This window comes from Taudactylus pleione, unplaced genomic scaffold (assembly GCF_031769625.1).
Source record: "Taudactylus pleione unplaced genomic scaffold, aTauple2 ptg000378l, whole genome shotgun sequence".
Lineage (NCBI taxonomy): Eukaryota > Metazoa > Chordata > Amphibia > Anura > Myobatrachidae > Taudactylus > Taudactylus pleione.
In genome coordinates, this window is record NW_028284779.1 from 7,808,752 (window position 1) to 8,385,467 (window position 576,716).

The 576,716-nt window shown below is 46.5% G+C and overlaps 2 protein-coding genes across 9 annotated transcripts; one reads left to right on the forward strand and one right to left on the reverse strand.

The window, feature by feature from the left end:
- The first annotated feature begins 21,373 nt into the window (after positions 1 to 21,373).
- Positions 21,374 to 341,201, forward strand: DAAM2 (dishevelled associated activator of morphogenesis 2). Of its 5 annotated transcripts, none has more exons than XM_088445364.1 (26): positions 21,374 to 21,489; positions 105,812 to 106,014; positions 134,903 to 134,992; positions 165,937 to 166,011; positions 191,530 to 191,624; positions 212,655 to 212,988; positions 233,819 to 233,929; positions 240,405 to 240,508; positions 240,881 to 240,947; positions 246,511 to 246,628; positions 247,758 to 247,896; positions 249,048 to 249,106; positions 249,258 to 249,442; positions 249,775 to 250,080; positions 263,534 to 263,641; positions 264,852 to 264,881; positions 268,538 to 268,644; positions 284,091 to 284,175; positions 289,052 to 289,158; positions 290,083 to 290,171; positions 294,394 to 294,562; positions 295,553 to 295,660; positions 296,746 to 296,806; positions 310,508 to 310,639; positions 328,082 to 328,252; positions 334,583 to 341,201. In XM_088445364.1, the coding sequence occupies exons 2-26, from the start codon at positions 105,841 to 105,843 to the stop codon at positions 334,796 to 334,798; spliced, it is 3,240 nt and encodes a 1,079-aa protein (XP_088301490.1). In that variant the 5' UTR covers positions 21,374 to 21,489; positions 105,812 to 105,840; the 3' UTR covers positions 334,799 to 341,201. The 5 variants fall into 5 exon arrangements, with proteins under 5 accessions (XP_088301490.1, XP_088301494.1, XP_088301492.1 ...); XM_088445366.1 differs by lacking the exon at positions 21,374 to 21,489 and adding an exon at positions 50,684 to 50,743; XM_088445365.1 differs by lacking the exon at positions 21,374 to 21,489 and adding an exon at positions 51,664 to 51,703.
- Positions 341,202 to 429,119: 87,918 nt separating this feature from the next.
- On the reverse strand, positions 429,120 to 490,113 carry MOCS1 (molybdenum cofactor synthesis 1). Of its 4 annotated transcripts, none has more exons than XM_088445369.1 (11): positions 489,902 to 490,107; positions 472,148 to 472,280; positions 469,706 to 469,873; positions 461,879 to 462,043; positions 457,269 to 457,330; positions 451,473 to 451,584; positions 450,690 to 450,802; positions 450,270 to 450,380; positions 447,384 to 447,504; positions 445,963 to 446,010; positions 429,120 to 431,479 (listed from the first exon to the last, which is right to left on the reverse strand). In XM_088445369.1, exons 1-11 carry the CDS (start codon positions 490,025 to 490,027, stop codon positions 430,641 to 430,643), a joined length of 1,998 nt encoding a protein of 665 aa, XP_088301495.1. In that variant the 5' UTR covers positions 490,028 to 490,107; the 3' UTR covers positions 429,120 to 430,640. The 4 variants fall into 4 exon arrangements, with proteins under 4 accessions (XP_088301495.1, XP_088301498.1, XP_088301497.1 ...); XM_088445372.1 differs by lacking the exon at positions 489,902 to 490,107 and adding an exon at positions 482,221 to 482,389; XM_088445373.1 differs by having other exon boundaries at positions 431,393 to 431,479; positions 445,946 to 446,010; positions 489,902 to 490,113.
- Between the last annotated feature and the right edge of the window lie 86,603 nt (positions 490,114 to 576,716).

Below are 576,716 nucleotides of genomic sequence, written 5' to 3' on the forward strand. Positions count from 1 at the left end.
ACCATATAAAGGGCACTGCATAAGGGGATACCGCTACTGGGCACACTGCATTGTGGGGACTGCTACTGGGGGCACTGCATAAGGGGGAACACTACATGGGGCACTGAATTTGGGGGGACCACTACTGGGGATACTGTATAAGGGGCACTACTATGGGCCTGCATAAGAGGGACCACAACTCCATACTGGGGGTACTGTATAAGGGGTACTACTGGGGTTAAGGTGCATATGGATAGGAATGTTCAGTGTGAAAATAAAGGGGTGTGTCATGTTGACACGCCCCATTTTTAAGTGACCGTGTACATCGGGGGGGGGGGGGTCCCTTTTCAAATTTGCCCTGGGCTCCAAATACCCTAGTTACGCCACTGTATAAGATACAAATAAAGGATTTTTTTTGGAAGACTGCTGAGTGCACCCCATTTTTTATAAGTTTTGTCCTTATGGGTGTGTTTGTGACTCCCTTTTGGGTATGCTACCCCAAGGCTACTAAGAAGATGTGAGTGTGGACTAATCCGGAATTTTATATATATATCTATATATATATATATCTATATATATATATATACAGTCAGGTGCATAAATATTGGGACATTGACAGAATTTTCATATTTTGGCCTCTATTCACCACCACAATGGCTTTGAAATGAAACAAACAAGATGTGCTTTAACTGCAGACTTTCAGATTTAATTTGAGGGTAATTACATTCAAATCAGGTGAACGGTGTAGGAATTACAACGGTTTCTATATGTGCCTCCCAATTTTTAAGGGGCCAAAAGTAATGGGACTATCAACTCAAAAGCTATTTCATGGACAGGTGTGGGCTATTCCCTCGTTATTTCATTATTAATTAAGCAGGTAAAAGGTCTGGAGTTGATTGCTGCTGGATAAGATAATTAACACCGGCTTGCAGTACACCAAACAGAAAATGGGACCAGACTGGCTGGAACATAGCAGAGTAACACAACTGGGGAGAGCAACACCACTGGTGGGACAGCGGTACTGCGGCAGATCGTCACACCTTCTCAGCATCATGACGTCTGTTTCAGAGCCTGGAGCAGGCAGATGCAGACTCATTAGCACACACTATACCATTCTCAGACCGTTGGGTCACTGACCTGTGAATTGTGAATGTTTACGCTGCACCAGGGCCTGACAGTCGACTAATAATCTGTTGGATCCATCGCCGACATAGCAGGTGCTGCACGCGCTATATTGTTCCCATCGGAAAGGCATCGTTTAGAATTTGTAGTGTGTATGGATATCATCCCGATTCTGCATATAAAAACTGGCACCTCAATGGTTTGAAGTCCAGGTGATCGTTTGAAACAAAGCAATTGTGTAGTGTGTCCACTCCACTGGGTCCATTCATTAAGTCATGAAGAGAGAAAAAGTAGAGGAAGATAAGTAACAACCAATCAGCTCCTAACTATCATTTTTCAAACACAGCTTGTAGCTTGACAGGTAGGAGTTGATTGGTTGGTACCAGGGGTGGATTGGGATGGAAAACCAGCCCGGGAAAATACTGGAAGCAGCCCTTATGGGGCGGGTCTGTTGAGGGGCTGGGTCTGTTGAGGAAGGCAGTACACCAGGGTTTGCAAAATACGTGCTATAGCGCATATTTACTCGCTACGGGCAATGAGGGACTCGCTTTTTAAAAGTCAGTGGGTCCTGAAGGACGTGCTACAGCAACCGGCCCAGCATCTTCCCAAACCGATCACCTTCAGGTGGCAGCGTGTCTTCATCCAATGAGGAAGACGCCCACCCCATCCCCGGCGCCCACAAGCTATTGGAAGACATGAGGGGCTTGGATTATACAGCACACAGCAGCCGCCACCACAGAAGGGGAGGACTGTGCATGAGGAGCCGACTCAGAGAGGCGGAAGATGGAGCATGTGCTCCCCGGCACTGCACATCCGATCCCAGTACAAGCGGAACCTCCGATCCTCCCCCAGTATTGGCACTGGCAGCGCCTACACCCCCATTACAATTGGCACGTCCGATTTCCCTCTCCCCCCCGTACAGGCACTGGCAGCACCTGCACCCTGGACAAGAAGTGCAAGCGGTATCTGTGAACCCCCACAGTCAATGTGGCACCTGCACCTCGGCTCCAAGCCGAAGAAGCAGGAGTCAGTGGAGCCATGTGTTGTGGAGCCCTTTTCCAGTCACTGGCGTCTGCACTCTCCCGGCCACCGCAGACCGAGGGCACTGTGTCCAGGACTCAGGTGAGAGGTGGCAGGGTGGCTGGGGGGGTGTAACGTGATAGACGGAGCCTTTCTTCAGGCACCATCATCTGCACTCTCCCGGTGGCGGACCGAGGGCTTTGCACTGGGGCACTCTGCCCAGAACCCAGGTGGCAGAGTGCCCTTTGCTGTTTGGGTGAAAACTGGCTTAAAGTAGTGTGGGCAGGGTGCAGCTCACCTCCAGACCTATTACTCTCTCCCTGGGGACATGGAGGATGTGAGGTTCAGGAAGGTGCATGACTTAGGCCCTCTGTGTGGTAATTCAGGGGAAAACAAAAGGCATGTATGACCTTATCTGATCCCCCTCTTACATTATTCTTATTATATTTTATTTCTGAGACGCTACAAGGGTCCTGTAAGGCTGTACAGGGGGATAAGATACAGACAGAATATAAATTCACATACACAATACAAGTGTGCAGTTAGCATAATTATGTACAGAAGAGAAAGGGTAGAGGGCTCTACTCAAATGAGATTATAATCTATAGGATTTATGTTGTCCATACATTAGCAGAACCGGTTGTTTTGCAAAGGAATTGAGCAGCCGGTTCTGTGCCGCGTTTGGCCACAAACACAATTACCAAACTAGGAGGAATCAGTGGTGTAACTGTAGTACGTGCATCGGCAGATTGGATTTATAGGTAGCCCTGATGGACATGTAATTGATCCCTATCAGATGTTGTTCAGGATTGTTGATTATTTTGGGACCAATTTGGTAATCCAAAGAGTGGGACGGATAACGTGTGGGGGCCATACTGACAAGGGGAAAGCCAGAGTAGTGGCAAGTATGACTGGTCTCCCTGTCTTAATTGCCCTAGGGTGCTGGCAGTGTGGTGGGACCCTTTTGGTGCAATGCCAGTGAAAGCCCATAACCCCATCCTTGAACCCCAGTACTACGCCAGCTATCTACCTTTGCCACCTCCCTACCCCAGCACTGCCTGCCCCTAGCTCCCTCCTTGACCCCAGCACTGTTGCAACTACTCTCTGCTCTTGCCCCCTCCCTACCCTCAGCACTGCCTGCCCTTACTTCCCTCTAGATCTACCCCAACTTCTCCCTGCCTTTACCCCCAGCTCTACCCAAACTGCTGCTTGCCCTTATTCCCTTCTACCCCATCTGCAACCTGTCCCCAGCACTGTTCCAACTGCTGCCTGCCCTCACTCCCCATAATATGTGAAGGAACCCAGAATCAGTGGAGTAGGACCCCAATTTCTTAAAGTGAGGGGTCCCAGGGACCCACAATTTTTTTTTGCTTAGCGCAATCACTGGTATACTCCCTCCTTTTAAGGCCTGGAGGTGCTTTTACAAGCCGCTGAGAGGAGCAGGGTCGGCAACAGAAATCTTGGTGAATGATACACCGTCCATCCCTCTGCACTAGGTACAGGGAAGTCAGTTTGGAAGTCTTTTCTTACCTATATGGTCTGCCATGGGGAACCTCTGAAGAATTTCAGCCTCACGGAGCAGCATCTTCAGCTGGTATTCACTATTCATGTAGATCACACTGTCTGGAAGATGCCTCTTTACGTAGAAATATAACCAATGTCTTCACCATAACCAGATAATGTATAGTAACAGAAGTTTTTCTGCAGGACAAAATGTGAATTTCCCTGATCAAACAATATCTGTGTCTCTCCAGGCCCCCGTGTTACTCCAGACCCTCTTACATCTCTCCATCCTTATGCCCCCTGTGGTTCTGTGTCTCTCCAGGGCTCCATGTCTCTCCATCTCCAGGCCTCCGAGTGTCTCTCCATCCCCAGGCCCACCTGTAGCTCTCAGCCTCATTCCCCCAACTCCAGTGTATCTCAGCCCCATTCCCTCCAGCCCCAGTGTGTGTCAGCCTCTTTCTTTCCAACTCGTGTGTCAGACTCATATCCCCCAGCCCCAGTGTGTCTCATCCCCATTCCCCATCCCAGTGTGTGTCAGCCTTATATCCCCCAGCCCCAGTGTGTCAGCCTCATATCCCCCAGCCCCAGTGTGTGTCATCCTCATTCTCTCCCCCAAGCCCCAGTGTGTCAGCCTCTCTCCCCCCCCAGCCCCAGTGTGTCATCCTCTCTCCCCCAGCCCCAGCATGTGTCCCAGCCCCAGTGTGTCAGCCTCTTTCCCCCCCAGCTCCAGTTTGTCATCCTCATTCTCCCCCCTCCAGCCAAAGCGTGTCAGCCTCTTTTCCCCCCAGCCCCAGTGTGTGTCTCAGCCTTGCCCCCCCGTACCGCCACCGCCACTTACTTGGAGCTCCTCAGTTTGGCTGCCCAGCCGCTGCTTGCGTGTCTCGGCGTCACCGTCAGCAGGATGCTGAAACTGTATGTGGGGTGTCGGGCCGGGCCGCAGAGGGGCAGGAGGCGGAGCCGTCAGTAGTGACTGACAGGCTCCGCAAAGGGTTTTGGGAGGAGCTGCTGCGGCTGGGCTTGCGCAGCGGCTCTCCTGTCAGCCTTTTTTTTTTTCCAGCGCTGACCAGCAGTATCGCAGCAGAAGACCTGAAGCTGCAGAGCTGCCCAATCGGAGCTGAGCTCCGATCGCGGCGGCAGCGGTAATGGGTAAGTACTGGGCGGCCGCCGGCCACTGCGGGGACCGGCCCAGCGGGAACCAGCCTGGTATCCCGGCAGCCCAATCCGCCCCTGGTTGGTACTTTATCTTTCTCCACTTTATCTCTCCAAAGCTTTGGTAAAAATGGGATAGTTATGGACGTCTGAATTTTGTCTAGTCAGGTGTGTACCTCGCTTACAGTAAGGTGGAAATGAGTCCTATGGTAACTAAACTACAATGACTAAATAGAACGGGGGAAAGGGGAATTTGGTACTGTAGGTCAAGAAACACTGTTAGTTTGTGCTTTTGGTACAATAAGGTCAATTTACATTTGTTCTTTTATCATTCAAAATTTGTGTGACGTATGTGGATATCACTCTTCAATGTGTCATGGCAGCAGGGGCGTTTTAAGAGAGGAGGGGTCCCATGTGCAGACTCAGTTTGGGTCCCCTCCTCTCTCCGGCGGAACCGTGGTGCAGTAAATTCTGGCTCAGTGCCAGAATCTACTGCGCATGCGCGGGTCTCTGGGAAAATGGCGTTCGCACCATTTTCTATGGGACAGCGGTACTGCGCATGCGCGAGTCACCGGGAAAATGGGCGCTGCCATTTTCTCCATGATTTTTGCTGCTCTGCAGCGCCGGCTCTCGGCGCTACAGAGCAGCACTACGGACAGGTAAGTATAAGACTATATGGATGCAGGGTGGGTAACGTGGGCCCCCTGGACCCAGGGGCCCCGTGTGCACCGCACACCCTGCACCTATTAAAGATACCCCCTGCATGGCAGAAAAAAAAGTTTGAGAACCTCTGCTCTAGACAAGTGCTCAGATTCCTATTTTAGTCATTTCTGCAATGATTTCACAGAGTTTTTCCAGTTTCCGGGAACTAGTTATAAGAATCATAAATTATACCCCACAGAAAGGGTGCCGGGTACTGAGGACCATTGAGTGCCACCCAGAATCTCTGCTCAGCAAATCCATCATGTTGGCACATCCACTTGGAGACTCACACTCGCCAGTCGACTTCTCGTAGCCCAGCGATTTGCCCAGTGTGTCCTGGCAGTCACAGCAGGAAGCAGCTGTGTGAGGTGTGAACAGGTGAGTCAGTGTTATTGTATCAAACAAAACCTGAGTCTGTGTACAAAGAGCCAGAAGCCTGTAGGATTTAGCTGAACAGAATTGCAGAAAATACACTGTGATCCCTGCACACTTACTGTACATTACATCCCGTATAGAGAGCCGTACTGCAGCAAATCTTACCAACATGCCAAGCATGACACATTGTTCTCTGTCCTATATATTTATATTACGTCTTCAGTACAATGGCGCAAAACTACCATGTTAGCAGTGGGTTCAGTTAGTACGGGGGAGGGCTGCTTCTCCAATCGCTGCAACTGCAGACAATTTCTCATCTATTGACTTACGTTCCCTCTAGTGATGAAGGCATGGCTGCTGTGATCAAAAGTATGCCCGTGATTGGGTAACAATGTGGACTGTGTCCTATTGGTTATTGTAAAAGCAGCCATAGACTGGTCACTATGGCGAGCTTCAGTTAACCAGAGAAGCCGAGAAATTCTTCATCTACGTACATGGGGTCCATTCCAAAATTTTGCTATGGGGTCAACAGATGTCACATTATGCACTTTTATGGACAATAGAAATTCAAAAGACACCGGAGTTTTTTGTGTCCCTTCCACTTTTTGGAGGCAAAAGAGAAGCAGAACTTATTGGGCAAAATTTACTAAGCGGCGGGTTCTAAACCCCGGCGGTTTTGCTATCCGCAGATTTACTAAGGCCAAAACTGCCCTCAAAACAAATTTTAGAATAGAATAGAACAGGACTGTCATTTAGAAACCGCTGTCAAACTGCCGGGGTTTAGAAACCGCCGCTTAGTAAATTTTGCCCATTGTATGGAACTCTCACTCAGTTTGAGAGGTGCATAAGCGCTATTCTCACTCCCAGCCGGTCTCCTTACTTGTTTCCTTCTCTTAGCTGGTGATTAAAGGCAGGCGAGATGCGACGTAGGAATACAGCTCTTCTTACACTTACATAACGGACAAAGCTCTGTGCAAAAACTCTCATTATTGCAATGTGGGTGCTGAGACATCATTGCAGCTAATTGGTTATCCATATGATCACCTCTATCTCCTAATCCCATTGTACAGAGGAAACAGTTGTACCTTTGCTGAGGACTCAAGGGGGAATTTATCAAAGCTGGGAGAGAGTTAAAGTACTAACCAATCAGCTTCCTATTTACATTTTGCAGGCTGTGTTAAAAAATGATAGCTAGGAGCTGATTGGTTGGTAATTTATTTTTTACAATTTTATCTCTCTCCCAGCTTTGATAAATACCCGTTTTGTAAAATCCTCCATGGCGGGTAGATCAGCAGTCACAAAATGTTACAATGGGCAGAAATGGGTTACACTGGACTGACATTATTCTGCATGTAGAGAGAAGAAGACCACCTTATTCCATTTGAGACTGTGACAGACATTATGGATCCACAGGGGCGTTACTTAAGACTGTTAACAAATTAACCGCTTGTTGTTATGAAGTCAGTCAGGTGCCCGTTTGATTCCTGTTAGTTTGTCAGAGGCATCAGAACGTGTCTCCAGGTGTCAGAGCACTTCTGCGGGCGTGACGGCAGAGTACCAGCTGTAGAATAACAATTTTTAGCGTTTTACAGAATATTTGGGGTGATGTGGACAGTAACGAAGACCAGATTACATGTGGAAACACCAGCACTGGAATCTGACAGGTAACCTATGATACTGACAGTAACCGCAACCATGTGTCTGGAACGGGTTGGGGGATGAAATCCCAGCTGTCGGGGTGCCGCTGGTCAGAATACCAACAGTGGCATCCCGACACCCATAGGGAAGACCGGTGAGTGTTTTTCTAACCCCTACCCTAAGCCTCCCTCCCCAGTGCCTAACCCTAACCTAATCTCCTCCCCGCACCCTAAACCTAAAACCCCCTCCCCGGTGCCTAAACCTAACCTCCCCCTCCCCGCATCCTAACACCCCCTCCCCGATGCCTAACCCTCCCCCTAGTGCCTAACCTCCCCCTAAAACCCTGATACTTGCCTTCGGGATGCCGGCAGATGAGATACTGGTGCCGGGGTCCCGACCTGTCAGGATTTCGGTGCCGGTATTCAGACCGTTGGCATCCCGCACGCCGGGTTGCTGACTACATCCTATCTGGAACCATGTGTCTGAAGATGGCGTTGTGATGCTGTAGCACACAGGTTCTCAAACTGGATCCTCAGGACCCCAAACATTGAATGTTTTCCAGGTCTCCTCACAGAATCGCAAGTGAAATAATTAGCTCCACCTGTGGATCTTTTAAAATGTGTCAGTAAGTAATGACTACACCTGTGCACCTGATGGGTGACCTGGAAATGTGACCTGTGTGGGGTCCTCAGTACCAAGTTTGAGAACCACTGCTCTAAAGTAATGAATCCAGATAACTGCAATAACAAAATGAGGGGGAAGTTCTGTAGCAGATTATGTTATATGGGGAGGAGGAGGTTGTGTAGTGGAAGATGCCATGTTGGAGGGTGGAAAGTTTAGCAGCAGAGCACTTTGTAATAGATGGAAGCAGCTGGGTCTATGAAGTAGGTTCAGCAGCAGAGCACTTTGTAATAGATGGAAACGGCCAGGTCTATGATGTAGGTTCAGCAGCAGAGCACTTTGTAATAGATGGAAACGGCCAGGTCTATGATGACAAGTTCAGAAGCAGAGCACTTTGTAATAGATGGAAACGGCCGGGTCTATGATGTAGGTTCAGCAGCAGAGCACTTTGTAATAGATGGAAACGGCCGGGTCTATGATGTAGGTTCAGCAGCAGAGCAGTTTCTAATAGATGGAAACGGCCGGGTCTATGATGTAGGTTCAGCAGCAGAGCACTTTGTAATAGATGGAAACGGCCGGGTCTATGATGTAGGTTCAGCAGCAGAGCAGTTTCTAATAGATGGAAACGGCCGGGTCTATGATGTAGGTTCAGCAGCAGAGCACTTTGTAATAGATGGAAACGGCCGGGTCTATGATGACAAGTTCAGAAGCAGAGCACTTTGTAATAGATGGAAACGGCCGGGTCTATGATGTAGGTTCAGCAGCAGTGCACTTTGTAATAGATGGAAACGGCCGGGTCTATGATGTAGGTTCAGCAGCAGAGCACTTTCTAATAGATGGAAACGGCCAGGTCTATGATGACAAGTTCAGCAGCAGAGCACTTTGTAATAGATGGAAACGGCCGGGTCTATGATGTAGGTTCAGCAGCAGAACACTTTGTAACAGATGGAAACGTCCAGGTCTATGATGACAAGTTCAGCAGCAGAGCACTTTGTAATAGATGGAAACGGCCGGGTCTATGGTGTAGGTTCAGCAGCAGAGCACTTTGTAATAGATGGAAACGGCCGGGTCTATGATGTAGGTTCAGCAGCAGAGCACTTTGTAATAGATGGAAACGGCCGGGTCTATGATGACAAGTTCAGAAGCAGAGCACTTTGTAATAGATGGAAACGGCCGGGTCTATGATGTAGGTTCAGCAGCAGAGCACTTTGTAATAGATGGAAACGGCCGGGTCTATGATGTAGGTTCAGCAGCAGAGCACTTTCTAATAGATGGAAACGGCCAGGTCTATGATGACAAGTTCAGCAGCAGAGCACTTTGTAATAGATGGAAACGGCCGGGTCTATGATGTAGGTTCAGCAGCAGAACACTTTGTAACAGATGGAAACGTCCAGGTCTATGATGACAAGTTCAGCAGCAGAGCACTTTGTAATAGATGGAAACGGCCGGGTCTACGATGTAGGTTCAGCAGCAGAGCACTTTGTAATAGATGGAAACGGCCAGGTCTATGATGACAAGTTCAGAAGCAGAGCACTTTGTAATAGATGGAAACGGCCGGGTCTATGATGTAGGTTCAGCAGCAGAGCACTTTGTAATAGATGGAAACGGCCGGGTCTATGATGTAGGTTCAGCAGCAGAGCAGTTTCTAATAGATGGAAACGGCCGGGTCTATGATGTAGGTTCAGCAGCAGAGCACTTTGTAATAGATGGAAACGGCCGGGTCTATGATGACAAGTTCAGAAGCAGAGCACTTTGTAATAGATGGAAACGGCCGGGTCTATGATGTAGGTTCAGCAGCAGAGCACTTTGTAATAGATGGAAACGGCCGGGTCTATGATGTAGGTTCAGCAGCAGAGCACTTTCTAATAGATGGAAACGTCCAGGTCTATGATGACAAGTTCAGCAGCAGAGCACTTTGTAATAGATGGAAACGGCCGGGTCTATGATGTAGGTTCAGCAGCAGAGCACTTTGTAATAGATGGAAACGGCCGGGTCTATGATGACAAGTTCAGAAGCAGAGCACTTTGTAATAGATGGAAACGGCCGGGTCTATGATGTAGGTTCAGCAGCAGAGCACTTTGTAATAGATGGAAACGGCCGGGTCTATGATGTAGGTTCAGCAGCAGAACACTTTCTAACAGATGGAAACGTCCAGGTCTATGATGACAAGTTCAGCAGCAGAGCACTTTGTAATAGATGGAAACGGCCGGGTCTATGATGTAGGTTCAGCAGCAGAGCACTTTGTAATAGATGGAAACGGCCGGGTCTACGATGACAAGTTCAGAAGCAGAGCACTTTGTAATAGATGGAAACGGCCGGGTCTATGATGTAGGTTCAGCAGCAGAGCACTTTGTAATAGATGGAAACGGCCGGGTCTATGATGTAGGTTCAGCAGCAGAGCACTTTCTAATAGATGGAAATGGCCAGGTCTATGATGACAAGTTCAGCAGCAGAGCACTTTGTAATAGATGGAAACGGCCGGGTCTATGATGTAGGTTCAGCAGCAGAACACTTTGTAACAGATGGAAACGTCCAGGTCTATGATGACAAGTTCAGCAGCAGAGCACTTTGTAATAGATGGAAACGGCCGGGTCTATGATGTAGGTTCAGCAGCAGAGCACTTTGTAATAGATGGAAACGGCCGGGTCTATGATGTAGGTTCAGCAGCAGAGCACTTTGTAATAGATGGAAACGGCCGGGTCTATGATGACAAGTTCAGAAGCAGAGCACTTTGTAATAGATGGAAACGGCCGGGTCTATGATGTAGGTTCAGCAGCAGAGCACTTTGTAATAGATGGAAACGGCCGGGTCTATGATGTAGGTTCAGCAGCAGAGCACTTTCTAATAGATGGAAACGGCCAGGTCTATGATGACAAGTTCAGCAGCAGAGCACTTTGTAATAGATGGAAACGGCCGGGTCTATGATGTAGGTTCAGCAGCAGAACACTTTGTAACAGATGGTAACGTCCAGGTCTATGATGACAAGTTCAGCAGCAGAGCACTTTGTAATAGATGGAAACGGCCGGGTCTATGATGTAGGTTCAGCAGCAGAGCACTTTGTAATAGATGGAAATGGCCGGGTCTATGATGACAAGTTCAGAAGCAGAGCACTTTGTAATAGATGGAAACGACCGGGTCTATGATGTAGGTTCAGCAGCAGAGCACTTTGTAATAGATGGAAACGTCCGGGTCTATGATGTAGGTTCAGCAGCAGAGCAGTTTCTAATAGATGGAAACGGCCGGGTCTATGATGTAGGTTCAGCAGCAGAGCACTTTGTAATACATGGAAACGGCCGGGTCTATGATGACAAGTTCAGAAGCAGAGCACTTTGTAATAGATGGAAACGGCCGGGTCTATGATGTAGGTTCAGCAGCAGAGCACTTTCTAATAGATGGAAACGGCCAGGTCTATGATGACAAGTTCAGCAGCAGAGCACTTTGTAATAGATGGAAACGGCCGGGTCTATGATGTAGGTTCAGCAGCAGAGCACTTTGTAATAGATGGAAACGGCCGGGTCTACGATGACAAGTTCAGAAGCAGAGCACTTTGTAATAGATGGAAACGGCCGGGTCTATGATGTAGGTTCAGCAGCAGAGCACTTTGTAATAGATGGAAACGGCCGGGTCTATGATGTAGGTTCAGCAGCAGAACACTTTGTAATAGATGGAAACGGCTGGGTCTACGATGACAAGTTCAGAAGCAGAGCACTTTGTAATAGATGGAAACGGCCGGGTCTATGATGTAGGTTCAGCAGCAGAGCACTTTGTAATAGATGGAAACGGCCGGGTCTATGATGTAGGTTCAGCAGCAGAGCAGTTTCTAATAGATGGAAACGGCCGGGTCTATGATGTAGGTTCAGCAGCAGAGCACTTTGTAATAGATGGAAACGGCCGGGTCTATGATGTAGGTTCAGCAGCAGAGCAGTTTCTAATAGATGGAAACGGCCGGGTCTATGATGTAGGTTCAGCAGCAGAGCACTTTGTAATAGATGGAAACGGCCGGGTCTATGATGTAGGTTCAGCAGCAGAGCAGTTTCTAATAGATGGAAATGGCCGGGTCTATGATGTAGGTTCAGCAGCAGAGCACTTTGTAATAGATGGAAACGGCCGGGTCTATGATGACAAGTTCAGAAGCAGAGCACTTTGTAATAGATGGAAACGGCCGGGTCTATGATGTAGGTTCAGCAGCAGTGCACTTTGTAATAGATGGAAACGGCCGGGTCTATGATGTAGGTTCAGCAGCAGAGCACTTTCTAATAGATGGAAACGGCCAGGTCTATGATGACAAGTTCAGCAGCAGAGCACTTTGTAATAGATGGAAACGGCCGGGTCTATGATGTAGGTTCAGCAGCAGAACACTTTGTAACAGATGGAAACGTCCAGGTCTATGATGACAAGTTCAGCAGCAGAGCACTTTGTAATAGATGGAAACGGCCGGGTCTATGGTGTAGGTTCAGCAGCAGAGCACTTTGTAATAGATGGAAACGGCCGGGTCTATGATGTAGGTTCAGCAGCAGAGCACTTTGTAATAGATGGAAACGGCCGGGTCTATGATGACAAGTTCAGAAGCAGAGCACTTTGTAATAGATGGAAACGGCCGGGTCTATGATGTAGGTTCAGCAGCAGAGCACTTTGTAATAGATGGAAACGGCCGGGTCTATGATGTAGGTTCAGCAGCAGAGCACTTTCTAATAGATGGAAACGGCCAGGTCTATGATGACAAGTTCAGCAGCAGAGCACTTTGTAATAGATGGAAACGGCCGGGTCTATGATGTAGGTTCAGCAGCAGAACACTTTGTAACAGATGGAAACGTCCAGGTCTATGATGACAAGTTCAGCAGCAGAGCACTTTGTAATAGATGGAAACGGCCGGGTCTACGATGTAGGTTCAGCAGCAGAGCACTTTGTAATAGATGGAAACGGCCAGGTCTATGATGACAAGTTCAGAAGCAGAGCACTTTGTAATAGATGGAAACGGCCGGGTCTATGATGTAGGTTCAGCAGCAGAGCACTTTGTAATAGATGGAAACGGCCGGGTCTATGATGTAGGTTCAGCAGCAGAGCAGTTTCTAATAGATGGAAACGGCCGGGTCTATGATGTAGGTTCAGCAGCAGAGCACTTTGTAATAGATGGAAACGGCCGGGTCTATGATGACAAGTTCAGAAGCAGAGCACTTTGTAATAGATGGAAACGGCCGGGTCTATGATGTAGGTTCAGCAGCAGAGCACTTTGTAATAGATGGAAACGGCCGGGTCTATGATGTAGGTTCAGCAGCAGAGCACTTTCTAATAGATGGAAACGGCCAGGTCTATGATGACAAGTTCAGCAGCAGAGCACTTTGTAATAGATGGAAACGGCCGGGTCTATGATGTAGGTTCAGCAGCAGAGCACTTTGTAATAGATGGAAACGGCCGGGTCTATGATGACAAGTTCAGAAGCAGAGCACTTTGTAATAGATGGAAACGGCCGGGTCTATGATGTAGGTTCAGCAGCAGAGCACTTTGTAATAGATGGAAACGGCCGGGTCTATGATGTAGGTTCAGCAGCAGAACACTTTCTAACAGATGGAAACGTCCAGGTCTATGATGACAAGTTCAGCAGCAGAGCACTTTGTAATAGATGGAAACGGCCGGGTCTATGATGTAGGTTCAGCAGCAGAGCACTTTGTAATAGATGGAAACGGCCGGGTCTACGATGACAAGTTCAGAAGCAGAGCACTTTGTAATAGATGGAAACGGCCGGGTCTATGATGTAGGTTCAGCAGCAGAGCACTTTGTAATAGATGGAAACGGCCGGGTCTATGATGTAGGTTCAGCAGCAGAGCACTTTCTAATAGATGGAAATGGCCAGGTCTATGATGACAAGTTCAGCAGCAGAGCACTTTGTAATAGATGGAAACGGCCGGGTCTATGATGACAAGTTCAGCAGCAGAGCACTTTGTAACAGATGGAAACGTCCAGGTCTATGATGACAAGTTCAGCAGCAGAGCACTTTGTAATAGATGGAAACGGCCGGGTCTATGATGTAGGTTCAGCAGCAGAGCACTTTGTAATAGATGGAAACGGCCGGGTCTATGATGTAGGTTCAGCAGCAGAGCACTTTGTAATAGATGGAAACGGCCGGGTCTATGATGACAAGTTCAGAAGCAGAGCACTTTGTAATAGATGGAAACGGCCGGGTCTATGATGTAGGTTCAGCAGCAGAGCACTTTGTAATAGATGGAAACGGCCGGGTCTATGATGTAGGTTCAGCAGCAGAGCACTTTCTAATAGATGGAAACGGCCAGGTCTATGATGACAAGTTCAGCAGCAGAGCACTTTGTAATAGATGGAAACGGCCGGGTCTATGATGTAGGTTCAGCAGCAGAACACTTTGTAACAGATGGAAACGTCCAGGTCTATGATGACAAGTTCAGCAGCAGAGCACTTTGTAATAGATGGAAACGGCCGGGTCTATGATGTAGGTTCAGCAGCAGAGCACTTTGTAATAGATGGAAATGGCCGGGTCTATGATGACAAGTTCAGAAGCAGAGCACTTTGTAATAGATGGAAACGACCGGGTCTATGATGTAGGTTCAGCAGCAGAGCACTTTGTAATAGATGGAAACGTCCAGGTCTATGATGTAGGTTCAGCAGCAGAGCAGTTTCTAATAGATGGAAACGGCCGGGTCTATGATGTAGGTTCAGCAGCAGAGCACTTTGTAATACATGGAAACGGCCGGGTCTATGATGACAAGTTCAGAAGCAGAGCACTTTGTAATAGATGGAAACGGCCGGGTCTATGATGTAGGTTCAGCAGCAGAGCACTTTCTAATAGATGGAAACGGCCAGGTCTATGATGACAAGTTCAGCAGCAGAGCACTTTGTAATAGATGGAAACGGCCGGGTCTATGATGTAGGTTCAGCAGCAGAGCACTTTGTAATAGATGGAAACGGCCGGGTCTACGATGACAAGTTCAGAAGCAGAGCACTTTGTAATAGATGGAAACGGCCGGGTCTATGATGTAGGTTCAGCAGCAGAGCACTTTGTAATAGATGGAAACGGCCGGGTCTATGATGTAGGTTCAGCAGCAGAACACTTTGTAATAGATGGAAACGGCCGGGTCTACGATGACAAGTTCAGAAGCAGAGCACTTTGTAATAGATGGAAACGGCCGGGTCTATGATGTAGGTTCAGCAGCAGAGCACTTTGTAATAGATGGAAACGGCCGGGTCTATGATGTAGGTTCAGCAGCAGAGCACTTTCTAATAGATGGAAACGGCCAGGTCTATGATGACAAGTTCAGCAGCAGAGCACTTTGTAATAGATGGAAACGGCCGGGTCTATGATGTAGGTTCAGCAGCAGAACACTTTGTAACAGATGGAAACGTCCAGGTCTATGATGACAAGTTCAGCAGCAGAGCACTTTGTAATAGATGGAAACGGCCGGGTCTATGATGTAGGTTCAGCAGCAGAACACTTTGTAATAGATGGAAATGGCCAGGTCTATGATGAAAAGTCCAGCAGCAGAGCAGTTTGTATTGGGAGAAAATGGCCAGGTCTATGATGTAGGTTCAGAAGCAGAGCACTTTGTATGCAAAACCTAAATGTGTTTCTGACATATTCATTTTTAGGCTCAGTGGGAGACATTTACTAAAGCTGGGTAAACACTGAGACGATGGGCATTCATTTTTCAGACATCGGAATGAATGCCCTTGAACAGGGATTGCCCATCCACACTTGAACGAGTTAATGAATGATGAAACAATCACTGGCCCTGATTCAGACCTGCTCGCTGCCGGAGGCAGCTCGCAGGGTCTGATGGGCGTGTTTCTTTTTCTTTTTCTCTGGCCGCTCGCTAAGCTGTGGGAGACCTCCCACAGCTTGTGTGAGGTGGCAGGAGGCCGCCGCGATTATCGCGGCCATCGGCCTTGCGACCAGACCCTGTGGCAGGGTCTCGGCTGCCGCAAGGCCAAGTGGACTTCTTGCTCTAACAGAGCAGGAAGTCCACTACTGACATCACTAGTGATGTCACTAGTGCCTCCGACAAACGCCAGGCGTTCCTAAGGGAACTCCTGCGTTTGTGCAGCCACACCCCCCTGCCTGCCTACAAAACGGGGCGAGCTGTCACTCATCATCGACAGCCGCCCCGTCTTGTAGAAACCCCCGCAGCGACTGAAGTTCAGCCGCTGGACGGGGTTCGCTCGTGCGCATGCCGGGCGCGTGCGCAGTGGGGCACCATTAAGCCGCTTGAGAGCGCTGGGCGCTTGCGAGCAGCTCTGAATGAGCTCCACTGTTCCATCCTTCATTAACTTACCATAGGTTGCTAGCGATGTCAGGTATGATGTACAGTACATCATACCTGATGACGTCACATGAGACCGCGGGAGCGCGCAGAATGAGTGTACACACTGAGCGATGTAGGCGATTTGTCAGTATGAAATGGCAAATCAGCCCGACATCGCTCCAGTGTGTACCCAACTTATGAGTGCAAATGTGAAATAACCAAGGTAATTAAGGAGACCTTTGATTTCATTAATCTAGGATCAGTCAATGCTCATTGCTGGCTGGATGGTCCAGGTTGCTGCACAATTGCATTTATACATCTTGGTATATTGGTGGACCGCTCCCTCTTATGTCATGCTCTCAGGGGGCGGCACAGGGCGCAGTTGAGCCCTCTTACGGCAATGGTAACTTCAGGAATATATTTTTTAGATTCTGTCCCAAAAATATAATTATTACTGACATCTTGGAGCCGATTCTGATTTGGGAGCAAAGCAAAACTTTGAAGTACGGTAACTTTGCACCTTGGTAAAACCATGCTGGACTCCGGGTGGGGCAGATGTAACATGTGCAGAAAGGTTTAGATTTGGGAGGGTGTGTCCTAGCTCAAATCTAAATTTGTGTTAAAATAAAACAGTCCAGCATGTGCTTAATGCAAAAGCAGCCAGTATTTACCCTGCATGCAACAAAAACCCAAAATAAAAACAAATGTACCTGCAACCTGCATACAATATGGTTTGTGCAGGTGCAAAGTCACATGCTTTTTTTTTGCTTTGCTCTGAACTCAGCATCAGACCCATAGTTAGCCCCATTTGTTCTATCTGTGTGATTGGTGTCATATCTCAGATTCCTGTGTGCTCAGTACATCTACAGTATATCCCATCTATCACCCAGGATACATTGTTCATCGGCACCCCAGGAACTCTCTGTAACTACTGTAGCAATAGAAGCTAAAGGTTATGTTACACCGTACTTGCCAACTCTCCCCGATTGTCAGGGAGACTCCCTGAAATAGTAGCAATCTCTCTGACTCAATGAAGAGTCCAGCAATCTCCCTGATTTCATTTAATCCCCATGATGAAGCTGTTATATATATATAAAAAACAGAGATATATACAGTTAAATGGGATCATTAGGATAATTTCCCTGCATTGGGTATAAGGCACAATGATTCCTATGGCTACATGCATTTTCTGAAAAAGTATCAGCGTTTTTAAATCAACATATAGATCTTCGTAACTGCTTTGGTGCTCATTCACATTTGGATGTAAGTCAGTATTATGACACGCCCCCTCAGATGTACAGTACACGCCCACTTTACCGCCACGCTCATAGGTGCTGCTTTCCCAATCTCCCTGAAAAGCTTTTTCAAAAGTAGGCCAGTATGTGTTACACTCATATCCTACGGACGCAGTAGTGTATCAGTGTTGAATCTCTTGTTAATATTTCATTTGACTCATTTCTCTATTTAATATTTAATCAGCTAAACTAGCTTTCCCTCCTGCATCCTTAGCAGAGCATTTACACCCAGCTCTGGTGCACTCAGGGAAACTCTGCCGCGCTGCTCTGCACTTTCACTGCATAGGGTGTTAGCTTGCGAATGCGAGTTTGTTTCATGAAACTTACATCGCATGAATGCGCACACCCTAGATATGTGAGAGCCAATTAGAAATGCCAATTCACAGTAGTCGTGGCGAGGGTGTGTGACTTATATACAAAATGTGACCTGGGAGTACTGTTTAAAAAAAACTGGGGAAACCATCCGGGACCCCAAAAGACTGAGACAGCAGGACCGTATAGAAGACTGTTCGTGGCCATAAGGACTGGAGATGAGAGAGACTGCTGCGGCAGCAGTCTCCACACTCTCACTGCCCGACGTGCCACTGCGTCTGCGCTGTTATACAGGCGCGTCCAGCGGTAGTGGGCAGAGCAGTGAGGGTGGTCGCAGAGCCGGATCCCTCCAAACGGCCTGGGTAAGTAGTACCCCCACCTTCGGCAGAGCAGTGAGGGTGGTCGCAGAGCCGGGTCCCTCCAAACGGCCTGGGGGTAGTACCCCGCCAAGGTGGGGGGCGGGTAAGTAGTACCCGCCCCCCACCTTGGCGCCCCTGGCTGGACAACTGCATACATACATTGTATTCATACAGACACTGCCCATGACTAAACCGCACCCAATCTATGAGTTTACGATTTGTGGTTTCTTTAGGCGGCTTTTGTATCAGAAGTTGCTAAAAAGAAGCAAAACTGCTGCATAGACAATTAATGGAGAATGGAAAAGTCTGTCAGTTCTGTTATAGTCCATGAACTTAGCATTCAGAATATAACATTGTTTGAACCTCTGCCCCTTAGCTAACTATTCATCCCATTATATCTAAGTATAGCATGAAGATATCATTCCAAAGGAAATTACATCATACATACACACAGACACACACACACACACATAACAATCAGTATTAGTGATATTAATACACAACATGGCCATACGGAACAGCTGGAACCAGAATAACGACAGGAAGTGAATGATTACCATTAGTCATGTATGTTGGCGACAATGTGATGAGCTCTGTGCATTAATAAAGTATATTGTTGCTGGATATTTATATTATACTGTGCAAGTGACCAACTGCTTAATGATTCTTCCAGAGATGAACACAGTTCATTCTCTGTAATATGTACTAAAATGCATCAGAACAAGACTACCATCGAAAGTAACAATCTCTTCCTTCCAACACAAGAGACTGTACTGAGAATTACACCCAATACAGGAACCAGGGAAGTGATACCTGTGTAGCTTATTATGTAGCTGAAGACACATCTGTATCCACATCTACAGAATAAGGATATAGATATGTCCTCATACACTATTGCCCAAGTCGCGACAAATATCCCTTCTCAGCGCGCTAGGTTCCGGGCGACTAGGCTGCGCCGAGCATCCCTCTCGCTCAAAATGTGCGTCTTATTCGATAAATAATGCAACTCGAAGCGAAAAAACTACTTTGCTAGATTACACCATACTTGCCTGCTCTCCCGGAACGGCAGGGAGGCTCCTGAAAATCGTGTGGCGCTCAAGGCCATCTGGAAGGCTCCTGAAAATTGCGTGGCACCCCTGGCTGCCCAGAAGAGTGGGTAAGTCTGCCAGCCTCCCACTTACAGAGTGCAGCATTATTGTGGCCTCGCCCACCACTTCGCAACAGTGGAAATTGATAGGTAGAAGCTGATTGGTTGCTATTGACAACTTCTCCACTTGTCCTCTTTAGAAGGTTTGATACATCTTCCCCTATAAGAGCACATACTAAGGGCACAGTTGCCGACTTTCTGGCTGCTCATTCCGGGAGGGAGCAGCCAGATAGGCAGGGCAGGGGGGCGTGGCCGGCAAAAGAGGGTGTGGCTGGGTGTCTAACGTTTGAAGGTGTGACGGGGCGGGGTCACACAATCGCGTAATTTCGGCCCCGCCCCCACTACACAATGCCGATAATACAGGTAGTTTTAACAGTCAATCGCAGGCTCGCGGCCGAATCGGGAGGGTAGGCAACCCTGACTAAGGGCGAGAGTCAATTACAAGCGATTGCGCCAGAAGCTGATCCGGCAGCTTTGTGGCCTATGAGTCACAGGCTGATTTCCGCTCGCAGCCTATGGACCAGAAACGGCCCGCTGTAATGTCCAGATACAGGTGCAGGGTGCGTTTGTACTTGGAACTAGTTTGTACTGCAAACTAAAATGAGCGATTTAGGGGTTATAAACGGTGCCGTTTGCTGGCATTCCAACCCCGTTACAACCACATTGCAGGGATCGCCACTGTTGAATTGACCCCCAAAAATGACATTAATTATACAGAGAAGTGGCGCTGTGCAACCATCCATACATTCATTGCTAAAACAGCAGATATAAAAAATTACATGTAGTATATATTTGAGGTTCTGTGTAGCTGCCAATACATATATGATAACATCAGCAGGGCCGTAGCTAGGGTAGTGTGGCCTGTGGCATCGCACAGGGCACCACAGGTCAGGGGGCGCTGTTTGGCCTGCAACATTTCTGTTTATTATCATTCTTGCTTGTAACTTCCTCTTATTTCATCCCCAGCATCTCCTGGCCTCTCCTATCTCTTCCCTGGCCCTTCCCCATGAAGCCATGGCCCATATTTGGGTGCATTATGTCCCTATGAAAAATGAGGGGGGCACCAATGCTCTTTCTGGCACAGGGCACCAAAAAGTCTAGTTACGGCTCTGGACATCAAATCCTGAAAATTACTCAATCTAAAGGTGCCCGCACACTGGATGACTAGCAAACGATGCAATGTCGGTAACGATTTCGTTTGAACTCTCCCCAGCACTTCGGGACACGATATGGTGCTAAAAAGTGTCCAATCTTACCAAGGATCTATCGCGTCTCCTTAACAATTTCCAGTGCGTCGTGTAGGTAAGATCTGAAGATACGACGGACGACCCACGGGTACGCGCATCGGCATCGCTATCGTCAGTGGACGTTCACGATTTGCACATAAATTTGCACGATTTGTCATTCCGATGCATCGAAATCGGCCAAATCGTGCAAAATATTGTCCAGTGTGTGGGCGCCTTAACATACAGAATAAAAACAGTGGTACTGTGGAGGTGTCGCAGAGAATAACACAGGTGGTACTGTGCAGATGGGATGACCCAGGCTGAGCACAGAGTGACGCTCTGACAACTGTTACACAGGAAAGGTTGGGCTATAATTGGCATTAGATATATTAGTCTCCCTGGCTGTACAGCAGAGTTTAACTCTTCACTGTCTGCTGCCAGCATGACGCTGCCCAGGGGAATATAGCATTACAAACATGGGTTGCATTTTGGTAGTCAACGAACCCCGCTGATGATTGCATTGATGATAATGCATTCATCCTGCTCCTCTCTGCAGACACAGCAAATAGGCCATATGTTTCTGCTGGCTGGGCGAGCTGTGCCTTTAAGGATTGCAGCACGGTAGCAGGAGGAATGGCCCAGCCTACAAGAGCCTCCTCACTGAGCTCTGGAATGGGAAGCAGTTCCTGCAGAACACACACACACCCTGTGCAGAGCCTCATCCACACTGCGCCCCGGGATGGACCCACTGCCAGCCTGAGACCAGCACCACTGGTGAGCCCCTATGCTACCCAGCCTGCAGCAGGCACCCCTCTGCACTGTTATCCTGAGGAACTGTACTGGGAGGGGGGCTGTCCTGTGGTATTAACCCTCCAGCACCTGGTTATAAGAAGTAGGTTATGCTGTGGGTAGTGGGTGACAAGGGACATGGGGTATTGGATGGGTGACATTTGGAGGGCTGGTGCATATAGGGGAATCATCTGGTGGTGACAGGATGAATGCACTGTTATTGGGAAGGAACATCTGTAAATCAGAATATTTTGTGTCATACTGGCCCTGGTGTATTGCAATGATGCTGCAGTTATCGCCCAATGTTACATCGCCCCCCTGGACCTTGATCAGGGACCCTGTGGGGCCTTACTGAGCTCTGATGTCTGCACCCACATATCTCTATGATCCAGCATTTTATCCGAGCTGAGGACACTGACAGAAGCACTGACTGTACAGTACATCTCCATCACAGCTCAGTGAGGAGGAGAGTTCATGTATGATGCATGTCTGGTACCCATGCGTAGGGGGAGACTGGCATATGGGGTGTACACTAATTGTAAACCTCCTTCATAACACAGTGAGGAGAGTACATGCATGATGTATGTATGTATAGATGGAGCCAGCCTCATCGTTGACACGCATCGCGGTATAGCGCAGCAATTGACAGGCTGCGAGCATTCGCAACTGGTGATTGCCCTATTGAAGTCTATGGTGTACGCATGCGAACGCCATAGCCGCGGACATGCGAATCGCGGCATAGGTGACTGTTGCTACATCTGTACAGTATGTATGTATTTATGGTACCCATGTCTAGAGAAAGACTGGTCACTGGGGAGTACACTGACAGTACATCTCCATCATACAGTAGCAGAGTGGGAGTGAGGAGAGTACGTGTATGATGCATGTCTTGTACCCATGTGGAGGAAGATGTTTGATGTATGTCTGTTACCCATGTGGTGGTACATATGTGATGTATGTTTGATAGCCATGTGGAAGGGGAGACTGGTATATGAGGTGAGCACTGATTGTATATCTCCATCATAGCATAGAGAGGAGAGTACATGTATGATGTATGTCTGTTACCCATGTGGTGGTACATATGTGATGTATGTTTGGTAGCCATGTGGAAGGAGAGACTGGTATATGGGGTGAGCACTGATTGTATATCTCCATCATAGCACAGAGAGGAGAGTACATGTATGATGTATGTCTGTTACCCATGTGGTGGTACATATGTGATGTATGTTTGTTAGCCATGTGGAAGGGGAGACTGGTATATGGGGTGAGCACTGATTGTATATCTCCATCATAGCACAGGGAGGAGGAGAGTACATGTATGATGCATGTCTGGTACCCATGTGGAGAGTACATGTATGATGCATGTCTGGTACCCATGTGGTGGTACATATACGATGTATGTTTGGTAGCCATGTGGAAGGGGAGACTGGTACTGTATATGGGGTGAGCAATGATTGTATATCTCCATCATAGCACAGAGAGGAGGAGAGTACATGCATGATGCATGTCTGGAACCCATGTGGAGAGTACATGTATGTTGCATGTGTGGTACCCATGTGGAGGGGAGACTGGTATATGGGTGAGCACTGATTGTCACATTGTAGATACGAGAAAGTATGAAGATTCTGGTTCCTTATCATAATATAAAGATAGATGTAACCCCTTCAGTACTGAAATAGACTGTGTGCCATCTACTGCTATATATGAAGGGCTGACTTGCTTTTGTTGTCAGTCTTCTACCTGTATACTATTATATTTCCTTTACATAGAAGATATAATGCATCTTTACTGTTACTGAGTGTTTTTTTTGTTTTTAGAAATATAAATGAAATAAGACCTGTGGTGACCTCTGGCTTAGCGAAGGGTTAACCATGCTATTATGTGACCCCCAGAGAGTCCATGTGACTTTGGTTATACAATATAGCGCCTCCAGGAAAATAGCGTAGTACAGGTGACTCTGGCATAAAAAGAGGGAGGAAGCTGTGGAAGGCTAGCATGCTGGGAATGTTAGTGCCCCACAGCTTGTGTACTCCTGCTATAGAGTCTATCTGTATATTCTGGGCTCTCTATCTGTATATTCTGGGCTCTCGCAGGCGTTTTATTTTGGAGGAGCTGGAAGCATTTCCTCTGTAATTGCACTGTTTAGATCTTCATGTCCAGAAGAAGAATGAGCCTGTGGTTATTTGTTAGAGTGCACTACCAGATGCGCCTGGTAGAGGGCGCTGCTGCCTCATGTGAATGAAGGGGGCAACACAGCTGCAGGGAGCTCATAGTGACAACAGTAAATGTCCCATATCAGTAAAAGACAGTAAAAACAATGACAAGTAAGAGGCTTCCCCACGGGGCACCTTAGTAGTTTGCATAATCCATAAACTTCTCCCAGCGTTTCCTTCTGGGTGTCGGATGCAATAACACGGCTACAGGATCCTGCTCTATAACTACAGTATGAGTGACAAGTTGTCTGGGCTGAAGACTGTCAGTGGTAGCAACCAGCACTGCGCTGGGAGACCGGTACTCCTGGAAGTCCTGAATGTGGCTGTACTGCAGGGGTGAGGGACACAGTGCTTATTGTACATATATCTGGGGGAGGGGGATTGTTAAAGCTGATATTGCACATTTTTTAGGTTTAAACAGTGAGTGCAGATGTGGAGAAGGCACCGTGAGTGTGCATGGGGTACAGTGAGTGTAGATGTAGAGAGAGCACCGTAAGTGTACATAGGGTACAGTGAGTGTGGATGGGGCACAGTGAGTACAGATGTGGTGGGAGCACAGTGAGTGTATATGTACATGGGGAACAGTAAGTGCATATTATACATAGTAAGTAGGGATGTGAAGAGAGCACAGTGAGTGTAGATGGGGCACAGTGAGTACAGGTGTGGTGGGAATATACATGCACATGGGGGAACAGTAAGTGCATATTATAGATTACAGATTTGAAGAGAGCACAGTGAGTACAGATGTGGAGACGATACAGTGAGTGTAGATGAGGCACAGTGAGTATAGATATGGAGAGAGCACAGTGAGTGTAGATGGGGCACAGTGAGTACAGATGTGGAGACAATACAGTGAGTGTTGATGGTGCAGTGAGTATAGATATGGAGAGCACAGTGAGTACAGATGTGGTGGGAATATACATGTACAGAGGGAACAGTAAGTGCATATTATAGTTTACAGATTTGAAGAGAGCACAGTGAGTGTAGATGGGGCACAGTGAGTACAGATGTGGTGGGAATATACATGTACAGAGGGAACAGTAAGTGCATATTATAGATTACAGATTTGAAGAGAGCACAGTGAGTGTAGATGGTGCACAGTGAGTAGAGGGGAGATGATACAGTGAGTGTAGATATGGAGAGAGCACAGTGAGTGTAGATGGTGCACAGCGAGTAGAGGGGAGACGATACAGTGAGTGTAGATATGGAGAGAGCAGTGAGTGTAGATGGGGCACAGTGAGTACAGATGTGAAGAGAGCACAGTGAGTGTAGATGGTGCACAGTGAGTAGAGGGGAGACGATACAGTGAGTGTAGATATGGAGAGAGCACAGTGAGTGTAGATGGTGCACAGTGAGTAGAGGGGAGACGATACAGTGAGTGTAGATATGGAGAGAGCACAGTGAGTGTAGATGGGGTACAGTGAGTACAGATGTGAAGAGAGCACAGTGAGTGTAGATGGGGCACAGTGAGTACAGATGTGAAGAGAGCAGAGTGAGTGTAGATGGGGCACAGTGAGTACAGATGTGAAGAGAGCACAGTGAGTGTAGATGGGGCACGCACAGTGAGTACAGATGTGAAGAGAGCACAGTGAGTGTAGATGGGGCACAGTAAGTACAGATGTGAAGAGAGCACAGTGAGTGTAGATGGGGCACAGTGAGTACAGGTGTGGTGGGAATGTACATGCACAGAGGGAACAGTAAGTGCACATTATAGATGACAGATATGAAGAGAGTGAGAGCACAGAAGCTTAATGCAGATAAACAGCACACGTGTAACACACACACAGTGTAAGGCATATTTATGTGTCGTGCAGATGACCAGTTAGCTTTACCTTAGCATGCGGCAATTAAAGCTGCTAGATGCAGCTCTATGTATGTATTTTCCATGTCAGTGCACGGACACGCGTGTGAATGTGCTGTATTGTCTGCTCTCTGATTTCACAGCTATGCATGAATTGATTCCACAAAGCAGGCTCGTCCTGGTGTCTGTTCATGATCACTAATGACATCTTTAATTAGGACATTTGGCAGTGGTTAACATGCAATGGATAAGTCTTGTTTAAGCATGTGCGTGTTATGACTTGAGGACATATTGTCTGTTACTGTGATCATGTACAGGGATTGCCAAGTGGGATCAGCATGGAAGAAATGAAACAACCACTTTGTTTTATACAGTTGAAGATTGTGGGGCTGTTTTTGGCATTATTTGGATTCTGAGAAAAATGGATATAAGTAATTACATTCCTGTATGCACTGTCGAGACAAGCATAGTGTACACAGTATTATAGCAACTGGTGTCTCCGTGGTCCTGCAGTATATATCAGATCTGGTGTCTCCATGGTCCAGCAGTATATATCAGATCTGGTGTCTCTGTGGTCCTGCAGTATATATCAGATCTGGTGTCTCCGTGGTTCTGCAGTATATATCAGATCTGGTGTCTCCGTGGTCCTGCAGTATATATCAGATCTGGTGTCTCTGTGGTCCTGCAGTATATATCAGATCTGGTGTCTCTGTGGTCCTGCAGTATATATCAGATCTGGTGTCTCTGTGGTTCTGCAGTATATATCAGATCTGGTGTCTCCATGGTCCTGCAGTATATTAGATCTAGTTTCTCTGGCATCCTGCAGTATATATCAGATCTGGTGTCTCTGTGGTCCTGCAGTATATATTAGATCTGGTGTCTCTGTGGTCTTGCAGTATATATCTGATCTGGTGTCTCCGTGGTCCTGCAGTATATATCAAAACTGGTGTCTCTGGAATCCTGCAGTATGTATCAGATCTGGTTTCTCTGGAATCCTGCAGTATATATCAGATCTGGTGTCTCTGTGGTCCTGCAGTATATATCAGATCTGGTGTCTCCGTGGTCCTGCAGTATATATCAGATCTGGTGTCTCCGTGGTCCTGCAGTATATATCAGATCTGGTGTCTCCGTGGTCCTCCAGTAAATATCAGATCTGGTGTCTCTGTGGTCCAGCAGTTTATATCAGATCTGGTGTTTCTGTGGTCCAGCAGTATACATCACATCTGGTGTCTCTGTGGTCCTGCAGTATATATCAGAACTGGTGTCTCTGCGGTCCTGCAGTAAATATCAGATCTGGTGTCTCTGTGGTCCTGCAGTATATATCAGATCTGGTGTCTCCGTGGTCCTGCAGTATATATCAGAACTGGTGTCTCTGGAATCCTGCAGTATATATCAGATCTGGTGTCTCCGTGGTCCTGCAGTATATATCAGATCTGGTGTCTCTGTTGTCCTCCAGTATATATCAGATCTGGTGTCTCTGTGGTCCTGCAGTATATATCAGAACTGGTGTCTCTGGGGTCCAGCAGTATATATCAGATCTGGTGTTTATGTGGTCCAGCAGTATATATCAGATCTGGTGTCTCCGTGGTCCTGCAGTATATATCAGATCTTGTGTCTCTGTGGTCCAGCAGTATATATCCGATCTGGTGTCTCCGTGGTCCTGCAGTATATATCAGATCTTGTGTCTCTGTGGTCCAGCAGTATATATTAGATCTGGTGTCTCTGGGGTTCTGCAGTATATATCAGATCTGGTGTCTCTGGAGTTCTGCAGTATATATCAGATCTGGTGTCTCTGGAGTTCTGCAGTATATATCTGGTTTGGTGTCTCTGGTTTAGCAGTATATATCAGAATCCATGATCCTGCAGTATAAATTTCATAACTATAGTCTCTGCAGCGACAGCATTGCAATCGCACTACGATCACGCACGCAGATAGAAAGCCATCGCAGAGTGAGTGACGGGACTTCAGTGTTTGGGGGTGGTGACGGGGGAGCCGTCGAAGAAACGCAGGCATGCCAGTCCATTTGAACGCCGTTGAATTGCCACTGTGACAGCATACGCACCATCAGTACTCAGAGTTTCTGCATGAGGGACCGATGTTACGCAATGTTACCGATGTGTACATAGAACTGCGAGGTGTTACGGATGTGAGAAGCTGGTAGTGGGCGTCTCTATGCAGGCTGAGAGGTAGCAAACCTTAGCATAATTATGCAGCAGAACTGCGTGCGATTACGCAGCCGCGATCCCAATAGCGATCAGGCCCTGTATCTGTACTGATTGCCAGCTGTCCTGCAATATGTATCATTGTCATGAATTTTCTTTAGGGGTCTATTTAATATTTTCTAGGTATTTGCTGTTAAATAACAAATGCTATTGCATATCTTAATTGTCATTTAATGAAGCTATTTAACAATGTTAGCTTGCCGAGACAGCGAATCCCAGCAAAGCACTTTCCCCATAGCAGTCCTTCACTGCTAGCTTAGTGCAGAGGAAAAAGACTTCACTTGTGGATTAGCCCTGCAAGAAACGAATGTGCCTGTTCGGCCAAAAAACTGTACATTGTTTTCCCTAGAGCTTTTCCTACAGAAAATGTAGATATTGGTAGGTAATATCGCATACCCAAAGAGATTGATTAACTATTTTATCGTCACAAAAATCACTGGTTTCTATGGTGTATGGGCTTTGAGAGCTAGCCCCAATCCTAAAAGTACCTTTTCTATGGAGAAATGCGCAGTCTTTGCCAGAGATGGGTCTTGATATAAACAAGCTCCGTATTCAGTTAAAGTTTTAGAAAACAATGGACCTCATTCAGAGGTGGTCGCAAGAAGTGATTGCTCTCTCTGAATGAGGGTGGGCGCTGCTTTTTTTTTGGTGCGGCCTCCTGGTCGCAAGCTAAGCTGTGGGTTACCACCCACAGCTTAGCTAGCGACCAGGGTGATGGTCGCGATGGTGATCACCATCACGGCTTGCGACCAGACCCTACGGGTGTGATATGTATTACCAGCGGGCGCATGGCCGGCGGTTCAATTCCCGACAGCGGGTACCCGACAGCGCTGGATATCTCGATCGTCCTAAAGGTAAGTATCAACTAACCTAACCTAACCCCCCTAACGGGTGCCTAACCCTAACCTCCCCCCCTGTGCCTAACCCTAACCCCCCCTCTAAGTGCCTAAACCTAACCCCCCCTTCCCCGCTGCCTAACCCTGAGTCTCCCGGGGGGGTGCCTAACCCTAACCTCCCCCCGGGGGTGCCTAACCCTAACCCTCTGTCCCCCTAGCCTAACCCTAACCTCCCGGGGGGGTGCCTAACCCTAAGTCCCCCCCGGCTGTCCACTGCGGCGCCCGGCATCCGCTCGATCGGGATGCCGGGCATCGGTCTGCCGACGTCGGGCAAATTACATGCGTCTACATTTAGACTCCTGTCATTTGTCCCTAGTTGGGATAAAGCAGTCTGGAAACCGGCGGTCGGCATTTAGACCGTCGGGTTCCAGACTACATCCCGACCCTAAGGTTGGGTCTTGGCACTCGCAAGCCCCAAGGAGCTTTCTGCTCTGATGGAGCAGGAAGCTCCCCACTGACATCACTGATGATGTCAGTGTGGCCGCCCACAAAACGGTAGGCGTTCCTTAAGGAACGCCTCCGTTTTGGAAAACACCCCCCCGGCCCGTCTACAAAAAGGGGCGAGCTGTCGATCAACTTCGACAACCGCCCCTTTTGTAGCGAGCTCCAGAGCTTGCACACGCGCAGTGTGGCCGCTGCGCATGCGCAGGGCTAACCATCGACCCGGTTGCGAGCACATCGGTGCTTGCAACCCGGTCTGAATGACCCCCAATGTCTGTGGGCAGAGGTCTTACAGAGTATTGTCTATTATGCTGGTGTCGTGTATGCCACTCAAGGGTTTCCAATCTTGTTAAGTACAGTACTAAGCAGTCCAGAGACATTGCTTCCATAAAGTAGCATGAGCCTGGTGCTGATCTACACTCTAACATTACACTGCTGTAATGGAAACCAGCCCTGGCTGTCTGGCACAGTTGCTGGTTTACGGTGGGGGCGTCCTGTCTTTTTCTATATTATTTATTTTATGTATTATTCTTTATAGTGCTCTGTGCATGGAAACTGTTCTGTCCCTTTAGAAGTATAGGAGTTGAGCTGATCTCTGCCAGGCCTTAGCTGAAGCAGTTAGCGGAATGCTAGACAGGAATCGCTGGGCACACCAAGAAACGCCAATAGAAATGAGTAGTCTCCACAAACTGTAGCCCATTACAATAATATCGTTCTGCAAAATGAGTTCTGTGCTGCTCTGCAGAATAGGACGCAGATACTCCATAGCTAGATAGGAAGGTCTTCACTCTGCAAAGCTCCGCCATTCTGTCTGTGGAAACCTTTGCGCCCAACGGACATTTAGGTGCCCTTATGCTCATCAAGGTGACCCCTGTGTCCGAAGCCACATTTGTGCTGTGGGCCTTCCTTTTTCTGTTTTCTCCCCTGTTATTTCTTTATTATACACATAAATGATTGGTGGAAGGCAGGTTTGAAGAAGTATTGGAGGGTCCCGAGGGTCCCAGGGTGGGACTGATGCTAAGTTGTAGGGAAATCGGTCATAGATGCCACTATTTGCCCTATGCAGAGTTACACGCATCTTGCAGTGTGCCTGCCCCTATCCATACGCTTCATTTGTTACTAGGCATCATCATCGATGCCTTGCTCCAGACTATACTAGGGGCTAAAGATACACTGCATTTACGCTACAAAAATAATCGCTCAACTTCGTAAACATCGGCATCGCATCTACCTGAGAATCGGGCCCAAAGTCTTGTGCAAACCCAACTTCAGCTAAATACATTTGTCTTTTTAGCTTGTCTTTGCCTTTCACTCATGTCTTTATATGATCAGTAATTGGTCATTTCAGATATGAGCCGTGAAGATTAAATACACTGTCCAGTATTACTATGACTTTTTACAGCAGCTCTGGTAAAAAGTAGTTACCTCCATTAGAGATGGCTGAACTTCATCACACCTCACTAGAGGAATGTCCTGACAGGACCTGACGCAGGTCTTAAAGAGGGAGGCAGCTTTTTAGTTGCTGGGATACCGTGGTTATACCCTTGAGAAAGAAACCATCAATCCACAGAGTTAATTTCAGTAAGTAATAGTGTCAGGCTGTCAGTCACTTTCTATCTGCTCTGTTCAGGATTCACCTCACTCCTTGGAGTCCCAACACGTAAACCGTCTGGAAAGGAGGGAAATAAATAATGGTGAATATTTTTACTTACGTATAAACATTGCAGTTTTTTCATGTATATTATTCAGTCAATAATGAACCAAATAAATAGAAAATCACAAAAGCGCAAATTTCTTGAATTACTGTTATGTAACATGAAAAAGACTTCACGGTGCTCCCGCGTATGGGTATACCACATAAATGTACTTTTCTCAACCTTTGAGGAAATTTTAAGGACAGAAGAAATAGTACGATTTTTTTTAACCAGGGGACGGGATGTTGAGGAAATAATTCCCCTCTGAGCTGTATGGATGACACGGTGATGTCTAGAGCTGTGTCATGTATTAGGAGTTGGTTTGTGGCCTGGACGTAGTCTAGAGTGAGCCATAGAAAGTCTGTCTCATGTCCTCACTTACTGAGAGTCACTATCCCAGGGTCTGTGTGGACCACAAACCATGACTTAAACCAGATGGCTAAAAATAGCGGGGAGTTATTTTTCTTTGGTTTGGAAGCACAGTCTGATGAGGTTGGAGCCTGTATAGGACATGTTGTGTGACACAGTGTGATGAGGTTGGAGCCTGTATGTTGTGTGACACAGTGTGATGAGGTTGGAGCCTGTATAGGACATGTTGTGTGACACAGTCTGATGAGGTTGGAGCCTGTATGTTGTGTGACACAGTGTAATGAGGTTGGAGCCTGTATAGGACATGTTGTGTGACACAGTGTGATGAGGTTGGAGCCTGTATAGGACATGTTGTGTGACACAGTCTGATGAGGTTGGAGCCTGTATGTTGTGTGACACAGTGTGATGAGGTTGGAGCCTGTATAGGACATGTTGTGTGACACAGTGTGATGAGGTTGGAGCCTGTATAGGACATGTTGTGTGACACAGTGTGATGAGGTTGGAGCCTGTATGTTGAGTGACACAGTCTGACGAGGTTGGAGCCTGTATAGGACATGTTGTGTGACACAGTGTGATGAGGTTGGAGCCTGTATAGGACATGTTGTGTGACACAGTGTGATGAGGTTGGAGCCTGTATAGGACATGTTGTGTGACACAGTCTGCTGAGGTTGGAGCCTGTATAGGACATGTTGTGTGACACAGTGTGATGAGGTTGGAGCCCGTAAAGGACATGTTGTGTGACACAATCTGATGAGGTTGGAGCCTGTATAGGACATGTTGTGTGACACAGTCTGCTGAGGTTGGAGCCTGTATAGGACATGTTGTGTGACACAGTGTGATGAGGTTGGAGCCTGTATGTTGTGTGACACAGTCTGATGAGGTTGGAGCCTGTATAGGACATGTTGTGTGACACAGTGTGATGAGGTTGGAGCCTGTATGTTGTGTGACACAGTGTGATGAGGTTGGAGCCTGTATAGGACATGTTGTGTGACACAGTGTGATGAGGTTGGAGCCTGTATGTTGTGTGACACAGTGTGATGAGGTTGGAGCCTGTATAGAACATGTTGTGTGACACAGTCTGATGAGGTTGGAGCCTGTATAGGACATGTTGTGTGACACAGTGTGCTGAGGTTGGAGCCTGTATGTTGTGTGACACAGTCTGATGAGGTTGGAACCTGTATGTTGTGTGACACAGTGTGATGAGGTTGGAGCCTGTATAGGACATGTTGTGTGACACAGTGTGATGAGGTTGGAGCCTGTATAGGACATGTTGTGTGACACAGTCTGCTGAGGTTGGAGCCTGTATAGGACATGTTGTGTGACACAGTGTGCTGAGGTTGGAGCCTGTATGTTGTGCGACACAGTCTGATGAGGTTGGAGCCTGTATGTTGTGTGACACAGTGTGATGAGGTTGGAGCCTGTATAGGACATGTTGTGTGACACAGTGTGATGAGGTTGGAGCCTGTATAGGACATGTTGTGTGACACAGTCTGCTGAGGTTGGAGCCTGTATAGGACATGTTGTGTGACACAGTGTGATGAGGTTGGAGCCTGTATGTTGTGTGACACAGTCTGATGAGGTTGGAGCCTGTATAGGACATGTTGTGTGACACAGTGTGATGAGGTTGGAGCCTGTATAGGACATCTTGTGTGTCACATTGTGATGAGGTTGGAGCCTGTATAGGACATGTTGTGTGACACAGTGTGATGAGGTTGGAACCTGTATAGGACATATTGTGTGACACAGTCTGCTGAGGTTGGAGCCTGTATAGGACATGTTGTGTGACACAGTCTGCTGAGGTTGGAGCCTGTATAGGACATGTTGTGTGACACAGTGTGATGAGGTTGGAGCCTGTATAGGACATGTTGTGTGACACAGTGTGCTGAGGTTGGAGCCTGTATGTTGTGTGACACAGTGTGATGAGGTTGGAGCCTGTATAAGACATGTTGTGTGACACAGTGTGCTGAGGTTGGAGCCTGTATGTTGTGTGACACAGTGTGATGAGGTTGGAGCCTGTATAGGACATGTTGTGTGACACAGTGTGCTGAGGTTGGAGCCTGTATGTTGTGTGACACAGTCTGATGAGGTTGGAGCCTGTATAGGACATGTTGTGTCACACAGTCTGATGAGGTTGGAGCCTGTATGTTGTGTGACACAGTCTGATGAGGTTGGAGCCTGTATAGGACATGTTGTGTCACACAGTCTGATGAGGTTGGAGCCTGTGTAGGACATGTTGTGTGACACAGTGTGATGAGGTTGGAGCCCGTATAGGACATGTTGTGTGACACAGTCTGATGAGGTTGGAGCCTGTATAGGACATGTTGTGTGACACAGTGTGCTGTGGTTGGAGCCTGTATGCTGTGTGACACAGTGTGATGAGGTTGGAGCCTGTATAGGACATGTTGTGTGACACAGTCTGATGAGGTTGGAGCCTGTATGTTGTGTGACACAGTGTGATGAGGTTGGAGCCTGTATAGGACATGTTGTGTGACACAGTGTGATGAGGTTGGAGCCTGTATAGGACATGTTGTGTGACACAGTGTGATGAGGTTGGAGCCTGTATAGGACATGTTGTGTGACACAGTCTGCTGAGGTTGGAGCCTGTATAGGACATGTTGTGTGACACAGTGTGATGAGGTTGGAGCCTGTATGTTGTGTGACACAGTCTGATGAGGTTGGAGCCTGTATAGGACATGTGTGACACAGTGTGATGAGGTTGGAGCCTGTATAGGACATGTTGTGTGACACAGTGTGCTGAGGTTGGAGCCTGTATGTTGTGTGACACAGTCTGATGAGGTTGGAGCCTGTATAGGACATGTTGTGTGACACAGTGTGATGAGGTTGGAGCCTGTATGTTGTGTGACACAGTCTGATGAGGTTGGAGCCTGTATAGGACATGTTGTGTGACACAGTGTGATGAGGTTGGAGCCTGTATAGGACATGTTGTGTGACACAGTGTGATGAGGTTGGAGCCTGTATAGGACATGTTGTGTGACACAGTGTGATGAGGTTGGAGCCTGTATAGGACATGTTGTGTGACACAGTGTGATGAGGTTGGAGCCCGTATAGGACATGTTGTGTGACACAGTCTGCTGAGGTTGGAGCCTGTATAGGACATGTTGTGTGACACAGTGTGATGAGGTTGGAGCCTGTATGTTGTGTGACACAGTGTGATGAGGTTGGAGCCTGTATAGGACATGTTGTGTGACACAGTGTGATGAGGTTGGAGCCCGTATAGGACATGTTGTGTGACACAGTGTGATGAGATTGGAGCCCGTATAGGACATGTTGTGTGACACAGTGTGATGAGGTTGGAGCCCGTATAGGACATGTTGTGTGACACAGTGTGATGAGGTTGGAGCCCGTATAGGACATGTTGTGTGACACAGTCTGCTGAGGTTGGAGCCCGTATAGGACATGTTGTGTGACACAGTCTGCTGAGGTTGGAGCCTGTATAGGACATGTTGTGTGACACAGTCTGCTGAGGTAGGAGCCTGTATAGGACATGTTGTGTGACACAGTCTGCTGAGGTTGGAGCCTGTATAGGACATGTTGTGTTACTCGGGGGCCTATTCATCAACACTAAAATAACGTTTTTAAGGACATTTTCCTTAAATAACGTTATTTTGGTATAGGACATGTTGTGTGACACAGTCTGCTGAGGTTGGAGCCTGTATAGGACATGTTGTGTGACACAGTCTGTTGAGGTTGGAGCCCGTATAGGACATGTTGTGTGACACAGTGTGATGAGGTTGGAGCCTGTATAGGACATGTTGTGTGACACAGTCTGCTGAGGTTGGAGCCTGTATAGGACATGTTGTGTGACACAGTGTGATGAGGTTGGAGCCTGTATAGGACATGTTGTGTGACACAGTGTGATGAGGTTGGAGCCTGTATAGAACATGTTGTGTGACACAGTCTGATGAGGTTGGAGCCTGTATAGGACATGTTGTGTGACACAGTGTGATGAGGTTGGAGCCTGTATAGGACATGTTGTGTGACACAGTGTGCTGAGGTTGGAGCCTGTATGTTGTGTGACACAGTCTGATGAGGTTGGAGCCTGTATAGGACATGTTGTGTGACACAGTGTGATGAGGTTGGAGCCTGTATGTTGTGTGACACAGTCTGATGAGGTTGGAGCCTGTATAGGACATGTTGTGTGACACAGTGTGATGAGGTTGGAGCCTGTATAGGACATGTTGTGTGACACAGTGTGATGAGGTTGGAGCCTGTATAGGACATGTTGTGTGACACAGTGTGATGAGGTTGGAGCCTGTATAGGACATGTTGTGTGACACAGTGTGATGAGGTTGGAGCCCGTATAGGACATGTTGTGTGACACAGTGTGATGAGGTTGGAGCCTGTATGTTGTGTGACACAGTGTGATGAGGTTGGAGCCTGTATGTTGTGTGACACAGTCTGATGAGGTTGGAGCCTGTATAGGACATGTTGTGTGACACAGTGTGATGAGGTTGGAGCCTGTATAGGACATGTTGTGTGACACAGTCTGCTGAGGTTGGAGCCTGTATAGGACATGTTGTGTGACACAGTGTGATGAGGTTGGAGCCTGTATGTTGTGTGACACAGTGTGATGAGGTTGGAGCCTGTATAGGACATGTTGTGTGACACAGTGTGATGAGGTTGGAGCCCGTATAGGACATGTTGTGTGACACAGTGTGATGAGATTGGAGCCCGTATAGGACATGTTGTGTGACACAGTGTGATGAGGTTGGAGCCCGTATAGGACATGTTGTGTGACACAGTGTGATGAGGTTGGAGCCCGTATAGGACATGTTGTGTGACACAGTCTGCTGAGGTTGGAGCCTGTATAGGACATGTTGTGTGACACAGTCTGCTGAGGTTGGAGCCTGTATAGGACATGTTGTGTGACACAGTCTGCTGAGGTTGGAGCCTGTATAGGACATGTTGTGTGACTCGGGGGCCTATTCATCAACACTAAAATAATGTTTTTAAGGACATTTTCCTTAAATAACGTTATTTTGGTATAGGACATGTTGTGTGACACAGTCTGCTGAGGTTGGAGCCTGTATAGGACATGTTGTGTGACACAGTCTGCTGAGGTTGGAGCCCGTATAGGACATGTTGTGTGACACAGTGTGATGAGGTTGGAGCCTGTATAGACATGTTGTGTGACACAGTCTGCTGAGGTTGGAGCCTGTATAGGACATGTTGTGTGACACAGTGTGATGAGGTTGGAGCCTGTATAGGACATGTTGTGTGACACAGTGTGATGAGGTTGGAGCCTGTATAGAACATGTTGTGTGACACAGTCTGATGAGGTTGGAGCCTGTATAGGACATGTTGTGTGACACAGTGTGATGAGGTTGGAGCCCGTATAGGACATGTTGTGTGACACAGTCTGATGAGGTTGGAGCCTGTATAGGACATGTTGTGTGACACAGTGTGCTGAGGTTGGAGCCTGTATGTTGTGTGACACAGTCTGATGAGGTTGGAGCCTGTATAGGACATGTTGTGTGACACAGTGTGCTGAGGTTGGAGCCTGTATGTTGTGTGACACAGTCTGATGAGGTTGGAGCCTGTATAGGACATGTTGTGTGACACAGTGTGATGAGGTTGGAGCCTGTATGTTGTGTGACACAGTCTGATGAGGTTGGAGCCTGTATAGGACATGTTGTGTGACACAGTGTGATGAGGTTGGAGCCTGTATAGGACATGTTGTGTGACACAGTGTGATGAGGTTGGAGCCTGTATAGGACATGTTGTGTGACACAGTGTGATGAGGTTGGAGCCTGTATAGGACATGTTGTGTGACACAGTGTGATGAGGTTGGAGCCCGTATAGGACATGTTGTGTGACACAGTGTGATGAGGTTGGAGCCTGTATGTTGTGTGACACAGTGTGATGAGGTTGGAGCCTGTATGTTGTGTGACACAGTCTGATGAGGTTGGAGCCTGTATAGGACATGTTGTGTGACACAGTGTGATGAGGTTGGAGCCTGTATAGGACATGTTGTGTGACACAGTCTGCTGAGGTTGGAGCCTGTATAGGACATGTTGTGTGACACAGTGTGATGAGGTTGGAGCCTGTATGTTGTGTGACACAGTGTGATGAGGTTGGAGCCTGTATAGGACATGTTGTGTGACACAGTGTGATGAGGTTGGAGCCCGTATAGGACATGTTGTGTGACACAGTGTGATGAGATTGGAGCCCGTATAGGACATGTTGTGTGACACAGTGTGATGAGGTTGGAGCCCGTATAGGACATGTTGTGTGACACAGTGTGATGAGGTTGGAGCCCGTATAGGACATGTTGTGTGACACAGTCTGCTGAGGTTGGAGCCTGTATAGGACATGTTGTGTGACACAGTCTGCTGAGGTTGGAGCCTGTATAGGACATGTTGTGTGACACAGTCTGCTGAGGTTGGAGCCTGTATAGGACATGTTGTGTGACTCGGGGGCCTATTCATCAACACTAAAATAATGTTTTTAAGGACATTTTCCTTAAATAACGTTATTTTGGTATAGGACATGTTGTGTGACACAGTCTGCTGAGGTTGGAGCCTGTATAGGACATGTTGTGTGACACAGTCTGCTGAGGTTGGAGCCCGTATAGGACATGTTGTGTGACACAGTGTGATGAGGTTGGAGCCTGTATAGACATGTTGTGTGACACAGTCTGCTGAGGTTGGAGCCTGTATAGGACATGTTGTGTGACACAGTGTGATGAGGTTGGAGCCTGTATAGGACATGTTGTGTGACACAGTGTGATGAGGTTGGAGCCTGTATAGAACATGTTGTGTGACACAGTCTGATGAGGTTGGAGCCTGTATAGGACATGTTGTGTGACACAGTGTGATGAGGTTGGAGCCCGTATAGGACATGTTGTGTGACACAGTCTGATGAGGTTGGAGCCTGTATAGGACATGTTGTGTGACACAGTGTGCTGAGGTTGGAGCCTATATGTTGTGTGACACAGTCTTATGAGGTTGGAGCCTGTATAGGACATGTTGTGCGACACAGTCTGATGAGGTTGGAGCCTGTATGTTGTGTGACACAGTGTGATGAGGTTGGAGCCTGTATAGGACATGTTGTGTGACACAGTGTGATGAGGTTGGAGCCTGTATAGAACATGTTGTGTGACACAGTCTGATGAGGTTGGAGCCTGTATAGGACATGTTGTGTGATGAGGTTGGAGCCCGTATAGGACATGTTGTGTGACACAGTCTGCTGAGGTTGGAGCCTGTATAGGACATGTTGTGTGACACAGTCTGCTGAGGTTGGAGCCTGTATAGGACATGTTGTGTGACACAGTCTGCTGAGGTTGGAGCCTGTATAGGACATGTTGTGTGACTCGGGGGCCTATTCATCAACACTAAAATAACGTTTTTAAGGACATTTTCCTTAAATAATGTTATTTTGGTATAGGACATGTTGTGTGACACAGTCTGCTGAGGTTGGAGCCTGTATAGGACATGTTGTATGACACAGTCTGCTAAGGTTGGAGCCCGTATAGGACATGTTGTGTGACACAGTGTGATGAGGTTGGAGCCTGTATAGGACATGTTGTGTGACACAGACTGCTGAGGTTGGAGCCTGTATAGGACATGTTGTGTGACACAGTGTGATGAGGTTGGAGCCTGTATAGGACATGTTGTGTGACACAGTGTGATGAGGTTGGAGCCTGTATAGAACATGTTGTGTGACACAGTGTGATGAGGTTGGAGCCTGTATAGGACATGTTGTGTGACACAGTGTGATGAGGTTGGAGCCCGTATAAGACATGTTGTGTGACACAGTCTGATGAGGTTGGAGCCTGTATAGGACATGTTGTGTGACACAGTGTGCTGAGGTTGGAGCCTGTATGTTGTGTGACACAGTCTGATGAGGTTCGAGCCTGTATAGGACATGTTGTGTGACACAGTCTGATGAGGTTGGAGCCTGTATGTTGTGTGACACAGTCTGATGAGGTTGGAGCCTGTATAGGACATGTTGTGTGACACAGTGTGATGAGGTTGGAGCCTGTATAGGACATGTTGTGTGACACAGTCTGATGAGGTTGGAGCCTGTATGTTGTGTGACACAGTCTGATGAGGTTGGAGCCTGTATAGGACATGTTGTGTGACACAGTGTGATGAGGTTGGAGCCTGTATAGGACATGTTGTGTGTCACATTGTGATGAGGTTGGAGCCTGTATAGGACATGTTGTGTGACACAGTGTGATGAGGTTGGAGCCTGTATAGGACATGTTGTGTGACACAGTCTGCTGAGGTTGGAGCCTGTATAGGACATGTTGTGTGACACAGTCTGCTGAGGTTGGAGCCTGTATAGGACATGTTGTGTGACACAGTTTGATGAGGTTGGAGCCTGTATAGGACATGTTGTGTGACAGAGTGTGCTGAGGTTGGAGCCTGTATGTTGTGTGACACAGAGTGATGAGGTTGGAGCCTGTATAAGACATGTTGTGTGACACAGTGTGCTGAGGTTGGAGCCTGTATGTTGTGTGACACAGTGTGATGAGGTTGGAGCCTGTATAGGACATGTTGTGTGACACAGTGTGCTGAGGTTGGAGCCTGTATGTTGTGTGACACAGTCTGATGAGGTTGGAGTCTGTATAGGACATGTTGTGTCACACAGTCTGATGAGGTTGGAGCCTGTATGTTGTGTGACACAGTCTCATGAGGTTGGAGCCTGTATAGGACATGTTGTGTGACACAGTCTGATGAGGTTGGAGCCTGTATAGGACATGTTGTGTGACACAGTGTGATGAGGTTGGAGCCCGTATAGGACATGTTGTGTGACACAGTCTTATGAGGTTGGAGTCTGTATAGGACATGTTGTGTGACACAGTGTGCTGAGGTTGGAGCCTGTATGTTGTGTGACACAGTCTGCTGAGGTTGGAGCCTGTATAGGACATGTTGTGTGACACAGTGTGATGAGGTTGGAGCCTGTATGTTGTGTGACACAGTGTGATGAGGTTGGAGCCTGTATAGGACATGTTGTGTGACACAGTGTGATGAGGTTGGAGCCTGTATAGGACATGTTGTGTGACACAGTGTGATGAGGTTGGAGCCTGTATGTTGTGTGACACAGTCTGATGAGGTTGTAGCCTGTATAGGACATGTTGTGTGACACAGTGTGATGAGGTTGGAGCCTGTATAGGACATGTTGTGTGACACAGTCTGATGAGGTTGGAGCCTGTATGTTGTGTGACACAGTCTGATGAGTTTGGAGCCTGTATAGGACATGTTGTGTGACACATTGTGATGAGGTTGGAGCCTGTATAGGACATGTTGTATGACACAGTGTGATGAGGTTGGAGCCTGTATAGGACATGTTGTGTGACACAGTGTGATGAGGTTGGAGCCTGTATAGGACATGTTGTGTGACACAGTCTGCTGAGGTTGGAGCCTGTACGTTGTGGTTGAAACCTGCATATGACATGTTATGCGACACAGTACGCTGAGGTTGGAGCCAGTGGCGTATTTATAATTGGTGCAGGATGTGCAGTGCACACGGGTCCCTGGGTCCCACACCGAACCCATACATATTTATACTTACCTCTGCTCAGCAGCACTACGCTGGCACTGCAGAGCAGCAAAAATCACAGGGAAAATGGCGACGGACATTTTTCCGGTGACTTGCGTGCACAATAGACATGGCCCTGGGAATAAGGTGCAAGCACCATTTTCCCAGAGACCGCGCATGTGAAGTAGACTCTGGAACCAAGCCACAATCTACTGTGCTGTCAGAGAGGAGGGGACCTGCACTGAGCCTACACATGGGCCCTCTCCTCCCTTAAAACGCCCCTGGTTGGAGCCCATATAGAACAAGCTGTGTGACAGAATCTGCTGACTCCTACCATTATATCCATCCCCATGTCATATTACTAACCTGTGGGATGGTCGGGGTGATCTGATGGCATGATATTTGTTGCTGTGTTCAGGAATTGTTCGGTGACTAGTGATGTTTTGGGGAAACATGTGTCAGGTTGCGTTTATGAATCCGTTCTCCTGTACTGGTTTCTCTTTGGGGGTCCTACTGGTATTTTATCATCAAACATACTGAAGTTAAAGTCAGACTATATTAATTACTGCTTTATTCATTAACATAGTAATATTTCATGCCAAGCTTTCAAAATCCATTGCCTCGAAAATCTAGGACCCAGAATGAACTATTTCCCCATCATGCTTTTGACCCGGGGTCCTGGGAGCCTGCTCCATTCCAGAGACACAATGTCATCCAGATGGGGAGGCTGAGCAAGCAGCGTCCTTCCAGGGCGAATGGCACGGTGGGACCCTTACATCATGGAAACTGCTCTCACTCCACTGACTTACAAGCAGGAATTTCACTAATGTAACTTAATGTGCTGCGCTTCCATGTAAGGCTGTGCAGTTCCATCTATACCCTGCTTTAACCCCTCCGCTGCCAGAGAGCAGCAGGCAGGGACTCTTCCTAACAAAAAGCAAATGAGACCATTACTTGTGAAGCAATGTTTAATCTTCACAGTCTTGTATCAGAAAGTTAAAGCTTTTACAGTGTCAAGAAAATGGCTCCTCGATTGCTTTCTTGGGTAATGTGAACTAGATCTATAGGTTGTGGCTCACCAGATGGTGTTAAAACTCCACATACCATCACGCTGGGAATTGTAGTTCCACGATAGTTAGTGAACCTATTGTCACCTGTCTGTAAACTTACAATCAGGACAAGGCTTGTGCTAAGATGGTTTATTGTAACTATGGAATTTTGTAAATTTAGTTTTATTATAGGTTGTTGGAACGGGAAGCAATCGGGAAGCCGACTGCCTAAATACCGGCAGCCGGCTTCCCGACTGTCATATCCCGGCAAGGGTGAAATGCCGGGCGTCTAGATGTAGACGCCCGCATTTCCCCGACGCCGGGAGACCGGCATCCCGATCGTAGTGATGCCGGGCGCCGCGAGCGGACAGCCGCGGGGGGGGAGGGTTAGGTTTAGGGCTCCCGGGGGGACTTAGGGTTAGGCACTGAGCATGCGCACGACGGAGGGAGCTCCGTCATGCGCATGCGCCAGACGCGACGAGCGAAGGACTTTCCTTCGCTCGTTGTGTCTGATCAAAGGCGGCGTGCTGTCGATGTTGATTGCCAGCACGCCCCCTTTGGTGGGCGTGCCGGGGGCGTGCCTCCCTGACGGGGGCGTTCCTAAGGGAACACCTACCGTCAGAAGCCGGCCCACTGACATCACTAGTGATGTCAGTGGGAGTGATTTTGGCTCTGACAGAGCCAAAATCACTCCGGGCCTTGCGGTTGAAAACCTCAACCGCAGGCTCCGGCTCGCAGTTTCGATGGTCGCGATGGTCAAGACCATCGCGGCCATCAAACTGCACGCTCGTATAGGCTGTGGGTGGTGACCCACAGCTATACGAGCGTCCAGGAGGACGCTCCATAGTTATGGAGGCCGGCCCTCATTCAGAGCGTGCGCTCTGCTCAGAGCGTACGGCTCTGAATGAGGGCCTAGATTTTTTTGTGTAACTTATCTTTACCAAATTTAAACCAACCCATACATAAACCCCTGGTGGGCCATTTTTGTAGCAGAAATGTACATACACTACAGCTCTACTCAAAAAAAACAAAAACAAAGCAAGCTGGCCACGTCCAGCTCATGGAGGAGGGACGAGATTGATAATAATCTCATTACTATGGTGCGTTCCCAACTTTTTTTCTGGATATGCATCTATTCTCAATTTTTGCCTTAAATCCCTAAATTATTTGTTTTGGGTAGAATTACAGTATCCTAATACTATGTGTCGCATCCCTCTCCTGAAAGTGGTTTACATAAAGCTGCTGGGGGACATAGGGACTGATTCAGCACGGATCGCTATTCTGCTAATACGCACGCACCGCAGTTGTTAATATCAGCGGTGAAATACAAATGTTTGCATTCACATTGCGATCACAGCCTAACATAAGGACGCCCACTTCACCGTACACAAAACCGTATACTTGTGCAACATAGCGAAATAAATGGTAACATCGAGTAACATCGGACCCATACACAGTTAAGGCAGGTCAGACCTCACTCAGGAATTGCTAACTTCAGCGCACGCTATGAGGTATGCGTATGGTATTACAGTGGATAATTTATGCACGCCCCCGCAACGGCGTAGCAACGCACTGGCACGCCCGCGTTCGCCTGACCACCCCCCCCCCCGTCACCACACACAAATGGCACTTCCGGTCAATCACTGTGCTCTGGGTCTGCGTAGTCACTGCAGACGCAGTTCCCTTCGCAATTGCTAGTTCACGCACAGCGAAGCAAACGCAATGCGAATTAATCGACCGATTGTGTGCGTCTTTGCTGAATCATGCCCTAATAATTCTCTTTTGGCATCACTCTGGAGTACGGAAGGCTGGATGCCTAAAGTTTCATAGCTCTGAGTGAATAGTTTGCAGTCTTCTAGGTGACTTTCCAGTCAGCTGAGAGTTGCAGTTCACCAACCTCTCCCCTACTTTCATTAGCCAACCTTTCTACAACACTATGGGCCTATTTATTAATAAGGGTGGTACAGCCCGATAATTATACCTTATTGCTGCAGGGATATTTATTAAGGGGCTCACGCCAGAACAGTGGCTCCACCAAGAACAGATCCCAGTGAACAGAGGGCCTGATCCAGCCAGGAACGCACGCTAGCAGACGCACGCACCCAGCCGCTGAGAGAATATGCAAATAAAATGCATACGCACGGAAACCGCAGCACAAGATGCAGATGCCCAGCCCCATATTAAAAAGCCCATCTCCCTTTACTCACAGCCTGATCAGTACGCAAGATAGCGTAAACATCGGTAACATCGAGAACCATCGACCACATTTGCATAATAGTGGTTGACCAGACCTCGCACAGGACCTTGACAACTCCCTGTGAGCACGGAGTCTCATCACTGCATCCATCGCCGCACTGGCTTAATTATGGACGCCCCTACGCACAGGCACGCCTGCGTTCGCACGACCACCCCTCCGTCACCACCCACAAACGGAACTTCCTGTCAGTCAACATCGGAAGGGGTCTGCGTACATGCTGCGTGTAGTCAGCGTACGCTTACCAGCTCACACCGGGTAGTTCGCACACGCGCAGTGCGATGCCTACGCATGCACAATACAGAGACATCGGCCAAGTGCGTGCGTTCTCTCCTGTGCTTTCTTTGCTTAATCAGGCCGAGAAAATAGTAGCGATACTGTGTCTGTGAGCCTATTTATATGAAGAGCTCTCCAGAAAGGAGTCCTTGCAAAAGTAGCCTAAAGGCTTACCCTGTCTAATGAAAGACTGGAGAAGGCCGCACTTCCCATTGAAAAAAAAAACAGGGACAACGGTAACCTGTGCTACTTAACTGAACGCAGGATCCCAGCACTGATACTAACAAAAATAATTTTCATGGGAGAGAAGTTTCATAATAGGCCCCTATGGACAGATGTAACATATACATACATTCACTTGCATCAGAATAATTCATTCTTAGTATCACTAGCACCGAGAAAATGTCATCCTGTGCTTGTCCTGACCTGCAATGTGTGTGTATATATATATATATATATATATATATATATATATATACTGTGTATATATATGGACACCAGCTGGTGCAGTAACCTCTATCCAATACTGTGTTCTTCTCACATCGGGCAAGGTGGGGGCTGTGTATGATATAATCTAATTCTTAATCCTGCATGTCGGGTGTAGGTCTGACACCTGGACACAGTGCCGACTCTCATTCAGACATAACAGACTTTTCCCATTAACATTTCATCTCATGGGAGACAGCAGCTGGAAGATTTCCACTAAATCTGTAAATAATATCTTGCATCGAGAACTGTTGTGTGTGTAACTGTGAAGAGATACCTGCGTCTCCTAAGTACTGAACAAGTCATCCTGGACTAGGTCAGAGATTCGTAGCTCGTGATTTCAAATTGGTTCAACAAAGTGCCAATAGTGTCCTATTTATTTATATATAGGTCAAGGCCCAATCTCCGCAACGTCCGAGGATATATAAATATTAAGTCCTGTTGCTGGGAGATAAAAATGTTGCAGTCCCAGAAAATCTCATTGATGCAAATGGGTGAAATGCCAGCCAGCATTCAGCAAGGATCTCCTCAGTCATCCCAGTTCCTCTTATCAACAGATTTGGCCCCCTCTAACTCTGCCATCTTGGTCTGCAAATCCATTCATTTCCTAGTATAAAGGGGACGTATTGCAGCAAAATAGGCGCATGGCACTACAAAACATTCTACAGCATAGCCAGCAGACTCCTCTATATTTCTCCTTATTGAATATGAAAAAGCTTCTTGTGACATTCGCAAATGTTATTTTCCGTTTAAGGATTAGAGGTCTTTTATATGGTAGAAGTGCATAAATTGTAAATCTGCATTAGCTATAGATGTCCAAAGATCTGATTCAGAGGTGCACGTTAACTGTATACAGTGGCAGTGCCGTAACTAGGGTGGTGCGACAAGTGCCATGGCACAGGGCACTGCAGGGCAGGGGGCGCTGTTTGGGCCTGTCAATTTTTCTGATTATTATCATTCTCACTTGTAGCTTCCTCTTACTTCATCCCCAGCATCTCCTGGCCTCCCCTATCTCTTCCCTGGCCCTTCCCCATGAGGCCATGGCCTTTTTTCAGGTGCACTATCTTATGTCCCTATTTTAAAAAATGGGGGGAGGGGGGCGCGCCAATGCTCTCTCTGGAAGCTAATAAGAATAATTGACAATCTCACAAATTCTGTTCTGCCTTTCCCTTACAAAGACCCTTCCACTCTGCTATATCATGACACCAGCTGGTACATTGCCCTACTCTCCTTATAACGATCCGAGTCTCTGGGCCATGCTAGCCCTGCCTTCTTTGTGTCCTCCTAGAAAAATGAGCTGCTAACTGTAGAAGGATGGTGCAACTCCTCTGTCCCCCCAACCCCTGCAGTCACATCCAGACACTTGCAGGCTGGTTTCAGTAGATACTATGCACACTTGCTGTACACCCAGGTGTGCGGAGGGGCAGGGAAATCTGTGTAAATGTCGCATCCAAGTCCAACCTCCGCCCAGTACCGCCCCTTTCAGTTATTTTGTGATGACTCTTGGACGTTCGATGCTTTGTAAGTCACCTCTAGTGTTTCCCAACAAACCAAGACAGATTAGGATATTTGTCTTTTTCCCTCAAACTTGGCCCATTTTCTGTCCTGTGGACAGGACAGAAATTGGGAACCAAATATATGCAGTGCAACAGTAACGTCTAGACGGAATGGGTTTGAAATGCCGGCGGTTCAAATCTCGGCAGCGGCTGCCCGACAGGATGCAAATCCCGACAGAGACAGGTAAGTATGCTAACCTCCCCTGTCCCCCCCCTAAACCTCCCTGATTTGTGCCTAACCCTAACTACTCCCAAGTGCCTAACCCTGACCTCCCCCCCTAGTACCTAACCCTAACGCCCCCCCCCGGGGGTGCCTAACCCCCCCAATACTGCTCCCTAATCCTAACCCTCCCGGCGGGCCTAACCCTAACCTCTCCCTGAGGGTGCCTAACCCTAACCACCCTTCCAAAACCTAACGCTAACCCCGCTAACTGCCCTAAACCTAACCCTCCCCCCCGCAGCTGACAAGACGGGCACCCTGGACTTACCTCGTTCGGGCACGTGTCGTCCTGGATTCCAGCGTAGGGCTTATGATAGGCATCGGTATTTTGATGCCTATCATAATTCCGTAGCCGGCATTCTGCTGTCAGGATTGTGACCGGCGGCCACATAACTACTTCCCTGTCTAGACACGTGGCTGAGGTGATAAAAAGGCTAATACTGTACGGACCTATGACTATCTCTGGGCCATTTAGAAGTTTGGTACATAGGGAGCAGACCGTAGATAGAGCTCATTGATAATAATAAGGCCTGCGGACTGCAGAACTAAACAGGGCCGGTGCAAGGTGTCTGGGCGCCCTAAGCAACATTTCACCCACCACCCCTGCTCCCTCCAATTCATACTACGCCACATATTAGTGACGCTAATTTATACTATGCCACGCAGCAGAGCCCCAAAATCATACTCTGCCTCATAACAAATTCATAATATGTTATGTTCCACAATTCATTATACAGTATGCCACACAGCTGTATTCCTTAGTAATGCATGTTATAAACTCAAATTATGAAATGAAACAAAAATAATATTTTAATATTTTTATTATTGACCTTGCAGATGGCCCAAGAAGAATGGTGTCCAAATCTGCATCTAACAATAAACCAAACAGGACAATGCTTTTATTCTTCTTTGGTGTTTTAGGTGTAGAACCATGAGAGATCAAGCTAAGGGCCTGATTCAGAGCCGAACGCTCTGACCAGAGCGCTCGCTCTGAATCAGGGCCCTCCTCCATGAAAATGGAGCGGCCTCCTGGCCGCTCGCATAGCTGTGGGTGACCACCCACAGCATATGCGAGCGTCCATGATGATGGTCGCGATGGCCTTGACCATCGCGACCATCGGGCTTGCGACGGAGACCCTGCGGTAGGGTCTCGCTGCCGCAAGCCCTGGAGTGATTTTGGCTCTATCAGAGCCAAAATCACTCCCACTGACATCACTAGTGATGTCATTGGGGCCGGCTTCAGACGGTAGGCGTTCCCATGGGAACGCCTCCGTCTGGCAGGCATGCCCCCGCCACGCCCACCAAAGGGGGCGTCCTGTCAATCAACATCGACAGCACGCCCCCTTTGGTGCGAGACCCGGAGCGATGGAGAGCCCGTCGCTCGCCGGGTCTCACGCATGCGAACGACGGAGCTCCCTCCGTTGTGCGCATGCGCAGTGGGGGAACATCGACCTGCTTGCGAGCGTCCTGCGCTCGTGAGCAGGTCTAAATGACCCCCTAAATCCTTTTCTAATTCTGTACCTGACCTGTAGAGGGCGAATGCTATGCAAAAATTGTGTTTTTTAATTAATTAAAAATTAACAGTAATTAATTCTGATTTCAAATTTTTTTTTTAGGTTCCTGCGCCATGTTTTAATACGCCCTTATGTAAAATTTCACAATCTTGGCTTGTAAACTGTGGATTTGTATAGAAAGACAGAAGGACAAATTTTCGCTTTTATATAGTAGAAAAGAAAAAGATATAATATATATACATTTGTATATATTATATATATTCTTCCCAGCCTCACAGGTTCCCCTGTAAGTCTATGTACTGCACACTCATTTTGTGTGTTTATAAAATGATCCATGTTATCATTGTAACCTCTGTGATTTTAGTATTATGCCTTTATTTAGAAAATGGTTTCAGTTAGGCGCCCATAGTTTCAGTTAGGCGCCCATGGTTTCAGTTAGACGCCCATGGTTTCAGTTAGGCGCCCATGGTTTCAGTTAGGTGCCCATAGTTTCAGTTAGGCGCCCATGCATATTCTGACCAAGCCTGTTCCAAGATTACATTTTGCATTAATGAGAAACATTTTGGAAATCTGCTCTCACACCCCCCAAGACAGACAGACAGACACACACAAACCCCCAGTATATGGGTTACAGACATGCTGCTGGTTAATATTAGAAACATTGGTGTTGTAGGTGGTATAGAAGGTGTCCAAGTCCAGCATGTGCTGGATAATGAGGTCCCTCACACAGCTCTGTAGTGTCAGGGAGATGCAGGGTCAGGGCGAGCGGGGACATATGGAATGATCAGCATGGCAACGTACGCAGGAGGGAACTGTATCAGACCAAAAACAGACTGGTGGCCTTGAAATCAGCCGTATTCAACTCTTGCTGCCACTTCTCGTACAGTGAGTTGTGGAGAGGCCATGTCATGTGTTGGGGATAATTCTATGGATGTGTGCGGTGGCTTCAGGGACTAGATTTATTCATGTCTGATATTACTCACTGGTGTTATGAGCTGATTTATACAAGGTAAGGATGCACCAGAGTATGCTAATATCTATCTCCTACTTATCTGTCTCATATCTGTCACCTATTTATCTATCTCATATCTATCGTACGGTCTACGCATAGAGAATGTGAATATGTATTTCACAGAACCCAATACAGTAAATGTGTAATAGTGTAACATTGTCAGGGACACATGTAGCGCTAGATATACAATGTGTACAATCTCTGGATTTAAGGGGGACTTGGTAACTCTGGGCCTGATTCAGAGACGGACGCTGTGATCGCAGCTGCGATTCTGCACGGAACACAGCTGCGAAAATAGGCTAATATTTATAAAGCTTACCCGAGCATACATCCGCCGTATAATTAAATTCGACGTACATCGAGCGCCCGTCCTGCCCTTGTGGCAGATCTGACCAGCCGCAGACTTGGCAACTCTCCTGACATGCAGAGAGCTCTCATGCTGCGTAGGAGGCCGCAAGCGCTAATTTATGCGTGTCCATGTCAGACTCGCCTGCATTTTATTAGCCACCCCCCCGTTACCTCCCCCAAACGCTGACTACTCACTTTGATAATGGCTCCTCTGTGGCAAACAATGGCTTGATCTGCGTAAAAATCGCCATTGCGTCCGCTTCTGAATCAGGCCCTCTGTGAGTTGCCTACAGCCAGCACTAAAGACACGTCATGCCGGGACAGCACATCCGGTAACGGACTGCCGGCAATGCCTGTATTGACAGTGATAGTTCTTTCCTCACTTGCTGATCGTAGTGGCAAAAGAACGAACTTCTGGGTTGTGACCCGGTTGTGCATCTGTGACCATTGCTCAATGCATGCGCACTGTCCAGCCTGCAGGGGTGGGATCAGTAGATCCCTCTCCAATCATGTCCTAACAATAGGTTTTTGCCGTTTGATCAATTGCTCCAGACTACAGTCCCTGTTTAAGGCCCCCATACATCAGCAATTGATTGCAGCAATCGTGCAATCTGCAATCGATTGTGTATAAAAATCTTTCCCTTTTTCAATCGATTGCAGAATTGCCACAATCGATTGAAAAAGGGAAAGATTTTTATACACAATCGATTGCAAATTGCACGATTGCTGCAATCAATTGCTGATATATGGGGGCCTTTAGAATAAGGGGACATGCACTATTCATGGTTACTTTGGTGAAAGCAGAAGATGTATTAGACATTTGTTACATAGAAAACATGCTTAGAATCGCTTTAAGGCTTGATAAATAGGCCCCACGGTGTTAATAGATTGTATCCTGTGATATGGAGACAAGAGTGAGGAAAGTCTCTGCAATCGTGGTCCCTGATTCCAATTACAAGTATCTTTCATATAAGGTGAAAGTACTCACAATGGGGGCAGATATAGATTCCTGGGAAGGCAGTCTATGCTGCATAGGAAGATGAGGAACTTACAGTAAGTACACCTTACAGAACGGGAGGTTAGCAGCCAGCAGGGAACAATCTCCATGGGCCGCACAGAGCTGCCTCTGCCCACGCCTGTGCAATCCAGGCCCAGTAACTGTTTGCTGCCGCTGGGCAGGCAGAGGCTTAGATAAAGAGGGGTCTGTTATATGTGCCAAGGCTGGGCATTCGTTACACATTAGTGCCCGCTCACTGGCACTGAGAGTGGAAACAATCTGTAACAGAGATAAACAACTATCAGAGCCGTAGAGCAAGCTCCCACTGTTACTGTATCGGAGAACTGGTCTCTCATCACAGGATCATCCAGGAAAATAGCAATGTAAGTGCACCTGTCGCCTGTACGTACCGTAAGGAGCTGTGTACAGGACTGGCCCTAAATTCTGCCGATCAGTTCATCAGGGACTAGTGACCGCACTCAGAGGGGGACGTGTGTACTTTTATCTCCCCTTTGCCTGGGTGTGCGAGGGGGAAGGAGATGTGGTCGTGTCAATATTAGGAAGATGTGTGGGTTAAAAGGGGAGTGGTGGTGAAATGTGGTTAATGATGGAATATGAGGGGTTAATGTGGAATGGTGATGAGAGGAGAGTAATAATGGATGACCAGGGGTTAATGCAGAACAATGATGAGAGGGTGAATGGCTGATAAAGAATTAATGTCTGATGGTGATGAGAAGAGTATTGATGGTAAGGGGTTAATTTCAAATTATAATGAAGGGCTAAAGTTAGACGTTGATTAAAGGGGGTTAATGATGGATGGTGAAGGGTTAAATTGTAAAGGGTTGAAATGATGGTGAGAGGGGTTAATGTAGAAGGATGATAATGAAGGGTTAATGACTGATGATAATGAAGGGTTAATGAATGAAGGGTTAATGACTGATGATAATGAAGGGTTAATGACTGTTTGCCTAAGCTATAGTAGATGTAATCAGCCCTAATATTCCGTTTAGATTTCTATGAAAGGTAGTATACTGTATAGACACTTTGCATTGTTTTCTTACTATGTAAATGCATTCATGTGCACTGGTGGAGAAAGACATTTTATATAAAGTTCTCTGGATGTTTGTACTGACAGTACATTATTTTCATGGAAGAAATTAATGTGACCTGGGCTAAGGTTACCATTCACGGCGCTGGATGTGTATTAGTTCTGTGTAGCTGTCACTTAATGGACGGAATGACAGAGTTCCTGTATTTATATATACGATACTTATCCAGGGACATAAACAGCTGAGCCCGGGAAGCCAGTGACACAGCTCAGGAAACGCGCGTCCATTCAGCCGGTATGTATAATGTACACAGGAGGTCAGATGCGCAGTGACAGGGCAGTACAGCTGGGCCAGGTTATGTTACACAATAAAACAGTATATAACATATCTGCAGGGACCGAGTAAAGACGCTACACACTTTCTACATTTACACACTCCACTTTAGTGACCCCAGTATATTTAGATCCATTAGGCAATTCCTTTCCATTACACTGTTAAGTTTAAAGGACCGCTAAACAACAACATTGGACTTTTCATATATGAAGCTTGAAGGTAAAATATGCTGTACAGTGTTACCCAGACTCCATAGCCGCTGTTAGTAAGGAACGTATTACCTCCACACTCCAGTACAGACAGCGGAAGCTCTCCCCACATTTTTATCAGTGTCCTGAATCTTGTGATCTGATACAGAGAATGCAGTGGCTGACCCGGAATCATTCCTGCCCACCTACTGTACCTCACCAACAGGGATCTCCTGAAGGGGAGGCTCAAAACATAGGCGAGTATGATTACTATGCAGGTGCATGACCAATCTGACATCATATTTAGTTACGTATAAACATTTAACTTTTTCATTTACATTATTCATCTCTGTAATATAGCTTGCATATATATTCATATTAAATAGTGGCTATACCTGCTCTTTATAATGGCGGTGAAGGATTATTACTAGCAGTCGTGGATTTTACCTAGGGGCTGCAGTCCCCCCCCAGTAACATTCACCACCTGCAGAGACTGCCTAGCAGTGACAGTGACTTCGGCCATAGAGTCAGCCCGGGCCCCATTGCTTCGGGGGGGGGCATGTCCTAATCACAGGTGGTGTGGCCATGCCCCTCAAAATAGATAACCCTATTTGCAGCACCGTGCGCAAATCCAAGCGTGGGGGACATGATCAGTGTGATCGTTCTGCCCCACAGGCAGAGGAGACTGCTGCTGCTGCTCAGGGGAAGCAGTCTCCCTGGTCCCACTGCAGCCCAGCACACAGCAGTGAGTATTGGGCTGCTGACAGGTAAGTTGCCCTAGGGCCCCTCCAACAAGCCCGGGTAATTAGTACCCGCTCCCCCAATCGGCACCCCTGCCCCGAGGACTGCAATTGCCAGAGAGTGCTTGCAATGGGAAGCTACTCCACTGCTATAACGTCAGCCCAATCTAACGATGCAGTCCCTAGAAACCTGGTTATTGATTTGTACAAATGTGCGGGATTGCGACCTCTCACATGCATACATTTCAGAGCGGTCCAGCAAAGGGCACCAGACCTCCTGGGAGATAGAGGTAGGGGCCGCCGCGGTTTACTGACACTGCTCAAAGACTCAAATCTGCAATAAAACCATAACAAGCAATCATAAGGTAGATTCTATCTGTCTAGATGTAGTTATACCATGAAAACAGATGTCTGATTGGTTACTCTGATTACAGTAGCTGCCATAGGCCTTTCTCACTGCCATTTATTTAGATATTAGATGTTACTGTGGAATTGTGGGCCTGATTCAGAGCCGGACGCTATTTGCGCTCGCTCGTCCAGAAAATAGGGGTGGCTATTCAAATCAACCGTTCGCTGTTTGCGGTCTGTTCACGCCTCTAGGTCTGAACGAGCGAACAAAACTTGCGGACGTTTTTTGGGAAACTACGCCCCCTGGCCGCTCGCATCCTACGTCATGTCCGCTATTTATTAGCTTAATCGAGTACATCGACCAGGGTATGAGCTGCTCGCTATTCTTGTGGTTGGTTTTTGCTACCACAATTTTGCGAGCAGTTCTGGCTCTAAAATAACCCAGTGACGTGGTCAATGACGCTGCTGTTTTAAATATGCACACCCATAAAACGCCCATTTTGACCTTTAAGCACGCCTGCGATCGGATCTCCACTCCCCGTTTTCAAGCACCTTCCCCTGTTACCACCCACAAACGCCTCTTTCTGTCACTCATATTAGCAGGCATTCGCTATTTAGCGAACAAACGATTTTAGGCCGCACTGACTGGTTCGCACATGCGTATAACGATCCGTACGCATGCGCAGTTGGGCAAACATCGCTCGGAGCGAACGAGCGGCTCTGAATCAGGCCCTGTGTATTTAACAGATTACAGAAATCTATTGTCTAGTAGGGCAGTGTGAATTATTCCTTCTAATACAAACTCTTTCCTAATAAAGCAATGACATCACAACTCACCTTCTATAGATACTATTTATGAGTTTATAAATATAATAATAACCGTAACATTGCAGCCCATACATTCTCGGGCATGTTGTGTCCTTATCGCAGCTGTTACACCACAGAGTATCTGAATTAGCTGCCTGATCCCCACGTCTGTAGTGGATGATTATACCAGCAGCTGATTCTCTGCACCTTTAAGTGTCATTTTCACACAGCTTCCTTTATGTTTGGCAGCGCCCTTTCTCCAGCAGTCAGCGAGGCCTTTGTTGACACAAGCGGGTAAAGTGGCACAGCCTGTCTTTCACAGTGAGGAGTCTTCTGCCGGGAAGCTGGCACGGATCTGCCAGCCCTGACCAGAGCCAGGTTTCTGTGGAGATATTCTGCAGTATACAAACCCCTTTAATGTCTCCGCACCACCGGCCCGCTGAGCACGGTTATCTTCATTCCAAGCGCTGCCAATAATATAGTCTCCCACTTCCCCAGGGACCCCTACTCTGAAGCCTTGGGCTTCAGATATACCCGACATCTACAGGGTCTCCCACTTCCTCAGGGACCCCAATTCCGGCTTCATAGATACCTGCCATCTGCAGGGTCTCCCACATTGCGCTCAGATTCCATTCAACATTCTCATGGATTTTAGGAATTCAGATACGCTTCTTCTTATCTGCAAGGGGACCGATCCAGACGCAGCTCTCTGTCGCTTTATAGTAAGTATATAGAATATAAAGATAAGACCACTGGCTAGCTATCAGCAAGCATGGGAGACGGATAGGGGGGTACATCTGTCATGATAGATAATTATTAGTAGTATATTATGGTTTTATTTAGATTTAAATGTTACCAACAAATAGGATTTAAAATATTCATCATATACTCTGCTTGATGTCTGCAAATAATTGCAGGATAATTGTACACACAGGCCCTGATTCAGAGCCGCTCGTAGGCGGCCGCTCGTTCGTTCTGACCGATGTTCGCACATCTGCGCATGCGTACAGATTTTAATACGCATGCGCGAACCAGTCAGTGCGGCTGAAATTCGTTTGTACGCTATATAGCGAATGCCTGCTATTTTGAGTGACAGAAGGAGGCGTATGTGGGTGCTAACAGGGGAAGGTGCTTGAAAACGGGGGTGTGGAATTCGAACACAGGCGTGCTTAAAGGTCAAAACGGGCGTTTTAAGGGAGTGCATAATTAATACAGCAGCGTCATTGACCACGTCACTTGTTTTTTTTTTACTCAGAACTGCTCGCAAAATAGCGGTTGAAAAAACCAGCCACAAGAATAGCGAGCAGTTCATACGCTGTTCGATGTACTCGATTAATCTAATAAATAGCGGACATGACGTATGGTGCGAGCGGCAAGGGGGCGTATTTTTCAAAATTACAACCGCAAGTTTTGCTCGCTCGTTCAGACTTAGAGGCGTGAACAGACCGCAATTAGCAAACGGTTCATTTGAATAGCCACCCCTTGTTTTAGAACGAACGACCGCAAATAGCGAGCGGCTCTGAATGAGGGCCACAGTTTGTAATTTGTGTACTAAGCTGACTACGGTACTACAGTATATGTAGATACTTCTTACCTGCTATTACAATGCAATTGTCCTCCTGGGATGTCACTGCGGACTGATGGCCTGATTCAGCAAGGATCGCTATTCTGCTAGAACGCACGCTACGCAGTTCCTAATATCAGCAGTGAAATGCAAATGTTTGCAATTGCATTGGGATCGCAGCCTAACATAAGGACGCCCACTTCCCCTTACACACATCCGTATACTAGGGGAACATAGCGAATTAATCTGTAACATCGGACCCATACGCACAGATAAGGCAGGTCAGACCTCACTCAGGAATTGCTTACTTCAGCGTACACTATGAGGCCTCAGGCTGCGTATTGCCACGAAGTGGATAATTTATGCACGCCCCTGCAACGGCGTTGCAATGCACTGGCACGCCTGCGTTCGCCCGACCACCCCCACGTCACCACCCACAAACGGCACTTCCTGTCAATCACTGTGCTCTGAGTCTGCTGCACCGTCCTCAATTGCAGTTTGGATCGCAAATGCTAGTTCGCACACGCGCAGTAATGCATACATATGCGCAGTACGCAACAATCGACTGATTGCGTGCATATTAGCAACTGCGTTCCTTGATGAATCAGGCCGTAAATCTATTGAGTGGCAGATTTATTTTTTGGGTGGTTTTTGCATCCTGATGATTTACTAGAACCCAAACCGCTGTATACGCGCTGAGAAACCAGACTTTTCAATAGAATAGAACATTAGAGCTATAGAAACCCCAAAATTACTTAGTGGCGGGTTTATTTACCGCTACAAACCTGCCGACAAAAATGAGGTAATTCTGACAGGTGATATAGCTGACACAGCATGCTATCTGGTTACTTAGAGGAATCCCCAATACACTTATAGGGGCTGATTCTGAGTCGCATACAAAACGCGATGCGCACGGATCTGGCGGAATTCAGCATACTGCGTACGCGCTAAAGAAATTGGCTTCTGCAAATGCTCCAGATCAGGTAACTGCACACGGGCGGCGATCGCTAGTGCTTGCGGACTGAACCACCTATCGACATACCACACTCCTTTACTAAGAGACGCCATCTTGAAACACAAGTACAAGGAGGCAGCATTAAACCTTATCCACTTATATGATTAATTGGTCACAAGAAGAATATCCAACAGCAAAATCAATGAGTGTGTGTGTCTACAGATTATCAATAGCCCAAAATTCCAGCGGTCATGTTCTGGTGCAAAGCCACCTTCATGGCTTTCATTTGCACAGACTTCCCAAGTTATAACACATCTCTTCATTCGAGTGGTGTCAGACCTAGAGCCAAAACAACAGGAGCTGGTGCTCGTTCTCACTGTGTCAGCAAAGGTGCCAGTGTAGTAATAGGGCTTGTTGCAGTGTTTCTAGTGCACAGACCCTTATTCAGCTGCATGACATCATCCGTCACAACCTAATAAGCCAGGTGGGTTATCAGATTTCTGAGGAGATAGTTGGGGCCGGGGCTGTGTGAGTAAACCCCTATTATTGCAACATAGCCATTGGTTTCCTTTGGTTTATACGTTCAATGTCCTTTTAAAATCCATGCGAGTAGTTATGTTGGATTAGTAGTCAGGTCGGTTTGTTACAAGCTGAATATGTGTAGGGAAGTATTTCAACACCAACATTTTATGGAAAACGCTCCTCTGCTACAGGAGCACCTATGCTCTGCAAAACGCTGCATGCAGCACTCTTCTGAGGGTGGGACTCAGCATTTCTTACTGAATGCTCTGGTCTACTATGTACGGCACTACAGAACCCTTGTGGCACCTTATCATTAAAAGATACTAATTCTTCTTAATTGAGAACAGTTTTTCTATGTTACCAAACTTCAAGTCTTGGGAGTAGTTCCACTAATCTACTCACTCTTGAGGTCATATCCCGATCGTATCGTTGCCCGTCCGTTTTATCTAAGATGTATCCTGGGGTTCCTGCAGATTGTTGGAGGTATGGTATGGATTTGGGGACCCCACTCCATATCTGGTGGTCCTGTCCAGTCTTGCGAGTTTTCTGGGACGAGGTGATTTCAGTGACATGTGAAATACTAGGGTCAGAGATACCAGATGGGCCTGGATTTGCTGTTTCTTCTCTCTTCTCATTTTTCTTCTACATTTATTACTTTTTATTATGTTTTGTCGTTAAATTGTGCATCATGTGCATTTTTAATCCTGTTGCTATATCACAACCATTTTTATATAGTATGTACTTTTTCAATATTATTGTTGCGGTGCATTGTACTGCTGCCTTATTTTTGTCCATGCATTCTAACATTTTTCAATAAAATTTACTTACAAAAAAAATAAAATAATAATAATAATTCTGCTAATTCGGCTTCACATTCTGTACACTGGCAGAAATGCCAGATGGGTCATGTGACACCAATAAATCCCAAACATACGTATTGTGGGTTATTGGTTTGCAGAATTCAAACAAATCAATTGCTTGGATATAATTAAGGGTGAAAATATAGTATGTTATAAATGTAAATACACAAGTCTAAAACCTCAAAGTTGTCAGCTCACAGTAACTTTCTGGTTTTAAAGATGTCCCTGTTTTTCAGTAAAATGTCCCTTTTCTGACTGCTAAATGCAATTCTTATCATCTCATGTTTTGGGCTGTAAGTTAATATTAAGACGGAATGTAAATGTACAAAAGTATGGTTTAATCGAATTCCATAAACCTGTCTTGATGGGGGCAGTAGTTCTGCAGGCTCCGCTGAGATTAACATGCACGACGTGCTCAGGAGCCTAATATCCATGGAGCTATTTTAGAATGTGGAAGACTATGCGGACTGTTCATATGGGGCCTCCCCTGCACATTCTCCCCCTTTTCCTCTCTCCAGGGATGAGCTATAGTGGAAGCAGAGTGATGGCTTCTTAGAAGAAGGGAATGACTGTATTACAGAGAAACACTGGGACATTCTGCTCTGGCTCCAGGCTGCGGCCTACTCTTATTGTGCAGCTGGACAAGGCACATGAAGTATGAGAATTAGGACGTAAATCTTGTATTAATCCTTTATGTGAGAGTCGAGCTTTAAAAACCCGTCCGCTTGTCTAGCGACATTAAAGTGTCTGATTGCTGGGGGTCCTGAAATTATTAGTATCCACCCCCCCCCACCAACTTAGGGGAGCAGCCTGGCAGCTCATCAGTCACTGCTAGGGGTAACACTTGTGCAGCCGAATATCTTTCTGTATCCATGCGTAAACTGAAGTTCCTTGTGCCAGGCTGCATTGTAATCAGGGAGAACACCATGACTCCTGGTAAATACTCGTACAGGGAAATACTTTTGTTTCTCTATGATCTATGCTAGGTAAATAATTTACAAGTATTAGTATTTCACGTTTAGTTATACTATAGACAAAGAGCTTGTTGGAGCATGCTTATACAAAGATGCAGTATATTATAGTTAGCGCCGATAGCAAAAGTTTTTTTCTGTTTTTTATACAAAGATATATTCAGAATTTCTCCTGCACGCAACTTTCCCCATCCCATTCCCAATGCAGAATTCTGTCACCTCCCCATACAACATTCTGCCAGCTGGCCCCACCACATACAGCATTCTGTCAGCTGGCCTCTCCTCCCTTACAGCATTCTGTCAGCTGGCCCCACCACAAACAGCATTCTGTCAGCTGGCCCCACCACATACAGCATTCTGTCAGCTGGCCCCTCCTCCTTTACAGTATTCTGTCAACTGGCCCCTCCTCCGTTACAGCATTCTGTCAGCTGGCCCCTCCTCCCTTACAGCATTCTGTCATCTGGCCCCACCACATACAGCATTCTGTCAGCTGGCCCCGCCTCTCTTACAGCATTCTGTCAACTGGACACACCTCATACAGCATTCCCCAGCTGGCCCCTACTCATACAGCATTCTGCCAGCTAGCCCCTTTTCATATAGCATTCCATCAGCTGGCCCCATCGCTCCCCATACAGCATTGTCAGGTGGGCCCACCTCACAAAGCACGGATCGACAAATTTTTCCAAAATCTACAAGCCAGTTTAAAAGTTTAAGAGAGAGACTATCGTCCGCAACCAAAATATGTTAACTTCTATAGAACTTCACTCATGGCCCCTTAGGCCTCCCACATGCCATCAGTCCCCGATAAATGCACATCTTCAGTGCCTAATTCATAGTATGCCACACCGTAGTGCCCCAATACATAGTATGCCACACCTTAGTGCCCACAATACATAGTATACCACACCGTAGTGCTCCCAATGCATAGCAAGCCACACCATAGTGCCCTCAAAGCATAGCATGCCACACCATAGTGCCCCAATACATAGCATGCCACACCACCCTAATACATAGTATGCCGCACCACATGGCATCCAAAATGTGTCAATGTGTAAAATTTAATGTGTGCAGGGAGGCAAGGCTGCTGTCCATGCATCTCCTGCCTGGGCTGGGAGCTGAGACACCAGCAGAATGATCTGGCTGCATTTCATTGACTCTTTATATAATATTTAACTTACTTGTAGATGGGCAGATGCAGGAACACTGGGGAGATTATATGGAGCTCAACCTGGTGAATGTAGCATGGTCCTGGGAGCTGGTCTCATTCAGCAGCCTCAGGGCCTGATTCAGAGAAGAAAGCTAGTGAGATGGCAGCTGTGATTTCACACGGAACGCAGCTGCAAAAATATGCTAATAGTTCCAAAGCCTACCCGAGCATAAGGACACCCACCACTGCCTTCCCATATGTGTATAAGGTCGCTTACCTGCGTAAATATCGGTAACATCGAAGCACATCATGCGGCTATCTTGCCCTTGCGGTATTCTGTCAGGTGGCCCCACCTCATACAGCATTCTGTCAGGTGGCCCCACCTCATACAGCATTCTGTCAGGTGGCCCCACCTCATACAGCATTCTGTCAGGTGGCCCCACCTCATACAGCATTCTGTCAGGTGGCCCCACCTCATACAGCATTAGTCAGGTGGCCCCACCTCATACAGCATTCTGTCAGGTGGCCCCACCTCATACAGCATTCTGTCAGGTGGCCCCACCTCATACAGCATTCTGTTAGCTGCCCCCTCTCCATATAGCATTCCGTCAGCTGACCCCATCCCTCCATATACAGAATTATGTCAGCATTGTCCCACTCAGCCTTAATTCTCCCAATGCATCATTCCCTGTCACTTGCTCTGCCCAGTACCTCCCGCATATAGCATTCTGTCACCATCCCAACTGCTCCCCAAGCATCATTCTGTCATCAAACCCTGCCCAGCACCTCCTGCACCCAGCAACTACACCATACAGCATTCTGTTACCTGGTCCTACCCAGAACCTTTCTCAAAACGTATTCTGTCACAAGTAGAATTACTGCACAGGACACAGCTGAGTGCCAGGTTGTCAGTAGCATTTATATGAGTTATGACTGGATGACTCCACCTCGCCAGGCAAACACAGGTTATTTTGATCCCACTAGATCTTGGGGTATTAGGGATTCCCTCTTACTGTCAGTAACCACGCGTTTCTGAGTCTGCCCATGCAATTGCGCTGCCACCACAAAACTCCTTCAGCGGCACTTGGAACGGCTTACTTCCACCCAGGTTCCTACCATCGGCACATGGAACCACTAACTTCTCTGTATGTGCTGCTGCAACACTCTCTGGATAATGTTGGCTTACTTCTACTCGTCCCTCACCACATGCTTGCCGACATTCTGGCTGCCCCCTCCGGGAGGGAACAGACAGGTCGGCATAGGAGGGGGGTGGCTTGCATAGGGGGATGCAGCCGGACATATTACCAGGCATTTGCGGGCGGAGCGAGGTCACATGAAGGCGTCATTTTGCCACCTCCCGCTCTGTACAATGCTGAGATTACCGGCATTGTAAGGCAGAGGGCGGGGTCATGATGACGCGATTCGCGATTTGTGTTGTAACTGCGGGGGACCCGGGGGGGTCGACTTGCCTGCTTTTCTGGGGGCCGGGAGTGGCACCCGATTTTCAGGAGACTCCAGGGCCAAATCGGGAGGGTAGGCAGGTATGCCTAACCATGGATCAGTCTCTGCAGGGTAGCTAACAGAGGGATTTAGCTTGAAGATACTGGGCTCAATCTAGAACAGCCGGGGTACGGAATAGCATTTTGCGCTATGCTGTTGGTCACAAGAAACAAGTAGATGCATCATCTTAGAGGCAAGATGTTTATTGCTCAATGTCTTCAAAAAGACAATTCCCCCACAGCCTATAGGTATTCGTCAGATGTACAGACCTCTCCGAGAGTCAGAGGATGTACAGTTTTAGGCCACGCAGGCCCATCTTTTATCTGGATAAAACACACAATAGCACAGGGGGTACGAACCCGCCCTAAATTCCCTTAACCAATCAAACTATCTCACAAAATATAAAGAAATATTTCTTAAATTTCAAGGGGCTAACCAAATTTAATCCTATTTAATATATCTACCACCGAAAGCCAGTTGGCTTTCCTAAAATACAAACTGATTTAGCCTACAGTATAATGGTCTCTTAAAATATAAATTGTAACATGGTGTATAGAAATGAGGACTGAGTCCAGACAGGCAGGTACTTGGTAAAGCAGTGGCTTTTAATGGCAGCAAACACTGCACCTTAGCTTTTAATGGCAGCAAACACTGCACCTTAGCATACGTGAGCATAGGCCTGGATACACACAGGCACATAACAGAAAATAAGCAAATAAACCTAAAAGTAAATGTCCCAGCACTCCTTGTGCTAATGTCTGTGGACCTTCCTGGTCCTGGCACCCTAATGATAACCACCACCCCTGGCCTATCGCCTGGCCAGTTTGTCCGGCATCAGGAGCAAGGAGCATCCGGTGTGTGAGAGTTTTATCCCCTTGCTGTGCTCCAGTGATTAATCCAGCCGGGTCTGTGTAAATGTGAAAACCTGGAATTATACACCTCCACTGCTAATGCAGAACACACAGGCTTTACTCCAGCCTCCCTTGGAGGGTGCTGATCCCACAGGAATGTGGGCAATTCAGGTGAGAGACAACCCCTCTCACCACAAAATATAACTCACATTTCACAGGTACTGGTAAATTGCATTCATCCTTTCAAATATCTATGTATGAAATTAGTTTGGCTTTCCCAAACTTAACACCTTCAGGTCTTAGGAAGTTCCACTATACGGAAATTATTTTAAACAAATTGTTTTTCCCCATACCTGCTGGACTTTTTACATAGAGACACCTTGGTGCCTCACTAGTGTGCATTTCAAAGAAAAGGCATTGCGACTAAGACGTATTTTCGTATGAAAAAGACGCCGGGCACTAGCATAGGTGCACGGGACCTCGATGCTCACTCACGCCAAGCATCTTGTCCCACGTGGCGTATTGAGGCTTGATGTTTGGGGACACAACTTACGTTTCCAAGCTTCCAGCGCAGATTTTCTAAAAAAATTTGGGGAAAAAAAATTGTTAAAAAAAATATATTTAAAAACAGAAAACAAAATTACGTTTAAAAGGAAAAAAATACATTATTAAATAAAATAAAGCATGTGTATCCTGTATATTTACCAACTTAAATAACATTATCCTTTTTCTACAAGTCAGGTAATTCTTATCAGATTTTTTGTTTTATGGAGTATATGATATTTACTGCACTCAACAGAGAAATAGATTTAATGCAGTAAATATGATATGATGGGGATTTTAGTGCTGCAGGGAATACTGAGCCAGGAGGTCAGATGCAGAGGCTCAGCAGCCCTCTGGGATATTATTTATACAGTATTTCAGTCTGATTTATGCTGCTTGTAACAAAATAACAGCTTAATGATCGTTATGTCTAGTACAGTATATATATATATATATATATATATATATATATAACCTTGATAGCATACCCTGAGTTTAACACTAATGTGATGGCTATGTCCATGTTATAATTCTGAGCAATAGAGTAGGGACTTGCAGTAAAGTGGGGTCCCGTGACGGGGGCTGCAAGCTTAAATGCATTGATCAATTCATGAACCAAAACCCCACTGTTTATTATGATTATTGCTAGTTATTATGGTGAGTGCAGAGCCCCTGTGATTTATATATAAATACATATATATATATATATATATATATATACCACTATGTGAATATACACTGAGATGTTGATAGCAAACCCCCAAAAAATCTTCTCTGTCTGGCAGGCAGAAATAAATTAGGAACATTATTAATTTAGTAAAAGTAGGAGATTCAGGAGACCTTTTTAAAATGCACATGTATGCTCAAGTATATATACATGTGTGCAGCCATTCGTAATGCATACATTTACCCAGTGGATCTAGCTGGTCCATGACGGCAAAATCATTAGGCCTGCTGGTCTGGCATGGTATTATGTAGTGTGGCATGCTGTATCATTGCATTGCATTATGCAATGCAATTTATCTAGTTGGCCAGGGATGATATCACTAATGGATCTAGCATTATCTAGTGGATGCTGCTGGTCAGGGATAGCATTATACAATGGATGTAGCTGGTCAGGGATGATACCACCAATGGATCTTGCATTATCTAGTGGAAGCTGCTGGTCAGGGATGGCATTGTACAATGGATTTAGTTGGTCAGGGATAGTATTACCAATGGATCTAACATTATCTAGTGAAAGCTGCTGGTCAGGGATGGCATTATACAATGGATGTAGCTGGTCAGGGATGATACCACCAATGGATCTTGCATTATCTAGTGGAAGCTGCAGGTCAGGGATGGCATTGTACAATGGATGTAGCTGGTCAGGGATGATACCACTAATGGATCTTGCATTATCTAGTGGAAGCTGCTGGTCAGGGATGGCATTGTACACTGGATCTAGTTGGCCAGGGATGATATCACTAATGGATCTAGCATTATCTAGTGGAAGCTGCTGGTCAGGGATGGCATTGTACAATGGATTTAGCTGGTCAGGGATAGTATCACCAATGGATCTAACATTATCTAGTGGAAGCTGCTGGTTAGGGATGGCAGTATGCAATGTATTCCGTTCCTAACCCTTGCCAAGTAAGACTGATGGGCCACCTTACATTTGAATATTACTTTAGTATAGAGATTACACTTCTAATTCCACCCAGTGTCTTGTAATGAAGATTTGCACATGTGCAAGTGTAGTAAACCATTCATGTAATGCTTTATCATAGTGCGTACAATGTGACCTAACAGTTTTCATAGGAAACTGGATTATTGACCATTGTACACCAGTGAAAATAATTGTGCTTTATAGAAGCTTTCTTACCAAAGGCAGGAGACCAAGGTTGCTCTTGGGTTAGTCTTGTCACTCTGTAATGCTATATTTCATTATGAGACAGACCCAACCCATATGTTTTTCAAAGTTTGCAGTCGCAGGACTAGGCAGAGCTGTCTACACCGGTATGCAGTCGGGAAGCCGGCGGACCTAATCCCGACAGCTGGCTTCCCGACTGTCATATCCCGGTAAGGGCCGGGAGCCCAATGCCCAGCATCTCGATCGAAGGGACGCCGGGCGCCGATAGCCGCGGGAGGGTTAGGTTTAGGGTTCCCGGGGGGGACTTAGGGCTAGGCACCCCCCTGGAGGTTAGGTTTAGGCTAAGGGAAGGGTGGGTCGGCGTTAGGCACCCCCGGGGGGGACTTAGGGTTAGGCACCCCCCCAGGGGACTTAGGTTTAGGCGGCGGGGAAGGGGGGGTTAGGTTTAGGCACGTAGAGGGGGGATTAGGGTTAGGCACTGGGGTGGAAGGTTAGGAAACCTAAGGGAGGGTTAAGGGGTAGAAATAGGTTAGTATATACTTACCTGGGGACGATCGGGATTTCCTCCTCTGCCGGGATGCCGATGTCGGGATTCCAACCGCCGGGCATGGGTCTGGCGGTAAATCATACCGATTCCGTCTACACCAAGCGATCAATGCAGAACTCTCATTGTACAGCTTATTTCCACCAGAATTTTTGAATATGACCAACTCCACTCACTATAAATGCCATCTTGTATTGATATACTGTAAATGCAGTGCACCCTTATGGACACAATGATGTCAGGTACAGGAAGTCCCTGCATTTGAGTGAAGACCTTAGAAATGGTGGAAACCACTTTACATTCTTACTGCAAATTTTTATGTATTGTAAGTATGAGAATTGTTCTGTTTATGCCCATTGTGAGAATATAGATCATTCTTATTCCAGCACTTCAGACACCTGTACTCAGGAAATATCTGCTGCTAAAGCTGCGTGGAAGATATAATGCTTTATTCCGTTGCGTGTGTGTATGTAACAATAAATCATTCAGGACCACACTCCGTTAGTAGTCAGCGTAACGCAGGGAACCATGTCTAGGACATGTTGGGACCATAGTCACGCAACAAGGTTTTCTGGTTCACTGTCCTCAAGTCAAGCAAAAGATCTCAACGGAATAAGTGTATCCTGCAGGAGAAAGTCGATCTTCCCCCTGCAGCCTCTGGTACAGGGGCCTGCGGTGATAAATGCTTTCCCTGTGTTCAAATATTTAGAAACCTGACGAAAGAGAAAATGTCTCAAGCACTTGTTCTAGTTCTTAAGACGCAGATAAAAAAAAAGGTTCAGAGAAAACCACATGGTTTATGACATAGGCGTGTGTCCTCACTGCAATAGTTGTATCCTGTCTGTGAAGCGTGTAAATTCCCCCGGCTCCCAGACATGTGTAAAACTCATGAAAACACGAATGTGCAACTTCCATTGCTCAGTAGCAAAACAGTGGGCCTGATTCAGAGATGCACGCTATTGCAGCTGCGACTTATTGCAGAATCGCCGCATTAGTAATATCCAAATGCTAGTTTCAGTCGTCCCTTTGTGTACTAGCGAACTCCGGAGAGTGCAAGCCCTGAGATGCCCATTTTCAATGCCCGTGGACGGTGCAACTCCGCCGGTGGTTTTGAGTAATCCACAATTGGCGCGCCATCACAAGCACCGTCAGTCCTTGTACCAACCTATGGCAGACGCAGTGTCTCCTTCTCAACTCTCTATAAACACAACCGCTGTGGCTCTGTGAAAGAGAACGCAGTCCCGAGATTTTTGGCGCACACTTCCGGCCACCTCCCAGGAAAGCCCGGGGTGTTGCCTCGCCTTTCCTAATGCCAGCGACCTGTACGCAACAGTGGACGCTCATTGGAATGCATGCGCCACAGGGGTTTTTGTAGTATTTTTTTTTTTTGCACATGCGAAGTGGCAAATAGTCGCTCAACTCTGCTAACATCGGCATTGCGTTCAGTTTGCGTCCACTTTTGAATCAGGCCCAGCGTGTCTTCCAGGGAGGTTTTCTTAGGCGAGACAAAAACTGGGGCGCCAGTAGAAATCAGTCCATACATCAAGCAGAGGGTCCCTGAGACAAGGAGCTTGAGCGCAGGAGCACCTGTGGTTAGGATAATATTTGGTGATGTCGCTCAGCATAAGTCATATTTCACTTCATGTTTTTCTATCCTCTCACCGTATCACCGACAGCTTCATCCCAATGCTCTGAGCTGAGGGGACTGTACAGCAAAGTCATTATTCATCAGTCTCTTTTTATTACTGAGTGTGATGAGGAATTTCCATACTTTTATTCTGCAGGCGTCCACAGTGATGTCTTTCATAGCAACTTGTAGAAATAATCTGTGTACAGCCACTGCAATAGCAAGTATGCCTGCTGTATGATCGCGTAAACATTGGCTGTAAAAGGCGGGCATTGCCTTCGTTCTGCAAGCCTGATTCTGACTCAGACGCAAATGGGTATTACAGCACACTGGCCCTGATTCAGCATGGATCGCAATTGCAACCGCATACGCAGATCGGTCGATGGTGTGTACTGCGCATGCGTGAGTTAGCATTGCGATCGCGCTGCGGTCACCAACGCAGATGCAAAACCATTGCAGATGAAGGGACGGGTCATCAGCGGTTGGGGTTGGTGACGGGCGAGTGGTCGGAGAAACGCAGGCGTGCCAGTCCGTTTGAATGCCTTTACTTGGGCGTGCATAAATTAGCCACCTGCGACGAGGTTAGCAATTTCTAAGTAAGGTCAGACCTGTTGTGATTGTGCTTGAGGGGCGGATGTTACTCGATGTATACGCAGGACTGCAAGGTATTACGGATGTGCGAAAGCGGTAGTGGGCGACTCTATGGTAGCTTTGCGATTGCAGTCATTAGCATATTTTCACAGCATACCTGCGTAATCGCAGTTGCGATCACAATAGCCATCCGTAGTGAATCAGGCCCCCTGTTGGTGCACTATAGTTAGAAATCAGAGACTGCGCATGGGCTGAATCAGGCATGCATACACAAAGAGTTGGAGATCACAGGTGCAGATGGATTGCTCGGTCCACTCCTTCCGTAAAATGGGCGTCTCTAGGCGGTGATTATGCCGACATACGGAACTGTCCCATCTAATGCGAGTGTCATGAAAGTGTTGTGGGTATACAAGCCAAACTTCAATAGCATGCAGGTGGAGGTGGGGCGCTGTTTTCAGATGGATCTTTTTGCACCCAGCACGGAGTGGGTCCCTCTCCTGATACTGCAATCAATTCATATTTAAAAAAAGCATTAATTTCAGAAGGATGCTTGCTATGCTTTTATTACTTAAGTTGGTTCTCTATATATTTACAGGTTTAGCTTTTCATGCATCTATTTTTTTTTTACTTTTTCCAGTTTATTACTACTAATATGTTACATTTCTGTAGCTAATAAATTTTAACTAATTTGATTTATGATCCTGGTCAATATCCTGTCTTTTCTAATGGTTATTGTCAGGATTCTGCCTGGGATCGGCTGATACTTACCGCAGCGCTGGCTTCCCCTCACTAGCGTGAGCAGTGAGACGTCCGGTGCAGCAGTAGGTGACTTGCTGAGTATTCTTCCCAGGACCCAGGTGACTGTCACGCAATTCCCCATATCGGTGTTCCTGCGGCAATGGTCATGGGCGCAGCCATCTTGGCTGAATCACCTGATAGATCCATATCCAGTGGTAGCTGTGTCAGTTCTCAGCTGACTTGCTCTTCCAATGGACAGCTACCTGGGGTATAAACAGGACTCCAGTTGAACAGGAAATTGCCCGATCAACTTCGTTATTCCCAGATGGTTGTTGTTTGCTTCGTCCAGGCTTCACATGCAATCTTCCAGAGACTCTTCCCAGTGGTATTTCCAGTATATGCTCTGTACACCTCCTATGTACTGAGTCCTAGTGTATTATTTACAAAGTGCCATATCATTGTGCAGCGGTGTGATAGAACACATTTCTCCTGTTTGCTATTTATAAGAGCCTTATCCTTGTACAGCAGTGCTACATAACACCTTGCCTGTGTGTGCTAATTCAAGTGCCTTTGCTTGTGTGTGCTATTTACCAGTGTCATATCTGAGCACAGCAGTTCTATAGAACATCCTTGCCTGTGTGTGCTATTTACCAGTGTCATATCATTGTACAGCAGTGCTACAGAACATCCTTGCCTGTGTGTGCTAGTTACCCGTGTCACATCTTAGCACAGCAGTGCTACAGAACATCCTTGCCTGTGTGCTATTTACCAGTGTCATATCTTAGTACAGCAGTGCTACAGAACATCCTTGCCTGTGCGTGCTATTTACCAGTGTCATATCGTTGTACAGCAGTGCTATAGAACATCCTTGCCTGTGTGTGCTATTTACCAGTGTCATATCGTTGTACGGCAGTGCTACAGAACATCCTTGCCTGTGTGTGCTATTTACCAGTGTCATATCGTTGTACGGCAGTGCTACAGAACATCCTTGCCTGTGTGTGCTATTTACCAGTGTCATATCGTTGTACAGCAGTGCTATAGAACATCCTTGCCTGTGTGTGCTATTTACCAGTGTCATATCGTTGTGGAGCTGTTACACACAACACTTTAAGGTACAAGAGACGTTACACACACTTCACACGCGTCATTTCTTGTCTCTATAGATCTTTACAGATAGACAGTTTAACAAACAAAAATGAACAAGGAGTTATCCAGCTCCCAGTTACCTTGCTTTATTTGCTTATTTTGCACATGAATCAGTCTTTGCTTAGCCAAAGTCATCAGTAGCCAGGCCTCGGGCATCAGTCTCCCTGTGGCCAATTCTGACGCCCGTGTGACGCGTTGCCTCACTGCATACACTGAGCATGGGATGGTGTCTCACCTACTGTATGACTTCACACTGGCTGATATTTCTGCAAATGAGCAACAACTTGGGCATACAGTCATATATGATTTTAAGAACAATTTAGTGAGAAGCCTGGTATGGAATTAGAGTTCCTGCTTATACTGAGATGGCCTAATGTCTATTATTCATGCAGATTGCATGCATTTCAGTGTAATGTAAAAGTTACTTGAAAATGTTGGTTTGTCTTATTGGCGTGAACTGAACAGAAATAGCCCATTACTCATTGTTCTTCTTTTGCCAGTGAAAATCTGCTTTTTACCATTGTTTTATTTCAAATTCAATGGCCGGTGTCTTTCTTCAATTAGAATTTTAAGAATAAAGCAAAACCTAGTAAGATTATACCTTGTCATAGGCCCTGATTCAGAGCCGGACGCTCTGACCAGAGCGCTCGCTCTGAATCAGGGCCCACCTCCATTAATATGGAGCGTCCTCCTGGACGCTCGTATAGCTGTGGGTCACCACCCACAGCATATACGAGCGTGCAAAATGATGGTCGCGATGGTCTTGACCATTGCGACCATCGGAACTGCGAGTAAAAGCCTGCGGTTGAGTTTCTCAACCGCAAGGCCAGGAGTGATTTTGGCTCTATCAGAGCCAAAATCACTCCCACTGACATCACTAGTGATGTCAGTGGGGCCGGCTTCAGACGGTAGGCGTTCCCTTGGGAACGCCTCCGTCTGGCAGGCACGCCCACGGCACGCCCACCAAAGGGGGCGTGCTGTCAGTCACCATCGACAGCACGCCCCCTTTGATGAGACACTCCGAGCGAAGGAAAGTCCTTCGCTTGTCGGGTCTCACGCATGCGCACGACGGAGCTCCCTCCGTCATGCGCATGCGCAGTGGGGACCATCGACCCACTTGCAAGCGGACTGCCGCTCGCGAGTGGGTCTGAATGACCCCCATAGTCATTAGTTACCGTGGGTGTGTGGCCTATTTTGTCCAATCAGGAATGTTATCAGGAATGCAAAGATTGGCATGGACTAGAGTGGACAAATAATGATTTTCCAGTATTCTTCTCACTATGGGCGTTTTAGCTCTCATGTTATGTGATCCCCCCAGGACTTTATTTTGGAACAGCCTACCTATGATTGTGACAGGCGTTTACGACAGACCCCAGACTGACTGATATCTAAGTGTCCTTTATGTAGTGCAGCATCTGACAATGAATACTGAGCTTTCCATATTCAGGGGGTCATTCAGACCCGCTCGCGAGCAAAGTTCGCTCGCAAGCGGGTCGATGTTGTGAGAATGCGCATGCGCACGACGGAGGGAGCTCCGTCGTGCGCATGCGCGAGACCCGGCGAGCGCCGAGAAATACGTCGCTCGGGGTCTCGTTCCAAAGGGGGCGTGCTGTCGATGGTGACTGACAGCACGCCCCCTTTGGTGGGTGTGCCGGCCAGGCGGAGGCGTTCCCATGGGAACGCCTACCGTCTGAGTCCGGCCCCACTGACATCAGTAATGATGTCAGTGGGAGTGACTTTGGCTCTGATAGAGCCAAAATCACTCCTGGGCTTGCGGCAGCGAGACCCTGCCGCAAGGGTCTCGTCGCAAGCCCGATGGTCGCGATGGTCTTGACCATCGCGACCATCATCATGGACGCTCGCATAAGCTGTGGGTGGTAACCCACAGCTATGCGAGCGTCCATAAGGCCGCTCCACATTTAAATAGGGCGGCCCTGATTCAGAGCGAGCGTTCTGCTCAGAGCGTTCAGCTCTGAATCAGGGCCTCAGTTCATAAAATTAATTTATCACTATATTTTCTTATACTATGGGATAACTGAATATGTATTACAAAAATAACTATTTAAATTGCAAGATATGGCAGTGTAACCTTGCCTCGGTAAACATGACCGGGATTGTAGCGTTCAGATTGCACCGTGTGTGTCAGTCATATAAGCACCTGGATATTATATTCCCATGTGTGAGAGTTTTCCTGCAGCTGCTGGTTCCACTCCATCACCACCTGTATTGCCAGGAATTACAGCCTGAGCTCTTAAGTCTGAGATTGTCATATTTAATCCCACGGCGACCAGACGGGAACCATGCGGTAATAATACATGTTACCACACAGGGATCAGGTGTCGGGAGCTTGTACTGTATTTATAATTGCACCTTCAAGGATGATATTTATATAAAATCTTGCTAATAGCAGCTTTCTGCAGTATTCTCTTTACAATATTATTTTCCTGGGAAATCACTGGCGGAATAATTCTGAACATACTAATGGGAGTGTTATTAATGCCCTGGTATATTATGTAAACTACTTCTGTGTGACTGCTCGAATGTAGCATTATATCTGGTATATTATATTAGCATTCCCGCTAGGCTTTTTGGCGGCGTTGCACTAAAACAACCTAGCGGGTGCCGACCCCACCCACGTGCCACAGTGTCCCGCGGGTGGTAAAAAATAGCAGTGCAGCGATCACCGCCGGTGGATTGATGCCGTGCCACATTAGAGTGCCCTTTCTAGGTCCGGCGCTCTGCCCGGTGACGAACCTAGAGTGAACACTATATACGATCCAATGCCTTGGGACTGTCCAGGTGTAACGTTTATATTACATATTGAACTAATCCTGTGTAACTGCCCAGGTGTAGCGTTATATCCTGTGTATTAGGTATATGGTCAATGCCATGTGACTGCCAAGGTGTAGCATTATATCCTGTATACTGTATTATCCAATACCATATAACTGCCCAGGTGTAGCATTGTATACTGTATCATCCAATGCTATGTGACTGCACAAGTGTAGGGTATTATTTTGTATAGTGTTCCCGCTAGGCTGTTTTAGGGGGACGCCATGCCCTTCCCAATTTTAATGGGGTAAAATGTGCCCTGTCCTTTTAGAGGCACCACGCTAAAACAGCCTGCTCTGTGCCTTCCACATCCATGGGCCACTTTGTCCCGCGGGTGGGAAAAAGTTGCGATGACCGAACTCCCCAAGTGAATAGATGACGTGCACATGCACATGGCATCTATTCTCTCTGAGGGGAGACCTTGGGCGATTCCCAGCACAACCCCCAAGTGTGACGAATTAGCGGCGTGTTACAAAGACACCCCCCCTCCCCGGTTGGCCCCATCACCCCGTTCCGCGCCCTGCCCGCACTCTAGTGGGAACACTGTTGTATGATCCAATGCAATTTGACTGCCCAGGTGTAGCGATATGTACATTGTATGATCAATGGACACTCCTGAATTTCTGGGAGAGTCCTGAATTTTGGGGAATTTTTACAGGCCCTTGGGAGAAGACCAACCCTTGCAGACTCCACCCAGTTCTCCAGTGAGCCTGAATTCTGGGGGCATGATAATGCAATTCCCTGTGAATCTCATCATCATATCTACAAAATCTAGCTGATGATGCCATGATTCCCAGTTCTCGATATTGCGCATCTGAAGATCTTCTGAGGGGAGGAAGCAAAAGTAGTAATAGAACTGAAATCCCAAATCACATCGAACCTGGTCACGTAGGCGCACAGGAATGGCAAGGTGAGAAGCTCCTACTGCTCTGATATAGTGATACTTTTGGAAATAAATGCGAGATGAAAGCTAAGGTTCTGTCGCTGCGATAATAAATAGACCCTTGGTATCAGGCCTATCACCTTTGCATGAGCTATGAATCCTAATGCAATAGGTCCAAAATACAGTGTTCTGCCTGCACATGGGCCTCGTGTGACCGGACCCCCAGTTCCCACGTGGGCAGATTGTTCAGCTGGTTCAGAGCTACAGAGTATTGTTGAGCACAAGTGTTCAGCAGACGAGTGAACCAGCCGGACCCACTGAGGTCCGCAGACCGTGCAGATCCCATTCGGCATCGCTGGCAATATAACGGTATGACAGGTCCAGTGTGTTTGCTTTATACCGACGGTGAAATGGAATTTTAACTGTCTGTGAAATGTGGAATCCCATTTATTGACCTGTCTGAACAGCTGGGAGTATGATGGCCTCATAAAATGCAAATAACTAGTATTAATCAGGTGATTCCTGCAGCTTTTCTGCTCAGTGTCTACAAACCTGAATGTTCTTAGCGTAAGTACGGTCGTTCCGAGCTATGTTTGCCCAACTGCGCATGCGTACGGATCGTAATACGCATGCGCGAACCAGTCAGTGCGGTCGAAAATCGTTTGTTCGCTAAATAGCGAACGCCTGCTATTTTGAGTGACAGAAAGAGGCGTATGTGGGTGGTAACAGGGGAAGGTGTTTGAAAACGGGGAGTGGAGAATTGAATGCAGGCGTGCTTAAAGGTCAAAACGGGCATTTTATGGGTGTGCATAATTAAAACAGCAGCGTATTGACCACGTCACTGGGTTATTTTATAGCCAGAACTGCTCGCAAGATTGTGGTAGCAAAAACCAACCACAAGAATAGCGAGCAGTTCATACGCTGGTCGATGTACTCGATTAATCTAATAAATAACGGACATGACGTAGGATGCGAGCGGCCAGGGGGCTTATTTATATAATGATAACGACGTCGTTATCGTTCAATCGTTTAAAAATCGTTTATAAATCGTGCAGTGTTTGGTCGTTAACGATCAACGATGCGCGCTCCCGCTGGTCGTTTGATCGTCTCGTCAGTCGACTGAACATGCAGGTCAATTTCACTTGATCTATTAAAGATCGTTTGCAAATCGTTCAGACTGAAAGATAAAATTTCAAGGGAAAATCGTTTAGAGATTGGACAGGGAGTAGATCGCCTAGTGGATGTGCCCCTTAGCGCTTTTCTTGATCCTAACATGATCCAAACATTGACCCTATTTTGCGGATTGAAAAGAAATGCTTCACTTGAACATTCAGGCTCCTAAATCGAAATGATTCAGATGTGTCAACATACATCTATCCTCCGTGCACAGTGCGACTCGGTAGTGCCATGTATCTTTTCGTGCGTCTTTCTCCCTTCAAATGTATCTTATACCACCGCGAAGTGAATAGGAGGCACAAGCAGCTTCTGCTTATTAAAATGATATGCGGCATGCCTATATTCTGTGTGTGACTGCAGTTATGTCTGCATGCCAAACGCTACGTAATAGTGTCAGCAGCTGTGACACTGTAACGTAGCATTTCGCATGTAGCTACACCCGCAGTCACACACAGAATATAGGCATGCCACATATCATTCTAATCCGTAGAAGCTGCTTGTGCTACTTATCCGCATTGCTGTGCGAATAAGATACATTTGAAGGGAAAGCCGCACGAAAAGATACATGGCACTACCGAGTCACGCCACAACATGGCACGACTAAAAGGGCTGTTTAACGCACAAGGAGGCTACATGTATGTAGTGTTCACTCTAGCTCCGGCGGCAGGCAGGGCGCCGGAGCTAGAGAGGGCACCACCGCGCGCGCACCCGAAAAGGGGTTGTAGCCAACGAAAAGGGAGGTTCTATAAGACGCGTCACTCTTGGGGGCGTGCCCGGCACTTACGGACACGCCGGGCAGCCCCCAAGTGCTGCTGACAGGTCTATTCACCGCTGGTGACCGGGTCACCACACATTTCCCCACCCGCGGGACACTGCGGCCCGCGGGTGAAGACGGCACCCACAGGCTGTCTTAGCATTGCGCTGAGGGCAGAGCGCTTTTTGAAGGAGGGCAGGGCGCAGCGCCCCACTAAAACAGCCTAGGGGGGAACGCTATGTATGTGTACACATCTGTATAAGATATAGAAAAATAATGATTAAATTATGGAACTGTAAAATCTTACAGATGTGTCCTCATAGAGCACGAATGTATGTTGTACAGTATATTTGATGTACTGTAGTATGGCATACTATGTATTGGAGGCACTGGTGTGGCATATTATGTATTGGGGCACTGTGGTGTGGCATACTACGTATTGGGGCACTGTGGTGTGGCATACTGCATATTGGCACTGTGGTGTGGTATACTGTGTACTGGAGGCACTTTGATGTTCCATACTGTGTATTTGATGCACTGTGGTGTGGCATACAATGTATTGTTCCTTCTTGGATGTGGAGGTGGCAGGACATTTATCAAAGCCGGGCACTGGTGTGTGCGTGCCTGAAAAAGGGGTGTGAACACCATAGGGGGTGTGCCCAGCACCCATGGAGATGCTGGGCTGCCCATGAGCTCTTCCCGCAATGTGGATAGATGCCACATGCATGCGCACAGCATCTATTCACTCACCCAAGTTGCCGGTGATTGATTCACCTGAATTACCCCCCCCCCCCCGCGGGACATCTCAGCCCGCGGTTGGGGACAGCAGTTCAAGGGGCGCCGCCAAAAGGGCAGGGCGCATTTCAGCGACTCCAAATCGGTCAGGGCGCGGCGCGCCGCTGAAAAAGCCTAGCGAGAACACTACAATATATTGGGGGCACTGTGGTGTGGCATACTGTGTATTGGCACAGTGGTGTTCTATACTGTGTATTGGAGGCACTTTGGTGGCATATTGTATATTGCATGCACTGTGGTGTGGCATACTATGTATTGGATGTACTGTGCCATACTATGAATTGGGGACACTGTAGTGTGGCATAATATGAATTACACACCGGAAATAAGCATGTATCAGGGTTTGATGGCATGTGGGGAAGTCTGAGGGGCATTGGAATGGCATGAGTGGTGTTATATAGAAGTTTTCAGATATTTTGGTTGTGGGCGATAGTTTGGCTCCTAAACTTTTAAGCTGGCTCCTAAATTTCTATTTATTTTTTCGAGCCCTGCTATAATACATTTCCTTATGACAATGTTTTCAGGAAGCACATATCTTTGTATCGGTAGCCTGCGCAATATAACAATAATGACGCTATGAAACGAGCAGAATAAGTGTGAGGATCTGGATGATACAATTTTATCGTCCATAAATTCGGTTTCTGTAGTGATAACATTTTTGATATTGAGTAACTACAAAAAATAAATAAAGGTTATGTGGTACATAGCAGCTAACACGGGGTAACAGGGTCTGCTCCTGAGACCTCAAACACATTTCTATGCTTCGATAAATCTGCATAAATAACAGGCCATAAATCCTGCAGATTCCCAGGACAGAGATGAACATAAAACAGGGTCTAGAGCCGGTGTATCGCGTGACCGCGGCCCAGGTGGGCACCCACTGATGAGGTGATAAAATGGAACATTTATGGTAAATTCCCGCCGGCCCAGTAAACCACATTCTCTCCGCATATGTCCTTCAGCTGCATAGAACGAAATTATATGACGATTATAGGGAATTACAGACTGGAGGTTTGCTGGACCAGACGCAGAATCCCCCAAGAATTTCTCTAAAGGAGTTTGAATTCCACTTTTCTTGGACAAATCTGTGTACTGGGACCACACAAGATTCCAATAACCTCTTATACCTCAGGATAACACCGCAGCTATCCCTGTTATATTATATTTACTTCAAGTCTTCGTAGAACAATTTCCTTTCACCCCCATTTCTTTAGCTTGGTGCCAATGTAAACTCTGTCCCTGTACACATGTTCCTGACTAGTCAAATGTTGCTTTTCTATTACTTCATTACTTAATGGCCTCTCTTTTGCCTACGATGTAATTTGGGCATTTAAAGGGGTTGTCTGACTTGATATAACTTGAATATATTGACTTGTATGTGCCCTCCTGCAACTTTTGTTAAATACATGGCATGTATTTATATAATTAGCAGACTTCTCAGGGATCTATTTCATCTGCAGCATTAAGGCTGATTTGCTATTGGCACTGAAACCAGTAATCGTAGCAACTTACTAAGAAAATAGCACGGGGGCCGGCGAATTAAGGCCCTCATTCAGAGCCGTACGCTCTGAGCAGAGCGCACGCTCTGAATGAGGGCCGCCCTCCATGAAAATGGAGCGTCCTCCTGGACGCTCGTATAGCTGTGGGTCACCACCCACAGGCTATACGAGCGTGCAGTTTGTTGGCCGCGATGGTCAAGACCATCGCGACCATCGAAACTGCGAGCTGGAGCCTGCGGTTGAGTCTTTCAACCGCAAGCTCCGGAGTGACTTTGGCTCTATTAGAGCCAAAATCACTCCCACTGACATCACTAGTGATGTCAGTGGGCCGGCTTCTGACGGGAGGCGTTCCCGTGGGAACGCCCCCGTCAGGGAGGCACGCCCCCGGCACGCCTACCAAAGGGGGCGTGCTGTCAATCAACATCGACAGCACCCCCCCTTTGATCAGACACAACGAGCGAAGGACTTTCCTTCGCTCGTCGCGTCTGGCGCATGCGCACGACGGAGCTCCCTCCGTCGTGCGCATGCTCAGTGCACACCATCGACCCACTTGCGAGCGGACAGCCGCTTGCGAGTGGGTCTGAATCAGGCCCTAAGTCTCCTGGCGATACAGTCTGCAACCCAATGTGACGGCCGAAGACTACAAACCAGGCTTCGGCGTCCAAGTCTAGATAATTCAAAAAATAAAAATATTTAAAAAATCTATAAAAATTAATCTTTAAGTGTTTGCAAAAATGTGTTAATCAAATGTAGCCTTTTTTTGTTCTGCTGGCTGTCCCTGTTTTCGCCACCCTGAGTCGCTGTTAGACACAAACAGCATGCGATGAATTAGACTTGAACGTGCTTCATCTGCATATGGGTCTCTCCATGTAACGATTAGGACATTTCTGTACCTCGGGACAGGGATCTGCAACTTGGGGTAAACTGCGCGTTTTGCTGGGGTTTTGAAACTCTGCACATCGCCAGCAAATTTAAGCACCAAACCATAGAATTTACTATTCAGCGCTTTTGATGAACGCTGTCCATCTGTTTCACTGCTATAAATTCACCGTAGAACCACTATAAAACCGCCGCATTAATCTGGCCAATCAGGAGGTGAGGAATCACTATACACTTATTTATGATGGGAGCACCATTTATAAAGCCATAAAATAATAAATGGTGCCCCCATCATAAAAAAAATAAAATAAAATGTAAACATCATTTAGCAATAAATTAATATTAATAATACTGTAGTTCTCTCTTAATAAAATGAAACAATAATGATCCTACTAACATAGTAAGGAATGGGTATGATATGGTTCGATTCCCGTCAGCGGCAGGCCGACAGGAGCAGAGTGCGAAGCAGCGGAAGCCCGACAGCGCTGGAAATCCCGATAGTGGATAGGTAAGTATAGACTAACCTAACCCCCCTAACCCTCCTTAGGGGTGCCTAACCCTAACTTCCCCCCCCAAGTGCCTAACCCTAATCCCCCCTCTAAGTGCCTAACCCTAACCACCCCCTTCCCCGCTGCCTAAACCTAAGTCCCCCGGGGGGATGCCTAACCCTGTCCCCCCCGGGGGTGCCTAACCCTCCCTCCCCCTAGCCTAACCCTCTCGAGGGGGTGCCTAACCCTAAGTCCCCCCCGGGAGCCCTAAACCTAACCCTCCCCCCCCTCGCGGCTGTCCGCTCGCGGTGCCCGGCATCACTACGATCGTGATGCCGGGCGTCGGTCTCACGGCATCGGGGAAATGCGGGCGTCTACATCTAGACAGTCGGTAAGCCGGCTGCCGGTATTTAGGCAGTCGGCTTCCTGATTGCTTCCCCATAGTAATAGTCCACAATAAAGGAATCATCAATGTTATCTGCCACATTGGGGACGATTCAATTCAGCGGGAGGTGAACAGCGCCAAGAAGTTGGCCCTGGAGCTATTCAATTCAGCGCGCTGTTTAGTCCGACTATTACAAGTTAAGTCGAAGAATGCCGGTTCTTGCAACTTAATCTGGGTGTTTAGTTGCGAGAACTGGCATTCTCTGACTAAAGTGCCGGCTGCGAGGCTGTTAGCGCCGTTCTAAGCCGGGAAACTACCTCACAGCTGGCACTTTAGTCGGGTTTCTCCTCGTATCCTCAAGAGGGTGCCAGCAGAAATCGTTTAGTCACCCTAACAACATGATAACTTGAATAGCTCCAGGCGCTCCCTTCCAGTGCTATGAACAGCGCGCTTAATTGAATCAGCCCCCTTATTCAGTACATGATTGCCCGCATTATTAGTGTATTGTGATTCCTTACTTTCCGATTGGCCAGATAGCTCATACCTCATTGTTTTTCGATGGGTTTTCTGCTAAACCTGCTGCTGCTAAATCTGGGGTTTCTATACTTATTGATGGTGCTTTGGTGTTCTATAAACTTTCTATCGTCAGATGATAGATGTGACCCATAAACTTAAACTTAACTTAACTAAAATAAACACAGGAGACCAAGTTATGCCGTTTAAATTAATTGGTCAGCTTTATTTGGTTACAATGGTAGGTATGGTGGCAGGAGAAAGAACGGCAAACAACCAGCGTCCACTTGTCTTAGGCCGGAAGTAAATCACAACTTGTGAGGGCCAACTATCCCAGACAAGGGCAAGTGTGATCTTACAACTTGCAAGGGCCAACTATCCCTTTCAGAGCAAGTGATGCGGCCCCAACACCCATGCCAATGCACCATTCATCCTGCTCGGTCGAGAGGTGCCGCTGACCCCAATAGGATGAAATCAGCCTATCAGTGCATTGAAGGGGTGCGCACCGCTATTACTGCTGCAAGATGGACACTTCAATATTGCCAGTCTTTCCCTGCCAATGAAATAAAGCCGACACAAGACACAAGAGGGTAGGGATGGTGGGAGATCAGTTCAAAGAGGCAGATTTACCACAGTAGATTCTCTACACCCTCTCACTAACTCCGCCCCTAACCTAACGACCTATCACATCTGCCTACTACTGTCAACAAACATTTTTAACTTTATTAACCCCTCTATCCCTGACTAGAAATTTATGTGCCGTCGGCTCTATTCCTAACCGTGCAGCCCAGTTGCTGGAAGGAGAGCACTCCTGCACTGTCTGCCCCCAGCACTATGCAGGTAGGAGAGAGCCGGATGTCACTAGGACACGCAGGGACTCAGCTAAGAGAGCTCTGACCGCTACTGCACACGTGTGGCTTTTCCGCACGTCTTTACTCCCCAGCGTCCATGAGGACAGGTCAGACCAGGAGACTCTCACCACCAACGAGCCCTGCAGTGCCCGGCTGTATGCCCTGCAAGTACACTCTACCACCACCGTTGTACACTAGTCCACCTGTGCTACTATCCTCTGCTGTCAGAACCACAATCACGACGCACTATGACTCCCAGGAATACCCTGACTCCAGGCTGCCACAAACAGTGTACATCTACTGCTGTGACACCTGTGTCATTCCCTGTGTTATTCTACCTGATATATAATAAATGTAAGAACTGATCACCCATACCACGTGTGGACTAAGTGCCACCATCACCAACTACTGCGTTATACATTTAATCGATATCACTCACACTCTGACCAGTTATAATATACTCTGGTGCATCAATGAATCTGGAGAACTACTGCTCCCAGCAAATTCCGCAGGCGCATCATTGTGACAGTTTATACCATCACCTGCTGTCGCCGCAAAACTCTGCTAATATCTGTAACCTGGAGCGTTTATATTATATCCAAATACAGGGTCCAATTTATTATGTCGCAGTAATTCTCCTTTGCGTGTGTAATGAACGGATTACAGCTTTCTAGGTTTTTACAGACTTATTATCTGAATAAATGTGTTTAATTTTCTCCCAGAATATTTATGTCTCTCAGCTTGCTCATATGGGGTACTAACTAATTCCTGAACAGATCTGCAGAGATCTCCCCAAGTCTATCTGCCCCTGTCAGGTAACAGCGGAAATAAATCAGTATTCTCATAAACCACAAATGCTCCCACATTTACAGTGTCCCCATACTTCCAAACCATCTGCTGTTTCTGTAGGGAACTCACATCCTGCAGACATTTTCTTACAGGATCACTGATGCTAATCTCTTGCATCTGACCTTAATAGTAATAAATAGGCGTTTTATTATAGAATTGTGCATCTATCAGTCATTATTAAAGTACTGTGTTCCCTTGTATTTTATAATACAACTATCTCGTAGCTTCCGCCTTCCGGCACATGAATCAGTAATTTGGCATGTAGAAAAGAGCAGTCTGCCCTGGTAATTGTGTGTGTCCAGGTATCACCGTATCATGGACGGTGTACAATCAGCATCGTCATATTGCCAGACTATGTGGTGTAATTCTAGATTATATTATTCCAAACGGCTGCCTCACCAGCGGTTCATATTGTCTCTGGTTGATGAGTCAGTTAATTACAATAATGCAGTCAAGTAATAAATCCCTCAGGTGTGAAATTAGCAAAAGTCTTTGATGCAGCTGGAAACATTCAGGCTGGGTGGAAATTGCAGGAAGTGGGATTTTTAGGTGGTTATTGGATCAGTTACGGGCAGCAGGCGGCCCAAGGGACTTTATTGCCTTCACCTGCGGCCCACAGCTCCTTTCTTCTCTATTGTCGGATTTCTTAGAGCATTTAACACACTTGTTTCAAATGTTTTTTTGTTATAAGAGAGGCGTCTCTTTCTTTGACTAAGGCCCGTATTCAATTTGAGGTGAAAAGTCCGGATCCGCGATACTTTTTCGCCGATGACGTCATTTTCGTCTGTTTTGCTTTTACCCCGTATTCAATTTGAAAGACTTTCCGCCTAGGCGAAAAGTCAATGCAATGTAATAGGCGAAAAAGTTTTGCCTATGAATAGCAGGCGGAAAAAAGTGCAGAATTGGGGTTTTGGGGTGCAAAGTTGTGGGAACCCCCGTGCAGCCTTCAGACAGTCCCCCAAAGGTAATCTGTGTCAAAATGTAAAAAAAAAAAACACTTAAGGACACCCCAAAAAATGACTTTGAAAATGGGAGCGAAAAAAAAAAAGTTGGGGTACAAAGTTAAAAACCAGCGAACTTCACTCTGGGGGGGGTCCCCAAGTATGCCCCCGGTGTTTTTTTCAATTTGCTGACCCCCATTTTCAAGTACCCCAAATTTGCTGGGATAAGCTATTTTCTGGAAAAAAAAATACTCCTGAATACTATTCTTCACCACGTATAGAAAAATGCTATTTAGCAGCTATTGAGCCCGTTTAAAAACACCAAATACCTTCAGCAAGCCAAATCGGGGGTAACCATAGTGAACCCCTATGTCAGAGCATCTTTTTTTTTTGGGTGGGGGGGGGGGGGGGGGGTCAGGCCGATTTCCCCAAATCTGACAGTACTTTCCGCCTGTTCAAGTTTCGCCGGGTCCCGTTTTCGCCTACTTTCAAATTGAATACGGAGTAAAGCGGGTACACACGCGATACTTTTCCGCCTACAAAACAGACGAGGTAGGCGAAAAGTCCGGGCCGCGAAAAAGTGTCGCGGCTCGGCTCAAATTGAATACGGCTCTAAATGTGGTGGTTTTGCATATTTCTGAAATTAAGGGTAATGTGTGTTCCTTTATGAAGGATAGAGTGACACCCATTAAAGCCAACATTGCCAATCACTGGTTTAGATTCTTTGAAGGAACATGCCTTGGCCTTTTTGGTGCATGCCCTGTGAAGTGAAGCCCTGATAGGGGTATGCACAGGAGGGGACCCCACTAGGAGCAGAGCAGCGAGCCAGATAGGCTGGAGCTGCATCACTGAGCCCTCTCCCAAATTTTGCTGTGGGGCTCGGTGATCCTTTGTGTTTATCATAAAGGCCGGAAGAATTCTGTAGAGTGGAACGTTACTCTTTGGAAAGAATGATTAGCGAATTAAAATACCGAGCGCAAAATGTCACAAATACCATAGATGAAGCTGCCATCTCTTCAACAGTTTGTAACACATTGCAATCAAAGGGGGCTAAGCAACTGCGTGATCTACGGAGTTCACTCATCAGTCGTAACCCTTACTGTCCATGTCTGTTTGTGTTTCCGCTCACACCCAGAGCTGGCTTAATGTTGTGTGGTGCAACGGTTTAACAAGCCTCTCTGTTCCCGTGATATTTCAGGAATGGAAATGTTTGTGGAATCAGTATGCTAAGCAGCCCTTTAAGAGATTCTGTAAATGTCGGACATGAATCCGGAGACTGGGAGCAGAACGGAGCGCTGAGAAATATCACGGCCATCGGCACATCCCAGCAGAAAGTTTTAATTATTCTTACAGTATATCTAAATTATCTCATGTTCTACCTAATAAGCTGGTCCATGTACATAAGTGGGTGTAGCCTAATCAGAGGGATCCGGCTTGGCCGAGCAGCCGCATTAGTGCAGGTAACTTTAGTGCAGTTGGGAAAGACAGCATACAAGATCAGATGAGTTCAACGTACAGTACATATGCCAGAAGTGTCACCTAACATATAACCGTATTATTATATCTGTCCTGACTGCCATCCAATATGGGGTCAACAGAGTTGGCAGTCTCTTTGGGGCCATAAGCTATGAATGACTTAGGGCCTGATTGAGCATGGATTGCAGTTGCTAATATGCACGCAATCGGCCGATTGTTGCGTTCTGTGTATGCATCCCAGTGCGCGATCCAGTCACTGCGATCGGGGCTGCAATGGCAGTGACTACGCAGATCCATCGCAGAGTGATTGACAGGAAAAGTGCTGTTTGCGGGTTGTGATGGGGAGATGGTCAGCCGAACGCAGGCGTGCCAGTGCGTTCGCAAGCCGTTTCAAGGGCGTGCAAAAATTAGACACTGCGATCTCATACTCAGTGTGATGTCTCGTATCAGGTGTGGCTGTTAGCAATTTCTGAGTAAGGTCAGGACTTGTGCAAGTGTGTGTATGGGTCCGATGGTACTCGATTCTACCGATGGTTTCGCTAGTCTGCTAAGTATTATGGATGTGCGTATGGTAAAGTGGGCGCTGAGTTTGCATTGCGATGGCAGTGATTTGATTTGCTATCGCAGTTGATCTGCGTACGTATGCTGTATTACGATCCGTAGTGAATCAGGCCTTTAATTTGTTACTTTGATAACCTCTGTCCATTCTCGCGGTGCTCCCCTCCACTGGAACTCACTCCCTTTCTCTATAAGACTCTTCTCCTCTCACCAAAGCTTGAGACGGACTCTCAAAACTCATTTCTTTATGGAGGTTTATCAGGAAGTTTGTCTTTGCACACAACTCATCACAATGTGTCACCCATGTCTGTCTGTCTGTCTGTCTCTCCCCTATAGATACTGAAAGCTGTCACAAACAGGGCCCTCTCCCCTCAAATACTTTTCCTTTCCTTACTTATTGCATTATTTCTTCCCAATTGTTGTGCCCGTCAACTAGGGTACAGGTTCAGCCAGCGCTGATTCTGTAGTTATGGTGACTATATATGCATATATGTTTACTAATCTAATATGTTTATACTGGTTTGTTTCCTGCTATGTTCTTCTTTGTTTGTGCTCTCATTTTATGCACTTTTTTCCTGTTATGTTTGCACTGTATCTGTAAAGGCACACATCCACTTAAAGACATGAAAACAACTGCGCGATTACAGCATTGTAATCGTGCAGTCGTTTGTCTGTCTGTGATGTGCCTACACTGAACGAGCAGTCGTTCAGTGTAGGTACAGCAATCATCTGCTAACATGCTGAGCCTGACGTTATCGCCAGGTTGTCCAGCATGTTTGCCCGATGATAGATGTCTAAACGACCAGCGGGAGCGCTCATCGCTGTTCGTTTTAGACATTTTTTTGAAACGATGTGCAAACGATTATTGAACAATATCGTTCAATCGCTCAATTTAAGCGTCTAGTGGATGTGTAAAAAAGATAGATAGCCCAAGCGCTAGTAATGGTGTGCTGTTGACCCCCCCTCCTTGTATAGATTGCAGCACGCCCACAGGAAGTTTCTGCCACACTTCCAACAACAATAAAGAAATACACAAAAAGTAGGCGGAGTCTAAGAACACATATCAGGGAGTGTATTTATAAACCACCTTTATTTAAGGCTCAAATATCAGTATATATAAACTTTCAAAAATATCAATAAAACTCCCGGGAGTATAAGAATAATTCTATACACACAGTATGTATTTAAATTAATAACATGTCTTCAAATGAAGCACAAAGTTACAATTAAAAAATAAACAATCACAGTAAAATATCTCTATTATTCTCAAATGGATGGATTGAACATCTGAGCTCTGATGCTTCAATGAGCCAAGTGAAAATGACCCAGTTAGCAGCAATGTTCTGAATAACTGAGAAAAAGAATTTATATTTTCATGTAGCAATGAATTCAAAGCTGAATGGCCCAATAAAACTAAGTAGCTGAATTATTCTTATACTCCCGGGAGTATTATTGATATTTTTGAAAGTTTATATATACTAATATTTGAGCCTTAAATAAAGGTGGTTTATAAATACACTCCCTTATAATGTGTTCTTAGACGCCGCCTACTTTTTGTGTATTTCTCTAGTGGATGTGTGTCTTAAGGTGCTGCTGAATCCTTGTGCCACCCTATTAAGGCTAATAAATACTTGCAATCATTTATAACCTACATACTTGGACACCTTTTAAAAGTTTAGTTTGTATGTTTTGTTTTTTTCCCCGGTCTTCTTCTACTAATTTCTTATAATAACTTTGGCATTGCTTAAATTAAAATAAGTAAATAGCTCAGTAGCCCTGTAAAAAGTTCATTAAATTGAACAAATTATCTGTAAAGAAAGGATTGACGGTGCCTTCTTACAGCCGCCTTCCCCTATTAGAGGAATTTATGCCCAAAGGCTTGAAAGTTACCAGGTAAAAATCCATGACTCCGTATCAGAGGAAGAAGGCGGATCCCTTTCTTGTAATGTGAAATTGCTGGTGCTAAATGTATTTTAACTAATTATATATTGATAACTCATCTCGAGTGTGAACTCTGGTTAAGGCTCCTAAAATGTTGGATTCTATTACTATATTGGCCTTTAGATTTCGTGAGAGGTTACCCTGTTACTTTTCAAACGCTAATAAAGCTTATAATGGAGAGTATGTTTATCATCTTACTATTCAATGGAGATACAATCTCTTGAACCATTATCCCGGAAGGGCCCTATAAGGGCCTCACTGATACACCACACCTAGAGGTCTATTTACTAAGCAGTGTTAGGAGACAGAGGGCCTGATTCAGAGCCGGAGACTCTTTCAGAGCGCTCGCTCTGAATCAGTGCCCGCCTATTGTATTTTTAGAGCGGCCTCCTGGCCGCTTGCATAGCTGTGGGTGACCACCCACAGCTAGTGCGAGCGGCCAGGATGATGGTCGCGATGGTCAAGACCATCACGACCATCGGACTTGCGAGGGGACCCTTGTGGTAGGGTCTCGTTGCCGCAAGTCCCAGTGGACTTCTTGCTCTTACAGAGCAAGAAGTCCACCCACTGACATCACTTGTGATGTCAGTGGGGCCGGTCCTAGACGGTAGGCGTTCCCATGGGAACGCCTCCGTCTGGGCACCCACGCCCCCGGCCCGCCCACCAAAGGGGGCGTGCTGTCACTCAACATCGACAGCACGCCACCTTTGTAGCGAGACCCGGAGCGACGGCTTGCCCGTTGCTATCCGGGTCTCGCGCATGCGCACGACGGAGCCGCCTCCGTCGTGCGCATGCGCACTGGGCCAACATCGACCCGCTTGCGAGCGCTCAGCGCTCGCGAGCGGGTCTGAATCAGGCCCAGAGTGAAAAGTGATAAGGTGCCAGCCAATCAGCTCCTAACTGCCATCTCACAGGCTGTGTTTGAAAAATGACAGTTAGGAGCTAATTGGTAGGTACTTTGAGGTCTACTTACTAAGCAGTCTGAGGAGACAGAGTGAAAAGTGATAAGGTGCCAGCCAATCAGCTCCTAACTGTCATGTCACAGGCTGTGTTTGAAAAATGACAGTTGGGAGCTGATTGGCTGGAACCTTATCACTTTTCACTCTGTCTCCTAACACTGCTTAGTAAATAGACCCCATAGTATCTAAACACGTAAAACAATAAGGTAGAGAGAATAAATACTGGACTTTAAGCTGTTCTGTCATGATAATGAATGGTTTGTCCCTGGTCAAAAATGCAATACCAGATAAACTAGCAACACTATCTTCCTAGCCAGAAAATAGGTCTCTCAATGGATGCAGAAAAGTGGTTTGATAACATGAGCTGGGGATGTATGCAATTCTCTTGACAGTACCATCAAAGCTTCTCTCTCAATTTAGCAAACTCTGCACATTGAAAATAAACTACAGTATTCCCAATTGGAAGCCTTGAACCTTGCTGGACCCTTCTTCCAACTACTGAAACTGAGGGCCTGACTCAGAAATGGACCCAATGCGATGTTTTCGCAAATGGCTGATTGTATTTTCGTCTCTGCATGTGTTGCAATGGTCTTGCAACGGTCGCAGAGAGGATTTATTTGCAGTCAGGGACCGTTTGTGGGCAGCAACAGGGGGGGGAAGGCGACTCAAACATAGATGTGTCGCGACTGTTTCGGGGGTGGTCACAGCATGCGTCTATGATCCCGTACGCAGTGCTAAGGGGTTGTAGTTCCGTCGCCATTCTGCGCAACCATAGGGTTACTCAGAAGTTTGATGATCGTCCGATGGTTGCATCCGTGTATGCAAGTGGCGGATTTGCAAAGCTGCCTGGTGGGCTTCACAATACAAATCCCAGCGGCTGTGACATTTGCATATTTTCGCACAGCCGCTGCGTACAGACACAGCCGCAACGGCCTGAGCTTCTATCTCTGAATCATGCCCTGAAATAGATATTACATTGGGCAATTGACAATAATATATCTCCTTGTAAATTCTTTCCAAACTAGCCCAACTGATATTTTGAGTTTAATCTATGTCCCAGCAGATTCAAGAGATTTAAATTCCTGGAAACTAAGACATATCTCTTGGCTGGGGGGGAATAAACTAAGTGAATGCGCTTCCTCGCCTTTTATATATGTTTGATTCTGTCCCAACAGAGATTCCTCGCTCTCTGTTTTCTAGGCAGGAACAAGTTTGTGTGGGAAACAACATCATTAACCCTAGTAGCCCTTCATATCCTCATATGGTTGTATTGGCATATTGCATGGGTTCTTCCTCACTACTGTTGACACTGAGCAAATTTCTCTCCCAGCTTTGGAAAATGGCTCAAAGTATCTCTTACATTGTATCTCCCCTCCTATAGCCCAATGGTCTCTATTTATACATCGGGTAAATGAAGATTACAGCTTGATATCTCCGTGCTGGCACAATCCCTGAGTAGATAATTGCTATTAGGGCTTTGCCAACATGTTTGCGAAGAAATGTTTCATGAAGCATATAGCATTCTGTACAATAATAAGTTTACGCCTTTTATTTGTCTGTTAAGAAGAATTCTATTTCCCCATGGTATGTAATGTGGCCATGCTCTTATTTTTGTTGGTGTTGTCTGAATACAACACAATGGTATCTCTCAGTCAGTGTGCAGTTAACAAACCATTGCTATTCTGCACCAGACAGCGGGGTCAGTGAGTGTATCGGTGAGGTACACATTGCTGTTCTGTGCCCTGGTCAGTGAGTGTATCGGGGAGTTACACATTGCTGTTCTGTGCCCTGGTCAGCGGGGTCAGTGAGTGTATCGGTGAGTTACACATTGCTGTTCTGTGCCCTGGTCAGCGGGGTCAGTGAGTGTATCGGTGGGTTACACATTGCTGTTCTGTGCCCTGGTCAGTGGGGTCAGTGAGTGTATCGGTGAGGTACACATTGCTGTTCCGTGCCCTGGTCAGCGGGGTCAGTGAGTGTATCGGTGAGTTACACATTGCTGTTCTGTGCCCTGGTCAGTGTGGTCAGTGAGTGTATCGGTGAGTTACACATTGCTGTTCTGTGCCCTGGTCAGTGGGGTTAGTGAGTGTATCGGTGAGTTACACATTGCTGTTCTGTGCCCTGGTCAGTGGGGTTAGTGAGTGTATCGGTGAGTTACACATTGCTGTTCTGTGGTTGTAAACTGGAAAAGGTGGGTCGCGCTTCCAATAGTGGTGGTGGAGTGGGACTTATATGTTGGGGGAAGAGAAAGGGTCAGGTAGGTGCTGCAACGTATGCAAGAGTACCAATTCTTGCTAGGTAGATGCGCTGAAAGGAGGATAGGTATACGTGCGCTCCTGTGCAGGGGAAAGGAGTGTGGTAGTGAGTGTAGGATGTGCGATGGAGGGGTCTGGGGGTAGGGGGGGAAAGATAGTGGAGGGGATGCGCTAATGTGTAGGTGGGTGAGCGGAATGAAGACTGACGAGTGAATTCGGATACAACCTATTTTTATTGGGTAGACACAATGCTCCCAAAGGTGGTACCGTGGGTGGGTATCCAGTGATTTGTACTAATAGTCTTGGTGGCCCCACAGTTGGGGGGGTGGGTAGACCCTTTTAGGGGGCTCCTTTGGCGTGCGGTCCTCACTCCTGCACGTCCCCCTGCTTCACCTTTGGTCGACAGACTTGTGGCAACCGGGGTGGTACCTACCACAAGCTACACTCATACTCCCACCAGCTGCACTGCTGCACCTGTCTCCTCCTGGGACACGACGCCGATCCCACGGGATCGTGGGATCACCTTAAGCACGCGGATCTCCGCATCACCCCATCACAATCCAGTGACTATCACCAATCACCCTTCGTGGCTGCCCGTCCACCTGAACATCCCGCGGGATCGCGGAGGCCAGGAACACCACCGAGCTCGGCATCAGGACAATAACCACCACTGCTACCCACCGTGGACCCCTCCCCACCTACCGGTAGGTAAGTCCACCTTGCAGCAGAGCGGGACGCCGCCATTTCATTAGACATCCCGGCTAACAGCCTTCCCTACACCCCGGTTGCCACAAGTCTGTCGACCAAAGGTTCAGCAGGGGGACGTGCAGGAGTGAGGACCTCACGCCAAAGGAGCCCCCTAAAAGGGTCTACCCACCCCCCCAACCGTGGGGCCACCAAGACTATTAGTACAAATCACTGGATACCCACCCACGGAACCACCTTTGGGAGCATTGTGTCTACCCAATAAAAATAGGTTGTATCCGAATTCACTCGTCAGTCTTCATTCCGCTCATCCACCTACACATTAGCGCATCCCCTCCACTATCTTTCCCCCCCTACCCCCAGACCCCTCCATCGCACATCCTACACTCACTACCACACTCCTTTCCCCTGCACAGGAGCGCACGTATACCTATCCTCCTTGCTGTTCTGTGCCCTGGTCAGCGGGGTCAGTGAGTGTATCGGTGAGGTACACATTGCTATTCTGTGCCCTGGTCAGTGGGGTCAGTGAGGGTATCGGTGAGGTACACATTGCTATTCTGTGCCCTGGTTAGTGGGGTCAGTGAGGGTATCGGTGAGGTACACATTGCTATTCTGTGCCCTGGTCAGTGAGGGTATCGGTGAGGTACACATTGCTATTCTATGCCCCGGTCAGTGGGGTCAGTGAGTGTATCGGTGATGTACACATTGCTGTTCTGTGCCCCGGTCAGTGGAGACAGTGAGGGGTATCAGTATATATCCCATTGTTGATCTGTGCCATGGTTAGTGAGGGGCATCAGTGAGAATCACATGACTTTTTAAGACAACAACATCATATATTATTCGTATGATAATAAATACTCAGGAGCGTGCAGTATATCAGTCCACCGTGACATTACTGGAGCATAGTGCTACTTAAGGCAGATATGGTAATCTCTAAATACAAATCAGATTACCTAGAATACCTGTAACAGAAGAATATTACAGCGCTCGCAGACTGCTGGTTACAGCGAGTGAGGGGCTCTGCAATCTCCTGACTTGTCTTATATGGGAGCTGCTATCTTATGCACATATGACGTGAATTATCTGAGCAGCAGATTACAGGGCAGAGACATTCATTCACTGGCAGGAGGAAGTTGGGCAGGTGACCCAACACTGCCCTATGGCTGTGGGTAGAAGCAACACATCTCCGCCTGTTTAACATACAGTAATCATTTGTGACATAGGGGTTTGTGCCAGATACAGATACTGTTAATCAGCCTACGTTACATTACAAGGCACCGCATAGCTGTTGTGGATTTCAATTGATATAACAAAACTTTATTTTTATTTTTATCAAAAGCTGTTATTATCTTTATTTCTATATTAACCCTGTATTAATTATACCGGGTCCTGTATTAATTATGTATAGCAATGTACTGTAACTACATGCAACACAAAGTTGCCATTATCGCCTCTCTGTGTAATATTAGGGGCCGTATTCAGTTAAAAGCAAAAAGCCGTTTTCTGCGAAAAGATGTCGCCAATCGCGGCTTTTCGCGTGGTCGGAACTTATCTTCAAATTCAATTCCAGCTGGTTTTGGCCTACGCGGAAAGTCAATGAAGTGTAATAGGCGAAAAAGATTCGCCTAAGAATAGCAGGTGAAAAGAAGTACAACATTTTTATTTTGGGGTGCGAACGTTGGGAAATCACTCAGAACCCTTGGGACATCCCCGCCAAGGACAACTGTGTCAAAAAATCCAAGGAAAAAACATAAGAACACCCCAAAAAATTACTTTCATTATGGGGGCAAAAAAGTACAAAGTGGGGGGACAAGCATAAAAACTAGCGAAATAGACTTCTTGGGGTGCTGTAAGGAGGGGCCAAGTGTATTTGGGATAGCAGGTGCATGCATGTATGAGGGTGGTTTTTCACGTTTTTTTAAAAGTTCACTTTAGAGACATAAAAATATGCTAGCACCCATATTCAAGTACCCCAAATTTGACAAGACTACTTATTGTCACCAAAAAATACTGCTTTATGCCATTCTTCACCACTTTTACAAGGACGCTAATAGCAAGGATTTTACACAACTTCAGTACCCCAAATAGTTTTATTAGGGCTATTGGAACACTTCTACATTGTTCCCCAATGTTATTACATCTTTTTGGGGGAAACACACTGATTTCCCCTATCCTGACAATACTGTACTTTCCGCCTGTTCTGCATTCGCCGCTTGCCGTTTTCATCTGGTTAGTAATTGAATATGGCGAAAAGCATGGATGCGCACGACAAGTTTTCGCGTCCAAAACAAGCAATGTAGGCGAATAGTCGGGTAGGCGGAAACACGCAACATAAACATCGGTAACATTGATGCAGATCGGGCAGCCACGCAGCATATGGCGGCAAGGAAAGGAGATCGCAATGGCTAGATTACGCACGCTCATGAAATGGCGATTAAACAGTCAGACACGCCTGCGTTTGCCTATTCACCCCGCGTTACCTCCCCTAAACTCTGACTATCTGTCACTCACTTTACGAATGGATCCTCTGGGTGGGCGTAATCGCAAAACAATTGCTGCGCATGCGCAGTGCAGCTTACACTCATGCGCAATGGCAAACAGTGGCTCGATCTGAGTAAAATTCGCCATTGCGTACGTCTCTGAATCAGGCCGTAAGTTTTCTCTGACTTGAAACATTTGTGTGCACTGTGTCTGCGTCCTGGCTGTATAGGCTGCCTGGGAAAATTCTGTATATCAGGCTATGGGGCCCATTTTTCATTACATATTTGCAGCATATACCCCCGAAAACACACTTTTCGGGGGATTCCTGCAAATATTAAGTATCCCCTAAATGTACTATCTCTGATATCTGCTGCGGTCCCTACATTTCTGACAGCAGCTGCACTTTGCAAGACTAACCGGGAGAAGGTTCCCGGCAATGGCCGCAGCATATGTGCATGCACTGTAGTCCCGAGACAGGAGAGACCGCTGATGCGGTCACTTCTCCCCGAGCACATCGCAGCCTCTTTTCGGAGCCACTGTCCCTGCGTGTGCTATTTAATGCATTCTGGCCCCATTATTGCATACTGCAATGCGACTATTGATAAATGGGCCCCTTCATAATGATTTTATTCAGGAGAAAGAGACTTTGCCAGCTACTGGGGATACAGTTAATGAATTGATGTATGTTACATAGGTTAAGATGAAATCGGTGAGGTGCAGAGTTGGGTTTTGTGTTGGAAAAGAGCTGATAGACATACAAGAGCCCTCAATTCCCATGAACAAATAGGCACATTATGCAGAAGCCGGCATTTGTTGTTTTGCTTGTTTGCATTATGTGTGTAATACAGAAGAGGACAATGGTATTATTCACGCTATAGATGGGGTGAGAGGTACCGGCTCTGCCTGGCACTGTAGCCGGATGGAAAGTTATGACCAGCTCTACAGTAGCATTTAGGACAGGAAGATTTTGGGCATCATTGTGCCAGTCACCCTCTGTGTAATATGGGTTGGGTATGGGAGACCGGCAGTCGGGATGCCAGCCGTCAAAAGACAGACAGCGGCATCCCAATACTGAGAATACCAACAGGGGCTCAGTAAATATACTAACCCTCCCCCCTTCACCCCCTAACCCTCCCTTCCTGCATCCAACAGTAACTACAAACCTCCCCCTCACACCCTAACCCTCCCCGTTAGTGCCTAAACCTAACCCTCCCCCTTTCTGCCTAACCCCCCCTTTGTGCCTAAACCTAACTCCCCCTGTAGTGCCTAAACCTCACCCTCCCTGCCCATAGCCTAACCCTGACTTCACCCCTCCCACAGCCTAATCCTAACCCCCCCTATGGTGCCTAAACCTACCAAATACTTGTAGAACTCTGAATCCCTATTTTTTTAGTGTGCATGGAATGGAATATATTACGGTAAATCATTTGAATTTGATTAATGTGTCACAAAGGAGAATGTGTGTGTGTGTGTATAAACCAAATTTTGGCTAATACTTGTACCACATCTATGGGCAAAAATGTGTTGTGCATGTATGTGTGTGTTTGTGTGTCTGTATTTATATATATATATATATATATATATATATATATATATATATATATATATATATACACACACACATACCAAAAGGCGGCACTCAGCGGTGTGATACAAATAATTCAAGATGGCACAACAGGTGCCATCTTGAATTAGTTGTATCAGATCGCTGAGTACCGCTTTTAGGACTATACATTTTGCATTTGCAGCAGGCACCGTGGCATTGGAACTTACTGGGAAGGAGTGTCCTGGGTCATTATCTTAATAAATATATATATATATATATTCTGCAAAAAGTGTCCAACTGTTATTACAGCTGGGTGCACACCATACGATGTGTGTACCCTGCGACGCAACCATACATAGCGGGTGCCATGCGCACTGCATGGTGCATTGTACGACGGCGCGATGTATCGCTACATGCTGCATGTACTAGCACAGCGTCGTTCATTGCACCATTCATTCCTCAAAGTAGCCCCCATTTGCTTAGATGACAGCTTTGCACACGCTTGGCATTCTCTCAATCAGCTTCACGAGGTAGTCTCCTGGAATGGTTTTCCAACAGTCTTGAAGGAGTTCCCGGAGGTGCTGAGCACTTGTTGGCTGCTTTTCCTTCACTCTGCGGTCCAACTCATCCCAAACCAGCTCAATTGGGTTTAGGTCCGGTGATTGTGGAGGCCAGGTCATCTGACGCAGCACTCCATCACTTCCCTTCTTGGTCAAGTAGCCCTTACATAGCCTGGAGGTGTGTTTGGGGTCATTGTCTTGTTGAAAAACAATAGATGGTCCCAGTAAGCGCAAACTAGATGGGATGGCATGGCGCTGCAGAATGCTGTGGTAGCCATGCTGGTTAAGTGTACCTTGAATTTTGAATAAATCACCAACAGTGCCACTAGCAAAGCACCCCACACCATCACACCTCCTCCTCCATGCTTCACAGTGGGAACCACAAATGCAGAAATAATCCGCTCACCTTCTCTGCGTCTCTCAAAGACACGGCGGATGGAACCAAAAATCTCAAATTTGGACTCCTCAGACCAAAGTAAAGATTTCCACTGGTCTAATGCCCATTCCTTGTGTTTCTTGGCCCAAACAATTCTCATCTTCTTGTTCATCCTTAGTGGCTTCTTCGCAGCAATATGACCATGAAGGCCTGATTCACACTGTCTCCTCTGAACAGTTAATGCTGAGATTTGTCTGCTACTTGAACTCTGTGAAGACTAAGGGGTCTATTTACTAAGCAGTGTTAGGAGACAGTGAAAAGTGATAAGGTACCAGCCAATCAGCTCCCAACTGTCATTTTTCAAACACAGCCTGTGAGATGGCAGTTAGGAGCGAATTGGCTGGCACCTTATCACTTTTCACAGTCTCCTAACACTGCTTAGTAAATAGACCCCTTTATGTGGTCTCTAATCTTGGGTGCTGTTAAGTAGCGGTTTCTGAGGCTGGTAACTCTAATGAACTTATCCTCTGCAGTAGAGGTTTCATCATAGCATTTGATGGTTTTTGCAACTGCACTTGAGGATACATTCAAAGTTCTTGAACCATTCGACTGACCTTCATGTCTTAAAGTAATGATGGACTGTCGTTTCTCTTTAGTGAGTTGAGTGGTTGGTGCCATAATATGGATTACAACAGTAGTCAAATAGTGGTGTCCACTGTGTACTAACCCTACCTCTGCACAACACAACTGATGGTCACAAACACATTAAGAAAGCAAGTATTCCACAGATTGACTCTTGACAAGACACACCTGTATATTCAAAACCATTCCAGGACACTACCTCATGAAGCTGATTGAGAGAATGCCAAGAGTGTACAAAGCTGTCATCCAAGCGAAAGGGGGCTACTTTGAGGAATCTAATACCCCTTTTACACTGGAGCTAAAACCTGAGTTATTGCAGGGTTAACACTGGCAGCTCCTTGGTGTAAAAGGGGAGAGGGTTGGATCGCCGGGTCGAGTGACCCGGCAATCCAACCCAGGTAAATAGCAGGGTTTAACACAGGCGTAACCCGTGAAACCCTGCAGTGTGTACGGCGCACTCGGGGTCTTGATGACCTGCAGTGCGCCGCAAGCCAGCTGATTGGTCCGGCTTCAGTGGCGCTGATTGGTCCGGCTTCAGTGACGTCATCTCCAAGCGTCCACTTTCACACCGGAAAAGCCGGGTCTATGCAGACCCGACTGCGGTGTGAGCGGTGCCGACTCGGGAATAACCAGAGTCAGCGCCAACTAAATTCCGGGTCTGATCCGGATAGGAACCCTGACCCTGATTCAAAGCCGGACGCTCTGACAGAGCGCTCGCTCTGAATCAGGGCCGTCCCTCCTACCTTTTGGAGCGGCCTCTGGGCCGCTCGCATAGCTGTGGGTGACCACCCACAGTTATAACGAGCGGCCAAAATGATGGTCGCGATGGTCAAGACCATCGCGACCATCGGGCTTGCGACGAGACCCTTGCGGTAGGGTCTCGCTGCCGCAAGCCCTGGAGTGCTTTTGGCTCTATCAGAGCCAAAAGCACTCCCACTGACATCACTAGTGATGTCAGTGGGGCCGGTCCCAGACGGTAGGCGTTCCCATGGGAACGCCTCCGTCTGGGCAGCCACGCCCCCGGCACGCCCACCAAAGGGGGCGTGCTGTCAATCACCATCGACAGCACGCCCCCTTTGGGGCGAGACCCATAACGACGGCTTGGCTGTCGTTATTCGGGTCTCGCGCATGCACACGACGGAGCCGGCTCCCTCGTGCACATGCGCACTTGGGCAACATCGACCCGGGTCTGAATTAGGCCCCTTGTTACAACTCCGGGTCAGACCCGGAATTTTGGTGGAAAAGGGGTATAAAATATATAAACATATTTTGAGTTGTTTAACACTTTTTTGTCTACAACATAATCCCATATGTGTTCTTTCATAGTTTTCATGTCTTCAGTATTAATCTACTATGTTGAAAATAATTGAAATAAGCAAAAACCATTGAATGAGAAGGCGTGTCCAAATTTTTGACAGGGGGGGGGGTGTACGTATATATCTATATATAGATACAGTATATCAACAGTTTTATATTTCTATAATTATATAGAAATGGTTGTTTTACTCAGGACTCCACGGGTGGATATTGTGTGTGGTAAATAAAAATAAAAAAAATGTCACCCTCCATTGCTATAAGCAGCCATTTTAAGCACAACATCTATGTAGTGTAGAAATTCACTAATTACTCTTCACACCGGTTTCACTTAATCGTAATGGAAGTGGATAGCTCCCCTTCAGTATAATGTATACCTTTCCTAACCTTAATTACCTCATGGCTCCTGTCCTGTCCCGTTCTCCAGCGTCTTCCCGCCATACCCGCTCCTCCTCCGCTCTCAGCAATGTCAGCAACTGCTCCCCAACGGCTCCTCTCTGTGAGCTGGCGGCGGTGTGACGTCACTAGTTGATATTAGGCTGCAGTTGGCCGGGGCGGGCTCAGCCTTGTCCGTCCCCTTCTCGGGTCAGTGCACATGCGGGGCGGAACTCTACAGCAGCCTGCCCGAGCGCCAGGGACGGACCCCGCGTAGCGCAGGTGACTGGGAGCCAGTGCGAAGTCTGGTAACATGATCATCTGCGGCTGCCCAGGAGGATGTGTTAATAATACTGGACTGGGGTTGTACTTGTGACTGTGGAAAGTTTAATGGGATAAATGTCACATAGTTCAGTATAACATCTAACTATAGCACAAGAGCCATTGTCAGCGCTGTCCCAGAAAAATCAGGACTGTTGAGGGTATAAAACAAATGACTAAAGAGGATGCGACTTATACTCATGGTAATTTACCCAAAGTGAATCTGGGATATTCATAGCTAAGTAATGTAACAATAGTCCATGTTATTATTAGGGTCTCCCTGAGGTGAATGTTATGTAGCACTGACACACACACATATAGCAGTGCTGCTTCAATGATAATCTGATATAATGACTATATGAGTGGGTGATGGGTCCTGACAGCGGCTAGGAACCAGTTTTGTGCTGGCATCTGCGCTATATAAGGATTTACCTATTACCCCATGCCTACTTGTGTTCTGGTACATGTACATGTACATAAAACATATAATGAAAATAATCTGAATTGCTCCTTATAAAACACAGTTATCTCCAGGGTTACCAGTGTATCTGTTGCTCTGTTTGAGTGTCAGCTCTGTGTCACGTCTGCACCATTGCTTTGTAAGGGACTCGTACATAACAACAACATGAAGGGTATTCACTTAGATACGAAAAGTCGGAAAACTTTCGCCTGTCCGACTTTTCGCCTCATTTGCCTGTTTCAGAGGCTAAATTATTCCGTGCTTGTCCCCGCTTTTTGCCTGATTCAATTGCAAAACAGGCAAAAATGGAATTAGGCGAACTCTGAACAGGCGAAAAGTACTGAAAGAATTGGGGAAATCAGTCTGTACCCCAGAAAGAGATGTAGTAACATTGGGGATCAATATAGATGTGTACTAATAGCCCTAATAAAACTATTTGGGGTACTGAAGTTGTGTAAAATCCTTGCTACTAGCGTCTTTGTAAAAGTGGTGAAGAATGGCATAAAGCTGTATTTTTTGGTGAAAATAAGTAGTCCTGTTAAATTTGGGGTACTTGTAAATGGGTGCTAGCATGTTTTTATGTCTCTAAAGTGAACTTTTAAAAAACGTGAAAAATCCACCTGCTGAATGCACCTGCAATCCCAAAAAACACCCGACCCCTCCTTGCAGCCCCCCAAGAAGCCTGTTTCGGTACTTTCTACTTCAGGGTCCATAGGGTATCCACAGGATACCTTGGGGTATAGGTGTGACGTCAGTCGCAGGGCACCAAAGAGTTAAGCTTTCAGCCTCCCAGGATGCACTAGGTCCCCCTCCTATACCCCGCCCCCGAGCCAAGGCACCTCAGTTTAGTTTGGTGCCCGGCCGGAGTCGGGTGCACCTGTTGGAGTGGGGGCTAGAAGAGCCCCTGAAGCTGCACAACTGGATGAACAGCATGGACAGTCAGTCCTGACGTCCATGCTGTCTTCCCTACACCCCGCCGGTACCAGAACGCCGGTACTGATCCGGGGATGCTGGTGGGCGTCTGGGGTCACAGCTAGCGGTGACCCCAGATGCTCCGGACCATGGCCGGATTCAAGGGGGACAGAGGTAAGCAGCGGGGTCCCACGGTGGGTCCCCGCTGATCACATGGTCCTAAGTCCCCAGGCAGGGGGCTCCCTGGGGACTGGCTGCAGCGTGGAGCCAGGCGACCAACCTGCGCTTCCACTACCCCCTGGGACAGCGGACCGCAGCAGAGCGGTAGCGCTGCGGCGTCCCAGGGGTTAAATGCATGCCAGGGGAGCGCGCCTTCCCTGTCTCACAGCCGGCGCCTCCCCCGCTGCACACAGCCCTCTCTGCATGCTGCCGACTGGTCCTGTGGCAGCGCTCCTCCCCCAGGCCAGCCTCCTCTCTGCTCCTCGGCGGCCATCTTCTCCAGAACGCATGGTGAACGCTGCTGGAAGCGCTGGAAGGAAGCATCGTGGTCTGGGTCCCCCCGCATACCTCTCCTCCGCTGTGGTCAGGTCTGTGTATGCAGCGCTGTGTCCTACCAGGCCCTGTGTCTGTGTAGTTGAGTGATCAGCGCTGTTAGTGCAGGAATTGTTATTTTTCTGCATTGTATGTGACTGTGCTAGCGCTGCTGCCTGTAATCTTTTCTTCTCTAAACTGTCAGCTTTATTACTGTCCCTGTTCTTTCTGCTAAAGCCCTTGCGGTGCGGTGCTGCAGGGTGGTCTCTCGCCTATTTAATACTTAATTGGTGAGAGAGGTCACATACGTGGTGCCATCATGTCTGAAAGTGATTTTCCCCTCCGGCTACAGTGTACCACGTGCAAAGTACCGTTAGCGGGGGGGGAGGGTAGCGCGGAGGGCCTTTGCCGGCAGTGTTTGTCCATGGCGCGGCCTATTACGGTTACAGCACCGGTACAGGAGCCGCCCTGGGCTTGTTTCGCTCAGGCGTTAACAGCTTTAGTGGGCCAGTTAGCTCCGCAGCCCGCGTTTACTCCGATGGGTTTGTCCCAGCAGTCTGTGGTGTCGTCACCCATGCAGGGGTTCCCACGACAATTGGTGGTACCCCACAGTCTCCCTATTTCCCCGCTCCCGGGTTCTCAGGAGCCAGCGTGGGTTAACTCCCTGACGAGTTCTGTACAGCACTTGTCGGATGTGTTGCAAGGGGAGTCTGTGATGCGGTCTCATAAAAGGCCGGTGGCGTCTCTGTCCGCTCCTTATGAGGATGACGAAGGGACGTCTGATGATGGGGAGATTCTAGATCCTTACGATCAGGAACCTCTCCATACTAAGGACGCTGATGCTAAGTCCAAAGTATATATTCCTGGACTTATTCGGGCGGTCCGCACAGCCTTGGTGATTGAGGACGAAGTTCCCCCAGCGGCTAAATCTAAGTATGCCTTTTTCAAAGATGTGAAGGGCGATGCCACAGTCTTTCCTCTTTCGGGTCAGTTGGTGGACCATTTAGAGGAGGCGTGGAAACAACCTGGCAAAAGATACCAGCCGCAGAGACGCCTGGCGGTGGCTTATCCGTTCGCGGATAATTATTTTGCGAAGTGGGAATCCCCTCCACAGGTGGATTCTCACGTGACCCGTCTTGTCCGTAGTGCCACATTGCCGATGCCATCCATGTCCTCCCTTAAGGATGCTACGGACCGCAAGGTAGAAATCTGCCTGAAGTCCGCTTATTCCCTTGCAGGGGGGGCAGCACGGCCGGCTATGGCCATTTGCTGGGTTGCCAGAGCGATGGAGCGCTGGGCGGATTCATTAGAGGCTTCTTTTGAATCCGACTGTCCGGCCGATCAGGCGGAGTTGATTGGCAATCTCCGTGATTCGGCCACCTACATCAACGAGGCGGCTCTAGACATTAGTACTCTGGTGTCTAGAATTTCTTCAGCAGCGGTAGCTGCTCGTCGCACCTTGTGGCTGCGATCCTGGAAGGCGGACGCAGATTCCAAGAAAGGTCTGGAAGCGTTGCCGTTTACCGGAGAAGTTCTCTTCGGTCCGGATTTGGATAAGATTGTGGCCACGCTGGCGGCAGCCAAATCTGCCTGTCTCCCGTCGGCCGCTGCTCCTTCTGGTTTGGGACCATCGTCCTTTCGGTCATCTAGGGCCCAGGGCAGGCCCAAACCACAGTCGTTTCCTCGACAGGCTGGCCCTAAGAAATCGGTCAAGCCCCGGAAGCAGGCATGGAGTACCAGACGTCCGGCCCCCAAGCCAGATGACAAGCCTGCGGCCTGACGGTCCGGGCCTCCCTTTGGGGGATCCCAGGGTGGGAGGCCGCCTGCTACAGTTCGCCCAGTGTTGGTCGACCACTACGACAGACACTTGGGTTCTGGAGGTGGTTTCCACGGATACGCCCTCCCCTTCCGGCACAGACCCCCGGCTCGCTTCTTCACCACGGGTCTCCCATCAGACCGGAACAAGGCTACGGAGCTGCGGAAGGTATTGCACACTATGCTCCAGGCTGGAGTTATAGTGGCGGTTCCATTCTCCCAGAGGGGCCAGGGTTTCTATTCAAATCTATTTTTGGTACAGAAACCCAATGGGTCATATCGTCCGATTCTCAACCTCAAAGCACTCAACAAGTCTTTGCGGGTCCCGAAGTTTCGGATGGAGACCCTACGGTCCATCATTCTGGCGCTGGAACCTGGGGACTACTTGGTGTCATTGGACATACAGGACGCTTACCTGCATGTCCCTATTCTTTGGCGCCATCAACAGTTCCTCAGGTTTGCAATCAGCAGCGACCACTTCCAGTTTCGGGCGTTACCTTTTGGCCTGGCAACAGCACCACGTGTTTTCACCAAGGTGATGGCGGTCATGGCGGCTTCTCTGCGGCTGCAGGGAGTCCGCATGTTGCCGTATTTGGACGACCTGTTATTGGTGGCAGGATCTCCAGAGCTCCTGTTACGCCACTTGGACCTGACCATTGCACTGCTGCAACGGCACGGCTGGCTAATCAACTGGCAGAAGTCCACTCTAATCCCGTCTCGGAGGATTCTGCATCTTGGAGCCTTATTTGACTCGGGACAGCAAAGGATCTTCGTGACGGAGGACAAGATCTCTGCTTTACAGTCAAGGGTGCGCAGTTGTCTGCACAGCCGCCGGGTGTCCTTACACTCGGCGATGAGGTTACTGGGCTCCATGGTGTCGGTGTTCGACATGGTGGAATATGCCCAGTTTCACTCCAGACCTCTGCAGCACCTGATCCTGTCCAAGTGGAACGGGCTGACTCAGTCTCTGAAGTCCCAGACGATTGTGCTCACCCAGGAGGTTCGCCTGTCCCTTACGTGGTGGTTACAGACGACCCACCTCAACAAGGGACGTCCGTTCTGGGTTCCAAATTGGGTCCTGTTGACAACGGACGCCAGTCTTCGGGGCTGGGGAGCAGTTTCGGGTCCACACTTGTTCCAGGGCAGGTGGACGCCGACAGAAGCGGAGCTTCCAATAAATATCTTGGAACTCCGTGCGGTCTTCAATGCTCTCCAGCAGGCACAGCGGTTTCTCCAGGGTCGCCTGGTGCAGGTCCAGTCGGACAACGCTACCACCGTGGCCTACATAAACAGGCAAGGAGGAACTCGCAGTCGGGCGGCTCTCGTAGAGGTCTCTCGGATCCTGGTTTGGGCGGAGCGCAATCTTCCGGCCATATCAGCGGTCTTCATCCCGGGAGTGCTCAATTGGGAGGCGGACTTTCTAAGTCGCCAGGACGTTCATCCGGGGGAATGGTCCCTGCACCCGGACGTTTTTCAACTACTGGTGGACAGGTGGGGTCTTCCAGAAATCGACCTCATGGCGTCCCGGCACAACAACAAGTTGCCGGTGTACGGGTCTCGCACAAGAGACGAAGGGGCGTCTCTGGTGGATGCTCTGTCCGTCCGGTGGACGTTCCGGTTCGCATACCTGTTCCCTCCGGTCTCCCTTCTTCCACGGGTAATCCGGAAATTCAAACAGGAAGGAGGGACGCTCCTGTTGATAGCTCCCGCGTGGCCCAGACGGCACTGGTTCTCAGACCTTCAGGGTCTGTCCGTGGACATTCCTCTGCGGTTGCCGCTACGACCGGACCTTCTGTCTCAGGGTCCTTGCCTTCACCCGGACCTGACTCGGCTGTCTTTGACGGCGTGGCTGTTGAGACGGCCATGCTGAGGTCCCGGGGGTTTTCCAGCTCGGTGGTGCGGACCATGTTACGAGCTCGGAAACCGTCTTCCGCGAGGATATACCATCGCGTGTGGCATACGTTCTTCCAGTGGTGTCGACCGAGAGGTTATGCACCGTGGGAGTTTCGTCTGTCTCGGATTCTCGCCTTCCTGCAAGCGGGACTAGATCATGGGCTTCGCCTTGCTTCTTTGAAGGTACAGGTTTCGGCCCTATCTGTCTGGTTTCACCGTAGGATTGCTACAATCCCGGATGTGCGCACCTTTATGCAGGGTGTTCTCCGCATTCAGCCGCCCTTTGTTCCACCTGTGGCGCCTTGGGATTTGGCTGTGGTCCTGAGGGCTCTCCAAGGACCGCCGTTTGAACCACTGGGCTCAGTGGATCTTAAATGGCTAACAGCTAAGACTGTTTTCCTTCTGGCCATTGCTTCGGCCAGACGTGTTTCTGAGTTAGGGGCTCTTTCTTGTAGACCCCCTTTCTTGGTTTTTTATGGGAACAGGGCAGTGCTCCGCACTCGGCCCGAGTTTCTTCCCAAAGTTGTTTCCCAGTTTCATATTAACGAGGAAATAGTTGTTCCGGCCTTTAACTCACCGGGTCTTTCCGTGGGTGAGGCCTCTTTGGATGTTGTGCGGGCCTTAAGGACTTATGTTGACCGCACTTCTTCGTTTAGGAAGTCGGACGCTTTGTTTGTCCTCTTTGGCTTCCGTAAAAAGGGTTGGCCTGCTTCAAAGCAAACTTTGGCAGCCTGGATCCGTATGGCTATTTCTGAAGCTTATCTTCATGAAGGCCTACCGGTCCCTCCTTCTCTGAAGGCTCATTCCACTAGGTCTGTGGGTCCTTCGTGGGCAGCTCGACGTGGTGCCTCGGCAGTTCAGATCTGCAAGGCTGCTACGTGGTCTTCTGTCCATACCTTCGTGAGGTATTACAGGTTTGACACCTTCGCCTCTCAGGATGCTTCCTTCGGGCGGCGGATTCTCCTTTCTGCACAGGAGCGTCCCCACCCTTAAAGGATACTGCTTTGGGACATCCCCAAGGTATCCTGTGGATACCCTATGGACCCTGAAGTAGAAAATATGAGATATGGTAAGAACTTACCCTTGTTATCTCTATTTCTACGAAGTCCATAGGGTTCCACAGGACTCCCGCCCTGTCGCACCTGTGCTGCAGATGGGCTTTGCTCTGGTCACCGGTTTTCCGTCTCCCTCTGGTGAGAATGTGATTCTTGTATGTGTCCAGATCTTTCTTCTCTCTCTTCCTTCTCCTCCTCCGGCCTATGGCTTGGTAACTAACTGAGGTGCCTTGGCTCGGGGGCGGGGTATAGGAGGGGGACCTAGTGCATCCTGGAGGCTGAAAGCTTAACTCTTTGGTGCCCTGCGACTGACGTCACACCTATACCCCAAGGTATCCTGTGGAACCCTATGGACTTCGTAGAAATAGAGATAACAAGGGTAAGTTCTTACCATATCTCATATTTTTTATGCTTGTCTACCCACTTTTTAAATTTTTACCCCAAAAATGAAATGTCTTTTTTGGGGTGTTCTTTTTTTTTGCAGACTTGTCTTTTGGGGGGCTGTCCCAAGGGTTCTGAGTCGTTTCCCCACGTTTGTACCCAAAAATAAAGATTTTGCACTTCTTCTTTTCACCTGCTATTGATTGGAGAATCTTTTTTGGAGAATTCAATGCATCGAGTTTCCTCTTAGGCGAACTTGTCCTGGAATTGAATTTGACTAAAATTTTTTAGGCTAAATTAAAAAAAAAAAAAAAACAGGCGAAAAAGGCTTTTCACTTCTAATTGAATATGGCCCCATGTGTCATAAGAAATATTGATCTATTGGATTATTCATCAGGATATAGCGTCAGTCTCTAGTGCCCATATCAGACATGATAGTGAATATAGGGATACAGGGTTCCTGTTTTGTTTTTTTAAATCTGAATTTAGAACTCAGATGGCTATTTCACAGATGCTCAAGTACCTGGTGTTTATGGGGTTTTGGGTTTACATGTTAGAAAAATAGCAGAGACCGATCTACTGGGACCCTGGCCATTTACACGGAACAGCCTTATGTATTATTAGTGGGAATCTTTGCTGGAGGATTTCTGTAATGATTTATGAGCGTTGAATAATTAGCGTCAGACCACGGATCATAGCTGTCCATTATTACTACCCTGGCATTAGATCCCTCTCCTCCTTCATTGCTCTACAGTAGTGCTGAGATGTTCCACAGTGACCCTCAGGGGTAGCAAGTACAGGACCCGGCTGACTGGTTAGGTAGAGACTCAGGCAGCAAATGGACTGGTCTATACTGGTAGAGATTACAATACAGAACTGAGGTGTCTATGTACTAAGCAGTGATAAGAGACAGAGTGAAAAGTGATAAGGTGCCAGCCAATCAGCTCCCAACTGTCATCTCACAGGCTGTGTTTGAAAAATGACAGTTGGGAGCTGATTGGCTGGCACCTTATCACTTTTCACTCAGCCTCTTATCACTGCTTAGTAAATAGACCCCTGAGTATGAATAGATACAACATTTAATGCATCCCATATGAAGAGAAGACAGGTTGCCTTTATTTTACTGTTGGGGGTTACAGAACGATCAAGCTCAGTGTGCCTCTCTGTGTCTCTCCAGATCATGATCAGCAGATAGCGCCATACAGGATGACCATGGCTCCCCGGAAAAGGAGTCGTCATGCGTTGGGGTTCCTGTGCTGTTTTGGGAGCAGCGAACACCCCGAAATTAATCTCAAGGACAATAATCCGCTCCAGTTCCTGGAGTTTGCAGGGCCCATACCGTCTCCGGAGGAGCTTAATGCCCGGTTCTCTGAGCTGGTGGTAAGTGGAATCTCTTTCTCACCCATGTGTATAGAACGACAGCTACATCTATCATTCCTCTGCTAACCATCCCTTTACAGCATTACCCTGAATTATACATTAATCCAGTATATTATTCATTGGCAGAACCTATGTTATTGGCAGAACCTACAGTATGTTATAGGTGTTAGTACTATGCGATGGAGGTAAGTTTACACACAGATATCCTAAACAGGCTTATTGGTTTATTATCCGGCAGATAAAAGGGCGCAGGGTAACACAGGGTTACTGCAAGTATACGTACAGTAGTAAGTGACAAATCCAGCCTGGAGCTTCAGGGTTAATGCAAGTGGTGTACGAAGATGGAATATATACTTCTATATGGTGGCAGTGGCCATTTACTATAATTGGTGGTGATGCAGTGGGGTTTGTGGTGCCTGCACTGTGTGGCACAGTCTCCGGTATATGTGGCACAGTCTTTGAAATAGCACATCCTCTTCTTAAGTAGGATAGACAGAGAACACGTTCGGAGATGCCGCACATGCACCGCGGCGTGCTCGTTATCGGCAGTGATGGAACACCGGCAATGCCCGGCAAGTAAACAAAAGAGAGACCGCCCTCCCTAGTCACAATTACTTACTAACAATCTCTGCCTTAATCTGGTAGTGCTCGGGGGTCTGTCTTTACCTCCGTCTCTATGTGGTCTATTTAATAAACAAAAATGGTTAAATAGACTAACGGAACAAGGTCCTAGGACGGAATGTACTAAAGGTAAAAATGCGGTAAAACTCCCGAAAATGCAGTTTTCGGTTGTTTTACCGCATTCCTAGAATGTACTAAGCACCTGGAGTACATCCCGTCCCCAATGTATTACTACTTGTGATAGGAACCAGTGTTGTAATGATTCATTGTTGTTTTTTATATAATAATTTTAAATACTAATTTGTTCTTTTTTTATAATAAATATATGTGTAATTTTTTTAGATCTTATCCGTCCATTTTTTATTATTTAATTGATTTTTTAATTTAATATTACAGATGCTAGCGCTGGTTTTTTTTTTTGTTGTTTATGTGCTTTTGCTATTTTGGGACTGACACCCCAATACCAGCTGCTACTGAAAGTGCATTGGGAACCTTTCTTGTACTTACAAGTGCGAAAGATATTTGAAATCTCCTCGCCGGGACAGCCCTTAACCCCCAGGGCTGCCTGGGCACTTAAAAATATACAAATACGGTGAAAGTTACAAAGCTAAAAGCAGCATTTTTTTTTTGTGCCCCTTTTTGCTTTGTTTTTTTAAATAGACCCCTATCTGTGCACTTTCCTGTTTTTATATCACATGGAATATAAGGGTCCCATGTGTCCCTGTCATTTTGATCTCCAATTTAATAAGTAACATGGACGAGTACTGTGTATTCTTCTTTAAAACATCAATATTTAAAGAAGATCTCTTTAGGGCAGACAACCTGTGTAATACAGACAACGCCTGTTTTGTATTGAGTGTTAAGCTGAAATTTGATGCATGTAGAAGACAGTATTGGACATTTTCAGCATATTTTGGTGTGGCAAAGACTTCACGGCGGACGCCAGGAGACATTGAAACCGACTCTGCGGCTCTGCCTGAGTCTGTATGGGCTCATCAGTTTGGGTCCATTTCTGGGAGGATTCCTTCTCTGAGGCTGATTTCGGGAAACCACTTTCTAAGGAGGGCGTTTAATTGAGTTTCCTGAGAGAACGGGAAAATCAGCCAGCGTTCATTTTAAATGAATATAATAATATTTTTTACCTTTACATAACCTGATTTTTTTTTTTTTAAAACATTCTTTCTAGCTTCTTACATTATTTTTTTTCTCTTGCCTTTATGGACTAGATCAGCTATTTGTTAGCGTAGAGCAGAACCCCGTAACTCAGCGCTGTGAGATGCTGTGGGGGGGTCACTGTTTTGTTGTAGTGCACCCACAGTACCAGCAGTTGTAATGTCAGATTGTCAACCTTATCCATGCTGGCAGCGCTGAGTGCTCATAGCTAACAACGTATGACAATTAATGGACGGGAGAGACATTATAGTAACGCATGTTTAATGCATGTTTAATGCTTTTCATGTATTGGGCTTTTACCAATTCAGTCTATTGCACTGGTAGCTTAGATCATTCCATGTTCTAACATTTTAGATGCAGCGATGAGAATGAGCCTCTTTGAACCTTTCATCCTATATTTAATGTGCTTTACAGATGCATTAGTGGCTGGAAAGAGCATTAGCCACAGATAATTATAAGACGTCACAAAATTCGATATCGCTGGGCCGTATAACAAATGGTACATAAAAGAGACATTAGAGATTGGCGAAGGGGGCAGTGAGGGCCCAGCCCATGACCGATTATCTATCAAGACTTTTCTCATTTGGCTACTGTATAAGTAGATAGTAAATGTTCCACAATGGAGGGACATCTGCCTCAGTGTCCCCTGCCAGCTTAGGTCTCAGCTGAGTGCATTACATATGGTGATGCAGGGATGACAGTAAGCTTGGTTTCAGGAATATAGGTCAGATAAGGAGAGTACTGGGTTAGGTGTGTTAACTGGAGAAGACATGGCTGATAAACACAGTGCAGTGTTTTTACTCACCTCACAGCTGGGCCTAATTATCCCATTAATCTGCTGCTTGGGATTTAATGGCTGTGCGTTCCCCCATCTCCGAGAGCTGCGGTGAGCACTGATTAATGACTGTGTGTTGGCGCTAGCTGTGTGTCTCTCAGACATGCAGTATAAACAGTACTGGTGTTATTAGATGGTGGCAGCGACATCCCCTCTGCGCTGGCTGTGTACGGCGGAGTGCGTGTCAGCCACAGCTTTAAATCCCCAACTGCAGCACAAGGACCAGAAGTGCGAATCCACTTAGATTTCCGTGTGCGACTTCACCCTAAGAACTTCATTCTGAGTCGTACGCACACCTGAAGCCGCTGATCCGGCAGCAGGCAGCCTGCTTACTATCTTTTGCTTATGTGAGTATCCCCACAAGTACTGTAGGCTGATTATCTGTCGTCATGCAGAAGCGTGCAACGCCCCCGGGTTTTCCAGCTACTGTCGTCATCATTAGTATAGGGGCTTACAACCATCCCATGCTAGGTGCCAAAGATCCATCAGAAGCAGGCGTCCCATCTCTCTCCGCATGCTCCAAAAGAGTGCAAGAAGTTGACCGACATGCCGTATAATCCCATGGTTGCCACCCAAAAAGGCCCATTTCATGGAGAGAGTTATCCGTCGTCGGATAGATCAGACCACGCGCTCTTTTCAGTCTCCGTGTGCATATGAATGGCTCGGTGCATGCTCAGTCCGCGATGGCTGCATAAAGCGCACATGTAGTTTGCAGATGACCGTGTTATCCGTCCGCATTTTGTCTTCTGTCTGACTCAAATTCAGTCTCTAAAGCTGGGTAAACACATAAAGATTTTCTGTCCAACCATCCAACTAGTTGATTGGTTGGAATGAAAATCTGGTAATGTATGGGAGTAACTGATGATCAGCAATTTGCTCCTATATGCCAGAAAACAGATGAAAATGGTCGTCAGACAAGTTTGTTAAACAATTTGTTCAAACAACAGTTTTTGTCTATTTTCCGGCGTTTGGGAGCAAATTGCTGATTGTCATTTGCTTTCATCCCTTACCAGATTTTCATTCCAACCAATCAACTAGTTGGATGGTTGGACAGAAAATCTTTACGTGTGTATGTAGCTTAAGGCTGGGTACACATTACACGATAAATTGGATGACTTGACGTTTTGAGGCAAATCGTAACATCAAATTAAGCATATTTTGCAGTGTGTATGCCCGATTGCGCGCTCCTGCGGGTCGCATGCGATAACGTGTGATTGGCCGGGCTGCAGGGCCAATCACATGATATCACATGTGGCGATGTATAGTTTAATGAAGGATGGAACGAGCAATCGTTCTGCAAATCTTGTAGTGTGTACCGGCGTGTGTACCCAGCCTTAGTGTGCATCTGACACAACACTTACTGTGGAGATAGACTGACGGTGGTCCAGGCATTACTAGTGTAGTGGTGGGGAAACCCTATCCGCAGCACTGCTTATGAAGGGTCAAGGTGTATCCAAGGCATTGTGCCCCACTGGAATAAATACCAACCACACCTGGCACCCCCACCACTGCCTGGTACAAGGATATAGATAGAAGGAGGATGAGGAGGAGTATATTGAGAGTTGAGTCATTTGTTAAAATGCGGCTGTAATTACACAGGAAGAAACACACAGGTGTTGGGGACCCAGTTTGCAGCTTTCCGCACGGCGCATGCTCCGGAATGGAGTGTAAATATGGACGATGCAGGGTCATGCGCAACTCGCTCGCATCTCCACTTGCAAGCGTGTGGATGTGATGGGTGTGGCTAATCGGCATACAGAATGTTGACAAGCATAAGGAGGACAGCGGTATGTTGAACTCAACATGTTAGTAATCCACTATAAAGCATCATATGTTAAAAGTTCTGAAAGTTCCCATGTCGGCATGTCAGGTTTGTCATTGTGCTTGCTGAATATTACCATGTCGGCATGTCAGGTTTGTCATTGTGCTTGCTGAATGTCGATAAGTGAAATAGGGGTCTGATTCCAAGATCTACACAACTGTATTCTCTCACGGATCACAGTTGCTAAAATATGCTAATGACTTCCAAAGCTTAGCCGAGCATAGGGACTCCCACTGCTGCCTTCTCCTATCCGTCCAACGACATGCAACAGCGTAAACATCGGTAACATTGACGTGCATCGGGCAGTCACGCAGCATGTAAGTCCAGTCTGAACAGCCGCATAGACTGCGTCTCGCCTGACATGCAGAGAGCTCTCATGCTGCGAAGGAGATCACAATGGCTAATTTATGCACGCCCTTGAAACCGCGTTGAAATGGTCAGACACACCTGTGTTTTTCTAATCACCTTCCCATTACCACCTCTAAACGCTGACTACCTAACACTCACTTTGCGAGAAGTTCCTCTGTATGAGCATAATCGCAAAGCATTCGCTGCACTTGTGCAGTGCAACTTTTACACAGAATATGGGGTAGGTAGTTCACTGGCGCTTCCCCTCTATTATAAAAGTATGAGATGGACTAAGCTAGCATGATGATGTGGCATCTAGTGGTATGGAGAGGTGGGCTAAGCTATTATGGTGAGGTGGGCTCTGCTGGTAGGTTGAGGCGGGCTCTGATGGTATGAGGAGGTGGGCTAGGCTGGTATGATGAGGCGGGCTAAGCTGGTATGGTGAGGCGGGCTAAACTGGCAGGCGGGCTAAGCTGATACGGTGAGGCGGGCTAAGCTGATACAGTGAGGCGGGCTAAGCTGGTATGGTGAGGTGGGCTAAGCTGGTATGATGAGGTGGGCTAAGCTGTTATGATGAGGTGGGCTCTGGTGGTAAGGAGAGGTGAGCTCTGCTGTATGATGAGGTGGGCTAAGCTGGTATGGTGAGGTAGGCTAAGCTAGTATGATGAGGGTGCTCTGCTGTTATGAAGAAGTGGGCTCTGTTGGCATGATGAGATGGGCTAAGCTGGCATGATGAGGTGGGCTAAGCTGGTATGGTGAGGTGGGCTAATCTGGTATGGTGAGGTGGGCTAAGCTGGTATGATGAGGTGGGCTAAGCTGGTGTGATGAGGTGGGCTTAGATTATGATGAGGTGGGCTCTGCCGGTATTTTGAGGTGGGCTCTGCTGGTATAGTGAGGCGGACTAAGCTGGTATGGTGAGGCGGACTAAGCTGGTATGGTGAGGTGGGCTAAGCTGGTATAATGAGGTGGCATGGAGAGGAGGGCTTTGCTGGTATGATGAGGTGGGCTAAGTTGGCATGATGAGGTGGGCTCTGGTGGTTTGGAGAGTTGGGCTCTGCTGGTATGATGAGGTGGGCTAAGCTGGTATGGTGAGATGGGCTAAGCTGTTATGATGAGGTGGGCTAAGCTGGTGTGATGAGGTGGGCTAAGCTTATGATGAGATGGGCTCTGCCAGTAGGTTGAGGTGGGCTCTGTTGGTATGAGGTGGGCTAAGCTAGCATGATGAGATGGCATCTGGTGGTATGGAGAGGTGGGCTAAGCTGTTATGGTGAGGTGGGCTCTGCTGGTAGGTTGAGGTGGGCTCTGATGCGATGATGATGTGGGCTAGGCTGGTACAGGGAGGCGGGCTAAGCTGGTACGGTGAGGCGGGCTAAGCTGGTACGGTGAGGCGAGCTAAGCTGGTACGGTGAGGCGAGCTAAGCTGGTACGGTGAGGCGGGCTAAGCTGATATGGGGAGACGGGCTAAGCTGATATGGTGAGGCGGGCTAAGCTGGTATGATGAGGTGGGCTCTGCTAGTATGATGAGGCGGGCTAAGCTTATATGGTGAGGCGGGCTAAGCTGGTATGATGAGGTTAGCTAAACTGATATGGTGAGGCGGGCTAAGCTGGTATGGTGAGGTGAGCTCTGCTAGTATGATGAGACGGGCTAAGCTGATATGGTGAGGCGGGCTAAGCTGATATGGTGAGACGGGCTAAGCTGATATGGTGAGGCGGGCTAAGCCGATATGGTGAGGCGGGCTAAGCTGATATGGTAACCATATCTTTGAAAAAAAGTGTTCATTACCAGTGCTTAGGATATCCCCACTCCCTTTTCCTCACGTAAAAAATGGTGAGGCGGGCTAAGCTGTTATGGTGAGGCGGGCTAAGTTGGTTTGCTGAGGCAGGCTAAACTGGTCATCTGAGGCGGGCTAACCTGGTATGATGAGGCCGGCTAACCTGGTATGGTGAGGTGGGCTAAACTGGTATAGTAAATATGCAGGTCCTTTGGATGGTTGTATAATAGTCCCGGCAATTACATACATCTGGTTATTTTTAGGTAGAATATATTCTGCTAGTACTTCGTTCCCACCCCTAACAAATGTGTGTCACTCACAAACTAACAACAGTGATAGCTCCAGCATAACATGCCAGCATAATACCCAATTAATTAAGCGCACATCATCATTTGGAAGCAGTTGTACTATTAAGATCCTTTTCATTTTGGTTTGTGCAATTTTCTTGACAGTTCAAAATTCCGTGAAATAGCAACTTTCAGCCCAGAGAACATTTATAGTCTGCACTGCATATCACTTACTGTACGCCAGATAATATACTGTGCACTCTAACTGGGCACTGCTGTCTACACCAGGCCACCACCAGTACCAGCTCCAGCCCTCGTACAGCCTCATTACTCAGTGAGTGACGGATGAGTGGAGAAGTTGGGCTGAGGAGAACGCCAAACCATAACAATCACTCGTAGGATTCCTCTCTCAGCATCCGAGACTGGAACAATTACTTGTCTGTCTCCTAAGCCCACCCTCGTTTTTTGGAGAGGACTCTTTATGTTAAGATGGGAAACTATGATCTATTAACTTATTATATAGACACTGCCAAGGAGAGAAGATTTCACTGGTGGCACCAAACCATCAAATAAGGAATGAGTATTCGTCTAAACTATAAAGCGTTGTGGATGCCCACCACAAATTCAGATGTGTCCTTATACATCTTTGCTGCAGTCGCTCTACAAAGCCCCTCTCGGGGCGCCAGGACCCATGAGACTGTGCTAATGGCGCTGGGTGGGGATTTTTTGTGTCTTATTTTTATGAAAATGTGTCTAAGTCGCAATGCGCTGCAAATATAACGCACCAGCAGACTGTGCTGATTAAGTTGATATGTGACATTTGTATATATCTCTGGGCCTGATTCAGAGCCGGACGCTCTGACAGCTATAGCGAGCGGCCAGGAAGATGGTCGCGATGGTGTCTGAATCAGGCCCTCTGTGCGGCTGAGTCCTTGAATCTGTATACGTAGTGCTACAATGTAGCGGCCGCAGCTTTTATCATTCCAAGTGCCGCTGTGCTTCATATACAGACTCCGATGCACACAGATATACAAGTGTCACATATCACATTAATCAGCACAGTCTGCCGGTGCGTCCTTCGGAACGCCTGGCACTAGCAGAGTTGCAAGGGTTCTGGCGGCTCTTTCACACCAAGCATATCGCGCTTCATGGCATATAGTATTGAGACAGTATTACTGCATCTACAGAGGCTGGATTTGGGCTTCCAGATCCTCTTACAATTTAAAAGTACATCTGTCTCTGGCGATTACGCACATTTTCACCGGAGAACTGGGTTTTACTCCCATAACTACATGTCTGTGATTTCTCTGCTGTTTACCTTTTCTTAAATTGGATGAAGCTGTGATAACCCCTTTCAGTAGATAAAACGTCTGAGCAAGGGGTTATCACTGCCTCCTAAATAGGCCCCTGGAGGTGTGTTTACATTGCCCACAACACATAGAATATGAGGACCTCATTCAGAGGTGCTTGCAAAATTATTTTCTAAGCCGGCCTCCTTTAGCAAGCGGCCAGGTTGATGGTCGCGATGGTCAAGACCATCGCGTCCGTCGGGGCTTGCGACGAGACCCTTGTGGTAGGGTCTAGTCTGCCGCAAGCCCCAGGAAGCTTTCGGCTCTATTAGAGTTGGAAGCTCACCACTGACATCACGAGTGATGTCAGTAGGGCCGCCCCCAAACGGCAGGCATTCTGTCTGGAACGCCTCTGTTTGGCAAGCCACCCGCCCCGCCTACAGAACGGTGCGAGCTGTCGATCACCGTCAATAGCCGCCCCTTTTGTAGTAAGCCCCAGAGCAAGAGAATTTGTCTCTCGCTCCGGGGCTTGCGCACGTGCAGTGCGGCCGCTGCGCGTGCGCAGGACCTCTACATCGACCCGCTTGCGAGCGCATCGGCGCTTACGAGCGGGTCTGAATGAGACCCTGAGTACGAAAGATGGTGATAACCTTAATGAAGAAGCATCGTGATATCGGTTTTGGAATGTAAATAGATAAATGTGTGATTTCCCTTCTAATGTTCTGAAGTTGTCTGAAGTGGGACGAAGAGCCCAAACAGCGTCAAAAGCTCAGTGATGTCATTAATTGTTGATGATTCGATAGGCTACTTATTGGCTAGCCGCACAAGCTCGCAGCCCTCGCTGTGAGAACCTGACAGGTGCACTGTAAACAAGACAAAGCGACATTCCTAGACGGCGTTCCACCCGTTACTATTCCTGTTACTGGATGCATTGCAAGTGTAGGATACTGGATACAAAGAGAGATTTTTCCTAATAACAGGTCTCTGGAATCCTGATGTGTTGTGTTCAGGAGAGCCCAGCCGCCGAGCTTTGGGATTCATTATCTGCGCCCGGCTGCGTTCTGTTGACTGAGTAATAGATTTATACGCTGCTGTCACATAGCATTTCCATCTAGAAGAAGCCCTTGGCAAATATCCGAATGTTTCCTGCAAGCGCTAAACTCCCCGGTCATCCGACGCGGCAACTTTGCCAGATTTACGCTTTATTTATATTTCATTTCAAGTAAATGTTCCTCCTGGATTTCTGACTGTTCCGCTGTGAGCAGAACTTTGCACAGACAGATTTGTGTATCTACTTTACTTGCTATAAAGGCTGTTTTACAGAATTACAGGTTATGTGTAAATAAATATATAATTATTTGACTTTGAACCCTGATTTGCACGTTAAAATTAAGCTGGATTGGGCCTGAATAAAGTGAGTTTATGATCCACGTTGCTTCTCCTTTTTACCCAATTTGTAGCTAATGCCATATTTCAAAAGTGCCCATTGTCCTCTTCACGGTCTTTGGAGCCAATATTTCCCCAACATACTGCTCAGCGTATACAGCAGTGAGGTCTCCACCAGAAGCCGCACAATCCGGCCTGTGCATAACAGCTGGGAATTGTTATCCACTATTTTCAAGCTGAGTACTTTAGACGGCTGCTGTGTATACACATTTTTATATGAATAAATCCATACATATAATTACATTTATTAATATTTTATACTGTTTCAGCTACACGGCGTCTAGACATAGTAACAAGCATGAATTTGAATTATGGCATCATTAAATCCTTATGTGTTAGGCACGAGAACGCGGATGTTAATTAGAATAAAGATGGCGGCTTTGTAAGGAAAAGTTTATCTGAGCAGAGGTTATCCTGGGGCCAAATGTAACATTGGGCCTGGTGGTGCTAATCCCGTCGCGTTTGCGTCTTTGTATGCAGCGGTACTGAGAATTTCTGCTAATGTCGCATCCGCTATAATTTGTACAGAGCTGTTCACCGGCTGTGTCTCTAATCCGCCGCTTCTGTACAAAGACGCACTATCGGTTGCACTATCAAACTTCTGAGCAGCCCTATTGCTGCCCACAATGTCCGTCGGAACTAAGTCGATGGCTGTGACGCTCACAGATGTGATGCTCGCGCTTGTGAATTTCCACCTCTCTGCGTAATTCATAAGGGGTGGGAGGGTCCTCCAATCTGTCCACAAACTGTACGGGTGAGGAGGTGGCTCTGGCTCTTTTAAGTCTGGGCTGCGGCAGTTAGGACCTGATTTAGAGGTGGACGCAGTGACAATGTGTCTGCGCATGCATCGGAGTGCGATTTTGGACCATGTTCAGACGGACATTCTGGGCCTCCATAGGGCTGGTGCAATGTTCTATGGTGCAACTTTTCACCCAAAGAGGCGGATTAGCGCTGCAGCTGGGGGCATCTCTGTACGAATTCCATCGGCCGTGGCATTAGCATAAAAAGTCGCAGTCGCACCGGCATTGGCGTCCAGCTCTGAGTCAGGCCACTAATCTTTTAAACTCCTTCCCAAATGAACTTCCAGGTTGTCTGCAATGGGGTCTAGTGAATCCTCCAGCTGCCACTGAGGTCCAGGGGCAGCAGTCTTCCTGGTTTAGGGACCTCCTGGGGTGGGTTAGGGTTAGGCTCCGACCAGGGAGGGTTAGGCTACGGGAAGGGGGGCATTAGGTTTAATCACCTCCGGGCGGAAGGTTAGGGTTAGGCAACACCAGTTAGGGATAGGGGGGGCAGGGGAGGGTTAGGCTGCTTACTGGCCCCTGTCGGGATCCTGAACATTGGGATGCCACTGTCTGTCTTCTCACCGCCGACATCCCGACCGCCGTTCAATCGTATATATTCCCAGTCCTTACAGATAGTAATTAAAGTGTCTCTCGACAGGCCTCTGACCTGTTCCCTAGTTAGTGAGAGACTGAGACTAGCAACTGATACACCTTATATCAGCCTCTCACAGGTGCTCTGACAATCAATGTTGCCAGTTAGCTTCTGTCCACAAGACAGAAGCCAAGAACCTAGGTAATACACAGCTCCCTTTTACAACTTTTCCTGTGCTCCGTATATGTGCTTGGTGTGTGGGAAGGAAGGCCTGCCACATCCCCTCTCTCTTATCCGATGCCCATCACAAGCATGATGACGTCTGCAGAGGTGAGTGATGTTTTACAAAATAAACTGTTAATTTTGGCAGCATTTAATTTTATTTTTTTTTATCCTAACACTGTCTTGAGGTCGGCTCTTAAACATAGCGAGGCTGTATAACAAGGGGTTAATTTCATTAGTGCAGAAATCCGGCCACATGGTCGGTTATTTTCTTTTAATGTTCTCCTTGCTTACTTGGGCCTTTCTGCTAAGTCTGACACTCTGAAACACACGGCCTAATTATTAAAATAACACAAAAATGAATGCAGCGCTGATTTCTCTCCGTATTAAAGGTTCATTAATCTGGAGTTCAGCGTTCGCAGATCTCAGACAAGGTACTGGCAAATATTTTCATTGGGTGCCAGTCAAAACGGGCCCTTTGTACTGAAATCCCCAGTGCGGGAGAGTCCGCACCGACTGCTGGAAAACCAGGGGAGGCGCGTGGTGATATTGTGTTTTCTTACCCTCTTCGTCAGCCAGATGTATGGAGAGACCTGTGGCCCAAGCCAAGTGGCTGTGGTGTATTAATCCAACTCTGCTTCTGAGTGATCTAATATAGACATCACAGCATTATAAACAGGGGGAGCCCCGAGCACCACGCACTGATTGAAAGACTAAGGGCCTGATTCAGACCCACTCGCGAGCGGCTGTCCGCTCGCAAGTGGGTCAATGGTGTGCACTGCGCATACGCACGACGGAGAGAGCTCCTTCGTGCACATGCGCGAGACGCGACGAGCAAAGGACTTTATTGCTTGTAGTGTCTGATCAAAGGGGGCGTGCTGTCGATGTTGATTGACAGCACGCCCCCTTCGGTGGGCGTGCCGGGGGCGTGCCTGCCAGACGGAGGCGTTCCCAAGGGAATGCCTACCGTCAGAATCCGGCCCCACTGACATCACTAGTGATATCTTCCTGCTTTAGCTTAATGTGTGACGATGGTAAGGAATTAGATTGTAAGCTCCCTTGGGGAAGGGACTGATGTGGATGAATAAAAATTATGTAAAGGGCTGTGTAATATATTATGGCTTTATAAATAAAGGGGAAACCTATGGGTACGATGAAATCTGCTTTCCTTGCAGTGAAATGGATATCAGAAGCCAAGATAAGAATGTGTTCCTCTGCTAAGTGCAGGGAGTAGCGTTACAGGCAGCGATTGCCCACTGGATCCACCAATGCCCAGAATAACTGAAGTCCAACGTGTCTGTCTGCAGTGTACTCTGGACCTGATCCAGCTGCGATGTTCGGGAATCTGCGCATGCTCAGTACGGGTCTGCGATATCGCTCGCAGTATGCAAGCAGACTGTCAGTGATTGACAGTCTGCTACCGTTTTGGGGCATGGAGGGGGCGGTGACGGCTTCCGTTTCCCAAAATGTGTCGCCTCCATTGTGGGGGAGTGATGAAGCCAGGAGCTCCATCGGCTGATAGAGTTTTCCTGGCCTCTTTTCAGCATCTGCGGCGGCCGGCTTGTGTGACCCCATGGGTTCCTTAGCCGGCCGATGGGATCGCAGATGATCAGATGTCGCCTTCTAGAACGCAAATCGGGTCAGTAATGCATGCAGGGGGCATGACGCCTCCTGCAGCGTCACCATATTATAGCTGTCGCAGCTGCTACCATGTTAGCTGTGATAGCTAGTGCGCTCCGCGGCTGAATAAGGCCCTCTGTGCTATGCTCCTGTATTAAATTACTATTTTGATACATCTCAGTGGATTCTCCTCTTCTATAAAAGGCCAGACTGGCTCCCCAATTTTTGTCCATGTGGAGCAATGTTGTAAAAAACTATTTTTTTTAAAGTCCTCTTTTAAATTGAAGTTGCAGATTACAGTGAGGCCGCTAAGTTCAGAGCAGCCTGTTCCGTCGTCCCAGGCCGTATTCTCCAGTTGATAAACTACAAGTCCCAGCATGCCGCATCAGCCCGGCTTGGAATAAAACTGATGTTTTGGGGGTATGCATGGTGATTCACTTGTGTTCTGTTCTTGGCCGGGCACAGCGCGTAGCAGGAAGTCATCAGTGTGGTGGACGCCTGTGTACTTTGGCAAGATCTGGGCTGTAAATTGCTTTAGCAAGAAAAAAAAAAAGAGCAAAGTCTCATTACAGACGCCTGTTGTACGGTGTAGCAGCGCCTTGGAGTGGCTGGAAAGCAGGAAAGGTACTGCGAGCTCACAGAGCAGTTTCCTCTTAACCTTTCTCACACCTTGCTTCCCATTCAGTTCCAGGACTGACACTAAATAATCCCAGGAGACGCCACAGAGGAAAGGCGAGGTCTGGAGCACAACCAGCGCACAGCGGGCGTCTTAAAGGCACATTCTGTCTTGGAATGCAGCAAGTACCCTATGGCAAAACTTTACAGGCTGGAACTGTCTCTGGTAATCAGGGGCAGATGGCAACTACAGTGTAATGCAAAGTGATCATAACGGTAATGAACGAAAAACGGGACAATAGATTGTAAATCTAGACTTGCTTCTGTGTAGCACTTACCTGCTGGCTGTCGCAGATGGGTTTGGTTTATTTTGACAATGTTCTGAATGGCGACATGAGAATGCCAACATGTTCATAATGTTGACATAATGGGGGTAATTCAGCATAGGACACAAGCAGCTTTGCAATTCCGTTCTTGCTAATATGCAAATGCAGGTGCAGTTGTCTGACACCCCCTGTTGCATTTGCGATCCCAGCACTGTGACCGAGGTCGCAGGCGATGGCCGCTATGGTGGACGGCACCGGCCAGCTGAGTAAGCCTCAGCTTATGCTTGCCAGGCCAGGAATCTGTGCCCGTGTGCTCAGATCCTGGCCTTGCCACTCCCAGGAAACAGGGGAGACATGCCCCCGTTTCCTGGAACGTCGGCCGCCCCTGCCCCGCAAATGTTGTATACATAGTCGATTTAAACTCCAGACGTGTCCAGAACCATTCGGTTAATCTGGGAGATCTGAACCTGGAACATTTCCAAGTGTCACACAATTGGACCTGGTCCTTGATTACATTCAGAGGACAGCACGTCATGTTTGGCTTTAGTACCCTGCATGAACATATCCGTGTATCAGTGTCTAATTCGTAATGAGTTTCTCATGTCGGCCCGGTTTATAAAGAAGCGCCCAAATTCCATTCTCCAGCGCCTCCGCTCTGCTGTAACAGCACAGTGACCGCATACTGGGATTAATCCGCGCGGAGCACAGTGAATTCCTTCTTGAAAAGGCCGCAGCCATGGCTGGAATTTTGGGACAGGATATAGCACTCTCCACCCCGGCCTTGTTGCCAAGCGACACTATTTCCCAAATAAACAGATGAGTAGAATTTATTTAGGAACTTGCAACTTGGAAAATATGCAGAGATCTCAATTAAAGAGATTGCTGATGTGAACTTCTGTGGTTTTATTTTTGGCCGGAATAAGTTACTTCTCTGCATATTTTCATCCTGAGCGTGAAGCTGTTTAGCACTGCGTTCTAATATTCTTAATAGCTTTTTCTAAGAGTAACAAGTTTTTTTTTAACTGTTGCTAGAAAATCCAGTTATCCACGTGTTCACCGAGCTGACTGGTAGTTTAATATTTTAAGTTGTTTTTATTTATTTGTGGTTTCAAAGATGACAGCACGACCCATGTTTTGACGGCATACGTCTTGGTGGGTATTTCCTGTTTTATGACTGATTTACCCTGCACACACTAGGGGCCTGATTCAGAGCCGGACGCTATTTGCGGACGGTCATTCTGAAAAAGGGGCCGGATATTTAAATTAAGCGCTCGCTCATTGCGGTCTGTTGACGCCTCTACGTCTGAACGAGCAAACTAAACATGCGCTCGCTATTTTGAAAAAACGCCCCCTGGCCGCTCGCATCATACGTCATCTCCGCTATTTATTAATCGAGTACATCGACCGGCGTATGAACTGCTCGCTATTCTTGTGGTAGCATTTTTCTACCGCAATCATGCGAGCAGTTCAGACTAAAAGACAACCAAGTGACGTGGTCGATGACGCTGCTTTGTTAATTATGCACACCTTTAAAACGCTTGTTTTGACCGTTTGGCACGCCTGCGTTCGGATCTCCACTCCCCGTTTTCAAGCACCTTACCCTGTTACCACCCACATATGCCTCATCCTGTCACTCAAATTAGCAGGCATTCGCTATTTTGCGAGCACACGATTTCCGACCGCACTGACTGGTTGGCGCATGCGCATTACAACCCATACGCATGCGCAGATGTGCGAACATCGCTCGGAACGAACTAGCGGCCGCTTACGAGCGGCTCTGAATCAGGCCCTTAGTCAGCTGTGTACAAGCCTTTAAAGAGAAACCAACAATGTGGTATTGGGTGGTGTTGAATAAATGAATATAAAAAATAGATAGTGCATTCAGTAATTGGGTCATTCGTCAGATGAGTCCCGGGCTGCTATAGATTTAGAGTTGCCAGGGTACACTCTGCCAGCCTTTTTTGAGCGGCCACGAGTATCGCAGGTATACAGTAAGTGATCACGTTTGACACATTGTCACTGGCGTTTTCTTAATGCCAATGGATAACCGTCCTTAATCGGCTGCCTCACCCTGCTCTATGAGAGGCTCTCGCTGTTCTTACTTCAAGAAGAGGACAGGGCTTCTGTGTTGGAACTAACCTGGGAGAAAATAGAGCTGATATTGGATATGGTATATGCTGGTGCCTATATGCTGATATTGGAGCTGGCTGCTGTATGCTGATCACTATATGCTGATATTAGGGATATTGGTCACTATATGCTGATGATGGAGATATTGGAGCTGGCTGCTGTATACTGATCACTATATACTGATACTAGAGATACTGGCCACTATAGACTGTTACCGTAGAGATTGGAGCTAGCTGCTGTATGATGATCACTATATGCTGATATTAGGTATATTGGCCACTATAAACTGATACTGTAGAGCAGGGATTCCCAACCACGGTCCTCAAGGCACACTAACAGTCCAGATTTTAAGGATAGCCATACTTGAGCACAGGTGATTTAATCAGTCCCTCAGTTATTTTGATTTAACCATCTGTGCACAAGCATGGATATCACTAAAACCAGGACTGTTAGTGTGCCTTGAGGACCGAGGTTGGGAATCACTGCTGTAGAGATTGGAGCTGGTTGCTGTATTGTGATCATCAATATATGCTGATACCTATTGGAGCTGGTTGCTGTATGCTGATTACTATATGCTGATACCTATTGGAGTTGGTCGCTGTATGCTGATTACTATATGCATATAAACGAGATATTGGAGCTGGTTGCTGTATGCTGATTACTATATGCATATAAACGAGATATTGGAGCTGGTTGCTGTATGCTGATTACTATATGCATATAAACGAGATATTGGAGCTGGTTGCTGTATGCTAATAATCAGTATATGCTGATATTAGGGATATTGTTCACTATATGCTGATAATGGAGATATTGGAGCTGGTTGCTGTATGCTGATCACTATACGCATATGAACGAGATATTGGAGCTGGTTGCTGTATGCTGATTAGTATATGCTGATATGAGGGATATTGGGGTCGGTGCTTATATACTGATACTAGAGATATTGGAGCTGGCTGCTGTATGCTGATCACTATATGGTGATATTAGGTATATTGGAGTTGGTCACTATATACTGATACTAGAGATATTGGAGCTGGTTGCTATATGCTGATCACTATATGGTGATATGAGGGATATTGAAGTTGGTCACTGTATAATGATACTAGAGATATTGGAGCTGGTTGCTGTATGCTGATCACTATATGCTGATATGAGGGATATTGGAGTCTGTGATTATATACTGATACTAGAGATATTGGAGCTGGTTGCTGCATGCTGATCATTATATGCTGATATTAGGGATATTGGAGTTGGTCACTGTATACTGATACTGGAGATATTGGAGCTGGTTGCTGTATGCTGATCATTATATGCTGATATTGGTCACTATAGACTGATACTGTAGAAATTGGAGCTGGCTGTTGTTGCTTATATCTGTATCTGGACTATATGCTGATCGGTATATGCTGATATTAGGTATATTGGAGTTGGTCACTATATACTGATACTAGAGATATTGGAGCTGGTTGCTGTATGCTGATTAGTATATGCTGATATTAGGGATATTGGAGTCTGTGATTATATACTGATACTAGAGATATTGGAGCTGGTTGCTGCATGCTGATCATTATATGCTGATATTAGGGATATTGGAGTTGGTCATTGTATACTGATACTGGAGATATTGGAGCTGGTTGCTGTATGCTGATCATTATATGCTGATATTGGTCACTATAGACTGATACTGTAGAAATTGGAGCTGGCTGTTGTTGCTTATATCTGTATCTGGACTATATGCTGATCGGTATATGCTGATATTAGGTATATTGGAGTTGGTCACTATATACTGATACTAGAGATATTGGAGCTGGTTGCTGTATGCTGATCATTATATGCTGATATTGGTCACTATAGACTGATACTGTAGAAATTGGAGCTGGCTGTTGTTGCTTATATCGGATCTGGACTATATGCTGATCAGTATATGCTGATATTGGAGATATTGGAGCTGGTTGCTATATGTTGATATTAGATATGTTCACTATATGCTGATCACCGTATCATGTAAAGGGATGTAGTTTTGCCGCCAGTCTCAATACTGATGTCAGAATCCCGACAAGGGAGGTTAGGATTAACCAGGCTGCTGGTCAGGATATGAACTTTGGGATATTCAGCCGCCCGGACTTCAAACCCATTCCTCTCATGATATTGGAGATATTGGATTTGGTCACTATATGCTGGACACTATGGGGTGAGTTCAATTCTTAGCACTGGGCGTCTAACTAATGGGTGTCTATTGGAGCAATTCAATTGTTGCTCCAATCAGACGCCCATTAGTATGGTTTAGACGTGAAAAGTGGCTAATCCCGTCTAAAATCCTGTTTTAGGCGTCTGATGTCCTGGTTTGGGCATCTAAACTACCGTTTGGGCGTCTAAACTAAGGTCTTTTTACACATTTTTTTTCACATCTCTGGAGGTTGCGAGAAAAAATGTGACTGCCGATGCTAATGGGTGTCTGATCGGAGCAACAATTGAATTGCTCCGATAGACGCCCATTGCTTAAGATGCTCCCAAAAAAACAATTGAATTCCCACCCTTTTTTGCGGTGGAGCTACTGTATTCAGTTGTTTAGCCAACAACAGGTGCGAGTGCCGTGGGCGCCCATTACTAATTTCATTGGTTGTGCCCATTAGCTGCGTAATGTCCATCTGGGTGCCCAAAAAGCAGACTTTTCGCTGATTTCTTCTCTCTTCCTCAGGAGGGTGCGAGCAGAAATCAGGGTGCCCGTGACACTCATGCCCGATCAAAGTAACAATTGAATAGCTCCGACTGGCACCCAAACAGCAATTGAATTCCCACTTTATGGTGCATGTATTAGAGCTGGTTGCTGGTCATTATATGCTGATATTGGATCTGGTTTCTATAAGCTAATATTGGAGATGGCTGCTATATGCTGTTCACTATATGCCGATATTGGAGATAATGGAGCTGGCTGTTATATACAGGTCACTATATGTTGTTGTTGTATTTGTCACTATATGCTGGTCACTATATGCCGGTATTGGAGATAATGGAGCTGGCTGTTATATACAGGTCACTACATGTTGTTGTTGGATTTGTCACTATATGCTGGTCACTATATGCCGATAATGGAGCTGGCTGTTATATACAGGTCACTATATGCTGAGCGCTATATGATGATATTGGATATATTGGACTATGGGCGTGATTCAGAGACGGACGTTAATGATATAGCAACTGCATTCTCTCACGGATCGCAGTTGCTAAAATATGCTAATGCCTCCCAAAGCACAGCCGAGCATAGGGACGCCCACTGCTGCCTTCTCATATCCGTCCGACAGCATACAACAGCGCAAACATCGGTAACATCGACACACACAGGGCAGCCACGCAGCATGTACAGCAAGTCTCACCAGCCGCAAACACTGCAGCTCTCCTGACTCACAGAGGGGTCTCATGCTGCGTAGAAGAACGCAATGGCTTATTTGTGCACACCCATGAAATGGCGTTTAAATGGTCTGATACACCTAGGTTTTTCTAACACCCCTCCGTTACCACCCCAAATTCTGACTACCTGTCACTCCCTCTGCGAATGGTTCCTCTGTATGAACATAAATGCAGTGCAATCGCTGCTCGTACGCAGTGCGACGTTCGCACATGCGCATTAGCAAACAATCGCTCGATCTGTGAAAATATCGGCGCACATTGGGCAGTCGCTATGGCCCCGAGGGGTTGAGGCCACAAGAAAAGGGGGCATGTCTTCCACACGCACCCCCTTTTCATCACTCTTGGTGGTGAGCCAAGCACTTACGGACATGCTGGGCTGCCCCCAAGCTCCTCCCCTCTCTGTGAATAGGTGCAGCATCTATTCACCGGAACTGAGCGCTGCACCACAATTTTTTCCCACCCGCGGGACTCTTGAGGCCCACTGTTGGGGACGACACCTGGCATGTTTTAGCGGGGTGCGCCAAAAGAGCAGGGCACATTCTGCCCTTTTGAAATCTGGCAGTGCGCGGCGACTAGCTAAAACAGCCTAGCAGATATGCTATTGCTATATGCTGGCCACTATATAAAAATATTGGAGATATTTAAATCTGGTTTCCATATGCAGGACACATATGCTGATATTGGATCTGGTCACAGTGCTGATTGCTAAACTCTGACATTTTCTAAACTCTCAACCTATTACATTTAACCCTGGTTCTGTTCGCTATATGCTGGTCACTATATGCTGATATTGGAGATAGTGGAACTGTTCCCTATACACAGGTTACTGTATTCTGATATTGGAGATATTGAATCTGGACACTCTGTGCTGGTCACTGTACACTGATGTTGGATATATTGCAGTTAGTTGCTATATGCTGGTCCCTCTACACTGATGTTGGATATATTACAGTTTGTTGCTATATTCTGGTCACTGTACACTGATGTTGGATATATTGCAGTTAGTTGCTATATGCTGGTCACTGTACACTGATGTTGGATATACTGCAGTAAGTTGCTATATTTTGGTCACTGTACACTGATGTTGGATATATTGCAGTTAGTTGCTATATTCTGGTCACTGTACGCTGATAATGGATATATTCCAGCTGTTCATATTGCATTTGGTCACTATATGCTGATATTGAAGCTGGTGAATATATTCTCTTCATATATGTGTAAACTTCATGGAAATGGGTATGGTCTTCAATGACGAAGGCAAACGGTCCATGACAAGTTTGCATGTTCAAAAATCTTAATACTAAGGGTATATTGGTGTTCAAAAATCTTAATACTAAGGGTATATTGGTTGTAAATTAAATGGAAGTAGATACTTTTTTTTTTTTGCTTAATTCTTCTAGAAATTGATTTAGTTGTTCTTATATGAACCTTTTACAAGTGCACTTTGGTGCTGTGTCTATTATGCAGTTGTCTCTGTAGTATTTTGTGCTGTGATTGTTCTAGTCCTCTTTAATGGAATTTCGTTTTAGCTTTTCCCACTTTGTTGATACATACACATGGACATGACTGGGCAAAATATAATATAGTAGGTGCTCTCTTGTCATGGAATCATTTATGTGAAATGGGATTGGGGTATTGTAGTTAACAATGACTGACTCAATCTCAGTAGCTCTTTAATATCATAGTTCTAGGTAATAAATACCTTTTATTAGAGAGTCACTGCCGTTCATTGAGGTGGCCGGTGTGTATCCTCTTTGGTTGACGTGTCTAGGGGGTATTTGAGTGTTTTGCCAGCGGTCCAGTGTCACAGGATGGGGTCTCGGGTGACAGAATGAGGTCTAGTGTCACCGGAAGGGGTCTCGTGTGACATAATGAGGTCTAGTGATGCCACATGTGTAAGTATAATACAACAACGCACTTGTTCTACAGATGGATTTTTTTACAACTAAAACTGCTGACACACTATCTGCGTTCTACATTTGGTTCCTTTGTCCATTTTCCTAGGATTTGGCTCCGTTCTCAGAGGAGCTGGCTGACTCTGTGTAAGCAGCGCCATAGACAAGGGACCTTGGGATAAAGGCTGCATTAATGTTGTCTTAAGATCGTGCCGCACAGTAAGTTGAAGGTTGTCCAAGGCTCAGCGTTCCCGTTCTCTCGCTGCCCACGATCTGAGAAGTGGATTACCGCTTTATTAACTTTCTCAGCAATGTGATGACAAATTTATGCTTTAAAAGCATTGGGCCGGTGAACCCAGGAATGGGGGACCTCTGCCAGTTCATGCTTACCTTGGGTGGATTAGGGGCTCTCTGTCTCTGCTTTTCCATGGGGACATGTAAGAAGAATGAATTAATGTCGTCACTCAGTGGACGATATAAAGAAATATATATATGATTGTTGACTTCTCCCATGTCTGATATATACTGTAGCTTGTTTAGAGGTTATTCACTGATTGCAGGGTTCTGTAAGTGTACATGATTACATTGCCCCAAGGGGGCACTGTTTTATTAAAACATGGCCTTATTTATGTCTGCTAAAAATGAAGACCCGCACTGCTTGCTAGTTGTCTGTTTGTCCTATAATATTGCTCTGTTTAGCTTCATTTATGTCTTAAACGAGAGTGCAGAGATACACAGTCGAGTCACATTATTATGGCCACCCTGTGTTGCAGCACAGACAGCAGCTAAACGGGCTGGGAGTGATTTAGTGAGGTCTCTATTTAATATCGTCATATAGCGCTCAGCATATAGTGCTGGTAGGTTGGCACAGGTCTCTGGAGCCATGCTGACTGCAGTGCATCCCATAGCTGCTGGAGGGTGCGTGGTGGAGTATCCATAGAGCGAACACGAGGATCGAGGTGGTCCCACAGATACTCAATTGGGTTCAAGTTCAAGGAATTAGGGGGCCAGGGAAGTACTTGGAAGTCTTGGTCGTGCTTGTCCAGCTACTGTTGGCTCTTTCTAGCCGTGTGACATGTCACATTGTCTTGCTGGAAGATCCCATCCGCCTCAGGGAAGACAATCAGCATGTATGGGTGTACGTGCTCTGCAAGGATAGATTCATAACCAAATCAGATGAGGGTGCCTTCCACATGGATGAGTGGGCCCAGAGAATGCCATGTAAACATTCCACAGACCATATCGCTGCCACCACCAGCTTGTGTTCGTCCAGCAATGGTTGCAGGGTGTTTGTTCTCCGATGTTTCTCGTCTGACACGCCATCGTCCATCCGTTCGATGAAGCAGAAAACGGAACTCATTGGAGAAGGCAACCCTTCGTCAATCAGCGGAGGTCCACTTCCCATACAGGCGTGAAAATTGAAGCCTTTTCTCCCGATGCACCTTCGTTAGCATAGGTGTAGTGACCATCCGTTTGCCCCATACGCACCAGGGTTCGCTGAACTGTCGTTTTAGACACACGCCTGGTGGCCCCCAGGTTCATTTTGATGGTGAGCTGCTCCACTGTAGTTTGTCAGTCGGCCCACACGCACCTTCGTAGCCGACGTTCACCTCTCACATCAATGGCAGGTGGTGCTGCGCAGTTTTCACGTTGGTTATTCGCAATGGTGCCATCTGTCCAGTCACGATACAACTTCACCATAGCAGCACGCGCTGTGTCAGAAATACTGCCACCCTTCTCCTGAAAGCCAGTAATCATCCCTTTTTGCAACTGGGATAAATCGCCCCTTTTACCCATGACAGCAACGAGTGATATGTGTGCAGACGGCCTATCGCACACCTTATATACCCACCAAGCCAGCGCACGGAACATGACGTACTTCATGGGCTACAGGCTGCTCACGTCAAATGTAGGAGGTCATAATAATGTGACTCGACTGTGTATAAGAACTGTTTTATTAGGTGTCTGTTTTAAATGTTTTCATTACAATGCTGAAAGTGTACCTAGAAATGTATATGATGAGTGCTCTTGGACGGTGGAAAATGGATCCCAAAAATTTAAAGGATGTCGCCCAGTCACTGTTAGCGTGCGCCTTCCCACAAAGCGTCGAAATGTGTCCTCTCTACCCATTTATTTCATTTACATTGGCCCTCATTCAGAGCCGTACGTTCTGAGCAGAGCGCACGCTCTGAATGAGGGCCGGGCTCCATTTTCATGGAGGGTCCTCCTGGACGCTCGTATAGCTGTGGGTCACCACCCACAGGCTATACGAGCGTGCTTTGTGATGGCCGCGATGGTCGAGACCATCGCGACCATCGAATTTGCGAGCCGGAGCCTGCGGTTGAGGTTTTCAACCGCAAGCTCCGGAGTGATTTTGGCTCTATCAGAGCCAAAATCACTCCCACTGACATCACTAGTGATGTCAGTGGGCCGGCTTCTGACGGGAGGCGTTCCCGTGGGAACGCCCCCGTCAGGGAGGCACGCCCCCGGCACGCCCACCAAAGGGGGCGTGCTGTCAATCAACATTGTCAGCACGCCCCCTTTGATCGGACACAACGAGCGAAGGAATTTCCTTCGCTCGTCGCGTCTGGCGCATGCGCACGACGGAGCTCCCTCCGTCGTGCGCATGCTCAGTGCATAACATCGACCCACTTGCGAGCGGACAGCCGCTCGCGAGTGGGTCTGAATCAGGCCCATAATCTTGTCCCGAAATCTGATTTTTGTTTTTGCATGCGGGTGCCAAAATACTGTAAACTCAGTGATTAATCCACACCCTGCAAAAGCCCCGTCCCCATTCCGATCCATTTAACCCCTCAAATGCAACAATGCACAATTTTACTCTCCCATGGATGCCGTCATCTTGGCGCACAAATTCCTCATGACAACAGGAGCGTATGAGCAAAAGTAGGAGCGTGTACATCACCAGTGTCAAAAAAAAAAAAAAGACGCCCTAATTCAGAGCGAGCGCTCTGTCAGAGCGTCCGGCTCTGAATCAGGGCGTCTTTTTTTTTTTTATGGAGTGGCCTCCTGGCCTCTCGCATTGCTGTGGGTTGCCACCTACAGCTAATGCGAGCGGCCAGGATGATGGTCGCGATGGTCAAGACCATCGGGCTTGCAACAAGACCCTTGTGGTAGGGTCTCGTGGCCGCAAGCCCCAGAGAGCTTTCGGGGCCGCCCCCAGACGGTAGGCGTTCTCCCACCCCCTCCGGCCCGCCCACCAAAAGGGGCGTGCTGTCACTCAACATCGACAGCACGCCCCCTTTGGTGCGAGACCCGGAGCGACGGTTTGCCTGTCGCTATCCGGGTCTCGCACATGCGCACGACGGAGCCGACTCTGTCGTGCGCATGCGCTGTGGGCCACCATCAACCCGGTTGCGAGCGCTCACCGCTTGCGACCGGGTCTGAATCAGGCCCAGTGTTACAACCAAAAGGAGATGTTTTCGGGCGGATCAGCTGGGTTTGGGCGAATTGGTGGCACCATTTGTCCAGATTGGAGTCACATATTGACTTGATTATGTGTGGTAAAATGTTGGGAGGTATGTCAGTGCCGTACATTGTATTACATGCCTGCCCAGTGCTGACCACTACCGTCTGTGCGAGACCCGGGTCTCGTGTCACAGTTGCCCCTTGGTAGGCACCAAAGTGCTTGGGTTTCAGATGGTTTTGGCTAAAAGCTGCAAGCTCAGGAAAAAAAGCTGTTTCAGAGCTTGTTAAATTTCATGGGGGTATTTATCAAAGCTTGGATAGAGATTACATTGTGGGAGATAAAGTACCAACCAATCAGCACCTGTCATTTTTCAAACACAGCCTGTAAAGTGACAGGCTCTGATTGGTTGGTACTTTATCTCTGCCAATTTTTATCACTCTCCAAGCACCAACCAATCAGCTTCTAACTTCCATTTTACAGGCTGTGTTTGAAAAAATGACAGAAGTTGATTGGTTGGTGCTTTATTTCTCTCCAAGGTTTGATACATCTCTCCCTGGATGTCATTTGTGTTCCTAGCAGTCATCTCCCAGTGAAACGTTTGGCTTGCTGGGCACTGTGATAAATGAAATAATAACTAGCTATACGAGAAGAAGCCAGTAGGAATGACATCACAGAATGTGAATGATGATGAAAATATGTCCGCACCCCATCTCTGCTTGGCACGGAGGGCTGTGGGCAATGTCTGCGCCAGACTGAAGAGATGTCATTAGCATCTATTGTAAGAAGATAAAATCCGGAGTTCGGTTTGTGTCTAGACGCCGGGCTTGGAGCAGTTATAAAGAACAAGCTTCTCAGCATCCTGCAGAGTTGGTGATGTGTGAACAGCACCTCCTGTAAACCCCGGCACCCGCTTCCCACTGTCCTGAATCCTCGGTACATCCCTCTGCCCGAGTGCTGACGCCAGCCCGACAGAATAACATAAACCATCCAGCACGTAACGGCCTTCCCGGAACTACCCCCGATTAAACTCCACAGCGCTTTAGTAGAAACAACTTTATTAGTGCAAAGTATGGAGAACAATTCTCATAGTTACAAATTCTTGCTGTTGCTGAGCGGAAACATCTCAGGGGATGTAGTTTAAATCCCGGAGGATGGGATGCCGGCGCTCAGAATGCCAGCTCTGGAATCCCGACACCAGTCAGAATCCCGGTGTCGGCATTTCGACTGCCGCCATTCTGGCGGTAAATAGGGGGAGGTTTAGGATAAGGGGTTAGGTTTAGGAACTAGGGGGTGAGGGTTAGGGTAAGGCTATAGGGGGGGAGGGTTATGGTTAGGCACTGGGGAGGTTGGTTAGGTTTAGGCACTAGAGGCGGAGGTTAGGGTGCGGGAGGGTTAGATTTAGGATACTTACCGACAGGTGTCTGTATCCTGACCGCCGGGATTCTGAGCGCAAGCATCCTGTACCCAATCTCCTCTCAGAGGCTAGAGAGTGAGAATAGTTGGCAGGAATTGCATGTAACATGCAGAAATATAGCAATTGTATTATGTAGTTTATCAGTACTCACTGAAAAACAGGGACAGTTCCAGCAAGATAAATATCCAGGGACCACTCTTAATACAGGCGCTGTTGCTGGCTATTGATTTGCAGTTGTGATTGCAGTGATCCGTGATCTTGGTTCTGCATTTGCTGCCATGCTAACAGTCCTTTGCAGATACGGCAGTATTAGGCCATTGGAGTTCTATATTTGTTTATTTTGGCATAGTAGAATAATACGATCGCTTCTCTCCTGAGAAAGAACGTGTGCTGGGAATAGGTCACAATGTCATTTTAAGCCAATAATAAAACATTAGAAAACTTTGTGCTATGCAACAGCTACTGTGGAACTACAACTCCCATGATCCAATATGATGGGGACCACAAGCCCTCAACAGCATAGCGCTGCTCCAGGTGGCACCCGCTTCTCTCCACGCATTCTATGGGGCTGATATCTCAGTTTCAGCAAACAAATCGCACATTGGCTGCCCCCCTTGTCTCCTTTCTCCCGAGTTCCCCGTCACTCTCCCCCCCCCAGGTTCTCCCAGCTCCCTGACCTCAGACAGCATTCCTGGGCGTATTTTTAGATCTGGAATTTCACTCTGGGCCCAGTAATCCTATGTAACATGGGTATAGCTCTTGTTTCACTTGTCTGCCCCTTAGGTTTGGGAATCCATCCTTTAAACATTTCCATATGTTCTCGTTCAGTCGCAGCTAAGACGCGGAGAATAGACCGTCAGCACGCTGCCCGGGATGCGAGGGTCCCCGGGAGGCTCTACATTTGTCAGCAGCTGCTACCTGGCTTAGAGCTTCATCCACTGACCGTGTGACTGTCACAGAGCCCAGGGCCAGTGTAAAGGCCTTTTTATAGTAATACTAATAATTCAGAATAAGGGACAGTACCACAAGCTAGGGTGTGATGCAGTTTATCATTTCTTTTCTAATTTAGGTAACTAAAATCTCTCTGTTTTATCACTTTGTTTTCTCTGGGGGAATATACTTGTCTGAAGTGAATACAGCAACCAATCAAATACTAGCTATCATCTTATAGAATGTACTAGATAAATGATAGCTACAATCTGATTGCTTCCTATGGGCGACACCTCACCTTGTCCTTTTTAAAAGGCTTGATATATCTCCCTGCATTAAGATCATTGGGCCTGATTCAGACCCACTCGCGAGCGGCTGTCCGCTTGCAAGTGGGTCGATGTTATGCACTGAGCATGCGCACGACGGAGGGAGCTCCGTCGTGCGCATGCGCCAGACGCGACGAGCGAAGGAAAGTCCTTCGCTCGTTGTGTCCGATCAAAGGGGGGCGTGCTGTCAATGTTGATTGACAGCACGCCCCCTTTGGTGGGCGTGCCTCCCTGATGGGGGCGTTCCCACGGGAACGCCTCCCGTCAGAAACCGGCCCACTGACATCACTAGTGATGTCAGTGGGAGTGATTTTGGCTCTGATAGAGCCAAAATCACTCCGGAGCTTGCGGTTGAAAACCTCAACCGCAGGCTCCGGCTCGCAATTTCGATGGTCGCGATGGTCTCGACCATCGCGGCCATCACAAAGCACGCTCGTATAGCCTGTGGGTGGTGACCCACAGCTATACGAGCGTCCAGGAGGACGCTCCATGAAAATGGAGCCCGGCTCTCATTCAGAGCGTGCGCTCTGCTCAGAGCATACGGCTCTGAATGAGGGCCATTGTTCGGTGTAATATCGCCTTATGTACAGTGCTACAGAACCCATGTAATACCGTATATAATAAAAGATGATAATAACCACTGTCTTAGACATTTCGCATTCTCCTTATAGGTTTATTTAATAAATACCACTGCGCCACAGCCTTTATCATTTGTTTATAGATAAACCCTACATTAGGTGTACCCACCTAAAATACCACACAAGGGCCCTGATTCAGAGCCGGAAGCTCTGACCAGAGTGCTCGCTCTGAATCAGTGCCCTCCTCCATGAATATGGAGCGTCCTCCTGGACGCTCGTATAGCTGTGGGTCACCACCCACAGCATATACGAGCGTGCAACAAGATGGTCGCGATGGTCTTGACCATCGCGACCATCGGACTTGCGAGTGAAACCCTGTGGTCGGGTTTCTCAACCGCAAGGCCAGGAGTGATTTGGCTCTATCAGAGTCAAAATCACTCCCACTGACATCACTAGTGATGTCAGTGGGGCCGGCTTGAGACAAATGAACATACGTGACCCAGTTTGTTGGCTTGTGCATGCACAGTGGCCCTGACAGCCCAGATTTGGGCTTACAGTTCCACTAATAGAGGATAAAAAAAATAAAAAAAAAAATGTTTAAAAATAATTCCAATTTATAAAAAATTAAAAATGCCTCATTCATAAAAAAAAAAAACCTTTAATCAAAGATGATTTTATGATCTTGCTCTGTTCTCGCCATCCTGGTGGTACGTGTACTGTCACAATACCAGTGGCATAAAGAAATGCAAAGACATTGCCAGTGAAAAGCAGAGTTAACACTGTCATATACAGTGTGATGTGGATATAGAATACCTATTGCCAGCGAAATTACGTCAGTTATACATCCGTCTAACACTTTGATAAATCTGTCTATTAGCGCTGATCAATCTGGCACAAGTTTTATAGTGAATGCTGGTCTCTGATTGTCTGTTGTCTGTTCCTGAATGTTTGCTTGACATTATTAAATAACCCCATACAGCAACATTCTCCCCCATCACTGACTCTTCTCTTCTCTTTTGATTGACAGGATGAATTGGATCTCACAGACAAGAATAGAGAGGCGATGTTTGCACTCCCTCCGGAGAAGAAATGGCAAATTTACTGCAGCAAGAAAAAGGTACTTCCCCCACCACCTCCCCGTCAATCATTATATGGAGAGAACACAGAAAAGTCATAGTCTGAATTCCGCTCGTTCTAGGCGTTCACAGTTAATGAATACACTGGATAATAATTGTGCAGTTCCTAGTATTTGGCATTTTATAACCCTAGTCAAAGGGTCAGTGAACCTGAGACAGTTTCCCGTATGCAAAAGAGCTATTAGTAACATCCACAAATACTGTATATTTGAGAAACTTGTGAAGACTGAAGATGATACAAAAATACTGTGTAGCAGGTGACAGATTTTCTTCCTATTTCCAGCAAAGTTCATGTTTTGTACAGGAAGAGAAAGTTTTAGTTGCGAAGATGTTCAGCACTAATATATAAAGAGCTTTAAAGAGGTGTCAGCAACCTCAGAAATTCCAGTAGCTGCAGTTACCTGTTGCCTAGAGGGTCAGGGGTCCAGATGTGACCTCATAAGTTGAGGTAGTGTCATCGGCATCTGGCCCTCCCCTGTGCTGATAGCTGTTAGCTCGTGGAGCGGATGTTATTCCACCCTCAGCCGCCAGTGAAAGTTTTGAAGCTACCAAGGGCAGAATATAATCAGAATTATCTCTGACACCTTTCCTTCATCCTGCACAGTGAGCCTCTGCAGACTAAGGGCTTCCATCTGGAGGCAGGTGAGAGGGGGTGAGACTGGCAGCGCTTCCGTGCTATAGACTGCTGGGCGTGGCCATCTTGGATTCTGGTCAGATGTCTGATTTGTGCCAATCCGGTCACAGCCTGGGCTGGGAGTGCTAGCAGCCAATCCTGCACTACCTGAGGGTACTAAAGGGCTGTCAAGAGGTCCTTTAGTTGCCAGTGCAACGTCTATCACAGCGTAAGCTGTGAGCTAGTTCTCTGTGCTCCCTTGCTCCTTAAAGTGCCGTAGTTCCAGTGTGTTTCAAACAGTTTCACCTCTTAGCCTTGGTGTGGTCCGGCTCCTGTTTACTACTCGCCTCCTGTACCTGCAACCTGTTGTTTGTCCTGTCGACCCCGGTCCACTGAGTACCGCCAGTGTCTCTCCAGCTTCACCCCACCCTACGTGTGTACCCGACTTACTTTTTCATTCATGAGTCATATCCCCCTAAGACCGGCTGCTTTCCAGTACCAACAAACGAGCCCTCACTCACCATCCGATTCCACTCCGGGTCCAGGTGCACGCCAAGCCGTGACAGTGTCCTTTGCTTCCTTTCTCGTCTCCCTCTACACATCTTACCCCGGCGATCTGACCTCACCTGGCACTTTGGACTTCACTACCACCTCTGTGCCGGCGACAGCCTACTTTACCCCTCTTTCTCCTCCCTGATCACCACTCTCACTTCAGGACTTCTCCAGCGGCTGCAGCATTAGCATGAATTCTCACTAGCACTGCACACAAAGACGCAGCCGCCCATATGGGATTAGCGCCCCCCTCTGGATCAGACCCTGTATCTATGTGAATTTATGTACGGTTTATATTAGTCTGTACTTGTGTCTCTTGTTGTCATACTTACCCCTTTGTACAGTGCTATGGAGCCCTTGTGGTGCCTAATAAATAAAACGCATTATAATGGAGGACTGAGCGCGCAATACATTACGCTTCAGGGTTCGCTCTGAGGGTCTGATTCAGAGCCGCTCGTAAGCGATGTTCGCACATCTGCGCATGCGTATGGGTCGTAATGCGCATGCGCCAACCAGTCATTGCGGTCGGAAATCGTGCGCTCGCAAAACAGCGAGGGCCTGCTAATTTGAGTGACAGGATGAGGCGTTTGTGGGTGGTAACAGGGGAAGGTGCTTGAAAACGGGGAGTGGAGATCCGAACGCAGGCGTGCCAAACGGTCAAAACGGGCGTTTAATGGGAGTGCATAATTAACAAAGCAGCGTCGTCGACCACGTCACTTGGTTGTCTTTTAGCCTTTCGATGTACTCGATTAATCTAATAAATAGCGGAGATGACGTATGATGCGAACGGCCAGGGGGCGTCTTTACAAAATAGCGAGCGCATGTTTCGTTTGCTCGCTCAGACATAGAGGCGTCAACAGACCGCAAACAGCGAGCGCTCAATTTAAATAGCCGGCCCCTTTTTCTGAACGACCGTTCGCAAAGAGCGTCCGGCTCTGAATCAGGCCCTGAGAGCGCACTTCTAATGTTCCGTTAAAGCTACAATAAATTACAAGGACTTGTCTACAGTTTTTCTTAATATCTTTTATAATGTTAAGATGATTAGTACATAAAAGACATCAATCATCTGCACAAGAGGAACCGTGAGATTCTGGATGATGCGGGGGTTTATAGCTGGACAAGTTCACTAAAATAAACGTCTGTATTTGTGTTTATGATTTCTACCTGTTTATTCGTCCTGTGGGAAGATCTCCGTTCTCTCTGAGGGGCACACGTCTCTCTTGTGTTACATAAACGGCTGCAGCATTTGACATGCAGACTGGATTTCCTCTGGCAGGCAGATAACGGGGCCTGGGATGACTTCCGCTCATTGTGAGGTGTAGCTGTACAGGCTCAGGTCGGGCAAGTAGTACATTTCCTCTCTGACCGACGAGATGCTTTCATGTGCTTCCATGACAATACAGCCATCTGGCTCCTCCAGGCTGCCAGCCAAGGGACGGAGCTGGTAAAACTATTCTGTCAGCACTGACAGATTATGCCCCGTACATGACACTCTAATATCTTTCCATCATTCTCATTACTTCCTGCTTTCAGAGCCAGAGTCCACACTGATCATTCCAGGTGGCCAACGATGAAGTACTGTCAACAGCCCACCAGGGCACGAGCCAACCTAACCTCCTCGCAGCGCTCTGTGCATGCCGGTCTGCCAGCTGAAGGCAGCTACTTCTTTTCTGAACAATAAGGGATTTTTTTTAAAAAGCAAAAAGCCAAACTAAGGGCCCCATTTAACAACCATTCTTAATACCAGCGGCATATTTTGATTAGTATTGCAGTGGTAGTAAAGAATATGCCGTTGGCATTGCTTACCTATCCGGTGAGGTCCAGCGACGTCCCCCTCCTCAGCTACATCCTCCTCGCTGTTGCTAGCAGCCTACCACTGCCAGCAACGGGCTGCTGTGTCATGCACATGTGTGACAGCCAGTCTGCTCGTGCTCATGACACTTTCACCGGGTGGGGACTCTGCAATGGCTGGAAGGTTCAGCTGAAGCCGGAAAGTATGTTACTGGGATGGCTGGAATGGCACCCTGCAGGCAGTAGCACTACTGCAGAGCCACCCAGAGCGTTCAAGGAACTCTCCAGGCAGACACCCTGAAGACTGTACAGCTGCCCGAAGTATCCATAGGACGTTTCGGGCAGTTCTCCACTTCCTACAGTCAGCAGCTCCCACCCTTGGCGTGACATCATGTCATCACAGGTTTAGGGGCGGGCACAGAGCGCACTGCTGCCCTGTTACGGAACTGTGAATTAGGTAACTGAACATTCCCCGTTGTGTTGTATAGAGATATGTCGGACTGCAGTCTTCCTGTATTGGCTTCACATCGCCAGGAATTTTCACTGGAATTGTAGAGCGTCTTCCACTTAACCCCCATTTCTACTGTATATTTATATGTTGTAACCATAAAGTCAAGAACAGTGTAACTTAGAGGTTACATTGCTAGAACTATCTTTGGAAAGTCCTGATCCACTATGAAAATCCAATTTGTGCAAAATTTGTGCACAATTTGGATCATTCACAGTACTTGGCATTGCAGCTTCCCAAGACAGCCCCTCCAGTAATCTTAGATACAGCGCAGGACCACGGGACAGATAAACATTAGGATCTGAAATCTGTATTGTACACTCACCAGATATTTAAGGGTCTGTATTGTATACCCACCGCAGATTTGAGGGTCTGTATTGTATACTCGCCAGATTTGATGGTCTGTATTGTTTACCTACCATACATTTGAGGGTCTGCACTGTATACTCATCAGAGATTTGAGGATTTGTATTGTAAACACACCAGATATATTCAGGTATCGTATATTTAATTGTCTGTATTATATACATATATTTGATGGCCTACCAGATATGTATGGGTCTGTATTGTAAACCCAACAGAGATTTGAATTCAGTATTGTATACCTACCAGAGATTTTGAAGGTCAATATTGTATATCTACCAGAGGTTGAAGGTCAGTATGGTATAGCCACCAAAAATGTCAAGGTCAGTATTGTATAGCCACCAGAGATTTGAAGGTCGGTATTGTATACCCACCTGAGATTTTAAGGTCAGTATTGTATTCCTACCAGAGATTTGGTGGCCTGTATTGTATACCTACCAGAGATGTATGGGTCTGTATTGTATACCTACCAGAGTTTTATGGATCTGTATTGTATACCAACCAGAGATATGAAGGTCAGTATTATATACATACCAGAGATTTTAAGGTCAGTATTATATACCTACCTGAGATTTGGTGGCCTGTATTGTATACCTACCAGAGATTTATTGCTCTGTATTGTATACCTAGCAGAATTTTTTTATGGATCTGTATTGTATACCAACCAGAGATTTGAAGGTCAGTATTGTATACCTATCAGAGATTTGAAAGTCAGTATTGTATATCTACCAGAGATTTGAAGGTCAGTAATGTATATCTACGAGAGGTTGAAGGTCAGTATTGTATACCTACCAGAGATTTGAAGGTCAGTATTGTATATCTACCAGAGGTTGAAGGTCAGTACTGTATATCTACCAGAGGTTGAAGGTCAGTATTGTATAGCCACCAGAGATTTGAAGGTCAGTATTGTATACCCACTAGAGATTTGAAGGTCAGTATTGTATAGCCACCAGAGATTTGAAGGTCAGTATTGCATATCCACCAGAGATTTGAAGGTCATTATTGTATGTCTACCAGAGATTTGAAGGTCAGTATTGTATACCCACCAGAGATGTGAAGGTCTGTATTGCATACCAACATGAGATTTTAGTTTCTACATTGTACACTTAGCAGACATTTGAGCAATTGATGTCACTGGTCCCTGGTACTGTAAGTCACGGGTGTAAGTTGCGAACGGGGGTAGGGGGAAAATTCCTGATGGGCTCCATTGTCTGGGGGCCCACCCCCTCTTCTAGGTGTCATGTTTCAGACTGTGCACTGAATTGAACATTTTTATTCTGTTAGAGGGTCAGTTACCTTGTGGAGCAGGACCACTTATAAACATTGTTTCTTGGATTGCTTCTATAGAAACTACAACAAGATTTGCCTAATGGTTAGCCAAGCAAACTGTAGAAACTGGCCACACTCCCTCTGGTGGATGACCATACACTTTAACAATGGGCCCTTGTCACGACATCCCTGGTGGGCACTTTGGAGCAGATGTATGAAGCTCTGGGAAGTGACAAATTGGAGAGTGAAAAACGACCACCTAATCAGCTCCCAACTGTAATTTTTCAAACACAGCCTGTAACATGACAGGAGCTGATTGGTTGGTCGTTTATCACTCTCCACTTTATCACTTTCCAGAGCTTCATACATCGATCTGCCCCTTTATGCCTCAGTCCAACCTGGTCATCCCTCTCAGCAGATCCCTCCTGTTGACTTTATTGGATTGAATTGAAAGTAAGCATGAATAATATGAAACAATGCTACCATTTAAGTATGGTAAGTATGATATAAGTATGATAAGTATGGTATGACCACTGTAACATGTATAGGGACTAGCAACTCATATTGGCATTGGGCTCAGGTCAGGCTGGTGATATGAATGTACTGTGCTCCAGGAGCCAGTGGTTTGGAACCAGACCAGATGCCTGCCTGTGACCGGACCTCCTTCCCAAGTAGGTAATCATGGGCTTAATATAAGAAAAACATCCAAGGGACTCCTATTATTGGCTTCTGGCAGCGCCTGCTACTGTTAATTAACTTGGCAAGAGATTGTGTGTTGCCGGTATGCTTTGTGTCTTGCTAAGCGCTTTCCCCCGGCCAGAAGATGACTATCACTAAGAACTCTCCAGCTTTAGCTTTAATGCATATGGTAAAACGTTTGTCTTTTGTAGCCTTATAAAATTCCAGGGATGAGTTCATTAGCCTCCGCTCGACCCCTGTCACTACTCCTGAATGGAAACAAGCCTGGGGAATGTTATGCATTGGCAGACTCCGCCGTAATGCACTATGCTGGTAAATGCGTTCGGTTATATGGAGCTGGAGAGTAGGAAGACAACTGTTAACAAATACTTTGTGCTAACATGCAGTGTATCATCCTTGGAGAGAAGATGCTACCTGAAATATGGCACTGCTGTTCCTAATAGTGGTGTCCTGTTTGGCAAGCAGTGGTGTAACAAGTGTGACGTAGGTGTCCTGTGATGGAATGTATAATGGTTTGTGAATGCGAAACACACCAGGGTCCCCTCATACAGGCAACTTGTTCTGTTTCAATAGGACATGTGTGTATTTTAATGATGATATCTTTAGCATATAGTAAATCAGAAGTCACATTGGTGCCTCAAAATACTTAACTACTCTCTTTTTCTGGCCCCCTCCCAATTCCCGCTTCATTTTCATGTGAAGTGTGCAGTGTGAGGCCATGATAACGTGTGCTGTGAATGGCGCTATGTTAGCCAATGACTGCATGATTAAGTGTCATTAGGGGATGGCCATCAATGGTTTTAATCCATTGATGGTCAATGGTTTTAAACCATTGAGGGAAAACCACTGATTGTTCCCATACGCAGATGGCGGCCGCACATGTGTAGGCCGTGCCGCCATAGGATCTCTGCTGCCATCGGTAGCAGACCATTGATGGTTGCTAAACATCAATGGCCGATGGCCATCCCTATGTGTCATTATAGACCCACCTCTTGCTGCACAATGACAGGGCTATGGTGACACAAATTACATGGTCATGGCCCGATATTTGCCTCTTGAACCTCCCCTCTGGGTTCTCCTCAGTTAATGGACTACAATAAAATGGCGGAATTCACACCCAGGAAGACGCAAGTCCCGACCAGAGACGGGGTGAAGCATCTCTTTTTCAGGCAATTCTTTCTGTTTGTGCTGTACTCAGATGGTGAAAATAGCAGCTGACCGCAATCATAAACTACTTGGGCAGTCCTGGAGCAGAGTGGTTTGTACCTGGTGGTAGGGGTCGTGTTGAATGCCATGGTATCACAAGCATACATGTACCACCGCACCACTACAACCAGTGAGTGCTGGTGACACTTACCGCCCTGGTGATGATTGCTGACGATAACAAGGCTTTTGCTGTTGTTACCACAGTGACCAAAACATTTCTCCAGCCATCCCACTTTCATAAATATACCCCTAACTCTCTTAGCTATGAGCTCACACCAACCATGTCACATGATGTTAACTCATTAAAGCCACCTGTTGCATTGCTTTGGGGCATGATGCATCGCAGTTTGCATGCGGTGCATCCCGCCACTCATCACAGACTTACCAGTGTAAATAATGCCGGTATGCATGACAAAAAATTGCAAAGTACAGCACTCCCGGTAAGAGCTGTCCTTCGCGATAGAAGGACTTCCAGGTTTATGACCCAGGCCTTCTGCGCATCGTTGAGGGATGCACACGCCGCGGCGGGTGCTGGGATGGATCTGATTGTAATCCTCTCGGGCGAGTCATGAGTAGAAGCCCACAAAGATGGGCCCTAAAAATGGCGTTGCCCACAGCATCCAAGTCCTGGGATGTTTTACATTCCGGAGCTTGGTGCATATGCAGAAAGCACCCAAACCTCCGAAAACGTCATTTCCAGAGGGTTTGACCGCAAAAACCCAATTGATGCCTCCCGCGCCTGGGTGAGAAGTAGGGTGTGGATTAACAGATAGACAGTAAAAATGTAGACACCAGATGTTAGACAGTCAATAGGTCAACTGGGACAACAGGTGAACAAGGACAAAAGGTCGACACACTGAAGGTCGACATGTAAGAAGGTCGACAGGTACAACCCTCCCCTTGTTGCTTAACCCTCCTGGTGCCTAACCCTAACCGTCAGGGTAGGTGCCTGACCCTAACAATCCCTTCTAGTGCCTAACCCTAAACCTTCGGTAAGTGCCTAACCCTCCCTCCTGGTGCCTAACCCTAACCGTCGGGTTAAGTGCCTAACCCTCCGGTAAGTGCCTATCGGGGTAATGCCTAACCCTAACCCTCCGGTAAGTGCCTAACCCTCCCTCCTGGTGCCTAACCCTAACCATTGGGGTAAGTGCCTAATCCTCCGGTAAGTGCCTATTGGGGTAAGTGCCTAACCCTAACCCTTCTCCCTCCTGGTGCCTAACCCTAACCGTTGGGGTAAGTGCCTAACCCAAACCGTCGGGGTAAGTGCCTAACCCTCCGGTAAGTGCCTAACTGTCGGGGTAAGTGCCTAACCCTCCGGTAAGTGCCTAACTGTCGGGGTAAGTGCCTAACCCTAAACCTCCGGTAAGTGCCTAAACCTAACCCTAAAAAACAAAAAAAAATGAACGTGTCGACCATTTAAGTGTCATCCAATTTCCGGTTGACATTTTGACCATTTGTACCTGTCGACCTTCTTACATGTCGACCTTTAGCTTGTTGACATTTTGTCCCTGTCGACCTTTTGTCCCAGTCGACCTATATACATCTGGTGTCTATCTAGACATTGTCTTCCTTATTACTGTCTATCTATAGTCCGGAACCCGTGATGAATACATAAACACATATACTATGTAAGACACTGTTCTCACTACGCCTTGGAATCTAGATGCATCATGACTATACCGATGTTTTCACCACTGGAGCGATTTGCAGCCACTCCGTAATCCGTATGCGTCTGAGCCGTCCTGCACATGCATCAAAGTACAGTGCTGTAGTCGCTTGCAGCGAGTATTTTTTCCGCAGTGTGACTGACAGGCAGGGAGCGTTTGGGGGAGGCAACGGGGAGTGTCGGCTAAAAAAAGCAAATGCGTCTCAATCTTTTCGGAGGCGTATCACATCCTGCATCTGCGGTCCCGTACGCAGGAAGCATGGCTCTGGTGTCTCTGTTACGGCGGTCATTCTGAGTGACCGTAGACTCACTCAAGGAGCTGATGTTTGCAAGACCTGCGTCCGATGCTGCGTATGTGTACGCAATTGGGGACAGCTGCAATGGCTTCCGATGGGCATCTCATTGCCGGACGCTGTTTCATTAGCATAATATGGCAAATCCTCAGCTGCAAAAAGCACAGCAATAGCTTATTACTCTGGATCAGGCCCAAAGTTTCCTAAAGTTAAGTAGATTAAAATTTGAGGTGTATGAAGTGTCAGTAGTTGAGAATTGCACAGTCACAGTGTTCTGTGTCTGGCACCCCCTGCTGTTGGGGCATGAGTATTGGTAAAGATTAGCCCTACTCTTTGACAGAGGTTGCGGTGAAATGTTCCTGGATGAGGCGATGAATATAAACGGCCTGACATTCACCATCTGATAAATATCATTCAGTTGGCATGACATCATATGACATTCATGTAATAGTCCATGAAGCAATAGAAACAAGCGTGCACTGATAACATGTACGCAGCGCACGGCCAGTGATGTATGTCACTATCTGTGTTCAAATACTTTCATAGTTATTTAAAGAGATGGGGTCAACAAAACAGGGACTTTAAATCTTCCCACTTGTCATGTTGTACTCTTGGCTTTCTGGAATGAAAAATTGAGGTTTTGATGGAATACAGAATAATGTTGAACAGCAGAATGTTCTAATAAAGAAGCTGCTTGGGGTCAGGAGGGAGAACAAATTATACTTGGAAAGAAGAAGAACTAGGAAAATAACATTTTTGAGTAGACTTTTTTTTTTTGGTGGGGGGGGGATTTGACTTTTTTGCATTCCTACTATAGTTATTACATATTGGCACAGTAGAGACGCATTTGTAGACATGCTCATCATTCCGCCATTTAATAAAACAAAACGTATATCATACTTATAACTGGGCTTAATTTTTATGTTATACCTGTATAAATGTTCTGCATAACGAAATCTAAATGATCTCTGGATATTTGGGAGCCGGGCAGCACGGAATGAGATCTGTAAATGGACCCTCCAGCAGTGAGGGGCCGGTGACTTGAGTGAGGGCATGGGGAGGCTCCGCTGTACATACTGTGACTTTGCCGCATGTCACCTGGGGAAGCAATCAGGAAGCCGACTGCCTAAATACCGGCAGCCGGCTTCCCGATTGTCATATCCCGGCAAGGGTGAAATGCCTGACGCCGGGAGACCGTTGCCCGGCATCCCGATCGTAGGGATGCCGGGCGCCGCGAGCGGACAGCCGCCGGGGGGGGGGAGGATTAGGTTTAGGGCTCCCGGGGGGGACTTAGGGTTAGGCACCCACCCGGGAGGGTTAGGGTTAGGCTAGGGGGAGGGAGGGTTAGGGTTAGGCACCCCCCCGGGGGACTTAGGTTTAGGCAGCGTGGAAGGGGGTGGTTAGGGTTAGGCACTTAAAGGGGGGATTAGGGTTAGGCACTTGGGGGGTGGGTTAGGGTTAGGGGGGTTAGGTTAGTAGATACTCACCTATCCACGATCGGGATTTCCAGCGCTGTCGGCCTTCCGCTGCCGCTGATGGGAGTCGAACCATGCGGCCGGCGGTATTTCATACCCATTCCGTCACCTGACACCTCCACATCTGTGACCCCCATAAGTATCTTGATGCTCCATAATAATCAGAGTGAAGTCTGAATCTCGAACATGTTGGTAAATAATGTTGGGAGATGAGCGCTGTATGGTCACATCTCATTCCATTTGGCAATGGAGCCACATTGGACATTAAAGCTGTAGCTCGTTGCTTGGTCAGAGAGAAATTATTGAACTGTGGCCCTGACTCAGAGGTGCTCACAAAAAGCGAGCGCTCGCTCTGAATCAGGGCGTCCACTTTTTTTTTTTTGACCGGCCTCCTGGCTGCTCGCATAGCTGTGGGTGACTACCCACAGCTTTTGCAAGCGGCCAGGTGATGGTCACAACCATCGCAGACCATCGGGCTTGCGACGAGACCCTTGTGGTAGGGTCTGGTCCGTTGCAAGCCCCAGTGAGCTTCCAGCTCTAATAGAGTTCCTCCGTTTGGCCAGCCACCCAAACCCCCCCCCCCCCCCTCCCGGCCCGCCTACCAAACGGGGTGAGCTGTCAATTAACATCGACAGCCGCCCCTTTTGGATGCGAGCGCCGGAGCAAGTGATTTCTCGCTCGCTCCGGGGCTCGCGCTTTCGCACTGCCCGGCCATCGACACGCTTGCGAGCGGGTCTGAATCAGGCCCTGTGCACGGCTGACTTTAGCCTGTAAGCTTCTCTGGCCTGTACTGTGCCTCACTTGTCTCCCTACCTGATCTGTCTCGTCAGCCTGGGTGAGATGCAGGTTATTCCCAGCAGCTCCATCCCTGACTCTCCAATCTCACGTTTAGGTGTTGGCTCTGTTCCATTATTTGCCAGAATTTGTATCTTTTTTAACTATCTATGACATCTTGTCAGTGTTACATCTGCTTCAGTTCCCTTGCTCGAGTCCTTGCTGTGTTTCAAGGACTTGAGGGTCTATTTAGCAATAATCGTGATGTTGGCTATAATATTTTTGCCCAATATTATCGCAATTATTCGCATTTTTTACTTTTCCTGTGCAGGAAAAATCCTTTCAGGGCTATCGCTTGCATTAACATGCTGTCCCCGCAAAGTACCCGCAGGCATCTTTACCAATTGTCCAAAAAAACTGTCCATCCCTATGTAGTATTGCGCTTGCTCCAACTTTAGGTCGGTCATGCGCTTACTGATGGCCCAACTAAAACAGACATACGGATGTGTCCACATACATCTAGCCTCCTATCACGTTAAACAGCCCTTCGACTCAGTAGAGCTGAGCGTATTTCCGTGAGACTTTTTCGTATAAAATGTGTTTTATTCGCAAAGTGATGTGATTAGGACGCACAAGCAGCTTCTGCTGATTAAAATGATATGCTACATTGTGTGTGCAACTGCGGCTTTATCTGCATGCAAAATGCTATGTTACGGCGTCTAGTTTGAAGGAAATGAAAATATCTAAGGTCTACCTAGGTGGAACTGGGCATATCAGCTTGTGTGTATATGTGTGTGTGTGTGTGTGTGTGTGTGTGTGTGTGTGTGTGTGTGGTATAATATGTAGACAAAAGTGATTGGACAAGCCAAATGCTGTGCTCTTGCAGCAGACACGTGTTTGTGAAGGTATAAAACTAGATGTTCTGGATAACTCTGTGCTCCCTACATTCTGACAGTTCTACGGAAGCAACAAATGTTTTTATCAGGACGACAATGCCACCCGTCATTTTCCAAAGCGACGCTGGGCAGGTATACAGAAAATTTGGTATCCAGGACGGACTGGCCAGCGCAGAGTCCTGATCTTAATCCAATTGAGAACCTCTGGGATAAATTGGAGTGACGGGTGCATTCTAGGCCGACTTGACCTTCTTCAGTGTCACATTTGGTCACTGTACGTAAGGCGAAATAGCAGAACATAGCGCCTGCTGTTATACAGGAAATTGTGGACAGTTTGTCAAGAAGGGTGTCTGCAGTAATCACTGCACATGGTGGACCTGCAAAGTACTGACGTCAATAACATCTCATTGATCTATTTGCTGTCAGTGTCCAATAACTTTTGTCTACATAGTAGGGGGAGGGTTAGGTTTAGGGTGCAGGGTAGGGGAGGTTACATGTAGGCACTGGGGCGGTTAGGGTTAGGCACCTGTGAGGGAGGGTTAGGGGTACTCAGAGGGGTAGGGTTAGGGTACCGACTGACAGGTGTCAGTATCCTAACCCTGTCAGGACGCTTGCGTAGGGATTTTGAATACTGGGATCCCGAATGCCTCCATCACGTACCCATCCCTTAACCTCATATACAGTAGCACCACTTTCAGAATGCATTATTTAAGGTAAGTGTTTAAGGATTTGCTCCATGTTTTTCTGCTTGCCACTTAGCAGAAAACGTTAAGTGCTGTAGAGTAAAATGAAGGCGATGTTGTAGGAGTCGGGCATTGATGGAGAAGATTTTGTACTATTCTTCGTTAAGCTTTTCCTACCTCACTGTGATACGTAAGACATGCTGAAACTGTTGTTTGAGTTAGTTTGGCCAGAGAGCGGCAATGGGGGTGGGGGTGTAAACTCGGCGTGTCACGACCATTTTTGCGACGTGTCTCGGCCTGTGATCAGATCCCATCTGCAGTAAAAATGTCTCCGGCGTCTCAGCTACGGCGATCATTGGGAGTAGCCATAGGGTTACTCAGAACTCCGATAATCCACTGATCTGTGACCGATGCTGCATCTTAGCATGCAGTCATTTGGATTCGCGGCTGCAACATTTGCATATTTTCGCTAAGCCGCTGCTTTCAAATTCGCAGCAGCGGCGCCTTAACGTACATCTCAGACTCAGGCCCTCTGCCCATTGATATAGAGCATGGATTTTGAGTATTATACCCCTACCTGTGACCCTCTGTGTATGAGCGTTTCCAGGCGTCTGCAGAGACAGAGGACCTCATTCAGAGTCGGTCGTTGCGGCCGCACGGTCGTAAGGGAAAAGGGGCCGAATATGCAAATGATGCACTCGCAAGTTGCGTCGTTAAGATGGGATCGTTAGCTGGACGACCAAGGGGAGGATGCGGCCGTAAGACAAAAAATATGCCCCCTTCTCGTTCGCATTACACGTCATCTCCGGGCATATAAGGATTAATCGAGACCATCGGGAACCATCGGAACTGGGCGTAGAGCTTAAGGTTGACCATACCCTCTCTTAAGCTCTATGATCAAGTCAGTGTAAAATCCTCCCATGTCACATGTGCTATGACACTACTTAGTTAATTATGCACTCCCATAAAACGCCGTTTGCATAGTCAGGCACGCCTGCATTCGGATCTCCACTCCCCCGTTCACAAGCACCTTCCCCTGTTACCACCCACAAATGCCTCATCCTGTCACTCAAACTAACGACCTGGCCAAGTTGAAGGAGAGAGATATTTTCGATCGTAACAGCTAGTTTGCGCACGCGCATTGCGAATTTTACGCATGCGCAGTTTAGCGAACATCGGTGGCGTACGACCGTGCAGCCGCAACGACCGACTCTGAATGAGGTCCAGTATGTCAGTATTCACATTTTAAAGGTTTATCTTCAGTAAATCTGACCTCACAGTAAGTCAGATCCTGAGAATTCATGTATCATTCAGTACATAGGATAAGAGGAGTTGCGCTGTGTGAGAGGTGTCACTGACGAAAAATGGGGGCATTTATAAGACCCAACAGTTACGGGGCAAATCTTAAAAAAGGGGGACTGGAACATGGGGATAACGGGGATACTAAAGCTGAGTTTAACTTATTTGTTTCTAAATCGCAGGCGTAAAATGCGTCCTGAAAAATGGCGCATTTTGATTGGCTTGCAAAGATGATTGTGTGTCAAGATGTGCGCTGCTCGACAAGGGTAGCGTATGCGCCTGCATTACTCCGGAGAGAACATTGGTACATGCACCAGGAGGTGTGGCTTCACAGTGATCATAGTAAATGCTAAGGTTACAGTCATCCACTCAATGACTAAGGGGTCTATTTACTAAGCTGTTAGGAGATAAAGTGAATGGTGATAAGGTACCAGTCAATCAGCTCCTAACTGCCATTTTTCAAACACAGCCTGTGACATGGCAGTTAGGAGCTAATTGGCTGGTACCTTATCACCGTTCACTTTATCTCCTAAAGCAGCTTAGTAAATAGACCCCTTAATGACCAAAGTCGCATTTGCTATAAAATGAATTTGGAACAAGACTCAAAGACAAAATGAAAGTATTCAATTCAATAAACACATCTGTCGGCTTCGTCTTGAAAAAAATCTAATGGGAATTTTCTTTATGGCTGCGAACTGATTGCAATGAATTTCACTATAATAATGCAAATCTATGGCAGGAACCATATTATTATAGTGTTAGTATAGATAGAATGGATTCAGAGGGGTCCAGCTAATCGGAAGCCGCCATCGGTCATCGTTAGTTTGCATGTTACACCTGTGGTCGAGGGCCTGCAAGTGATCCGCCTCCACCCAGTCTCTTATACATCTTTCTTGTGTTCATCATGAAACGCGTTGTGCAGATGCTTTTACTGTACTTTCGCCTCCCTAAGCACAAAATGCGTCTCAGTCACCATAGAAACAGGCGCTATGCTTGTACAGTTGAAAACAAATACATTTGCTGAGAGAACAAGGCGCAAATTGCGTTTTCATCCATCTGTACATGAGCCCCTATGTGTTCTAGGTGCCACACAGTAACTTATGATGAATAAATGACCTGAAGCAGCCCTAATCTCGCTTATCTGCCCCATTATCACTGACTTACAGTAGTCATGTTATTCTCTGTTACATAATGTCCCATAACAGAGGAGTCTGTAGCCCTAAGATGAAGCATTTAATCCGTCAAGTCTTTGCCTAGTATCGCCTTTCTATGTCTACAGGATTCAGGACTATTACAGTGAGAAAACAAATGAAGTCGGCACATGGATGGTGTCGGATTGCTAGACTCATATTTGTCCCTAGTTCTCCTGTGACACTTTAATTCAAAATACGAGTTGAGTCCAGTACCCCTGAGATTAGAGCATTCTTATGTGATGGTGTCTCCTACACGCTCATTGTTATCTGTGTTCCGGCATCAGGCTGGAGAAAGCGAAACACCCCACAGTTATACATATGTTCTTGACGTAGTCCAAACTGTCTTCATGCTGCTCGGCAAATCTATAGCAAACTGAGACACGCCGAAATGTGTCACCAAGATGGAAACCGTGGGAATCAGCGTTGGGCCTCAATTCACGTTTCATTGACTCATTTGCTGAAATCTTTTTCACTCCCTCATTGAGGGGTCTATTTACTAAGCAGTGTTAGGAGACAGAGTGAAAAGTGATAAGAAAGTGATAAGGTGCCACCCAATCAGCTCCCAACTGTCATCTCACAGGCTGTGTTTGAAAAATGATAGTTGGGAGCTGATTGGCTGGCACCTTATCACTTTCTTATCACTTTTCACTCTGTCTCCTCCTAACACTGCTTAGTAAATAGGCCCCTGAGACAAAATTATTCCTGCAGGACGTCATAGTGTAATAATAGTAATGAAGATAATAATTGTGTTACTGAAGATCATCAACATGGAGATACAGTACTTGTCTCTTTTCTGCACCATTTATGCCTCATGCCTTTTATGCCTTTACAATGGAGAAGATGCGCCAATGTATGACATCACTTTTTCACGGTCTTCCTGAGACCCCCCCAAAGTGTGCACCAAGAAGATGCACAAAAAAGAAGCAATAAAGAAGAAAAATGGGAAGGCAGACACAGCGTTTTTGTGTGGATAATAACTTGTGTGACCACAAGGTGTAATTCCACATTTTGTCGATTTGTTTGCCCCAGCTCTTGTTTGCGTGTATTGTGTTTATTAAAAATATAACTGTTTTTAAATTACTTGAGAAAATTTTTATTTGAATATTATCAGTTTATTACTTAGTAGTGCCCAACAACTGAACAAACAGAAAAACTCTTGAAACTCGATCTGCCGGGTACCTAGGCTGCTGTGTGCTTTCTCCTCTTTTGCTGTAGTGGCCTCTGATGAAATTGGGCCTCCACATGCAAGGCTCAATCTGCAGAGTAGGAAGCAACAAGTGAGACCTCTTCACCCATCCAGGGAGCCCTCTCAATGACATGATACATGTTCCATCAGGGTTAATATTGGTATTGCTGAAGCAGAGGAATGATGCCCTGGGGGGTCAGGGCCACCATGTACAGGCTGTACAAGATTAAAAAAGTGGAATCGTCTTTTAAGTCAATGACTTGTGAGGCAGACTGTTTCATAAATATGGCAACTTGCAATAACCAACTGAGTTGCTATCTAAATATAAAGAGCTTACATAAAGATTACGCAGAACCGTTCAGCACCAATACAATATATATAAATATTGTTTTGGTTTAGTCTGGTTACGCTGTAGGAAACCTCTGATGATAATGATCTTGGCCACAGACCCAGCATCCCAAAATAGTAAAGCCGCGTGCTGCAATAATGACAGATCAGTTCACTTTATAGGACTCAACTTTCTGCCAATTTAACGGGCTGCTAACATTTCTTCTTAAATGTTTCACATGATCCCTTAATGTCATTTCACACAAATTCTGTTGAATGTCCAGAATCATACATCTATACAGAACACGTTGTACATGGCAAAGCAGAGATAAATGAAATACTGTAGAAAGTGGAATTAATCCCATTTATAAGTATTTATATTTTCTCTTTATTATATAAATGTTTATTAAAATATTCTGCTGAAACGCGGAGAAGCACCCATGGTTCTACTAACCTCAAATGTTTTTTTGGGGTTGGATATGATATCCCAGCTGTCGGGATACCGCTGTTCAGAATACCGACAGCCAGGATCCCGACACCCATAGAACCTAACGGTGAGTACTTTTCTATCCCCTACCCTAACCCACCCTCCTCGGTGCCTAAACCTAACCCCCTCTTCCTAGTGTCTAAACCTAAGCTTCCCGCACCCTAAACCTAATACCCCCTCCCCTGTGCCTAAACCTAGCCTCTCCCCCTAGTGCCTAAACCTAACCTCCTCCTCCCGCACCCTAATCTCCTAAACGTCCCTCCCCGGTGCCTAACCCTAACCTTCCCGATAGTGCCTAAACCCGCTAGCTAACGCTACCCTCCCCCTGCACCCCGATACTTACCTTCGGGATGCCGACGGTCAGGATACTGGTGCCGGAATCCCGACCTGGCGGGATTTCGGCGCCGGTATTAAGACCGTCGGCATCCCGCACGCCGGGATGCCGACTACATCCTGTTTTTTTTGTGCATGTTTTTGGAGGATGGGGCAGCTGTAGTTCTCCTTTAAGGAGACTATTTTTTTGCAAATCATTTCACACTAGAACCACATTAAGGATACATTACTTCATTCACTGGTGTGGAACAATTTCCATGTAATTTTTATTTTTAGGAGCTGTATTAGTTCAGTTGTAGTATGTTGTTATTCTTACAAATTAATATTTCTGGCAATCAGCCGACGGATGTGCTAGCTAGGCTTCCGACTAGGTCCTGGTGAGCACTGAGGAACCCAGATTTCCCTAACCCATTTTTATGTTACTGTCGGGGTTACTCCAGTTTCTCCTGTTGCTAGGCGATCGGCCTCAGGAAGTGATGTGTCATCCACAGTGCAGCGTGATTGGTGGTTCCTCCTATTTGTACATACTGGACTTTTGCCGACTTAGCGTATCTGTGGAATCCCTCGGCTCGGCTGCATGGTCAGCGTTCTGTTACTCGTCGTGGTGAAGATTCTGGTTTTCTCATGGTGGCTTACGTGCTGTCTCCAGCTTCTCTACGGCTTCCTAGCCGCACCTATACCACCGTGCTGCCATCTGCTCTCAAAGCCGCAGCTCTTACTTCCTACTCTTACCATCCGCTTTCGCCGCACCAGTGGCACCTTAGCCACACCAGCAGCTTCCGTGCTGTCCCCGGCTCTCCAGCCTCCCTACAGCTTCCTAGCAGCACCTATACCACCGTGCTGCCATCAGCTCTCAAAGCCGCATCATCTACAACCAACTGTCTACCATCGGCTATTGCCGCACCATTGGCACATTTACCACACACTCATTATCAGCTTTCTACCATCGGCTCTTGCCACACCATCGTCACATTTGCCGCACCATCGGCACATTGGCCGCACCATCGGCACACAAGCTGCACCTTTCTGAAACAACACCATTTGTAAACTCTTGCCCACATCACAGGATTCCAGCCGACACCCCTGTAAGCTGCTACTACTCCGAGCAGTAAGTCCAGGCGACCGTCTAAGTACCGGTGAGCAATTTAGCTCTAAGGGAACAATGGACGGTTGTTAATGGCGGAAGACCTTGTAGCCTGAGTTCTAGATGGCTTACTAGGGGTGGTCACTGGAATTCGTAACACTTACAGTAGTCATGTTATTCTGTGTTACATAATGTCCCATAACAGAGGAATCTGTAGCCCTAAGATGAAGCAAGTCTTTGCCTAGTATCGCCTTTCTATATCTGCAGGATTTAGGACTATTACTGTGAGGAAACAAATGAAGTCGGCACATGGATGGTCTCAAATTGCTAAATTCATATTTGTCAGAGAACCCTAGTTCTCGTGTGACACTTTAACTCAATGCCTGCCAGTTGTGGCCCCTCTCCTGCAACACCTTAACTACTCTGCTGGAAAAGTCTTGCAGGAAACAGGCTAAACCCAGCAGTTCTGCCTTTAGTCACCGACCACAAACTATAAGGTGCCACCTGCAGGTAGTTAGCGCAAACTGTCTAGGCTTTTAGGTGGGACATCATAGCCAAATAATAAATAAAGATGTATATCAATGTGTAAATATTTAATCTTAATGGCAGTGCTCCTTTAAGACATAGGGGTAGATTTACTAAAGTTTTCTAAAAAATAAGAAGCAGTGGTGTGACCCATAGCAACCAAACAAATTCTAGCTATCATTTCTCTATTGCATTCTAGAAAACAACAGCCATAATCTATGGGCAACACCACCAATTGTCTGCTTTAGTAAATCTACCCCATAGTTGTAATTCTGAAGACATATCTTGGATGGACTGTTGATGCAAATTCACCAGTTCCAGTATTGTTCCACATGATTGTCCTTCTCTGACCCCCGGGTGTCTTGGTCACTGGGGCAGAGCTCGCCCTCTTGTAAGGAAGGATGTGTTTACAGCATAAAGAATTGAGCAGGGTCCACTCAGACAAAGATCAGGGTCAGATGAGGCTGGCACCAAATAGAGAAGTGAAAACACAATGGAGATAAATGTTCCTCCGGGGACGGGGAGCCCTGGAATCTGGAGCTCTGCATGTCTAGGTCATGCCAACACAATGTACATTAACAACATAAGGGTTTATTAAAACATTGTCTCCTGGGAGCCCGGAGAGAGCTGGATAAATGTGCAACAGTAACAAGGCAAAAATACGCTGGCTTTAACCCTTTGTACCCAGTAATGCTTTAATAATCACCATTTTATAAGTAGGAAAAATGCGCTCACTCCCGCAAATTATAGTGATGTTAGAAGTCACTAAGGATTTCTGGCGAAAGAATGCTTTTATGCAGGATGTAGTGGCCCATTATTATTTAGAGCCCCTTTGTGGTGCAGTATTGTCAAAAACATGTCGCCAGTTCCACCATGCTAAAAAAAAAAAAAACAGAATTTAAAAATCGATAAAATTAAAATATATATATATTTTTTTTAAAAACGTATGGTTTAGATTGTTTTCTTATTGCGTTTAGTCTGTTGTCTCCCAACAGAACAGATATTGCTTCAGAACAAGTTCAGACTCTATGCTTGTTAACTTCTCCGACGCTAAGGTTTTCATAACCCAGTGCTGATCCTATTTGGCATTTACACTGGAAATTTTTTGTTTGTTTGTTTTTTTTAAAGAAAAAAAATATAAAAAGCTAATTTTTTTATTTAATTACAAATTAATTAAATGTAAAATGCAAAAAAAAAAGTAGAAAAAGTGATTTGTGATAATTTGTTTAAAAAAATTATCTATAAAAAAAATGTAAATTATTTTTCATTTCTAAAAAACATACTTTAATTAAATTTGGGGTGTACCGTCCTAAACTAATGAAAAAGTTGATTTGGGGGTAATTTGAGGCAATTTTTTTAATTCCCAAAAATAATGTGTAATTATTATATGTAATATTGGGCCAGTTTAGCTAATCGAATACTTCCTAATGCAGAATTAGTCATTAGGGAGTGTCCAAGGGGTTCTGCACTGTGTAAAGATTTACCCTACCTTTTCACACCCTCAGGGGGTACGCACGGAAAAACGTGAATTTCCTCTGGAAAAGCAATGTGAGTTTGAAGTTGTGAATGGAATTCGCTGTGAGAACAGCTCACACAATCCAACTCGCACCTACTGTAATTGGATTGACCTCATATTGTGCACAGTGGGAGCTTGGGCACACGTCCATGTTAGGTGTGAGGTGCATATATGATGTCCTAAATTTTATTAGGCTCCTATACATATATAACTATTTATTTTATTAAATGGCTGAGTGTGAAGATAGAGAGTGGGTGCATCTCCCTTCCAGAGCCTATCTACAGAGTGATGTTTCAATTTACGTTAACTTTATGGGAACATATGTTTTCATTATTTCATATTAACAAGTAAGGTTTTCAGTGTAATGCAGCAACTGTTCTCAGCAGGAAACCAGCCGCTTTCAGGCGCTTGGTACGATCGCAGGTTTACGTATTCAGGATTAGATGTCGGTAGGATGCCAATTGGGTGAGCGCTGTAAACATTCCCTGCAGGTGAAATGAAGGAGAATACGAGGTTTAAAACCTCAAATAGATCCCAGTAAGTCTGTGGTTTGTCTGAAGTTATTTAACTCTTTGTAGCAGCTGGTGTGCTTGTTCCAAACAACCTGATACAACTTGGACTCCCTCACACTGGCAGAATGGATGAAAACAAGACGACTAACACACTTTAGTAGCAATAACAATTAACACTTTGTAAAATGTGAAATGCGGCATTAAAATGTTATAATCTAGGGTGTGAGTATGCAGTGAGCACCATTACTGGGGATACATGTGGTGAGCACCATTACTGGGGATACACGTGGTGAGCACCATTACTGGGGATACACGTGGTGAGCACCATTACTGCGGAATGGGAATACACGCGGTGAGCACCAATACTGGGGAATGTGGATAGACGTGATGAACATCATTACTGGGGAATGGGGCTACACGCAGTGAGCACCGTTACTGAGGATACATACAGTGAGCACCATTACTAAAGATACACGCGATGAGCACTATTACTAGGGTTACACTCGGTGAGCACCATAACTGGGGATACATGTGGTGAGCACCATTACTGGGGATACATTTGGTGAGCACCATTACAGCGGAATGGGAATACACACGGTGAGCACCAATACTGGGGATACACATGGTGAGCACCATTACTGCGGAATGTGGATACACGTGAAGAGCACCATTACTGGGGAATGAGGTTACACGCGGTGAGCACCATTACTGAGGACACATGCGGTGAGCACCATTACTGAGGATACACACAGTGAGCACCATTACTAAAGATACATGCGGTGAGCACTGTTACTGGGGATACACACGATGAGCACCGTTACTGGGGATACACGCAATGAGCACCGTTACTGAGGATACATGAAGTGAGCACTGTTACTGGAGATACATGCGATGAGCACCATTACTGGGGATATATGCAATGAGCACCATTACTGGGGATACACGTGATAAGCACCATTACTGGAGATACATGCGATGAGCACCGTTACTGGGGAATGAGGTTACATGCGATGAGCACCATTACTGGGGATACACATGATGAGCACCATTTCTGGGGTATGGGATTACACGCATTGAGCAACGTTACTGGGGTTACATGCGATGAGCACCATTACTGGGAATACATGCAATGAGCACCATTACTGAGGATACATGAAGTGAGCAGCGTTACTGAGGATACATGAAGTGATCAGCGTTACTGAGGATACATGAAGTGAGCAGCGTTACTGAGGATACATGAAGTGAGCAGCGTTACTGAGGATACATGATGTGAGCAGCGTTACTGAGGACACATGAAGTGAGCAGCGTTACTGAGGACACATGATGTGAGCAGCGTTACTGAGGATACATGAAGTGAGCAGCGTTACTGAGGACACATGAAGTGAGTTACTGAGGTTACATGAAGTGAGCAGCGTTACTGAGGACACATGATGTGAGCAGCGTTACTGAGGCTACATGAAGTGAGCAGCGTTACTGAGGATACATGAAATGAGCAGCGTTACTGAGGATACATGAAGTGAGCAGCGTTACTGAGGCTACATGAAGTGAGCAGCATTACTGTGGATACATGAAGTGAGTTACTGAGGACACATGATGTGAGCAGCGTTACTGAGGACACATGATGTGAGCAGCGTTACTGACGATACAAGAAGTGAGCAGCGTTACTGAGGACACATGATGTGAGCAGCGTTACTGAGGATACATGAAGTGAGCAGCGTTACTGAGGATACATGAAGTGAGCAGCGTTACTGAGGATACATGAAGTGAGCAGCGTTACTGAGGCTACATGAAGTGAGCAGCGTTACTGAGGATACATGAAGTGAGCAGCGTTACTGAGGATACATGAAGTGAGCAGCGTTACTGAGGATACATGAAGTGAGCAGCGTTACTGAGGACACATGAAGTGAGCAGCGTTACTGAGGCTACATGAAGTGAGCAGCGTTACTGAGGCTACATGAAGTGAGCAGCGTTACTGAGGACACATGAAGTGAGCACCGTTACTGAGGACACATGAAGTGAGCAGCGTTACTGAGGACACATGATGTGAGCAGCGTTACTGAGGACACATGATGTGAGCAGCGTTACTGAGGATACAAGAAGTGAGCAGCGTTACTGAGGACACATGATGTGAGCAGCGTTACTGAGGACACATGAAGTGAGCAGCGTTACTGAGGATACATGAAGTGAGCACCGTTACTGAGGCTACATGAAGTGAGCACCGTTACTGAGGATACATGAAGTGAGCAGCGTTACTGAGGATACATGAAGTGAGCAGCGTTACTGAGGTTACATGAAGTGAGCACCGCTACTGAGGTTACATGAAGTGAGCACCGTTACTGAGGTTACATGAAGTGAGCACCGTTACTGAGGTTACATGAAGTGAGCAGCGTTACTGAGGATACATGAAGTGAGCAGCGTTACTGAGGTTACATGAAGTGAGCACCGCTACTGAGGTTACATGAAGTGAGCACCGTTACTGAGGTTACATGAAGTGAGCACCGTTACTGAGGATACATGAAGTGAGCACCGTTACTGAGGATACATGAAGTGAGCACCGTTACTGAGGTTACATGAAGTGAGCAGCGTTACTGAGGTTACATGAAGTGAGCACCGTTACTGAGGTTACATGAAGTGAGCACCGTTACTGAGGTTACATGAAGTGAGCAGCGTTACTGAGGTTACATGAAGTGAGCACCGTTACTGAGGATACATGAAGTGAGCAGCGTTACTGAGGTTACATGAAGTGAGCAGCGTTACTGAGGATACACACGATGAGCACCATTACTGGGGATACATGAAGTGAGCAGCGTTACTGAGGTTACATGAAGTGAGCACCGTTACTGAGGATACATGAAGTGAGCACCGTTACTGAGGATACATGAAGTGAGCACCGTTACTGAGGTTACATGAAGTGAGCACCGTTACTGAGGATACATGAAGTGAGCAGCATTACTGAGGATACATGAAGTGAGCACCGTTACTGAGGATACATGAAGTGAGCAGCATTACTGAGGATACATGAAGTGAGCACCGTTACTGAGGATACATGAAGTGAGCAGCGTTACTGAGGTTACATGAAGTGAGCAGCGTTACTGAGGTTACATGAAGTGAGCAGCGTTACTGAGGATACATGAAGTGAGCAGCGTTACTGAGGCTACATGAAGTGAGCACCGTTACTGAGGTTACATGAAGTGAGCAGCGTTACTGAGGTTACATGAAGTGAGCAGCGTTACTGAGGCTACATGAAGTGAGCAGCGTTACTGAGGATACATGAAGTGAGCACCGTTACTGAGGATACATGAAGTGAGCAGCGTTACTGAGGATACATGAAGTGAGCACCGTTACTGAGGATACATGAAGTGAGCACCGTTACTGAGGATACATGAAGTGAGCAGCGTTACTGAGGTTACATGAAGTGAGCAGCGTTACTGAGGTTACATGAAGTGAGCAGCGTTACTGAGGTTACATGAAGTGAGCAGCGTTACTGAGGATACACGCGATGAGCACCATTACTGGGGAATGGGGATACATGTGGTGAGCACCGTTGCTGGGGATACATGTGGTGAGCACCGTTGCTGTGGATACATGCGGTGAGCACCGTTGCTGGGGCTACATGTGGTGAGCACCGTTGCTGGGGATACATGTGGTGAGCACCGTTGCTGGCGATACATGCGGTGAGCACCGTTGCTGGGGATTATTGCATAAACAAAGCTTTGCCTTCTACATCTCTATGTAAAGGAAATGTCCACTTTCAAAAAAGTCATTAAACCTATTAGGGCCAGAAGTACATATTTTCCAATGCAATATTACCTAAGGGCCTATTTATCAAACAATATTTGCAGGATATTCCCCAAAAACACCCATATTCTATGGATAGCAGCAAATATTTAGTATGCCCCGGATGTATTATGGAGGGATCGCAGCAGATATCTTATTACAGTAGATATATCCGATATCTGCCGCAGCCACCAGTGCTTTCTATGGGGGCTGCAAAGCTGCCAGATTTACCAAAGAGCTTGGCCCCCGCAGTCAACGCCATCTGAACATGGTGTAAGCCGCTGTAGCCCATACTTGCCGACATTCAGCTCCCTCCTTCCGGGAGGGGGCTGAATGTCAGCTTACAGCGGGGGGCGTGGCCGCACGATAACGCCGCTGCGGGGGCGTGGCCAGTGCGGGCCGGGGGTGTGGCCGCGAGATCGCGTCATCGCGGCTCCGCCTCCTCATCACAATGCCGGAGTAAACGGCATTGTAAAGCGGGGGGCGGGGCCACGATGACGCGATTCAGCGCGAATCGCGTCACCGGGCCTCCCCGCTGCGGGGGTTTCCCTAGTAACTCTGCACCCCCTGGTGCAGAGTTACTAGGGATGGCGGCTTGCGGGAGGCTTGCCTGCCTTCCCGGGGGGCCGGGAGCGGCACCCGAAAATCGGGAGGCTCCCGGCCCAATCGGGAAGGTAGGCAAGCCTGCTGTAGCCTATGGGCTACATTTGGCCTTAATGACCGGGAGAGGGTTCCTCCGGAACTGTCCCTGGCAATGGCTGTATGCCCATGCGTGGTCAGTAGGCTGTGCATGTGCAGGGTTCCTGAGAGAGGAGTGTAGAGACCGGTGGTGTGGTCACTGAGCACGTCGCAGTGACAGGTTCCTTTCAAAATCCCTGACCATGCTGTGAATGTTAATACATTTGGGAGGTATGTAATTACTTATTGCCATGATTAACGTTGATAAGAAATTACAGTTATCGGGCCTGAAATCAATAATTGATCAATATGCCCCGCTGAGTGGGTTCCTGTGGGGAAATCTTTTTAAGTTTGGTTGCTGATGGCAATAGACACCCCTGTGCAGCCTCAAGGTGCATACACACGGAGCGATTAAACAGGACGATATGAGCGATATCGATTATATCGTTATCACATATCATCCTGTTTTTGGGTCCTTCCAACCCCCAAACGACGGTCGATGCGCGGGCACGGATGGTCGATATCGACCATCGCCCGTGCATGCAGGCCAAACTGGTCGATATCCAAACTATAGCCTGGTTACTATAGGGACCCGCGATCTTCGATCGCTTCTCGTTATAGTTGTTTGGGGGTTGGTGCATGTGCTGGATGTTCGATATCGAACATCCAGCGCATGCAGGATGATCAGACATCGACATCTTTATCGTTGTCTGATCAGTCTGATCGCTCCGTGCGTAACCCACCCAGTCCTAATTCAAAGCTCAACCTGTGTTGTCTTCTCAGCAGCTCTTAGCTGCATGGAGGCAGAATTCCACACAAGCTGGTAACATGGGGCATCTGGATAGTGTCTGGTGGTATGTTGTGCATGCAATACGTGATGGTAAATATAGTGTCCTGCCACAGTCTATGCACACAGGGCTCTACATTCCCCTGCGGCATTTCATTAGTAAAAATACAAAGCCAAAACTGACATATTGATATCACCAGAAGCGCCTAATGCAGGTAATTCTGGAGCCATAATATGAATATAAAATACACAAACAGACTCTCTTCTCTGACATTCATTAGTTTTATTACAGAAAACATTTATAGATGGAATTTCCTTCTTAATGTCTCTGATTGTATGACTATAATTAAACATGCTTCCTATTGCCTGGACCTCTCCTCCTGTTCTCGAAAAGGCGAGTTCCAAATGGCAAGAGAGACTTGCGTCATTACGGCGCCGCAGCCCCAAAGCACAATGCCGCGATGGGCTAGGGAGGCTTGCTCGCCCATAAGTCCCAGGAAAAGCTGCAAAATGTGGGAGTCTCCTGGACATTCAGACAGTATGTCAGTATGCTCGCAAGTGGGTCGATGTTCCCCACTGCGCATGCGCACGACGGAGGGAGCTCCGTCGTGCGCATGCGTGAGACCCGGCGAGCGAAGGACTTTCCTTCGCTCGGAGTGTCTCACCAAAGGGGGCGTGCTGTCGATGGTGACTGACAGCACGCCCCCTTTGGTGGGCGTGCCGGGGGCGTGCCTGCCAGACGGAGGCGTTCCCATGGGAACGCCTACCGTCTGAAGCCGGCCCCACTGACATCACTAGTGATGTCAGTGGGAGTGATTTTGGCTCTGATAGAGCCAAAATCACTCCAGGGCTTGCGGTTGAGAAACCCGACCACAGGGTTTCACTCGCAAGTCCGATGGTCGCGATGGTCAAGACCATCGCGACCATCTTGTTGGACGCTCGTATATGCTGTGGGTGGTGACCCACAGCTATATGAGCTTCCGGGAGGACGCTCCATTTTAATGGAGGTGGGCCCTGATTCAGAGCGAGCGCTCTGGTCAGAGCGTCTGGCTCTGAATCAGGGCCTATGTGTGCACTATAGAAATATCTTAATAAATAAATAATGAAACACTCCAAACTGAAACCTTATTTTCACCCCTCCGGTGGCATTGGGATCATGAAGTTGTGGGCTCTGGGCCTGACTCAGAGCCACTCGCAAAAAGCCAGCGCTCGCTCTGAATCAAGGCGGCCGCTTTTTTTTTTTTGTGAAAACCGGCCTCCTGGCTGCTCGCATGCGAGTGGTCAGGTGATGGTCGCGACCATCGGGCTTGCGACGAGACCCTTGTGGTAGGGTCTTGTTGCCGCAAGCCCCAGTGAGCTTCCTGCTCTAATAATGATGTCAGTAGGGCCGCCCTCAAACAGCAGGCGTTCCTTTGGGAACGCCTCTGTTTGGCCAGCCACCTCTCCACTCCCCGCCTACAAAACGGGGCGTGCTGTCGATCAACATCGACAGCCGCCCCGTTTGTAGCGAGCCCCGGAGCGAGTGAATTTCTCACTTGCACGCCCAGTGCCCCACCATCGACCCGCTTGCGAGCGCATAGTACTTGCGAGCGGGTCTTTATCAGGCCCTCTGCTCTTAGCTTGGTCTCAGATGATATAGATGAGTTCAGTAAGTGCAGGTGAAAGCCAGGTAGTAGGTTACCACGGTTCCGCACACTCAGGAGCTCATTCAGAGTCTCAGCGCTCACGACCGACTCGATGTTGCCCCACAGCGCATGCGCACGACGGAGCTGGCTCCGTCGTGCGCATGCGCGAGACCCAGCTAACGACGGGTGATCCGTCGTTAGGGGTCTCGTCGTAGACGGGGCGCGCTGTCGATGTTGAGTGACAGCTCGCCTTGTTTTCTGGGTGGCCCGGGGGCGTGCCTGGCCAAACGGAGGCGTTCCAGTAGGAACGCTTGCCGTTTGGGGGCGGCCCCACTGACATCATCAGCAGGAAGCTCCCTGGGGCTTAAGGTTGACGAGACCCTACCTTAGGGTCTCGTCGTAAGCCCCGATGGTCGCGATGGTCTTGACCATCGCGACCATCACCCTTGTCGGTCGTTAGAGCTGTGGGTGTTAACCCACAGCCTAACGACCATCATGGAGGCGGCCGTTCAGGATGCAAGCGGCCGCCCTGTTTCAGAGCGACCGCTTGCATCCTACGACCGCCTCTGAATGAGGCCCTCAGTCCTCTTTGAAAGATCATTGTCCGTGCCTGATAAAATATACTGTACATAGCCGAAACAGCCTCACTAGGTCCATAACAAAAAAAAACCCAGCGATACCCCCAAATCTTCTGGCAGCAACACAGGTATTTCAAACCACTAAATGGCTTCATTACCGTTCAATACATTTCCATTATCTGCAGCCCGGCTGGTGTTGGGTTTATCGCACACGGATTCTTGCGGTTTTACTCATAAATATCTATAAAGGTTGTGGTGCCGGGAAGAAAGCCTTTTTCCGCTTTAAGTGCAGTGCAGGCTCTTGCAATGATGTATAATGACAAATCCGCTGGCTGGGATAAAGTTGTAAAGTAAGTGGGGAAGGGCTGAGGAACGCGAGAGGAGGATGAAATTGTATTCGCCGTGACCCCGTGGAGTGCTCCCAGATACTGGAGGCTGAGCAGTAATGATGTAACCAAAGCCAGCAAAGTAAGCTGCACAATATTTGAAATTCACTCGACATAATCCTTGGCCTGTTCAGCTAACGAGGCACATGGAATAATCATTGGGGAAGTATAGTGCTCGCACTGTGGCTCCGTCTCTTGCAGACAAGTTCTGCTGGACTAGAAAGGGTGATTTACAAACCGCTAAATGTGCCGAGCCGCAGTTTCTTTATGTGGTCGCGTTTCTCCAGCAAGCGCAGGGCCAGGTACAGATCGAAAGTACATTGGCCAAAGTACCCTAGAAAAGTCCAGTCCTCAGGAGTACAACTTGTCAGTGCAAAGTGTAAGGATGAGTTTGGATGGGACCTCAAAGTGGCAGGGTTTTCATAACCCTTAGCGGAGAGACAAGGGGGTGCGCAGTGTTGCGAATGCCTCGGTAAATACACATCCAAAATTTTCGCTCTTTTAAATAATCCTGTCCTCCAATGTAAAGTCTTCTATCACCACTACAGTATACAAGAAGCTCCATACATGTGCCTAATTTATTTAAATATGAGCAGTTATTTAAATAGCGCACACTTATTTACAGATAATACTTAGGGCCTGATTCAGAGCCGGACGCTAAGCCGCGATCGCTCACGGCCAAAAGGGGCCGGGTATGCAAATTCCGCGATCGCACTGAGTGGCGTAAGGACGCCCTCTATGTCTTAGTGAGTGAACGTATGTGTATAAAGATGCCCACTTTCCTTTCTTTAAACACGTCATCTCCAAGAAGTGTTTGAATTATCGGTAACATCGAGAGCCATCGGAGCTGCACGTAGCGCTTGAGATAGCCCCTACACTGCCGCAAGCACTGCGAACAGTGCTGACTGCAATACAACCAGGTGACGTGTACAATGACGCCTCCATGCCAATGATGGACGCCCTTTAAACGCCGTTTTGCCGCCCAGACACGCCTGCGTTCGCACCACCACTCCCTTGTTCACAAGCACCTTCCCCTGTTACCACCCACAAACGGCGCTATCTGTCACTCAAGATAGCGCTCAGTCTTTGTGCTACGAGCGCACGATTCCCGATGGCAGTGACTGGCTCGCGCACGCGCACTGCGATGCTTACGCATGCGCACAATGCGTATCATCAGCAGCTACGGGCTATCGCATCTTAGCGTCCGGGTCTGAATCAGGCCCTTAGTCTTTCACATCAGTAAGTGTCCCAGTGAGCTTACAATCTATATTACCTGCCTGCCATATGTACACACACATATACAGTAGGGTTTTTTTATTTTCTTTTTGTCAAAATCCAATTAACCTACTTTTTTGGATTGTGGGAGGAAACCGGAAACACCCGGAGCAAACCCATGCAAACATTGGGGAGAACATACAAACTCCAGTATTCAGTACACATTTGGCAATTCTGCAGATGGGGCAATCTTGGCCTGCATATCCATGCGCTTCCCTATGAAACCCATAAACTCGGGCACATGACATCACGACTTTAGCGTTCAGTAAATGGTCTTATCTGTAGCACTGCAGACAGAGCCGCGTATCTCATACAATGCTACAGGAGAAAGTATGTGTGTGGTGAAGGGTTTGAAATAGTTGATTTACTGTATGTCCCCAAATATCTAATGTTACTGGCTAAAGAAAAAAAAAGATGGGTTTAAATCAGTGTCACAGAGAAAAGATACAATATAGTACACCAACACATGCTCTACTATAGTAATATAGAGTGTACTAAAGGCTGCCCACCTTGAGTGATGCTCAGGTCCTTCTAGGATGCCTCTCACCTCTTCTTTGTATTTCTTGTAGGAACAAGAAGATCCAAACAAGTTGGCGACCAGCTGGCCGGACTATTACATCGATCGAATCAACTCCATGGCAGCCGTAAGTGACCGATCATTTCAGAGTCCATTATGTTGTTTGTGGCCATAGACTTTGTGATGGGCTAAATGGGGCTAATGAAGAGTTCTTACACAATTTCACCTGCATAGCATGCACGGAACTGAGGGTCTCATTCAGACCTGCTCGCAAGCGCCTATGCGCTCGCAAGCGGGTTGATGTTGAGGCCCTGCGCACACGCAGCGGCTGCACCGCGTGTGCGCAAGCCCTGGAGCGAGTGAGAAATTCTCTCGCTCCGGGACTCACTACAAAAGGGGCGGCTGTCGATGGTGATCGACAGCTCGCCCCGTTTTGTAGGTGGGCGGGTGGCTACACAAACGGAGGCGTTCCCAAAGGAACGCCTGCCATTTGGGGGCGGCCCCACTGACATCACTCGTGATGTCAGTGGTGAGCTTCCGGCTCTAATAGAGCCGAAAGCTCACTGAGGCTGGCGGTAGACGAGACCCTACCACAAGGGTCTCGTTCCAAGCCCCGATGGTCGCGATGGTCTTAACCATCGCGACCATCAACCTGACCGCTCGCTAAAGCTGTGGGTGGTCACCCACGGCCTAGTGAGCGGCCAGTAGACCGACTCTGAACTTAGAAGCGGCCGCCCTCATTCAGAGCGAGCGCTCGCATTTTGCTAGCGTCTCTGAATGAGGTCCTGAATGCGGATATACCTCCATAGGCTGAGTGACCGCACCGCCCCTGTTCTTAAGCTTGGTTCCATAGCCGTCATCATTATCATTGTGCACTTGTGCCAGCTCTATTCTTAGTGCAAAAAATGCATACAGACTGTTCTCTGCTCATGCACAACCCTGTGTAACCCACAGTTCTGCCTACACGCCCTCATTAAACACGCGACACTCTGGGCCTGATTCAGACCCGGTCGCAAGCGCTGTGCGCTCGCAACCGGGTCGATGGTGGCCCAGAGCGCATACGCACGACGGAGCCGGCTCCGTCGTGCGCATGCGCGAGACCTGGATAACGACGGGCAATCCGTTGCTCCGGGTCTCGCACCAAAGGGGGCGTGCTGTCGATGTTGAGTGACAGCACACCCCCTTTGGTGGGCTGGCTGGGGGAGTGGCTGCCCAGACGGAGGCGTTCCCATGAGAATGCCTACCGTCTGGGGGCGGCCCCACTGACATCACAAGTGATCACATCACAAGTGATGTCAGTGGGAGAGCTTTCGGCTCTGTTAGAGCCGAAAGCTCTCTGGGGCTTGCGGCCACGAGACCCTAACCACAAGGATCTCGTCGCAAGCCCGATGGTCGCGATGGTCTTGACCATCGTGACCATCATCATGGCCGCTCTGAATAGCTGTGGGTGGTCGTTCTTAAAAAAAAAAAAAACGGCCCTGATTCAGAGCGAGCGGCTCTGAATCAGGGCCACTGTTACTACCCAGTTGCGTACATCCTGAATTTATATTACCATTGTGCCCTCTGGCTCCTGGACATGCGCAGTGAGAAAACAAATGAACTTGTGTTCAACTCTATATCTCCCCAATATGTGTATTGTGTTAGGGGAGTCAGTGTATGGGGAACATAACCTATTAACTTGAGACTGCTGGACTGCATTCTGGTCCCACAAAGTTACAAGGATATAAGATCTACAGTGTCTAGATAGACAGTCAGTAGAGGGACACCAGATGGTTGACAGGGTCAAATGGTCAACAGTTGGTCGAAATGGACTTAGGTTGACTGTGGCAAACGGTCGACACGGAAAACTACACACAAAAGTTAATGTTATCTAGTGGCGCTCATACAATGAAAATAAAGATAAGGAGTATAGTCGCATTCCTTTCAACTGAATGCACAAGCGTGAATCCTTTCTTGTTGCTGCTCCTATGGATGGATAAGTATCATCCCTCTGTAAGTGGTAACAGGACTTTTTTTCAATCATCTCCTCCTTAAGGCTCTCAATGATGTCCACAGACTCATGGGACAGAAGCTATATTGTATATCTCAAAAACAATAGGAGAAGGGCAAACAGCATAATCTCCTTTAATACATACTTCACATATACAAACAAAATATTCAGTGCAAATATGAATAATGAGGGAAACACGGAAAAGGTTGACACGTGGTTTGTCATTATTTTTGGGGTTAGGATTAGAGTTATGCCGCAGAAGGGGATGGTTAGATTCAGGCACAAGGGAGAGGGGGGAGGGTTAGGCACTAGAGGGAGAGTTAGGGTGAGGATTAGGGTTAAAAGAAAAAAAATAATGTATCAGCGATATGTGTGTTGACCTTTTGATCATATCGACCATTTAACTGTCGACCTTTTGACGATGTCGACCTATTGCCTGTTGACCATTTGGTGTTGACCAATTGACTGTCTATCTAAATACTGTAGAGTGTACTACGAGTGTCATCGTCCCTCCTACATCCTCCACTGCATGTGTGTATACCCCTGTGCCAGGCTGGATATGTTACAAGAATTTAGCTGCGATTAGTTCGGAAAACACAAAATTAAAGCAATTTATATAACCTTCAGTTTGTCTTATTCTTTCATATTCCACTTTTGTCTATAACAATATGTTACAAATGTAAAATAAATATATATATATTTCAAAACTGATGTGTCATGGTATAAAAAAGGTTAGAAACCGCTGATTATGAATGCACAGGGGACCAAAATGGCCGACGTCGGAGAACCCAGCGGCTGATACGGACAACGCAGTTGTCACCACAGATAAATTAATCCGTTGTCGTCAATTACAAAACTTCAGGGAAAACTAAGGGGTCTATTTACTAAGCAGTGTTAGTAGAAGTGAAAAGTGAAGAGTGAAAAGTGATCAGGTGCCAGCCAATCAGCTCCCAACTGTCATCTCACAGGCTGTGTTTGGAAAATGACAGTTGGGAGCTGATTGGCTGGCACCTTATCACTTTTCACTCTGTCTCCTAACACTGCTTAGTAAATAGCCCCCTAAGATCTATTGCTATGAAGCAGGGATTGGCAGTCTGTGGCTCTCCATCTTGTTATGGAACTACAAGTCCCAAGAGGCCCTGGCAGCCTCCGTATAGCTCGCCAGGAGCTAGTTGATATTGCTCGGTATGGGGCAGCCGAGCCCATACAGCCCAGTGATTTATGCACCTATTGTGTTTTTCAGAGTTGGTTTAGACCATTTAGTATCAGAAAATAATGAGATCGGTAATAGCTTTTCTTTCATCTGGCTGTTAGTAATAAACCCTCATCCATCAGGGAGCCCACAATCCCATATATCACACCCAGCTTCCGCACCCACTTACGGAGGGGATCTGTCACAGCTAGATAGGCCTCTAATGACGGCTGCGTGAGGGGATCAGAGGAGGTAGAACACTGAATTATTAAGCAGCCGGAGATTTGTTCTCTATGGACATCACATCTGTAGCCCCAGAGATCGGTGATGCAGAGCATGGCCAGGAGAGGAAGCCAATGTCCAGGAGCTGCTCTAGCGCTGATGTATGCAGGAAGCCTCTTCCCTGCCTCATTCTCTCTCTCAGGTCCTGAGCACACACAGCTGCTGTCCAGGCTGCATCTAGGGCTCACTCACACTGCCGTCACTCACACTGCCGTCACTCACACTGCTGTTAGTCACACTGCTGTCACTCACACTGCCGTCACTCACGCTGCTGTCACTCACACCGCCGTCACTCACACTGCTGTTAGTCACACTGCCGTCACTCACACTGCCGTCACTCACACTGCCGTCACTCACACTGATGTTAGTCACACTGCTGTCACTCACACTGCCGTCACTCACACTGCTGTCACTCACACTGCCGTCACTCACACTGCCATCACTCACACTGCTGTTAGTCACACTGCTGTCACTCACACTGCCGTCACTCACACTGCTGTCACTCACACTGCCGTCACTCACACTGCTGTTAGTCACACTGCTGTCACTCACACTGCTGTTAGTCACACTGCTGTCACTCACACTGCTGTCACTCACACTGCTGTTAGTCACACTGCCGTCACTCACACTGCCGTCACTCACACTGCCGTCACTCACACTGCTGTCACTCACACTGCCGTCACTCACACTGATGTTAGTCACACTGCCGTCACTCACACTGCCGTCACTCACACTGCTGTCACTCACACTGCCGTCACTCACACTGCCATCACTCACACTGCTGTTAGTCACACTGCTGTCACTCACACTGCCGTCACTCACACTGCCGTCACTCACACTGCTGTCACTCACACTGCCGTCACTCACACTGCTGTTAGTCACACTGCTGTCACTCACACTGCTGTTAGTCACACTGCTGTCACTCACACTGCTGTCACTCACACTGCTGTTAGTCACACTGCCGTCACTCACACTGCCGTCACTCACACTGCTGTTAGTCACACTGCCGTCACTCACACTGCCGTCACTCACACTGCTGTCACTCACACTGCCGTCACACTGCCGTCACTCACACTGCTGTCATTCACACTGCCGTCACTCACACTGCCGTCACTCATACTGCTGTCACTCACACTGCCGTCACACTGCCGTCACTCACACTGCTGTCATTCACACTGCCGTCACTCACACTGCTGTCACTCACACTGCTGTCACTCACACTGCCGTCACTCACACTGCCGTCACTCACACTGCTGTCACTCACACTGCCGTCACTCATCTGTCCTGACTAGCGCAGATAAAAAAAACAAATTCTGTATAATATGTTTCCTATGCAATGTGTATTGTTATGTAACATTTCTTTTTATCTCCTGTGTATTTTTCTGTGACTTTAGAATGTTTTTTATGTATTTATGTATTTTCCTGTGGTTATGTGATTTTATATTGTACTTCATATTAATTTTCATGTATTTTCACGTGTCGATGTGGGCTCTGTTTAATTGATGGGATAGATAAATACTCGGACGGAGAGAAGCACTGCATCCTGGGAGCTGTGTAATGTACGACGCTGATAAGGCCTCAATGGGGTCAGGGAAACAAATGTTTTGGAATTTTCTCTCTCTCTTTATTTTATTCTTTTCCTCCCTCGGGAATTGTACTTCCAGCAGTTTTCTACCCACCAGTGCTGCATATTCCTCTAGATGTGAGGGTTATCAATAGGTTACTGTGAGGGACATCAGGTACGGGTGTGCTTTTTCCAAAAAAGCCGGATGTAATCTAAATATATCGCTCTATTTCTGGTCTGTTCGGTGTTTGGAAAAAGTACAGTTCGTTCCGCCTAGTGATCAATAGATAACTGGTGACTGAACTCTCTCCAACATCCAGTGAGCACATTTCTGTGAAATGCTAATCTTTGCGGAAATAGTCCCAGGATTACCATGGTAAATAACCAGAATTCCATGAAACTCTGTGGTCATCATTTTGCTTTCTGTGGGCAGGCTGCGTAAGAGAAAATGATGCATATTGGCTAGTTGTAAAGGTATCATTAGTGGGCGGCTTAAGGCTGGTGTCACACCTATGTTTTATATATCTGTAACAAGCTGCAGATATCTAATGAGACTTCATATCCGTAATGTCGCTGGAACCTGCTATTTTCTGGCAGTCTTAGTAATGATTCTGTTGCAAAAGTAAAGTGTATTTATAAATGTCACACGCATCCCCATAAACCTTCAAATCCAAAACTAAAGTCTTTTTTTTACATCAGTGCTTCCGTTATACTTACAGTGGTTACAGCTATTGGTAGTGTTGGGATATGGCTTGTTAGTAGTAAGTGTGCAAGTTACATAGCCCTACCTGTTCACAACAGAATAATGTATTTCATTTACTGTATAGAAGAGGGATTAGAGTATGCTCTAATTGCCCAGCGCACTTTGCCTGTCCTCGTGTTTTATTATGAGAAGCTGGCTAAGATATTGGGGTCACATATGTTCAGGAAAATTGGCCACAGGCTGTGAAGGAGGAAGACTGGTCTGGTGCGTGTCCCCTAGCATTGTAGAAGCCAAATGGTGCATGCGTGGGTTGCCGGCAGGTTCTTAGGGGCCAATTTAATTTTACTTGCCAAAAATCATGCGCTGATATCGTAAGTTTTGCTTCACACTTCTATAGGGTGCAAGGGAAAACTTGGTGACAGCAATGTTATTCTGGGATGGCACGTCGTGTGCATCACAGACAAATTAAGTGCCCCCTTATAATCTTGGATCTTCGCCTCTTAGCACTGTAAAGCAGAGTCAGAGCTAGCATTCAATGCTAGGTGATTGTCAGTGTTCACTTTGTATTGCTACTGCACACCATGCTCCAGTACTTTGACTCCTCACTCTCTTGTGCCTGCTCCTTTTTACTTCTGATTAGACTGTGTACCAGACTTTGTCCATGTTGTTGCCTTAGCCCCTGTCTACTGCTACCTTGCTCTCGGGTTCAGACCATGAGCTAGCTCTTTCCTACCTGTAACTGCTGAACAGGTGATTACCCTGCTAGTTATGCAGTATTGCTACTCACTACACATTTATACGCATTGCAATCGTACTACACCTGCATCTCTGATTTATTCCCATTGTGATCTTACTACACCTGCATCTCTGATTTATTCCCATTGTGATCTTACTACACCTGCATCTCTGGATTTATTCCCATTGTGATCTTACTACACCTGCATCTCTGGATTTATTCCCATTGTGATCTTACTACACCTGCATCTCTGGATTTATTCCCATTGTGATCTTACTACACCTGCATCTCTGGATTTATTCCCATTGTGATCTTACTACACCTGCATCTCTGATTTATTCCCATTGTGATCTTACTACACCTGCATCTCTGGATTTATTCCCATTGTGATCTTACTACACCTGCATCTCTGGATTTATTCCCATTGTGATCTTACTACACCTGCATCTCTGATTTATTCGAATTGTGATCGTACTACACCTGCATCTCTGATTTATTCCCATTGTGATCTCACTACACCTACATCTCTGATTTATTCCCATTGTGATCTTACTACACCTGCATCTCTGATTTATTCCCATTGTGATCTCACTACACCTGCATCTCTGGATTTATTCCCATTGTGATCTCACTACACCTGCATCTCTGGATTTATTCCCATTGTGATCTTACTACACCTGCATCTCTGATTTATTCGAATTGTGATCGTACTACACCTGCATCTCTGATTTATTCCCATTGTGATCTCACTACACCTACATCTCTGATTTATTCCCATTGTGATCTTACTACACCTGCATCTCTGATTTATTCCCATTGTGATCTTACTACACCTGCATCTCTGGATTTATTCCCATTGTGATCTTACTACACCTGCATCTCTGATTTATTCGAATTGTGATCGTACTACACCTGCATCTCTGATTTATTCCCATTGTGATCTCACTACACCTACATCTCTGATTTATTCCCATTGTGATCTTACTACACCTGCATCTCTGATTTATTCCCATTGTGATCTCACTACACCTGCATCTCTGGATTTATTCCCATTGTGATCTCACTACACCTGCATCTCTGGATTTATTCCCATTGTGATCTTACTACACCTGCATCTCTGATTTATTCGAATTGTGATCGTACTACACCTGCATCTCTGATTTATTCCCATTGTGATCTCACTACACCTACATCTCTGATTTATTCCCATTGTGATCTTACTACACCTGCATCTCTGGATTTATTCCCATTGTGATCTCACTACACCTGCATCTCTGGATTTATTCCCATTGTGATCTTACTACACCTGCATCTCTGATTTATTCGAATTGTGATCGTACTACACCTGCATCTCTGATTTATTCCCATTGTGATCTCACTACACCTACATCTCTGATTTATTCCCATTGTGATCTTACTACACCTGCATCTCTGATTTATTCCCATTGTGATCTTACTACACCTGCATCTCTGGATTTATTCCCATTGTGATCTTACTACACCTGCATCTCTGGATTTATTCCCATTGTGATCTTACTACACCTGCATCTCTGATTTATTCGAATTGTGATCGTACTACACCTGCATCTCTGATTTATTCCCATTGTGATCTCACTACACCTACATCTCTGATTTATTCCCATTGTGATCTTACTACACCTGCATCTCTGGATTTATTCCCATTGTGATCTTACTACACCTGCATCTCTGATTTATTCGAATTGTGATCGTACTACACCTGCATCTCTGGATTTATTCCCATTGTGATCTCACTACACCTACATCTCTGATTTATTCCCATTGTGATCTTACTACACCTGCATCTCTGATTTATTCCCATTGTGATCTTACTACACCTGCATCTCTGGATTTATTCCCATTGTGATCTTACTACACCTGCATCTCTGGATTTATTCCCATTGTGATCTTACTACACCTGCATCTCTGGATTTATTCCCATTGTGATCTTACTACACCTGCATCTCTGATTTATTCGAATTGTGATCGTACTACACCTGCATCTCTGATTTATTCCCATTGTGATCTCACTACACCTGCATCTCTGATTTATTCCCATTGTGATCTCACTACACCTGCATCTCTGGATTTATTCCCATTGTGATCTCACTACACCTGCATCTCTGGATTTATTCCCATTGTGATCTTACTACACCTGCATCTCTGATTTATTCGAATTGTGATCGTACTACACCTGCATCTCTGATTTATTCCCATTGTGATCTCACTACACCTACATCTCTGATTTATTCCCATTGTGATCTTACTACACCTGCATCTCTGATCTATTCCCATTGTGATCTTACTACACCTGCATCTCTGGATTTATTCCCATTGTGATCTCACTACACCTGCATCTCTGGATTTATTCCCATTGTGATCTTACTACACCTGCATCTCTGATTTATTCCCATAGTGATATTACTACACCTGCATCTCTGATTTATTCCCATTGTGATCTTACTACACCTGCATCTCTGGATTTATTCCCATTGTGATCTTACTACACCTGCATCTCTGGATTTATTCCCATTGTGATCTCACTACACCTGCATCTCTGGATTTATTCCCATTGTGATCTTACTACACCTGCATCTCTGGATTTATTCCCATTGTGATCTTACTACACCTGCATCTCTGATTTATTCGAATTGTGATCGTACTACACCTGCATCTCTGGATTTATTCCCATTGTGATCTCACTACACCTGCATCTCTGATTTATTCCCATTGTGATCTTACTACACCTGCATCTCTGATTTATTCCCATTGTGATCTTACTACACCTGCATCTCTGGATTTATTCCCATTGTGATCTTACTACACCTGCATCTCTGGATTTATTCCCATTGTGATCTTACTACACCTGCATCTCTGATTTATTCGAATTGTGATCGTACTACACCTGCATCTCTGGATTTATTCCCATTGTGATCTCACTACACCTACATCTCTGATTTATTCCCATTGTGATCTCACTACACCTGCATCTCTGATTTATTCGAATTGTGATCTTACTACACCTGCATCTCTGGATTTATTCCCATTGTGATCTTACTACACCTGCATCTCTGATTTATTCCCATTGTGATCTCACTACACCTGAATCTCTGGATTTATTCCCATTGTGATCTCACTACACCTGCATTTCTGATTTATTCTCATTGTGATCTCACTACTCCTGCATCTCTGGATTTATTACCATTGTGATCTTACTACACCTGCATCTCTGGATTTATTCCCATTGTGATTTTACTACACATACATCTCTGGATTTATTCCCATTGTGATCTTACTACACCTGCATCTCTGATTTATTCCCATTGTGATCTTTCTACACCTGCATCTCTGATTTGTCCCCATTGTGATCTTACTACACCTGCATCTCTGGATTTAGTCCCATTGTGATCTCACTACACCTGCATCTCTGATTTATTCCCATTGTGATATTTCTACACCTGCATCTCTGATTTGTTCCCATTGTGATCTCACTACACCTGCATCTCTGATTTATTCCCATTGTGATCTTACTACACCTGCATCTCTGATTTATTCCCATTGTGATATTACTACACCTGCATCTCTGATTTATTCCCATTGTGATCTTACTACACCTGCATCTCTGGATTTATTCCCATTGTGATCTTACTACACCTGCATCTCTGAATTATTCCCATTGTGGTCTTACTACACCTGCATCTCTGATTTATTCCCATTGTGATCTTACTACACCTGCATCTCTGGATTTATTCCCATTGTGATCTTGCTACACCTGCATCTCTGGATTTATTCCCATTGTGATCTCGCTACACCTGCATCTCTGGATTTATTTTGCATCTTTGGATTTATTCCCATTGTGATTTTACTGCACCTGCATCTCTGATTTATTCCCATTGTGATCTCACTACACCTACATCTCTGGATTTATTCCCATTGTGATCTTACTACACCTGCATATCTGATTTATTCTCATTGTGATCTTACTACACCTGCATCTCTGATTTATTCTCATTGTGATATTACTACACCTGCATCTCTGATTTATTCACATTGTGATCTTACTATACCTGCATCTCTGGATTTATTCCCATTGTGATCTTACTACACCTGCATCTCTGGATTTATTCCCATTGTGATCTTACTACACCTGCATCTCTGGATGTATTCCCATTGTGATCTTACTACACCTGCATCTATGATTTATTCCCATTGTGATCTCACTACACCTGCATCTCTGGATTTATTCCCATTGTGATCTCACTACACCTGCATCTCTGGATTTATTCCCATTGTGATCTTACTACACCTGCATCTATGATTTATTCCCATTGTGATCTCACTACACCTACATCTCTGATTTATTCCCATTGTGATCTCACTACACCTGCATCTCTGATTTATTCGAATTGTGATCTTACTACACCTGCATCTCTGGATTTATTCCCATTGTGATCTTACTACACCTGCATCTCTGGATTTATTCCCATTGTGATCTTACTACACCTGCATCTCTGGATTTATTCCCATTGTGATCTTACTACACCTGCATCTCTGATTTATTCCCATTGTGATCTCACTACACCTGAATCTCTGGATTTATTCCCATTGTGATCTCACTACACCTGCATTTCTGATTTATTCTCATTGTGATCTCACTACTCCTGCATCTCTGGATTTATTACCATTGTGATCTTACTACACCTGCATCTCTGGATTTATTCCCATTGTGATTTTACTACACATACATCTCTGGATTTATTCCCATTGTGATCTTACTACACCTGCATCTCTGATTTATTCCCATTGTGATCTTTCTACACCTGCATCTCTGATTTGTCCCCATTGTGATCTTACTACACCTGCATCTCTGGATTTAGTCCCATTGTGATCTCACTACACCTGCATCTCTGATTTATTCCCATTGTGATATTTCTACACCTGCATCTCTGATTTGTTCCCATTGTGATCTCACTACACCTGCATCTCTGATTTATTCCCATTGTGATCTTACTACACCTGCATCTCTGATTTATTCCCATTGTGATATTACTACACCTGCATCTCTGATTTATTCCCATTGTGATCTTACTACACCTGCATCTCTGGATTTATTCCCATTGTGATCTTACTACACCTGCATCAGTGAATTATTCCCATTGTGGTCTTACTACACCTGCATCTCTGATTTATTCCCATTGTGATCTTACTACACCTGCATCTCTGGATTTATTCCCATTGTGATCTTGCTACACCTGCATCTCTGGATTTATTCCCATTGTGATCTCGCTACACCTGCATCTCTGGATTTATTTTGCATCTTTGGATTTATTCCCATTGTGATTTTACTGCACCTGCATCTCTGATTTATTCCCATTGTGATCTCACTACACCTACATCTCTGGATTTATTCCCATTGTGATCTTACTACACCTGCATATCTGATTTATTCTCATTGTGATCTTACTACACCTGCATCTCTGATTTATTCTCATTGTGATATTACTACACCTGCACCTCTGATTTATTCCCATTGTGATTTTACTACACCTGCAACTCTGATTTATTCCCATTGTGATTTTACTACACCTGCATCTCTGATTTATTCCCATTGTGATTTTACTACACCTGCATCTCTGATTTATTCCCATTGTGGTCTTACTACACCTGCATCTCTATTTATTCCCATTGTGATTTTACGACACCTGCATCTCTGATTTATTCCCATTGTGATCTTACTACACCTGCATCTCTGATTTATTCCCATTGTGATCTCACTACACCTGAATCTCTGGATTTATTCCCATTGTGATCTCACTACACCTGCATTTCTGATTTATTCTCATTGTGATCTCACTACTCCTGCATCTCTGGATTTATTACCATTGTGATCTTACTACACCTGCATCTCTGATTTGTCCCCATTGTGATCTTACTACACCTGCATCTCTGGATTTAGTCCCATTGTGATCTCACTACACCTGCATCTCTGATTTATTCCCATTGTGATATTTCTACACCTGCATCTCTGATTTGTTCCCATTGTGATCTCACTACACCTGCATCTCTGATTTATTCCCATTGTGATCTTACTACACCTGCATCTCTGATTTATTCCCATTGTGATATTACTACACCTGCATCTCTGATTTATTCCCATTGTGATCTTACTACACCTGCATCTCTGGATTTATTCCCATTGTGATCTTACTACACCTGCATCTCTGAATTATTCCCATTGTGGTCTTACTACACCTGCATCTCTGATTTATTCCCATTGTGATCTTACTACACCTGCATCTCTGGATTTATTCCCATTGTGTTCTTGCTACACCTGCATCTCTGGATTTATTCCCATTGTGATCTCGCTACACCTGCATCTCTGGATTTATTTTGCATCTTTGGATTTATTCCCATTGTGATTTTACTGCACCTGCATCTCTGATTTATTCCCATTGTGATCTCCCTACACCTACATCTCTGGATTTATTCCCATTGTGATCTTACTACACCTGCATATCTGATTTATTCTTATTGTGATCTTACTACACCTGCATCTCTGATTTATTCCCATTGTGATCTCACTACACCTACATCTCTGGATTTATTCCCATTGTGATCTTACTACACCTGCATATCTGATTTATTCTCATTGTGATCTTACTACACCTGCATCTCTGGATTTATTCCCATTGTGATCTTACTACACCTGCATCTCTGAATTTATTCCCATTGTGATCTTACTACACCTGCATCTCTGAATTATTCCCATTGTGGTCTTACTACACCTGCATCTCTGATTTATTCTCATTGTGATATTACTACACCTGCATCTCTGATTTATTCCCATTGTGGTCTTACTACACCTGCAACTCTGATTTATTCCCATTGTGGTCTTACTACACCTGCATCTCTATTTATTCCCATTGTGATTTTACGACACCTGCATCTCTGGATTTATTACCATTGTGATCTTTCTACACCTGCATCTCTGATTTATTCCCATTGTGATCTTACTACACCTGCATCTCTGATTTATTTCCATTGTGATCTCACTACACCTGCATCTCTATTTATTCCCATTGTGATCTTACTACACCTGCATCTATGATTTATTCCCATTGTGATCTCACTACACCTAGTGATTTATTCCCATTGTGATCTCACTACACCTGCATCTCTGATTTATTCGAATTGTGATCTTACTACACCTGCATCTCTTGATTTATTCCCATTGTGATCTTACTACACCTGCATCTCTGAATTTATTCCCATTGTGATCTTACTACACCTGCATCTCTGAATTATTCCCATTGTGGTCTTACTACACCTGCATCTCTGATTTATTCCCATTGTGATCTTACTACACCTGCATCTCTGGATTTATTCCCATTGTGATCTCGCTACACCTGCATCTCTGGATTTTTTCCCATTGTGATCTCGCTACACCTGCATCTCTGGATTTATTCCCATTGTGGTCTTACTACACCTGCATCTCTGATTTATTCCCATTGTGATCTTACTACACCTGCATCTCTGGATTTATTCCCATTGTGATCTTACTACACCTGCATCTCTGAATTATTCCCATTGTGGTTTTACTACACCTGCATCTCTGATTTATTCCCATTGTGATTTTACTACACCTGCATCTCTGGATTTATTCCCATTGTGATCTTGCTACACCTGCATCTCTGGATTTATTCCCATTGTGATCTCGCTACACCTGCATCTCTGGATTTATTTTGCATCTTTGGATTTATTCCCATTGTGATTTTACTGCACCTGCATCTCTGATTTATTCCCATTGTGATCTCACTACACCTACATCTCTGGATTTATTCCCATTGTGATCTTACTACACCTGCATATCTGATTTATTCTCATTGTGATCTTACTACACCTGCATCTCTGATTTATTCTCATTGTGATTTTACTACACCTGCATCTCTGATTTATTCCCATTGTGATTTTACTACACCTGCATCTCTGATTTATTCCCATTGTGATCTTACTACACCTGCATCTCTGATTTATTCCCACTGTGATCTTACTACACCTGCATCTCTGGATTTATTCCCATTGTGATCTCGCTACACCTGCATCTCTGGATTTATTCCCATTGTGATCTCGCTACACCTGCATCTCTGGATTTATTCCCATTGTGGTCTTACTACACCTGCATCTCTGATTTATTCCCATTGTGATCTTACTACACCTGCATCTCTGATTTATTCCCATTGTGATTTTACTACACCTGAATCTCTGATTTATTCCCATTGTGATCTTACTACACCTGCATCTCTGAATTTATTCCCATTGTGATCTTACTACACCTGCATCTCTGGATTTATTCCCATTGTGATCTTACTACACCTGCATCTCTGAATTATTCCCTTTGTGGTCTTACTACACCTGCATCTCTGATTTATTCCCATTGTGATCTTACTACACCTGCATCTCTGGATTTATTCCCATTGTGATCTTGCTACACCTGCATCTCTGGATTTATTCCCATTGTGATCTCGCTACACCTGCATCTCTGGATTTATTTTGCATTTTTGGATTTATTCCCATTGTGATTTTACTGCACCTGCATCTCTGATTTATTCCCATTGTGATCTCACTACACCTACATCTCTGGATTTATTCCCATTGTGATCTTACTACACCTGCATATCTGATTTATTCTCATTGTGATCTTACTACACCTGCATCTCTGATTTATTCTCATTGTGATATTACTACACCTGCATCTCTGATTTATTCCCATTGTGATCTTACTACACCTGCAACTCTGATTTATTCCCATTGTGATTTTACTACACCTGCATCTCTGATTTATTCCCATTGTGATTTTACTACACCTGCATCTCTGATTTATTCCCATTGTGGTCTTACTACACCTGCATCTCTATTTATTCCCATTGTGATTTTACGACACCTGCATCTCTGGATTTATTACCATTGTGATCTTTCTACACCTGCATCTCTGATTTATTCCCATTGTGATCTTACTACACCTGCATCTCTGATTTATTTCCATTGTGATCTCACTACACCTGCATCTCTATTTATTCCCATTGTGATCTTACTACACCTGCATCTATGATTTATTCCCATTGTGATCTCACTACACCTAGTGATTTATTCCCATTGTGATCTCACTACACCTGCATCTCTGATTTATTCGAATTGTGATCTTACTACACCTGCATCTCTGGATTTATTCCCATTGTGATCTTACTACACCTGCATCTCTGAATTTATTCCCATTGTGATTTTACTACACCTGCATCTCTGAATTATTCCCGTTGTGGTCTTACTACACCTGCATCTCTGATTTATTCCCATTGTGATCTTACTACACCTGCATCTCTGGATTTATTCCCATTGTGATCTCGCTACACCTGCATCTCTGGATTTATTCCCATTGTGATCTCGCTACACCTGCATCTCTGGATTTATTCCTATTGTGGTTTTACTACACCTGCATCTCTGATTTATTCCCATTGTGATCTTACTACACCTGCATCTCTGATTTATTCCCATTGTGATTTTACTACACCTGCATCTCTGATTTATTCCCATTGTGATCTTACTACACCTGCATCTCTGATTTATTCCCATTGTGATCTCACTACACCTGCATCTCTATTTATTCCCATTGTGATCTTACTACACCTGCATCTCTATTTATTCCCATTGTGATCTTACTACACCTGCATCTCTGATTTATTCCCATTGTGATCTTACTACACCTGCATCTTTGGATTTATTCCCATTGTGATTTTACTGCACCTGCATCTCTGATTTATTACCATTGTGATCTTACTACACCTGCATCTCTGATTTATTCCCATTGTGATCTTTCTACACCTGCATCTCTGATTTATTCCCATTGTGATCTTACTACACCTGCACCTCTAATTTATTCCCATTGTGATGTTTCTACACCTGCATCTCTGATTTATTCCCATTGTGATCTTACTACACCTGCATCTCTGATTTATTCCCATTGTGATCTTTCTACACCTGCACCTCTGATTTATTCCCATTGTGATCTTACTACACCTGCATCGCTGATTTATTCCCATTGTGATCTTACTACACCTGCATCGCTGATTTTATTCCCTTTGTGATCTTACTACACCTGCATCTCTGGATTTATTCCCATTGTGATTTTACTACACCTGCATCTCTGGATTTATTCCCATTGTGATCTTACTACACCTGCATCTCTGATTTATTCCCATTGTGATCTCATTACACCTGCATCTCTGATTTATTCCCATTGTGATCTCATTACACCTGCATCTCTGATTTATTCCCATTGTGATCGTACTACACCTGCATCTCTGATTTATTCCCATTGTGATCGTACTACACCTGCATCTCTGATTTATTCCCATTGTGATCTCATTACACCTGCATCTCTGATTTATTCCCACTGTGATCTTACTACACCTGCATCTCTGGATTTATTCCCATTGTGATCTTACTACACCTGCATCTTTGATTTATTCCCATTGTGATCTTACTACACCTGCATCTCTGATTTATTCCCATTGTGATCGTACTACACCTGCATCTATGATTTATTCCCATTGTGATCTCATTACTCCTGCATCTCTGATTTATTCCCATTATGATCTTACTACACCTGCATCTCTGATTTATTCCCATTGTGATCGTACTACACCTGCATCTCTGTATTTATTCCCATTGTGATCTTACTACACCTGCATCTCTGATTTATTCCCATTGTGATTGTACTACAACTGCATCTCTGATTTATGTTCATTGTGATATTACTACACCTGCATCTCTGGATGTATACTCATTTTGATCTTACGACACCTGCATCCTGAAGTCATTCCTGATCTCTCTTTGTAGCACCTCAAGTGTCATAACCAATATATGTGAAAGTTGCATTCCATTTGAGAGATGTAATGATATGCTACTCCCACCCACCCACCCACAAATACACACACACACACACACACACACACACACACACACACACACACACACACACACACACACATTCAGTGTTTACCACTTTAGAACCAAAATGAGACTCCTTTTTCTTGCAGTGATGTATTTCCCTGTTCCGCTCTGACATCATAAGCTGCATACACACGGGACGATCTGTGCCACCAATGACATGAAAGATATCTTTCAGTGAGTCATCCTGCCACATCTCTGAGCATGCAAAGTTGACGATATCGTCCAGATTGGCCTGCATGTACGGACGATCATAGATATCGTTATCATTCATGTGGGAACGCGGATCGTTGGTCGTTCACTGAATAAAAATGAACTATATATCGTTGAACAATATCGTTATCGTTCATATCATAACGATATATCTGTCGGTGTGTACGCACCTTTTGTCACCGCTCCTTGCCCGTGGCACTCGGAACTACAGTTTCCAGCATGCCTTGCCACAGTGTTAGCAGGATCTAACAGGTAAAATGTTTCAGGGCATGTTGGGTTGTGTAGTTCCACAGCAGCTGGAGGGCCACATGTACCTTGCACCTGGGGTACATGATCCTAACCATGCTTAATTGGCAGGTGAGCCCCAGACTGTGCTGATGTACTTTGGTCCAGAGCCGTAACTAGACTTTTTGGTGCCCTGTGCCAGAAAGAGCATTGGCGCCCCCCTTATTTTTCAAACTGACATAATGCACCCAAAAAAGGGCCATGACTTCATGGGGAAGGGCCAGGGAAGAGATAGGGGAGGCCAGGAGATGCTGGGGATGAAATCAGAGGAAGCTACAAGCAATAATGATAATAAACAGAAATTTGACAGGCCCAAACAGCGCCCCCTGACCTGTGGTGCCCTGTGCGATGGCACCGGCTGCACTACCCTAGCTACGGCCCTACTTTGGTCTATACCCTTACACAGTAGAACAAGGAGGACATTACGCCCTCGATCCACCACTTTTACCTATATTTATGGACCACGCACGTATACACATAGATGCACCGTTCTACGATGCGCTTAGCATATTATACTTGCCCGCGCTGCATGGACAGATACGATTTATACTTCCTGAGATGTTCTCATGCAATGCAAGCTGCTTTCTTACTTTGAGTGATATTTTCCAACTCACCCCTTCTCTGCGTTACGTCAGCTCTCCCATCTGTGCTGGATGTCGGAGAAAGCGATCCTTATTACAGTGTCCACAGAACCTTATCGTCTGTCTGATTCTGGTATGAAGATGGAAAACAGTGTGTGGAGAGTTCAACTCCTGTTACTCCTCCACCAATGATATACTTCATACATGCGTGTCTTCATCTGATATCGCTGCACTGTTCCAAACCACGTTAAGGAAGAATGTCGGCTGCCTCTCCCCCCACACAGCTTATAATCTATAGTGACTTGAGCTGGTTGATCCTTAGTGGCCCAATGCTTATGCGCGCTCGTTCCCAACACACAAGTTGCTATTTACTGCACCTGGGGTCAGTGCTCACAACCAGATACCCTGGGAGACGTTTATAACACCGGTGCACTGGTTATTGCAGCAATGACACTGCAACACACAGCAATCATGACACATGGGGTCCCATAGAGGCGGCACCCCCTGCACCTATTGGTAGTTACGCCCTTGCTCAGAGTCTACCTGCATTATTTTTCTGATACAGATAAGAAAATGTCTTACTAACCGTGATATACAAGGGCTACAGTCTGGCCCTGCTCAGCCTGCTGTACATAAAGCTCCTCTCCAGTCACGTTAGCATTAGAATACCATGATTTGTGGCTCACATCTGTGCTCCTGTTGGATTATGCTGGGAACAGTTTCCAGTTCAGCTGTTGAGCGAACCTCTGGCGACAGCTGCGCTCACTGATGTTCAGTGGCCAGAGCTGGCGTGCAACGTATCCAAGGTTTCACCTCTTCCAGGGCATCTGGGAGACAGTGCCAAGGCAGTGGCACAACAGCTGTTCTATCACCTGCCAACATTTAACCCATCTAGAAGTTGTTCGATATTACCAGCTGATACACAGGAACCGAAACATTGTATAAAGAATCTATGTCCAAATCAGTGCTCCCTGTAATTCTGACCGTGGCTGCTGGTCGGAGACAGGTGTACAGACCAGATCAGGGTCTTGTCATACAGTTGCCACAACTCCAATTGCTGTGTATGGCTTCTGTGTAACTCACTGCTACAAACACTCACTTGTGTACAACTCTGATACAGGTTATGTGTATATACTGTACTGACTGACGAGCTGCCCCCATTACTACCGCGTAATTTTACACTAATTATTCAATTATTATTATTGTGATGGTTTTTTATTATTATACAATTTTTTTATATTAATTAAGGTTCCTCTTTGTGATAAATTGTGGTGAAAAGCCTTTATGACCACATTTTGATAAAGATATTTAGCCTGTGCAGCTGAGTTCGGAGGGGTACAGTAGGGTTAATTTACAGCATCACTGGGACAGACTCGGGATATGTACAGAGCCCAGATGTAGCCATTCAGTTCCTAATAGAAAATAAACAAATGTTAAAAAAAAACCTAGATGCATTAAAGTAAAAAGAAAAGTATTTTAAAACATTTCAGCCTTTTAAATATGTTTTATTTAAATAACAACACATTTATTCTGCTCATTCCGTAGGGTTCCCTGTGCTATAAACACATACATGTAACACACATGATATAACACATACATGTAACACACGCACATGACATAGCACACGCATGTAATCCTTGCTGTAACTGTGGAGAGATTTCCCATATGTCAGTGATTCCCGGCCAGTGTGTCTATATCCAGTTACTCAGCGCTTGGCTGGATGTGTCCCAAGCATTACGCTGAGACAGGTATAGAGGAGTCTTCCTTCTGGGTCTCAGGTTTCCCATAATTAGGTTCTGTTGGAACAGATGTGTTAGATTAGGAGAACTGTGAGACAGGTATGTTGGCGGATGTGTCACATCGGGGAACAGACGTACTGACTCCTCCAGTAAAGCGTGACCTCATCTCGGTTATGTACAGCACAGGCTGATACTCACAGATAAAGAAAGCCGGTGAGATGCCATAGAATCTCATCATGTACCAACTCCAGCCACATCCCCAGTCCTCTCATACCCCACTCACATTGACCAGCGCCCGGAACCCTTTCATGTCCTGAACATAATCCATGAACTGGGAAAATCCGGGCTGTTCAATGGATAATGATCTCCCTCTTTAGTGCATTGAGTCAGGCAATGGATATATCAGCCTTAGGGTCTTGGACATTTTTTGCAGAGGCTCGGCCTGATGCCGAGATTTACGCTAATGCGTTCACAACTACCCTCTCTCATGGGTCGCAGTTGCGAAAATATGCTAATGCCTTCCAAAGCATAGGAATGCCCACTACTGCCTTATCATACCCGTCCGACGGGATCCAGTCAATATCCTGACAGTCGGGATGCCGGCGCCGGAATCCTGACACCTGTCGGCATCCCGGCGCCGGAATCCTGACACCTGTCAGAATCCCGTCACCGGCATCCTGACACCTGTCAGAATCCCGTCACCGGCATCCCAGCGGTAAGTACTGTGGTTAGGGGGAGGGTTAAGCACTTGGGAGAGGATTAGGGTTAACCTAAGGGTTAGGTTTAGGGTGCGGGGAGGGGAGGGGGAGGCTAGGTTCAATCACCGGGGAGGGAGAGACCGACAAGTGTCATTATCCAAATCCGTTGGGATGTCGGCGTCTGGATTCTGACCGCTGGGATACTGAGCTTTGGCCTCCTGTACCCAACACCTGTCCGATGACGTACAACAGCGTAATCATCGGTAACATGGAAGCACATCTGGCAGTCACGCAGCATGTATTCAAGTCAGGCCAGCTGCAAACACTGCAACTTTCATACTCCAAAGGCGATCGCCAATGGCTCATTTATGCACTCCCATGAAACAGCGTTTAAACGGTCTGACAAGCCTGCATTTTTCTAACCACCCGCAAACGCTGACTCTCACTTTGCAAGTGGTTCCTATGTACGAGCGTAATCGCAGTGCAATCACTGCGCTTGCGCAGTGTGGCTTTTGCGCATGTGCAATGGTAAACAATCGCTCGATTTGTGTAAATATCGGCTTTGTGGAAATCTCTGAATCAGACCCTCTGTTACCAAGATAAAATACCATTATAGTATCACATTGTCTACCAGTTGTGGCTATTGAATAACGAGACTGTACTTGTAAAATATAAACCGTACTGAGCGAGTTAAAATGGCGTGGGGGAACATTGATCTTGGACTGTCCCAAAATGGTTCTGCAAGTTTTACCCCTCTTGTACAGACAGATTGCTGCCACACAGCGTTCGAAGAAGTTGTGGGTTGTAAAAATGCTTAGTTCAAAAGTAGAGCAACGTGTTAACTTAACGTTTATAGTTAAATGTAACCAAACGCCCACCGAATATTTCCGTTGTATGCTAACCATGGTTCACGAAGCAGATTTAGTGACGGTCATGAGGATGTCGGAGATGATGAACGTCCCAGAAGGCCTTGCACATCAAAAACTAATTAAAATGTGGAAAAAATTTAGAAAATTGGTAAACATCGTAAAAAAAACTGTTTTGCATCAAGATCGTTACATGACAAAAGTTTGCGCTAAGATGGGTTCAAGGCTTCTCACTGCCGAGCAGAAAGAAAATGTAAAGCAAATTTGTACAGACGTTTTGGAACAAATTCAAGCGGATCCACAATTTTTAGTTAAAGTTATTACCTGTGATGAAACGCGGATCTTCCATCATCACCCAGAAAGAAGAAAGCAAATTCAAGGCCATGTTAATTGTTTTCTTTGATATCCAGGGTTTTATTTTGTTAGACTGGGCAGTAGAACGTGCAACAGTCAGTCAACATTACTACAAAAATGTTCTAGCAACTTTGCGGGAAAGAATCAGAGGAAAAAGGCCAGAGTTGTGGAAAAATGGTTTCATCCTCCACCAGGACAACGCAACAGCCCACACAGCTCTCTCTGTGAAGCATTTTTTGGCCAATGAACAGATTGCGGCGCTAGAGCACCCTCCATACTCGCCAGACCCAGCACTGTGTGACTTCCTTCTTTTCCCTAAAGTCGAAGGGAACCCGTTTTCCGTCAGTTACCGAGATAAAGAAGAAAACGACGGAGCTGTAGAGACAGCTGACCGATAATGAGCTGCAGCACGGCTATGACCTATGGAAAATAAGAATGCAGCTGAGTGTGGATACAGAAGGGGAGTACATAGAAGGGGAACAGAGTTAAAGAGTACTTAATATAATTGCACATAGATTTTAGCATCAGTCTTGTTATTTCATAGCCACACTTCGTGTGTCTGTATGCTTCAACTACTGTACACAACATTTTATGTTACACTGATGCAATGGACATCATAGCTTTGTATATGGTGACGTAGCGGCATCTTGAACCCGTATAGACTCAAAATGGTCTCAGGACCTCATTCAGAGCCGCTCGCAAAATGCGAGCGCTCGCTCTGAATGAGGGCGGCCGCTTTTCTTTTGAAAGGCGGCCTCCTGGCCGCTCGCTAAGCTGTGAGTTACCACCGACAGCTTTAGCAAGTGACTAGGTGATGGTCGAGACCATTGCGACCATCGGGGCGTGCGAGGAGACCCTTGCGGTAGGGTCTCGTCTACCGCAGGCCCCAGGCAGCTTCTTGCTCTAACAGAGCAGGAAGCACCCTACTGACATCAGTAGGGCCGCCTACAAACGGCAGGCGTTACTTCAGGAACGCCTCCGTTTGTCTGGCCACCCCCCCCACCACACCTACAAAACGGGGCGAGCTGTCAATCAACATTGACAGCCGCCCCTTTTGTAGTGAGCCCCGAAGTGAGAGAATTTCTCTCTCGCTCTGGGGCTTGCGCACGCACGCAGTGCCCCACCATCGACCCGCTTGCGAGCGCATAGGTGCTTGCGAGCGGGTCTAAATGAGACCCTCAGTGTGTCTAGTATTGAATAAGCATTTCTGCAATTCTTTTGTTATCAGAAACCCAGAGGGATATTTAGGTCTTATACCCACTGGCGTTTAATCATTCTCTTGGCATCCGCCTGTAAATAGGTATTCGTGAGATCACTGGGGGTCATTGCATTGTGTACTTAAAACTGCAACCCGCTCAAACACCAGTATGACTGTGTGTATGGTGGTACTGGGAACGATGGGCTCCGATGTCAGATCCGGTTGCATCCCTTTACATGTGCTGCTGTTTTTTTATCGCCAATGATTATAAGGCCTTATGAAAAATCGCTGTACTGTATCCACGTAGCTAGGGGTGATGGCACCCACAGTGTCCAATAAACTGTCAGCTTTTATGCCCTATTCTGTCCTAGAGAAATGTTAGTCTCAGTGGTTGCTAGTGACAACAGCAACTTTTCTAAACTGTTATAAGAGCAATTTTTATAAATGTCTCTTAAACTGTAATGTTATAAATTATACAGAGAAATAAATAATCCTTCCTGCAGCAAATGTCATATGTGCAGCTCCGATCTGTACCGTGAATTACATGTTCAGCAATGTTTTATTTTCTACAGGTGCGTTCATACATCTAGCCTCAATACGCCATGCAGCGCCTGAGAGGGAGCCGCCAGGTCCCGTGCACCTATGCTAGTGGCGGCCATCTTTTTTGCCCATCTTAGGGCCGTATTCAATTTGAAATGAAAAGCCATTTTCGCGTGTTTTTGTCAAAAACTTTTCACCGATGACGTCATTTTTGCCTGTTTTGAGTTTACTCCGTATTCAATTTGGAAGACTTTCTGCCTAGGCGGAAAGTCAATGCAATGTAAAAGGGGCGAAGAAGTTTTGCCTGTGAATAGCAGGCGGGAAAAAGTGCAGAATTAGGGTTTTGGGGCGCAACTTTGCGGGAACCCCCGTGCAGCCTTCATACAGTCCCCCAAAGGTAAACTGTGTCAAATTTAAAAAATAAAAAAACACTTAAGGACACCCCAAAAAATCACTTTGAATTTGGGGGCGAAAAAAAAAATGTTGGGGGACAAAGATAAAAACTAGCGAACTTGACTCTAGGGGGAACCCCAAGTATGCCCCAGGTGTTTTTTTCATTGCAGGGGCTTGCGGCAGGTGGATTTTTCATGATTTTTTCAACTTTACTTTAGCAACTTTTAAATATGCTGACCCCCATTTTCAAGTACCCCAAATTTGCTGGGATAAGTTATTTTCTGCAAAAAAACCTCCTGAATACTATTCTTCACCACTTATAGAAAACGCTATTAAAAACACCAAATACCTTCAGCAATCCAAATCGGGGGGTACCATAGGGAACCCCCATGTCAGAGCATCTTTTGGGGGGTGTCAGGCTGATTTCCCCAAATCTGACAGGATTTTCCGCCTGTTCAAGTTTCGCCCGGGTCCCATTTTCACGTACTTCCATTTCGAATATGGGGTAAAGCCGGCACGGCCGCGATACTTTTCCACCTACAAAAGACGCGATGTAGACGAAAAGTCTGGGAGGCAGAAAGGTATTGCGGATCCGCTCTAATTGAATACGGCTCTAAAGGCCCCCATACATCAGCAATCTGAAAACCACAATTGAACAATTTGAAGATTTATTGCCCGATCTTAGGATTTCCCAATCGAGCAATCTGCGCCCATACACTACAGATCTTTTTCAGTGATTTGCAGATCGATTGCAGCAAACACAGATCTGGCAATCTTGTAAGGCCCATCATTTTGCTAGAAACGGTCTGCAAATCTGCTGATGATGTCCATAAGTGTACATCTACAGCCCCAATCCATCTGTGAAATCCAACATGTTGGACAATCTGATTAAACAATTCCAATCACTTTTTGGTTGCAATCTGCGATCTGTGAAGCCCATACATTGCAGATTTTTATACACAATCGATTGCAAATTGCACGATTGCTGCAATCCATCTCTGATGTATGGGGGCCTTTAGTTGCAATGTGATGTTAATGATATCGTTCAGCGGCTGTGCTCAATGTCACGAACGACATTGAGCACAGCCTGCCGGGGACAACACTACACGATATCGCTCAGGGAGCATATCGTGTAGTGTGCACCCACCATATGAGGACACACCTGTATCTCAGGAATTCCCTTTTGATTGTTCAGTCTTCAGTGCTAGAAGGGAAATCAGTGACTAGAGCTTGGATAGGATAGAATTGGTTGGCTGTGCCCGTAATCATGTGATCTTGTGTCCCCGCAGATGCAGACGCTGTACGCCTTTGATGAGGAAGATACAGAAACGAGGAATAAAATAGTGGAAGACTTGAAGACGGCGCTACGGACTCAGCCGATGAGGTGCGTTAATGTCATGTGATACTCTATGTAGTACGCCATTCCCGCAGACGTTAAGTCCATCGCATTCAGCTGCTGCGCTCGTAGAGGGCTCAGACCTTATGACGATGATTTGCGATTCGGAATAAGGGGAAATATTTATTTTGTTATTATAAAAAAATAGCGGACTTTATGGCACATACAGGACAATACTGCGGTCTCACTCATTGCTAATATCACAGAGGCCACTGGCTACAGCCAATGTTCATCGATATACAACTCCGAGGATTTGAAACTCCGTCATCCCAGGACTCCCGATTGGAACCGGAGAGTCGGCTTTGGGCCCAGGTCTGGGTTGGGTTTGATACGTCGACATGCAGAATATTGACATGAATTGTGTGTGCTCCATAATGTCGCCATGTACTGAATGTCTACAGATAACATGCCAGTGTTGACATTGTGAATGTCGGAGTGTCATCTGTCGACATTCTAAACATGTTGACACGCTGAATGACAACCTTCAGAACATGTCGGCATGATGGTGTCAACATTTTTATTGTCGGCATTCTGAATGTGCACATCCTGACTGGAACCCCTGGGTCTCACATGAATAATGTGTTACCATTTATTTAAATAACTGTCATCTACAAGTTATCTGATTTTCTTGAGCCACAAGTCAGATTCTATTAAGTTTCTATGTAAGATACACTTCTTCTAAAATAGTAAAATAAATGTCCTTGTCTTATGGTCCTAATGTGACCATAGAAGGTCCAGCCGCTGCCGCTTCCCCTGGAACAGCAGATTAGCGCTCCACCTTCTCCTTGAAATGGGGCCGGTTTTTAATACATCTTGCAGCATCTATTGATCTATTGTTCGTCATTCCCCTTTTTAAACAATATCATTTGGTGCGTTTTCTGGGCCTGATTCAGAGCCGGACGCTCTGACCAGAGCGCTCGCTCTGAATCAGGGCCCTCCTACCTAAAAATGGAGCGGCCTCCCGGCCGCTCGCATACCTGTGGGTGACCACCCACAGCATATGCGAGCGGCCAAAAAGATGGTCGCGATGGTCAAGACCATTACGACCATCGGGCTTGCGACGAGACCCTGCGGTAGGGTCTCGGTGACCGCAAGCCCTGGAGTGATTTTGGCTCTATCAGAGCCAAAATCACTCCCACTGACATCACTAGTGATGTCAGTGGGGCCGGACCCAGACGGTAGACGTTCCCATGGGAACGCCTCCGTCTGGCAGCCATGCCCCCGGGAAGCCCACCAAAGGGGGCGTGCTGTCAGTCACCATCGACAGCACGCCCCTTTGGTGCGAGACCCGGAGCTGTCGCTGTCCGGGTCTCGTGCATGCGCACGACGGATCTCCCTCTGTCGTGCGCATGCGCATTGGGGTAACATCGACCCGCTTGCGAGCGTCCTGCGCTCTTGAGCGGGTCTGAATGACCCCCTCTGTTCTAAAGCGTTTAGTACTTCTATGTTTATACCTGGTTAATAAATGAGGTAATATGGTTAGTATTGACTTTATTAGATGTTAGTATACAATAGTTTTATAGATGAGGATACACAATAAATGGCCCGGGAACACACTTTTGGGGTTCGGACACACAGGGCAAAGAACGCATTATCTACATAGTAAACTAATGTGAATCAGAGGTGAGAATTACACCCATTCCATTTGTATATGGGAGAGTCTGTTATTGTGAAGTTAAAACTGAAATTCTAACTTGTCATTGGTCAGTGTATCTTTATATTGTAGATTTCTTTTTATTACAAGATGTCAGATGTTCAAAAGATTCAGGGAATTATATAATGCAGGCCATACATCCATGACACGATTCCCCGTTCTGCCGATGCCGACAAAAACGTACATCGATGATCGGCAATCTGTCGGGAAATCAGGGAAATTCAACATGTTAAAAATCCCTGACTCGTCGATTCCGACCAATTTTGTGTCGGAATCGTGGAATCGAGATTTGTACAATATGTTGGACTTCTCCAATCCTCCGACTCAGGCGTCAGCAGAACGGGGAATTTTCTCCGAAATCAGCCCAGATGTCTGGGCCCCTTAAGACAATCCACATCTTATACATTTCTCTTTAATCGAGTTAATTTCAGCATAAACACTGTAGTCTGCGCCCATCTGTCAATCCTCATCCAGCGGTAACTACAGATGTGTCCTCATACATCTAGCCTCAATACGCCACCACAGAGCGACTTGCCTGGCGTGAGTGAGCCGCCATGTCCCGTGCAACTGAGCTCGCTTCTGGCAAGATTAATTTCATATGCGACACTTGTATATCTGTGTGCACCTGAGTCTGTTTATAAACAGAACTTGAAATGAAAAAAACTGAGGCCGCTACATTGTATCACTTCGTATACAGATCCAAAGACTCAGCCGCACACAGATATACTAGTGTCGCTTATGAAATGAATCAGCACAGTCTGCTGGGCGCGTCCTAGTCTCAGGCGCTAGCAGAGTCTCACAGGACCTGACGCGCCGAGAGGAGCTCTATGGTGCGACTGCAACAAAGATGTGTTAGTCGTGTGTGTGTGTGTGTAGTTCCCCACAGTCACAGTGCAGTTAGTACACCCTCACTTGTGTGGTTTTACAGACAGGTATTTGGTGATACTGTATATGTGTATTAGCTTAGAAATGGTAGGAGACAGCGAAACAACATGGCCGCACAGAATACCCCACTTCTCGCTCCACCCTTATTTGTGAGCAAAGCTTCAGTAGACTTTGGTAAAAAAACAAACAAACTATGTTTCCATTAACAAAATGGTTATCACAGGGTATTTTGTGGGAGAAAACCAGTTAATAGCATTAGATGGATATGAGCGATAATGGCTAATTTGATGAATTCCCATCTGAGGCTGATAAATGGATCCTTTTGTGGACGGAATTCTGCTCTCATTATCATCTATATCAGACGGATCGCGGCTCTCTGGGTCATTAACCCTAATAACGGGATAAACAGCCAGAAAACATTCCCACACTAATTATTTCTTTTTAACAATACCCGGTAAGTTCAATTCCAGGCCCCAGTGACTGCTGTAGTGCTGGAGAGATGCTATGTTAGCCCTCAAGTAATATTTCCCAAATCTAGAACTGTAGATTGTGTTGCTGGAGACACAGGGCCTGAAGCGCCTGCAGCAGTGTCTATTGGCGGTCGCCTGCCTGCAACTTTATGCAAACGCTGACGCAAACTTCTTCCTTTGTGTACATCGGTGCGGCCCAATGTGCAAGGACTAAGACGCCCACTTTCAGGGGTAAATTTACTAAAGTGAGAGCTTTTTAGAAATGGAGATGTTGCCCATAGCAACTAATCAGATTCTAGTTATTATCTTCTAGAAGGTGCTAGTTAAATGTTAAGTAGAATCTGATTGGTTGCTATGGGCAACATCTCCATTTCTAAAAGCTCTCACTTTAGTAAATATACCCCTCAGTGTCCATGTGCACTGTAATAGCGAAGGAATCGTTATGTATGAGTGCCGGATCTCAGCCTGGCAGTTCAAATCCCGACGCCGGAAGGCCAGCAGATGAAGATCCCGACTACGCTAAGTAACTACCCTAACCCTCCCCTCTCCCCACCCTAACCCTCCCTTAGGGGTGCATATCCCTAACCTCCTCCCCCCCTAGTGCCTAACCCTAACCTCCCCCCAGGGGTGCCTAAACCTAACCCCTCTCCGTTCCCTAAACTAACCCTCCCGGGGGGGGGGGGGTGCCTGACCCTAACCCCCACTTCAACCAAGCCTAACCCTCCCCCCCTAGTGCCTGACCCTAACCTCCCCCCAGGAGTGCCTAAACCCCCCTCCTTGCACCCCAAATCTAACCCTCCCGGGGGGGGGGCGTGCCTAACCCTAACCTCTACCCAGGGGGGGTGCCTGACCCTAACCCCCCCTTCCCCTAGCCTAACCCTCCTGGGGGGGTGCCTAACCCTAAGGCTCCCCGGGGGACCTTAAACCTAACCCCCACCCCCACGCGGCTATCCTCTCCCGACGCCAGCCTTACCTATGATCGGTATGCCGGGCGTCGGGATTTCGCCGTGGGGCTAATGATAAGCGTCTGTATTTAGATGTCTACCATTAGTCCCATGCCGGGATTTCAGTGTCGGGAAGCCGGCGGTCGGCATTTCATCTGTCGGCTTCCTAACTACATCCCATACCGCCATCAAAACTTACACCAGCCCTATTTCAGGTGCAGTTTCTCCATCGGATTATGTCCTCCTGTGTGTGCAGCTGTGTACGCCGGTGACACTCCCGTAACCCGCCCATTAAACTGCGCTTTTTTGCGTGCATTTCTAGTCACCGCACCGGAACACCCAAAACTTTTCCACAACATATCTGATACCGCCTGTTCCGATGGCAGCAGCGCCTTTCTGCGTGTACTCTGTGTAATACATGTGTCATTGGGAGCTTTTAGGAAGTTTCGCACACGTGCAGTTGCAAAAGAAATCTACATAAACATCTGCAATGTACCCACCTCTGAATGAGGCGCACATGTCCACCTCCTATGTACCGAGAGACGCTCTCTACATCCGGTGTAACCTGTCCCTGGCACGTAGTGGTGCAGCACATAACACATAGGAGGAGCTATTACTGGCCCTGAGGACAGGAAATTATTGCTACCATCCCCACCTGCGGGCTGGGTAGATGTGGTATTTAGGCTACATTTCCCTAATGGTGTTTATGGTGGAAATCTATAACCTGTCATTGATAAAACTAGAGAGTAGGTGGCGAAAAACCTCACGTCTGCTGGTAACTGAGAACTGTAGTAAATAACAGAGCTGCAATAAAACAGTTCTGCAACGCATTTCGCAGCCTGGAGCTTCACTCCTAGGGTTACATTGTATGTCATCTCCTCAACACTCTAGACTGCATCAACCTTTGTCATATCAGTGATCATACTGCATGAATTACATGTGACCAGACAGCCAACACCAGAGCATTTTGGTTGGACAGTTTGACCAAATTGTCACCATCACCGTACAATTTGTGGCTTCGTCCCCACTAATGAAAATCTGATTGGATTAGATTTGATCGGACTTTATGAAAACCTAGGCTGGCTGATAACCATAGTTGGTATGTATCACACCTCCCACCATTCCCTTTTGTACCCCCATCTTAGATAAAAAGACGTGTGGGTGTGGCCCACTTAGCGGGGTATAGCTGTTGGAAACGGTATGGTTGGACCAACTGTGTTTGCCCAAGTTAGTCCTAATTTTTAATTAGAAATGTTGGGAGCTTTGAGGTATCCATTTTCATGAGCCTCCATTGAGCATTGAGATTGGTATGGGATAATGTATCCCCCATACTCTAAATTATAAGTCTATGGGGGAGATGTATCAGTCCTTCGAAAGAGATAAAGTAGAGAAGATGCCCATAGAACCAAACAGCTTGTAAATGTCATTTTATAGACTCTGATAGATAAATGATAGCGAGAAGCTGATTGGTTGCTATATGCAGCCTCCCCTTTTTTATCTCCTTCCAAGGTTTGATACATCTTCCCCTATGAGAGGTAACAAAGCAGATACTGTATGTCACTATGTAATGCCACAAGGCTGGAGGCAGAGTGTTTATATAAAGGTCATGGAAATCCGAGATGACTTCTCATATCTGTAATAATTTATAGGAGGGGTGTATTATTAATCCACACACTCCCCTAATGGGATGCAGTCAGGATAGCGGCGGGCACTGTCCCGCCCGCTGATACCCCGAAACTGACAGCCCGACAGGGGACCCAAAATAGGCGCCTATCATTAGCCCCACTACAAAATCCAGACATCCGGCATACCGAACGAAGGTAAGCCAGGTGTCTTAGTGTCTAGCCGCGGGGGTGGGTGGGTTGGGATACTTACAGCCCCAGTCGGGAATTAGGTCGGTCAGTGTTCTGCTGTCGGTATTTGATCCGGCATTAAAGACCGATTCCCTCCTAATGACCTACAAAGTGTTATACTTACAGTTTTTCATATATTTTTTAAAGGAGTTGCTACATTCGTTAGTATCTCATCTGTATAATACAGGGACTTTCAAACTTGGCCCTCAAAGAACCATAACAGTCCAGGTTTTAAGGATATCTATGATTGAGCACAGGTGACTTGATTAGTACCTCAGTCATTTTGATTTAGCTATCTGTGCTGAAACATGGATATCCTTAAAACCTGAACTGTTAAGCTGGGTACACACATGACCACGGACCTATCTAACAGTTGCATACACACTTACCAATCGTTCTGCCGGGGTTGGATAAGGGACGCCGGTGCTCGGGATCCCAGCGGTCAGAATCCTGACGCCGACATCCCGACCAGGTTAAAATGCCGCCCCCCCAGGTAAGTAATCTTAGCCTAACGTTAACCCTCACTTCCTGGTGCCTAAACCTAACCTCCCCCTTAGTGCCTAAACCTAACCCTCCCTCTCCACAGCCTAAACCTATCCCCCCAACCCCCCTGCAGCCTAACCCTCCCTCTAGTGCCTAACCCTCCTCCTAACCCCAGTACTTACATGCGGGGTTCCGGCGTCGGCATTCTGACCGCATCCCATTCTGCCGATATGTCTGTGCTGTCAGCGCTAACATCACAACTGGGCAGGCAATTGAATTCTGCCCATCCAGTTGAGATGTCAGTCACCGCCGGGTCCCTGCAGCAAGTGTACGGGAGGTCAGCGGGTCACCCGTACGCACAGCCAGATGCGCTGGTAGATCTGCAGATGTATTGGCCATTGCCTGTGCTGCACAGCCAACGCGATATTTGGGGTACACACCCGTCGACACGCTCACGATTTATTGACAGTCCGATTGAATGCCCGATTATATATCGACCAGGGTGTACCCAGCTTAAGGGTACCTAGAGTGTACTAAAGGTCCAAGTATTAAATATATACTATAAGGATGTTTATTAAAACTTCTATTTGCCGTTAGGCGCTGACAGCCCAAGTCCAGTTCTGACGGTGGAAGAACAAAATAACTAGACAGAAGCTTCTATTTATGTGAGCTGAAAGCCCCTGAACCGCTAATAGTGTTTCCACCGCAACTGTACCGAGGTCTCTGGAGTCTGCTGCAGTCTTATCTTAATTATATTACGCATAAGCCAGTTAATCTGTTCAAAGTGACAAATAAAATGTGTTTATGAGTTGGCACGGGAACCGAGTATGAATACTCCCCCCCCCCGCTTGGAAAGCGACCGTGTAAGTACCCATGTTAGCTGGCAGCCATCACGCGGAACTGGAAATGTCTCCAGCTGGTGCTATTCAGGGGTCTATCAAGAGAGCAGTTACCAACGTACAACTTCATCACCTAGAGACAGGGAGCGCGGCCAAGACGCGGATGTCCAGCGCGCCGAGCAATAAGCTGCTGCAGCTGTGTTCATCTGATGGACTGAAATCGTGTCATCTGTTAATGATCAGAATAAGCATCAGCTCCGCATCGCGAGGTCTTCGCTCCGTTTTCAGCTAACTCTTCTTTTAAGCCTTTGGCACAAACTTAAAACCTTTTAATAGCTGTAAGCAGCCAAGTTTCTCGTTAAAGGTCTGTGTCTCAACTAATTTCTAAAGACTCAACTTGGTAGCTGCCAAGTGGGCTGGGGTCCAACCTGCCAGGCGGGAGCCAATTCTTCAATGCTAATGGAAATAGTGCAGGCGAGCTGCGCAATATTAAAGCCCCTCCGTATAAGGACCCAGCATGTATATAAATAAAACATATTCTGTAGGAAGGGGATGTTATACATGTATCTGCAGCCAATTAGCTGGGCCTCACTGTACAACGTAGCCGTCTCCTGTATGCCACGTTGTGACTCCTGACTACTACTTCAGAGATACTGTAATACAGTTTCAAGTTTGTAAACAAATACTGATTGGTAGCAGTGTATCATATAACGGAGGTTATTTACTAACAAAGGGTAAGCCTGTAGTTACTCCATAGCGATCCATATCGCTATTAACTTTGGTCAATCTAGCACAGGTTAGACAATGAAGCACGAATGTCTTTTTAGACGCTATATATGTTACTGCCTGTTTATGCTTTTGTTAGTAAATAAGCCCCATTGTATTATAAATGCAATGTTGAAATGATATGCTATTGCACTGAACTTTTGAAGTATAACCGGTATCCAGACAGAGGGGGGCAAGCCAATTAGCCGCGAGGGGTGCGAATCGGATGCATCTTGCCATTGCCACGGTGTTCATATCCCACCAACGGCACCGCATCTCTCACTCAATTTTGTATGCAGCCCTACGGGGCTGCGAACAGTTTTGAGCGAATTCAGGCTACCGTCAAGCGCGGCGAGTGAGTCGCACATAATTGGATCGGGCCCAGAATGTCAACAGTACATTTTAGTGTTGATGTTCGAATTAGATTAGGGTTAGGTTCATGGCTAGGGTGAAACTAAAATATGCAAACATTCTGGTGTTGACATGTTAAAAGACATTATAAACATGAGGACATTTTGACTATGCCGACATTTGTGAATGTCAACAACCTGACCTCTATGTTGACATGAAGACTGTTGACATTCAGATCATGTTGATACTTTGGTGTTGATATGTATGAAAGTCGACTTTTCATACCACACCCGTATAACCACAGCTGTGCCTTTTGCTTGGGAACCTACTTTTCTGTGGGGCATCGTGTTTTCCTGAACCATAGATGAGAATACATTCTAGCAAAGTTTTGCGAAGATCGAGTTTCGCAGAACAGTACGTTTCTCAGATGTGCAAAGTTCCAGCCGTTCCTCCTCTGCGTCACCGTCACTCGCTGTATTTGTAAATTCACATTTTGCAGACTTTATAGCCAATGCACAGAGCTGGGGTGACGACAGTCACTTCATTCCGCTGTGTGGTTACACTTGGGCACAATTGGTGGTGAATCATGAACAATTTTGCAGCCAAATCTGGAATTAAGCTAGTAAGGCTGCGTACAAATATATCTGTCCAATCCGTCTGGTGGGAAGGATAATCTGGTAATATATGGGAGCAAATAACAATAGAAATTTGCTCCCAAACACTGGAAAACGGACCAGATTTTCCTTCCCACCAGACAGATTGGACATATATAGCCATAGGTGTGTACACAGCGGTGCGATTTGCATACGATGCGATCTCGTACTCTCTCCGGCAGCTGAGGTGAACGATGGGCAACAAAAGCTGCACGTTGTTCACCCAATCTATCGTGCCCGATCTAATGATTTGCATAATCATTAGATCGAGTGCGGTATGACACAGATGCATGTAACACGGACCAGGGAGATCCATGCTACATGCACCTGTGCATTGACGGACGGGATCAGAGACACCTGTCTGTGCTGCTGCGGTAAAAACAAAACAAAAAAAAACCTGTGTAAAAAATGTAAAAAAGTGGCATGTCCCCCCCCCCCCCCCTCCAAAAAAAAAAAAAGAGCAACCAGCCCCGGTCTTTTAGTGACTCAGTGCTGGTGTGTTAAATATAAGGGACAAACGACGTAGGGGTCCCCTGTAATTAAGCACAACCAGCACCGGGCTAGTCAGAACTAGCCCTGGTTGTCAAACCAGCACTGGGCTCTGATCCGGTCCTGGTTCTGAAAATACATGGGAAAAAAATTAGTAGGGTCCCCTGTATTATCCAGAACCAGCACCAGACTTTTTCAAGCGAGGGGATAATGCCACAGCCAGGGGAGCCCTTTCACCGGGCCCCCCAGCCGAAGCATTAACCCTGACCGCTTGTCAGCCCATGCCGGGGATCCCTGGGGAGCTGGGGACCCTCCCCAATAAAGGGGTCCCCCTTTCCAGGGCACTCCAGACCTAGGCTGATAGCCCGGGGCTAAACCCGGCACCCCTGGGGCGGTGGGTGCCGGGTTGATAGTGTAGTGTGTTTGATAAAAATATTGTCTTTTGCTGTGGAACTGCAGGTACCAGCAAGTCTCCCCCGCATGCTGGTAATTGGAGAACCACAAGTACCAGCATGCGGGGCATTACGGGCCCACTGGTATCTGTAGTTTCACAGCAAAAGCAATATTAAAATAAACTTAGGACACACACACCGTACAAAGTATAAGTTTACACACATGTACACACATTGACTTCAATGGTGGCTCGCCTCTCTCAGCCAATGAGCGCTCGGAAACCCTACCGCTGAGCTCTCATTCGGGAAGTACCGTTCTTACAAGACGGTACTATTGTCCGCTGACTTGTGTATTTCCGTTTTGTTTGATTTTCACTAAGACCCCATGGAACGCCTCCGTCTGGCAGCCACGCCCCCGGCACACCCACCAAAGGGGGCATGCTGTCAATCAACATTGACAGCACGCCCCCTTTGGTGCGAGACCCGGAGCGACGGCTACCCCGTCGCTAGCCGGGTCTCGCGCATGCGCACGACGGAGCTCCCTCCGTCGTGCGCATGCGCAGTAGGGCACCATCGACCCGCTTGCGAGCGTCCTGCGCTCGCGAGCGGGTCTGAATCAGACCCACTGTACGATGTTTGTCACATCGTACACAATAGGTCGAAGTTTTACTGCAGGTTCAGTTGATCTACGATGCCGATACACGACATCGGGGACGAGCATCGGCATCGTAATTGTACTGGAATACACCACCTTTTACACGATTGGTCATTACGAATGATCGAAAACGGCCAAATCGTGTAAAAAATTGCACCGTGTATGAGCACCTTAAGACACGTGAACAATTTCACTCACTATCCGGCAGACTTGGAAATTTGCATAGCGAAGAAATGTCGGACAGATGATCGGAAATTCATGCACATAACAAAAAAGTGCGCAACATCAGCTCATCGTTTCCAACAAAGGTCATGCAGCAGGTCAGATCCCATCATCCAATCCGACTGCTTTTGGAACGATCGGCCCTGGGTGCTACGTACATGTTGTGAGATTATTTACCGAAACCGTCTGATCGCCCCAATTGTTGCATAGTGTGTACCTAACTTTAGACAAGTATTTTGAAAACTGGGAACATTTTAAGTCCTTTGCATTACTGCAAGCGCTATTCTTACAGGTCTCTTTATGCACATGCATTCCCCTACTGCACAAGTTCAAGCTCCATCTCTTCATCGTATTTGCATGACAACTAAAAACATCTGGCACTATTATTACACCTGGCGTGCAAGCCTCAATAACGTATTCTCTTACATTTCTCTCCCAATATGCTGTCTGATTTGCCCCCATATTCGAAAGATCGAGGTGGATGGAAAGTATTGAGCTGAAATGAGGAGCATGAGCAGATTGTTTACACCGGTTCCTGGTGTCACAGGCCAGACTGCGGGTGCCACTCACCGGTATGGTGCAGGAACTTACCCTGTGGTCTGACGGGGCCTGGGAGCTGCCTTTGGGGTCCAAAGGTTGTTCCAGTTTTATTTGGCAGCACTGCAAAGCCCTGCAGGGATCAGTGCATGCAGACCACCATCATACCTAAGTTCCAGTAAGCTGCACGGCCCAATCCTCCTCTGAAATCTCCAGTCATGTGACTGGTTCTAGACAATCGCAGGTATCCATAGTTCACTTTATGACTCCTCAGCGATGCAGCTTCACTCCCAGTGTGCCATTCTCTCCTGTGTCATCTTCCTGTCTCATTTCTTACGCCTCACTGATTCATTCAGCCTCATAGAGTCACCTTGGAGGGTCAGTTTGGAGGGTCGCAACCTGTGATGCCCTGGCAAGTCCATCCCGCCAGAAGCTCTTGGTTAAAACCCGGGGAGTATGTTAGACTCCTCGCCCCAGGTTTAGTAGTGCTAAATTGGGGTAGATTGGATTAGGGGCCTGATTCAGACCCGGGCACTATTTGCGTCCGCTCGCTGGCTAAAAGGGGCCGGTTATTTAAATCATGTGCTAGCACTGCGTCACGTAAAGACGCCCACTAAGTAATAGCGAGCGGCCGCACTATGCGCTCGCACCTGTATAAAGACGCCCTTTGCCACTCACAACACACGTCATTTCCGGCAGTTGTAGGATTAATCGGTAACATCGAGAGCCATCGGAGCTGCTCGCAGCACGTGTGGTAGCCTTTTCCCACCACAACATTGCGAGTAGTTCAGGCCCTGTTGCGAGTAGTTCAGGGATTTCCACGCCTGTCATTAGTGTCTTGCCGGGATTAGACAGTCGGGAAGCCGGCTGTCAGGATTAGGTCCACCGGCTTCCCGACTGCATACCTTGGGCAGCACTCTTACACAGTGAAGATTTCTCCTGCCCAGCCACCCCTTGAAGCACAGGGTTATGACCGTATGGGCACCGCTCAGGGGGCGGGTGCAGCATAGGGCTCACCAGCGTTCTGTTACGGGGCTGGTAGTGGCATTTGCATATAGTCGCAGATGTGCTGCTGGCAACATTCGTAGACACAGACGTGGTTGTGTCCGACTAAGAATCAGACCCTTTATGCAGAACACCCATTTTCCATATTATGTACCATACCTGGCTCCTGCTGTTCACACACCAGCCACCTTTCCCATCATTCCCCTGTTTCAGACATTGAAAAGGTTCTCACTAAGATTTGGGGCCTCCAAGCGTCCTATCAGATGCAGTCTACAAAGATGTAGACAGCTGGCTGTAGCGCGCTGTCCCCTGTCCTGCGGTATGATGTTGCATGTTACTATAATAAGGAGATCATGTTACCCGAGAACATTATTTGCTGTTTTTGGCTATTGTACGGCTACAAGTGCCGTCAATTCTTCAATTAATCGACATCCACCTCTTTTGTTGCTATGACATTGAACTGGTTTATAGCAACAATTGCTTCAAGGTGTCTGCTAACTTCTGTTTTCCTCTAGCGCCCGATTAAACAGTACAAGGTCCCATATGTTCCTAGTTTAAAGAACAGGATGCAGTCACCAAAACGAATTGGAGATGTAGGAGATCCTCGCCTGAACCTGCAGCTTTGATACAAGTGAAGTGGTGGGTGGTGATTGTGACAGCGTTTTCCAATAACAAACTCATTCTCTAGTTCCTGAACAACAACTCAGATATACTGCAGGAGCCAGAGACAGGTTATTGTGTCATCGTTTCCTCCGCTCCGTTCATCCACCTGGAGAATAAATGCTTTGGATTGTGGCTGATTTTAATGACACCGTGAGCTCTGACCGCAGAGAGCTGCTAATGTCGTTATGAAATCATCACCAGGGCCAAGTGTGTATCTACAGAATGTATTCCAAAGGCCTATTTAATATAATAAAAACCCACTAAACCCGAAAACATAAAACAAATCCTAAGGAACACTGGGCCTGATTCAGAGCCGGACGCTCTTTAAGAGTGTTCGCTCTGAATCAGGGCGGCTTTTTTTTTGTTGCGGCCTCCTGGCCGCTCGCTAAGCTGTGGGTGACCACCCACAGCTTTTGCGGGCGGCCAGGTGATGGTCGCGACCATCGGGGCTTGCGACGAGACCCTTGTGGTAGGGTCTCGTCCGTCGCAAGCCCCAGAGAGCTTCCTGGTGATGTCAGTGGTGCCTCCCACAAACGCCTCCGATTGTGTAGTCACCCCCGCCCCGTCTACAAAACGGGGCGAGCTGATGGTCAACATGGACAGCCTCCCCTTTTGTAGTGAGTCCCGGGGCGAGAGAATTTCTCTCTCGCTCTGGGGCTTGCACATGCGCGCACGCAGTACCCCACGGTCAGGTCTGAATCAGGCCCACAGTATGCAGATGCCCACATTCGGACAGTTTGATAAGAACAGTTGGGCGGATTAGATCCATTCCTTGCGGATAAGTGTTATTAGCATGCCAATACGCAGTTATGAGATTTAGGGGTCTTTGGGCCTCATTCAGACCCACTCGCGAGCGGCTGTCCGCTCGCAAGTGGGTCGATGGTGTGCACTGCGCATGCGCACAACGGAGGGAGCTCCGTCGTGCGCATGCGCGAGACGCGACGAGCGAGGGACTTTCCTTCGCTCGTTGTGTCTGATCAAAGGGGGCGTGCTGTCGATGTTGATTGACAGCACGCCCCCTTTGGTGGGCGTGCCGGGGGCATGCCTCCCAGACGGGGGCGTTCCCAAGGGAACGCCTACCGTCAGAAGCCGGCCCCACTGACATCACTAGTGATGTCAGTGGGAGTGATTTTGGCTCTGATAGAGCCAAAATCACTCCGGGCCTTGCGGTTGAGAAACTCAACCGCAGGCTTCGGCTCGCAGTGGCGATGGTCGCGATGGTCGCGACCATCGCGACCATCAACCTGCACGCTCGTATAGGCTGTGGGTGGTGACCCACAGCTATACGAGCGTCCAGGAGGACGTTCCATAATTATGGAGGTGGGCCCTGATTCAGAGCGAGCTCTCTGGTCAGAGCGTCCGGCTCTGAATCAGGGCCTTTGTACTAAGCCTTGGAGATAGAGAGAGTTAAAGTACCATCCAATCAGCTCCTTACTGTCATGTTACAGGATGTGTTTGAACAATGACAGTTAGGAGCTGATTGGTTGGTACTTTTGGTTGGGATACATTCTTCACCTTCTGGAGGTACTTCCATGGAGAATATAGAACTGCTGTTACAAGGGCTGAAGTGATATCAACATGTAAGGACTATTATCTCTATTCTCCGTCATAGAAGCAAATCCCAGATACCCAGAGATACGAGTGGGCCTCTCCCACCAGCAATAAGACCACAGAACAAAGCCAGCGGGAGCTCAATGGCATATTACGCTTCATTATCAAATATAAATGAATCCTATAAGAAGCATAAAACCCAGATCATTAAAAAAAAAAAAGCAATAAAACCAAAATTTACATTAACAGCAGCAGGTGATAGAGGTTCTATCACCACCCCTTAGAATTAGGAGTGCCCCCGTTCTATGGCAAAGTGTTCCAAAAGTGGCCATAGCTGTTATTAGGTGATGTGAAACATTGATAAATGATGTGTTTATCTGGGGATGGGTACGGGATGACGGCGTTCAGAATCCCGACGTCTTCATCCCGACAGGGTTAGGTTACCGACACCTGTCAGTCAGTATCCTAACCCTCCCCCTCTCCCTACCCTAACCCTCCCTCCCCGGTGCCTAACTCTAACCTCCCCCTCTAGTGCCTAAACCTAACCTCCCCCTCCCCGCACCCTAAACCTAACCCTCCCCCTAACTACTTACCTTCGGGATGCATGTGCCGGGATTCTGACAGGTGTCGTGTTTCCGGCGTCAGCATTCTGACCGCCAGAATCCCATCTGCCGGGATATTAAACGTATCCCGTTGGGATGCAATCGGAAAACCGGCTGACGTGATCCCGACAGCCGGCTTCCCGACTGCTTTATCCCGGCGTGTGTTAAATGACAGGCGTCTATATGTAGACGCCTGTCATTTTCCTGACGCCGGGAGACAGGTGCCCTGCATCCCTTTGATCACGAGCGGACAGCTGCGGGAGGGGAGGGTTAGGTTTAGGGCACCCGGGGGGACTTAGGGTCAGGCACCCCCCCCCCCCCCCCGGGAGGGTTAGGCTAGGGGGAAGGAGGGTTAGGGTTAGGCACCCCTGGAGGGGGACTTAGGGTTAGGCACCCCCTGGGGCAGCGGGGTAGGGGTGGTTAGAGTTAGGTACTTACAGGGGGGATTAGGGTTAGGCACTTGGGGAGGAGGTTAGGGTTAGGCACCCCTAAGGAGGGTTAGGGGGGTTAAGTTAGGTTAGTATATATATATACTTACCTGAGGATGATTGGGATTTCCAGCGCTGTCGGGCTGCCGCTGCCGGGAATCGAACCATGCGGCCGGCGATATTACATACCGATTCCAGCCCGTTTATCTGTATTACATTTAATATGTCTTTGACAGGACGTGGATCCAACAGTGTAGTGTAGTGAGACGCCAGCCCTGGTCGACTCCAAAGTGTCCGACATTTGTAAATTAGTTGGAGATACAGTAGATCTCTGCTCCATATAGCTTGTTCCATCTCACCCCACAGATGCTGGGATTAAGGTCTGTAGATGAGAGTGGACAGTGCATTAAGCTGAATTTACTGTCCTATCCCAGCATATTCCAGACCACGTGGCACAGAGCTTTGTCTTACTGGAAAAGCTAAGTCACAGATCACTGATGGAATAGATTGATGATATTCACATATTCAGAGTCATTCATTCATGTCTTTAATCAGGGTATCCCGTTGGGTAGTAGCTTCCGGGTCACACATGATGGCCAGTTGTAATATCTGTAAAGGAGGACTTTGGTCAGCTACAGTAGGGGGAGATGTATCAGCCCTTCTTTAGATTGTTGTATAAAATGATGGCTACAATCTGATTGGTTGCTATGGGCAACATCTCCACTTGTTCCCTTTAGAAGGTTTGCTAAATCTCCCCCCTAGTGCCTTACATCACATGGGGCTATATCTAGGAACCACATAACACCAGGGACTATCAATCCCTATGAAGAACAGTTATACTATGTTTATGGGCATTAACTACAGGCACCTTGTTTTTTTGCATTCACATTCCTGTTCACTTAGTGACCTACGGTATATAATCTATGGCGGCTCTCCACGGACATTAATGATCCCTGTTTTCCCATGTATTGTAGCCCCTTTCCTGACCATGGGCACATTATATACTCCTATGAAAAAATAATGATTGCAAACAATTATAATCGCGCTGTGTGTTTAATCATGTCTTCTGTTTTATTTTGTTCCCACTAATACTCAGCACATTTCTCAACGTCACCATTTCCCTAAATGTCCCCTCGATCCTAGTCGGTAATACATAGAAAAACATTAGCTTGACTTTTAGCGTGTAACGTTGATTACAGGACATGCTAAAAACACACGTTTAGGTGTCTGCAGTTATTTTTAGACCAAGTAAAAACACAACTCTCGGGTTATTCTTGGAAAGTGACCAAAATAAACCTCTAACAGCTCATTATAGTCTACTGTACAGCCCAGCGAACCTAAACAGTCCATGATGTATTGCAATATACAGTTTTGTTAATGTTGTCTCAAGGACAGCTCAATCGGACACTCTGTGAGGTCCAAGGTTGGTGCTAATGTAGACCTATGGGTTACTGTATGGTGTGAATATATTTGCACGGTAATCGGTGCTATAAATTGCTTCCTCAATTTCTTGTCACTCCCCCTCCCTTCCTCAGTCTTACTAATACCCCTTTCAGACATACAACCCAGGGAATTTCCTGCTCAGACCCGGGAATTTGCACAGGAGAAATTCCCGGGTCTGAGCAGGAAATTCCCTGGGTATTTGGTCGAGACCCCCCTTTTACACTGCAGTGTCTACCCGGGAACTTCCAAGGTAGACCCCTTTCAGACTTAAGCCGGGTTTTTCTGCTTACCTGCCTCTCCTCTTCCGTCTGCTCCTCCTAGCCCAGTGTTGGCTAACCTTGACACTCCAACTGTTATGGAACTACATAACCCAGCATGCACTGCTACAGTTTTGCTATTAGGGCATGCTAAAACTGTGGCAGGGCATGCTGGGATATATAGTTCCACAACAGCTGGAGTGTCAAGGTTAGCCAACACTGTCCTAGCCTATCCCCTCTCCGGCTGCTGCTGCTGATGTCATCATTGGGCTGCCGGAAGCCGGCCAATCAAAATGCTACATTTTAAATTTTTTTTCATTTCATTATTTGCTTTCATTCTTTTATTGCCCGGTGGTCCAGCGGGAGTGCGGGTGGCCCGCTATTGCTGAGACCAGTCGGTGGTCTCCAGCGCAGGCGGGTGTTCCCAGCGTCCGGCTGGGGTCTTGTGTCGCTGACTCCATCTACAGCGACACAGCCACCAGCGCGGGGGTGGTGAGCCGCAGCGCTGAGTGTCCTATAGGACGCTCTGCTTTGCCAACTCTATCTAAAAGCTGCTTGGTACAGCCCGGGAGAAGTAAATTCCCAGGGAGCACTAGTCAGACATAAGCAGGGTAATTTCCCGTGACTTAAGTCCCGGGAAACCCCTGGTCGATTGAAGGGTCGGCTACCCAGGAACATGTGTCGGGGTAGGTACCTTTCAGACATACACTGCTACCCGGGAATTTGACTGAGGCAGGCAAAATGGAGAAGTTACACAAAGCAGGGGCGTATATATAATGGGTGCAGGGTGTGCGGTGCACACGGGCCCCTGGTTCCAGGGGGGGCCCGCACTGCTCACCTTGCACCCATATTATACTTACCTCTCCGGATTCCCACATCGGTGCCGGTGTCAGTGCTATAAAAACGCCTGGAAAATGGCCGCCGCGCCCATTTTCCTGTCGTGTTTAAGAAATTAATTCATAAATGTTTACTATTATTAAATAAATAACTCCAGTTTACTCAATATGACAGTTACAAAGCGTTGTATCAATGTCACCGTTTGGTCACTCATACTATTGGTAGGTCTCTGGGGATGTATCACTGGCTGCGACTTCCCCCCGACAGATCAAGTGATACCTCTGATTTATGTCTAGATTTACAGTAATGTGCAATAAAAGCCCTTATACTGCCAACACCAGGCTGAAGCATGTGGATAGTATAGAGCAGAGGCGGTAGAAGCGAGTCTGGATATGTTTGAATATTCTATGGCTTTAATAAACACTAATTAGAAAAATGATCGGTTTAACGATGCACTTGGCATGTAGCTCAGTTTAATTTTTGTGACAGTTTCTGTTTTCCATAGAATAAAGTTTAACGTTTGAATTTTCCTGGCAGTTTACAAATGCGATCAGGTTTCCAGTAAGATAAACCAGTTGCTATAGGGGAATTGGTAAGTCCCCTCTAATATAAACGTAATGTTGGTATTGTTACAGAGCTGTCTCTCCTGTCTACATTCCAGGCAGCGTGTCCTGTAACACAGAGCAGATCTCGCAGGAGCTCGCTCATCGCTGCTGGGGTTTCAGGGAAGTTGTTTTGTGATGCAGCTTTAGAGCAGCCAGTTTGGCATTACAAGAAAATCGCCAATCTGCGGCCTCGGCTATGCCACCTTCACACTGGGCATTGGCACAAATGGCCCATTATGTCTGCGCTGGAGAGTATTACAGGCCTGTGACTAATTATACTTCCGTAATTGGGGTGTACCTATACTGAAATATCAACTCAACTTTACTTGTATCTATTTGTACAACAATAAAAGTGCATAAAGCACAACATATTTACATTTAAATAAAAAAAAAAAGTTTACTGTATAATATTTTTAGAGGTAATCTATTTAAAATTTTATTTGAGGCTGGTGACGTGGTCTCAATTCTGGAATGTTGCAGTTCCCATTTAACTTACCCTGTTGGAGCTGATTACAATCCCCTACGCAGATGGATACGGTGCCACAGCTGTAAGATGTGGCCATTCAATTGGCATCGCCACTGCTGGGATACTGGATATATATTGGAGAGTGATAAAGTACCAGCCAATCATCTCCTAACTCATTTTTCAAACACAGCCTGCAAAGTGACAGTTAGGAGCTGATTGGCTGGTACTATATCTTTCTCTACTATATTACTCTCCAAGACTTAGTACATTTCCCCCATAGTGTGCAAATTGGTCAGCAATTTGGGGGAAGAGGACTTAATCCATATCCCCCCACCCCCCAAACAATATGATTGTCATTGATAAATATTAGTTTTCCAAGGTGTCCAGATGTGTTCCTATTTATTTAGATGTCATCCAATTATTATATAATATTTTTAAAGGTCCACAGAACACGCCCCAAAGCTTACAGACCTATTTAAAATTGAATATATTTGAATTGACATCTTCTTGGTATTAGCGTGGGAACGTCTACAGTATACTAGAGAGAGCGTTACCGTAGAGATTGCAGCACACAAAGGCCCTCATTCAGAGGTGCTCACAAAATGCAAGCGATCGCTCTGAATGAGGGCGGCCGCTTGGGTTTTGAAGTGCGGCCTCCTGGTCGCTAGCTAACCTGTGGGTTACCACCCACAGCTTTAGCGACCGACCAGGTTGATGGTCGCGATGGTCAAGACCATCACGACTGTCGGGGTTTGCGAGGAGACCCTAAGGTTGGGTCTCGGCAACCGCAAACCCCAGGGAGCTTCCTGCTCTGATCGAGCAGGATCTCCCCACTGACATCACTGCTGATGTCAGTGCGGCAGCCCACAAAACGGCAGGCGTTCCTTAAGGAACACCTCCGTTTGTGAAACGACCCCCCCCCCCGCCACGACTAAAAAACGGGTCGAGCTATCGACCAACATCGACAGTTGCCCCTTTTGTAGTGAGCGTCGGAGCGAGAGAATTTCTCTCTCGCTCCGGGGCTTGCGCACGTGCAGTGCGGCCGCTGCACGTGTGCAGGGCCTAAACATCAACCCGCTTGCGAGCGCTCAGCGCTTGCGAGCGGGTCTGAATGAGGACCAAAGTTACTTATTGGTTCATTCGAGTTTTGGAGAGCAAAATCATTTAACCGATAGACCCAGATTATGCCTCTTATTATATATGAAACATGGATCGGCTGGCGTAATCCCAGTTCTGCATTGTAAAAAGTGACTTTCATGATTCCCTAGGATTCTTTAAATGTATCCAATACCTGTACCTTGTTTTGCTCAGCAAATTGCGGCCCTGATTTGGACGCAGCGTACATGCCACAAGCACCAGTTGGCCAATGATTTAAGTCTGGGCCTGCATCTGAGTTGCACAGCGCATGCGTCCCGGACTGTCTGCGTTCAAAGACGCAGTACAGAATCGGGCGCAGGGTCTGTGAATTTTAGTGGGACTTCCTGGGAGGTAACAGGGGCGTGGCGAAGCTGACGCAGGTGTGTCATTAAAAGCAGCTGTCACCAAAGACGCACAGACGATGGAGAAACTGAACCTGGCACAGGGCTGGCGCAAGTTTCGATGGCGAGACCGATAGTACGTCTAAAGACGCACAGTGACATAGATGCACTTTCTCAAGACACTGCAAGTGGGCGTCTCAGTTGTGTGAAAAATCGGCTGAGGCATTACCATAAGATGCAGACACGATGGCGGAAAAAGACGCGTCTGTGTCCAAAGCCGAATCAGCCCCTGGTTGAGAAACGTGGTGCAACTTTCTGGAACCGTTTGACTATGTAGATTGTGCTTGTTTTACCAATTTTCTAAACGGAATTATCATCATTATTGTATGTCGTGACATTATGTCATTGTGTGTTACTGTCTTTATCATATGACATCATTTGTTATCGTTATTTTATGTTGTGACAATTCCCCCCCCATCTCATCACTCCAGGTTTGTGACCAGGTTCATTGAGCTAGATGGCTTAACGTGCTTGCTAAACTTCTTGAAGAGTATGGATTATGAGACATTGGAGAGCCGCATACACACATCCGTTATAGGATGTATAAAGGCGCTGATGAATAACTCGCAGGGACGGGCTCATGTTCTCGCTCACCCAGAGAGCATCAACATCATCTCCCAGAGTTTACGGACTGAGAACATCAAAACCAAGATCGCTGTCCTGGAGATACTGGGGGCCGTCTGCCTGGTACCTGACGGGCATAAGAAGGTTCTGCAGGCCATGATGCATTACCAGGTCTATGCCGCCGAGCGGACAAGGTTCCAGGTATGTACTACATATGGCGGTGGGATTGTATTTAGCTTTAGTGACTGTGTCCTAATGCCGGAGTTACTGTGCTATCAGGTTATTGTTGCCTCATGCACAAACTATGATGTTGTAGGTGCAATAGAGCACTCTTCTGATCTGTTGTGTGGTTATATGGAAGGATACAGGTCATCATAGGACTGTCTATGGCATCACAGGGCAGTACAATGTACAGTACTGTAGCACAGTGTCCGAGAGAGCTGCACATGTCTTATAATACAGTCTCTGGGCAAAATTTACTAAGCGGCGGGTTCTAAACCCCCGGCGGTTTGACGGCGGGGTCTACTCTGTTCTAAACGCCGGGGGTTTGGTGGCAGTTTTGAAGCGGCTTCTAAATGACAGCCCTGTTCTTTTCTATTCTAAAATGTGTTTTGACTGCAGTTTTGCAGCGGTTTTGGCCTTGGTAAATCTGCAGATAGCAAAACCGCCATCAAAACGCAGTCAAAACACATTTTAAAATAGAATAGAACAGGGCTGTCATTTAGAAACCGCTGCAGAACCGCCACCAAACCCCCGGGGTTTAGAACAAAATAGAACCCGCCACCAAACCACCGGGGTTTAAAATAGAATAGAACCCTCCGTCAAACCACCGCTTAGTAAATTTTGTCCTTTGCCTTTAGAGAAGATGGGTTTATCAACAGTAAAATGATACGCGTTTTCGTTTGGGTTAGTTATGTAATGTTGTTTTTGTTTTTTCATGTTTTTTATTTGTTATTTTACAGCCTTCAATGAGGTTTATATGGGGTGTTTGGTCCACTTTAAACCTTTATAAAGTCAGAGTCACACGATGCTTTAGCGTCATTTGTCATACTCGCGTCTGCAACTTTATGCTAATACTTGTATCAGGCCTTCCCCTGGTGTACAAGTGTGCGTCTGATTGTGCATTTTGTGCATCTTTAAACGCTAACATCGGACGCACCACTGAAGCTTACACCTGCCCCACAATAATAAGGGCCTGATTCAGAGATGGACGCGCAATTCCGTTTTTTTTTTTTTTGTGCAGATGGAGTAATTATTTGCCGTTGCGCATGCATGTAAGACTCACTGCACACGCGCAGCGATTGGTTTGCGATTATGCCCTCATTCGCAAAGTGAGAGAAAGGTATTCAGCGTTTGGGGAAGGCAACTGGGGGGGTGGCCAGGCCAAACTGGGCATGTCTGATCGTTTAAACGCCGTTTCATGGGCGTGCATAAAGGAGGCATTGGGATCTCATTTGCAGCACGAGAGCTCACTGCGTGTCAGGAGAGCTGCCGAGTCTGCGGCTGGCCAGACTTGCCGCATATGAAGCATGGCTGCCTGCTTTGCGCCGATGGTACCGCTCTTTACTCAGTTGCACATCATCGTACGGACATGAGAAGGCGGCAGTGGGTGTCCCTATACTCGGGTATGCTTTGGAAAGCATTAACATATTTTAGCAACTGCGTCAGAGTATTCAGTTGCTTTTGCATTAGCGTAAATCTCGGAATCAGGCCCTGCAGATTCTCCGTCAGAGTATGGCCTCCAGTGTAAGCGATTAAGCGCCTCAGTTCGTAACCGCTTATGCGACACGCCCGTGATATAAGACGCACATTAGACCAGGGATGTGCAGTCAGGGGAGGCAGCGTCTCCCCTGTCATACTCCTGAGACATGATATAAAAATTATTAGAACAGTACAGAGAAGACATGGATGTGTCATGTGACCAGGAAGTGCACTGCAGTGTTTAGAGATTGGAACTCAGGGCCTGATTCAGACACCGGCGCTATGAACGTACGCTCACTCAATGCGTATGAAAATATTTGAAAGTGACGCGGCGGAAAGCAATCGCTCGCCAAGGCATAAGCACGTCCATCTTACCGAACACGAGCGTTCGCTTTGTGTATGCAGACTCCCCTTAGCGAATGCAGAGACGTCCACTGCCCCACGTCATCTCCTGGAAGAGTGTGAAAACATTGGTACATCGACCCTTTTCGCAAGCCCGATGGTCGCGATGGTCTTGACCATCGCGACCATTATCCTGGCCGCTCGCATTAGCTGTGGGTGGTAACCTAGAGCAGTAGGCCGCTCCATAAAAAAAAAAAAAGACACCCTGATTTAGAGCGAGCGCTCTGTCAGAGCGTCCGGCTCTGAATCAGGGCCTCAGACCCATCACGCATGCACTGTTCAGCTTTTTAGTTACACAAACACATGTGCAGTTGAAAAAAACATTTGCACAAATAGCGGCATTGCATGTGACTCAGAATTAGGACATTACTCTCTACTGCAGGCCTGGCCGACGTGTGGCTCTCCAGCTGTTGTGAAACTACATGTCCCATCATGCCCTGCCACAGTTTTAGTGCTCCATAGCAGCAAAACTGTGACAGGGCATGCTGGGACTTGGAGGGCCACAGGTTGGCCAGGCCTGCTCTACTGTACTGTATGAGAAAACTCCGCTTACAGTATATTCACATGGACACAAATTAAACACAGCCCTCCTGGCAGAAACAATATATAAATTCATTTTTTAAGCCACTCAAGCGATTAATAATTTGTTTCAGACCAGCCCCCGTTCCACACAATTATTGCAGCAATGCTGCCGCCATCACACAGAGCACAAAGATTTATGGCGATGAGAAACCTCGGAGTATACTTTGGAAAAGCGCAGTATATGTCGGGGGGAACAATTTATATACATAGTATACTGTATTTATGTTATGGTATGATAATTGCAACTGACACAATACTTGCTTCAGTACAGTATGTTAACATGTTTTATTTACATGTAAAACTCATGTGCTATGTTTATACTTAGGGGATATATAAAGTACTTAGGGCCGGATTTAGCAGCGTACGCAATAGCGATTACGGACGCAGTTGAGCGATTGTTTGCCATTGCGCATGCGTACAAGCTGCTCTGCGCAAGCACGGCGATCGCATTGCAATTATGGATGCACAAACGATGCCATCACAAAGTGCATGACAGGCTGTCAGCGTTTGGGGGTAGTGACGGTGGAGTGGTCAGAAAAACGCAGGTGTGCCTGTCCTTTTGAACGCCATTTCATGGGCGTGCATAAACTAGCCACTGCGATTGCCTACGCAGCTTAAGTACTCACTGCGCGCGACAAGTCGTGCAATGTCTGCGGCTGGTCAGACCTGCTGTAAATGCTGCGCGAGGGGCCGATGTGTGTCGATGGTATCGATGTTTACTCAGGAAACCGTGGTTGGACGGATATGAGAAAGCAGCAGTGGGTGTCCCCGTACCGGCTGTGCTTTGGCAACCATTAGCATATTTTCGCAGCTGTGTTCCGTGTGCGAAATCGCAGCTGTAATCGCTATTGCGTACGCTGCTGAATGAGGCCCTTTGATATTTGCCCATTTTTATTTATCAGATAAAGGAATAATTGGCTCATTGTCATACGTATTCATGCAGTTTGCTCTTAGATACATCTGAATACACCGTGGAAGTCATATGGATTGTCATTGTCCATCTTACAGTTAGAGGGGTAAATTTACTAAGAATCGTGTCTCTATAAGTTCAAACACACTGTGCATCGCAGGGACACGAGTTTTTCCCAATAAAACACACAAATTGGCAAAGCATCGTGAGTCGTGTTCTCCGATGGTGCATGGAAACGTGTTTGCAAGTGTGAGCTCAGTCGTATTTGGACTGAAATATATAAACCCTGCCTGAGAGCTGCGTGTTTAGCAGAAGCACTGCACAGACCAGTATGATCTGAGCAAGGCTCCTGTGTATTATAGGATAAATAAAGGGTTAAAAAAAAAATGGCGTGGAGTCCCTCTCCCCAAAAGCAATATTGTTCTTCTCAGTGGGACTACAAGTCCCAGCTGACCTGCCCTGCAGCACTTGTAAAAGCACAAGGACCCTGCTGGCACTTGTGGTTCCACTGTGGAAAAAATATAAAAAAAACCACAGTGCTTACACCAGAGGTTTTATAACTTTATTACACATTCACTCACTCGCCCACACTCAAATTCAACCACACAGCTACATCCTGGCACCGGTCGGTCCTCTTGTCCAGTAGAATCCAGTCTTCAGAGAATAAAAAAAATGACTTACCCAGAGCCCATGGACCATAGCGTTACCCAAATGACAGGAAGCCCACAAGGTTTCCGGCACCTTAGCTGCTCTTAGCCAATCAGCGGCTAGTTACTACAGATGGGTCCACATTCATTTAGCCTCTGGAGTGTTAAACAGCCCTTCTTGTTGCGCCGTACCATGGCGTGACTCAGTAGCGCCGAGCGTCTTTTTCGTGCGTCTTTTTACCTTTAAATGCATCTTATTTGCACAAAGATGTGACTAGATAGCACAAGCATCTTCTGCTGATTAAAATGATAAGCATCTTCTGCTGATTAAAATGATATGCAGTATGCCTATGTTCTCTGTGCATCTGCGGGTTTATCTGCCTGCGAAACGCTACGTTACAGAGTCTGCGGTTGTAACACTGTAACGTAGTGTTTAGCATGCAGATACAGCCACATACAGAAGCTAAGTATAGAAGGGGCTGGTATTCTTGGGTGACTGGGTCCATGTTACTAGTATACTAAAAATAGTTATTTGCGCAAATTTGCGTCTGATGACGGGTCTAGGTCCTGAGATTATCTGGATACTAGCTGAAGTACCTGGCGTCGCCCAGGTTTAAATCTTCAATTTAAGTTAGGCATCCCAGACCAATTGCCACCACTCTGTAGAAGGCCCAGAACAGGCTCCCCGGATCAAAATTCTGCCCAGTGTACACCAACGGGAGATCCGACTGGGACCCTAACCCCCATAAAACCTGGCCAGGATCCAACTGGACCACCTCGCATTGGTTTCAGCCCAATCGGTGCAGGGGTGTTCGAATGCATAACCGGACAGGCAAACAAACAGACCAGTTAATTTTATATATAAGATGACAGAGCATCAGTGTATGGATCCGTTTCAGCCTCTTCTCACAGTTTGTGCCAATAAAAATGTATATTTCAGCTTCAGATATTTTGTTTCTGATCTGTAATAGTCCTGGATTTAGAGGTTCCCCATGATATAGTTTAGCAGTCTGCTTCATAATGATGGCTTATCCTAGTCTAACATGTGAAAGAGTTTGTAGGAAACATCATAGCTGCAGTAAGTTATAAATATAATTGGAGTGCTCTTGCTGGCTCCCCTGTATAACTGGCCAATGCCATGCATAGAATGACTAGTATTGCTGACGACAGCCCTGAGCTGACTGCTAAGGCTACTATCGGTACAGTCTGCATTTATCTTGCAGTATGACCCCCATCTTTCACAGTCTGTAACACCATTGACCATCCATCATGATCCCAGAAAGATAGCGCTACACAATGTATAGTCCTGGCAATGGTACAGCGTAATATAGTTGATGCCAAGTATCAGTCACGTAGAGGTCTACATACCCAAACCAACAACATTTCATGGCTTGTACGATAGACGCCCGGAGCTCTCCAGGAAAAACATCTCAAACTCATTAAGTTCATCCTCCAGTAATGAGATGCAATCTCGCAGCCAGAGGCAACAGGAACGCAGAGGAGCTCCAGAAATGGAGAGTGGAAAATATATAATGCGATTATCATTTTCATGATGGAAAGTGTACAATAGACATCACATCATGGACATCTGGACTCCTCTGGAGATGTATCTCTGCAGGTGAGGATGGATCCGTCCCAATCTGTGATATAAGAGAAGACCTCCCGCTGGTCATTAGAAGGTACGGCCCAGAGGTGACAACACTCCAGCAACTGTACCAAGAGGTTCTGATGTATACATTTTGTGTGGGAAACAAATAAAATGTGTGCCAGACACTTTGTCTTCAGTTGTTTTAACCAATGAGAAAGTTTGTAACTAAGAGTGTGTGTAAAGTTGTATAGGGATTACTGCTCCCTTCAGGCCAGCTAGTAGGGTTCCTGTTAGGTGTTGACGCTGAGGGTTATGTATAGATGTAAAAGAAGTTTGTTTGTTTGTTGGCAAATATCTTACTCAGCTCTCAAGGTAGAGCTGACAAATGTTAAAAAGCAAGCTACCATACGTGTACAAATACAGTTCCTGTGTCCCCTCAGTCTCAGGACACATGTAATACAGGCAGTCCCAGTGTCTCCTGACTCTCAGGACACATGTAATACAGGCAGTCCCAGTGTCTCCTGACTCTCAGGACACATGTAATACAGGCAGTCCCAGTGTCTCCTCACTCTCAGGACAAATGTAATAGAAACAGTCCCAGTGTCCCCTCACTCTCAGGACACATGTAATATAGACAGTCCCAGTGTCTCCTGACTCTCAGGACATGTAATACAGGCAGTCCCAGTGACTCCTCACTCTCAGGACACATGTAGTACAGGCAGTCCCAGTGTCTCCTCGCTCTTTGTGCACATGTAATACAGGCAGTCCCACATACTTGCCCACTCTCCCTCATTGTCAGGGAGACTCCCTGAAATAGCAGCAATCTCCCTGTCTCCCTGAAGAGTCTACCAATCTCCCTCATTTTCACCTTACCCCCATTATGACACTGTTATATAAAAGAAAAAACAGAGATCTATACATTCAGATGGGATCATTAGTATTATTTCCCTGCATTGGATATAAGGCACAATGGGCCTGATTCAGACCCACTCGCAAGCGGCTGTCCGCTCGCAAGTGGGTCGATGTTGTGCACTGCGCATGCGCACGACGGCGGGAGCTCCGTCGTGCGCACGCGCCAGACGCGACGAGCGAAGGACTTTCCTTCGCTCGTTGTGTCTGATCAAAGGGGGCGTGCTGTCGATGTTGATTGACAGCACGCCCCCTTTGGTGGGCGTACCGGGGGTGTGCCTCCCTGACGGGGGCGTTCCCAGGGGAACGCCTACCGTCAGAAGCCGGCCCACTGACATCACTAGTGATGTCAGTGGGAGTGATTTTGGCTCTGATAGAGCCAAAATCACTCCGGGCCTTGCGGTTGAAAAACTCATCCGCAGGCTCCGGCTCGCAGTGGCGATGGTCGCGATGGTCAAGACCATCGCGGCCATCAAACTGCACGCTCGTATAGGCTGTGGGTGGTGACCCACAGCTATACGAGCGTCCAGGAGGACGCTCCATAATTATGGAGGGCGGCCCTCATTCAGAGCGTGCGCTCTGCTCAGAGCGTACGGCTCTGAATGAGGGCCCATGATCCCTATGGCTACATGCATTTTCTGAGAAGTATCAGTGTGTTTTCCTCAACAAGTAGATCTTACTAACTGCTTTGGGGCTCTTTTACACGTGGATATGTCAATTTTATGACACGCCTCTCAGATGTAGCAGGACACGCCCACTTTACCGCTGCGCTCATAGGTGCTGCTTTCACAATCTCCCTGAAATGTTTTTTCAAAAGTAGGCAACTATGCAGTCCCAGTGTCTCCTCGCTCTTTGGCACATGTAATACAGGCAGTCCCAGTGTCCCCCCGGGCCTCACTCCCAGGATACGTGTGATCTAGACAGTCCCATTGTCCCCTCACTCAGGACACATGTAACACAGACATTCCCATTTGTCACTCACTCTCAGGACACATGTAACACAGACTTTCCCATTGTCCCCTCACTCTCAGGACACATGTAACACAGACATTCCCATTTGTCACTGCCTCTCAGGACACATGTAACACAGACATTCCCATTTGTCACTCGCTCTCAGGACACATGTAACACAGACATTCCCATTTGTCACTACCTCTCAGGACACATGTAACACAGACATTCCCATTTGTCACTCCCTCTCAGGACACATGTAACACAGACATTCCCATTTGTCACTCCCTCTCAGGACACATGTAACACAGACATTCCCATTTGTCACTCCCTCTCAGGACACATGTAACACAGACATTCCCATTTGTCACTCCCTCTCAGGACACATGTAATACAGACATTCCCATTTGTCACTCCCTCTCAGGACACATGTAACACAGACCTTCCCATTTGTCACTCCCTCTCAAGACACATGTAACACAGACATTCCCATTTGTCACTTGCTCTCAGGACACATGTAACACAGACATTCCCATTTGTCACTCCCTCTCAGGACACATGTAACACAGACATTCCCATTTGTCACTCCCTCTCAGGACACATGTAACACAGACATTCCCATTTGTCACTCCCTCTCAGGACACATGTAACACAGACATTCCCATTTGTCACTCCCTCTCAGGACACATGTAACACAAACATTCCCATTTGTCGCTTCCTCTCAGGACACATGTAATACAGACATTCCCATTTGTCACTCCCTCTCACGACACATGTAACACAGACATTCCCATTTGTCGCTCCCTCTCAGGACACATGTAACACAGACATTCCCATTTGTCACTCGCTCTCAGGACACATGTAACACAGACATTTCCATTGTCCCCTCACTCTCAGGACACATGTAATACTGACATTCCCATTTGTCACTCCCTCTCAGGACACATGTAATACAGACATTCCCATTTGTCGCTCCCTCTCAGGACACATGTAACACAGACATTCCCACTGTCCCCTCACTCTCAGGACACATGTAATACAGACATTTCCATTGTCCCCTCACTCTCAGGACACATGTAATACAGACATTCCCATTTGTCGCTCCCTCTCAGGACACATGTAACACAGACATTCCCATTGTCCCCTCACTCTCAGGACACATGTAATACAGACATTCCCATTGTCCCCTCACAATCAGGACACATGTAATACAGACATTTCCATTTGTCACTCCCTCTCAGGACACATGGGGTTTAATTCTATAAGCCCGCTGCTGATAGCGCCGGGAGGGATCTCCCTTAGCTATTCAATTCAGCGCGCTGTTAGGGCGACTAAATGATTTCTTCTCGCACCCTCCTTTTTTCCGACTTAGCGCGGCACTAACAGCCTTGCGGCCGGCTCTTTAGTTGGAGAATGCCGGTTCTAGTGACTGAACACTCAGGTTAAGTCTCGAGAACCGGCATTCTCCAATTTAACTTGTAACTGTCAGACTAAATAGCGCACTGAATAGCTCTGAGGAATTGAATGGGTCCCATTTAGGGCTTGGTTCAGAGTTGTACGCTGTTAGCGATGCAGCTGTGATGCTAAAATGTCCTAATGGCGCAGGAGATGTCTTGTGTAAAAAGATGCTTCCTGCCAGCTCCAGTGATGCAGCCTGGAGTAACACTAAGTTACTCGGGATGGGTGGTGTTTTCATGCAGCCGGGCCTGATTCAGCAAGGAGCGCAGTTTCTTATTCGCACGCAATCGGTCAGAACTGCATTCGCAGAGGCTACGCAGACGAATGACAGAGTGATTAACAGAAAGAGATGGATGCGGTTGGTCGGGCGAATGCCGGCATGCCAGTGCGTTTCAACGACGTTGCATGGGCGTGCATAAATTATCCACTGCGATACCAGACGCCTCCTGAGACCTCATAGCGTGCGCAGAAATTAGCAATTCCTGGATGAGGTCTGGGCTTCCTTAACTGTGCGTCTGGGTCCGATGTTACCGATTGTTTCGCTATGTTGGCCAAGTGTACGGATGTGAGTAAGGGGAAGTGGGCGTCCTTATGTCAGGCTGCATCCGCAATGTGAATGCAAACATTTAAATATCACCGCTGATATTAGCAACGCAGTTGCGTGCGTATAAGCAGAATACCGATCCGTGCTGAATCAGGCCCATAGTCGCAGACGCGATTACGTAAAAAACCACTAAAGCAGTCGCCGCAGCGACTAGTCCTAGTTTGTCTTCACCTGTCCCTAATTTCCTTGTTTACCTTAGATGATACTGTAACTCACGAAGTGCTGTAAGGGGTTTGTATATGTCTCAGTGAGGGGGAAAGTAAACATTCCCGGCAGATACATTGTTTGATTCAGATAATTGAGAGTCTGAGGATCTCAGCGGGGAAATGTATCTGATCTCCCCCTTTATAAAGCTCACAATCTGTATGTCAGACAAGCCCACCGGGGTCATACCCCCTGGAGGAGGGAGGGAGTCAGATGCCTCATCAGGCACCTTATCCTGGTAACAGGGGCAGACTGTTTAACCCTTTGATGTGAGGAGGTGTAACACATGGATTACAGTTTACATCCTGCGTTGGGCGGAAGGCCAGACTGAGGTTGTGTTACATGATGCAATCATTATTATGACAGCAGATAGTTCTAGGACAATAATATTGACATATAAAAGTAAAGAAATGGCCCTTAGAGCAGAATGGATTATCCTCTGCATCTATCTGATATACATTCTGCAGACTGACTATGCAGATGCCCCCGTTCTGCACACAGAACTTCACATGTGCGATTTGTCCATATGATTCCATTACCGGTCTCTTTGTATTATGTGCCAGGTCCCCTGGAAACAGTTTGGTGATTTGGAAGAATTAAACATGAAAAAGTATATACATAGGTTCCGAGTCGGACGTACAGTATCTCTTTTCAGACGTAAACAGCGAGTTTCAGCATACAGCGCATTCGCAGAAGCATTTTTGCACTTCTTTGGACGATTCTGGGTCGGCCGGATCTCTCTTTAGGGGTTATTCAGAGGTGCGCGCGTCCACTGGCGGTAATCACTGAGACGCATGTGCAGTGCGTCTCTGACACACGCGCAGAGGGAAAACATTGGGCCGCTCGTGTCCGATGCTTTCCCTGCGTCCGACTCAGAATGACCCCCTTATGTGATATGGACTTTTCCAGTCGGGAACTGGGTGGCGAACATGCGATCTTAAGGAACTGGTTCCATCTTGTCTCTTTATTTCAAATCGATCCACATCGATGTTGTGTTTCTGGGGAGGCAATCGGGAAGCCGACTGCCTAAATACCGGCAGCCGGCTTCCCGACTGTCTTATCCTGGCAAGGGTGAAATGCCGGGCGTGCAGATGTAGACGCCCGCATTTCCCCGACGCCGGGAGACCGGCGCCCGGCATCACGATCGTAGTGATGCCGGGCGCCGCGAGTGGACAGCCGCGGGGGGGAGGGTTAGGTGTAGGGCTCCCGGGGGGGACTTAGGGTTAGGCACCCCCCGGGAGGGTTAGGGTTAGGCTAGGGGGAGGGAGGGTTAGGCACCGCCGGGGGGGACTTAGGGTTAGGCACCCCCCGGGGGACTTAGGTTTAGGCAGCGGGGAAGGTGGTGGTTAGGGTTAGGCACTTAGAGGGGGGATTAGGGTTAGGCACTTGGGGGGAAGTTAGGGTTAGGCACCCCTAAGGAGGGTTAGGGGCGTTAGGTTAGGTTAGTGGATACTTACCTGTCCACGATCGGGATTTCCAGCGCTGTCAGGCTTCCGCTGCGTCGCACTCTGCTCCTGTCGGGCTGCCGCTGACGGGAATCTCGCTGACGGCGGTATTTCATACCAATTCCGTGTTTCTGTGGCTAAATCACACGTTTACTAACACTTACAAAAAAAAATGTATGTTAGTAAATGAGAAATTAGCCCCAGAACCACTACAACGATGTTGATCGATTAGGAATCGATTAAAATCGACCTTTAGTAAATATACTCCTTGGGATCTTCTTTGGACCCTTGTAAAAGGTCATGTGAAATCACAGTGGCAGCATTTAAGGAGATCCGCACCCATACTGTACTTTCTATTTCATGACAAGTCATCCTCCAACTAGCGCACTGGCGAGGTCTAATGTCTGGGTCCCCTGCGCTTTGGGCACTCGCCCCTGGGCATACTCACAGTGGATCAGAAGACTACTGGCAGGAGAATTGCGGCACTACTGACAAACCCAGTAGGACAGATGCGGCGGCCAATTCATTTAGTCTGATTTCTATGCTATTCTCAAAGCTTTCACTGAGGATAAAGCAAATGGTTCCATGTCCATTATATGGACAAAGGGCCTGATTCAGAGGCGCTCGCTGTTTGTGAGCTCTCGCTCTGAATCAGAGCGTATTGGGTTTTTTTGTTTCGGTCTCCAAGCTACTCGCAAAGCTGTGGGTGACCACCCACAGCTAGTGCGAGCGGCCTGGCGATGGTCGCGATTATCACGACCATCGGGCTTGCATCGAGACCCTGCGGGAGAGTCTCGGCTCCCACAAGCCCGAGTGGACTTCCTGCTCTAATAGAGCAGGAAGTCCACTACTGACATCACTAGTGATGTCAGTAGGGCCGCCCACAAAAGGCAGGCGTTCCTAAGGGAATGCCTGCGTTTGTGCAGCCACCCCCCCTCCCCGCCTGCAAAACGGGGCGAGCTGCCAATCAACATCGACAGCTGCCCCGTCTTGTAGTGAGCCCCGGAGTGACGGAGCTGCAGTCGCTCGCACATTCGCACGCCGGAGGCGGCGCATGCGCAGTGGGGGAACATCGACCCGCTTGCGAGCGCTGTACACTGGCGAGCGGGTCTGAATCAGGCCCAAATTCCCTTTGAGGTGCCGCTGAACTCAAACACTCCACCATGGGCACATGACAATCGCCACTTACGCTGCCCTGTGGCTGGCGCAGTGTCTCCTTCTGAACCTTGTGTAATCATGGCCTCTGTGGCTGCGGCCCTGTGTTTGAGAATGCTGCCGTCTATTACTGATGCGCCCGTGACACTCCCATGAGACGGCCTTTGTTTGCGTTCACTTCAGTCCCATGTCCGCCGCCAGCTCCCGGTTTGTAACAGCGGTCTCTGCGTACACTCAGTGGTACTTGCGCAATAGAAAAAAAATCGCTGAACTGCACAAACATAGACACTGCGTCCACCTGCGAATCACGCTCTGAGTAACTGTGACATCACTGTCTGTGTGAATCAACCAATCACAACTGTGTATTTGTGCAGGGCAAGTCTGCCAAGCTGTCAGTCACAATCTGTCAGTTCTGTTAGAGAATCTCCTTGTTCTTATCTTTCATATACTGTATATTAATGTGTAATGGCGGCTTTACTGCTCTTCTAATCTCGGTGGAGCTAAAACGGTATCATCCTTGTTTCTGGTGTTTAGCATTTTGCAGCATTAATGTAGCAGAAGGTGGATACATACAGTATGTAATAGATGTCTTATGTACAGTACAGTTTCGGGAGGCGCACAGATTCCGAGCCTGTAATAGATGTAGCCTGTCTCAGAGTTTGGATCTGTATTATACAACATTCCTCTGACATTGTATCATTCTATAAAGGAATTTACATATCTATATTCCATAACTCTCCATGGGAAGTTCCATCTTACTTAGAAAGAGTTCTGTTGACCCCTAAGGTGGACACATTGGGTCTCACTTGGAGTTCAGTACAAATCCATTTGTGACACATGTGCGTATAACCTAGGTTTTGCTGTGAATGCTCACAACTTGTGTATATAACTTGCACTTGCATCCACTTACGCTCGGACAAGTGGATCGTACTGTAGTTCTTCGTTTGTAAGGCTGTGGAGACGCCCATTAGCGATGGTCCTGACTTAGGGGCCTGATTCACTACGGATCGCTGTTGCGATCGCAGCTGCGATTACACACGCAGGTCTGCTGCGAAAATATGCTAATGACTGCAATCGCAAAGCCGCTTTCGCACATCCGTAATATCTTGCAGTCCTGCGTATACATCAGTAACATCGGCCCCTTACGCAGAATTACAGCAGGCCTGACCTGTCCCAGAAATTGCTAACCTCGTCGCACGCAGTGAGCGCTCAAGCTGCGTATGCCGTTGCAGTGGCGAATTTATGCACGCCCATGCAACATCGTTCAAACGGACAGACACGCCTACGTTTCTCCTGCCACTGCCCCGTCACTACCCCCAAACGATGACTACCTGTCAATCACTCTGCGATGGCTTACCGTGCTCTGCGTGATCGCAGTGTAGCCGTCGCACACCCAATACATACGCTTACGCAGTTCGCAACAATTGGCCAACTGCATACATTGTTGCAGTTTCGATCCATAATGATTCAGGCCCTTAGACGCATCTATAAGAAATATCTATTTAGGAGGCATAACTTTGAACGTACCGTGTTAATTGTTAATGTTGACGGACCATTTTATTACGTCCGACTGAGGCGCATTACCGTGACAGATGCGTTTTGGTGTTTACAGAAAAGGCGCAATTCGTTCAATGCTAAATGATGGACTTTATATGATTGAGGGTCTTACTCCGATATGGACGCAATGCCGATGTTTTTGCAAATGGGCGATGTTTTTACTACCGCGCATGCATCAGAGTGACACTGTGCTTGTGTCGCGATGGTCTTGAGACGGTGGTCACAGAGAGGAATTATTCAGAATGATTGACAGGCGGGGACCGTTTGTGGGCGTCCACGGCGGGAGTGGTGACTCACGCAGTCATTTTGCAGCCATTTTCTTCGGGGTGTGTTTCCAGCCACTGTGATCCTGTACGCAGTTACAAAGGCTCAGGTGCCTTTGTTCTGATGTCCATTCTGAGTCACCATAGGGTGACCCAGAAGTTTGATGATCGACTAATGCGCGATTGCAGTTTTACAATGGTTAGAACACTGCGCGTGCGTTGGAAAGCGCAGTGCCTCCATACAGCTGTAATGTTGGTCTCAGTGCCCAGTAAGCTGCAGCATGACTGACGTACTGCTGGCATTTGGGGTGGCGACGGGGAGCCGCCCCCGTTTTCTGTGCGTGCCGAAGCCACTGGCTGCATCCTCAGACACAGTTTCACTGGCCCCGGCGGGACATTCTGAGTAACCTCAAGACTTGGCGGCCGCGACGTTTGCATATTTTCGCACATCCGCTACGTACGGAATCGCAGCAGCGACATCATTTGCGTCCATCTCTGAATCAGGCCCTAAATGTTTTTAACACTTCCTTATCGAAAATTTATTTTTTGCAAATAACTTTACAGAAATAAAAAAAGTTTCAAAAATAGTTAAGACTAGGAACTTGCAATCTAGTGCACTGGAAAAGATTGGAGCAATAGTTAATTGGTTATATACGGAAATGACAAGACTCTAGAAGGGATATACATTACTAATTGTTCCGTCACCTAAGATTTTATTGTACAGCAGGAATTTTACATCCAGTGTTTTCAATTGAATCCATGTGTCCTCGGGAAAGCTAAATGTCCCTGAGGCTCCGGAGTTTTACCATCAGGGAAACACATAATTAATTTCACATGAAATATAGATATATCTAAATAATGGAGATGGTCTGTATCGCTCCTCGTATCACAGGAGATAGGGACATGTGTTCTGAGTTTACTCTTCAGGATGATCGGTAGGAATTCCAGGATGGAATGTCCTGAAAAACAGGCAGGAGCCGGGCTGTTATCCTGGGCTGTTACACACTGAGCAGTAAGACTGTAGTGGGGGCCTCGGAGCATGTTATATAAGGGCCCCAGCCACAGTCTCTTCTGTCAGTGGATGGGGGGCGCGCATGGCCAATAGGAAGCCACAAGCAGGTAGCGTGCAGCTTTTTGTCACCCCCACCCCACATTACTGCTGACGTTTTGTTGAAGGAGGTCCGAACCATATTTTTGTTTGTGGAGCCCCGGGCTGTCTCTCCAGTCGCCTATCAATGCATAGACTATTTATAGACTAATACATGCCTATAAATTGGCCCTGACTAGAGGTTGAAAGAGAGCCGGATAATCCATTAGACAACCTAGACTCTCTCCTGGGGTACACTGTGCCCATAAAGGACTAGACTACTCCAACCCATTTGTATGTTGATATATTTTTCCAAACTTTGGGGGGAAGGGGCCGCAAACCAGTAACTTGACTGGGGTCCCAATGAAGAACTTATATAAGTTGGTTGTCGGATACCAGTAGTCACGGTATTCGTTCCCGTAGCAGCAATATACACGTCAGACTGTAAGCTGGACACACGGGTGGTTTGCTGAGTGACAGTAACAGTGTACTGTAAGCTAGACACTAACGGTGTCCATATTGACCGTTGCTTTTGGAGCCAGTTTCCCGATTTCACTGCCTATATCGCAGCAGGTGTGATCATTATTGGCCTCACAGTACATGGAACCTGAAGGCAGCCATTTTGTAAGCCTAATGCAGTCAGTCCACTATAAACTAGCGCCGTCTCTGAGGCAGAAATATCAGTGGGTATGATTCAGAGATGGACGCAATGTAGGACCATCTTACCTCTTTATATGTCTATCTTTCTCTTATTACCTTGGGTCTCATAACCATATCTAGACCCTAAAATAATTGTTGAGGTGAATTATATAGGAAACACCATAATTATCCTGATCTCAAGGCGGCGCTATAACTTCTCTTGGTTTAGCTATCAAGGGCTGAGTGCATGTACAGACCTCAGCCATCGGATTGGAGCCGACGATATTTTCATCAACATCGGCTTCCGCCAATGATGCTGCAGCACCGGTGCTATGCCATCCATTGCAAAACAACCTTTTACCATCGACTGTACACCATCGATTATTGCAAGCCAACGATGGTCAATGACCATCCCTATCTCTTGTATAGTTGTGATCCTTACCCTTCCCCAACTTGTTACCCGTCTCCAGCTCTTTCATCCCTCCTCCGTGTTACAAGCTCCAGAGAATGTCCCGCATGCTGTCATATTGTGAGTCTTATGAGGGCTTAATAGACTAAAAATCGTGAACAAATTTACAATGCAGCTTTTGCCCCACGATGACTCGCTCCTCAGTAGACCTAGCCCAGATGTGTAATAGAATTTCCTTGGTCGGAAACTCGTCCCTTTCTGGGTCTGCTTTACTGACATCACCAAAGCAGAGGATCTAAAGATAGTCGGGTAATTGTATAATGATGCCCGGCGCCTTTCATCCTTATTAACAATTATCGTCCCTGTAAGTGGGCAGAGTTCCTGCGGATATAGCGTCATTGGTTAAACAGACTCCGCACATGACTGTTCTCTCCGGAATTGTCCCCTTCACGACCTCTGACCCATGTGTCCAGTCACCCGAGATTCATTTTATTTGTGCATAGACATTTCTGGACGTTTACAGGTTAAAAACAACCTTGGAGCTGTTTATTGCACCCTTATTATCAGTATTAGACTCTGTAGTTTTCTACCTGTAGTTATAACGTTTAGGCAATCTGTCTGCCAATCACACACAGAGAGGTCACATGAGATATAACTTAACCCATTAATGCAGGAGCTGGATTTGCTCTCAGAGAATATAATAGGCTAAGTGACATTATTTTGCCAGGCAAGGAGATGTCGGGGATGGAGGGAGGGGCCTCGTGCATACAAAACACTATAAATGACGGTAAAATTAATTATGTTGCAAATTGTATTTAATATTACACCTGCTGTATTGTACCGCACATCAGCAGGTACAGATCCCTCCGTCCGTCTGTCCGTGCAGATGCTTTATGCTATCAATATGGGTTTTCTTCCATGATGACTGTGATACTTTTATTTCAAGATATTTCATACCTTGCTTTTTATGTGCAGAATTGTGGGCCTGATTCAGAGCTGAACGCTCTGACCAGAGCGCTCGCTCTGAATCAGGGCCCTCCTACCTTTTTTTGGAGCGTCCTCATGGACGCTCGCATAGCTGTGGGTTACCACCCACAGCTATAGCGAGTGTCCATGATGATGGTCGCGATGGTCAAGACCATCGCGACCATCGGGCTTGCGACGGAGACCCTGCGGTAGGGTCTCGCTGCCGCAAGCCCTGGAGTGATTTTGGCTCTATCAGAGCCAAAATCACTCCCACTGACATCACTAGTGATGTCAGTGGGGCCAGCTTCAGACGGTAGGCGTTCCCATGGGAACGCCTCCGTCTGGCAGGCACGCCCACCAAAGGGGGCGTGCTGTCAATCAACATCGACAGCACGGCCCCTTTGGTGCGAGACCCGGAGCGATGGAGAGCCCGTCGCTCGCCGGGTCTTGCGCATGCGCACGTCGGAGCTCCCTCCGTCGTGCGCATGCGCAGTGGGGGAACATCGACCCGTTTGCGAGCGTACTGCCGCTCACAAGCGGGTCTGAATGACCCCCTGTGACCCTAGCTGGAGCAAATAACGTAGTTGAAACTAATGGAATAGAAGCTGATAACAAACCTCTGATGAGAATCTGGGCCTTTTGTGCAATTTAAGCTGGGTACACACTGAGACCACCGGCAATCGTTCCGACTTTCCAGACGATTTCCCTTGAGCCCAAAACTAGCGATATTGAGCGTACACAGGCTGCAATCTTGCAAATGACCAAACGATATATTATATAGCTTGGTCGTATGCAATTTATCGTTGTTCCTGTACACACTAGAACAATCATCTTTAAGTTCGCTGGCTGGGAGTGGCACCCAATCTGCCCATTAATTAGGGAAAACCAAGATCCTCCACGGTAAACACCATTATGCTGCGTAAAACTCCACATGGCAGACTGAAAACCGGAATTATATTCTCCTGCGCAGTCACGTGATGTTTCAGAGACTTTTTATGTGTTTTTTCTTTGTGCTGTTATTAATAAAAATAACCTTTTAAGCTGCATACACACAACGATTTTGTTACCAACGATTTTCTGAACGATTTTCTGTCAGATTATCTGTCAGATTTTTGAAAGTGTAATGAACGATTTTTTTTGAACTACAAACGATTTCTGCATATTCCTTTAATGAAAAATGAGTTGACAAGTCTGACTGAACTACAAACTACAAACGTAAACGCGCATGAACGAATATCGTTCATCGTTTGACTCAGAAAGGGAACGATTTTTTCAAACGATTATCGTTAAACTATATCGTTTAACGATAATCGTTCAAAAAATCATTGTGTGTGTGTGTATGCTGCTTTAGTGTTACATATTTTTAATAGTTCTCAGATCAGAGCTTTGGAAAATTCCCACTATATGATTAGCTAGTATATTACTAGGATGCTCCTTGTCTATAATATGTTGGTTATCGTGTTTTTATCAGATGTTGCTTTTGCATGTGTTAAGCTGCTGATACAGTACGTGCATCTTACTGTATGTACCAACCAGTGACTAACTCTGCAGCTTTCATAGTCTCCCCTGTATATTGTTTTCAGTGAAGGGTGTACAAATAACACTATAGTGTAACTGCTGATATACCACTAGTAGCTATATGTGTTTTGTTGTCAGTCATATCTGCCCTGTGATTGTGGTAATTCCCTGATTGGCTGCAGATAGTTTAGAGCCCCGCCCACTTTCATGCCACACAGACTGCTTACAAGAAAAATGAATACTATAGGGGCTGGGAGCCTAATGACAAGTGTTTAGACATAGGGAATTGTGTAATAGCACTGTTGGGGTATTGGTTAGTATTGCTGCCTCACAGCACCATGGGGGTCATTCAGACCCGTTCGCGAGCAAAGGACGCTCGCAAACGGGTCGATGTTGCCCCACTACGCATGCGCACGACGGAGGGAGCTCCGTCGTGTGCATGCGCGAGACCCGGACTGCGACAGCCAAGCTGTCGCTCCGGGTCTCGCACCAAAGGGGGCGTGCTGTCGATGTTGATTGACAGCACGCCCCCTTTGGTGGGCGTGCCTGCCAGACGGAGGCGTTCCCATGGGAACGCCTACCGTCTGATGCCGGCCCCACTGACAGGGGGGCCGGCAGGGTCTCCGTCGCAAGCCCGATGGTCGCGATGGTCAAGACCATCACGACCATCATCATGGACACTCGCTATAGCTGTAGGTGGTAACCCACAGCTATGCGAGCGTCCATGAGGACGCTCCAAAAAAAGTAGGAGGGCCCTGATTCAGAGCGAGCGCTCTGGTCAGAGCGTTCAGCTCTGAATCAGGCCCCAAGGTCTTAAGTTTGATTCCCACCAATCTCTGTGTGGAGTTTATATGTTCTCTGCATGCTTGTATGGATTTTACGCCCACAACCCTCCAAAAAAACACCATACTGATAGGTTAACTGGATTCTGACAAAAATTAACGTGTGTGTGCACGCAGGCAGCTTTGCAATTACATCCTTGCTATTATGCAAGTTCAGCAGTAGGTGTATGACGGGAAGCCGACGGACGAAATCCTGACCGCCGGCTTCCCGACTGTCTAATCCCGGCAAGTGTCTAATGACAGGAGTCGAAATCCACGCCTGTCATTAGACCTACGCCGGGAGCCCGACACCTGGCTTACCGATCGAAGGTAAGCCGGGCGCAGACAGCCGCGGGGGGGGGGGGTTAGGTTAGGGGCCCCCGGGGGGGGACTTAGGGCTAGACACCCCCCCGGGAGGTTAGGGTTAGGCTAGGGGAAGGGGGGGTTAGGGTTAGGCACTCTGGGGAGAGGTTAGGGTTAGGCACCCCTAAGGGAGGGTTAGGGTTATGGGGAGGTTAGGTTAGTAAATAGAAAATATACTTACCTGTCGGGATCTTCACTGTCGGGATTTGAACCGCCGGCTGATCACCAGTATGACAGCCCCTGCTGCATTTGCGATCCCAGCACTGCGACGGAGGTCGCGATGGTGGACATCTTGGGCCACCAGCCAGCTCAGTAAGGCTCAGCTTACTCAGGCTGGCCGGCTTGCGAACCCAGGACATTGTGTCCCTGGGCTTGCTACTCCCGGAAAACAGGGCAGACACACACCCGTGTCCAGGAACGGCGACCGCCCCTTTAATGCCTCTGTCTGTCAATCAGGTAGAGGCATAGCAGAAACTGCGTGCGACTACGCAGGACCCATTCTGCACATTCATGGAATGGGTCCTGCGCACGTGCAGATTCCTGATAATCGTGAATCTTGCGTGCTCTGCTGAATAAGGCCCATAGATTGTAAGCTTCACTGGGACAGAAACTGATGTGAAGAACCAAGTATTCTCTATAAAGCTGTGCGGAATATGTGTGTGCTATATAAATAGCTCCTAATAAATAAATAATCACAGTCTCCGAAAAACAAAGAACATAAAATAATTGTGAACTGGTTTTTGTTTTTTTTAAGTCCATAAAGGTTTTTAGTTTGCTGTTTGCATTCCCCGACTCCCCAGCTGTGATAGAGACTCCATGTTTATTCTGAATAATCTTTATCTCCTCACGCAGACACTGCTGAATGAACTAGACAGAAGCATGGGGAGATACCGAGACGAGGTGAATCTGAAAACCGCCATCATGTCCTTTATCAATGCTGTCCTAAACGCAGGCGCTGGAGAGGTGAGCAACTTCCCCAAATCTTCCCCAGCCACCCGCAGGAAAGGGCTAATGGTTTTTGACAGGAATGTGGTGGGGGGGTGTCGGCCATTTTAATTTGCTGAGAGACCCAGGGGTAGAGACTGGCTGTTCTCAAGCAAGAAAGCAACGGACTCGGAGATCCCCGGATTACGCTCTGCAGGATAAAGAACATATGGAGGAGCTGTGGTTTTTAAAGGCCCCACTCTTTATATTTACTGATTCCGACATCCGCAGGCCGAGCAGCCTTGGTCTGTTTTATGTCACAGGCTGAGCCTACAAACACTTCATAACAATACCCAAGCTTGGTTTGCATTTGCAAGTGGAAAGTTGACTTTGATTTAAATGCTCTAGAGCGGTTTATAAGTTCCAATAACGTGCTATTTTTCTTGGTCACTTATTGTTAGTGCTGAAATGAATTTTGAGCTGTTAGCACTGTATATCATAATGCATTGTGACGTGGTCTTCGGTGCAGGGCTGGTGCGTGAGTTACACAACAGGCATGGCACAGATTGTTTCCATTCCATGCGTCAGCCTGAATGACTCTGTAAAACGCAACACAGAATGATTTAATCATTTCAGGACAGCGAAGGAGCAGTATCATTGCAGGCAGAAACTAAAGTACATGAAATATATCAGTTTTCTCTACAGATGTCTTCAAATTCATTTGCTTAAAAGCCAAAATAGATTTTTTTTTGCACCATACACTTTGGTGGCAGGCTATACGAAGAAGAATGGTCACTATCATTTTCCTTGGTTTGTTTTAATTTATAATTAGTTTATAATTCTGCACAGTGTCATGGGTCTACCATGGCAACCACAGTCACATTGCACATTCTGTAGTGAGCAGAGAGGCTTTGGATCTGAGGGCCTGATTCAGACCCGCTCGCGAGAGCACATCGCTCGCAAGCGGGTCGATGGTCTCTCACTGCGCATGTGCACGCCGGAGCCGGCTCCGGCGTGCGCATGCGCAACACCTGGCCAGCGACGGGCGCTCCGTCGCTACGGGTCTCTCACCAAAGCGGGGCAGCTGTCGATTGTGATTGACAGCTTGCCCCGTTTTGGAGGCGGGCGGGGGGGGGGGGGGGCTGGGCAAACGGAGGCGGCAGGAACGCCTGCCGTTTGTGGGCGACCCTACTGACATCACTCGTGATGTCAGTAGGTGGACTTCCTGCTCTATTAGAGCGGGAAGTCCACTGGGGCTTGCGGCCACGAGACCCTACCTCAAGGTTTCTGACATACATTTATTTATTTATTTATTATTTATTTATTAACAGTTTCTTATATAGCGCAGCATATTCCGTTGCGCTTTACAATTGTACACATTAATAGAACAAAACTGGGTAATAACAGACAGATATATAGGTAGGAAGGCCCTGCTCGCAAGCTTACAATCTATAGGGACATACATCATGTTGTAGTGAGGTTATAGGATAGTGTCTACTGCTCATTTCATACCTTTGCAGATGAAGCTGCTTATTTTATTATGGAAACAGCAATTACAAAATCATCTTACTATTAATTGAGGCAATTAGATTTTAGAGAGAAAAAAATAAGGCTCTGCTCTTGAATTAAATTTATGGTAACTAGGAAACGAGACTTATGTTATTGTGTGTGGAGTTTCGGACAGTCCCCACTAATTGATATAATCAGGGGTAGCTATTTACAAGCCCACAGGCTGACTGTGACCGTCCGTATCAGCTCAATGGTCTAATTTATGTGACACAAGCATTTAATAGGATACAAAGTCTAAATTCAGAGTGATCTAACACAAAAGGCATCTTACATTTACAAATATGTATATACATATAGATAGATAGACCAGGGCCGGCTTCAGGGGGATCCGCGCCCTGTGCAGAACGGGACTTAGACACCCATTACCTACACGCGGCCGAAAATGGGGGAGTGACCTAATTACCATAGGACACGCCCCCTAAATGACAATATTTGGGGGCGTGGCCGTATGGCATGCCTCCAGTTAATGTCAGGCTGGGGGCAAGCTCAGCACTACGTCAGTAGCTGGGCTGCCCCCAGCCCTCTTCCTGCACTGAATGGATGCTGCACGCATGCGTGCGGCATCCATTCCTCTTCTCCGGGGGGCGGCACGTCGCACAGCTGGTGACCACCAGCGGGACACTTCGCCCCGCAGGTGGAACAGCGAGGCAGTGCCTAAAAAACAGGACTGTCCCGCTGAAATCGGGAATGGTTGGGTGGGGTGGCGCCAATGTTCGACGCACTAGTCGAACGTGCCTGGAGCCGGCCCTGAGGTGTACTCTGTATATAACATGTAGATATAAAGCTTTTTCCATACCATAATAGGAGTAGAAGGGGTTTTTCATCCTCAGAAAACTTTAATTTATTGGATTGTATAGGTCTATCTACAGAATACATTGTTCTTCTTTTGCCTGCGATTTACAGTCATATATTACCATGATCAGGCAGATATAGTAACTTTCATTTGTCCAACACAGACATACAGGGAAGTGGACCTAAACTAATCTGCCTGATCATAGACATACATGGATGAAAGAGAAAGAATGCACTTAGTAAAAGTTGGGACCTGCACAAGACTATCAGTACAGACCGCAGTTCCCAAGCTTCCTTGAATCACGTCGCCCAGTAGTACCAGCATTTTTTTTTATGGCACCCCTTGGCCAAAAATGATTAAATTAAGTAAATTGTGCTCATCTGCCATCATTAAGGTCAGTTATGTGGTGGTGGACAGGGTTGTGCTTCTGTTTGTCCACATATTTTATGCTTGGTAGCAAGCGGCACAAGTTTTGCCAATCTCGTTAGCCATAAATAATTTGAGATGGTCCTGGACCATGAACCCATATCACCCCTGCAAGTGCCCAGGTTAAAGGGAAACTCCACTAAACAAAATGATGAAACAAATGTCAGACGTAGCATATGGAGGACATGTTGAGTATATCTGATACCGCTAACCCAGGGCCGTAGCTAGGGTAGTGCAGCCGGTGCCGTAGCACAGGGAACCACAGGTCAAGGGGTGCTATTTGGGCCTGTCACATTTCTGTTTATTATCATTCTTGCTTTTAGATTCCTTTTATTTCATCCCCAGCATCTCCTAGCCTCTCCTATCTCTTCCCTGGCCTTTCCCCATTAAGCCATGGCCCTTTTTTGGGTGCATTATGGACCTCATTCAAACCCACTCGCAAGCGCTGAACGCACGCAAGCACGTCGATGTTTAGGCCCTGCGCACATGCAGTGGCCGCACTGCGCGTGCACAAGCCCCGGAGCGAGAGAGAAATTCTCTCGCTCCGGAGCTCACTACAAAAGGGGCGGCTGTCGATGTTGATCGACAGCTCGCCCCGTTTTGTAGGCGTGGCGGGGGGTGGTTTCACAAACGGAGGCTTTCCTTAAGGAACGAATGCCGTTTTGTGGGCGGCCGCAGTGATGTCAGTGGGGAGCTTCCTGCTCGATCAGAGCAGGAAGCTCCCTGGGGCTTGCGGTTGCCAAGACCCAACCATAGGGTCTCATCGCAAGCCCCGATGGTCGCTATGGTCAAGACCATCGCGACCATCAACCTGGTCGGTCGCTAAAGCTGTGGGTGGTAACCCGCAGCTTAGCTAACGACCAGGAGGCCGCACTTCAAAAGAGAAGCGGCCGCCCACATTCAGAACGAGCGCTCGCATTTTGCGGGCGCCTCTGAATGAGGGCCTATGTCCCTTTGAAAAATGAGGGGGGCTCAATGCTCTTTCTGGCACAGGGCACCAAAAAGTCTAGTTACGGCTCTGCCCTAACCAACACTGTAATATGTATGCCCGCCACATTGCCGCAACCATGTCAGCAGTTCCCAACAGCTGATTTCAGGCTATTTCCAGTATCAGGAGATATTCCAGCACGGGATTGGCCCAGCGTAATCATTTTGGTTGGGTAATGTGCTTTTAGTATTATTTTGGAGTGGCGTTACAGCTGAAACCTGGTCTGATTTACTGGATGGCACACACTAACCTCCAGGGTGACAGCTGCCAATTTAAACTCCCATGTGGCATCCATTTCCTTCTCTCACCAATAAAGGACAATTGGATTAACTATGTTATTCCCAAATTAGGGCTGCTGACAGCAAGTTTGTGTATGTAACCTAAAGGCATCCCTGTATACAGTAATACATTTGCAGCCTGATTCCGAGTGGCACGGAATGCCGAAGATGTTGCAGCTGAGCGATCTCTTGTTACTGCGTGTACGCGGAAATCTCTAAAAACTCCTGCGTTACACAGAGTGTGCGCACAGATGCGCAGTTGCAAGTAAGATGCACAGTATCGTTGATGTCTTGGAAAAGTGCCGGGTCTACCTGGGCGGCGACTACGAGGTGGCTAAACAGATGCACGGAGGTGGTCCGTATTATGGGCCCGCGTGTTATGGGAGTGACGCGGGTGCTTGGCAGAAGTGTTTGCGTACTCAGGGCTTGATTCAAAGACAGACCCGATGACGATATTGTTTGCCAGTGCGCATGTGCGAACATCGCACTGCGCAAGCGCAGCGCTTGCATCTCATTTCCGCTCGTACACAGGAACCACTTGCAGAGTGGGTGACAGGTAGTCAGTGTTTGGGGGAGGTAACGGGGAGGTGGTCAGAAAAACCGAGGCGTGTCTGACTGTTTAAACGCCGTTTCGTGGGCGTGCATAAATCAGCCATGGCGTTCTCCTGTGCAGCATGAGGAGCTCTCTGCGTGTTAGGAGAGCTGCAGTGTTTGTGGCTGGTCAGACTTGCCTTACATGATGCGTGATTCCGACGTGTGTTGGTGTTACCGATGTTTACGCTGTTGCACGTCCTCGGACGGATAGGAGAAGGCAGCAGTGGGCGTCCCTATGCTCGGCTGTGGTTTGAAAGGCATTAGCATATTTTAGCAACTGGGATCCGTGAGCGTATGCAGTTGCGATTGCATTAGCGCCCGTCTCTGAATGAGGCCCTCAGATCGTTCACTTTAGTGAGCCATACTCAGACAGTAAATCTGCACCTGCTATAGGACTGGTGGAAGTTTCAATGGCGCGACTGATAGAAACTCTTCCGTTCCGGCCCTGTTTCAGAGCTACTTAGCCAGCGTTTGACCACAGATGGATCCGTAATTGTCCGACCCTTGTCAGAGCAGGACTAATGTTACTCTGTAATGTGACACGTGTGCAGATGTGTTCTTCTGACACTGCGGCTTTAGCTGTACCAAATAGCCCCTGTCGGCGCGCCGGGGCGCCGGGCATCTTTCTCGCGCAAATTGTGCATCTTATTCGCATAATAAAACAACTAGTCGCCATTGCCAGCGTACACTGATCAATCTGATGTGCGACGTTTGTACATCTGTGTAAGAAGGGCTCCGATGTGTGCGGCCGCAGCTTTTGCTCCCGCCGAGTGCCGTTGTGCTTCATCCGCGACTTACTATGTGTGTAAAAGCAATTCCTCTGTGGTGAATATTGCAGCCCAGCGTCTCTAATACAGCTGTGAGCGGCTTTTCTGCAATGCTTATAAGACGCACAATCTGCACCATATGACGTATATAGACACTAGGGGGTATATTTACTAAAGTGCAGGTTTTTAGAAGTGGAGTTATTGCCCATAGCAACCAATCAGATTGTAGCTATTATCTTCTAGAAGGTGGTAGATAAATGATAAGTAGAATCTGATTGGTTGCTATGGACAACATCTCCACTTCTGTAAACCCCGCACTTTGGTCAATGTACCCCCTAGGTGTATGAGGACACATTTGTAGTCCTCCTTTAAAAATAAATCCATTAAATATATGAATCATTTTCAATCCTTCTGCAGAAAAGCCACATCTATTAGCTGCGAGGGAATTGTTTATTTACTTAACGGTTTGGTGCTTGGGAATAAAAGAATAATTTATACTGGGGATCACAGGCTAGTCACCAAGCCTGACATCTCGGCAATATTACGGGCGGTGAGGTCATTTAGTGACAATGGGAAATTACATATTAGACATGATGGATGGGCTGGAAGCCTGGCTGTCGCTGCAGACATATGCCAGAAGTACATATAGAACGAACGAAGCGGCTCGGCTGGGACTATTAATTGTTTGCCAAGAGAACGTCTGTGGTAGCTCTAACCAGGACTGTGCCTGTTTGCTGAGTGGTGGGTCACTTCAGGCAGGCAGTTATTGGGCAGCACGGTGGCTCAGTGGTTAGTAATATAAATTAAGATTAATAAATACTCTCTGATACTTTATGGCTATATGTTATGAAACAGTAATGTAATACACCCCCTACAATCACCCAGAAACCATCATAAACCATATTCCTGTATTTATACACTTGGTATTAATCCATCAGCAGTCCATTTATAACAGCAGTACAACTAATCCCCTGACAGACTGTATATCACTAATGGAAGCAGGTGATTAAGATAAGAGTTGTTTTATTTTGTCCGATTTACGTTGTTTCCTTTCCCAGAACTAGGAATCACTATTTTGCTTTTTGTTTTATTTTCAAAGGATAACTTAGAATTTCGGTTACATCTTCGATACGAGTTCCTTATGTTGGGAATCCAGCCAGTTATCGACAAGCTGAGAAGACATGAAAATGCCACCCTGGACAGGTACCATGTATAAGCTCCCTGTGTGCCCAGTCCAGATAACCAGATATGTTGTGCCAGTAACCGCCGCGTATGCTATTCCAGCCAGAGACTTTACTATTTGTGTTTATAAACCATAGTCATTGGCCTTAGGTGCCTGTGGCCCACAGCTGTTGTAGGACTACAGTTCCCATAATATTTTACCCTGTCTGTCCCACACGCAGTGTTGCAGTAGCTATAGGTCACCTTTCTGTGTACACTATTAGAATGGTCGTTCTATTCCTCTCATTTGCATAAAATGCAGCAGGCATTAAGAAGAGGCATGCGCTGTACTATTTAATATGTGTAACGTTTCCTTTCTGCGTGTTACATCAGTGCTATTTTCGTGTGTTACAGGCATCTGGACTTCTTTGAAATGGTGAGAAATGAGGATGAGGTGGAGCTGGCTAAGAGGTTTGACATGGTGAGTGCCTGAATGACGGGAGGTTATTGGTGTCCTACAACTCCTTCTTTCACTTGCTTTTCTGAAAATCCCCTGCACTTTCACTCACATTCATACTTTATTCCTTCTACCAGTTCTCCTTCCCCTATTCACCATAGCCGCTATATGACCATGTTTTCTTCCATTTCCCCCTTCACTCAGTGTCTACCTAATCCTCTACTCTGCTCCCTTCTTACACCTTTATATTTTCCCCCATGTCTCCTCCACCTCCTCCTTCCCTTATCTCCTCTCCTCTGTCTGCCTTCCTCCCTCTCCTCTCCCATTACTCCACTTTCGTTCTCTTCTACCCCACCATGGTCCTACTACCCCACTGCTAATCCCTCCTCCAACCCTCCTCTCCATGTCACCTCATCCCACCTCCATCCACATCTTGTTATACTCCCTCCCTGCCCACCACATAAAGGTTCCCTTCCAGGCACTGGTGCCCACACAATCTCTCCACTCTATTCATTTCGGACCCCCAAATTAATCTCACCTACTTGTTACAGCAACCCTGATAATCTCATTCACATCTCTCCTGTCCCTCTATCCTGTGCCCTCTGGAATGCCAGATCGCTCTTTAATAAACTGGTTCCCACCCATGACCTTTTCATCTCCAACAACTGGCATCTCCTAGCCATTACTGAAACCTGGATTTCACCCTCTGATACTGTACCATTTTTCCTGCAGCTCTCTTCTCTGGGGGCCTCACCTTCTCTCACATCCCTCGGCCCGGGGTTGCCATGATGGTGGTGTTGGGGTCCTCAAATCCCCAGCATCTCTTCACCACCTTCAACTGCCTCCTCCGCCCACCCCCTCCTCATCTCCCCTCCTTGCTCTCTGCCCTTGACTTTGCTACCTACTTTACAGCTAAAATTTACTCCATACATCAGGACATCATATCCCACCAGTCCCCCAGCTCTCCTCCTCCTCCTTTCCCAGATCACCCCTCCCTATCCATTTTACCTACTCTGACATCCTTCCCCCCTGCATCTGGAGAGGAAGTCATGGCCCTCATCCGGTCCTCCCTCCCTTCTACCTCCCCCCTTGACCCTATCCCTTCACATCTTCTCTGCTACCTCTCTCCTTGTGCCTGTTCTCATCTTGCCCACCTCCTTAATCTCTCCCTATCAGGCACTGACCCTTCTGCTTTCAAACATGCCCTTGTCTCCCCCATTCTTAAAAAACATACCCTTGATCCCAAAACTCTCATCAACTACCGTCCCATCCCTCTCCTCCCTTTTGCCTCCAAACTCCTCAAGCGTATTGTTTACAACTGCCTTACCACCGTTCTTTCCTCGCACTCCCTCCTTGATCCTTTTCAGTCTGGCTTCCGTTCTCTCTACTCCACTGAAACTGCCCTCACGAAAGTCAGCAATGACCTCCTTGCTGCCAAATCCAAGGGCCACTACTCTTTGCTCATTCTCCTTGACCTCTGCTGCTATTGAGACTGTGGACCACCCTATCCTGCTGCATATCCTTCACTCCCTTGGACTACTGCCCTCTTCTGGCTGTACTCCTGAACCTCTCCTATTCTCTCTCTATACGTCCTCTCTAGGTGAACTCATCAGCTCTTGTGACCTCATTATCATCTCTATGCTGATGATACTCAGATCTACCTTTCCTCCCCTGACCTCTACCGCTCTCTCCTCACCTGTATCTCTGTCTCTCTGCTATCTCTTCCTGGATGTCCCAGCATTTTCTTAAACTTAATATGTCTAAGACTGAGCTGATCATCTTCCCACCCTGATGGCACAACTATCTCCTCTAGCCCCAAAGTGCGCTGTCTTGGAGTTATCTTGGACTCACCCCTCTCCTTCAAAACACATATCCAGCACCTCTCGCAGTTCTGTTGTTTCCATCTCAAAAATATTTCCAGGATCATACCCTTTCTCACCCAGGATGCTACTAAGACCCTAATACACTCACTGGTCATCTCCAGATTGGACTATTGTAACCACCTCCTATCTGGCCTCCCCAGCTCCCATCTCTCTCCTCTCCAGTCTGTCCTCAATGCTACCGCACTGCTCATTTTTCTCTCCAAACGTTCTACATCTGCCTCCCCTCTCCTACAAGCCCTCCACTGGCTCCCCTTCCCCTTCAGAACCCAATTCAAGGTTCTCACACTCGCTTACAAAGCACTCACCCATTCCTCTCCCATTGACATCTCTGACCTAATCTCCCTTCACTCTCCTGTCCGCCCCCTTCGCTCAACAAATGCACTCCGCCTCTCATGCCAACTGATTACTTCCTCCCACTCCCGCCTCCATGATTTTGCTTGTGTTGTTCCCACCTTTGGAACTCTCTCCATCAGACTCTCCGCCTCTACACAATTCTTCCCAAAACCCACTACTTCATCAAAGCCTTCCAGCTCTCATCCTAACTTGTAGGCTCCGAATGGCTTGGTGGGGGCCCCCACAACCTAGTTGCCCCAGGGCCCCCACAAGCCTTAATCCAGCCCTGCATTCCCTGCAGCCATGGGGGCTACATCTGTAACAAGAGTTTAGAGCATTCAACATAATTATGGGTGGATGTTGACCCATCTTAATTTCCTAAACTGTACAGCACATGACAGGGGACCAATAAACATGTTTCTCAGCAATCACAGTGATGTCAGATAAATCTTAGTTAAATATAGACTCATTTGTCTGCAACACGACTTCACAAAGTCCCCTTAGAGACGTCCTTTTTATCCGGTCATGTTCTTGTTGTTCCTACAGTCTCCTCTTCTCGCCGGTCACATCATACTGCCGTTATATTGGATACACGCAGTCACGTGGAGATGTCCACTATTTGATAAATAGGCCTATTAGGGTCCATGCAATTCTCATTAGATCTGCCTGGTGTACATTAACAAGGAATGTACTGAATTAACAAAGTCTCCTGAAAATAATTAGGATTAATACGCTACATGTTTCCAATTATTTGTAAGGCTGCTTGCGCTGGCTTTCTGATAATTGGTTTATTTGCTCAGACAAGTGGGGGGGGGGGCTACAGGTGGGGCGCAGCATGTGGTCCGTGGAGCTCTGGCCAGCACGTGCGCTGTCTGGCTGTTATTTATAGGTAGATGTTAATAATGCAGATCACGTGTTAGCACAATAACCTCATTCTATTCATTAAATTACTGTAATAGGTTCATCTCTCTTTAACTGGCCTCTGCTTGCAGGGTAATGTTATTTTTCTTGCGTGTAGTAGACTATGCTAAGCTACCATAAAACAAAGTTATAGAGAAATTAAAGTCAAAGTTCGTCAAACTGTAATTGTGAAATATAAAATATAACTGACCTTTGTCATTTGTGTAATACACATCCTTAGCGGAGGTTAGGTGAAATATACAGTATTTAGTAAATCTGTGAGTTAGGGAAATATTTATGAATACTTTTAATAATAGTTATTACCGGTCTGCCAGCTAATGTTGCTTAAGCTGCCCATACACTAGCAGACCATAAAAACGACAGCACCATTACGACATTGTAATCGTGCAGTCGTTTCTATGTCTGTGATAAGCCTGCACTGAACGAGCAGTCGTTCAGTGCAGGCTCATCAATCATCTGGCAACATGCTGAACCTGACGTTATCCTCAGGTTGACCAGCATGTTGGAAAGATGATAGATGTCTAAACGACCAGCGGGCACGCGCATCGCTGGGCGTTTTAGACATTTTTGCAAACGATTTGCAAACGATTGAACGATCGTTATCGTTCAATTGCTCAACTTCCTCGTCTAGTGGATGGGCAGCATTAGGGGTATCAGTTCTACCAACGTGAAGGCGACATGAAACAGTTTGAAAATATTTTTTTGTTAATTTAAAACAATTAAAACAATTTATTCATAAGACTATTGCATATATACAGAATTCTTTAATGAGGTGGCGATAACAGAATGGGTATTGCGGCAGTACAGGTACCAACGCTATACTTTAATTGTTTTAGGAATAAAGATGTATACTTATACATTATGGCTCCAGTTGCACCATATATCCCCACTCGGCGCGCCAGGTCCCGTGCGGCAAGGAAGGCTACGCCGAGCGTCTTTATCGCTCACAATGTGCATCCTTTTTGCAGAATTAAAACAACTAGAAGCGACCAAACGACATTGCTGGAGTACACTGACTGCTGGGGCTTCCGGCCCTTGTACACCTGTGAGCGACTGAGCCTGAAGCTGTGTTAAAAGCGCTCCGATGCGAGCATCCGCGGCTTTTTCTCACACCAAGTTCCGTTTTGCTCCATCTGCAACTTATTACCTGTGTTATACCAATTCCGGGTGCCATTAAAGCTGCAGCCCAACATCTCTGGTTCGCTGTGAGCGGCATTTAAAATTGAAAGCAAAATATGGTACTCTACTCGTCTACGAGCGCCTCAGTTGCGCTGGACTTCTTGCGCCGTACGGCGCTAAGACGCTCGGTGTATGAGGACACTTCTGTATCCATCCCCTACGATCAAAACTGCATTTTGCAAATGGGGGAATAAATTACAATGTTCAAGTACAGGCAATTCTTTTTATATAATCTCCTTATAGTACACAACACCGGAGGCGGTTAATTATATTTATACTTAGGTGCTTTTTGTGCATGTGCTGTATGTTGGTGTGTTTTGTGCATGTCTTGTATGTTGGTGTGTTTTGTGCATGTTCTGTATGTTGGTGTGTTTTGTGCATGTTCTGTATGTTGGTGTGTTTTGTGCATGTTCTTTATGTTGGTATGTTGTGTGCATGTTCTGTATGTTGGTGTATTTTGTGCATATTCTGTATGTTGGTGTGTTTTGTGCATGTTCTGTATGTTGGTGTGTTTTGTGCATGTTCTGTATGTTGGTGTGTTTTGTGCATGTTCTGTATGTTGGTTTGTTTTGTGCATGTTCTGTATGTTGGTGTGTTTTGTGCATGTTCTGTATGTTGATGTGTTTTGTGCATGTTCTGTATGTTGGTGTGTTTTGTGCATGTTCTGTATGTTGGTGTGTTTTGTGCATGTTCTGTATGTTGGTGTGTTTTGTGCATGTTCTTTATGTTGGTGTGTTTTGTGCATGTTCTGTATGTTGATGTGTTTTGTGCATGTTCTGTATGTTGGTGTGTTTTGTGCATGTTCTGTATGTTGGTGTGTTTTGTGCATGTTCTGTATGTTGGTGTGTTTTGTGCATGTTCTGTATGTTGGTGTGTTTTGCCTTACTAGTGGGTCATGTGACACTCTTGGCCAGAGCCTATTTATTGAGCATGTACAGGCATGCAGACAGGTGAAACAAGTTCAAATTGCGGCTTCTCTCTTTTGACAGTGCATAACTATAACTAACTACAGATGTGTCCTGCTACATCTTTGCCGATCGTGCTACAAACGGGCGCACGCATCGCGCCATGGCGCACACTGCGATTCCACCATGCATTCCTATGGCGGCGCGGGTGTGCATATCCGCTTACGTGCACACGCCTCGTGACATTCGTGGCGTGATTTGCGGCGTAGGCAGCAAAGATGTAGAAGGACACATCTGTAGACACAAACTAGCAGTCACGTATGGCCAGATCACAAGGGTGTTATCTAAATCTCGCTCCTTTCACAGACTCACATCGACACCAAAAGCGCCACGCAGATGTTTGAGATAATAAAGAAGAAGCTGAAACACACGGACGGTTACCCCTACTTGTTATCTATCCTGCAGCACTGCTTACAGATGCCGTGTGAGTACACGAGTATTTCATATATGCTCTTCATGTTGTGTTTGGGAACATTCTCGAAAATTGCTGCAAATGTCTTAGAAAATAAGTTGGAAGTTTGGGGTTCCTTCAACCTCCACGATGTGTGCCATGTTTGTATTTTCTTGCTTTGGTTGTTGTGTTTAGTAGTTGAAACTGTGAATGAGGATATTCTGCTCTATTCCTATCTACGTAGCTCTGATTGGGTTGGTTTAGCTCTGCCAGTGTTCCAATGCTCTGATTGAGTTGGTCTAGCTCTGCCAGTGTTCCAATATTCTGATTGGTTTGGTCTAGCTCTCCCAGTTCCAATGTTCTGATTGGGTTGGTCTAGCTCTGCCAGTGTTCCTGGTTCTGATTGGTTTGGTCTAGTTCTGCCAGTATTCCAATGCTCTGATTGAGTTGGTCTAGCTCTGCCAGTGTGCTAATGTGCTGATTGGTTTGGTCTAGCTCTCCCAGTTCCAATGCTGTGATTGGGTTGGTCTAGCTCTGCCAGTGTTCCAATGCTCTGATTGGGTTGTTCTACCTTTGCCAGTGTTCCAGTGCTCTGATTGGTTTGGACTAGCTCTGCCAGTGTTACAATGCTCTGTTTGGGTTACTAGCTCTGCCAGTGTTCCAGTGCTCTAATTGGCTACAGGTTGATCTAACTCTCTGAATGTTCTAATTCTCTTTTTGGATCCAGTTCAGTCTAGCCCATTGAACGTTCTAATGCACTGATTGGGTTGGTCTGGCTCTATCAATATCCTAATGGCCTGATTGGTCCTCAGTTGGTCCAGCCCAATGAATGTTCTAATGCCCTGTATGGGATGGTCTAGCTTTGACATTATTCTAATGGTCTGACTGGTCCCAAAAAGGCTTAATCCGATGAACAGTATAATGCTCTGATTGGGTTGTTGTATAGCTATGTCAGTGTTGTAATAGTCACACATCACTACAGGTTGATCTAGCTCTGTGCATGTTCTAATGCTCTGATTAAATCCAGGTCTGGTCTACTCAGACAAATGCTCTGCTTGGGTTGGTTTAGCCCTGTCAATTAGCCAGACAAATGCTCTGCTTGGGTTGGTTCGATTTGTTGCTTTGTTAGTAAATAATTCCCATTATCTCCTCCCGGCCATAGACAAGCGTAATGGCAGTAACCTTCAGCAGTGGCAGCTCCTAGACAGGATATTACAACAAATCATTCTTCAGGATGAGAAAGGTGAAGACCCTGATGTGACTGCACTAGAGAACTTCAATGTCAAGAACATCATTAAAATGTAAGCTCCTCAGTCTTCTGTAATTCTTCTCCCTTATTCTCTACATATTTATATACATTTCCCAAGACCGTCCCATCTCCACACTAAGGGGGGATCAATTAGCCGTGGTAATTTACCGCTGCTAATTGATCCCCCGGGGGATATTCAATTAGCCCCGAAGCCGGCAGTTATCGCAGCCAGAGGCAGGTGAAATAAACCCAGATAATGACCCCGTTTTCACGATCGTGACCGCGAAAACACATAGGTCCGTGACCTTATCACAGATCCTATGTGTAGTCGACTGAAAACAGATCATTTTTCGGGCGAAATAAAACGGGGTCTAATTGAATTGCCTGGTAAGTCCCGTTTTATTTGCCCTGAAAAATTATTGGGGCTAATTGAATACCGGCCTAAGGGCCTGATTCAGAGATGGAGGCTAATGCGAATTTTACACAGATCGAGCGATTGTTTGCCATTCCGCATGCGTATACACTGCACTGCGCACGCGCTACGATTGTCTTGCGATTCCGCACGCACAGAGGTTCCATGCACAAAGGGAGTGACAGGTAGTCAGTATTTGAAAGAGATAGTGGGAGGGTGGTCAGACAAACGCAGGCGTGTCTGACCGTTTAAACGCCGTCACATGGGCGTGCATAAATTAGCCTTTGTGATCTACGCATCATGAGAGCCCTGTGCGTGTCAGGAGAGCTGCCGAGTCTGCCGCTGATCAGACCTGCCGCAAGGGGCGAAGATGGCCGCTCGATGTGCTTCGATGATACTGATATTTACGCAGGTAGGCGATGTCGTACGCATATGAGAAGGCAGCGGTGGGCGTTCTTGTGCTCGGGTAGGCTTTGGAGCATATTAGCATATTTTCGCAGCTGCGTTCTGTGCGAAATCGTAGCTGCAATCGCATTGCCGTCTGTTCTCTGAATCAGGCCCTAAATCTGTAATGCCCAGTAGTGATTCTCCCATAGATGGAATTCTTGGTGAACAAACTGGATGAGTGACCATAGGCTGCTATTACTGTTTTACCTTATTTGGGACCTAGAAAAAAGTATAGGTTATACAGTTGTTTATTGTTTCATAGAAGCTCAGGTCACTGTACCGTTTGTACAGTATGGCGTCATGTCAATGTCTGTCTGATAGGGTCACCCTTCCTATTCCCACAGGTTAGTGAACGAGAACGAGGTGAAGGAATGGCGAGAACAAGCAGAGAAATTCAGGAAAGGTAGGTGGCTCTGTAGGGATCACGTATGACAATTGTGACAGGCATGTTTATGCCTGGTATAGATGTATTGGAAAGTGTGGTGGATGGGAACAAGTTGGATTGGTCGCAGAAGATGCTTTGAGTAGTCTGGAGTTATTTTTCCCGTCCCTAGAACATGTGGAGCTGGGCAGCCGGCTGGAGAAGAAGGAGAGAGAATGTGAGACGAAGACACAAGAGAAGGAAGAAATGATGAAGACCTTGAACAAGATGAAGGACAAGCTGCAGAAGGAGTCCTGTGAGCTGCGCGTGGCGAGGGACCAGATGGGAGAGCTCATGTCTCAGCTCAATGATCTCTCGGTAAGAGACGGTCCATGAGACGTCCAGCAATAAAAGACGGTTTGGTGCAAGTCATGGTGGCAGCTGACACTGCCCTGGTGGTGGTGCCTGATTACACCCTGACTTTGTGCCGGCGCACCCATACTGGCCTGTGCCACTCTCAGCACTGATATGTTTATGGGCGAGTTAGTGAGTTGGTAATGACCGAGTAGCAATAATAAGAAGAAGGCAACTGATGAGGAACAAGGTTAATAAAATGAACAATGCTGTCCCGAGACACGTATGTAGGGCTCTTATAGCGCCATTATATATTCTGCTATGCTCTATAAGAATCTGCATTTTGTGTTTTTCAGAATGGTGAATCTTTACCGTTTCCTCCTCCCCCGCCCCCTGGGGGTCCCTTTTCTCCTCCTCCTCCTCCTCCTTTGCCTGAGAATTTACCACCACCACCACAAGCTTTTCCCTGTTTCCCACCGCCTCCTCCGCCTCCACCACCACCAGGGGGACCCCCACCACCGCCCGGAGCTCCTCCCTTCTTCAGTATGGGCATGCAGGCTCCGCCCCTCAACTCCTTTAACTCTGGAACCAACTTGAGGAAAAAATCGATCCCCCAACCATCGCACCCACTGAAGTCTTTCAACTGGTCCAAGCTGAACGAGGTACAGTACAGAGCCCTTCATCACCTTCTGTTACCTTGTATGGAATTATGGGCCTGATTCAGAGCCGGACGCTATTTGCGGACGGTCGTTCCAAAAAAGGGGCCGGCTATTTCAATTGAGCGTTCGCTTTTTGCGGTTTGTTGACGCCTCTATGTCTGAGCGAGCGAACGAAAAATGCGCTCGCTATTTTGTAAAGACGCCCTTTGCCGTTCGCATCACACGTCATCTCCGGTATTTATTTGATTAATCGGGTACATCGAAAGGCATCAGAACTGCTCGCAGTGCTTGTGGTAGGTTTTTCTTACCGCTATCACTGTGAGCAGTTCAGGCTAAAAGACAACCAAGTGACGTGGTCGATGACGCTCCTTTACTAATTATGCACTCCCATTAAACGCCCTTTTGAACGTTGGGCACGCCTGCGTTTGGATCTCCACTCCCCCTTTTTCAAGCACCTTCCCCTGTTACCACCCACAAATGGTACATTCTGTCAATCAAATTAGCAGCCCCTCGCTGTTTTGCGAGCGCACAATTCCCGATTGCAATGACTGTTTTGCGCATGTGCATTATGACCCATACGCATGCGCAGTTGTGCGAACATCGCTGAGAGCGAACGAGCGGCCGCTTACAAGCGGCTCTGAATCAGGCCCTATGTCATATTGCAGCTAGGGGGCGCTCGCTTCTGAGGGGTATACTTATTGCTTTTGGGAGGTATTCAGCAAATTTGGAGTTAGGTGGTTCCTTAAAGCTTGCTATAAAGATAAAAGCGATTTCATTTTTATACAATATTTGATTTATTTACCACTATTAAAGGACAATTTATTGCGTTTTTGTGCCTTCCCGATTTTATAACCTTCTCCCCTAAAGTGTTTTTTTATATAGTATATGAATATAATAGCTGTCACCTCCCTGTTACCCAGCATGGGCATTCCACATATAAATCTGTCCAGATCCTGAAGTTCCTGTCTGGTGCGAATTATCCCACCGAGCCACAGACGCGTCTCCGCCCCGCATCAGAAGACGGAGCAGGGATGGGTGGCCGCATTCATGTCACAGCGGTCTGGGCTGTTTCCAGTATGTTAGTGACACCTGTATGTATTTATCCCAGTAAGCAGGAGGCGTAGATTGGCACACACACAGACAGAGACACGGGACCATCACACATATGTAGGGTGACACAGCAGCTTGTTCACAGGCTTCTAGGCATTATGTAAGAGATTATATGAGAGCTGGATGCCTTTGTCTTTTAATTATACATGACATGGTTAATGATATTCATTGGAAACAAATGTACTTGGGGAGAGAACCAGACACGTTCTCAGCTCTTTGTGTAACAAACTCAAGCGGGAATTATACCATAGCTGGGGACAGGGGGATAAATGTCATTCTGCGCCACAATACAAATTATTATCATCCTGAATTTATATGGCGAACACAAGGGGTCCGCAACACCTTACAAAGCACAGAAACTGCATGAATAAAACAAGGAGAAAGTGACGTACAGAACATTACAGGACATGGACGAGCATTATAAACATTCATAATACCCAAATACGCAGCAGGGCGGCTGAACCCAAAGGCTTGGTGCCGCTGTAGGCAATGGGGAGGAGATGATGGTATATACAGGTCACCGGTGCAAGTCTACAGCATGTAATAGTTTCTATTGAAGGAGGGGGCGAATATCTGAATGTTACTTAGGCGTCCTAAGAGTTGTGACTCTTCTGTCGCGATTGTCTAAGGGAGAGGACTGATGAAGGCATGTTCTACAATAATCTGATATACAGTACATAGTATTGTGCCAGCATATTACACAACACTGTACAACCTTTATACACTTTATTTCCTGACACAGTTGAGCTTACAGTCTAATTTCTCTGCCACAGACACCCATAGGGAGTAGATAAGGGAGGGAGCAGGTACAAAGTGCCCAGGCCTGTGCAGAGCCTTGGCTTGCTGACGAGGTCCAGCCACGCCTCCAGGATGGTGTGACCACACCCCCTTTAGTAGAAGGCGCAGCATGTAAAGCAGGCCTCAGTATTCGTATCGGCATGTTGCCAGGCCCCCTAGTACTGGGACCCAATAGATCTCCTGGCAGCCCAGGAGACCCCCCCCCCCACTAGGGTCAATATAGTAAGGAGGCAGTTACCGCTAGTTGGGATTGAACTCAAGGCCCAGTGCTGCAAGGCTCCATTTTAACCACTGAGCCATAAAGGATGAATGCGATGCATTGTATGCAGACATTGGAGGAGTGGTTGCTCACTGATCAGACACTTGTCTGTTTGATGATAATACAGAGGCTTTTGCTAAAATCCCCCATTTCCCCGTCATTCCCTCGCTGTTTCATCCCTGATAACATTTCGCTCTCTGGGGTTGGACAGCTGTCTCAGAAACCCAGTAAGTGCAGCTGATTGCTCGCGCTGGGCCTCATGTGAAGTATTCCATAGAAGTGTCCTGGGACGGGAGGAATGCAACAAGAATGTCTTCTGCTTTTATTACAACTATTTTTATCTAAATGGCAGAGAATTTCTGCAAGATTATAATGAGGGCTTCTGGAAACGATTGTTCTATGTAAAAAAAGCAACAACAACAACAAAGAGCGGACACAGTAACCCCTCCATCACTCCCAATCTAACCCATCAACAGCCAGTCATCAGCTGTCAGCTCTGCTGTGAACACTGCCCCCTACTGGCAGGAATCGGGGAATTCCCCTTTTTATATATATATGTGTGTATATATATATATATATATATATATATATATATATATATATATATATATATATATATATTAGGGATGTGCAGGCTCGGTTCTACTCGGTTATATATAAATATATATATATATATATAATCTCCACTTGATTGTGGAGATTATGTTCAGTTCGTCCTGTTTGGCAGCGACTGACTGTGGAGGGCACCCGGCCCAAGACATTGTGGAACCCGTGAGTGCCGGTGATCTGGACTTATATATATATAAGCAATATCCAGGCGGCACTCGGAGACTGGTGAACAAAGTACCCTCAACGGAGGGAATTGATTGTGGGTCGACATTTCGGGGTATTGTACCCCTTCCTCAGGACAACATGTAGTCCTGAAGAAGGGGTACAATACCCCGAAACGTCGACCCACAATAAATTCCCTCCGTTGAGGGTACTTTGTTCACCAGTCTCCGAGTGCCGTCTGGATATTGTTTGCATAATAATTTGGGGGTGCTATCCTCCTTGGAGGGCATCGGAGCAAGCTGGGGCTGTACGCCCATTTACACTGTGTGGAGGAGTGCCGGAGCACTGTATTGTGTGTGTGTGTGTATATATATATATATATATATATATATATGTATGTATATATATATACTGTATATGTGTGTGTGTATATATATATATATATATATATATATATGTATGTATATATATATACTGTATATGTGTGTGTATGTATATATATATATATGTATATATACATATATATATATATATACTGTATATATGTGTGTGTGTATATATATATATATATATATATATATATACACACATGCACGTATATGAGTTCTCCTACTTGTGCTATGAAAGCCAGCTGTCATGAAGGAAAATAATTCATAAACATTTCAGTCCTCTTTGCATCAATATGTTACTCCTGTGACAGGCCACAGGTCTATTCCATTTGCCAGTGAAAATAATCACAAATGCAGGCCCCAGTAATATTCTATTCCAGTGTTTCCCAACCTCAATCCTCATAGTACATTGTGCTAAAATATGGCTGTCTTTAAAACCTGGACTGTTCATGTGCATTGTGGACTGAGGCTGGAAAGCACTGCTCTATTCCCTGCCTGGTAAATGCAGCCAGCAAACCTATAATGCTAGATTGTACCCTTAATGGGAAGTCATTGAACGTAACTTACCCTATCCTTATCCGTCTCCGATACTGCAGTGCCCCCCAGTGGTGAAATGTCCATGAAACCTGGTAAAATCGTGGTTATCGTTTTGGTTAAAGGCATCCCCAAGACATGTAGATAACTTTGTTTCATTCACAGAGAATGAAAATTAAACAAAATAAATAATGTTTTGAGGTCAATTAAAGACAGTATTTGATTTATAGCAAATACTGTGTATTACTGAGCTAAATACCCTGAAGTGCCAAAAGTCATGAGATGAGTATCGTGTAGGACCCCCTCTAGCCCGCCGAAGTGCAACAACTCGAGTGGCATCAATTCCACAAGTGGATGGAAGACCTCTGGAGAGATGGTGACCCATAGATAGCTTCCCACAGCTTCCCACAGCTTGTTACATGAAGTCCACGAGGGGCTGCAAATGGTCACCAAGCAATGCAACGTAGTGGTTACCGGTCAATGACAGGTTCAGGGGCACCAGCGGACCCAACTCATGCCATGCGAACACACCCCACGCCATTATATAACCACCACCAGCCTGCAAGGTGCCTAGGCCTCATCGTGTCTGCGCCACACCCGAACCCCACCATGAGCCCGAAACAACTGGAACCATGACTCATCGGACCACACCACATGTTGCCAGTCCTCCAGGGTCCAATTAGCGACATCAGAAGCCCGGGTGAGGCGTGGTGTGTCCCTTGTTGTAGTGTCAACGGGTACTCTGGTTGGTCTTCTGCTACCATATCCCATGGAAACTAAAGATCACTGCACTGACCTGCTCGATATGCATCTGGTATCTCCTGCATTGAATGTGGACAATTCAGGTCAGATGCTGATGGCTGCGATCATTATGAACCTGTGGTCGGCCACTGCACAATCTCCGGTGGGTGGTAATGCCTTTCATGTGATACACACGGGAGACACCGTAGATCAGGGATGTTGAATGTCCGCACAATGTCGGAAATGGGATGTCCCATCCGTTGGGCACCCACTATCATGCCCCGTTCGAACTCCGATAATTCACGTTGCCTTGCCATGGGCAGCCTAGCCGGTGCTCAAACTGACTCACGAGATGTCAGATTACAACTGATGCAGGTTTGGTCATTTCCAAGATGTCACAGTATGGTGACACCACCTACCATCTTTACCTTTACAAACTGCTATCTCATGATTACCGCTGTTTGTTAAATCCAGAAAGGATGCTTGCTAAAGGGATTATGCTTCATTGATAAATGGGGCCCTCATTATGAAAATCAAGCTCTCTTAAATCGCTTTGCAGCTGTTTGCCATGTTAGGATGGAGGTGCTTATCCATTTGACCCATCAAGTGTAAATGACAAGCTTGTGGACTTGCAGCTAGAGCAGTAATATCACAGAAGCTTAACTGACATGCTATGCTTTGCAATAGCAGCTATGTAATGGAGTAAGAAGACCAGGGCCGTAGCTAGGGTAGTGCAGCCGGTGCCATCGCACAGGGCACCACAGGTCAGGGGGCGCTGTTTGGGCCTGTCAAATTTCTGTTTATTATCATTCTTGCTTGTAGCTTCCTCTTATTTCATCCCCAGCATCTCCTGGCCTCTCCTATCTCTTCCCTGGCCCTTCCCCATGAAGCCATGGCCCTGTTTTGGGTGCAATAATGTCCCTTTGAAAAATGAGGGGGGCGCCAATGCTCTTTCTGTCACAGGGCACCAAGTCTAGTTACGGCTCTGAAGAAGACGGCACTAGTGAGTGTTCCACTCTGTATAATATTAAATTATTGTATTTTTCTCTGATTTTCTATCTCTGATAAAGAATGTCTAGACAAAGCGTCTTTAACTACACCTGAAATACTGGCATGTAATATTATATAACACTTGCCTTTTACCTGGTTAAGCTCTGTTGAGGCCGAGAGATACACAGACTAAAGATTTAAAACAAAGAACTGCTTTAAATTTATCCTAGATGATATTTTAGGCATTATACCCAAAAAAGAACATTTTAAACTTAGCATTTCCAAAATCAACATTAATGTATAGTAGAAATGTTTATACTACGGCTTCATAAACTTTTCTTGTACTTTCATTAAATGTTTTTGGGGGGGGGGGGGGTGAATTGTAGCTCCTGGAAAATTTGGCCTCTTTGTGTGTTCTCACACCTTCTGTCCCACCAGTGCGAAAAACTATTCCTACATCTTAAGGGTCTTTTTAACGCCACAAAGGAGCCATTATTCTTTGTCAGTGGAACTGGAAGTGCTGATGTATAGTGAGTGTTGTTGAAGGGTACGAGCGTTCTGGATCTCTGTAACTTGGGATATCTATTCCTCTTCTGTGAGGTCTTTCCTAGTGCTGTGGGGAAGAATATTTACAGTAACAAAAAGTATTTTTGCACAAGTTAGTTCTCTCATGGCATTCGTGGAAGGGTAGCTACCATCAAAAATGATGCTGCCCATTCAAAAACATTATATTGGTTATTACAGCTTACTAGACTGTCTCCTGGTGCTTTACATACCTGAAATTGGCAGCTTAAAATGCAGAAACACACTTTGGCGATAATTTAAGAGGCGGTTACGAGCAAATCTGTAACCATGCAAACAGTCTGGGAATTGCACTCACTGTTTCCATGGGTACAAAGGATGCAAATGTAGCAGTACATTATAGTACAGAATGTAGCAGCACATCATGGAATATGTAGTATCAGTACATTATAGAACAGAATGTAACAGCACATCATGGAATGTACAGTATCAGTACATTATGTAGCAGTACATTATAGAACAGAATGTAGCAGTACATCATGGAATGTACAGTATAAGTACATTATAGAACAGAATGTAGCAGTACATCATGGAATGTACAGTATCAGTACATTATAGAACAGAATGTAACAGCACATCATGGAATGTACAGTATCAGTACATTATGTAGCAGCACATCATGGAATGTACAGTATCAGTACATTATAGAACAGAATGTAGCAGTACATCATGGAATGTACAGTATCAGTACATTATAGAACAGAATGTAACAGCACATCATGGAATGTACAGTATCAGTACATTATGTAGCAGTACATTATAGTACAGAATGTAGCAGCACGTACATTATGTAGCAGTACATTATAGAACAGAATGTAATAGCACATCATGGAATGTACAGTATCAGTACATTATGTAGCAGTACATTATAGTACAGAATGTAGCTGCACATCATGGAATGTACAGTATCAGTACATTATGTAGCAGTACATTATAGTACAGAATGTAGCAGCACATCATGGAATGTACAGTATCAGTACATTATGTAGCAGTACATTATAGTACAGAATGTAGCTGCACATCATGGAATGTACAGTATCAGTACATTATGTAGCAGTACATTATAGTACAGAATGTAGCAGCACATCATGGAATGTACAGTATCAGTACATTATGTAGCAGTACATTATAGTACAGAATGTAGCAGCACATCATGGAATGTACAGTATCAGTACATTATGTAGCAGTACATTATAGTACAGAATGTAGCAGCACATCATGGAATGTACAGTATCAGTACATTATGTAGCAGTACATTATACAACAGAATGTAACAGCACATCATGGAATGTACAGTATCAGTACATTATGTAGCAGTACATTATAGAACAGAATGTACTGTAACAGTACATCATGGAATGTAGCAGTACATTATAGAACATGATGTAGCAGTACGTCATAGAATGGATTGTAGCAATATATTGTAGAACAGAATATAACAGCACATCATGGAATGTACAGTATCAGTACATTATAGAACAGAATGTTACAGCACATCATGGAATGTACAGTATCAGTACATTATGTAGCAGTACATTATAGAACAGAATGTAACAGCACATCATGGAATGTACAGAATCAGTACTCTATAGAGCAGAATGTAACAGCACATCATGGAATGTACAGTATCAGTACATTATGTAGCAGTACATTATAGAACAGAATGTAACAGCACATCATGGAATGTACAGAATCAGTACTCTATAGAGCAGAATGTAACAGCACATCATGGAATGTACAGTATCAGTACATTATGTAGCAGTACATTATAGAACATGATGTAGCAGTATGTCATAGAATGGATTGTAGCAGTATATTATAGAACAGAATGTAGCAGTCCATTATAGCACAGAATGTAGCATTATATTATAGAACAGAATGTAGCAGTATATTATAGAACAGAATGTAGCAGTATATTATAGCACAGAATGTAGCATTATATTATAGAACAGAATGTAGCAGTATATTATAGAACAGAATGTAGCAGTATATTATAGAACAGAATGTAGCATTATATTAAAGAACAGAATGTAGCAGTATATTATAGAACAGAATGTAGCAGTACATTATAGCACAGAATGTAGCATTATATTATAGAACAGAATGTAGCAGTATATTATAGAACAGAATGTAGCAGTATATTATAGAACAGAATGTAGCAGTACATTATAGAACAGAATGTAATAGCACATCATGGAATGTACAGTATCAGTACATTATGTAGCAGTACATTATAGTACAGAATGTAGCAGCACATCATGGAATGTACAGTATCAGTACATTATGTAGCAGTACATTATAGTACAGAATGTAGCAGCACATCATGGAATGTACAGTATCAGTACATTATGTAGCAGTACATTATAGTACAGAATGTAGCAGCACATCATGGAATGTACAGTATCAGTACATTATGTAGCAGTACATTATAGTACAGAATGTAGCAGCACATCATGGAATGTACAGTATCAGTACATTATGTAGCAGTACATTATAGTACAGAATGTAGCAGCACATCATGGAATGTACAGTATCAGTACATTATGTAGCAGTACATTATAGAACAGAATGTAACAGCACATCATGGAATGTACAGTATCAGTACATTATGTAGCAGTACATTATAGAACAGAATGTACTGTAACAGTACATCATGGAATGTAGCAGTACATTATAGAACATGATGTAGCAGTACGTCATAGAATGGATTGTAGCAATATATTGTAGAACAGAATATAACAGCACATCATGGAATGTACAGTATCAGTACATTATAGAACAGAATGTTACAGCACATCATGGAATGTACAGTATCAGTACATTATGTAGCAGTACATTATAGAACAGAATGTAACAGCACATCATGGAATGTACAGAATCAGTACTCTATAGAGCAGAATGTAACAGCACATCATGGAATGTACAGTATCAGTACATTATGTAGCAGTACATTATAGAACATGATGTAGCAGTATGTCATAGAATGGATTGTAGCAGTATATTATAGAACAGAATGTAGCAGTACATTATAGCACTGAATGTAGCATTATATTATAGAACAGAATGTAGCAGTATATTATAGAACAGAATGTAGCAGTATATTATAGAACAGAATGTAGCATTATATTAAAGAACAGAATGTAGCAGTATATTATAGAACAGAATGTAGCAGTATATTATAGAACAGAATGTAGCAGTATATTATAGAACAGAATGTAGCAGTACATTATAGAACAGAATGTAGCAGTACATTATAGAACAGAATGTAGCAGTACATTATAGCACAGAATGTAACAGTACATTATAGAACAGAATGTAGCAGTATATTATAGAACAGAATGTAGCAGTATATTATAGAACAGAATGTAGCAGTATATTATAGAACAGAATGTAGCATTATATTAAAGAACAGAATGTAGCAGTACATTATAGAACAGAATGTAGCAGTACATTATAGCACAGAATGTAACAGTACATTATAGAACAGAATGTAGCAGTATATTATAGAACAGAATGTAGCAGTATATTATAGAACAGAATGTAGCATTATATTATAGAACAGAATGTAGCAGTATATTATAGAACAGAATGTAGCAGTATATTATAGAACAGAATGTAGCAGTATATTATAGAACAGAATGTAGCAGTATATTATAGAACAGAATGTAGCAGTATATTATAGAACAGAATGTAGCAGTATATTATAGAACAGAATGTAGCATTATATTATAGAACAGAATGTAGCAGTATATTATAGAACAGAATGTAGCAGTATATTATAGAACAGAATGTAGCAGTATATTATAGAACAGAATGTAGCAGTATATTATAGAACAGAATGTAGCAGTATATTATAGAACAGAATGTAGCAGTATATTATAGAACAGAATGTAGCATTATATTAAAGAACAGAATGTAGCAGTACATTATAGAACAGAATGTAGCAGTACATTATAGAACAGAATGTAGCAGTACATTATAGCACAGAATGTAACAGTACATTATAGAACAGAATGTAGCATTATATTATAGAACAGAATGTAGCAGTACATTATAGAACAGAATGTAGCAGTATATTATAGAACAGAATGTAGCAGTATATTATAGAACAGAATGTAGCAGTATATTATAGAACAGAATGTAGCATTATATTATAGAACAGAATGTAGCAGTATATTATAGAACAGAATGTAGCAGTATATTATAGAACAGAATGTAGCATTATATTATAGAACAGAATGTAGCAGTATATTATAGAACAGAATGTAGCAGTATATTATAGAACAGAATGTAGCAGTATATTATAGAACAGAATGTAGCAGTATATTATAGAACAGAATGTAGCATTATATTATAGAACAGAATGTAGCAGTATATTATAGAACAGAATGTAGCAGTATATTATAGAACAGAATGTAGCAGTATATTATAGAACAGAATGTAGCAGTATATTATAGAACAGAATGTAGCAGTATATTATAGAACAGAATGTAGCAGTATATTATAGAACAGAATGTAGCATTATATTAAAGAACAGAATGTAGCAGTACATTATAGAACAGAATGTAGCAGTACATTATAGAACAGAATGTAGCAGTACATTATAGCACAGAATGTAACAGTACATTATAGAACAGAATGTAGCATTATATTATAGAACAGAATGTAGCAGTATATTATAGAACAGAATGTAGCATTATATTATAGAACAGAATGTAGCAGTATATTATAGAACAGAATGTAGCAGTATATTATAGAACAGAATGTAGCAGTATATTATAGAACAGAATGTAGCAGTATATTATAGAACAGAATGTAGCAGTATATTATAGAACAGAATGTAGCAGTATATTATAGAACAGAATGTAGCAGTACATTATAGCACAGAATGTAACAGTACATCTTCATCAGTTCTTGTCCTATCGGTGTACAGTAATTCTGGGTTTTTATTTGTGATTTCCAGCAGTAGTCCTTATTCTATTATAATGAGTTACTCCAGTCCGCTGTTTCTTTACAGCGGGGCATTGTGAAATATGAATCATGCTTTTTAAGATGTTATAATGCTGTGCAGTCTGAATTTAAAGCACAAACACGTGTTACCCGGTCAGTGAAGTGAACTGTCTTATATGTTTTCATAATTACAGTGTAATAAAATTGTGAAAAGGCATAAAGATCTGGGAGTTATTGCAGTGCTTGCCAATTACTCTGATCACAAAGGGAAGATATCTTAAAAAGTACTCTCCATGTTCTGTGTTCTGCTAACGCCTGATAAGGCAGTATATGTGGGGGGGGGTCAGATTGAAGCATTCTTGGCCCCAGTTTGCGTCTGCTGTAAATCCCTGGCACCTATTGAGGTGGTGAATTACATCGCAGTGCTCTGAGGTCCATGTACATAAATTGTTCCTGAGTGACCCGGTGTTCCTCCGTCACCTTCTCCTCTTATATACATTCATCAGTCAGCCACAGCATGGGTACTGCTAAAGCACCAACATACCCTACAGGCTGCAGCCTTGTACAGAGGTTCAGATCAGTGCCATGCACTTAGCTATGGGAATAATAGGGGCTGTAACTTCTACAATATACAGTATCTGTACATTTTTATAGTTTATGTTAATAGCATCTCCACTTCCACAGAGTTCTATCATCTTCCCTGATATATTGTTTATGGCTGCCTTGAGCTGTATCTGTTATGTAAATACAATTGCGCACAAGACGCAGGCCTGGGTTTTTATTTTTTTCATATCCTAGGGCGATGGAAGGAAATTATATTCCCGGATGATAGAGTCCTTTAATGCTGGATCCCCCTTAATTTCGTGGATTATTTATCCACATAAAGTTTTGAATTTACAGTCTGCGTCAGTTCATATATCAGGGGTGAGAGTGGGGCAATAGTTGCCGATTAAAGCTCGTAAACTCACAGAGAAACTTTGTTACAGGTTGTGAAATCATTGTGAACCGCCAACAAAATATTTAGGCTGAAGAGGAACAATTTGCTCACTTGCATAAAGTTTATCGTATAAAAAGAGATTTATTTATTTTTATTTTTTTTTCACTTTGCAATAACTTAATTTAATGACCCGGAATGGGTACAGTGTTCTCCAAGTCAGTAAGTTTACAGTTTTCACTTATTCGGCAGTGTTTAGCACATGATCCCTGAGTTGTTTTACTTACGTGGAATCTCTGCTGTTTGCTGAGCTCAGTGTTATGTTTAAAATAAAGTTAATAAGTTATATGGGAAATGTTTTGCTAAAAACAAAATGCTTTGCAACATACAGTAAAGAGCCATTCTCCACACAGAATAATACACTTGTATATACCGTGGGCCTGATTCAGAGCCGGACGGTCTGACAGCGCTCTGAATCAGGGCCGGCCCTCTGGTTTTTTTGAGCGGCCACACGGCCGCTCGCATAGCTGTGGGTGACCACCCACAGCTATAGCGAGCGGCCATGATGATGATTGCGATGGTCAAGACCATCGCGACCATCGGGCTTGTGACGAGACCCTTGTGGTAGGGTCTCGTTGCCGCAAGCCCAAGAGTGCTTTCAGCTCTAACAGAGCCGGAATCTCTCCTCTGACATCACTTGTGATGTCAGTGGGGCCGGCCCCAGACGGAAGGCGTTCCCATGGGAACGCCTCCGTCTGGGCAGCCATGCCCCCGGCCCGCCCACCAAAGGGGGCGCGCTATCACTCAACATCGACAGCACGCCCCCCTTGGTACGAGACCCGGAGCGACGGTTTGCAGGGTCTCATGCATGTTCACGACGGAGCAGGCTCCGTCATTGCGCATGCGCCCTGGGCCACCATCGACCTGCTTGCGAGCGCATAGCGCTCGCGAGCGGGTCTGAACCAGGCCCTGTATGTCTTGAATTCTTGTATTAATCCTTTCTGTCACATTGTCCATATGTAATAGAAATGTAATAGTATTATTCTATAATAATATTTCAGTTGCAGGGCTTTATGTGACATCTATAGAAGTGTTTTAGCTCTGTCTGCGGAGCAGTAATTTAGGGTGTGGCCTGGATACAGAGCATGTGACATTGGGGTGGGCAATGCCAGAAGAACCAATGGCGAAGCAGATAATATACTTATACTGTAGCATCACCCTGCACTAGGCACAGTTAAGCATAGAGGAGGATACTACATGCAAATATGCAAATAAATGAGGTCCTCTATTATGATTAGCTTTTAGCAAAAAATACTCATTTACCAGTGTTACTGTTTTCCAGTTTACTGTTAATTAAGTTAACAGTGGTTCATATTTGCGCTTTTACATTCAATTTAGGACAAAATCAATGGAACAATCTGGAATGAAATTGATGACATCAGAGCGTTTAAAATATTGGATCTGGAGGAGTTTGAAAAAATGTTTTCTGCCTATCAGAGACACCAGGTATGTCACATGACTCCACATCCCATACGGTTGGGTAGTGGGAATACTGTAATTCTCTCCGGAATATAGTGTCATTCTGTGTTCTCAGTAAACCCAGTTATTTTTTAGACTCATCTTACAAGTGTGGCTTTATGTGAGATAGTAAAGAGCAGATGCACTAAATATTCAGTTTTCTCATCTGGGATCAACAACACAGCATATTAATAACACTAGAGACATCTATTAACAATCTGTCTATCTCTCTGCATTAGGTAATCAGCTGCTCACAGACTAGTTTGCGGAACCAGCATTAAAAATGAAAACTCCACTCAACAATTATCTTGCAATAATAAAATCATTGTGGGAGACACTTATTGCTAGAATAATTTAGGTAATTCAAATAATTGTAAAGCTCATGAAATATGCTGGCACTAAATAAGTAACTGATAATAAAATATTACTTCTCCTGTAATTGCCTTTTGAAAACTCAGATACATACTCTTGCCACTATTTGAGGGAACTTGTGCATAACTAAACTTCCTCAGCACCACCTGTAACCATGGAAACAGACTGTGGACTGCACAAACTGCTTCAGTGGTTGTCAAGGAAAGTCAGGTATTTACACTGTATGTGTCGAAATGCAGCAATAGTATGTGTCTGAGCTTTCAATGGGTGATTTCTGACAGAGGCAGGTGTTATTCCAGTATCAAACATAATGATTTTATTTAGATTACAACATGATTTCTGAGTGGAGTTACCCTTTAAGCATTTGCTTATCTTCCCTTGTTAGTGCACTGGGCTATATGTACTCTCACACTATAGGCCAGTGGTTCCCAAACTGGGTGTCGTGGAGCACTTGCTGGGGTGAACAAACTTTTGGCCTAGAGGTGCCGTGAATTAAATGCTGATACTCTGGGGTGCCGAATATCAAAACAGTTTGGGAACCACTGCTATAGGCAATATTGAACTGTATAGAATAACCTATGCAGTATATTTTTTTTATTTAAAAAAATCTTATTGCCAAATTCACTTTAATTTCTAATTATTCGTTATAAGAATGAATCTGGTTAATTGTTTCAGCTAAAACTACATGGATGTAGAGATCAGATGGCTGCAGGCTATAGACTAGGTAGAACGGCTGTCAGATGCTTCTTGTATAAACTTTGTATCTTATATTTCTGACTAATTGTTGGCATGTCTCATTCTTTCTTACCTGCGAATGGCTGCATAGGACCTGCTAACTAACACCTCTCTGAAACAGGTGAGTAAGACCTTCATGTTTGCTGCAGAATAATTAAAGTGTACTCATCATCTGCACCAGTGTGGGGCAACCTGAGAAACTTCAAGGTTCACATGGGCTGCCCTGTAACCTTCAATAGGGGCCGCACGTTACCCTTAATCACAGCGGGGTCATTCCATGTCAAGTTGGCTAATTTTAGAAGATGGACCCCCACCCTGCTGATTGTGCACTGCGGAATCGGTGCCAGTTGCACCCACCCCCAGTTTGAGAGCCATAGTTTTGCTACTATTGCATATTGTCAGCGCAAATGTTCCCAAAGTTAGTCTGACATATATGCCAACCTTCATGTAATATATGCCGACCTTCATGTAATATATGCCAACCTTCATGTAATATATGCCGACCTTCATGTAATATATGCCAACCTTCATGTAACATTTTATCAAAATTGGAGATGGTCAGGTGGGAACCCCTGGACCACTGCACATGGAGTAACCCAGTGGTAAGCACCAAATTCCCTTAGAATAAGTTTCGCCCAATGCCACCCACTCACCTCAAAGTCAACACGTCATACCCACATCCTCTTTAGAACACCATTTATCCCAAAATGCGTCCTATTTTCAATAAAACACTACCCATCCCCTATTTACTTACAACATAAGAGTTTTGGCCGATGAGGCATCAAAATCTGGGCCCGTATGCCCCATCAGGAAGGGAAGGGGGTATTGCAAGTTGCCGCGTCTATACTGGTGAGAATGTAGCCATAGAATTCTTCAAGAAGTAGTGGTAACATTATTGAGGCATGATGCACAAGGTGGAGACAGAGTAGAATAGCCATTTCTTAACTGAGGCATGAGGCACAATGCAGCAGCTTAGTAATTCTCCAGGAACTAGAGACATGTATGAGGCATGAGTGAGATGACTGCTTTAGTGAATATATTGGCTGCATTCATGAAATTGGTTCAGCCTGTAAAATGTCCCCATTACATACGCAGACATGTAATAACTGTGATAGCTGAAAGCGCTGCAGGGCGGTGATATATTTAGATACAATCCGGCCAATTCAGAACAAAAACAACACAAGATCATTAATGTCGGCGTTCTGACCTCTATAGTTTGGCAGACTGGTAAAACCAAATTCCACTGCTGACCCGATGTAATTTAATGTGAAAGTCTTACAAAACAAACGAAAACACAAGAGAATGAGCCAGGAGTAAATTGGAAGCCTCTCACCGCAAACGTTCCCTGGATTCAGGTTGCTAATAGTAAACAGGTGTGGCTGTCGGCGCACGTTATCCGGGGTGGTAACAGCAGCGGCTTCTACAGCAACCATGAAAATTACTGCATTGGTTTAATTATGATGGAAAACGATTAGGCTTGTTAGTGTTTAGCTGAATATGGACAATGACAATGCATATTCCATGTCTCCATGTGAGAAGTGATAAATAGGTAACGCGATAAAAGGATTTAGAAACCTCAGGCCGCATCGCAGTACAGAGTGATGTACCCTGCCCTTTAATATTATATATGAGTGTCGTGTGGGTGGCCCAATTTCCGACACTCTTCTGCCAGGTCTTGGCTGTTGCAGCTGAATCACCCGGCCAATGGTGATTAATATTCTAATGAAGCCACATTGTCTTAGTCATATTCACCGGTTCCTAGTAAATTGGAGTCAGCTTGCTCCCGACTAGTGATTGTGCCTATCTGAAAGCAATTAGTGGTATTTGGTCCAGTGGCGGAAGGCATTGGAGAAGCTCATGACTTCTGGCACTAAAGATTGTCTTCCCAAGTGAGAAATATCTACACCCTGATCCATAGGCAAACGCAGGGGGGGTTTTCGTCTGCCTGGAAACCCCCTCCCCAGCACATACCATGACCACAGTAGAAATAGTAATATAATAGAATTTTACTAGTGCTGCATGTTCTTCTCAGTATCACAGATTAAATAATTAGCACCACCTGTGAATCTTTTAACATGTATCAGTCAGTAATAAATAACCTGTGCACCAACTAGGAGATCTGGAAAACTTGCACTGTTAGGGATGCACTGCTATAAAGCCCAATATTTACATATATGTCCAGGGATTGCTAGGTTCTTCTGCTGCTGCTCCTCCAGACTCCCGGACTTGCTCCAATGCTCTGGATTGGTGCTCATATCTAAAATAAAAATATTCAGCTCAGGCAGGATGGCCCTACTGCCGCAGCAAATAACTTACTGTGATCCTGTATATGCTGGAATTATGACACACAATACACATTGTATGACGCATATTAAAGCTGGATAAGTACTAATTCTGCCCTCTTCATGGACTGGCCACACTCGCTCTAAAATCAAGCATTTGGAAACCCCCCTCTAGAAATCCTGTGTTTGCCACTGTAATCTATGATCTACACTACAGTGACGGTGTCTTTTTCCAATAGCTAGGAATGAATTAGCCCAGAGGTTCCCAAACGCGGTCTTCAAGGCTCACCAACAGTTCAGGTTTTAGGGATATCCATGGTTGACCATAGGTAGTTAAGTCAAATTGACTGAGGTACTAATTAAGTCACCTGTGCTCAACCATAGATATCTCTAAAACCTGAACTGCTGGGGAGCCTTAAGGACCACGTTTTGGAACCTCTGAATTAGCCAAATTTTTCCTAATTTTAAGATTGGGCCCCCTGACTGAGATGTGCTGTCATCAGGAGAATGGGTTAACTTTGTGTCACTAAGGGGGGTATTCAAACTCCGTGGTTGTTTGCCGCGCCGGAGCAAATCGGTTAGAGGGGATTACCACGCACGCGAGGCCGCGCAGTCGGGCTAAACCACGCAGCTCATTGAGGTGCGAGGTAAAGTCCGCGGAAAAACCACAAAATCTGGTTCGCGTGTGGGGAAAAAAACCATTGATTCCGCAGCTTACAGGGTATCAGTGGGGTTTCCACGCCTGAATCAAGATTTTTCGGGGCGGGAAAAAGGCTATTTAATTGAATAGCCTTTCCCCGCGCCACTGTGATTTTTGGCAGTAATTAGTCGCGGGGAAGACCCTGCGGCTAATTGAATACCCCCCTTAGCCTCTGATCCCTGAGTTGATGGTTGGAGATGTTCCCTGGGAGGTCTTCTGCAGGAAAAGCAATACTCCAAGCTATGTATTATGGGGATTCCCTCCCAGCCTCTGGTAGTTGGTCTACCGCATCTCCATGTTGTCATTTACAGGTCACATTTATTCATTCACTCATCGGAAGCCGTTCTCCAGCAGATTTCATGTCTGGACACATACTGTACGTCCCTGTAGCAGCTAGACCCCCTGCTACTATGGTTACTACTACAACATATACTCTTGAGCCCAAAGTTGGGTCCGGAGGGAGAGGATTTCCGGACGCAGTAATGAGATGGTTCTTGTCAGAGACATTTCATAACTGTCATCCAGGTGTAATAAAGCATTTTCCATGAATCTAGAACTTGACTGTTCTCCACTTTACCGCATGTTTTTATCTTTAAAACATTGAAAAATGTCTGTAGCTTTTGTCCAGTTGTACAATTAGCAGATATATAAAAACATTTCTTAGATCTAGAAATCTGATTACTCTATGTGGGAATCTTTAGGAGAGATCTCCTCGTTACATACAGTATATATGTAATGTAATAGCCACAGGCACAGAGCGGATATAGTGACTCTTTACTGTCTTTCTCATGACAGAAAGACGTGGACTCCATGGAAGACCTATATCTGTCTACACGCAAAGTGAAAGAGCTATCCGTGATTGACGGACGCCGGGCGCAGAATTGCGTTATCCTACTCTCCAAGTAAGTGTCCTTTTCATGATCCCTATGCTGATCCCACTGGAGCGGATGACAAAGTATCACTAGTGTTTTCTAATATAGCATGCGGAGATGTTTAACAATATACAGTATACATAACAGAATGAGCGATTAATAGAAACTACTGCTGACTCTACTGCAGACAGTCCCGATGTCCCCTCACTCTCAGGACAAATGTAATGCAGACAGTCCCGATGTCCCATCACTCTCAGGACACATGTAATACAGACAGTCCTGATGTTCCCTCACTCTCAGGACACATGTAATACAGACAGTCCTGATGTTCCCTCACTCTCAGGACACATGTAATACAGACAGTCCTGATGTTCCCTCACTCTCAGGACACATGTAATACAGACAGTCCCAATGTCCCCTCATTTTCATGTTTAACAATATACAGTATACATAACAGAATGAGAGATGAATAGAAACTACTGCTGACTCTAATGCAGACAGTCCCGATGTCCCCTCACTCTCAGGACACATGTAATACAGACAGTCCTGATGTTCCCTCCCTCTCAGGGCACATGTTATACAGACAGACCCTTGTGTCCCCTCACTCTCAGGACACATGTAATACAGACAGACCCAGTGTCCCCTCACTCCCAGCACACGTGATACAGACAGTCCCAATGTCCCGTCATTTTCATGTTTAACAATATATAGTATACATAACAGAATGAGAGATAAATACAAACTACTGCTGACTCTAATGCAGACAGTCCCGATGTCCCCTCACTCTCAGGACACATGTAATACAGACAGTCCCGATGTCCCCTCACTCTCAGGACACATGTAATACAGACAGTCCCGATGTCCCCTCACTCTCAGGACACATGTAATACAGACAGTCCCGATGTTCCCTCACCCTCAGGACACATGTAATACAGACAGTCCTGATGTTCCCTCACTCTCAGGACACAAGTAATACAGACAGTCCTGATGTTCCCTCACTCTCAGGACACATGTAATACAGACAGTCCTGATGTTCCCTCACTCTCAGGACACATGTAATACAGACAGTCCTGATGTTCCCTCACTCTCAGGACACATGTAATACAGACAGTCCTGATGTTCCCTCACTCTCAGGACACATGTAATACAGACAGTCCTGATGTTCCCTCACTCTCAGGACACATGTAATACAGACAGTCCTGATGTTCCCTCACTCTCAGGACACATGTAATACAGACAGTCCTGATGTTCCCTCACTCTCAGGACACATGTTATACAGACAGTCCTGATGTCCCCTCACTCTCAGGACACATGTTATACAGACAGACCCGATGTCCCATCACTCTCAGGACACATGTAATACAGACAGTCCCGATGTCCCATCACTCTCAGGACACATGTAATACAGGCAGTCCCGATATCCCCTCACTCTCAGGACACATGTAATGCAGACAGTCCTGATGTTCCCTCACTCTCAGGACACATGTAATACAGGCAGTCCCGATGTTCCCTCAATCTCAGGACACATGTAATGCAGACAGTCCCGATGTCCCCTCACTCTCAGGACACATGTAATACAGACAGTCCTAATGTTCCCTCCCTCTCAGGACACATGTTATACAGGCAGACCCTTGTGTCCCCTCACTCTCAGGACACATGTAATACAGACAGACCCGGTGTCCCCTCACTCCAAGCACACGTGATACAGACAGTCCCAATGTCCCCTCATTTTCATGTTTAACAATATATAGTATACATAACAGAATGAGAGTTGAATAGAAACTACTGCTGACTCTAATGCAGACAGTCCCGATGTCCCCTCACTCTCAGGAGACATGTAATACAGACAGTCCCGATGTCCCCTCACTCTCAGGACACATGTAATACAGACAGTCCCGATGTCCCCTCACTCTCAGGACACATGTAATACAGACAGTCCCGATGTTCCCTCACCCTCAGGACACATGTAATACAGACAGTCCCGATGTTCCCTCACTCTCAGGACACATTTAATACAGACAGTCCTAATGTTCCCTCCCTCTCAGGACACATGTTATACAGGCAGACTCTTGTGTCCCCTCACTCTCAGGACACATGTAATACAGATAGACACGGTGTCCCCTCACTCTCAGCACACGTAATACAGACACTCCCAATGTCCCCTCATTTTCTTGTTTAACAATATACAGTATACATAACAGAATGAGAGATGAATAGAAACTACTGCTGACTCTAATGCAGACAGTCCCGATGTCCCCTCACTCTCAGGACAAATGTAATGCAGACAGTCCCGATGTCCCATCACTCTCAGGACACATGTAATACAGACAGTCCTGATGTTCCCTCACTCTCAGGACACATGTAATACAGACAGTCCTGATGTTCCCTCACTCTCAGGACACATGTAATACAGACAGTCCTGATGTTCCCTCACTCTCAGGACACATGTAATACAGACAGTCCTGATGTTCCCTCACTCTCAGGACACATGTAATACAGACAGTCCCAATGTCCCCTCATTTTCATGTTTAACAATATACAGTATACATAACAGAATGAGAGATGAATAGAAACTACTGCTGACTCTAATGCAGACACTCCCGATGTCCCCTCACTCTCAGGAGACATGTAATACAGACAGTCCTGATGTTCCCTCACCCTCAGGACACATGTAATACAGACAGTCCTGATGTTCCCTCACTCTCAGCACACATGTAATACAGACAGACCCTTGTGTCCCCTCACTCTCAGGACACATGTAATACAGACAGACCCGGTGTCCCCTCACTCCCAGCACACGTGATACAGACAGTCCCAATGTCCCCTCATTTTCATGTTTAACAATATATAGTATACATAACAGAATGAGAGATGAATAGAAACTACTGCTGACTCTAATGCAGACAGTCCTGATGTCCCCTCACTCTCAGGACACATGTAATACAGACAGTCCCGATGTCCCCTCACTCTCAGGACACATGTAATACAGACAGTCCCGATGTCCGCTCACTCTCAGGACACATGTAATACAGACAGTCCTGATGTTCCCTCACTCTCAGGACACATGTAATACAGACAGTCCTGATGTTCCCTCACTCTCAGGACACATGTAATACAGACAGTCCCGATGTCCGCTCACTCTCAGGACACATGTAATACAGACAGTCCTGATGTTCCCTCACTCTCAGGACACAAGTAATACAGACAGTCCTGATGTTCCCTCACTCTCAGGACACATGTAATACAGACAGTCCTGATGTTCCCTCACTCTCAGGACACATGTAATACAGACAGTCCTGATGTTCCCTCACTCTCAGGACACATGTAATACAGACAGTCCTGATGTTCCCTCACTCTCAGGACACATGTAATACAGACAGTCCTGATGTTCCCTCACTCTCAGGACACATGTAATACAGACAGTCCTGATGTTCCCTCACTCTCAGGACACATGTAATACAGACAGTCCTGATGTTCCCTCACTCTCAGGACACAAGTAATACAGACAGTCCTGATGTTCCCTCACTCTCAGGACACATGTAATACAGACAGTCCTGATGTTCCCTCACTCTCAGGACACATGTAATACAGACAGTCCTGATGTTCCCTCACTCTCAGGACACATGTAATACAGACAGTCCTGATGTTCCCTCACTCTCAGGACACATGTAATACAGACAGTCCTGATGTTCCCTCACTCTCAGGACACATGTAATACAGACAGTCCTGATGTTCCCTCACTCTCAGGACACAAGTAATACAGACAGTCCTGATGTTCCCTCACTCTTAGGACACATGTAATACAGACAGTCCTGATGTTCCCTCACTCTCAGGACACATGTAATACAGACAGTCCTGATGTTCCCTCACTATCAGGACACATGTAATACAGACAGTCCTGATGTTCCCTCACTCTCAGGACACATGTAATACAGACAGTCCTGATGTTCCCTCACTCTCAGGACACATGTTATACAGACAGTCCTGATGTCCCCTCACTCTCAGGACACATGTTATACAGACAGACCCGGTGTCCCCTCACTCTCAGCACACGTGATACAGGCAGTCCCAATGTCCCCTCATTTTCAGGACACAATACAGATAGTCCCTTTGTCCCCTCAATCTCAGGACACATGTAATACAGACAGTCCCAATGTCCCCTCACTCTGAGGACACATGTAATACAGATGGTTCCAATGTCCCTTCACTCTCTGGACACCTGTAATAAGGGCAGTCCTGATGTCCCCTCATTCTCTGGACACATGTAATACAGACAGTCCTGATGTTCCTTCACTTTCAGGACACATGTAATACAGACAGTCCTGATGTTCCCTCACTCTCAGGACACATGTAATACAGACAGTCCTGATGTTCCCTCACTCTCAGGACACATGTAATACAGACAGTCCTGATGTTCCCTCACTCTCAGGACACATGTTATACAGACAGACCCGGTGTCCCCTCACTCTCAGCACACGTGATACAGACAGTCCCAATGTCCCCTCATTTTCTGGACACAATACAGATAGTCCCTTTGTCCCCTCAATCTCAGGACACATGTAATACAGACAGTCCCAATGTCCCCTCACTCTGAGGACACATGTAATACAGATGGTTCCAATGTCCCTTCACTCTCTGGACACCTGTAATAAGGGCAGTCCTGATGTCCCCTCATTCTCTGGACACATGTAATACAGACAGTCCTGATTATGTAAATGAGCTCTTTTCTAGTAATCGCCTGCCTTTGATCAACCTTCTTATGAAATTTAGGTGTCGACAGACTCTGCATATGGGTGAATATACACATTTACACACACTGTTTTGTTTTCATTTGGACAGTGCGTATTAATCATCAGCATGACTGTTATACTGGAGTTCTGGCTTAGCACCCTGTAGTAAATGGCAGATATGTCACTGGGACACAGGCAGCGCAGTCGCTGTGATATACAGTCCCCGTCCTATAACATGTTGTCTACAAACACTCACAGGATATGTAGTGACATTTTTTTCATTGTGAACCCAGACTATACATGGCACAGATTAGGTTTCCAATGGTAAGTCAGCAGCTGTTTCTAATTAACATGAACTTCACATAAATCTTTGTGGTTAATTCCCTTCTATTCCCTTCTATTTACCCTAAACTGACACTTTTTATGTGAAATGTTATTTTCCATTCACTATGTTTCATATATATAATATAATATATGGGTTCCAGTCAGGGGTGTGCAGTCAGGATAGGCAGACTGTCATACTCCTGAGATTTGATATAAAAATGATTAGAATGATATAACTTTGTTTATTGTAATAATTTTTATAGTTAACACTCACCAGCTTTATAGAGCTCCCTGGGACTGCACAGAGACGAGAGAGGAGGCAGCAACAGCTAAGCCTCACTTCTGTATAGTCAGACACTGCTTGCAAAGCTGGGGGCGGGGCCACACCACAGGTAGTAAGCTGCACAGAAAAAGAGCTAATAGAGGCATGCCTCTGAGTATGTGGGGCATGCCTTGAGCACGGATTGACACCTTGGATGTGTCATGTGACACAGATGTGCAGTGTTTAGAGATCGGAGTTCAAGTCAGCAGCAGCAAGAGAAGACACAGTGATACAGGTAGGAGAATCAGTGGACACTAAAGCTTAGTGTAGTGAGGGGAGAGTTACATTGAGTAAGGGGTGAGACAGGCTCCCAGCACTCAGACCCATCGCCATGTGACCTTACTGCACGTCACTGGTTACAGTCAGTAGATCTACAGTAAAAAGGTTGACAATGTCTAGATAGACACCAAATGGTAGACACTCAATAGGTGGACAGGGACAAAAGGTCAACATGGGTGAAGATAGACAGGTACGAAAGGTTGACTGGGTCAAAAGGTCGAGATTAAAATGGTCGATACATTTTTTTTATTTTTTATTGTTTGGGGTTTTTTAGGGTTAGTTGTAGGCAGTTACTGGAGGGTTAGGATTAGGCTCTAGGAGGGAGGGTTAGTGTTAGGTACTTACCCCAACGGATAGGGTTAGAGTGAAGATTAAGCTTAGAAAACAAAAAAAAATGTGTCGTGCATTTTTGTGTCAACCATTTGAATGTCGTCCTTTTGTACCTGTCTGTCTTCATCCATGTCGACCATTTGTGTGGTCGACTTTTGTTTACCTGATGACCTTTTGTCCCTGTCTACTATTGACCATTTGGTGTCTATCTCTACATTGTCAACCTTTTTACTGTAGATCTTTTATATCAAACCTATATACCTGCGACACTCTGTCAACGTCTTTGTGTATATTTTTAGCCACCACCGTCACCTGTCAGTCGCCATCCAGGAACGCCCCTTACATTACTGCTACTGTGCGTCTACATTTCTTCTGTGACTCTGTACAATCAAAATCAGAATGTATTGTGCGACTCAGGCGTAGGCGAAAAACATCGCTCCATTGCCTCCAATATCGCCGCTGCGCCCGACTCAGAATCAGGCCCTATGTGTTGTACGCTTCCCCATAACGTAATACTGTCTCCGCCATGGTTCATGATCACCTTCTGCTATAGCCAGCATTCACCAAGTACATTCTATAAAATGACACATACAAGCTGATCGACTGATTGATTGAATGAATGATACATCTCCCCCTGTGTTACCTAAGGTGCAGTGTCTGATTTCCACCATACACACTGCTTAGGAAATACAATAGGCCACGCCACTTTTTTGGCTGGGCTTCTTCTTAGTGACACTCCTATAAAGGACTGTATTGTGAATTGCTCTATACATTATCTTCCATCGCAGCCACTTGTTTTTTTTTAAAAGTGCATACACACGGAACGATAACGATATCGTTCATATCATTCATTTTTATGCAGTGAACGACCAACCGCATGAACAATAACTATATCTATGATCGTCCGTACATGCAGGTAAACTTGCACAATATTCTCAACTTTGCCTGCTCAGAGATGTGGCAGGATGACTTCACTGATAGATATCTTTCTAGTCGTTGGTGGTACAGATCGTACCGTGTGTATGCAGCTTTAGTTCCCGCTAACCTGACCAATATTACACAGGGGCGCCAAGAGGGGGAGGAGCGGGTACTATTAGCCCGGGCTTGCTAGAGGGGCCCGGCACCGCCCCAGCCTCCCTCACTCCTCCCCAGGGGCGCCAAGAGGGGGGGGAGCGGGTACTATTAGCCCGGGCTTGCTAGAGGGGCCCGGCACCACCCCAGCCTCCCTCACTCCTCCCCAGGGGCGCCGAGAGGGGGGGAGCGGGTACTATTAGCCCGGGCTTGCTAGAGGGGCCCGGCACCGCCCCAGCCTCCCTCACTCCTCCCTCCATCACAGCAACCCAGCTGCAGTGGGAGACACACCCAGGAGCAGCCGCAGCAGTCTCCTATGCCTGTGGGGGGGAGCGATCACACTGATTGTGCCACCCCCCCCCCACCCCCCCTTCATAGCGCCTCTGTCCCGGACACTGCAAAAGTGGTGGAGGTTTTTTTTTTAGCTCAAGGGGTCGTGGCCACGCCTCCTGCAATTAGGCCACACCCCCTTCGTCTGGGCCCGGCCGGGCTCTCTACGTCCCTGATCTTACCCATCCAACCAACCTCAGACTTAGTAGCTTACACCTCTTATCTATCTATCTATCTATCTATCTATCTATCTATCTATCTATCTATCTATCTTTGCCATTTATCCAATCATAACCTCACATACAATCTTAACCATCCAGCTAAAATGGGCCTTTTAACTATCAAGTCACCATCCAGCTCCCAACCAGGTGTCAGTCTAGTTATATTCAGTCTAATTCTGGATACACACTCAGATGTATCTGCAGATCGAGTGATCTGAAGATGATGAACAACCATCATCTATGTTCAGTGTGTAGGAGGAGGCGGGACGCTGGCCGGGGGGGGGTCAAGGGCGTATCCGCCCCCCTCTACGCAGCTTCCGCTGGACAGATACGTATGTCTGCAGATATATCTGTCCATCGGCTGTGCAGCACAGCCATTGCGATATGTCGTTCACAGACATATCGCGAGTACACACTGGCCGATGGGCAGCAGATATACTGGCCGATCAATTGATCGCCCAATATATCTGTCAGTGTGTACCTAGCTTTAATGTATCTGTATAAACCATTCAGACAAACTTCTCTCTGACTAGTGTCAAACAACAAACTTCCCTGACACCACTTACAGTACCTCGGAAAGGTCATAACCCCCTAGTAAACATCTTCTGTTTCTGGAAGGATTGTCCTTTGCTTTGTTGCTTCTCTGGGTTTAGATGAATGTAACAAGTAATAATGATGCCGGAAATACCAGACTGGATTTCCCATTGCTGCAATTGTGGCCCCATCAGAGCTCCATGGGAAGCGGCAGATCCCCACTCTGTAGACACATGGACTGTTTATCCATGCATGATATATAGATGTATACTTAGGGGACAAATCACTTACAGATGCTGTAATCATCTGCTACACTAAGAGCAAGGGGTCTCGTTCCAGTGTAACAAATGGACGGAAGATAGTTACAAACTAGAAGGTTATGAGCTCCGGAAGCGCAGAGATTCCCAGGCACTTACTCCCACCCCGTCATGGAGCACTTCTCACTGTAATACTATTCTAATAGCAGTCACCGTCCTCTCTGATGTATTATATCTCCCCTCGGCCAGCAGGAATCAGAGCAGATTTTCACATAACTGTAGAAAATGGCACAGATGTGAGAACTGACCCCTGAATACTGGCACAGCTGTGCCACCAAACTATCAGTACTGGCATAGGCGCGATCACTGACCCATTTGTACTGGTACAGCAATGCCACCAAACTATCAATACTGGCATAGGCACGATCACTGAACTCTGAATACTGGCACAGCAAGGCCATAGAACTATCACTACTGGCATAGGTGCGATCACTGACCCCTGAATACTGGCACGGCAGTGCCACCAAACTATCAATACTGGCATAGACCCGAGAACTGACCCATTAATACTGGCACAGCAGGGCCACTGAACCATCACTACTTGCACAGACGTGGGAAATGAACCATTAATACTGGCATAGCAGGGTCACCAAACCATCAATACTGGCACAGATGCGAGATTTGACCCATTGATACTGGCACAGACGTGAGAACTGAACCATTAATGCTGGCACAGCAGGGCCACAGAACCATCACTACTGGCACAGATATGAGAACTAAATCATCAATACTGGCACAGCAGAGCCACCGAACCATCACTACTGGCACAGAAAAGAGAATTGAACCATTAATGCTGGCACAGCAGGGCCACAGAACCATCACTACTGGCACAGACGTGGGAAATGAACCATTAATACTGCCACAGCAGGGCCACCGAACCATCACTATTGGCACAGATGTGAGAAATGACCCATTAATACTGGCACAGCAAGACCACCGAACCATCACTACTGGCACTGACGTGAGAAGTTACCCATTAATACTGGCACAGCAAGACCACCGAACCATCACTACTGGCACAGACGTGAGAAATTAACCATTAATACTGGCACAGCAGGGCCACCGTACCATCACTACTGTCACAGATGTGAGAAATGACCCATTAATACTGGCACAGCAGGGCCACCGAACCATCACTACTGGCACAGATGCGAGAAATGACCCATTAATACTGGCACAGCAGGGCCACTGAACCATCACTACTGGCACAGACATGAGAACTGAACCATCAATACTGCCACAGCAGGGCCACCGAACCATCACTACTGGCACAGATGCGAGAAATGACCCATTAATACTGGCACAGCAGGGCCACTGAACCATCACTACTGGCACAGACATGAGAACTGAACCATCAATACTGGCACAGACATGAGAACTGGCACAAAAATTAGAGCCACAGGACATCTCCTCTCACCCTATGGCTTTCCCAAGTGTTGATTCTTGTAGTGTGTGAACCCTTGCCTCATAGCCTCAGGAGGTTTAAGCTTCAGGTACAGTTTGCATTAATACATATAGTATATGAAACTTGTGGGTTTTACATAATCCCCCCCCCCCCCTTTATTTGGCTGAATGGATGGTCCCCCAGCACTTACACTAGTGTTACATTTTCCAGATGTTGGTGCAGGCGACAGTGGTAGTCAGGGGTATGGGCCCCATGCATGGCCAGGTGGGGCTGGTACCACACTACAACAAGCCTCTCCTTTATTGTAATTCTCCGAGATGTACATTTTTTTTTGCCAATACAACATGGTGTTTGTGAGCTTTTACTTTAGAAGCTACAGCACTGTCTGGTCTCCTACAGAGTAATCCTCTTTCGTTTGGTTCCTCTCTGTAGGACTTGTGATGGTCTGGCCCACTCCGTCCCACTTCACCCGTCATTCTGTGTCACCTTCTCTTCAATTGTCTCCCTATGCATACAGAACTCCAATACTAGCTAGGCCAGCCAGGCTGCAACAGCTTAGTGGTGGCGTTCAGGGGGTGACAGGTTCTCTTAGTGCTGCTAAAGGAAACATGTACTCAGTGGATGTTGGGAATTGTAGTTACTGTACCACTGTTACCCGCAGGCTGCTGCTCCTCCATATGGACACAACCATACAACAGTTACTGTTACATCAAATATTAAATGATGGTGCTTGCTCAATGGTCTTGGCCCATCTGTTTGGTACGCGATTCGGCTGTCATGTCAAAGTCACGTATCCGTCTACGAAATCATTTTACCTCTAAATCAAAAATAAAAGCTGGAATGTGAAATATCAGAAAAAGCTAAGTCCCATTAAATCACCTCATCCCACACTGTATATTTATCGGATTACGTGAAATCTTACAAATAACCGTCTCTCCTTTCGCTCCAACAAAGCAAATATCTGCAAATGCGGCATTGGCGGGGACTATTCAGGAATCCGCGTTTGTTTACAGGCCGAGCTGTCCCACAGCTGATATCCCAGCTGCCGGCTATCGCAGGACATTATAACTTCACATCATTCAGTGTCAGGAATATCTGATGCAATTTCCCAAAGCCCTCTCAGAGTTTATGTTGGCTTCGGCTGGAGAACACGATTCCTATTTGATACTAAATATGCTCTTTTTCTTTCCTTTGAACACTGCTATGGAATCTGAAATAAGTCCAGAGCGTGTTTAATCAGCAAAGTATTACTGTGTATTTGTATATTTAATCACTTATCAACGTGTATGTCTTGTATAATCGTCTGAAATGTAGCAACATTCCTATGTTGGAGGCGCTCACCATTATAATGAAAAGTTACGAGAAACAAGTCGATCTTACAGCAAAGAGGATTCTGAAACTTTTCCTAAGAAATTCAGCCTCAGTAGAGAATATATTTTCTCCATAGTGGAAGCAATTGTCCGAGCAATAACTGCTGCCTCGGGGTTGCTTGCAGGTTGATGGAGAGTCTCTAATTCAGGGGTCTTCAACCTTTGGCCCTCCAGCTGCTGTGGGACTACACATCCCAGCATGCCCTGCCACCGTTTTGATATAACAGCATGCTAAAACAGGGCATCCTGGGATCTGTAGTTCCACAACAGCTGGAGGGCCAAAGGTTGAAGACCCATGCTCTAACTGAATAGCTGCAGGTACATTACTGGGAGATGAGCCCGTGCTGCACGACCCGTGGCTACTTGAATCTGCTCCTTATACCCCTTTTAGACATATCGAGAATTGCCCACCCCTAGTCTAGATAGATACCAGATGTTAGACAGTCAATAGGTCGACAGGGGCAAAATGTCGACACACTAAAGGTCGACAGGTACAATGGGCGACAGGGTCAAAAGGTTGACACACAAACAATGGTCGAAATATGTGGGGGGGGGGTTTGGGGGGGAGGGGTTCTACCCCTAACCCTCCCTTTGGTGCCTAACTGTAACCATCAGGGTAAGTGCCTGGCCCTAGCGATCCCTTCTAGTGTCTAACCCTCTAGTAAGTGCTTAACTCTCCCTCCTGGTGCCTAGCCCCAACCTTCGGGGTAAGTGCCTAACCCTAAACAAAGAAAAAATGTCCACCACTTTTGTGTCAACATGTTGACCATGTCGGCCATTTGTACATGTCGACCTTCTTACATGTCGACCTTTTGTCCCTGATGACCTATTGACTGTCTAAAATCTGGTATCTATCTAGACATTGTGGACCTTTTTACTATAGATCTTTAGACCGGATCCCCCTCCTACAATAGCAATCGAACAAATTGACAGAGCTGGATCTGGGGAGAGGAGTCAGTAGTTTGACCGCCCTTATAGCAAGGGATGAAGAGCGAGTATCTGATGGATTGTAAAGAGCTGCCCGGTCCGTGCTGCAGTGTGTAGAACCAGTCGGCGCACACTAGCTACAGAGACACTGCCCGTTGTTGTGAGGTCTGGTGGCTGGAGAATGGGTGTGTGATTGCATGAGTGTGATGTGTGTGTGTGTGACATGGATGTGTGTGTATAAGCGTGACATGGGAGCAGCCTGGCAGCCCTGGCTGTTAGAATGCCAGGGCATACCCTGCTTATGGGGGTGCTTATGCAGGGTTTTGTGAGGGTAAAGCTCAGTGGAAACGGGTATCCTGGTTCATTAGACCCGGGAGAGACGCATTTCCTGACGCTAGGAGATGATGTAATCTCCAGGCGCCGGCAGAGGTAAGCCCCGGCAATATCCCGGATCCAGCCTGCGGTGGAAATGGGGTTCAAGCTTGAAACCCGTGTTCAGTGTACTGGGCTGGACCCGGGATTTTGGTGGAAAAGTGGTATTAGACGTGTGCATATCTTAGCAGACCCTTAGGTACAATGATTTTAAGTGACAGCGGGCGTCACGATCACTATTACAAATGAGTGCGGGGAAGCTCACCATTCCTATGTACAGTTCGGGAATGTTTTGCAGGTTTTTTGAACTTTCATCTCAGCGGAGCAGGTTGAAATAAATGTCAGTATCTCTATGGGGAATAGTTACAAAGTAACTATCGGCAGAGAACATTTCATCGCATGTGGCGCATGTTGGTCTATGTAACAACGCCTCAGTCTCTCCGTACTGAGGGCCTGATTCAGCAAGGATCACAGTAGCAAAGACGCACGCAATCTGTCGATTAATTCACATTGCGCGTGCGTATGCAGCGCAGTGCGCGTTTGAACTAGCAATTACGATGGGAAATGCGTTTGCAGAGGCTACGCAGACCCTGAGCACATTGATTGACAGGAAGTGCCGTTTGTGGGTGGTGACAGGGTGGGGTGGTTGGGCGCCTTCTTGCCAGTGCGTTCAACGCCGTTGCAGGGGTGTGCATAAATTATCCACTGTGATACCATACGCAGCCTGAGGGCTCATAGCGTGTGCTCAAGTTAGCAATTCCTGAGTGAGGTCTGACCTGCCTTACCTGTGTGTATGGGTCCGATGTTACTCGAGGGAGTAGCGGGCGTCCTTATGGAAAGCTGTGATCGCAATGCGATTGCAAATATTTGCATTTCACTGCTAATATTAGCATCTGCGGCGCGTACGTTCTAGCAGAATAGCGATCCTTGCTGAATCAGGCCCTGAGCCTTACATTGCACATTTGTTGTGGACGCTGTGCGTCCTCATTGCACTTTGTATTCTGTGAGATCCTTTGTCACGATGGCTTCCCCCATGTTGTTGCTCATGCTTCAATAAAGTTGGCTTGCGTCTGAGTCGCACTGCGCATATGTGAAGGTACGTTACCGTTGTCGCACGCTACTATTTTTTTTATTCGCAGCGTGATTGACAAGCAGGGAGCTATTGGTAACGGGTAGTGTTGGCTGAAAACGCTTCGGGGGGGCGTGTCACTTCCTGCGTCTGCGATCCCGTAACCAGGAAACATGGCTCCGGCATCTCAGTTACATTCTGAGTGACCAAGGAGTCGATGTTTGTATGCTCTGCGTCCGATGCTGCGTATGTGTACACAATTGCGGACAGCTTGCGAATGCTCTGGTGGGCGTCTCAGTACGAGTCCCGGCGGCTGTCTCATTAGCATAATTTCGCACATCCTCAGCTGATAAAATTTCATCTACTGTGCCAATAGCGTCAACTCTGAATCACGCCCAATGTCCCTGTTGAAATCACTGGGTGTGGGTATGGCAGGACATAATGAGGGCATGATCAATGCCGTCAGATAATGACCACAGATCATGGGCACAGTCTAATCTCTTTCTCCACCAGTCACCATCAGCACCTGATTTACATCAGCCTTGTCCTGTTTGGCCATCTGTACTCATTGTGAGTAACTTCAGTGACCCTGGAGAACGGGGTCACAGTGTAACGGAAATAACCTGTGGTCACCGTTAAAAGGATTTGTTTTCTTTTCACTATTTGTTCACTTAAACTTTATTAGGATCATTACAAACAGTGCAGAGTAACTTACAGAGTAAGTGATCTTTTATGTATGGCACAATAGTAAAGTTAAGAAGCAGACCGCAGACCATAGTATTTTTTTTTCTGATTGGTCTAAAAACAAAACATTTACTAACATGAAGAGCCTGTAACCCAGTGGGCACTGCCATTACTACAGTCATAAATCCACCATATTATAGTTGCTTAGTAAAAGGGCACCTCGGGCATCTACACTTCTCCCTGCGCCCTCCCTCCTCCACTCTGTTTCCTCGAGAGTCGCATCGGTCTCTCACTGTGGGATCTATGAGGTCTATGTACTAAGGACCTGATTCAGACCCGTCCGCTGTGAGCGATTTTCACCCATCTGCGCATGCATATAATTCGCAGTGCGCGTGCGCAAGCCATTCGTTGCGATCTGATTTTGGTAGCTCGTAAGCCACTGTCAGGTCGCTGCTTTGAGTGACATATAGTGCCGTTTGTTGGTGGTAACAGGGGAAGGTGCTTGTGAACGGGGGTGTGGTGTTGCGAACGCAGACGTGTCCCCCAAAACGCCTTTTAAAGGGTGTGCATAATTAGCAAAGTAGCGTCATTGTACACGTCACCTGCATGTATTTCAGCCAGCATTGATTGCAGTGCTTGTGGAGGGGACAGGCAACCCCAAGGGCTGCGAGCTGCTCCGATGGCTCACGATGGTCCCGATTAATCATACATTTCCCGGAGATGACATGTGTAGCGAGAGGCAAGGGGGCGTCTTCAGACACTTGCGAGGGCACTTTGCCGTAGCTCGCTAACACACAGTGGGCGTCCTTACGCGACGCAGTGCGAGCGCTTAATTTAAATATCCGTCCCCTTTTGGCCAGCAAGCGATCACATCTTGCGAGCGGGTCTGAATGAGCTCCTAAGGCTTGGAGAGAGATGGAGATAAAGTAACAACCAATCAGCTCCTAACTGTCATTTTTCAAACACATGGCAGTTAGGAACTGATTGGTTGGTACTTTATCTCCGTTCAAGGCTTAGTACATAGACCTCTATAGGTTACATCAGGGGCATCGTGGTGTCAGGGTCACCACCTCTGATTATCTCCAGAGTCCTCTCACACAAAAATACATGAGATTATGCCATGGTGACTACACCGCGATTCTGAACGATTATCCCGAAATGTTTACTAACCACCCCTCTATCTTCTCCTAGACTCAAGCTGTCCAATGAAGAAATCCGAAAAGCCATCATGGAGATGGATGAACAAGAGGACCTGCCGAAAGATATGCTGGAACAGGTATGATATGCGAGTGCAAGGAGCCTAGAGCTGCTTTAACTCTCGTGACAAGTACTTTTCCGACAACCCATGTTTGTGGATCTCCTTACAGGATGTTATATATGCCGTCTGGCATTGTGAGATTCATTCTAATGGCACCCTCTTGTCTTGCCTGTCACTATAACTGACCAGCCTGCCCACACCGTATGTTGAGATCCACTTTCCCAGCCAGAGAGCCAGGGTGACCTCGAACCATTCCTGAGCATAGTTCTGCAGAAAGTTCAGCTTAATCACTCCAAAATCTTGGTTCCATCAGCTGCACCCTTGGGGTAGATCTCAGTGTAATTGGAGCCGATTTTAATTAGCGATAACCACTTTACATAAAAATTGTCCATATTACTAAAGCACATATAGACGTATGTAGATTGCCTCAGTGTCTTATCCTGGGGGTGTTGGTTGTCTTTATATCAGAAGACTGAGATTAATTCCCAGGAGGGGTCAGAGGCTCTGGGGATGAACATTGGTGGTTTTGTCTTCTAAAGTCTGTGCTAATTCTAACACTGATGTGCAGAGTCACTGACTGCTGTATGAAAGAATGATGTTTGCGTATGAAGGACACTGGATATATTTAAAGTAACCAACTCATACAATAGAAGAGGCCATTCATTTATATACATATATCCCCAACTATGGATGTGAGATCATCTGTCTGGGCTTTCTATAACTAACCCATTATATGCACCATGCTGCGGGCTAGAGCCAATTGTGGAGATCTAAGGTCAGAGGGGACGGGCTGACGGCAGAGGGCATCGGTATTTAGTGAAGTCTCTGTTTAATTAAGAGATACAGTAGCAGTACCCTGAGGCCTGGTCTGATACATTGTATCTATGCTTTATGCCTTGTCTGTGCCAGTTACAAGAATATCTCTTGTTGTCAGAGCAATGAGTGACTTACATGCAGAGTCTGCGGAGGAATGTTATCTGTCTAACACCCTATGCAACCGTGCGCTGTGCTATATATTCTGTCCTGATTCCGTATATATGTCTCATAGTATACGGATAGGGATCATCTAAAGTGTGTTCACTGTTCATGTCTTATAAATAGCCACTAGTATGCCGTCTTTATATCAGCACCTAAACCATGAACTGAATACTACATTGCATCAGACTCTCTAGAGCTGGACTCACTTTTCCACTCCTTCGTTGAGTTGAAATCATTGCTGCACTCCTTTCTATAGCTGAACTCACTGCTGCACTCCCTCCTAGTGTTGAACTCACTGCTGCACTCCTTCCTAGTGTTGTACTCACTGCTGCACTCCTTCCTAGTGTTGTACTCACTGCTGCACTCCTTCCTAGTGTTGTACACACTGCTGCACTCCCTCCTAGTGTTGAACTCACTGCTGCACTCCATCCTAGTGTTGAACTCACTGCTGCACTCCTTCCTAGTGTTGAACTCACTGCTGCACTCCTTCCTAGTGTTGAACTCACTGCTGCACTCCATCCTAGTGTTGAACTCACTGCTGCACTCCTTCCTAGTGTTGAACTCACTGCTGCACTCCCTCCTAGTGTTGAACTCACTGCTGCACTCCCTCCTAGTGTTGAACTCACTGCTGCACTCCCTCCTAGTTTTGAACTCACTGCTGCACTCCCTCCTAGTGTTGTACTCACTGCTGCACTCCATCCTAGTGTTGAACTCACTGCTGCTCTCCTTCCTAGTGTTGAACTCACTGCTGCACTCCTTCCTTGTTTTGAACTCACTGCTGCACTCCTTCCTAGTGTTGAACTCACTGCTGCACTCCCTCCTAGTGTTGAACTCACTGCTGCACTCCTTCCTAGTGTTGAACTCACTGCTGCATTCCCTCCTAGTGTTAAACTCACTGCTGCACTCCTTCCTAGTGTTGAACTCACTGCTGCACTCCATCCTAGTGTTAAACTCACTGCTGCACTCCATCCTAGTGTTGAACTCACTGCTGCACTCTTTCCTAGTGTTGAACTCACTGCTGCACTCCTTCCTAGTGTTGAACTCACTGCTGCACTCCATCCTAGTGTTGAACTCACTGCTGCACTCCATACTAGAGCTGAATTCACTGCTGCACTTTGTGTTAGAGCTTAACTCCTAGAACTGAACTTATGCACTTAGGGCCTTGAATCAGAGTTGAGTACTATGCCAATTTTTACGCAATTGAGCGATTATCAGAGGTCTGCGCGCACTTTACAGTCGCATTGCTCTGCTCTCTGCTCTGCACAAGATCTGCATCTCTCATCCACATGCATTACTTGTTCCCATGCACGGTTACAGGACTTTTTTGGGGCTCCACCCACCCTGTGGACCGGCCCTCCCACGCACAAGAAGACTTTCCGCTAGTCTCCAAACATTTAAGCGCTCCCTGAAAACTCACCTATTCAGACAAGCTTATCAGATTCCAGAATTGCCCACATAACCTTCATAGTTTCCCTATCTAATTACATCCCTTCTTACAGTCCACACACAACCTCACATATTTTCTCTTTCTTCACTTTCAAATCCTCCTAACCCGAGGGCAACTTTCCTGTGTGACTGGATCATACAGCTCACCAATAACCTCTGCAATCATGCTGGACCAATTTGCAATATGTTACACCTATCCTTGTGTATCAACACCTACTTCCCTATAGATTGTAAGCTTGTGAGCAGGGCCCTCTTACCTTTATGTCTCTCTGTTACTACCCAGTATTGTTCTATTAAAGCACAACGGAATATGCTGCGCTATATAAGAAACTGTTAATAAATAAAATAACAATAAAAATTGCCCCGGCGCAGTGAACGAATGCAATAGAGCGGGCTGCGAGATTTCACTTGCAATTGATTGACAAGAAGAGGCCAAAACGCAGGTGTGTTGGGGATGTTTCCTGGGTGTCTACTAGACGGTGTCTGCGATCATGCACGCAGATAACAAAGCTCCAGCATTTCCGTTACCTCGGCCATTCTGAGTGTCCGTAGACGCACTCGAGGAGTCGATGTTTTCAGGATCTGCGTCCAATGCTACATTTTGTTTTGCAGGCAGCTGCGAGGGCTCCGGTGGGCGTCTTAATACAAGTTCCGCCGGAATATTTTTTAACAATTGCTAAGCTGCATAATTCATAAATGTGATTGCATTAGCATACAAGTCTGATCAGGCCCTTAGTCCTAGGTCTGAACTCACTGCTGCACTCTTTCCTACAGCTGAATTCACTGCTGCACTCCTCTCTATAGCTGAATTCACTGCTGCACTCCTCTCTATAGCTGAACTCACTGCTGCACTCCTCTCTATAGCTGAATTCACTGCTGCACTCCTCTCTATAGCTGAATTCACTGCTGCACTCCTCTCTATAGCTGAATTCACTGCTGCACTCCTCTCTATAGCTGAATTCACTGCTGCACTCCTCTCTATAGCTGAATTCACTGCTGCACTCCTCTATAGCTGAACTCACTGCTGCACTCCTCTCTATAGCTGAATTCACTGCTGCACTCCTCTCTATAGCTGAACTCACTGCTGCACTCCTCTCTATAGCTGAACTCACTGCTGCACTCCTCTCTATAGCTGAACTCACTGCTGCACTCCTCTCTATAGCTGAATTCACTGCTGCACTCCTCTCTATAGCTGAACTCACTGCTGCACTCCTCTCTATAGCTGAACTCACTGCTGCACTCCTCTCTATAGCTGAACTCACTGCTGCACTCCTCTCTATAGCTGAATTCACTGCTGCACTCCTCTCTATAGCTGAATTCACTGCTGCACTCCTCTCTACAGCTGAATTCACTGCTGCTTTCTGTTCTAGAGCCTCCAAATAGACTGAACTCACTGTTATGCTCCTCCCTAGTCATGAATCCCCTGCTGCGCAAATCAAATACAGTTTTTCAAGAAGTTCCTGAAACCATATAACTTACTATCTCTCCTGTTCAGCATTTTGTTCCTTTGTAGTCTGTTAGATTGTTAGTTGCAGTTAACATTTTAATTGGACTTTAACCCAACACTACAGAATGTGCCGACTCTATCAAATATAACACTGTACAGTGCTACAGATTGTGCCGACTCTATCAAATATAACACTGTACAGTGCTACAGCTTGTGCCGACTCTATCAAATATACAAATATAACACTGTACAGTGCTACAGATTGTGCCGACTCTATCAAATATAACACTGTACAGTGCTACAGCTTGTGCCGACTCTATCAAATATACAAATATAACACTGTACAGTGCTGCAGAATGTGCCGACTCTATCAAATATAACACTGACACAGTGCTGCAGAATGTGCCAACTCTATCAAATATAATACTGTACAGTGCTACAGAATGTGCCGACTCTATCAAATATAATACTGTACAGTGCTACAGGTTGTGCCGACTCTATCAAATATAACACTGTACAGTGCTACAGATTGTGCCGACTCTATCAAATATAACACTGTATAGTGCTACAGCTTGTGCCGACTCTATCAAATATACAAATATAACACTGTACAGTGCTACAGATTGTGCCGACTCTATCAAATATAACACTGTACAGTGCTGCAGAATGTGCCGACTCTATCAAATGTAACACTGTACAGTGCTACAGAATGTGCCGACTCTATCAAATATAACACTGTATAGTGCTACAGAATGTGCCGACTATCAAATATAACACTGTACAGTGCTACAGAATGTGCCAACTCTATCAAATATAACACTGTACAGTGCTACAGAATGTGCCGACTCTATCAAATATAACACTGTACAGTGCTACAGAATGTGCCGACTCTATCAAATATAACACTGTACAGTGCTACAGAATGTGCCGACTCTATCAAATATAACACTGTATAGTGCTACAGAATGTGCCGACTCTATCAAATATACAAATATAACACTGTACTTTGTGTTTTTTTCTCAGCTCTTGAAATTTGTGCCTGAAAAGAGTGACATTGACCTGCTGGAGGAACATAAGCATGAGATTGACCGCATGGCGCGGGCTGACCGCTTCCTGTACGAAATGAGCAGGTGCGTTACCTCAACCCCCTCAACCACTTAGTGTGAATATAGGAATCATTATATGAGGCCCACTGTGAGCCTCATTCAAAATGCTCAAAATGGCTGAAGTACAGTGCAGAGTCCTATGTGGTGGCCGGTGTGCGTTGGTTCACCAGGCGGGATGGCCATAGCCGGTGCATCAATGAACCCAGTTTTGTGGAGCAGTGGGAGAATGAGACCTCCTTTTACAAAGGGAGATTTCGGAAATGAGATGAAGGGGTGGAGACTGCACATTTTGCTCTACAGAGAAGAACAGCTGGAGATGCACTTTGCCGTCTGTATAAATGGCTACAAACACACAAATCTTTGCACCTTTCTAGTTTACAGAAGCTGGCACCCCGGCCAGGACCTCTGTGCTGAACCAAGGCATGTCGCGGGACACATCCCGTAGACTTCATAAGTATGCTGCCGTTTTTTTTGTGTCCTCAATCTATCTTCAGGAAACGCAGCCTATCAAATCCTGAGGAACTGATGACATCACGAGGCACAGTCTCAGTGCTGTGAGATGTTCATAGTGACTTAGCGGTCTATTTACTAAGCAGTGTTAGGAGACAGAGTGAAAAGTGATAAGAAAGTGATAAATTGCCAGCCAATCAGCTCACAACTGTCTTATTTCAAACACAGCCTGTGAGATAACAGTTGGGAGCTGATTGGCTGGCACCTTATCACAGACATCAATTTTCACTCTGTCTCCTAACACTGCTTAGTAAATAGACTCCTTAGTAGCCTCCATTCGTGCCATTGAGGGATCCAGTTTAACAAGGCACATGGGAAATCCTGCTGTAGTACCAGTATGAATGCTTTATGTAAACAGTGTTATGTGATGCTCCATAAAGTTTGCTGGATCCTTCCTATATATCCTGCCCATGCTAACGTCTCTGCCATTGTCCCCAGAATCGATCACTACCAGCAGCGGCTGCAGGCTTTGTTCTTCAAGAAGAAGCTTCCGGAGAGATTAGCGGAGTCAAAACCCAAGGTGGAAGGTAACGGAAGATGAAATATATTTTCTGTGGTCAATAAGCATGAGAACCAATTAGGCATTTGGTCTGAAGGGTTAATAGGCATGGCTTGGGAATACTAGTGTATGACCATGTTTGTCTCAAGCCCCGCCCTTATAAAGTATTTGGTGAATCGGTGTGAGCAGGGTGGCTCAGTGGCTAAGAGCATTGACTATGAAACTGAAATATTTTGTGAAAACAATTATCGCAACGTTTTTATGGTATTAAATACGGCCCCTGAACCACTTATTGGGGTACATTTCCCTGAGGACATATTGCAAATTCTTCAACCCAGCTACATTATTAAGCACATCAAGCTTCCTTCTGTAAATAGCCAGTACACCCACCCCCCCCCCCCCCCCCAAAGTTCGGTTAAATACACAGGCTATCAAACCAAGCCCAGTGTAATGTGTGCAAAAGAAATGCAAGCATCTCAGAGTTCTCATTACACCCCAAATGCCCGTATAATCAGAGCCCACTATGCAGTCAGCTGCTGCTCCATTGCTGTGTAAGGCACTTCCCAGCGATGTCCTACGCATCTCGGGATAAATTTGAATGATGAAATACTCTGTGCAGAGCTCTATGGTCTGTTCTGTAAAAACATCATTATTATTATTGCAGCAGCAGCAGTCAGTGAAAGCTCTGTGCAATTCTGGTTTATTTCTCTGCTGGGGGTTATGCCAGTCAAACGCAGTTGCTCCAGGTATATTCCTATAGATCATTTTCGTACTGAGCCAGCGATTTTTCCTCTGGCGACTGACTGCCAATTGCTGCTGACAGCGGTTTAGCTCACACGATAAAACACTACTGGAAAATCTGCAGTGAAATCCGTGGTATGGGACAATTACCCGGCGCGTTGCGCACACATTTCCTCCATGCATCAAACTTCAGGATTAGCAGGAAGACACTGGGCGGCTCATGGTAATGAGTGTGCACCTGTTAGTTCAGTGTAAAATATGCAAATTAGTACTGTGCATGCCCACAATAAAGGCGTAGGTCTTCATCCATATGCAGATTTGGTAACCACCTCTGAAGCTGATTGGTGCTCTCTCTTCATTGATCGTGCCTGTGCTGTATGATACGTGGGCGTATTTTAGAATTAATTTCCTGATACGTTTATTTGTACATAAAAAAGATTACACCAGCCGAATTGTAGAGGAATATTTTTTTATTTAAATTAAACAGTAGATTTTTTTTAATATTGGCCATTGTGGTGTTTTTTTTTTTCTATCAAAACAAATGTTAAAATACTTTTCTTGTGCTCGATTCAGAGATGTTCGCTAATCCGATGGTTAGTGCACATCTCCGACTGTTAGAGACTGCGCGGGATGTGTACTGCGCATGTGCAGCCCTCCATCTGCGAGTCTGCTCGCAGTGCCTCCCAGTAGCAGGGGCGTTCTTGGACAGCGTTCCCAGGAGGGATGAAGCCCTGGTCTGCGTCAGTGGATGCAGATTTCCTGGCCTCGCAAACCAAGACCCAGTCAGGCTGCAGTAAGCTTCAGGCACCTTCTGCTGCATTAGCATTATAGTTGGACGGAATTGCGCAACCGCTTGTTTGCTGCTCTGCAATTCCTTCCATCTCTGAATCAGGCCCTTAATTCGCTATAAATTTATCTGGGTGTAAGTACATCTGACGTAAACATGATATGCAGCTAGTGTAGAACTGGGTGCATCTTGTGATACTGTATCGCCGTTAATGTGCTATTGTTACATGCGTTTGAATGGGGCAGTTCTATTACATTCATTTGTACCAGTTCAGCATCAGCCTCCCAGTCTTCAGAACACTGGGCCTAATTCAGACCCGCTCGCGAGCGCTGAGCGCTCACAAGCGGGTCGATGTTGGCCAAGTGCGCATGCGCACGAGGGAGCCGGCTCCGTCGTGCGCATGCGCGAGACCCGGATAGTGACGGCCAAGCCATCGCTCCGGGTCTCGCTATAAAGGGGGCGTGCTGTTGATGGTGAGTGACAGCACGCCCCCTTTGGTGGGCGTGCCGGGGGCATGGCTGGACAGACGGAGGCGTTCCCATGGGAACGCCTACCGTCTGGAGCCGGCCCCACTGACACTGATAGAGCCGAAAGCACTCCAGGGCTTGCGGCAGACGAGACCCTACCACAAGGGTCTCGTCGCAAGCCCGATGGTCGCGATGGTCTTGACGATCGCGACCATATTTTTGGCCGCTCGCTGTAGCTGTGGATGGTCACCCACAGCTATGCGAGCGGCCAGGAGACCGCTCAAAAAAAACAGAGGGACGGCCCTGATTCAGAGCGAGCTTTCTGTCAGAGCGTCCGGCTCTGAATCAGGGCCTCTGACTCTTAGCAGCAGAATCACATCTCACCCATTAAAATAAATCAACTATTTTCTCCGGCAGATGGTTACAGCTGTATACCGGCATGGGCTGTATATTACCCTGTGTTATCCTTATAAGCAGATACTTTGGGCCTGATTCAGACCCGCTCACGAGCGCATAGGGCGAACTTCACTCGCTTCTGGGACTCGCTAAAAAACGGGGCGGCTGTCGATGTTGATCGACAGCTCGCCCCGTTTTGTAGGCAGGGAGGGGGGGTGGCTGGACAAACGGAGACGTTCCTTCATTTGTGGGCGGCCCTACTGACATATTTGTGATGTCAGTAGTGAACTTCCTGCTCTATTAGAGCAGGAAGTTCACTCAGGCTTACGGGAACCGAGACCCTACCACAAGGATTTCGTCACAAGCCCGATGGTGGTGATAATTGCGACCATCGCCAGGCCGCTCGCAAAAGCTGTGGGTGGTCACCCACAGATATGCGAGCTTCCTGGAGGCGGATTTTTTTTTTTTTTAAATCCGCCCTGATTCAGAGCGAGCGCTCGCAAATAGCGAGCGCCTCTGAATCAGGCCCTTTGTCCACACTGATGATGGAGATAAATATGTGTTGTTTTACCAGTGTTTATTTATGAGAGGTGATTGACCATATAAAGACAAATTAGACTTCTGATGTGTGTTACACTCGTATCATCCATGGGCTGATTATAACAAACTGATAAAGATGCAAAAAAAAAAGCAAAAAAAAAATGGTAGTTGCTCAGATCAGCTTAATTGCATAACACAGGTGCTTGTAAAGGGCGGGGTTTACACTGAACACAGAAACAAAGAGATTGGCCCCCCAGCACACTGCAGCAAAAACAATACTTAAATCCTACATGATAATAGAGATTTAGAGGTATTAGTTACACACATTTGCAAATATATGAATAAGCGCCAGGCCAATCGTCAAGGCTCCTCTATACTGGCGTCCCTAACATTAAGGGGCTCACGTCCGAGAAGCAAGGCACCCCAAAAATATTCCAGCCAAGGGCCATCCCCAGGGCATCACACGAAAAAGGGAAAAAGGTGATAGTGAAGTATAAAGAAAAGATGTGTAAAGATAAATCAATAAGTGTTAATGAAATGATAAAGAATTAAAATGACATAAATAATATACAAACAAATAGAGAAGTGATAAAAGTATTCTATGTGAATTAAGTGGTGATGCCATGAGAAAGGCCCAGTCAGAACCCCCCCGGGGGCCCCACTCCCAAACGCTCACGCCAGAATAATTATTGCTACATAATGGTAGCACCCACTCTGGGTCATATAATTACAATTGATGTACTGCATGATAACAGTACATATATAAGCTGAGAGCTAACTTACCTTGGAGGTACCCCAAAAAACCTCCACATGGCAATATAAGCATCAGCACCTCCTCCTAATGCTGCCCTGGGGATGGCCCTTGGCTGGAATTTTTTTGGGGTGCCTTGCTTCTCGGACGTGAGCCCCTTAATGTTAGGGACGCCAGTATAGAGGAGCCTTGACGATTGGCCTGGCGCTTATTCATATATTTGCAAATGTGTGTAACTAATACCTCTAAATCTCTATTATCATGTAGGATTTAAGTATTGTTTTTGCTGCAGTGTGCTGGGGGGCAAATCTCTTTTTTTCTGTGTTTAAACTGATAAAGATGTTTATCAGACCGTGAAACCTCCCTAGAGATCTGCAGAATATCACCCAGCGGCCTGTTCAGACACAGAGCTGTAAATCAGGAATACCCCCTAGGGACTGTATCTAGGGGTCTCCACCTGTTTTGTGTACAGACTCTCACTCGCCTCTGATGACCCCCAGTGATTGGGATACGGGGGTCACAGGGCTGGGACTTGGGTCATCAATACCATGTTTATTCTGTCTCTCAGCTCTTCTCCTGGCCTGCAAGGAACTGACGCGGAGCAAGCGGTTAACGCAGCTCTTGGAGGTGGTCCTGGCATTCGGAAACTACATGAATAAAGGCCAGAGAGGAAATGCATTTGGATTTAAAGTCTCCAGCTTAAATAAAATTATCGATACTAAATCCAGTATAGACAGGTAAGAATGTAAACTATCATCTCATCTTTAGACCTATAATTGTACATTGCACAAGATCAGCATTTCTCTAACTTTTGTACAAGAGTAAATAACGTATTGTTTTACTTTACACCTATTGTTACATTATGACGGTATGATGAATGGGCATCACCCCCCTCATTGTGTCATCCCACCTCCTCATTTCATCCATGTCATTGTGTTTGAAATCCCCTTGAGACAATATTTGCTGAATAAATGAAGTTGGTGAAATGAGTCAGGGGGCTGATGTGACAAGGGGTCCTGACAGTACCCACTGCCCTACACATCAGAGGATCACACTCTTCTGGGGACTCTCTCCAGGGCACACGGCAGTAATAACCCACAGTGCAGGTAAAAGCAGGCGGAACTCCTCAGTACAGGTATTAATGAGCGGAACCCCTCAGTACAGGTATTAGGGGGCGGAACCCCTCAGTACAGGTATTAGGGGGCGGAACCCCTCAGTACAGGTATTAGCGTGTGTGTCCCCAGCAGTACAGGTAATAGCGGGATGGGGCCCCTCAGTACAGGTAATAGCGGAATGAGGCCCCTCAGTACAGGTAATAGGAGGATGGGGCCCCTCAGTACATGTATTAGGGGGCGGAACGCCTCAGTACAGGTATTAATTGGCGGAACCCCACAGTACAGGAATTAGCGGGCAGAACCCCTCAGTACAGGTATTAGCGGGGGAACGCCTCAGTACAGGTATTAATGGGCGGAACTCCACAGTACAGGAATTAGCGGGCGGAACCCCTCAGTACAGGTATTAGCGTGTGTGACCCCCGCAGTACAAGTAATAGCGGGATGGGGCCCCTCAGTACAGGTAATAGTGTAATGGGGCCCCACAGTACAGGTATTAGAGGGATGGGGCCCCTCCAGTGGATAAATCCTGAGAAGTGGTCACATCCTTTAGTTAGTCCACAGTGTTGGTGCACATTTTCCTCATCTCACCGTTGTGTTTACACTTCCTTCCAGGAACATCACCCTCTTGCACTACTTAATTATGATATTGGAGAAGACGTATCCCGACATCCTGAGCATCCACAACGAGTTGCAGCACCTCTCGGAGGCAGCGAAAGTCAAGTAAGGGAACTAGAGCTCGGATGGCCTGATTCTGAGTCACCCCCAATGCCCATCTTCACCTAGTCGAACAGTTATTTGCAATTGAAAACCCCCTACAACGCATGCGATACACATCGTGTACATATGCACAAAGGTTCTGTTGTGATCGGGACAGACAGTATCAATAAGGTGGCGGAAAAGGGACGAGCGGTGACTGGGAGGTGACTAATAGTGCATTAAAAAAATGGTCAGTTTAGTGGGCGTGTTATGGGAGTGTCGCGGGCGTGTCAATGTAAGGCTGATGCACGTTTTGACGGTGCGACCAATGGCGGCACCAATCGCTATTCCACGTGCACGAACACTAAAAGTGGGCATCTCAGACCTTGCACATTCCAGCAATCCAATATACACAAGGGAAGAAGTTTGCATAAACTCGCTGATGGGCGACCACCGTGACACGCTGCCATGTGCACTTTTGCGCGCAAACCAGAATCAGGCCCTGAATGTGAACTGTGACACCGTCCTGTATCTCGTAATAAAAACAATATCGCTGTAGCTGAGGTTTCCTGGCCGTAGCAATAGAGATCCATTTGTAATAATTCTCTGTTTGCTTGTCCTGAACCCGGTTGTTCTGCCAAATCAAATGTTCCTTTTTGTCTTTTCTTTAAATTCCAGTTGTTATAGCCCCTCTTGCGATGTCGGCATAGGTCAGATCCGCAGTGCCCGTGCCAGGCTGTAATACGATCATAGACAAACTCATGGGTAGAGCTGGCAGCCTGACTAGAATGTCCTAAAATAATAATTATTTGCAACAATATGTGTGTTGGACAGCAAAGGGTTTTGTCAGTCAGGGTTAGGCCACCTGCGTCTCTCCAGCTGTTGTGGATCGACCAGCCTTCCTGGGACTTGTAGTTCTACAACAACTGCCCAGTCACAGCTTATTTTCCTCTGCAGACAATTTGTTACATTATAGTTAGAGCAAAATAAAACATTGAATATCGAACAAGTTCTAGATTTGTCCACATTTCAGTGTTAAGTCCCTGTTTTGCTTCCAGTAATGGACATGGGTGTTCTACCCTCTGACAATCCTCTTCTTTTGTTTCTAGTTTAGTGGAGTTGGAAAAAGAAGTGTACAACATTAAGAATGGCCTGAGAGCTGTGGAGTCTGTGAGTACCTCTTACCTCTTGTCCTCTGTCAGTTTCAGGAATATGTCATTTATCAGTTACCTGCAGGCATCCGTAATGCTTCTTACAGTGTGGCCTCCAGTGCTGCTTCCACCGGGGAACCTGCTATAGCTGACCTAAGAATGTAAACTGTATACAGTGGGGCAGATGTGCGCCCGTTTGCAGAGCGAATATATTGTGTGAATTCATGCTCCGATAATGGGCAATGCAGAATCGTACAAATTTTGGTCACATCTACACGTACGACCGGGGAGGGGGGACTGGGCTGTGGTGGGGCGTTCTCATTTAGGCATATGGGCGAATGTGCATTTTTTATCCGTTCATGTTTCTTTCAAGTGCGCCCGATTTAGTTCCCACTCTGCATCCACCCCAATGTATCTTTACGCGCTGCCTTGAGAGATATGGGGAAGACGGGCGTTGTCATTTTCTCATTTGCGTTTGACGGGCGACACAGAAACTGTGCATGATACATATGTATGTAACTTCGGGAAGGATATTGTTGCATTCTGTTTTTCATGGATAAATGCTCGCCTTGTGCCAAGGTCTTATTATTCTGATTAGTAGTACTGCTTTAAGAAATGTTGAAACCTTTGTGTGGTTTTTCTGTATCAGCCTTGATGGACTTTTCACTGTGTTGAGATTATTACATATCTGTATTATTATATCAGCCTGTAACCTGAGTACTAATGGTACTTACGGGGGGCTTGCATAGCAGCTGGTGGTGTGTAATCCTGCGCTGCAGACATTGCATGCTGTGTGAGCGGACTTCAGGCTATTGATGAATAGATCATTATGAGAACTTTTCTGTCAGAACTCACTGTACTCACTCCTTGTACAAGATGAGCCACATATACAGCCTACTGCACAGTACACACCCTGATTGGCTGAACACAACAAGCGTGGCTGCCGAGAGTGACCACGGGCCTGGGTACTGAGGTGGGAGTGGCAAAATCCAAAAAGATGTGAAGTAGGGATGGCCATCGGTGGGTTAGCCATCGATGGTACCATTGGAGACAAACCTCGATGGTATAGAGCCATCGACTGAGAACCATCGTTGGTTTCACCCACAAACGGTTAACCCTGATCTATTACTCACTGGGCAGTGGGCCAATCAGAGGATGTGATGGGCCTTCGATTTTCGTGTGGGCGGAGCACGTGTCCCAGCACCAGGGAGGACAACCATTGGATCTCCGCCATCAGTGGCAAAACTATCAGGCATCGTTGTTTAACCACCGATAGTGGTTAACCATCGATGGTTAATTGCTATCTCTAACGCGAAGTGTCCCCCTTAGCAGCTGATCCAGGCCCCTCCAACAAGCCTGGGCCCAGGTAATTAGTACCCACCCCCCTCTCTCAGTGCACCTGACAACAAGAGCTATCACCAAGTGACAACAGACCAATGTGCAAGGTTCTTATAGAGGCACAGTGGGCCTAACACACAGGGAAAAATGGCCATGTTATCTTATAGAAAATATGTTTGGATCTAACTAAAATAGCCTCTGTCAGGATCACCCGGCATTAGTGATATTGTTTGTTTTCAGTGACCATCAGATCTACGGTTGTTTTTAAATAGAACAGTGATACCTGCTACCCCATATTATGCATATTTTCACTTCCACCACTGGGATTAAGTTGCTCATTTTGTTTGCACGACTGCCCTCATACCATTCATTCCATACGTTTTATCCAGGGACTTCCAGTAACGACCTGTTATTTTATCACTTTCCTCGCTGCTTGTAAAACAGCCTGGAATATTAATTATCTTTTCCCAGTGGATCTTCCCTGGTTAGTTAGGATCCTGAAACGCGGCACAGAGCCTGATATCGGACTAACGACGTGAGAGAGAGTGACATGTACTCTTTGTAGTGTGACGTGTGTAATGTGTAACATGTGGAAGGCTCTTGACATGATGGAAAGTAACGAGCTGGAATTGTGTTACCCGAACTCTCCCCAGACTTACATGTAGTACAGCTATGGATGAATATGTCATGTTACTGCAGGTAGGCCTCTGGGTCAACGGAATGGCCCGTATAAAGCACCTGCTGTTACATCACTATTCCCTGTATGCTTGGCTAATTGTCGTGGGGTTGTGTGTGTATTTTTTTTTATGTTTTAAAAAAGACCCTGTTATAAAAAGATGTTTATGTTTTTAAAACATACAGTAGTATGCTCTGATTTAAAGACATTAAAGTGAATATTTGTAATGAATGAATTCAGATCCGGTGTGCCTTGCACAGCAGTCAGGAGCTTATTCAGACCCGGTCGTTAGCTCTACGAGCTCGCAACCGGGTCGATGTTGCTCCAGTGCGCATGCGCACGACAGAGCCAGCTCCGTCATGCGCATGCGCGAGACCCGGTTAACTACAGGTGATCCGTCGTTAGGGGTCTCATAGCAAACGGGGCAAGCTGTCGATGTTGAGTGACAGCTCGCTACGTTTTCTGGGCGGGCCGGGGGCATGCCCGGCCAAACGGAGGCGTTCCTGTCGGAACGCTTGCCGTTTGGTAGCAGCCCCACTGACATCATCAGTGATGTCAGTGGGGAGCTTCCTGCTCAAACAGAGCAGGAAGCTCCCTGGGGCTTAAGGTTGACGAGACCCTACCTTAGGGTCTCGTCATAAGCCCCGATGGTTGCGATGGTCTTGACCATCGCGAACATCACCCTTAGCAGTCGTTAGAGCTGTGGGTGTTAACCCACAGCCTAACGACCGACATGGAGGCGGCCGTTCAGGATGCAAGCGGCCGCCCTGTTTCAGAACGACCGCTTGCATCCTACGACCGCCTCTGAATGAGGCCCTCAGTCCTCATTTGCATCCCTTCTTCCTATGCATATAGACACTATCATCAGAATCATGAACCTAAGACCTGTACTCCACTGATGAAACAAAGTGAGAAGCACTATAGTTCTGCATGTGGCCCTTAAATAGTTCACCTAAATCCCTTTAATATTGAATTCCTTTATTCCTAATGCAGTTAATCTGACAACACCCACAGAAGCATTAATTCTATCTAAGCCATTATTGTATGTGGGGATCAGCCAGTCATAGATGAACACGCTGCGTCCCACGTGGGTTGTGTGACACCCCTGGTGCGGTAAGGATAACATAGTTCAGGAAATATGACATACAGTACTTGGGGTTACAGCTACAGTTTGCATGGAGCCCATTACAGGGAAAGATGGTTCTCTGTAATCGTAATGAACTGTATGAGCGCCATGAAATACCAAGAGAGCTTTTAGAACATTAGGACTCTTTAAACACAGCTTGTGGCTTTATTCCAGTTGAGGCCAGATAAATTATGATTGGGATATGTAGATTATTATTATCCATGTGCCAAGATGTGACTTAGAAGATGTCCTGCTGCTTGGTGGGAGCCAGGAGAAGTCTACTGAGAACAAATATGGCAATTGTCTATATTTCCCTTGTTGTTGTTCAGGCATCTTGTGGAATCCGGAGTCGCCTTTCTGCTGGAAAAGGGATCCTCTTGTGGTGCACCTCATTACTTAGTCAGAAATATCACAATAATATCAGTAATCAGCCACAATGACAGCAAATACTGGGCCTGATTCAGAGCTGGACGCTATTTGCGCTTGCTCGTTCAGAAAAAGGGGCCGGCTATTTAAATTGAGCGCTCGCTCTGTGCGGTCTGTTGACCCCTCTATGTCTGAGCGAGCGAACGAAACATGCACTCGCTATTTTGTAAAGACGCCCCCTGGCTGCTCGCATCCTACATCATCTCCGCAATTTATTAGATTAATGGAGTACATCGAAAGGCGTCTGAACTGCTCGCAGTGCTTGTGGTTGGATTTTCCTACCGCAATCATGCGAACAGTTCAGGCTAAGAAACAACCAAGTGACGTGGTCGATGAGGCTGCTTTGTTAATTATGCACATCCTTAAAACGCCCGTTTTGACCGTTTGGCACGCCTGCGTTCGGATCTCCACTCCCCGTTTTCAAGCACCTTCCCCTGTTACCACCCACATACGCCTCATCCTGTCACTCAAATTAGCAGGCACTCGCTATTTTGCGAGCTCTCGATTTCCGACCGCACTGACTGGTTGGTGCATGCGCATTACGACTCATACGCATGCGCAGTTGTGCGAACATCGCTCGGACCGAACGAGCGGCCGCTTACGAGCGGCTCTGAATCAGGCCCACTGAGTGTTATTGCTGAGGTTTTCTGAGAAAACTTAATTGATACAAGGGATGAGTTTTAAGAGGTCTATTTACTAAGCCTTGGAGAGATATAAAGTACCAACCAATCAGCTCCTAGGCTGTGTTTGAAAAATGACAGTTAGGAACCGAGTGGTTGGTACTTTATCTCTATAAGCACTAAGGGATTGAATCCGCACTAGAACATACTCGTAAAACAGCTACTAATACATCCAGGGCCATCATCAAAATCTTAGGGCAGGTAATATTCTTCCAAGCAGTGAAGGTAATGGCCTCCTGTGCAGTGGAGGTAATGGCCTCCTGTGCAGTGGAGGTAATGGCCTTCTGAGCAGTGGAGGTAAGGCCTTCTGAGCAATGGAGGTAATGGCCTCCTGTGCACTGGAGGTAATGCCCTCCCGAGCAATGGAGGTATTGTATTGGACTCCTGAGCAGTGAAGATAATCGCCTCCCGAGCAGTGAAGCTAATAGACTCCCAAACAGTGAAGGTAATGAACTCACGATCAATGGAGGTAATGCCTTCCTGAGCAGTGGAGGTAATGGCTTCCTGAGCAGTGGAGGTAATGGCTTCCTGAGCAGTGGACTACCGAGCTGTGGAGGTAATAATGGATTCCTGAGCAGTGGAGGTAATGGACTACCGAGCAGTGGAGGTAATGGCCTCCATAGCAGTGGAGGTAATGGACTCCCGAGCAGCAGAGGTAATGGCTTCCTGAGCAGTGGAGGTAATGGCTTCCTGAGCAGTGGACTACCGAGCTGTGGAGGTAATAATGGATTCCTGAGCAGTGGAGGTAATGGGCTCCAGAGCAGTGGAGGTAATGGACTCCCGAGCAGCAGAGGTAATGGCTTCCTGAGCAGTGGAGCTAATGGCCTCCAGAGCAGTGGAGGTAATGGCCTCCAGAGCAGTGGAGGTAATGGACTCCCGAGCAGCGGAGGTAATGGCTTCCTGAGCAGTGGAGGTAATGGACTACGGAGCAGTGGAGGTAATGACCTCCTGAGCAGTGGATGTAATGGCCTCCTAAACTGTGGAGCTAATGGCCTCTGGAGCAGTGGATGTAATGACCTCCTGAGCTGTGGAGCTAATGGACTCCCGAGCAGTGGATGTAATGGCCTCCCGAGCAGTGGATGTAATGGCCTCCCGAGCAGTAGATGTAATGGCCTCCTGAGCAGTGGAGCTAATGGCCTCTGGAGCAGTGGATGTAATGGACTCCCGAGCAGTGGATGTTATGGCCTCCTGAGCAGTGGAGGTAATGGCCTCCCGAGCAGTGGATGTAATGGACTCCCGAGCAGTGGATGTAATGGCTTCCCGAGCAGTGGAGGTAATGGCTTCCCGAGCAGTGGAGGTAATGGTCTCCTGAGCAGTGGAGGTAACGACCTCATGAGCAGTGGATGTAATGGCCTCCTGAGCAGTGGAGCTAATGGCCTCTGGAGCAGTGGCGGTAATGACCTCCGGAGCAGTGTATGTAATGGCCTCCTGAGCTGTGGGGGTAATGGCCTCCTGAGCTGTGGAGGTAATGGCCTCCCGAGCAGTGGATGTAATGGACTCCCGAGCAGTGGATGTAATGGCCTCCTGAGCAGTGGATGTAATGGCCTCCTGAGCAGTGGAGGTAATGGCCTCCTGAGCAGTGGATGTAATGGACTCCCGAGCAGTGGAGGAAGATGATATGGTCATATTAATTCTTTACCATGTTCAGAACAAACGAACAAGTACACATGTTGTGCCAACCTAGTCTACAGTCCTGAATGCTTATTTCCGAGACGTGGGTCTCATGGTTCTGTGATGCTGTGGGGGCATTTTCCTGACATGGCTTAGGTACAGACAAGGCCAATGCTAACCAGTAATGGTACTGAGGGTTTATTTTTACCCCATGTGACAGCATTTCTCTCCTGCTGAGGGGGTAGTCTTTTCCAGCATGACAGTGCCCCCATCCACAGGGCCCATATAGTCACCCCGATGGTTTCTATATGTGACTGTATCTTACAGAGAAAGCGGTTTCCACCATCATCAGCCGGTGTCCATTGAGGAAGTTTCTTGAAGAAGAAGAAGAACAGTGCTACATCCCTCCGGCGCTATTCCAGGCATTGGGAGACTCAGTGCTATGGTGCGTAAAAGCCGCACGTCTGGGCCCAACACTCTATTAAGTGGCTTCATATCAGTGTTCTCAATTTGACTTTTTTGTCTGCTCCCCCAAATACTGGTGTATTAGTCACTTACAGTAGTACTAAACCCAAAATATTAAAACACAACATAGGTGGAACTTATAGGTAATTCACTCAGGCTTGCATCCATTCCCCATGCCCGTCATTGCTGCCACCTTAGCACAGTGTCTTATTCATCAGGGCATTAGATTCACACAGTATCTATGATTTTGCTCTTCTCAGGCCCCTCTGACCTTGAACGTGGTGAAAGGACTCCCAGGACTAGGAATCCCGCCCAGTCTATAAATGACCATCATTGTGAAGCCTGGACAGGAAGAATGAGGTTACTGTAAAAGCCCGTACACGGAAAAGCCTACAAGCAAAATGTATCAGACATTACAGCAATCACCGCGCAGAACAGTGAAAGGGAAGCTCTGACTTCCCTTAATTGAATTATAATGGCTGGTTATAACCCATTACCGGCTGGGCAGAAATGAATGAGTTCATCTGAGCTGAGCAGGCACCAGACCAGCAAATGAGCCATTAGGGCGTGTGGTTTGCAGGAAACAGAAGTGAAGACATCCAGAGTAAATGACAGGAGCATTCGGCCCACCTAGTCTCGTGTATACATCGTTCATTCACACTGACCCTACGCCACCCTCACTTCCCGGCTGTGACACAACGGATCCATTCTTCTCCCTATAGATGCGGTGAGACCGGCACATATGGTGGAATCAGATTAAACACTGTTCCTTCCTTTAGCATTGGATAAATCGATTTTTAGCTGTACAAGTGTATAAGTTTCTCTGCTGTCGTTACTGATCCCTATTGCTGTGTAGTACTGGTACAATATCCCATAAGTAAGTGATCATATTCCACTTATACTTAGGTTTGTCTATTAGATATAGTCTCATTCAGACCCGCTCGTAAGCGCCTATGCGCTCACAAGCAGATCGATGTTGAAGCCCTGCGCACGCGCAGCGGCCGCACTGCGCGTGCGCAAGCCCCGGAGCGTGAGAGAAATTTTCTCGCTCCGGGGCTCACTACAAAAGGGGCTGCTGTCGATGGTGATCGACAGCTCGCACCGTTTTGTAGGCGGGGTGGGGGGGGTGGCTGGCCAAACGAAGGCTTTCCCGAAGGACCGCCTGCCGTTTGGGGGCGGCCCCACTGACATCACTCGTGATGTCTGTGGTGAGCTTCCGGCTCTAATAGAGCCGAAAGCTCACTGGGGCTTGCGGTAGACGAGACCCTACCACAAGGTCTTGACCATCGTGACCATCAACCTGGCCGCTCGCTAAAGCTGTGGGTGGTCACCCACAGACTAGCGAGCGGCCAGGAGGCCGGCTCTGAACATAGAAGCGGCCGCCCTCATTTAGAGCGAGCGCTCGCATATTGCGAGCGGCTCTGAATGAGGTCCATAGTTTCCACGATTACAATGATGAAACACTGAGATATCTCACCATAAGGAGCCGGTCATAAGTCTATGTAATCTCCGCTCTGGGCTGCTGTGTTGCAGCTCACAGTAAGTTCAGGATTTCTGATAGAATGAGAACTATCACAGGGAAAACACAGGACTTTCATCGGTTCTTATGTACAAATGTGTCCTTCTACGTCTAGCCTCAATACACCATGTGGCGCGAGATGCCTGGTGCGAGTGAGCCGCCAGGTCCCGTGCGCCTCTGCTAGCACCAAGCAGCTTTTTTGCCAGCACAAGCATCTTAGTCGCAATGCGATGCAACTAGGACGCACCAGCAGACTGTGCTGATTAATGTGATATGTGACACTTGTATATCTGTGAGCGACTTAGTCTATATACGAAGCACAATGGAACTTAGCGTGGAAAAAATCCACGGCCGCTGCATGGTAGCATTTCATATACTGATTCAGAGACTCAGTCGCACACAATATCGCATATCCTATTAATCAGCTCAGTCTCCTGGGGCATCCTAGTCACATCACATTGCAACGAAGACTCCTATTCGGGCGAATAAGACGTGAAAGACGCCTGGAGCTAGCAGAGTCGCGCAGGACCTGGCACGCCAAGACGGGCTGTTTGGCGCCAAGGTATGAGGACATATCTATATTAGTAAATGCAATTTAATTTTCTTGATTGCAAATAATGCATTTAATATGAAAACAGGGTATATATGAGTAATGGCCTGGTAAAGACAGGAAGAAAGTACATTATAGGTACAATAAATGTATAGCTTTCATGTCCGTGCATTTTATGGGCAGTATTTCTTGGTTTAGGAGGGTATCCAGGCTCTTTAATCCACCTTCCCACTGCATACTCCAGTGCTGGAGGATTCCATACATGTGGTTACCCCGATTAATAATACATAGTGATCATTCATCCCTCTGTGTATTTTACCAAAACCCATATGCTGGTAGCAATAAATACTTGTGGCAGGATTACTCTACCACCCTATATTTTCTAATGCCGCCGGTTATAAACTATGGTTTCACTGCTTGGTCTTGAGGACCCCTTACATCAGAAACTGACCATTCCTGGCAATACCACCCACAGACACTCAGTGACTGAGAGTACCAACTGTGCACTAGTTTAGGAGAGTACTCGCTGCCACCACCTGGTTCCTTCAGTGGCACCTGGATTTGTTTTACTTCAGGGAGCTGGCAAAGCTGCTGCAGCTCCTCTTTGCTGCTATCTTCTGACAACTTCGGCTTTGGGCTGCAGTGTAGCAGGCAGATCGCTCACTCTGGACGCTGGGTTCGAGAAATGACAGGAGCTGATTGGTTGGTACTTTATCTCTCTCCAAGCTTTGATTCCCCCTTAGCTCTTCTCTGTAGATAACAGGTTACAGCAGGCGTGAGGCATGAGGCATAAGGATATTTTTGGCTCAGAATATAGCTCTGGTAAGAGCTGTTACACAGAGTGGGCCTGATTCATTACGGATCGCTATTGCGGTCGCATCTGTGATTACACACGCAGGTCTGTTTGCGAAAATATGGTAATGACTATAGAGGCGCCCAAAGCCAGCATAGAGACACCCACTTCGGCTTTCGCACATCCGTAATACTTTGTAATCCTGGGTATACATCGGGAACATCGAGTAACATCGGCCCCTCACAATTACAACAGGTCTGACCTTACTCTGAGATTGCTAACCTCGTCACACGCAGTGAGAGCTCAAGCTGCGTATGCCGTCACAGTGGCTGATTTATGCACACCCGTACAACGGCGTTCAAACGGACAGGCACCTCTGTGTTCCTCCAACTACTCCCTTGTCACCACCCCGCAAACGCTGACGTCCCGTCCCTCTGTCTGCGATAACTTTGTACCTGCGTAGGTGAACGCAAAGCGATCGCAATGCTAATTTGCCCATGCGCAACAATCGGATGTCTTTTATATTCACTTTTTGCACACTTATTGGCAGGGGGTAATTCAGTACCTGTCCCCATAACCAATCCAGGCTGATTCATGCAGCTGTTATGGGGAGAGTTTCACTTGTGGGAACATTGTATTCGGTGGTACAGGAGGTGTTTTTTTATGAATTGAATGTATCAGCTATGGCAATTTAATAAATAGACCTCTTAGGGGGTCTATTTACTAAGCCTTGAATGAAGATCAAGTGAACTGAGATAAAGTACCAACCAACCAGCTCCTAGAAAAAAGTGGAGTAGACTGCGCTACTGTGACTAGATAATAACATGTGCTTGATTGATAATTTATAACACCTTAGCCTCTCTGAATCAAGAAATAAACAACATTTATTATAACATACAATAAAAATTAAAAATAGATAAAATGTATCTCTTAAATAAGAGTATAATTCAAATTGTACAGTTGTTGCAACAACTCATATGGCCATAAAAAGTATCCACTCGTAGATCTTTTACCAAATGCGGGATATTACTTTGTTGTAAGTTCAATTAGTGACAAATAACGGGTCAAAAGCTCACCTTTTCTCATATACACATAGTGGGAGCAGGCTGCACAAGCTGGATGTAAATATCCAGTTAGTACTTGTAATATACCGGACCAACCAGCTCCTTTCATTTTTTTTCAAACAGAGCTTTTGACATGGCAGTTAGGAGCTGATTGGCTGGTAATTTTATCTCTGTTTACATTATCTCCATCCAAGGCTTAGTAAATAGACCCCTGTCTTTAAATCCCCTGCCCAAAAACAGTTCAGGGAACCTGCATTGGCTCCCCGTCAAGCCAAAAATGTTCTCCAGAGGGTTGGTTGTCACACCCCAGGCAGCACTCTTCCTCGTCCATGTAACAATGTTCAGCTCCACTACAATATAAGCAGAGACATGTGGCTTTGCCATCCAGTCAGGATCCTGATGCACCTGCGTAAGGAAGAGATCGCTGGATAAGGCCAGAGGCAACAACTGGCAGCAGCCATCATTAGCGCTTAATAGCAAATAGCCCTAATTCCAGCCAAAGACATTTTCACCCGATATAGTGCTTTTCGGGGTTTAATATGCAGCCACTTGAGGGTTATATTGTGTAAGGCAGGGGTCTTCAACCTTTAAGGCAGTGTGGGCCACATTAAAAAATTTGACGAAGCCGAGCGCCACTAAGCTATACTGCGGTATTTAGATTCTGCCCCCCCCTCACACAATTATGACCCATAACTGCCCCCTTCTACAGTTTTAATTATGTCCCATAACTGCCCCCGTCTGCAGTGATGGCAGTAGTGGACTTCCTGCTCTATTAGAGCAGTAAGTCCACTCGGGCTTGCGGCAGCTAGACCCTACCCCAGGGGCTCGTCGCAAGCCCGATGGTCGCAATAATCGCGACGGTCTCCTGGCCGCTCGCACAAGCTGTGGGTGGTCTCCCACAGCTTTGTGAGCGGCCGGAGGAAGAAAAAAAAACAAAAACGCCCACATTCAGAGCGAGCGCTCGCCAGCAGCAAACGGCTCTGAATGAGGTCCACAGTTCCTCAGCAGCACAGTGTAATGACAGGATGCTCCTGTCACCTGGACGCAAGAAGATTGTGGGGTAAAACGCACCTCTGTGTAAAGCAAAGTTCATTCATCAAACGTAACATTTCTACAGAAGAATCATAGACTGAGATCTCCAGATGAGGCAGATATTTCACAGAAAGAACATCATACTTTATGCATATTGTTGGATATTAGTGAAAAATAATTGAAATATTCTTCCATCACCACGAATAGCGAAATCTTCCCGGCTCGTTCCTTTGTATTCCTGGGAAGGATTCCTGGTTTTCTAGGGCACGTTATGGAAATTGAGTCTGTTGTCTTTCAGTACAAGGTCTTCATTCTGAGTTCAATTAAATTGCACTTGTGAGCTCACTGAGGAAGGTAAACCGCAAACTGTTATTTCATCTGCGCCCAAACCAACGATATGATTTCATTATAATCACAGAGAAGTCCTAGCCGGAGTTTTAATTAAATCAGTGTGAGACACGTGTCAGCCGTATTGGAAGGGAGATTGAAAAGTCAACAAGCCACGGCTGATACATTTCAGTGTAAAGGAAACGTACCGTATAAAGCAGCGTTTGGGAGTCATATTGCTGTCATCAGGTCACTGGCGCTGGGAACGTACGTTAGTGATATACAGCGTGCTGGAAGCCTGCTCTCCGCAGATTTCTTATTTTACCTTTTATTTCTTTCTTTTTTTATTTTGTATTTTTTTTTTTACCAGGTTTAATTGAACAGTGGAACACGTTTGTATTTTATTATGTGTAGCTTATATATTGTGATGTGTAATCACACAGTATATATAATAAAACTCTCTATAAAAATGACATCACCATATCGGGTCCAAATATATTTCATTGTGTAAAAAAAAACAACCAGATGACATAGATCACATGACCACAATGGCAACGCCTCCTTATCCAAGGGCCTGATTCAGAGATGTGCGCTATTCCGATATGTACGCAGTTCAGCAATTATTGGACGACTGCTCGTGCGTCACGGTACCTTATGCGATTTCGCAAAGTGATTGACAGGGACTGATCGGGAGTGGTAACGGGGACGCCAAAAATGCAGGCGTGTACCTGCCGCTTTCGGGGCGTGTTGTAGCCCTCATCTGCAAACCCGTGCGCAGATAGAGTAGTTCCAGGGGCTCAGCGCAAGCAGCCATTCTGCTTGTCCATAGGGCTACTCAGATGGGCGATTATCGGATGATTTGCGATGGCGGCTGCGTATTGTACGCACTTGCTTGGATCTGCTACACTGCAGGTGGGCGTCTCAATACAGTTCCAGCCGGCTGCAGCATTAGCATATTTTAGCATGGCAGCTGCGTGCGGGATCGCAGCAGCGAATTCATTAGCGTACAGTACTTCTCTAAATCAGGCCCCTAATCTGAACCAGCCACAGACTGATACTCACTATGTCCGAAACCGTAATCAGTATGTCCGAAACCGTAATCAGTATGTAATACCAGCGGCTGTTTTGCCCGACAGCAGGAGATCCCGACGCCGGCTAGTAAGTATCCTAACCCTCCCCTCCCTTAGGGGTCCCTAACCCTAAAACTCCCAGGGTGGTGCCTAACCCTAAGTCACCCCCGGGGGTGCCTAAATCTAACCGCCCTAGCCGCATCCTAAACCTAACCCTCCCGGGGGGGGGGGGCCTATCCCTACCCTGCCCCCGGGGGTGCCTAACCCTAACCCTCCCCCCTATGGGTGCCTAAACCTAACCTTCCCCCCAAACACATAACCCTAACCCCCCCGCTACACTTCCTAAACCTAGCCCTCTCTACCCCCCCCCTCTGCGGCAAACGCTAGCGATGCCCCGTATTTTGACGCCTATCTGAAATCCCCCGTCGGGCTTCTCGTGTCGGGATATAGACCGGCGACATTTAGTCTGCCGGTCTATAAACTGCGTCCCTCCTGAAACCATATCAATGTGATAAAACAAAAATGAATGCGTAGATCAATAATAATAAAAGATGACTTCTCTGATTATACCCCTAATTACAGGCCCTCCAGAGCCTCCAAACATTTGGTTCGATATTCTCTGTCACAGGTGAAACTTAGCAACAGGGAAAACCAAACAGTATACTTAGTATATTATCACTGATCATTTTTTATTCACAAAACCACAATAATATATAATGAAATTAAGGTTTATCTGATAAACTTGTAATTCCCTCGATCCTCTTGTGGCAGAATTCCTGAGTGCAGTCCAAGTAGAAACGATTAACACCCAGCGATTACAGTGTCTATGTCACCTGCCAAAACTCATACAAAATCCAGGGTAATGTGCTGAAGTGGGAAAATGATTCTACAATTCCAAACGTTTGTGAAAATGTGATAAATGAAGTGACAAGAGGGCAGCCATGTTGTAACAGACATGATAATGGTGTGAAAGTGTTTATAAACCAGCATTGATGCCAGCTCAGCAGCTCAGAGTGGGGTATAATCTCTCCTTTCTTCTGTAGGAGTTGGAGTATCAGAAGCGCCAGTACAGGGAGTCGGGAGATCGCTTTGTGCCAGTAATGAGTGACTTCATCACCGTGGCCAGTTTCAGCTTCTCTGAGCTGGAGGACCTTCTAAGCGAGGCCCAGGATAAGGTACGGACTCCTAACCACCATACTGTGTCTTTGTATCAGTTCTCAGTCCCATGTGGTTGCGCTCAGCTTGTGGCCTTCATATATGGGGTCATTAATAAAGACACGCCAGCGTTTCACTCACCCCCCCCCCCCCGTTATCTCCTTCAAACGCCCACTGCCAATCTCTCTGCGTCCAAATACTCACTACAGCCGCCATTGGTTCACCATCACGACAAATGCACAATGCGACTCAGAAGCGTGTGCAGTACAAAAAAACATCGGCCAACTGCGCTAACATCGGCCTCCACCGAATCAGCCCCATAGTAACAGTTGTGTTGTCGCATGTGTCGTATTTACGGGACAGTAATGGGAATCCTGGTGCATATATACCTCCTGGACTCCTCATTTCCTCCTGGACATGGCCGCTAACCTCTAATGGTCTGCAATCAGAGTGGTTGGGTCCTGCTCCCTCCAGCTTACTATCAGTGCTGGGGGCAACAACATCTCACAGTGTGTCCATCAATATCTGAACTGTTTTACATGGTTATCAGGTAACTGCTGTATACTAAAATTGGAGTACTATGTAAAACAGTACCTAGTTCAGACTGAGCACTAGCCGCTGCCTGTTGTTATAACATCTGACGCCCATATTATATGTACTGAGCATGGAAACTGGTTTAGATTAAATTTTTTACCATTTGTGATAATGATAATTCAAATATTTATTTTTTCCTCAATAAATGTACTATTCGATTTTTCCGCTCCCTGATAGTCCCCCTGTAAGAATATGGCATCTCTCGCTGGCACAGTAGAGATGGTTTGTCTTGATTCATGTTATTTTGGAAAGCATCGGTTCTCCTGAATGTCCTATCAGTTAGGCCTCTGTCTGGTAACTGGAGGGATTGTTCTGCTTTGAAGATCTATTCCAACTTGACAGTTCAAAGCGTTCAGTGTGTCAAAGCGTCTTTTATTCTATAAATGGCACAAATAGGGAGAAGCCAGCGGAGGGGGGTCAGTTTCACAATCTCTGGATTTATGAGGGCACAAGGCTGTAACTATAACAATAACAATCTGCTATTCAGGAATATACATACTTTATGGATGAGATTTTAGTGAAGTTACAACCGTACAGACACCTTTTTTTTTACCTGAAAGTTTTTGGGTTTATATATGTTAGGAGTCATTGTAAGGGGCTGGGTACGGGCATCCCTCCGGTCAGAATACAGACAGCGACATCCCAGACAAGTCCCCTTACCCTAACCCAGGTAACAAGCAGGATGCTGCAGCCACAGATGCCTCCGATTCAGATTGAGCCCCTAATAGTTTTATGCTTTTAGTCTGGACAATATAATTCACACATCCAATGCTGGATACTGTCAAATACAGTAAATTGTGAATTATATAGTTTTAATTTACACTGGAAATTGTGCAGCAGAGAAGACACTAAGGGGTAAATTTACTAAAGTGAGCGTTTTTAGAAGTGAGTTTTAAAAGTGATGTTGTCCATAGCAACCAATCAGATTCTAGCTATTATTTTCTAGAAGGTGCTAGTTAAATATTAAGTAGAATATGATTGGTTGCTATGGGCAACATTACTTTTAAAACTCACTTCTAAAAACTCTCACTTTAGTAAATTTACCCCTGATACTTTATTTATGGTTTGGAGCAGTGGTTCTCAAACTCGGTCCTCAGGACCCCCACACAGGTCACGTTTTGCAGGTCACCCAGCAGGTGCACAGGTGTAGTCATTACTCACTGACACAGTTTAAAAGATCCACAGGTGGAGTTAATTATTTCAATTGTGATTCTGTGAGGAGTCCTGGAAAACATGCACCGTTTGGGGTCCTGAGGACCGAGTTTGAGAACCTGTGGTTCGGAGGATTGAAAAGATAAATAAGCAAAGCATTAAATAAGAACAAGAAAAGGGGCCTTTTCCTATCATATAGATGAGCAATCAATACTAAGTATATGATTTACCGAAGCACAGATATTCAAGGGTCCACTCTCGTATGTAGCTGGACGTTTATTTCAGACATCGCCTTCTTTTATTCTGCATAACCAACACAGAAAGCAGCGTCTTTAGATAGCGAGATCTTTCCCACCTTGTCTGACAGCCCCGGAGTCTGGTGATGACTGACAGTGTGCATTGCTCATCTCATTCCCACCAGTCTTCCGTAGTGCAGGAGGCAATGATGTCACCACTCCCTCAGCAGGTTATTCCTAGCAGCCATACTGACCGTGCCTAGAAAAACATATATCTATAGTTATAAGGTTTGCAGGAAACTGTCCGGAGTGTTTCCAGCATCATCATGCTTCATTTTGGCAAGATGAGGACAATCATGGAACAACAATTTGATATTGTAGCAATAGAGGAACACTGGGCCAAGTGAAGGGTTTTTACACTGGACATGCAAGAAAGCAACACACCCAGTAAGAAGGTACTATAATCGGTCATGAACTAAAAGGAGGAAGGATCAAATAGGTATTGACAGGTTCCAAGATGGCCACTCAGGATTCAAGATGGCTGCTGAAGACGGGATCCAGGATGGCCACTGAAGACCGAATATGATAACAAATGTGGCCACAGCAAGAGAGTCAATTCAATCTAGAAGTGGCAGCTGGATCGCTGAGGTGGATCCAGCAGTGTGTAGCTTCGTTAGTAGAGATAGCAGGACACAGAAGTTGCATACACTCACACTGTTACACTACAGGAGGCAGCAAACCCATAAGATAAAGTTTAAATGGAAATGTTCTGGTGATAAAGACTGGGACCATGACTGTTCAATGGTCACCCAGGTTCTTCAGATGGGACAAGACGCTGTAGACCTTTGTGAATCAGTGATGTTTGTAGTTTATATCCAGGTGAGCCACCAACAGGAACCAGAGGAGGGGATTTACAGCATTAACTTAGTCTTGACCACAGTTTTCAAAAGATCTTCAGGTTTTTTTTTGTTGTTTTTTTTTTAAAATGTTTATTGTGACATGTTAGATAGGAATTTGTCCAATCGCTCCTTCTCTGTCTCTCTGCGTCTGTCTCTTCCTTGCCACCTCTCCCTCTTCCTATTGGTTTATCCAGGAATCCGTCCTTGGTCTCCTATCTCTTGTCCTTCAGCTCCTTAAGCTTCCAATACCACCTGTACACTGATGGCTCTAAGCTTTACCTGTTTTCACCTGCCCCCTCTGACTGCCCTCTCCTGTGCCACCAATTGCGTGTCAGCCACACTGCTTCATGCGTAGTCACTTCACCCATGTTTTTCCATCTGCAATCGCACTCATCATCACTAGTATTGCCACTTAGACCTAACCCTGTGCAGGGTGCAAATTATCAGTCAGACACAGGCATCTGTTCTCCGTGTACATGCTGCAAACTTCACGAAGCTAGCACGGGAGTCTGGCGACACTCCTGTGAGGCAGATCTTCTCCGCAAGGTCTCCGTCCATAAATGCCCATACCACGGGCAAAGAGATCCAGCAAGGGGGCCGATCTCGTATTGTCCATCAAGGTGTGTATGCATGCACAATCTGCAACTGCTTTATGCAGGGCAGGTTTTCTGATAATGGCGAGAAGCGTCAGCAGCCAGAGCTGCATCTGGCTCATGCTGGGTACACACCAGGCCAACCCGCCAACTTAACGGCATATACACTACCCAATCGTCTGCCTGATGTACGGGGCCTGACGTCACAACTGGGTGAGCATTTAAATTTGCCCGTCCAGTTGAGCTGTCACTCACTGCCGGGTGCCTGCAGGTGATCGGCAGGTTGCCCGTACACACCAGCAGATGCACTGATATATATGCTCGCGATTTACTGGCTGTTCAGTTAAACGGCCTATACAGTATATTGCTTAGGGTGTACCCAGCTTTAGTCTGGGCTATCTAGGAGTCAGCAAGAACTAGAAAACAGTAATTCTGTACATCTTCATACCTGAGGATACTGTACGTGCCCCTGAATACAGTTTTGTAAGTGTTAACATACGTGTAAATGTAACAGTGCACTTAAACAATAGAGAAATACAAACATAAGATTGGAATCCATTAAATGTCCATTTTTATAAAATAAAAGTGCAGATCCCTGTCTACCAGCCTCATAAAATAACAGTGCCTGGAAACTGTATTCTAATAAAAGTACTGTACAGCTCTAACGTCAGCCAATTAGGAAATAACAGAACTATAAAGGCTCTTTACGGGACTAACTCGAGCCAATCAGGATGTTGCCGAGTTATTGTGTTCACTAGTGTCAGCCAATCAGGAAGTAGATGGCTTTATATAGAGGTGTGAAATATAATTCTCCAGCCAGTCAGCGGCCAGGTCAGTGGTGAAATGTGCTTCTCACTATTTGGGGAAGAAATACATACGGCAAGCCAATGATAACTTGGAAATACTGAGATAACAATAAATACAGCATTTGCTCTGTATGGAAATATACAGCAGACAGTAAAACCAAGACTCACGCTGGTAATTTCAGCTCCTTTTCATATTTTCCATTTGGATTTATGCATCTCACTGACGCACAAAAATAATATATCAATTTACATAAATCTGTACATTGAGGGGTCAGTTATTAAAGGGGGCAGGGAGGAAACACATGAGTATGTCCATATCCCACTCTTTGGCCACTTGTCTGTGCAATACGTTATGCAGAGACGCCCACGTTTGTAAATCCGCAAACATCCTTCTCTTTTCTGTCTGCAGATATTTATACTTTCAAACAAGTAGCTTTAACTATATTCGGATCAAGGTTTCCCCCTGATTCCATTTTGTGTTAACTTCCTATCAGGGGTTAGTTCTTAGGATACAAACACTACCTGGCCTTTGATCATCAATAGCTAGCAAACATCGATGATTTACTACTAATGGCCGATGGCTTTGCCATCAATGGCAGAGAGCCAATGATTCTCCACCATCACTGTCAAAGTGGTACCCAATGTTTTTTGTTTTTTTTCTGTTTCTCAGGACACAGAGCTTAGTCCCACCTTCTTGCAGGCTGCTAAGCCCTGCCCCCGATGTTTTGATTGGCCCGCGGCCCACTGTACACCCAACAGCAGTGGCCATTGATGGTTCACCATATATATTTTAAACCATCGTTGGTTATCATCGATGATGGCCATTCCTAGCTGATGCCTGAATCTGACGCATCAATGACTGCTTCTCCGTCTGGCCACGGCAGCATGCTTTCAAGTGCCCTTCTGTGCTGATTATCCCTCCATCTTCATGTGGAAACCAGGGCTGACCACTTTTACCATCTCTAGATGCAGCCATCATCATTAGTATGGGAACTTACACCCGCCGCCATGCTGAGTGCGAAATATCCATTCAGAAAGAGTTGTCCCAACTTCGTCCAGAAGCTCCACGCGAGTGCGGAAGACAGTTTTGACGCCCACAACAATTCCGTGACCGACCTGTCCTCTGCATCTGCTTAGTAACCGACCAGAAATGTGCATTTCAAGCAACGAGAGATCCGTCAATACGAGGATCAGTCCGTCTGCACTATCAGTGTCCGTCCGTGCTGGCATGCATGTTACGCCAAAACGCAGTCTGCAGATCCGCCTTCATCTGGATTGGCGTCAAGTATTCAGAGCTCCTCTTGGTGACATTTTGTAGGTTTATATCCACAATCATTGCACACACAGCTGTGATATCACTGCAGGCTGCCCCTTACCTCATCTGGATATTATTTACAGACAATTTTTATACTTACAAGCAACTCTCGTAACTTATGCATAGTATTTCAACTTATCCAGCTCCTTAGCTATGTATCGTCATACAGGACTAACGCCCCCCCGACAGATTGGCGGCACCAACACAGAGCCCATTATTGTTCCCTCAGTTGTGACTTTATTTTTTCTTACTTTTACCTGCTCCTCTCGCCAACTGCATGGTTAGATTGTAAGCTCTTCAGGTTCACTTTTCTGTTGTGTGTGTGTGTGAGTCCTATAAACTAATATATTATAGATATATATATATATATATATATATATACATACATACATACAAGGTTTGTATTACTGATCACTTACACTAAATCTAGATGGAATTTAAAGTCCTGCATGAGCTTCAGTTAGTTGCAGCTCTCTGTACGCAGGTGGGTGGGGGGTAAAGACGTCACAAGTAGGGGCTGCTTTCGAGTTGGGCACTTCGGCAGACACAGACACATCTCTTTTTCCGCTGACTGCGCATGTCTAGTAAACGTCAAATGTTGTCTGCACATGCGTCCGCATTACTTCTAAAGTGGACGGAGCCTAACATGAAATAGGCATTTCTGGGCAGCAATTCGGCTCTTTTGCACCCAACTTGGGGTGGGTGCAAGTGGCAACGCTAATGATGAGAGCTGCGTCTGCAGACGGAAAAAAACAGTGGGTGGCGCAACTCAGACAGGTGGATCCTCGCAATAGCATAACCTAGTGAGTTGGCTGCCATGGACAGACAAAAGCGTCTGTCAGAATCAGCCCCATTCTGCATAGGGTGCGGCCTGTGCTGGCTACGCTGCATTTCTAGATACGCCTGTCATCAGCCCCATCTTTTGCGGATACGCAAGACACATGGCATAAACCTACATGATGAATACAATGGTGATGACCATCAGCTAGTATCTTAAAATAAAAAAATAAAGAAAAAAAACGTATGCCCCACACCAGCACCCATCGCTTGGACTGGTTACCGCGAATGCAGGGAACAAACAACATGGGATAACCCAGGTGGCAAATTGACAGAGGAGGGGGCCTGTGTGCAGTCTCCGTGTGGACCCACTCCTCGCCAGCAGCCGCCACAGTTGAGTAGACTCTGCCACTTGCCAGAGTCTACTGCACACGTGCAGGTCTCCGGGAACATGGCGCCTGCTGGGGCCATGATCCCGGTGTCTTGTGCAGCGCCAACGCGGGACTCTTGAGAGGTATTAAACATGGGTGTGCGTTGTGGACCCCAATAGCCCCAGGGGCCTATGTGCTCCTCATACCCTGTATGCCACTGGGGTAACCCATTCAAAAGCCGCAACCAACAGTAGTTCAAAAGCCGCAACCAACAGTAGTGTCTCTTATAGCCGGGTGCTGCGCCCTGCCCTTTTAGCGGCGCCCGCTAAATCAGCATGCCCTCATCCTTCCCCAAAAGTTGTAGTCACCGTTCACCACCGGGTGAATAGACGCCATGTGCACAGCCTCTATTCACTGTGAGGGGAGAGCTTGTGCAGGATACGCCCCCAAGCGTAATTGGAGGCGTGACCCAAGGACATGCCCCTCCCGACCAGCCACGCCTCCCTTTACGGGAGCGCAGAGACTCCTGGACAGCCCCCTGCCATTCCCGCAGCCTGGCAAGTACACTACAACAGGGTATGTCTGGCTGGATCGGACATACTGTAACATGGAGACTGGCAAAGTGGGATCCCCCATTCATAGCAACAAGCCTCAGCCTGGTCCTGAGAATTCTCATAGGGAAAACCAGCCATGTACCCACAGCAACGGGACACTTCCCAACCACTGATAAGTGAAAGTGTTAACAACATGACTATATTCTGTGGAACTACAAGTCCCAGCAAGGCCCTAACATGCTGGAACTACGAGTGCCAGTATACCCATGGCTGATAGAGCATACTGGTGCCTGTACAAAGTTCCCTTCAAGTTTACGATCAACCTTTACGAGACCCAATATGACATTATGGGGTCTATTTATAATACCCGCAAATATTAATTTTCCCCTGAATGTATTATAGAGGGATTGCAGCAGATATTTCCTCCATTTCCGACAGCAGCCGCATCGCCATAGGTTTCTACGGGGGATGCAATGCTGTCAAATTTACTAGACTTGGTCCCACCACAGCTTACACTATCTGCAGATGGCGCTGTGCTGCTGTACCCTATAGGCTATACGTCGCAAAAATCACCGGGAGAGGGTTCCTCCGCAATTCCCCCACATCACTGGCCGACACGCATGCATGGTCTGTAGACCACTATGGGCAACACAGACATTGTAATGGTTAGCATTACTGCTTCACAGCACTGAGGTCACGGGTTCGATTACCACCATGGCCCTATCTGTGCAGAGTTTGTATATTCTCCCTGTGCTTGCGTGGGTTTCCTCCGTGTACTCCGGTTTCCTCCCACACTCCAAAAATATACGGTAGGTTAAACGGCTCCAAACACAAATTAACCCTTGTGTGTGTGTGCATGTGATAGTGAATATAGGGTCTGATTCAGACCCGCTCGCAAGTGGGTCGATGTTGCCCAAGTGAGCATGCGCACGAAGGAGCCGGCTCCGTCGTGCGCATGCGCGAGACCCGAATAACAACGGCCAAGCCGTCGTTATGGGTCTCGCACCAAAGGGGGCGTGCTGTCGATGGTGATTGACAGCATGCCCCCTTTGGTGGGCGTGCCGGGGGCGTGGCTGCCCACACGGAGGCGTTCCCATGGGAACGCTTACCATCTGGGGCCGGCCTCACTGACATCACTAGGAGGTGATGGGAGGTTTCTGTCCTCCCTGAGCTCGCCTTAGGACACCTGCGTTACGGTTTGACAGGTGTACCGCCCCAGTCAAAAACCCCACCTGCCACCAGGGCTTGCGGCAACGAGACCTTACCGCAAAGGTCTCGTCACAAGCCCGATGGTCGCGATGGTCTTGACCATCGCGACCATCATTTTGGCCGCTCGCTATAGCTGTGGGTGGTCACCCACAGCTATGCGAGCGGGCCAGGAGGCCGCTCCAAAAGGTAGGAGGGACGGCCCTGATTCAGAGCGAGTGCTCTGTCAGAGCGTCCGGCTCCGAATCAGGGCCATAGATTGTAAGCTCCACTGGGGCAGGGACTGATGTGAGTTGCCAAATATTCTCTGTAAAGCGCTGCGGAATATGTGTGCGCTATATAAATAACTGGTAATAAATAATAATGTGCGGGAGCACTCCGAATAGGAGCCGGTACTCCTGTCCCTGCAATTGCAATTTAATACATTCCGTTGCTAATATCGCTCCCAGCTCGCAGTACAGTATGTGATCATTGATAACCACAGTAATTAGCACTGTATGCCTTGCCTTCGAATGTCGTTATGTACATAAAACATTTTAACAACGTATTCTCCACTATATCTACCTAGTTAGTTTGAGTGTAATTACTGTTATGTTAAAATGTACATATGATTGCTTTCCATAAACAGGTAAAAATGTGCTGGGTAACAAAATTGGTAAATATAATAGCCTGCGTGACACAGACATCGCCAAGTTCCCGGCGAGACGGCACAATCATTTAAAAGCCAAGACCAACCTGGTTTTGCTTTTTAAATCATTGCCCCTTTAAACCATGGGGCAGTCTCGCCGGGTACTCTCTGATGCCTGCACTGTGCAGGCTATTACATTTACCCCAGGATCTTTTCTGTTAAGCGATTCCTGGGATTTCTGTCCCTCTCTGGTACCTTATAGTGTAATGACAGACAGACAAGAAGCCGTGCTGGAATAGGCACATATTTATTCCAGGTCATCTGCTGTAATTAATGACAGGCAGGTTAATGTGAAGAGCAGACCTGCGTGTTTATATGGTGTGGTGTAGCGGGCTGAGATCAGGGGGTCACTGTCGGGGATAGGGCAGTGGGGTGCTCCAGTCCAGCTGAATGTTTTCCTCTACCTCAGTAAATCTGAGTCTGCGGAGACCACAGGCAGTAGAGCAGCAGCCGGCTCAGGCTCCTGATATTTCAGCACTTGGTGTTTGCCACTAAAAACAGTGATGATGATTCAAACACATCTTCAGCCAAGTGGATAGATTTCAGTGAAATATTTACAGTGGAGCACAAGTGTAAGAGCTGATACTGTACATTAATAAGTGTGAGAAATGCCTCATAAAACAGTCAGAGGCATGAGCCCCATGGAGGAGACGGACGTCAGTCATTAATCACTGGCATCCCATGTCCTGGAGGAATCCAGGGAGGACAGGCCCCTGACACACACTTCATCTCCCTGCAGCCGGATCTAGACTGGGACAGGACTGATAATGCCCCATAGATATGGTGCCATATGTGTGTATAGATGACACAGCACAGGCTGCGCAATTGCTGCTCATATGTTAGTCGCCAACGTCCACCATTTCCACCAAACATAGTTCTTTATACAATTCTTCATGGAAGTTTTCCCTATCAAATGTTATCTAGTACCTGGTTCTGCAGTCTTGTCTGTATTATGTGTGTAACTAAATAGGTCGTCTTATTCTGTATGTATGGGCAACTGCACAGTATCACTTCTCTTGTATGTCTCACTACTGGTTCATATTCTGTATGTATGGGCAACTGCACAGTATCACTTCTATTGTATGTCTCAGTACTGGTTCATATTCTGTATGTATGGGCAGCTGCACAGTATCACTTCTCTTGTATGTCTCAGTACTTTTTCTTATTCTGTGAGTATGGGCAGCTGCACAGTATCACTTCTCTTGTATGTCTCAGTATTGGTTCTTATTCTGTGAGTATGGGCAGCTGCACAGTATCACTTCTCTTGTATGTGTCAGTACTGGTTCTTATTCTGTATGTATGGGCAGCTGCACAGTATCAGTTCTCTTGTATGTGTCAGTACTTTTTCTTATTCTGTGAGTATGGGCAGCTGCACAGTATCACTTCTCTTGTATGTCTCAGTATTGGTTCTTATTCTGTGAGTATGGGCAGCTGCACAGTATCACTTCTCTTGTATGTCTCAGTATCGGTTCTTATTCTGTGAGTTTGGGCAGCTGCACAGTATCACTTCTCTTGTATGTCTCAGTACTGGTTCTTATTCTGTGAGTATGGGCAACTGCACAGTATCACTTCTCTTGTATGTCTCAGTACTGGTTCATATTCTGTATGTATGGGCAACTGCACAGTATCACTTCTATTGTATGTCTCACTACTGGTTCATATTCTGTATGTATGGGCAACTGCACAGTATCACTTCTATTGTATGTCTCACTACTGGTTCATATTCTGTATGTATGGGCAACTGCACAGTATCAGTTCTCTTGTATGTGTCAGTACTTTTTCTTATTCTGTGAGTATGGGCAGCTGCACAGTATCACTTCTCTTGTATGTCTCAGTATTGGTTCTTATTCTGAGTATGGGCAGCTGCACAGTATCACTTCTCTTGTATGTCTCAGTATTGGTTCTTATTCTGTGAGTTTGGGCAGCTGCACAGTATCACTTCTCTTGTATGTCTCAGTACTGGTTCTTATTCTGTGAGTATGGGCAACTGCACAGTATCACTTCTCTTGTATGTCTCAGTACTGGCTCTTATTCTGTACATATGGGCAGCTGCACAGTATCACTTCTCTTGTATGTCTCAGTACTGGTTCATATGCTTTGTGTATAGGCAGCTGCACAGTACTACTGATCCTGTATGGCTGAGTACTGGTTCTTATTCTGTGAGTATGGTCAGGTGCACAGTACCACTTCTCTTGTATGTCTCAGTAACAGTTTTTATCCTGTGTGTATGGTCAGCTGCACAGTACTACTGCTCTTGTATGTCTCAGTACCAGTTCTTACTCTGTGTTTGGGCAACTGCACAGTACCACTGCTCTTGTTTGTACGAGTACCGGTTACTATTCTGTGTGTATGGGCAGTTGCACAGTACTACTGCTCCTGTATGTCTCAGTACCAATTCTTATTATGTGTATATGGGCAGTTGCACAGTACAACTAATCTAGTATTTCTGAGTACCGGTCCTTATTCTGTGTGTAAGGGCAGCTGCACAGTATCACTTCTCTTGTATGTCTCACTATTGGTTCTTATTCTGTATGTATGGGCAGCTGCACAGTATCACTTCTATTGTATGTGTCAGTACTTTTTCTTAGTCTGTGAGTATGGGCAGCTGCACAGTATCACTTCTCTTGTATGTCTCAGTATCGGTTCTTATTCTGTGAGTTTGGGCAGCTGCACAGTATCACTTCTCTTGTATGTCTCAGTACTGGTTCTTATTCTGTATGTATGGGCAACTGCACAGTATCACTTCTCTTGTATGTGTCAGTACTGGTTCTTATTCTGTATGTATGGGCAACTGCACAGTATCACTTCTCTTGTATGTCTCAGTACTGGTTCATATTCTGTATGTATGGGCAACTGCACAGTATCACTTCTATTGTATGTCTCACTACTGGTTCATATTCTGTATGTATGGGCAGCTGCACAGTATCACTTCTATTGTATGTGTCAGTACTTTTTCTTATTCTGTGAGTATGGGCAGCTGCACAGTATCACTTCTCTTGTATGTCTCAGTATTGGTTCTTATTCTGTACGTTTGGGCAGCTGCACAGTATCACTTCTCTTGTATGTCTCAGTATTGGTTCTTATTCTGTACATTTGGGCAGCTGCACAGTATCACTTCTCTTGTATGTCTCAGTATTGGTTCTTATTCTGTGAGTTTGGGCAGCTGCACAGTATCACTTCTCTTGTATGTCTCAGTACTGGTTCTTATTCTGTGAGTATGGGCAACTGCACAGTATCACTTCTCTTGTATGTCTCAGTACTGGCTCTTATTCTGTACATATGGGCAGCTGCACAGTATCACTTCTCTTGTATGTCTCAGTACTGGTTCATATGCTTTGTGTATAGGCAGCTGCACAGTACTACTGATCCTGTATGGCTGAGTACTGGTTCTTATTCTGTGAGTATGGTCAGGTGCACAGTACCACTTCTCTTGTATGTCTCAGTAACAGTTTTTATCCTGTGTGTATGGTCAGCTGCACAGTACTACTGCTCTTGTATGTCTCAGTACCAGTTCTTACTCTGTGTTTGGGCAACTGCACAGTACCACTGCTCTTGTTTGTACGAGTACCGGTTACTATTCTGTGTGTATGGGCAGTTGCACAGTACTACTGCTCCTGTATGTCTCAGTACCAATTCTTATTATGTGTATATGGGCAGTTGCACAGTACAACTAATCTAGTATTTCTGAGTACCGGTCCTTATTCTGTGTGTATGGGCAGCTGCACAGTACCACTGCTCCTGTATTGGTGCGTACACACTACACGATATGCTCCCTGAGCGATATCGTGTAGTGTTGTCCCCGGCAGGGTGTGCTCAATGTCGTTCATGACATTGAGCACAGCCGCTGAACGATATCATTAACGATATCATTCAGCGCCGGGCTCTCGCCCCCATTCCCCAACATGCAGCAACCTCACGAGATCGTCAGGTTGGCCTGCATGTTAACCCGATGAACGATGATGACGAACGACCCGCGGGAACGCGCGTCGTCGTTATCGTTCATCGTTTTTATGTTAAAAATGGACGATAAAGTGGACGACTGAACAATAACGATATCGTTATGGTTCAGTCGTCCACTTTAATCGCCCAGTGTGTACGCACCTTAAGTCTCATTACCAATTCTTATTCTGTGGGTATGGGCAGCTGCACAGTAACACTGCTCCTGTGTGGCTCAGTACCAATTCTTATTCCCTGTACATGGGCAGCTGCACAGTACCACTGTTCCTGTATGTCCGAGTACTAGTTCTTATTCTATATGTATAGACAGTTGCACAGTACCGCTGCTCTTGTATGTCCGAGTACCGGTCCTTATTCTGTGTGTATGGGCAGCTGCACAGTACCACTACTCCTTTATGTCTGAGTTTGCAGAGACCACAGGCAGTAGAGCAGCAGCCGGCTCAGGCTCCTGATATTTCAGCACTTGGTGTTTGCCACTAAAAACAGTGATGATGATTCAAACACATCTTCAGCCAAGTGGATAGATTTCAGTGAAATATTTACAGTGGAGCACAAGTGTAAGAGCTGATACTGTACGTTAATAAGTGTGAGAAATGCCTCATAAAACAGTCAGAGGCATGAGCCCCATGGAGGAGACGGACGTCAGTCATTAATCACTGGCATCCCATGTCCTGGAGGAATCCAGGGAGGACAGGCCCGACACACACTTCATCTCCCTGCAGCCGGATCTAGACTGGGACAGGACTGATAATGCCCCATAGATATGGTGCCATATGTGTGTATAGATGACACAGCACAGGCTGCGCAATTGCTGCTCATATGTTAGTCGCCAACGTCCACCATTTCCACCAAACATAGTTCTTTATACAATTCTTCATGGAAGTTTTCCCTATCAAATGTTATCTAGTACCTGGTTCTGCAGTCTTGTCTGTATTATGTGTGTAACTAAATAGGTCTTCTTATTCTGTATGTATGGGCAACTGCACAGTATCACTTCTCTTGTATGTCTCACTACTGGTTCATATTCTCTATGTATGGGCAACTGCACAGTATCACTTCTATTGTATGTCTCAGTACTGGTTCATATTCTGTATGTATGGGCAGCTGCACAGTATCAGTTCTCTTGTATGTGTCAGTACTTTTTCTTATTCTGTGAGTATGGGCAGCTGCACAGTATCACTTCTCTTGTATGTCTCAGTATTGGTTCTTATTCTGTGTATGGGCAGCTGCACAGTATCACTTCTCTTGTATGTCTCAGTATCGGTTCTTATTCTGTGAGTTTGGGCAGCTGCACAGTATCACTTCTCTTGTATGTCTCAGTACTGGTTCTTATTCTGTGAGTATGGGCAACTGCACAGTATCACTTCTATTGTATGTCTCAGTACTGGCTCTTATTCTGTACATATGGGCAGCTGCACAGTATCACTTCTCTTGTATGTCTCAGTACTGGTTCATATGCTTTGTGTATAGGCAGCTGCACAGTACTACTGATCCTGTATGGCTGAGTACTGGTTCTTATTCTGTGAGTATGGTCAGGTGCACAGTACCACTTCTCTTGTATGTTTCAGTAACAGTTTTTATCCTGTGTGTATGGTCAGCTGCACAGTACTACTGCTCTTGTATGTCTCAGTACCAGTTCTTACTCTGTGTTTGGGCAACTGCACAGTACCACTGCTCTTGTTTGTACGAGTACCGGTTACTATTCTGTGTGTATGGGCAGTTGCACAGTACTACTGCTCCTGTATGTCTCAGTACCAATTCTTATTATGTGTATATGGGCAGTTGCACAGTACAACTAATCTAGTATTTCTGAGTACCGGTCCTTATTCTGTGTGTATGGGCAGCTGCACAGTACCACTGCTCCTGTATTGGTGCGTACACACTACACGATATGCTCCCTGAGCGATATCGTGTAGTGTTGTCCCCGGCAGGGTGTGCTCAATGTCGTTCATGACATTGAGCACAGCCGCTGAACGATATCATTAACGATATCATTCAGCGCCGGGCTCTCGCCCCCATTCCCCAACATGCAGCAACCTCACGAGATCGTCAGGTTGGCCTGCATGTTAACCTGATGAACGATGATGATGAACGACCCGCGGGAACGCGCGTTATCGTTCATCGTTTTTGTGTTAAAAATGGACGATAAAGTGGACGAATGAACGATAACGATATCGTTATGGTTCAGTCGTCCACTTTGATCGCCCAGTGTGTACGCACCTTAAGTCTCATTACCAATTCTTATTCTGTGGGTATGGGCAGCTGCACAGTAACACTGCTCCTGTGTGGCTCAGTACCAATTCTTATTCCCTGTACATGGGCAGCTGCACAGTACCACTGTTCCTGTATGTCCGAGTACTAGTTCTTATTCTATGTGTATAGACAGTTGCACAGTACCGCTGCTCTTGTATGTCTGAGTACCGCTCCTTATTCTGTGTGTATGGGCAGCTGCACAGTACCACTGCTCCTTTATGTCTGAGTTTGCGGAGACCACAGGCAGTAGAGCAGCAGCCGGCTCAGGCTCCTGATATTTCAGCACTTGGTGTTTGCCACTAAAAACAGTGATGATGATTCAAACACATCTTCAGCCAAGTGGATAGATTTCAGTGAAATATTTACTGTGGAGCACAAGTGTAAGAGCTGATACTGTACGTTAATAAGTGTGAGAAATGCCTCATAAAACAGTCAGAGGCATGAGCCCCATGGAGGAGACGGACGTCAGTCATTAATCACTGGCATCCCATGTCCTGGAGGAATCCAGGGAGGACAGGCCCCTGACACACACTTCATCTCCCTGCAGCCGGATCTAGACTGGGACAGGACTGATAATGCCCCATAGATATGGTGCCATATGTGTGTATAGATGACACAGCACAGGCTGCGCAATTGCTGCTCATATGTTAGTCGCCAACGTCTACCATTTCCACCAATCATAGGCCCTGATTCAGAGCCTCAGAGCCGGACGCTCTGACAAAGCGCTTGCTCTGAATCAGGGCCGGGCTATTTTTTTTTTAGAACGGCCTCCTGGCTGCTCGCATAGCTGTGGGTGACCACCCACAGCTATAGCGAGCGGCCAGGAAGATGGTCGCGATGGTCAAGACCATCGCGACCATCGGGCTTGCGACAAGACCCTTGTGGTAGGGTCTCGTGGCCGCAAGCCCCAGAGAGATTTTGTCTCTTAACAGAGCCAAAATCTCTCCCACTGACATCACTCGTGATGTCAGTGGGGCCGCCCCCAAACGGAGGCGTTCACATGGGAACACCTCCGTTTGGGCAGCCACTCCCCTGGCCCGCCCCCGAAAGGGGGCGAGCTGTCACTCAACATCGACAGCTCGCCCCCTTTGTTGCGAGACCCGGAGCGACGGAGTGCCCGTCGCTATCCGGGTCTCGCGCATGCGTACGACGGAGCCGGCTCCGTCGTGCGCATGCGCACTGGCCCACCATCGACCCGGTTCCAAGCGCAGTTCGCTTGCGAACGGGTCTGAATCAGGCCCATAGTTCTTTATACAATTCTTCATGGAAGTTTTCTCTATCAAATGTTATCTAGTACCTGGTTCTGCAGTCTTGTCTGTATTATGTGTGTAACTAAATAGGTCTTCTTATTCTGTATGTATGGGCAACTGCACAGTATCACTTCTCTTGTATGTCTGAGTAACAGTTCTTATTCTATGTATGGGCAGCTGCCCAGTACCACTGCTCCAGGCACCTCTATAGAAAGAGGGTGTAAACAACGGATGAGATGTCCAATGAGTGGGACCACTCGTAACATGGGGCGATGTCAGAGAAGACGTCGGGGATAGTGTAATAGGCGACGAGATTGTACAAGTGGACCAACCTGGTTTTGCCTTTAAAAAAGTCACTTTACATCTTGCAGCAAAATGGCTGAAAAATAAACTTTTGCCAACTCAACACCTACTACACTCTCCCGGACATCTTTTCTGATCTCTCCCCTTTTATATACCTGGTGGTCTCTGCCCTGCGCTTCCAGCATCAGTATAGAGGTAACATCAGGAAGACCCTGACATGGGAGGTCCTGGGGTGCTTCATATAGTTGATGATCATTCCTTTTAGTTCTCAAAGGGTTTGTGCTTTACATAAATCCATGTTACATGCAGCAAATCGGTGTTGTATGCAGTATACATCTGTACAGTACTCTGATCCGCTCATGTATACAGTTGTTATGTTATATTTATACCTCTGTGATCGGTACCATACTTATAGCTCTGTACTGGTATTCAGCATGTCAGTGTATAACCGCAGTAGTCCTGTGCATCTCGCTTTTCCTGACAAGCCCCATTGTTTCCATTCTCTTAGTTCTCGAAGGCCATGAAGCATTTTGGGGAGCCTGAGGGTAAAATGCAGCCAGATGAGTTTTTCGGCATATTCGATACCTTCCTGCAGTCATTTTCTGAGGCCAGGCAAGATCTGGAGAACATGAGGAAGAAGAAAGAGGAAGAGGAACGTAGAGCTCGTATGGAGGCCATGGTGAGTTTCCTGAACTTTTAGTAACTTAGGATTGTAGGGTAGCCATCTCTCCCACTAGTTTTAGGGCTGCCTACACTCAGTATACATTTTCGGGGCTTAGCCAAAGTATATTGATTAACACACTGTAACTTTTATATGTGGTCATTCTGAGGATGAAATACAACAGACAGGGACATTGGGAAGTTATGTCTTTCTCCGTTTAGTTTCTCTGCTTGTGCTCATGGCTGTAGGCGGGAATGCACTGGAGATACAGGCTTGTAAAATCACATTGTTCATATTAATGATGTAATATTGGGGGAACACTTCTCACCCGTGTATGGGTATGATGAATGGTTATTCAGCTCTATTCCCCAGTGATTCATGGGAAATAACCTCTCTGAAAGCCGTGTAACATTTTCACAGAGACCAGGTTAGGGTTACAGCCTATAAACCTCCTCCTCCGTCCAGTAACTCTTTCCCTCCTGGGGAAGCTCTCCTCTCAGTAACATAGCATGTGATGCCGGGTTACAGCCTATAAACCTCCTCCTCCGTCCATTAACTCTTTCCCTCCAGGGGAAGCTCTCCTCACAGTAACATAGCATGTGATGCCGGTTACAGCCTATAAACCTCCTCCTCAGTCCAGTAACTCTCTCCCTCCTGGGGAAGCTCTCCTCACAGTAACATAGCATGTGATGCCGGGTTACAGCCTATAAACCTCCTCCTCCGTCCAGTAACTCTTTCCCTCCTGGGGAAGCTCTCCTCACAGTAACATAGCATGTGATGCCGGTTACAGCCTATAAACATCCTCCTCCGTCCAGTAACTCTTTCCCTCCTGGGGAAGCTCTCCTCACAGTAACATAGCATGTGATGCCGGGTTACAGCCTATAAACCTCCTCAGTCCAGTAACTCTTTCCCTCCTGGGGATGCTCTCCTCTCAGTAACATAGCATGTGATGCCGGGTTACAGCCTATAAACCTCCTCCTCCGTCCAGTAACTCTTTCCCTCCTGGGGAAGCTCTCCTCACAGTAACATAGCATGTGATGCCGGTTACAGCCTATAAACCTCCTCCTCCGTCCAGTAACTCTTTCCCTCCTGGGGAAGCTCTCCTCACAGTAACATAGCATGTGATGCCGGGTTACAGCCTATAAACCTCCTCCTCCGTCCAGTAACTCTTTCCCTCCTGGGGAAGCTCTCCTCACAGTAACATAGCATGTGATGCCGGTTACAGCCTATAAACATCCTCCTCCGTCCAGTAACTCTTTCCCTCCTGGGGAAGCTCTCCTCACAGTAACATAGCATGTGATGCCGGGTTACAGCCTATAAACCTCCTCCTCAGTCCAGTAACTCTTTCCCTCCTGGGGATGCTCTCCTCTCAGTAACATAGCATGTGATGCCGGGTTACAGCCTATAAACCTCCTCCTCAGTCCAGTAACTCTTTCCCTCCTGGGGAAGCTCTCCTCACAGTAACATAGCATGTGATGCCGGTTACAGCCTATAAACCTCCTCCTCCATCCAGTAACTCTTTCCCTCCTGGGGAAGCTCTCCTCACAGTAACATAGCATGTGATGCCGGGTTACAGCCTATAAACCTCCTCCGTCCAGTAACTCTTTCCCTCCTGGGGAAGCTCTCCTCACAGTAACATAGCATGCGATGCCGGGTTACAGCCTATAAACCTCCTCCTCAGTCCAGTAACTCTTTCCCTCCTGGGGAAGCTCTCCTCACAGTAACATAGCATGTGATGCCGGTTACAGCCTATAAACCTCCTCCTCCGTCCAGTAACTCTTTCCCTCCTGGGGAAGCTCTCCTCACTGTAACATAGCATGTGATGCCGGGTTACAGCCTATAAACCTCCTCCTCCGTCCAGTAACTCTCTCCCTCCTGGGGAAGCTCTCCTCATAGTAACATAGCATGTGATGCCGGTTACAGCCTATAAACCTCCTCCTCAGTCCAGTAACTCTCTCCCTCCTTGGGAAGCTCTCCTCACAGTAACATAGCATGTGATGCCGGGTTACAGCCTATAAACCTCCTCCTCAGTCCAGTAACTCTTTCCCTCCTGGGGAAGCTCTCCTCACAGTAACATAGCATGTGATGCCGGTTACAGCCTATAAACCTCCTTCTCAGTCCAGTAACTCTTTCCCTCCTGGGGACGCTCTCCTCACAGTAACATAGCATGTGATGCCGGGTTACAGCCTATAAACCTCCTCCTCCGTCCAGTAACTCTTTCCCTCCTGGGGAAGCTCTCCTCACAGTAACATAGCATGTGATGCCGGGTTACAGCCTATAAACCTCCTCCTCCGTCCAGTAACTCTTTCCCTCCTGGGGAAGCTCTCCTCACAGTAACATAGCATGTGATGCCGGGTTACAGCCTATAAACCTCCTCCTCCGTCCAGTAACTCTTTCCCTCCTGGGGAAGCTCTCCTCACAGTAACATAGCATGTGATGCCGGGTTACAGCCTATAAACCTCCTCCTCAGTCCAGTAACTCTTTCCCTCCTGGGGATGCTCTCCTCTCAGTAACATAGCATGTGATGCCGGGTTACAGCCTATAAACCTCCTCCTCAGTCCAGTAACTCTTTCCCTCCTGGGGAAGCTCTCCTCACAGTAACATAGCATGTGATGCCGGTTACAGCCTATAAACCTCCTCCTCCGTCCAGTAACTCTTTCCCTCCTGGGGAAGCTCTCCTCATAGTAACATAGCATGTGATGCCGGGTTACAGCCTATAAACCTCCTCCTCAGTCCAGTAACTCTTTCCCTCCTGGGGAAGCTCTCCTCACAGTAACATAGCATGTGATGCCGGTTACAGCCTATAAACCTCCTCCTCCGTCCAGTAACTCTTTCCCTCCTGGGGAAGCTCTCCTCACAGTAACATAGCATGTGATGCCGGGTTACAGCCTATAAACCTCCTCCTCCGTCCAGTAACTCTCTCCCTCCTGGGGAAGCTCTCCTCATAGTAACATAGCATGTGATGCCGGTTACAGCCTATAAACCTCCTCCTCAGTCCAGTAACTCTCTCCCTCCTGGGGAAGCTCTCCTCACAGTAACATAGCATGTGATGCCGGGTTACAGCCTATAAACCTCCTCCTCAGTCCAGTAACTCTTTCCCTCCTGGGGAAGCTCTCCTCATAGTAACATAGCATGTGATTCCGGTTACAGCCTATAAACCTCCTTCTCAGGCAAGTAACTCTTTCCCTCCTGGGGACGCTCTCCTCACAGTAACATAGCACATGATGCCGGGTTACAGCCTATAAACCTCCTCCTCAGTCTAGTAACTCTTTCCCTCCTGGGGACGCTCTCCTCACAGTAACATAGCATGTGATGCCGGGTTACAGGGAGGAAGCCATGGCTGGAGAGCAAGTGTGTCATCTAGGCTCAGGCATTGGCACGGCTCCAGTTACATGTCTACTGTATGTTGGGGTGAGAGGACTCATTTCAGTCACACACATAACCGGAAGCTAGAGATCCTGTATGTGATACGTGTCCCCCATAGTGGTGCAATCTGCAGAATTATGTGTCATATTTTTGAGACATTGTTATAAACTAACAATGATTTGCAAGCACTAAGCAATTAGTCTGAATGGATCTAATGCACGTCTAATCCGGCGTTGTGGCGCGGGTGCCCTACTGATAATGGAATTAGTACATTTCATTCTTCTTTGTGGTGAGAAACTCCTGGTGGGTATAGAGGATTTATCCACTAATTAATCTGTGTAGATTGCAGATCACCATTATCAGCTGTATATAGTTTAGATACTCATTCCCCAATATGTCAGTCACAATATACAGAGGGAACCCGCAAAATGGCAGTCATATATTACACAGATAGTTCCAGTCATATATTGCAAGTATACCCCGCAGTGCCAACCACACATTGTACAGATACCCCCAGTGCCAGCCACACAGTGTACAGATACCCCCAGTGCCAGCCACACATTGTACAGATACCCTCAGTGCCAGCCACACATTGTACAGATACCCTCAGTACCAGCCATACATTGCACAGATACCCTCAGTTCCAGTCATACATTGCACAGCTGCAACCAGTGCCAGCCATACATTGTACAGATACCCCCCAGTTCCAGTTATACATTGCACAGAGGGCCTGATTCAGACCCGCTCGCGAGCGCATAGCGGGTCAATGGTGGCCCAGTGCGCAGGAGGTGGCCCAGTGTGCGGAGCCAGCTCCGTCGTGCGCATGCGCGAGACCCGGATAGCGACGGGCAATCCATCGCTCCTGGTCTCGTACCAAAGGGGGCGTGCTGTCGATGTTGAGTGACAGCACGTCCCCTTTGGTGGGCAGGCCGGGGGCGTGGCTGCCCAGACGGAGGCATTCCCACGGGAACGCCTTCCGTCTGGGGCCGGCCCCACTGACATCACAAGTGATTTCAGTGGGAGTGCTTTCGGCTCTGTTTGAGCCGAAAGCACTCTAGGGCTTGCGGCAACGAGACCCTACCACAAGGGTCTCATCGCAAGCCCGATGGTCTTGACCATCGCGACCATCTTCCTGGTCGCTCGCTATAGCTGTGGGTGGTCACCCACAGCTATGCGAGCTGCCAGGAGGCCGCTCTAAAAAAACAGAAGTCCGGCCCTGGTTCAGAGCGAGCGTTCTGTCAGATCGTCCGGCTCTGAATCAGGGCCAGATACCCCCAGTGACAGTCATATATTGCATAGAGATACACCCCAATGCCAGCCATACATTGTACCAATACTACCCCCAAATTCCAATCACACATTGCACAGAGATACCTTTGGTACCAGTCTTATATTGCACAGAGATACCTCCATAGTGCTAGCCATACATTTCACAGGTTCCCCGGTGCCAGCCATACATTGCACAGATACCCCAGTGTGAGCCATACATTGCCCAGGTTCCCCCGGTGCCAGCCATACATTGCTCAGGTTCCCCCGGTGCCAGCCATACATTTCACAGGTACCCCAGTGCCAGCCATACATTGCCCAGGTTCCCCCGGTGCCAGCCATACATTGCCCAGGTTCCCCCGGTGCCAGCCATACATTGCACAGGTACCCTGGTGACAGCCATACATTGCACAGGTACCCCAGTGCCAGCCATACATTGCACAGATACCCTAGTGTTAGCCATACATTGCCCAGGTTCCCCCGGTGCCAGCCATACATTGCACAGGTACCCCGGTGACAGCCATACATTGCACAGGTTCCCCGGTGACAGCCATACATTGCACAGGTACCCCAGTGTTAGCCATACATTGCCCAGGTTCCCCCGGTGACAGCCATACATTGCACAGGTACCCCGGTGCCAGCCATACATTGAACAGGTACCCCAGTGGCAGTCATACATTTTACAGATTACCCCTCTTAGTGCCAGCCACATATTGCACAGATTACACCACCCCATGCCAACCATATATATTACCTCTAGTCCCAGTCGTATATTGTATCGGTATGCACCCCCAGTGCCAGCCATACTTTGCACAAATACCACCACTTGTGCCAGACATAAATAGTACTAGGATACACCCTCAGTGCCAGTCATACATTGCCCAGTGATACCCTCCAATGCCAGTCATATATTTCACAGAGATACCCCTCAGTGCCAGTCATACACTGCACAGATGTAACCACTTAGTGCCAGTCATACATTTAACAGATACCCCTCAATGCCAGCCATGTGGTCAGATTATTCCCATAATCATTATTCTTCTTAAGAACCTGTTTTCCCTAAATCCTTTCAAAAGTCACAAGTGATGAACGGGTACAGCTTGTGTAATGTATGCAGGTAGGGGTGGAGTGATACAGATGTGTACTCATGCAGTCTTGCTATACAGCCTCCCTTGGCGTGTCAGTTCCCGTGCGACTCTGCTAGTGCTGGGTGTCTCTTTCGCCCAAAAATGGGACTTAGATGTGACTAGAAAGCACCAAGAGATGCACTGATTAATTTGACATGTGACACTTGTATATCTGTGTGCGACCGAGGCTCAATCTGTATATGAAGTGCCGCAGCGGTCTCTGCTTCTTTCCACGCCTTGCTCCGTTGTGTGCGACTGAGTCTGTATATGAAGCACATCACATTGCAACTAAGACGCATTTTCGGTAAAAAAGAAAAAAACGCCCGGCGCTCTCAGAGGCGGCTCAATCGTGCCAGGCTACTCACGCCATATGGCTTATTGAGGTTAGATGTATGAGGACCTTGGTTTTTAAATTATACTGTTTGGGAATGTCATGTTTTGCAGCAAGTGTCCTCCCATTCATGTGTTATCTTCAGACATCACAGGTGACAGATTTACGGAGGGAGATGTTTTCTAGTTAACGTGATTTGATTGAAGGGGTTGCGGTAATATATTATATGACAATACATTCATTCTATTTTTCTTTCAGCTTAAAGAACAAAGAGAGAAAGAAAGAAGACTGAAGAAGGCGAAGGCTGGAAGTATATCTGAAGAAGGAGGGGAGTTTGATGACCTGGTGTCCGCATTACGATCTGGAGAAGTTTTTGATAAGGACTTATCCAAACTGAAGCGGAACCGCAAGCGCTCTGGAAACCAAATTTTGGACACTAGCAGAGAGAGAGCAGTCACAAAGTTAAATTATTAGGAATCAAATGGTGGAGGCCGTCAAACAATGAACAACTTCTGTAAGAGGACTCGAGGTCACTGGAAGGAGTGCGTTCCTTTTACCTCTGTGTGGCTGAGGTTGTTCCCACCGTCGCTTGGAAATCAAGCTTGTCGAAGTGCCTCAATGGAGCAACTATACGCCCAAACAATGGAGGAAGTCTGTTTCTGCAGGCATCTGAGAAGATCCGCAGCAGATAACATGGTCGGACGAGTGTCACGTGCTGTGGTCACGCTTTACAAGTGCCAGATATTTCATTTGCACTGTCTAACATTTCAGAAGTAACGGTATTTTGTACAGTATCTGCCAGGGGCCATGGGCTTTCTGGGCAAAGTGAACCTGCGGTCCCCAATGTAAGAGATGGCAGGCCCGTTTTGTGGTCAATAATGGATGTAAATAACTAAATAAGTTCTCCGTATCACGGACCCAGTTAAGAATTCAGGTTTACAAAACCAAAAAAAAAAGTTGGACATTAGTTTCTTTTTATATAAAATTCACGCAGTCTTACGAAGAGCCCCAGATGCAAATAATATACTGTAATTGGCTATTTTTCTTTCAGATCTATAGAAGTTCGACCCTTCTACAGGACTTTGCACAAACTTACACTCGCTCTGTAATTCCAGGACCGTTCCCAATTTCTGAAACTGAACATAATATCACTGTACGATCTGCAACTTTTTCATGCACTTTTACCTTCTCATGTGTTGCCATGGTTAACGTTGGCTTAAATGATCCTGTCACAAGGGGGGGCCGATGTGTTGACATTCGAGCTGGCTCAACAAAAGCACAAACATTTCGTAAGCAGTGGAAAAGCGATGCGTCATCAGGTTCTGCACTCCTGACTCTGTGTCGCAGCCGAGGTATTTTGAGCGGACATGCGGGAGTGCCAAAAGCAACTTTATCTCCAGCAGTAGCACATTGGAAGGAATATTATGTCTGAAGTTCATCCAGCATCATAACTGATCTTTAGGGAAAATCGAGAGCAGCTTCTGATCCGAGGAACAGGAATGTTCTGGTGCAGCACTTAGCAGAGAGCTTCTCACCACTTTGTAGTTGGCATTTGGAGAGCTGGGTCAGCACTGGAGGCCAAAGGTTCACAGAAGAAGTAGAGAAACCAATGAATGTTTATCATCCAGATGTTTATGATAAATGATAACATCCTGGTTTTGTGGGGTAAAGTGGTAAATGGCAACGCTGGGCGGCAAGAGGGCACCACAATACCTGCAAGTGCCACATGTGGGTTTGTGGGACTGCTGGCCATAAACTGGCTCCACTGAAGTGTCAATCTTTTGGTCTACTGTTGTCCTCATTGTATCAAAACTGTTTACCTCCAGCTAGAGAACCAGACCCCATCCACATACCGCCTGATAATATGACCCATCTAGATTAAATGACATTAAGTGACTTTGCGGTAAGAACTTTCTCCAACACCTAACTCACTTTTACGGGATGTCAGCAGTTCTACGCAGTGAACTGGAGCACTTACCGCCTGTGTCTTGTTGTCGATATGGAACGTGGTACATTACGTGGCAATAATAGATATATAAGTGAAAATTGTTCATTTGTTGATGTAATATTTTTTTTCTACTGTGTTCCCCTATCAGAGGAGAATTTAACACTATGAGAAAATTGGGAGAAATAGATGATAAATAGGAAGAACAGTATATAATAACATTATGTAATCTAATTTCTACTTTAAAAGATATGCAGTGCATTAAGCCACACTAAAGTCAATTATTTTTGTACATTTGGTTTCGCTATTCATTGATGTTGTCAATATTTGCTATGAAAATTGGGATCGCAGAAGATATCAAATTGATTTAAAAAAAAATCAGGTAAGCTTATACTAGGCGTAAACGTACTATGTGCTATATATTGGTAGCAGCAATTCTTGAGGGCAGAGTCGATGTTTATTGGTGGTTCACTATGAAGGCATGAGGCACTGCGATGGGTGTGACCATAGCCCAGAAATCAGATATCTTGACATTCCTCGGTGAAGCACATGCCTGACTATTGGGAGAGGTCCAGGTTGACAAGCATGCGTGTACAGACATGTGTATGTAACAAATGTAATAAATATGTTTTGTACACAGTATTAGGCCAGACTGTGGCCCCCAGAATGAGAGACACAAGGTTAATTTTGTGCTAAGAATGGATATAAGTAACAAGTGCCTTCAACAAGTGCATCAAAGGAACAAGTTGGGGTTTGACATTTTGTGCTTCGTGCCTCAGTAAATTTGCTAGTTTCTTGTGAACTAGGCACAAATTCTCATGAATATTGGTTTAGCCAACACTATGGAAGCCTCCACGGTATGTGAGAAGCATACACACTTTATTGTCTACGGTTTCCAGGGCAAAAAGGAGGTCCCCATACACTTACAGAAGGTATCCTTGTGCTTCAACGGGTCATCCTTAGTTTAGTGACAGAAATACAGAAATGTCCCCAAAAAGAGACACAGCCCCAATGAGGAATGCAGCATGAGATTATGTATCTGCTCTGAAAGTGACCTCATTGTTGCCTCTTCAGCTATCGGGAACATGCCCGAACCAATCCCTTCAGAGTCCTATTATTCCACTTGAAATAAATATGTCCTCTGTGAGAATAATTCTACCCCCTGTGAGACTGACACAACAGCTTTTACAGCAGATGGAGGATACTTTGTTGCACGTGATGCAGCTTCTCACATCCCGTCACAATGTCTCCCACAATGGAATGTGTGTGTTGTATCTGTAATGATGCAACACATGCTGCTCCATATGTAGTCTGATAGTGACAAGTAACACAGTGTCTTCCAGTAACAATATAACAGCCGGTACAGTGAGCCTCAGGCAGAGGAAACAAAGTATCACGTACTGACACAGAGCCAGGATGGAGCTGCAGATGAGCCAGGAGAACAGACCACTGGCCAGAATTTGGGGGCCGGTGGCTTCCCACTATGCTCCAGGGGTTGCTGAGGATCATAATGTTACTCATCCGCAGCACAACGATGAAGACAAATAGTTTTGTTGGGGACCCTCGGACGGTCGTCTTTCATGTACGTAGAGGGAGACTGAGTACGTGAGATGGATTTTCCATGTGTGTACGTGAGATGGGAACATGCATTTCCATAATGTGTGACGTTTCATTGTAAGATCAGGAGGTAGATGCTTTGTGTCAGTGATGATGACAATGATACGTGTCAGTGATGATGACAATGATACTGCAGGTTTAATTTTACATTTGTCATTAGGGCTCAGCTGATGCTGTTGTGTGAGTAAATATACCTTGCACTAGTTTTCCTTATCAATGTATTTATACCTGGGAGATCCAGGCATGAACAGGAGGCATGACCATACAATGCTGCATTTTACATCATCATGTCCACTCTTAGAGCCGGGCAGCTCCTTTCCCTGCTCTCCTGGGAGTCTGAGAGGTTGTTGAGTAGGGATCACCAATAACTACGTTACAAACTACACCCCCCCCCCCCCCCGACGTAATTCCATCCTTCCACTAAGCTACATGACTGCACACAACATTTTTGTCTGCAGGTTGCAAAGTATTTCATGATACTCTGCTCATAATTAGGGAGACTGCAGAACTTACAGATGTGTCCTGCCACATCTTTGCGCCATACGCCATGTACCAATTGCTGTCATTCATTGGGAATTTTTTAAGGAAGATTGCTAGTTCCTCTGCCCAGCAACTACCTCTAACAACGTAACAAATGGGACTTGTCGTTCGCAGGGTGTGGGTGAGATCGTTAAATGTGTACCCAGCTTAACTGCCATGTGTTTGAAAAGTGACAGCTAGGAGCTGATTGGCTGGAGCACCATTTAAGATTAGTAACAAGTGATAACAAGAATCACTCGTTGATAAATATGCCCCATAGCATCTAGGTAAAGTGCTGCATGCGGAAAGTTCAGCAACATCACTAATGACATTACTAACTTCTAGCAAGGGGATAACATCTGTTCTAATATACTTGTAAAATATCTTGACTTGGTCCCAGTGATTTTTTTATTATTGATCATCTCCTGTACAGTATGTCCTTGTCTGCTCAATTTTGACGTGGTCTGGGATAGAAAGGCCTATAGCCAATGAAATCATTACAGAGTATATCAGGAGATGATTGATGTGTTAGTGAAAGAAGAACTGCATGTGATGGGAGAAGAGATGAGGTGAGGAGGGGAATGGAGGCAGCAGGAAGCCACAGATGGACAGTTATATAGTGGAAGGAGAAGGGTCCCCAGCAGCACAGAGTATATTAGGAGATGAGTGATGTGTTAGTGAGGACAGGGCTGCGTGTGACAGGGGCAGCAGCGTGAAGTGGGGAGGGAGTTGGAGGCAGTGGTAAGTCACAGACTGAGAGTTATATGGCAGAAGAAGCAGGGTCCCCAGCAGCACATAGTATACTGTATAGAAGATTAGTGATGTGTGGCTGCTGTCACACTGTAGTGTGAAATCTACACTTGCAGACAATGTACTGTATGATGAATGCTATGAGAATTGGTAAAATAAAAAACAATAATATTCCTATCTAAAATTTATCCAATTTTCTATATGAAATCAAGAAAAAATTCTGTTTTTTTTGTTTTGTTCGTTTTTTTTAATGCCATTCACAAGATATACATTTGTATTTTCAATTGGAAATTATATATTAATGCAAAACTACTTTATGCCCATTAACTAATAATAGTATTTTATGTTACAAACATGCAATAATGATCTACTGTATATAATCTGTATGCCCTCTAGGTTTATTCACTCGGATGTGTAATGTAATGAAATTGCAAAAATCAAGATCCGGTAGTGACTGCAGAGTTATATAAAAGTGGTATAATGGGAGTACCTATGTTGATGGATGTCTGACTTTGCAGGTCGAAGCCATGTTGAGGTCTTGTTACTCCTCATCTATAATGGAAGCTCTGGAACGCGTTAATGGAATGGAACGCTATAATGGAGTATTTATTACACTCATAAACAGATTTTTTTTTTTTAGTACGCAGATTTCAGTTTAAAGTTATGGCCTAACAACACTTAGATCTCTGTGTTTTAGGTAAAGAATATAGGCAATGTATCATGCAGAATGTTACTGTTTCTCTATCCTCCAATGATTTCACTAGAACTCATTTAATAATATTACATTAAGGGGTAAAGTCTGCACTAAAGTGCAGTATCCAATCAGGCATGTGCTTGTATTACCTAACTTATCTTAGACAAATAAAAGCTAATGGCTGATTGGTTCCTGTGGTTCAGTGCAAACATGACACTGTTAGCAGTGATAATAAATGATCCTTACTGTGCTGTGTCAGGTGGTAGAGTTTCCTATCAGCGGTCTGTACATGACTGTTCTCACATTCCGCTTGTTATCAGTCATAAAATATATTGGGCTTGATTCAGAGGTGGATGCTAATGCCGCCACGACTGTCATTTATTACGCAACATGACCGCGTCTTCATGCTGATGCCGTGGCGGATAAGATTCGTACAAAAACACCCGGCTACGACGCTAGTCCGCCACTTTGCGGAAAAATACGCACTATTGAACAGGCGCAGAATGTCCGTCTGAACGTGGCTGCTGTAATGAGCGCATCTGTGTAAAAAGTCGCAGTGGCTGACCGCAACACGCCTGTATCTGGTCGACTAGCCCATTGCCGCCTAGAAATATCATCTGAAATTCAACCTCTCTGCGTCCAAATTCCCTCTGCGTCCTCTGGCTCTCAGCATCGGGACGCAGGCGGACTGAAAACATCGCCCCCTTGCGTCCAACATTGACACTGCGTCCACCTATGAATGAGGCCAATTGTTTTTCATGTTACAGCTGCTGAACCACTAGTGACAGAATGCCGCTTTTGGGTAAAAAGTCAGCGAGTGTTACATACAGTATACTGACAGCGCCACGACCCTGCCGAGTCAGGACTGAAAGCTAAATGACCAGGACATAACTTATAATGAAATTGCACTTTTCATGGCTTTATTTAAAACTTACAAAAATAAAATGTTAAAATAAATAAATGACAGCTTGTGGAAATACGTGTCAGTGTTAAAAAAAAAAGGGAAACTAAATTTTGTTAATAACTTGTATATTTTTGTACCATGCATTTCGTAATATATGTTAATAATGTAGAGGGAGCTATTGTACTAAAAGTAACAAAGGGTGCGGCGAAGGTTCGGTGCCATAATTACAATTGCGCATAACACAAGAAGCCATGTTGCCTCCAGTCGAAGCTGGACTGGGGGATCCTTTATGGGAGCAATGCTTTGCTGTGTTCCCATTTGTTGTTCAGTTTAAATATATACAGTAAATGACTTAAATTAAATGTGTAGTGTACTTTTTATTTGCACCTTTTTATTAGAATATACTGTCTTACTAGAGAAATTAAACGTCTATATATATGTATATAAATTTCCGTGTCCTTGTGTATGTTCTGTGTATATCAACATTATCATAAACCCCAATACCCAAATGTAATAGGCTGCAATTTACGAGCACTGGTGCGATTTCAGCAAGGTAGCCGCTAGATTTAAAGCTGCAATTAGTTTTAAGTCTAAGGGGAAAATGAACTAAGCCTTGGGGAGAGATAAATGGAAGATAAAGTACCAACCGAGCAGCTCTTAACTGCCATTTTCCAAACACAGCCTGTAACATGACAGTTAGGAGCTGATTGGTTGGTACTTTATCTCTATCCATTTTATCTCTCTCCAAGGTTTGATAAATATCCCCTTAATTACTCCAGCAAGGTTGTGTCTGGCAATAACAGCTGCCACGGAAACCTGGCCACACTGCACTCTCGATTTGTGGAGGTGTCTTTAACCACTTTAATGGCTTGGTCACATTGGATGCAAGCTCAGCCAGCTGTGCTTTCCCTGACATGTGCAGAACGGATTTCCTCCTTTACGTCCGGCCACCCAGCAGTCTTTGACCGCCTACATCACTGATGATTTTGCGCTTCAGAATGCCATGCAAACAGCATTCTGGAGCACGTGCACCGGAAACCTATATCAAAAGTGCTAAGTGGGGAACTCGGCTGGTAGCCACAGGGGGGATCCATACCAACAGGGGGAATGGGGGCACTAAAGTTACATAGGAATTTGTTACCAATGAGGACCTTTGGACGCTATGGAATTTATTTTATTTTTTTTCACTAGAATATTTAAATACATTTGTAAAAAAATTTTTTTTCTTAATTCAATTTAAAAAAAAATGCATTTTTTTTTTTATGTAATTTTTTAAATAAAATCGTCAGTTAAGTGGTTAAATATCTGAAAATGTACTTTTGCCGAAAAGTTAAGTGAGCGGATATTTTCAATGCAATGGTGCTTTTTGTGGGCGGGGTCAAAGACACTGGTGGAGGGTATCCTATAAGTTGCTACAAAATATCATGTCACCTATTTATTTTTTTTGTATGTATGTGTAATATATATATATATATATATATATATATACACATACAGTATATAAACAAAACAAATGCCTTTAACTAGCACTAAAATGAACTTAAATAAACTGAGTAATAAGATCAAAACATAAATCAGCTGCACCTCTTTTTAGCCCCCCTGTTAAATGAGCCGCAAAAAAAATTAAAACCGTGAGAAGGGAGGGTGCTATAATATTACCATAATTGTGAATGTTAATATAATAACTTTTTGTGCAGTTAAAAACTATGGCCCTGATTCAGAGCCGGACGCAAGTGGCTGCTCGTTCGCTCCGAGCGATGTTTGCCCAACTGCGCATGCGTACGGATCATTATACGCATGCGCGAACCACTCAGTGCGGTCGAAATTCATGTGCTCGCAAAATAGCGAATGCCTGATAATTTGAGTGACAGAAAGAGGCGTATGTGGGTGGTAACAGGGGAAGGTGCTTGAAAACGGGGAGTGGAGATCCGATCGCAGGCGTGCTTAAAGGTCAAAACGGGCGTTTTATGGGTGTGCATATTTAAAACAGCAGCGTCATTGATCACGTCACTGGGTTATTTTATAGCCAGAACTGCTCGCAAAATTGTGGTAGCAAAAACCAACCACAAGAATAGCGAGCAGTTCATACCCTGGTCAATGTACTCGATTAATCTAATAAATAGCGGACATGACGTAGGATGCGAGCGGCCAGGGGGCGTATTTTTCCAAAAAACGAACGCAAGTTTTGTTCACTCGTTCAGACCTAGAGGCGTGAACAGACCGCAAACAGCGAACGGCTCATTTGAATAGCCACCCCTTGTTTTAGAACGAACGACCGCAAATAACGAGTGGCTCTGAATGAGGGCCTATGTATGCTATATAGAAAAGTCCTTTAAGAGAAATGTGTAACTCTGTCAGTCATGGACCAATGACGAGATGAATACAACTCTATAAGTCCTTTCTTGAAGTAGACCTTGAAACTACAGTACCATCAATAAGTGGATGGAAAACAATGATGTAATTCTTCAGAGATACAATTCCTTCTTGGGGTTTTACTGAAATATACCCTCGCACCAAAATCACCCAAACATAATAGGCCAAAAGGCCACAGTTAGTATTAATAAAAATATTTATTTGACATAAAATCAATAACAAAGGGGTCTATGTACTAATAATCACGGTGCTGCCGCGATTATTATGTACAGTATGTATCTCGCCGGGGATATTTTAATTTCTAACGAAATTATTCCGGCTATGTACCAAGGGGAACTCTCAGGGACAGCAGTTGCGGTAACCGATGTCCCTGCGAGTTATATCCCCAGCAATTTAGGAGAAGTCTGTCACAGAAGTGAAAGACTTCTCCAGGGGAAGCTGATGCTGCACATGCGCACAGCGTCAGCTTCCAGATCCGGCCGGGGGCTGCGGGGGAGAGGTCAAAAGATCTCTCTCCTGCCCATGGAGCACCCATAGGCTTACAATAGTGCACACCATCTGAAGATGGTGTAAACTACCGGGGCTAAACTCTGAAAAGCTTTGCTTTTTTGGAGTTTAGTGCATAGAGGTCAGATCGTAGTCCCCATTGATAATAATGGGGACTGTGATCTGCAGCGCTAGCTAGCAGTTTCTGTGAAATCTCCTGCATTGCGCTATTTGTACATAGGAGGAATACATTAAAATTATGCAGGAACTGCATATGTTATGTAACAAACAGATTGATACATAGGGCTCAAAGACTGTTGAACCAGATTACATCAAATATTTTCAGCAAGGTGTTGTACTGTGACCATTGTCGGGTTGGTGATAACATCCACTGCCGCCCCTTATGGTATGAGCTCCCAACAGGAGACTCCGAAAAATGGACAAATACAATTATACAGTGACCCAACGCGTTTCATCCTTAAAAGGACTTTATAAGGGGTATTCACAAATTGATTTAACACATAAATTTCATTGCACGACTGGATAGAAATTCAACTGATATCCACATAGACACAGAAAGGTGACTCTAATCAGTATAAATAGATTCTAATGACAGAGGGCCTGATTCAGAGCCAAACGCTCTGACCAGAGCGCTCGCTCTGAATCAGGGCCCTCCTCCATGAAAATGGAGCGGCCTCCTGGCCGCTCGCATAGCTGTGGGTGACCACCCACAGCATATGCGAGCGTCCATGATGATGGTCGCGATGGTCTTGACCATCGCGACCATCGGGCTTGCGACGGAGACCCTGCGGTAGGATCTCGCTGCCGCAAGCCCTGGAGTGATTTTGGCTCTATCAGAGCCAAAATCACTCCCACTGACATCACTAGTGATGTCAGTGGGGCCGGCTTCAGACGGTAGGCGTTCCCATGGGAACGCCTCCGTCTGGCAGGCACACCCACCAACGGGGGCGTGCTGTCAATCAACATCGACAGCACGCCCCCTTTGGTGCGAGACCTGGAGCGATGGAGAGCCCGTCGCTCACCGGGTCTCACGCATGCGCACGACGGAGCTCCCTGCGCTCGCGAGCGGGTCTGAATGACCCCCAGTGTACACTGAGGTGCTGCCATTAGGATCAATTTCTACTGGTATCATTGACATTTATGGTAATATTATAGAGCCCTCCCTTCTCTGATTTATATATATATATATATATATATATATATATATGTATATATATATATATACATGTTCCATATCGAGTGGCACTCCCAACACTACACACCAAAAAAGGCCCTGGTGCCCTCCGTCAGAGACCAACTCGAGAAGGTCCCAATATATCATCCACACCGGCGGCACTCAGGTACATAAAGGCGTCTCAACACAGGGGTATATACCGACGTTTCGGAGCCATTTATTGCTCCATCATCAAGGTCACAAATACAATACAAACATCACATATTTATACAAACACCTCACCTAAGTGGACCCACGTGTTCCCACGTCCGGTTCCGGGTCGCATCCGAGTGACGTCCACCAGCCACCGCCGGCGCCCACGTGTCAGCCGCTGGAGAGAGGGGGCGTTCCCAGGATGAGTCACCGTTACCCAGACAACAAGCATAGGCCAAATGCCCATGCCCGATATCCGTCTAGGACAGACTCTAATCCTGGCCACGTCATCCCACACCTCCAACATAACACACCCACGCGAGCACAATCAGCCGGAAATCTGGTTACACACATCTCAACGGACCTCATACCCAGATAACCAGGGAAACTATATCCACACACATCTAAATATACATACATATAACATCATATCATAAAGAATACATACATTTATTAATAAACATCTATATAGAAAATACTAACTCATAGAAGGTAGTTATAACAAATTCCTGCTCGCAATTTAGTATATAATCCCCAGATACATTAACACATAAGCACATTAGCACAATCAAGGGACCCATCACTCTCAGCCCCATATACCAAATCTATTCAAGTATACATAAGTACCCAATAGATTCACCCAATCTATCATATATATATAACAAACTATGCCTGTATAACTAATGTGCCACTTAAATACCTACCACAAAGAACCTAGATATTACTCCATATCGCAACCCTAGTTGCAATAGGTCAATTATAGAAAGCAGTGGAGCCCAAGATTCTCATTTAGACCCCGTGGTGCCAAGGAATCCAACCTGTAGATCCACCGCGCCTCACACTGTAGAAGATTAAGTGATCTATTGCCACCTCGAAGGGCTTTTGGCACATGATCAATGATCATATAACGTAACGACGACACATTGTGTCCACTTTGTGCGAAATGGCGTGCCACCGGTTGATCACTACTGCCAGAAGAAATGGCAGCACGGATCGCTGACCGGTGTAACGCCATTCGCTCTCTTAGTGTTCTATCGGTCTTTCCCACATATGTGAGTCCACAGGGACAGGTAATAAGATAAATAATAAACCTAGTAGTACAGGTTACTCTATGCCGTATCGAATACTTATGGCCACTATAGGGGTGACAGAAGCTGCTACCTGTAGTCAATGAGCGACAAGTCAGGCAGTCTAAACACTTAAAACATCCCAGCTTAGGACGAAGAAAACGATCAACATTAGTCAATCCTAATCCTGTAACATCAGTTCTCATCACCAAGTCACGAATATTGCGTCCCCTACTATAGCAAGACATGATACGAGTGTCCTGTAGATTTAAATCAGGGTCAGTACCCACAATAGGCCACAATTCCTTGGTAACATTACGGATCCTATTACTGTGAACATTGTAGTGGTTTACCCATGGTATGCATTGTTCAATCTTATCTGTCACTTTCCGTGATTTAAGTAACTCAGCCCTAGGAATCGTAAGTGCTCTGTCTTTAGCCTGACAGAGAATCTCCTCCGAGTATCCTCGTTCTCTAAATTTTACCATCATCTGTTCTATTTCTTGAATGGCTATCGACTCATCGCTACAAATTCTGCGAGCACGCAGAAATTGCGAAAAGGGCAGACCATATTTTAGAGGTTTAGGGTGAAAACTCCCACTATGTAGAATAGTATTCCTGTCTGTGGGTTTACTGTATAGCCGAGTAGCAATCCTATTATCTACCAGTGTTACCTGAACATCCAAAAAATTAACACTGCTATCATCAACAGAAAAGGTAAACTTAATGGGACTGTTAGATAAGTTATGCTGCTCAATGAAACTGAGTATTTCTAACCTAGTGCCCGTCCATATGAGAAAGATATCGTCTATGTATCTGGCATAAAACAGAATTCTGCCAGACACATAGACGTTCTGAAAAAAGATCTCATCTTCTGCCTGAAACATGTAAGCGTTGGCGTACGAAGGGGCCACATTTGACCCCATCGCCACGCCAACGAGCTGAAGATACAAGTCACCATCGTACATAAAGAAATTCCTAGTAAGAATCATTTCAAGCAGATCGATCACAAGGTTAACATCTGGACCAATATATACTGTACTCTCATTGATCAACTTCCTCACTGCCCTTAAACCTTCTTCATTAGGAATTATCGTGTATAAGCTGCTTATGTCAATGCTGCATAACAAACTACCGGTGGGTATCTCAGAAAGCTCAGAAATTCTATTTAAAAAAGTAGTGGTGTCCAACAGGAACTTGGGGTGTTCCTTGATGCACGGCTGCAATAGTGTGTCTAGATACACAGCTAGTGTCTGAAACAGCGACCCCCTTGCCGAAATAATCGGTCGTCCGGGGGGGTTGTCCAGGCACTTGTGTATCTTAGGTAACGTATACAATAAAGCTGTGATAGGACACTGTGGAATCAAAGCTTCACACAACTCATTAGAAATAATCCCTTGATCAACTGCACTTAGCAATTTCTCACGTAGCTGTTTAAGGAATATATCTGTGGGGTCCCTGTCTAATTTCCTATACACCAGTGCATCTGAGAGTTGCCTCTCTATCTCTTGTTTATACAATGACAAATCTTGGATCACAATGGCCCCGCCCTTATCCGTAGGGCGGACCACTATGTCCGTGTACTGTGATAAATCTTGTAGCGCATGCCATTCACCAGCAGATAAATTATTATATTTATGTGTCACCACATTAGAATTTTTAGAAGATAATTTAGTTACTTCCTGGTTAAGCATGCGTGAGAATGTTTTTATTGCCGCATTGGTGGACATAGGTTCAAATTGTGATCTTCTCTGTAGCTTGCGAACTGTACCAGGAATTTCAGATTGTCCCTGTTGCATAGGTTTAGGCAAAGCCTTAGCGCCATTGTAGAATTCATGTAGCTTTAGTTGTCTTGTTAAGCGATATTTTTCTATCTCCCATTGCATCCCATCAAATTTAACAGTGGGCACAAAAGACAGACCACGACTTAGAACTTTCATTTCTAGGTCTGTCAATATATGGGAAGAGATATTAATTATTGACGTTTTCTCTGGAGAGGTGGTCTCCCCATCCTCCTTCGATTGCGACCGCGGCCCCGTCCTCTGCCATTGTCTACCCCTTCTGGTATATCTCCTCGCCCTCTTTGGGTAATACGGTTGTTCCCACCAATTCCTAAAGGGGCCATGTAGCGAGTTTGTCTACCGAGGCTATTATCTGAGTCACTGGTGTTAAAGTTGTATGTGGATGAGTCAGAGTTATTCTGCTCCCTCCGAGTTCCCCGTCTATCTATACGGCGCTGTTCGTTACGGCCATTGCCAATCCAATTGTACACACGATTATGTTCGTAATCTGCCGCCACTTTCACCATCTTGAGCTTCTTAAATTGAATAAGATCATATTTATATTTAGCCACTTGGTTATTCAATTTCTCCAACCAGTCAATGCTTGTGTCAGCTTCAAAAGCAGTTTTATGTTCCTTCTCAAAGCTAGATATTTTCTCTTTAATAGCTGCAAGCTCTTGCCCCGCTTCCTCAATCACAAGAAGCATAAGGTCGTAGCTGCACTTATATACCGACGTTTCGGAGCCATTTATTGCTCCATCATCAAGGTCATCATCATCGGGCATGGGCATTTGGCGGCAGATTACGAACATAATTGTGGGTACTGACCCTGATTTAAATCTACAGGACACTCGTATCATGTCTTGCTATAGTAGGGGACGCAATATTCGTGACTTGGTGATGAGAACTGATGTTACAGGATTAGGATTGAATAATGTTGATCGTTTTCTTCGTCCTAAGCTGGGATGTTTTAAGTGTTTAGACTGCCTGACTTGTCGCTCATTGACTACAGGTAGCAGCTTCTGTCACCCCTATAGTGGCCATAAGTATTCGATACGGCATAGAGTAACCTGTACTACTAGGTTTATTATTTATCTTATTACCTGTCCCTGTGGACTCACATATGTGGGAAAGACCGATAGAACACTAAGAGAGCGAATGGCGTTACACTGGTCAGCGATCCGTGCTGCCATTTCTTCTGGCAATAGTGATCAACCGGTGGCACGCCATTTCGCACAAAGTGGACACAATGTGTCGTAGTTACGTTATATGATCATTGATCATGTGCCAAAAGCCCTTCGAGGTGGCAATAGATCACTTAAGCTTCTACAGTGTGAGGCGCGGTGGATCTACAGGTTGGATTCCTTGGCACCACGGGGTCTAAATGAGAATCTTGGGCTCCACTGCTTTCTATAATTGACCTATTGCAACTAGGGTTGCGATATGGAGTAATATCTAGGTTCTTTGTGGTAGGTATTTAAGTGGCACATTAGTTATACAGGCATAGTTTGTTATATATATATGATAGATTGGGTGAATCTATTGGGTACTTATGTATACTTGAATAGATTTGGTATATGGGGCTGAGAGTGATGGGTCCCTTGATTGTGCTAATGTGCTTATGTGTTAATGTATCTGGGGATTATATACTAAATTGCGAGCAGGAATTTGTTATAACTACCTTCTATGAGTTAGTATTTTCTATATAGATGTTTATTAATAAATGTATGTATTCTTTATGATATGATGTTATATGTATGTATATTTATATGTGTGTGGATATAGTTTCCCTGGTTATCTGGGTATGAGGTCCGTTGAGATGTGTGTAACCAGATTTCCGGCTGATTGTGCTCACGTGGGTGTGTTATGTTGGAGGTGTGGGATGACGTGGCCAGGATTAGAGTCTGTCCTAGACGGATATCGGGCATGGGCATTTGGCCTATGCTTGTTGTCTGGGTAACGGTGACTCATCCTGGGAACGCCCCCTCTCTCCAGCGGCTGACACGTGGGCGCCGGCGGTGGCTGGTGGACGTCACTCGGATGCGACCCGGAACCGGACGTGGGAACACGTGGGTCCACTTAGGTGAGGTGTTTGTATAAATATGTGATGTTTGTATTGTATTTGTGACCTTGATGATGGAGCAATAAATGGCTCCGAAACGTCGGTATATACCCCTGTGTTGAGACGCCTTTATGTACCTGAGTGCCGCCGGTGTGGATGATATATATATATACATATATATATATACAGTGTATATATATCATAAGCTTTTTGTTTGGTATAATAATGTAGTCGAAGGGTCGACATTTATAATGTCGGCAGCTGTGATCTCAACATTGTTAATGTCAATAGGCAGCATGTCTACATTCTCAGAATGTTGACAGCTGAAATGTCGACGTTGTCAGAATGTCGACATTAAAGTTAAGGTGCATGAGCACTAGATAAATATTAGCTGCAATCTAATTGGTTGCTATAGACAAGACCTCCACTTGTCCTCTGTGCCTGAGTCCGTACAAAATGGCTGACTCTCCGTCTCCATAGTGCATTGGCAAAGGCTCCATTTTAATTATTCCTCACCGTGTTTATTTTTAAACACATTTCAGTGTATTTCTGAATCTGAAATTTCTGGGCAGCTGTAATTTTTCATCTGGTCTCAATACGCCGCAGAAGCCGAATGATAACACTGGCACAGGCCCCTCGGTTGTCAGGAAAACCGTCCAGCAGGAGTTTACTGTGGAAAGTACTTACTATTGTCAAAACAAATGAAGCTGAACTTTCTTTCTTGGTCTTATTGGATAACAACATCAAACCTGATCCTGGCAAAGAAGAATGAGCGGCGAGAGGTTACGGAGAGTGCAGCCCACGCTCACCATTAATGGACATAGGAGAGGACACCTCGTACTAGACTGATACTGTAGCTTACCTACTGCAGAGCACTGCTCCTCATGGTCCCACTGGGTGTGAAATAAAAGACCGACAGTAAAAAAAGTCGACACCTCAAGGTTGCCTGGTTCTAAATATCGACATGTACTTAGGTCGAGAGGTTTAAGTGGTCGATATTTAACATGCTGACGTGTTTTTTATTTGATCCTAACTCTAAAAATCATGAAAAACGCATTGGGTAAGCAAAGACGGCACTCAGGATCCCGCCAGTCAAAATCCCGATGCCGGCATCCTGACTGGGTCACTTTCCTGACAGATGGTGGTAAGTATATTACTGGTGTGCTGGATGAACGATATTGTTCATCCACACGCCAAAGATATCACCAACAATGAACGACCAACGATCGCAAACCCCTATGGAAAATGCACGATATCGTCCAGATTGGCCTGCATACATGCCCGATGGACGATATCGTTAGCGTCCAGCGGGAGCGCGCATCGTTGGTCATTCATTTCATACACATGGAACGATATGAACAATATATCGTTGACCGTTATTGTTCATATCGTAACGATATATCGTTCCGTGTGTATGCACCTTAAAGCTAACCCTCCCCCTAACCCCAATACTTACTATCGGGATGCCAAAGTTAATATTCTAACTGGGGACGGGATTCCTGCGTCGGCATCCTGACAGCCGGTAAAATAACTGCATCCCTGAAAAACATATTTTGCATGTGTCGACCTTCTGAATGACGACCTTTTTAATTATCGACCAATCAACCAGTATCCGGTCCCACCAGTATGTTTCTGGAGTGGAAACCCAGACATGTGCGAACATGTAAACTCTTCCCAAACGCAGTCCTCAAGGCACCCCAACAGTTCAGGTTTTAGAGATATCCATGGTTGAGCACAGGTGGTTAAATCAAATTAACTGAGGTACTAATAAAGTCACCTGTGGTCAAGCATGGATATCCTTAAAATCTGGACTGTTATGCTGGGTACACAACTGAAAGATATATCTGCAGATCGTCTGATATACACTGACCAACCATCAGTGTCATCTAAAGATAAATCTATTGTGAATTGGGCCAAATCTTCCTGCAATTTACATAATGGGCTGCCTTCTAAAGAGCACCCAGGAAAAGGAAATAGGGGAGCAGGGACAGAGAAAAAAAGGCCTAACACACATACACCTGGCACTCCTGTCCCTGCTCCCCTGACACCCAGCGCTCCAGTTCCTGCTCCCCTAAAGCTGGATTCATAGTAGACGTCTTGCAAACAATGCAATATTGTCAACGATACCCCTGGAACTCCCGGACGTACGATATCGTGCATACACACTGTGCAATCTTACCAACGACCAAACAATATATATTGTGCGTAGTTAACGATTTCCAAAATTGTTAGATTATTAATAATATATCGTTTGCTTGCCAAAACACCTGACAACCATCTTAAAGATTTCTGCCCAAGTTTAAATAATGGGCAGTTCTATGACACAGATGCATGCACAGATCAGAGATCCGTGCATGCATCTGTGTCTAAAAAGCTTGTTAAGTGATAAAATAACAAATAAATACAAATGACATGGGGTCCTCCCCTAAGAGCACAACCAGCACTGGACTTTTTAGAGCCAGTTCTGGTTGTGTAAATACAGGGGACAAAAGACGTAGGGGGTCTCCTGTATTTAGCCCAACTAGCACTGGGCTCAGTAAGTCGATCCTGGTTTTGAAAATGCAGGTAACAAAATAAGTAGGGGTCCCCCGGTCCCCTATATTTTCCATAACCAGCACTGGACTCTTTCTAGCGAGGGTGTAATGCCACAGCCAGGGGAACCCTTTCACCGGGTAAAGCATTACACCTGACCACTAGTCATCCAATGCCAGGGATCCCTGGGGAGTCTTCAGGGCACCCCAGGCTTGGGCTGATAGCCGGGGCTATCCCTGGCACCCCTGGCCTGTGGGTGCCGGTTCATTGTGTAATTGTGTGGTGTAAAAGATAGATGTACTGATATTGTATTTGGCTGGAGAACTACAGGTTCCAGCAAGCCTCCCACGCATGCTGGTACATGGAGAAGTACCAGCATGCGTGGCATTAAGGTCTGGCTGGGACCTGAAATTCACCTGCAAAAGAAATATTAAAATAAACAGAAGAAACAGAAGACAGACGGTGACAGTATAATTGTATTATAAAATGCATGAACACGCTGCAGTACAGAAGCTGCTGCTGCTCCTACGCAGACTTCAGAAAGGTTATTAGAATAACCCGGCTCATTCCAGGTGACGCACTGAACAGCCCAACCTATGGCACGTCGGTGGGTCGGCTATACACACACAACGATGCACCAATATATCTGCAGACATATCTGCCATCGGCTGTGCAACAGAGCCGACGCGATATATCTGTGAACGACGTCGTTCACAGAGATATAACTGGAACACACTCGCCAATCAGGTAATGATATATTGGCCAGTCAATTGATCGGCCAATATATCTGTCAGTGTGTACCCAGCATTAGGGTGCCTTGAGTAACAAGTTTGGGAACCTCTGCTCTACACAAATACTGCAGGGCCTGGCCTGGCCAGAATTGAACTTTTGTTCTCACCGCTGTCATGCTGCCATGGTCAGAGCCGGCCATAGGCATTATAAGCAAATGCCTAGGGGCGACTCAGCATTCTAGGGGCATTCCATCAAGCACGGGTGAGCTCTGTGTGCGGCTGCCTCTTCTGCCCATCTGTCACAGTCTTCCCCCTCGCCCGCCGCCGGCACCTGCCGCTAGCCGTTGCTCCCAGTCCCACGGACTCCCACCTACCCAAAGCCCGCCGGCACAGTCAGCTACCCATTCCCCCAGCGTGCTGCCGCGATCGGAGCTCTCCGATTGGGCAGCGCAGCGGATGGCCAGGTGGCGGCCGGTCATGTGACCGTGATCCGCATCCGCCCGGCCCCTTAGTCAGAATGAGCTTCAGCATAGAAGCTCATTCTGACAGTAGTACAGGTCGGAGGAGCTAAGATGGCCGCGGGAGGGCATGCTGAGCATGCCCAGCCGCTGCCACACCTCCCATGGGCCTTTGCGGAGCAGAGCCGTGAGTAACAACTCACGGCTCCGCCTCCGCCTCCATCTTGTCCCAGCCACAGCCAGCCATTGTAAAATAACGCAGGTCGCAGGCTGCTGCGCAGGTAAGAAGACTCAGGGTGGGATCCGATTCACCAAGTAGTAAACACAAATAATATAAAGCACAGATATATATATATATATATATATATATATACACACTAATATATATGTGTGTGTGTGTATATATATATATATATATATATAATGGACATATATATGTGTGTATATATATGTATGTGTATATATATATATGTACACACACACACACAGTATATATATATATGTACACACACACACACAGTATATATATATATATATATATATATCTATATACACACACACACACACACAGTATATATATATATATATGTACACACACACACACAGTATATATATATATATATATACACACATATGAATGCAGATAGCCGGCACTCTCAAGCTGCTCAATATTAACTTGCGTCCGGTGCCCTCCGTATTACCTCTCCTAAGCAGGTGAGGACATATGTACATCCATGAAGGCGGCACTCTCGACGACTTAAAAGCATGACAAGAACCCCGTTGTCTGATCTAAACAACGGGGTTCTTGTCATGCTTTTAAGTCGTCGAGAGAGCCGCCTTCACAGATGTGTATGTATTAGGGGTGTGCACCGGCCACTTTTCGTGTTTTGTGTTTTGGTTTTGGATCTGGATCTTTCTTCGTGTTTTGGATCTGGATTGGTTTTGCCAAAACCACCCTTCCGTGTTTTGGGTTCTGGGTTTTGTGTTTTGGATCTGTATTTTTTTTTAAAAAAGCATAAAAACAGCTAAAATCACAGAATTTGTAGGTTTTTCTGCTCCTATGCTATTATTAACCTCAATAACCTTAATTTCCACTCATTTCCAGTCTATTCTGAACACCTCACACCTCACAATAGTGTTTTTATGTCCAAAACGTTGCACCGAGGTAGCTGGATGACTATGCTAAGCGACACGAGTGGGCGGCACAAACACGTGACCCATCTAGGCGTGAAACTGCAGTGGCAGACAGGATGGCAGTTTGAAAAACTAGGCCCCAAACTGTACATAATGCAAAGAAAAAAAAGAGGTGCAAGATGGAATTGTCCTTGGGCCCTCCCACCCACCCTTATGTTGTATAAACAGGACATGCACACTTTAACAAACCAATCATTTCAGCGCCAGGGTCTGCCACACAACTGTGGCTGAAATGATTGGTTCGTTTGGGCCCCCACAAAACAAGCTGGCAATTAATGTGTCCCTGCACAAACTGGCTCTATGGAGGCAAGATGTCATCCTCATCCTCCTCATCCACCGATTCCTCACCCTCTTCAGTGTGTACATCCTCATCCTCACAAAGTATTAACTCGTCCCCACTTGAATCCACCACCACAGGTCCCTCTGTACCTTCTGGAGGCTGGTCTCCCTGGAAGAGCTGATAATTCATTTTGATGAACATCATCTTCTCCACATTCTGTGGAAGCAACCTCCTACGCCTTTCGCTGACAAGGTTCCCGGCTGCACTAAACACTCTTTCGGAGTACACACTGGAGGGGGGGCAACTCAGGTAAAATAGAGCCAGTTTGTACAGGGGCCTCCAAATTGCCTCTTTTTCCTGCCAGTACAGGTATGGACTGTCTGCCATGCCTACTTGGATGCTGTCACCGATGTAATCCTCCACCATTCTGTCAATGGTGACAGTATCATATGCAGTGACAGTAGACATGTCAGAAATTGTTGCCAGGTCCTTCAGTCCGGACCAGATGTCCAAACTTGGTCCTGCCTGCCCTGCATCACCGCCAGTGGGTTGCTTAGGATACCTAAGTTTTTTCCTGGCAGCCCCAGTTGCAGGAGAAAATGAAGAAGGAGCCGTTGACGTGTCACGTTCCGCTTCAGCTGACAGTGTGTTCACCAGCAGGTCTTTGCACCTCTGCAGGCTTGTGTCGGCCGGAAAGAGAGACACCACATAGGCTTTAAACCTAGGATCGAGCACGGTGGCCAAAACGTAGTGGTCTGATTTCAACAGATTGACCACCCTGGAATCCTGGCAAAGCGAATGAAGGGCTTCATCCACAAGTCCCAAATGCCGAGCGGAATCGCTCCGTCTTAGCTCCTCCTTCACTTTCTCCAGCTGCTTCTGCAAAAGCCTGATGAGGGGAATGACCTGACTCAAGCTGGCAGTGTCTGAACTGACTTCACGTGTGGCAAGTTCGAAGGGCTGGAGAACCTTGCACAACACGGAAATCATTCTCCACTGCGCTTGAGTCAGGTGCATACCCCCTCCTTTGCCTATGTCATAGGTGGATGTATAGGCTTGTATGGCCTTTTGCTGCTCCTCCATCCTCTGAAGCATATAGAGGGTTGAGTTCCACCGCGTCACAACCTCTTGCTTCAGGTGATGGCGGGGCAGGTTCAAGAGTGTTTGCTGGCGCTCCAGTCTTCGGCACGCAGTCGCTGAATGGCGAAAGTGGCCAGAAATTTTTCGGGCCACCCAAAGCGTCTCCTGCACGCCCCTGTCGCTTTTCAGAAAATTCTGCACCACCAAGTTTATTGTGTGAGCAAAACATGGGACGTGCTGGAATTTGCCCAGATGTAATGCCCGCACAATATTGGTGGCGTTGTCAGATATCACAAATCCCCAGGAGAGTCTAAGTGGGGTAAGCCACTGGGCGATGATTTCCCTCAGTTTCTCTAAGAGGTTGTCGGCGGTGTGCCTCTTACTGAAACCGGTGATACACAGCGTAGCCTGCCTTGTAACGAGCTGGCGTTTCTGAGATGCTGCTACTGGTGACGCTGCTGCTGTTGCTGCGTAAGGTGATACATCTACCCAGTGGGCTGTCACAGTCATATAGTCCTTAGTCTGCCCTGTTCCACTTGTCCACATGTCCGTGGTTAAGTGGACATTGTGTACAACGGCATTTTTCAGGACACTGAGGACACTTTTTCTGACGTTTCTGTACAGTCTCGGTATCGCCTGCCTAGTGAAGTGGAATCTAGACGGGATTTGGAACCGGGGACACACTACCTCCATCAATTGTCTAAATCCCACTGCACTAATGGCGGATACCGGACGCACGTCTAACACCAACATAGCAGTCAAGGCCTCAGTTATACGTTTTGCTTCAGGATGACTGCTGTCGTACTTCATCCTCCTCGCTAAGGACTGTTGGAGGGTCAATTGTTTAGTAAAAGTAGTGGTGTTCCTACTTCCTCTCTGGGATGATGAACGACTCCCAGCAGCAGCAACAGCAGCAGCGGCAGCAGTAGGCGTAGCAATGCAGGATCCTCCAGAGGAATCCCGGATAGGAGAGTCAGTCATGCCAGTGACATGGCCTGCAGGACTACTTCCGATCCTGACTAAGGAGGAAATTGACGAGGAGGGAGTTGACGGTGTGGTTTGCAGGCGCTTGGATACAACAGGACAACGGGATTTAGGTGTCCCTGGACTGCTTACGGTCTTAGCCAAAGTTTCTGAACTTGACAGTAACTTTTTATGAACGCGCTGCAGGTGCCGTATAAGGGAGGATGTTCCTAGGTGGTTGACGTCCCTACCCCTACTTATTTCACCTTTACATATGGTACATATGGCAAGACAGTTGTTGTCCGGATTTGGATAGAAATATTGCCAGACCAAAGAGGTGGAATGTTTGGTCTTCTGCCCAGGCATGACCGTGATGGGCTTTTTCATCCCACGGACAACAACTGTCTCCCCCGGAGCCTGATTTAAACAAACCACATCACCATCAGAATCCTCCTCGCCAACTTCCTCCTCAGCGCCAGCTACACCAGTATCCTCATCCTGTTGTACTTCAACAGTGACATCTTCAATTTGCATATCAGCAAGTGGACTGTGGGTGCTCCTTTCAGCACTTGCAGGGGACGTGCAAATGGTGGAAAGAGCCACCTCTTCCCGTCCAGTGCTGGGAAGGTCAGGCATCGCAACCACCACCACACTTGGACTCTCCTTGGGGATTTGTGATATCTTCTTAGAAAGCACAGTTCTTCGCTGTGCTTTTGCCAGCTTAACTCTTTTGATTTTTTTAGTGGGAGGAGGGCTTCCATCGTCATGTGAAGCTGAACCACTAGTCATGAACATACTAGGGATCGACCTTAGCCGTTCCTTGCCACTCCGTGTCGTAAATGGCATATTGGCAAGTTTACGTTTCTCTTCAGCTGATTTAAAAGTCTTTTTCAAGGTCATTTTCCTGAACTTTGCCATTTGGGATTGTATGTGCCCTCTACTATGACATTGGGCATCGGCCTTGGCAGATGACGTTGATGGCATGTTATCGTCTATGTCATGACTAGTGGCAGCAGCTTCAGCACTAGGAGGAAGTGGTTCTTGATCTTTCTCTATTTTATTTTTATCGGAGAAAGTTTGGTCCTCCATTTATGTTATATCGATTTGATATATACGTGCGGCTAAACACAGAAAATAATTTTTTTTTTGGTTTGGACTGGAGTGTACTTTGTGGGTTACAGCACCCTTTAACGGTCAAGCCAGCCGGCCCTTTACTTATGACACAGGCGCACGCTTGGCACTACTTTGTTGATGCACGTGCGGCTACTGCGCACACAATTCACAAACACAGAAAATAATTTTTTTTTGGTTTGGACTGGAGTGTACTTTCGGGGGTTACAGCACCCTTTAACGGTCAAGCCAGCCGGCCCTTTACTTATGACACAGGCGCACGCTTGGCACTACTTTGTTGATGCACGTGCGGCTACTGCGCACACAATTCACAAACACAGAAAATAATTTTTTTTTTGGTTTGGACTGGAGTGTACTTTGGGGGTTACAGCACCCTTTAACGGTCAAGCCAGCCGGCCCTTTACTTATGACACAGGCGCACGCTTGGCACTACTTTGTTGATGCACGTGCGGCTACTGCGCACACAATTCACAAACACAGAAAATAATTTTTTTTTTGGTTTGGACTGGAGTGTACTTTCGGGGGTTACAGCACCCTTAACGGTCAAGCCAGCCGGCCCTTTACTTATGACACAGGTGCACGCTTGGCACTACTTTGTTGATGCACGTGCGGCTACTGCGCACACAATTCACAAACACAGAAAATAATTTTTTTTTTGGTTTGGACTGGAGTGTACATTCGGGGGTTACAGCACCCTTAACGGTCAAGCCAGCCGGCCCTTTACTTATGACACAGGCGCACGCTTGGCACTACTTTGTTGATGCACGTGCGGCTACTGCGCACACAATTCACAAACACAGAAAATAATTTTTTTTTGGTTTGGACTGGAGTGTACTTTCGGGGGTTACAGCACCCTTTAACGGTCAAGCCAGCCGGCCCTTTACTTATAACACAGGCGCACGCTTGGCACTACTTTGTTGATGCACGTGCGGCTACTGCGCACACAATTCACAAACACAGAAAATAATTTTTTTTTTGGTTTGGACTGGAGTGTACTTTGGGGGTTACAGCACCCTTTAACGGTCAAGCCAGCCGGCCCTTTACTTATGACACAGGCGCACGCTTGGCACTACTTTGTTGATGCACGTGCGGCTACTGCGCACACAATTCACAAACACAGAAAATAATTTTTTTTTTGGTTTGGACTGGAGTGTACTTTCGGGGGTTACAGCACCCTTAACGGTCAAGCCAGCCGGCCCTTTACTTATGACACAGGTGCACGCTTGGCACTACTTTGTTGATGCACGTGCGGCTACTGCGCACACAATTCACAAACACAGAAAATAATTTTTTTTTTGGTTTGGACTGGAGTGTACTTTCGGGGGTTACAGCACCCTTAACGGTCAAGCCAGCCGGCCCTTTACTTATGACACAGGCGCACGCTTGGCACTACTTTGTTGATGCACGTGCGGCTACTGCGCACACAATTCACAAACACAGAAAATAATTTTTTTTTTGGTTTGGACTGGAGTGTACTTTCGGGGGTTACAGCACCCTTAACGGTCAAGCCAGCCGGCCCTTTACTTATGACACAGGCGCACGCTTGGCACTACTTTGTTGATGCACGTGCGGCTACTGCGCACACAATTCACAAACACAGAAAATATATTATTTTTTTAGCACTTGGGGGGAGCACCCCTGATGGACAGAGCACCCCCTGGACAACACTACAGCACCCCTTTAGGTCTGGGACACTGCACAGGACTTTGGAGTGGACACAGCCCCTATGGAGAACTGACTGCACAACACAGTCCAGCCAGCCCCTATGGACTTTGAAGTAGTGGACACAGCCCCTATTAACAACAGCAGCACAGCACAAAACAGCCAGCCCCTATGGACTTTGACGTAGTGGACAACAGCAGCACTACACTACACTACACTACACTACACAGCCCTAACTCCCACCCTCCCTCTTCACTGTCCACAGCCGAGTGAGAAAATGGCGCCGACGCGGGTACCTTATATAGGATCCAAAACCCGCGAGACTCGGAAGGCGGGATGATGACGTTTTGCCTCGATTTCAGATCCGAGTCAGGCGGGAAAAGTCGAGCCTGACTCGGATCGGACTCGGATCGGGGGGGCTCGGGGGGGTTCGGATTTCAGAAATCCGAACCCGCTCACCCCTAGTATGTATATATATATATATATATATACGCATACTATATTTATACATATATATGTGTGTGTGTATATATATATATATATATATATATATATAGATATGTGTGTATATATATATATATATATATATATATATACAGTGCTCAAAGTGGAAATTTTGAGGTGGGGGTATGGAACTTTCAATCTCCAACCCCCCCCCCCCCCCTTCATGTGTCGGCAGTGAGCGGTAAGCAGTGCACGTACTCACCCCACCTTGCACTGTCCCTGCAGCCTTAGTCACGCTGGGGATTGAAGACCAGGCTTACCTATGTGAGCTGCGCGCTGACGCCATCTAAGTATCAGCACTCGGTGGCTCCCAACCACGTAGAGAAAGATGCTTCCTCGGACTGAGCGGCATTTTAAAGCCGGCACTGGCCGGCAGCCAAAGAGAAGCTGCCGCTTGGCAGCTTCTCATTGGCTGGCGGGCCGCGAGCCATGATTGGCTTGTGGCAGCCCCTTCTTTTAATCCGCGAACCAGGATTGGCTGGCTGCTGGAGCTAACTGATGTCAGTGTAGCTCCTGGCTGCCTCCCTCCCAGCGCCGTCGTCGAGATGTGTCCCCAGCGGGACACATCTCCATGCAATGCCGCTGCTGTTCCAGCGTTGGGATCCCATATATGATCCCAATGCTGGTACCTTTTTTAATGTGGCAAAAACTGTGGTGGCAGGAAGTGGCGGTATGATACCGCCGAATACCGCCCCACTTCGGGCACTGTGTATATATATATATATATATATATATATATATATATATATATATATGCAGTTCTGTACTGTAGGCTCCCCATTCAGATATTTCTTATGCCGTGGTGCTCGCCCAGTAGTTGAAATAGCAGGGGGACGCGGCGTCACTCTCCAGACTTGCAAGCAAAGACTCAGAATGTCACAGCATAGCAGTCAACATTTCGAGTTTATTGAACCAAACTCGTTTTTGTCCTGATGACGAGTTTGGTTCGATAAACTCGAAACGTGCTATATATATATATATATATATATATATATATATATATATATATATATATATTAGGGGTGTGCACCGGCCACTTTTCGTGTTTTGTGTTTTGGTTTTGGATCTGGAATTTTTCTTGATGTTTTGGATCTGGATTGGTTTTGCCAAAACCACCCTTCCGTGTTTTGGGTTCTGGGTTTTGTGTTTTGGATCTGTATTTTTTTTTAAAAAAGCATAAAAACAGCTAAAATCACAGAATTTGTAGGTTTTTCTGCTCCTATGCTATTATTAACCTCAATAACCTTAATTTCCACTCATTTCCAGTCTATTCTGAACACCTCACACCTCACAATAGTGTTTTTATGTCCAAAACGTTGCACCGAGGTAGCTGGATGACTATGCTAAGCGACACGAGTGGGCGGCACAAACACGTGACCCATCTAGGCGTGAAACTGCAGTGGCAGACAGGATGGCAGTTTGAAAAACTAGGCCCCAAACTGTACATAATGCAAAGAAAAAAAAGAGGTGCAAGATGGAATTGTCCTTGGGCCCTCCCACCCACCCTTATGTTGTATAAACAGGACATGCACACTTTAACAAACCAATCATTTCAGCGCCAGGGTCTGCCACACAACTGTGGCTGAAATTATTGGTTCGTTTGGGCCCCCACAAAACAAGCTGGCAATTAATGTGTCCCTGCACAAACTGGCTCTATGGAGGCAAGATGTCATCCTCATCCTCCTCATCCACCGATTCCTCACCCTCTTCAGTGTGTACATCCTCATCCTCACAAAGTATTAACTCGTCCCCACTTGAATCCACCACCACAGGTCCCTCTGTACCTTCTGGAGGCTGGTCTCCCTGGAAGAGCTGATAATTCATTTTGATGAACATCATCTTCTCCACATTCTGTGGAAGCAACCTCCTACGCCTTTCGCTGACAAGGTTCCCGGCTGCACTAAACACTCTTTCGGAGTACACACTGGAGGGGGGGCAACTCAGGTAAAATAGAGCCAGTTTGTACAGGGGCCTCCAAATTGCCTCTTTTTCCTGCCAGTACAGGTATGGACTGTCTGCCATGCCTACTTGGATGCTGTCACCGATGTAATCCTCCACCATTCTGTCAATGGTGACAGTATCATATGCAGTGACAGTAGACATGTCAGAAATTGTTGCCAGGTCCTTCAGTCCGGACCAGATGTCCAAACTTGGTCCTGCCTGCCCTGCATCACCGCCAGCGGGTTGCTTAGGATACCTAAGTTTTTTCCTGGCAGCCCCAGTTGCAGGAGAAAATGAAGAAGGAGCCGTTGACGTGTCACGTTCCGCTTCAGCTGACAGTGTGTTCACCAGCAGGTCTTTGCACCTCTGCAGGCTTGTGTCGGCCGGAAAGAGAGACACCACATAGGCTTTAAACCTAGGATCGAGCACGGTGGAAAAAACGTAGTGGTCTGATTTCAACAGATTGACCACCCTGGAATCCTGGCAAAGCGAATGAAGGGCTTCATCCACAAGTCCCACGTGCCGAGCGGAATCGCTCCGTCTTAGCTCCTCCTTCACTTTCTCCAGCTGCTTCTGCAAAAGCCTGATGAGGGGAATGACCTGACTCAAGCTGGCAGTGTCTGAACTGACTTCACGTGTGGCAAGTTCGAAGGGCTGGAGAACCTTGCACAACACGGAAATCATTCTCCACTGCGCTTGAGTCAGGTGCATACCCCCTCCTTTGCCTATGTCATAGGTGGATGTATAGGCTTGTATGGCCTTTTGCTGCTCCTCCATCCTCTGAAGCATATAGAGGGTTGAGTTCCACCGCGTCACAACCTCTTGCTTCAGGTGATGGCGGGGCAGGTTCAAGAGTGTTTGCTGGCGCTCCAGTCTTCGGCACGCAGTCGCTGAATGGCGAAAGTGGCCAGAAATTTTTCGGGCCACCCAAAGCGTCTCCTGCACGCCCCTGTCGCTTTTCAGAAAATTCTGCACCACCAAGTTTATTGTGTGAGCAAAACATGGGACGTGCTGGAATTTGCCCAGATGTAATGCCCGCACAATATTGGTGGCGTTGTCAGATATCACAAATCCCCAGGAGAGTCTAAGTGGGGTAAGCCACTGGGCGATGATTTCCCTCAGTTTCTCTAAGAGGTTGTCGGCGGTGTGCCTCTTACTGAAACCGGTGATACACAGCGTAGCCTGCCTTGTAACGAGCTGGCGTTTCTGAGATGCTGCTACTGGTGACGCTGCTGCTGTTGCTGCGTAAGGTGATACATCTACCCAGTGGGCTGTCACAGTCATATAGTCCTTAGTCTGCCCTGTTCCACTTGTCCACATGTCCGTGGTTAAGTGGACATTGTGTACAACGGCATTTTTCAGGACACTGAGGACACTTTTTCTGACGTTTCTGTACAGTCTCGGTATCGCCTGCCTAGTGAAGTGGAATCTAGACGGGATTTGGAACCGGGGACACACTACCTCCATCAATTGTCTAAATCCCACTGCACTAATGGCGGATACCGGACGCACGTCTAACACCAACATAGCAGTCAAGGCCTCAGTTATACGTTTTGCTTCAGGATGACTGCTGTCGTACTTCATCCTCCTCGCTAAGGACTGTTGGAGGGTCAATTGTTTAGTAAAAGTAGTGGTGTTCCTACTTCCTCTCTGGGATGATGAACGACTCCCAGCAGCAGCAACAGCAGCAGCGGCAGCAGTAGGCGTAGCAATGCAGGATCCTCCAGAGGAATCCCGGATAGGAGAGTCAGTCATGCCAGTGACATGGCCTGCAGGACTACTTCCGATCCTGACTAAGGAGGAAATTGACGAGGAGGGAGTTGACGGTGTGGTTTGCAGGCGCTTGGATACAACAGGACAACGGGATTTAGGTGTCCCTGGACTGCTTACGGTCTTAGCCAAAGTTTCTGAACTTGACAGTAACTTTTTATGAACGCGCTGCAGGTGCCGTATAAGGGAGGATGTTCCTAGGTGGTTGACGTCCCTACCCCTACTTATTTCACCTTTACATATGGTACATATGGCAAGACAGTTGTTGTCCGGATTTGGATAGAAATATTGCCAGACCAAAGAGGTGGAATGTTTGGTCTTCTGCCCAGGCATGACCGTGATGGGCTTTTTCATCCCACGGACAACAACTGTCTCCCCCGGAGCCTGATTTAAACAAACCACATCACCATCAGAATCCTCCTCGCCAACTTCCTCCTCAGCGCCAGCTACACCAGTATCCTCATCCTGTTGTACTTCAACAGTGACATCTTCAATTTGCATATCAGCAAGTGGACTGTGGGTGCTCCTTTCAGCACTTGCAGGGGGCGTGCAAATGGTGGAAAGAGCCACCTCTTCCCGTCCAGTGCTGGGAAGGTCAAGCATCGCAACCACCACCACACTTGGACTCTCCTTGGGGATTTGTGATATCTTCTTAGAAAGCACAGTTCTTCGCTGTGCTTTTGCCAGCTTAACTCTTTTGATTTTTTTAGTGGGAGGAGGGCTTCCATCGTCATGTGAAGCTGAACCACTAGTCATGAACATACTAGGGATCGACCTTAGCCGTTCCTTGCCACTCCGTGTCGTAAATGGCATATTGGCAAGTTTACGTTTCTCTTCAGCTGATTTAAATGTCTTTTTCAAGGTCATTTTCCTGAACTTTGCCATTTGGGATTGTATGTGCCCTCTACTATGACATTGGGCATCGGCCTTGGCAGACGACGTTGATGGCATGTTATCGTCTATGTCATGACTAGTGGCAGCAGCTTCAGCACTAGGAGGAAGTGGTTCTTGATCTTTCTCTATTTTATTTTTATCGGAGAAAGTTTGGTCCTCCATTTATGTTATATCGATTTGATATATACGTGCGGCTAAACACAGAAAATAATTTTTTTTTTGGTTTGGACTGGAGTGTACTTTGTGGGTTACAGCACCCTTAACGGTCAAGCCAGCCGGCCCTTTACTTATGACACAGGCGCACGCTTGGCACTACTTTGTTGATGCACGTGCGGCTACTGCGCACACAATTCACAAACACAGAAAATAATTTTTTTTTTGGTTTGGACTGGAGTGTACTTTCGGGGGTTACAGCACCCTTAACGGTCAAGCCAGCCGGCCCTTTACTTATGACACAGGCGCACGCTTGGCACTACTTTGTTGATGCACGTGCGGCTACTGCGCACACAATTCACAAACACAGAAAATAATTTTTTTTTTGGTTTGGACTGGAGTGTACTTTCGGGGGTTACAGCACCCTTAACGGTCAAGCCAGCCGGCCCTTTACTTATGACACAGGCGCACGCTTGGCACTACTTTGTTGATGCACGTGCGGCTACTGCGCACACAATTCACAAACACAGAAAATAATTTTTTTTTTGGTTTGGACTGGAGTGTACTTTCGGGGGTTACAGCACCCTTAACGGTCAAGCCAGCCGGCCCTTTACTTATGACACAGGCGCACGCTTGGCACTACTTTGTTGATGCACGTGCGGCTACTGCGCACACAATTCACAAACACAGAAAATAATTTTTTTTTTGGTTTGGACTGGAGTGTACTTTCGGGGGTTACAGCACCCTTAACGGTCAAGCCAGCCGGCCCTTTACTTATGACACAGGCGCACGCTTGGCACTACTTTGTTGATGCACGTGCGGCTACTGCGCACACAATTCACAAACACAGAAAATAATTTTTTTTTTGGTTTGGACTGGAGTGTACTTTCGGGGGTTACAGCACCCTTAACGGTCAAGCCAGCCGGCCCTTTACTTATGACACAGGCGCACGCTTGGCACTACTTTGTTGATGCACGTGCGGCTACTGCGCACACAATTCACAAACACAGAAAATATATTATTTTTTTAGCACTTGGGGGGAGCACCCCTGATGGACAGAGCACCCCCTGGACAACACTGCAGCACTCCTTTAGGACTGGGACACTGCACAGGACTTTGGAGTGGACACAGCCCCTATGGAGAACTGACTGCACAACACAGTCCAGCCAGCCCCTATGGACTTTGAAGTAGTGGACACAGCCCCTATTAACAACAGCAGCACAGCACAACACAGCCAGCCCCTATGGACTTTGAAGTAGTGGACAACAGCAGCACTACACTACACTACACTACACAGCCCTAACTCCCACCCTCCCTCTTCACTGTCCACAGCCGAGTGAGAAAATGGCGCCGACGTGGGTACCTTATATAGGATCCAAAACCCGCGAGACTCGGAAGGCGGGATGATGACGTTTTGCCTCGATTTCAGATCCGAGTCAGGCGGGAAAAGTCGAGCCTGATTCGGATCGGACTCGGATCGGGGGGGCTCGGGGGGGTTCGGATTTCAGAAATCCGAACCCGCTCACCCCTAATATATATATATATATATATATATTATATATGGATATATATATGTGTGTGTGTGTGTGTATATATTCATATATATATATATATATATATATATATACACATATATCCATATATATATATATACACACACACACATAAACACAGTATGTGTGTGTGTGTATGTATATATATAAATATATATATATACTGTATATACTGTGTATATATATATATATATATATATATATATATATACAGAGAGAGAAATTCCTGCACTCACGTCTACTTCAAGTATTGGATGGTAAAACCTGGGGTGCTCCTCCTGGACATCTCTATCCACATAAATATAAGGTCAAAACCACACACAAGGCTGGTATACAAGGGCACTCATCACAGTTGTAAGGACGTCTGCTGTGTTGGTCCTTGTGTGAACCTTGCTGTTCTAGCTGTATTTCGGATTGCATTACCTTGGTAACGGCCTATATACAGACCGAGACGTTGGTGATTCCCTTGCAACCTACCTTACAAAGTTGTGATAATAAAACTATCATTGGATCAGAATATGTGGTGAGTGCCCTTGTATACCAGCCTTGTGTGTGGTTTTGACCATTATATGAAATAGTATCAAAAGCGGGTGCCATCCTAGAACAAAATACAAGTAGGATCCAGAAAGAATGAGAATACACTCAAACAGTCTAGGAAGCAGGCGGCACTCCAGTAGAAAAAAGAAATTGTATTGATCAAACTAGTATCAACATTTTAAACACATATGTCGACGTTTCAAGGCCCTTGAGCCTTTTCATCAGGACTTTTTTCGTTTGATGAGTGAATTTTGCCCTAAAGTGTATTTTTGTTACATTTCCTGAAATGAACAAAATGTGTGTAGTGTCATTATTTTATGGCCTTGCTTTCATTTATCTGATCTGCAATAATTGGGCTAGCCGAGCTCACACCCCACCCCCACACACAAATTCAGGTTGGGCATGTTACATTTATGCTCTGCAGTACAGAATGTTTTCCCTATTGTATATATTGCATCCAGTAACTTGCTTTGCTCCTCAGTGTACAGTATATTGAACTCGGGGCCTGATTCAGATCCGTTCGCTAGCAGATGTTTTGCAAAGTGCGCATGCGTACGCTTCGTATTGCGTGTGCGTGAACTAGAACGAGCGATGGGGAAACGCTCGCTCGCCCAGCATAGACAGCCCAGCTGAATGAGTGACAGGTGAAGCCGTTTGTGGGTGGTAACAGGCAGGCCACTGGAAACGGGGGAGTGGAGGTGCGAACGTAGGCGTGCCTGAGCATCTTAACGCCGTTTCAGAGGCGTGCATAATTAACAGCCAGCGTCATAGGACACGTCACTTGCTATAAATATACACTGAAGTGATCGCAGTGCTTGCGGCAGGGTATAGTCAACTTCAAGCGCTGCGATTGCATCCGATGGTGCTCGATGTACCAGTGGTTTCATGCACTTCCTGGAGATGATGTACACAAGTGGGCGTCTTAAGACAGGCTGGTTGGTGTCTACAAACAAAAAGTGATCGCTCGCCAAGATATAATTGGCGTGCTTATGACTTGCCCTGCGAGCAGCTGACGACGTCACTTAGCCGAATTTCCATAAGCTCGGAGCGAGCGATCGCATTTAGCGAACGGGTCTGAATGAGCTCCTCAATGTTGTTTTCCCTGAATTTGTGGTCAGTTTTCTTCTTCCCAGTCCTGCACCCAGGGCTGCCATCACAAATTGTGGGGCCCAGGACTGACAAAACAGGCAGGGCCCCCCCTCCCCCCGGGTTTCTGAAACTCCAGCCCTGCAGCGTCTCTCCAGTACCAGACAGTCGCCCTTCTGTCTCTGCCAGCCTGCACCCCTAATGTATCTGCCAGCCAGCCCCCCTTTGTCCTTTCCAGTCAGCCCCCCCTAATGTCTCTGCCCGCCTGCCTACACTCTTATGTCTCTGCCAGCTTGCCTCCCCTTATGTCTCTGCCAGCCCCCACAGGATGTAACACTTCCCTTCTCTTCTGGCTGTTATGCTCGCTCCAGGCTCACATGCCGCGAGCTGCGGCTCCTCTTCTCCCTTTCAGAGGCATGACACGCACGCCAGCCCGGCTCTTAATAAAAAAAACTTTATTAAGTTTACTTTATTGCACAGCAGCGGCCACGGGCCGTGGCAGCACAAGGCAGCAGGCCCACTGTCACTGCTAGTGTACAGGGGTACTAGTGGCTGGCTGGTGATTGAATGGTAGAAACGGGAGGGAGAGTGGTTGGTAGAAACGGGAGGGAGGGAGGGTGGGCATTAAGAATGAGCGGGCCACCCTTCTCTGTCTGAGTGTCCGGGCCCGGTACTAGACTCCCGGCAGTCCCGCCAGACTTATTGAGATGACTTAGGTGCAGGTTGGATCGCAATGCTGCGTTCGCACACAGTCGGCCGATGTTTGCAATCTGCGCATGCGTAGAAGATGAAGTGCGCGTGCGCGAACCAGGTGCTGCGATCGGTAGTTCGCATGCAGTACGCAGACCCACCACTCAGTGATTTGATCGGAAGTGCCGTTTGTGGGTGGTGATGGGGGGTTGGTCGGGTGAACGCAGGCGTGTCAGTGCGTCCGAACATCGCTGCAGGGGCGTGCCTTAATTATTCACATTGAACCCATACGCAGCCAGAGTACTCACAGCCTGCAGGAAGTTTAGCAACTTCTGCGGCAGGGTCATGTCAACCACAAGTGTGCGTGCAGCTCCGATGTCACTCGATGTTACCGATACTTGCACATTAGTACGGATGTGAGAAGAGGGTAAGAGGGGCGGCATTATGTAGTGCTGGGCGTCTGCATCTTGTGCTGAGACGGCAGTGCGAATGCTTTCATTAGCATATTTTCGCAGAGGCCGGTTGCGTGTGAATGCAGCATTGCATGCGATCCAACCTGAATCAGGCCCTTAATTCACTATTTTATTATTAATCTTTTATTTTTTACTATTGTTATTCAGTACAAAACTACTTTTTTCTCCCGCATCAGTTCCGTTCCCTGACTCCCTCTGATGAAGTGTCTCTCCCGGGTTGATGGCCACAAGGCCTGTGAGCATCTGGGTTTGATTTTGGAAGGGTGGCCCTATCTCAGGGCATCTCTCTCCGCTGGAATGTGACTCTGGAGACAAATAAACAGCGAGAGAAATCCCAAACACCGAGCAAAGCAGGCAGATGTCAGGCCCAGCTGATGACTCCAGCGTTAGAGACGTACAGGAACTGCCTTACTAGGTGACAGATATAGATGGATTTTACTGAAATGCACCTTATACAGCTTTTTTACCTAAATTCCGGGTCTGACCCGGAGGTAGGAACATGGGCCCTCATTCAGAGCCGTACGCTCTGAGCAGAGCACACGCTCTGAATGAGGGCCTCCCTCCATAAAAATGGAGCGTCCTCCTGGACGCTCGTATAGCTGTGGGTCACCACCCACAGCCTATACGAGCGTGCAGTTTGATGGCCGCGATGGTCGTGACCATCGCGACCATCGAAACTGCGAGCCGGAGCCTGCGGTTGAGGTCTTCAACCGCAAGGCCCGGAGTGATTTTGGCTCTATCAGAGCCAAAATCACTCCCACTGACATCACTAGTGATGTCAGTGGGCCGGCTTCTGACGGGAGGCGTTCCCTTAGGAACGCCCCCGGCAGGGAGACACGCCCCCGGCACGCCCACCAAAGGGGGCGTGCTGTCAATCAACATCGACAGCACGCCCCCTTTGATCAGACACAACGAGCGAAGGAAAGTCCTTCGCTCGTCGCGTCTGGCGCATGCGCACGACGGAGCTCCCTCCGTCGTGCGCATGCTCAGTGCAGACCATCGACCCACTTGCGAGCGGACAGCCGCTTGCGAGTGGGTCTGAATCAGGGCCATGGTTCCATTCCAAACCGGATGAGACTCGGAAATATCCTGGGTCGTCGCCGTTCACACCGGAGACGGGTCTGCAATGGAAGTGGACGCTTGGAGATGACGTAATCTCCAAGCGACACTGAAGCCGGCCAATCGGCAGACATGCGGCGCGCTCCAGGTCATCGTGACCCAAATCGCGGCGTTTAAACTGCGGGATTTCACACGTCATTCCCGTGTTGAACCCTGCAAGTTACCTGGGTTGGATTGCTGGGTCACTCGACCCGGGTATCCAACCTTGTCCCCTTTTACTCCAAGGAGCTACCTGGGTTAACCCTGCAATAACCCGGGTTTTAGCTCTGGTGTAAAAGGGGTATAATTGTCTCATTAATATCCATCAGGACGCAGCTCATCAATGCACTGAACACTGAGGAAACATTGGTTCAGCACAAAACATGGCACCTCCGCTGTATACATGTGACAGGCGCACATGAATCTTCCTCATTATCAGCTGATTATTACACTGGTAAATTACCAGCGCTAGTGAAGCAGATGGTGAAAATTATTTGGTACTTAATGCAATTAAATGGCTCTCAATTAGCTTAATGTATTCTCTTCTACACACTAGTATTAAGACATGAAATATATGGAACAAATGACTAATTAATGACACATCTGATGTGCTGCAGCATTATAAATCCATTAGTGTCTGCATTACATTGCTGGGGTATCATAGAATCATGTAACACCTGGAGCTCCGGGATATATAGACCCCACCCTAAATACACGGATACACGGGCACAATGCACTAGGGGAACATAGAGAGAATACACGGGCACAATGCACTAGGGGAACATAGAGAGAATACACGGACACAATGCACTAGGGGAACATAGAGAGAATACACGGGGACAATGCACTGGAGGAATATAGAGAGAATACACGGGCACAATGCACTGGAGGTATATAGAGAGAATACACTGGCACAATGCACTGGAGGTATATAGAGAGAATACACGGGCACAATGCACTAGGGGAACATAGAGAGAATACACGGGCACAATGCACTGGAGGTATATAGAGTGAATACACGGGCACAATGCACTGGAGGTATATAGAGAGAATACACGGGCACAATGCACTGGAGGTATATAGAGAGAATACATGGGCACAATGTACTGGAGGAATATATAGGGAATACACGGGCACAATGTACTGGAGGTATATAGACAGAATACACGGACACAATGCACTGGAGGTATATAGAGAGAATACATGGGCACAATGCACTGGAGGTATATAGAGAGAATACACGGGCACAATGCACTGGAGGTATATAGAGAGAATACACGGGTACAATGCACTGGAGGTATATAGAGAGAATACACGTGCACAATGCACTGGAGGTATATAGAGAGAATACACGGGCACAATGCACTGGAGGTATATAGAGAGAATACACGGGCACAATGTACCAGAGGTATATAGAGAGAATACACGGGCACAATGCACTGGATGTATATAGAGAGAATACACGGGCACAATGCACTGGAGGTATATAGAGAGAATAAACGGGCACAATGCACTGGAGGTATATAGAGAGAACACACGGGCACAATGTGCCAGAGGTATATAGAAAAAATACACGGGCACAATGCACTGGAGGTATATAGAGAGAATACACGGGCACAATGCACTGGAGGAATATAGAGAGAATACACGGGTACAATGTACCGGAGGTATATAGAGAGAATACACGGGCACAATGCACTGGAGGTATATAGAGAGAATACACGGGCACAATGCACTGGAGGTATATAGAGAGAAAACACGGGTACAATGCATCGGAGGTATATAGAGAGAATACACGGACACAATGCACTGGAGGAATATAGAGAGAATACACGGGCACAATGCACTGGAGGTATATATAGGGAATACACAGGTACAATGTACTGGAGGTATATAGAGAGAATACACGGGCACAATGCACTGAAGGAATAAAGAGGGAATACACGGGCACAATGCACTGGAGGAATATAGAGAGAATACACGTGCACAATGCTCTGGAGGAATAAAGAGAGAATACACGGGCACAATGCACTGGAGGAATATAGAGGGAATATATTGGCACACTGCACTGGGGGAATATAGAGGAAATATATTGGCACAATGCGCTGGAGGAATATAAAAGGAGTACACGGGCACAATGCACTGGAGGAATATAAAGGGAAAACACGGGCACAATGCACTGGAGGAATTTAGAGGGAATATATTGGCACAATGCACTGGAGGAATATAAAGGGAATACAGGGGCACAATGCACTGGAGGAATATAGAGGGTATATATTGGCACAATTCACTGGAGGAATATAGAGGAATATATTGGCACAATGCACTGGAGGAATATAAAGGGAATTTATTGGCACAATGCACTGGAGGAATATAAAGGGAAAACACGGGCACAATGCACTGGAGGAATATAGAGGGTATATATTGGCACAATGCTCTGGAAGAATATAGAGGGAATACACGTGCACAACGCACTGGAGGTATATAGAGGGAATATAATGGCACAATGCACTGGAGGAATATAGAGGGAATATATTGGCACACTGCACTGGAGGAATATAGAGGGAATATATTGGCACAATGCACTGGAGGAATATAGAGGGAATATATTGGCACAATGCACTGGAGGAATATAGAGGGAATATATTGGCACACTGCACTGGAGGAATATAGAGGGAATATATTGGCACAATGCACTGGAGGAATATAGAGGGAATATATTGGCACACTGCACTGGAGGAATATAGAGGGAATATATTGGCACAATGCACTGGAGGAATATAGAGGGAATATATTAGCACAATGCACTGGAGGAATGTAAAGGGAATATATTGGTACAATGCATTGGAGGAATATAAAGGGAATACATGGCCACAATGCACTGGAGGAATATAGAGGGAATATATTGGCACAACACACTGGAGGAATATAGAGTTAATACATGGGCACAATGCCCTGGAGGTATGTAGCGCTAGAGTTGCTGCCACTGAGCTTTGTGGCCAGTGATGTACCTATAGAAGGTGCAGTGTGTGAAGTACACAAGGTTCCTTGGGTTAAGGAGGTCCGTGAATATATTGGCACAATGCACTGGAGGAATAGAAGGGAATACACGGGCATAACGCACTGGAGGAATATAGAGGGAATATAGTGGCACAATGCAGTGGAGGAATATAGAGAGAATACACATGCACAATGCACTGGAGGAATAAAGAGGGAATACACGGGCACAATGCACTGGAGGAATATAGAGGGATTATATTGGCACAATTCACTGGAGGAATATAAAAGGAGTACACGGGCACAATGCACTGGAGGCATATAAAGGGAATACATGGGGACAATGCACTGGAGGAATATACAGGGAATATATTGGCACAACACACTGGAGGAATATAGATGTAATACATGGGCACAATGCCCTGGTGGTATGTAGCGCTAGAGTTGCTGCCACTGAGCTTTGTGGCCAGTGATGTACCTATAATAGGTGCAGTGTGTGAAGTACACAAGGTTCCTTGGGTTAAGGAGGTCCGTGAATATATTGGCACAATGCACTGGAGGAATAGAAAGGGAATACACAAGCACAACGCACTGGAGGAATATAGAGGGAATACACAGGCACAATGCACTGGAGGAATATAGAGGGAATATATTGGCACAATGCAGTGGAGGAATATAGAGAGAATACACGTGCACAATGCACTGGAGGAATAACAAGGGAATACACATGCACAATGCACTGGAGGAATATAGAGGGAATGCACAGGCACAATGCACTGGTGGAATATAGAGGGAATACACGGGCACAATGCACTGGAGGAATATAGAGGGAATATATTGGCACAATGCACTGGAGGAATATAAAGGGAATACACGGGCACAATGCACTGGAGGAATATAAAGGGTATACATGGGCACAATGCACTGGAGGAATATAAAGGGAATATATTGGCACAATGCACTGGAGGAATATAGAGGGAACATATGGGCACAACGCACTGGGGGAATATAGAGGGAATATATTGGCACAATGCACTGGAGGAATGTAAAGGGAATATATTGGCACAATGCGCTGGGGGAATATAAAGGGAATACACGGGCACAATGCACTGGAGGAATAAAGAGGGAATATATTGGCACAACGCACTGGAGGAATATAAAGGGAATATATTGGCACAATGCACTGGAAAAATATAAAGGGAATACACGGGCACATTCCACTGGAGGAATATAAAGGGAATATATTGGTACAATGCACTGGAGGAATATAAAGGGAATATATTGGCACAGTGCACTGGAGGAATATAGAGGGAATATATTGGCACAATACACTGGAGAAATATAGACGGAATATATTGGCACAATGCACTGGAGGAATATAAAGGGAATATATTGGCACAATGCATTGGAGGAATATAAAGGGAATATATTGGCACAATGCACTGGAGGAATATAGAGGGAATAAATTAGCACAATGCACTAGAGGAATGTAAAGGGAATATATTGGTACAGTGCACTGGAGGAATATAAAGGGAATACATGGCCACAATGCACTGGAGGAATATAGAGGGAATATATTGGCACAATGCACTGGAGGAATATAGAGAAAATACACTGGCACAATGCACTGGTGGAATATAGAGGGAATACACGGGCACAATGCACTGGAGGAATATAGAGGGAATATATTGGCACAATGCACTAGAGGAATATATAGGGAATAAATTAGCACAATGCACTGGAGGAATGTAAAGTGAATATATTGGTACAATGCACTGGAGGAATATAAAGGGAATACATGGCCACAATGCACTGGAGGAATATAGAGGGAATAAATTGGCATAACACACTGGAGGAATATAGAGGTAATACATGGGCACAATGCCCTGGAGGTATGTAGAGCTAGAGTTGCTGCCACTGAGCTTTGTGGCCAGTGATGTACCTATAATAGGTGCAGTGTGTGAAGTACACAAGGTTCCTTGGGTTAAGGAGGTCCGTGAATATATTGGCACAATACACTGGAGAAATAGAAAGGGAATATATTGGCACAATGCAATGGAGGAATATAGAGAGAATACACGTGCACAATGCACTGGAGGAATATAGAGGGAATACACGGGCACAATGCACTGGAGGAATATAGAGGGAATATATTGGCACAATGCACTGGAGGAATATAAAGGGAATACACGGGCACAATGCACTGGAGGAATATAGAGGGAATACACAGGCACAATGCACTGGAGGAATATAGAGGGAATATATTGGCACAATGCACTGGAGGAATATAGAGGGAATATACGGGCACAACGCACTGGAGGAATATAGAGGGAATATATTGGCACAATGCACTGGAGGAATATAAATGGAATATATTGGCACAATGCACTGGAGGAATATAGAGGGAATACATGGGCACAATGCACTGGAGGAATATAGAGGGACTATATTGGCACAATGCGCTGGTGGAATATAAAGGGAATACACGGGCACAATGCACTGGAGGAATATAGAGGGAATATATTGGCACAACGCACAGGAGGAATATAAAGGGAATATATTGGCACAATGCACTGGAAGAATATAAAGGGAATATACGGGCACATTGCACTGGAGGAATATAAAGGGAATATATTGGCACAATGCACTTGAGGAATATAGAGGGAATATATTGGCACAGTGCACTGGAGGAATATAGAGGGAATATATTGGCACAATGCACTGGAGAAATATAGAGGGAATATATTGGCACAATGCACTGGAGGAATATAAAGGGAATATATTGGCACAATGCACTGGAGGAATATAAAGCGAATATATTGGCACAATGCGCTGATGGAATATAAAGGGAATACACGGGCACAATGCACTGGAGGAATATAGAGGGAATATATTGGCACAATGCACTGGAGGAATATAGAGGGAATACATGGGCACAATGCCCTGGACGTATGTAGAGCTAGAGTTGCTGCCACTGAGCTTTGTGGCCAGTGATGTACCTATAATAGGTGCAGTGTGTGAAGTACACAAGGTTCCTTGGGTTAAGGAGGTCCGTGAATATATTGGCACAATGCACTGGAGAAATAGAAAGGGAATACACGGGCACAACGCACTGGAGGAATATAGAGGGAATATATTGGCACAATGCACTGGAGGAATATAAAGGGAATATATTGACACAATGCACTGGAGGAATTATAAAGGGAATATATTGGCACAATGCACTGGAAGAATATAAAGGGAATATACGGGCACATTGCACTGGAGGAATATAAAGGGAATATATTGGCACAATGCACTGGAGGAATGTAAAGGGAATATATTGGCACAATGCGCTGGGGGAAAATAAAGGGAATACATGGGCACAATGCACTGGAGGAATATAGAGGGAATATATTGGCACAACGCACTGGAGAAATATAAAGGGAATATATTGGCACAAAGCACTGGATGAATATAAAGGGAATATACGGGCACATTGCACTGGAGGAATATAAAGGGAATATATTGGCACAATGCACTTGAGGAATATAGAGGGAATATATTGGCACAGAGCACTGGAGGAATATAGAGGGAATATATTGGCACAATGCACTGGAGAAATATAGAGGGAATATATTGGCACAATGCACTGGAGGAATATAAAGGGAATATATTGGCTCAATGCACTGGAGGAAAATAGAGGGAATATATTGGCACAATGCACTGGAGGAATGTAAAGGGAATATATTGGCACAATGCTCTAGGGGAAAATAAAGGGAATACATGGGCACAATGCACTGGAGGAATATAGAGGGAATATATTGGCACAACGCACTGGAGGAATATAAAGGGAATATATTGGCACAAAGCACTGGAGGAATATAAAGGGAATATATTGGCACATTGCACTGGAGGAATATAAAGCGAATATATTGGCACAATGCGCTGGAGGAATATAAAGGGAATACACGGGCACAATGCACTGGAGGAATATAGAGGGAATATATTGGCACAATGCACTGGAGGAATATAGAGGGAATAAATTAGCACAATGCACTGGAGGAATGTAAAGGGAATATATTGGTACAATGCACTGGAGGAATATAAAGGGAATACATGGCCACAATGCACTGGAGGAATATAGAGGGAATATATTGGCAAAACACACTGGAGGAATATAGAGGAAATACATGGGCACAATGCCCTGGAGGTATGTAGAGCTAGAGTTGCTGCCACTGAGCTTTGTGGCCAGTGATGTACCTATAATAGGTGCAGTGTGTGAAGTACACAAGGTTCCTTGGGATAAGGAGGTCCGTGAATATATTGGCACAATGCACTGGAGAAATAGAAAGGGAATACACGGGCACAACGCACTGGAGGAATATAGAGGGAATATATTGGCACAATGCACTGGAGGAATATAAAGGGAATATATTGACACAATGCACTGGAGGAATTATAAAGGGAATATATTGGCACAATGCACTGGAAGAATATAAAGGGAATATACGGGCACATTGCACTGGAGGAATATAAAGGGAATATATTGGCACAATGCACTGGAGGAATGTAAAGGGAATATATTGGCACAATGCGCTGGGGGAAAATAAAGGGAATACATGGGCACAATGCACTGGAGGAATATAGAGGAAATATATTGGCACAACGCACTGGAGGAATATAAAGGGAATATATTGGCACAAAGCACTGGATGAATATAAAGGGAATATACGGGCACATTGCACTGGAGGAATATAAAGGGAATATATTGGCACAATGCACTTGAGGAATATAGAGGGAATATATTGGCACAGTGCACTGGAGGAATATAGAGGGAATATATTGGCACAATGCACTGGAGAAATATAGAGGGAATATATTGGCACAATGCACTGGAGGAATATAAAGGGAATATATTGGCTCAATGCACTGGAGGAAAATAGAGGGAATATATTGGCACAATGCACTGGAGGAATATAGAGGGAATATATTGGCACAACGCACTGGAGGAATATAAAGGGAATATATTGGCACAATGCACTGGAGGAATATAAAGGGAATACACGGGCACATTCCACTGGTGGAATATAAAGGGAATATATTGGCACAATGCACTGGAGGCATATAAAGGGAATACATGGGCACAATGCACTGGAGGAATATACAGGGAATATATTGGCACAACACACTGGAGGAATATAGAGGTAATACATGGGCACAATGCCCTGGAGGTATGTAGCGCTAGAGTTGCTGCCACTGAGCTTTGTGGCCAGTGATGTACCTATAATAGGTGCAGTGTGTGAAGTACACAAGGTTCCTTGGGTTAAGGAGGTCCGTGAATATATTGGCACAATGCACTGGAGTAATAGAAAGGGAATACACAGGAACAACGCACTGGAGGAATATAGAGGGAATACACAGGCACAATACACTGGAGGAATATAGAGGGAATATATTGGCACAATGCAGTGGAGGAATATAGAGAGAATACACGTGCACAATGCACTGGAGGAATAACGAGGGTATATACGGGCACAATGCACTGGAGGAATATAGAGGGAATGCACAGGCACAATGCACTGGTGGAATATAGAGGGAATACACGGGCACAATGCACTGGAGGAATATAGAGGGAATATATTGGCACAATGCACTGGAGGAATATAAAGGGAATACACAGGCACAATGCACTGGAGGAATATAAAGGGTATACACGGGCACAATGCACTGGAGGAATATAAAGGGAATATATTGGCACAATGCACTGGAGGAATATAGAGGGAACATATGGGCACAACGCACTGGAGGAATATAGAGGGAATATATTGGCACAATGCACTGGAGGAATGTAAAGGGAATATATTGGCACAATGCGCTGGGGAATATAAAGGGAATACACGGGCACAATGCACTGGAGGAATATAGAGGGAATATATTGGCACAACGCACTGGAGGAATATAAAGGGAATATATTGGCACAATGCACTGGAGGAATATAAAGGGAATACACGGGCACATACCACTGGAGGAATATAAAGGGAATATATTGGCACAATGCACTGGAGGAATATAAAGGGAATATATTGGCACAGTGCACTGGAGGAATATAGAGGGAATATATTGGCACAATACACTGGAGAAATATAGACGGAATATATTGGCACAATGCACTGGAGGAATATAAAGGGAATATATTGGCACAATGCAATGGAGGAATATAAAGGGAATATATTGGCACATTGCACTGGAGGAATATAGAGGGAATAAATTAGCACAATGCACTAGAGGAATGTAAAGGGAATATATTGGTACAGTGCACTGGAGGAATATAAAGGGAATACATGTCCACAATGCACTGGAGGAATATAGAGGGAATATATTGGCACAATGCACTGGAGGAATATAGAGAAAATACACGGGCACAATGCACTGGTGGAATATAGAGGGAATACACGGGCACAATGCACTGGAGGAATATAGAGGAAATATATTGGCACAATGCACTAGAGGAATATATAGGGAATAAATTAGCACAATGCACTGGAGGAATGTAAAGTGAATATATTGGTACAATGCACTGGAGGAATATAAAGGGAATACATGGCCACAATGCACTGGAGGAATATAGAGGGAATATATTGGCACAACACACTGGAGGAATATAGAGGTAATACATGGGCACAATGCCCTGGAGGTATGTAGAGCTAGAGTTGCTGCCACTGAGCTTTGTGGCTAGTGATGTACCTATAATAGGTGCAGTGTGTGAAGTACACAAGGTTCCTTGGGTTAAGGAGGTCCGTGAATATATTGGCACAATGCACTGGAGAAATAGAAAGGGAATAAACGGGCACAACGCACTGGAGGAATATAGAGGGAATATATGGGCACAATGCAATGGAGGAATATAGAGAGAATACACGTGCACAATGCACTGGAGGAATATAGAGGGAATACACGGGCACAATGCACTGGAGGAATATAGAGGGAATATATTGGCACAATGCACTGGAGGAATATAAAGGGAATACACGGGCACAATGCACTGGAGGAATATTAAGTGTATACACGGGCACAATGCACTGGAGGAATATAGAGGGAATATATTGGCACAATGCACTGCAGGAATATAAAGGGAATATATTGGCACAATGCACTGGAGGAATATAGAGGGAATACACAGGCACAATGCACTGGAGGAATATAGAGGGAATATATTGGCACAATGCACTGGACGAATATAGAGGGAATATACGGGCACAACGCACTGGAGGAATATAGAGGGAATATATTGGCACAATGCACTGGAGGAATATAAAGGGAATATATTGGCACAATGCACTGGAGGAATATAGAGGGAATACATGGGCACAATGCACTGGAGGAATATAGAGGGACTATATTGCCACAATGCACTGGAGGAATGTAAAGGGAATATATTGGCACAATGCATTGGTGGAATATAAAGGGAATACACGGGCACATTGCACTGGAGGAATATAGAGGGAATATATTGGCACAACGCACAGGAGGAATATAAAGGGAATATATTGGCACAATGCACTGGAAGAATATAAAGGGAATATACGGGCACATTTCACTGGAGGAATATAAAGGGAATATATTGGCACAATGCACTGGAGGAATATAAAGCGAATATATTGGCACAATGCGCTGATGGAATATAAAGGGAATACACGGGCACAATGCACTGGAGGAATATAGAGGGAATATATTGGCACAATGCACTGGAGGAATATAGAGGGAATAAATTAGCACAATGCACTGGAGGAATGTAAAGGGAATATATTGGTACAATGCACTGGAGGAATATAAAGGGAATACATGGCCACAATGCACTGTAGGAATATAGAGGGAATATATTGGCACAACACACTGGAGGAATATAGAGGTAATACATGGGCACAATGCCCTGGACGTATGTAGAGCTAGAGTTGCTGCCACTGAGCTTTGTGGCCAGTGATGTACCTATAATAGGTGCAGTGTGTGAAGTACACAAGGTTCCTTGGGTTAAGGAGGTCCGTGAATATATTGGCACAATGCACTGGAGAAATAGAAAGGGAATACACGGGCACAATGCACTGGAGGAATATAGAGGGAATATATTGGCACAATGCACTGGAGGAATATAAAGGGAATATATTGACACAATGCACTGGAGGAATTATAAAGGGAATATATTGGCACAATGCACTGGAAGAATATAAAGGGAATATACGGGCACATTGTACTGGAGGAATATAAAGGGAATATATTGGCACAATGCACTGGAGGAATGTAAAGGGAATATATTGGCACAATGCGCTGGGGGAAAATAAAGGGAATACATGGGCACAATGCACTGGAGGAATATAGAGGAAATATATTGGCACAACGCACTGGAGGAATATAAAGGGAATATATTGGCACAAAGCACTGGATGAATATAAAGGGAATATACGGGCACATTGCACTGGAGGAATATAAAGGGAATATATTGGCACAATGCACTTGAGGAATATAGAGGGAATATATTGGCTCAGTGCACTGGAGGAATATAGAGGGAATATATTGGCACAATGCACTGGAGAAATATAGAGGGAATATATTGGCACAATGCACTGGAGGAATATAAAGGGAATATATTGGCTCAATGCACTGGAGGAAAATAGAGGGAATATATTGGCACAATGCACTGGAGGAATATAGAGGGAATATATTGGCACAACGCACTGGAGGAATATAAAGGGAATATATTGGCACAATGCACTGGAGGAATATAAAGGGAATACACGGGCACATTCCACTGGTGGAATATAAAGGGAATATATTGGCACAATGCACTGGAGGAATATAAAGGGAATATATTGGCACAGTGCACTGGAGGAATATAGAGGGAATATATTGGTACAATACACTGGAGAAATATAGACAGAATATATTGGCACAATGCACTGGAGGAATATAAAGGGAATATGTTGGCACAATGCATTGGAGGAATATAAAGGGAATATATTGGCACATTGCACTGGAGGAATATAGAGGGAATAAATTAGCACAATGCACTAGTGGAATGTAAAGGGAATATATTGGTACAGTGCACTGGAGGAATATAAAGGGAATACATGTCCACAATGCACTGGAGGAATATAGAGGGAATATATTGGCACAATGCACTGGAGGAATATAGAGAAAATACACGGGCACAATGCACTGGTGGAATATGGAGGGAATACACGGGCACAATGCACTGGAGGAATATAGAGGGAATATATTGGCACAATGCACTAGAGGAATATATAGGGAATAAATTAACACAATGCACTGGAGGAATGTAAAGTGAATATATTGGTACAATGCACTGGAGGAATATAAAGGGAATACATGGCCACAATGCACTGGAGGAATATAGAGGGAATATATTGGCACAACACACTGGAGGAATATAGAGGTAATACATGGGCACAATGCCCTGGAGGTATGTAGAGCTAGAGTTGCTGCCACTGAGCTTTGTGGCTAGTGATGTACCTATAATAGGTGCAGTGTGTGAAGTACACAAGGTTCCTTGGGTTAAGGAAGGTCCGTGAATATATTGGCACAATGCACTGGAGAAATAGAAAGGGAATAAACGGGCACAATGCACTGGAGGAATATAGAGGGAATATATTGGCACAATGCAATGGAGGAATATAGAGAGAATACACGTGCACAATGCACTGGAGGAATATAGAGGGAATACACGGGCACAATGCACTGGAGGAATATAGAGGGAATATATTGGCACAATGCACTGGAGGAATATTAAGTGTATACACGGGCACAATGCACTGGAGGAATATAGAGGGAATACACAGGCACAATGCACTGGAGGAATATAGAGGGAATATATTGGCACAATGCACTGGAGGAATATAAAGGGAATATATTGGCACAATGCACTGGAGGAATATAGAGGGAATACATGGGCACAATGCACTGGAGGAATATAGAGGGACTATATTGGCACAATGCACTGGAGGAATGTAAAGGGAATATATTGGCACAATGCGCTGGTGGAATATAAAAGGAATACATGGGCACAATGCACTGGAGGAATATAGAGGGAATATATTGGCACAACGCACAGGAGGAATATAAAGGGAATATATTGGCACAATGCACTGGAAGAATATAAAGGGAATATACGGGCACATTGCACTGGAGGAATATAAAGGAAATATATTGGCACAATGCACTTGAGGAATATAGAGGGAATATATTGGCACAGTGCACTGGAGGAATATAGAGGGAATATATTGGCACAATGCACTGGAGGAATATAGAGGGAATATACGGGCACAATGCACTGGAGGAATATAGAGGGAATATATTGGCACAATGCACTGGAGGAATATAAAGGGAATATATTGGCACAATGCACTGGAGGAATATAGAGGGAATACATGGGCACAATGCACTGGAGGAATATAGAGGGAATATATTGGCACAATGCACTGGAGGAATATAGAGGGAATAAATTAGCACAATGCACTGGAGGAATGTATAGGGAATATATTGGTACAATGCACTGGAGGAATATAAAGGGAATACATGGCCACAATGCACTGTAGGAATATAGAGGGAATATATTGGCACAACACACTGGAGGAATATAGAGGTAATACATGGGCACAATGCCCTGGACGTATGTAGAGCTAGAGTTGCTGCCACTGAGCTTTTTGGCCAGTGATGTACCTATAATAAGTGCAGTGTGTGAAGTACACAAGGTTCCTTGGGTTAAAGAGGTCCGTGAATATATTGGCACAATGCACTGGAGAAATAGAAAGGGAATACACAGGCACAACGCACTGGAGGAATATAGAGGGAATATATTGGCACAATGCACTGGAGGAATATAAAGGGAATATATTGACACAATGCACTGGAGGAATTATAAAGGGAATATATTGGCACAATGCACTGGAAGAATATAAAGGGAATATACGGGCACATTGCACTGGAGGAATATAAAGGGAATATATTGGCACAATGCACTGGAGGAATGTAAAGGGAATATATTGGCACAATGCGCTGGGGGAAAATAAAGGGAATACATGGGCACAATGCACTGGAGGAATATAGAGGGAATATATTGGCACAACGCACTGGAGGAATATAAAGGGAATATATTGGCACAAAGCACTGGAGGAATATAAAGGGAATATATTGGCACAGTGCACTGGAGAAATATAGAGGGAATATATTGGCACAATGCACTGGAGGAATATAAAGGGAATATATTGGCTCAATGCACTGGAGGAAAATAGAGGGAATATATTGGCACAATGCACTGGAGGAATGTAAAGGGAATATACTGGCACAATGCTCTGGGGGAAAATAAAGGGAATACATGTGCACAATGCACTGGAGGAATATAGAGGGAATATATTGGCACAACGCACTGGAGGAATATAAAGGGAATATATTGGCACAAAGCACTGGAGGAATATAAAGGGAATATACGGGCACATTGCACTGGAGGAATATAAAGCGAATATATTGGCACAATGCGCTGGAGGAATATAAAGGGAATACACGGGCACAATGCACTGGAGGAATATAGAGGGAATATATTGGCACAATGCACTGGAGGAATATAGAGGGAATAAATTAGCACAATGCACTGGAGGAATGTAAAGGGAATATATTGGTACAATGCACTGGAGGAATATAAAGGGAATACATGGCCACAATGCACTGGAGGAATATAGAGGGAATATATTGGCAAAACACACTGGAGGAATATAGAGGTAATACATGGGCACAATGCCCTGGAGGTATGTCGAGCTAGAGTTGCTGCCACTGAGCTTTGTGGCCAGTGATGTACCTATAATAGGTGCAGTGTGTGAAGTACACAAGGTTCCTTGGGTTAAGGAGGTCCGTGAATATATTGGCACAATGCACTGGAGAAATAGAAAGGGAATACACGGGCACAACGCACTGGAGGAATATAGAGGGAATATATTGGCACAATGCAATGGAGGAATATAGAGAGAATACACGTGCACAATGCTCTGGAGGAATATAGAGGGAATACACGGGCACAATGCACTGGAGGAATATAGAGGGAATATATTGGCACAATGCAGTGGAGGAATATAGAGAGAATACACATGCACAATGCACTGGAGGAATGAAGAGGGAATACACGGGCACAATGCACTGGAGGAATATAGAGGGATTATATTGGCACAATTCACTGGAGGAATATAAAAGGAGTACACGGGCACAAAGCACTGGAGGCATATAAAGGGAATACATGGGCACAATGCACTGGAGGAATATACAGGGAATATATTGGCACAACACACTGGAGGAATATAGAGGTAATACATGGGCACAATGCCCTGGAGGTATGTAGCGCTAGAGTTGCTGCCACTGAGCTTTGTGGCCAGTGATGTACCTATAATAGGTGCAGTGTGTGAAGTACACAAGGTTCCTTGGGTTAAGGAGGTCCGTGAATATATTGGCACAATGCACTGGAGGAATAGAAAGGGAATACACAGGCACAACACACTGGAGGAATATAGAGGGAATACACAGGCACAATGCACTGGAGGAATATAGAGGGAATATATTGGCACAATGCAGTGGAGGAATATAAAGGGAATATATTGGCACAATGCACTGGAGGAATATAAAGGGAATACACGGGCACATTCCACTGGAGGAATATAAAGGGAATATATTGGCACAATGCACTGGAGGAATATAAAGGGAATATATTGGCACAGTGCACTGGAGGAATATAGAGGGAATATATTGGCACAATACACTGGAGAAATATAGACGGAATATATTGGCACATTGCACTGGAGGAATATAAAGGGAATATATTGGCACAATGCATTGGAGTAATATAAAGGGAATATATTGGCACATCGCACTGGAGGAATATAGAGGGAATAAATTAGCACAATGCACTAGAGGAATGTAAAGGGAATATATTGGTACAGTGCACTGGAGGAATATAAAGGGAATACATGTCCACAATGCACTGGAGGATAATAGAGGGAATATATTGGCACAATGCACTGGAGGAATATAGAGAAAATACACGGGCACAATGCACTGGAGGAATATAGAGAGAATACACGTGCACAATGCACTGGAGGAATAACGAGGGAATACACGGGCACAATGCACTGGAGGAATATAGAGGGAATGCACAGGCACAATGCACTGGTGGAATATAGAGGGAATACACGGGCACAATGCACTGGAGGAATATAGAGGGAATATATTGGCACAATGCAATGGAGGAATATAGAGAGAATACACGTGCACAATGCACTGGAGGAATAACGAGGGAATACACGGGCACAATGCACTGGAGGAATATAGAGGGAATGCACAGGCACAATGCACTGGTGGAATATAGAGGGAATACACGGGCACAATGCACTGGAGGAATATAGAGGGAATATATTGGCACAATGCACTGGAGGAATATAAAGGGAATACACCGGCACAATGCACTGGAGGAATATAAAGGGTATACATGGGCACAATGCACTGGAGGAATATAAAGGGAATATATTGGCACAATGCACTGGAGGAATATAGAGGGAACATATGGGCACAACGCACTGGAAGAATATAGTGGGAATATATTGGCACAATGCGCTGGGGGAATATAAAGGGAATACACGGGCACAATGCACTGGAGGAATATAGAGGGAATATATTGGCACAACGCACTGGAGGAATATAAAGGGAATATATTGGCACAATGCACTGGAGGAATATAAAGGGAATACACGGGCACATTCCACTGGAGGAATATAAAGGGAATATATTGGCACAATGCACTGGAGGAATATAAAGGGAATATATTGGCACAGTGCACTGGAGGAATATAGAGGGAATATATTGGCACAATACACTGGAGAAATATAGACGGAATATATTGGCACAATGCACTGGAGGAATATAAAGGGAATATATTGGCACAATGCATTGGAGGAATATAAAGGGAATATATTGGCACATCGCACTGGAGGAATATAGAGGGAATAAATTAGCACAATGCACTAGAGGAATGTAAAGGGAATATATTGGTACAGTGCACTGGAGGAATATAAAGGGAATACATGTCCACAATGCACTGGAGGAATATAGAGGGAATATATTGGCACAATGCACTGGAGGAATATAGAGAAAATACACGGGCACAATGCACTGGTGGAATATAGAGGGAATACACGGGCACAATGCACTGGAGGAATATAGAGGGAATATATTGGCACAATGCACTAGAGGAATATATAGGGAATAAATTAGCACAATGTACTGGAGGAATGTAAAGTGAATATATTGGTACAATGCACTGGAGGAATATAAAGGGAATACCTGGCCACAATGCACTGGAGGAATATAGAGGGAATATATTGGCACAACACACTGGAGGAATATAGAGGTAATACATGGGCACAATGCCCTGGAGGTATGTAGAGCTAGAGTTGCTGCCACTGAGCTTTGTGGCTAGTGCTGTACCTATAATAGGTGCAGTGTGTGAAGTACACAAGGTTCCTTGGGTTAAGGAGGTCCGTGAATATATTGGCACAATGCACTGGAGAAATAGAAAGGGAATAAACGGGCACAACGCACTGGAGGAATATAGAGGGAATATATTGGCACAATGCAATGGAGGAATATAGAGAGAATACACGTGCACAATGCACTGGAGGAATATAGAGGGAATACACGGGCACAATGCACTGGAGGAATATAGAGGGAATATATTGGCACAATGCACTGGAGGAATATAAAGGGAATACACGGGCACAATGCACTGGAGGAATATTAAGTGTATACACGGGCACAATGCACTGGAGGAATATAGAGGGAATATATTGGCACAATGCACTGCAGGAATTTAAAGGGAATATATTGGCACAATGCACTGGAGGAATATAGAGGGAATACACAGGCACAATGCACTGGAGGAATATAGAGGGAATATATTGGCACAATGCACTGGAGGAATATAGAGGGAATATACGGGCAAAACGCACTGGAGGAATATAGAGGGAATATATTGGCACAATGCACTGGAGGAATATAAAGGGAATATATTGGCACAATGCACTGGAGGAATATAGAGGGAATACATGGGCACAATGCACTGGAGGAATATAGAGGGACTATATTGGCACAATGCACTGGAGGAATGTAAAGGGAATATATTGGCACAATGCGCTGGTGGAATATAAAGGGAATACACGGGCACAATGCACTGGAGGAATATAGAGGGAATATATTGGCACAACGCACAGGAGGAATATAAAGGGAATATATTGGCACAATGCACTGGAAGAATATAAAGGGAATATACGGGCACATTGCACTGGAGGAATATAAAGGGAATATATTGGCACAATGCACTTGAGGAATATAGAGGGAATATATTGGCACAGTGCACTGGAGGAATATAGAGGGAATATATTGGCACAATGCACAGGAGAAATATAGAGGGAATATATTGGCACAATGCACTGGAGGAATATAAAGAGAATATATTGGCACAATGCACTGGAGGAATATAAAGCGAATATATTGGCACAATGCGCTGATGGAATATAAAGGGAATACACGGGCACAATGCACTGGAGGAATATAGAGGGAATATATTGGCACAATGCACTGGAGTAATATAGAGGGAATAAATTAGCACAATGCACTGGAGGAATGTAAAGGGAATATATTGGTACAATGCACTGGAGGAATATAAAGGGAATACATGGCCACAATGCACTGGAGGAATATAGAGGGAATATATTGGCACAACACACTGGAGGAATATAGAGGTAATACATTGGCACAATGCCCTGGACGTATGTAGAGCTAGAGTTGCTGCCACTGAGCTTTGTGGCCAGTGATGTACCTATAATAGGTGCAGTGTGTGAAGTACACAAGGTTCCTTGGGTTAAGGAGGTCCGTGAATATATTGGCACAATGCACTGGAGAAATAGAAAGGGAATACACGGGCACAACGCACTGGAGGAATATAGAGGGAATATATTGGCACAATGCACTGGAGAAATATAAAGAGAATATATTGACACAATGCACTGGAGGAATTATAAAGGGAATATATTGGCACAATGCACTGGAAGAATATAAAGGGAATATACGGGCACAATGCACTGGAGGAATATAAAGGGAATATATTGGCACAATGCACTGGAGGAATGTAAAGGGAATATATTGGCACAATGCGCTGGGGGAAAATAAAGGGAATACATGGGCACAATGCACTGGAGGAATATAGAGGGAATATATTGGCACAAAGCACTGGAGGAATATAAAGGGAATATACGGGCACATTGCACTGGAGGAATATAAAGGGAATATATTGGCACAATGCACTTGAGGAATATAGAGGGAATATATTGGCACAGTGCACTGGAGGAATATAGAGGGAATATATTGGCACAATGCACTGGAGAAATACAGAGGGAATATATTGGCACAATGCACTGGAGGAATATAAAGGGAATATATTGGCTCAATGCACTGGAGGAATATAGAGGGAATATATTGGCACAATGCACTGGAGGAATGTAAAGGGAATATATTGGCACAATGCGCTGGGGAAAAATAAAGGGAATACATGGGCACAATGCACTGGAGGAATATAGAGGGAATATATTGGCACAACGCACTGGAGGAATATAAAGGGAATATATTGGCACAAAGCACTGGAGGAATATAAAGGGAATATACGGGCACATTGCACTGGAGGAATATAAAGCGAATGAATTGACACAATGCGCTGGAGGAATATAAAGGGAATACACGGGCACAATGCACTGGAGGAATATAGAGGGAATATATTGGCACAATGCACTGGAGGAATATAGAGGGAATAAATTAGCACAATGCACTGGAGGAATGTAAAGAGAATATATTGGTACAATGCACTGGAGGAATATAAAGGGAATACATGGCCACAATGCACTGGAGGAATATAGAGGGAATATATTGGCAAAACACACTGGAGGAATATAGAGGTAATACATGGGCACAATGCCCTGGAGGTATGTAGAGCTAGAGTTGCTGCCACTGAGCTTTGTGGCCAGTGATGTACCTATAATAGGTGCAGTGTGTGAAGTACACAAGGTTCCTTGGGTTAAGGAGGTCCGTGAATATATTGGCACAATGCACTGGAGAAATAGAAAGGGAATACACGGGCACAACGCACTGGAGGAATATAGAGGGAATATATTGGCACAATGCAATGGAGGAATATAGAGAGAATACACGTGCACAATGCTCTGGAGGAATATAGAGGGAATACACGGGCACAATGCACTGGAGGAATATAGAGGGAATATATTGGCACAATGCACTGGAGGAATATAGAGGGAATACACAGGCACAATGCACTGGAGGAATATAGAGGGAATATATTGGCACAATGCACTGGAGGAATATAGAGGGAATATACGGGCACAACGCACTGGAGGAATATAGAGGGAATATATTGGCACAATGCACTGGAGGAATATAAAGGGAATATATTGGCACAATGCCCTGGAGGAATATAAAGGGAATACATGGGCACAATGCACTGGAGGAATATAGAGGGAATATATTGGCACAATGCACTGGAGAAATATAGAGGGAATATATTGGCACAATGCACTGGAGGAATAGAAAGGGAATATATTGGCACAATGCACTGGAGGAATATAAAGGAAATATATTGGCACAATGCACTGGAGGAATATAAAGGGAATATATTGGCACAATGCGCTGGAGGAATATAAAGGGAATACACGGGCACAATGCACTGGAGGAATATAGAGGGAATATATTGGCACAATGCCTGGAGGAATTTAAAGGGAATATATTGGCACAATGCACTGGAGGAATATAAAGGGAATACACGGGCACAATGCACTGGAGGAATATAAAGGGAATATATTGGCACAATGCACTGGAGGAATATAAAGGGAATTTATTGGCACAATGCACTGGAGGAATATAGAGGGAAGGTATTGGCACATTGCACTGGAGGAATATAAAGGGAATATATTGGCACAATGCACTGGAGGAATATAAAGGGAATATATTAGCACAATGCACTGGAGGAATATAAAGGGAATACACGGGCACAACGCACTGGAGGAATATAGAGGGAATATATTGGCACAATGCACTGGAGGAATATAGAGGGAATACACGGGCATAACGCACTGGAGGAATATAGAGGGAATATATTGGCACAACGCACTGGAGGTATGTCAAACTAGAGTTGCTGCCGCTGAGCTTTCTGGTCAGTGATGTACCTATAATAGGTGCTGTGTGTGAAGTACACAAGGGTCCTTGGGTTAAGGAGGTCCGTGAACCACACACCCATTATAGACCCACACAGTGTGCCTACCGACTGCACATACAACATCATCATGAATATCACACAGAAGATGGCGACATCTGCAGACGATGGTGAAGAGGAGTGCTGCATTAGGGGGAGTGCTGTATATGTGCCCCCAGGCATTAATATGCCTCTGCTTGCTGCATTGGAAAATATCTCCATATGCCATTAGCAAAGTGTTCACATTACCAAAGCTAAGGCTGCTGGCCTGCTCCTGCCAGGAGAGCTGCTGTATACTAAGCTTGTTCAGACCTTGTTGACTCCCGCACCCCCATCAATCAATGTCAACTTCCAGAGCTCTGCGGCCTCTCTTGTGTGTGTGGAACTGGAATAACATGTCCTCCTCACATTGGATGTCTCAGATGGAGCAGATGCTGGATTTACCGACCCTCGCAATTTTCGGTCTGTGCAGGCTCTCTGTGCATCAGTTCTGCCGTGACCCTTTCAGTGCCTAGGGGTGACCCACTAATATATCCAAAACTATGCACTGGCAGACTTCTGCCTCATCCAGGCCATCATATTACCTTGGACCTTACTGGGGCCTTTTACCACATACAGTAGGGACTAAACCAAGACCCCTGCCTATACTTAGGCTTGTCACTCTTCTGCCGAGACACATATGAATTACACAGATTCTATGGCTGACTGACTTAAAGTCTCCATTTCACCTGGTTTTAATCAGCCACAGAACCTTTGTGTCCCAAATTAAAGGGATGTTATGGCAAGCCTACTTATTCTCCCTCTGGGACTATTTGCCAGTAATACCACTGACCCATCCAGACACCCCAGGCACCGGGCCCTCACACTTATAGCCCCTATAGGAACTTGTCTCAACCCTTGCTCTCATTTTTCCACATGGACCATTAAGCCCACCATGCTATTTTCAGTGTTGGGTACAGGATCCCGTCAGGCAGGATGCCAGTGGTCAGAATACCGACAGCAGCATCCATCCCCCTCCCCCCCCCCCACAGCCTAACCCCCCCTGCAGTCTAACACTAACCCTTTTACTTACAGTCAGGATGCCGGCAGTTGGTTTTCTAGTGCCGGGATTCTGAATTCATCCCCTATTTTCACACCCCATCTATACCCCCATTATCTTGTATCAGTCTACTCACTGGCCTCTCTGTACTTCCTGTAATGTCATATACAAAATTTGTCTGTCTGCTAGGAAATTTGGACAAAATTGCATTCATTATGCTGAATTGGGGCAGATGAATGTGATATGGGGTGGGGGTTGTTATTTATGTTTTGCTTTCCAAAATTGTGAGGAACCTTGTTATCTAAGGCTCAGAGCACAACTACCTATAGCACCTTCTTAGTGGAAAAATTATAAACTGTAAATTACTGATAATTCCTTTTCTTCAAAAATACTCCTTGGCAGCCATTATGATGGGTTGGAGCCCATCCTAGACAGGTAGAGACAGGTAGTTCTATGGCCACAGCCTGTTAGGTCCCAGCCATAATTGCGACTGGGGCACTGCATCATGTCCTGTCCTTGTTCCAGCTGTTGCAGGCAGCTGGAAATCCTGTATTGTCTGTGTACAGCTCATAGCCTGTCATTCCTGCCTGTCTGTGTGCAGGTCTCAGGTGGCTTGCAGTGTTTTGCTCTGATTGGATCCTGTATCTGTTAAGTTACAGCCAGCCCTTCACTCCATGCCGGTTATATTGTCTGACATGCTATGTTTGTTGGTCTGTTCTTAGAAGCCTGAGTTCTAGCTGGTTTTCCTAGTTCTGTAGTTCTGGTGTCCTGTACCGGCCAGTTGGATCTGTACCTGACAGTGTGTTTTCCAGCCATGTATCCATCTGTCTATGGGGCCTATTCATCAACACTGAAATAACGTTTTTAAGGATATTTTCCTTAATCACCGTTATTTTAGTATTCATGAAGACACTTAACACAGGAGATATCACAGATATCTCCAGGCTAAGTCCGCCTGCGTTAATTTCCACACTCCCCATACATTAGCACATTAGTATGGGGATATGGAAATTATGCTATTCATCAAATTCCAAAAATTATGTATTTTCGGAATTTGATGGTGTTACTATACGCCACTGACAGGTGGCGTATAGCGGGTCACACTTACCTGCTGTCAGCTGGGCAGATTCTCTGCCAGCTCCCTCAGTCACTCTGGTCGCTTCTCAGGCTTCCGTCTGCTGTGCTGACACTGCGTTCTCCCGGCAGAACACAGTAAAGTTTAGAAAGGAAAAAAAAAAAGGTGTTTTTTTTTCTAAACTTTACTGTGCTCCGCCGGAAGAACACAGTGTCAGCACAGCAGACGGAGGCCTGAGGCGGCTGCAGCTGCCAGGTAAGTGGGGGACAGGGTGGAGGGACACAGAATTACCACAGCTGTAGGCAGTGCTGCACATGTGCTGCTTTTACGGATGTAACGGGGCATGCGCAGCACTGATTCCAGCTGCGGTAAGGTAGGACTAGGTAGGGAACATTATCTATTTCCCGAAAAGCTATCATCGCAAAAATGACAGCTTTTCGGAATAGATAGTTATGGGGAGGAGGAATGATGAATTCCTACGATAATTAGGTAGAACTCCATGCGAGTTCTAAACCAAATTACCTCATCGAGTTTAATGTGTTAATGAATAGGCCCCTGTGTCCTCACAGTTTGGACTCTCCAAAGCAGTTACTCTGCAGTTGCAGTTTATCTCTCCGCTGCCCGCGATATCTCCATACCACATCTCGACTGTCATAGTAGCTCCTCGGCCCGCAAGGCCGCATCACAGCTTGCACATCTATTAGCTCTCCAGCCACACTTCGGCTCTCAAAGCCGCATCTCGGCCCTCTATGCCGCTCCGTGTTGTTTCTGTCATACCTCGGCCCTCAAGGCCGCATATTGTACCTAGTCCTTGTTTGTTTTTTGCATGTCTGATTTAAGTCTGTTATTGGCCTGTCTTGTCCTTGCCAGTTATCTTGTCTGTTTAGTCTAGGCTTCTTATTTACCAGTCCTGACTGGTCTAGTCCTGTCTAAATCCTGCAATAACACCGTTCAGGTCACTCCTGCTGCACAGCCTGTATTGTTTGTCACCTCGCTCCTTGTCTAAACAAACCAGCTGCACCATAAGTCCCAAGATATTCCTGAGATCTTATCATCTGTCGCTGCTTGAGTACTGAGTGTACTTGTATCATTCACTCGCAGTCGCACTCCAGTTAGTACCAGTAGTGGAAGGACTGCCACTCCTTATCTCTGTCGTGTTCTTGGTCAGCAGTCCTGCGCTACCTCGTCGGTTGTGTAAGCCTCTACTGCTGGAGGCGTAAATCCAGATGGCCACCTAAGTACCGGTGTGTAAATAAATCACTAAGGGAACAGCGGGTGGCTGTTATTGTTGGAAGATCCTCTCCCTGGCTCTAGAGGTCTTACACAACTGTGCGAGAACCGTAACACAGCCCCACCTCTCAGTCCTGTCTTATGTGACACAATTATACACTAAAACGTACCCACAGGTATTGCCTATCCGGAATCAGAATGATTTACCTTTGATCGGGATGCCGGGCTTCCGGCATAGGTAAAATGACAGGCGTCGGGATTTTGACGCCTGTCATTAGACACTGGCCGGGTTAGACAGTCGGGGTGCCGACGGTCGGCATTCAGACCGTCGGCATCCCAACTGCATACCGCTTATCCCTATCCTTGTTAACAGTGTAATACATGATTTTTTTATGTCAAATATAGTACAATCTGCTACAGTACAATCGTCCAGATATATGTAACTTGTGACTAAGATGTGGGTTTTTACATAAGCAAGGTTCAAGGTGTGATCACAGATGGACGCACAGTTCTGGTTTCCCCGACCTCTTTATATAAACACGCTATGACCGGACGCCTTTCGTCCAGGCCGGCCCTGGTCACGAGTTAGCGCTTTTGGACTCCCACTGACCGTCAGTGACCGCCTGTCACTGACTCCGCCCACTGCGCCGTAGGCATGTAACGATGCTGCCACGACCAAACTCTACCATCGGCGTTTGGAACCACTTCTTACGTTACCCTCAGGCTCCTAACTCGGCACCTGGAACCGCTTCTGCTGCGTATGCGTTTGACTAGCTGCGGCCACACCCCCTGATTGGTGTCGGCTGATTCCTCCTGATCCCTCGCAATGGACCAGGTCTGCACGGTAGCTTGGCAGAGGGCTTGAACTTGGAGACACGGAGCTCTTACCCAGAACAGCAGGAGAACGGAATAGCGTTTTGGCGCAATTCTGTTGGTCGCAGGATTGAGTCAATTGAAGTAAAGGCAAACTGTGTTTATTTGCTCAATGTCTTAAAGAAGACCCTCCCTTCCGTCTGATGGGGAATATCACACAGAAATCAAACAGCAATTCTCCATATCGGATTTTCAAAGATGTTCAAAAAAACACAGGCTGACAGGCCCTGTATATATAGTCAGAACACATAATACAGCATGGTGAAATCCACCCGCAGTTGGTCTTGTACACCAATCAGACCATCTATCCCAACCTTAACACATTCAGTGACATCCAAAAGGTTCTTAAAAAACAGATTGTCTGTTCAAAGGAAGTTCTGTAACTGCAGTGTTTGGCTATATGACACTAGTCACACCTTTACACAGAGAACTTCCAGTCAAGCCTATTCATCAGACCTCCTGCTAAGGGAATGACAATTAGCATCTAGTTTCCTGCAGCCACAGAGGCTGGTCATGTCATACAAAAAGTGCATTTTCTCTACAAAACATACATTTAAACCATATAGTGATAGCCTATTAAATATACGTTGCTTCATGCACTAATGCATTGCAGATCAGCTGCAGTGCATTACAGCAATACATATATACTTTAATACAGTTTATTATAAACCATGTGCAGTGTGCTTTTACACTGTCCTTTTAAAAATGGCGCAATGGCATGAGGGTTAATCCCCTCCAGGGCCGCCATCAGGAATCACGGGGCCCAGGACAAGTGGATCATACAGGGTCCCCCTCTCCCAAAGCCCTGAGGGTGTAAAAGTGTAGTGTAGAGTGCTGAGTGATTTAATAAATGAGAATCGTACTTACCTGGTATCCTTAGATTGTGGCATTAAACTTGGTTGTGCTTCCCCTTCATCCATGCCTCTTCTGATCGCCAGCCAGCGGCCATGGTTCTATGTAGAACATTCAGGAGACGCGGATGGACAGACATAAGGAATGGAGATGTGGTAGATGAGGGGGTAGAAAGTTGTGGCATAAGAAGAAAATGAATAATGTGGACAGACAGCAGAAAAAGATTTGGGAACAGATGGGATGGGGAAAAAGATGGATTAATGCAGTCCTGACCAACCTGTGACTTTACAGCTGTTGTGAAACTACAAGTCCCAGCATGTTTTACCAGCTAATCACGGGAGTGTAATCTGGATCTTGTAGTTTCACAACAGCTGGAGAGTCACAAATTGGACAGGTCTGGAATGTGACACACAGGAATAAAGAAAGTAAAAAGGTGTTAGAGTCACACAAGTGGAGTGGATGCAGAGGCATTCATAGGGAGGGAAGGAGGTGCATGGGTACACATGGGAAGTGGAAAAGACGCAATGGCACAATTGGGATTTGCAGTAGGAGGCAGAGGCACTAATGGGAAGTGGAGGGGATAGAGGCACTCATGGAGGAGTGAGGCAAAATCACCTATGAAGTGGGATGGGGAGGGGCAGAGGCACACATACTAAGCTACATAGAGTTCACTACAGTCAAATACAGAGTACAGACAGGGGAGAGAGACAGGGATAGATATCATGGTGGTAGGGAGAGAACATAGAGCTGCAGACACAAGAAATGAGATCCATGTGGTACTTACTGGGCTGTGTCTGCAGCGTTCTTCCTGGGTTGTGAGGATGACAAACCACCTGACCTCCAGGCTATAGTGTGGATCACAGATATACTAGGGGAATCCAGCACCTGACAGCACTAGCTTGTGTGCTGCTAGTGATGTCTGGAGAGTTAATGAATGACTCATCACAGCTTAGCTGTGCGATGATTCATTCATATAACTCTCCGGTAAGCACTACAGCAGCATCTGCTGTCCTGTGTTACAAGTAATTAATTAGCAATCAACTCTGCCTGCAGCCGGGCCCCTCAGCTGTCTGGGCCCAGTACAGGAGTACTGGCAGTCCCCCCCTGATGGCGGCCCTGATCCCCTCAATGCCTTGGCAGCCATTTTAATCACGTGTGGTCGGCCTCCGGCCACACACGCCGTGGCAGAGAAGCTAGCCAAATTAAATATCCCCACAGACACAATAAATGACCAATTACACTTTCATTAAGGGAGAAGGATTTTGTACAAAAGTTAAACAGAAAATAACAAAACTTGTACTGTATACCCCGTAAAGCAATCAGATTACACAAAACGTTAGACTCTAGACAAACTATAACGATAAGGTGCCCTAAACAGTCATTTTTGTAATAAGAGTTTGCTACTGTCAAATTGTACTATATCACTGGGTGCTTGTGAGGCCTAAACCCCTTTGGCGCTCTATATTCTAGGATTCCTCTATGCCAGTGGTTCCCAAACTGTGTGCCGTGGGGTGCCTCAAGCCACCTCGGGTTGGTGGTCCAGTACCAAATAAAATTTTAGTCAGTGTGATAGGCAAAACCAGTGCTAATGGCTGCCAATCAATAAATATGTTGTCAAAAAGAAGCCTAGTCCTGTCAGCCACCACATAACTGACCCTACGCTTCATGAGCGATATCGTCAGTGTTTCCCCTTGAACTCCCGGGCAAACGACATTGGGCATACACACTTAACTACAGTATAACGTTAACGACATCGTTCAGTGACGTCACCCTGCCACATCCCCGAACTTGCAGAATCTGACGATATTAGATTGTCCTGCAAGTTCAGGCGATGGAAGACATCGTTGGCCATCTGCGGGAGCGTGCATCGTTAGTGATATTGTGCATACACACCGGATGATCTGAATGTTATGAACGATAACGATATTGTTATCGTCCATATCATTCACTTTATCGTCTAGTGTGTGTGTGAGCCTTTAGGGTGACATATAAGCACAATTACTTAATTACATTTTTGCTGAATTTCTCGATAAGAAAATTTTGGCCCAGGAGTGTCATGGAAGAAATGCTGATACTCTAGGGCGCCATGTTTCAAAAAAAAGTTTGGGAACCCCTGCAGTTTACATGGCAGCATTTTACAGCATTGCAAAAAAAAAAAGAGAAAAAAAGAAATATAGACTCCAGCTGGTGTCCTAAATCCTTAACGCGTTTCTCCGCCTTATAAATGGTATCAGCGGCTTCATCAGAAGGTTTATGCATGCATGCTGGTTTCCCGGGAAGATAAGTAACCCATAAAGAGGGACCTTTCTTATATCATCGATTTATATATTGTCTGGCCAGGAATGCTCAATGTACCATAGTGATAGAAGTTCCTTTACAAGTTGCTGTTTTGACTGATTAAGAAATTGCATCTGTGTGTCTGAATTGTCGCACATGAGTGACACTACTTACGATTGAGCTGATACAGAGCCAGATTCTGCTGCACTTTCAATGTTGGTTATACCGGCCGATGTATGTGTTGATTATATTTTAAGATTAATCCTCGAACCATTTTGGACCTTGGTCCATACTCTTCTGAATAATATATTTGAGAACCCGATTGTGAAGGACCCATGGACATTCCCTTTAAGTTTCCCCCTTCCTGATATTTATAAGCGCTCTGTTAAATTGTTATCCCATATTTTAGTTGCTGCCAGGAGTTTGATTGCTCGCAACTGGAAGAACCCTCTTCCACCATCTCTCAATGCCCTAAAGCCGCAAATCAGGCATATAGCGGAGATGGGAAATATCACCTACTGTCTTCATGATAGAGGTCATATGTTCTCTCAAGTGTGGGCTCCATGGCTCTTATATATATGATGGCACCTCTCCACCTTTGATCTCCACCCTTGCTACCCATATATGATTCACAGGGCCGTAGCTAGGGTAGTGCGGCCGGTGCATCGCACAGGGCACCACAGGTCATGGGGCGCTGTTTGGCCTGTCACATTTCTGTTTATTATCATTCTTGCTTGTAGCTTCCTCTTATTTCATCCCCAGCATCTCCTGGTCTCTCCTATCTCTTCCCTGGCCCTTCCCCATGAAGCCATGGCCCTTTTTGGGTGCATTATGTTCCTTTGAAAAATGAGGGGGGCGCCAATGCTCTTTCTGGCACAGGGCACCAAAAAGTCTAGTTACGGCTCTGATGATTCATGCGCATTGGATGGCTCTGCTCCCTCTGCTCTGACCTCTAAGTGGCAAACTCCTCTAACTAGCTGAATACTTTTCTTGTTCTTCGAGCGGCACTTTCTTCTTCTAATGCTTTCTGTCCAATATCTGGTATTCTTAACGATACCTTATTTCTCTTGGTAGTCCTGTTTCCCAACTCCCCCCCACCTACGCCTTCCCCCCCTCCTCCCCTTCTACCAATCCCCTTATATGTTTTGGTTTATTGCCAATAACTTTATTTTAAAAATAGCTCATTTGTAAGGCTTATTCGGTTTACGTCTTCCATATTTGTTTTTGTGAGCTTTCTTAAATAAAGAATTTAAAAAATATATATATATATTTTAAGATTAAATTGACCTATAATTCCATGCTTTTCTGTCTTGTTCCTGTTTAAAGGTACATAAATAGTAGCACACGTGTAAGTCTTTGTGACTATAGGTAAGCCAGCAGTTAGTAATAAAATGTTGATAAAAGTTGCTTCTCCTCCTATAAGCCTTTTGGCATGTGCTGCAGAAATGGGACTCAGTCAGGAAGGCGACGGTCGCAATGCCGACCGCCGGTTTCCCAACTGTCAAATCCCGGCAAGGAACTAATGACTGGCGTCAAAATCCCAACGCCTGTCATTAGACCTACGCCGGGAGCCCGACACCCGGCATACTGATCGAGGGTAAGCCGGACGCGGACAGCCGCGCGGGGGGGGAGGTTAGGGTTAGGCACCCTCCCCGGGAGATTTAGGTTTAGGCTGTGGGGAAGTGGGGGTTAGGTTTAGACACTTAGGGGGGGTTAGGGTTAGACACTTGTCGGGGGAGGTTAGGGTTAGGTACCCCTAAAGGAGGGTTAGAGGGTAGAAGAGGGTTAGTTGTACTTACCTTTTTTAGCTTCGGGATCTTCACCCCTGCCGGGCTTCTGCTGTCGGGATTTGAACTGATTCAGCAGAAATAACATGTGACTTGAGCTTCTAAATTAGTTACGAAGGTATCAGGGTTGCGCTTGATGAAAATGTCCTGTGAATTTTGAGTTTAGATAATACAAGACCCATACTTAATCCAACTTGTAGGAAATAAAGTATCTATTGTACTGTTAGTTACACTTCACCTTCACACCATGCAATAAATTGCATCCAAACGCTGTAATAGATTATGGAACAGTTTTTTTTGGGCTCAATCTAATTAGCCACAAAGGGTGCGAGTTGTCATTGCCAAGGCGTTAGAACGACGGCGACGGTACCGCTTCTCACACCCCTCGCAGCCTGCTCCAAACCCAAATTCACACAATTTTGCTCGGAGCTCTATGCGGCTGCGAGCACTTGTATGCAAGTTCGGGCTGCCATAAAGTGTAGCTGCTGCTGCGATGACTCGCCCCCGCAAGATCATCGCGGCTAATTGGATTGACCCCTTTGTTTCTATCCTGCATTGAAGTGTCCAGTACAGGCTCTGATAATCCTTTTGCTCAGTTTCCAGGCCAGTAACTGATGTTACATTCTATTTGAGTGAAGGATTGGGCATAGTAGGTTTGGACAAAGTGGTAGAGTCCGGGGCTCCTCCCAGGTCAGCGGAAACCTAGAGCGCCATGAACAAAACGAAAAGATTGCAGTTACCACTTTCTTCCTTTACCCTTTGTCAGCAGCCCAGAGACGGGAGGGGCTGGAGGAGAGGAAAAGGCTAGCTGGGACTTTCATGCGAGTGACCAAGCACCTATCCCTTCTGTTCCCCTCATGTTGTGGTGAGAAAAGGACCTTGGTCCTTTACATTCAGGTGGATTAGCGCTTCAGCGGGAAGCCCACCTGCTGCAGTATTTCAATAAAGATGCAAACATGTAGCATAAAAAGACATAATAGCAGCTCCAACTGCATGCACCCTGTGATTCAGGCACAATACTCTGCCCTGCCTGCAGTGTAACCGGGTTTGCCAAGGTGCAAAGTTACTGCAATTGTTGGTTTGGCTCCTACCTCCTGACGTGATCACATGTGCGGGTGCGGCAGATTCTCCAGAAAAAAGTGAGATATAGGAGGCCTTCAAGTGAGCAGAACTGCTGGGGAGGGAGCTGTAGCGCCTGTCCTTGGACCTGCAGTGACAACACTAGGCCTGATTCTGTAAGGATCGTAATTGCAAAGCTGCACGCAGGCTATAGATATGATGTACTGTATGCACGCAGGCTATAGATGTGATATACTGTATGCACGCAGGCTATAGATATGATGTACTGTATACACAGAGGCTATAGATATGAAGTACTGTATGCACGCAGGCTATAGATATGATGTACTGTGTGCACGCAGGCATATACTGTAGCATATAGTGCACGCAGGCTATAGATATGATGTACTGTATGCACGCAGCCATATACTGTAGTATGTAGTGCACTCAGGTTATAGATATGATGTACTGTATGCACGCAGGCATATACTGTAGTATGTAGTGCACTCAGGCTATAGATATGAAGTACTGTATGCACGCAGGCTATAGATATGATGTACTGTGTGCACGCAGGCATATACTGTAGCATATAGTGCACGCAGGCTATAGATATGATGTACTGTATGCACGCAGCCATATACTGTAGTATGTAGTGCACTCAGGTTATAGATATGATGTACTGTATGCACGCAGGCATATACTGTAGTATGTAGTGCACTCAGGCTACAGATATGATGTACTGTATGCACGCAGGCATATACTGTAGTATGTAGTGCACTCAGGCTACAGATATGATGTACTGTATGCACGCAGGCATATACTGTAGTATGTAGTGCACTCAGGCTATTGATATGATGTACTGTATGCATGCAGGCATATACTGTAGTATGTAGTGCACTCAGGCTACAGATATGATGTACTGTATGCACGCAGGCATATACTGTAGTATGTAGTGCACTCAGGCTATAGATATGATGTACTGTATGCATGCAGGCATATACTGTAGTATGTAGTGCACTCAGGCTATAGATATGATGTACTGTATGCACGCAGGCATATACTGTAGTATGTAGTGCACTCAGGCTATATATATGATGTATGCACGCAGGCATACACTGTAGTATGTAGTGCACTCAGGCTATAGATATGATGTATGCACGCAGGCATATACTGTAGTATGTAGTGCACTCAGGCTATATATATGATGTATGCACGCAGGCATATACTGTAGCATGTAGTGCACTCAGGCAGAATTGCAGTTGCGATCCTTGCAGATATGGTAATGCAGTAGTAGGCATCACGCCCCCTGTGTATTACTTAACCGAGCTGCATTGTTCAACGCAGCATCGGTTAATCTGCGTACCATCGGCCGGCTGCGGTGACCCATAGTATCCCACAGCCAGCCGCCGCAGTTTAAAGGAAGAGGCCAGGAAATCTCCGTCACCCGAAGATACCCGGAGATACTGACCTCTTTCCTCCCCCCCAACGGTGCCGACACGCCTCTGTGTCGGGTAACTGAGGCTGTCGCCGCCCCCAAACGCAGCAGACTGTCAGTCACTGACAGTCTGCTGCTAGTTTGCAAGTAGACTTGCAGATCCGTTCTGCACATGCACCGAACGCGTCTGGCGCCTGCGCAGATTCCCAAACATCGGGAATCTGTGTTCAGCAATGCAGTAGCACGTACTGCTGAATCAGGATCAGTGTGTTACAGGTCCCTCAAGTCAAGGTGAGTTCAAGGTGATAATAAAAAAAGCCTTAGAGACATGGGAAGAGGAGGCTCTCCATTATATACCATCTGGGGCTGCGTTATGTAAACTACCTGTATCTAACTAACTAACTAACTAACTATTTAACTAACTAACTAACTACAGTAGAATGGACTATTATAAGGCTACCAAGAAGGATCAAGGAGAAAGATACCTGATTTTTGCAGGATAGTGTAATTTATGTGATGCCAAAGGATAGGACAGATTTTGTGGCTTGCTTGAAAATGGGAATAGCATCAGTAGAAATGGGCTGAATGACAGCATCCAATTTCTGGAAAGCTGACAGGCATTCTGTACTTGAAGATGATGATTTCCAGGTCATCCCTATGTGCACTACTGACATAATGTACAGAGAATAGAGAATTCTGTACCATGGTCTGGGGAAAAGATGTTTGCAGAGCTCTGCGTTTACCAGTGTTCTAGCTGTTCTAAACTGGACATGTGACATAACATTTGCAGAAATAAATCTGATCCCTTCTGTAACTTGATCATAAATATAAATTTAAAAAAAATCACAAACACTGATGAACTTTTATTTTAGTACCAGATGGAAGGGTGGAAAGCTCTATGCGCATTGGGCATCGCTAGGGGCGAGTAATATATAACCCCTAAAAAGGTCTGTGCAGAGATTGGGGGTCGAGCTGGACAAATATTCACAATGCTCATTACCGGTTCCTACATCTCCTCCAGGTTTGCAAATGACCCCTTACAACCGTGCCTCCGGCTAAATATTTCTGCCCATTTCTGAAAGGAACTTTTACCTAGTAATGCTGATTTAATGATGATACACTATGGGCCTGATTCAGACTTGGGAATAGAGAGAGATATCTCTCTCAACTGATCATCTTGGTGAAACCATGCTGCACTGCAGGTGGGGCAGATTTAAAATGTGCAGAGAGATTTAGATTTGGGAGGGAAGTGTCCAAACTGACATCTTATGTACTGACATTGTAGAATAATAGTGCAGTATTTGTGGGCTACATATAAAAGCAGCCAGTATTTACCCTGCATGCAAAAAAAATAATTATGTATTTACACCCCTTGCATTGCAACATGGTTTGTCCAGGTACACAGTTAAGTGCTATCTCTCTCTCTCTATTCCCAACTCTGAATCAGGCCCATTATACAATATGTAGACAAAAGTTATTGGACACCCCCGCGCAAGCGAAATGCATACCATTGCACACGAGTTCCAAATGGCCACTAATGTGGCGGTTTCGACAAGAACACTTCATAGGGAGGCCCACTTACTTGCAGTTCTATGGAAACAACAATTTTTATTTTTTTTTGTTTATCAGGACGACAATGCCACCTGTCTTATTTCCATGGTGACACTGGGCTGGTATAGAGAAAATGTAGTAACAGAGGGCCTGATTCAGAGCCAGACACTCTGACCAGAGCGCTCGCTCTGAATCAGGGCCCTCCTCCATGAAAATGGAGTGGCCTCCTGGCCGCTCGTATAGCTGTGGGTGACCACCCACAGCATATGCGAGCGGCCAAAAAGATGGTCGCGATGGTCTTCACCATCGCGACCATCGGAATTGCGACGGAGACCCTGCGGTAGGGTCTCCCTGCCACAAGCCCTGGAGTGATTTTGGCTCTATCAGAGCCCAAATCACTCCCACTGACATCACTAGTTCCCATGGAAACGCCTCCATCTGGCAGGCACACCCCCGGCACGCCCACCAAAGGGAGCGTGCTGTCAATCAACATCGACAGCACGCCCCCTTTGGTGCGAGACCCGGAGCAATAGAAAACCCGTCGCACCCCGGGTCTCGGGCATGCGCACGACGGAGCTCCCTCCGTCGTGCGCAAGCACAGTGGGGAACATCGACCCGCTTGCGAGCGTACTGCTGCTCGCGAGCGGGTCTGAATGACCCCCAGAGTCCAGATCTTAACCCCATTGAGAACCTCTGGGATGAATTGGAGCAACGCGTGCATTCTAGGCCGACTCGACTTTCCTCAGGGTCACAGTTGGTCACTGTACATAAGGCGGAATGGCAGAACGTACCGCCTGCTGCTGTCCAGGAACTTGTGGACAGTTTGCCAAGAAGGGTGTCTGCAGTAATCACTGCACGTGGTGGACCAACAAAGTACTGACGTCAGTAACATCTCATTGATCTACTTGCTGTCAGTGTCTAATCACTTTTGTCTACATAGTGTATACTACACAGCAATAGCTAATTTTAAAGTTCCCATCAAGACGTTTTGACATTGAACTTCTACCAAGATTAGGCCCCTATATGCAACAGAGGTCATCACGTCTAAACTCACATTGTTAACATTTGATCAAGTGTCTGTGGGTTTGGCTTGAAAACTGTATTAATCACTATATCCAATTAATTGAAACTGTATTTTCTCCAGTCTGGCTATAAGAGAAGGGAAATTATATAAACACCTACTGAACCCAGACAGAGTGGCCTTAGGTGCAAAATTCCTAAAGTAACCACAGGCCTCTATTTACCACTAATGTATTCTGCAGGGAAAGTAATGGAAAATCTAAAGAAAGCCTGAATCATACAAAGAACACACAGACCAGACTGCGTCAATCCAGCAGTAATGATACAGTGTTGGCGTAATTCTAATGTCATCATTAAAGAGTTCATTCCAACGGCTCCTACATTGGAGTCCTCATTCATATTGTGTTTCACATTTAAACTGCTCCATCGCCTTCCAGAAGTGTCACTGGCACTCCTAAATTTACAAAAACATCTGCTCTGGATATTTATAAATATTTTGTGGAGATGAGCAAAACTGAGGTCTACAAAAGATAGTCTACAAAAATGCTTGCGCACTGCTGAGTGCCTATGGAGGAAATCTTTTCTCTCTTCCTACAACTTGGCCCTCTCCCTCGCCAAACAATCCTTCCTGTTGCTCATCTCCTCTCAGTCCTCCAATCCCCGCTGCCTCTTTGGTACTTTCAACACTCTCCTTGGCTCCCCCCTCCTCCTCCCCTCCCATCCTCCCTCACTGCAATTGACTTTAACTTCTTCTTCTCTTCCAGGCACTCTGTCATATACTCTCCTCCGATCTGCCTGCTGCAGCCCCACGTCCCCCACCATCCGCACCTCCCGGCCACCCCACCTTGTGCTCCTTCCGCCCCACCACAGATGATGAGGTCCACTTCCTCATCTTGTCCTCTCCCCCCTCCACCTGCCCCCTTGACCCCCTCCCTTCTCGCCTTCTCCACTCCATCTATGCCACCACCTGCTACCACCTTGCTCACCTCTTCAACTTATCTCTCTCCACCGGCATCTTTCCCTCATCATTCAAACATGGTCTTGTCAAACCTATTATAGACCCTTCCTCACCTGCTAACTACCGCCCCATTTCTCTTTTCCCTTTCGCCTCAAAACTACTTGAGCGGTATGTCTACAGCCGCCTCACCAGCTACCTCTCTGACAACTCCATCCTAGATCCTCACCAATCTGGCTTTCGCCCACTTCACTCCACTGCAATGGCCCTGGTCAAAGTCATCAATGACTTGCCTGCAGCCAAATCCAGGGGCCACTTCTCTCTGTTCTTCCTCCTGGACCTCTCTGCAGCCTTCAACACCATGGATCATCCTCTCCTCCTCCGCACCCTTTCAGACCTATGGCTTCTCTAACACTGTCCAAGCCTGGTTCACCTGTTACCTCACCAGCTGCTCTATTCTGTGTCTGCCCCCCCCCCCTTTCATCCTTCCTGTTGGTGTCCCGCAAGGTTCTGTCCTGGGCCTCCTGCTCTTCTCCCTGTACACCTTTTCACTAGGAGAACTCATTAGTTCCTCCAGCCTCCAATACCACCTTTAATGCCGATGACATGCAACTATACCTCTCCTCTCCTGAACTCTCCCCTTCTGTCCTCTCTCAGGTATCCAGCTGCTGGTATGCCATCTCTTCCTGGATGTCTGAGCGCTCTCTGAAGCTCAATATGGACAAAACCAAAGGGTGTCACCCTTGACTCCACCCTCTCCTTTGCCCCGCACATTCAATCTCTGGCTCAATCCTGTTGGTTCCAGCTATGCAACATTGCTCGCATTAGGCCTTTCCTCTCCCAGAATGCTACCAAACTGATTATTCATTCACTAATCATTCCTCAGCTCGACTACTGCAACCTTCTCCTTACTGGCTTCCCACATTGCCATCTTGCTCCCCTCCAATCTGTTCTCAATGTTGCAGCTAGACATATCTTCCTCTCCTGCCGTTCCACGTCTGCCACTCCCCTCTGCCAAAACCTGCTCTGGCTCCCATTCCCCTACAGAATCCTTTTCAAACTCACCTTCACATACAAGGCCCTCTCTAACTCTACTGCTCCCTACATCTCCAACCTAATTTCCTTACATACTCTCTCTTGCCCTCCCTGGTCTGCCTATGATCGTTGACTCACCTATACCCTGGTTACTTTATCTCACACTCTTATCCAAGATTTTGCCCGTGCCACCCCCCCTTCACTGGAATGAGCTCCATCGCTCAATCAGGCTCTCCCCGACTTGCATAGCTTCAAATGTGCACTGAAAACCCACCTGTTCATCAAAGCAACCCATTCCACCACATAACCCTGTCACCAGGCCACTCACCCCACCCTCCTGCCTCTCAGCTCTACCTTGCCTACTTCCTTCCCTCAGGTCCCCATCCACACACTCATGGCTCATGATATCTGTCTGTCTCCCCTCTCCCCTAGATTGTATGTAAGCACAAAGGAGCATGGTCCTCCTCCCTACTGTCTAACAGCCCTATTCTCTTGCACTTCAATGACAGCCTTCACCTTCTCAGCTGTATTGTGTATGGAGAATTGTGTTGCTAATTGTTACTTGTGCTCTGTTTATGTTTTGGTTACTGTATTGTAATGTTATGTTCTGTGTACTCTGTACTGTCCTACGGTTGATGTATGTACGGTGCTGTGGACCACTTGTGGTGCCCTATAAATAAAATGTAATAATAATAATAGAGTAAAATGCATTGGTGGAAACAGCAGTGCAGAGTTCCAGCGATACAATCTTTGAATTGAATTCCATTGTGCACTGGAATTGTGCTTTCACATTTTGCTGAATTTACAGTCTAGAAAGAGCCGTGATGATAACGATAATTCATTCTGCAGAGTAGTGCGGTTGTCACAGGGCTTGGAACTCGTGAGGCCAAATTACGTAACCATGAAAATGTCACCATCAAATGCAGAGTTTTGAAAACTACACTCAACTCCAGTGTTTAGTCCTTTGTAAAATGTGTAGCTGCATATTGTAAATGGTATTATCTAATCAATAATAATATCTGTGAATGAAAGAAAAATATGCATTTCACTAATCACCAACTTATTTAGTTGTCTCTATATTATTGTGGCATATTTACTAAGGGTATTTTGTTCTGTTTTGTTTTTTAAATAAGTAGAACGGAAAGTCACTATCCGGGCTACTTAATGTACCACAATGGCTCACATTTGCGTATGGCGTCAGAGATTGGCCCGGTGAGGAGGTGATTAACACTTGCCAAACCGGTAATTACCGTGCAGCTGCCTTGAGCAAAATGTATAATTATGAATTACTGTCTAATTAGTCTTTTCAGGCAGCAATTATAGTTTTATTTCATTTATTAAATTTTAATATAAATATAGATTATTTGTAGTCATAAATTAAATTTGTTTAATAAATTAATATGAAGTATTTTATTGTATTTGTGCTAGATTTTTATATTTGCTGTAGAATGTTTATAGACTGTTGGAATGTTAGATTTGTTCACTGCAATAGGCTACTATCTAGTGGGTGGATTTGAGGGATATTTTATTTTAGTAGATGGTTTATTATTATTATTATTATTATTAATAATAATAATTATTATTTTTATGGTCAGTCCAATAATTTATATCCAAAGACATTTGTATTTCTTACCGTCTATTCTCACACTTCACTTGTCCTGTTATATATTCTGTAGCACAAAACTACTCCTTACTCATTACCCCTGTCACCTACCCAGAGCAGCCACGGGCACAGCCATTGTGTGGACTGACGCAATATGGAATATATAGGAAGTTTGTGTCTCACTTCTTGCTGAGTTGATTGTCTGCATTACCATTAAATTGGTTAAATTTTTACCTCAATATTTCAACTCAGCTATTCTTAAACTTTTGCCCAAACCAGGTAGAGACCCAGAACTTCCAGGCTCCTACAGGCCGATTTCACTGTTAAACGTGGACTATAAACTACTTACAAAAATTCTAGCAGAACGTCTGAAACATATTCTACCTTCTGTCATTGCAGAAGACCAAACCGGTTTTATTTGGCAGCGCCACTCAGTAACGACCATTAGAAAAATTATTTTCTATTGTTCAGTCCCTTGCTTCCTCTGGTACATCTGATCTCACTCTCGCATTATCACTCGACGCTGAAAAAGCGTTTGATCTCATATGCAAACGCAGGGGGGGTTTCCGTCTGCCTGGAAACCCCCCTCCCCAACACATACCATATACAGTAGATATACTGTAGTAATATTATAGAATTTTACTAGTGCTACATGCTCTTCTCAGTATCACAACTTTAATAATTAGCACCACCTGTGGATCTTTTAACATGTATCAGCCAGTAATAAATAACCTGTGCACCAACTAGGAGATCTGGAAAGTATGCACTGTTAGGGATGCACTGCTATAGAGCCCAATGTGTACATATACGTCCAGGGCAGTGCTCGGTTCTTCTGCTGCTCCTCCAGGCTCCCGGACTTGCTCCAATGCTCAGGAATGGTGCTCACATCTAAAATAAAAACATCCAGCTCAGGCAGGATGGAACCTTTGGCAGTTGCGATAAATTATTTACTGGTATAAAAGTAGGATTTTTTGAAGCTAAGTTGTCTCTTTTCGCAGATGACATGATGCTGTTTGTGTCCAGACCTGAAACTTCTATCCCCTCTATTATAGACCTTATTAATCAGTTTGGCTCTTTTGCAGGATATAGGGTGAATTTTTTGATAAGTCCGAGGTGATGCCTCTGTCTGGTCATCAAACACTTCACTGTATTTCTCTTATAACACAAACTTTTAAGATATCCCCGCATTTTCTTAAATACCTGGATATCAACATTCTCTCGGTTATTCATAATTTATATAAGTTTAATTTTCCCCCCATCTATGGAAAAATCACCAAATTATTAGATACTTGGATTCATCTACCTCTGTCCCTTTTGGGAAGAGTAGCCCTGTTGAAAAGTATAATTTTCCCTACAATTTCTTATATTATTCAGATGCTACCTATTGCCCTTTCAAAGAAGGATCTTCACAGTTATGAGACTATGGCCCTCATTCAGAGCCGTTCGCTATTTGCGTTCGTTCGTTCAAAAACAAGGGGTGGCTATGCAAATGATCCGTTCGCACATTGCAGTCTGTTCACACCTCTAAGTCTGAACGAGCGAGCAAAACATACGCTCTTTTATTTCTTAAAAACGCCCCCTGGCCGCTCGCACCATACGTCATGTCCGCTATTTATTAGATTAATCGAGTACATCGAACAGGATATGAACTGCTCGCTATTCTTGTGGTTGGTTTTTTCAACCGCTATTTTGCGAGCAGTTCTGAGTTAAAAAAAAACAAGTGACGTGGTCATTGACGCTGCTATATTAATTATGCACACCCATAAAACGCCCGTTTTGACCTTTAAGCACGCCTGCGAACGGATCTCCACTCCCCGTTTTCAAGCACCTTCCCCTGTTACCACCCACATACGCCTCATTCTGTCACTCAAAATAGCAGGCACTCGCTATATTGCGTACAAATGATTTTCGGCCGCACTGACTGGTTCGCGCATGCGTACTAAAAACCGTACGCATGCGCAGATGTGCGAACATCGCTCGGAACGAGCGTACTGCCGCTAGCGAGTGGCTTTGAATGAGGGCCTATGTTTACCAAATTTCTTTGGCAGGGGAAAAAGCCCAGAATAGCCTTTTCTAAGCTGCATCTTCCTAGAGCTCAGGGTGGACTCGGTACACCAGACCTTCAGACTTTTACAAGAGCGTTTTTTTTTCAGGTATATATTGGATTGGTTTTGGAATAGGGGCATTTACACTAATAGGTTGCTCGAACAGGCCCTTTTCCATCCGCACTCACCTGCTGCACTTCTGCATCTCCCACAATCTAGTTTACCGTTGATAATAAGATCTAATGTTATGTTTTGTGATACATATCGCTCCTGGCTGGTGATTAATAGATGTTTTGGTAGAAACTATACCTCTACACCATACACTACACTATGGGGTAATCCAGCATTTCTTCCTGGACTAGACAATACACTTTTTCAGGTTTGGAGAGATAAGGGAATATCAGCAATTAGAAATGTGTTTGATCCCGGAGGTGTAATGATGTCCTTTTCTCTATTACGTGAGAAATATCTTCTCCACCCACTCCCATTTTTATATGTATCTGCAAGCCAGGCACTATATTCAGTCCCTTTCAATTTCAATATCCCCTTCTCCTGGCGGGGATAAATTGATGGCACTAACATGTTCCCTAGGCACTATTACTTATAGAACTCGATATATATCCGCCGATTTATTATATCAATCTGCTAATAAACCATGGAAACTACTGGCTTCTAAATGCCTATTTGGTATGGGTATGACAATAACTCCCTCTCAATTAATTTCGCACTATGAGAGCACTATGAAAATTTTGCACTCGGCTATGCTTCAAGAGGTGCACTTTAAAACCCTACATAGAGCCTTTATATCCCAGGGGCAAAGAACTGAACTTGGAGTATGTCTTAAGTGCAAACATCAGATCGCTGATTTTTATCATCAATTCTATGGGTGTAGGAAAATCCAAAAATTTGGGGATAAGGTTCTCTCGTTTATTGGCTCAGTTACACATCTTCACATTGGGCGCGATTCTTTAGCGATGCTTTGCTGTAATTTCGACAATTGGGAATTAGGCCCTAGACGTGCAGAACTTATCCCTTTTCTTACCCTAGTTTTGACGATAGCCAAGAAGGTAATTTTAAAAACATGGAATGTAGCCACTCCACCTTTTCTAGGTACATTAAAATCCATGTTGCTCCAGACTCTATATTTCGATCGTAGAGCCACTTTACCAGATATAGAAAAGGGGATCATCCGATTTTATAAAAAATGGGGATTCTACATCGATACTCTAGATATAACTACTCAAAATCATATTCTGAAATTATTTGAAGCAACTACGTGGTATCATTGTAGACAACTTTCATAACGTCTGCATATCTCACATGGTGTATTTTTTTTTTTTTTTTTTAAGTGTTTCTGATGTGAGGGGGAGGGAGAGTTGGAGACTAAGGGCCTGATTCAGAGCCGTTCGCTATTTGCGTTCGTTCGTTCAAAAACAAGGGGTGGCTATTCAAATGATCCGTTCGCACATTGCAGTCTGTTCACACCTCTAAGTCTGAACGAGCGAGCAAAACATACACTCTTTTATTTCTTAAAAACGCCCCCTGGCCGCTCGCACCATACGTCATGTCCGCTATTTATTAGATTAATCGAGTACATCGAACAGGATATGAACTGCTCGCTATTCTTGTGGTTGGTTTTTTCAACCGCTATTTTGCGAGCAGTTCTGAGTTAAAAAAAACCAAATGACGTGGTCATTGACGCTGCTATGTTAATTATGCACACCCATAAAACGCCCGTTTTGACCTTTAAGCACGCCTGCGTTCGGATCTCCACTCCCCGTTTTCAAGCACCTTCCCCTGTTACCACCCACATACGCCTCATTCTGTCACTCAAAATAGCAGGCACTCGCTATATTGCGTACAAACGATTTTCGGCCGCACTGACTGGTTCGCGCATGCGTACTAAAAACCGTACGCATGCGCAGATGTGCGAACATCGCTCGGAACGAGCGTACTGCCGCTAGCGAGTGGCTCTGAATGAGGGCCTAAGACTAAGATTAGACTAAGACTAAACCCATTATCTTTTTGAAGAGGATTTCTAATTGAAGTGTCTATATTGAATGGGTTAGCATTTATTTCAGCGATGGCCATTAATTTTCAGAGGGGGGGGGTTATTTTATTTTAATTAATTTCATTTCACTTCATTTTATTCTTTTCCTTTACTTTGGATTTATATAATATGTGCAGATACGTGTTGTTATCTATATTACACTGCTATTCTATATTGTTCTTACTCTTCATATTGTCATTTTCAGTGTATTTTGTATATGGGGTTTTTTCCCTAATTTATAATGGTGTTTGCACTATATTATGTATTGTTTATGTCAATAAATACAAAAATTGTTCATTTAAAAAAATTGGTTCAATTAGCAAATTACTTGTCTCAGCCACAGTGTTGACCGGCACATACAGTATGTGTAAAATAGAGGCCCACTCTCCGGCAAATTCCCAGATTAGGGTGAGACCTCCTGGATGATCTGGCGAGCAGTCGGCTCTCCCAGAAGTTGTGTGCAGTGGGCAGGAATGTGTTGTGATCACACAGATCATCAATCCCACCCACCTCAATAAACGCTGAACGAGCAGTGCTGTGATGATATAATAAGCATCATTAGACATTTACCCCACCCCACTTAATGAGTCAGCATACAGTATAACGTTGATCCTTTCAACTGTCCCAGAATAACATTAATAGTTCCCACATAACCTTGACGCCCCTCACCAGCCCAAACATAAAATAGCCCCTTCATTACAATGACACCATTCACCAATCCCAACATAACATCAATTCTCTTTACATAACAATGATACCCCTCACTAGCCCCAATGTAAAATAATAGCCATTTAATTAAATGCAATGTTGTTTAGTTTCGGGAACGTCTGCCCGGAGATATTCGATTGGACACACTGTAAACCTGCGACTAGAGGATTTCTGCTTACACCCTCCTAAGGTGCAAGCAAAAATCTGACTTAACTAGTACCCCGATGCTAGTTGTGAGCTTACCGCGTGCACTAACAGCATCACACCTGGCACTTACAGTAAGTCGAAAAATAGTAGGCTAAGGCTAACCATCCTGTAGGCAGTTGCTGCGATAAGTGAGCCCTATGTTGGTAGATATGTACTAAGGCCATTAATAAAAGATTGTTCACAGTAAAATCAGCACTGTAGCAGGGCTGACATATCCTGCCCCCTGCATTTGTGACATAATGACCTCACACAAAACGCGCCAGCAGTGCAGGAAGCTGGGCATCCTTAGAATGCTCCCCTCCGCCAGTCTTTTTAGCTGTGTGCCTGCCAGGGCAGCAACCTGGCTATGGCCCTGAGTAAAAGTTCAGCTCACATTTTCTTTTGACCAAATTTATTGACTGCCCTGACCTGTGACATATTCTACTCCCTGATCCGCCCCGGGAGCCAGTGCTGCGAGTTTGTCGCTGTATGTGTGGCAGAACATAGCTGGACATTTAGGCTGGGTACACACTAGGTGACCTTTCAATACGATACCCGATGGTCCGATGGAACGATATATTATGCGGGAGGTACACACTGCGCGATCTGGTGAACGGCCGATATATCGTACACCTGTACCTTCACCTATGTCGGTCCAGTTCAGCATATTAGAGAAATCGTCTAGTGTGTACCCAGCTTTAAACTACTTTCACAGATGTCACAGCCCTAATAACAGCAAAGTGTTATTTTGATGTCAGCCATACAAGACTCCTGATAAAAGTGTACATTTATCATTGCATATTTGAGATATAATCCCCCAAAACACCCGTTTTCGGGGGTTAACCACAAATATTTAGTGTCCCCCGGATGTATTAAGGCAGGACCTCAGCAGGTATCTCCGATACCGGCTGTGATCCCTCCATTCCCGCAGATAGTGATGCATTCCGGATATTGGCTAACGCCATCTGAAGATGGCGTTAGCTTCTGTAGTCTAGGGGCTACACCACGCATAATTAGCCAGCGGAGGGTTCTTCTGGACCCTCCCCGGCAATGGCGGCCGTGCATGTGCAGTCAGTGTAACCGCATGCACTGTAGCCCCTGCAGCTCTCCTGGCACATCGCAGGGATGGGCACCTTTCGGAGCCCGTGTCCCTGCATGTGCCGGATGATACATCCGGGCGCTATGATCGCATATTGCAATGCGATCATGGGCGGTAATGTCATGCAGTAGCGATTATTAATAAACGGGGGCCATAGTCACTGTAAGTGACCATTGTTATATGAGAAGGATTTCATTATATTTAAGACTTGTCCTGTAACTTTCCGCGAATGCACATGGCGAAGCTGCGAGACGCAGGAGCTTTGGTTTTTGTGTGTCTGCAATAGATGGAATCCTGGTTTTGCAGATAAAGGGTTAACGTTTTGAGACGGCTACAGCTCTCCCCTTAGACATCGCGCCCGCAGACCATCCTTACCAATATCTAATTTCAGCAACTTAAAGCACCCGCTGGTCCCATAAAAGTATTATTGGTTGGAAAAATGCTTTTTTTTACCCCCCTGAAGTGGTCTTGGTAGAAATCACTATTTAAAGACAATAATTTATTTACCTTTGCTGCTAAAATACTTCTGTTACCATAAATGAATATTTGGCTCTATAGAGCCGGTCCCAAAACTGCGCATTGTCTACCAGCCAAACCCCACATGATGTGGAAACCTCGGTATTTTAATCACACATTGGCCAGTTCACATATTTAACATTGAAGAGAACACGATTCTGACTGTTACCATCATGAAAACATAAAGTTGAAAAAATATACATTAATGATCTAATTAACAATTAGTGATCAGTAGAGTGTAGGGATTTTAGATTGTAAATTCCTATGGGTCAAAGCACATTTTTAATGCAGATGTACAGATCACATTTCAATTTACTTGATGTTGCAGCACTACAGATTATTCTAGTGGACATTTATTAAAATGACGGCAAAAGGAAACCTGTGCTTTTGACGACGGCAACCAATCAGACGTTTGCTTTTATTTTCCTAACTGCTGTGCAAAATGACAGCCATGATGCGATTGGCTGCTATGGGCTACAACACAGTTTTCCTGTCTCAACCCTATCTACAAAAGAGCAAAATAAATGTTTCTTAAACAACATTCAGGACCGTCCTTGTTATGCCATGTTCTGTCATCTTTCCATAACTTCCGCCTCTTATTATGCTAATGAGTAAAAAGTAGATGTGGTTTTAGAAGTCCCAATTTTTTTTTTTTACAGAATATACATCATGTAGTCGGATTTACAGCTTGGAGACGACCACGGACACCAGGATGTGCCACTCTTCCAAAAAGCTTGGAGCCTACTACCAGAGACAACCTACGAGGAGTCATCACTCCGGATCAGGAGCTTAACTGGGAATCCCCATCTATAAGGAATGCCATTGGCAGGGCTGCCACCAGATATTGTGGGGCCCAGTACTAATAAAATAGGCATAGGGCAGGGAAGCATAGGGCAGGGAAGGCTGAACCTTATTGGGTAGGCTGTCTGGACTTAGGGGGGAGCGGATGCGCAGTGAAAGGAGAGCTGCATTAGGAGTACCTATGTACACCAGGACTGTCTGTATTACATGTGTTCTGAGAGTGAGGGAACACCAGGACTGTCTATATTACATGTGTCTTTGGAGTGAAAGGACACTGGGACTGTCTGTATACATGTGTCTTGAGAGGGTGGGGACACCAGGACTGTCTGTATTACATGTGCCCTGAGAGTGAGGTGACACCAGGGCTGCCTATATTACATGTGCCATGAGAGTGAGGGGACATCGGGACTGTCTGTATTACATGTGTCCTGAGAATGAGGGGACACCAGGACTGCCTATATTACATGTGCCCTGAGAGTGAGGGGACACCAGGACTGTCTGTATTACAGGTGCCCTGAGAGTGAGGGGACATCGGGACTGTCTGTATTACATGTGCCCTGAGAGTGAGGGTACAGCGGGACTGTCTGTATTGCATGTGCCCTGAGAGTGAGGTGACATCAGGACCGTCTGTATTGCATGTGCCCTGAGAGTGAGGGGACATCGGGACTGTCTGTATTACATGTGCCCTGAAAATGAAGGGACAATGGGACTGTCTGTATTACATGTGTCCTGAGAGTGAGGTGACACCATGACTATCTGTATTACATGTGTCCTGAGAGTGAGGGGACACCAGGACTGTGTGTATTACATGTGTCCTGAGAGTAAGGAGACATTGGGACTGTCTGTATTACATATGTCCTGAGATTGAGAGGACACCAGGACCGTCTGTATTACATGTGTCCTGAGAGTGAGGTGACACCAGGACTATCTGTATTACATGTGTCCTGATAGTGAGGGGACACCAGGACTGTGTGTATTACATATGTCCTGAGAGTAAGGAGACATTGGGACTGCCTGTATTACATGTGTCCTGAGATTGAGAGGACACCAGGTCTGTCTGTATTACATGTGCCCTGAGAATGAAGGGACAATGGGACTGTCTGTATTATATGTGTCCTGAGAGTGACAGGGACACTGGGACTGTCTTTATAACGTGTCCTGTGTGGAGACAATATTTTGAGCCCTGTTCACCTATTTCAACAAGGAAATACCCTCACAGATTACATTATCCCAGCCCATGAATGCAGACAGGTTCTCCCCGGTAAGATATGGCCTAATTCAGAGACCGTATTGCATGTGCCCTGAAAGTGATGGGACACTGGGACTGTCTGTATTACATATGTCCTTAGAGTGAAGGTACGCCGGGACTGTCTGTATTACATGTGCCCTGAAAGTGATGGGACACTGGGACTGTCTGTATTACATATGTCCTGAGAATGAAGGTACACCAGGACTGTCTGTATTACATATGTCCTGAGAGTGAAGGTACATCGGGACTGTCTGTATTACATATGTCCTGAGAGTGAAGGTACACCGGGACTGTCTGTATTACATATGTCCTGAGATTGAGAGGACAACAGGACTGTCTGTATTACATGTGCCCTGAGAGTGAGGTGACACCAGGAATGTCTGTATTACATGTGTCCTGAGAGTGAGGTGACACCAGGACTGTCTGTATTACATGTGTCCTGAGAGTGAGGGGACACCAGGACTGTCTTTATTACATGTGTCTTGAGAGTGAAGGGACACTGGGATTATCTGTATTACATGTGTCTTGAGAGTGTGGGGACACCAGGACTGTCTGTATTACAGGTGCCCTGAGAATGAGGTGACACTGGGACTGTCAGTATTACATGTGCCCTGAGAGTGAGTGGACATCGAGACTGTCTGTATTACATGTGCTCTGAGAATGAGGAGACACCGGGACTGTCTGTATTGCATGTGCCCTGAGAGTGAGGTGACATCAGGACTGTCTGTATTGCATGTGCCCTGAGAGTGAGGGGACATCGGGACTGTCTATATTACATGTGCCCTGAGAATGAAGGGACACTGGCACTGTCTGTATTGCATGTGCCCTGACAGTGAGGGGACATTGGGACAGTCTGTTTTGCATGTGACCTTAGAGTGAGGTGACACTTGGACTGTCTGTAATACATGTACCCTGAGAGTGAGAGGACATCTGGACTGTCTGTATAACACGTGTCCTGAGAATTAAGGGACAGTGGGACTGTCTGTATTGCATGTGCCCTGAGAGTGAGGTAACATTTGGACTGTCTGTATTACATGTGCCCTGAGAGTGAGGTGACACCAGGACTGTCTGTATTGCATGTGCCCTGAGAGTGAGGGGACATCGGGACTGTCTGTATTACATGTGCCCTGAGAAGGAAGGGACAATGAGACTGTCTGTATTACATGTGCCCTGAGAGTGAGGTGACACCAGGACTATCTGTATTACATGTGTCCTGAGAGTGAGGGGACACCAGGACTGTGTGTATTACATGTGTCCTGAAAGTAAGGAGACATTGGGACTGTCTGTCTTACATATGTCCTGAGATTGAAGGGACAATGCGACTGTCTGTATTATATGTGTCCTGAGAGTGACAGGGACACTGGGACTGTCTTTATAACGTCCTGTGTGGAGACAATATTTTGAGCCCCTGTGCACCTATTTCAACAAGGAAACACCCTCCCCCCCCCCCCCCCCCACACACACACAGATTACATTATCCCACCACATGAATCCAGACAGGTTCTCCCCGGTAAGATATGGGCTAATTCAGAGCCTGTATTGCATGTGCCCTGAAAGTGATGGGACACCGGACTGTCTGTATTACATATGTCCTGAGAGTGAGGGGACACCGGGACTGTCTGTATTATATATGTCCTGAGATTGAGAGGACAACAGGACTGTCTGTATTACATGTGCCCTGAGAGTGAGAGGACATTGGGACTGTCTGTATTACATGTGTCCTGAGAGTGAAGGGACACCAGGACTGTGTGTATTACATGTGCCCTGAGAGTAAGGAGACATTGGGACTGTCTGTATTACATGTACCCTGAGAGTGAGAGGACATCGGGACTGTCTGTATTACATGTGCTCTGAGAATGAGGTGACACCGGGACTGTCTGTATTGCATGTGCCCTGAGAGTGAGGTGACATCAGGACTGTCTGTATTGCATGTACCCTGAGAGTGAGAGGACATCGGGACTGTCTGTATTACACGTGTCCTGAGAATTAAGGGACAATGGGACTGTCTGTATTGCATGTGCCCTGAGAGTGAGGTAACACTTGGACTGTCTGTATTACATGTGCCCTGAGAGTGAGGTGACACCAGGACAGTCTGAATTACATGTGTCCTGAGAGTGAGGTGACACAAGGACTTTCTGTATTACATGTGCCCTGAGAGTGAGGGGACATCAGGACTGTCTGTATTGCATGTGCCCTGAGAATGAAGGGACACTGGGATTGTCTGTATTGCATGTGCCCTGAGAGTGAGGGGACATCAGGACTGTCTATTTTATTTGTGTCCAGAGAGTGAGGGGACAACAGGACTGTCTTTATTATATGTGCCCTGAGACTGAAGGGACTCTGTATTGGTTGTGTCCAGAGAGAGAGGGGACATCGGGACTGTCTGTATTACATGTGTCCTGAGAATGAAGGGACAATGGGACTGTCTGTATTGCATGTGCCCTGAGAGTGAGGTAACATTTGGACTGTCTGTATTACATGTGCCCTGAGAGTAAGGAGACATTGGGACTGTCTGTATTACATGTACCCTGAGAGTGAGAGGACATCGGGACTGTCTGTATTACATGTGCTCTGAGAATGAGGTGACACCGGGACTGTCTGTATTGCATGTGCCCTGAGAGTGAGGTAACACTTGGACTGTCTGTATTACATGTGCCCTGAGAGTGAGGTGACACCAGGACAGTCTGAATTACATGTGTCCTGAGAGTGAGGTGACACAAGGACTTTCTGTATTACATGTGCCCTGAGAGTGAGGGGACATCAGGACTGTCTGTATTGCATGTGCCCTGAGAATGAAGGGACACTGGGATTGTCTGTATTGCATGTGCCCTGAGAGTGAGGGGACATCAGGACTGTCTATTTTATTTGTGTCCAGAGAGTGAGGGGACAACAGGACTGTCTTTATTATATGTGCCCTGAGACTGAAGGGACTCTGTATTGGTTGTGTCCAGAGAGAGAGGGGACATCGGGACTGTCTGTATTACATGTGTCCTGAGAATGAAGGGACAATGGGACTCTGTATTGCATGTGCCCTGAGAGTGAGGGGACATCGGGCCTCCTGTATTACATGTGTCCTGAATATGACAGGAACACTGGGACTGTCTTTATAACGTGTCCTGTGTGGAGACTTTTTGAGCCCCTGTACACCTATTTCAATAAGGAAACACCCTCCCCCCCCTACACACACAGATTACATTATCCCATCCCAGTAAGATATGGCCCGAGTCAGAGCTGTACGCTATGCTAATATTTACAGAGTGATTATCAGTAAACCGCACATGCGTCTAAATCTCACTGCGCAGGTGTCAAGGTACATTACCGTCGTCGTACCCAGCGTCTTTTTACTCAAGATGTGATTGTCAGTCAAGGAGCGTTTGGGGGAAGGTAACGGGGAATGGCAGCAAAGAACGCAGACGTGTCATGAAGGTTTCGGGGGCGTGCCACAGCCTGCATCCGCAATCCCATATGCAAGAAATACGGCTCCAGCGGATCATTTCCAACGGCCATCTTGCTGGACCATAGTCTCACTCAGGACTGCGATAATCGAATGATCTGCAACTGATGCTGCGTCTTTGTAGGCAGATGCTTGGATTTGCAAGGCTGCAAGTGGGCGGCTCAATACATCTCCCTGTGTCTGAGACATTTGCATATTTTTGTTTAGTAGCTGCGTACACAGACGCAGCGGCGGCGGCATTAGCCTACAGCACTGAAGCAGGCCCATAGTTCCTTCTCCCAAATAATACTCAGGCCCATAGTTCCTTCTCCCAAATAATACAAGACTAGCAGGTGATGGCGAAATGCACGTTTACAGATAAGTGTTGAATAGAATTCTGAGGACTGTACAACTCGCTCCATATCTGTAAGAGTGGTACAACATCTCTGAAGGCATTTCAGGCCTGGAGTCTTCTGAGTAACATAAGACTTGCCACAGGACTCATTAACGTAACAGGAGGAAAGCTGCACCACAACTTTACACTGCATCTTACACCTAATGAAACCTCGGAACAATTGAGCCAGACCACACAGCAGCAGACGCAGAACTCAGGCTGCCAGGAGAATCAGGTTCCAGGCCACACAATTATGTAGAATAACCTTGATAACACTTGTGACAACATATGGAGGTAATTGGAGAAACACAAAAATTCCCTCGAACCCGGGGGTCTCAGACGTATGGAGATGGCAGACGCTGTCGACACTAGAAAAAGATCAACGTATCAAAGTTTAGAAAGCATACAGGGCGCGGGCAGGGTGATGGTGGTCTCCCAAAGATACATAGTAGTGGTAAGCAGTGTCGTATGTAAATTATTTGTGTTATTTCATCAATAAATTAGGATTTGTCTAGGGAAGACTATTGACTATCAATGGTTTGCCACGATGGTCGATTTTTTTTGCCAACGATGGCATATATGCAGCGGTTTTCCCCCTGCTTACTGTTCATGGCACATAGCATTGCCCCCCCCCATCATGGCATTTAGCCCCGCATTCTTGCCTGATGGGCCCGCCATGGTCACTTGCCCCAATGCAAGGATGCCATCAATAGTTCAAACCATGAATGGTTCTCAGTGGATGGAAAGCTCAGATGGCACCATCGATGGAGACCATTAACAGTGAACTCTTTGATGGCCATCCCTAGAGCATTCCCACCCCTCCTACAGAATGCATTGTGAACGAAAAGCAGCAGCTGTGGGAGGGTTCTTCAGTGCTCATGTGCAGAAATATTGATTCCATTTTCTCGATCATCAGATGTAATTGATGCACTGTTGTCGACCCAACATTGATACATATTATCAATGCAGGCACTTTGATAGTCCATTTCTACCCTTATTACTGTGCCCTACTACTCCTGTGTCAGTGCAGTAGTGAGATATGCTTACAGTACCCAAGACGACTCCAGACTATGTTGCAGTGCAGTATGAGATGTGTGATTGCACCATAGTAGCTGTGGCACTGGAACCATGGTAGCTGTGGTACTAAAACCATCTCTCCGCAATGGGGAAGATTAATCCCTGACAGGAACACAGTGGATGTTTAACCCCTTAATGACCAATTTTTATGTTTGGGAGATGCAGCTTGCAACAGAAAGAAGGAAGAATTGTCATTGGTGGATGCACTTATATTAAAATACAACTTTTATTATAGGCTTACTAAAAGTCCGTACATAAATAAGACAATGAAATATAAAAGATAGTCTGTATGTGTATTTAGTGGAAGAAATAAAATGTATTAAAAGTTACCCGGGCCGGCTGGAGCTCATGTAGATTAATAGTATTTATACCTTTGTGTGATGCTGAAGCTAATTAAATTCTGCAGAGGATAAACCGACTTATTTATTAATAAATATATTTCCCTGACAACAATGTGTGAGTTTCTATTCTTCAAAGTATTTGTTCATGGGACCATGATGGGACCATGATACAAATCACATTGGAAATATTCCAGTAGTATTCTGTATGACATAACATATGACATATGTATAACATGTAAATATCTCCCTGGGATCAGAGGACCTGATTCAGACCCGGTCGCAAGCGCTGAGCGCTCGCAACTGGGTCGATGGTGGCCCAGAGTGCATGCGCATGACGGAGGCGGCTCTGTCGTCCGCATGCACGAGACTCGGATAGCGACGGGCAATCCTTCGCTCCGGGTCTCGTACCAAAGGGGGTGTGCTGTCGATGTTGAGTGACAGCACGCCCCCTTTGGTGGGCGGGCAAGGGGAGTGGCTGCCCAAACGGAGGCGTTCCCATGTGAACGCCTCCATTTAGGGGCGGTCCCACTGACATCACGAGTGATGTCAGTGGGAGAGATTTCGGCTCTGTTAGAGTCGAAATCTCTCTGGGGCTTTCGGCAATGAGACCCTACCACAAGGGTCTCGTCGCAAGCCCGATGGTCTCGACCATCTTCCTGGCCGCTCGCTATAGTCTGAAATCATAGACACATTGCACTTCAAAGGGAGTTAATTATAAAATTATAAGAGTCTGTAGACTATCACAAACATCAGTGATGCTTATTTCTCATATGTCATAAATCATAGAATAATTTTTAACTCCTTTCTTCCTCTAAATACACATACAGCCATGGCCAAACGTTTTGAGAATGACACAAGTATTTATTTTCACAAAGTTAGCAGCTTCAGTGTTTTAGACCTTTTTGCAAGAATGGGCGGCTATCTGTCAGTATGTGGCCCAGAAGTTGATTGACAGCATGCCAGGGCGAATTGCAGGTCTTGAAAAAGAAGGGTCAACACTGCAAATACCGCAAATCGCATCACCAGCCCCCCTGCTGCGGGGATTTCTAGTTTATTCTGGGGGGAGGTCGGGAGGGTTGGTGGATGCCTGGAGGCTAGCCTGCCTTTCTGGGGGGGCCGGGTGCGGCATCCGATATTCGGAAGGCTCCCGGCCAAATCGGAAGGGTGGGCAAGCCTGGGCTGGTGTGCGTGTCCCCCTCCTCTATCCGGCGGTCCCGTTGTGCAGTAAACGCGGGCCCCTGGGTCCAGGGGGGCCCACACCGCACACCCTGCACCCATATAGTCTTATACGTACACCAGTCCATAGTGTTGCTCTGCAGCGCTGAGCTGACGCTGCAGAGCAGCAAAAATCATTGTGAAAATGGTGGCAGCCATTTTCCCGGTGGCTCGAATCTACTGCACATGTGCGGGTCTACAGAAAAATGGTACCCGCGCCGTTTTCCCGGGGACAGCAGTACTGTGCATGCGCGAGTCACCGGGAAAATGGGCGTCACCATTTTCACAGTAATTTTTGCTGCTCTGCGGCGTCAGCTCAGTACTGCAGAGCAGCACTACGGCCAGGTACGTGTAAGACTATATGGGTGCAGGTTGTGTGGTGTGGGCCTCCCTGCACCCATTAAAGATACCCCCCTGCCCTAGAGTATCAGCATTATTTTCCCCTAAGCCAAAAGTTTGATATTTAAAAAAATTCAGAAAAATATTGTGAAGTAGTAAAGTGAAGTAAATTGTGCTCCCCTGTCATCCTTAGGGTCAGTTATGTGGTGGGGACAGGATTGTGCTTGTTTGTCCACATATTTACATTACATAGACCATAAATAATTTGATTTGGTGCTGAACCACCATCCTGAGGCACCCCAGGGTGACACACCGCACATTTTGGGAACCACTGGATTATGCATTACAAATGACCGCTAGAAGCCGATTGGTTGCTACGGGTAACTTCTGCTGTAGTCTTCTTTAGAAGGTTTGATACATCTCCCCTAGTGACTGTTCCATGATTGCTCTTGTAAATAACTTACTTATGGTTATTGCAGCAATGGGAAAACTATTAACAAATGGGCCCATAAAACGCTTATGATTGATACTGGGACAATGGGATGTCTAATGCTGTGTGAGACACTGGCTAGGAAAAGATGAATGTTACACAAGTGATATATTGGAGCAGGGCTGCAGGGAACCTTCTCCTGCCTTCAGCATCCCCTGACAAGTGCTGATCTATGGTCCTGCAATCTCTGCCCTGATAACCTGCATGTCAGCCAACATTAGACAACTGTTACACAAAGGAATGGTTGTGGCTGAAACACACATTTTAACCCTCACAACTCCACAAATAGCCAACATACAGTGCATCCGGAAAGTATTCACAGCGCTTCACTATTTCCACATTTTGTTGTTACAGCCTTATTCCAAAATAGAATAGATACATTTTTGTCCTCAAAATTCTACACACAATACCCCATAATGACAACGTGTAAAAAGTTTTTGAGATTTTTGCAAATTTAATTAAAAAAAAACAACAACTAAGAAATCACATGTACATAAGTATTCACGGCCTTTGCCATGAAGCTCAAAAATGAGTTCAGGTGCATCCTGTTTCCACTGATCATCCTTGAGATGTTCCTGCAGCCTAATTGGAGTCTACCTACGGTAATTCAGTTGTGTGGACATGATTTTGAAAGGCATATACCTGTCTATATAAGGTCCCACACATGACAGTGCATGTCAGAGTACAAACCAAGCCTGAAGTCCAAGGAATTGTATGTAGACCTCCGAGACAGGATTGTCTCGAGGCACAAATCTGGGGAAGAGTACAGAAAAATATCTGCTTCTTCGAAGGTAACAATGAGCACAGTGGCCTCCATCATCCGTAAATGGAAGAAGTTCGGAAGCACCAGGACTCTTCCTAGAGTTGGCTGTCCGTCTAAACTGATTGATCGGGGGAGAAGGGCCCTAGTCAGGGAGGTGACCAAGAACCCAATGGTCACTCTGTCACAGCTACAGCATTCCTCTGTGGATAGAGGAGAACCTTCCAGAAGGGCAGCCTTCTCTGCAGTAATCCACCAATCAGGCCTGTTAGGTAGAGTGGCCAGACGGAAGCCACTCCTTAGTAAAAAGCACATGGCAGCCCACCTGGAGTTTGCCAAAATGCACCTGAAGGACTCTCAGACCATGAGAAACAAAATTCTCTGGTCTGATGAGACAAAGATTGAACTCTTTGGCGTGAATGCCAGGCGTTATGTTTGGAGCAAACCAGGCACCGCTCATCACCAGTCCATCCCTACAGTGAAGTATGGTGGTGGCAGCATCATGCTGTGGGGATGTTTTTCAGCGGCAGGAACTGGGAGACTAGTCAGGATAGAGGGAACAATGAATGCAGCAATGTACAGAGACATCCTGGATGAAAACCTTCTCCAGAGCGCTCTTGACCTCAGACTGGGGCGACGGTTCATCTTTCAGCAGGACATCGACCCTAAGCACACAGCCAAGATATCAAAAGGAGTGGCTTCAGGACAACTCTGTGAATGTCCTTGAGTGGCCCAGCCAGAGCCCAGACTTGAATCCGATTGAACATCTCTGGAGAGATCTGAAAATGGCTGTGCACCGACGCTTCCCATCAAACCTGATGGAGCTTGAGAGGTGCTGCAAAGAGGAATGGGCGAAACTGCCCAAAGATAAGTGTGCCAAGCTTGTGGCATCATATTCAAAAAGACTTGAGGCTGTAATTGCTGTCAAAGGTGCATCAACAAAGTATTGAGCAAAGGCTGTGAATACTTATGTACATGTGATTTCTTTTTTTTTTTTCTTTTTATTAAACTTACAAAAATCTCAAAAAAACTTTTTACACATTGTCATTATGGGGTATTGTGTGTAGAATATTGAGGACAAAACTTTATTTATTCCATTATGGAATAGGGCTGTAACATAACAAAATGTGGAAAAAGTGAAGCGCTGTGAATACTTTCCGGATGCACTGTATATTTGCAATATTAAGTTGGTGCCCATTTAAGTTGCTTTTAAAAACACTTAGATCTTGTTTAGCAGTTTTGCTTAAAGTAATTAAATATATTTGGTATGATCGGTTCCCTTCCATCTGCTTTATGGCAATATGGCGCTCACAATATATTACATGGATCAATTCTGCCATGATGAGGTCTTTCCCACCCCATAATCTGCATGTGCCAGGACTATTTTGGGGGAATTGCAGCATATATTACCTTTCATTTGCTTATTGACATCAGCAGACACTCAATATTGACTTATGTGCAGAGAAACATTGGTTTAATAATTTGTGAAAGGGTAAATGTAATCCCAAATATTTACCCATTGCGCCGAATGAGAGAAGTGGCTTTGGGACAGTTTGCAACTGCTCAGGCGCAAAACATCAATAACATTCTTGGTGTGGGGGCAGCCGCCATTCCCAGAAATGGGGGCATGTCCGCCCCAGTTTCCGGGAGTGGCAAGCCCAGGGATTGCGTCGACCGACACAGTGTCCTGGGCTCGCAAGCCGGCCACCATCGAACACTGATGGTCACCCCAGCCTGCGACCTCAGTCGCAGTGCTGGGATCACAAATGCAGGAGGGGGTGTCATCCACCAACCAGTGAGGGGAGGTGGCAGGGGGCTGTGTCCTGTCAACTAGCCAGCAAGAGCTATTAGGGGAAGTGGCAGAGGGGCGAGTGATGTCAGGCAGCCAATGAGAGCTGTGAGGGGGCTGTCCCCTGTCAGTGCATGGTGTGATGGGAGGTGGCATGGGACTGTGTCTTGTCAGGTAGCCATTGGGAGAAGGTTGCAGAGGGCTGTGTCAGGAATCCACGGAGAACTGTGAGGGGAAGTGGCAGGGGACGTGTCCTGTCAGACAGCTAATGAGAGCTGATCGGGGAGGTGGTTATCTCCTCTCAGGCAACCAGTCCGAGCTGTAAAGGGGGAGGTGGCAGGGTGCTGTGTCCTCTCATGCTGTGAGGAAAGGTGTCAGACAGCAGTGTCCTGTCAAGCAACCAGTGAGAGCTGTTAGAAGTGGCGGGGGGCCAGTGAAAGTTGTGAGGGAAGGTTGTAGGGGGCAGGCACTAAGAGATGTGAGAGGTGGCAGGGGTCTTGGCCTAGACAGACAATAGGCCCATTTTATAATGGATGTGAGTCTATCCCTCGGATTCAGTACACAATTTGCATTTGCACTCTTTTATCCTTTGGGCGAGTGATCCCACTGTGGAAGCTGTATCTGTGTGTGTCTAGGACTTCCAGTGACATCATGAGCACATTCAAACTTTGGGATCCCTTTATGACTAACACTGGGACCGATTTAACATCTTATTGTTCCTGAAAAGTTGTGACATCCCCTAATCCATGAAAACTTCTTTTCCCCTGTCATGAATTGCCATCAGCCCCCAGGGACAGTATGTCTCTCATGTTCTCGTACCCTTTAGAGTGTTAGCTCATATGAACATAGACTTCCAGATCTCATGTTTTAGTAATATTTATTGTCTTTTCATTTGTTTTTTATTATAATTTCCAAAAACTGTACAAATATGTTGCTGCTTTATAAATGCTGAATAATAAACAAACCTCTGCTTAGGAGAAACCAAAAACATTGCTTCCCATTAGCTAGTAATGGCCTAAACCTTGTCGGTTGCATGACGCAGCTTCACAGCTGAAAAAGTAACAAGAATCTACATTAAAAATATATTTGCAATACATTTTTAAAGGACACTAAAAAAAGACAGATGTTCTAAAAAAAAAAAACACCAAACGTAGCAGATTCTCAGAAGCCACTTCCGTCTCCTGCAGTTTCTCCAGGATAAAAATGTCATTCTGCCGATAAAAAATAACTCAGCCCAAACCTTAACATTCAGTAGTTGGTGTCACAAGATCAGATGAGACACATTTTTACTTTGAGCAGGGATCTTTTTTTGGGGGGCCAGTTCTTGTGAAGGCTTGAATGGACCGGCGCTGATCCCTTCTCCTAGTAAGGCAGGCGTGCTACATACAGGCTAAGGAACCAATGTACTAACCAATCGGCTCCTGTCATTGTTCAAACACAGCCTGTAAAGTGTCAGGAGCTGATTGATTGGTACTTTACCTCCGTCCACTTTATCTCTCTCCAAGGGTTAGTACATAGACCCCTAAGTGAGGAGTCGATGAATTATCTGCTCATCTTCCCACTCACATCAGCAGCTCTGCGGACTGCCTGAATCAGATATATGGTGGTGGAGGAGAGGAAGGGAGCACTGGCCATCACTCATTCAATCAAGATCGCTGCACCAAAGGCAAATACAGCTGTATATTTTATTATATATTTTACTATATCCTAGTGAACACCACCTGAAATGACATTTTAAGATTTGTGTTGGATTATCATCATTTATTGTTTCTTTCATCGATGGCTGCAGAGTTGGTGGCAGAAGTGGGATTAATGCTCCCAAATGTCCTTTTCCCCATAGTTCCCTGTGGCTGGCAGCCCCTCCATGTGCGCATGCTACATTTGGATTTTTATAGCAAGCGCTAAATATAGTGTTAAGAGAATATTACACCCAAAAAAAAAAAAAGTCCAGTTATACAGACTGAGGTAACTATATAAAACATTATTGTTGCTGTATATAAGAAAAGTCATTTGGCAGAATTGAGCACTTGATGGATAGGATTGGCATGGGATCCTTATCTAACCAATGGTGGTAACATGATGTCAGTCATCTAGTCAAGTATTTTGATAGTAGTAATACTATTAATACTAATACCGTTACCATTCTTACTGTGAAAGGGGAAAGAAAATACGTTTATGGCATCACTTTTACTCTCCTCGCCCATAGAGACGTGTAACAAAATTTCAGATTTAACAGACATTAGCCAGACAACAGTGGCGTTGGGCTAATGACGTGTCAGCAAATGACACCACAGAACCAGTCCTGTTTCTGAATCAACCAAGACAAACGTCTCCTTCGAAAGCCTTCATTTAGGACCCAAAAACAAGCTCACGCAATTGATCTAATCTGAGCTCCTGGGTTCACAATGGAAGTCCCCCTTCTGTCCTCCGGTTTTGCTTAAAAGTTTCACCTCTTCGATCACCATGTCGTGGGTGACCGCCTTACACATGTCGTAGATCGTTAAGGCCGCCACGCTGGCCGCAGTCAGCGCTTCCATCTCCACCCCAGTTTTACCGTGTGTGCGACACTCAGCCGTTACTTCCACTGCGAACCGAGTATCATCCAGTTTCAGAGAGACGTTGACCTGATTCAAGGAGATGTTGTGGCACAGAGGGATCAGCTGGCTGGTGAGTTTGGCTCCCTGGATGCCGGCAATCTGTGCTACGGTGAGGACGTCTCCTTTCTTGAGTTGGTTCGACTGGACCAAGGTAAAGACTTTTGGGCCCACGCGTACGACTGCTTTAGCAACCGCCGTGCGAGTTGTGTCCGATTTCTTCCCGACATCCACCATGAGGACCTTCCCTGCTCCGTCAACGTGAGTCAAGTGTTCAGGTGCTCCCTGCAAACGGGGATTGTGCGTTTCAGATAGGTTGTCTAGGACAATGCCAGTGGAAGACTGCTTTGTATTAAGGCACGCCGGTTTAGGAATGGGGTCAAAGTTTTCCTGGCCACTGCAGACAGAGCGCAGTGGGAGCACCATAGAATTATGTATCTTTTTGCTAAAGCAACATAGTGAGAGGTACAATTGTCCACTACCCCTACTACGTAAAGCATGGAGAGCGTGCACACAGGATCCCGCTTTCAGTGTGGCAGCAGAATGCAGTTTTTCTATCTGTTCCTTTAAATAATGAAACCCCTGGACGTTTCTCTGCTGTGGACGGGGCGGCCACGAAACACAACCTGGAATACAAAACAAGAAAGAGTTTAAATGCATGCTTAGAGACACAAGCAGGGCTGGTTCTAAACATAGTGGAGCTCAGGTCGAAAGTTCACAGTTGCAACCCCCCCCCCCCCAAAAAAAAGAAAAAAACTACTTTTTGTAGATGACATTCCTCTGCACGAGCTGAAAGTACACGCGCTTCCGGAAAGGGGGCGTGTCCTTGCAGAACACCCCCAATTCATCACACTGTGGGGCGTGCTCAGCACTTACGAAGGTGCTGGGCTTCCCCCAAGCTCTCCCCTCGTGGCGAATAATTGCCATGTGCAGTAATGTGCCTTACACAGTAATGCCCTTTATAACAAGAGATATGGTAAGAACTTACCTTTGTTATCTCTGTTTCTATGAAGTCCATAGGGTCCACAGGGTTGACCTTGGGGTATAGCTGGATCTGGATCCACGGGCACCACGCAGTTAAAGCTTTGCTGCTCCCAGGATGCACTTGGGTCCGTCCTCCTCTATACACCGCCCCCTAGCCACAGGCACCACAGTTGGTAAGCAGCCAAGGCCGGAGGAGGAGACTAAACAGAGAGAAGGAAGACTGGAACACACAAGAAACCATACTCACAGAAATGGGAGACGGAAAACCGGTGACCAGCCACACAGCCCATATGAAGCCAGGTGCGTCAGGGCGGGCGCCCTATGGACCCTATGGACTTCGTAGAAACAGAGATAACAAAGGTAAGTTCTTACCATATCTCTTGTTTTCTACTTCAGGGTCCATAGGGGGTCCACAGGGTTGACCTTGGGGATGTCCCATAGCAGTTCAACTAAGGGCGGGGACGCTCTTGTGCTGAAAGGAGCACCCGGCGCCCGAAGGATGCATCCTGAGAGGCGAAGGTGTCAAACGCATAGAACCTCAAAAACGTTTGAATTGAAGACCAAGTGGCCGCCTTACACAGCTGAACAGCAGAGGCGCCACGTCTAGCAGCCCAAGAGGGGCCCACAGAACGAGTGGAATGAGCCTTAACAGAGGCTGGCACAGGTAAACCCTCCTGTGCATAAGCCTCACAAATAACGTAATGAAGCCAACGGGCCACAGTTCGTTTGTTGGCAGGCCAACCCCTCTTGTGAAAACCGAAGAGGACAAACAATGAATCAGACTTCCTAACCGAATCAGTCCGGTCCACATAGATTCTAAGCGCCCGGACTACATCTAAGGAAGCCTCACCAGCTGAAAGATCAGGTGACTGAAAAGCTGGCACAACAAGTTCCTGATTAATGTGGAACTTGGAAACCACTTTGGGCAAAAACTCCGGACGAGTGCGGAGCACTGCTCTGTCCTGGTGAAAAATCAGAAAAGGAGGGCGACAGGAAAGCGCCACCAATTCTGACACCCTCCTGACAGATGCAATTGCCAGGAGAAAAACGGTCTTAAACGTCAGCCACTTGAGTTCCACCGACCCAAGCGGCTCAAAAGGAGGACCCTGCAAGACCCGTAGCACCACCGCCAAGTCCCAAGGAGCCACCGGAGGCACGAAGGGAGGCTGGATCCGGAGAACACCCTGGAAAAAGGTGTGAACATCTGGCAGTGTAGCAATCCGTCGTTGAAACCACACGGACAAAGCAGACACATGAACCTTCAGAGAGGCAAGGCGTAAGCCGAGGTCCAAACAAGATTGAAGGAACTCCAAGATTCCGGAAACCCGGAACACCTGAGGATCATAGCTTCTGGATTCACACCACCGAAAGTAAGTGTGCCGTGTGCCACACCCTATGGTAAATCCGTGCCCTAAGCATGGTACCAATGACCGTACTGGAGAAACCCGTCAAAGACAGCCGACCCAGATCTGGGTAAAGGCAGGGCCCTTGAGACAATAGGTCCTGACGCTGAGGAAGAAGGTACGGAGCGTCGATGGAGAGGCTCCTCAGATCAGAGTACCAAGGACGTCTGGGCCACGCCGGAGCTACCAGCACAAGCGTGCCGCCGTCCTGCTTGAATTTCCGCAGAACTCGAGGAAGCAGGGATATCAGAGGAAACAGATACGCCAGGTGAAATGTCCATTTCTCCGACAGCGCGTCTACCAGACAGGCGCCTGCGTCTCTTGTCCTTCACCCGTACACGGGCAACTTGTGATTGTGACGGGAGGCCATCAAGTCCAGCTCCGGCAGCCCCCACCTGTCCATAAGTAGCTGAAATACCTCTGGATGAAGCGACCATTCCCCGGGATGCATGTCGTGACGGCTGAGGAAGTCCGCCTCCCAATTGAGGACTCCGGGAATGAAGACTGCCGAGATCGCTGGAATGTGACACTCCGCCCAAGCAAGAATGCGAGACACCTCCGACATCGCTGCCCGACTGCGAGTTCCTCCTTGGTGGTTGATATACGCCACCGTGGTGGCGTTGTCGGACTGCACCTGAACCGCCCTTCCGTGAAGAACGGGGCCGGACAACTGCAGGGCCCTGTATACTGCCCGCAGTTCCAGGATGTTGATGGGGAGAAGTGCTTCTTCCGCGGACCAACAACCCTGAAGCGATAATGAGCCGGTCACTGCCCCCCAACCCCGGAGACTGGCATCCGTCGTGATCAGGACCCAGTCCGGGATCCAAAAGGGGCGCCCCTCGACCAGATGAGCTGTCTGAAGCCACCAAGCCAAAGACTGCCGAACCTCCGGGGACAACACCAGCCTCTGAGAGCGGATCCGGTGAGGTAACCCGTTCCATTCTGATAGAATCAGCCCCTGCAGGGGCTGGGAATGGAACTGGGCAAATTCCACCATGTCGAATGTCGACACCATGGACCCCAGAACTCTCATAGCCGAATGTACCGACAGGCAGCAACTGCTCAGGCAACTGTGTATCCGCAGCTGTAGGGAGGAGACCTTCTCCAGAGTCAGGAAGATCCGTTGCTGACGAGAATCCAGCAGGGCTCCCAAATGAACCATCCGCTGTGATGGAATCAGGGAGGACTTTTTCCAATTTATCAGCCACCCGTGCGCTTGCAGGCAAGCGATCGTCAGGTGCAGATGTTGAAGCAGTACCTCCGGGGAGCTCGCCAGCAACAGGAGGTCGTCCAGAGACGGCAGCAGCCGTACATTCTGGTTCCGAAGATGTGCGGCCATGACAGCCATAATCTTTGTGAACACCCTCGGCGCCGTGGAGAGGCCAAAGGGTAGCGCCCTGAACTGATAATGTTGCTGAAGAACAGCGAACCTCAGATACCGCTGGTGCGAAGGTGCTATCGAAACATGGAGGTAGGCGTCCTGGATATCCAGGGACACCATGTAATCCCCAGGTTCCATCGCCAGAATGATGGAATGTAACGTTTCCATCCTGAATTTGGGAACTCTGAGGAATTTGTTCAGAGACTTCAAATTGAGGATAGGGCGATGAGAACCATTGGGTTTCTGCACCAGAAACAGACGAATAGTACCCCGCCCCTCGTTGTGATTGAGGAACGGAAACAATGACCCCTGCTTTCAGCAATGATGCAATAGCCTCCTCAATCTGTAATGCCTTGGTCTTGTCCTGAGAAGGACTCGTGCAGAAAAACTGGTGGAGCGGTCTGTGCTGAAAAGACAGGGCGTACCCCTGGGAGACCACTTCTCGAACCCAGGCATTCGTGGTGGTATTGTGCCAGCACTGGGCAAACAGAAGAAGTCGGCCTCCCACTCTGGGGTCCCCCAGAGGGAGGCCCGTCCCATCAGGTAGAAGGTTTATCTTCCTGTTTGGAAGAAGGGCGCCTGGCACTCCAGGTCTGCTTCTTGGGCTTAGAAGCGGCCTTGGTCGCTGACTGCCTCGGGAAGGACTGACCTTTGGCCTTGCCCTGAACCCGAAAGGACCGAAAGGCAGAGCTCCGTACCTTGGTAGGCGCAGAAGCCGAAGGAAGGAAGGCTGATTTAGACTTAGCGAGAGTATCCACTATTTTGTCCAAGTCTGGACCAAAAAGCAACTCCCCATTAAAAGGCTCTTTTTGGAGTCCGCATCAGCTCTCCAAGACCTCAGCCACAAGGACCGACGCGCTGACACAGCTGCAGCCGACACCCGAGAGGTCAGCAGGCTTGCATCTAACGATGCTTCCCCAATGTAGGAAGCCGCATCCCTCATTTGTCCTATGAATGCTCTCTGGATCTCCGGAGCATCCTCCAAAGCATTGGCCCAGCGCTCGATGGCCTTAGCCACCCAAGAGATGGCCATGGACGGACGGGCCACGACCCCCGAGAGAGAGTAGATAGACTTTAAACAAGTCGCCACTTTCCTGTCCATGGGATCTTTCAGGGAGGAGATCGACGGCAAAGGCAGCGTAACGCTTTTAATTAAGCGGGTAACGTGGGAATCCACCGCAGGCGGAGTTTCCCACTTCCTGCAATGAGCCTCAGGAAAGGGATAGTTGGAAGCCAACCTTTTCTGCAGTTGGAATCTCTTGCTGGGCAACTGCCAGGCCCCTGCCATATGATCCGTTAACTGGTCGGACAGGGGAAAAACCGTCAAAGTTACTTTGGCCTTTTTAAAATTAGGGTACTTCGACCTGGGAGCCGGCGCATCCTCCTCTATATGAAGGATGGCCCGCACCACCCTAACCAATGCCGGCACATTAATGGAGGACTTAGCCTACACCTCCTGGGCCCCGGCATCCGAGTCAGAGTCTTCATGGATCTCCCCGTCATCCGAAGACATGCCAGTGTCCGTGAACTGTGCCACCAATGAAGCCAGAACGGGTCGCTTGGACGCCCGTGGGGGCAAATCACTGTGCAACATAGATTCAAAGGCCAATGACGAAGCCACCAGACTCTGAACAGAGCTGGAGAGGACATCCACCCAGGGAGGGGGTACCGTTTGAGGATACCCCTGAAAAGGTACCATCGACTGCTGCGGCACCATGGGAGATTGCACGAATACTGGCAATCCCGCATAAGGACCCACAGTCTGAGACCCGGGAGGAGACTGCACCAGACGCGTCACACCCGGGGAACGGGGGATGGTAGGCTGGGGCAACGGCATAATGACCGGCGGCATAAAGACTGCATACACTTCCCCCCCCTGCATACACTTCACGCGGCTTACCTGGCCCCTTGTGTCCGGCAGCAGTCTGTGGGAGGTCCCGGAGCCACGCTAGTACTGACTCCGGGGTCCCGCTGCGATCCCCAGATCAGTACTGGCGTCGCAGCGCCAGCGGGGCTGTTGGAGCGGCAGCGTGGACGTCCAGATGGACAGTCTGATGCTGCCGCTCAGAAGAAGTAAAAATAAAGAAATAAACTCTTCTTTTCTTCATTTGTAAAAATAAAATAAAAACAAAGCTTAGGGGCTGCTTATGCAGCCCCACTGCGCCAGCCTGACCCGACTCCGGCCGGGCACCAACTAAAAACTGAGGTGCCTGTGGCTCGGGGGCGGGGTATAGAGAATGACGGACCCAAGTGCATCCTGGGAGCAGCAAAGCTTTAACTGCGTGGTGCCCGTGGATCCAGATCCAGCTATACCCCAAGGTCAACCCTGTGGACCCCCTATGGACCCTGAAGTAGAAAAATACATTATGCCACATGCAGTAATGCCCTGTATAACACATTATACCACATGCAGTAATGGCCTTTCTAAACACATTATGCCACACGCAGCAATGCCCTGTATAACACATTATGCCACACACAGTAATGCCCTGTATAACACATTATGCCACATGCAGTAATGGCTTTTATAACACATTATGCCACATGCAGTAATGGCTTTTATAACACATTATGCCACATGCAGTAATGCCCTGTATAACACATTATGCCACATGCAGTAATGCCCTGTATAGCACATTATGCCACATGCAGTAATTCCCTTTACAATACAGTATCCCCAATTCAAATTACGCCACACATTAGTCCCTTAATCATGTTATGACACACAGTGGTGCCCCTTTTACACAATGCCCAAATTAGTGCCCCTTATACACAAGGCCCACAGTACTGAGTAGTAGTGCCCCTAATACAATGCCCACAGTAGTAGTGCCCCCTATAGTAGTGCCCCAGTAATAATGCCCCCTACAGTAGTGCCCACAGTAAGAATGCCCCCTATAGTAGCGCCCACAGTAGGAATGCCCCCATTAGTGCCCCCTATAGTAGTGCCCCCAGTAGGAATGCCCCCTTATAGACATGTCCCCAGTAGGAATGCACCCTTATACACATGCCCCCTTATAGACATGCTCCCAGTAGTTATGCCCCCCTATAGACATGCCCCAAATAGTAATGCCCCTTATAGACATGCCCCCAGTAGTAATGCCCCTTTATAGACATGCTCCCAGTAGTAATGCCCCCCTATAGACATGCCCCCAGTAGTAATGCCCCTTATAGACATGCACCCAGTAGTAATGCCCCCATGCCTCCCTTCTGAAAAATAAAAAATACAAACACAATACTTACCTTAGGCCCCGCTCCTGTGTCCGCTGCCGTCCGGTCCGATCACGGCTCCACCACGGATCTATGGGAGATACGTCATGACGTCCCTCCCATAGTGCTCTCTGCGGGAGCCGGAGCTCTGAAGTGAGCTTCGGCTGTCTTGGCAGGGAGGGAGCCGGGTGCCCGCTGATAACAAATATCAGCGGGCGCCCGGCAACACGGGAGACCGGCGCTGTTTTTTTTTTATTATGGGATTTTTAATTTTTTTTTACCTTCTGGGGACTCAGTGGCGCCCTCTAGGGGCAGGCGCCCCGGGCGACGGCCCTGTTAGCCCACCCCTAGAACCACCACTAGACACAAGACCCCCGTTTGTGACATGTCATGATGAGTCTTGGGAGCAAATTTTCTAAGCAGCGCTCAGTAAATGCTGCAGTGTCTTCTGCGGTTTAGGCCACTGGGTTTAATGGGACAAAAATATTAAATAAAATAACCAGACGTCTCTTGTATGGAATATTACTGCCCCTTTAAATTAGGGATGTGCAGGCTCGGATTTGCACGCCGGATTCGGATTTTTCCCTCCAAAAAACGGGCCTCAGAAAGATGCAAAACGTCATCTTTCATTGACAAACATCATCATTCCTGGACTTGGAGGTAAAAATCCGAATACGGCGTGCAAATCTGAGCCTGCACATCCCTAATTTAAATCCAGTGGTCGAAACAACCCGAAGTAGTAGAGGTTTAGAAGCTAAATTAATTCACCTGTTGGAGTTAGCTCTAGTTAATATGTGATAGTGACAGTTCTGCTTTATTGTAGTTAGTATATGTATGGATATGTAGTATGATCTAAGTTTTGTAGAGTATCACAGTTGATGCAATACCTTACAGCAGGGGTGGGGAACCTTTTTTCCGCCGAGGGCCATTTTGATATACATAACATTCGCGTGCCCGGTGCAGGTCGCTCCCCTCCATGTGATGTCACATGGAGGGCGGGGCCACAATCGCCAATGATTACAGCAATGCCTGATGATGCTGTGGGGAGCTGTAAGGGCAGCGGTGTGACCGTCTGAAGCATCCTAAGGACGCTCCATGTGGCACTGCTGCATATATTCTGGCTGCAGTGTGACATTCTAGGCACCCTGCTAGCCAGATGAGGCTAGCAGAAAACAGCTCCGAGGGCCAGACAAAATGATTCCGGGGGCCTTATACAGCCCCCGGGCCTGAGCTTCCCCCTCCCTGCCTTACAGGATCACAATAAACAAACGCAAAATGAGAGTAAAATCCACAAACAGCCTGAAAAACTTCCAGTCGGAATGGGTGGCTGGAAAAACCTCAGCTATAAAAGGGCCGAAGTTCAGAACGTAACATTATAATTACAGTAGTTTACTGTAAGTTGTGGACATGACTAGGAGTGGCGCAGAGATTGAAGCAGTGCTATAACTTGGGTATTAAGTTGGAGATAAACTTGGGAGGGGGAGAATAAGAGATAATCAGACCAGCGAGTGGCGAGGGGTTGTAGGAGACTTCTGCTTATTGTTAGTGCGGTGGCCCGCAAGGCGATACTCCAGACGTGGATTGAGACTTCTCCACCTACTCTGCATCTTTTTAAAGAAAAGCTTTTTCATGTATTTAACATGGATTGGATTGAGACTGTAGTACAGAAGGAAACTCGAGTGGGAAAATTTTTCTTAACCTGTGAGAGTTACATAGAAATTCTGACTTCAGCACAGAGACATAGAATTCATGAATCATTCAAATTTACCCAATGGTATTGTCTACGTACAATAGCTGAGGATCCTCCAATTAGGTTAGATTTTTAGGGAATTGTGCTGTCCACTTAGATTTCTCCCTTCCCTGTCACACCGTGTCCCTCCCTCCTTGGCGTTCTATACCTGCGGCCGCTCTCCTCTCAAACATAGCTGGTTACATTGTTATATACATCTGCAAATTGACAGAAAAGAATATAACAGCTATGTTTGCTTTATATTTGACAACCTTTTGGTCTAAAGGGAGGCCTATCTGTTTTACTGGAAAACATGTGTGTATTTATATATGCAGATTTTGTTTTATTTTTTTCTCTCTCCCATTAAATACAAATTGTATAAATGGACTCAAGCATATAATGAAAATTGCTGTAACTGTTCATTTTATTCACTGATCAAAAATTTTTGTATCAAGTATATTATGTATGTGTTGACTTCATGGTGTTTCAACAAAAAATAAAAAAAATTAAAAGATAATCAGACGAGGGAGCCAATCCTAGCAGCAGAGTGGACGACAGACTATAGAGACGAGAAGCAGTCTGGCCAGTTGCAGTAACAGGAGGCCTAAAAAGTCTAGAAAAGTGGAATGATTAATTTGCAGACATGTCCCTATTTGTCATAGTTTCAGCAAGGCTACCTCCTCCGAGCAGGAATTATTAATCGGATTATCCTACACTGATGGGCATAAATTGCGTAGCTGTCTGTCCGTAGGTGGGTTTCTGTCTCAGCAACCGACCTCTTGCTGTGAAAATCTATATTTTAGATTTTTGCTTCAGCGCCAGATGTAGACGAGTAAAAAATATTCTCCGGACTCCGTGAAGATACAAACAGATAAGAGACATCTGCGCCCGTGAGGCTCTCGTACTAATCTAATCACAGGCTGGAAGAAGGGACCGTGGAGGTTTCTAGGAATTAGATTCCTGAAAATGGCCGCTTGTGAGGCAGCAGCAGATTTATGAGCGTCCTCCGTCCCCTAAGCACAAGATGAGACAAAACGAGGGTGTCCTATGAAAACAACTGAGACAGCGGCCACTGGCCCTACGGGAATGTAGGGAAGAATTTATTGTCCAGTATAAGATAGCAGGTCACATAGCACTCGGGCTCTCCTCCAGGACTGAAGACAGCGATATGGCTGGAACCCGGCTTCTTATGTGACCTGTGGTTTTTTTTTTTATCCAACTTCTGGTTGGGTTGGTCCTCAATGCAAAGGGCACTCACTCACCTAGTGGGCGCCCGCACCATTATTCCAGCGATTACTTTGGAAAAAACGTCGCCTGTGCCATATTTCGGAAGTAGTCACCAAAAATATGGCGACAGTGCCAGAGTCTTCTGCGCATGCACCATTTACTACAGAGGGGAGGGGTCCCATGGAAATTTGCACGTGACCCCACTCTTGGTTAAAATGCCCCCCAACTGATATTATGAATAGGTTACAGCGGAGATCTAACATTTACATTTATGGTTTACACCTTTTCCGGTTTGGATGACATTTCTTCACCAGTCAAAATGTTTTATTTAGTCAAAATCAAAAAGTGCAGGTGTCTGACAATGGGTAACGTACGGTGTAGGGCAGGGACCAAAATACAGATGGAACATACATTAACAAAATGACGTGGAAAGAACCGGCCCCCCTCCCCCTCCATTCCATTTTAATAGGCGAGCATCTGCAATTAAGCATAAAGTAATACAGATTTTGGCCCTCATTCAGAGGCGGTCGCAAGAAGCGATCGCTCTCTCTGAATGAGGGCGGCCGCTTCCTTTTTTTTTAGTGTGGCCTCCTGGTCGCTAGCTAAGCTGTGGGTTACCACCCACAGCCTAGTGACCGACCAGGTTGATGGTCGCGATGGTGAACACCATCGCGACCATCGGGGCTTGCAACGAGACCCTAAGGTTGGGTCTCGGCAACCGCAAGCCCCAAGGAGCTTCCTGCTCTAATCGAGCAGGAAGCTCCCCACTGACATCACTGCTGATGTCAGTGCGGCCGTCCACAAAATGGAGTTAAGGAACGCCTCCGTTTGTGAAACCACCCCGCCTACAAAACGGGCCGAGCTGTCGATCAACATCGACAGCCGCCCCATTTGTAGAGAGCTCCGGAGCGAGAGAGTTTCTCTCTCGCTCCAGGGCTTGCGCACGCGCAGGGCTAACCATCGACCCGGTTGCGAGCGCATCGACACTTTATTTTTAGTGGACATTTCAGAGTGTTCTGTATTGATCAGTTGTGGAGTCCATGAGTCATCCATATCCATATTGAGTCAGGATGTAAGAAACAAATGTACTGTATGTTATACACATAACTAACAAAATAATAATCACACTTGGCAGATATGGAAGCGGTCAGCACGAAGAAGGACTGATCTAGGGAGGCATTTATCAAAAATCGCATTTCCAAGGCGATGTGGGCGCAATGTTATCGCCCACGATCACATTGCAGGAAGCAATTTTACCGGTGGCATGAATTAACCGGCACCCGGGGGAACAGGGTCTCCTACAGGAGCCTGTCCCTGCAATGAGCTCCGAGTGGAGCCAGCGCTACTGTGCATGCGCAGTCCTGCTGACCGCACATTGCCGGGGCGGGTTCTGGGGGCACCCGACGCCGGCTAAATCTGCGATGTGTAGCCTATATCTTCAGATGGCGGCAGGTACGGGGGCCAATCTTGGGAATGCATCATTCTGTAAGTTGGAAAATATGGCAGCATCGCATTCCCCTATAGAAACCTAGGAGGGTTGCGGCTGCCGGTGGGAATGGACGGATTGCGGCAGGTATTGGAGACATCTGCTGCGGTCTCTCACTCATACATTCAGGTGGCACTAAATTATTGTGGTTGCGCCCCCCCCCCAAAAAAACAAACAAACGTGTTTTCGGGGAATAAGCTGTAATTGTTTCTTAAGAAACGGACCTCCTAATAACACCACAAAATAAAACCAGAGGCCTCCTGTATCTGCCCATCAGGACCCTTGTTCTCTGTGACCAGTTTACACCTCTCCAACCCCCACCCCCACCCCCCCCCACACACACACACACACACAGACGCATACTTTTTCTTTAGCAAACTATAGAGATCTCCAGCAAGGATTTCTCGCAGAGATAAGATTCCGGAACGTGTTACCATTCCAAACGACCACATGTTATTTTTAGTGTCAGCACTGAAATGTCATTAAGATAATTTGCGGTCGGGGGTTCACTGTCCTTTCCAAAACCTTCGGCATCATTTAAAAAGAAAAAAAAAATAAAGAAAAAGAAAAATAGTTAATAGCACAGAGCAGATTCCAACTGGCTGACAGATGCTGCTGGAACAAACATTTTATATGATGTGAAATATTCAGATTCTTTATTAAAACCATCGACCGAGCACTTGTAAAGATCAAACGCAGATCACTACTGCGATGTACTATACTTATTATGTATGTCATTGTATTTAGATGCTAGCGAGACAGCCAATGTGTTATCGCTAGATGAGGGCGCGGGCAGCCTATGGATGTTACTCCTTCAGCTGGGAGACACTCCAACGCCTCCACGGTCATATAAGCCAAGATCTGGTCTTCATTTCCAACATGGCGTCTCACTGTTCACCTCGCTGCAACCTCTCCTGCTCACTGACTAATTGTACTTTTGCGCAAATGAAATGCGCAGATGTGATGGAATCATTTGTATCTGAAGTTCGGCCGTATACTGTAGATAAGAATCTAACATTTCACAGCGGCCCCCCCATCAAAAACATCTTCAGGATGGGCGTCGAAGTAGAAAGGAGGATAAAGACTGTTTCAGATAGATGTTATATGTCTCCAAACTGCAAACGTGGAGCGTGTAAGGAGGACGCTAGTCTATGTAAGGGAATGGGTATAGTGTGTAAGGAGGATGCTAGTCTATGTAAGGGAATGGGTATAGCGTGTAAGGAGGATGCTAGTCTATGTAAGGGAATGGGTATAGCGTGTAAGGAGGATGCTAGTCTATGTAAGGGAATGGGTATAGCGTGTAAGGAGGATGCTAGTCTATGTAAGGGAATGGGTATAGCGTGTAAGGAGGATGCTAGTCTATGTAAGGGAATGGGTATAGCGTGTAAGGAGGACGCTAGTCTATGTAAGGGAATGGGTATAGCGTGTAAGGAGGATACTAGTCTATGTAAGGGAATGGGTATAGCGTGTAAGGAGGATGCTAGTCTATGTAAGGGAATGGGTATAGCGTGTAAGGAGGATGCTAGTCTATGTAAGGGAATGGGTATAGCGTGTAAGGAGGATGCTAGTCTATGTAAGGGAATGGGTATAGCGTGTAAGGAGGACGCTAGTCTATGTAAGGGAATGGGTATAGCGTGTAAGGAGGACGCTAGTCTCTGTAAGGGAATGGGTATAGCGTGTAAGGAGGACGCTAGTCTCTGTAAGGGAATGGGTATAGCGTGTAAGGAGGACGCTAGTCTTTGTAAGGGAATGGGTATAGTGTGTAAGGAGGATGCTAGTCTATGTAAGGGAATGGGTATAGCGTGTAAGGAGGATGCTAGTCTATGTAAGGGAATGGGTATAGCGTGTAAGGAGGATACTAGTCTATGTAAGGGAATGGGTATAGCGTGTAAGGAGGATACTAGTCTATGTAAGGGAATGGGTATAGCGTGTAAGGAGGATGCTAGTCTATGTAAGGGAATGGGTATAGCGTGTAAGGAGGATGCTAGTCTATGTAAGGGAATGGGTATAGCGTGTAAGGAGGATGCTAGTCTATGTAAGGGAATGGGTATAGCGTGTAAGGAGGATACTAGTCTATGTAAGGGAATGAGTATAGCGTGTAAGGAGGATGCTAGTCTATGTAAGGGAATGGGTATAGCGTGTAAGGAGGATGCTAGTCTATGTAAGGGAATGGGTATAGCGTGTAAGGAGGATACTAGTCTATGTAAGGGAATGGGTATAGTGTGTAAGGAGGATGCTAGTCTATGTAAGGGAATCGGTATGAAATCCCGGCAGTCGGGATGACTCCTGTCAATAAACCGTCAGCGGCATCTCGATGCTTAGGGTCTGGTAAGTATGGTAACCCTCCCCCTACTCCCCCTAACCCTCTATTCCTGCATCGTAACATTAACCCTTCAATATCACTAACATCGTAACTCTAACCTTCCAGTACCTAAACCTAACCCTCCCCCCTTGGTGCCTAACCCTAACCCCCCCCGAGTGGTGACTAACCCTAACTCACCCACGGGGGTACCCAACCCTAACCTCACCCTCCCCTAGCCTAAGCCTAACCTCCCCCCGCCCCTGTGACACCGAAACCTAACACCCCCCCACCCCACCCCACCCCACCCCACGGCTAAAAGCTAACCAGCCCTGCTATACTTACGAATGGCATCCCAGCTGTCGGAATCTCCACTACAGTCGGTATTCCAGTGCCAGTCTTCTGGCCGGTAGTGGCATTCCGGCGCCGGGATTTAGTCAGCCAGGATGCTGGCTGTAGGTATAATAACTGCATCCCTATGTAAGGATACATGGAAAAATATGGGGTACCCCAGTAAAATCACGTATATATAATAGACTTCTGGCATATTTTACGTATATGAAGTAATTAGGGGTATAAAGGGGAGATTTATTAAATCTAGGAGAGAGACAACATGCCAACCAATCAGCTTCTAACTGGTATTTTACAGGCTGTAAGGACGTGGAAAACCCAAGTGCAGCGCAGTTCCTGGAGCGCAGGTCCTATAATGGTCGCTGGTCGCCAATTTACCAACTGCAGCCGTAAACAGCACAGACTACAGCACCAGTGTTGGTTATAATTTAAGAGGGTGAGTGAGACGTTTTATTACTTTTAATTATTCTAATTTTTATTACAGCAATCGCCACCGTCATGTTGATGGTGATGACTTCGGCTCAGCGTTATTACTTAATGCGGCCGCACACATTTAGCGTATTTCGTTTCGCATGCATCGCATCTCAAGTCAGGTGCGATACGGAATGCAGAAGTAAGGTGACGGCACTTGCCACAGGGAAGAGGTTTGTAAACACATTTACATTCATCAGACATCATTACAAAAGTTATTCTCACTCACAGGATAAACAAATACAAAAAAAAACCCTACGAGGGTCTAGTTGATAACCCGTCAGTATCCATAGATAGGAACTTCAGGCCCAGAGACTTGCTGAGCGGGTACAGGGATTATCATCACCCTGTGTGGGGTGGGTCTTGTAGTGTCAGGTATGGAATAATACAATGCTCCTGACCACACACACACTAGGTAGAATATCCAGCTATACCTGTATGACTGCGCAATGTCTGTAATTTCACAAGAAAACATAGGAAGACAATTATTGGGAATCAAACTCCCAACATTTAACACTCCGTAACCAAGTAATAATCGGTTCCCACATACGTACAGGTTTTTGTCACCCACCAATCAGGATCATTGGCCGGTTCTTCATCTGGGAGATGCTAAACATACCTGAGCATAAGATATAATAAAACAGGTTTCAGTACACAGGTCAGGGGCCCCAGGCACGCCAGCACACAGGTCAGGGGGCCCCAGGCACGCCAGCACACAGGTCAGGGGGCCCCAGGCACGCCAGCACACAGGTCAGGGGGCCCCAGGCACGCCAGCACACAGGTCAGGGGGCCCCAGGCACGCCAGCACACAGGTCAGGGGGCCCCAGGCACGCCAGCACACAGGTCAGGGGGGCCCAGGCACGCCAGCACACAGGTCAGGGGGCCCCAGGCACGCCAGCACACAGGTCAAGGGGCCCCAGGCACGCCAGCACACAGGTCAAGGGGCCCCAGGCACGCCAGCACACAGGTCAAGGGGCCCCAGGCACGCCAGCACATCTTTGGCCAAACATGTACTAAGAAACCTTACATTTAAAACCATGTTAATTATTGCAGTCTATTATAGATATTTTGCTCATTTGTATTCTTAGTGCTTATAGTGTGCACCAGCTCCTTCCCCCCCCCCCCCCTCTCCTTTTTGCTGTAGAACTACTGGTCTCAGCATGATAGCACCTATTATCATGTTTAATATTAGGATGTGCAGCCCAGCCCCTCCTATTTCCTGTGTGTGTGTATTTAAAGTACATTCTGAAGGGGAGACCCCTTCTTTGGGCTAGCACTCTTCCTGCCTGCCCCAGGTGATTTTAGCTGGTATGGGTCCTTGCATTGCAGTACACACATCTAATGGGCTCTATGATAGGTAAGTCCTAGATAAATTAATTAGTGTGTTAGTATTAGAGATGTTAGGGACCCACCTTTATAAGGTTCACCGTGACGTGGTAGGTGGGCAAACATCTTTGGCCAAACATGTACTAAGAAACCTTACATTTAAAACCATGTCAATTATTGCAGTCTATTATAGATATTTTGATCATTTGTATTCTTAGTGCTTATAGTGTGCACCAGCTCCTCCCCCCCCCCTCTCCTTTTGCTGTACGCCAGCACATAGGTCAGGGGGGCCCAGGCACGCCAGCACACAGGTCAGGGGGGCCCAGGCACGCCAGCACATAGGTCAGGGGGGCCCAGGCACGCCAGCACACAGGTCAGGGGGGCCCAGGCACGTCAGCACACAGGTCAGGGGAGCCCAGGCACGCCAGCACACAGGTCAGGGGGGCCCAGGCACGCCAGCACACAGGTCAGGGGGGCCCAGGCACGCCAGCACACAGGTCAGGGGGGCCCAGGCACGCCAGCACACAGGTCAAGGGCCCCAGGCACGCCAGCACATAGGTCAAGGGCCCCAGGCACGCCAGCAGGTCAGGGGCCCCAGGCACGCCAGCAACAATGGGCTGGTGACACACACACACACACGGACACGCTGCTGTGAGCGATACACACCCGCGTGCTGCTGCTTCTTCCGCCCCACAGCCTCCCCGATAATCTGCACCAGCTCCTGCTCAGTGGCCTCCGAGCGCAGCAGGTCTCTGAGAGACACCTCAGAGTTTCCAAACAGACAGACCTGGAAAGAGAGAGAGCGCTAATCACACACAATTTACTGTATTAGCAGAGTACAGAGGAGGACTATTTATACATCAATGGCAACTCACTGCTCACATCCACAGCCTCAGGATCTGAGCAGATCTGGCACTGAATGGGTTACGCTTTGCTAGTAAGAAGCATCTGAGCAGATCTGGCACTGAATGGGTTACGCTTTGCTAGTAAGAAGGATCTGAGCAGATCTGGCACTGAATGGGTTACGCTTTGCTAGTAAGAAGGATCGGAGCAGATCTGGCACTGAATGGGTTACGCTTTGCTAGTAAGAAGGATCGGAGCAAATCTGGCACTGAATGGGTTACGCTTTGCTAGTAAGACGTCTATGTTTTATTATATAGTAACATCATTTTATGCCGCTTTCTTTGTTACTAAACAATTACTATAAAACCCAGCTCGGGCCCAGCTCACCGCACATTGTATAACCCATATGATCATCCTCTACAACTGGCTCACCACCTGCAGACTAGCACCCTCGCGCTGCACCATGTCCTCCACATTGGGTCATGTACCCATCACTTACACACAATGGCGCTGGGGGCGAGTTGAGCAGGCACCTGTTTGCGGAGCGTACCCTGCATGTTTTCGTGCTGCGCATGTTCCGTAACCAAGAGCGCGCAAGTAAGGGCAACGCAGAGCTGCATGGATCTCTGCCGCATCTGCACTTATAACTGAGGAGGAGTAAATGGACTGTGGTGAAGCGTTCTGACGTAGGCCAAGTATAGCGAGTGCCTGCAGACGCAACCGCGAGCTATGCGGAGATAGACGCAAGTATACATATAGGAGGGGCTGATTCTGAGTCGCACACATAGTGGAAGCCGCGGAAGCCAGATCTACTATCTCATGCTAATGCGAGAATCTGTTTAGCTAATACGGGGGTTCCTGCATCTGCAAGCGGAAAGCCGTGCCGGCCATTGCTTCCACGTTAACCGCCATCAGTAGTACCTGCACATGTACCACCCGATGCTAGGTACAAGAGATCCGTCAGAAACAGGTCCCTTCCCCGTGCGCACTTCTTAGAAACACATGGAGCTTTAGATCACTGAGAACGCAGCCTATCCAGTTACTAGCAACCAGTGACATAACTGAGAATGAGGTCCATCATGTCACTAGCAACCAGTGACATCACTGAGAATGAGGCCCATCATCCCACTAGCAACCAGTGACATCACTGAGAATGAGGCCCATCATCTCACTAGCAACCAGTGACATCACTGAGAATGAGGCCCATCATGTCACTAGCAACCAGTGACATCACTGAGAATGAGGCCCATCATGTCACTAGCAACCAGTGACATCACTGAGAATGAGGCCCATCATGTCACTAGCAACCAGTGACATCACTGAGAATGAAATCTATCCACACACACAAGGAACCAGTGACATCACTGAGAATGAGGCCCATCATACCACTAGCAACCAGTGACATCACTGAGAATGAGGCCCATCATACCACTAGAGGGTCTATGTACTAAGCCTTGGATGGAGATAAAGTACAAGCCAACCAGCTCCTGTCATTTTTCAAACACAGCCTGTGACATGGCAGTTAGGAGCTGATTGGCTGTAACTTTATCTCCATTCACGGCTTAGTAAATAGACCCCTTAGAACCAGTGAAATCCCTGAGAATGCAGCCTGTCCATGCACTAGGAACCAGTGACATCACCGAGAATTAAATCTATCCATGCACTAGGAACCAGTGACATCACTGAGAATTAAATCTATCCATGCACTAGGAACCAGTCACATCACCAAGAATTAAATGTATCCATGCACTAGGAACCAGTCACATCACTGAGAATACAGCCTGTCCATGCACTAGGAACCAGTCACATCACCAAGAATTAAATGTATCCATGCACTAGGAACCAGTCACATCACTGAGAAACCAGCCTGTCCCATCGCTAGGAACCAGTCACATCACTGAGAAACCAGCCTGTCCAATCGCTAGGAACCAGTCACATCACTGTGAATGAGGCCAATTCACTCTCTAGGAATCAGTGATCTAACTCAGTCGAGAATATTGGTTCAGCCAATTAAAACTGGTCCATTAGAAGACAATCTATAAAAAAAGCTTTGCAAACAGATCAGTTAGCTAAAGCAAAGGTGATAGAGAAAGCCCACCTCACACTACAGCATAATATACAGTTACATATCTAAATTATTTAGAGAGGAAACCGAAAAAGCGGCGATCATTTAATCCCCCACAATTCCAGTTTCCTCTCCGAGTGAAATCATTTTTTGCCCGGAAAGAGAAGCGCTGACAATTATACGCCCGGCTCTCCCGGGCACAGGGGTCTATGTATCAAGCCGCACAAGTTCTTCTCCTTGCCCATTAACGCTCATTGTTAGTGAGACAAAGAGAGATTTACTCTGCATTTAAAGGATATTAAGAAATGCTAAATAGTGACATCGAGAACAGTTGTAAAACATTGTGATCTAATGGAAACTACGGTAAGTCACTGTGATCAGAGGGAATTTTTTTCTCTTAACTCTCGATTTCATACATTATACACAGCTTACACATTGCGTGCTTTACCTTTTAAATCAGTTTCTAATATATAAGTTTATTATCATTTTAGTATAATCTTCTAATAATCATTTTAAGAACTACTTAATGACTGAAGGATTTTGTGGATAGCTTTATTTATTTTTCAGTTAAGTGAAGACATTTTGATAAACTGAGCTGGTAATCCCCCACAATACCAATACAGTGCCCGGAAATATTAATGTACCTTCAGGTTTCCGTCAGCCGTGATGCGCAGCCGGTTACAGGAGCCGCAGAAGTGCTCAGACATGGACGTGATGAACCCGATGTGGCCCTGGAAACGTGGCACTCTGTAGGCCTGTCAGGGAGAGACGACGTGGAGAGGAAATCGGTAATGGAATGCAGAATATGTATCAGTAACCATGAACCAAGAGTCGCTGAGCAAACTGTACTGGAGCAGAAGCTTTGTACTCTTGTCCACAGGTAGAACAGGCAGCATACATTTATTTAACAAGACGCCAAATAAATATTTAATAAACCGCAATATATAAGAGGTTAGGCGCAAAAGAATAATGAAGATGGGCACAGTCGATGCCCTCGCAGACAATGGGCACTGTAGCCAAGATGGATACAATAGGGCTAAGAGCAGCGTGGGGGCTCTACGTACCTTGGAAGTGCTGGACATTTCGGTTGGTAGTTTCTCCAGCTCCGGCCACCTCTGACGGATGGTGTCCAGCATTTCCTGGTAACTCACCATCTTCTTAAAATTCCACTTGTTTCCTATTTAAGGGAGAACTATTTGTAAAAAGCAGGGGTCACGCGGTTACATTGCTCATCAGACCCACAGGTGAAAAGGACTATTTAAAGCAGGTATGGAGAACCTCAGGCCCAGGGGCCATATAAGCCCCTGGAATAATTTTTTCTGCTAGCCTCATCTGGCTAGCAGGGTGCCTAGAATGTCACCCTGCAGCCAGAATCTATGCAGCAGTGCCGCCTGGAGGATCCTTAGGATGCTTCAGACGGTACACCGCTGCCCTTACAGCTCCTCGAAGCATCCTCAGGGTGCTCCTGGTATTGCTGTAATCACTGGCGATTGTGGCCCCGCCCCCATGTGACTTCATATGGAAGGGGCGTGGCCTGCACCGGGCCCACGAATAATATTATATATATCAAAATGGCCCTCGGCAGAAAAAAGGTTCCCCACTCCTGATTTAAAGGGTATACACAGGAGGCAGCCATGTTATGCAACTTGTAAATTCACCAGTGACCTCACATATATGTTCACTTATCGCCAGCGAATCGGTGTACTGCATTCTCACCAAAATTGGCTCAGCCCACAAGATGGCTGCTTCCTCTGTGGTGTTGATGACGGACGAACTGTTACAGGTGCTGGCGAACACACAGGGTCAGCTTATGTTTTGGTCAAACAGTATAACTCAGGCAGACTTACCATCGAATGGCATGTACTCGATAAACCGCACCTCCAGAGGCTGCTTCTCTGTGAGCGCTACGAAATCCAGGAGCTCATCCTCGTTCAACCCCCTCATCACCACGCAATTAACCTGGACGGAGACAGGTGTCAGAGGTCAGAGTGTGTGGGACTAGAACAGAACTGCACTATTCACAGAGAGACAGACAAAGGCAATAAGGACCAATCTAGGAAATAAGGTAAAATAAACTTCAGGACATATGTGACGCTTTGTGCTCCAAAATGTATTCTAATCAATAGGGATGTGTTTGTGAGCGGGTCAGCTGGTATAATGTGGAATGAATATAATAATTATAAGTCTGCATTTATTATAACTACGGTTTACAAGAGAGTTCGGTTCCGGATATTTCATTCCACGTGAATCAACCATCCAGCTGGAGCTTCAGGATCTCGGCATTCACAGTTATTGCATTTCTCCGCAATGACTCCATGTAATAGCTCATGGTGGCAGGTTATGGAGGAGGAAGGAGGAGAACAGATGCAGCCACCTCCACCACTGTGAGACATGAGGCTTGAGGCATGACAAGCTCCTCCTTATTTTCTGAAAATCAGCAGCCAATGAGCTAATGACTCTCGGTCCCTGCCACCAAAGCACATTTATTTTACCTGCAGCCTCCACAACGGCCAAAATCATGGCTACACTATACTCAAACAAAGCATAATTCACCATCTCCAATAACAATCTGTTCTTCCACCAAATGTCACTCCTGCAGAGAATGTACAATGCTTAACGCAGAACTCAGGATCACAAGTGTCAGCTGCAAGAGCTTTGTCATCTACTCTACTTCAGGTAATTGGATTGTTCCTCCCATCTTTCCTAGTGTCACGTAACGCACATGATTTTCCTACTTACCATCAGGCCCCTCTCACTTAGTGTCGGGCCCTACAATGCTGACCTCCCTAACATAAAGAGTCTCTCTCCTGGCATCAAGTACCTCACAACTTTTCCTCTTCCTCAGCATCAGGCCGCTCAACGATGGCCTCTTCAGTTTTATGTCGCTCAACAATGATCTCTTCTTTTGTATCAGGCATTTCAACACTGATCTCTCCCAAATCACCCCACCCATTAATGCTGACCCTTAGCATCAACCCCACAACAACTCCATTTGTGTGAACCCCTGTCTTACCATGAGGCTGCTCAACAGTCATACAGCCTCTCAATGCTGACAACTCCCAAAGTGCCAGGACCTACCCCTCTGACCTCTTCCTTGTCATCAGGTGAATCTTCCAGAATTCTTCCAAAGTGTCAGGAGACTCAACTATGACCTCTTCCTTATCACCAAGCTCTCCAACATTGACCTCATCATTATCATCAGGCCCCTCAACACTGACCTCTTCCTTATCACCAAGCTCTCCAGCACTGACCTCATCATTTGGCCCATCAACGTAGACCTCTTCCTTATCACCAAGCTCCAAAATACTGACCTCATCATTATTGTTAAGCCCCTCAACACTGACCTCTTTCTTATCACCAAGCTCTCCAGCACTGACCTCATCATTAGGCCCCTTAATATTGACCTCCTCACTAGTGTCAGGCCACTCAACATTGACTCAAAGTCCAACTCTTCCCGAGCATCAGGCCACTCAACACCGACCTCTCCATTAACATCAGATTCATCAACAGTGATCTCTTTCTTTGTATGCAGAGAGTGTTCAAACATCTATTAATTATTTTAAAAAGTCTACCGAAGGCGTCAAGAGCATAGAAGTGCCGGTACACGATTTACAGGACATATAGAGCATAAGTAGTTTGTTGATAGCGGTTACATACAGATGTGTCCTCATTCATCTAGCCTCAATACGCCACGCAGGGTGACTTGCCTGGCGTGAGTGAGCTGCGAGGTCCCGTGCAACTCTGCTAAAAAAAAAAAAAAGACAAATATGCATCTAAGTGGCAATATGATGTGACGAGGACGCACCAGGGACTGTGCCGAGTAATTTGTATATCTGTGTGCGACTGAGTCCGTAAACAGAACTTGGCGTGGAAAAAAAGCTGTGGCTGCTACATCGTAGCTCTTTGCATGCTCATTCAGTTACATACTGTACAAGTGTGGTCATCAGGAATCAGCAAGGGAGTACAATCTATTTTTGGGGTGGTGGGCCAGTAATAGCGGTCATGGCGAGTGGATCCGGGTTTAGGACTTCTGTCCGGAGTGATTGAGGCTTGGAACGGCTCCACCTAATGTGCAGAAAAGGCCGCAGTTGACCAAAATTTCTCCAGCAGGTGTCGGGTAAATTTGGAATAATTTGAAGCCGGGTTTATGCGCTTTTTCCTTAAATCCAGAGCCTCCGATTGTCATTTGACTTTCTGCGATTCATTCTCGCTGTTTGAAGTAGACAGGAGTGTGTTAAAGAACATCGACATAAGACCCTTGGTGGATTCAAAGCCTTTCAACAGTAGGAGTCGTCCTGCCAGAGAGTAACCTAAATTATCTTACCGGCAGGAAACGGTGGAACAGTCACACAGAAGTAAATACGATTCCTAAAAGTCAGAAAACTGAGGTAATATACCCAGTTTCTACAGGTATTTTAAAAAACTATTATATTTGTGTTTGACCAGAATAGAGCCATTTGAGGCGAGAGTCCTGGGGTTGAGATGAATGGAGACAGAGGACCTCATTCAGAGGCAGTCGCTCTCTCTGAATGAGGGCGGGCGCTTTTTTTGGTGCGGCCTCCTGGTCGCTAGCTAAGCTGTGCTTAGCTAGCGACCAGGGTGATGGTCGCGATGGTGATCACCATCGCGACCATCGGTGCTTGCGACGAGACCCTAAGGTTGGGTCTGGGCACTCGCAAGCCCCAGGGAGCTTTCTGCTCGGATGGAGCAGGACGTTCCCCACTGACATCACTGATGATGTTAGTGCGGCCGCTCTTAAGGAACGCCTCCGTTTTGGAAACCACCCCCCCGGCCCGCCTACAAAAAGGGGCGAGCTGTCGATCAACATCGACAGCCGCCCCTTTTGTAGCGAGCTCCAGAACGAGAGTTTCTCTCTCGCTCCCGGTTGCGAGGACATCGGTGGTTGCGACCGGGTCTGAATGACCCCCAGAGATTGGACCAAGCTCAATAGCCTCCCAATAACTGTACCAGATAGCGAAGAATAACTGGATAATAGGCAATAGCATGCGATGGGAGGTTTGAATAACGCCGATCTGCCTGCGTAGTAATATCTACGAAAACCGACATTGAAGGCCTCTGCTGAATGCAATATTGGATTTATTGCTTTTTCCACAAATCGGATCAACATTTTCTGGAGGGAAATGGCTGTGGTAGATAGCGTCTGAAAGAGGTACCGCAGTCTCGGTACAACAAGTATTTGAGGTAATAAAGCCAATACATGAAATAACCATATTTATTATATGTAGTTAGGTCTCTTTTTATGCAGCCTAGAAGTGTAGATCAGTTGCTCGGTGCAAACGGTCAGCTTCTCTCAGTCAAGAAAATCCCAAGATAAAATGATATTTATTGGTCTGCCACGTTAGGAATACTAAAAATGTTTTATTACATGCAATGCTAAACTATAACTTCCAGCTGCAGTTAGGTCCCAGGTCGTTCGCCAAATTGCGCCTTACTCAAAGGGATCTCTTGGTCAGATACGGATTGCGGAACATGAAATACTGATAAAAAGAGAAGTTTATCAGAAATATAAATGAGAGTCATTTCTTGCTAGCTGCAATTACTATTCGCCCAGGACATGGATACTTTATGATGGATAGTCACCTCTCTGGGGGGCTAATAAATTTAGGAGACATACCTGCCAACAAAGCATACATACCAGCACACTTGTTAAATAAATTAAAAACACAAAAAAAAGTGAAAACATCTGCCTGAAACGAGCCAGGTTTACAAGCAACGGTCTTGGATTATTTATCTTAGCACATAGTAAAAAATCATTAATGTAAAAGGTAGAAAGTGCTTGTTGAGAGGCTCCCCGTCTGCTCCCAGGGCTGGTACGGAGCCAAACGAGAGGTATATAGAAACGCACGGTGCACGGGCTCCGGGCTGGGATTTCTTGGCGGGAACCCGTTTTGCATTTTAACACATAATATTTGAGGAAAGACCAAAAATAATGTTCTTTCCAGAGATATACACTTTGCTTTCTGCAGAGGCCGGCAATAAAAACAGCAACGTTGACCCGAAGACGTAGCTTTTCCCGAAACGTTGAAGTTTATTAAAATAACCACCCCCCCACCACATAAACAAAATGGCTGCTCCTGGCACCACGTAGAGGTCACATCATCAATTCAGTATTTTGCATCTACAAACAGAATCACGCAAAATGAAAACAGCGCTGTGGATTATTTACAGAGATGAATTTGAATAGAATTATTTCCTATATAGCAAATCGTGTATACTTACATAAAACATGCGGCTTGGTTATACTCTTAAAAGCATATTTATTACATATGAAAAAAATTAAATATTCAATATATCAATCACAATTATGTTCCAGATACTGCAATACCTGAATATTCATATAATATCATATCCATCTACAAACAGAAACATGCTTTCTACTCTGTTACAAAGCAGTTTCCTAAACCGTTTTGCTCATTCGTAGAAAAGCCTCCGGGAGGTGAAAGGGCTGATCTGTAGGACAGCTGGAGGCCCACCCATTGTGCGCCATAGAGGTGTGCAATGGGCCACTAAGCTAAAGATGCATATAGTACATCAGAGGGACCTATACACTTCAGACTTTCCTTTGTATGGACAGAAGGGACATGTTCTGAATCTTGAATGATATATAATGGGAATAATTAACAAAATTATTAATATTAATATTAAATAGTAAGTTCAATGTTCCATTACCTGTACAACAACAGCTCCTCTGTGACATAAGATGTACTTTTAGGTTACAGTTGGTGGCTACATTATGTATTACATACAATATATGCATCGAGGCCACTTGTGCATTACATGGAAGATAATGGGGAATATAGCTATAGGAAAGGTCTCAGGAATACCAGTGACAGAAAGCTGAGAAGCAGCACAGTGTGAAAGGGAATGAAATCCTGGGATGTATAAAAAAAAGGGACAATATTATTATTATCTAATATTTATATGGTGTCACACAGGCTCTGCTGCACCGTACATAGGGGTAAAAAAAAGATTATTGTTCTCCTGGGAGATTACATTGGCCGCTGCCTTGCTGCGGATACCTCCATCTACCTAAACACAACACGTATTTATAAAGGTGTGATTTATCTTTAACCCGAATATATGTAAAGTGCAGCTCGGGACCCATTACCAGGAATGCGTGTAATACTTTTTTTATTGTAATTCGGAGCGCCATGCCTAAAGCACTGAAAAGAAAAAAACATCTATAAATGACCCCGTCTTTCTCCATCTGGCGCTATCCGCGTCATACCTGCCCACCTCATGTAGGGAGTAACACGTGATAATCACAGTTGCTTACAAATGATAAGAAATCACATAGTGGTATATTACGCAGTAAGTGGTTTGGCGAGTGTAGAGGTCATTTTTGCACATATTTATTGTAAATATGCTTTCAGTTATTGCAAATTATCCGGCAACGATGACCCAGTAAGCCTGCGGTCGCCAACGGAAACAACAGGGAGGGTATATAAAAAAAAAAAAAAATTGCTATAGATACTGGATCATACATAGCAAAAAGCAGTCAATGGCTCCTAGTGCAATACGACACATAGTAATAGCTACCACCGCTGGATATAAATAATCCCTATAGAAATTCTGCAGATCTACAATAAATCTGCAGCATCTTCTGCTATCAGGAATCTCACCTTCACGGGATTGTACCCCAGCTCCACCGCACGATTGATCCCTTCCATGACTTTATGAAAACCTAGAGGAAGAGGACATAAAATTAGGGAAAATGTTACTTCCCTCTCGCGTGGTTCCTGAAGTAGAAAATTTCACTAAATAAAGGAGATATGTACAAAATAATAAAGAGAATAATGTACAATAAACTATCTATATGCTGACAAATTGTATTGTGCTGGGGACACAAAGCTCCCATGAACGAGAACTGTGAACAAAGATATCCAGTAACAATCACTGGAAAGGTCAGGAAAGAAAAAAAAAAAACTCAAGATAAGTATCTCTGTAATGTTGGTTTTGGAGGAACTTATCACAGAACATTCCCAAAGCCCTGGAAAGTAAAGAATGTAACAGTTTTCAGCATTGATTTACAACAGGACACGTTATCTGCTGTGATGCAGGGTCAGTTCTGAGCCACGTAATCTGGGGTGAAGTAGGGTCAGTTCTGAGCCACGTAATCTAGTGAAGTACGGTCAGTTCTGAGTCACGTAATCTGGTGTGATGCAGGGTCAAATCTGAGCCACGTAATCTGGTGTGATGCAGGGTCAGTTCTGAGCCACGTAATCTGGTGTGAAGTAGGGTCAGTTCAGAGCCACGTAATCTGGTGTGATCCAGGGTCAGTTCAGAACCACGTTATCTGGTGTGATCCAGGGTCAGTTCAGAACCACGTTATCTGGTGTGATGCAGGGTCAGTTCAGAACCACGTTATCTGGTGTGATGCAGGGTCAGTTCAGAACCACGTTATCTGGTGTGAAGTAGGGTCAGTTCAGAGCCACATTATCTGGTGTGAAGCAGGGTCAGTTCTGAGCCACATTATCTGGTGTGAAGCAGGGTCAGTTCTAAGCCACGTTATCTGGTGTGAAGCAGGGTCAGTTCTGAGCCACGTTATCTGGTGTGAAGCAGGGTCAGTTCTGAGCCACGTTATCTGGTGTGATGCAGAGTCCATTCGGAACCACGTTATCTGGTGTGAAGCAGGGTCAGTTCTGAGTCACGTTATCTGGTGTGATGCAGGGTCAGTTCCGAACCACGTTATCTGGTGTGATGCAGGGTCAGTTCAGAACCACGTTATCTGGTGTGAAGTAGGGTCAGTTCAGAGCCACATTATCTGGTGTGAAGCAGGGTCAGTTCTGAGCCACATTATCTGGTGTGAAGCAGGGTCAGTTCTGAGCCACATTATCTGGTGTGAAGCAGGGTCAGTTCTGAGCCACATTATCTGGTGTGAAGCAGGGTCAGTTCCGAACCACGTTATCTGGTGTGAAGTAGGGTCAGTTCAGAGCCACATTATCTGGTGTGAAGCAGGGTCAGTTCTGAGCCACATTATCTGGTGTGAAGCAGGGTCAGTTCTGAGCCACGTTATCTGGTGTGAAGCAGGGTCAGTTCTGAGCCACGTTATCTGGTGTGAAGCAGGGTCAGTTCTGAGCCACGTTATCTGGTGTGAAGCAGGGTCAGTTCTGAGCCACGTTATCTGGTGTGATGCAGAGTCCGTTCGGAACCACGTTATCTGGTGTGATGCAGAGTCAGTTCTGAGTCATGTTATCTGGTGTGAAGCAGGGTCAGTTCTGAGTCACGTTATCTGGTGTGATGCAGGGTCAGTTCCGAACCACGTTATCTGGTGTGATGCAGAGTCAGTTCTGAGTCATGTTATCTGGTGTGAAGCAGGGTCAGTTCTGAGTCACGTTATCTGGTGTGAAGCAGGGTCAGTTCCGAACCACGTTATCTGGTGTGAAGCAGGGTCAGTTCAGAACCACGTTATCTGGTGTGATGCAGGGTCAGTTCAGAACCACGTTATCTGGTGTGAAGTAGGGTCAGTTCAGAGCCACATTATCTGGTGTGAAGCAGGGTCAGTTCCGAACCACGTTATCTGGTGTGATGCAGAGTCAGTTCTGAGTCATGTTATCTGGTGTGAAGCAGGGTCAGTTCTGAGCCACGTTATCTGGTGTGAAGCAGGGTCAGTTCTGAGCCACGTTATCTGGTGTGATGCAGAGTCCGTTCGGAACCACGTTATCTGGTGTGATGCAGAGTCAGTTCTGAGTCATGTTATCTGGTGTGAAGCAGGGTCAGTTCTGAGTCACGTTATCTGATGTGATGCAGGGTCAGTTCTGAGTCATGTTATCTGGTGTGATGCAGGGTCAGTTCCGAACCAATTTATCTGGTGTGATGCAGGGTCAGTTCTGAGTCACGTTATCTGGTGTGATGCAGGGTCAGTTCCGAACCAATTTATCTGGTGTGAAGCAGGGTCAGTTCTGAGTCACGTTATCTGGTGTGATGCAGGGTCAGTTCCGAACCACGTTATCTGGTGTGATGCAGAGTCAGTTCTGAGTCATGTTATCTGGTGTGAAGCAGGGTCAGTTCTGAGTCACGTTATCTGGTGTGATGCAGGGTCCGTTCTGAGCCACATTATCTGGTGTGATGCAGGGTCAGTTCTGAGCCATGTAATCTGGTGTGATGCAGGGTCAGTTCTGAGTCACGTTATCTGGTGTGATGCAGGGTCAGTTCTGAGCCACATTATCTGGTGTGATGCAGGGTCAGTTCCGAACCAATTTATCTGGTGTGAAGCAGGGTCAGTTCTGAGTCACGTTATCTGGTGTGATGCAGAGTCCGTTCGGAACCACGTTATCTGCTGTGATGCAGAGTCAGTTCTGAGTCATGTTATCTGGTGTGAAGCAGGGTCAGTTCTGAGTCACGTTATCTGGTGTGATGCAGGGTCAGTTCTGAGCCACATTATCTGGTGTGATGCAGGGTCAGTTCTGAGCCATGTAATCTGGTGTGATGCAGGGTTAGTTCTGAGCCACGTTATCTGGTGTGAAGCAGGGTCAGTTCTGAGCCACGTTATCTGGTGTGAAGCAGGGTCAGTTCTGAGCCACGTTATCTGGCGTGATGCAGAGTCCATTCCGAGCCACGTTATCTGGTGTGATGCAGATTCAGTTCTGAGCCACGTTATCTGGTGTGAAGCAGGGTCAGTTTTGAACCACGTTATCTGGTGTGAAACAGGGTCAGTTCTGAGCCACGTTATCTGGTGTAATGCATGGTAAGTTCTAAGCCATGAAATCTGGTGTGATGCAGGGTCAGTTCTGAGCCACGTTATTTGGTGTGACGCGGAATCGGCTGTGAGCAATGTTAGTGTGTCACAGAGCTGGTGTAGCGATGGTCGGCTTTGTGCCACATTTCCTGAGGTGACACTGGACTGGCTCTGAGCCACATTTTCTGGGGTGACACGGGACTGGCTCTGAGCCACGTTATTGCTGTGACGTGGGGCTGGCTCTGAGCTACATTATTATTTATTTATTAACAGTTTTGTGTATAGCGCACCATATTCTGTTGCGCTTTACAATTTGAAACAACTTCATAGAACAAAAGTGGGTTGCAAGAGACAGACATAAAGGTAAGAGGGCCCTGCTCACACGTAATTTGATGTGATACATGGTCAGTTGTGTTCTATACTGTCCCCCCTTCTGCATTCATACTCTTTAGAGACACTGTACCCCCCATTCTGTACTCTGCTCTATACTGTGCAAGCGTTTTAAACTCTTTCAGTGCCTCCTGGAGTCCAAGAAAAACTGTAATAATATTCTGCTGTTGCACCTCCCTATTTATTATCTCTTTCAACAACCCTTAGAGAATTCTCAAACACTCTAAACTATTACTAAAACGTTACTCACACAACACATTTACTGCTGCCCCAGAGTCTATAATCCAATCCCCAGACCATAAAGAGCTACATTCATCTGTCCATTCATTCAGCCCAACAATATTCACCAGTGCTGGGAGCGTGGACGGTCTGACAAATGTGCTCACAGAACCCAATACAGCAGCACAAGCACAGAAACCAACCCAGGGACCTGGACCAGAACCCCCAGTATTAAAGTTAAAAAAAGTAATTATGATCACATATATTAATTGTTTTAGCTGTCCCAATATTGGCCTTAATTTGGTTCCTGGTGCCGAAGAACCTGAAAAGGATATAGGAAAAATTTGTGAATAGCCCCTGTCCTTAATCAGGGCTGTGTTTTATTCTACTGTATATATTTAGAGCAGAAGGCAAAATGTAATGGTCAGATACCACCATCTAGTGGGCTTGAGAGGTACTGGCCCTGAGGTTTCATCTCACAGAAAGGCAATAGAGTAAACTAAAGTTGTTTTCCATAAAAGGTTAAATGTAAAGAGGCCAATGGATTTGTTCTTGAATATCTCTGTGTTGATTTGCGTATTGCTGCTCATGGCCGTGTCAGGCGGGTGTTTTATAACCCTGAGGTTTGTCACTTCTCACAACACGGTACACAAATCGTTGCAGGGTTACACTAAGGGGTGTCCCACTTGCATTTTCATCATTCAGGCCCTGAATTGTCCTTGGTGTTTTTACATACGCTGACTAATAGGGGCGCCATTTCCATAGTATTGATAATTAAGTATTAGAAGTGTCTAGTACAGTCTTGGAATCCAGCAGAATGATATCGCTGTACTCGTGGGAGTGGAATTTCTGCCCTGCTCAGGTGTACACAGAGTGGGGAAGGCACAGAATGCCAACTACCAAGTCCTCAGTACCCGCTCAGCCTGTGCACAGTATTGTACTCACCTTTCCTCCGTACAATAAACTCAAATTTGGCCGGTACAAGGGTGTCCAGACTGACATTCAGAACATTTAATCCAGCTTCTTTCAGCTTGGGTAGCTGCCTTGCCAGGTTAATCCCATTTGTGGTCAATGCGATGGTTTGCAGTCCTTCCAGTTTACGAAGCTGTCCTAAATTAAAGGGAAAATAAATAATTCTCATTGCCCCAATTACCAAGGCTGATCGTTAGAAGCTTACAGTAGGGGAAGTGGGGCTCGTTCCAAAAGACTGACCCCCTAATAGATCACCGTCACAATCTGCCGCAGCCCGCGTTGCACACCCAGCCCTCCAATCCATAGGCTCCCTATACAGAAGAAAACGATCCTATGGAGGACGATCCCCACTATCAAGGTAACGAGGAGGGGGGGGGGATCCCTTTTTGTAATCTACACCGTCAATAACATTTCTCAAGCCTCCAAAGACATATGTATAATGAGAGTACACAATTCCTTATTACTACAAGGCCCAGATGACGGACCACTCATGTATAATACACATTTAGCGTTATTCTTGACAGAAAATAATTGGACACAATGGCGTAGCAGAGCTGCAGGGCGACCTGAGCTGGCAACGCCTCCTGTGCGCATGACGCCGGGCATAGAGAGATGTGCAGCGCTGCCGGTCACCACGAGGACGCTTCGGGCAGCTGTACAGACTGCCGTGTGCATGACTGGACATCACTGATAAATAGCTAATGGACAGATGTGTCCACATACACCTATTCCCAAATCGGGTCAAATAGCCCCTTTTGGCACGCAACAGACTTTGCGACTAAGCCGCGCCATGCCAGACTTTTCCACACAAAATATGAGTCTTATTTGCAACGCAAGTGCGACAATCACAATGTACAGGGCGCTGGAATCAAACGCTAGGCTGTGTCTGATACAAGCAAAGCCGCGCCATGTATATTGGTGCTTAAATCGGTGACTTTATACTAATTTCTTATCTAAACACACAACAGATTCTAGCTATGCTCACAAAGACACTTCTCATTCCTAATCATGTGCCGGTGTATGCCCCCCCCCACCCCCCCGGCCAATGTATGCCTCCCCTCCCTGACGGGAACCACATGTAAAACTAAGGGGAAACACCTGTGTCATGGCTGTTGCTGCCTGCCCAGTCTGTCACTGCCCCCTTATCTTCAGATCCATCCCAACAACCAGGAAAAAGTGGAGCAAAACAGATGCTCACTGAGGGGGAGATGTATCAAGGCTTGGAGAGAGATATAAAGTGGGGAAGCTGCGCAAAGCAACCAATCAGCTTCTAACTGTCATTTATCTAGCACAGTCTATGAGATGACAATTAGAAGCCAATTGGTTGCCCTTTCATTCCTCTGGAGCAGGCATTCAAATTAGAAGGAAGGTGCTAAAAACCCAGTAAAAACTATACATCTTATAATGGACAAATGCTAGAAGGGCCAATGGCCAGACGGGCTGGTCCGCCTGTAAACCGGGCCGAGCAGTTCCACCTCCCGGCGCTCTGCTCGGCCGGGACACTAAAAGACGGGGCGGTCCAGCGGGGCCACGCCCCCGTGACTCGACCCCTTTGTGGCATTGCCACGCCCCTTTTTTGTGGGCGCGCGCATTAGTGGGACTGCCAGGGCTGCTGAGCAGCCCCAGACAGTCCCTGGTTCCCAGCTAGATCAGACCTCATAGACTAGACAGGTACTAGGTTTCCAACTACAGTCAGGTGCATAAATATTGGGACATTGACAGAATTTTCATATTTTGGTCTCTATTCACCACCACAATGGCTTTGACATGAAACAAACAAGATGTGCTTTACCTGCAGCATTGGGAGTAATACACCTGCTGGCATTGGCAGCGATGGGAGTAATACACCTGCTGGCATCGGCAGCGATGGGAGTAATACACCGCTGGCATAGGATGTTCTGTGTATGCAGGGAATGTTTATGGACCTGTGCCAGTGTATTATACACCGTCCTGCTGTATCCTGGTTTCCAAGTAATTCATTCTGCCAGTCTGCTTTCCACATTCTCTCGGGAGGAGTTGTACAGTAGTTAAGCTGCAGACACACGGTACGATCTGTACCACCAGTGACTTTCAGTGAAGTCATCCTGCCACATCTCTGAGCAGGCAAAGTTGATGATATCGTCCAAGTTGGCCTGCCCGCATGTATGTACGATCATACAGTTGTGTCATTCCCCCACTACATATTCTGACCTGCCCCTAACTCAGGGATACACAGAAGTCCCCATAACCTGAATGGCCTCCAAATAAACTATAGCCAGGAGACAGCTATGTTAGGATCTCTAAGAACCCCCCCTGCCTAGTCTATGAGGTCTGATATAGTTGGAAAGCTAGTACCTGCATAGTCTATTAGTTATTATATACAGTCAGGTGCATAAATATTGGGACATTGACAGAATTTTCATATTTTGGCCTCTATTCACCACCACAATGGCTTTGAAATGAAACAAACAAGATGTGCTTTAACTGCAGACTTTCACATTTAATTTGAGGGTAATTACATCCAAATCAGGTGAACGGTGCAGGAATTACAACGGTTTCTATATGTGCCTCCCACTTTTTAAGGGGCCAAAAGTAATGGGACTATCAACTCAAAAGCTATTTCATGGACAGGTGTGGGCTATTCCCTCGTTATTTCATTATCAATTAAGCAGGTAAAAGGTCTGGAGTTGATTCTAGGTGTGACATTTGCATTTGGAATCAGTTGCTGTCGACTCTCAATATGAGATCCAAAGAGCTGTCACTATCAGTGAAGCAAGCCATCGTTAGGCTGAAAAATCAAAACAAACCCATCAGAGAGAGAGCAAAAAAATTAGGTGTGGCAAATCAACTGTTTGGAACATTCTTAAAAAGAAAGAATGCACCGGAAAGCTCAGCAACACCAAAAGACCCGGAAGACCACGGAAAACAACTGTGGTGGACGACAGAAGAATTATTTCCCTGGTGAAGAAAAACCCCTTCACAACAGCTTGCCAAATCAAGAACACTCTCCAGGAGGTAGGTGTATATGTGTCAAAGTCAACAATCCAAGGTCAGAATATGTAGTGGGGGAATGACAAGGCGTATTACTCCCATCGCTACCGATGCCAGCAGGTGTATTACTCCCATCGCTACCGATGCCAGCAGGTGTATTACTCCCATCGCTGCCGATGCCAGCAGGCGTATTACTCCCATCGCTTGCGATGGCTCATGCCCAGATGCCCCTCTATCTTTCTCATTTTTACGATGCTTTCGTTTCGGTGCCTTTCACTGTACCAAAGCGAATTTTGGAAATTTTCTTAGGCCTACAGATGCGTCCTCATACACCATTAGCTGTAATACACCATGCGGCGCGGGATGCCTGGTGCGAGTGAGCCGCCAGCTCCCGTGTGGATCTGCCAGCACCTTGCGACCGAGTCTGTAAATGAAGCACAACTTGGCGTGGAAAGAAAGCCGCGGCCGCTGCCTCGTCGGTTTCCTATACAGACCCGTTCCCACACAGATATACAAGTGGCGCGTATGAATCAGTGCAGTCTGCTGGTGCGGCTTTATTCGCGTCACATTGTGACTAAGACGCATTATTGGGCACAGAAGACGCTCAGCAGAGGGGCACAAGACCTGGCGCACCAAGAGGGGGTGACTGCTGCCATAGTGTATGAGGACACGTCAGTATACACAGTGCCAGATTACCGTCCACATGGGCCTGGAGCTGAAACCCATGAGGGGCCTATTGTGTGCCGCTGTTGGGAGTGTGACAAGTGCCGCAGCAGTGTGACTGGTGATGTGGGGTCACGACCAATGTGGTGTAGGTATGGTTTACATAGGGGTGTGGCCTGTGCTGTGGGTGTGTTTAGTTCCATGGAAGGTATTGCTGGCGCCTACCTTAAAACTAAGCGGCCACTGTTGGAAATCTGCCACTCTCTGGCCCTGATTCAGAGCCGGACGCTCTGACAGAGCGCTCGCTCTGAATCATTGACGGTCTTTTTTTTCTTTAGAACGGCCTCCTGGCCGCTCGCATAGCTGTGGGTGCTCAATTCTATTAAACGTGAAGTGAACAGTGCGGGGAATCAGCTCCTGGAGCTATTCAATTCATCGCGCTGCTAAGCCCGACTAAGGATTTCTTCTCGCATCCCTCCTGGGATGCGAGCAGAAATCTGACAGAAGTCCAGACGCGATGCTGTTTTCTGCCCTTAGCACCGAGAAACCAGCATTGCTCCGAGAAGTTTAGTCGGAGAATGCCCGTTCTCGCGCCTAAACACCCTGTTCAAGGTGCGAGAACGAGACTTCCCCGACCTAACAGCGCGCTGATTGAATAGCGCCGGGAGCTCATTCCCGATGCTATTCACTTCGCATTTAAGTGAATCAAGTCCACTGAGCGCAGTGCCGCACTGATAAGACTTTGGGCACTAGAGTGTGTCCAGAGTCTATAGTGCATGCACAGGTCACCTAGAAAATGGCCGTGGCGACCATTTTCCCTGTACTGAGCATGCACAAAACAACGGGAAAATGGCCACGGCGGCATTTTTCCAGTAATTTTTGACAGTGCTGACACCGGCGCTGACGTGGGACTCCTGAGTGGTAAGTATAATACGGGTGCAGGGGTCCAAGAGGCCCGTGTGCACCGCACACCCTGTACCCATTATAAATATGCCCCAGTGTGTGTGTGTGTATGTATGTTATATTATATATATATATATATATATATATATATATACACACACACACACGCTGTAATATATATATTGTATATATATATATATATATATATATATACACACACACACACACATACATAGTTACACATACATACATATACACACACACACACACACATACACACAATATTTATATAAATAAATAAATACTCTGGGGCCAGACATTACACTGACCTGTGGGAAGTTAATATGGACCTGCTGGGCTTCCTTCCTTCCTGTTTCCTGAGCTAGGTGACAGGATGGTGGGAGCAAGAGGGTCAGTGGGCGGAGCTTCGGACGAGTCGGAGGCGGAGCTTTGGCGAGTCAGAGTTGGGCGGGGCTACGGCTGGCCAGTCCGTCCACCGGCCGAGGGGAAGGGATGGAAGGTGGGTAAGGAGGTGTGGGAGAGGGATATATGCAGGCGGCCGGGGGAAGAGTTAGCTGGGCTGGTGGTGACAGGAAAAACAAAAAGTCTTTTTTTTTTCCTGTTTCCACCGCAGCCAGTGTATGTGGGCCTATTTTCAATGGGAGTCCTGGAGCTGTAGCTCCACCCGCCCCATTGTTAATCCGGCCCTGAGTATACATTAGTTAGGGAATATCATTTCATTTATAGTGACACAGGGACTGACTTTATACATGATCATTTCACTAAACTCATTCAGCTCACAATATATTCTCCATAGAGATGTAAGTACATGTACCGTATGTGCGGTTTGGCCAGTGCCGCTATGTATGCGTCTTCAGCCAGTATTGTGATGTGACTTTATGGTAACTACCGCTACTAGCCCTTCCCTGGTGTACAGCCGTGCGCCTGCATGCGAGACGCCCACTCAGGGCCGGATTATAAGCAGGGCGACTGGGGCGGTCGTCCCGGGGCCCCCACACATACTGGGCCCCCACATCCTGTACCCGACCTCCGGCAACTACTACTACTTACAAAAGGGAGTACAGCATTTAGCTGCCTCCGCTGCGGCCCCCGGCAGCTCAGCTGTTCCCTTACAGCGGCTGCCGAGGACGGCAACAATGGACTCGGCTGTAAGGGATCAGCTGTCTATAATCCGGCCATGCCGAGGAGACTCACTACAGTGACGGTCACAGTCCCGTGAGATTATGAAGTCAAATCTCGCAAGACTGTGACTGGTCTACAGTGAGCCTGGCTGCCTACAGTGCGTGTGAGGCGGCAGATCAGCTGCTGAGACGGACACCCAAGGAGCCGCCTCAGCATTTCCCCAGGCAAAGAGCAGTGAGCCAGAGAGCTGAAACGAAGGTAGCCCGCTGTCCCCCCACTAAAACACCCAATATTATAAATTATAATATATTATATGAGCATTAGGAAGTAATTTGTGCATATATATATATATATATATATATATATATATATATAGATACACACACATATACATATCTGCTGTGTGTATAGGAATATTTTACATATACATACACACATATATATGTATATATATATATATATATATATATATATATATACACACACACATATATATATATATATACACATACACATAAATATATAATATATGTATATATATATTATACATACATACACACACACACTGTATATATATATGTATATGCAAATGGAATAAACCACTGAAGATCAAGGGGACTTAAGTCTGATCTCATATCTATTTAGAATCTACGCATCTATCTATCTATCTATCTCATATCTATCTATCTATCTCATATCTATCTACCTACCTATCTCATATCTATCTATCTATCTCATATCTATCTACCTACCTATCTCATATCTATCTCATATCTATCTATCTATCTCATATCTATCTATCTAATATCTATCTCATATCTATCTATCTCATATCTATCTCATATCTATCTCATATCTATCTCATATCTATCTCATATCTATCTATCTCATATCTATCTATCTCATCTCATATCTATCTCATCTCATATCTATCTCATATCTATCTATCTCTCATAGCTATCTAATATCTATCTATCTATCTATCTCTCATATCTATCTATCTCATATCTATCTCATATCTATCTATCTATCTCATATCTATCTATCTATCTCATATCTATCTATCTATCTATCTATCTCATATCTATCTCATATCTATCTATCTATCTCATATCTATCTATCTATCTCATATCTATCTCATATCTATCCATCTCATATCTATCTATCTATCTATCTATCTATCTATCTATCTATCTCATATCTATCTATCTATCTCATATCTATCTATCTATCTATCTATCTCATATCTATCTATCTATCTCATATCTATCTATCTATCTCATATCTATCTCATATCTATCTATCTCATATCTATCTATCTATCTATCTATCTATCTATCTATCTATCTATCTATCTATCTATCTATCTATCTATCGATCTCAGAATGGAGATGGCCACTCCTAAATCCAAGTTAAATATAACATTACATTTTGTAAAGTGCTTTTTGTATTGTTGCGATTTTTTTTTTTTAAATACTATCAAGGTTATTCTTCCAGTCGCTCCTGCAGGTTCCGGCCGGCAGCAGAAGCTGACACTGTGCGCATGTGCAGTGTCAGCTTACCCCGGAGAAGACTTCCAGAAAAATCCCAGGGATATAACTCGCAGGGACAGCAGTTACCGAAACCGCTGTCCCTGCAAATTCCCCTTAGTACATAGCGGTAATATTTTCATTAAACCTGAAAATATTACCCGCGATATGGAACCTTAATAATCGTGGCAGTTCCTCGATTATTAATACATAGGCCCCTATATCATCTTTTTTAAGTGATTATAATATATCAACCAGCATTGTGATTGTTTTCACTTTTTTTTTACATAACATCGCCCTTATATCATTTTGATAATTTTATTGATGGGGGCCCCCACAAGTTTGTTGCCCTGGGGCCCCCAAATACCTTAATCCGGCCCTGCGCCCACTTTGTGCATCTTTAGGCTCAACCGCCAGACGCACCATCAAGACCGAAACCAGCCCCAAGCTAGGAGAGGATTCTCTGTCAGAGTATGACCTCCAATGTAAGTGACTGAGCTTCTAAGCTCGCAACCACTTTATAGACACCCCCATAACAATAATCGTGATGTACCCAATGGTATAATAATAGTGCAATGTAGCAAGTCTCACCTATGATGTCCAGCACGTCCGGGCGGATGAGCGGCTCTCCACCAGTCAGACGGATTTTATCCACTCCCTCCTGTACAAAGAGTCTGGCCAAGGTCAGGATCTCCTGGGTGGTGAGAAGGTCACTCCTTGGTGTCAGCTTAACTCCTTCTTCAGGCATACAGTACTGACCTACGTGAGAGACACACCACGTCACCCCGATACCAACTTACACCACATCACCCCAACACTGACCTACATGAGAGACACACCACGTCACCCCGATACTGACCTACAGGACAGACACCACATCACCCCCAATACTGACCTACAGGACAGCTACATCACCCCAATACTGACCTACAGGACAGACACGACGTCACCCCAATACTGAGCTACAGGACAGACACATCACCCCAATACTGACCTACAGGACTGCTACACCACATCACCCCAATACTGACCTACAGGACAGACACCACATCACCCCCAATACTGACCTACAGGACAGCTACATCACCCCAATACTGACCTACAGGACAGACACCACATCACCCCCAATACTGACCTACAGGACAGCTACATCACCCCAATACTGACCTACAGGACAGACACCACGTCACCCCCAATACTGACCTACAGGACAGCTACATCACCCCAATACTGACCTACAGGACAGACACCACATCACCCCCAATACTGACCTACAGGACAGCTACATCACCCCAATACTGACCTACAGGACAGACACCACGTCACCCCAATACTGAGCTACAGGACAGCTACACCACATCACCCCAATACTGACCTACAGGACAGACACACCACATCGCCCCCAATACTGACCTACAGGACAGACACCACATCACCCCCAATACTGACCTACAGGACAGACACATCACCCCAATACTGACCTACAGTACAGACACACCACATCACCCCAATACTGACCTACAGTACAGACACACCACATCACCCCAATACTGACCTACAGTACAGACACACCACATCACCCCAATACTGACCTACAGTACAGACACACCACGTCACCCCAATACTGACCTACAGGACAGCTACATCACATCACCCCAATACTGACCTACAGGACAGACACCACATCACCCTGACACACCACATCACCCCAATACTGACCTACAGGACAGACACCACGTCACACCAATACTGACCTACAGGACAGACACACCACATCACCCCCAATACTGACCTACAGGACAGCTACATCACCCCAATACTGACCTACAGGACAGACACACCACATCACCCCAATACTGACCTACAGGACAGACACCACATCACTCCGACACACCACATCACCCCAATACTGACCTACAGGACAGCTCTAGAATGTAACTTGGTCACAAGTACTAACTGTGTGGAGTTTGTATATTCTCCCTGTGCTTGCGTGGGTTTCCTCCGGGTACTCCGGTTTCCTCCCACACTCCAAAAATATACTGGTAGGTTAATTGGCTCCCTACAAAATTGACCATAGTGTGTATGTGTGTGAGCATGTGGTAGGGAATATAGATTGTAAGCTCCACTGGGGCAGGGACAGATGTGAATGGGCAAATATTCTCTGTGTAAAGCGCTGCGGAATATGTGTGCGCTATTTAAATAACTGGTAATAAAAAAGTACAGTAGAACTCTCTATAGTCAAGTCTCCTATCCTAACTATCTGTTAGCGTAGTATCCTTTGCAGATAGAGTAGATCTTATTTCAGTGAAGGATCATGTACAGAGGGAAAATGTTTGGCACTATTCTGTGAAGCTTGCTGCAACAAACAATGCTCCAACTGTATATATAATTTTATTTCCTCATAGATACTCCTCTAAATATAAAAACAAAACACCAAAACAAATCAGCATTAATGTGCCAGAACACACACAAGCTGTGTTCCTATAATGTAACCTGCACTGAGCTTGTGAGAAATGATCATGTAAGTTGCGTCTGGATTACACAAATAGGGATCTGTTTTGAGTCGCACACAGACGCACCCGCGTCTTATGGGCGGTCACTGGTCTGCGAGTTTATGCAAATGACCTACAAACGCCTCCCCTTGTGTACATTGTGCGGCCCCATCAGTCTTACCATCAAAACTTGCACCAGCCCTGTGGCAGGTACAGCTACATCTGGCCGTGGCCTCGTCTGGCTGCGTCTGTGTATGCAGCCGCTTGCGCTGACACGCCATAACAAGCCCACTGAACAGGCCATTTATATACTATACGCACTAGTAGCCACCTCCCAGTCACTGCTCAGGAACCGCCATCACTTTTCCACCACCTGCCTGATACCATCTATCCCGATGGCAGCAGCGCCTATGTGCGTACACGCTGTGTATCGCATGCGCCGTAGGGGTTTTCAGAACTTTTCACGCATACGTATTTGGATTGCGTGCAACTCAGAATCAGGCCCAATGATGAGTGAAATGAGCAGTCAGGGGGTACTCACATCGGAGATTACACTTCTCCGTCAGCGAGATCCTCAGATAATTGTGCTGGCGGCCATAGCGGTCTGTAAGGAAGGAGGAGAACGGCAGGGGATGCGCAGGGAGATACTTCTTCCTCTCTGTGCCCGACAAGCCCTGAGGAGACAAAAACCGGCAGATAGACCCTGATACTATAACACCCATCATTATGTACCCACACAACTATAGCCTGCAATGTCTACCACCTATATGCGAGTCTGTGAATGTCTCTGACTTCCAGCTACATTGTAAGCTCCTTGATATAAAATGAAGACATGTGACCCTAAGGGGCTTATTTACTAAGCAGTGTTAGGAGACAGAGTGAAAAGTGATAAGGTACCAGCCAATCAGCTCCTACCTGCCATCTCACAGGCTGTGTTTGAAAAATGACAGTTGGGAGCTGATTGGCTGGCACCTTATCACTTTGTCTCCTATCACTGCTTAGTAAATAGACCCCCATAGTAACTAATTTGTATAGAAGATAATTTCTGATTGGCTGCTGTGGGATAAACATTGATTTAGCTCCGCCCATGTCAGGGTGCACGGCTATATGTACAGGCGCTGGTCATAGGACAACACTAATCACCAGGGTGAGGGGCGAAGGACAAGCAGGGAACCATCACATAGCATCTTCTTTACCCAATTCAGTGGAGAAATCGTTTAAGGTCATGGTAGGCAGTCAGGCTGTACGCCATTGTCTCATGAAGGGCTATATAACTGGAGGGGTGCACTAAGTAACAGAGATGCTAAATATGGCTCCACAGCAGTGTAAATAGGAGGATGTAAATATAATTATGTACACAGAATGATCCGCCATTAGGTAAATAAGTGGTTGTTGACAAAGATTTATGTGAAGAAACAAAGGGATACATTTAACTATTTCAGATGCACCAACTTTGTGTGGAACTAAAGAGAACAGGTATTTAAACAGGTACAGCCATGGCGAAAAGTTCTGAGAATGACACAAGTCTTGGTTTTCACAGAATCTGCAGCTTCAGTGTTTTTATGATGGCAATTTGCATATACTCCAGAATGTCATGAAGAGTCATCAGATGAATTGCAATTAATTACAAAGTTCCTCTTTGCCATTGCCAAGCAATTAAGAGCTCATTCAGACCCGAACGCTAAGCTGCGCTCTCACGCAGGTAAAAGGGGCCGGTTATGCAAATGCCGCGATCGCACTGTCTGGTGGAAGGACGCCCTCTATGTCTTAGAGAGTGAGCGCACGCCAGAGTATAAATCCGCCCACCTTTCTTTCTTAGTACACGTCATCTCCTGGAAGTGTTTCATTAATCGGATACATCGTGAACCATCGGAGCTGCACGCAGCACTTTTGGTAGACCTTACTCCACCCCAAGCACTGCGATCACTGCTGGCTCAAATACAGCCAAGTGACGTGTACACTGACACTTCCATGCTAATTATGAACACCCCTAAAACGCCCAGACACGCCTGCGTTCGCACATCCACTCCCCCGTTCACAAGCACCTTCCCGTTACCACCCACAAATGGCGCTGTCACTCAAATTAGCGTCCAGTCTGTGTTGTGCGAGCACACAATCCCCGACCACACTGAGTGACTCACGAATGCATACTTTGATGCATACGCAAACATGCCATAATTGCCCATAGCGTGCGTACGCAGCTTAGTGAACAAGTCTGAGGGGTCTATTTACTAAGCAGTGTTAGGAGACAGAGTGAAAAGTGAGAAGCCTGTGATCAGGTGCCAGCCAATCAGCTCCCAACTGTCATTTTTCAAACACAGCCTATGAGATGACAGGTGGGAGCTGATTGGCTGGCTTAGTAAATAGACCCCTGAATCGGGCCCTTTATCCGAAAAATAACATTTCCACTGCATTTCAGCCCTGCCACAAAAGGACCAGCTGACATTAGGTCAGTGATTCTCTCATTAACACAGGTGAGAGTGTTGACGAGGACAAGGCTGGAGATCACTCTGTCATGCTGCCTGAGTTAGAATAACAGACTTGAAGCTTTAAAAGGTGGGTGGAGTTTGAAATCATTGTTCTTCCTCTGTTAACCATGGTTTCCTGCAAGGAAACACGTGCAGTCATTTTTGCCTTGCACAAAAAGGGCTTCACAGGCAAGGATATTGCTGCTAGTAAGATTGTACCTAAATCAACCATTTATCAGATCATCGAGAACTTAAAAGGAGAGAGATTCAATAGTTGTGAAGAAGGCTTCAGGGTACCCAAGAACGTCCAGCAAGCACCAGGACCATCTCCTAAAATTGAATCAGTTGGAGGATTGGGGCACCACCAGTTCAGAGCTTGCAAAGCAGGTGTGAATGCATCTTCACGCACAGTGAGGCAAAGACTTTTGGAGGATGGCCTGGTGTCAAGAAGGGCAGCAAAGAAGCCACTTCTCTCCAGGAAAAACATCAGGGACAGACTGATATTCTACAAAAGGTACAGGGATTGGACTGCTGAGGACTGGGGGTAAAGTTATTTTTGAATCCCCTTTCAGATTGTTTGGGGCATCTGGAAAAACGCTTGTACGGAGAAGGAAAGGTGAGCACTACCATCAGTCTTGTGTCATGCCAACAGTAAAGCATCCTAAGACCATTCATGTGTGGGGTTGCTTCTCAGCCAAGGGAGTGGTATCACTCAAAGTTTTGCCTAAGAACACAGCCATGAATGAAGAATGGTACCAAAACAACCTCCAAGAGCAACTTCTCCCGACCATCCAAGAACAGTTTGGTGGACGAACAATGCCTTTTCGAGCATGATGGAGCACCTTGCCATAAGGCAAAAGTGTTAACTAGGTGGCTCGCGGAACAAAACATGGAAATTTTGGGTCCATGGCCAGGAAACTCCCCAGACCTTAATTATCCCATTGAGAACTTGTGGTCAATCCTCAAGAGGCAGGTGGACAAACAAAAACCCACAAATTCTGACAAACTCCAACCATTGATTAGGCAAGAATGGGCGGCCATCAGTCAGTATTTGGCCCAGAAGTTGAATGACAGCATGCCAGGGCGAATTGCAGAGGTCTTGAAAAAGAAGGGTCAACACTGCAAATATTGACTCTTTGCATAAACTTAATGTAATTGTCAATAAAAGCTTTTGACACTTATAAAAATGCTTGTAATTTTACTTCAGTATACCATAGTAACATCTGACAAAAAGATCTAAAAATACTGAAGCAGCAAACTTTGTGAAAACCAATACTTGCGTCATCCTCAAAACTTTTGGCCATGGCTGTAAATAGTGGCCTCCTGAGAAAACATCTAGTGTTCATTCTAGCACCCTGCACCTGTCACGACCCGTTCCTCTTTCCTGCCTGCAGTGCCGCTCTATGCTTTGGTGCTTCTAGCACTCAGATAATGCAAGACGGCTGAGATACACTCCAGTGTGTGCTAGAAGCATCAGAGCAGAGAGCGACACCCCAGACAGGAAACAGGAACGGGTCGTGACAGGTGCAGGGTGCTAGAATGAACACTAGCATAGAGAATGTGCTTAAGTGAATGCACTCTCCCACCTCAGCAAGATCATTCGAGAATGCGGTTCCTTTTTTCTATCTAACAAATAAAACAAAATATACACTGTACTTCTAGAACAGTAGTAGAGAAATGTTTGACCATAGCCGGCGTGGGGTCATATGAGGCGCCTGCTTTAACCGTCTCTCTCACTAGCATGAATTTAATAAAAAAAAAAACAAGGAGAAATATCCCAGTATTTGTGTGGAGGAATCTTTCTACAGTGATTAATGTGCCTACAAATCACAGATTAATCCACTGAAAGTCGGCGCTGAGCACCACAGCTGCCCGTTACATCCAATTTCACAGCAGAGTTAAATATTGAAGGCTTCATGCATAGACCAGAGTGGATTATGCCTCACAGATGAGTGTGGCCTGAGGGTCTCCCCGGCCGGAGCGCCCGATCGCTCTCTAGTGATACTCCAGCACGTACCACAATATTACCGACAGTCGAATGAGCTCACTGTTGTTGTATCACACTATGACGGGCAGCGTGGGGAAGGGGGAGATGGCTGTGAGCACCCACTTATCTCTCCAGAAAAGGAAAGCAGAGGCCCTTATCACACACCTACAGCGAGGAAAGTGTCCACAGAGTAACAGGATAATATTTAACAGCTGCACGTTACAGTCTGCTGGATGGATCTAAAGGTTGTGTTTGTAGAGTGTGGCGGCCCCACAAATCCCTGGCAATGAAATCACTACAAATACACAATTCATATAAAGAAGGACCAGAAACTGAGCACCAAAGAGTGATGTGTTAGTGAGGACAGGGCTGCATGTGACAGGGGCAGTGACATGATGTGAGGAGGGGCATGGAGGCAGTAGGAAGACACAGACAGTTATATAGTGGCAGGAGCAGGCTCCCCCAGCAGCACAGAGTATATCAGGAGATGAGTGATGTGTTAGTGAGGACAGGGCTGCAAGTGACAGGGGCAGTGACATGATGTGAGGAGAGGAATGGAGGCAGTAGGAAGACACAGTTATATAGTGGCAGGAGCAGGCTCCCCAGCAGCACAGAGTATATCAGGAGATGAGTGAGGTGTTAGTGAGGACAGGGCTGCATATGACAGGGGCAGTGACATGATGCAAGGAGGGGAATGGAGGCAGCAGGAAGCCAAAGAGTTCTATAGTGGAAGGAGCAGGGTACCCCAGCAGCACAAAGTGGATGTCTATTTTGCGAAGTCCATTAAAAAACCTGGACCTAATGCCCAGAGTGACTTAAACTTGTGGTACAGGCCCTCTGCCCACCTAACATGCCCCACAGGCCTGGGGCCTGGTTACATCCATGGGGCTAATGCCTGACACCTGGTGGTCTAGGAAGAGGAGGGGGAGTAAATTACCAGTGGGCGTGGTAAGCTGGGAGAGGCAGCAGTGGGAGCTTTGTTAAGCTCTTTGCTTTCCACCACCTACAGCGCTCTCCGGTCCTTATTTTCTATCTCGCGCCGGCTATCTTTTTTTCTTTAACGCACCGTCTTCTGTCCTCTTCACCTGACGTCTTCTTCACGCCGAACTGAAGGCTCCACTTGGCGTCGTCTGAATTTAGACGACGCTAACAGGCAGATCTATGATGTGGTCGAGCCGTGATTGGCTCGACGTGGATGCTCCTGATTGGCTGCTGTTCACGAGCCATGATGGCTGGCACTAAATTTAAACTGGCACTGCGCCAGTTTGTCCGGCACTGCCTCAAATACAGATCGAGGGGGCGTCTGGTTCCGCCCTAGTTACGGCCCCGACATTAATCATGTCGACAAAACATCCCTGTGGTCTAGTGGTGACTTACATGGAACAGTGACGCCATCAGTGTCTCCCAGGTCCAGCGGCGACATCCTGATGACTTCCGGTGGTGAGTATTGTTAAATCCTAACCCTTAATCTTCCCCTAGTGCCTAAACCCTATCCTCCCCTCCCGTAGCCTAACCCTAACCTTCCCTCCCGTAGCCTAACTCCCTCCATAGTGCCTAACCCTAACCTCCCTCCCACAGCCTACCTCCCTCCGTAGTGCCTAACCCTAACCTCCCCTCCCGTAGCCTAACCCTCCCCTAGTGCCTAATCCTAACCTTCCCTCCCGTAGCCTAACTCCCTCCGTAGTGCCTAACCCTAACCTTCCCTCCCACAGCCTAACCTAACCCTCCCCCTAATGCCTGAACCCTTACTTCCCCTCCCATAGCCTAACACCCCAGTGCCTAACCCTAACTTCCCCACCCATAGCCTAACCCTCTCCCTAGTACCTATCCCTAACCTTCCCTCCCACAGCCTAACTCCCTCCATAGTGCCTAACCCTAAACTTCCCTCCCCTCCCACAGCCTAACCTAACCCACCCCCTAATGCCTGAACCCTAACTTCCCCTCCCGTAGCCTAAACCCCCCAGTGCCTAACCCTAACTTCCCCACCCATAGCCTAACCCTCTACCTAGTGCCTAACCCTAAACCTCCCGTAGCCTAACCCTCCCCTAGTGCCTAACCTCCCCCAGCAATGGCGTATGTGTGGTCATAATTCGCATTGGTGCAGGAGTGAAGAGAGCGCTGACCCGGTCACTTCACTCCTAGTACATTGCAGAGACGGGCTTCTTTCTGAGCCCCTGACCTTGCAGGTGCAATTTCATACTTACATGGGCGGCAATATCGCGTCCAGATGGGATTGCAAATGCGATAGCAGAAGAGGGGGAGGTGTGCACCAGCAGAAGAGGGGGAGGTGTGCACCAGCAGAAGAGGGGGAGGTCTGCACCAGCAGAAGAGGGGGAGGTGTGCACCAGCAGAAGAGGGGGAGGTCTGCCCCAGCAGAAGAGGGGAAGGTCTGCCCCAGCAGAAGAGGGGGAGGTGTGCACCAGCAGAAGAGGGGGAGGTGTGCACCAGCAGAAGAGGGGGAGGTGTGCACCAGCAGAAGAGGGGGAGGTGTGCACCAGCAGAAGAGGGGGAGGTGTGCACCAGCAGAAGAGGGGGAGGTGTGCACCAGCAGAAGAGGGGGAGGTCTGCCCCAGCAGAAGAGGGGAAGGTCTGCCCCAGCAGAAGAGGGGGAGGTGTGCACCAGCAGAAGAGGGGGAGGTGTGCACCAGCAGAAGAGGGGGAGGTGTGCAACAGCAGAAGAGGGGAAGGTCTGCACCAGCAGAAGAGGGGGAGGTCTGCACCAGCAGAAGAGGGGGAGGTCTGCACCAGCAGAAGAGGGGGAGGTCTGCACCAGCAGAAGAGGGGGAGGTCTGCACCAGCAGAAGAGGGGGAGGTCTGCACCAGCAGAAGAGGGGGAGGTCTGCACCAGCAGAAGAGGGGAAGGTCTGCACTAGCTGTAGGAAGCGGTATAAGAAACACAAAGCATTTATGGCAGCAGTTTTCAGCAAGTCCATTCCCTATTAAAAAAATCAGGACACTTAAGATCACACACATCCACCTGCCGACCCTCCCTAGTATCACCATCTCCCCTATGCCACAGAAAGTCAGGATTTTACAGTGACAAGACAGACAGTGAGAGATGTAATTAGTGTAAAGGATCATAGTACAAACATTGGGAAGAGAGAGGACAAGTTGTGTTTCGTGGGCTGGTACCAACATAATTACATTAGCTAAGGCAGCGTCACACCTCAGTTCATTTATAAAATCAGATTATATCAAATTGCACTGCAATAAACAACCATAAAAAACCAGAACAGATACAGATACACAGGGAAAATATTTCACATAAAGGTTCATTATCACTAATGTTCAGTAAAAATACATAATCAGAAATAACTTTGCGCTGATATCGCTTTATTATCGTATTAATGAGTATTTAGTAGGAATGTAGTTAATCATATTGCCAACAACACAGATGGAGCAGAGCTTATTGCAGTTAAGTGGCGGATCTTTCCTATCCTAGGACAGATCTCCTGATTAGTTTAGCGGCGAGCTGCAAAACAATAAGGTATACATCACAGTAAGTCATACTTGCATACCCTCCCGATTTGGTCGGGAGCCTCCCGAAAATCGGGTGCCGCTCCCGACCTCCCGGGAAGGCAGGCAAGTCTCCCGGCTGCCGCGGACCCCTCCAGTCCCACCGCAATTACTTGTAAAACACCGGCAGCCAAGGGGGGCGGTGACGCGATTCGCGTCATTTTGGCACCGCCCCCTGCTTCACACTGCCTGTAGTATCGGCACTGTGTAGCGGGGGCGGGGCCAACATGACGCGCTTGTGTGGCTTCGTCCCCCCCACAAAACTTGTCATCTGGTCGGCCCCGCCCCCGTTTGCTGGCCCCGCCCCCCCAGTAATGCAGATCTGGCTGCTCCCTCCCGGAAGGGGCAGCCAGATAGTCGGCAAGTATGCAGTTTGTGGATCGCTGCAATACACTCTGCTCAGTTTAGATTTAGGTAATAATGCATAAACGTACTGGCTGGGAACCCAACTACGTACTCATGTGCTGCTGGAGGACCCTGTTCCTTCAACTACATAACTCTCAGTGTGAGGCTTCCTACTGGCACTATTCCCCTCCTAATGTCACTGCCCGTCACATGTAGTCTTGTTCTTACTTAGGCCCCCATATATTAATGATCGATACAATATAAGCATGACATTACCACCCATGATCGCATTGCAATATGTGATCATAGCGCCCGAATGTATCATCCGGCACATGCAGGGACACAGGCTCCAAAAGGTGCCCATCCCTGCGGTGCCCGGAGATCTGCCAGGGCTGCTGCACATGCACGGTCGCCATTGCCGGGGAGGTTTCCGGAGGAACCCTCCGCCGGCTAATTATGTGCAGTGTAGCCCATAGGGTACAGCGGCTAACGCCATCTTCAGATACCTGCTGTGATCCCTCCATTACCGCTGGCAGCCGCCTCCCCATAGGTTCTGTGTTGCTGAGAGACCATGTTCCTTCCTCTATATAACTATGTCTGTGACTTCCTGCTGCCCCCATTCCCCTCCTCACATCATGTCACTGCCCCTGTCACATGCAGCCCTGTCCTTACTAACACATCACTCATCTCCTGATATACTCTGTGCTGCTGTCCCCATTCCCCTCCACACATCACGTAACTGCCCCTCTCACACACAGCCCTGTCCTTACTAACACATCACTCATCTCCTGATATACTCTGTGCTGCTGCCTCCATTCCCCTCCTCACATCATGTCACTGCCCCTGTCACATGCAGCCCTGTCCTCACTCACACATCACTCATCTCCTGATATACTCTGTGCTGCTACAAAAACCACCACTCAGGTGTCTGCAGAATCTAAATTGAACACTGGATTAAATAGTTAATCCATAACAATGAAAGGAGAACTAGGTGAATGAAATTGCTTATTTCTTCTTCTTCTCCCTAAATCCCTGAGCAGTTTACAGTCCTTCGTACTTTGAACTTGCACAGGATGCGGAGCTGAGGTATAATAATTACACCGTGACATTGAGTTAGAGGAGCAGCTACGGATGACGGTCATGTGCAACAGGGGAGAATATCCTCAAGGAGATGCCAGGGATTCGGCAAGAGGGGAACAGATTGACTGTTCCACAGCAGAACTGGATTTTATTTTCTCATAATTGGGCTCTATCTCCTATGAGCGTAGGTTAGGGCAGTATAAGTACCTTACATATGAACCAGTAAGCGGTGTCTGTAAGAAACATTCCACCTGTAGCATCATCCTTTATCCAGGGGACAGTCACTTTGGGTTCTATGTACTAAGGGCTTGGAGAGAGAGATAAAGTGGATGGAGATAAAAGTACCAATCAGCTCCTAACTGTCATATTTCAAACTGAGGGGTCTATGTACTAAGCCTCGGATGGAGTTAAAGTGAACGGAGGTAAGGTACCAGCCAATCAGCACCTAACTGCCATATCACAGGCTGTTTGAAAAATGACAGTTAGGAGCAGGTTGGTTGGGACTTTAACTGTGTTCACTGTATTTCCATCAAAGGCTTAGTAAATAGCCACAGCCTGTAACAGGACTGTTAGGAGCTGATTGGTTGGTACTTTATCACTCTCCAGGAATTAGTACATTAACCCCTTAATTATCACAGCCAGCAGGAAAACTTAAGGATACACGGAGGATGTTCACCCACTGATGACAGCCCCATAACATAGGCACTGACATAGGGACATTGGCCTCCTGGCTCCGAGGATTTGTGCAGCTCAATCTCCCATGATAAAGAAACATCTTTATTTTGTTCCTGCAACACCTAACTATGGTGTAAATGGCCAGTGCTGCAACTTAGAGAGGAATTGTGTTTATGGCACGAGCCTCCCTCCCTAACTATCAGATAGCCGGGGGTCTGATGCTGGGGATCCCTGCAGATTGTGAGGCACTAATTCCAGGCATCGCTGTGGATGCTCCTCTGGGACTAAGGGGTCTATTCACTAAGCAGTGTTAGGAGACAGAGTGAAAAGTGATAAGAAAGTGATAAGGTGCCAGCCAATCAGCTCCCAACTGTCATCTCATAGGCTGTGTTGGAAAAATGACAGTTAGGAGCTGACTGGCTGGCACCTTATCACTTTTCACTCTGTCTCCTAACACTGCTTAGTAAATAGCCCCCTAAGAGACTGGATGCGCACGGCAAGCGATAGAAATCAGTCCCCTCAGCTTAGGACGAATGTGCTCACCTACAGCAGCCTCAGACACAACACAGTGATGCAGGCAGTGTAAGGGCGTTGTAGCTGGCAGGAAAAGTAGCAAAACAGGACCAGATCCAGATTATTTCACCTCATTCTCAGGGAATTGGATGTCACACCTCTGTTATTACCCATTTCACAGAGGTACAAGTTGCTTACAGCATCAAGGCCCAGAGCAAACTAAACCTGCTCTTTACAATATGTCAGATACGGTCATTGGTGTAGCTCAGGTGGGATAATTAATGACCCAGCAACATAGATTACCTCACCTGAGCATGATCAAAGACATCCGTAAAACATGGCCTGTTGGTGGTACTTGAGAACTGGAGTTGAGAGCCCCTGATGTAAAGGTTTTGCCCCCTCCCCCCAGTGAAAACAAAATGAGGTAATTCAATTTAATAACAAGTTATCCTCACATTGAGGGGTATCGTCACTTAATCGCTACAAAAGCAGGTGAAAATTAACATTTGTGTAAATTGTCGGGGCCATTTACTATATAGGTAACGCAGGAGATATCACAGATACAGTATCTCCTACTAAAGGTGCCCACACACATACCGATGTCCTCACGATACGATTTTATGGCCAATTTCCTCATGTACTTTCACGGGAGCTCCCTTGCCGTCGTGATCACGATTTGGAGTTAAAAATGTTCAATCTGACTAAAGATCTATCTTGCAGCCAATGCATTGTATCCCAGATTGACTAGTCTGCCCTACAGCACGGCAGATCAGAAGATGCGATGTACGACGAGCGGGGACGCGCATCGGCATCGTGCTCGTGAGTATAAACTCATGATTTGTACTTTTTTTACCCGATTCGTCGTCACGATTCGTCGAAATCGGCCAAATCGTGTAAAATGTCGCTATGTGTGTGGGCACCTTTACCTTTCAGCCCTGATGTGACCCGCCATCCCCATATACTAGTATGGGGACCTAAATTCAAACTCCGAAAATAATATATTTTCGTGGGTCTAACTGCGGGAACGTACGTCATCTTCAGATGGAGTTTGCTCCTGGACAGCAGCTCCTTCCTATGGGAAGGAGTACCGGGTTGCGGAGAGGGATCCATTCGGATCCTTCCGCCCCGCCCATCCCCTTCCAAAAGAGGTCGCACAGGCATGAACAGACGACGTTCACACATGCGCAGTAGTACTGGCGAGTCAGACTCGGCAGTGCTAATTGTCGCAGCTGCGGGAAGCAGACCCCAGAGAGAGGCAATTCCAGTGGGCGTTTCCAGGAGGCTAACCAGGCAGGTAGCCGCCAGCAACTGCGTCTTTTTCCGTAGTCACACCGATTTCAGCAGCCATGTTCAGAAGGACATTCTGTGCATCCGTAGGGCTGAAGCAATGTCTGATGGTGCGACCGATGTTGCGACTTTTAAGCAAAGGGGCAGGTTAGTGGTGCAGCCAGCGATTTCAATGGGCTGCAGCATGAGGGTAACAACGCGGGGTAAAAAGATGTGGTCGCGGCGTCTTTAGCGCCCACCTCACCTGAATCAGGCCTTGTATCTGCTCTGCCACTGTCTAACACTGGCTCAGAAGCCTGCCGCACACAAAATCTCTGTGGAACTACAAGTCTCAGCATGCATGGGACATCTAGTTCCACAACAGGTAGAGAGCAGCAAGACAAACGTCGTCAGTATGTGCGTCACCCGTCTTCTGAGCCCCGCAATGCGTGTAATCTCCAGTCTGGCTCATAGTCCTGAGACTGCGATCACTCCTGCCTGTAATGTATACGGAACATTGAAACATGGCCTCCGGTGTATTAGACTGCCCCAATGATACATGCCAGGGGCGGCTGGTATCTGGAAACTGAATAGATATGTGACTATTTTGCCATGGTTCAGCACCAGCTCGGGCATCTCTCTCTCTGCCCTGAGGGAATAAAAACAGGTCACACCAGAAGAGCTGGCGTAACAAATGTTATCTGCAGCGAGCACAGCGCAGGAGGACGATGGGAAAACATGCCTCAAACTGACTAATATATCAGCTTTGGAATACATCAAAGTGAGGTTTATGAAAATATAAATGAGTCTATTTATCACGTAGCCACGGAAAGTGCTGAGCGCCAATGCTAAATATTTTTCAGGGCTGTTTTTTCAGAAAAACCTCAAACAGCACTTTCATAAACTTGTGTATTCAATGATGTTTAAACTTGCTAATGTTTTTAATGATTTGGTCAATCTTAAACGTTTCTAAATAAGGGATTGACAAAAAGAATAAAAGGCCCGATTCAGACCCGCTCGCCAGGCTGCCTGCCGATGTTTGCGTGCGCAAACTAGTCCATGCAATCGGGAAGCGTTCGCTCGCTGCGCACAACCACCTCGCTAGAAAGAGTGACAGGAGAAGCCGTTTGTGGGCGGTGACACGGGATGGTCGATGGGAACGGGGGAGTGGTGGTGCGAATGCAGGCGTGCCTGAGCGTTTTAACGCCGTTACAGAGGCGTGCATAATTAAGACAGCGTCATAGTACACGTCACATGGTTATTTTATACACTGAAGCACTCGCAGTGCTTGCGGTAGGATATGGTCAACCACAAGCGCTGGGTTCGCTTCCGATGGTACTCGATGTTACCGATGGTTGCAAACACATCCTGGAGATGACTTGGGAAAGTGGGTGTGTTAAGGCAGGCTGGTGGGCGTCTAAGTACACACTGCGATCGTAAAGCCACAGTGAATGTCATTGGTCTTATGCAGAAAGACCTCCTATTCAAGTAGTGGGCGTGCTAATTCCTTGCCGTGCGATCGCGGATTTGCATACTTTCGCTGCGTGCGAACGCATCTAGCGAGCGAGTCTGAATTGAGCCCAAAGCTCCTAATGAATTGTTAGGCTGCATTGTCATTGATGTCTCTGGTTCCTGGTGAATGGATAGGCTGTAATCTCAGCGATGTCACTGGTTCCTAGTGAATGGATAGGCTGTAATCTCAGTGATGTCACTGGTCCCTAGTGAATGGATAGGCTGTAATCTCAGTGATGTCACTGGTCCCTAGTGAATGGATAGGCTGTAATCTCAGTGATGTCACTGGTCCCTAGTGAATGGATAGGCTGTAATCTCAGTGATGTCTCTGGTCCCTAGTGAATGGATAGGCTGTAATCTCAGTGATGTCTCTGGTCCCTAGTGAATGGATAGGCTGTAATCTCAGTGATGTCACTGGGCCCTAGTGAATGGATTGGCTGTAATCTCAGCGATGTCACTGGTTGTGAACGGATAGGCTGCATTCTCAGTAATGTCACCGGTACTTATGACTGGATAGGTTGCATTCACAGTGATGTCAGTGCTTCCTTTCGATTGGATAGGCTACATTCACAGTGATGTCACTTGTTCCTAGTGACTGGATAGGCTGCATTCATATGATTATAATGGGATATAGCATTAAGACCCCCATTTATCAATGATCGCTTTTGCAACGCGATCAGGGCATGCCAGTAACGCCCATGACCGCATTGCAAAATGTAATCATACCGGCCGGATGTATCATCCGGGACATGCGATGTCTCCGGAGAGGTGCCGGCCAGTGCAGGGGGTGCTGCGGGCTGCACATGCACAGCCGCCATAGCTGAGGATTCAGGCGGATCCCCCCCGACAGCTAATTATGCGCAGTGAAGTCCATAGGCTACGGCTACTAATGTTATCCTCAGATGGCGTTAGCTGCGGGGGCCATTATCTGGAATGCACTGAATTCTGGATATTGGTAAATTTGGCAGCATCTCATCCCCCATAGAAACCTATGGGGGAGGCGACTGTCAGCGGCAATGGAGGGATCACAGCAGGTATCGGAGATACCGGCTGCGGTCCCTCCTTAATACATAAGGAGGATACTTAATATTTGAGGTATACACCCGAAAACAGGTGTTTTCGGGTGTATACCTCAAATAAACTTGGATAAATGGGCCCCTGAGGTAACACAGACTCATAATACAGTGTAATCATATAATGCTTGTACTTCTAGTGCATCTCACCCCAGTAACATTGTACACAGGGTCTCATTCAGACCCGCTCACAAGTGGGTCGATGTTTGGCTCTGCGCACAGGCCGCACTGCGCGTGCGCAAGCCCCGGAGCGAGAAATAAATTCTCTCGCTCCGGGGCTCACTACAAAAGGGGCGGCTGTCTATGTTGATTGACAGCTTGCCCCATTTTGTAGGCATGGCGGGGGGGTGGTTTCATAAACGGAGGCGTTCCCAAGCGAACGCCTGCCATTTGTGGGCGGCCCCACTAACATCACCAGTGATGCGAGCGCCTCTGAATGAGGTCCACAGAGTATGGCCGTTTCCCCTCTCTCTCACTAAGCTCTCTGTAGGTAAGAGCAGCCATTTATAACTGCCGAGCGCTGGAAGATAATATCTGTGGGAAAACCGAGATCTATTATCTACATTAAAATATGCCAAATAAATCCCTAATGCTCTGATTAATGGTATGCGAGTAAAAATAAGGAAAACATTTGTTTCAATAGAAACAGATATTATTCAGCCCCCTCTCAATTCACCATCGCTGAGCCATGTGACCTGATCTCAGATTACGTCTGTGGTAACGGGATTATCAGAACATTTCCAAGGCATTACTAAATGGTAACACAACACAACACAGCACGATGTCACCTGATAATCACTGTTCTGTGTGCAGCAATTTACTGGAATATCTCCTGATACTTGGAGAAATAGTCTTCTGCCTGAAATTAAGTATTAAAAATGCCAAAAACCTTGGCTTTGCACCGATACGACTGCACGGTCTGCCTAGCGCATTACAAGGTCCTGGAAGACACTATTGCAAACTACAGTAGTAGGGCATCTTGGTGAGGATTGCAAACATCTCCAAAGGCGGACGAGAGTGCGACCATTTTGTAACTACCCTGTTCCATGCAGATTTATATTTCTGTATTCTTTTTACATCAGGCAAAGATGGATTTGGTTGAATGAACGTTTCCGGAGGTTGCTCCCCGCTTTCTGGTCCTTAAAGGTGATCACCGGACACCCAGAGTTCTCTGGTCTAATCAGGGTCTAAGTGGTCAGGATAATGTATAATTCGCCAATCGTTACACAGGGGGACCCGGTTACATAACGCTGCGTACAGTATATAGGGGGTCATTCAGACCCGCTCGCGAGCAGCAGTACGCTCGCAAGCGGGTCGATGTTCCCCACTGCGCATGCGCACGACGGAGGGAGCTCCGTCGTGCGCATGCGCGAGACCCGGGGAGCGACGGGCTTTCCATCGCTCCGGGTCTCGCACCAAAGGGGGCGTGCTGTCGATGTTGAGTGGGAACGCCTACCATCTGAAGCCGGCCCCACTGACATCACTAGTGATGTCAGTGGGAGTGATTTTGGATAGAGCCAAAATCACTCCAGGGCTTGTGGCAGGAGACCCTACCGCAGGGTCTCCGTCGCAAGTACGATGGTCGCTCGCATATGCTGTGGGTGGTCACCCACAGCTATACGAGCGGCCAGGAGGCCGCTCCATTTTCATGGAGGAGGGCACTGATTCAAAGCGAGCGCTCTGGTCAGAGCGTCCGGCTCTGAATCAGGCCCATAGTGTGAGGATTGGACAGGGAGAATAGTATCCCAGATACAGCATATCTGAAAATTACATGCGGGAACGGTAAACGGATGGAGAATTATCACACATAACACAGCCCCATGCTGAGCCTGCACCCCAGGCTGTGGAAGGACGAGAAGGACAAGTACGGGATATAAACATACAATTGATTTCTCCTGATAATCTGGGCAGCTGGTAGGAATCTCAGGCCCTGCAGTCATATATTAGGGGTCCCTCTAGGGCTGCACAGGCAACCTAGTGGAGGTGACCATGCAGCCAATGGAAAGATAATACCCGGCGTACCCATTCCCCCTCTCTATGCCCCCTGATGATAATTAGTATGGGGTCTATCAATAGTCACATACTCAATGCGATCTGGCTGAGTCAGAGTCCCTGATTGCATTGCAGGATGCAATCATAGCCCCAGGAATGTATCATAGCACATGGAGGGACATGAACTCAGAGAGGTGCCCGTCCCTCCAATGTGCTCGGAGTGAAATGACTGCATTAGCCTCTCCTCTATCGGTACTCCTGCGCGGTCTGCTGACTACTCGTGCGTGGCGCCCATATCTAACCCTCTCCCGGTAAATTTTGCAAAGCGTTCCCTACCAAAGCACAGCTGCAATCTATAAGGGGAGTGACAGATACACATGTAGCCGGTGGCATAGGGGACAGTCACACATCACAGAGCTCTAGTGTGTTATAAGTTAGGACTCAGGGGCCCAGGTATCTTGCAATATTGCTATGTATGCCCTGAAAACACCCGTTTTTGGGGAATAGCTGCAAATACTATCCCCTTACTGTACTATGGAGGGATCGCAGCAGTTTCCTCCACTATCTCTGGTGCCGTCCCTCCATTTCCGCCAGCACTGCAACCCCCATAGGTTTCTATGGAGGATGCGATGCTGTCAGACTTATCAAGTTCCTGAATGTGAAGCATTGCGGACCTGGATGCCCGCAGATTACGCCATCTGAAGATGGCGTAAGCCGCTGTAGCCTATGGGCTATACCTCGCAAATCTGTCCAGGAGAGGGTTCCATAGGAATCCTACCTCGGCAACTGTAGACAGTGCATGTACAGGATCCACAGCGCAGGGACGGGCTCCTTTCAGAGGCCCTGTCCCTGCGGGTGCAACTGGATACATCCAAGCGGTATGAACGCATCCTGTGCAATGCGATCATGGGTACTAATATGGCGCCAATTCACATTGCAAATGCGATCATTGATAAATGTGCCCCATAGTGAGCAGAAGGCAGGAGCAGAGCCCTAGAACAGAGGCGGTAAGGCAGGAGCAGAGGACAGGACTAGAGGCTGGATTCCGGAACAGTGCTTTGGGGAGAAGAAGGGTAGGACTGGAACCTGGAGCAGAGCCTCGGGGAGGGTTGGTGGGACTGGAGTAAGGAGCTGGAGAAGTAGAGTCTCGGGACAGGACAGGAGGCATGAGCGACTGGGAGGCATGAGTGGAATGTAGGGTTACTGGAGGCAGGAACAAGGCCTGGGGGGACAGGAGTGAAGCGCAGGAGCACTGTAGGCAGGAGCGGAGGGCAGGGGCACTGGAGGCAGGAGCAGAGCACAGGGGCACTGGAGGCAGGAGCAGAGCACAGGGGCACTAGAGGCAGGAGCGGAGCGCAGGGGGACTGGAGACAGGAGCGGAGGGCAGGGGCACTGGAGGCAGGAGCGGAGTGCAGGGGGACTGGAGGCAGGAGCGGAGGGCAGGGGCACTGGAGGCACGAGCGGAGGGCAGGGGCACTGGAGGCACGAGCGGAGGGCAGGGGGACTGGAGGCACGAGCGGAGGGCAGGGGGACTGGAGGCACGAGCGGAGGGCAGGGGCACTGGAGGCAGGAGCGGAGGGCAGGGGCACTGGAGGCAGCAGTGGAGCGCAGGGGCACTGGAGGCAGGAGCGGAGGGCAGGGGGACTGGAGGCAGGAGCGGAGGGCAGGGGGACTGGAGGCAGGAGCGGAGGGCAGGGGGACTGGAGACAGGAGCGGAGGGCAGGGGGACCGGAGGCAGGAACGGAGCGTAGGGGGACTGGAGGCAGGAGCGGAAGGCAGGGGGACTGGAGGCAGGAGCGGAGGGCAGGGGGACTGGAGGCAGGAACGGTGCGGGAGCGGAGCCCTGGCAGGAATAGAGAGGCACTCACCTGAGCGACAGCTGGCACCGCGGCCGGAGCTTCTGAGGCGCAGACCCTGCTGGAGGCTTGCCACGGCCTGGCCCGGATCATGTTCCTCTGCAGCAGCCTGCATGCCCGACCTCCGCACCCTGCCATGTCCCGAGCTGGATGGCAGCTTTGTGCCCGCACTCTCCAGCCGTCATACAGCAGCCAATCAGTGTCCGCCTGTCACAGAAAAAGCCAATCAGCGACGGAGGCCGCTTCTTGGTAGGAGCATTCTGGGAGTTGTAGTTTAGTCCTCTTACAAGTTGTCTCTTGTTTGTTTCTGTCATGAGTACAATACAGAGCGCGCACTGACTCCCTCTGCTGGCTGCTGAGCGCAGTGCACACATTAGTGCCCTATGCTGGAGCAGCTGTGTGTGCGCCCTAGGTGATGGGGAGCAGGATGACACTGGTCTTGGGATGGGACATCGAAAGAAAACATTGGAAGTACCGATGTTTTAACATTGAATACAAAACATTATTTAGATATAAACATTGGTTCTCTGGAACCGATGTTTACTTTTTTTTTTTTTAAGCAAACTATTTAAACATTTAATAGACTAATAAACTTTTAAAATTAGCTTATACTATGGCTATCTTCACGGAGGCAAACAGTATATATATATATACACACACACACACAGCAGCACAAGAGGGTGTTTGTTTTCAAGGTGGCATTTTAAATTAGAAGTGATTGCACGTTTTCATTTTCTTGCGGCAGTATCTGCAAATAGCTGTTTTGGGCTCATTATCTTTCCTATCAAAGTGTTCCCACAAATGACTTTTGGGTGGTGCCATGTTATTTGTATTGTCAGTACTCACTACTAGTGACAGACAGTATTGCAGAAGTGTTGTGTGTTACTGCTGGCAGTGTAGCTGGCTGCTCCTGTTGTTGGTGATAGTGGTACAGTACCTTAATGTCCTCCACCTCCACAAACAGGTAACACTGACAGACTTCCTTCTCACTCTCTTCTCAATTTAATTTCTCTTCTCCATTTTTACAGATTTTACTCTTTCAGAGCCTCCTCTTTTTTTTTCTTCTCTCTTCTCCACCCTCAGCTTAAGTCTCTGTCTATATCATGACAAACACTCTCTGGCCCTGATTCAGAGCCAGACGCTCTTACAGAGCGCTCGCTCTGAATCAGGGCGCCATTTTTTTTTGTGCCGGCCTCCTAGCCGCTCGCTAAGCTGTGGGTGACCACCCACAGCTTTTGCGAGCGGCCAGGTGATGGTCGCGGTGGTCGCGACCATTGGGCTTGCGACGAGACCCTTGTGGTAGGTTCTCATCCATCGCAAGCCCCATTGGACTTCCTGCTCTAATAGGCAAGGAAGTCCACCTACTGACATCACTAGTGATGTCAGTAGGGCCGCCCACAAATGGAAGGCGTTCCCTCGGGAACGCCTCTGTTTGTCCAGCCACCCCCCCTACCCGCCTCCAAAACGGGGTGAGCTGTCAATCACAATCGACAGCCGCCCCGTTTTGGTGCGAGACCTGTAGCGATGGAGCGCCCGTTGCTGGCCGGGTCTCACGCATGCGCACGCCGGAGACAGCACATGCGCAGGGGGTAAACATCAACTCGCTTGCGAGCAAGTCTGAATCAGCCCTTCTGTCTCCTCAAGTTCTCCCTCTCGCTCTCTCAGCTCCTCACCAATTATGTCTCGCCAGACACTGAGGCACCGCTGGTCTGTCATGCACATGCAGTGAGGGCCTGACAGTGACACTGTGAGACTGACTGCTCAGTTACCAATAGCTGCAGCATCCAGACACCCCAAGCAGCCAACCAGTGTCCACTGAGAGCAGCACCAGTGAGCCAGGGGTGGGACTCTCCTATGTGCTGCTGCTAATTGGCTGACCAGAGTGTCTTTCACTCTGTCAGCCACCTCCCCCAGCAGCAGCATGCACACAGCAGCATAGCCGAGTCAGTGTTTTGCACTCTCTTGTTAAGTTGTAACGGACTATAATAAAAGGAGAGAGCCAGTAGGTAGCCCAAAGCAGTGACAGCACCACAGTGTTACAAAAAAAATAAAAATAACACATTGGAAAAGTATGGGAAAACATCGGGGGAGAAATCTAGCGATGGTAATGAAACATTGACTCAAAAACATTGCAGGGTTAAACATCTAAACCATTTAACCGATGTGTCCGATGAAACATCAAATGATTCCCATCCCTACACTGGCCACATGGAGGAGTTAGGATGGGTGAGAGCACTGGTGCGCCCAGCTTTACGCAGAACAGGAGAAGTCAAAAAACAAGATATCAGTATGCCAAGCATTGCAATATTATGATAAATGAGACAGGAATGGAGAGGACAGATTCAAAATAGATCTGTCTTTTTGTTCTGGTAATGTGATTAATTTTGTGCCTCTGTGTTGCATTTCGGTGAAGAAGATGCACACACAATAGTGACACATATAATATAGAGTATAGTGGGTGCAGTGGATACCATTGCTATGGCGACCATTTTTCCTGCACCCAGCTAACATTGGCACCAATACTGAATGCCATTGTAAGAACAGATGACACTGTACTGAAGGAAGAGACAGTCAAAAAACTACTCGCTACAAGTGTATTGAATACACTAGCTCATGGTCAGTAATTTGTAGACTGTCTCTAACAGCCTAATGACTCGCAGTGGATCACTTGCAGTAGATTTGTGCAAGAGTAGTCTTGCACATAAGAGGCATGTGAAGTGGAGGCTTCTGATGTCCCATAAGGGGCACCTGAAGGGATCTGATGGCACACAATGGACATCTGGAGGCATATAAGGATATCTGGATGGGATTGGTGGTACAAAAGGGACATCTGGAGGGATCTGATGGTGCATAAGGGGCACCTAGAGGGGTCTGATGGCATAAAAGAGGCACACAAAGTGTTCTGAGGAGCATTTAAGGGGCATGTGGAGAGGTAAATTCTGATGGGACACAGAAAATGTGGAATCGGTATGATTTACCGCCGGACTAATGCACGGCGTTTGGAATCCCACAGAGGAAGAAATCCCGATCTTCAAAGGTAAGTATATACTAACCTATATCTACCCCCTAACCCTCCCTTAGGGGTGCCTAACCTTCCCCCCCCAGTGCCTAACCCTAATCCTCCCTCTAAGTGCCTAAACATAACCTCCCCTTTACCCGCCGCCTAAACCTAAGTCCCCCCCCGGGGGTGCCTAACGCTAACCCCCCCTTCCCCTAGCCTAAACCTAACCTCCCGGGGGGTGTCTAACAATAAGTCCCACCTGGGAACCCTAAACCTAACTCTCGCCCCCCACGGCTATCCACGCTCGTTGCCCGGCGTCCCCTCGATCGGGATGCCGGGCGTCGGGCTCCCGGCGTATGTCTAATGACAGGCGTTGGCAGATAGACGCCTGTCTTTAGACCCTTGCCAGGATATGACAGTCGGGAAGCCGGCTGTCGGGATTAGGTCCGCCGGCTTCCCGACTGCATACCGAAAAAGTAAGGTAGGACTCCAAATTCTGTTAATGACTACACGCCGTCCCCTAATATATATTTAATGATTTAGTACCTTGGCTGTAACCTCCTTTCTTGCATGCTCATCGTCTTCTGCTATTTTCTTCCTCTTCTACATTTTTTCTTATATCTCTTCTTGATTTCGGCTTCTATCTCTGGGGCTGGGACAGCTCCCTCTCCTCCTTTTTTTGAGTCTCTCTCGGGATGAGACGTTATGATGATGAGATGTCTCATTTCCTAATAACTGTAGTAACGTTACATACAACCGAGCACTGATCACGCATTATCCATTGCGGTGGGCACCCGGCACTACATCGCACACTAGCAGGACCATCATGGGCTGGGTCAATGCCCATCATTTTACCAGCGCATCACATTGTGACTTCGGCCCTGTCTGTATAACCACACATGAGCTAGCCAGGGCAAAGGAAAGCTCCTGAAAATCGGTTGAAGTGGGCGATCCGGGTGACAGATGACGCAATTCGTAGTCACAACCCCTGCTGTACAATGTCTGTAATCTCTTCATTGTCCCTACACTGCCTCCTATGCTGCACCAAGCCCCGTACCGCCCACCGCCCCCCGGATGGGGCAGCTAGAAAGTTAGAAACTATGCCCTTAAGTCTGTGGCAGCAGTGAGTTTGATTATCACCACTCTACCTGGAACTGTTCTTTATTAACAGTTACTTATATAGGACCAGGATATGCCATTGCACTTTACAATTGGGAACAAAACAGTAGTAAAACAATACTGGGTAATAACAGACAGGCAGAGGGGTACGAGGGCCCTGCTCAATAGCTTACACTCTATAGGGAAATAGACATTGATACATAACAATAAGCTACAGTACATATTGTATATTGCTCCAGCCAGATTGCAGAGGTTCTTGGTGGGCTGCATGATACAGTCACACAACAGTGCTGGCCTGGGGTCAGTGGCATGTGTGATATGTAAAGCTATATGTGGATTGTGTGGATGGGAGGTAATTGGGCTTATGGAGGCTATGGGGTAAATTTACTAAAGTTAAATTTTGGATGATTTGTGCTTTTTTACGAGATTTGAGTGTGATTTTGTAATTCAGAGATTTACTAAAAGCCAATTTGATGGTTGGATCGTCTGAGCGGTGCGAGAGACGGCGGCCGCCATTTTGAGACTGCTGCGGTCTGTGGCTGCTTCCTGAGGCTTCCTGCTTGTGCTGTGACACTGGCGCTGTGGTTGCATTGCCCCTCTGTCTCAGCGGTCCGCTGGTCTCTTCTCCCAGGGATCCTCCTGCATATTTTTTTCCTGTCTGTTGTCTCCTGTTGGCCATTCTCCTCTATGTTCTGGGCTGGTGAGCTCTGGTAGTGTGCTAGCCGCCGCCATCCTACCACTGGTCACTTTCTCCTGTTGGTCTGGTGGTTCCTGTAGTACGCTCTATATCCTGGATCTGCTTTAAGTGACTTTGTATCTCTCCATGACTGCTGCATACCTCTATTATGGATAGCTCTCTGCAACAGATCCTTCAGGCCTGCCTCTACTCAGAGACTACTCAATAAGTTTGGGGACCAGCTGATGGATGTAATTTCTCCTAGCTATGATACTTGGAAGATTCGCGCAGGGGTTGGGTCGGATGTACCTTCGATGTCTGAATCCGTGGTCCTCACGTTTCTAGTTTCTGATTGTGGGGCCTATTCATCATACCTAAAAATTCTCTGGAGGTAATTAGGTTTAGAACTAGCATGGAGTTCTACCTAATTACTGGACGAATTCATAATTTCTCCTCCCTATAACTATTTATTTCAAAAAGCTGTCATTTTTGCGATGACAGCTTTTCGGGAAATAGATAGTTTTCCCTCACTACTCTAACTTGCCACAGCTGGAATCCGTGCTGCGCATGCGCTGTTACATCTGTAAAACCAGCGCATGTGCAGCACTACCTACAGCTGCGGTAATTTTGTGCCCCCCCAACCCCTCCTCCCCCCTCCGCTCACCTCCCCCCGTCCCCGCACTTACCTGCCCACTGCAGCGCCTCCGGGTCCGGTGGCTGTGCTGTCACGTGTTCTCCCAGCAGCACATACTACAGTTTAGAAAAAAAAATTGATATATATATATTTATTTTTTTTTCTAAACTCTATTGTGTTCTGCTGGGAGAACACGTGTCAGACCAGCCACCGGAGCCAGAGGACGGACCGGAGTGCCGGAGGGAGACGCCAGGGGACCTGTCCACGCTGACAGAGGTAAGTTTTACCTGCTATTCACCACCTCACAGTGGCGAATAGTAACTCAATCAAATTCCGAAAATACATAATTTTCGGAATTTGATGAATAGCATAATTTCCATATCCCCATACTAATGTACTAATGTATGGGGAGTGTGGAAATTAATGCTGGGGGACTAACTGTGGTGTAACTAGGGTATTTGGAGCCCAGGGCAAATTTGAAAAGGGAGCCCCCCACCACCCCTGATGTGCGCGCGCCTAAGGCGCGCTCGTCAAAAAATGGGTGTGGTAACTTAAAAATGGGGCGTATCAACATGACACACACCTTTATTTTTACACTGAACATTCCTATCCATATGCACCTTAACCCCAGTAGTACCCCTTATACAGTACACCCAGTATGCAGTTGTGGTCCCTCTTATGCAGGCCCATAGTAGTGCCCCTTATACAGTAACCCCAGTAGTACCCCTTATGCAGTACACCCAGTATGCAGTTGTGGTCCCTCTTATGCAGGCCCATAGTAGTGCCCCTTATACAGTAACCCCAGTAGTGGTCCCCCTTATACAGCCCCCAATTAGTTCCCCTTACTCAGTACCCCCAGTAGTGGCCCCCCCAAATGCATTGCCCCATGTAGTGTTCCCCCTTATGCAGTGCCCCCAGTAGCAGTCCCCACAATGCAGTACGCCCAGTAGCGGTATCCCCTTATGCAATGCCCTTTATATGGTGCCCCCACTAGTAGTCCCCCCCATGCAGTGCCCTTTATATAGTGCCCCCAGCAGTAGTCCCCCCCCCATGCAGTTTTCCCAGTAGTGGTCCCCTTATGCAGGCACCCAATAGTGATCCCCCCTATCCAGTGCCCCCTGTAGTGGCCCTTCCTATTATTGCCCCCAGTAGTGGTCCCCCGAGTGCAGTGCCTCTAGTAGTAGGCCCCTTTTATAATGCCCCCAGTGGTAGTTCCCCCCCAAGTAGTAGTGCCCAGTAGAGGTTCCCCCTCCCGATTAAGTGCCCCTAGTAGTAGCCCCCCCCGTAGAGGTTCTCCCAATAATGGTGCCCCCAGTAGTAGCCACCCCTCCCCCGTTGTGCCCCCACCCCCAGTAGAGGTCCCCTCAGTAGTAGCCACCCCCCTCCCCCGTTGTGCCCCCAGAAGTGCAGATAGGTTAAAAAAATATATATATATAAAAATACACTTACCTGAATCCACGCTGCTGCTGCTCCCGGGCTGGCGCGCTCAGCATTATGGGACAGACGTCAAGACGTCTGTCCCATTACCCACCGCAGGAGCCGGATGGAAGTCCGGCTCTTGCAGTGAGTGCTGCAGCAGTCAATGAGAGTCTATCTGACTCTCATTGGCTGCTGTTTAACACACGCATCGTTGCCAGCGCTGGTGCGCAGCACAGGACCAGCGCTGGAAGCCTGGCGCTGGTCCTGTGTAAATGTGTAGCACTGACCGCACTCATTGCGCTCGGCGCTACACTGGCTAACTAGGGCGGGTGGGCCAGTACCGTGGCGCCCAGGGCACGCACCCCGCTCGCCCTGCCCTAGTTACGCCACTGGGGACTAAGCCAGGAGATATCAGTGATATCTACTGTATTAAGTCTCTTCATGAATACAAAAAAAACGTTAATTATGGAAAATGTCCTTAAAAACTTTATTTTAGTGTTGATGAATAGGCCCCTGTGTCTTGGATTCCTCCATTTTAATAGCTATAACTTTACCGGCAGGGTCGGCTCTAGGGGTATTCGACCTGAGCAGTTGCACAGGGGCTCCACCCATAGAGGGCGCACCCCTCCCCAACATCCCAATTTCTGCAGGACATTACTGTCCCGCTGCTCCACCCATGGGGCAAAGTGGCCCGCGGGTGGTTAAATTGGGAGGTTGGGGACCCCCACTGCCGCAGCTGTGCCGGGCCCCGGAGACTCTGAATGGATGCTGCGCGCATGCGCGCGGCATCCATTCAGTAACGGGAGAGGGCTGGGGGAAGCCCAGCTAGTGAGGCTCTCCCTAACCTGACGTTATTTAACGTCACGTAATAACGTCACGTAGGGGGCGTGGCCTATGGTAATTAGGCCACGCCCCATGTTCGGACGCGCGCGGTTACGCCAAGCACGAAGATAGGGCGCTCTGGAGGGGGCCGGCACAGGGTGCTCTGACCCCTGGAGCCGGCCCTGCTTACCGGAGTTTCACTGCTTCCTTCCTGAATGTTGCAATTTTGCTACGGTCCTTGAGAAGATCTATTATCCATTCATGTGGGGAGTGCTGGTAATATGGGACTTGTCGCTAAAAATGCTTTGTGTTCTTATGCTCATTTTCAAGTGAGCTGGGACGGGTCTGTTTTTCTTTTTTTTATCTTTTCATGGGATTGCGGCCTGGCCGGATTAATGTTATGTAACTCACCCTTTTGCCTCACTGGTTGGGAAAGGCACCTTCGGGTTCTCACAATATTATATATATATATGAGATATGATGTGGGCTAAATTGTATATCCTGTTTTCTGTATTATGTCTTTCATTTTTGTACACTGCCCTATGCCAATATCTAATGTATGTCGCATTTGTTACTTCATGTCTGGCATACTTTAGGGGCAGACTAGATTGGCCAGGTGATTCTTATCTGCCGTCAAATTCTATGTTTCTATACTACATCGATTTATTGTTTATTTGTATGAAAAGGGAAATTTCAATAAAAATTGACTGAATTAAAAAAAAAAAAAAAAGCCAATGTGACAGCAAATTGCAGGTGAAACATGACTTAACACACCAAATTGCTGCAATTGGACCAAACATCTTATCTTTTACATGGACTCAAATACAAATCATGGATTTACTAAGATTCGTGCTGTCAAACACAATCAAAATTACACCAAAATCTCAGCATAATTAACAAAATAAAGACTCGCCTGTGAGCAGAGGGTTTGTCCGAAGCACTGCACAGATCAGTATGATCTGTACAGGCTTTGGTGTGTGACCGCGTAAAGAAAGGGTTAATATTTTTTTTTAAAGTGTGTAGGATCAGCCAAATCCCCCCCCTCCCCCCCAAAAGCATAACCAAGACCAGACCGGTCTGGTAATGAAAAATCAGAGGGAAGGGTCTCTCTGTTTTTCCAGTAACCAACAGCGGGCTGAACCAGCCACAGGGCTTACTGTTATGAGCGGTAGCGCTAGCTAGAGAGGCTCACATTCTCTCGCCGGGTCACGGACGCTACTTAGGCCCCAATCTTCTGGCTCTGAGCAACACGGAATAGTAATAGTCATTTCCTTGTTGCAAGGGGACTCTCAGACTTGGGCTTTCGAATTAAGTTCCAAAGATCGGCTTTACAGACCGTGGATGTATTCTTTGAGGGTTACTTTACTATGACCCTGATTGGGCGGCCTCCGTCAAGTCTCACCTAACATGCTCTAAAGCAAGGGTGCAGAGCTGCGAAGGAATATTGGGCCTGATTCAGCACTGATCACAACTGCAACCGCGTTTGCAGATCTGCCGATTGTTGCCTACTGTGTAAGCACCCGAATCCATCTCAGAGTGAGTGATAGGCCGTAAGTGTTTGAGGGTGGTGACGGGGGAGTGGTCACAGAAACGCAAGTGTGCCTGTCCATTTGAACGCCATTGCATGGGTGTGCATAAATTAGCCACTGTGATTACCTACGCAGTTGGAGTACTCACTGCGTGCAACAAGACTTGCAGTGTCTGAGATAGGTCAGAGTTGCTGTAATTGTGCATGAGGGGCCGATGTTACTCGATGTTAACGATGTATACGCAGGACTGCAAGGTATTACGGATGTGAGAAGGCAGTAGTGGGCGTCAGCTCTATGCTGGCTGAGCTATTTCAGACATTAGCATATTTTTGCAGATGCATTGCGTGTGCGATTACAGAGCTGCAGGGCCGTAACTAGGGTAGTGCGACCAGTGCCATGGCACAGGGCACCGCAGGGCAGGGGACATTGTTTGGGCCTGTCAATTTTCCTGTTTATTATAATTCTCACTTGTATCTTCCTCTTATTTTATCCCCAGCATCTCCTGGCCTCCCCTATCTCTTCCCTGGCCCTTCCCCATGAGGCCATGGCCCTTTTTCAGGCTTATGTCCCTATTTAAACAATGGGAGGGGGCACCAATGCTCTCTCTGGCACAGGGCACCAAAAAGTCTAATTACGGCTCTGTGGAGCTGCAATTGCGATCCGTGCTGAATCAGGCCCATTGTCCTGGATTCCGACACTGGTCAACCAACAGCGAGTAGAATGATCCAGTGCTTCACTGTCAATTCCGCCTTGGCCTATCAGAACAAGGATTCTTTACTCCAGTATTCTGTTCCTGATTTCATTAGAGAGATTCATTCAACTCGCTATTAAGATTGACAGGTGCCTCAAAGAAAGGAAGATGGCGAAGGAGGTACCATGCACCGTCTCTTCTGTCATTCCCTTTCCTTCTACAAATGACCCTTCTGAGCCGATACAACTTGGGGCTTAATAAATTGTCCCAATAAGAAAATCTAGGAGATGCTCCCAAGGTCTCTTCTTACTGCGGTGGCAAGGGACATCTAGCTCATTACTGCCCCAATAAGTCAGGAAGAGGCCAAGCCTAATGGATGAGGAAGAGATCCATTTAGGTTTATAGTCACTATCTTCAAAAAATTCTCTCTTAATATCTGCCCAGTTTCAGTTCGATAACCAAGTTACCTATATTACTGCTTTCCTGGACACTGGCGCAGGTGGGAACTTTGTGGACATGGGGTTTGCTAAAACTCTGAACATACCTTTTTCTGAAATTAATCCAGCCATTTTAGTATGTGGCTTGGACGGTAATCCATTACACAATGATAAAGTCAGATATCAAACGCCATCCATTCGGTTATTCGTGGGTGCTCTGCATTCTAAGAAATCTACTTTTTTCTTGATCAATTGTCCCATGGTTCACCCTATCCTAGGCTACCCATGGCTCAAACATCATAATTCACATATTGTCTGGAATTCTGGTGAAATTATATGTTGGGGTCCATGTTGTGCCTGTGAGTCCTTGCCTGTCTGAATAATACAATAGAGACCCGAAGGCCTACCTCATCATTACCATGACTATCTGGTTGTCTTCTCTAAAAGTAAAGCAGATACACTGCCTTCGCATTGTGAATACAATTGTGCCATCGATCAGATTCTCAATGCCAGACTACCTAGGGTAGATTATAGTAACTGAGACTAAAGCAATGGATGAATATATTAAAGAAGACCTCAGCAAAGGCTTCATTAGCACTTCCAAGTCTCCCACTGGAGCTGGGGGTTTTTTGTGCCCAAGAAAGACAGGAGCCTGAGACCCTGTATCGATTGTAGAGGGTTAAACAAGATCACCATAAAAAAAGCTTACCCTCTACCCCTTAATTCTGTCCTTTTCGAACAATTTAGAGACACTACCATCTTATCCAAGATAGATTTATGCAGTGCTTACAATCTTATCTGCACTAGGGAGGGGGACAAATGGAAGATGGCCTCCAACACCCAATCAGGACATTATGAATACCTTATCATTCTGTTTGGTCTTTCAAAATCTCTTGCAGTTTTCCAAGACCTAATTAACAATTTACTTTGTGATTTCTTGGGGGTATTTGTCATCATTTACCTCGATGATATCTTGATTTACTTTCAGTCCACAGATCTTCACTTCTGTCATGTCAAACAAGTCCTCCAGAAACTCCATGAACATCACTTATTTGCCAAATTGGAAAAATGCAAGTTCCAAGTCAAGGAAGTTTCTTTTCTGGGCTGTGTAATATCTCCAAATGGCTTTTCCATGGATCTCAGCAAACTCCAAGCCATCCTCAGTGGGTTTTTACCACCAATTTAATGGCCATCCAAACGATTCTTGAGTTTGCAAATTATTATAGGCGGTTTATTCGCTCTTTTTCAGTCTTGGCAACTCCTATTACCTCCTTAATCAAAGATGGAGCTGATACCACAAACTGGTCTCCTTAACGTTGGAAGCCTTTGAGGCTCTGAAACAAGCCTTTGTCTCAGCCTCAATATTTCATCATCCAAAACTTGACTTACCTTTTATTGTGGAAGTAGACACCTCTGAAGTGTGAGTTAGAGCAGTCCTCTCCCAATATGATACTATGGATAATAAGCTGCACTTTCTGCTTTACTTTCTAGGAAGTTCACTTCTGCTGAGTCCAATTATAATGTTGGAAATTGGGAGCTCATTGCTATAAAATGGGTCTTCAAGGACTGGAGACATTGGTTGGAAGGCTCAAATTTCAACAGGCACGTTGGGCATTGATTTTTACTGGGTTTAATGTCATCATCACTTAAAGGACTGGCTCAAAGAATATCAAAGCTGATGCTTTATCTTGCAGCTTCCTCCCAAACCATGCTACTAACACTATGAACCTGTCCATAGTTCCTGCAATTTCCATTCATACTGGTCTGGCATTGAATTTATCTTTTCATCTCACTGAACTCCAGGATCAGGCTCCTCCTGAAACTCCTCCTGGGTTATTGTTTGTTCATCAACTATTTAGAGGTTCTGTTTTGTCTGAAATCCATTTGAGTAAGATTTCAGGACATCCCAGAGTTCCCAAGACTCAGGAACTCCTGGCCCATTCTGTATTGTGATCTACCATGAGTCAGGATGTCAAAGAATATGTTTTAGCTTGTGAAGTCTGTGCCAGAAACAAGTACTCCTTCCGGACAACTGTTACCTTTATCTGTACCTAGAAGACCCTGGACCCACATCTCAATGCGTTTTATTGTTGATCTACCTGTTGCTACAGGTCATACCATTTGGGCCGTAGTTGACCGATTCAGTAAACTAGCGCATTTCATTGCTCTGTTGCACAGTAGCAAGTCTTTGGCCTCTCCATTCATTTAACATATCTTCAGACTACATGGCTTGCCTTTAGATATTATCTCTGATCGAGGTTCTCGATTCACTGTGAAATTTTGGAGGTTCTTCTGTCTATTATTGGGCATTAACCTCAGTCTATCCTCTGCATACCACCCCCAGTCTAATGGACAGACAGAAAGGGTGAATTCAGTCTTTGGAAAAATATCTTCGTTGTTACACATCCAAATTCCATAACAATTGTGCTGAACACCTGCCTTTGGCTTTTCACGCCTGAGGGTTGGTTTTGGGTTGGAACAAGCATGGGAGGCTGAAGAGGAGACTTGGGAAGTGTAAATAAACCTGGGTGGCTTGAGCCAGGACTTCCTCATGTATTGCTGTGAGGAGGTAGAGGAGCTGCAGAGGATCATGGGCCAGAAGGCAAGAACAAGAATGGAATGTCTTTATTAAACAGCTGGTTGGAATGAGAACTGGAGATGATAATACTGAATGAATGAGCAGAATGGATTGGGACCGATGATGCGGTATTGATAGCTGGATCGGCTTAAGACCAATGTTGATGATTTGAAGAACTTGATGGATTTGAATCCGATGTTGAAGACTTGATGAACTTGATCGGTTTGAGGACCTGATTCAGACCCGCTCGCTAAAATGCATTCGCATGCAGCCAGCCGATTGTGTGCATTCTGCGCATGCTTACGCATCACAATGTGTGTGCGCGAACCAGTGCGAGCGATCAGAAAGCGTACCCTCGCTTCACATAGACTGCCTAGCAGAGTGAGTAACAGAAGAAGCCGTTTGTGGGTGGTGACAGGGGCTGGCAGCCAGAAATGGGGGAGTGGAGGTGCGAACACAGGCGTGCTTGAGCGTCCTAACGCCATTTCAGAGGCATGCATAATTAAGAGGCAGCGTCATAGTACACGTCACTTGTTTGTATTTCACACTGAAGCGCTCGCAGTGCTTGCAGCAGGGTATGGTCAACCACAAGTGCTGCGATCGCATCCGATATTACTCGATGTTACCGTTGGTTGCATACACTTCCTGGAGATGACGTGCACAAGTGGGCATCTTAAGACAGGCTGGTGGGCGTCTGCATACACAATGCGATCGCACGCTGAGACATAGTGGGCGTGCTAATGCCTTGCAATCGCCTGCCTTGCTGAATTTGCATACGCATCTAGCGAGCGAACGCATCTAGCGAGCGGGTCTGAATCAGGCCCTGAGACCGATGTTGAAGAATTAAAAAACTTAATTGATGTGAGTCTGATATTAATGAATTGATGAACTTGATCGGTTGGGACCAATTTTGATGAATTAAAGAACTTAATTGATATGAGTCCGATGTTGATGAATTGATTAACTTGATCGGTTGGGACCTATGTTGATGAATTGAAGAACTTAATATGAGTCCAATGTTGGAAGCATCGGATGACACTGATGGTTGGAGGTATAGGCTGGAACCAATGGTGGCTGTAAGAACAAGTCTCAGTGGTATAAACCAGACTGGTGTGCAAGATGGTATAGGAGACTTATTTACCAGATATAGGAACTGGATATATCGGACTGGGACCGTTCAGATACAGAGTACCTGGGAGCTCAGCACTGAGCTGTAACTTCAGCAAGAAGCGACGTTGAACTGGCAACAGAGTCCAGTCTGGAAATGGAATTTATAGGGGAGGATCTCCAGGGATTGGATACTGTGATCAGCTGATCTGGGAGCAGCGCTTTGAGTGGAGGAAGAGCATCAGGTGACAGAGTCCAACATGGCTATGCCCATACTGTTGTTTAGGAGGGAACTCTGGCATGCAGCATGTGTGCCTTCTTGCTGGGAGGACATGCTGTGAGCAAGAGACTGCGGAGAGCCATCTCCATGCTCATTAACAGGACATTGAGTGGACGAGGAACGAGTAGACCTCAGCACCAGCCGGGAGCGATGTGCAGCGTGAGCTGATCTCTGTGCTATCCTGACAGGCACCGCAGCAGTAAGAAAGTGGTTTTAATAGTCCGTAGCGTGACATGCCTGAGTTTGCATACAATAATGCATGCCGTTCTTCTACCAATATCTCTCCTTGCTTTTGTAATTTTGGGCATTACCCCAGAGGAAATTCATTCTTTTCCCTGAGTCATGGTAACCTGCCGGAGCACTGCCTCTCGACTCAGGTCCATTTGGAAGAAAGCACATTCAGCTCCGAATAAGACTTTCAAGGTAAGAGATGTCTGGCTGTCCACGCGCAATATAAGACTTCATCAACCTTCCAAATATTATGTTCCTAAGTATAGTACATTGGACAGTTTCAGATCATTAAGCAAGTGAACTATGGCCCTCATTCAGAGCCGTACGCTCTGAGCAGAGCGCACGCTCTGAATGAGGGCCGGCCTCCCTGAAAATGGAGCGTCCTCCCGGACGCTCGTATAGCTGTGGGTCACCACCCACAGGCTATACGAACGTGCAGTTTGATGGCCGCGATGGTCTTGACCATCGCGACCATCGAAACTGCGAGCCGGAGCCTGCGGTTGAGGTTTTCAACCGCAAGCTCCGGAGTGATTTTGGCTCTATCAGAGCCAAAATCACTCCCACTGACATCACTAGTGATGTCAGTGGGCCGGCTTCTGACGGGAGGCGTTCCCGGGGGAACGCCCCCGTCAGAGAGGCACGCCCCCGGCACGCCTACCAAAGGGGGCGTGCTGTCAATCAACATCGACAGCACGCCCCCTTTGATCAGACACAACGAGCGAAGGACTTTCCTTCGCTCGTCGCGTCTGGCGCATGCGCACGACGGAGCTCCCTCCGTCGTGCGCATGCTCAGTCCAGAACATCGACCCACTTGCGAGCGGACAGCCGCTCGCGAGCGGGGCTGAATCAGGCCCTATGTTGCTTTTAAAAAAATTAAACTTCCAGTCTTTAAAATTCCCAATACCTTTCATTGTTCACTCTTCAAATTAGTGTTTTTTTTCAAGAGATTCAAGTTCTACTGTCCAAGGAAGCCACCTCCAGTTGTCATTGATGATCTCTAAGAATACTCGGTGGAAAAAAACTTGGATTATAAGAAAGTTCAAAGCCAAGTTTATTTCTTAGTCCATTGGAAAGGTTATGGACCAGAAGAGAGGACTTGGGTTCCTGAGAGACATTTACATGTGGACAACCTTAAAAGGCCTTTTTCAAATCCTTCCCGGATAAGTATGAAATTAGGGGTTCCTTAATCCCTCCTCAAGGCGATAGCCTCGCATTCCCTGGCCGGGTCCTGGCCACTACCTAGCAATCAGGGACAAGGGATGACTCGGTGATGTCAGCCGCGGGGGGTTATGGCAGCCAAGATGCCTCTCATTAGTGCTACTGACCCAGCAGCTGCCGCATGTCTCCCTAACTAGGGCTGGTTCCAGCAGGCAGCATGATTGGTTCCTGGGAGGATAAAAGGCAGGGAGGGCTTAGCTTCCCTGCTGGTTATAGAATATTTGCCAGCCATTGATGTGACCAGCTCCTTGTTGTCTTCTGCTTGTGGTTTAAATCCTTAAACACCTCCCTGTACATGATCTCAGCTCTGGCTTTTGAGTATAAACATACTCCATCTGGCTCTGTATTACCGCAGCTTGATTTCCACTCCAGCCTTCTCCCTGATGCCACCTATTGTCCATACATAAACTCCTACTATCCTGTGTATAAGACCTAGGGACATCTGAGTACCTGTGAGAACATAAATCTCTACGGGAAAGGCGGTTGCTATAGGTGAAGACCTCTCTAGCATGATTCTAGGAGTTTATGTGGACTGTTGGGTGCGCATAACACATACACTGTAACATGGAGACACACAGCATGGGGTCGTCCTGCCAAAAATGTAAAACCAGTCCCAAACTGATCAGCCCATGGCTGGAAATCCTCAGAAAGAGGGGGCCCCTTCCTGAGGATCACCAGTTCAGCCCAGGGCTCTTCTCCGTACCCCTGGTGGTGGTGGATGTGGGGGTAATCATGTGAAAGATAGATTTAATATTGTTCTTTACAGTGGAACTATAGATCCCAGCAAGCCTGCCCCAGCATGCAGGCACTCGGAGAACCACAAATGCCAGCATTCACAGACATTAAGGGTCTTCTGGCACCAATAGTTCCACTGTAAAGAAAATATTACAATAATTACAGGACACACACAGCGATTGTTGTAAGCCTTTATTACACATACTCACTCTCCATACTGACCTACTCTTTGGTTGTGTTTGTCCCCTTGTCCATGTAGTAGTTCATGGTCTTGGTAAAACCAAAAAATGCAAACATCCTAAGCCCATGGACATGCTACACACTATGTACAGTACTACACGAGCAGGGGCGTATCTAAAATGGGTGCAGGGTGTGCGGTGCACACGGGGCTCTGGGGCCAGGGGGGCCCACACTGCACACCCTGCACCCATATACTGTTTATACTGTGATAACACATATACCTATACTTGTCCAAGGTGGAATGGGACAGTCGGTTTTTGTTTTGTCAAGACCCATTGGATGCTACATGGAGAAGAGGGCCGAATCTACGCCAGGAGGTAGGTAAATTTGTTTTTTGTTTTTTTACATGTAACCCATTGGAATACTACTTGGACAAGGAGACTGAACAGCTGGCAGTAGGTAAGTATGTGTGTGTGGTAGGTGTATGGAATAAAATTGTACAATCTACAGTGTGTGTGTGTCTTGTGGGTTTTTTTACTTTTTTTTTACAGCAGGGGTACGGGTGCCGGCCACCTGCTGCCACTTGCAGTTCCACAAGTGCCAAAGAGCAGGCACACTGGCACCTGTGGTTCCACTGTCAAAACAATAGTTTAATGCTATTTTCAACACTATTACCCCTGCATCCATAGCCCAGAGGTGCAGAGAAGAGCCCCGGGCTTCAGCTTAAGCCTGGGGTGCTTGGGAGAGGGGGGACCCCTTTATTGGGGGGGTCCCCACCTTTTCTGAGAATCCCAGCTTGGGGTGATAATGCTTTGGCCGGGGAGACCCAGTGAAATGGTCCCCTGGCTGTGGCATTACACCCCGGCCAGATTTGAGCCCAGTGCTGGTTTCTAAAAATAGTGGGACCCCTATGCAATTTTTCCCCCCTATTTCTAAAACCAGGATAGGCTCAGCAGCCCAGTGCTGGCTCCTAAAATACGGGGGAACCCTACTCATTTTTTCCCCCATATTTTTAGGAACCAGGACTGGCTTAACAGCCTGGGGCTAGTTATGCTTTTTGGGGGGGTCCCCATGTAATTTTTTTTTTTTTTTTTAATATTCAATTTTTATTGATTTTCAAAAGAGAAGTATTGGACATATACATAATAGAAACATACAGAAAATAAAGAATAATAATAAAAAATAAAGAATGGGGGGAAAAATAAAATTACATAAACAGCTGAACTCCACTTAGAAAGGTACATACAGTATAATTATATCTTTGACTCCATATAACTTCTTAAATTCAAATACCGAAAATATAGCACTGATATGAGGGACATACATTCATTTAGTCGTGACCTCCTCCTTATATATTGACTTTTCCATGCTCAACTCGATAATCAATATTACCATATAACCTTATTGTAAATTATGTCAAATAAAATCTTGAAAATATTATTGTATTGTTTAATTCACATCAGTCATCTGGGCCACTTTTATGATTCCTATATTCGGTCCATACAAACCAACGGACCAAGGGATTAGAAATTGTTGACGAGTATTTGGCACCTGCCATTTCGAATTCGTAATGGGCCTGGATTTTATTTTCAATAGCTTGTATATTGGGAATAATATTAGATTTCCACTGCTGAGCTATTAGTAACTTTGTGGAGATTAATATATGTCCCATAACATAACGATCACTACTGGAGATGGGTCCCCGATATATATGGAACATAGCTATTAAAGGATCCAGATCTATAGAGATCTTCAAAACCAGTGTTATGAGATTAAATACTTGGCTCCATAGTGAATGAATCTTGGGACATGTCCAGAACATGTGTGGTAGTGTACCTACCATCCCACAGTGTCGCCAACAGAGATTGGAAACTGAAGGCCAAATCTTATGAAGTTTCTCTGGTGTTAGGTACCATCTATGTAGTAATTTATAGTATTGTTCTACATGAGAAACACATTTTGAGAGTGCAAAACAGTTACGGAAAACTAACTGCCAGTCTTCTTCAGTCAATGAGCATGACAAATCTGATTCCCATTTAATCAGACAGGAAAATTTAGAGGGTTTTATGGAATCAATAATAAGAGAGTACCACCAGGTTATGTTACCCTTAGATGTAATTGTATCCATCCTTTTTTGTAAATATTGTGGTATTTTACTAATATGGTGAGGGGCATTTATTACATTATATAACCAGTGGCGTAATTGTAGAAATTTAAAGAAATCCTTTATTGGAATAGAAAACTTCTCACAAATCTGAGCAAAGGAGTTCAATGTGTCTTCTGTAGTTATATCACCCATGGAGAGCGCCCCCCTGTCTTTCCAGTTATAAAAACATAAATTTGGAATAAGGGTCGCGATTCCCCTAAGGGAGAGGTTAGTAGAGGGTAGAGAAAAGTCATTCAGTCTAGAGACTACATCGAGCCAAGCCTTCCTAGTAGACATGGTAGCTGTTAGATACTTTGTATTGTGGATATTACTGGATTGAGGCAGCCATAGCATATCCGTCAAAGGTAGTGGAAGCATCGCGTCCCTCTCTAATATAACTCATGTTTTTGGCTTGTCTAATTCAAACCAATCTCTAATTTGGCTCATTAAACACGCTAATTGATATATTTGCAGATTTGGAAATGCCAACCCCCCATTCTGTTTTGGCAAGAATAAGATATTCCTAGCTATTCTAGGCTTCTTACTTTTCCAGACATGTAATAAACAGTTTATGAAATTTATCCAATATATATCTTGGAACCAGCACCGGAATTGTTCTAAAAAGATACATCAGCTTGGGAAGAAGCATCATTTTTAATACAGCAATTCGTCCCAGCCAAGGAACCTCCTGCAGCATCCAATCTTTCAGTAATAAAGATAGCGTGTTCAATAAAGGGAGGTAATTCCTGGATATTATATTAGGAATTTGTGGTGTAATTTGGATCCCTAAGTATTTAAGGCTCCCAGTTTTCCAAACATATGAGTAAGATGCCTTGAGCGAGGCGAGCATATTAGGTTCAATATTGATCGGGAGAGCTTCAGTCTTGGATGTGTTCACTTTATAGTATGATACATGCGAATAATTCTCTAGTAAGTCATGGAGCTTTGACAAACTAGAAATGGGATGAGTGAGGGTCAATAGCACATCATCTGCAAGCAAACATATTTTATTGTGTACTCCTGCAATGATAGGTCCTTGAATATCTGATGTGGATCTGATAGATTCTGCCAAAGGTTCAATAGCTAGCGCAAATATTAGCGGGGATAATGGACAACCCTGGTGTGTGCCGTTAGTTATATCAAACCCATTGGAAAGCATACCATTTGAAAACACTTTGGCTGTGGGATTAGAATATAGGGCCATTATAGAGGACAAGGCTCTATTACCTATTCCAAAGCGATGTAACACCGCCGTTAAATAGCCCCAGTGGAGTCTATCAAATGCCTCCTCCGCATCCAGGGAAAGCACCAACAATGGCTCACCCAAACTGGAGAAGGCCTCGATCAGATCAATTACTCGTCTGGGGCTTGGCGGCCCAAGACAAACCCCACTTGGTCTTGGTGAATCAGGATGGTAAAAGTAATTTCAGTCTATTTGCAATCAATTTTGCGTAAATCTTGATATCCGTATTTAATAATGCTTTTGGGCAATAATTTGAAATAAGGGAGGGGTTCTTGTTTGGTTTTGGAAATGCCACTAATCTAGCTTCCAACATTTCCTTGGGTAGAGATCCGCATTCTGAAACTGGGATATTAGCGGATCATCTTTTAAATTATATCATTTAGAATAGTAGTCGGCAAAGGCGTTTGCTATTTCATAAGGATCGGTTACTTTAGCTCCTTTGGAATTGTAAATCATCTTAACTCGTTCCTTAGCTAATTTGCTCCTAAATTTCCTTGCCAACATTCTTCCCGCCCTGTCGCCCTGGATATAATATTCTGTTTTAATTTAAAAATGTTTCTGTGAATTACTTCCAAAGCCAGCACATTCCACTCTTCTCTAGTTTTTAGAGGTTCTTGATAAATTTTATCATTAAGAGGTGAATTTTTATGTCTGGCATCAAGGTCAGCCAATTTTACCTCTAAATCTATTCTAGTCTTAATAGTGGTTTTCCTAAGTCTCGCCGCTGCTTGGATGGCTGATCCTCTCACCACCGCCTTAAGGGCGCACCAATGATTATCTAAAGAGGTGTCTTCGGGTTTATTTGTTTCCAAGAACATTTTAGTAGATTCCATAATGGTCTGTCTAGCCGTTGCTCAGTAGGTGGTCACCCAGACGCCATGGTCTAGGCGGGATTTTATGTGACTCAACATCCCAATGTAAGACAAGGGCCGAGTGATCTGACCATGCAACTGGTAATATTATAGCTTTCCTGAATTGCCGCAATGTCCATTTATCTGATAACGCTAAATCTATCCTTGAATAGGATCGATGCACATGGGAGTAGAATGTGTAGTCTCTGGTCGTAGGGTTTTTTGCCCTCCATATAACGTAGATATCATTCTCCGATATTATTCTATTAAACACTTTAGAGTGATTTAGAACCTGCTGTGGCTGTAGATTATTAGTGGACGAAGATTTATCTAAGGAAGGGTCTAGCACCATGTTGAAATCTCCTACTAAAATAACCTGTCCCTTGCTATGTTGGTGGAGAATGGCACAGAATTTTCTGCAAAATACGGTTTGTTTAGCATTTGGGGCATATACTGTGGCTATTGTGACTATCCTATTTTCTAATTTCCCTATCAAGATAAGGTAGCGGCCATTAGGATCTACAATTTGGTCCTCTAGTGTAAATTGACAGGAACTTGCAAATAATATAGCCATTCCAGCTTTTTTTTGTGGACCATTGGACAAATACGATATTGGATAATAAGAATTCGTGAATTTCGGGGGAGCTGAGCAAATAAAATGGGTCTCTTGGACCTCAACTATATGGGCTTTATGTTTATGGAAAAAATTAAGGGCCAGTCGCCTTTTGTTGGGCGAGTTTAGCCCTTTAACATTTAAAGACAATAGATTAACCATTGAGTCACTATACAATATTTATAACTTATGCTATATTTAAACACGTAAAACAACTGATCTATACATATAGTACATTTAGAGCAAAGAGTAAAATTAAGTAAAGAAATAATTGCGCTACCAAAACAGGAGGAAAAACAGCTGTATAGATAAAACAAAAAAGGGAAAGGAAAACAAATTAGGGAAGGTAAAATATAGCACCCTATGGGAGCTCTTTGGGACCACCTCCTGAGGCGGTACATGCTAGGTATATAGTGGGGGTAGCGACCTCCCCCACCACTCCACATTAAACAATCTAAATGTAAATATCAATCTGCTATTATCAATAAAGATAAAAAAACACATTGAAATAGTTATCAATTTATCTAACATTATCAGATATTATCGGAAACCGATCTATTATAAATCTAAAGGCACTTAACGTATTAGCCTTTTTAATTAACTTATAGCAAAACCTGCGATATGAGGAAAATAATGGACACTGTAATATTACTTAAGACCATTCACGTTCGACCCTTGGACTTTTGACCAACGATGCCGAGATATTCTCTAGGTTCCAAGCGACCATCAGCTGGATACTGTCTTCCGGTGATGATACTACTGTGGTTGTCCCATTTCGAGCGATCAGCAATTTGGTGGGGAAACCCCACCGATAAGGTATATTAGCTTGTCGTAGAGCCTTTGTAACGGAGTAGAAAGATCTGCGCTTAGCTAATGTAGAAGCTGATAGGTCTCCATAGATTTGAAGGTCGCCTAGCACAGGTCCTGCGATGTCGGAGGATCTTGCTGCTCGTAACACGGCTTCTTTGATATGAAAGTAATGGAGTCTCATGAGTGTATCTCTGGATGAGCCCTCTGGGGCATTTCTGGATTTAGGTAGACGGTGAATCCTATCTATCAGAAAGTCAGTTATGGTAACTGTAGGAAGAAGCTTCGTAAACAAATTAGTGGCATATTCTTTGAGATCTGAGTTGGTTACGGACTCTGGAATGCCCCTGATTTTGATATTGTTACGTCGGGATCTATCTTCCATGTCTACGACTTTATCTCTCAGGGTAGTCACTTCTGATTGAAGTTCTTCGTGTAGCGTGATTAAGTCATTGTGGGACTTGACCACTTCTAATTTATTTTCTAAGTGATCCATCCTCTCTCCCAGACTATCCACTGACTGCTGACAGATCTGGAGTGCAGATTTAAATTCCAAGGATATGTCCGATTTAAAGGACGCCAATAGGAGCTTCATGGATCCCACTGTCAAGGGTGCATCATCACCCAATGAGTCCCCATTTCCAGAGGGTCGTGCAAGGGGTTTTGTGATTGGTTCAGTAGTGGAGGAAGTTTTAGGACCCCCGTCGCTGGAATGATGTTTAGAACCTTGTGCAGGGGAAGGCATTTTGAAAAAACTCACTGGCGGAACCTTCGTAGGATCTTTCTGACGTTTAGGAGCCATCGCCACCGCTTTAATCCTCTATTTCCATTATCTTTCTCAACAAGAAAGTTGGCATCAACTATGTGTGACGATCATACGGTGATGATATTCAGTAATACATCACGGAGCAGTGGGGGGAATCTGTGCATATAACACTATTACATCTGAAAATTTACTTAGAGGAAATTACCCGCCACCTAGCGAGGTAATCAGATCATATAGTATTGGGTTGAATCCTCAGCACTCAATAAAAATATGAGATATATAATAGAAGCAATGCACCATGTAGTAATAGCAACCAGCCACAAGATAGAGCCAGAGTATCAACAATGATGAGTTAATCCAGCAGGAGACAAGATATATATTGACACTGCTCCTTTCCACTGCTGTAAACTATAGGGGAATATTTGATGAAATTTCTGTCCCCTTATATTCACACCCAATTTCTGGTGAGCCGTCCGGGTCTCAGCTCCCGCGATGACGTCACCTGCCGCGCTCCCCAAGGTCCCGCACTCGGTCTTTATGTCAGAGGATGCCTGCCGCTACCGGAGATCTGGAGATAGAGGTGAGCGGGTGTGTGAGTAAGGTGGATGACTCCGGCGCTCTCTGCTGTAGTCCCCGCTAGTCGCGCTGACGATATTACTGTGCAGCGCGCCCTTGCTGTTCAGACGCGGATCCGGCCGGCCAAAATCGAGGTCCCGGCTTCACTGGATGTGGAGGCCTCAACCTGCGGCGGCTGAATATCGCACCGCCCGGCTCTGAGTGCCTCTCCGCTAGGTAGGGTCAGATCCCCTGCTTGTCTAGGGGCAATTCCAACCCTCCAAGCGTTGGGGATATATATATTACCCCGCTTTTCCCCTGGATTCAGCTGGAGCAACTTTTCTACACACCCGGCTCTGTATGCTGCCAGGCCACGCCCCCCCCCCTTTTTTTTTTATTGACACTTCAAACTATCTGTAGACGCAGAAAAATACACAGATCACACCGATCTGTGTATTTTTCAGCAAAACACGCAGCTCAGGAGGTGGTCTCTTTAAAACTTCTATTTAGGTCAGCGTTTGCTACAATTACAGTGGTGAATGAAATCACGATTTTAATCGTGTTTGCAATCTCCCCTTGAGTTTTTCAGTGTACATAGAGAAATCTTTCCCAAACTCACCTGAGTTTGCCTTTAGTAAATTTGTGAGTTGAAAAAAATGTCTAAACACACCCGAGATTGCAATCTTGACCAAACAGTATTCTTAGTAAATTTAGCCCTAACAATCTATGTTGTTGCTTATCACAGCAATACAGATTTTAGTTGCACCGATTTTAGTTTACCAGTCTGAAAACCCTGCACTCTGCACAAGAGTTTGTCCCAGAGGAGAAGAAGCGAGGTCTGTCCAGCTTTGCAAATTGCCAGATGTGGAGACCTAGGGGTAAATTTACTAAGATTTGATTTGGTCCCAATTTGTCCTGTTTTTGAACTCGGATAGGATTGATCGAAAACTGATGTTTTTTTCACTTAAAAAATCGGGAATTTACCAAGCTCCCGGTTTAGACAGGATCGTTTTGATTGATGATGTATTTGGTCGATCCTGTCTGTTTTGAAGTCCCGATTTTTATTTTTAATGCAATCTATTTTTACTGAAAACAAAGGCCCTCATTCAGAGCCACTCGCTAGCGGCAGTACGCTCGTTCCGAGCGATGTTCGCACATCTGCGCATGCGTACGGTTTTTAGTACGCATGCGCGAACCAGTCAGTGCGGCCGAAAATCGTTGGTACGCAATATAGTGAGGGCCTGCTATTTTGAGTGACAGAATGAGGCGTATGTGGGTGGTAACAGGGGAAGGTGCTTGAAAACGGGGAGTGGAGATCCGAACGCAGGCGTGCTTAAAGGTCAAAACGGGCGTTTTAAGGGAGTGCATAATTAATACAGCAGCGTCATTGACCACGTCACTTGGTTTTTTTTAACTCAGAACTGCTCGCAAAATAGCGGTTGAAAACACCAACCACAAGAATAGCGAGCAGTTCATACGCTGTACGATGTACTCGATTAATCTAATAAATAGCGGACATGATGTATGGTGCGTGCGGCCAGGGGGCGTTTTTATCAAATAAACGAGCGTATGTTTTGCTCGCTCGTTCAGACTTAGAGGTGGGAACAGACTGCAATTTGCGAACGGATCATTTGAATAGCCACCCCTTGTTTTTGAACGAACTACCACAAATAGCGAACGGCTCTGAATCAGGCCCAAAGCCAGTAACAGCCACTGAATAAGGCATATACAGTATACCAACACAGTAGACATAGTCAACAAAAGAAAATGTTATACAAAAATAAAAATAAAGAAAAATAAATAAATGACGCAGTAACCATTAGTCAGTCTGATTCAAATCCACATAAAACAACAATACAAAATATATAAAAGAAAGGATGAGAAAAGAAAAAGGAGGGAGTGGGGAAAATGGAATTGTCACCATATCTATGAAAATTAAATAGCAGGGGGAGAGATGAGGTGGTTATTATATTCTGGGGACCCTTTAAACTCCAACCAATCAAACCAGGTGGTCTTAAAGGCAGAGGAAGTCAGCTGCAAGGAAGATGTAAGATCCTCCATATAGTTATGTAATGGTCAATTCTCTTGAACCACCTGGAAATAGGAGGGCGCACAGGAGACTTCCAGAAACAGGGAATAGTTGCTTGTGCCGCATTCATTAAGTGTCGGAGTAGAGATTTTTTGTACTGAGAAATGGACATGTCCATTAAGTTGAATAGCCAAAACTCAGGCATGTTGGGGAGCGGGAGATCAGTCATCCTTTCCGAGATCTCACGGATACTCCGCCAGAAGCCAGCCAAAACCGGACAGTGCCACCAAATATGTAGCACCTGACCACACCTCCAGCAGAGACCAGAGAGATCTGGGAACATCTGCCGAAGAATAGTGGGACAACTATACCCGCTTCCCATCAGACTCTCCACCTCTCTTCAATCCTTCAAACGGGCTCTCAAGACCCACTACTTCATCAAAGCCTTCCGGCTCTCATCTTAACTTGCTGCTACATACTCCTTCCTCCCTGCCTACCCCATCTGTTTCACCTGTTTGTCTGTCCCTCCCCCTTAGAATGTAAGCTCCTATGATCAGGGCCCTCTACCCTCTTGTGCTTCTCCTTACTCTACCTTCATCTACTTCTTACTCTCTACCAGGGCACCTAACACTTGGTTGCTTTGCATTGTTGCTTATCTGGTTGTTATGGTCGCTAATGTAGCAATGTATATTATCCATGTCCTGTAATGTATTGTACCGTACTGTAAGTCACTGTAAAATCCATGTATTTGTTTATGTACTGTGTAAGGCGCTGCGGAACACTTGTGGCGCCATATAAATAAACGATAATGATAATAATCGAGACAGAATCTTGTATTGTACCTGTATTGAGGGAGAGCTGGCAAAGGTATTACTAAATATTTGGGACCACTGGTCATCCTTCAATTCCCTATTTAGATCCCTATGCCATGCAGCAACATAAGCAGGCAGAGTATCGGTGAGGCCCTCTAGACAGAATTGTTATAAGATAGATATTAAATGTCTAGGCGGTGTTTGGGAAAGACACAATGACTCAAACGGAGTTGGATCCCACCCATCCGTACGGGTCTGCATCGAGGAGACAAAATGCCTAAATTGGAGATAGGCCCAAAATGAGCTCGACGGAAGACCAAATGCACCCTGAAGGTCTGTGAAAGATCGCAGCCCACCAGCATCCACCAAGTGTCCCAAATATGAAATACCTGCAGAAAACCAAGCAGAAAGTGAAGAAGGTGGCAGCCCAGGTGGAAAGTCAGGATTATTAAACAAAGGAGTTAGTAGCGAAACACCAGGGTTAAAAGAGGGCAGGCGCCTGAGTTTTGTCCAGCAGTTAAAAGTAGGGTCCATTGTAGGATGACGGAAACAAGGGATTTTTTTAAGCCATAGAATGACTGGGGTGGTGGTATTAGCAGAATGACTCTCAATAAGTGGCCATTGCTTAGTGGCTGGACATCTAGACATCTCCACAATTCTAGCCAAGTGTGTCGAGTGATAGTAACTAATAAAATGAGGGAGTTGAAGACCCCCTTTAGTGTGTAATTGATATGGGTTCCAATTAAACGAAAATGCCTCTCAGACCAGTCACTACAGAATCAGGTGTCAAAATATTAACAGCCACCGATTTTGCATAGTTGATATTAAAATTAGATTATAGTGAAAATTTCTGAAACTTGTGCATGAGAGCAGGGAAAGAGGTCACCGGGCTACAGATGGTAGCAAGAAGATCGTTGACAAAAAATGCCAATTTATGTTTGGCGGTCCCTACCTGGACCCCTCTGATGTCATCATTCACCCGGATCACCCTTGCCAAGGCCTCCATACAGAGCACGAAGATCAAGGGGGACAAGGCACCCGACAGGGCTGTCCCATGTCAAATTGGAAAACAGTTCGAAAGAGCCCCGTTAATTTGTACCCTAGCTGAGGGGGAACAGTACAAAGCAAGTATACTATGGAGACAATGCGGATCCAAACCCAAGTGCCTGAGAAGACCCTCCATAAAAAACACGTGTATTAGGTCGAATGCCTTCTCCGCATCAGTGGACAAGAGGACCGTGTGGGATCCACCCTGCCTGGTGAGATGAATTAAATTAATAATTTTAGTGATGTTATCCTTAGCTTCTCGACCAGCAATAAATCCCACCTGGTCCCCATGAACCAAACCCGGCAGGAGAGGTCCCAGACGGTTGGCGAGAAGTTTGGTAAACAATTTTACGTCTGTGTTCAGGAAAGAAATCGGCCTGTAACTCGAGCACTGGGCAGGTTCCATCCCATCCTTAGGAATTATGGAAATATGGGCCTCAAGACTCTGTGGGGTGAAAACTGTGTCGCCCGAAACAGCATTACACGCCTTTAAAAAGAGGGGACATGAGAACAGCATTGTACGTTTTATAGTAACTATTTGGGAAGCCATCTGGGCCCGGACTCTTTCCATTCGAAGCTGTCGACAATGCCACCCTCAATTCTTCAATTGTAAACGGTTGCTCCAGGGAAGCTATATCTTCTTCAGCAATACATGGGAAGTTAACAGAACAAAGATACAAACTAATTGCTTCCTTTAATGAAGGTCGCTCAGAAGGGAGGTGGTCACCCCTTAAGTTATAAAGACTCGTATAGTAAGCCTGAAAGGCTTTGGCAATCTCAGGAAAAGTATGAACTTTTCTTCCCCCAGAGTCTCGAATGGTGTGAACATAGGACTGTAACCTCTGTGCCCCCAATGCTCTAGCCAGCATCGAGCTGGGTTTGTTACCCCATAAATAATACATATTCAGATATCTAGCTTAGTCCTATCTTGGAGAAGATTAGTAAATGCCAACCTAGCTTCTGTGAGTTCTCGCAGAACATCTGACGAAAGTGTGGATTGTGGGATGTTTCAAGAGGTTTAATACAATCGAGGAGCTGTAATCTCTGGGCCGTCTTTTCTTTTTTAAACTGTGACCCCAGCTGTATGCACTTACCTCTAATAACACACTTGTGTGCCTCCCAGACCGCAACCGGAGACATCCCTTGATCATCATTAAGAGATATATAATCAGATATGGCAGAGCAAAGTTCATAAGGCGGGGATCAGATAGTAGAAGTTCATTGAGACGCCATGTCCACAGCCGGGGAGGATCCAAGTGGAATCTCACAGAAGCATATACTGGGGCATGGTCTGACCATATGATTTGTCCAATGTCACTGCTAGGATAGAATTGTAAATATCTGTGGTCAACAAGAAAATAATCGATTCGGGAATATACCGAATGAGGAGCAAAATAATAAGTATAATCCCTAACAGCAGGGTGTTGAATACTCCACAAATCTAATAATTGGTGGTCATGGAGAAGTTTACGCATTCTGCGGCAATCTCGCATCCGAAAATGAGAAGATGCAGCAGAACAGTCAAGGGTAGGATCTAGAGACCAATTGAAATTGCCATCCAAAACAAGGTAACCCTCCTTCAGAGGCTCCAGAAGTTGAAGAACTTTAGCAAAAAACTGGTACTGGTTACAATTGGGGGAGTATATATTTACAAATGTATACTTTTGAATACCTGACACCTAACTTCTTCTAAAATGTGATGGAAAATCTCAGAGAGTGGCAATCTATGGGAGAGAATGTTAGCTACACCCAATGATTTTCCCAGGGCATTATCACCACGAAAAGTTTGAGAGTAATAGTAATTACCCAATTTGGGGGAAGCATGCATTTTAAAATGCGTTTCCTGTAAAAATGCAACATCCACCTTGTCTGATCTAAGCTCTCTAAGTAGAGTGGAACATTTTTCAGGGATATTAAGCCCCTTTACATTTAACGTGAATAATTTTATATCTTTTCGATCTACTTGTGCCATAGAAACCATGGTGGGGAGGATACAGTAAACTGTGGTAGGATATGTTCGTCAGAGGCGTAAATCGCCTGTTGATCTCTAAGCAAAATAGACATGGTGACAAAAGAAAGGGTTAGAGTTTGGAAAGGAGAAAACAAAAAAAAAAGAAAACAAACATACAATAATAAACATATAAGAACAAAAACAGATATCTATAAACATCGATGCAACACAAAAACTGCTAGTGGACCTATTGGGTTGTCTAATACAACTCAGGATCCAAAAATGCAATGCGGTATAACCCAACTGGGGTAGGGCAGCCATAGCCACCATCCGGGAACTAAGGAACAATTATACAAGTAACAGCTACTGTCGACATGGTGTATAACCAAGAAATGCGATTAACCGTGAAAAAAGGATACACATAACCTGTCTGGAAGTAGAACAAAGAAGCCTCACAGATAAATTTGTAAAAGGCATATAATATATTTGCTGTAAAATTTGAAAGGGGAAAAAACTTGTGAGTAAGAAAATAGAACAATTATATACTTGGCAGAGGCACAATATATGTGCATACAGGGGTATGAAGCGAAGCCTGGGTGATAGGCATAGAAACATCGAAGTCTATGCTCATAGTAAACAGACACCGAACATTTAACATGGCAGTTCCATAACCTGAGGAAATGAAGAATTCTCGTATATGGACAGAAAAAGTCTTCAGGTGCCAGCCTACGAGCGTTCAAGGCGAGGAGAAGGTATCCCACGCTTGTGGCCACGTACCAGCTGCCAAGGAAATCGGTTATTTTATAAGGGTTAGTCAAGAGCATGAAGGAGATGTGTCCGTCTGGCTTGCTCGCTTAAGCCACGTCCCTGAAGTCCCGATTTAACCACCCGAATTTCTCTCACCACCAAGCAGGCTGTACATATCAGTGAAATATGTGCAGACTGCTTGTTTATTTTTTTTATATTTTAAGGTTAAATTCTTTAAAAAAAATTGACCTGGGCCCCCCCCCCTTCCCCAAAAGCCTAACCAGCCCCGGACTTGCCCATGTATCTAAAATTATGGGAAACAAAATGAGTAGGGTTCCACCGTAATTTAGGTACCAGCACCAGGCTGCAGGGCCAGTCCTGGTTTTAAATATAGGGGGAAAAAATTGCTTATGGTTTCCCCTATATTTAAAACCAGATCCAGACCCAAAGTGACCGGGTTGTAATGCCATAGCCTGGAGACCCTTTCACCGGGGCTCCGTGGCCAAAGCATTCCCAGCCCAAGCCAGTCAGGCCAAGGCAGGAATCACAGGAGAGGTAGGGACCCCTGAAAAAAGGGGTCCCTCCTCTCCCTTAACCCCAGGCTTGGTTTGAAGCCCGGGGATCTTCCCTGCACCCCTGGAGCGGTGGGTACAGGAGTAATGGGGGGACCAAATAAAGTGTGACTATTGTCTTTTACTGTGGAACTACAGGTGCTAGCATGCCAGCCATTTGGCACTTGTGGAACTACAAGTGCCAGCTGGCTTGTGGCACCTGTATCTCCATTGTAAAATAAATAGTTAAAAAAAACACATCACTCACACATCCATTATGGACCACGGACCCACGTGATTCCCAGCCAATGAGCGGGCGATAATGTAAAGCCGCCACTCATTGGCTCGTGGCCTTTGAGTAATGACAGCTCATTCCCATGAGTTGTCATTCGCGTACTGTAACTACATGCTTCAGCATGTACTTACAGTGAGTCCGTGGTCCATAATGCATTTCTGCAGAGAACATCATGGGACAAAAGGTGAGTATTGGAACTTTTTTGCAGGTACATTCATGGATACTATACATTGACAAGGGGACATGAACATCGGGCATCAGGTAAGTACAGTATGTGAGAGTGTGGTAGGTGTGCAATAAACTTATTTTGTGAGTGATGTGGTTTTTTAACTATTTATTTTACAGTGGAGATACAGGTGCCGCATGTCAGCTGGCACTTATAGTTCCACAAGTGCCAAATGGCTGGCATGCTGGCACCTGTAGTTCCACAGTAAAATACAATAGTCCCAGTTTATTTGCCCCCCCATTACCCCCATACCAACAGCTCCAGGGGTGCGTGGAAAAGCCCCAGGCTTCAGACCAAGCCTGGGGTTAAGGGAGAGGGGGTGGCCCTTTTTTCGGGGGTCCCCACTTCCCCTGAAATCCCTGGCTTGGGCTGAGAATGCTTTGGCCACAGAGCCCCGGTGAAAGGGTCTCCGGGCTGTGGTATTACAGCCCTGTCGGTCCGGGTCCGGTGCTGGTTTTAAATATAGGGGGAACCCTACGCAATTTTGTTCCTGCTATATTTAAAACCAGGACTGGCCCTGCAGCCTGGTGCTGGTTCTTAAAGTACGGCGGAACCTTACTCATTTTGTTCCCCATCATTTTAAGAACCAGGACTGGCTGGCAAGTCCGGGGCTGGTTAGCCTTTTGGGGGGGGGGGGACTCCCACGTCAATTTTTCCATTAAACGTAACCATTACAGCACACTTTCCATTCATAAACATACACAAATCACACTGATGTGTAAAGCGGCTGAATTGAGCAAAACGAATAATGGTAAATTCCCGATTTAGGCATGAAAGAGTGAAAAGTTCTTCCAAATAGTGCTGATGGTGATATCATTTCTATTAGAAAAAACGGCCGAATTAGCGGCATTAAAACACCCTATTTCAAACTGAAAACTAACCCAAATCCCCCGACTTTATTAATAGTAAATTCACAATTTGAAAAAAGTGATATTTTCACCCGAGAATGCAAATCGCGACCAACATGAATCTTAGTAAATTTACCCCTTAGGGCTCTATTTATCAACATTATTTTTACTAAAATAAAAGTGAAAAAGGGTGTTTTCACACCCTTTTCACATTATTTTAGTTTCTCCTGTAGTTATTACAGGGCAATTGGAGTAGAATTAGTAAAATTCTACTCCAACCCCTAATTATCACTTATTTTTAGTAAAGCAGATCGCATTTCCCATAATTGTAATGGGAAATGTGATCCGACCGTAGTTACTAAAAATAAATTGTAAAAAAATACCGGGGGAAGCCCTGTGATAATAACGCCACCTGGAGGTGGCGTTATCCAGGGTCTCCCCCGGTTACCGGGCTCCCACTCTGCTCTAACGGGGAGAGCAGAGGCGGGAGCCGGTACCAGTAATCAGCTGTGTGGTCTAAACAGACCGCAAGCTGATTGCTGTAAAAAAAAGAAAATAAAAATTGAAACATTTTTTTTACTTACCTGAATCCAGGGACCGGTGATCGGGCCTCCGGTGATGGCTCCTCTCCGGTCAGCTGGTCTCCCACAGTGCACTGCTGCCCGATCATCAGGTGATCGGGTCCCAGTGCAGTATGGGAGATCACCTGATCGGGAAGCCCGGAGAAGATCACCGGAGGCCAGGAGGATGCAGGTAAGTGTAATGAAGGAAGGGGGGGGGTCGCGGGGGTCCGCGATCACGGGGGCGGGGCTTAGCGTCGGTGGGGGGTAGCAGCGACGGTTGGTCAGCGCATGCGCGGGCTCTTAGTCGCAGTATTTTTCCCGAAAATACCGCGACTAGAGTGCGGATGGGATCCGCAGGGACAGAGCTTTATCGCAAGCTCTGTCCCTGCAAGGGATTTATAGTAAATCCCTGTGATATTGCCTGAATTCGCAATGCGAATTCACTTGGTAATATCACACTACAATCCGCATTCAATATGCGGATTGTAGTAAATAGAGCCCTTAGAAACAACTCATATTTTAGATTTAGTTGTCTCTCAAGTCCAAAGACAGGAGATAAATTCTGGTCTTGGACAAGAAATGGAACTAAAGAAGTCCACAGAGTGCCTGCAGTTGCACTAATTGATGGGTGCCGCAGCTCTAATAGACGGTGGCTCACAGACACGAAGCAGCCGCCATCTTCTTCTTGTCTTGGTTGCATGCTGCCTAGATGTCAGATGATTTGAGATTAGATCATTGAAACTCCTCCAAGAGATTTTAGTGATGCCCAATGTCATGTAACCAGAAATTACGTATGGGGAACCCTCAGTAATGGATGTAAATGGATTTGTGAATGAGCATGTTTCCAATAGCCCACCATTTAACCGTAAATGAAGGCAAGTTCTCACAGGCTGGGTGTCATGACCAGAGTTGTTGTACCTGGTGAGTCGCCTGCCTGTGCGGGTGCTTTGGCACGGTCCTACCGGTGGGGGTGCTGGTGTCTGGAGGTTGGAGCGAGGAGTGTGTGGATGTCCGAAGTGTACAGGCCATGTGGTGACAGGTGAGACTGTCAGTGCTGCCGCGCTGGGGATTGCTGGGCTCCACCATCTTGGTTTTGGGCATGTGACCTGAATGGGCCAATCAGGTTGGAGAATCTTGTGTGTACTCTCAGCAGCCTATCATGCACCTTCCCATGGTACTTAAGAGTGTTCAGCACGCCCTCTAGTTGCCAGTGCAACATATACACAACGCAAGCTGTGTGAGAGTTCTCTGTGCTTCTTAGCTCTGTGTGATTATTGCAGTCCCAGCAGTGCTCTGTTTCCTGCTCTGTCTCAATCACAGGCTGTTCCCAGATACCCGCATCTACCCTGCTATACCCCGTTACTCACCTAACGGTCTGTGAACCCTCCAGCACTCCACACTCAGAACTCACTCCAGTACTTCAGACCTCTGGGCCTGATTCAGAGCCGCTCGCTCTGACAGAGTGCTCGCTCTGAATCGGCCTCTTGGCCACTCACATAGCTGTGGGTGACCACCCACAGCTATTGCGAGCGGCCATGATGATGGTCGCGATGATCAAGACCATCGCGACCATGGGGCTTGCGATGAAACCCTTGTGGTAGGGTCTCGTGGCCGCAAGCCCCAGAGAGATTTCAGCTCTAACAGAGCCGGAATCTTTCCACTGACATCACTCGTGATGTCAGTGGGGCCGCCCCCAAATGGCAGGCGTTCTCATGTGCACCAAAGGGGGCGAGCTGTGACTCAACATCGACAGCTCGCCCCCTTTGGTGTGAGACCCGGAGCGACGGATTGCCCGTCACTAGCCGGGTCTCGCGCATGCGCACGATGGAGCCGGCTCCGTCGTGCGCATGCGCTGTGGGCCACCGTCGACCCGGTTGCGAGCGCTCAGCACTTGCGACCGGGTCTGAATCAGGCACTCTGTTCCTCAGTCGCACCTCCATTGGACTGTTGTTGTATCTTTCTGACAGCTGCTCCCAGAATCACTAATTGGACTTTGGACCACATGTGTATTAATTACTCACTGACACATTTTAAGAGATCCACAGGTGGTGCTAATTATTTCACTTGTGAGTCTGTGAGGATACCTGAAGTACTGTTTTTTCTGCCTGACACCTGTTTCCAGCCTCATTAATTGGACTTTGTTATTCTGCCAGACATTTGTTTTCAGCCCCACTTCACTTGGACTTGTTTATTTTCTGCCACTTTATATATTAATTACCACTTTGTGAATAATAATACACCTATTAAACCTGCTGCATGCCAATACTACAAACCCATTCCTGTTTCTTCTCCTGCATCCACCCCGGGTTCAAAAAATAATCCAGACCTGACAGTTTGCACTGGCCAAATGGATTCGGCCACTGGACAGGAGCCTAGAACGGATTTGCTACAGAGTATTGCAAATCGATTTGGAGGCCTCTCAACATTTTCTCCAGGAGATGTCTCTGAGGCAAGACGCCTTGCAGGCTTCCCTCGTCACTGTTAGTATTCCAGCGACCACCAATCAGCCCGCACCAATGGTTCCGGTTCCCAGTGCTTCACCTCGTCTGCACTTACCTACGCCAAGTAAATTTGATGGCAACCCCAATATGTGTCGTGGTTTTCTGCACCAGTGCGATGTACACTTTACGTTTCTTCTCCTGCATCTACCCTGGGTTCAAAAAATAATCCAGACCTGACACTTGGCTGCCAGGAAGGAAGAAGGAGGAGAAGCTTTAGTGCCGGGACCGGTGCATGCACACAAGCGGCAGTTGCGTAGCGAATGCGCAGAACGCCGATTTGTAGGGACTGCATCGGATGCACCAGTAGAAGCTGTGCAGGGCTGGCTGAAAAGCAATACAGTGGTTTCCACTGGAAGCACTCTCTCTGCTAATCGCAGCCCGGACTGGCAGTCCCAGGGGATGAAAACCCCTCCCCCTGGGGCTGCCTGTCCTGTGTGTGACTGGCAGGAGGCGCTTCCAATGGGAAGCCACCTCCAGTCACAGTGCAGCCAGTGCAGTCACAGACTGCAACTAGCTTACTGATATGGCGGATTTTACTGGTGTAGCTGCAGCCTTGCTGGTCTGCAGTCTTTTTTTCATAGCTCAGTTATTGGGCACCTTCCTTGTGTTTGAGAAGTAGGGGGGCAATGTAACCTGTCTCTATGGCAGCTTCTTCCATTTCTGAATTTTCAGCATGAGCTGTATGTTTTTGCAGTGCTCAGCATGGTACAAACGTTATTTATTCCAATCAGGCAGAAAAATAGCTGCAGAGCATGTGGGGAAAATGCTGCAGAAGTGAAGATGCACAGAAGGGTCTATATATCCTAATAATCTGCTGTGACTGTAACTCCGAAATTCTTTCTTATCTTCTCTTATTGCAGCAATAATGAAAAAAAAATCACTTGTCATTGGAATTTAATTTAAAAAAAGTGTCACCTAGGCAACTAAGCTGTACCCGGGCATCACTGACTCGGGGCAGTAAGGGTTAACTTAGCAATTCGCTAGGTCAACCTCTGCAGTTCATCATGTAACCGCCTACACAAGAACCTGGGGCCTGTATCGGACATGTGCGCTAATGCCGTCGCGGCAGGTGCGAATTTGTATGGAGCGTCTGTGCGAGAATATGCAAATGTTGCAACCGCTGTGATTTGTATGGATACACCCTCCAGCAGCTTTGCAAATCCAAGCGAAGACGTAGCACATACTTCCCTACTCTCCCGATTAAGGCCCGGGGGCATCCCGAATATCGTGTGGCGCTCCCGGCAAAGTAGGCAAGCCTCCCGGCTGGCTTCCGACCCCCTGGACCTATCCGCAATTCCCAGACAACTCCCCTGGTAATTTCGGCATTGTGTAGCGGGGGCGGGGCCAAAATGAAGCGATCGTGTGGCCACACCCATGCTCCGCCCCTATTGCCAGGTAATATCCCCGCCCTCGTCCCCCTATGTCGCGCGTGATGCCCCCTCGCTTGGCCGATCTGGCTGCCCCCTCCCGGAGAGGCAAGGGGCTGCACAGCTGCTCCCGGCGCACTGGGCAGGCTGCCAGCATGACGCAAGGGGACATGGCTTTGAGGATTATAGGAGGGTGACAGGGTGTTCAGTGCACTGGGTGTCACCAACCCTAGTGATGCCACTGCCTATGGTCACGCAGATTGGCCGCTGGAACTGAGGCGCCTGAACCATTTTTACTGCTACCCCATCTGCGTCACCCCTGTCTGTCTGCCCCTCCCCTTTAGAATGTAAGCTCTAACGAGCAGGGCCCTCTTCCCTCCTGTGCTTTTCCTTCCTTTACTTATATTGATATCTACTCTATACTTATAATAGCACCTAGCCCTTGACTTTTCCCATCCTGCTACTGTTGCAGTAATGTGTATATACCATGTACTTGTCCTGCAATGTCTGGTATTGTATGTCACTGTTTTCTTGTTCTGTTCACCTGTTTATGTACTTTGTTAGGCACTGCGGAACCCTTGTAATGCCATATAAATAAAGGATAATAATAATAACTGCATACAAGATCAAAGTCGCAGGCTGAGACACGCCCCGAAAACGGTTGCAACACGCCTGCGTTTTACTCGCTGCCCTCTGTTGCTGCCGACTTAAGCTCCCTGTCTGTCAATTATTTGGTGAATAAGTCCTCACTGCGGGCAACGACGATGATGAAACTTGACGCATGCACAGTGCACCAAAAAATCACTCAAACTGCATAAACATAAGGCATCCACCACTGCCCCTGCTGCAGTTCTACACATGAGAATTGGACTTTCAATTCCACTACTAAAATAAAAATAATACAGTATATTAAATATATATATATATTAGGGGTGAGCGGGTTCGGATTTCTGAAATCCGAACCCCCCCGAGCCCCCCCGATCCGAGTCCGATCCGAATCAGGCTCGACTTTTCCCGCCTGACTCGGATCTGAAATCGAGGCAAAACGTCATCATCCCGCCTTCCGAGTCTCGCGGGTTTTGGATCCTATATAAGGTACCCACGTCGGCGCCATTTTCTCACTCGGCTGTGGACAGTGAAGAGGGAGGGTGGGAGTTAGGGCTGTGTAGTGTAGTGTAGTGTAGTGTAGTGCTGCTGTTGTCCACTACTTCAAAGTCCATAGGGGCTGGCTGTGTTGTGCTGTGCTGCTGTTGTTAATAGGGGCTGTGTCCACTACTTCAAAGTCCATAGGGGCTGGCTGGACTGTGTTGTGCAGTCAGTTCTCCATAGGGGCTGTGTCCACTCCAAAGTCCTGTGCAGTGTCCCAGTCCTAAAGGAGTGCTGCAGTGTTGTCCAGGGGGTGCTCTGTCCATCAGGGGTGCTCCCCCCAAGTGCTAAAAAAATAATATATTTTCTGTGTTTGTGAATTGTGTGCGCAGTAGCCGCACGTGCATCAACAAAGTAGTGCCAAGCGTGCGCCTGTGTCATAAGTAAAGGGCCGGCTGGCTTGACCGTTAAGGGTGCTGTAACCCCCGAAAGTACACTCCAGTCCAAACCAAAAAAAAAATTATTTTCTGTGTTTGTGAATTGTGTGCGCAGTAGCCGCACGTGCATCAACAAAGTAGTGCCAAGCGTGCGCCTGTGTCATAAGTAAAGGGCCGGCTGGCTTGACCGTTAAGGGTGCTGTAACCCCCGAAAGTACACTCCAGTCCAAACCAAAAAAAAAATTATTTTCTGTGTTTGTGAATTGTGTGCGCAGTAGCCGCACGTGCATCAACAAAGTAGTGCCAAGCGTGCGCCTCTGTCATAAGTAAAGGGCCGGCTGGCTTGACCGTTAAGGGTGCTGTAACCCCCGAAAGTACACTCCAGTCCAAACCAAAAAAAAAATTATTTTCTGTGTTTGTGAATTGTGTGCGCAGTAGCCGCACGTGCATCAACAAAGTAGTGCCAAGCGTGCGCCTGTGTCATAAGGAAAGGGCCGGCTGGCTTGACCGTTAAGGGTGCTGTAACCCCCGAAAGTACACTCCAGTCCAAACCAAAAAAAAAATTATTTTCTGTGTTTGTGAATTGTGTGCGCAGTAGCCGCACGTGCATCAACAAAGTAGTGCCAAGCGTGCGCCTGTGTCATAAGTAAAGGGCCGGCTGGCTTGACCGTTAAGGGTGCTGTAACCCCCGAAAGTACACTCCAGTCCAAACCAAAAAAAAAATTATTTTCTGTGTTTGTGAATTGTGTGCGCAGTAGCCGCACGTGCATCAACAAAGTAGTGCCAAGCGTGCGCCTGTGTCATAAGTAAAGGGCCGGCTGGCTTGACCGTTAAGGGTGCTGTAACCCCCGAAAGTACACTCCAGTCCAAACCAAAAAAAAAATTATTTTCTGTGTTTGTGAATTGTGTGCGCAGTAGCCGCACGTGCATCAACAAAGTAGTGCCAAGCGTGCGCCTGTGTCATAAGTAAAGGGCCGGCTGGCTTGACCGTTAAGGGTGCTGTAACCCCCGAAAGTACACTCCAGTCCAAACCAAAAAAAAAATTATTTTCTGTGTTTGTGAATTGTGTGCGCAGTAGCCGCACGTGCATCAACAAAGTAGTGCCAAGCGTGCGCCTGTGTCATAAGTAAAGGGCCGGCTGGCTTGACCGTTAAGGGTGCTGTAACCCCCGAAAGTACACTCCAGTCCAAACCAAAAAAAAAATTATTTTCTGTGTTTGTGAATTGTGTGCGCAGTAACCGCACGTGCATCAACAAAGTAGTGCCAAGCGTGCGCCTGTGTCATAAGTAAAGGGCCGGCTGGCTTGACCGTTAAGGGTGCTGTAACCCCCGAAAGTACACTCCAGTCCAAACCAAAAAAAAAATTATTTTCTGTGTTTGTGAATTGTGTGCGCAGTAGCCGCACGTGCATCAACAAAGTAGTGCCAAGCGTGCGCCTGTGTCATAAGTAAAGGGCCGGCTGGCTTGACCGTTAAGGGTGCTGTAACCCCCGAAAGTACACTCCAGTCCAAACCAAAAAAAAAATTATTTTCTGTGTTTGTGAATTGTGTGCGCAGTAGCCGCACGTGCATCAACAAAGTAGTGCCAAGCGTGCGCCTGTGTCATAAGTAAAGGGCCGGCTGGCTTGACCGTTAAGGGTGCTGTAACCCCCGAAAGTACACTCCAGTCCAAACCAAAAAAAAAATTATTTTCTGTGTTTGTGAATTGTGTGCGCAGTAGCCGCACGTGCATCAACAAAGTAGTGCCAAGCGTGCGCCTGTGTCATAAGTAAAGGGCCGGCTGGCTTGACCGTTAAGGGTGCTGTAACCCCCGAAAGTACACTCCAGTCCAAACCAAAAAAAAAATTATTTTCTGTGTTTGTGAATTGTGTGCGCAGTAGCCGCACGTGCATCAACAAAGTAGTGCCAAGCGTGCGCCTGTGTCATAAGTAAAGGGCCGGCTGGCTTGACCGTTAAGGGTGCTGTAACCCCCGAAAGTACACTCCAGTCCAAACCAAAAAAAAAATTATTTTCTGTGTTTGTGAATTGTGTGCGCAGTAGCCGCACATGCATCAACAAAGTAGTGCCAAGCGTGCGCCTGTGTCATAAGTAAAGGGCCGGCTGGCTTGACCGTTAAGGGTGCTGTAACCCCCGAAAGTACACTCCAGTCCAAACCAAAAAAAAAATTATTTTCTGTGTTTGTGAATTGTGTGCGCAGTAGCCGCACGTGCATCAACAAAGTAGTGCCAAGCGTGCGCCTGTGTCATAAGTAAAGGGCCGGCTGGCTTGACCGTTAAGGGTGCTGTAACCCCCGAAAGTACACTCCAGTCCAAACCAAAAAAAAAATTATTTTCTGTGTTTGTGAATTGTGTGCGCAGTAGCCGCACGTGCATCAACAAAGTAGTGCCAAGCGTGCGCCTGTGTCATAAGTAAAGGGCCGGCTGGCTTGACCGTTAAGGGTGCTGTAACCCCCGAAAGTACACTCCAGTCCAAACCAAAAAAAAAATTATTTTCTGTGTTTGTGAATTGTGTGCGCAGTAGCCGCACGTGCATCAACAAAGTAGTGCCAAGCGTGCGCCTGTGTCATAAGTAAAGGGCCGGCTGGCTTGACCGTTAAGGGTGCTGTAACCCCCGAAAGTACACTCCAGTCCAAACCAAAAAAAAAATTATTTTCTGTGTTTGTGAATTGTGTGCGCAGTAGCCGCACGTGCATCAACAAAGTAGTGCCAAGCGTGCACCTGTGTCATAAGTAAAGGGCCGGCTGGCTTGACCGTTAAGGGTGCTGTAACCCCCGAAAGTACACTCCAGTCCAAACCAAAAAAAAAATTATTTTCTGTGTTTGTGAATTGTGTGCGCAGTAGCCGCACGTGCATCAACAAAGTAGTGCCAAGCGTGCGCCTGTGTCATAAGTAAAGGGCCGGCTGGCTTGACCGTTAAGGGTGCTGTAACCCCCGAAAGTACACTCCAGTCCAAACCAAAAAAAAAATTATTTTCTGTGTTTGTGAATTGTGTGCGCAGTAGCCGCACGTGCATCAACAAAGTAGTGCCAAGCGTGCGCCTGTGTCATAAGTAAAGGGCCGGCTGGCTTGACCGTTAAGGGTGCTGTAACCCCCGAAAGTACACTCCAGTCCAAACCAAAAAAAAAATTATTTTCTGTGTTTGTGAATTGTGTGCGCAGTAGCCGCACGTGCATCAACAAAGTAGTGCCAAGCGTGCGCCTGTGTCATAAGTAAAGGGCCGGCTGGCTTGACCGTTAAGGGTGCTGTAACCCCCGAAAGTACACTCCAGTCCAAACCAAAAAAAAAATTATTTTCTGTGTTTGTGAATTGTGTGCGCAGTAGCCGCACGTGCATCAACAAAGTAGTGCCAAGCGTGCGCCTGTGTCATAAGTAAAGGGCCGGCTGGCTTGACCGTTAAGGGTGCTGTAACCCCCGAAAGTACACTCCAGTCCAAACCAAAAAAAAAATTATTTTCTGTGTTTGTGAATTGTGTGCGCAGTAGCCGCACGTGCATCAACAAAGTAGTGCCAAGCGTGCGCCTGTGTCATAAGTAAAGGGCCGGCTGGCTTGACCGTTAAGGGTGCTGTAACCCCCGAAAGTACACTCCAGTCCAAACCAAAAAAAAAATTATTTTCTGTGTTTGTGAATTGTGTGCGCAGTAGCCGCACGTGCATCAACAAAGTAGTGCCAAGCGTGCGCCTGTGTCATAAGTAAAGGGCCGGCTGGCTTGACCGTTAAGGGTGCTGTAACCCCCGAAAGTACACTCCAGTCCAAACCAAAAAAAAAATTATTTTCTGTGTTTGTGAATTGTGTGCGCAGTAGCCGCACGTGCATCAACAAAGTAGTGCCAAGCGTGCGCCTGTGTCATAAGTAAAGGGCCGGCTGGCTTGACCGTTAAGGGTGCTGTAACCCCCGAAAGTACACTCCAGTCCAAACCAAAAAAAAAATTATTTTCTGTGTTTGTGAATTGTGTGCGCAGTAGCCGCACGTGCATCAACAAAGTAGTGCCAAGCGTGCGCCTGTGTCATAAGTAAAGGGCCGGCTGGCTTGACCGTTAAGGGTGCTGTAACCCCCGAAAGTACACTCCAGTCCAAACCAAAAAAAAAATTATTTTCTGTGTTTGTGAATTGTGTGCGCAGTAGCCGCACGTGCATCAACAAAGTAGTGCCAAGCGTGCGCCTGTGTCATAAGTAAAGGGCCGGCTGGCTTGACCGTTAAGGGTGCTGTAACCCCCGAAAGTACACTCCAGTCCAAACCAAAAAAAAAATTATTTTCTGTGTTTGTGAATTGTGTGCGCAGTAGCCGCACGTGCATCAACAAAGTAGTGCCAAGCGTGCGCCTGTGTCATAAGTAAAGGGCCGGCTGGCTTGACCGTTAAGGGTGCTGTAACCCCCGAAAGTACACTCCAGTCCAAACCAAAAAAAAAATTATTTTCTGTGTTTGTGAATTGTGTGCGCAGTAGCCGCACGTGCATCAACAAAGTAGTGCCAAGCGTGCGCCTGTGTCATAAGTAAAGGGCCGGCTGGCTTGACCGTTAAGGGTGCTGTAACCCCCGAAAGTACACTCCAGTCCAAACCAAAAAAAAAATTATTTTCTGTGTTTGTGAATTGTGTGCGCAGTAGCCGCACGTGCATCAACAAAGTAGTGCCAAGCGTGCGCCTGTGTCATAAGTAAAGGGCCGGCTGGCTTGACCGTTAAGGGTGCTGTAACCCCCGAAAGTACACTCCAGTCCAAACCAAAAAAAAAATTATTTTCTGTGTTTGTGAATTGTGTGCGCAGCAGCCGCACGTGCATCAACAAAGTAGTGCCAAGCGTGCGCCTGTGTCATAAGTAAAGGGCCGGCTGGCTTGACCGTTAAGGGTGCTGTAACCCCCGAAAGTACACTCCAGTCCAAACCAAAAAAAAAATTATTTTCTGTGTTTGTGAATTGTGTGCGCAGTAGCCGCACGTGCATCAACAAAGTAGTGCCAAGCGTGCGCCTGTGTCATAAGTAAAGGGCCGGCTGGCTTGACCGTTAAGGGTGCTGTAACCCCCGAAAGTACACTCCAGTCCAAACCAAAAAAAAAATTATTTTCTGTGTTTGTGAATTGTGTGCGCAGTAGCCGCACGTGCATCAACAAAGTAGTGCCAAGCGTGCGCCTGTGTCATAAGTAAAGGGCCGGCTGGCTTGACCGTTAAGGGTGCTGTAACCCCCGAAAGTACACTCCAGTCCAAACCAAAAAAAAAAATATTTTCTGTGTTTGTGAATTGTGTGCGCAGTAGCCGCACGTGCATCAACAAAGTAGTGCCAAGAGTGCGCCTGTGTCATAAGTAAAGGGCCGGCTGGCTTGACCGTTAAAGGGTGCTGTAACCCCCAAAGTACACTCCAGTCCAAACCAAAAAAAAAATTATTTTCTGGGTTTAGCCGCACGTATATATCAAATCGATATAACATAAATGGAGGACCAAACTTTCTCCAATAAAAATAAAATAGAGAAAGATCAAGAACCACTTCCTCCTAGTGCTGAAGCTGCTGCCACTAGTCATGACATAGACGATAACATGCCATCAACGTCGTCTGCCAAGGCCGATGCCCAATGTCATAGTAGAGGGCACATACAATCCCAAATGGCAAAGTTCAGGAAAATGACCTTGAAAAAGACATTTAAATCAGCTGAAGAGAAACGTAAACTTGCCAATATGCCATTTACGACACGGAGTGGCAAGGAACGGCTAAGGTCAATCCCTAGTATGTTCATGACTAGTGGTTCAGCTTCACATGACGATGGAAGCCCTCCTCCCACTAAAAAAATCAAAAGAGTTAAGCTGGCAAAAGCACAGCGAAGAACTGTGCTTTCTAAGAAGATATCACAAATCCCCAAGGAGAGTCCAAGTGTGGTGGTGGTTGCGATGCCTGACCTTCCCAGCACTGGACGGGAAGAGGTGGCTCTTTCCACCATTTGCACGCCCCCTGCAAGTGCTGAAAGGAGCACCCACAGTCCACTTGCTGATATGCAAATTGAAGATGTCACTGTTGAAGTACAACAGGATGAGGATACTGATGTAGCTGGCGCTGAGGAGGAAGTTGGCGAGGAGGATTCTGATGGTGATGTGGTTTGTTTAAATCAGGCTCCGGGGGAGACAGTTGTTGTCCGTGGGATGAAAAAGCCCATCACGGTCATGCCTGGGCAGAAGACCAAACATTCCACCTCTTTGGTCTGGCAATATTTCTATCCAAATCCGGACAACAACTGTCTTGCCATATGTACCATATGTAAAGGTGAAATAAGTAGGGGTAGGGACGTCAACCACCTAGGAACATCCTCCCTTATACGGCACCTGCAGCGCGTTCATAAAAAGTTACTGTCAAGTTCAGAAACTTTGGCTAAGACCGTAAGCAGTCCAGGGACACCTAAATCCCGTTGTCCTGTTGTATCCAAGCGCCTGCAAACCACACCGTCAACTCCCTCCTCGTCAATTTCCTCCTTAGTCAGGATCGGAAGTAGTCCTGCAGGCCATGTCACTGGCATGACTGACTCTCCTATCCGGGATTCCTCTGGAGGATCCTGCATTGCTACGCCTACTGCTGCTGCTGCTGCTGTTGCTGCTGCTGGGAGTCGTTCATCATCCCAGAGAGGAAGTAGGAACACCACTACTTTTACTAAACAATTGACCCTCCAACAGTCCTTAGCGAGGAGGATGAAGTACGACAGCAGTCATCCTGAAGCAAAACGTATAACTGAGGCCTTGACTGCTATGTTGGTGTTAGACGTGCGTCCGGTATCCGCCATTAGTGCAGTGGGATTTAGACAATTGATGGAGGTAGTGTGTCCCCGGTTCCAAATCCCGTCTAGATTCCACTTCACTAGGCAGGCGATACCGAGACTGTACAGAAACGTCAGAAAAAGTGTCCTCAGTGTCCTGAAAAATGCCGTTGTACACAATGTCCACTTAACCACGGACATGTGGACAAGTGGAACAGGGCAGACTAAGGACTATATGACTGTGACAGCCCACTGGGTAGATGTATCACCTTACGCAGCAACAGCAGCAGCGTCACCAGTAGCAGCATCTCAGAAACGCCAGCTCGTTACAAGGCAGGCTACGCTGTGTATCACCGGTTTCAGTAAGAGGCACACCGCCGACAACCTCTTAGAGAAACTGAGGGAAATCATCGCCCAGTGGCTTACCCCACTTAGACTCTCCTGGGGATTTGTGATATCTGACAACGCCACCAATATTGTGCGGGCATTACATCTGGGCAAATTCCAGCACGTCCCATGTTTTGCTCACACAATAAACTTGGTGGTGCAGAATTTTCTGAAAAGCGACAGGGGCGTGCAGGAGACGCTTTGGGTGGCCCGAAAAATTTCTGGCCACTTTCGCCATTCAGCGACTGCGTGCCGAAGACTGGAGCGCCAGCAAACACTCTTGAACCTGCCCCGCCATCACCTGAAGCAAGAGGTTGTGACGCGGTGGAACTCAACCCTCTATATGCTTCAGAGGATGGAGGAGCAGCAAAAGGCCATACAAGCCTATACATCCACCTATGACATAGGCAAAGGAGGGGGTATGCACCTGACTCAAGCGCAGTGGAGAATGATTTCCGTGTTGTGCAAGGTTCTCCAGCCCTTCGAACTTGCCACACGTGAAGTCAGTTCAGACACAGCCAGCTTGAGTCAGGTCATTCCCCTCATCAGGCTTTTGCAGAAGCAGCTGGAGAAAGTGAAGGAGGAGCTAAGACGGAGCGATTCCGCTCGGCATGTGGGACTTGTGGATGAAGCCCTTCATTCGCTTTGCCAGGATTCCAGGGTGGTCAATCTGTTGAAATCAGACCACTACATTTTGGCCACCGTGCTTGATCCTAGGTTTAAAGCCTATGTGGTGTCTCTCTTTCCGGCCGACACAAGCCTGCAGAGGTGCAAAGACCTGCTGGTGAACACGCTGTCAGCTGAAGCGGAACGTGACACGTCAACGGCTCCTTCTTCATTTTCTCCCGCAACTGGGGCTGCCAGGAAAAAACTTAGGTATCCTAAGCAACCCGCTGGCGGTGATGCAGGGCAGGCAGGACCAAGTTTGGACATCTGGTCCGGACTGAAGGACCTGGCAACAATTTCTGACATGTCTACTGTCACTGCATATGATACTGTCACCATTGACAGAATGGTGGAGGATTACATCGGTGACAGCATCCAAGTAGGCATGTCAGACAGTCCATACCTGTACTGGCAGGAAAAAGAGGCAATTTGGAGGCCCCTGTACAAGCTGGCTCTATTTTACCTGAGTTGCCCCCCCTCCAGTGTGTACTCCGAAAGAGTGTTTAGTGCAGCCGGGAACCTTGTCAGCGAAAGGCGTAGGAGGTTGCTTCCACAGAATGTGGAGAAGATGATGTTCATCAAAATGAATTATCAGCTCTTCCAGGGAGACCAGCCTCCAGAAGGTACAGAGGGATCTGTGGTGGTGGATTCAAGTGGGGACGAGTTAATACTTTGTGAGGATGAGGATGTACACACTGAAGAGGGTGAGGAATCGGTGGATGAGGAGGATGAGGATGACATCTTGCCTCCGTAGAGCCAGTTTGTGCAGGGACACATTAATTGCCAGCTTGTTTTGTGGGGGCCCAAACGAACCAATCATTTCAGCCACAGTTGTGTGGCAGACCCTGGCGCTGAAATGATTGATTTGTTAAAGTGTGCATGTCCTGTTTATACAACATAAGGGTGGGTGGGAGGGCCCAAGGACAATTCCATCTTGCACTTCTTTTTTTTCTTTGCATTATGTACAGTTTGGGGCCTAGTTTTTCTAACTGCCATCCTGTCTGCCACTGCAGTGTCACTCCTAGATGGGTCACGTGTTTGTGCCGCCCACTCGTGTCGCTTAGCATAGTCATCCAGCTACCTCGGTGCAACCTTTTGGACATGAAAACACTATTGTGAGGTGTGAGGTGTTCAGAATAGACTGGAAATGAGTGGAAATTAAGGTTATTGAGGTTAATAATAGCATAGGAGCAGAGAAACCAACAAATTCTGTGATTTTAGCTGTTTTTATGCTTTTTAAAAAAAAAATACAGATCCAAAACACAAAACCCAGAACCCAAAACACGGAAGGGTGGTTTTGGCAAAACCAATCCAGATCCAAAACACGAAGAAAGATCCAGATCCAAAACCAAAACACAAAACACGAAAAGTGGCCGGTGCACACCCCTAATATATATGTAGTTTACAAAAAGTTTATTTAAAAATCAGCCCTTCTGTGAAATGAAGTAAAATAACCTTTCCCAGCACTGGCCACATGATGGCGCCATAGGCAAAAAAACACATGGTACACAATAAGGCATTTACAAACATGCAATACTTATTTATGTAGTGTCTCCTTATTACACAGCACTGTGCAGAGAATATAGCATCATTCACATCAGTCCCTTCACCACTGGAGCTCACAGTCTACATTACCATAGAGACCTACTAAGGGCTATTGTTGGCAGCAGCCAGTATTATGGACATAAAGAGCCTGATGGAGAAATGGACGCTAATGCTGTATCAATTACGTGGTTCTGCAAATGTATACAAATGCAGCCACCGGGATTTGTACATAGACACCAATCGGCGGCGTATTTGATTTGCCGGTTGCGTACCATCGGTCCTCTGTTGCCCATCAGGAGTCAGCCACTGGAGCCATTCCGACTGCGTACACAGACAGAGGCAGAGCCACGCCTCCTTACCCCTCCAAAACGGTCGCGGCTCACCTGCATTTCACTCGCCACCCCCCCCCCCCCCGGTTACCTCCCACATTTGCTCACTGACTGTCAAACACCGTGTGTCCAAGGTATCTGTTTACTAAGCAGTGTTACGAGACAGAGTGAAAAATGATAAGAAAGTGATAAGGTGCCAGCCAATCAGCTCGCAACTGTCATTTTTCAAACACAGCCGGTGAGATGACAGTTGGGAGCTGACTGGCTGGCACCTTATCACTTTCTTATCACTTTTCACTCTGTCTCCAAACACTGCTTCGTAAATAGACCCCCAAATCCTATAAAAATATAATCGTTCGACTCCACAAACATCGGCATTATGGCCACACCTGAATCAGGACCAATGTCACTGTGAACCTACTGAATATTAATAATAACTGCTGGCTTCCTATAAGAGTACTCTCTCTCCCATTTTAGGGCTGGTCATCCAGTCACACTGCACAATAATGCTCTCTCTAGACCTAGAGAATAATCCGTACATTATAGCATCCATTATAGCACTATGAATAATTCAGGCGTCCTGGGCACTCAAAGGATTCGTGTGAGGAAATTTCTACAGAGCACCACCTGATTTGGGTGCAACAGGAGACCAAAGCCAGGAGTTAGAGGCTATGTGATGGGATCTAGAAAATGTTATTGTGCTTCTCCTGTGGATTTCAAAGTCTCCGCGTCGTCCATGGTAGAATTTAGGATTCGGAAGGCCTCGCGTACAAGGGCCTTATTTTAAGCGTCATCCTATAAAATTCAGTTCTGTTTAGTGTGCCATTTGCGGCCTTCCCGATGAATTGATTTTCCCCAATATAGGGGCCTATGTATCAAGCTTTTTTTTTTTTCACAAAATGATGTAGAAACTGCAGTTTCTGCATCATTGTATGAATTGTTGCTATTAGAGATAAGTGGGTTTGGTTTCTGTTAAATTCACATTTCTGTACCTCGCAAGTGCATCAAAATTGTGTAATCGTCAGTCAGTAGGCAGATGTGGTTTTATCTTACAGGTGCAGAGAAGGAAGGGATGGGAAGCATTAGCTGAGCACAGTGAGGACGTGTTCAAGTTAATGTCACTGAGGTAGACAGGCAGAGAAGCACAAATATACCTGAGGAATTATTTCTTGTATGCCTATTATAGTACTCAACAATAATATCAATATTGACCACCAACGTGCACAGTTCCTCAGTGGCGTATCTATAATGGGCGCTGGGGTGTGCTGCACACGGGCCCATGGTTCAAGGGAGCCATGCGCCAACACCCTGTCCCCAGAACAGATGCTACTGTGTGCTGTGGAGCAGATCCCCCCCTGCTGATCTTGAATGAATTGACACCGCCTCTCTCCCTATCTACAGGTAACTGAAGTTGACTGTGACTGCAAAGTATTTCACTTCCTGTGCCTCCTTTATTAATTATAATCATAGGTAACTAGCTTATTCTTTACTGAATCCTTATGCTCTAGTTTCTAATGCCTTATGATTTGAAATAGTTAAATTGTTTTAAGGATTCTCTCAGTCTATTGACTAAAGTGAATGCTTGATTTATTTGTAGCCTTAGATGTATGGTATGTGGCCATTGTTGACTTAAGCCATTTTTATTGCTAGCTTTCTCTGGCTGGCCAATTGGGGGTTTTCATTAATTAGTGTCCACACATGCTTGCATCCCTGTATAAGTGTCAGTAGTTTGGCTGGGTGCAGCTTTTTTCTAAGTGCAGTGTTTTTAAGTGCATAACTAGCGTTAGACCTGCGTTAAACCGAGGAGAAACAGTAGGAGAAAAAGGTCCATCAAGCAACAAACCTCAACAATCTAAAGACTCAGACTATAACTGGACTCCCTGTACAATCACAGCAAGAACACTTCTATTGCTATTAATAATGCTGGCTTTCAGATTCTCGCATACAATTCAATGCTTATCGTACTTTTTTCCAAGTCAGTTTACATCTATCTACTTTGAAACACTGTCCTTTATCTCAGCTCTCTTGCCTAGCCTCACATCCTTTATCTGCTTACAATCTGCATTATTTTTCATATTCTGCACACATTAGAACCCCACTTTTAATCCTCTCTATAAAAATCTTGTTAATCGGCATACATATTGATACACTGTTTTTTGATACATCACTGTTTTTTTTGTTTTCTTTCACTTGCATTCCTACAAATCTCTTGCACTCATATCTCATTTACATTTCCAAATTTCATTCCTCTTGTTTACTTATAAACACCATGACAAGGTTTTCGTCAACTCCCTCCTTCACTCAGTCTATATCTAATCCTCTATTCTGCCCCCTGCTTCCACCTTTATCCTTTCCCCCTTATCTCTTCCACCTCCTCCTCCCCTTCTCCCCCCTCCTCTGTCTGCCTACTCTTCACTCCTCACCCATTACTCCACTTTCTTCCTGTTCTACCCTCCCTCTGATCTACTACCCCACCACCAAACCCTCCTCCTACACTCCTCTCCGTCACTTCACCCCACTGCCATCCTCATCTCCCTCCCTGCCCACCTCCTATAGGTTCCCTTTCTAGCTCAGGTGCCTGTACCATCACTAAACTCGCTTCATATCGGTCCCCCAAATTAAGCTTACCTCCACGTTACAGCAACCCGGAAAATCTTATTCACATCTCCCCCACAAATGCTATCTCTCTATCCTGTGCTCTCTGGAATGCCAGGTCAGTCTGTAATAAACTGGTCCCCACCCATGACCTTTTTATCTCCAACTCTCTGAATCTCCTAGTCCTCACTGAAACTTGGATCTCACACTCTGACACCACTTCTCCTGCTGCTCTATCCTCTGGGGGATTTGCCTTCTCCCACACCCCCCGGCCTGGGGGTCGCCATGGTGGTGGTGTTGGGGTCCTTCTATCCACCAGTTACTCCTACCAGCTAAAACCCTCTGAACCATCCCTTACATTCCCCACATTTGAGGTTCATGCTATATGCCTCTTCCAACCAGTAAACCTCAGAGTAGCTGTCATTTACCGTCCCCCTGACTCTCCCTCCAAATTCCTTGACAACTTCGCTTCTTGGCTCCCTCACTTTCTCCCCTCAGATCTTCCGTCCATTATCCTAGGTGATTTTAATATTCCTATTGACATTCCCACAGAATCCTCTGCAGCTAAACTTCTTACCCTCACCTCTTCATTTGGTCTCGCCCAATGGACCTCCTCACCCTCCCATGTGAGTGGGCACTCACTTGACCTGGTCTTTACGCACCGTTGTGGTGTTTCTGATTACTCCAATTGCCCATTCCCCCTCTCTGACCATCACCTTCTCTCTTTTAACCTTTCCCTCTCTCCTTCCCCTCCTCTGACTCCTAAGGCTACCATTACTAAGCGTAATATTGAGGCTATTGACACTGTTGCTTTTTCCTCCCTGCTGGACTCTCTTCTCTCCCCTATCATTTCTCTCTCCTGTCCTGAACAAGCTACTTCCCTGTACAATTCCTCCCTTACTCCTGCTCTTGATTCTGTTGCTCCAGCAATAACCACTCACCCTCGCAGATCCACACCACAACCCTGGCATTCCAAATGCACCACATACCTACAAAAGTGTTCAAGAATTGCAGAGCGTCAGTGGAGAAAGTCACGCTCTAAGGCTGACTTCCTCCATTTCAAATTTATTCTCTCTTCCTACAGTGCTGCCCTGTCTCTCTCCAAACAAACATATTTCAAGAACCTCATCTCCTCCCAGTCCTCAAACCCCCGGCGTCTCTTTGCCACTTTCAACTCCCTACTCTGCCCTTCCCCTCCTTGCCTTCCCTCCTCGCTCTCTGCCCTCAACTTTGCCACCTACTTTACATCTAAAATTGACTCCATACGTGAGGACATCATATCAGACCCTCAGCACTCCTCCCCCTCCTTGCCCTTACCACCCCTCCCCTTCCGTCTCACCAACTCTGACATCCTTCTCCCCTGCTTCTGGAGAGGAAGTCATGGCCCTCATCCGGTCCTCCCCTCCTTCCACCTCCCCTCTTGACCCTATCCCTTCCCGTCTCCTCTCCCACCTGTCTCCTTCTGCCTGTTCCCGTATGGCTCACCTCCTTAATCTCTCCCTATCATCTGGCATTGTCCCTTCTGCATGCTCTTGTCTCCCCCATTCTTAAAAAACCTACCCTTGATCCTAACATACTTTCCAACTATCGACCCATCTCTCTTCTCCCTTTTGCTTCCAAACTCCTTGAGCGTATTGTCTACAACCGCCTTACCACCTTTCTTTCCTCCCACTCCCTCCTTGACTCATTTCAATCTGGCTTCCGATCTCTCCACTCCACTGAAACTGCCCTCACGAAAGTCAGCAACGACCTCCTTGCTGCCAAATCCAAGGGCCACTACTCTCTGCTCATTCTCCTTGACCTCTCTGCTGCATTTGACACTGTAGACCACCCTCTCCTCCTGCAAATCCTTTACTCTCTCGGTCTACGTGACACTGCCCTCTCCTGGCTTTCCTCCTACCTCTCTGATCGTTCCTTCGCTGTGTCCTCTCATGACTCCTCTTCCCCTCCACTTCCACTAAAGGTAGGAGTTCCCCAAGGTTCTGTTCTTGGACCTCTCCTTTTCTCCCTATATACATCCTCTTTAGGTGAACTCATTAACTCCTTTGACCTCCAATATCATCTCTATGCAGATGATACTCAAATTTACCTTTCCACCCCTGAGCTCACCCCTGAGCTCCTTACCCGTATCTCCAACTGTCTCTCTGCTGTCTCTTCGTGGATGTCCCAGCGCTTTCTTAAACTTAACATGTCTAAGACTGAGCTGATCATCTTCCCACCCTCTTCTACTTCATCACTTTCCACAATTTCATTATCTATTGATGGCACAACTATCTCCTCTAGCCCCAAAGTGCGCTGTCTTGGAGTTATCCTAGACTCCTCCCTCTCCTTTAACCGCACATTCAGCACCTCTCGCAGTCCTGCCGTTTTCACCTAAAAAATATCTCCAGGATTAGACCCTTCCTCACCCAGGACGCCACTAAAACCCTCATCCACTCACTAGTCATATCCAGATTGGACTACTGTAACCTTCTCCTAGCTGGCCTCCCAGTCTCTCACCTCTCTCCACTACAATCTGTTCTTAATGCTGCTGCTCGGCTCATCTTCCTCTCCAGACGTTCTACATCTGCTTCCCCTCTCCTTCAAGCCCTACACTGGCTCCCCTTCCCCTTCAGATGCCAATTCAAGGTTCTTACATTCGCCTACAAAGCCCTCACCAAATCCTCTCCCGCATACATTTCTGACCTTCTCTCCCTTCACACTCCCGCCCGCCCACTTCGCTCATCTAATGCATGCCGCCTCTCTTGCCAACTGATTACTTCCTCCCATTCCCGCATCCGAGATTTTGCCCGTGCTGCTCCCTACCTTTGGAACGCTCTCCCTCTCCCCATCAGACTCTCCACCTCTCTACAAATCTTCAAACGGGCTCTCAAGAACCACTACTTCATCAAGGCCTTCCAGCACTCATCCTAACCCACCTCATGCTCTTTCCTTCCTATCTTCCCCTTCTGTGTGACGCCTGTCTGTCTGCCCCTCGCCTTAGAATGTAAGCTCTCACGAGCAGGGACCTCTTCCCTCATGTGCTTCTCTCTACACTTTCTTCTACGCTCTACTCCCCATTAGGGCACCTAACACGGGACCGCCAACTCCCGGCAGCTTATTGTGAGTGCTTTAATCACTATTTCAGCTATGTATATAAGTCGTGTCCTTGTCCTGCACTGTAATGTACTGTAAGTTACTTGTTTCTTGTTCACCTATTAGTTCTATGTACTATGTAAGGCGCTGCGGAACACTTGTGGCGCCATATAAATAAAGGATAATAATAATAATAATAATAATGGAATGGGTATGATATCCCAGCTCCCGGGATACCACTGGTCACAATACTGACAACAGCATCCCAACACCTATAGCAAGTAATGGTGAGTATATTCCCTACCCCTACCCTAACCCTCCCCGGTGCCTAAACCTAACCCGCTCCCTTCCGAGTGCCTAAACCTAACCTCTCCCTCCCTGCACCCTAAACCTTATGCTGCATACACAGGGGCAGATTTTGTTAAAGAACTAAACGAGAACAATTGTAAAAATCGTTCAATCATTCATATCTTTGACATGTTGGGCATACATTGACCCACGACGCACGTTCCCACATGTCAGATAACGATATCTGACATCGACTGTGTTTGCAGTAAGATATAGACGATTTCATTCATTTTAATACTGTCAGAAATCATTCAATTGTTCATCGTTCACAAAATCGTTCAAATCGTTCATCGTTATCGTTCACCATTATCGTTCACCGAAATCGATGATCTGACAAATCTGACCGTGTGTATGCACCATAAGACTCCCTTCCCGGTGCCAAAACCTAACCTCCCTCCCTTGTGCCTAAACCTAACCTCCCCCTCCCCGCACCCTAATCCTAACCCTCCCACCCGATGCCTAACCGTAACCCTCCCCCTAATGCCTAAACCGCTACCTAACGCTACCCTCCCCCGGTACCCCGATACTTATCCTTCGGGATGCCGATGGTCGGGATACTGGTGCCCGGATGCTGAATATATCCCCCCATGTATTCTGCCAGCAGAACCAACTTCTTTGTGATATCTGCGGAAAGATGGCGCAAGTGATAGCAAAGAGCCTTTGCTATCTCCTATAAGTCATCTTCCCAAAAATATTGCTGGAAAGATGATGTTACTGGTAGAAGGTATGGGCAGAGCAGTGTTACTGGTAGAAGGTATGGGCAGAGCAGTGTTACTGATAGAAGATATGGGTGGAGCAGTGTTACTGGTAGAAGGTATGGGCAGAGCAGTGTTACTGGTAGAAGGTACGGGCGGAGCAGTGTTACTGGTAGAAGGTACGGGCAGAGCAGTGTTACTGGTAGAAGGTACGGGCGGAGCAGTGTTACTGGTAGAAGGTATGGGCGGAGCAGTGTTACTGGTAGAAGGTATGGGCGGAGCAGTGTTACTGGTAGAAGGTATGGGCGGAGCAGTGTTACTGGTAGAAGGTATTGGCGGAGCAGTGTTACTGGTAGAAGGTATGGGCGGAGCAGTGTTACTGGTAGAAGGTATGGGCGGAGCAGTGTTACTGGTAGAAGGTATGGGCGGAGCAGTGTTACTGGTAGAAGGTATGGGCGGAGCAGTGTTACTGGTAGAAGGTATTGGCGGAGCAGTGTTACTGGTAGAAGGTACGGGCGGAGCAGTGTTACTGGTAGAACGTACGGGCGGAGCAGTGTTACTGGTAGAAGGTATGGGCGGAGCAGTGTTACTGGTAGAAGGTATGGGCGGAGCAGTGTTACTGGTAGAAGGTATGGGCTGAGCAGTGTTACTGGTAGAAGGTATGGGCGGAGCAGTGTTACAGGTAGAAGGTATGGGCGGAGCAGTGTTACTGGTAGAAGGTATGGGCGGAGCAGTGTTACTGGTAGAAGGTATGGGCGGAGCAGTGTTACAGGTAGAAGGTATGGGCGGAGCTCTGCACAGAGGGAGACCTGCCACACATGGGCCAACCTAGGTGTTAATAAGCATCGCTGTTCCTGTCCATCCTAAATACTGTGAATGAGCTGGTACAGTATGTATGGAACAATTGTATGGAAGACGATGTGGAAAAAAGGACAAAATGTACAGTTACAAAATGCAGATGATAACGTTTGTAGGACAAAAAATATCTGTAAAGTAGTATCAATAGTTGGATTAAAGATGCTCGTTGCCCGTTATGTGAGAGAAGGGAGAAAGATTATCGGTGGTCTGCGCATGTGTAACACCTCAATGTGTTGTAGGATCTCTTGGGTGGAATTTCTCACTGAAAGGTTGTTCCAGTGATTTTCAACATTTTTCAACGCGAGGCACAATTAAGATTTAAAAATTGACAAGGCCCACTATCCACGATGCGGCATGGGTGACCAATGACAAAACATACATATTGGCTCCCACATAAAAAAATACACACTACACTGGCCGCCACAGGAATAAAACTCACTACATTGGCCTCCACAGGAATAAAACACACTACATTGGCCGCCACAGGAATAAAACACACTACATTGGCCTCCACAGGAATAAAACTCACTACACTGTCCGCCACAGGAATAAAACACACTACATTGACCTCCACAGGAATAAAACTCACTACATTGGCCTCCACAGGAATAAAACACACTACATTGGCCTCCACAGGAATAAAACACACTACATTGGCCTCCACAGGAATAAAACACACTACATTGGCCTCCACAGGAATAAAACACACTACATTGGCCTCCACAGGAATAAAACACACTACATTGGCCTCCACAGGAATAAAACACACTACATTGGCCTCCACAGGAATAAAACACACTACATTGGCCTACACAGGAATAAAACACACTACATTGGCCTCCAAGTGGAATATGGGGCCTATTCATCCTGTTAATTATGGGAGTCCGAATGGATCCTGATAATTAACATCCTAACTCGCTGCAGCTGCCGGAACAATTAATCATTGCGCCGGCGCGGTGGCAGTGACGGCAGCGCGCATGCACGACCTACAGGTCACGTATGTGCACAAGAGCCGCGACGTCCGGCGGAAGGAGCAGGACAGGCTCCCTCTTCGCAACCCAGACCTCCTTCCCGTAGGTTGCGATGCCGGAGCAGGAGCCTTTGCCATCTAAATATGGCGAACGCTCCCGCAGTCAAGCTCCGAAAATATAATATTTTCGGAGCTTGATGAACACTGTCCCCATACTAGTATATGGGGACAGCAGGCCATTCCGCAAGAGGAAGGTAAATAGGATATATCTGTGATATCTCCTGCTTTACCCGCTTGGTGAATGGCCTTGTTAACTTAATTTTTACAACTGCAGGTGAAAAAATGCATTTTACACCTGCTTTTGTGAAAATTAAGTGATGATTAATAGGCCCCTAAAACACACTACATTGGTCTTCACAGGAATAAAACATAGTACAGTACAAATGCGCTGAGCTGCCAGCCGCGCACACTTGACGACCGGTCGCCGCACACTAGTGTGCCGGGGCACAGTGGTTGAAAAACGCTGGGTTGTTCCTTTTCCTCCTTCCCACGTCACAGCAACACAATAATTACACAATAAGTAAAATATTATGTGCTTTATTAAACGGGAATGGGTTTGCATTGGCTGAACGTTTATTGGCTGACTTCAATGGTGGGAACCACTAGGTTACTAAAGTGCATTCCCACCATTGAAGACAATGGTACTATGGGCCCGATTCAGAGCCGCTCGATCGCGCTGTGCGTTCGCAAGTGGCCCGATGTTCTGTGTACGCGCATGCGCACGCTTCGTTCTGCGCTTGCGCGAACTACACACTGCGATCGCAACCCACTCGCTCGCCCAGCAAAGGCAGCCCAGGGTAATGAGTGACAGGAGAGGCCGTTTGTGGGTGGTAACAGGGGCAGGACACTAATAACGGGGGGTTGGAGATGCAAACGCAGGCGTGCCTGAGTGTTTCAACGCCGTTTAAGAGGCGTGCATATTTAACAGGCAGCGTCATAGTACACATCACATGCCTGTTTTTTACACTGATTTCTTCGCAATGCTAGGGTAAAGCTACCTCAAGCACTGCATTCACATCGATGGTGCTCGATGTACCAATGTTTTAGTACACTTCCTGGAGATGACGTGTTGCTGGTGGGCGGCTCTGCCTGTGCGATTGGGCGCATACACAAAGTGGTCACTTTGACAAAATTGCATACGCATCCAGTGAGCGTACGCAGATAGCGAACGGGTCTGAATCAGGCCCTATGTCCGGTGGTCCACATTTTTTCTTTCTTTTTTAAGGCAGTGGATGCCTACATAGAATTAAGTGGTCTGGAACCAAGGGGTAGGTGAGTATGTTTTTTTGTTATTTTTTACAGGTACCGATGTGGATTCTACTGAGAAGGGGATAGACCGGTGCTAGGGACAAGGTAAGTATGTAGTGTGAGTGCAGGTGTGTGTAAGTGAGTGAATGAGTGAGTGTATGTTTAGGGCTTCCAAGAGCCACGCCGGGCCCGGGTGATAGGGGCGTGGCCTAATTGCAGGTGATGCCCCCTTAAGAAAAAAGAAAAAAAAAACATAGTTGCAGTGAAGCGGTGCTGAGCACTGGGGAGGGGTGCGCTGTGAGCCCCTCAGCACAGTGCAAATCCGGATGATCGCTCCCCCCCACAGGCAGAGCAGCATGTGCTGGGCTGCTCAGCTGACAGGAAAGAGGGGGGGTGGTGTCAAACCCAGGCCCCCGCCAGGTCCCTCCAGCAAGCCCGGGCCCGGGTAATTGGTACCCGCTCCCCCCACTCTCGGCGCCCATGTGCAGGGGCGGATTGGGATGGTAAACCAGCCCGGGAAATTGATGGAAGCGGCCCAAATGGGGGCGGGGTCTGTTGAGGGGGTGGGGTCTATTTTTGGAGCTCGACTGCGGGAGCATTTGCCATCTTCAGATGGTGAATGCTCCTGCTCCGACATCGCAAACGGCTCCTTCCCTATGGGAAGTAGGTCCGGGTTGCGATGAGGGATCCCTCCGCCCCTGTTCGGCTCCTTCCGCCGGACATCGGGGCTCTTGTGCGCATGCGCGACCTGTAGCTCGCACATGTGCAGTCCCATCACTGCTCCATCAGGAAAGGAGCAGTGAAGCGGCTCGCTGGGACAGCTGATTTCGCATCAGCTGTCACCGAGCCGGAGCAATAATGAATTGGTCTGGCAGCCGCGGTGAGTCAGAACGTTAATTATCGGGGTACGTTCGGATCCTGATAATTAACATCATAAAAGGACCCCACCAGTGGTCGAAGTGGGGAGGTATGACATACCGCCACTTCCCGACCCCACTTCATTTTAGCCGCAGAAAAGAATGCACCAGTGCTGGGATGCAGTATGGCATCCCAGCGCTGGAACAGCGGCGGAAATGTGTAGAGATGTGTTCCGCATGGGACACATCTCGATTGGCGGCAGCGGACACGCTGGCATGTAGCCGGGACAAAGCATCCGGTCACGGTTACAGTCGGCACACACTGGCTGCCAGCCAATCGCAAGGCTCGCGGCCGCAAGCCAATCATGGGGCTTGCAACTGCCAGCCAATCACAGGGCTCGCGGCAGCCAGCCAATCACAGGGCTCGTGGCCGCCAGCCAATGAGAAGCTGCCAAGTGGCAGCTTCTCATTGGCTCGCACAACTGCACCAGCAACGTGGGACCCAGTGCTCCTGAGTCCCGGCAGCTCCGTTCCAGCAGCGCACTGAGCGCAGGACAGAGGTAAGTAGTGAGAGGGAATAGAGAGAGGGGAGGATGTGAGAGGGAATAGAGAGAGGGGCAGACAGAGGGAGGCAGGCAGTTAGTATTGTAGGGGGTGACAGAGAGGGAATTAGTGAGAAGGGCAGGGTGTGAGAGAGGGGAGCAGGCAGGGAGAGTGGGGGGGGTGAGATGTACAATGGGGTGATATGGAAGCAGGGGCCCAAGGGGAGGGGGGGGGAGAGATTCATTCGCCATACCCCCACCTCTAAATTCCCACTTCGAGCACTGGACCGCACAGTATAAAAATTAACATATAGGTTTGTATATTTTATATAGTGTATGTCACTGAGTACTAAGTCTAAGCGGCCGGGGAGTAGGATGGTGAGTGTACGACCCTGGGGAAGACAGGGGTGGGGGGTGGGGTGGTAGATAGGGCAATGTATGTCCCTGGGTACTATGGGCCTCATTCAGAGGCGGTCGGAGGATGCAAGCGATCGCTCAGAAACTGGGTGGCCGCTTGCATCCTGACCGGCCGCCTCTGTTTCGGTCGTTAGGCTGTGGGTTAACACCCACAGCTCTAACGACCGCTAGGGTGATGGTCACGATGGTCATAGACCATCGCGTCCATCGGGGCTTACGACGAGACCCTAGGGTAGGGTCTCACTTGTCGTAAGCCCCGGAGAGCTTTCCAAACGGGGCAAGCTGTCAATCAACATAGTTTATGTCCCTGGGCTGGGGGGTACAGTATATCTAGAGGCCGAGGGGTAGGGTGGGTTACAGGTATGTTCCATAGGCAGGGTTGGAACTAATTAGCCTATCGCCTGACCCACCAGAGTCATTGGTTGGAGTACGAGCTCTATACACTCTGCCGCTGGGGGCAGGATCATGGGAGTAGTAATAATGGGAAGAAGGGGGCAGGATGGGATTAATAGTGGGAAGCAGGGGGAAGAATAGGCATAGTAGTGGGAAGCAGGGGGCAAATGGTAGGAATAGTAATGAGAATTAGAGGTCATGATGGACGTGCTAGTGAGAAGCAGCTGGGAGGATGGGAGTAGTAGTGGGAAGCAGGGGGCAGGATGAGAGTAGTAGTTAGAAGCAGGGGGCAGGATGAGAGTAGTAGTGGGAAGCAGGGGCAGGATGGGAGTGTGTAGTTAGAAGGAGGGATCAGGATGAGAGTAGTAGTTAGAAGCAGGGGGCAGAATGGGAGAAGTAGTGGGAAGCAGGGAGCAGTATGAGAGTAGTAGTTAGAAGCAGGGGGCAGGATGAGAGTAGTAGTGGGAAGCAGGGGCAGGATGGGAGTGTGTAGTTAGAAGGAGGGAGCAGGATGAGAGTAGTAGTTAGAAGCAGGGGGCAGAATGGGAGAAGTAGTGGGAAGCAGGGAGCAGTATGAGAGTAGTAGTTAGAAGCAGGGGGCAGGATGAGAGTAGTAGTGGGAAGCAGGGGCAGGATGGGAGTGTGTAGTTAGAAGGATGGAGTAGGATGAGAGTAGTAGTTAGAAGCGGGGGGCAGAATGGGAGAAGTAGTGGGAAGCAGGGAGCAGTATGAGAGTAGTAGTTAGAAGCAGGGGGCAGGATGAGAGTAGTAGTGGGAAGCAGGGGCAGGATGGGAGTGTGTAGTTAGAAGGAGGGAGCAGGATGAGAGTAGTAGTTAGAAGCAGGGGGCAGAATGGGAGAAGTAGTGGGAAGCAGGGAGCAGTATGAGAGTAGTAGTTAGAAGCAGAGGACAGGATGGGAGTAATAGTGGGAAGCAGGGGCATGATGGGAGTAGCAGGTAGGAGGTGGCAGAATGGGAGTAGTATTGGGAAGCAGGGGCAGGGTGGGAGTAGCAGTTAGAAGCAGGGAAGGAATTTACCTGAAAAAGTAATCTTCGCAGAGCTCACGTGTGCCGGCGGCCGTTCCTCCTTCCGTGTAGTACAGGCAGCCCTGTGCCACTGACACCCGGCTCCTTCTTCAAACTACAAAGCTGCAGCGCGCACAACTCTGCACTCCACAAGCAGCCTCCAGCGGGCCGGGGACGGACGGACGCCCTGACCAACCCCATAGACACAGGGGGAAGGCGGGCAGCGCCGCGGAGAATGAGGGAGAGGACACAGGATGGAGGGGGCTTCTGGGAGCTTGGATCCTTCTTCCCGGAAGTGCGGCCCGGCTGCTGCGGACTGAACCGGCGCAGACCGGCTGGCAGTGTAAGACCGGCCGGCCCTTTTAGTGCGGAGCATGGGACCGGTCCAGCGGGATCTTTCCCGCTGTCCCGGTGGCCCAATCCGCACCTGCCCCTGTGTATGTGTAATAAAATCATTAAACCTTTGGTGTGGTTCTCCTGTCTTTTTTTTATGCAGGTTGAGTCTCCCATATCCAAAATGCTTGGGACAAGAGGTATTTTGGATATCGGAATATTCCGTATTTTGGAATATTTGCATAATATCATGAAATATCTTGGGAATGGGACCCAAATCTAAACGCAGAATGCATTTATGTGTTATATACACCTTATTCACACAGGGCCTGATTCAGAGCCGGACGCACTTTCAGAGCGCTCGCTCTGAATCAGTGCCCTCCTCTTTTTTAGAGCGGCCTCCTGGCCGCTCGCATACCTGTGGGTGACCACCCACAGCTATAGCAAGTGGCCAAAAAGATGGTGGCGATGGTCAAGACTATCGCGACCATCGGGCTTGCGACGAGACCCTTGTGGTAGGGTCTCGTTGCCGCAAGCCCTGGAGTGCTTTCGGCTCTATCAGAGCCGAGAGCACTCCCACTGACATCACTTGTGATGTCAGTGGGGCCGGCACAGACAGTAGGCGTTCCCACAGGAACGCCTCCATCTGGGCAGCCACGCCCCCGGCACGCCCTCCAAAGGGGGCATGCTGTCACTCACCATTAACAGCACGCCCCCTTTGGTACGAGACCCATAGCGACCGCTTGGTCGTCGCTATCCGGGTCTCGCGCATGCACTGGGCCAACATCGACCCACTTGCGAGCGCTCGCGAGCGGGTCTGAATTAGGCCCGCAGTCTGCAGTTATTTTATACAATATTTTCAATAATTTTGTGGCTCAAACAAAGTTTGTGTACATACATGAAATTAATTTATGTTTCATTTACACCTTATACACACAGCCTGAAGGGAATTTTGTACAATAATTTTAATAATTTGTGCTTTAAACTAGGGGTGTGCACCGGCCACTTTTCGTGTTTTGTGTTTTGGTTTTGGATCTGGATCTTTCTTCGTGTTTTGGATCTGGATTGGTTTTGCCAAAACCACCCTTCCGTGTTTTGGGTTCTGGGTTTTGTGTTTTGGATCTGTATTTTTTTGAAAAAAAGCATAAAAACAGCTACAATCACAGAATTTGTGGGTTTTTCTGCTCCTATGCTATTATTAACCTCAATAACCTTAATTTCCACTCATTTCCAGTCTATTCTGAACACCTCACACCTCACAATAGTTGCACCGAGGTAGCTGGATGACTATGCTAAGAGATACGAGTGGCGGCACAAACACGTGGTCCATCTAGGAGTGACACTGCAGTGGCAGACAGGATGGCAGTTTGAAAAACTAGGCCCCAAACTATACATAATGCAAAGAAAAAAAAGAGATGCAAGATGGAATTGTCCTTGGGCCCTCCGACCCACCCTTATGTTGTATAAACAGGACATGCACACTTTAACAAACCAAATATTTCAGCGCCAGGGTCTGCCACACGACTGTGGCTGAAATGATTGGTTCGTTTGGGCCCCCACAAAACAAGCTGGCAATTAATGTGTCCCTGCACAAACTGGCTCTACGGAGGCAAGATGTCGTCCTCATCCTCCTCATCCACCGATTCCTCACCCTCTTCAGTGTTGTGCACATCCTCATCCTCACAGAGTATTAATTCGTCCCCGCTGGAATCCACAACCACAGGTCCCTCTGTACGTTCTGGAGGCTGGTCTCCCTGGAAGAGTTGATAATTCATTTTATGAACATCATATTCTTCACATTTTGTGGAAGCAACCTCCTACGCCTTTCGCTGACAAGGTTCCCGGCTGCACTAAACACTCTTTCGGAGTACACACTGGAGGGGGGGCAACTCAGGTAAAATAGAGCCAGTTTGTACAGGGACCTCCAAATTGCTTCTTTTTCCTGCCAGTACAGGTACGGACTGTCTGACATGCCTACTTGGATGCTGTCACCGATGTAATCCTTTAACAGACAGACGCGCGTTTGTCGCTGCTGCTTTAAGGATGCAGGTGCGGCTACAGCCCACACATTTCACAAAGACAGAAAAAAAAAGAACAATATTTTTATTGTTTGTGTAGCACACTTTGAGGGTGTCACCACCCTTTAACAGACAGAAGCATGCTTGTCGCTGCTGCTTTAAGGATGCAGGTGCGGCTACAGCCCACACATTTCACAAAGACAAAAAAAAAGAAGAATATTTTTATTGTTTGTGGAGCGCACTTTGAGGGTTACACCACCCTTTAACAGACAGACGCACGCTTGTTGCTGCTGCTTTGAGGATGCAAGTGCGGCTACAGCCCACACAATTCACAAAGACAGAAAAAAGAAGAAGAATATTTTTATTGTTTGTGGAGCGCACTTTGAGGGTTACACCATCCTTTAACAGACAGCCGCACGCTTGTCGCTGCTGCTTTGAGGACAGTATCATATGCAATGACAGTAGACTTGTCAGAAATTGTTGGCACGTCCTTCAGTCCGGACCAGATGTCCAAACCAGCCCTTGACTTATGACACAGGCGCACGCTTGGCGCTGCTACTATGTTGATGCACGTGCGGCTACATCGCACACAAGTCACAAACACATTAAAAAAATAGTTTTTTATTTTTTGGAGCACTTTGAGGGTTACACCACCCTTTAACAGACAGACGCACGCTTGTCGCTGCTGCTTTGAGGATGCAAGTGCGGCTACAGCCCACACAATTCACAAAGACAGAAAAAAAAAGAAGAATATTTTTATTGTTTGTGGAGCGCACTTTGAGGGTTACACCACCCTTTAACAGACAGACGCACGCTTGTCGCTGCTGCTTTGAGGATGCAAGTGCGGCTACAGCCCACACAATTCACAAAGACAGAAAAAAGAAGAATATTTTTATTGTTTGTGTAGCACACTTTGAGGGTGTCACCACCCTTTAACAGACAGACGCACGCTTGTCGCTGCTTTGAGGATGTAAGTGCGGCTACAGCCCACACAATTCACAAAGACAGAAAAAAAAGAACAATATTTTGATTGTTTGTGTAGCACACTTTGAGGGTGTCACCACCCTTTAACAGACAGACGCACGCTTGTCGCTGCTGCTTTAAGGATGCAGGTGCGGCTACAGCCCACACATTTCACAAAGACAGAAAAAAAAAGAAGAATATTTTTATTGTTTGTGGAGCGCACTTTGAGGGTTACACCACCCTTTAACAGACAGACGCACGCTTGTTGCTGCTGCTTTGAGGATGCAGGTGGAATCTAGACTGGATTTGGAACCGGGGACACACTACCTCCATCAAGTGTCTAAATCCCACTGCACTAATGGCGGATACCGGACGCACGTCTAACACCAACATAGCAGTCAAGGCCTCAGTTATACGTTTTGCTTCAGGATGACTGCTGTCGTACTTTATCCTCATCGCTAGGGACTGTTGGAGGGTCAATTGTTTAGTAAAAGTAGTGATGTTCCTACTTCCTCTCTGGGATGATGAACAACTCCCAGCAGCAGCAACAGCACTAGGAGGAAGTGGTTCTTGATCTTTCCCTATTTTATTTTTATCGGAGAAAGTTTGGTCCTCCATTTATGTTATATTGATATATACGTGCGGCTAAAGCGCACACAAACACAGAAAATATTTTTTTATTTTTGCTGGAGAGTAGTGCACTTTGTGGGTTACACCACCCTTTAAGAAATGAGCCAGCCGGCTCTTTACTTATGGGACACAAGCGCACACTTGGCGCTGCTCCTTTGTTGATGCACGTGCGGCTACTGCGCACACAATTCACAAACACAGAAAAAATATTTTGTTATTTGGTTTGGAGTGTACTTTGGGGGTTACAGCACCCTTTAACGGTCAAGCCAGCCGGCCCTTTACTTATAACACAGGCGCACGCTTGGCACTACTTTGTTGATGCACGTGCGGCTACTGCGCACACAATTCACAAACACAGAAAATATTTTTTTTTTGGTTTGGACTGGAGTGTACTTTGGGGGTTACAGCACTTTTTAACGGTCAAGCCAGCCGGCCCTTTACTTATGACACAGGCACACGCTTGGCACTACTTTGTTGATGCACGTGCGGCTACTGCGCACACAATTCACAAACACAGAAAATATTTTTTTTTTTGGTTTGGACTGGAGTGTACTTTGGGGGTTACAGCACCCTTTAATGGTCAAGCCAGCCGGCCCTTTACTTATGACACAGGCGCACGCTTGGCACTACTTTGTTGATGCACGTGCGGCTACTGCGCACACAATTCACAAACACAGAAAATATATATTTTTTTGGTTTGGAGTGTACTTTGGGGGTTACAGCACCCTTTAACAGTCAAGCCAGCCGGCCCTTTACTTATGACACAGGCGCACGCTTGGCACTACTTTGTTGATGCACGTGCGGCTACTGCGCACACAATTCACAAACACAGAAAAAATATTTTGTTATTTGGTTTGGAGTGTACTTTGGGGGTTACAGCACCCTTTAACGGTCAAGCCAGCCGGCCCTTTACTTATGACACAGGCGAACGCTTGGCACTACTTTGTTGATGCACGTGCGGCTACTGCGCACACAATTCACAAACACAGAAAATAATTTTTTTTTTGGTTTGGACTGGAGTGTACTTTGGGGGTTACAGCACCCTTTAACAGTCAAGCCAGCCGGCCCTTTACTAATGACACAGGTGCACGCTTGGCACTACTTTGTTGATGCACGTGCCGCTACTGCGCACACAATTCACAAACACAGAAAATAATTTTTTTTTTGGTTTGGACTGGAGTGTACTTTGGGGGTTACAGCACCCTTTAATGGTCAAGCCAGCCGGCCCTTTACTTATGACACAGGCGCACGCTTGGCACTACTTTGTTGATGCACGTGCGGCTACTGCGCACACAATTCACAAACACAGAAAATATATATTTTTTTGGTTTGGAGTGTACTTTGGGGGTTACAGCACCCTTTAACAGTCAAGCCAGCCGGCCCTTTACTTATGACACAGGCGCACGCTTGGCACTACTTTGTTGATGCACGTGCGGCTACTGCGCACACAATTCACAAACACAGAAAAAATATTTTGTTATTTGGTTTGGAGTGTACTTTGGGGGTTACAGCACCCTTTAACGGTCAAGCCAGCCGGCCCTTTACTTATGACACAGGCGAACGCTTGGCACTACTTTGTTGATGCACGTGCGGCTACTGCGCACACAATTCACAAACACAGAAAATAATTTTTTTTTTGGTTTGGACTGGAGTGTACTTTGGGGGTTACAGCACCCTTTAACGGTCAAGCCAGCCGGCCCTTTACTAATGACACAGGCGCACGCTTGGCACTACTTTGTTGATGCACGTGCGGCTACTGCGCACACAATTCACAAACACAGAAAATAATTTTTTTTTGGTTTGGACTGGAGTGTACTTTGGGGGTTACAGCACCCTTTAATGGTCAAGCCAGCCGGCCCTTTACTTATGACACAGGCGCACGCTTGGCACTACTTTGTTGATGCACGTGCGGCTACTGCGCACACAATTCACAAACACACAAAAAATATTATTTTTTTAGCACTTGGGGGGAGCACCCCTGATGGACAGAGCACCCCCTGGACAACACTACAGCACCCCTTTAGGACTGGGACACTGCACAGGACTTTGGAGTGGACACAGCCCCTATGGAGAACTGACTGCACAACACAGTCCAGCCAGCCCCTATGGACTTTGAAGTAGTGGACACAGCCCCTATTAACAACAGCAGCACAGCACAACACAGCCAGCCCCTATGGACTTTGAAGTAGTGGACAACAGCAGCACAGCGCAGCACAGCACAACACTACTCTGCACTACACTACACAGCCCAGCCAGCCCTAACTCCCACCCTCCCTCTTCACTGTCCACAGCCGAGTGAGAAAATGGCGCCGACGCGGGTACCTTATATAGGATCCAAAACCCGCGAGACCCGGAAGGCGGGATGATGACGTTTTGCCTCGATTTCAGATCCGAGTCAGGCGGGAAAAGTCGAGCCTGACTCGGATCGGGGGGGCTCGGGGGGGTTCGGATTTTAGAAATCCGAACCCGCTCACCCCTACTTTAAACTAGGGGTTTGCATCGGCCACTTTTCGTGTTTTGTGTTTTGGTTTTGGATCTGGATCTTTCTTCGTGTTTTGGATCTGGATTGGTTTTGCCAAAACCAACCTTCCGTGTTTTGGGTTCTGAGTTTTGTGTTTTGGATCTGTATTTTTTTTTTAAAAAAGCATAAAAACAGCTAAAATCACAGAATTTGTGTGTTTTTCTGCTCCTATGCTATTATTAACCTCAATAACCTTCATTTCCACTCATTTCCAGTTTATTCTGAACACCTCACACCTCACAATAGTGTTTTTATGTCCAAAAGGTTGCACCGAGGTAGCTGGATGACTATGCTAAGCGATACGAGTGGGCCGCACAAACACGTGGCCCATCTAGGAGTGGCACTGCAGTGGCAGACAGGATGGCAGTTTGAAAAACTAGGCCCCAAACTGTACATAATGCAAATGCAAAGAAAAAAAAGAGGTGCAAGATGGAATTGTCCTTGGGCCCTCCCACCCACCCTTATGTTGTATAAACAGGACATGCACACTTTAACAAACCAATCATTTCGGCGCCAGGGTCTGCCACACAACTGTGGCTGAAATGATTGGTTCGTTTGGGCCCCCACAAAACAAGCTGGCAATTAATCTGTCCCTGCACAAACTGGCTCTACGGAGGCAAGATATCGTCCTCATCCACCGATTCCTCACCCTCTTCAGTGTTGTGTACATCCTCATCCTCACAGAGTATTAACTCGCCCCCGCTGGAATCCACCACCACAGGTCTCTCTGTACGTTCTGGAGGCTGGTCTCCCTGGAAGAGTTGATAATTCATTTTTATGAACATCATCTTCTCCACATTTTGTGGAAGCAACCTCCTACGCCTTTCACTGACAAGGTTCCTGACTGCACTAAACACTCTTTCGGAGTACACACTGGAGGGGGGGCAACTCAGGTAAAATAGAGCCAGTTTGTACAGGGGCCTCCAAATTGCCTCTTTTTCCTGCCAGTACAGGTACGGACTGTCTGAAATGCCTACTTGGATGCTGTCACCGATCTAATCCTCCACCATTCTGTCAATGGTGACAGTATCATATGCAGTGACACTAGACATGTCAGAAATTGTTGCCAGGTCCTTCAGTCCGGACCAGATGTCCAAACTTGGTCCTGCCTGCCCTGCATCATCGCCAGCGGGTTGCTTAGGATACCTAAGTTTTTTCCTGGCAGCCCCAGTTGCGGGAGAAAATGAAGAAGGAGCTGTTGACGTGTCACGTTCCGCTTCAGCTGACAGTGTTTTCACCAGCAGGTCTTTGCACCTCTGCAGGCTTGTGTCGGCTGGAAAGAGAGACACCACATAGGCTTTAAACCTAGGATCGAGCACGGTGGCCAAAATGTAGTGGTCTGATTTCAACAGATTGACCACCCTGGAATCCTGGCAAAGCGAATGAAGGGCTTCATCCACAAGTCCGACATGCCGAGCGGAATCGCTCCGTCTTAGCTCCTCCTTCACTTTCTCCAGCTGCTTCTGCAAAAGCCTGATGAGGGGAATGACCTGACTCAAGCTGGCAGTGTCTGAACTGACTTCACGTGTGGCAAGTTCGAAGGGCTGGAGAACCTTGCACAACACGGAAATCATTCTCCACTGTGCTTGAGTCAGGTGCATACCCCCTCCTTTGCCTATGTCATAGGTGGATGTATAGGCTTGAATGGCCTTTTGCTGCTCCTCCATCCTCTGAAGCATATAGAGGGTTGAGTTCCACCGCGTCACAACCTCTTGCATCAGGTGATGGCGGGACAGGTTCAAGAGTGTTTGCTGGCGCTCCAGTCTTCGGCACGCAGTCGCTGAATGGCGAAAGTGGCCAGATATTTTTTGGGCCACCCAAAGCGTCTCCTGCACGCCCCTGTCGCTTTTCAGAAAATTCTGCACCACCAAGTTTATTGTGTGAGCAAAACATGGGACGTGCTGGAATTTGCCCAGATGTAATGCCCACACAATATTGGTGGCGTTGTCAGATATCACAAATCCCCAGGAGAGTCTAAGTGGGGTAAGCCACTGGGCGATGATTTCCCTCAGTTTGTCTAAGAGGTTGTCGGCGGTGTGCCTCTTACTGAAACCGGTGATACACAGCGTAGCCTGCCTTGGAACGAGCTGGCGTTTCTGAGATGCTGCTACTGGTGACGCTGCTGCTGTTGCTGCGTAAGGTGATACATCTACCCAGTGGGCTGTCACAGTCATATAGTTCTTAGTCTGCCCTGTTCCACTTGTCCACATGTCCGTGGTTAAGTGGACATTGGGTACAGCGGCATTTTTCAGGACACTGAGGACACTTTTTCTGACGTTTCTGTACAGTCTCGGTATCGCCTGCCTAGTGAAGTGGAATCTATACGGGATTTGGAACCGGGGACACACTACCTCCATCAATTGTCTAAATCCCACTGCACTAATGGCGGATACCGGACGCACGTCTAACACCAACATAGCAGTCAAGGCCTCAGTTATACGTTTTGCTTCAGGATGACTGCTGTCGTACTTCATCCTCCTCGCTAAGGACTGTTGGAGGGTCAATTGTTTAGTAAAAGTAGTGGTGTTCCTACTTCCTCTCTGGGATGATGAACGACTCCCAGCAGCAGCAACAGCGGCAGCAGGAGGCGTAGCAATGCAGGATCCTCCGGAGGAATCCCGGATAGGAGAGTCAGTCATGCCAGTGACATGGCCTGCAGGACTACTTCCGATCCTGACTAAGGAGGAAATTGACGAGGAGGGAGTTGACGGTGTGGTTTGCAGGTGCTTGGATACAACAGGACAATGGGATTTAGGTGTCCCTGGACTGCTTACGGTCTTAGCCAAAGTTTCTGAATTTGACAGTAACTTTTTATGAACGCGCTGCAGGTGCCGTATAAGGGAGGATGTTCCTAGGTGGTTAATGTCCCTACCCCTACTTATTTCACCTTTACATATGGTACATATAGCAAGACAGTTGTTGTCCGGATTTGGATAGAAATATTGCCAGACCAAAGAGGTGGAATGTTTGGTCTTCTGCCCAGGCATGACCGTGATGGGCTTTTTCATCCCACGGACAACAACTGTCTCCCCCGGAGCCTGATTTAAACAAACCACATCACCATCAGAATCCTCCTCGCCAACTTCCTCCTCAGCGCCAGCTACACCAGTATCCTCATCCTGTTGTACTTCAACAGTGACATCTTCAATTTGCATATCAGCAAGTGGACTGTGGGTGCTCCTTTCAGCACTTGCAGGGGGCGTGCAAATGGTGGAAAGAGCCACCTCTTCCCGTCCAGTGCTGGGAAGGTCAGGCATCGTAACCACCACCACACTTGGACTCTCCTTGGGGATTTGTGATATCTTCTTAGAACGCACAGTTCTTCGCTGTGCTTTTGCCAGCTTAACTCGTTTGATTTTTTTAGTGGAAGGAGGGCTTCCATCGTCATGTGAAGCTAAACCACTGGTCATGAACATAGGGAAAGACCTTAGCCATTCCTTACCACTCCGTGTCGTAAATGACATATTGGCAAGTTTACGTTTCTCTTCAGATGATTTAAATGTTTTTTTCAAGGTCATTTTCCTGAACTTTGTCATTTGGGATTGTATGTGCCCTCTACTATGACATTGGGCATCGGCCTTGGCAGACGACGTTGATGGCATGTTATCGTCTATGTCATGACTAGTGGCAGCAGCTTCAGCACTAGGAGGAAGTGGTTCTTGATCTTTCCCTATTTTATTTTTATCGGAGAAAGTTTGGTCCTCCATTTATGTTATATTGATATATACGTGCGGCTAAGGCGCACACAAACACAGAAAATAATTTTTTATTTTTGTTGGAGACTAGTGCACTTTGTGGGTTACACCACCCTTTAAGAAATGAGCCAGCCGGCCCTTTACTTATGGGACACAGGCGCACGCTTGGCGCTGCTCCTTTGTTGATGCACGTGCAGCTACAGCCCACACAATTCACAAACACAGAAAATATTTTTTTTTTTGTTTGGAGTGCCCTTTGGGGGTTACAGCACCCTTTAGCGGTCAATCCAGCCGGCCTTTTATTTATGGGACACAGGCGCACGCTTGGCACTACTTTGTTGATGCACGTGCGGCTACTGCGCACACAATTCACAAACACAAAAAAATATATTTTTTTATTTTGTTTGGAGTGCCCTTTGGGGGTTACAGCACCCTTTAGTGGTCAATCCAGCCGGCCCTTTATTTATGGGACACAGGCGCATGCATGGCACTACTTTGTTGATGCACGTGCGGCTACTGCGCACACAATTCACAAACACAAAAAAATATAATTTTTTATTTTGTTTGGAGTGCCCTTTGGGGGTTACAGCACCCTTTAACGGACAAGCCAGCTGGCCTTTTACTTATGGGACACAGGCGCACGCTTGGCGCTGCTCCTTTGTTGATGCACGTGCAGCCACAGTGCACACAATTCACAAACACAGAATTTTTTTTTTTATTTTGTTTGGAGTGCCCTTTGGGGGTTACAGCACCCTTTAGCGGTCAATCCAGCCGGCCCTTTATTTATGGGACACAGGCACACGCTTGGCACTACTTTGTTGATGCACGTGCGGCTACTGCGCACACAATTCACAAACACAAAAAAATATATTTTTTTATTTTGTTTGGAGTGCCCTTTGGGGGTTACAGCACCCTTTAGCGGTCAATCCAGCCGGCCCTTTATTTATGGGACACAGGCGCACGCTTGGCACTACTTTGTTGATGCACGTGCGGCTACTGCGCACACAATTCACAAACACAAAAAAATATATTTTTTTATTTTGTTTGGAGTGCCCTTTGGGGGTTACAGCACCCTTTAATGGACAAGCCAGCCGGCCTTTTACTTATGGGACACAGGTGCACGCTTGGCACCACTTTGTTGATGCACGTGCGGCTACTGCGCACACAATTCACAAACACAAAAAAATATATTTTTTTATTTTGTTAGGAGTGCCCTTTGGGGGTTACAGCACCCTTTAACGGACAAGCCAGCCGGCCTTTTACTTATGGGACACAGGCGCACGCTTGGCGCTGCTCCTTTGTTGATGCACGTGCAGCCACAGTGCACACAATTCACAAACACAGAAAAAAAAAATTATTTTGTTTGGAGTGTCCTTTGGGGGTTACAGCACCCTTTAGCGGTCAATCCAGCCGGCCCTTTATTTATGGGACACAGGCGCACGCTTGGCACTACTTTGTTGATGCACGTGCGGCTACTGCGCACACAATTCACAAACACAAAAAAATATATATTTTTATTTTGTTTGGAGTGCCCTTTGGGGGTTACAGCACCCTTTAACGGACAAGCCAGCCGGCCTTTTACTTATGGGACACAGGCGCACGCTTGGCGCTGCTCCTTTGTTGATGCACGTGCAGCCACAGTGCACACAATTCACAAACACAGAATAAATATATATTTTTTTGCACTTGGGGGGAGCACCCCTGATGGACAGAGCACCCCCTGGACAACACTACAGCACCCCTTTAGGACTGGGACACTGCACAGGACTTTGGAGTGGACACAGCCCCTATGGACAACTGACTGCACAACACAGTCCAGCCAGCCCCTATGGACTTTGAAGTAGTGGACACAGCCCCTATGGACAACAGCAGCACAGCGCAGCGCAGCGCAGCACAGCACAGCACAACACTGCACTACACTACACAGCCCAGCCAGCCCTAACTCCCACCCTCCCTCTTCACTGTCCACAGCCTAGTGAGAAAATGGCGCCGACGCGGGTACCTTATATAGGATCCAAAACCCGCGAGACCCGGAAGGCGGGATGATGACGTTTTGCCTCGATTTCAGATCCGAGTCAGGCGGGAAAAGTCGAGCCTGACTCGCATCGGCCTAGGATTGGGGGGGTTCGGATTTCAGAAATCTGAACCCGCTCACCCCTACTTTAAACAAAGTTTGTGTACGATGAACCATCAAAAAATCAAAGGTTTTACTATGTCAGTGATGCTCCAAAAATTCTGGATTTCGGAATATTCCATATTTCCGAATATTTGGATATGGGAGACACAACCTGTATTCCTTTTGCAGGTAAACTAGAGGTACCAGCAGGCCCTTAATTCCCCACATGCTGATACTTGTGGTACTCCAAGTACCAGCATGGGTGGAAGCTTGCTGGGACGTCTAGTTCTCATGTAAAGGATAATATTATTTATTCTATTTTTTACACAACCTGGCACCCACCACCCAGGGGTGCAGGGGATAGCCCCAGCCCTGGTGTGCCCTGGAGTTGGTATCCCTTTATTGAGGGGTCCCCACCTCCCCAGCCTGGGCTGTCTAGTGTGCAGTGATGAATACTTTGGCCTGGCGACCCCGTGAAGCGGGTCCCATGGATGTGGCATAACACCACTGCTAGAAAGAGTTCGGTGCTGGTTGTGGCTAATACGGGGGACCCCTACTCATTTTGTACCCTGTATTTCCACAACCAGGACTGGCTCACTGAGCCTGGTGCTGGTTGTTGAAAATACAGGGGACCCATGCATATTCCCCCCCCCCCCGTATTTTCACAAACAGGACCTGCACAGAAAAGCCCGGTGCTGGTACTGCTTTTAGAGGGTGTGGCCGGATACCAGCCACACGTGAGTAGAATGGCTGCTGCGGCACTGAAGCGTTTAAATCTCATGCTGCGGCGCCATTTTCAAACGGACGCCATTTTCAAATGGACCATTATGCGCAGGGCGCCATGTACTGCAAATATATATGTAATGTGTTATGCGCAGTTGTGGAAATTTATTTTTAAATGTACAGTCTATGCACTTATGAGGAATGTATATGGTATTGTGTTTTAAAAGGTAGACAAATTGATCTTTAGATATCGTCACATAGGAAGTGATATGATAATGGGTATACCGGACAAGCCTTTTCTTTGAAATGCAAAGTAAGGATTATCCATTTGTGCCTTGGTGTAAAATGTCCCAGTAGGTATGGAGAGAAGACAGTTGTTGTTTTTCAGAATCTCCAAATTTTTATCACTTTCTAAAAACTGAAAGTGTTAAGGCTGGGAAAGCCAAACTGACTGATGCATAGATACTTGTATTTGTAAGGATTAATGTAATTTACCATTTTCTGTGAAATGTTATACCTACATTTTAAGAGACAGTAATACTGTATGCAGTGCCAGATTAATGTCCACATGGGCCTGGAGCTGAAATTTATGAAGGGCCTAATGTGTGTCGCCAGGGCGGTGTGACCAGTGTTGTGTGGGTGTGGTCTACACAGGTGGTGTGGCCTGTGCTCCTGAGTGCCGCCTTCGTTTGCCTCATGTATGTATATCTTTATATATATATATATATATATATATATATATATATATTAGGGATGTGCAGGCTCGGATAGGTTCGAGTTTGCACGTGGAGTTCGGATTTTTCCCTCCAAAAAAACGGAACTCAGAACGAGGCAAAACGTCATCTTACATGGACGAACATCATCATTCCTGGACAAAAGACCAGGAATGATGATGTTCGTCCATGTAAGATGACGTTTTGCCTCGTTCTGAGTTCCGTTTTTTTGGAGGGAAAAATCCGAACTCCACGTGCAAACTCGAACCTATCCGAGCCTGCACATCCCTAATATATATATATATAATGTATATATACACACACAGTATATACGCACACATGGTGGAAGCTAGGCTTTCTGTCACCTGAGGCAAAGACTCAGCTTGGCATCCCCACCCATTGGATAGTAGTCACTTCACTGCTTGAATACAGACGTCAGCATTGTAATTGTAATCTAATACCTCTTTTCCACTGCCCAAAATACCTGGGTTATTGCATTGTCAACCCGGCAGCGGCTCAGAGGAAAAGGGTCCTAGGAGGCTGTAATCTCTCTCTGCCCGGTGACAGCTGTCACAGACAGCCTCCCAAATGACTGCCCCCACTAGGAAGGACCCCCTCCCCTGGTGCCCGGTTTGCTCCGGTCCGGCATTCAGGGTGGAGTTTCCGGGACTTAGTGATGCCGTCATCGCCAAGCGCCAGCACAGCACCCGGGTGCAGTGTGAACGGAATCGACCGGGTCAACACCATAATGGAGAAGGGGTAAATCCCGCATCTGACCCGGCTTGGAACCATGTTCCAAATCTCGTGTCAGACCCAGGATTTTTGTTGGGGTATAAGTTCCTAGTGCATAACCAGAACTACTTCTGCTAATAGAGTATAAATTTAGAGGGATATGCTTTAAAAATAAACTAATATAACACTAAGGGGTCTATTTACTAAGCTGTGTTAGGAGATAAAGTGAAGTGTGATAAGGTACCAACCAATCAGCTCCTAACTGCCATGTCACAGGTTGTGTTTGAAAAATGGCAGGTAGGAGCTGGTTGTCTGGTACCTTATCACCGTTCACTTTATCTCTTAACACAGCTTAGTAAATAGACCCCTAAATAGGTAAATTATGAGTAGTTTATCAAATGATGTAGGGGCGTACTTTTCAAATAATATTTGGAGGATATTCCCCGAATACACTAGTTTTTGGGAACTACCCCAAAATATTAAGGATCCCTTGAATGTATGAAGGTTCTTCCATTTCCGACAGCAGCTGCAGCCCCCATATGTTTCTATGGGGCTGTGAAGCTGTCAGATGAACCTTTCACATTTCGGAGCTTTCCCCGATAGGATAACGGCATCTCCAGATGGCGTTATCCTATAGTAGCCTATGGCCAAAAATTACAGGGAGAGGCCACCTCAGAAATGGCCTCCGCACATGCGTGGTCTGCTGACAGTGCATGCGCAGGACGGCCCCGGATATAGAAGGGAAATGATTCATTTTGTGATCATTTCCCTTCTTTACACATCGCAGGGACGAGCTCCTTTTGGAGTCCCTGTTCCTGCAGTTGATTTTTTTGTACATTTGGGGGAAAGTTAATTTCTTATTGCCGCAAATAGTGGCGATAAGAAATTCTAATTATTGGGTCTGAAACCTGATATGCCCCATAGAAATAATTGTAGATCTTATAGTTAAATAAAAATTAGAAATGTATGTTGTGATGGCCTGATACTGGTATACAAATTACACACTTACGACACAACATATAAGATTCATACAAAATAGTCAAATTAAAAAAATTAAAATATAGTTAAAAAAAGGAAAAGTCCACTCAGCCACTCAATAGGATTAGGCAGTGTAGACAGTGCTTAGAAGCTCCTGTAGAACCCTGTTAGTTAATTATACCCTTCTCACAGGTCCCTAATGTATATGTAAAGTGCTCTGTAACTCTGGGCCTGATTCAGAGCTGCTCGTAAGCGGCCGCTCGTTCGTTCCGAGCGATGTTCACACATCTGCGCATGCGTATGGGTTGTAATACGCATGCGCGAACCAGTCAGTGCTGTCGGAAATCATGTGCTCGCAAAATAGCGAATGCCTGCTAATTTGAGTGACAGGGTGAGGCGTATGTGGGTGGTAACAGGGGAAGGTGCTTGAAAACGGGGAGTGGAATTCCGAACGCAGGTGTGCCAAAAGGTCAAAACGGGCGTTTTAAGGGTGTGCATAATTAACAAAGCAGCGTCATCGACCACGTCAGTTGGTTGTCTTTTAGTCTGAACTGCTCGCATGATTGCGGTAGGAAAATGCAACCACAAGAATAGCGAGCAGTTCATACGCCTTTCGATGTACTCGATTAATCTTATAAATAGCGGAGATGACGTATGATGCGAGCGGCCAGGGAGCGTTTTTAACAAAATAACGACCGCATGTTTTGTTCGCTCGTTCAGACATGGAGGCGTCAACAGACCGCAAAGAGCGAATGGTCACTTTAAATAGCGTCCGGCTCTGAATCAGGCCCTCTGGCCCTGATTCAGAGCCGGACGCTCTGACAGAACGCTCGCTCTGAATCAGGGCCGGCCTTCTTGTTTTTTAGAGCGGCCTCCTGGCTGCTCGCATAGCTGTGGGTGACCACCCACAGCTATAGCGAGCGGCCAGGAAGATGGTCGCGATGGTCAAGACCATTGCGACCATCGGGCTTGCGACGAGACCCTTGTGGTAGGGTCTCATTCATCGCAAGCCCCAGAGAGCTTTTGGCTCTAACAGAGCCGGAAGCTCTCCACTGACATCACTCGTGATGTCAGTGGGGCCGCCCCCAAATGGCAAGCATTCCCTCGGGAACGCCTCCGTTTGGGCAGCCACCCCCCACAGCCCGCCCACCAAACGGGGGTGTATTCACTCAACATCGACAGCTCGCCCCCTTTGGTGCGAGACCTGGAGTGACGGATTACCCATCGCTAGCCAGGTCTCGCGCATGCGCACGACGGAGCCAGCTCCGTCATGCGCATGCACTGTGGGCCACCATCGACCCGCTGCAGCCATTTTCCCGGTGACCAGCGCATCCTCTATAGACTCTGGGCGCACTCTAGTGCCCAGAGTCTATAACTCCGGCACTGGCCGCGCACAGCTCAGTGCGCTGCCGGACAGAGAGGAGGGGACCCATGTCGGAGACTGCACACGGGCCCCCTCCTCTCTAGAAACGCCCCTGGGTCCAGGTCACCACCCCCACTCGGTCTCCCAAACGCCACAGTATGGGACTGTGAGTGACCACGCAGGACTCGCATGCACACACCCACAAACATCCTAGATGTACATAAACCAATGGGACTCTGTATATCTCTGAATGTTCTTAAAACACAATATGCTGCCTGCATTACAGACAACTACAAGGAATACAACGAAGTACAGTAAGTAAAAATCGGTTGTACCACTGACTCACCCCTCCTGGGTTGCAGAGTTACTGTACAATGCTGTACTTGGTCCAGGGTCCAGGAACTGCTGCTCCCCGATTGCGGGGTTTGGAGGGTTTTGCCAGAAAAAAACCAGGGGACCAGGGGGCTCCCACACTAGTGGCACATTTTCCAGGAGACCAGGGGAGGAGCTTAGCAAGACCAAGGCATAGCAGCACACTGAGGACACAGTGTCGTATGCCGGGGGCGGAGCTTACCTCGATAAGTGGGCGGAGCTTAAAGTGACAAGGTGGCTCCCCTGCTGTGGGAAAGGACTTCGGAAAGGCCAGGGACGGATCTTAGGGCAACCAGGAGGCAGCGTTTACCGCGACCAGGTGGCTCCTACACTAATGACACAAGTTTGGGGGCAGGGCTTAGCGCGAGTAGGGGGCGGGGCTTTGGTGGTCAATGCTGGGGGGGGGGGGTATGGAGTGGACGATGCCTTTGCCGGTCTGGAGGATAATGTGCTGGGCTGCTGGTGGTGACAGGAAAAACTGTTTCTGTCACCACTGTTACTGTGCACTGCAGGGGATCCTGTGTGGGCCTATTTTCATGGGAGGCTTGGAGCTGAAGCTCCACCCGCCCCATTGTTAATCCGGCCCTGACTGTATGCTAAATCAGATTGTGTTTAGGAAGCAACTGCTATTAGGTGGTAGATTAGAAAGGAGTAAATTGGGTAACTCCTTTACACTGGACACCAATGGGGGACTGCATAAGGGGGACCACTACTGGGGGGGCACTGTATAAGGAGCACTAATGCATCTCTCTATCTGTAATAATTGTGTGTGCGTGTGTGTGCGTGTGTGTGCGTGTGCGTGTGTGTGCACGCATTTCTCTATCGATAATAATATAATAATCTGTGTGTGTGTGGACCCAGCATGTCTGTTTGGAGGAGGGGGCACTGGGAGGGGGGGAGGGTTAGGGGCCCCAGAGATCCAAGTGTACCGGGCCCCAATAATTCTGTTGCCAGCCCTGGATGATGGGCCCAAAGGTGAGAACAGGAATAGAATACCTTTATTAAACAGCAGGTTGGAATGGGACAGGATATATAATGCTGAGGGAATGGGCAGAATTTGATTGGGACCGATGATGCTGGATTGAGAGCTGGATCGATGTTCATGAATTGAGGAACTTGATGGATTTGAATCAGATATTAATAGATTGATGAACTTAATCAGTTTGGGACGAATGTTGATCAAATGAAGAACTTAATTGATATGAGTCCAATGCTGATGAATTGATGAACTTGATCAGTTTGGGACCGATGTTGATCAAATGAAGAACTTAATTGATATGAGTCCAATGTTGATGAATTGATGAACTTGATCATTTTGGGACCGATGTTGATGAATTCATGAACTTGATGATTGGAGGTATCGGCTGGAACCGATGGAGACAGTAAAAACAAGTCTCAGTGGTAAAACCAGATTGCAGTGCAAGATGATATAGGAGACTTGTTTACCAGATTTAGGAACTGAATATGACAGACTGGGACCATTCTGATGCAGAGTACCTGGGAGCTCAGCATAGAGCTGTAACTTCAGCAAGAAGCGACGTTGTACTGGCAACAGAGGCCAGTCAGGAAATGGAATTTATAAGGAAGGATCCCCAGGGATTGGATGCTGTGGTCATCTGGTCTGGGAGCAGCGCTCTGAGTGGAGGAAGAGCGTCAGGTGACCGAGGACCTGATTCAGAGTTGGGAATAGAGACAGAGGGGGTCATTCAGACCCACTCGCGAGCGGCAGTATGCTCGCAAGTGGGTCGATGTTCCCCACTACGCATGCGCACGACGGAGGGAGCTCCGTCGTGCGCATGCACGAGACCCAGGGAGCGACGGGCTTCCCCTCGCTCCGGGTCTCGCACCAAAGGGGGCGTGCTGTCGATGTTGATTGACAGCACGCCCCCTTTGGTGGGCGTGCCGGGGGCGTGCCTGCCAGACGGAGGCGTTCCCATGGGAACGTCTACCGTCTGAAGCCGGCCCTACTGACATCACTAGTGATGTCAGTGGGAGTGATTTTGGCTCTGATAGAGCCAAAATCACTCCAGGGCTTGTGGCAGGGAGACCCTACCGCAGGGTCTCCGTCGCAAGTCCGATGGTCGCGATGGTCAAGACTATCGCGACCATCTTTTTGGACGCTTGCATCTGCTGTGGGTGGTCACCCACAGCTATGCGAGCGGCCAGGAGGCCGCTCCATTTTCATGGAGGAGGGCCCTGATTCAGAGCGAGCGCTCTGGTCAGAGCGTCCGGCTCTGAATCAGGCCCAGAGGGCCTGATTCAGAGCCATACGCAAGTGGATGATCGCTCGTTCGACGAACGAGTGAGAAAATGTAAATTCAAGCGCTCGCTCTTAAGTTCGCTCGTAGCTAATCTTCCGCCCCAAAGTCTCCCAACCCCTCCTCTAGCTAACAAATGAGCAAAATTGCGACCGTCCATCTCCAAATTTGGTTGCAGGGAACGCTCGCACAAGTCCAAACCGGAAGTGGGCCTGTCAGATTTCGATTCCCTGCTCGTTCATTCTGCATACCTACTTTAATCGTTTCATGCCAATCAATCTATTAATTAGCTTAATTGCTCTTCACATGTTTGCAATCCGTTTTTTTTTTCATTTTCAATAAACTTTATTCTTGTCCGTGTGTGTCATTTTTCCCGCAGAATACGTACGGTTTCACCAATGGTTTACTTTTTCAAAACTACATGTTGTAACCAATGATCCTATTGTTTTCATGTGTTTGTGATAGGCATATTTTAGTTTATTCATTTCTTTATTTCAATTAGCTTACGCATGTCACTGCATCAAGCCTATCATAACTCACATTATATTTTTTAGGCTGGAGGACACATGACTCATACAATAACCATTAGAATGGTTCCTGTTAATTTACCAAATACATTAGCCAATCAAATTTTTTCTCAGGCCTTTATTAAAACTGTTTGGTGTAAAAAAATCATTGCCATCATGAGAGCCTCCGCGTTTACCAGGCGGGAGCTTTTGGTGCTAACGGAGGTGATGGACCGGCGGATCACCAGCCAGCCTCCCCCCATCAGCAACCGCCAGAAGCGATCCGCCTATGCGGAGGTTAGCCGCCGGCTGCGCTCCTTCGGCTCACGCCGAAATATCGGTCAGCTAGAGCGCAGGTGGTCGGATCTGCGCTGCCGCACGCCACGCTTGCTGGCCTGTTTTCGGCAGCGTATAGCTGAAAGTAAGTATTTGCTTATTTTCTGGGCTTTTTTTGCGGCCCTATCTGCGTGTGCATGTTTTCAGTCTAGCCCTGTTTGTTTATTGTGGTCCTATCTGCGTGTGCATGTTTTCAGTCTAGCCCTGTTTGTTTATTGTGGTCCTATCTGTGTGTGCATGTTTTCAGTCTAGCCCTGTTTGTTTAATTGTGGTCCTATCTGCGTGTGCATGTTTTCAATTTTTAAAATGTTATAACATTTGTGGAGTTGCTAATTTGTGGCCAAACCCCCCCCCCACAGAAAAACTAAACATTTTTCTTAACTAATTTAGGGGCTGTACGCAGAAGCCGGCATCGCCGCATTCGCAGATGCCGGGCTCGGCCCCTCAGTCCGACTCCCAGCACACCATCAACTCCCCAACCTTCCCCCAATTCCCCCTCCACCCCTGACCAGCCACTACCTGAGGCCCCTCCCTCAGGAAATTTGACCTCCCTACAAAATTCACCGTACACTCCACCCCCCCTTCTCTTTTCTTCACCCCCCCTCCCCCCCCCGACGCTTTTCCTCGCCATCCAGCTGCTCCGAGATCTCACCTCCATCTAGCCTACAGCACTGGCCCACCTCCGAGGAGGAGGAGGATGGAGGGCCTCCAAACAACCAAATCCCTATGACCGGTATGTTTCCCTTTAAAATTTAAAAATTTTTTTAGTGGTGACATTTTTATTTTGATAGACAATGTATTTGATTTTTACCAATGATACATATCACACATGTCCAAACACTCATACTTGGGTAGTTATTGTTTACCCTAACAAGGGTACTTCGTCCTTTTTGTGGTCGCCTTTTTGTGTGTTCATTTGTAATTTAGTATTTATCCCATCTTTGCATTTGCCAGTACTTTGTTTTTTTCATCACAACTGGATCTTTGTTTACACTAGATTTTTGGGGGGAGTTTGTTTTGTAAACGTATAATGTAAGGTGTCATTTTTTTTTTTTCTAACAGAGGACCAGAGGCGGATGCATTGTATGCAGGAGGGTTTGGCCACCTTGCGTGGCCACATGATATCAATGTTAGTGGTCCTTGACCACATGGCGGCGATTTTTTGTTTTCCTTGTTTGTTTTTTTCAAATTATTTGTTTGAAATTAAAATTTCTTTGTATTTTAACGAGTCTCATTCCTTGTCTGAAACAATTACATTGTTTAACCTTCCATAAGTCCACTATTTGATCATGTTCTTTATAGTAAGGTAAATTATATTGTACAAGGCGCTAGTAAGTATGTAAGCTGCCACATTAAACACCTCACCATACCAATAGGTTATTAGAATTTCAAACATTTTCTGGTTTTTCTTTGGGTGGGTAATGTAAATTATCAAAAAAAGTTGCTTAGGCCTAGTTTTGCAAACCTACTGAATAAACATAATACCTTTGATGTTTTTTGAAAGCCACAAAGCATGTTCAAAGACTTAAACATTTCACACATTACAGGATTAGGCATTACGAAAGTTGGCCTTTTTTGTGCCAGGTTACACGTGATTCTAATTTAGAAAAAAAACAGTCTTTTTAACGGCAAACAAAAATTTAATACACACCAAACACATACAAAAAGTGAATTGTGACAAGCAATTCACACAGTGAAAAGACACTCCAAAAAACAACCAACACCAAAAGCAAACAACAAAAGAAACAATCAAGAACTGATGAAATAAGTAGCAGGCCAACATAAATCCACAAATGAGGCAATGAAATAATTGTTTCCAAAGTTAGATCCAATGTGGCCACATGTACACAATTTAGTGGAGCAGGTAGTAGGCATCATTTTTTCGAGGTTTGTAAAGGAAGACAAGAAAAAAAAAAAAAAAAAAGGCACATTACAAACTGGTACATGTCGACATTGTGTCAATTAAGTAAATGTTTGACAATAATTACCTGAAAAATCTGGCCACCACATCATCGCGTATGGCCCCCCCACATACTGACCTCCGACCAACCTCGGGGGGGCCATCCTCAGGCAAGGCATCCTCTGGCTGCATTGGGACACCACTCCTTATGGCGATGTTGTGAAATATCCCACACAGGACCACTATTTTCGAAACCATATCCGGCAAATACATGGGCTCACCACCAGAGCGGTGGAGGCATCTGAATCTGCCTTTTAAAAGGCCGATACAGCGCTCCACCACCTGCCTGGTGGCTGTAAGTGTGGAATTATACTCACTTTGTGGCCCTGGTGTGGGAGCCAAATAAGGAGTGAGCAGCCAGGGTGTGCAAGGGTAACCACTGTCTCCTGTGAAAAAACAAACACAAACATCAGGACCATTGTGTAACCAGCTTGTAGGTTGTCTAATTTTTGCCAAATCCCTGATTGCCGGATGATTAAGGAATCATGTGCACTCCCGGGGAATTTGGCATTCAGGGACAGGATCTGGAGGGAGGCATCACATACCACCATTATATTCAGTGAATGAAAGTGTTTTCGGTTCCTATAAATAGTAGTGGTATGTGAGTGCCATCCACAACCCCTATGATGTGTGGGAAGCCAGCTATTTGGTAAAAATTGGCCTTCGCCACACTAAGGGAACCCATATCCACTGGCATTAGAATAAAATGATGGAGGTGTTTAAAAAGGGCCTCCATCACTTCCCTCAGGATCCTTGAAAAGGAGGATTGGGAGATTCCCGCAACTATTCCCACCGTGGTTTGAAAGGATCCTGAGGCACAGAAATGTAACACCGACATTAATTGCGTAAGTGGTGGTATTGCTGTAGGACTGTCAATTTGCCTTTCAAGATCACTCTTTATTAATGAGAGAGTGTCTAGGATGATTTGTGGAGGAAGACGGTATCGTCTTAAAACCTCATCATCTGGCATTCCAAAAAGGGTGACACATGTTCTATATATCTTGGGCCTTGCACGCCTACGAGGCCTATGCCTGGGACGAAGTTGAGGTTGGTCGGGTTCGGGCAACATGACCAAGATAATTTTATATTGAATAGGTGGATAAGCGGGAGTGCGCACCAGACTTAACGAAACAAAAAACGCCAATATGAAACGTTAACTTCGACAGTGAAGTTAACGTTTCCTTTCTGAGTTTTATTAGCGTTAAGTCTGGTGCGCGCTCCCGCTTATCCACCTATTCAATATAAAATTAGCAAAAAAGGTAAACTCCTTAGTTTGATTTGCGTAAAATTAAGAAGTTTTCCTTAAAAAAATTGTAAGACCCCCCTAAAGTTGGGAAAACATGGGGGCACACTGTGGGTACCCCCGCTTTGACCTTTAATTTAAACTCGGGGATTTAATTTGACGCAGCAGGTGTTTTTTAACCGACATTGAGCAAGTGATGCAGAAGAGCACTTTGAAATTTGTCTAAAATATTTTAAGTGGTCACATCAAATTTGGGGGACATGAAAATGGGTACTAGCATATTTTGGTGTCCCTAAAGTAAGTGTTTAGAAAATTCAGCATTTGTGCACCTGCCGCTATAATTCTATTCTTCAAAACACCTGCCGCATACATGCAGAATAGCCCTGAACATATTTGACGATTGTTTTACATTTTTTTATTTTTTTTATTTTGGGACCCCCAAATTTACCCTAAATTTTTTGAGGTATCCCTATTTGAAAACAAACCTTTTTATAACACAGTGCTTTTTTAAAGGACATTCTCAGGGGTGCAGGCTATTTTTGTTAAAGCCTGCACCCCTAAACCCCAAATCTGCACTTTTAAAAGACACCTATTCAATGGTGATAACTTATCCCCGTTTTTTAACTTCGACTATTCAAAAATGGAAAAAGTCTTTGATATTGAATACGGTGTAAAAGTAAAAATAGTGATATGAACGCCAAAACGTTAAAAAGTGCGATATTAAGGCCAAAAAATACTTAACGCACCCATATTGAATAGCCCTGGTAGTGGTAAAACATGATTTTAAATTTGTTACAGGCAAAAAACATTACTGCGCTAAATAGTTCGCATTTTTGACTGGTTAAGAAGGAAACATTAGTGCGCTAAATAGTACACATTTTTGACTGGTTAAGAAGGAAACATTAGTGCGCTAAATAGTTCGCATTTTTGACTGGTTAAGAAGGAAACATAGTGCGCTAAATAGTACGCATTTTTGACTGGTTAAGAAGGAAACATTAGTGCGCTAAATAGTACGCATTTTTTACAATTAAAAAAATGGAAATATATTTCGCAAAACAGTACGCTATATTTAGTGTTAATACCTGATTTTTCATTTTAAAAATAAAACATTACTTGGCAAAACATATGCGAAGACCAACACATCAAAATTGTAAAATCATGAAACAATAAAAACTTACCGAAAAGCGAAAAATAAGTCACAGTCTAAAAACTTCAATGGGGCACTGCCAAAATAACTGTTAAAAAAATAAATAAAAATAAGTAAGAACATTTGGTTAGTAGATCCATTAATTTTTCCTAGAGTTTTTAAAAAGACTTACTCAAAAAATAACCTGAAAAAAAAAGCGAACGTAAGATCCAAAAATCAAACACAAAAAACCAACTCCAACAAACCGCCTCAAACCACTAATCACGCCAACAATCCACTCCTCCAAGCTAAACCTCCAACATTCATCACCCGCCACCTCGACTCGAGTCGCAACAAGCCATAAATAGTCTTTATTTTCCCGCTCAAATTAAGGACGGATCATAGGAGCGCGCAATGAATGATGCGGATGAATAATGAGGACGCATGTATAAATACGTCACGGAAAGTCACAAACGGTCTGCTGTAGTTCATGTTGAGGTGCTCACAATGGCTACAGAACAGCAAAACAATGGCCAAGAGGCGCCCGGTAAGTATATGTCTCTTTTGTATTCAAGGATTATTTAGAACCCTAATTTTGCGAAAATTTGACAACAAAATTTAAAAAATGCTTTTAAAAAAAGGTGTTGAGGATGCCATGGAAGAGGCTGCTGGGCCGAGTAGGCCAACACAACCAACTAAAAAAAAAGGCAGCCACAATTCACAAGAAAGGAGATGGAGGTTTTGGTCCAAATGTGTGTTGACACCCTGCCACAGGCAGAAAGGAATATGGGTGCAAGCCAGAAGTGGAGAATGTGGGATGAGATAGCCAGTGCTGTCAATAGGGTGGGTGAGTTGGACCGTCTAACCCGGGATGTCAAACGCCGGTACGTAAAAACTACATTTTAATAAAAAGTGGTTACAGGGCCAAATACTGCAGGAATAATGCCAACTTTTTCACCCACAGATGGACCGATTTTAAATATCGCCTGAAACAAAAACTGGCTGACAGGGCTAGGCATGCAAGGGGGACAGGTGGGGGTCCCAACCCTGTGTCATTGGAACTGAATGACTTGGAAGAGTTGGCACAGGGGTGTGTGCAGGAAGAGGAGGTGTTTGGCGTGTCCAACATGGATACGGACATGCCAGACTTTGTGGCTCCTCATGTTGTCCCAGGTAAATGTTGTTATGTTACCAACTCTGAAATGTGTTTGTGACAATATGTAGATTCTAATGTTCCTCTTTTCTCTTTTTTCTCACAGAGACACAGGCGGATGAGTCTGCTCCAGAGGGGAGCCTTGGCCGCAGAATTTCTGCTGGCTCTGCAGGGGAGGAAGCAGTAGATCTGGCTGGGGACCCTGCAGGAGCCAGTCCAGGGCAATCCCCCTCGCAGGTAGTGGCCCTCCTCACAGATCT

Bases quoted from the DNA above. Each gene is read 5' to 3' on its own strand.
- DAAM2 (XM_088445364.1), top strand. From the start codon at position 105,841: ATGACCATGGCTCCCCGGAAAAGGAGTCGTCATGCGTTGGGGTTCCTG. The intron at 106,015-134,902 runs GTAAGTGGAATC...TTTGATTGACAG, and splicing joins CCCGGTTCTCTGAGCTGGTG to GATGAATTGGATCTCACAGA. The intron at 295,661-296,745 runs GTAAGGGAACTA...TTTTGTTTCTAG, and splicing joins TCGGAGGCAGCGAAAGTCAA to TTTAGTGGAGTTGGAAAAAG.
- MOCS1 (XM_088445369.1), bottom strand. From the start codon at position 490,027: ATGGCAGGGTGCGGAGGTCGGGCATGCAGGCTGCTGCAGAGGAACATG. The intron at 462,044-469,705 runs GTGAGACTTGCT...CCTTTAATTTAG, and splicing joins GGACGTGCTGGACATCATAG to GACAGCTTCGTAAACTGGAA. The intron at 447,505-450,269 runs GTACATTAATAT...CTCTCTTTCCAG, and splicing joins CGGCTGACGGAAACCTGAAG to GTCTGTCTGTTTGGAAACTC.